General features: G+C 39.6%; 19 protein-coding genes and 4 long non-coding RNA genes across 39 annotated transcripts; 10 read left to right on the top strand and 13 right to left on the bottom strand.

The window, feature by feature from the left end:
- Window positions 1–1408: 1408 nt before the first annotated feature.
- On the bottom strand, window positions 1409–6543 carry gpaa1 (glycosylphosphatidylinositol anchor attachment 1). Of its 2 annotated transcripts, none has more exons than XM_034703844.1 (13): window positions 6434–6543; window positions 5564–5648; window positions 5275–5454; window positions 4848–4959; window positions 4555–4702; window positions 4370–4471; window positions 4063–4259; window positions 3768–3964; window positions 3472–3625; window positions 3240–3311; window positions 2959–3155; window positions 2459–2629; window positions 1409–2219 (listed from the first exon to the last, which is right to left on the bottom strand). In XM_034703844.1, exons 2-13 carry the CDS (start codon window positions 5635–5637, stop codon window positions 1976–1978), a joined length of 1848 nt encoding a protein of 615 aa, XP_034559735.1. In that variant the 5' UTR covers window positions 5638–5648; window positions 6434–6543; the 3' UTR covers window positions 1409–1975. The 2 variants fall into 2 exon arrangements, with proteins under 2 accessions (XP_034559735.1, XP_034559737.1); XM_034703846.1 differs by having other exon boundaries at window positions 1976–2219; window positions 5564–5681.
- A 724-nt stretch (window positions 6544–7267) lies between these two features.
- Window positions 7268–9742, bottom strand: exosc4 (exosome component 4). The gene is made up of 3 exons (XM_034703080.1): window positions 9508–9742; window positions 7883–8089; window positions 7268–7789 (listed from the first exon to the last, which is right to left on the bottom strand). The coding sequence occupies exons 1-3, from the start codon at window positions 9676–9678 to the stop codon at window positions 7430–7432; spliced, it is 738 nt and encodes a 245-aa protein (XP_034558971.1). The 5' UTR covers window positions 9679–9742; the 3' UTR covers window positions 7268–7429.
- Window positions 9743–11432: 1690 nt separating this feature from the next.
- On the bottom strand, window positions 11433–26061 carry prkacbb (protein kinase, cAMP-dependent, catalytic, beta b). Its single transcript, XM_034703299.1, has 10 exons — window positions 25448–26061; window positions 21118–21179; window positions 18411–18539; window positions 18081–18179; window positions 17892–17974; window positions 17650–17776; window positions 17450–17545; window positions 17208–17330; window positions 16955–17119; window positions 11433–12936 (listed from the first exon to the last, which is right to left on the bottom strand). The coding sequence occupies exons 1-10, from the start codon at window positions 25491–25493 to the stop codon at window positions 12811–12813; spliced, it is 1056 nt and encodes a 351-aa protein (XP_034559190.1). The 5' UTR covers window positions 25494–26061; the 3' UTR covers window positions 11433–12810.
- Window positions 26062–40087: 14026 nt separating this feature from the next.
- Window positions 40088–40696, bottom strand: LOC117827271. Its single transcript, XR_004634179.1, has 2 exons — window positions 40649–40696; window positions 40088–40279 (listed from the first exon to the last, which is right to left on the bottom strand). It is a non-coding gene; the product is annotated as an uncharacterized LOC117827271 (long non-coding RNA).
- An 11869-nt stretch (window positions 40697–52565) lies between these two features.
- LOC117827350 lies at window positions 52566–56708 on the top strand. The gene is made up of 3 exons (XR_004634193.1): window positions 52566–52678; window positions 53184–53266; window positions 56266–56708. It is a non-coding gene; the product is annotated as an uncharacterized LOC117827350 (long non-coding RNA).
- A 5073-nt stretch (window positions 56709–61781) lies between these two features.
- LOC117826589 (adhesion G protein-coupled receptor L2-like) lies at window positions 61782–151636 on the bottom strand. Of its 4 annotated transcripts, none has more exons than XM_034702751.1 (21): window positions 150933–151636; window positions 129994–130206; window positions 113056–113269; window positions 108871–108980; window positions 103740–104540; window positions 94874–95167; window positions 92529–92629; window positions 90733–90918; window positions 84920–85103; window positions 83212–83334; window positions 82244–82449; window positions 81526–81699; window positions 79014–79223; window positions 76954–77174; window positions 76125–76191; window positions 73311–73402; window positions 71904–72072; window positions 70584–70712; window positions 69298–69394; window positions 68119–68244; window positions 61782–63786 (listed from the first exon to the last, which is right to left on the bottom strand). In XM_034702751.1, the coding sequence occupies exons 2-21, from the start codon at window positions 130067–130069 to the stop codon at window positions 63689–63691; spliced, it is 3678 nt and encodes a 1225-aa protein (XP_034558642.1). In that variant the 5' UTR covers window positions 130070–130206; window positions 150933–151636; the 3' UTR covers window positions 61782–63688. The 4 variants fall into 4 exon arrangements, with proteins under 4 accessions (XP_034558642.1, XP_034558640.1, XP_034558643.1 ...); XM_034702749.1 differs by having other exon boundaries at window positions 61782–63791; window positions 150933–151634; XM_034702752.1 differs by lacking the exon at window positions 68119–68244.
- A 25931-nt stretch (window positions 151637–177567) lies between these two features.
- LOC117826588 lies at window positions 177568–207448 on the bottom strand. Its single transcript, XR_004634067.1, has 3 exons — window positions 206592–207448; window positions 204408–204588; window positions 177568–178280 (listed from the first exon to the last, which is right to left on the bottom strand). It is a non-coding gene; the product is annotated as an uncharacterized LOC117826588 (long non-coding RNA).
- On the top strand, window positions 206662–214817 carry efcab14 (EF-hand calcium binding domain 14). The gene is made up of 9 exons (XM_034702747.1): window positions 206662–207434; window positions 208929–209077; window positions 209220–209365; window positions 210017–210115; window positions 210207–210314; window positions 211797–211949; window positions 212185–212293; window positions 212380–212499; window positions 213257–214817. Exons 1-9 carry the CDS (start codon window positions 207259–207261, stop codon window positions 213433–213435), a joined length of 1239 nt encoding a protein of 412 aa, XP_034558638.1. The 5' UTR covers window positions 206662–207258; the 3' UTR covers window positions 213436–214817.
- On the bottom strand, window positions 214818–216161 carry znf830 (zinc finger protein 830). The gene has a single exon (XM_034702748.1). It carries the CDS (start codon window positions 216076–216078, stop codon window positions 215047–215049), a length of 1032 nt encoding a protein of 343 aa, XP_034558639.1. The 5' UTR covers window positions 216079–216161; the 3' UTR covers window positions 214818–215046.
- On the top strand, window positions 215473–229727 carry LOC117826585 (ankyrin repeat domain-containing protein 13C-like). The gene is made up of 13 exons (XM_034702745.1): window positions 215473–217052; window positions 217601–217642; window positions 219184–219288; window positions 221821–221906; window positions 222103–222148; window positions 222353–222419; window positions 222592–222736; window positions 222820–222951; window positions 224494–224655; window positions 224747–224826; window positions 224963–225061; window positions 227658–227758; window positions 227864–229727. Exons 1-13 carry the CDS (start codon window positions 216677–216679, stop codon window positions 227992–227994), a joined length of 1572 nt encoding a protein of 523 aa, XP_034558636.1. The 5' UTR covers window positions 215473–216676; the 3' UTR covers window positions 227995–229727.
- Window positions 229728–235934: 6207 nt separating this feature from the next.
- Window positions 235935–243420, bottom strand: LOC117826836 (serine/arginine-rich splicing factor 11-like). Of its 2 annotated transcripts, none has more exons than XM_034703198.1 (12): window positions 243061–243420; window positions 241967–242100; window positions 239679–239794; window positions 238730–238807; window positions 238576–238613; window positions 238299–238432; window positions 238118–238202; window positions 237918–238034; window positions 237745–237834; window positions 237521–237592; window positions 236694–236853; window positions 235935–236596 (listed from the first exon to the last, which is right to left on the bottom strand). In XM_034703198.1, the coding sequence occupies exons 1-12, from the start codon at window positions 243180–243182 to the stop codon at window positions 236405–236407; spliced, it is 1338 nt and encodes a 445-aa protein (XP_034559089.1). In that variant the 5' UTR covers window positions 243183–243420; the 3' UTR covers window positions 235935–236404. The 2 variants fall into 2 exon arrangements, with proteins under 2 accessions (XP_034559089.1, XP_034559088.1); XM_034703197.1 differs by having other exon boundaries at window positions 237918–238037; window positions 243061–243410.
- Window positions 243421–245546: 2126 nt separating this feature from the next.
- rpe65a (retinoid isomerohydrolase RPE65 a) lies at window positions 245547–251679 on the top strand. The gene is made up of 14 exons (XM_034703196.1): window positions 245547–245829; window positions 246236–246318; window positions 246490–246640; window positions 247627–247734; window positions 247864–248005; window positions 248094–248241; window positions 248550–248631; window positions 249114–249246; window positions 249332–249471; window positions 249557–249686; window positions 249780–249894; window positions 250879–250973; window positions 251059–251170; window positions 251258–251679. The coding sequence occupies exons 1-14, from the start codon at window positions 245819–245821 to the stop codon at window positions 251401–251403; spliced, it is 1596 nt and encodes a 531-aa protein (XP_034559087.1). The 5' UTR covers window positions 245547–245818; the 3' UTR covers window positions 251404–251679.
- A 2183-nt stretch (window positions 251680–253862) lies between these two features.
- On the bottom strand, window positions 253863–257284 carry LOC117826490 (RING finger protein 11-like). 3 transcript variants are annotated; one of them, XM_034702580.1, is made up of 4 exons: window positions 257136–257284; window positions 256615–256761; window positions 256044–256213; window positions 253863–255121 (listed from the first exon to the last, which is right to left on the bottom strand). In XM_034702580.1, the coding sequence occupies exons 2-4, from the start codon at window positions 256735–256737 to the stop codon at window positions 254950–254952; spliced, it is 465 nt and encodes a 154-aa protein (XP_034558471.1). In that variant the 5' UTR covers window positions 256738–256761; window positions 257136–257284; the 3' UTR covers window positions 253863–254949. The 3 variants fall into 3 exon arrangements, with proteins under 3 accessions (XP_034558471.1, XP_034558470.1, XP_034558469.1); XM_034702579.1 differs by having other exon boundaries at window positions 256615–256828; window positions 257136–257283; XM_034702578.1 differs by having other exon boundaries at window positions 256615–257283.
- A 1441-nt stretch (window positions 257285–258725) lies between these two features.
- Window positions 258726–327628, bottom strand: cacna1eb (calcium channel, voltage-dependent, R type, alpha 1E subunit b). The gene is made up of 50 exons (XM_034702370.1): window positions 327524–327628; window positions 323746–324224; window positions 321814–322186; window positions 318633–319083; window positions 311008–311274; window positions 306095–306200; window positions 304608–304747; window positions 291515–291618; window positions 290810–290968; window positions 286211–286401; window positions 286031–286134; window positions 285826–285941; window positions 283610–283663; window positions 281799–281879; window positions 281435–281644; window positions 281193–281305; window positions 280547–280659; window positions 280169–280300; window positions 279812–279881; window positions 279289–279406; window positions 277848–277915; window positions 277604–277671; window positions 274672–275391; window positions 273057–273319; window positions 272673–272805; window positions 272439–272568; window positions 270961–271020; window positions 270711–270817; window positions 270205–270216; window positions 269097–269193; window positions 268831–268991; window positions 268291–268428; window positions 267903–268104; window positions 267635–267799; window positions 267258–267368; window positions 267063–267143; window positions 266662–266781; window positions 266447–266512; window positions 266101–266192; window positions 265786–265960; window positions 265565–265692; window positions 265114–265210; window positions 264884–264989; window positions 264643–264750; window positions 264460–264563; window positions 263660–263766; window positions 263470–263569; window positions 261320–261455; window positions 260959–261122; window positions 258726–260537 (listed from the first exon to the last, which is right to left on the bottom strand). Exons 4-50 carry the CDS (start codon window positions 319046–319048, stop codon window positions 260016–260018), a joined length of 7035 nt encoding a protein of 2344 aa, XP_034558261.1. The 5' UTR covers window positions 319049–319083; window positions 321814–322186; window positions 323746–324224; window positions 327524–327628; the 3' UTR covers window positions 258726–260015.
- Window positions 327629–327973: 345 nt separating this feature from the next.
- Window positions 327974–347930, bottom strand: klhl14 (kelch-like family member 14). The gene is given in 12 exon segments (XM_034702372.1): window positions 327974–328129; window positions 329399–329556; window positions 330288–330446; window positions 331779–331969; window positions 332130–332208; window positions 333009–333098; window positions 337648–337769; window positions 339816–340716; window positions 345651–345708; window positions 345711–345756; window positions 345758–345890; window positions 347895–347930. Coding segments are annotated over 11 exon segments (1989 nt in total). The 5' UTR covers window positions 345802–345890; window positions 347895–347930; the 3' UTR covers window positions 327974–327988.
- Window positions 347931–349501: 1571 nt separating this feature from the next.
- Window positions 349502–368712, bottom strand: LOC117826369 (coiled-coil domain-containing protein 178). The gene is made up of 20 exons (XM_034702371.1): window positions 368528–368712; window positions 368147–368251; window positions 365494–365630; window positions 365351–365397; window positions 365173–365252; window positions 364577–364783; window positions 364243–364463; window positions 363182–363324; window positions 361734–361887; window positions 361535–361630; window positions 361174–361310; window positions 360872–361055; window positions 360694–360756; window positions 360220–360348; window positions 359348–359461; window positions 359030–359175; window positions 358613–358772; window positions 355531–355680; window positions 352546–352680; window positions 349502–350212 (listed from the first exon to the last, which is right to left on the bottom strand). Exons 2-20 carry the CDS (start codon window positions 368202–368204, stop codon window positions 350087–350089), a joined length of 2487 nt encoding a protein of 828 aa, XP_034558262.1. The 5' UTR covers window positions 368205–368251; window positions 368528–368712; the 3' UTR covers window positions 349502–350086.
- A 2842-nt stretch (window positions 368713–371554) lies between these two features.
- Window positions 371555–393985, top strand: dtna (dystrobrevin, alpha). Of its 5 annotated transcripts, none has more exons than XM_034703961.1 (22): window positions 371555–371781; window positions 376110–376177; window positions 376665–376745; window positions 376824–377037; window positions 377374–377459; window positions 377928–378082; window positions 378174–378279; window positions 378749–378915; window positions 379145–379269; window positions 380099–380107; window positions 380534–380617; window positions 382757–382852; window positions 386412–386493; window positions 386836–386930; window positions 388013–388126; window positions 388332–388428; window positions 390485–390644; window positions 390742–390831; window positions 390914–391013; window positions 391526–391640; window positions 391774–391812; window positions 392782–393985. In XM_034703961.1, the coding sequence occupies exons 2-21, from the start codon at window positions 376111–376113 to the stop codon at window positions 391789–391791; spliced, it is 2061 nt and encodes a 686-aa protein (XP_034559852.1). In that variant the 5' UTR covers window positions 371555–371781; window position 376110; the 3' UTR covers window positions 391792–391812; window positions 392782–393985. The 5 variants fall into 5 exon arrangements, with proteins under 5 accessions (XP_034559852.1, XP_034559855.1, XP_034559851.1 ...); XM_034703960.1 differs by lacking the exon at window positions 371555–371781 and adding an exon at window positions 375658–375764; XM_034703962.1 differs by lacking the exons at window positions 371555–371781; window positions 382757–382852 and adding an exon at window positions 375658–375764.
- Window positions 393986–395939: 1954 nt separating this feature from the next.
- On the top strand, window positions 395940–412471 carry mapre2 (microtubule-associated protein, RP/EB family, member 2). Of its 5 annotated transcripts, none has more exons than XM_034703858.1 (8): window positions 395942–396046; window positions 403392–403521; window positions 406625–406752; window positions 407420–407565; window positions 407667–407883; window positions 408021–408211; window positions 410630–410788; window positions 411050–412471. In XM_034703858.1, the coding sequence occupies exons 2-8, from the start codon at window positions 403400–403402 to the stop codon at window positions 411146–411148; spliced, it is 1062 nt and encodes a 353-aa protein (XP_034559749.1). In that variant the 5' UTR covers window positions 395942–396046; window positions 403392–403399; the 3' UTR covers window positions 411149–412471. The 5 variants fall into 5 exon arrangements, with proteins under 5 accessions (XP_034559751.1, XP_034559749.1, XP_034559750.1 ...); XM_034703859.1 differs by lacking the exon at window positions 395942–396046 and adding an exon at window positions 396057–396287; XM_034703860.1 differs by lacking the exon at window positions 403392–403521 and having other exon boundaries at window positions 395940–396046.
- A 2778-nt stretch (window positions 412472–415249) lies between these two features.
- On the top strand, window positions 415250–454679 carry spidr (scaffold protein involved in DNA repair). The gene is made up of 20 exons (XM_034703230.1): window positions 415250–415495; window positions 415813–415974; window positions 416100–416163; window positions 417187–417366; window positions 418163–418308; window positions 421470–421699; window positions 422685–422785; window positions 426185–426404; window positions 432438–432642; window positions 434455–434690; window positions 444672–444830; window positions 447366–447453; window positions 448157–448297; window positions 448404–448466; window positions 448981–449179; window positions 450681–450878; window positions 452088–452181; window positions 452268–452379; window positions 453526–453582; window positions 454141–454679. Exons 1-20 carry the CDS (start codon window positions 415409–415411, stop codon window positions 454258–454260), a joined length of 2862 nt encoding a protein of 953 aa, XP_034559121.1. The 5' UTR covers window positions 415250–415408; the 3' UTR covers window positions 454261–454679.
- Window positions 454680–454772: 93 nt separating this feature from the next.
- On the bottom strand, window positions 454773–456277 carry cebpd (CCAAT enhancer binding protein delta). The gene has a single exon (XM_034703805.1). The coding sequence runs from the start codon at window positions 456009–456011 to the stop codon at window positions 455103–455105; it is 909 nt and encodes a 302-aa protein (XP_034559696.1). The 5' UTR covers window positions 456012–456277; the 3' UTR covers window positions 454773–455102.
- A 3124-nt stretch (window positions 456278–459401) lies between these two features.
- mcm4 (minichromosome maintenance complex component 4) lies at window positions 459402–467077 on the top strand. The gene is made up of 17 exons (XM_034702600.1): window positions 459402–459514; window positions 461010–461083; window positions 461213–461371; window positions 461452–461615; window positions 461758–461859; window positions 461955–462050; window positions 462202–462297; window positions 462397–462535; window positions 462737–462957; window positions 463108–463228; window positions 463831–464090; window positions 464234–464599; window positions 464715–464842; window positions 465049–465256; window positions 465387–465615; window positions 465820–465953; window positions 466373–467077. Exons 2-17 carry the CDS (start codon window positions 461023–461025, stop codon window positions 466466–466468), a joined length of 2580 nt encoding a protein of 859 aa, XP_034558491.1. The 5' UTR covers window positions 459402–459514; window positions 461010–461022; the 3' UTR covers window positions 466469–467077.
- A 3208-nt stretch (window positions 467078–470285) lies between these two features.
- ube2v2 (ubiquitin-conjugating enzyme E2 variant 2) lies at window positions 470286–477619 on the top strand. Its single transcript, XM_034703720.1, has 4 exons — window positions 470286–470439; window positions 476206–476354; window positions 476449–476574; window positions 476751–477619. The coding sequence occupies exons 1-4, from the start codon at window positions 470427–470429 to the stop codon at window positions 476895–476897; spliced, it is 435 nt and encodes a 144-aa protein (XP_034559611.1). The 5' UTR covers window positions 470286–470426; the 3' UTR covers window positions 476898–477619.
- Window positions 477620–508695: 31076 nt separating this feature from the next.
- On the top strand, window positions 508696–514539 carry LOC117826978. Of its 2 annotated transcripts, none has more exons than XR_004634120.1 (4): window positions 508696–508872; window positions 509285–509336; window positions 510569–510679; window positions 511480–514539. It is a non-coding gene; the product is annotated as an uncharacterized LOC117826978 (long non-coding RNA). The 2 variants fall into 2 exon arrangements; XR_004634119.1 differs by having other exon boundaries at window positions 508696–508917.
- The last annotated feature ends 17710 nt before the right edge of the window (window positions 514540–532249 follow it).

Raw genomic sequence — 532249 nt, 5'->3', positions numbered from 1 at the left:
AACACAACTGAGTGATACCCCTTAACTCTTTTCATCTTCATTCTCTAAGGACTAAACAGAAGATGTTTGTGCGTCATCACAATGTAAAGGAAAGGCAAAAGAAAGTATGTTAAATTCGGTTGAAAGAAACCTTCTAGCACCCTGCTGAAACACAGCCCGATCAAGTCATTTTAACACATGTCCCCCTCCTGACAAGGCAAATAGCCAATCATAGCTGGGGACATTTTGGGCGGCAGAGATTTTAGGGGAGGGACATTGCCACCCCCATCAAAGTGACATATTTCTGAATCCTTTAAGCACAAACTGAAATCCTTCAGACTTGCTGACGAGGCTAAACACTCAGAAAACAGTCAAAATTGAGCATAATTCATTGAACACCTGTGCACACGAGATCACAGTCAGCGGGGAAACAATGTCAAATAGGTTTGCAGAGTGTGGTCCTGTTTGTAGTGTAGCGTCCACATACCTGTGCTGGTTACACAAGTTAAGTGGTTATATACCAGTTCAACAAGACACATCCTTCATACAACTTGATCTCCATTTTTCTAGATTGGAGTCAAGATCAAGATCCAAAACCATGCTAAAACATGTCATCTGTGGTTGCTTACATCTACAGTGGATATCAAAAGTCTACACACTCCTGTTAAAATGCCAGGTTTTGTGATGTAAAGAAATAAGAACAAGATAAATCAAGTCAGAACTTTTTTACCACCTTTAATGTGACATATAACATGAACAATTTAATTGAAAGTAAATTTGTTCACGCTACACTTATACAACCACATTATCATTATTGGGTTTTTTTTTTCTTCCCCCTAAAAGATTTCCATTTTTTTTCAGTTGAATTGTTTATGTTATAGGTCACATTAAAGGTGGAAAAAGTTCTGACATGATTTATCTTGGTCTAATTTGTTTATATCACAAAACCTGGCATTTTAACCGGGGTGTGTAGACTTTTTATATCCACTTTATGCAGAAGAGTGAAGGATGAGGTTTTTCATCAGAAAACCATACTTTCACATGTAAGAGCTAAAAACCACAGAGAGTGCCAAAATCAACAAAAACTGAAACTCCCTTCCAGAGCTTTAACTTTGCTAAATGATATTTAAACAATGATGAAAGTGAAAGGAATGGAGTAAAATTATTCTGTGTTCAAGGACAAAACAAGACAACCTCCAGAATCTTGTGACTTTTTTTATTCTGGCATTTATAAATATGAAATAAACACATTTCAAAGCAAGTTATCAAAACAAGTATAAAAATATTAGATGTAGTGATGGCTTGTTCAGGAGATGGAGATGTACAGGCATCTTAAAGGACACTAGCTACAAACCAAAACTAGGAGTTACTTCCATTCAGCAGCCTTTTCATTTATCACCATCCAACTGACATAACATAAAAAAAGCAGTGCAGTCATTTTCTTTATGTATCACAAACAAATACATAAATACATCCCAAACCAAAACCTTTAACAGAGAGAAACCCAACCATTTCATTCAAAGTGACTTGTGAAAAGACCAATCACTCTTCTCCTATATTATTTTAAGTTACAGAAACCCATAACTGCAGTTCTTGCAATCTTTTATTTTCGCCTTCATATTAAAACTATGACCTCATTAGTTTTTTCTGATGACACAACAGGATAACCTACCTTTTATAGCAAGGAGCCATCTTAGGAGTTGGAATTAAAAACAATTGCAAGTAGTGCCGTTCTCCGCTTCCACACAAAACCACCCACTCTGCTTAGTTTGTCAACAACCTGATTTCTCTCCAACATGTTTTTAATATATTAAAGATACCAACAAAATGTCCAAAAAAAAAGGGCATCACAGCATTCCTTCCAAGTCAACTACAAGTATTCCTCCTCTTGTCCAGCCTCACCAGCAGATTCAACCGTCTTTCACATTCTCCCCTCACCCTGTGAAGACAAACCTGAGAGCACCTCAGAGGGTCTTTCATCCTTTGGGACTGGCGTTTACTTCCAGAAGAGAATGTTCCAGAAAAGCAGCCAGCAGGGATACACCAGCAGGGCTATGAGAGGGTAAACCAGAGAGCCGTACAGGTAGTGGTCCAGGATGCCCTGAGAGATCACTGACAGGTAGAGCACCCAGCCATCCTGGAAGCTGACGGGCACTTCCACCAACTCTTGGAAGAAGAAGACGGAAAAGAGGAGTGTGAAGGCCGGGCTGAGGACGACCAGGATGAAGGCTGAAAGCACCCTGAAGTGAGAAGAAGAGGGGAGTGAGGTTTTAATTGAATTTAATTGACATATGGCAGGAAGGTGCTTCAATGTGTGTGTGTGTGTGTGTGTGTGTGTGTGTGTGTGTGTGTGTGTGTGTGTGTGTGTGTGTGTGTGTGTGTGTGTGTGTGTGTGTGTGTGTGTGTGTGTGTGTGTGTGTGTGTGTGTGTGTGTGTGTGTGTGTGTGTGTGTGTGTGTGTGTGTGTGCAGGTGGATTACTTTGGTACGTGGGGGGTGATGAAGGCAGCTACAGGCACCAGGCTGAGAGCAAGGATGAAGCCCAGGGAGAAGTTGATGAGGGCAGTGCAGCCGAGTAAAACAGCCAGGTAGAGCAGAGCCACTAGCTTCAGGACTCTCCAGCCCTGCTCTGTGCCCTCACCTGACAGGAGCCTTTGAGAAAACAGAGAGACAAACAGACCACTCTCAAACTGCTCTGTGCATGAGTACTGCTTTAAATCTAGCCGCAAAAGCATTGATTGGATTAACTGTGAAACCTCAATATTAACATAAATGGTGCATTCATTTGTCATATAAAACCCTGCATGATTAGATTTCTGATGGAAAATATCATCAACAAGGTAGATAACCTGGTTAAGATACATCACTCTTCTTAGAAGGTCAGCTCAATATAACTTCACCCAACAGATGAGATTTAAAAAAAATGAAAGGTGTATGGAAATATAAATAAAACAGACTGAGTTGTAGGTGTAAGAAGCTACCTGTGTGTGTTATGCGGTAAAGCCAATCCTGCAGTGTACACAGCTATAGCTGTCAGGACCACAGCCTCTGTCTCTGATACCGGGAAATGTTCCACAGCCAGCTCCTGAAAGCGGATGGGCAGGGTGTACAGAGCTACACCAGTCAGGTGGCTGATCACCAGAGGAGTCAACACTGACAGAACTCCTGGACTCGACTCCTGAGAGGAAGAATATGACATAAAAGTGGTGATTTAATAGAGTTACTTTTTTCGGTCCTGTATGTTGTAATGTGTGAGTCTCACCTGCTCAGAGTCAGCGACTCCATCCTCTGGTCTTTGTGGTGGAGTCGAAAGTTGCACCCACAGGTCCAAGGCCTGTTTGACTGTCAAGGACACATCTGATTGATTATATTGTGAGAATTACATTGTGCAGCCTTCAGGGAACATCTTCAAAACATACTGTGAATGGTCTGCTTTTCAGTGTCTTATTTTTGTATCTAATCTGAATGAAAGTAAAATAATTGTGAAAGGATACACGAAGCAGCAGGATGACGGCAAGGAGGCCAAACGCTGGCATGTAGTAACCAATGGAGACGAAGTGAGAGAGGGATGGCATGAGGTAGAAGAAGTAGGACTGGTGCAAGCGCTCCAGGAGGTTATTCAGCTTACGATACATTCCCTCCAGGAGCCTAGAGGACATTAAAGAGACAAAACAACACACAACAGAATCAGTAATTATATGTAATTATGTGTAATAAAGATGAGATCCAACATGAAAAGCATGAACTTGTCTTAAATTCAAATCAAAAGTCAGTCTATTATTGCTCTGACCTAGCAATAGTGGTGGCGTCAGTCTTGTACTGACGGAAACTGTTGATGCCCTTGATTGTGGCGGCCTCAATGTGGTAACGCAGAAAGAGGCCATGATCCCCCCAAGGCCGCCCACTGGCCTGCTTCATCACCATCAGCATCATCGTCTGCACTGCGTGACTGTAACCTGACACACTGTCCCAGTCGTTTCTCTGCAGCTGTAAAAATCCACAGAGAAAAGTCTCTAAAAGTATTGTGAACCTGAACACTGTCATGATTTAGAACCAGTCAACAACATCTCATCACAAGCTCTCACCTTGCCCTGGATGGTACAGAGGACTCCGATCTTCTGACAGAAGGCATAGAAGAGGTTGGCTAAATCCAGATTGGGAAGCTGGCCATTGAGTCCTTCTAGTACCAGGTCTAAACTGGTGATGACATCACTGCTGAGCTCCAGGGACAGAGCTGCCTGGATTGAACCACCACGGCCCTGAAGTGGAGACCAGTCCATACCTGGATGAACCAATATGTTGCAGAGAAAAGGTGTATTTCATGAGTCCTGCATCAATGCTTCTGACTTCTAATGCATTAAATAACATAAGCGGATGAATGCCAGTGGTTACCTGTAGTGTTGGTGTGGTGGTATCCTTCCAGCCAGGCTTGCATACCAATCAGATCATGCTCATTGATGAGGAAGATGATGTCCTTGGCCCAGTAAATCTGATCTATAAAGGAACACAGCAGTCATTAAAACATGAAAAGTTGCATCAGTGTAATTTAAAACACAGGTTTCAGGTTCTGTACTCACTCCTGAAGTACTGTGCCAGGCCCAGAAGTAGCCCCACTGCCTGGTTGTTGTTATCCCCTGGGGTGCAGGGGGCACTCAGCACCAAGGCTTCAGTCCGTGGAGCTCTGGGGGCCCGAAGTATCCCATAGACGTTTGTTCCTTTGACCATCTGAAGAAAATTATAGAGTATGACAAAAATGAGCCATGAAATATGTTTAAAACAAGCCAGTCTTAATTTGTGATCAGACATAGGCCAATGGGTATAAAAATATCATTCATCCAAAAACATGTTTAATTCTCAATCATAAACTTACATATCTCTCCTTATTTTCATCAGGGAAAGGTAGTGTGCGAGAGAATCTTTGGGTGAACACCTCCAGCCCTCGATCCTTCATGGTCTTCACCAACCAATCCACTGGCATCCCACTGAAGATAAAACCATTGGTCACATTAGACTAGTGAAATGAGAATAAATGTTATAGTATTGAAAAAATAATTTGGAAATCATATCAAACATGAGAATGGCTCTGCAACACACATTTAACTCCTGACAGTTGTTAAGGGAAGTTGTTTTAAAATGCTCAGATGTCTGTTTTATTGTTAACCTGCTCAGAAATCATCGGCCACTGTTCAAACGACTCACAAAATACAGCAGCCCCGCCATGTTCTTGCAAATCATGACAAAATCAGCTTTTAGTAAACAGACAATTTCATCCATACCACCTCTTACTTATTGCTTACCCTGCTTTCTTCTTATGAGCAGAGAACTCTCTGCCCGTGGCCAGTGCCCTCTCTCCTGCTGGGAAGCGCTCCTCCACCATGGTCGACCCCATGGCATTCTCTGACATGTATGTACGCAGAGTGAATGGCTCAAAGGCTAACCCCATGAACCAGGCCACACCCGCCATGTAGCAGACCACACTGAGATGAATAAATGAACATTAATAACAGAAATCATAACAGTCAGAAATGTAAGAGTGTATGAGTGCTGGATTTTAAGACACTTTATTTTCAATAACTGGTTACTCACCAGATTGGAGCATTGAGGCGGGTCAGCAGGCTAATCAAAGCCCGTCTTCTGTTTGGGTCAGACAGCAGTCCCATGTTGTTACCCCCTGTAACGTAACAACGTCAGAATACACTGGACCCTGAAGGCAACACATGCGCTATTACTATAACTATCAATCACACATAGTAAATACTTGATTACACATGAAATATCAAGATTCAAGAATCAAGAAAGCTTTATTGCCAAGTGAGCTCGCACACACAAGGAATTTGACTTGGTGAATGGAACACTGGTACTTAACAACAAGACAGTAAGGACACAACAAGACAGTAAGGGCAATAAATATATAAACCTAAACACAAATCCAACAATTCTAAATAAAACAAAAATACTATCTGTGCAAATAAAGGTATATAAGTACTTTTAAAGACATGAAATAAGTTAATTTAGCTTAAGACAGAGCTAGATGAAAATAATAATAAGATATATTATGGAGTAATTTACAATACTGCACATGTATTTGAGGTATTGCACCGGATATCAAAGTATTACACATATATGTGAAATATCACAGGAGTCTTAATTGGTTTACAGTTTGATTGTTCATTGTTCATCATCGACAGGACAGCAAGTGTTTATCTATAACTGGGTGTTTTCATGCATGAGTAATGAATTGCGTTCATTTTCTCTGTAGCTAAAGCGTTTTTCTTTCTGCTCCCCTTTGTCATTTCATCTATTGACAGTTTTGGTTAGCTGGTTGCTAGCCCGCTGCCCGGCTTCGAGAGATGGTAAAACATTTTAAACCATCGTCTTTTATTATTCTAAGTCATTAATATAAGTCTCAATTTGTGATTTTAAAAATACTTCTTGATTATATCTGTGGAGACATACCTTTATCCAGTGTACAGCGGCTCACATCCACCTGCAGAGGTGGAGCTCGTACACAGCAGCTGCTGAACACATTTCCTTGTTCCTGCGGGAACGTGAGTATGGCGGACCGACTTCCGGTTAACTCGAAATAAAATAATACATATGAACATATGAAGAGGAAGAAAAAAAAATCCCTTTAAGTATCACATTTTGTAATAACGAAAAATTATGTTTTCAGTATTGTTTATTTTACCTTTCGGTTTATTAGGTTATGCAGTTGTTAAATGTTGACCTGTTCCTGGTCTCAATCAGGGAGTCCCTCCACTGCTTTTCCAATATATAAAATGTTGTTTTTCCTACATTAATTCACATTTTCAGTTACAGCACTTCTTTCCAAGGTTAATTTAAGATGGGTGGGTGCAGGTATGTGTATGGGTCCGTGAATGTATGTACAAATATACCTTTTCATGTCATCATTAGGTACACTGTTGTGTTTGTATATCATTTGAATACTCATGTGTAGGTGTGTGTATGTATATTTATGGAAGTATACAGTTCTCTTAATGTCTAAAATGAAAGACGAGGACTGAGTTGGGTTTGAGGAGGGGGGAGGGAGGGGAGAAAATGTTACATTTTTTTACTGTACTTTTGTAATGTACCTCTTTTTTTCTGAAAATCAAAAAGTTGAAACAAAGTTATATTAAAAAAGAGACATGTACATTAAAAATTTTTACAAAACAAACTGCTGTAACACACATTTATATGAGTCATTATTTTCTTGTAGTTTTTTTATGTATCCATTTTTTATTTGCATTAAAGTTTAAGTTTTTAAATAAACAAACTTAACAGCAACACTCAACTGATACAACAGTGACATCTTTATTTTTTTCACTACATATATTTTACAAAAGTATCTCCATGAACAAATTAAAAAAAAAAAAAACACTCATTACATAATATCCCTGTCATCCCTGCTCAATCAGTCTGATAACACTTTCAGGTCTATCCTTTCCTGTATCACTCTCCTGAGAGCGCAGAACTTTCTTGGAGATGTTGTCGCACCACTTCATCCAGCACCTTGCTCACACCTTTACAAGCCGTCATGGCGGCTTCCATCAGTGTCTCTAAGTGATCTTGATGCAGCCTGGCGTCCATCTGCAGCAGCGCAATCTGTCCGCCTCTGGGTAGCAGCGCTAAGGCCAGAGAGCTCACTCCTCCACTCTCCTCTGCGTAGCAAAGGTCAGCAAGTGGCGTCTCGTCCACAAACCCGACTGTACAGGCACACACGTAATCCCGCATGGGAATGCCAGCATCAATGATAGCCAAAGTGGCAGCATTCACGCACACGCTGTAGTTCCCTCCATCTGACTGCAAAATCTGTTTTGAGAGAGATGTCTCATGTTAGCTTCTAATCTCAAAGCAGTGATCTCAAGTTTACATAGAACCCATCTCTCATTGTTTGACAGTTACCTTAACATAGATGTCTATCTGTGAGCGTGGGTACAGCTGGGTCATCACAGCAGCTTCAAACGTCTGCTTCAGGTGGAGGCTCATCTCAGTAGACTTGCGGTCCCCGTGCGGTCTCCTCTTCCTCTCTGCTGTGCTGAATGTGGCCATGCTGTACTGACAGTTGATGACAGCTCGGTCATAACGAGTCCTGCTGCGTGAACCTCGCATCTAGGAGGACAACAAGCATGTTATCTCCAAAAGTCTTACTTGATGGTCCTACATCACTGTGATTATCTCAGTGGACTGAACACTTTAAGTACACATATAAGATATAATGCAGTCCAAGTTTTGACTGCCCCAATCAGAGAAGCATTTATTTAACTATTTATTTTTTCAGGTAGCACTGATATCGAACTTGAATACATTATATTGAGAAGTGTCTGTCATATTAAGCCCCAAAAACTGACAATAATTGTGAGGGGGAAGAACGCTGAAATGAGCATGATACAGATTTTAACATAATGCAACAAAGCACAATAAAACCATTGAACAAAGGGAACAAACAGGTGCAACTCCAATTCAAAAAAAGTTGGGAAACTGTGAAAAATGTAAAAAAATGTAATGGTTCGCAAATCATTTAAACGGTATGTTCAGTTGAAAATTGTGCAAAAAGAACATATCACATACTAAACATAAAACATCTTATTGTTATATTAAAATGATATGCTCATTTTAGATTTGATACTAGCAACATGTTTCAAAAAAGTTGTTCCAGGAGCTTTTCTCATTTCTGTGTTGCATCCCCTCTCCTCACACTCTACATTCAATTAGGAATGGGGGAGACCATTTCATGCCATACCAAATATTTTCAATGGGTGATAAGTTGGGACTGCAGGCAGGCGAGTTTAGTACCTGGATCTCCTCACAAGGTGTTTATTTTTTTGAGTATTACACAACTTTTCCAGTGTTTTGTTTTCCTTGTTAAAACTTTTCTTAAAACGTGTTGCTGACATCAAATTGTACATTAGGCATTTATTTTTCATAAAACAATACAATCTTTTAAAACTATTTACATGTTGTCTTTGCATTATTTTCAATTAAATCAAATCATCAAAATTTGTTTTTATCAGCATTTTAGAGTGTCCCCACTTTTGGGGGATTGTGTTTTTGTGTGTTTTTAAGAAATTACCCTTAATAAGGTTCACAGATTGTAAAATTTAAAAAAAGTGGAGAGCTGTTGAACTGATTTACATTACAAAGTGGCCAGAAGTTTTATAAAATAATAAAAAAATAAATGCTTATGTTTTCATAGTGGTTTTAAATCGTCCTGGACAGATTTGTAAGGTTTGATCGTATTATTTTTGTGTTGGGATTTATTTACAGCCCAGTGAACCTTCAAATATATTTTCCACTTCAGAGGTATGATAGTGTTTTCATGTTCAGAACAAACACTGCACCATCCAAGTCAACATATTTCATGACACAATGCTTTCTTTGGACGAACAATGATACACAAGCTAAAACAGCAAATCATCAGCATTATATAAAGCTACGAGGAGCTAATTAATAATGTCCTGTTTTACAATTATTACACACTTTCTGCACACATGCTGGCGCCCCCCTCTCCCTCTATTTGTGCTACTTACTTCATGTGGACCGTAAACCACGGCCAGAGCTTTGGTGTTTCCCTGCTCTAGATACGCGGAGCCATCAGCCTGAGCGAACACTCCCATGCGGGCTTGGACTTTCCGCAGTTCGGTTGCTTTTCTTCCATCTAAACGGTATCCCTGATCTGAGAGAAGCTCCAGGCCCGCCATGTTTCCGCAACTTCGACTGAACGGAACACCCCACGTGTCTTCCGCCGGACTACACTACCCATGTAGCAATGCGCTGGAAGAACTACAGCAAGGCGGAAGTCCTCAACAACAACAAAAAAATCAAGGACTGTGTCCGAAATCACTCACTCATTCCCTATCCACTATAAAGTAAACTATATAGTACACTATATAGTGGATAGGGAGTGATTTCGGACACAGCCAAGGTTGGATTTTTGCAAAAGGTGGTACAATTTTGCTAAACAACATAATACATGATTTAAAATGATATAACGGATAATCCCGACTCATTGGCTAAATCTCAATAAATAATTCAATTTATACTTAACCATAAATAGTTTTTTTTAATGAAATGGCTGACATCTTTGTTAATAATAAAAAATATATGGTGTATATAACTTTATTTTCAATTAATTGCACTTGTTGATTTTTAATCAGGTTCAGGCTCAGGTTACTTTATTCGTACCCGTAGGTAAACTTGTTTTGCAGCCACTGAGATGTTAGGTCAATACAGAGTTAGAAGATAGATGTCAGACAGAACAAACTACTTAATGTGCAAAACATACAAAAATACCCTAAAACTACTCCAACACTAGAAAAAAGTTAAAATTAATAGACATGATAAAATGATAAAAGTGCTAAAGGTTCTATTTAAAACTCATATCAGAGAACAGTTAACCAATACAAACTAATAAAAACGATAAAATCATGTGAATAAATAAGAAAATCTGGGCTCAAGTCTTAAAATTGGAGTTTGAGTTTGTGTGAGAAAGTAAATTCTATTGCTTGTTCAGCTCAGTAACAGCAGCAGGAACAAAGCTTGTCTTGTACCGCTGTGTCCTGCACCTTGGGACGGAAAACGTCGTCCAGAGTGAGGGAGCTGGAAATCACTGTGCAGAGGGTGCTAGGCATTATTTAAAATAGAGGTGGCTATCCTCTGTAAATGATTAGTGTACAGGGATGCTAGATATGCCTGTGGCTCACTAATCAACTTGCTTGACCAAATGAAAGCTTTGTTGCATCCACTTATAATTGTCCATTTGACACATCAATATTTTTAAACTTGACTTTCATGCCACTGTAAACACTGAACTCGACATATGTTAATTTTCTGATTTAAGAAATCAAGTCTAACGTCTTAAAGCTAGGGTCTGTAGTCACGGAAAACTAGCATGAATTTGAATGTAGCATTGCCTCAGGACTCCGTCTAACCCCTACCCCCCTCCCCTCGGAGCTCTTCCAAAACGACGCCCCCGCTGATTCGCGACCATATGATCGTGACTGATTCAAAACTGGTCCTCAGCACATCCTTTGTATTTTGCATTACTTCAACTCATGTCTCACTCAGCGGTAGGAAAAGACCAAAACATTATCATAGTGAAAGTTAAAAACACAAACAATCATGAAATGTACACGCAGGAGGCGGGCCAAATGGCAGGACGGGATTTGATTGGTTTCATAATTTGGCTCCTGATGGCAGGGATTGGTTGGTGTTTTCCCAGGTTTACTCCAGCTGTAGATGGTGACTTTTTTTCACTCGTTTTTAAGAACACATTATGTATTGTTTACCATCGGGACATAAAGATCATTTTTACCAGTATAACAAAAAGTGTATCTAAATCGGACTATCAGCTTTAATCTCAATATTCATCTACTCTAGATTATTAGAATTTAAAATTCTGTTTCAATTCTTTAAATTCAAGTCTCACAATGTACATACAACAACGCACATAAAACACTTTTAAAAATAAAATTTATTAGCATCTCTAATGTGTATAAATAAAAACATATATGAAACAATGTATATACGTATGATGTAATGAGTTTAACAATAACAGGGTTACATGTGATACAAAGGAGCAGTCTTCATTTGAGCCAGTGTATTGTGAGGAAAACTGTACCTTGAAAATAAGCTTTCAATGTATGCATACCTGTAAGTCGCAAATCTACATTCTTTGACAAGAATGAAACAAACACATCTGTTCGGGGCATGTAACAAGATTGCACGGTAAATAAAAATTCTTGAATTCCTGTTTTCGCAAGATTTGAAAAACATCCTTGATTTCATATATTACTTTTTTTTTTTTAAGTTTGCACTATCAATGTTGAGGCACAAGCCACAACAGTATTCATAATGACTGTCTTAACTTTACATTACACTCAATAAAAACCCTTAGAAGGATTTTAGCTCACTCTTTTTACCATTTACAAAAGTCATATTGTTCCACAGACTTATAGGAGAAGGTCTTTGTAAGAAGACCCAAAATCTAGGGACATCATGACTATGATATTAGACACAGCAACAAAAACAAACAGTAAAAATGACAAAGTTTACATGAAACTAACAGACCCGAAAGGATCAAACAAACAACATGATTTGCTTCTTACCAATGTAACAAGGTATGTCATTTTCTGCTTACTGCGCCTGGGTCAGAATACCAAGAAGACAGTGAATGGATGCTTCTGTGGGGGATCTGAGGACTTGGAGTTCTGGGCAAAAAGCAAAGAAAGGAGGAAAAAAAACAACAACTCCGATCTTGCATTTTCCTGTTTGGTCATTCTCTCAACGCTCAAAACAAATAGATATGCACATAGGACAAATGCTACCTCTGAAAGCTGGCCATACTTTAACAATAGCCAATGCCACGTAGATTTGTAACAGACAGTTGAATATACAGCGCTGACAACTGGAGGAAACATCTCACAAACCACACACGTTTTTTTGGTGTGTGCAACTGCCACAGACATGTCAGTTATAATATGTGGACTGGTATTGGCCATTGTCTCAGTTTTCCCTTATAAATTGAAAAAAATGTCACATTTCAAAAAGGGGTGACAACATCCAAGACTAACTGCTTCAAAGTAAAAAAACAAATAAACGTGGGTAGGTACAAAAAAAGAGAAGAAAAAACGTGATGTGTCTGCTTTAATACGCAGGTGTATGTGACAGTGAGAGGTTATCGGCACCCAAGGATCATGGAGACCTCTTTCAGCCTGGTGGAATGAAGGGACTATGAAGTAGATCTGAAAAAACGATGGTCTCTGCTCCATCCCAAGTCTTTAGAAGAGTGCAAAGATCCCCTTATTTCCCTGATATATCCATGTCCTCGGATCCTAAAACTCTGCAAACTCCTTTGCACATTTTTCCGTTACGGAAACACGGATTTCCTCCTCCTCGTAGTCGTCGAAGTTGCTGGTGTCCCCTGGGCCTCTGCACTTTGGTATGAACGGAGCCTCGACCTGCAAGAACAAGAAGGGTGCATGTTTCAGTGGGCAGAATTTATATCTGTGTCTAGCCTGCCAATCACAAGAACACCCGTGACAGACAAGGGAAGGGCAATTATGTCTCTGAAAGAAGATTGGCAAAATACCTTACCCTGTCAAACGGAGTCTAAAAATGAAGAGAAGGAATGAATGATGCTAAATCACACTGAATTCTGACACCTTAAGGGTGTCAGTATGCTTTATAAGTAGTGCTTGTCAGATGTCGGCATGTGAAGCCTTTTCTTCACACCTTTCCGACTTTGAGATCGATATTAGACGCTTCCAACAGCTTGTGAAACTTTTCAGGCACACAGCCGTTTGTAAGCACCAGGCCTTTAAGAGTTCTCTCTAAATTAAAAGGTGACATATCACGCTTTTTTCATCAATATATATTGGTCTAAGAGGTCCCCAAAACATGTCTTTAAAGTTTGTGCTCAAAAAAACACTTTGAAATCAGATTTTGGTCTGCCTGAAAAGCCCTCTTCTTCAGTCCTCCTCAGAACACTCCGTTTTCTCTCTGACCACGCCCCCTCAGGAAGTGGATGTGCCTCGGTTGTCCAGCACGTTGATCTAATGTTTACATGTTGGCTGAATATACACGGCTGCTCAGAGATCACGTTACTTCAACCCTCTGAATCTGATCCAGAATCTGATCCTGACGGAGAGGCGCCTGTAGCAGGACCTTTCTGAAGGATTGGTCCCAGATTTAGTGTTTCTTGTTGTTTAATTTATCAGTATGTAGACGTGTGTCTTGGTATACAGCTACGAACATGTAGCTATGTGGCTATGCTAATTAGTGCTAGCACTTATCCATGACAAATAAAAATCATCCACTAGATCTTCAAATCTGCAGACGTGGGGAGTAAAACCGACCTCTGCCAGAAAGGCAGCGGGACCTTTTCTGAAGGATTGGTCACAGATTCTGTGTTTCTTGTTGTTTTATTTGTCAGTATGTCGACGTGTGTCTTGGTACACAGCTACAGCTACGACATGTAGCTATGTAGCTATGCTAACTAGCGCTAGCACTTATCCATGACAAATAAAAATCATCCACTAGATCTTCAAATCTGCAGACGTGGGGAGTAAAACCGACCTCTGTGTTTATTAAGACAGCCTACAACTAGCATGCCTCCCTCCTAAGCTCCTTGTTAACACACATTTGTTAACACACGGCTTGTTTCAGACACATTTACAGAAAGGTGTAGAAATCAAAACAGGGGCAGAATGGATTCTTTTCATTCTCAGGGGGTTTGTAGACATGCCAGGGAAACATATTTCAGGTAGAGAACCACTAAAAAGTCAATTTTGCATGATATGTCACTTTTAAGACCTTCATCAGTGGGTGTGTAAAACAAGTGAAACACTATCAATTACTTTGAGTAGAGACTTCATGTCAGTGTGAGTCTTAATCCTCATTAAACAATTATCAAGGTCTCTTCCTCTTGTTGACAGGAGCCTTTTAATCCCACCTTTAAGTGTTGCCATTCAGAACAGCTTTAAACCCTTTCCTGCATTAAGACATGGTTGGATGCCACTTGGTATTAACTAGTTTATCTCCCCGTTTTGAAAGGAACCAAATGATGTGGATTATTTTTGGACAAGCAAGTTATTCTCCACTTTGAAGAGCCTCTTTGTTGAATTTGTTCTTCATCAGTGATTGGGATTAACCTTCAGATATGGATTATCGCTGTTAAACTACGCTGTAAACTTTCTAGTCATTTCAACCTTCACCTCAACCTATTCCTTGTTTGTGTGTTGTGTTTGCTCAACATGTAACCCATTCAAATCCATCAAGTGATTTCAAACAGTCCCCTCTGCAGGGATTCTTTTAACACTGAAAGGCACCCTTCACTCAGCGGTCCAGCTCCCGTGCCCTTTTCAAGGTTACCAGACCATTCAGTCAACCGCCAAGAAATGTCATGGTCAATCAAAGCACAGTCTGCAACGCATGCTTCATTGAAAACACAGAAAGTGTAACATGACACAAACATAAGTCTGCTCTGTTCTATTTCAAAGTTGTCAGTCCAGCTCCCTCAACTCTTTATTTACTAAACACACACTGTTTTTGGCTGTCAGAGAAAAGGTGATGAAGGTGGAGAGATACTGAGAGGTACAGCTTCAGCTGGGATGACGAAACCATGAGAGTTACCTAAACACTGTTGTAGTTTCCTGCCATCCTGCAAAGCTTGAGGCTACATGTGGGCTCAATTTGTTGACATGTATTTACTAATTGTCAATGTTTTTGTCTTGTGTAATACCATTCTTGTTGTATTGAGCAACCACGTGGATGACATGTACGAAGCCTATGACTTTAAGCTGAACACACATTCATTTATTCACGTTTTTCTTTATCAACTTAAAGCAAAATCAGTCATTCAAATCATTATCGCTATGATCCCAATCAACTGAGGCCTGACTTAAGGAAAAACCATGTGAAGGAAGGTGCTCACTTAGTAACTCTATTGATGTGTTTGCTCTTGCTGCCAATCAAATTCCGGGGTTGGTGGCATTGGCCAATGGGGACCAAGTGTTAGGGTAGATAGTATCAGCGTTCTTAATATCTGGAGCTGACATAAACATAGCCTGTTCAACAAGGTCTGTTGAAGGAGGACAATGTTGTTTGGGATCGGTGATGAGTAGAGGCCATATGGTAAGCTATGAAACGTATTACTAAAGCTAACAAAAGCACTGGGGAGAGGGCGCAACGTGTGTGCGCTCGTTTGTATGTGTGATTTTGTCTTTATTTTACCTTAAAGGGATATTTCAGTTTTTTTGAAGTGGGGTCGTATGAGTTACAGTACACTATTGCTCCTGCTAGCCACAATGCGTGCCGGTGAGCTCTTCCCCTTTAATGAGAAAATTCCCAGAGGACCGGCAGGCAAGCTCGACTACCATTGTCTACAGACGGGGCATCCTATTTCGTGTAATTTTGGCAAACAGCTGATCGGCGTGTATCCGTGCTCATGCAGCAGAAGAACCCCGGTCTGCGAGGTGCGTCCGAAAATAGTGCCAAAACAAAGGGGGTTTCTGAAGGCAAACTGAATAGCTCCAATTTTTTCTACTGGTGCATGCATTTGCACCGTGATGAGTTCCTGGACCATATTTTCTCAACTTTCGCGAAATTAAGCGAAATAAGAGGCCCCGTCCGCAGAGAAAATAGCCTAGCTTGCCTGCCGGTCCTCCGGGAATTTTCTCATTAAAGGGGAAGAGCTCACCAGCACGCATTGTGGCTAGCAGGAGCAATAGTGCACTGTAACTCATACGACCCCACTTCAAAAAAACTTAAATATCCCTTTAATGTTTTTTAGACGAAGCAGTTAACGATAATCAAATAAAAATGATTGTAAAGACAAAAACTATTACTCTTCCTTCATCACAGGCTGTAGTTACACTCTGTCATATGGAGGCAGTTATTTTTCAGCCTGTAATGTTTGTAAAGAGTTGAGTGAACACACTAAAGTTGAGGAGAACATAAATATGAAAAAGACGTGGGCTGAGGTAAAGTAAAAAGTCGCAACAGGAAAGGTTAAATTTACAGATCCATTCAAAAGAAAGACGAAGTGTAAACTTAATAAAACAACCGTGTGACCGAGCAATAACAAGGTTAAACAGAACCAGCAGATCAATGAGGTTCAAGCCTGAGCTAAATATCTACTTGATTAATCGAAGAACTTCATTATCATTGTGACCCTGCAAAATGATAGCTCACAGCCAAGCAGAGGAGCTGAGTGATTCGAAGAGAGAGAAAAACATTACAGCAACAGCTGTAAATAATGAAAAGAGCACAGAATAATACAAGTGAGATGATGAAAAGTCATTACATAACTTTGTGGATACACATCCGTAAAAATAATACTGTTGGAGCATTATACCAGGGGATTTTACCACTAGCAAAAAAGAAAAAAATCAATCTCAACAAATCAATATCTAATTAACTTGTTTTCATAGGGGTAACTGTGTTTGGTGTCACTGCGTAACGTGTGTGCTGTCTTGCCTTTCTCTCGTAAATTGCGATCCAGTCCGTCGTGGCGAACCACTTGTGTCCCTTGATGTCGTTGACGCCGTTCTTCAGGTTGCCGTAACGTTTGGTCAGATCCACCTGCAGCAGGTTTCTCAACAGGTCCTTTAGGTCGGAGCTGAAGTGGGAGGGAAACCGTACCTGAAGAAAAAACAGAGACGTGGGGGTTTGAATGTTTGGATTTAAAACAGTTTCATACAGAGATGTCCAAAGACAAACAGCTGCTTACCTTCCCAGACACAATCTTCTCATAGATCTGTATAGGCTGGTCTGCAAAGAACGGAGGGTAGCCGGCTGCCATTTCATATATGAGGACTCCGAGGGCCCACCAATCCACAGCTTTGTTATAACCCTGAAATAGTCAAGAAAAAATGACATCATAACTACAAGGAAAGACTACTCATACAAGATATTGTCTTGAAAATATCTTCTCCAACACTGAGACAAAAAAAAAAAAAAACAACTACTTACTTTGCTGAGAATGATTTCCGGTGCCAAGTACTCCGGTGTCCCACACAATGTCCAGGTCCTGCCTTTTACCCGCTTTGCAAATCCAAAATCTGTCACCTAAGGAAATCAGGAGCACACACACACACACACATCATAAACAAACAAAGTAACAGACAGTTTCAGTGCAGCATCTGTGATTAATGCGCTGTGTTCTAGCTCACCTGAATGTATCCGTGGTGGTCGATGAGAAGGTTCTCAGGTTTCAGATCTCTGTATATGAGATCTAGTGAATGGAGGTACTCGAACGTCAGCACTATTTGTGCTGCGTAAAAGCGTGCGTGCGGTTCACTGTAAGAGGAGGAGAGAAGTGTTTGCACATTCACAAAAACACTTGAGCGCTATCTCAGAGTCAATCCATTGTTTTTATGTGTGGAGTTCATGACAGGCGCAGTAAAACGCTCACCTGAACCGTCCAATTCTTCTGAGGTGTGAGAACATCTCTCCTCCAGGAACGTACTCCATCACCATGTACAAGTTGGAGTTGTCCTAGGAAAATAAAAAATACACTCATATTACGCTGGATGAAAGGATTTCAATACATGGCATCAAACACATCACTACATTTCTTCAAGGAAATTAAAGCATGACTTACCTTGAACGCATACTCAAGCCTGACGAGAAAGGGGAAGCTCACAGCCTGTAATATCCTCTTCTCATTTAACGTGTGTTCTATTTGCTTGAGTTTTACCACCTGACAGGGGAAAAAGAGATAAGATGACCTTGTCTGAGAAATCCAACAAAGAGGTCAACACAGATAGCAGACTCTGAGAGGAAGCTGTTAGTTATCTACTTGTGTTTAATGAGGTTATGCAACAAGAACAAGTTTTGATTCCCCTTTTTAAAGGAGATTAGGGTGTAATTGTGTTAAGTGTTTCCACACATGTCAACAATTCTACGAGGTTTGACTCATGCTTCCACTGACCTTCTGTTTGTCCAGTATTTTCATGGCAAAGTATTGCTCTGTTCCTTTGTGTTTCACCAGCATGACTCTGCCGAATGAGCCCGTACCCAGGGTCTTCAATCTGTCAAAGTCATCTAGGCACGTTGTGCTCTGTGAGAAAGAAACGGTTGAAGCTTTTTTAGTGGATCAAATTAGCACAGGCATCAACATTTTGGAGTGTGTATTCTAACGTGTGTTGATATGGCAACTATTTTGACAGCTTGCATTTCACAGAAAAAAAAAAACATCGATGGGATTTTCAGTTTTTATTGATAGTGATACCCTTTAAAAGCCTTCTTAACAATCCGAGGCCTTATTGATTCCACTTCAGTAAAATGTAGCCAAACATCACACCTCCTCACACGTTCAGACATCCTTGTAAGCAACCTTCCTCAAGAAGTCTTCTCTGTGTAGTTGAATGCTTCTGCTGGCAATTCAATTTTCAATCAAAAACTATTTTAGCAGCTCATGTACGCTTGTTCACCAGTGCTTTGATTTAAATTACATGACTCAACTTGACATTTGATATGACATTATATAACCCATGAGGCTCGATAGGCTCATTGACTTTCAGGCTATGAAAAATTGCAAAAATTAGGTCCTCAAACCAGGTTTTGATTCCAATCCCTAGAAAAGGATGCTTGTGGTGACTCAGAGAAGGTTTCACCGTATGTTTGTTTTCGGCACTGTCTGCTGCACACATAGAGGAGCACCACAGTAGAATAAAGAGGGGTCTATAATACAGTCGTCTAATAATCAGGGTTGCAAGGGGGGGGGGGTGTTTCTGGAAAGTTTCCGGTAAATTTCCATGGGGAGTTAAGCTGGGGGATTTTAGAAATATTATATATCCAAGCATAAATATTTGTTTCGTTATAAGCAGACATCCATCCAAAATAATACAATTAAAACAGATTTATTTGTAAGTAGAACTTTATCAAGTGTTAAATATTTTATTGAACAATCAATTCTTTCGTTGAAGAACCAAAACATGAATGTTGAGTTAAATATTACTCATCCCCCTGACCCAACCCATTCAAAAATGAACAATAATGCAATCCCAACCAAGTCCCATTCAAATCTCTTTTAAAAACTCACCTTTTTAAGTTAGCTTTTAATTTGTGATTGTATTGTTGTTTTGTTTTGTTTGATCTCTGTTCCTTGTTCGTTGCTTGTATTGATTTTAACAGTTGTACAGTGTCTTTGAGTTCCTGAAAAGCTCTATATAAATAAAAAGTATTATTATTTTTATCATAAAATGTTAAATGAAAAGTGCATGTAGGGGGCGTGGTCTCAATAGCCCTGCAGTAAGCAGTGTGCTATGTGCATGTGATGAGGAATAGCATAGATATTCAACTGTACTTTCTAGGGATGGGAATTTACCGTAATCCTTGTAATCGATTACTCAAATTTCCTAATGAACGATTACTCCCAATTATTTATTTTTTTTAACCGTAAACAAAAATAAATAAATAAAAGTCCGTCGGACACGGACCTACGGGACCAGAATTGTAGTAAGTTCTGCTGCCTTTTCTTCAGACATCTCTTCCACTCTCGTAGTTGTTGTTCTCCGTGATGGTAGCTTGTACTCCGACTCGACGCGATCAGCTCTTTGAAGCCTTCTCCTTCCACAAAACTTAATGGGAGCATATCTCCAGTTACCATTTTGGTTATTATCAGGCTAATCTTCTCCACTCTGGTTTCATCACAACGACGTGTGCTAACAGGGCGAGCAAAATACGTGATGCGAGACTGCCTGTTATCTGTCTCCGCTGTTTTCTCCTTGTTCTTTAAGCACATGTGGTTAAGCATCAAACTAGTATTTCTATGGTATGTAAGTTTAATGCCACATATCTTGCACTGCTCATTAACTTCATAGTTTTTTCGAAGCACTTCCAGACATTCATTTTTATAATTGACATGCCGCAGGTGTCGCAGACGGTTCCGTGTTTGTTGTGCTTTCGCTTTCGGTTGAAAAACGTGTCCCTAGAGAGTTGCCGTATCTGCCGTAAAACAGTTGTTTTTGCTGAAATCTGGCTCGGTGTGTTCTAAAGGTGAAGCCGTGGCCGGAGAAGTCAAACGTTTATATCCCGTTAATTATTTCCTTACCTAGTATATTCATTTAGGCGAAAACAAAAAGCACATGGTCACACATGTAACGCTGTATGATTATCTTGCCAGGTGCGCGAATAACAAAATGCTATTCGAATAATGGGGTCAACGGCGAGTACTCGAGTACCCATCCCTAGTACTTTCATGAAATCTGGTTGTTTTAGTCAGGATTATACTAAAATATATTTTCCCCAACTATATTTAAGTTCCCTATTAAGAGCCAATCTTCAATTTAGTCAATTCCTGATTTATTCCCGTTTATTCCCATAAATTCCCATTCATTCCCATGGAAAGATTCCAACTTTGAAAATTCGGAGAATTTTGCACTACTACTACTACTACTACTACTACTACTACTAATAATAATAATAATAATCAATTTTTCTCAGCAAAGCTGTCTGTTTAACAAAGAACCCCTCTGGGTATTGATGCATGGTCACATCTATGCAGAATTGGTGAATAATCAAAAAAGAAAAGGTGCGTCCAGGTTGGATAGTTTACTATGTCAGCTGCCATAATGTTAAAATTGAAAGGGCTTCAAAACCCCATATTGGCTCGTTCTAGATTTCATCATTCCTACCTGTGGTGGGCATTCCCATTTCCGTAGGAAGTCTTCTTTGGCTTTGGCTAGAAACTCTTTCACTAAAAGAGCAAAAAGAAGATATAGTTAGTACACAGCTCGTCCGGTGGCACAAATGTAATAATAATAATAATAATTGGTATAAAAACACATTTGGGTTTTAGAATTAACTGCCAAAAAGACCAAATGCATTAGTACTAGAAGGGGAAGGGAAGACAGGTGGGAGATAGAAATTAAAATCGGAAGTCAACGGAGAAGAAACTGGGAAAAGTCAACTCTCATCTGGATGTAAAATTAAATGGGCGGCTAAAAGTATTGCATACTTCATTCTAAAGATTAGACATAGCACAAACACAAGACAACAACATCCAAGACAGGCAAACTAGTGATGCATGCAAAGATACTCAGTATGTTTGCTTCTGTTATTTAGTAGCCTTATTCGAAAGAGACGGGGGTGAAACACAACATTTAGAATTACAGGGCAAGTTTCTCTGAGCATCTTGTGCATCACTGAGTACGATTTGGGGAAAGGCTATTAAACAGCATAAAAATGGTAAGCAAAGACAAACCAATTTATGGGAAATCCAGATTGAGAGAATGTGGATAACAAAAACACTGATTCATTATCAAAGCACACGTTCAAAGCAAGCACATCAAGAAAAGTTTTCACATTGAGACCAATGCTGCTCTGCCATTCTGGTCATCTTTTGGAGGAATGAGCATACCAAAAGTCTCTATTGATCACCAAGGTTTTGCAGGAACAATCACCCACATCAATGGGATGATACAGAAGAGAAGACAGAGAGAAATATAGAGTTCATGTACATAACAAGTGTAACACATCAACAGACATGGAGAACATGTAGTGAAGAAAGAAAAGCAACAGGAATGAAAACAGAGTTGACGTTCACTTGAGGAATTTCAACAGAAGCTGCGTCGACTGAGGTATTCAGAGAACGGGTGAACACGAATGCCATAGAGCAGAAATTCAGTCGTGCATATTAGGTCAGGTAGATAAGACAAGACTTTCAAAATCTACTGCATACATCACAAGTTGACTGGTGGGTTCTACAACCTGCTCGGAGTACTTCTTCTTCAACTGCCTTTGAATTAATAAAGACTGCTTTGGGAAAAACTAAATGTTCTGCAGTAAAAGAAACTAGATATTTTTCTAATTAGATACTTTGAAGTTATTTTAAAGCAAAAACGTATCAGTTTGGGGTGTCGAATATCAGAAAAGAGTCAGAATGCTGACTTATCACGAGCCCTAGATGATAATGTCTGATCAACCAATGACATTCAAATATCAAAATATTATTTACACAGAAAGCTGAGAAAATTTGTATTTAGGATTCTCAAATCTTGAGCATTCTTGCTTTAACCATCTCTGGAATAGCAATAATGTTCCTGGGTCAATTTGACCCAGGCATATTCAACTATCCTAAAGTTTCAGAACCCTAAAAAATCCCAATACACTTCTTTTTTTTTTTATTCTAATTTTTAGCACTATTTAAATCCAGATTTAGTCTATTAGTGTTCTTTAACATTATAACTTTAACTCACTCTTCTTTCATTAAAATTAATGATAAAACTTTTTTAATATACATTGGAAAGCCCTAAAAATAAATACAATGGTTTTACATGACAGATTTTTGTTTATTTTATTTTAAATTTTGATTTTTTTTCTATTTTTTATGAAGTGATGTTGATAAATTAACACGACACCCCTTCTGTCACATGCTGCCCAGATTTTTATGCTGCATTTAGCTGGTTTGAAAGGCATATTGCCTAAAATAGACTTTAAAAAGGGTCAATTTGACCCGCAACATAACAGGAGGTTTAAAACATGACTGAAAGAACTAATGGATCCTCAGTATTTGTTGATTTATTTATTACAACTCCATCAGAGATTAGTTGACATTTCTGTGTATGGCAGCTCTAGTGTCATACGTTTTCAACCTTGAAAATCAAGAAACTATAGTGAGAGAAATTTTCAACACAGCCCTTGAAAAACAAAACATCCCCCATGGCTCACAAAGGAAACTCCAAAGCAGACCTTTGAGTCTGTTATGATGTGCAATAGCACTGCTAAAAATCACAGACACTATAAAAACATATGGTTGTGAGTGTCTGAAGCAACACCATTTAAGCTGTAGTCATTATGTTCCACTGAATTGGTCATATTTAGCAACATTAGATCTAGATAGAATAATAATAATCTCTTAATTATAATATATATGATAACAATTATGACTGAAATAACACAACTTGTTACTAAATATGTTCAGAAAAACTGTTGACAAGAAGGAAATTAGTCATTATGATGTTTTTAGTTGGTAGGTCAAATCAGGTCAAATTTAATGGGCTTTTCATTGGCTGATACTACATCCTGTCACAAGGTTTTAATTTGACCATAAAATGTTGTTAATAGTAACGAACGCAGTACATTAGATCAGTAAAACAAAGTAGGTGTCATAGTGGTAGTCGTCTAATCTCTTCCAGTGAAGGCGTGACTCTAATCATGTTCTTCCAACTGTTCTAGCTATATACAGTAAACACAGGTAGTCTGGTGTATATACAGCGCCGTAGGTAACCAGGTCATGTGGCCGGAGCGGCTACAGTGCAGACAGATCTGCAGCTCAGGGCACAGTGTCAGCTTAAACAGGTTTAAGAGTTATCCAAGGTGCAGGATCTAGGGATCATGATGACACTCAAAAGAAATGCTTGCCAGTATCGCAACTGCTGATCTGATCATCCCTGTCCACCTGAGCGTGTCTGGCTGGCACTGCTCACTCTGTGCGCCTGGTCTATCTCAACGGGTCAATAAATCTTAGAAGAAAGTCATTACTGCATCAGAAAGTGACACCACCTAATCCGAGTGCGTCACTGAACACAGATTGTTCTCTGCATGTTTTGAAGTTGATCATTTACATGAAGTAGTTGGCAACTTCAGTGTAGAAGTGACTAATTTTAGATCGCAAGGAAATGCAATTAACCCTGCAGGAAATACTCTGCACCTTTAATGTTTACAACCGTGCACAGTGGGGGGAAATATGTTTTATCTCAGGGGATGCTCAATGATGACAAGCTGTTCACATCAAAGCATATGAGTGCAAAGTAACACTGGCCTAGTCCTAGTTACGTCAAACCTTTCAAAGCTTGTAATACCCCTTATCCTCTGACGAAGGTCTGATGACAAGCTGCTCCAGTCAATGACAGGCTGAGTGTGAGGAGTGAGCCTTGATGGACCTTTACCACTACAAGGCTCTTAATAAAAAACCAAGGCACACGAACCAAGTGTGTTTCTGTGAGTGTGTGTATGTGTGTGCAAATGCCGGGAAGACAGTGGAAGGTCTCAGTTTTATGAATGGAAAACGAGCATTTGTCATTTCTTCTCCATATTTGGTCACCGTTGCAGTACTGAGGGAAAGCTTTGTTTATGCAGCCAGGAATAAAACATGGCAGTGAAGCCTGAGGGAGAAACAGTCCCACAGAGCCTGCTAGTAAAAATTTACAGGGCTATTTATAATAAGTGCACATGGGTTTGTGGTGTATACTGCAATTTTTAACATAATCAGGAGAAAGTTTCTGCGTAAAAGCAGCTAGCTCTACTGACTGCAGCAGAACCACATCCTCATTGTTATTCACCTAAAGTTAAGGGTGACAGCACAGAGGAGATTATGAGGTGATGATGCCAGCCTGAGGTTTTTGGAGCCATTATCTAAAGGCTCAAAAACGCCACGGCTAACTAACTCTGTATGCACACAGGCCTGCACAGCTAGCACCATCAAAAGGCAATGAAATGACAGGGGCCTTCTGAGGGCTAATCCCCCTCCTCACTGCTAAAGTTAGCATGCTAACTCGGTGGGCATCAAGCTTGATCCTCCTTGGGCTCCACTTGGCATGCAAACACCCTTTTTAACATGCTATACTACCAATAATGTGAATGTATTGATTAACTTTGCTGTGTAATGACTCTTGATAGGCTCTCCCCTTCCCCACCTTCTTGCAGCAAGGAAAACCACAACATCCACGGAGTCTTCTTGCTACTAGCTAACACAGCTAGGCCGATTGTTTATTCTTTAAGTGCACAATTTGCAAAAACAACCCCGAGCATGGATATAATTTAATTTAATATATTAACTTGAGTGTTTGCAGAGCTGGTGGGATAACTGTGCGTGACTGACGCACGGAAACGGCCCTCCTCTTGTTTTACAGTTAGCTGCCACTTTGGATAACTGTTATAACAAGCTACAATAACCACACTGAAGAGGTTGTGTAAGTGCCAAACGCTTCAATAAAACACAAATAAAGCTATAAACAAACTCACCGCTCTCCAGCTCGTTGCCCTTCTTGGCCGTGGCAGCGTTCCCCATGGCGCCGACTCAAACGCAGAGATGGCGGTGGCTACAAGCTAACCTTCCTACAACAGAGATTCCCGAGCCCCTTAAAAAACAGGTAACTTCAACCCAAAGTGAAACAACGTAAATGTTGTGGTGATTCACGGTAAAAAATAACCAGTATCCCTTCCAGCCGACCCCCTTTCTCTCCCCCTGTGTGTCTCTCCCTCTCCTTCCTCCCGCTAGTTCAGCTCTGTCTGTAGGGTTGACATGTAGCTAGCGGTCACTTCTGTTTCGGACTCCTCTAGTCCTGCTGCTGCTGCTGCTCCCCCTCCTCCCCAACACAAACCATCCCTCAGCTCTCTGCTGCTAGATTCATGTCTGAGGGAGAGAACACAGCAGACTTGACCTGCTTCCGCGTTTTTTTTTGGAGCGTCAGGATTGCATTCAGAGATAGACAATGACAGTTAAATACTCGTTTGTTGACTTTACCAGAGGCTAAATATAACTTGGTCCTTTGTTTGATTTGTACTTTACGACGAGTCCAGCTGCTAAAGAGCACAACTGCAGGGACGTGTCCAGACCTGGTCCAGACTTTGTTGTTTGACTGGGGTGGCCAAACTGCTGCTCTGACTTATAAGATAAGATAAGATAAGATAAGATAAGATAAGATAAGATAAGATAAGATAAGATATTACTTTATTGATCCCCGGGGGGGAAATTCAGTTGTTACAGCAACCCAGACATAAGTACAATCAAGAAAGAAGTTTCAATAAGTACAAAAATAAGTACAAAATAAGTACAAAATAAATACAAAATAAAAATAAAACAAAAATAAAACAAAATAACATAAAATGAAAATTAAAAATAAAAATAAGTAAAATAAAATAGATAAATAGAGCTAGAGTACAATTTAGATATATACAATGTTACAAATGGAATTTAAATTAAATAGCAGTAATTACAGGCAGTGTTAAAAAAAAAATTAAAAAAAATGTTTCAGTAGTGACAGGTTGACATGGTGTGATTATGGTTGGTAATGACAAATTAAGCAATAAATAGAAAGAATATTTGTATGTAATATGACCATGGGTTGTACTTAGAATAGTAATGTAATTTAACAAAATATAATATAGCAAGATAATTATATAATACAGTATATTATACATTATAATGCCAGCAGCAGTCAAGAGAGAGTTCAGGATGGGATGATGGAGTGTGACAGACAGAGCAGGATTGTTGTGGATCTGTTCATGGGGGGGGGGGGGGGGGGGGGGGTCAGTGGTCAGCATGGTGCAGTCTGTGGCCTCCATTACTGTTCAACAGTCTGATGGCAGTAGGCACAAAGAGAGAACATGAAGTATGTGCACACACAAAGGTATGAATAGCATTCATCCACCATTTCTTTTGCTACTGATCATATCTACTTTAACTACCACCTCAAAAGGGGTAATAATACACTCCTGTATATAATTATTCAACTTTAAAAAGTAAAACAACAGAATGGCAGCGTAAATCTTCTAAGCTTAATTATTTAAGTATTCAAAAAGTCCCAAATTAATGTATTTCTTTTGCTACTGATCATATCTACTTGAACTACCACCTCAAAAGTGTTAGTTCAAGTAGACAGTCTTGAACAATTATAAACACACCTATACAGGGCCGGTCCGTGGCAGTAGGCAGTATAGGCAAATGAGTAAGGAAGAAAATTTGAAGATAATAGGAAAAACAATATTGTTTTATCTAATTTATTTTGGGGTTAAATTGCAGAATGATGCCAGTCAACATTTAAAAGCTTGTGATTCACTTTTGTTTTTAAAAATAATGGTGCGCAAAGCAGTTTTTGAAGTCTTTAAGTGTTCATGATTTACTTGTTTTTGTTTTGTTGTTGTTGTTGTTTTTCTTACACTTTGGAAGCTTAATTGGATATAAAATGTAGGCTAGGCTTAAATAAGCATTTTGCTTCTGCCTTTTCAGTCATCACTTAATACATTACTGTTGCTCTGTTTAAAGTGCCTGCACTGTGAAAAGTATTGTGTTATATGATGACTTAATAAATTCTATTACTATTGCATTATCCATTTTGAAATTGTATAATTATTTTCCTGCAAAATATCAGTGTTATTACCATTTTATTAATGTTCTTTTAGAGGTCATTTTTATTTTAAAACAAAGGAAACCTGTAAAACATAAAGCTGGATGTCACTTGTCTCTTAGTGTATATGTGATGTGACTGTTGGAGTTGGTTATAGTACAAGGGGCACAAGTTAAAATCTTGCTTAGGGGAACCAAGTCGGTTAGGGCCAGCTCTGCTCCTGTATATAATTTTTCAACTTTAAAAAGTATTGCAACAGAATAGCAGCGTAAATCTTCTAAGCTTAATTATTTAAGTATTCAAAAAGTCCCAATTAAATGTATTATTTTTAAGCACAGAAAAGTTTCCAATACATTATTAGACAGTGTGCAGGAGTTTGCGTGCAAATTTTGATGGACTGATTCCTCTCCAAAAACAGACCGAAGTAGGCTACCAGGCGGCTGTGGCTCAGTGGTAGAGTGAGGCTGTTTTAGAAACCGCCTACTATACTAGCAGTACGTACTGATTTGGCCAAAATTCAGTATTTAGTAAGCAGTATGTGAACAACAGCAAAATCTGCAGTATGCCAAACTCCCCGGATGTCTACTGATTCGAGAAAATTTCATGGTATGCCCAGGAGTCAGACCAGTCTCCCTCGCACACTGTTTCCTATAATGCACAGCAGTCTTTCCACTTTTTCTTTTCACTTCTTTTTTTGACGGGGGAATTCAGTTTTTAGGTGCTGTGAAAATTATTAAATTCCATATAAACCACTTCCTAATTTTTTAAAACATAAGTGTATGCAAACGAAGCAGTACCTACTGCCTATTACATTAGTAGATAGTATGTAGCAGACGAAAACAGACTTTGTCTTTTCTCAATCAGAAGGTTGGAGGTTTGATCCTAGATCCTGCTGTCCACATACTGAAGTGTCCTTGAGCAAGACACTTATCCCCAAAAATTCCCACTGGTGGCTGTGCCATTAGTGTAAATGGGATTAGTTAATTCTGATGTGCATAGCGGCCTCTTCCATCAGTGTGTTAGTGTGGTGCGAATGGGTGAATGTGACAAGTAATGTAAAAGCGCTTTGAGTGGTTAGAAGACAAGAGACAGTGCTCTATAAATACAGTCCATTTACCATCTCATCTACAATTTCAAGTACAGTACCAACAAAAGAAACAATGCTACATTCCAATGAAAAGAAAGCTAAAAGCAGCTAGTTGAAGCATGGTCCAAACAGTCCAAGTCTTGTCTCTGACATGGCACATAACCAATCATAATTTAGGATTTTTGAGGCACTTGGGGTGACCAATCAGATTTCAATCGGGCCCAAGCCACCCCTAGCCACCCGTCTTGACGTGTCCCTGACCACCCTACTGGATATGCTCCTACCAAAGTCCATCTGTTTATTATGAGCAAAGATTTAAAGACTGCTATCATAGTGATCCAATATTTTAGTATTTTGAAATAATTTAATTCCAAAGCAGCCCATTAACTTTTATCCCATGATCATTACACTTTCTAATAGCTGAAAACGAAGAGTTCATTTGCAAAAACAGATAACTCCAATTTTATAAATTTCCAAAAACATATTTCTTTTTAATATATATTCCTAATAAAGTTACATTTTTAAGATACCTCTGATTAGTAAAGTCATTTTGACTTAGTCAAAGCCACCCAACCTCCATTGATTGATAATACCAAAAGCTAGTAATAGAAAAAACAAGTTGTTTGAAACATTTGTTTAATTTTTCAAAAAGTGAGTTAACTGTTTTTGCAAATGAACTCTTCAAATATATGTTTTGATTTTTGTGAACCACTGAATTTCAAGGTTATGCGCTCAAATACATCAAGAAAGAAGAACTTTATAGAGTAACAGAAAATTAAGATTAATACAGATTAATAGTAAATAGACCAAATGACAAATTGACCAGAAACAGTGTTATTAAAACGTTTCTATGATAATTGACCAAAATTACAAAACCCAAGCTATCAATATAGTAAGCACTAATAGGCCTATTAAAAAATATATATAAGTCCAGAAGTTGACAGGTAGGTTACACCTGAGTAGAAATTAGTTCTGTATCTGTAAATGCACTATTCCCTTTAACTCCATCTGCATTAGCAAGATGTTGTGGATTTTGAAGTACAACATTTTCCTCAAAATCCTAGTTTGAGAGGAAGATTAAAGGAGCTAAAAATTGAAGGACTAAAGTAAAGCACCTACAGTAATTGAATAACTGTACTAGGCTACAGTTATTACTTTCAACTTGCTAGCTATTAGGAAATGTAACATTAGTGGGCAGCCAGCTAATGTTAATAAATTAGTGGCTGGCTTGTTTGGCAGTCATCCAATGGTAGAATAACTAAATAACACTTTGGATATAGACAGTTGCAAACTGGAATAACAGAAGATAACCAGCAGATAAACTATCACATGGGTATATTTAGAATAAATGCCTGTCAATATCACCTGACAGGCTGATAGTAATGTAAACTGTAAACTGAAACTAGCAGAGCTGCCATCAGCAGAAAGTTCAGCTAACTGTAGGCTTTTGTGAATTTGTGTCCTTTGATTTGTGTTTTCTTCTTTTCCTTTTGAAAGCTTTAAAAATATTAGTCTAAGTCTTTGGTTACACCTGACACTTGAAAAATAACAGCTCCTAAAGTTATTAGGGATAAATGTATGCTACAAAATGAAAACACATTGGTATTATGTTGGCCTAGTAGCTAGTAAGGTAATGATAGAAAAGAAGTTATTCTATTTGTTGAGATAACTTTTACTTTTGATACTTTTAGTTCATGTGATGTTAATTTTAAATGCAATATCACTATATGCTTGTTTTTGCAGGACATCAAATTATTTTATGTAATGTAGTATGGAATTTTTACTGTTATACTTGAAAGTCAAATATTTTTACACAAATACTTCCACTTTAGTCTCGCCTGCCTTTCAAAGCTTAGATGCTGAGATGTCCCATCAGCCCAGTGTTGTGAAGAGCACCAGTAAGTTACGAAATGATTGGATAACCAGGGATAAGCCTCAGTGTTCAGGAGACACAGGGTTATGTAGAGTGCAGGTTACTGTTGCTGTGGTTGAGACTGCAGAACTCACAGCTCTGTGCAGAAATCATACGTCTAATTATCATCAGCATGTGGGAAGGGAGGTCCCCTCCTTCACTGTCACACTCTGCCAGCTGTCTTATTTGGAAAAGGAACCTGATGGTTGTTTTTTTCTGTTTGAATTACTCCAAAGCCTGGGTTCCTATGGGTTAGTATCTACATAGTTCCTAATACAGTAATGATTATAATAATACAGTTTATTCACATAGCTCTTATTAAGACATGACATAGTGCTGTACAGACATTAAAGCCCCACAATAGTGCTTGCAATAATGCAGGGATAGAAACAGTGACACGTTATAGAATGTCAAGTCATCCTGGGCAAAAGGGGAAAACCTAAAACAAGAGCTAAATAAGGGAGGATCAGCAACAAACAATTAAGAACTTTGAAAATGAATGGCTGAATAAAAGAAACAATAAAGCACCGTGAAGAAAATACAGAAATTTCAAAAAGTCCTTACGGTAAAAATATGTCTTCACTCTTCAGAAGTCATTTAAAAGAAGATACTGATGTGGAGTCACAGTTCCTCAGGCAGGTCATCGCACAGACATGGAACTCGAACAGCAAATGCTCAGTCTGCTTTAGCTTTTAAGTTTGAGGTGGGAGTGTTGAGGAGGTTCCTGCCAGAGGATCTGAGGCTGTGCACTGGTTGGTAAGGGGATAGCAGTTCAGATTGAGGCCAGGCCATGCAGTGCTTTAAAAGTAATGAGTCAAACATTAAAATCAAAGTGTAAGATCATTAAAACAGGGGAACTGTGCTATCTTTACTTAGCTTTAGTTACAAATCTTGCTGCTAAAGTTTGCACTATATGGAGTCGTAATCTTGCCAACAGTTATCTTATATTGAGGAGAAAAATGTCAATAAGTGAAAGTGAAGGTGTCAGAAGTCTGGTTGATCATAAAGCACAAAACACCTTAAGTTTTTTATAAAACATTCTGGAAGACTTCTCACGGCCCCCCATTTTTGTCTCGCAACCCCCCAGGGGATCTGACCCACACTTTGGGAACCCCTGGCCTAGAAGACTATAGCCGCTTTACAAATGGTATGCTATATAACCACTGAGCTAAATTGGCGCCTAAATGCGATCATATATTTGATCCCAATTAACAGCATTATAAACATAGAATTTTTGGTACTTACATTTTAAATGTTGTAAACAGATTTCAATGCAGGATTTTTTTTCTGAGTACTCCCTCCACCACTGTGTGCTCTCTGATTTCATTGCATCAACCTGTGATGGAGTGACATTTTCCTACACAAGAGGGCAGCAGATCTCTTACATAATCTGAAACCTGTTCCACTTCTGTGTGCTGTGATGTTTGTGCCCTGACCACAGTCAAAGCAACTTAATTTAATTTCTTGATTTAATTGTGGTCAGTTTTTCCTTCTCAGTTCAGTATTAAATTGCATTTGGCTGCTGCACGTCTGCTGGTTGTCTACGTTGTGAATTTTACAAACAGGGCTTTCTCTTGTAAACAAATTTCACTTTTTGTAACAAACACATGAGAGTGCAGCGTGCCCTGTTGGAGCTGTGGTATGTCTGACGGTTAAAAAAAGACGTATTTTGTGTATCCGTAGCTGTCCAAGACTTTCTCTCCCATCAAAGAATAGTGCCTCATGTTGTGTTTCTGAGAAAAGGCATGCAAGCCTGCCTGTGAGGAGATATTTTCCTTATTGAATATGACACTCATCTGTTTTCACTCTTTTATCTCTTTCTCTTTTCTATGTATTTTCTCCCCAACAAACAGCATGTCATGTTCATCCCAGCTGACCAGCTGCTCTCCATATTGGCTTTCTTATGTTAGCTGCAAACAGGCTGGGCTGGGCTTCAAAGGGAATGATTTATGCCCTTAAATGAATGAATGAAAAACTTCTCTGTTTTCTGATTCGCTCTTTTTTGAGCTGTAGCTGCAGAGAGTGCTGCTTTATTTCAGCCCGACACATTCCTCTGGTTTCAACATCAAGTTATTATTATTATGATTATTCCCTGAACCCAAGCATCCATGTTCACTTGTTTACAAAAATAACCAGAGTAAATTATTTGATAATTTTAACATTATTTGAAGCCTTTATTTATCCAGGCAGTTTAAATATTGTGTATAGTGGCTGTATTTCAGACACACCCTGCTGCACATTCACACAGGAGCTGCCGAGTACAACCACAGATTTCCTCTGTTGGCTACTGACCAACTCCACTCCAGTGGTCGGGGCTTGAGTGCCTTCCTCCACAGCACATCAACTGGATTTATAGGGAGTGGGGTGTGCGATGTTTGCAGCTCTCCAGCTTCTGGTTGTCACTGGATCCCTAAATTTCCCTCCTCTTGTATGGATTTAAACCAAAAACATTGCAATTGCAAGCTTACTTCTATCATTTTAAGATTACTGAAACCCAGGGAGTGCAATCGTTTGGCTCATTCTACATGGAAAAAAAATGTTCTTTGTGGGTGTGGCATGCATGACAGGGTTGACACAGCTTGTGTGAAGACATTTACTGTTAAACATGATTTATTACAGCATTTCTATTTAAAAAAGTCAGTAAGTGGGCCTTTTATGTGTTAAGAATCAGCACTATTTCAAGGATGTGTGCTGTTAAGGGAACAAATCAAAAGGTTACAGGTTGCAGACTGACAGAGATGATCTGGTTATCTCCTTCTTATCAGTCACCAGCTCCTATTAGGATGTTCCATGTGGTTCCAGGACATTACCCATTTCCTCCTCTGTATATCAAAGACTCAAGGTCCCCCTCCCTCCCACCGCCTAATTCACTCCAGATGAGCACAATGGGACATTTGATTTAGTGTGCAAGACACATGTATACAGCTGTGTCAGCCTGCCTCAAACAGCTGGCGTAGAGCTGCAGTACAACTTTTAATCATGCATTTGTTTATGTAATTAAGCTTAAAAAAACAGCATAGAGGACTGTGTTGCATTGTCCTCAGCTGCAGACCGATCAGATATTTCAGCGCGATGTAGGTCCTGTCTTTGTTGTAGATCACACCACTAGCAAATGCTTGTGGTTTAATGATATGCAGGTGATACAAATCATGTGCAAACTGCACAAGGTTTTCCAAGTGTGTGTCAACACACATGACAGCTCGCCCAGTGAATATATTCCAGCTGAATATGTACTTTGGATCAGGGACAAGAGGCTCAAATGACCTGTTGCAAAGGGCTAAAGTCTGATTTTGTTACTAACATGAAGCTACGTTTTTTTATGGGCTTTAAACTGTGTTTAAGGAGGAATAGAAAAACTGTTGGAAATGTGAGCTTAAAGTATGCAGAACACACCTTATCTTCACTTCCTGTGTATGTTTTCTCGTATCAGAGCTTGTATTTGCAGCTTTGTGCCCTCTCGCAGCTCCAAGCAGGGTAAGCTCTGGGCATCAAGGGGTATCAAGAGGTATCACATGTATACAGAAAGTCTGTCTGGGAATGTTGATCTAAAAACCATGAGTGCTTGACTTTATTGAGCCTCTATTCATTGAACCAGGTCTCCTTTGTTGCCTCATGTGGGGGAATATCTATGGGTTTTTTTTGTCCTTTTAGCAGGCTCAGTGGTGCTCTACAACATAAACGCCTTTAATTTCACAAGCACATGTTAATGTATTCTTCCTAACAGAGGATGGTCTCAAAGTGCTCAGACAGTTACACAGGCAGCTAATTTGGGATAGATGCACAATATCCCTTTGAAGTTATGCGTTAGTGCTGGTGCTCTGAAATTCTCCCTGCTAGAAACAGCACAGAGCTTCTCCTCTATTGAACACTGTTGGAGCAGCAGAAGAGAAGGTAATGTTGCACTTGATTAAGTGGAGGGTTGATTCATTAAGAAAACAGGGCATGCATGAAGAAGTTTAAAGTATGGCAAGAAAAAAGTGGTCCAGGTCACCTTGCAAGAGTCACACTCACGTATACCATTTCAAAGAATGCCTCTGCAGATCCACCCCCCCCCCTTTTTTTATTCCTCGATAAGGTGATTCATGCTTACTGTGAGGGGTGAAAATATTGACCACAGCAGTGCACACACCGAGAGAAACACAGTCAGTGTCTTTTTCCACTGCAGTGTTTCAGAGATGGCAGAGATTATGGGAGGATAACACTGCACAACATGGCCGCCCCAAACCAGATCAAAGCAAAGACAATCAAAGCCAGAGTGAAAGCTACAGCAGTAAGCTCTTTTAAATGTCTGCTTCTCTCCCCACTCGCCCGCTCGCCCGCCCCAACCCGAGCAAGAGAGTTACCCTCAACTCAACTGTTTCCATCCCCAGTCTTCCACTTCTGGGACCGATATAAGCCTCCTCTCTGCATGACTACTGGACAGTGAGTCGTCTGGACATAAATCCTTCAAAGCAATGCAAACAGAGCAGTCAATGACCTATGATAATATTAAACCTGAGCCTGCGTGCTGTAAAGCCGATGTAATGCCAGCACTGATAAGACATGACACTGGTCATAATCATTTATGGTTCTGGGTTTGGGCTGTAGGAGATCGTCATGACAAACGGCATGTCATGACTCATGTATGGTTTTACATGAAAGGGTGTAACCACAGGGTGCTCACACTGCCCGGTCATAGCAAACGCAGAGTTTCTGACCCACTTTCTCACATAGGTTTATAATGCAGCCTGTGGAAACAAATGACTCTTCACCATGCATCTGAGAAGTCAAGCCTCCTTGACTTCTCAGCCTCTGACCCTCTGACCCCTTTAACATGCAGCCATATGTTTTTAGATTGATGAATGCATTTTTTCTACCTCCCAGACAGCCCTCCGTTTCAGTTCATGTCAGCACGGTATGAAAATCAACATCAGAGACGTGCTTGAAAAGGGCAATCCATCATAACAGACATTTAGTCATCATTATTCTAAGTCGAGGTTATGTTGATGGTTGCATGGTAATGCACATGAAAGACTGGGATTGTTATTGAAAATATTTTGCGGTGCTGACGAGAAAATCCAGCAGCTGCAAAACTGCAAATTTCTATTTTTTCATCAAGAATTAGAATAACATTAAACATTGTTTTAATACTGTCTTTAATGGCTCTAACTCTTTAGATCATAGCTTATTAAAGATTCCAGTTCATTATTTTTGTTTTTCCTGTACACATCAGTGTTGTTTGGTTGAGTCTCACTGCTCTCATCAAATGTCAGTATAAACTAATAACACTTACAAGACCTCAGACAATTGGCTGGGATTTGATGAAAGGCGCTGCGAGGAACGAGCGCTTGAGCAGAAGTTTGATAAATATTTCAGTTGGTTGTTTGTGGACAAAAGCAGAGTTAAAAGGTGACTGAATATTGAACTTAGATTCAACAGGTTCTGCCTGTGGTGCTCTGTGTCAGCTTATTTTGTAGGCAGAAAACGAATAACAACATGAGTAGATACACTATAATTAAGGATGGATTTCTGTTGGAGTATCTTTGTGCTCCAGAGGTCATAAATCACCCAGTGCAGCTTTAAAAGTATTTTCCTCGATTGGTGCCTTCTGTATTGACACCCTTTTATCAAAGCAGTTGTATTTTAAGCATGCAAAGTATTCTTATTCTCAAGATCAATTCAGAAATGTCTTAATGCACATGACTTGTATAATACATTCTAAAAAAATTTTATCAGATAAAACACATTACTTTGCATCCTATTAACCCTGTTAGGTCACGTTGTCCACTGTGTTTGAGTTCCTAAATGTCAGTTTCAGGTCCACATACACAGGAGATATGTATATTTGAAATGCCGTGAAAAGCAGTATTTTAATCACAAATTCCTGCCAACACTTGAATGCACCACCTGGTATATTTCTGAGGCAATCCATAGTTTCATTTATATTACCATGCAAGGTTACTGTTGACTCAATAGTTCATAAAAAATGTCTATTAACTATGAACTACTATTGATTATCTATCCAAAGCTGGTTTCACATCTCTGCAAGTTCATTTTCAAGCTGAACTGACATTAAACAGTGGCTTACCAGAAGGCTTGAAAAAACATCAATATAAAATGCTGCATTGGGAAATGCTTGGAAGAAGTGTAGAATATACACAATTTATAGTAATTGGGCAAAGTGGAAAAGCATAGGTACAAGCCTGTGGAGATTTCCACAGATTCTGCCTGTGACTCTGCCGTCTCAGATATTTGATTCTGCCTCAGGGACAGAGGTGACGGGTTGACAGCAGCACCTCCCGGGGACAGGTTTACTTCAGGGAGCAGGGATCAAATGGTTTCACCTGGACCTGCAGCGGTAGGGGACGAACCCGTATCAATTAAGAGCATCATAATGATTACGAGTGAGATCAAACACCCGACCTGGCACTGCTTGTCAATTCCACAGACAGCAGCTTTTGGAGTGCTGGTGTATGTGTGAGAGCAGAGATGAGCAGGCTGAGGGGGGAAACTCTCATTTTGATGATGTTTCATCAATCTGTTTGAAGTCCTTTTTTTATTTGAGTCCTTTTTTTCCTGTATGGCTGCACTCTTGCTTGGTTTGCAAATCCCTTTCAGTATTGGTGACTCATACGAATGTTATGATGCCCTCTCTGTCCTTGTACCTGAGACAAGCTTGCTGACAGCTGGGTATGGTGTTACGAAAAATCCTGTGTTATAAATGTACAATATAAACAAGCTGAGCTGCAGGTCAAGTGGTTTGTTGGCTGGTTTGTGGAGAAAAGTGAAGAGATAGCTTATATTAAATATGTGAACAACCTATGGATGTTATCAGGTTAATCTTGTGAGTGCTTTTGACTTAACTTTAAAACTGTGTTTAATCTCAGCAGTACACGATCCAGTCAGCCAGCTGCTGCTTATTTTTTATCTTTAGCATCGCCTGTGTTTTATTTTTATTGGTCTGGTCAACTGTTTCTTTGTTTATGACAGCTCAGTTTAAAACTTCTGTTCTCCCCCTCCTTTAGGAGACTTTTTGGCATCAGCACAGCGGACTGTGGTTGTGTGTTTCAAGCAAATAAAACGACTTCTGCATCTGCTGTAAATATTTAGCCACTGCAAACCTGCAGTTCATGCACTGTGTCAGAATTAATACAACATGACTGTGTCTGGACTTAAACTCCTTTCACATTAATACAGTTTTCAAACAGCCTTAAATTTTGTCATGGACTTGGGAGACAGTTTTGGCCGCAGGTACCAGTGTTCAGCAGGGAACTGGGTTGTTAAATTACTTGAAATAAGAGCTGAGAAATCTGAACGGGCTTCTCACACATACTTTTAAAACATTGTCGATTCCAACAGTTCTTTGCTGATATTTTAGTATTCATCTTGACTCCAACTTTCCCTATACGCCTGGAATGTGGGAGTGGTGATCTTCACTCGTCTCAGTTTTTTTAACCTCCCCTGATAGCTTCCTATGTTCTCTGTCGCCCATGTCTGCCTGCTACTGCTGTAATTAAGACTAAGAATGATCAGACCTGAAAGGCTCATAAAGCATGGCCACATTCAGAATTCAGAATGCCAGCGGCCAGCTCTGTTACAGACTTAATTCATATTCCCTTTGTTCGTCTCCAATCTTACAGAGGACTGGAGGCAGCTGAAGGACTAGTGGGTCTAGTGACAATATAACAGGTATTAAATAGACCATTTCCAGTGTCACCATGTGGTAACTGGAGGCTTCAAAGCGCCAACAATTTGCTATGAAATTAAACCAGGGATCAGTCTGGCCCACAGGATACTGTATATCTCCAGTACTGCAATATGAAGTGTTATGATGCCAACATTTAGCATGCCCACAACAGAGACCCCTCAACAACATTATTTTCTTGAAGATATTAGCCCACTGTGGAAATCATGTGAAAGAGTTATGCTCCCTTGTACTGTGTATAAATCATGATGTGTTTCCCGAGCATGTGGTGCCAGCTGGAGTGTGCTACATCATCCGTTTTGCTTCCTTTTGGGGGGGCTGTTTCAACTCTATTTCTGTAAACATGGCAGGAATTATGCCACCTAACCTCACAAATAAACTGATTTTGTTTGTGAAGCCTGTTTGGTATTCTAGTCATTCCCAGCTGAACCATCTGGTGGCGGTCTTTGCTCTCTCCCTGTGGAACATTACTCTTAGTGATCTTGTTGTCCTATCACTTGCTACCTCATTAAAATGAGTGATGATAATAAATCCCACAGGCCACATGCAATGAAATCATATTGATCTGCAGGCACACACATGCATATATGCATACTTATCAATCGACAAACAAGCCCCTGAAGAAGCAGAGGAAATACTACCATTAAAATATTTCATTTCACATTCCTTTTCACAGACCAACACCTCTGTAGGTGCTCAGTGTATGCACACTACAGACACATATTGAAGGTTTTCAGAACAAGAATGTTTAATCAGCCAAGGTCACTGTGTGTTGCTGTGTGCGGTTGTTGAAGGAGCTTGTGGGAGAAAGGAGGGAACATCTCTCATCTGTATTCTCTTCACATGGTTTGGGTTATAGTAGGATCATGCAGATATAGGATTTTTTCTCCCAGAATTAAAACACAGATGTCATACTAACAGACGCACACATCCAAAAAACACAGTTCAATGTTATTTACAGCTCTGCAGTCAGCATGTCGTGATGCCACACAGGCAGCAATCACTCACAGGGAACAATGCGAAAAAATAGTCCTCGATTTGAACTTGTTGACGATAATCCACTCCCACCCATGAGCTCAAATTTATCTTGCCTCCCCACCTCTGCTCATGCACATTTGAAACATTAAATTGTTTAACTGAAAAAAAGAAGAAAGAGCTGTTCTCTTGATTGTAATCTCACTGAGGCCTCTGGATAATAGGTTGCATATCTAAAGCATTGAAAACAGATACTTTTACTGCATAAATACAGAAGGTTTCATTTCTTTAATACATCCTGTGCATTAAAGATCATACAATCCTTAACACTGAATGGACAGAGAACACACAGTCTGCTTCATGTGAATCTTTTATGTAGTGTTTGATGTGAAAAGGGTGAATCATAAAAGCAGTTAATCAATAATTTCACACTGAAGTGAAAAATGAACCATATAGAAACACACATGCAGAGATGAGATGGCAGGTTGAATATCAGAAGCTTTCCTCTCTGAGACTTTTTAATGCATTTCTCTTCATTTCATGGAGTTATGATATATTCATGTTTGCAGAGCACCGCTGAACCCACAGATAAATTTGACAATGTGACATGTTCATACATTTTGTTGTGTGGCAGAAAATCCCAGTTCCATCCTGAAGTGGCAAATGACTACAGATACCAAGCTGCAGAGAGCATTTCTGCTGTTTTACATAGAGAACAGGGGCTTTGATGTCCCCCGATGAATTGTGCTGCAATAACTGTGTCCCCACAGAGGGAATAATATTGACATGTCGCAGGTACAAGACAATATGACAACTGTGTTTCATGCAATATTTGATTATGCTAATGTACCCAACAGATATAAACAAGGAATTAATATAGAGGCCGAGAAGAAGTTTAATAAGCCTGTTGTTAAACTCTTAGATCATCTGGAAAGTAGATTAAGTATTCTTGGGATTTCTACTTTACGTGAGAGAACAAATATTCTGACTTTTCACCTGCAAGTACCTCAACTTCTCACAGAGCTCCCGATGGGATAGTAGATAGTCCTATAAAAGCAGAGAGCATCACCTGCATGAGCAGTAAAGTTGAGAAGAAGGGTTAAATGTTTAAGGATGGCTGGTTAACTGGTAACAAACAGAAAGATGTAGTGCCTTTGTTACTTTAACTTTAAATTAAAAGAGCCTAAATAATAAAGGCACAAAATGCTAATACTCCAAGGTGCATTTAGTTAGCTCTGGCAGGCATCAGGTAAATACACAGTTTCATACAATCTAAAAAGAAAAATATTCTTTACATTTATTTTAAATCCTAACTACCTCTGTTTAGGTGAATAGACATTTTTGTTGTTTATTAAAATTCATTAATCTTGTCCAAATACAATTATTAATAGTGTTATTATCACTGTTAATTTAATTTTTAATTATATTTCTCTCTTACCACTCTTCTTTCCATCTCTCTTCCTCTGTTTGTGTATTTTTTTATTTCATTTTCTCTTTGTTTTCCTCATTTTCTGTTGTAAAGCACTTTGGATCAACTGTGTTATGTGTAAAGTGCTGTATCAATAAAGTTGATTTGATTTGATTTGATTTGATTTGATTTGATTTGATTTGATTTGATTTGATTTGATTTGATTTGATTTGATTTGATTTGATTCTGATTGGTCAAAATCCTTTACAACCATAATGATGGTGATTAATTCTCAACAATAAAAGCAATACAAGGTTCAACCTGACCACAAGTCATGTCACAGTTTGAAGAGTGACGACTTTCGGCTGAACGTGTCAGTGGTTGTTGGGTCTTAAATAGCTGTTGAAACACATGAGGGGTCCTCTAGTTTAGCATCCTAGTTTAGTTTTTTAGAATTAAAGTATCAAAATAAAGATCAGTACTTATTGGCAATCAGAAGCCATTTGCAAGGGATGCATCCGGCTGACAGTTGCCAGTTAACAGGGTCGCTATTTGAACCAAACCACCGGTTGATCTCTGCCATGGATTTTAAAATCTGTCTTCTTGCTTTAGGTTGAGCATTCAAGGCATTTGGAATCTGCTTTGCTACTGGTGCTTGTCTCCTTCCAAGTGTTGATTCAACAAAGTAATTTGCAATGCAATACAGCACGATCAAAAACACTGTAACATGCTAACTTTAACATTGCATATGATGATGCCAGCCTGTTGGTTGCCTTATATGGCAGCATTGTTGTATGGCCTTCTGCTGGTCTGGCAGTGTGCTTTTTTGCTTCTCTAAAAGTCACTGGCATGATTTTGTATAATCTTCACCAGACTTCAGGCTGCAGTGAAAATGTAGATTACAGTGGGCCACAGGAACTATTTAGTTCCTTGAAGAGAAGTTCCTGGAACTAAATGTTTCTGGTAACTCTGGTCAAAAAGCTCCTTAAGTTGTTGATTGCTACAAAGTAGCTTCAACCACCAGACCCAGACAAGGGATTCTTATTCGCATTACCTCCTACTCCCTATACATTATCCTTTACTTCAAAATAAGTAATAGGGAAAGGCATTTAATAAATGTAATAGTTTTTGGTAGCTTGTGTAAAGTTTAGTTGCTCTGGAAGTAACTTTCCTCATAAAAACAAAAGTTTGGGGTAACAGAGTGAACAGAGTGCTTCTGAACTGATCTGTTCATTTCTCTGTTAAGTTGAGCTTCTGTCAGTTGCAAGCGACCGTGCAGGGAAACACCAAGTGGCAGCCTTAAGCCAATGCTGAAGTGACAACTGTACAGGGAGAGAATTTTTATTGAACTCACAGATTCAAATTATATAGAGGCTTTAAGTTATGCATATTAAGGGATGGCGGTGAGTGGCAGGTGGGTGCTGCTAGCTGTCTGCTATGTGTCACATCAGCTAATTTAGTCGCTGAACTTGACATCTTGGCAGTGTTTGTGCCTTTTTGAGAATTTTTCATGCTAATATCAGACAAATTATCAGCCATGCCATGCAGTTCAATGTACAAACAGACCATACAAGAAGTCTTTTTCTTTTTTTTTTGATAGCTGAAATCTTGAATTAACACGTTATCACTCATTAGCAGGTACTGGTGACTAAGCTCATCATACCTGGCTCGGTGGCTTGACAAGTGTTTGTCATACATTTCTTTATTCATTGAAACCAATCCCCAAGAGTCAGGATTGTTGTTGGTGTTTCCCTGCACAGAAGATAGCATGCAGAAGTGATTAAAAGACGGTTATTTAAAGTTCCTAGGTTGTTTCATTCACATGCTGCTCTCACTCCCACGGATGTGGACGAAGTTAAGATCCCGGCATTTTACAAGCTCTTAGTTGTCTTATTTAAATGACAGATACAACTTCAAAGAGAATCTCATTCCTTGAGAAACACCTTAATGAACTATTGAGAGCTACAGTTTACCTTAAGCAAAGACTCAATGACTGAAGCAGTCTATGGCTAGCTTACATTGGCTAGTTGGATGACAACCACTTAAAGCCATTCTGTCCATCAAGAATTTAACTCTGTGAACACATATATTAACTTTTTCTTTCTAATAAGAACTAATTCTCATAATTAAGTACGATTTTCCCTTTATTAAAAGTTAGCTTAAAGGAGATCTATTATTCTCATTTTCACATTTCAGTATGTCAGTCTGGGACAGTCTGAGGCTAGTCGTTTGCACCCGCTTAGTTCCCCATTTAGCTCAGTCAGCATATGTTCACTACTATTACATTGACTGTTGTTATGATGTTACCTACAGGTTGTGGTTCAGAGCATTCATAGAAGATGGAGCAGCCCCAGGTTTCAGTAACTGTTGAGATGAAAATCCAGTTCGCACTGGCCTTTATTTACAAAGTAGTCATCAGTGAAGTGGCGAGCACAAACAGCTACTTTGTGGGCGCTGTCATTCCGATAACATAGAAAACCTCACATTGTTTCTGGTGCCTTCGTCTTTGGAGGATAAATTGTCTTGACTTTCCTCCACAACCAAAGGAACAATTTCAAGAAACTATTAAAGACATACTGGATCAAAAATGTGCAAAGGGTAGGACACAGCCGAGCAGTGAAACAGACTTTCCAGGCAATGAAAATTTTGAAAGAGTGACCAGGTGGACATGTCATTTAACATTGTCCTAATAGGATGGCAGAGGCTGACATGGGGTTCACTAAGTTAAAAAAAGAGCTTTTCAGAGAAGCCAGAAAACATAGGGATTATGCAAACATCTGTGTATCTCATGTTTTAAAACTTTGTTGGTTTTAGGTATGGACATCCAACATTGTGAAATATGTATGTATAGAAATAGGCATGCTCGGTCTCCTTTAAGCTAGCTGTAGCTGTCATACCAGTTAGCTTACAACACCCTTTGTTTACTGTGGTTGTTTTTTTAGCTCTGTTTTGTGGCTGTTTTCAATAAACTTGCATATTTTGGTTTGATAGTGAGTCTGTTTTATATAAAGTAAAACAGCTGTCAAAGTTAATATCAGGGCATTACTTATTTTTGCCCAAAAATGTGAAGACAGCATTTTGTCTCTGTAGGGTAGTGTGTGTAGGAGGTAAGTGCAAAGCCTAAGAGATGAGGGTCTTTGACATTTCTGGGGAACACAAAGTTCTTTTGGGTTACCTGTAAATGAAACCTTTTTAGCCCATGTTCATATCATTACCTCCTCTGTCCTGTCTCTGTAATTCCAGACAAGGGAAAAGTACTCTGAGCCCCTGCCAGCCAGCTTTACTTACGAGAGGAAGACATTAAATGGAGACATACCTGAAGTGACACAAACTTGGCAGGGCCCAAATAGTTTCCAGATAGTTAATTAACCTTAGTGACTGGTACAGCAGTCATGCATGGCTGGTCAGTCGCAGCCTGTGCTGGGATAAATACAACCAGTCATGTTGACATGTCACAGTACATACATGTCCTACCAGCCTTTCCTCTTTGTTTAGAGTTGAACTCACGGGGTATTTTTGTCAAAGAGGGGGAAAGGCTGCATAGCTGTGAAGTTGTGCAAACATACCAAATTTCTCTCGAGCCCTAATTACCTGAGGTTGTTTATGAAATATTGTTATTGTAGCCTGGTGACACAACCTTCTTCTTTATTTCGCTTTTCTTTTTTAATTATAATGAGTTAATGCCATCTAAACTTAAAGAGCCAGTTCTCAACAAAAAAAAGTCACTTCCTCTTTATAGCAAATAGCTATGGAGTTAGTTTTGGTATTGCCCATGGTTTGAAGTTCACTGCCTCTGCATTCATTAGGAAATTTGTCTGTGGTGCTGGCAGCTTTGAAATATACAGTTTAAATGCTAGTTTGCCAAGTGTAACTAATATTAGCAGCACTAACACTACCAGCCTTTGGTCCTCCTTGCAGGTTAACATCCATATGCGTGGGCTGTTTACACATAGATCTGATCAAGTGGTTACATGCCAGTTTAACCAGACACAGCCTACATTCAAATGTATCAAAGCTGTCAAGATCAAAATACTGTCAAACCAATTCCATTTGTCATCGTTGTTTGTTAACATCTGGGTAGTAAAGCTTTATAGCATTACAGCAGTAGTCATTGTCCCATTGACAATGTTCAATAGTTTAGGCGACTAAATGTGCACATCCCAACACTAGATACCACAAGAGAAAGGATGAAAACACTTTTTACTTTGTTTACTTTATTTTTCAGGCAAACTTAACGTTTAAAACGGAAATTCTGTAACATCCATTGTAGGTGTATCTCTGATTCATTATCCTTAAGAAAGAGCATTGACAATTATGTCATTGTCAGGAAATTGACTTTGATAGAAAATTTAAAATATAAATTTTTAAATCATAGATAAATAAATAAATTGCTTGGCATATATAACAAAGTTCAGTTCAAGGTCCATCTGTTAATATTTCTCTGTTTTACTTTTGGCATAAAACAGTTTGGGTTTAGATAATTTGCTGGGGAAAAAAACATTTAAACATGTCCAATCATGTTATTTAATGTAAGGTAAGGTAAAGGTAAACATACTTTATTAATCCCCATGGGGGAAATTCAAATTTTCACTTGTGTTCTTATTTTGATCATGGTACATACACACATATTTTGTTATCCATACAATCATACACAAACATGTTATGGACATGCTTCGGAGAGATGTCAGAGTGTGGAGGCTGCCATCAAGCACCGCCACCCCATTCGCCCAGGCAAATGGACCAGCACCTCTCCAGCCACCAGTCCACTTCACGTTGTCCACTCTGGGACTTGAACTGGCGACCCTCTGATTCCAAGGCCAGGTCCCTATGGACTAGATTCTACCATCGAGCTAATACTGCCCCAAATTTCACTAGAAACTTCAAAGGTCATTGACACATTTTACTCCAACTTTTACAATTTTTACTACTTCACATTACTTTTAATTGTTAAATTAATAGGCTAAGCACAGATCAGTTAATTAGTATTAGTAGTACAAAAACAGAATTGCAAATGAATTCACCTTGCATTTGCGATCTTACTTCAGACATTATACAGGTCTATACAGGCTGTGAAAGTACTGTCGTTCTAAGAAGTATTACAGCTTTGCTGCATAAAGTCCAGATGTCACTCTGATGTGATTTTATGGGGAGAAAATGTTAAGCTAAGGGGTGGCAGCCAATACTAACCATAAGTCCACAGCGCATCAACATCCTGAATTACTCCCCTGTTTTTTTTACATTTCCATGTTTCTCACAACCATTGCGCACATAGCAATGTTTCAACAAGATCTTTAAAAGCATATGTCTCCAAAATCGAAACGTCTCCATAAGTGGAGTGAGAATAAAACATCTGGAGGGTAACACCTCACAGCAACCGGTGAAAGAGATTGCATGTGTCAGAAAGATTGGACATAAAGGTGGTGGAGTGAACCTCAAACTGAAATGAGGATATGATGACACTTGCATGGCTGCAATTGCACAAATGAATAGAAAACAGGTGGAATTGGTATGCAGCCGCGAGAGACACTCAATTTCACTGGTGTTAATTTTTTACAGGCTGTCTTTCAACCGTATTCTTGTGAGAAGAATTTTTCTCTTTTGGGCTGCCTACAAAGAATTCATACATGCTTTCTTAGCCGCAGAGCCTCCGTGTAGCCATTCCCCACTACAGTTTCTCATGCCAGGCTCATCCTCTTAGTTTAATCACTGAGGATTGAGACCTTTCTGTCTCAACCTGGAACAAGGCCAGTTATATCAGTGGAAAGTTCAGCACACAACTCTATTCAATTCCTCAAGTAGATGCCTAAAGACTTTTGGTCCAGACAAACCAAATGACAGCAATATTTTGTAGCAACTTGTTGGGCAGCCCCAGTCAGTTTGAGAAGGTATATTAGCATGATATTGATGCCAAAAACAATCATGGCTGACATGTTGGATATCCCAAGATCTTTCCTATATAAGCTCTATGACCGTCATACCCCCACATTCATTGCCTGACGTGTCCCTGTCAAATTGCACCCTGATATTTTGTTTTAACAGAGCCGAGGTGATTTAAGAAACCTTAACAGAAGAAGACATGCGGTTTGTATTCTCATGGCTGTCTCAGCTTAAATGTCTCCAGATTTTTATGGAAGGGATTGTAGGGGGTTGATTTGCTGACGTTATTTACATCGAGGAGGTTTTGTAGCCTCCCAGTATGCCAGAACATCAGGATTTTGGAATTTTTTGGCAGTGACCTACATCTGGATTTCTGCACTAGAGGGTGCCCCACCCCCTGTCAGCTTCTCGCAGAGCCACAAGCCTGACTTTTCTCCCTTTTTCTGAGTCACACTGCAAGCTGCACCGCTATGAAAGAAACCCTTCGATGTTCCCTGTCACACCTATCAGAGCACAGTCCAGTTAAGCCCTAAATCAACACTTCCTCACAGTGTCTCTGTTACAAATGTGAGGGGAAGAAGAAAGAGAAAGAAAGCAGCGTCCTTTGGGCCTTATTCTTTATGCTGTATGTGGAACAGAATGTGGAGCACCCAATCTGGTTTTCATCCTCGGTGCCCCACCCTGGCTGAAATACAATGGATTGGGAGCAGGCCTGCGACTTCTAACTCACTCTGCAGATTCTATGCTCTGCCGCCAGTCTGGTCAATCTGCAGCCCAGAAAATTCCCTTGATGTGTCGGCCAAAGCAGCTTTGAATCCAATCATAGGGCCATAGGTTCCCTTGTAATAGTTCATCCATGTTCTTTCACTTAGACACAGGGGAATTGCGTTTATGGTCAGCAATGTGGAAAGAGACAGATTGATTTTAGCCATGAATCTCTGCTCCCAAAGTGATGTATTGCAAGACACATAGTTTAGAAAACCTTTGCAAGAGTTAATCAGTGAACTCCCCGGCAATCCAAGGCTTGGAAAATAGTTAAAATCTCATATTTTTTGTCAGTTGTTGAAAGTTTACCGTGACTTTAACACACAGTCAAATACACCGATTGGCATGCCGCCCAGGGTGTGTAATCAAACCTATATTTGTCTTTGTTACTTCCAGTCTGTTATTGAGGCACGGTTTTCCATAATAGAACCAGAATGGACGCTTTAATTAAAGAAAGCTGGGACGGGCCAGTGAATGACTATGTCAGTCTTTGAAAGCCCAGTTGTTCATCCGTCAAACTTTGAAACCGCTGTTCTGCAGACTGAAGTGTCACCGCAGTGGGTTTTGAATGATTTTCTTGTTGTAGCCACCGTACAAACAAAGGCACCCCTGTAGATTTATGTCTCATCCCTCTCTCTCATATTGGACTCTGAGGGCTTTAAGGCTGTAATTAAATTCCAATCCCCACTCTCACTTCTCTACCGACTGTCCCCGGCTCTGTGGGAGGCTGAGAAGCTGGGTTTTACCGCCTGTTGTGGTTTGTTTGAAAGATCCAGAGTTCTCTGGAAACCCAAGCCATTGCGATAGAATTCACACATGTGGTGCAGAGAAAGAGAGAGAGAGAGAGAGAGGAAAAAAGAAAAAGGTCTTTGCTCATGCACAGACGCTGGACTGGTGGGACATCCGGTCTGGTCGATCAGTTGAGACATGTGTGCGTGTTTCACCCACGTCGCCATCGCTGCCTGTGAACTGCAGGATTTGAGTATTCTCACGTCAGAGTCAGTGATTGCCATTCCAACACGCTGCTATTTCATGCATATGATACAGCTTGTGGGGCGTTCAGATGCCCATATGAATAACTCCATCTCTGTACCTATCAAAGCTTTTCCTTACCAGACGGCCACCCACTGCCAAAGCACAGATTGCTTGCATCGGGCCATAGCAGGGCCAGCAAACTGGAATCAGCTGCAGCAGCAGGCTGTCAGTTGGGACTCCTGACAGCGATATGAGGGGCTAGACTGAGCGAGTCCAGTCCGGAGGGGACCAGCGGGAGAGGAAGGATGAGTTCTGCACCACTGATCCAGAGTGACAGTGATGGACAGGTTCAGAGAGGAGAGCTGATGGCCAAGGTTTTTCTCCTGTCTGGACAGTGTTTGAAAAGATGGACATGACGGTCGCAAGGCTTCAAAGTCCAGCAGGGCATTTGTGCCAGAATGCGTGAGAGTGTGTGTGTGTGTGTGTGTGTGCGTGTGTGTGTGTGTGTGAGAAAGAAAGAGTGCCAGAGTGTTGATGTGGGCGTGCATGCATGTCAAACAGTCAAGCAGAGCAATAAATGTGAAGAGTGACACTGAAATCTGAGATCAAAAACTTGTTTGTGTTAAATTTCAGGTCAGTTTTGAACGGAGTGATGTGTTAAATCCACAACATGCATGATACAATTACAGCGAGGCCTCAGCATAATGTTGTTTTTTATTTAACAATTATTTAGGGGGTGAATCTATGATTTATTTGGGCCTAAAAATGTCAGAAAATTGTGTTAACTACACATTTGAAGATATGTGAAATTCTAAGACTATTATTTTGATATCAGTCAGTCTTTAATGAAAAAAAATGATCGGTTCCCTTTATTCAAGTGGAAAAAAACAAAACGGAAGAACACTTTTGGCAATTTTGCATAAAGGTACTAAAGTGATGAATCAATTATCAAAAAAATGCTGATTTTTGTTGAATGTGTAAAGGCAATTATTTTTACCATTAAAATTTCACATATTTTTGACAAACATTAAATAAGATATACCTTTTTCAGCTCAGCCGGATCAGGAGCTGCAATTACTGCACAAGCACGATAAAAGAGGAACACACTTACTCTTTATAGTGTTGGGAATCTGCTCTGTCTTGTTAAAAACCTGAGTTATTTGTCGAAAACATGCTTTTCTGCAGCTCATGCTTCATAGAAAGTAAAGGGTTCCCTCTGACAAGTAATTACGTCAAGAGCAAACATTCCCAAAGGCAATAATTACTGCTGAACTCATAACACACAATGACGCCCCAAGGCCCAGGATCTAATATGAACGTTGGCACCCCTTGTTGTGCCGTTTACCCAGTTGTCTGCTTTGATGACTCACATACTTACACAGTTTTTCTTATTAAATTGTGTGCAATTGTGGGCATACACATGACACTTGGCCCTCAGTATTTCCTCTTTGTCTTTTTATTCTGTGGACTGATGTTCAGGAGGCATATTATACATGCTATCCTACCCAAGGAAAAATATAAGAACTCATTTTCCCTGAGAGAACAATTTTTTTTTTCAGACACATACATTATCCAGTGGTAAGACTTCCAGATGCAGCCAGGCTGTATATCCTCTTGATGTTGAAATGAATCTTTTTTGACTATGACTTCGCCTTCAAGATTTGCTGTTCCTCTAGGAAATATATGCCCAGTTCATCCAGGACAGATCCCTCTTCCCCCCTCTGGAAATAAGCTATAACACAAGCCCTGTCCTCCCCATTTCCCCTGAATGCCTTCAAGGACTCCACTATATCTCACACTCCCCATGTCCGAATTTGAACTATGTTTATCACAATTCAACCACAGTCAGGAGATTCTGTCAAAATCAATACTCAATAGGGCTCAGTCAGAAAAATGAAAGTGAAATGACCATCGTGTTCTGGCCCATGTGGAAGATTGACATGCAGCATTTGGAGTCTGCAGTATGAAGGACTGCTTCCTCTTTTTTGCGTGAGGTTGTCAGAGGCAGCTCCGGGTTTAAGCTTCAGGGGCTTTGTGAGGTTGTTAAAAATGTTCCTGTTCACTTTTCCAGCTGCAGCCTTTTAACGGTGCATTAAACGATGGTTCCCCCCTGAAAAGTCACCAGGGAAAACAAGAAATGCTGTTTGAAAATCAAGGGAGGGTCAAGAACAATCCTTATGCACTATTAAATCTTTTTTTTCTTCATTTTTTGGAGATAGATGGATGTGCAAAGAGGAAATCCAGATATATATTTTAAAGGACATCTTAAATAGGAAGCGATTATGGGCTTAGGCTATTTTAGATATATGTTTATGTGCAGTATTTGTCAGCTATTACAATGTCTTCCATTACCAGAATTATATTTCATATCATAAATTATGATACAGCACTACTGTCTGACTGTATCTGTGCTATTTAAAAAAAAAAAGAGTCATAGTTGAAGGGAAAAACATTAAAAAACAATCTCTGCTCACAATGTTATATTTTAATTTACATTCATTATGAATTCAGCAGAGGCTTTTACTTATGGCAACATCTGATTCTAGAAAGGATTTCTTCATATAAAGGCAGGCATCTTTTTATAGGCATGTTTTTTGCTTTTAATTTTAACAGAACTTGCATAATTGTATTATTACTGCATGTTAAACATTTACAGTTCACTCTTAAATTAAAAGAATGAGTAAGCATAGTTTGAAAATTGTTCGCTAAAACACTCTAAACACTCATAGTCTGCTGATATTAAACAGTTACTATATGGTTTAAATACTCCCTTTAGCATGTGAGCATAACAATATTTACTAATAAACAGGACAGATAAAGCTAAGCTAAAGAGTGACTGCTTACAATAGCTAATTAGCCCAGTACTCAAGCAAAGAGCAATGCTAAACCAAAAGGCTAGTTTAGACTAAGCTATGGTAGTGACAGAAAACCTGAAATAATAATATTTTCTAAGAAGCACTTGTAACAAATTATGTCTAAAATTACTTTTGCAGTTCAAATTATTTGATCAATTTAAATGGTTTAAACCAAGATCTATAAGTGGTCGCAAAGTCATTCGAAACAAGAATATCTTCACATTATTTTATAGAAAGTCACCCTATAGCTTGTTAAGATAATTTAGTCTGTGTTTGATCCATAGGCACTTCAATGCCTCAAGCCATTCTAGTGGCAAAGAAAAAAGCTCAGTTTTGCATTTTATGTAATATTCATGATTTTGTTGCTTATGAGTGTAAAACCCATTCATTTCCATGCATCTTTTTCTACAGCACATACTGTAAATTTGATCTTTTTTTTGGTTGGTATAAACCAAAAACGGTACCGTTACCAGCACTTTGTACCTCTCTTATTTCCTCCAGAAGGTTATATTCAGTTAGGGTCACATTACAGGGCATTCACATTCTCAGCACTCTTAAAGCTGTGTTGAGTCAAGACCTTTCTCGGTGTCGAAAAAATCAAAGTGATACAGGGAGTATCAGAGGGCGCACAATACAGTCCTTTAGTGAAGTCTAGGGTTTTCCTTTATGTGTTTTCTGAAAAAGACCTCATTCGCCCTTTTTTGCTCTAAGTAAAAGGTGTGAGTGCACCAAATGCACCTCCTTAAGAAGTTTTTTGATAGAAGCTAAATGTGATCAGATTAATCCTGCACCTTGGTTGGTACTTAATTTTGTCACTTCTCTTTAAAAAGCTGGGCCTGCTAACTCTTTATAAATTGCTAAAAAACTAGACTCAGATTTCAGATTTGTGGTTTTTGACTTCTGGTACAGGTATAGCCTATTTCCCAGGGTACAATTAGTGTTCATTTTACGAATTATTTTTTGTTAAACTTTAGAAACTTAAAGGATCATACATAAAAAAAATATTTATATATACCCTCTGGCAGGTTGGCACCCCACCTGCACCCCCTAATGTCTGACTGAAGATTTTGCCCCTGGCTGGGTCCAGGCAGGCAGGAACAAGTGTTTGTCTCTATACTCCTCTGACTGAATGTGAAAGATGTATGGAGGTGTGGGGTGAAAACTTGGAAATTCCTCTGACTGCCTAGAGATTTTTTTGGTCTGATCTCTCAGAACACAGAACACAAAGCAGCGGCTCTGAGTGACTTTACATAAGATAGCATGGATTCTGTACTGTTGCTTTGTGAATCTTTTTTTCTGTTCATAAACTGGAAAAAAAGAAGTGCGGATTTCTTCAGAACAGCACAGTCGATATTTCCCTTCCAATTATTATTTATATTGCATTAAATCTTCAACATTTTGAAATCTTCCCTATCCAGGAAGTCTAGCAAATCTCTGCTCACTTTTCACCAGCACTCTCACTCAAATTCATAAGTCTTTAACAATCAGAAAAGTCTCTTGAGCAGTTGGAGGAAACAGAGTCCAGCTGTGAACCTAAGGACCGGGAACTGTGTGTAAGCCTTTGAGAACAGTGTAGAGCCCGCTTAAGGTAAGGTGTGTCATTCCCATTAGCAGCCTCTGTTTATTTATTTTTCAAGACTTATAGGCGGTCTAATTTCTCTGCCTAACACTCAAGGTAACATTAACCAACTCGATTTTTGAGGAGAAGAAATAGTTCATCACTCTTGTAGTGTGTAAGGTGTGAGAACAATACTGTGCCTAATTACCCCAAAAATCTATCCTGCTTTATAACACCACCGGAGGGTAATTAGACTAACATATCAGCTAGCACTGGAATAAAACTCCAAGCACAGACTCCTGTTTTATCTAATTGAGTATAAAAATGCTAATGTTAGGGTTACTTAATAAACAATCAAATTCATCATATACAACAAGCTGATCATTAACAGAACAGTATCAAGTGAACAGCAATCCATATCCTCACAAAGAGGTTCCTGTTCAAAACGCCACTCATAAAAGACCAAGTTTAAAGTATCTGATCATAAGTTCCACTGCTGTCTCTAGCCTGTAATATGCCAGTGTTGTCATTTCAGTCAGGCAGGAGAAATAATGGGCTTACCTACCAACCTACCCATCAGCCTGCGCACACTCTGTCCTTACATCCATTGTGAATGAGGTAATTCTTTCACAGGCTTAAGCTAGCAACATATATACTCAGACATTTCATAGCAAGATAGCAATTTTAGCTATGACAACCAAGCGCTAGTCTCTTCTTTCAAGTCGTCTCTCTCTCATACACTTGTCCTTCAGCAATATTGAATATGGGGTTCACTTTTCAAAAGCAGCAATGCAGGGTGTTGTTGCACAGAGTTTTTCTCCACTGATGCTTCCTCATACTTAAACAGCATTTTAGCTAGCTAAAAAAGGGTCCTTCACTTGAACTCTTTAGAGGGAAAGTTAGTTCCCAATGTCTTTATGAATGACTGAATGTAAGTTATTTCTGTTTCACTGTTTGGGACTTTCATTGTTCTTTTATTTTTTAAAAGTTATATTTTTTGGGCTTTTTGCCTTTATGACAGGACAGCTGAAGAGAGACAGGAAATGTGGGGAGTAGAGAGGGGGGAAGACATGCAGTACATGGTAGCTGTCGGGAGTCGAACCGGCAACCTCTGCAACGAGGACTACAGCCTCTGTATGTGGGGCGCTTAGACCCACATACAGTTCATTAATCTTAATATAACTTAAATCAGATATTTAAAACAAAACATTGAATTTTTTCGCTCTTGTTCTGAGTGGAAGGAAGTTATGTTATCTAAAAGCACTAGCTGATAATACTTGTACTTTCGTGGTAGAAAATAAGTGACGCATTTTAGTTTTTGAAAATCGTTCTCTCTTTTTTTGGCTCATGACTGAGCCAAAAAGACAACACCCATTTTGGAAAGGTGGCTTGCTTCAGAGAAAAGTACGAAGTTGAACCAGCTGAGGAGCTTCTTTCTGATATTTCATTGCCTTTAAAAGTGTAAGAGCAATAAATTAAAACACATTCTTTGTAGATAGAAGTTCTCAAAAGACCATTTCTTATAGGAAAGTGGATTTTAAACACTATTTACATAGCCAAACCTTCCCCAAACAAATGTCAGAATGAAACATTTGGGGGTTTTGTTTCAGTTTTTCGTTTGTTTCTGTGTTTGTGGGTGTCTCAGAGCTTGTGTGGCTGTCTAAATTCCTAAACCAAATATTATGATGAAATATGAAACTTTGTTGATTTAGTACTTCAGTAAAGGTCATTTGGTGACTACAAGACAGCAATAATAAAACATGTCACCATGTGTACAATCTCATTTCATCACAGCCCAACAGTTTCAAAGCTGAACCTTTATTCAACTTTCTTTTTTATGAACACATCACTTTGATTTTCAAAACCAACGGCCTCAAAAAACATTGCTTTGAGCGTCTTTTGAATGCAACCTCAAGCATGACATTGATTATCTTAGCTTCATAATTATCTCCACATGCTACTGTACCACTGTATTTCACAGTCAGACAAGGCTCCGTACATCCTGGATGACTGATTATTACAACTGTAAGTAAATTAGCTGTGAATAAAGGCCTTTTAAATACAGCATCAGTCAAAGACACCCTGCAGTTTAATGCTGTAAATGTTCTCAGCGATCCCACAGTGAAGTCTTGGGGACAGAAAAAAATTATACAAAGCCACAGTGCCAGTCTGAAAATGACTTAAGGATCTTTTCTGCAAACAAAATTATAACATTCAGTTTTCAGTTTGCACTTTGCATATATATTTCACAAAAACAATAAATTCAGCTGTGCCTCCACTTTGCCTTTTGTTACTTCTCTATAAACTGTTTTGTAAATAAGAAATGCAAAATAGACCAAACGTGTTTGTACACTGTCATGGTTGTGTAAATAATGGCTAAACAGTTTCAGAGATAATAATAATCTCCCGTAAAGAGCTGTAATTATCAATCTAAGAAAAAAAGAGAATAAAACATTAATCAGAAATTGTCTTGAAACTTTGTACCAGACTAGTTTCAGCCAGGAAAAATAAATCTTTTCCTGATTTAATTTAAGATTCTTCTGTCTGAGGTATTTTTTGTGAACCTACTTTCTATGTGAGTTGACATAAAAACACATTGCTTTGAAATAGAATATACAGTGAAAAGGATTATATTTAATGCTGAAGTGTTTTTCACATGTTTGAAGTGGTGCCTGGGAGGACTTACTTGAGAAATGTTCCTCCTTTTTTTTCCCATCCAGTCCTGTATCTTTAAAATTGCAATCATTACATTTTGTCTCAAATGGCCAAAAAACTGTGGGACCAATTGCTTAAACTTTGGAAAATTCCTCTCTTGAGCTTTTGCTAATAGCAGTCATATGTTATGTTTGCGTCCTGGGGGAGTGCATTGCTATTATTTTAACAGAGACAGCCCAACAAAAACACCGGCCTCTGTTGAGTGTTTACTGTATAATGGGCGTGACAGGCTACCTAGGCCCAATTCCAGGGTCACTGCTGGTGTTTCCTACGAGGTATGACACTTTTACTACTGCCAGGCTCGGACTCGGATTGTTTCTGACATCTTCGACTGCTGCTGCTCTCTGTCAGTCTCACAATCTCTCCTCCTTTTTTCTCTCCCTATATCCTCTGCGGCTTCTCTGACTCTCCGTCTCAAACACTCTCTTTTTCTCTCTTTCATTTCCTCACACGCACACCAGCTAGAAATGTTATCACGCCTTTCTCAGCCGGACTCAAAGAGGGCTCTTGAGCATATTTTAAGCCTAAAGTCTTAATCTCTCATAATGGATCCCTTTGTGGCAGTCAAACAGGAAGCCCATATTTCTTTTTTAAAAGCCCTCTTGTTGGAGGGGGTGATAGTTGTGGTGATATCCTAACAAGCGTTAAAACAACAATCTAAAATTAAAAAATTTTCCAGCACAGTTAGATTGCAATAATTGCATCGTGAGAAGATGCAACGAAAGCACAAAAGCTAATTTTAACAGAGCAGCAGGATTTTTTAGGCCAACATTTTGTGGTTACTATATCTGTGCAGCTCTCCCTCAACACGCACAACTATAACACAGCCTAGAAGTGCTGGATGGATTGTGTGCAGAGTCTAGGAGCCTGATTCTGGCTTGTTTTGCTGTTTTTGCATTCAGGAATTCTCTGTCTTCACTGGAGCTTTAAATGCACACAAGGAAGCCGAGTCAGCCCAGGCGATGCAGTGTTGTTCGGTGGGACGGCGGCAGCACAGCCGGAGTGATTCAGATGTTCTTTATCTTCCTGTTGCAGTGAAATGTAGAGGGAATGTAAGCTGTACGTTTACAGAGGCCCTGAGGAAATATAATACTCCTTCTGCATTGTGGCTGTGGTAATGTAATTATGCATAGTTCCTGCACAAGCTAAAGAAAAGATTTCTATTCAAGAATATAAACATCGTCTGCAAGAACGCCTTTTCATTTCAATAGTAATAATGTTTATATTATGTTTCTTTTTCTAAAGCAAGGCCCAGGTGGATAGGTCAATAAGATGATTCAGTAAACAAGTGTAGGATAATTCATGACGAAAAGTATGTATACATAATAAGTGTTCTATCATTTAAAGGTACAAGCTGCATGCAGCCTGCACACACACACACTCACCACATTTTGGTCCATGTGCTCTCTGATCTGATTTTGAATTCAGCAACTTGTTTGATGTCTTTTTGATGATGGACATGAAATAATGTCCAAATCACCAGAGGCTGGAACATCAAACAGATTCAAATGAAAACACGGTAATGTCTTCTTGGACTGAGCCTTATTGCGCCTTCATTTGCCACTGCCCCATGGAAGCTGGGCCTCTAAAAGATAAGCCGATAAATTAAGCACTTTCATCTCCAACAAACTTTGACAAGTTTTTTTATTTGCAACACAATCACTGCATGACTAACATGCTGCATCATAACACAATCAGATAACAAGGGAGGGTAATGTCGAGGACTCAGTGTAGAGTCAAAGGTGGAGGGATTATCTTTGAAGAGGATGAATGACCAGAAATCCTCGCAGCAGGATATGGAGAGCCAGACATGTGCTGCTTGTATCAAGAACCACCTCCAGTCTTATGCGAATAGGATGTGATCATCTATATATTGTTCCATTTCAGAATCCAATGTTCTTTAAAATAATAGGGTGAGAGAGCTAATACAGAGCACAGGTGACTTAGTGATAATGAACCAATATATATGCATCATGCAAAAGCCATCCTTATGCTCTGCAAAGGAAGCTCAGCACATTCATTCATCACATTTTGGTGTGTTATGAAAATGTAGACAGGGAAACTTCCTCTCCCAGAAATGACATCACACACAGTCCTGGAGGGTAAGACTCATGTGAAGCTGATTCTTTAGTGTTTATAATAAAGACGCTTTTCTCAGACATTCCCCCGGCCAGGCTTGAGCAGGTCATCAACTTTGCATGTAATTTGAATTTATAACAGAGAGGTGGCCAAATGTGTGTAAAATTCACACACCGGTTTGGAGTCTCTCTGGGATTTCTGGACGGCTCTGTGTAAACTGAGAAGCTGATGTTCAAACAACAAGGCAGACAGCCATAGTGGACTCAGAGCTTTAGCTTGGCCTCCGTGTCAGTCTCCTGACAGCAAACTGGCACCCAGCTACAGCTAATAAAGTGCACCACCCACATCATGTACTGTACTGTACTTACTGTGTGTGTGTATGTGAGGTGAGGTGTGCGTATGTGTGTGAGCGTATGTGTGTGTGGTCAGCTGGAGCAGGATCCACGGATGAAAGACATATGGAACGCTAAATCTGCTAAATCTATGATGTGTTAAATCTACGATCGGGCTGCTCCTTGGATAATGTTCTACAGTTTCAGCTCACACAATGATTTAGACAGGTGGTGATTATAAATAATAACCATACTTCTTGTTAGACTTGCATTATGGTAATTAAGGTGATGGTGTATTGATGTAGTGGCTGTTAAAACTTATAGCTGGTGATATTCCAAGACAGCAACAAAGTAAGTCCTCTTGATTACTGTGCTTAAGTACATTTTTCAAGTATCGCTATTATACTTGAGTATTATTTTTTCAGGGAATATTCTTACTCTTACTGCACTACATTTAAAAGACAGATATTGAACTTTTGACTCCACTTCATTCCTATAAATGATCCTGTTACTTGCTATTTTGCTTGAAGTTACCCATTTAATTCTTATTCTTGTCATCACTATTTTTGTTCCTATTATTTTGGAGCTGCAAATCAGGAAATTGGAAGCATGTGAGTTAAAAAATTTAAATAATTTTTGCTTGATAAACAAATAGCTAAATGTACACCCTCATGCATTGTGAAAATTACAATAAGTAGTAATTTGACATAGCAACTTTCACTTGAAGAAATATTTCACCACGAGTATAAATACTCTGACTCAAGTAAAGAAGCTGTGTTCCTTGTCTTCAATTCAACAAGAAGAACAAAAAATGAATTGATCTTTCCAACACGTGAGGCAAAATCCTGACAGAAGTGAATCCTCTGCGCCAAAGTCTTCCACTGTTTTCAACACATTGTTTATTGCTCTTCTTAGCCGCTTTGGCAGTCACAAGTATCAAATCACTGTGTGTCCTATTTCCTTGTGGTTAATGCATTTTTTACTGCACTTCTACTACATGTTGAATTTCAAATAAATATTAACTCCAGTTGACCCATTTATGCTTTACTTTTCTATTTTTTATGTAATTCTCAGATAGATTTATCAATATATAAATACTGCTTGTGTCTTCACATGCTTACTGTTACTTTTCAAACATGGATAGCTCGTAGATAGGTCTCTAAAAGAGTGTACATCTTCTCTCATTGCTGATTTTAATCTGTACATGTGTAAATAGTGTTTTCTGACAAAGAATCTCACCCTGCTTCTTTTTTAAATGTATGTCAGAAATGTTTGCCATTGAGAATGTTTTTGGGAAGTTAGTCACTTTGTCTGCCCCCCCCCCCCCCCCCCCTAGCCTGTGGTTTTAGACATCAGAAATAACCCCCCCAAAAAAGGTCAGTCATGTCCCAGATTGTCTTGTTTGCTTTTGTAGGTCATAAAGAGGCATCAATATTAATGCCAGTCTGTTTCATAGCTGATTAGAGACTCGTCACTGTAGCTTTGAATCATTAACATCTAGAATGACATTTTTTGAATATTATTTTGACATGCTGTCAAATTTAGATTACAGCGTAACTCATCAGCAGTCTTATATATATATATATATATATATATATATATATATATATATATATATATATATATATATATATATATATATATATATATATATATTAACACTTACACCACAGGGGGCAAAACTAAGATGAACATTAAGTGGGTGAAATCAATACAGGATATGGAGCATATACTGTACACATCATAAAGAGATAACATACTTCTCTATGAGAGAACAAGACGAAAACACACAGCTTTAGTGGCAGTGATGAAGTTAGTTATCAATTTTAAACACTCAGGTTAAATTTACTGAATGAGTTCCAATTGAGAAGGTAGACTTACTCAAGCTGTTGCAGTTATTTTAAAGTATATATTTTGGGCTTTTACACCTTTATTGATAGAGGGAGAGGACAGTGGATAGTGTAGGAAACTGGAAGAGAGTGGGGGAATGATATGCGGGAGGGGAGCGGCATCCTGGATTCGAGCCCGGGCCGCCCACTACATAGAACGCCCATGCAACTTAACCAGTAGGCCAAGCCTGCGCCCGTTGTAGAGGTTTTCCCTTTTCTCCTAACACAAACTCTTTGTTTCACTGGACAGGTGTTGGTGTCATTTGGCAGTTGAATTATATTGCAAACATAAATCATTACATCATTTCATGCAAATGTAGTGTAACTTTTAAGACACATCAATGGCAGACTACATTGTCTCTTTACCAAATATTACAACTGTCTTTACAGGGATTTGATTTTTGTATCAATACTGAAGATTCTTTAAAGCTCCAGTGAGGAACTGTTGGATTGTGTCAATGTTGGCACCCCTGTGGATTCTTTGCTGAATATGTCTGGCACATGTCTGGTACATGTGTAAGTGTCATTCAAAAAAGATAAAAAAAACTTTATCCTGCTGTGTTTTAACAGTCAAACATATCTCTCATCAAGAATTTTTGTCATGGAAAAAAAAGCTGTTTTGGATGCATGCTGTCTTCGACTGCATCTGAAACCTTTTCCCTGACATACAAAAATGACAGAATAGAAATAGACAATCTTTACACCATCATTTTGTTAACCTTTGTAGGGCAAAAGACATGAGTATTCATTTCAGTCTGTTTCATAACCTACTAAGAAGTCTCTGCAGGAGCTTTAAAGGCACCATGAGGAACTTTCCAAAGCTTGATTCGTAAGGCAACCGGACTGGTAGAAATACTTGAAAACGTCTCACCTCTCCTCCGAAAGGCTTCTTCAGACTGGGGTAGAGCTCAAATATATAAGCCACTAACAGTCGTGGGTGTGTCCAGTTAGTCACAAAAGGGTCCTAAGTGGGGTCGTTAGTCTAGTGTCTGTTAGTCGTTCTGTACCTCCTGACAATTGTTAACCTAGTTCCTGACAGTCGTTAGGGTGATGGGTCAGCTGTGAGTCGTTAGAGTCACATGGTCTCTGGTGTGAGTATGGTCTTACTTGTTTTGACAGAGAATTCAAAACAACATGAGGAACAACATGAGGAACTTTCACATGTTGATTCTGGTGACTCATTTGAATGAAATTGTTGGTGTTTTTCCCTGATGAGGACCACATTTCCCATAAGCGTCATAACCCATTGTTATACAGATGTAGCTCTTGCCAAAGCATGCATTTGTTGTGGGATCAAATAAATGGAATACAGATCTTTTGAATACTACCATTCTTAGTTCATGACACATTCTTTCAAGATGTGATGAGGTCATGTATTGATTTGTAGCTACGTAACATTATTAAGTGCAACATTACAATGACAGAACTTGTAAACTCTGATTTATTACTGTTGGTTACCTTACAAAAGGTTTAACATCACCCGTCACAGCCCTGTTGTCATGATGTGCGCCCTGGTGTACCAATAAATGTCGAATACCATCAATATGCACACAGTCACAGCACCTTTAAGAATGGCGGTCACGAACTTTAGTGTTGTTTCTTGTAATAATCTTGTCTCCCATACCTAGTGGTTTATTGTTCTATACAACTAAAATTGTTGCAGTCCTTCTTAAATATGAAGGCAGAACAGAGCCACACGTTTATTTTAGGTTGATACCAGACATCATCCTGCTGCAGTTAATCCTCACTAGAGCACTAAATGTGTGTAAGCTGCGGCTGAAAATAGTCTCCTCGAAATCAGGATTTGCTCCTGTCTGAGACAGTCTGTACATTTCCTAAAAACTAGAGTGCCATGCTGCTTAAGGAAATTATTGAGCTTTATAGCAGCAGTTTAATGGTAAGCAGTTTTGCACCCATTAGGAACATATGGGTTTAATGCTGAATGTCCCAGACAGGCTTTGAAAACCATCAGACTAAATCACTAACACTAACACATTGTTATTTTTAGTCCTTTTAATGGGATTCTCGTCAGTAGAAAATGTTTAATATTCTCAGCCTTATTGTCACTTTGCTCAAGATATTCCAATGCACACAATGAAAAAGCATCCAGACATCTGCGAACAAGAAAAAAATTCACATTTATTTGATATCAAACAGGAGTTGAATTAAATATCAGCTGATGATGGGCTCTTACAAAAGAAATAAAATGAACCTAATCAGTGCTGCAACAACTTTTCACACTTTCCAACCATGTTCTTTTTTTTCTGAATAGTTCAGTTAATAAATTAATTAGTGTCAAGGGATGAAACATGTCGGCAAAAACTGCACTATCGCATTGACACGAACAGAAGTCTTTCAACCTGACAATTTCCTTCAAGTAAAATAAATTACACAATTTTTTCCAATTCACTCCAATTCTGTGCATGGTCTGGTGTTAACAAAGATACTACTGGCGAAAAAACTCATCATTCATGAAAGCAAAAAGCACTTCACAAGCAGAGACGTGAGCATGATTCCATATGGTTGATATCGCTCGAAACTTTTTTTTCATATTCAAACATACTACAAGAGTCAAGTGTGAGAGGAAAAAGCACATTTCCACCGTTTTGATTAACCTTGTCTGTAGATTGGTATTAACATTGAAAGGGCATAACTACTGAATGGTTGCCATTTGTTTTTTTCTTCCTTTTTTTCTTGACTTTTTACACTAGTGGTACAGCAAAATATATTTTCTTTAGCTGTTACTCGTACAACAGTTAAATGTGCAATAGAGAAAATATAAGGCCTGAGTCTGAATTAGTGGTTTCTTAACTTGACAGTCCTTCCTGTGTAGTGGAGCCACACTAGTGCTGTACTTCATGACTAAAAAGACCCTGGTCCTGCAAAAACTCCCAGGAGTATGTCAGGAGTTTCATAGTTCTTCGCTTGGAGTATTTTTCATCCCTTATTCTCCGACAGTACAGAACAACAGCCAGACTTTCCTCTGACACGGCCGCCTGTGTGTTATTCTCTGCACCTCTTTGTCCAACAGCAGAGTGTTCACAGTCCACATTGGTCTGGCCTCGGATGGACGTGTTTTGTGTGTTAATGAGATCGTTGTGCAAAAGTTATTTCTTCATTTATTTTCCCACCCAACAACATTTCACTTCCTGTCCTAACAGGAAGGGTATGTGGAGTGCCGAGCCAGAATCGCCAGCTCTCTTGACATCAACCCGACAGCACCCATCTGTTAAACCCTGTGCAAACAAAGTCAGCGCGCTCAGAGGCTGGTTATGAGCTGCATTTGTCCATCGCTGGGTGCCTCCCCCTCCTGTGGGCACTCCTCATTGTTCGGTGGGATGATGCACCCATCGCTGGTGCCTCGGTTTATGTGGTAGTAGGACATTGGCTGGGGGGTGTCACCCAATTCGGGCATGCTTTTATGATATGCGTCCTCACCCTCGCTTCGAGGTGAAGGGGAGAGCTCCTCCTCCTCCTCCTCCTCAGGGGGGTATGGGGAAGCTGAGGGCGAGGGGGAGTCTCTCAGGTTTGGCATGCTGGTGTACAGGGAGTCTCTGTTATTGTTAGGTGAGTTTGAGCCTGTGTCCTCCACTGCAGTAACAGTCTCAGAGCCATGGCCACCCTGCCCCTCCAGACGCCGCGGGGCCTTCTGGGCGCTGTAGAGCAGGGAGTGAGTCCTCTGAGGCAAGAGGGGAGCCTCCAGCACCTCCTTGTGGTGGGGGTGCAGGAGCAGCTCAAGGGTGGTGTGGCCGCCTCGTCCAACCCCTCTAGGGGGGGACGAGGCTTCTGCGTGATCCGCCACGATAGCATCGTCCTCACTACCGCTCCCACCCCCGCCTCGGTCCACTGTCACTCTGGTCTGGGGAGGCGGGGCTCTTTCCCGCTCCCTTTGGGCGTCGCGACCTTTGGGGGCCCCGCGGGGCCTCAGGTTGTTGTGTACAATCTCAGATATGATCATCTTCTCAAAGGCAGCATCGTCCAGGTTGAGGCCCCCCAGGTCAGCCGGGGCTCTGACACCCACGGCCTCATAGTCGTCGTCTCGAAGCGAGTAGCTGTTGTTGAAGTTGCCGTTGAGGGGGAGGGTGTCCATGGCGCTGATGTCCCTGCTGTTGCTCAGAGAGTGCTGTCCTGCAAAGAAACGCAGAAGGAATCGGTGAGCTTTAATCTTTTGCCTTCTAATCAAACAAAACAGGCTCCACTACACCATCCACATACAACTGATACTGCTCAGGACACTGCACTCTTGTGCTCTTTGATCTCCAGGTTAATTTCAATTTTATGCAAATACAAAAAGTTTTAAAATTCAAAGGGGAACCCAATTAGCTCCCCATCATGTCCATCCTCATCATGGCTGAATATCATTAAAGCCAATCTAAGAGATTATCCTGAACAATATAGAAGAAATGAGAACAAAAGATGACGTCAAACTCAAAAAATACAGCACGGCAACACGCTATTCAAAGTAGTTTGATGACCAGGTAACAACACAGCAGCACACAGGAAGCAGCAGGATAGGATGAGCATTGAAAAAAAAATACAAGCTGATGAGGAAGTGTTGTGACATTAACAATGAATAAAACATTCCACCTGTTAAAAGAAGGCAACACAAAAGAGTAATGTTGAACACAGATGGCTGGTTGCCTCTCTGCACTGGGGCCCCACAAGCACGGCAACAACCCCCACACACCACAACAGACAGGCACGGTGCAATGACTCACTTTGCCACCACTCACATCAAGTGTGTCTGCTCAGGCTATCTGGCCTAAGAACAGCTGATGTGCAAAAAAAGTAAAACAGATGCTTTTTTCAATTGCAGCAGAAACAACAAAATCACTGAAATAAGACAAAAGTGGAAGCTTGTAACATCCAGCCCGGATTCAGTCAATCCAACTCGGATCGTGTCCTTGTAATTAACTATCATTTATCTTCTGTGATGCTGTGCTCAAATTGTCTGAGAGTGACAGCAAAATTATGAGTTTAATAGTTTGAAAGCTAAAGGACCAACCAAGGACAACTGAATCCTGGACTCAGCAGGTGAAAGGGTTCAGCAGCAAGCAAAGTCTTTTTTTCCAAAAAGTCTACAGTAAAAAGGAGGAACATTATTTCTCTTTGAATGACTTTTAGAAGTGTTCATCTATCACTTTTATGTGCACACTCACACACACAATCACACAGCCGAGCACTATAATTTTGCGCAGCCCTGTGACTAAGCTCAAGTAGCAGGATGAAAGTGAAGGGGGCTAGTTTGATTTGATATGAGGATATTATTTACTGGGTACACTGTGAGCCTGCAAGTGAAAGGCTTGACATTTTGTCGGACGAGGATGTCGTCACAGGCAGTCTTTTGCGCACAGAGGAGAACGGGGAAACTGTAGTCTTAGCTTTCAAATGAGCATGTCAGAAAGTGGATGATAGCAAGTGAAAAAAAAAAAAAGTCTAAAAACAACATCAAAGACTTTCTCAAAAAGAGAGGGAAAGGAGTGCAGAGAGCAAAAGGGCAAAATACGGGAAGGGAGGGGGGAGATTATTAGACTTCTCTCTGAATAGACTCTACTTCCAAATTTGCATTTGTTTATGCACAGGCGGTGATTTTTATTGCAGACAGGTATTGTCTACCGGGAGCAGGGGAAATGATGTGAACAGAATTCAACTGGACACGGCGACAGCTGCACTCTGGGAACTGTTCCAGCAAAGATTCATCCAAGATGTTCTCTGTACAGACTTTTTACTGCATCAGAACATCTGCAGAGCATTACTTAGTATTAATACACTTACAATAGAGGACACGCTCATCCTTTTCCAGGAGCTAAATGTAATGACTATAGCAGGCAAATTTTTTGCAAAAGCTCATGTTAAACTTGACAGTCTCTCTGTGCATATTTCATACTTGGTTGGTGATCTTCACACCCGGTTTTGACATTTGTGTGTCATCGTGTTGCCTGCTACCCTGAACTAGTTTCCATTGTTTGAATCTCTGAGTCTCTGTCGCCTCTTCCTGATCTTCTTCTGCTACTGTTGTTTAAAAACAACTACAGTGTGTAGAAGGGCTTGTCTCAGAGGGATGAGAAGTCTATCTACAGGTAAAGGAGATGTTTATGTTGTCATCGAAATTACCTACTAATTAAAAATATTTCCACTTTTTAATCCGTCTCCAGTGCTCCAGTGTTAAAATGCAATTACCCTGAGGTGATTAAATAGGTAAACATTTAAGGGAAAATAACGCACACACTCTGACTTCTGTGCCTGAGCTGCTGCTGCTGCTGAGCGCACATAAAAAGAAAAGTAATTTACTAAATGTCTTATTTTCTGTGCATTCGTTGTTTGGTCCCCGGTTTGCTTCGTTATCATTGAATAACTGCTCTAAACAAGACTGTGATGACAGCAGAGGGTCAAAGCTATATGTTTCTGCAAATCCTCTCCTTACACACTTTGGCCATACTGCTGTTTTTCCATATTCTCTTTTATCATCAAATGCCTGTGAATATCTGAGGGCTATGACTCTGCCCGCATTGCGTCATGCGCTTCTGTTTTTTTCCTGTCTTTGATTGGGTTTCTTTTGCTCTGCCAGAGAGGGAACTAGGTCACCATAAACACTGACACGCTTTATATCAAACTCGCTTCTAATTTAAAGTGAGAAAGTAAGAAAATGCAAAGATATCATCGGAGGATTGAGGTTAACAACATAAATGATCAACCAGCGTGTTAGAAGAATTCCCACGAGACTGCTCAGTAGATAAGATAAGATAGCACTGACAACTCTGAGTTTATCTCCCTGTCTGTTTGCAAAGGAGAAAAGCTGCACAGATAAGAACGACTAAAAATACAGAGAAGGTGTGAAGAACAAACTGTTAATCTACATTAATTATTCTCAACATGTTTGCATGCATGCTGTGTCAGAGCAACAAACTCAAGACTTTTCATGTTCTTAATAAACCTGACAGTCTCAAAGGAGATCGTAAGATAAGAAGGTTAATACCACTCTCATGTCTGTCAGTTTGTTAATAGGAAGCTACAGCTAAGTGCCGGTTAGCTTAGCTTTTCACAAAGACAGAGCAGGAATCTGCCAACAAGAACCTCAACACTTATGATAGGCTTATTTGATGCAAACAAAAAAAGTTAAGAGCTAAAATGGTAATGCAAAGTTTAACATGAGGTTATTTGCTGGACTTTTTCTCGGTCATGAACCAGAACTTTATTTAATATTTGCTGGTTGCCTAGAAACTGCTTAGAGCTCAGAAATAGTACAAGACAGAAGCACGGCAAAAAAGGCAAATCACTGAGTTTGTACAGATTAAACAAACAAGATATGAAGTGTTGATAAGTGAGAAAATGTGCATTGCTTCAATGCTGCATTGTGTAATAAAGGGTATTCTGTGATATTAAAGTAAAATAACGGGACAGATGTTTAATAAAATAACGGAGGTGCATGCTGTGTTGGCAGTCTAAAAGAAATCCAAGGCATTCTGATTAAAAGATAAAAATGATAATGATATAAAAACCCTTCATTACTTCATATAAATCTTTATCCATAATAATTAATCACAACAGTCTTGTTTTTTTTCAGATTTTTTCAGTTGCTTGTCAGTGGATTTGCTTCCTTCAATTCTCCAAGCAGAATTCACATAGTTGTATTTATTTTATTATTTAACTATCACCTCCATATACTTTTTTTTAACTGTAAAACTACCTCTGCACTACTCACCACTGCACTATTATCATATATTATTATTAGCCTGTGCATATTAGTCATGCCTATTTGTTGTTCTTTTGTGTTTATAGCTGATATTATTATTATTATTATATTTACATTTTATTTGTATGTCTTATTCTTATGCCTTTGTACAAAAAGAGCACAATTTACCAAAGACAAATTCCTTGTGTATTCACGCATACCTGGCCAATAAAGCTGATTCTGGGAACAGCTAGCATGAATCCAGGCTAAGGCTGCTAGGCTAGCTGATTTTAATAAAGCCATAGTCTGTTGTTTTAAGTGCTTGTTTTTCATACCAGTGTAATATACTTCACGATATTATGCTTTAATAAATGAGTTTTAAAGGTCTAGGAGATGGATTATGTCAAAATTGCTAGCGTGACTGAGTGAGGCCAAGGACAGACTATCATTTATTTAAGTGAGCTGTTACAGCTATCTGTTTTCACAGACCTACAGTAGTTTTTACTCTTTTAGTTCAAATTCAGCATGTGTCAAGATAAAACATGTCATTAGTAAGCTTTACAGTTGTTGGCAAAATTGTGTTAGCATTTCACAGTGAAGCTTGCTGTTAGTTTCTACCCATTTCCTGTTGTTATACTACATCTACTGGCAATAGCCTCATATAACAGAAGACAATGAGAGTGGTATTGATTATCTCATTTTACTCTCCTCAGAAGTGTATTTTACAAAACCTCAAAACAAACACAATCTATGTAAAATTAAAGGTGGAGGGTGGATGTGCACCTGGGGAGTGAAAGGCCGGTGGAGAGGGGGTGTTGCACACCACAGTTTCTGCCAGCAGGTTGTTATAAGGGTTAGTGTCGTGGGTTCGGAGGAGAGGGTTAGTTAGGAGGTAGTTGCCAGTCATCCCTGAAATAACAGGAAGAGAAAGAGAGAGAGAGAGGAGGAGAAAATCAGGAGGGGGAAAAAACAGTTGAGGAAAAAGAGCTCGAGGTTCTGTAGTTCATGGTCTGTGGCAGTATGCTGGGTCACTGTCGACATAAACAAACCCTGACATCCGCTGTCCAAAATCTGACACCACCAAAGATTTATGACCCACAATCTGTCTGCCTTATATTATGGACAGAGCAGCCATAGAAACGGCGGTCAAAGCAAGACATTATCCAAACAGTCGGCCGATGTACTGACAAACAATATTATCACGACAAGTGTTGACCAAAGCATAGCAACACAATCAACTCTGGTGTTTATGTAAAACAAATTCATCTAAACAAACTCATCCAGTCGAGACACTAGACAAAACATGCCTAAGTGGCCTGCCATGAATAATACAGTATCCCTATCATCGTCGGCATGCTTGTGTAAATCCTCAAGAATGTAATAAGCGTCTTCAGTTGTTTGGATGGATCGTGGAGAGACTCTGTGTTGGCATGTGTGTCTTTTAAAATAATCTAAACTAATTCAGAACTACAGCTAAAATCTGCCCTGGCACAGTCTGGAGCCAGAGCTTCCAGATGCCGGGATCCCTCCCAAAAATCTGCTCTGACCTCAGCCTGACTTTGCTCGTCTTCCCCACCCCTACCTTCGTCCTGACAATCACTCCGGGGTGAAGACGAGTGAGGCAGATGCCACACGGTCCAGCCCTTCTGTACGGGTCGTTAAAATGTGAACTTAAGTCCTCATCAGTGTCATACCAAAACACCACTAACAACCATTTCTGTCTGTATTCCTCTCCTTCCACATGGACGCAGTGAGGCAGGAAAGTGCTGGAGAGACGCTTCACAGGCTGCTGTTTTTGTTTTGATTGCTTAATACTAAGAGAAATGCAACATTAAATCAGGCCTCCCTCTTTCCCCGAGCTGCACCCATTGAAGTGTGTATTGTGAATTCAGAGCTCCATCTCAAAGAGAATGGCATATGTGTCTCGTCTGGTGGCGGTAAGGAGAAGAAATGCTTGCTCACCCTGGTTGAGTGTGGAGGTGCTGTTTATGTCTCCCGAGATGAAGGAGGACTCCGACTGCTTCCTCACAGTGTCGTTCCACATCCGCCTGATGCGGCTCTGGGTAGAGAGAAAAAGCAGCCATTGATCAGGACTCAACATGGTGCCGCTGTCTTTAAAGGCTTCTGGCCTTGAGGATTGAGTGGCTACAAGAGTTTGTGATGTAAAGCTACACTTGTACACAAGATTCTGCTAACCCACTGCTTGACGACATGATCGTGCTATGAAGCACGAGTTATTGATCCAATTGATATAGAAAATGGACACTCCATGAATCTCACAGCCTGTAATGTGAGACATCAGCCCTGAGAAGCGCCTTTTCTGGGTAGCCATCAGATTCTCAGAAGTGCTCTTAAGATAGATCTCACAGTCAAAGAGGAGTCATCATAGAAACATCCATGATCTGTCCAAGCTGACTTTATTTTCCCTTTAATCTGTGATAACTTTCTACCTGTCGCTCTACTTTCTAATAGACTCTTTTGTCTGACTGTGAGAAAAAGTATAAAAGAAACATCTAAATACATTACTAGTGACTGTGAGCTAACTTCACTGAACTGTAACATTTCCTGATGTAAAGCATTACTACCATTGATATATAACCTTGGCAGTCGAACGATATGATAACAAAGCCTCAAATTTACAGAGTGAATTTTAGTGCAGCACTAAAAAAAAAAAGAGGCTCTACTTAACAGTGATTAAATTATATCAAAGGTTGGAGATTACAGAGAGTTTTCTGTCTTGCTAAAGAATAAGTTTGTCTATGTGTCACATTTTTTTTATTGACAGCACATCCTGGGACAAACCTGAACCAACAATGTGTTTGTGCTTCATCAATACTTTCTTTATTCCTCTGCCTCTCTGTGGCTCTTAACCACAAGGTCATTTGTCTGTAAGGAATTTCATTTTCCAAACAGTTTGCGAATAAATTGAAAAAAAACTAAATAAGAAAAAAGGAAAAAAAAAAATCTAGATATTTCTTAAGCATGTGAAAATTTCAGTGTGAGCAAACATTTCTAAAACAGGAATGAAATGAATTCACATTTGTGTGCGACAGTATTTACATAACAAAGATGGTGAACCCAGGACTGAATAAAAATCACTGCAACAGCTCAGCTCATAAATGTGGATTTTAGAGTTTAAAATGATAATGCACTCTGTGGGACAGACACTGAGTACGAGAATCTGTTCTTTTCTCTTTTAATTATGTAAAAATTAAAATATATATATAATAATGTTGGTCTACACGTACCTGTGTCGCGGATGAGTATCGGGCTGTAGATCGAGACGTGGCTGTCTTTGCTGAACTGTGGGGGCCCTCGGGTGGCAGCGCGCCACAACACTGAGACTGACGGAAACATTTGCTGTACTCTTTGCGGACCTGCAGACGAACAAAAGATCAGGACAGCGTAAGCACAGACAGCTACATAATCCCCCGATACAGTGATCCATCAATCAATCCATCCATCCATTAGCTTCACCCTGGAGCTGGAGCCAATCACTGCTGACATTTGGCAAGAGGCAGGGTACAACCAGGACAGATTGCCAGCCAATCACAGGCCTGACACATGGAGGCTGTCAATCATTGACGCTCACCATCGCAACTACAGGCAATTTGGAATCTGCAATTAACCTGCGTGTTTTTTTTACTGTAGGAGGGAACTCAGGCTTGAAGAAGAGGTGACAGTGCCAACCACTGCACCACCATGCCGCTCTGCCAATGACAGAAGCTAATCCCACATTTTTGTCAAATGCCACAAAGCTGACAGCAATTCAGATGCCACATACGTCAGAGCGAGGTTAACAAACACACTGCAATACTGCAGAGAAGAAGCTCCGAGAAATGGCTGCTGGAAGGTGAAAATGGACAAAAATAGCATGAATTGCCCCAGGCGGAGTCTAAAAATGTCACCATATAAATATTTACAGATCCATATCTCCAGTTGAAGGATTGTATATGCTAAGACAGATATACCCTACTTTTGTTGTGTGTGACAGTGAGGCTGCAACAATTGTTTTCAGTCCACCTGTGGATTCCTTTTCTAACTATTTTATTTGCCTATAACAAGTGAGATAGTTGCACCTGCAAAAATTTTACCATTAGCTCAAAAAAAAATTGTTATAGGCAAATAAAATAGTTAGGAAAGGAATCCACAGGAGCATTGAAAACGATTGTGTAAAAAAAAGACACAATAAAAAATCAACTTATCCTATAAAATATGTTAAACAAACTTTATTTTTGTGTCTTTGCTTGACTGACAACTTTGGATTATAAGTTATTAAAAATACTTGTTAAATAAATTGTTTCCATTCCCTTACACTGAAGATGTGTTCGTCAGTTTGAGGGGATTAGGTCATAACTACTCTAGTCAGTAAATTTGAGGAAAAAGTCATTAAATGAATCTATTTAAACTGATGAAAAGAATAAATCCTCACACAGAAGTTAGTGGAAGCAAACGTTTTGCATTTTATGAATGGCTTCTTGATGATTCACTCTTCATTTGAAAGTAAAATTCTCCTGTTTGACTCAATCTCACAGCTTAAAGTTTCACCATGAGCTGACAGTTTTTACCTTTTTCTGGAGGAGGCAGTGGAAGATGAAGATGAACATCCCTTGCAGAGTGTTGAAGATGGTGAAGAGGTAAGCCATCACGATGGACGATTCATTGAGGAAGAACAGGCCAAAGGTCCACGTGAGTCCCAACAAACAAAGGAGGGCGAAAGCTCCCAACACCCATGATCTGCAGAGGAGAAAAAAATATATAAATCCCTGCTAAATCAGAATGAGTGTACAAAGTTTCATCAGCAGTGATAGTTTGATGTTCCTCCTGGACAGCAGCTCGTTAAACAATCATTTGCTAGTTCCTTTCAGACAAGCTGCACAAGCGTTCACATGCTGATTCAAAGTTTGTCAAAATAAAAATTTTCCCCTTGGTCTTCCAAAAGACTGCAAATGCAGCATTTTTTTCCCCTTGGTGGCTTCCTGGAAAGCTTAGAAGAAATAAGATAACTTCACAGTCCCTTTCAATGACAAGGGCTGGTCGTTATTAATACACAAGAGAGAAGTGAACCACCCAGAGAGAGAGAGAGAGACAGTGAGTACAGACAGGAGAGAAGAAATGGGACGACAATACTGCCATCGATGGAGGATCCACGGAGGCAGAGTTACTGAGAGCGAGCTGGTTAGACTCACTGGACAGTTGCGGTGCTTTTTATAAAACAAGGCAATTTTCTTTATCTGATCAAGCACAGAAACTTAACATATAGCAGCTGGAGGTCAATCAATATTAATGACAGTTGATGATCTTCTTACTTTGCGAAATCCAGCATCAATGAATGCAGCTTTCTTTGTGCAAAAACAAGTTTTTTCCTTATTATTTGTTTTTTTTAGGGACAAAAATCTAAGAGGCTGCTGAAAAATCCAGCACCAGCATAACATGTGTTGGCCTGCGCTCAAACATATTGAGGATTGCGGCAGAGAAATGTAAAGAGACTTGTCTTTTTATCAAGAAAATGCCGCCCACTGGAATCCATATGATGGGGTGGCGTCTCTTTTTTCTGTTTTCACCATCCTAAAATCTAGGAGGATGTGAGCGAATCAGTTTTCAGAAGAAGCCTGTAAACCATGCTAGAAAAGATACCAAAGGTCAAAAATGCAGTTATGAAGAAATATAAAAGGGAATATATATGCAGCGTTGTGCAAACACTAAAATCATAAAATGAACTAATAAGGTGCCTATAAATCAAATCTGAAAGGGAAAAATATTGGTCTTGGTTTAAGAAAAAGAGAAAGTCAAATAAACCTGTTGGTCAAATGCAGCTTTTCAAATTTCAAGAGGGAGGAAAAAGAAATAATGGGGCTTATTATTTTTCTTTAAAACCCACTCACACACATCACTCAACCCAACACACACACACAGTCTTGGAGCAAGCTGCCAGTGTGCTGCGGCCACCCAATCTCCCAGAGTGACACCCTCACCTGATCCCCCCCAGTCGGGACGAGTCGGGTTTCATGGAGGTGGAGTGCTTCACCATCTTGAACATCGTCACCACCAGGAAGATGACATTGACCTGTCAAAACAGACGTGGATCACGGTTTACACACTGCACTTAGAAAGAAATACAATTCCTGTGGCTCACATGGGTGAGGTGAGGTGAGATGGGGTGTCATGTCACTTTACTTGGGAAAAAAAAAAACAGTAATACAGCACTCAATGAATCCTTATCAGTGTAAAAAACCTGCAACTCACAGCATTAGAAACATACATTCAATTCATTAAATCATCATACCTCTGATCAATGGAAATGCAACATTTCACTATGTTAACTGGACAGATGAAGCTCATTATATCTATGGATGGATTTCCTGATTTTTTTTTTTTTTTCTTAAGAAAATAAAATGTGAATCACAAACACAAAGGGCTCACAGTCAAGACACTTCAATCTTTTTTGTCCAAGAAATATTTCTTACCTCAGAATAATTTTATGGAATTATTATTGATAAAATAGTCCACAAATTCTCACATTTAAGAAGCTGTAACCTTGAAATGTTTTGCATGAAAAATGACTAATTGTCAAAACATCTGCTGGTTAATTTTCAACTAATCATGACTAATCACTACTGCTCTGTGTATCATGTTGATGATTCAATCAGTAAAAAGGGTTCTATTTTTGAGGTCTTCATGTTTTCTCAATGTGTGAGCTGTCACATAGTGTCAATACAAAACACAATATTTCTCTGTGGATGAGATTTATTTGGTAGCATCACAAGAAATTCAGACAGGTTCATGTACCTCAAATTTGTACTTGAGTTCCATTCCAGCACCGGATGGTGAAATCTGTATTTTCTTTTCATGTTGACATAAAATATTGCTTACTCTATATTTGTTTTGGCTCTATAGTAAGTGCCAACAGCAGCCTACCTCTACCAGGAGGAATAAGAAAATGTGAAGCCTCAGTGTGGATCATAAAGCACACTGACTTCCACAGATAAAAAACACAGTGAGAGCTTCATGCTATGCTCTACTTCACACCGCTCTGGCCTTCAACGTAAAGCCTGCATAGAAAGTTTCTCCTCCCTCTCGTGTTTGACATTCAAGTCAATCCCAGAGTGCAAATCCTCATCAAGTATCAGAATGTATATCTGATGTAGTCCAACAGACCTGACGTACAGTGAACAAAAGCTCCAGTACAGCACAGAGAAGAACAGAGCTGAGTGCCATATTTTAGAAACAATTTTTACTGAAGCCAGGAAAAACATTTAAGTGATTCAAGCCATACATTCAGAAAGGTTTCCATGCTCTCAGGATGTGTCTCTGTAAGCACTGCGGGGCCTCACGGCCACCGAGGGAGAGGGAGGAGATGTGCTTCAATATTGGCACGAAACCATTTCAAACCTTTGATATGTATTATTGTATATATTTCATGACAAACAAGTGTGTCTCTGTATTTTAATGTTATTAAAAACGTATATCCTGTATCTGCTCTAAGCCTGCGTGACTAATACACTATACATAAGGGGAAAGATAAACAATTAAAGTCAAGAGTTGGCAGGAAAACAAAGCCCAATCATCCCTGTATATTGTTCTCAAACACTTCATTCACTAATAAGCAGAGGATCCTCGTTTTTTATCCCATATGGATTCACTCTGAAACACTACAAGGCAACAGGAAAAAAACGGGCTTCTTGAAATGGAAACAACAAGAATGTGAGTGGAAAAACAGATGGACACCAACAAAGAAAGATGGAGGAGAAAAAAAGGAGTGGGTAAGAAGACAGAGAGGCTTTTAGATCACAGCTTAGAGTAATGCCTAGTTTTGTCTCTCAGCCGCTGGGGCCGATTTTACGTCCGCCTGAGTCGAGTGACTGGAGATGCATTTAACACAGCCGCGAGAGATGACACAGATCCGATGAGACAGACACACACACACAGATAGACAGACAGACAGCCAGCGAGGCAAGGCACTCTGCAGAAAGCTGAGGCAAACTGCATATGGACTCCCCCCCCCCCCCCCCATCACGCCTGGTCTCCAAGGGACCAAGTACTACAATATTCAGGTCTCTAACTCTTCTACCAAACACAGCCCTTAAAATCAGCCATGCTGACGCAGCACTTCTCTTCATTTTTTCTACATGTATTTACAGCCTACAGACAGATTTACATGTGTGTTAAGCATATGAGCCTGTATGGATATGCAGTGTGAGTTTGTTTTGGGTTGCGTGCATGCATTCCTGCTTGAATGCATGCATGTGTTGTGTGTAAGTGTGTGTCTTTGTGTATTTTGAACACCAAGAGCAGCACATGAAATATTAAAAGGTGAAGATGGAGATGTCCGCGTGCAGGGATTGGCTTGGGACGTGTCATGATCCTCAGCAGGGCTATGAGCTGTGGTAATGGTTGTCTGGCCCACCCACTCATTACTTCCATGTTCACCCCCACCAGCATCACCCTTGTTTTCCCACCGAGCAAATGACCTTCATGCCTGAGACGATTTCTCCTCCCGATAGCGAGAGGAGGAGGGGGGTGTTTTCAGGATTGTACAGCGAGGACCACACAGCTTTAAGTTGTTGCCGCTCACCAATTCTGATTTCAGAGGATTTCATAGCTGAGTGGACACTGATGTCCTCGTGTCAGCTATAATGGGACCACTTTCCTTTCATGCAAATTGATCTGAGAAAGCAGAGCTAGGAGAGGCTCGCAGAACACACAAAGAGAAAATCTATAAATTGTTTCCAAAGCTTTTCTTTGAAGGGGAAAAGTTACAACACGCTTGCAGAAAAATTACAACTTACCACAATTATGAAGGTTACAGGTCCAATGAAGCTCCAGATGAAATGGTTATCAACCCTCAGCCAGCAACTACAGGGAGCAAAAAGTGGTGTTTAGTTCATTAAATCATCTCATTGCCAAAACAAAGTTGTGTCTCATCGATCAGGGTCGAGCAGAGCTGGCTGGATGAGAGGCCACAGCAACAGAAAAGAGACTCCTCCAACCACAGAGAAGAAAACCGACCTTGGGGGTGTATTGGCCTCGAGCCATGAGAAGCTGCTGTCTCAAAGGCAGCGGTTATTGGACTCATGACTTCACAGTCTGAAAATGTCTACAAATGTGGGATGTCGGACTGTGTACCTAAGACTCGGAGGGGTACACAGTGTATTGTAAACGATTCAAGAAGGAGTTGTTCTTCACTCTGTTTATCACCAGGAAGCAGAAATGGAGTGAAGACTACAGCAATGGAATGAAGTTTACTTAAATCCCATATATTAGAGGATTGCAGTCTTACAAATCAGCACTTGCTGCTTGGATGAAGACCAGCAGCAGCCGAAGAAGCGCATAAACTTTTAACTGACAAGAGCAGCAATTACCCACATGCAAAGAATAAAAACCCAGCAGGCCGGTGCAGCTAGCCGGCACATTCATTAGTGTTGCAGCTTTATTCACAGTCTCTTATCTTAGCAGTGACAGGGTGTAAATTTGCCTGAGGTTAGAGGTTGACTACACTTTGTGATATCACTATCATTAGCACATACATGAAAGCTGTGCGTGTCTGTGTGTCTCCGTGGGGAGAAGAGATGACTAATGCTCACACAAAGGAAGAAGAAGAATCCCTGCAAGACTTACGCCCGTTGCGTGCCGTAGCTCCTGTAGTCAATAGCTGCTGAGATCCCCACCACCACAGCCGGGATGAGGTACCCCGAGACGTAGTAGTACTTCCTGCGAGAGAACTCGCTCTCGAACACCTCCACCAGCATGAGATACAGCTGCACACCCTCCAGACACATCCAGGCGAATGCAGCCAGGAAGCAGAAGTGGAGAACACCGGCGATGATGGAGCACACCAACTGAGGAGAAGATGCATGTGGACATCACACACAAAGGTGAGAAGTTGTTCAAAGCAGGATCTAGGGTTTGTTGAACCTAATGTTTCCGTGCAACTCAGATTGACTTTTACATTCTACTCCTCTAGACTGTGTTAATGCTTCTGTTTAGCATTTTATTGACCCGCAAAATTAGCCCTGCTTCACTAGATAACAATATCTTCAGGATCAGCTATTTGCTCAGCTCAAAGCTTCTCTAATCAATATTCTTGATTGGATCAAATTAATACATGTCATGTCAGAGGGGTTGCTTTGATTCTAAGCATCCTTGAGCCCAGAGGGTGGGGGGGAGGACCAGAGTAAGAGAAACTTACTCGAAAAACAATTCACTTTATTCACTTCACTTAATGAACTTGATAAAAAAAAGCTAAACATGAGCGTAAATATTCATGAAGTGGACAAAAGACTGAATGAATCTCAATGTATGAAAAGGACACTCTAATTTCTCTTCTTGGTGATAAAATGTGTCAGATTGCTGCGATGCTACTGACTAAGCACATATTTAAATAAACAAGTTTCAAACAAACTAAATCGGTGATTGTATAAGTGGTACAGGATTAAAACCTTTTTTGATTGTTAAATGGGTTGTGTTTATACCATAGACTGTATAAAATATGGACGTAGTATCCGTGACGTCACCCATCTGTTCCTGAGAGCTGTTTTGAAGCAAATCGACGGCAGCAGCCATATTGGAAATGCGGAACTCAACCAGGCAGAGTGTGACGTAGGGTGAGCCTCCTAGCCAATAGCTATGTGTTCCCGACCGGGAGTCACGTCAGTCATGTCTTTATTTGGGCAAAAACTCGTAATCTTAATATCTTCTGAACCGTCACGTTAGAAAAAAATTCACCCCCTGTACAGTGTGTGCCGATAGAGAAATTAGCTACATAGAGCCAAGCCGTTTTTTGAACCAGGCTGTAAACATGTTTATTAATGCTGCAAAGATCGTCTTTTTTGAATTGGTGTGTATGTGGTCTCTGCAGCCAGCCTCAAGCGGATTCTCAATGAATTGCAGTTTATAACACTTCCGCATGGGCTTCATAGTTTGAGACCGAAGGATGCCGCTTGGGTGCAATCAATCATTTCAGAATCCGTCTTGCTACCGTAAAGAGCATGGCTTTCACAAACAAGCTAAATTAAGGCAAACTAAGCCAAGCTACAATTAGCTACACTAAATTAAGCCAAACTAAGCAATGCTAAGCCATACTAAACCAAGTTGAGCTTAGCTAAACTAAGCAGAGCTAGCCCAAGATAAGCTAAACTAAGCAGAGCTAAACCAAGCTAAGCCGAGCTAAACTTAGCAAAACTAGACTAGGCTAAGCCATGTCAAACAACACTAAACTAAGCTTATTATTTATCTATAACCTAGAATCTCTTTATTATATGATTCATGCTACTGTGATGTGATGTCCATTGTTGAAATCCACATTGTGCCACAAGTATTTGGATAAAGCTTTGGTAGCCTACTGTACTCAATATCTGATGATATGAAATTGTACATAGTTTAAAATCATGGTTGAAATATATATATTTCTTGTTGATAAAATAGTGCAGTCATTTGCAGTAAAATGTGTCAATGTAAATATCGCCCTTGGAACCAGTATAATAGATTTGAAAGTACAGGAACAAGCAGCTATAGAGAGTATGGTATTGTATCTGTTGTGAATTTCTCACCAGCTCTTTGAACACTTAAGGGGGAAATTGAGGGAATAATTTAAGTGTTAAAAGGTTAATAACAGCAGGGGATTCTATTCATCAGCAGAATGAGAGTTAAAACCCTCTGCAGTGTAATTTCCTTGCTACCTTTGGTTCTGTCATGTTGATGCCCACGAGGTAGACGAGTTCGCCAATGAAGAGGTTCAGGCAGAGGTTTTTGTGGATGGTGTTGCGGTCACTCTGCAGACCTCTGAAGAAGCAGAAGGTGAAGAGGCTGATGGCGAGGCACACCAGAGACACTGCGATACCCATCCGTGTGATGACTGTGAGAAGGAGTTCGTGGACTCCGCCTTCCCCCTGTAGAGAAACAGACAGAGCACGGACTGACCTTTAACTCCACACTTTTTATAATGACTGGTGGCATTTAAGCACATAATGGTTGAAGCTATATTTGTTGAAGAGCAAGAGCTGACCTCCTGGAAACCTTGATGTACTATATGTGTGGATGTTATCATTAAAATGGAAATTTCTAAGGCTTCAGTTCGTAAATTAAGAGATGTGTTCATAGTTCTATGCTAAGTCTGTCTTGGAACAATATTTATGTACAAAGAACAACATTGAGACCAATGTGACATGCTGTAATAACTACGGTTCCCAATCATACGTTTCTTTAACCTCTACCCTAAAGGCTAAACCACAGACTGTATAAAACATGGATGTGGTATCTTGGTCTCTTGAGTCTGAAGCAGCGTTTTGAAGACTATGGATGGTGTTCACCATTTTGGAAATGCTGACTCAACCTACCTTTCGGTCGACCTAGCAAGAGATAAAGCGGCTGAGTTGAGGTTTGCCTTAATCCTCCTAACAGCTACTGTGTGCCTGCCACTCAGTCAAGTCAGCAATGCTCCTAATTGTGCCAAACTCATAACCTTAATATTTGAATATCTGTACCAGGCTGTAAATACGTTTATTTTTGCTGTAAAAATGTCTGTTTTTAGAATGGGTGTCTTGCAAAGAAGCTCCTGGAACTAAAGACCCCCTCTAGTACTTCTAATGGAAACACAGCCTTACCAAAACATCAGCAATCTATCATTTATAGATAGACATATTATTAACAGAAAGATGTGCAGCTGTGGATTTCAGACATAAACAGCACTTCTGTGTCCAAAAATAAGAAAAGGAGAAGATCCACTAAAGGCCAGAGGAACATGATAGAGTTTTGAGTAATGCTGGTACTTTCACTCGGGCTGAATAAATTCAAAAAGTCTCTTTTCTAAATCTTTTTGTATCGAAGTGATATGTGATCAAATCCACAGTCTTTGCCCTTTCCAAAACATTTATTCTAAAGTTTATCTAAAGCTAATACAAGGTTAATATAAAACAGGTGTTTCAAAGTAACAGACTTCTTAAGTATAAAATCCTTCTTTGTGTTTTCACAGACCGTTTTCCTGAAGGACTGCGGTTGAGGGATAGTAACAAAGAGAGGGAACTTTGAACTCAAAAGACTAAAAACTTTGGAAGAGATCCGCTTGATCTGAATGACTGACTGTTGAATCTTCACAGAGACTTTAGATGAACTGACATGTAATTTCTGCACTCGAGAAGCACTGTGGACTTTGTTCTCTATCAAAGATATAAAGTGCAGTAGTATGGGAGTTATAAATGGCCTCTGTGAATAGGAGAAATGATTTCAGAAAGCAAAACATGTTTCAGTTAATACACACACCTGAGTAATGATTTCAGAAAGATGTGAACAATTGTGAACCTGTCCCTCAAACCTGATAACATATAGCCGTCAAACTGAACATGTTTGGACCACATTATGGGGCCTACATTGCAGAAATCAACCATTTGATATAATGTCCACATGTGGGTTCTGTTTTTGAGGTCAGATCACGCCATGTTTTTGAAAATCTGAAACCTTGCATGCTCAAGTCGTTGCACCAGGCAAATGTGAAAATAGCAGACTTGACCATACAAAGTATCACTCAAGGACATGCTGGCCTGAAAGTGAGGCAATTCCTCCTGGGATATTTGTAATTTTATTGAGGGCAGGAATCGCAGTTGAGGTGATGTGGAGGGAATTGGTGTGAGGCTAAGCCCAGCCTCAGGGCTCTGGTTTCAAGCTGTGGTTAAGGTTGAGGTTAAGACAGATGACAGGGACAGAGTTCATGAGTGGGGACGTATTATTAAAGGAACCACAAACTTATCCTCCACATTTATTACTGGCTGGGTCCCTGCTCCACATGCTATTTATCATGTAATTGGATTGTAATTGCATTCCACGACCAAATGGATCCTACACCACTTCAAGAAGGATGGAAACATAAGTTAAAGCAGAGGTTGTACCTTTTCCCATGATTCTCTGGGACATATGCATGGAGGGATATTAGACACGGACCACAGGTAAAATATAATTACTTCTGATAATGTTAAGGCTCTTCCACCCCTGATCCACTATCTCGCTCTTTTAAAGTGACAGCCCGCTTCCTTTTTCTCCCCCCCCCCCCCCCCCACCCCCTTTACCTTCCCCTCCAGCAATAATCTAATTATCTCCAGTGAAATGCCGTTCTTGTTCATGCCATGTGTGCACAAATCTGTCAGTGAAACGGAAGAACAACTAACTGAGACAGAAAAATGTCTCGTGCCAACCACTTACCACATTTCCCCGATGAGCCATGAGGATGGCAAAGTTGGTCAAGTGACTGCAGGAGCAAGTGGTGTGGCTCTTGTTAGTTTCGAGCAGTTTGCAGCCCTGAGTGGACCAGTATCCCATCATGCTCCGCTCCGAGTAATTCCAGAAGGAACAGTTGGGATTGTAGTAATGCTCCTTCTGCAAAAAAACCACACAAACACAGAGAAAAGATGATGAAACATAAATGAACAAGTGCTGCAATATGTATGATCGTACACAAACACACCTTTTATATTTCATATGTCTCAATGTCAGACATCAATGTACCTTTAGGATTGACTTTGCATCTGTGTGTGCGTTTTTACCAGTAAGAATCAGGGCGACTAAAACAGTCAGTCAGTGTGATATTCTCTTTTGAAGAAAGCAATTAAGGAGCTCTTGATTAATAATATGTCTTACATTTTTAGATCAGAGAATGGTTTCTTGGCCATTACCAGGCAAAGGGCTAAAGACAAACACAAAGAAAGCACCGCTTGCTTCTCTGACTCTACTATTCTACATCACTGATTACTGCAAATCAGTACCCATCCTGCATTAGCATAAAACAAATGCCTTCACTTTACTGAAACAGTTTTTCTGCCACAAAATAGCATCAAAGCCCCGCTAAGCTGTGCAGCTGCTTCCCTATTGTAAAAGCTGTGCAGTGTGGTCCGGAGGAGTCTCGGGGGGAGGGGGGGCTTACATCCAGGTGCTCCAGTGTGAAGATCACGGGGTCGGCGACAAACACACGGCTGGACTCCTTGGTTATTGAGGCTGACAGGATGTGGGAGTTGACGGTGAGGGAGAGGTTGCGTTTGTTCAGGTCCCGCATTCCCCTTAGCGTGGCGTTCTCGGTGCTGAGGAACTGACCCAGGTGTTTGTAGAGCACAAACACAAGCTTGGCAACGCCTGCAACCAGCAATGACAAGATCATCAGACAGAGCGCAGAACAAGGAAAGTATTAATTACCTTTAAAGTCAAACGAGATGCTAGCTACATTGCAATTCTTTGTGTGGTTCCAACCTTAAAGGAATTGGTCAGCATTAAGAGAAAATGTTGCTATGAAAGTTAGAGTTAAACAAAAAGATAAATGATACTCTCTTGTACATAAAGTACAAAAGCTAGAGCAGGCACCTAATTAGCTTGGGTTGGCACTTAAAATATGGGAAACTGTAAGCCTGGCTCATACAGAACATCAGCAGAAATTCTTGGAGTAAGCACATTTCCATAAATGTCACAATCTTCTTCTTACAGGCCCATTGCTTCATCTATGTCCAAATAATGAAAAACAAGTTGCTTTAGTGTTTGGTAGAAGCCATAGTTGTAATGGACAGATCCAAGGTCACTCTTCCCCTGCTTGTCGCCTTCCTAGTAAGCTAAAACTATCACCACATGACATGAACTTTATAGTTTATGTTCAGACTTGAGAGTGGTAGTGATCGTCTGATTGTAGTCATAATAAGAGGGCAGACTTCTAAAATTTTGCCAAGTACTTCTAAGAACATTTTTAATCTGAATGCCCTCATCTCTATTTCGTGGATTAAAAAAAACAGCCATGTACTCCAGAAAGAGGCTTAGCATCACTAGCAAACCGCTGACACAACCCCAGACAGGTCAAGAGAAGGTGAAACCTAACTGTGATGCGTCTGTAGGAGTGATATTTTTTCTCACCATTTTTACTGTTGACTTTGACTGTGTTGGAGGAAAGCTGAAGAGTTGCTCCACCTTTGCTCGTCTGAGGAAACTTGAAATCCTGCACCTGACCGTCGGTGCTCAACACGTACACATCCAACACTGGGAGAAGGTAGGAGGCGAGGGTGGGAGAGAAAAGAAATGTATTACTCACAGGAAGCAGTTCAAAAGCAGAACATGATGCTTAATAGAGCTCTACCGTTAAGGCCCAGCGGGGAGTGTATAAAGACTCAAGGTTTATTGTAGCTGTAACAGGATCCCATCTCATTGGCAGTGAGTGCATTGAGTGTCATTTGCTTAAAAAAAAATCATGTCGCTAAGCTGTTGGCTGGCATTGTGAAACCCTCCAAGGCAAGAGCAAAAGGAAAAAATAACAACAAGGGCGACGATAGAGGATGAGCAAACGCAGGCACACAGCCTACTGCAGCATGAATGTCAAATATTCATAGGATCAAAAATATCATTGAGCTTTTACTTTTACTTTTCCTCTCCCCTGTGGGTTCAGATAACTCCGGGCCTCGACGAGCAAATCTCTGAAAATCCTCCAAATTCCTGTAGCCCTCTCTCTCTCTCCGGTATGCCAGCTGCCGGGTGGTGCTCCCTTTGATGTGTGAAATTACTGAAGGGTCAGGAGGACACACGTATCAGCGCACTCCCTCCCATCAGAAATGGCCTCACTTCCTCAGATAGATGGCTTCTGACAGACGGAGATGAGGAATTGTTCTCTTGTTGCTATCCTCCTCTGTCTAGTTTTCAGCTCTCCCTCTCTCTTTCTTTGCTCTGCCTCCCTCACTCCTCCTCCCTTGTCTTGCCCTTGATGCTTGCCTGGAGGTGCCACTCAGGCTTTGACGAAACTGCTAATTAGGAGCAACAATCATTTTCACATTTCTCAACTCTTCATGAGAGGTCAGGTAAGCTTTTATCTGTGCATCCCTTCATATGGCTCTGTTTATGTTTATCAGCTGTAAAATTATCTCTATTGCAAAGATAAGTGAGAGCTTGAGAAGCTGATTAAAAAAACGCCTGAATGCTGTGATTAAGACGCCAATATACAGCATATTACACAATGTATTAATCAGTGCTTTTGGTAGAGATGGAGCAACTAGTCCTTATCAGCTTAGCTAACTACCACTTAATGGGAAAGGCTTGGAGAACAGATAGAGTGCTGTATGAATGGAACAAAGCCATTCAATTGCTTTCTTTGTTTTCCCTCCCAGAGGTCTGGACAGTTCATCTTGCAGCACACATTCAATAAGGTGACTTTACTATGCAAGAAAAAGATTAAAAATCACTGAAGTATAAGACAAAAGGGGTGAGATGGAGACCATAACCATAGCAACAAAGAGCTATGGGGAGGAATATGACAGTTCACTGCACAAGGGTGACCTAAATGAATGAGATCATGGGGCTAATAAACTGTCTGTGAGGACATATTTCCTGAGTCAAACCTGTTATTGTGACGTCAGTAGTGGGTGGCCATTTCTTGTAATGATTTTCTCCTTGAGGTAAAATCTTCGTGCACAGAAAAAAATCACCCCGGAGACAATTTTCCCCACTCACTTTGAAGCAATTGGACTGATGCACAGCCAAAAATAAACAACACATAACCATCACTATAATAAATTGTGACTGACAGGTATGTGCATGTGGTTTTTATCTGTTTTATAGTTATTGGAGAGGAACTTACTTATATTCTCTGCAGGCACTTTTACGATCGCCGGCTCGATCAGGTTTTCTGCAAGGACAAATGCGCCCTCCTCCAGGGTATCCAGAAGCATTGTGGCGGCGTGGCTTTGTTCTGTGGAATTCATGTCTTTCCAGGATTTTAGAGCTTCCGGCCTCAGGAGGTTGTCAACAGTGTCCACAATTGCCTGTATCCATGGAGACAAGTGAAATGTCAGCTAGCTGTTTTCTCCGATCATAACTCCAGTTTAATAACAATGAGCGGGGACTGGGCAGCACATGATTTTAAAAAAAAGAAAAGCAGGGTCATGCATGGCCAACAGTGACAGCAGCAACTGAAAACTTAAATATAAGGATCATTCTGGCTGAACACAACGGTTCAAAGAAGCAAAAGGGTGACTAAAATAAATATGATAATAAAAAATGCAGTATACGATAATGTTAATATTCTGTGCGGGTAAAAGAGGCCTAATCTAAGGAAGCCTCTGCCGGACCAATTTCTTTATTGAATAATGTAAAAATGCTTCGGGGGGAAAAGGAACCAAATGTTTTTCCCATTCACCGGATGAAGCTGTCTACAAAGCTGCATTCTCAATTCCTGGTTTAAGGCAGCTTTTTAAACAAAAGAACAATTATCATGAACAATACTCTTATTTCCCGCACAGGATCTAGCCCCCTATGGCCCTGAATGCCTGTCCCATGAAGAAACAGGGGCTTTACCATGAAATCCACGTCCAGAGTGGAAATCTAAGTCAAGATTGGGGGGAATTTCTGCTTGTTTTAAATAGAAATCCTTTCATTTCCTGCTTTCTGATAAGCAGTAAGTAAGCAAAACATTCCACAAAACCCACACAAGTATCATATGTTGATAAAACAAGAGTTTCCTTTGACCTTGGCGGGGCAAGTTCATGACTCTTGCGTGACACAACCAACAACCACATCGCTAACTTTCTAAGACTCCCACCTAAGACCGACAGTTTGTACAATGATCCAGAATCTGGAGCAAGCACTGGTGTGATAATTAAGAGTGACAATTTAACCATAGGTGCCATTAACCACAGCGAGACCCACCACAATAACGGTAATTAACCAAAACAAGGCCTTGCTCACTGTACCAATTAGTCACAGCTGTGATTATCCAAAACACTAATTGACCACAGACAGGATTATCCGTTTGCCTGGAATAACGAGAAAAAAGGATAAAACCAGAGTCTGCACCAATATATGATTAACCGCAACATTTAACCACTGAGCTCATATTAACCACAGGAGCAGCGATGACAGTGTCCAGACACTGGGCTCTCAGTGTGTCTTTATATTAGGCTGGAGCACAGAAATCAATCTCTGTGGCCCTGACCTTGCAGGCAACTAGAAGCTTGTGGGCTGTGACTATGATGGCAGCTTTAAGTGTGTGACTGTGTCTGACCGTGTGTGTGTGTGTCTGTGAGCAGAGGAGACAGTAGTGGCTATTACAGGGTCGGAGCCATTACAACCAGACAGACACTAAATGCCCCCCACCCTCCCTGCTGAGCCATCCTCAAAGGACTCAAGGAAGGGGAAGGAGGAAAAAAAGTCTTCTGTCTCTAATTTGTCTAGCGTAAGAGGGATCTGTGTTCTGATTAAATCCTTTTTAATTTTCGTCTGGGTGGAGGTCATTTTACCAACCACAAGGGTGCTACCAGAGGAGACCCCCCCCCCCCACCACCACCACCACTCCACTCCCCAAACCCTTATGGCAAGAGAAACAACTCACATGGCGAGAGGGGAAAACACCAGCTAACACTTACTTTCAAGAGAAACAGCATGATGATTAGCGGTGACACAAAAACAAGTTAGCAGTTCTGTTAAGTTGTAATTACTGTAGGCACCTCTGAGTTGTGAGGTAACTGCTAATGTCAGCTTGCTAACATCCTCGTAGTGTAAACGCTAACATGCCAAAATGAGGGAGGTATAATGTTTACTATGTTTAACATCCTAGTGTGGTGTGTTAGTATGATAATTAGCACTGAACACAAGGTGAAACAGAGGCTGCTGGAAAGTAATTAGCTCTGCAGTTTGGACAAATTAAGGTTTTGATCTGAAGATGGCACAGAATGAAGAGTTGAAGGATCACAAAAGTTATTTCAAATCCTCTTTAGGGGGATTTAAATGTCTGCACCAAATTGTATAAGTAGCCATCTAAAAGTTGTGAGGATATTTTACTGAAGGGAACTTCACAGAACTTTACACATCAAAGTCTGTTTACAGGTATTTGGTGTACTGCTTCTGTTTTAATTATGTGAATTAAGAACAAAGCTTTATGATTGCTTCAAATGAGGTTATGAAAAGTTTGATATTTTCCTTGAGTCGTGTCTCTTTAATCCACACAAGCAGGGAATAAAGATACAAACTTTAAGAATACAAAATTCTGCTATTGTGTGGTGAGCTTATCAGATCATTTGGTGTCATTTGACTTGAGAACAGAGGTTGGATGCTACATTAGCTGCTAGCATCACATACTGAAATCTCTGTGAGCTGATCTGTTCGTGGTTGAGCTGCATTGTGGGTAAGAAAGATGCTTGGTTTTGATAAGAAAGAAGTCTGTGTGGAATAAAAAAGACAATATCTCTGGTTCTGCTGCATTGATTTTAATCCTTTTTAAAACTGTCCACAGTGGATAAAACTATGTTATAGGAGAGCAATGTTGAAACAGAGCACTATTTTCAAACCACAAATGTAAGTCTCATGGTAAAACAGGAAAAGTTTTTGGATAAACAAAGTCATTAGGGTTCATTCTCTGGGCACCATGAATGCCTATACAAAATGTCATGGCTATCCATCCTACATAATTCAGTCTAGACCCCAGTGGTATACAGACGGATTGGCTTTCACCGACTCTATGACAATGACATCCATAGTGTCATGCCGCTAGCATGGCTAAACAGAAGTTTCCTTTTTCTCTCAGTAAAGTAAGACATCGAGTGAGAACGAGCCACAGAGAGCTACAAAATCAGATCATTTGTTTCATGCCATGTGAGGCATTTCATCCTGAGTGTTTACACCATGCCCTTGTCTTTCAGCAGAACCTAAAAACAAACTCAGAGGAAAAACACAATGTCTTGGGGAAAGACGGAAAAATCCGAACAGACCACAAACATATTAATGTGCTCAGAAATTAATCTCACAGACAAAACACAACTGTGACGTGAAAGGAGATTTTTTTTTTCTTGTTGGGACAAGGGAGACCAGAAATTGTACAATGTAAGCAAGTGAAAATTGAGCACACTGCCACTTTGATCACACTTCTGGCTGACAGGGAGGTGCAATTACGACCGTGGGAAGGCAATTATTCACACAACGTATGAAAAGCCGACAAGAGAGAGAGAGAGAGAGAGAGCGAGAGAGAGAGAGAGAGAGAGAGAGAGAGAGGTGGGAGAGAGAGAGAGAGAGAGAGAGAGAGAGAGAGAGAGAGAGAGAGAGAGAGAGAGAGAGAGAGAGAGAGAAAGAGTGGAGGAAGAAGAAAATGAGGAGGAGAGAGAAAAATGAAAGATGTACAAGTGATAGCACACAGAGGAGGGGTAAACAGGACAAAGACAGAGTGATATTGACGTTGGCATCCTTAGATGGACAGAATGACAGCAGAAAAGACAGACGAGCCGGATGAGGAAGCAGCTATATCTTGTACAAGCAGGTCACCAGGCACACATACAGTAACGAGACAGCCAAGGACATGGAGACAGACAGCGCTGCATGCCGCTGGTCAGGCATTAGCAATGGGGGTTGAAGAAAAAAAAAGGCAACATAAAAGCCTACAGTAGTAGTTATACCTTCATATAGGCCCTGCATGTCTTCTCTCTTTTTTGAAGCTTTTCCAAACAACAAGAAGATCAAGCACAAAAAGACAGATCATAAGAAAAAGAGGAAGCATTAAATCATGCCACTTACCATAAATAACAGAATTAATGAAAAGAAGAAAAGGCACAGGTCTATAAAACATGGCGACAGAGCTACAGCTCTAAATGGTTTTCAGAGGAGCGGTGTTTGAATGCTTAATATGAATATGGATCACTTAATAGTGAGGAGAAAAGATGAGAAATGCACAGCAGTGAGGAGGAATTTGCTGAGACCAGACTCTGATGCTCCCTATTAGTGATGCTTTAAAATACACTGGAAAGATAAACAATGTGGAATGGGGTCATTTGTATTTCATGCTATGGAGAGAATAATGCAGCACTAGCTCTTGTTAAAAAACCCTCCGCTGGTGTATTGGCATTAAATAAGTCGCCTTGTCTTCCTAATTGAGTAAAACCAGAGGAAATCACATCCTGTAGCTCTCACGCAGAACTGGAAAACATTGAGACAAAATGTTCTGTGCATTCAGATTACAACCTCCATATTGTAACATGGACAACCCAATCTAAACCTTAATATGTGGCATGAAAGTTTAAGGACAATTCCAGTATTTTGGTATTCATTTAAGCTTCTCTAAAACCAGCTCTCTTTCTAGTGTTTGCATGATGTTTGGTATCACAGTATCATGTGTAATTTCCCTCTTAGTACAACCAGTTATTAGTTAGCTTGCAGTGGTGTCATGTTAAAATCCGAGCCAGTTTTCATAATCAGCACAGGGGACTCTGAAAACCTGATTTCCTGCTTGAGAAAAAGATAATTTTTTGGCAAAGTAAAAAGGTGACTTGTTTGCAATTAGCTTGTGACAAGTACAGACATGCAAATGAAGAAAAACAGAAACCATTTCAAGGGGATGTCGATTTGCTTTATATTTTTGAGACAGTGTTGTAAGAAATCTTACAGTATATTTCACAAGAGTCTACTACGGTGTGTACACCTCCTGTTTCACATGAAATGACATTATATTAAATGTACATGTGGTGAAAATGCAATTTTAACAAGATAAATGCAGATGTTATGTTCACTACTGCTGATTGTGCAACTCAGGTGAATCTGCTTATGGATTTTACTCTCATGTAGAAATTGTTGAAAACCAATGGTTGCTTGAAAATACTGATCAAAAAGTCAAAACCCTGCCACAGCATGCTTTACATTATAACAAGCTTGTGTAACAGATATGAGAGTTCTAGTTAAGACTTAAAAATCTGCAAAACCAAAGCTATGGCCCTTTACCTTTGGTCATTGTTGCTTGTAATCAGCTTATCAGATTGCACTGTTGATTTTTCACATTACTTAAACACTATCTTAGCTGCAGTGAGACAACGTGTTGGCTCTTATTTTTAAATGTACGACAGTAATGCATCTCTGTGAGCATTAAGGCACAATCAAAAGGCGTAATTTTAGTGGAAATCACCTTGTTTACTGAGAAACTGCATACTAGAAAGTCTGAATAACAATGTAATTTTTCAAACTGTCACTCATCTCTCCCCGGGACTGCAAGCAGCATAGAGAAGTTGGCACGTTTTAGGCCTCCTCTTTTCTCGCTGAGTGCTCGCAGGAGCTCCAGGGGAGAGCAGTTCCGCACTTGTCAGCAATGAGGAGTTATTCTTTATGTTGGTAGGGGGCTCATGGCCATTAGCTCCTTTAAGGTAGAACTGCCAGGTGAGCCTGTGTCTCCAAAGCCGGTAATTACCAAGGAGCCGAAGAGGAATGAGCCTCCCCTCAGGGCAAGACCTGCCTCCCTAGACCCCTCACCTGACACTGTGTGTGTCCACGAATATGGGTGTGTAGATATAAGCAGGAATGTATGTGAAGGGTTGTGTTTTGGTAGGTGTCCTGCTAAAGAATGTTCGAAGTCATGCCTTCACAGACTCTAGACAAAGGAAGGGGGGAAAAAAAGTTGAAGCCAGACAGGAATTTCCACAGTACCTTGTTGAAGCTGCGTCCAGCTGAGTCCTTCTCGCTGGGCCGGAGCTCCTGCAGCTGAGCATCCAGGATATCCACGAGCTGCTCCATCAGGCGCACAGAGGAACTCACGTCTCCAGCAAACACCGGGCCCTGTGTGTGCCGTGCCAGTTCATTGGCTAAATTAGCAGCATTTTCGCCACTTCGTATCTAAAAACAGCAACAGGGAAAACACAACTGTGTCACCGACGTGTCAATGAAGCAAACCAGCGATGGTTCTGCAATGTGAAGCTGAAATAATGTATCACATTTACACCTTGGAGTGCATAATCCATGGCAACAGTGCTTTTTCAAGAGGAAAGGAAATGAATTGTGTGCAGAAAGATTGTAAACACACAGCAAAACTGTAACAGAATTACTGCTCGTGTAAAAGAACAGAAATTAACTGCAGCAATCTGCTACACTGTTCAACTTTTGACCTAATTTGTTTCCCAATTGAAAAGACTTGCTATTTAAATAATACAGCAACCTAAACAAGAAACCAATGTACTTTTTCATACACCAAGAGGAAATGAGGCAATACACACACAGACATATATCCAAAATGAGACCATGGAATTTCACTGCCAATTAAATCTTACAAAGAAATAGCTTCAGCAGCTAATGTCTTATCATACAGACTCTAATTAGGAGTGGCAGAGTGGGAAAAACATTCATACTATGCAGCCTCTAAGGTGTAATTCAGAGTCAGAGATACCAGAAATTTCTGTCAGCAGCGATATCTCACACTGGGTGAAAAGAACTACAGGAGTGTTGACTAATTATTGGAATAATGGCTGCAAAATCACTATTGTTGGCAATTACCTTGAATTAAAAACATCAACTAAATAGATACAGTACAGACAAATGTTTACTTTGTACCTGATTTTATTTGTTAATGTGCAAATGTGTAAAGGCAACCAGTGGGATTAGCTGATAGTCATTTCAAATAGTGGTTTAACAATAGTTGCTCCTTTAGAATGACAGAGATGTTTTCCAATGACTGCAACAAACCTTGAAAATGCATATTTCTGCTGATTTCTAAAGATGACTCACCACAGATATTTTGCATCTGTGAGAATCTTCTATATGCTCGCTGTGCATTGCATTTCTGGATTAAAGTGTCAGCCATGCATTTAAACATCAAGCTAATGAACTGCTTATACTGCCTGCTAGAGCAGTATTCTTAGATTTTTTTCTATAAGCTGATTATAATTGCAGTCTAGGATGGAATTAGGACACAGTTCTTCGCACAGTCATGCCACCATCTCCCAAAATCCCCCATGCAAACACCCAGAAACCCTGACTTGAACTTGCTGTGAAAAGTTATTTTTTCAGGTCAAGAGAGAGAGAAGAAAAGAGAGTCCCATGTTTAGAATACAAGATTCTGTGTGTTTGTGTTGCATTATAGTCCATCCAGGCTGACGCAGAAACTGTGTCTGCATTAGATTTCTACCTGCATCACTGTTGAACATCAAAGCAGACGAGCCTGTGAAGAAAGGAGCTCCGGCTCTTTTTGATTCTCAGTAGCTCACTGCAGAACTTGGCATTTACCCCTGATGTTTTGTGATGTGTGATGGCTCATTTCTTTCTGCTGCCACACAACATTTTAGCTACAAAAACCTTCAGTATTTTCCTCACACGTACCCCTTGACCAGCTTGTGCAAGAAAAATACACCAAGCAAGCAAAAAGGTTAAGAATTACCACTAGATGTTTGACTCCAAGCCTGTTACGTGTTTGTTTGCAGCTATATTTTGTAATTGACACATTCCCGCTTTACCTTTTGTGCCACTTGAGTCACCCAGTGGGAGGTGCAGTTGCTGAGGTCCGGGCCTTTGGAGCACCAGGTCCCTGCCACAGTGCAGAGGAAGGAGGCGATGCCTGCAGAAACCACAGAATAAACACCACAGTTGGAGAGGAGCCAGAACCTTGCTAGAATACAGTTTCTCCTGCTGATCCCTCATTCATACACACTCTCTGGTGCAGGAAACTTTAACTGTTGGGCAGGAACAGCTATTTCCAAACAATTTGAAAGCCTGCAAGCTGCAAGTGAACAAAGGGGAAAAAAACTTGTGGAGGGGAAACACAATCAGGTTCCTTCATGGCAAACTGTTTGTTTTTGCCTGCAAACATTTTAGAATGGTAAACATTTATACATTGTCCTATACTAGAGTGTGCATGTCTAAATGAAACGCAGGATTATTCCTAATGAATGCCTCGTAACTGACAACAGCTACATCACAGCCCAATTCACTTTTCACCCCCACAGTCAAAACATTGTCTCTTTTCTGCTTTCATCCTCCAATAGCCCTGCTTCATATTGTGACAGATCTGTCAGTCCCTGCAACGGGGTGTTAAGGTAACATGTGAGAGATTCCTGTGTGAGAATCATTGTCAACTGAGGTGGTATAACGACCAATCAGAACATCGCACCCCCAAGTGAGGACTCCTTAATGATGACTCTGAAATCATAATATACATTATACACGTATAGGGTTTGAATGTGATGAAGACGGCATGTATACATTAGACTTCTGATGTTTCTTTGTTATTATTTTCTCAGTTTTCACTGTCTTCAGTTCTGTCTTTGCGGAAGGAAACAGCATCTATTATCTTAATGAGCTCATTATTGCATGAAGAAAAATGTTTTGAGAATGTTATGGAAAAATGGGTAATATACACCCTGACACTATATCAAAGAAGGGAGTCTCGTAACCTTTTCTTAAGACAGTGAAAGCCTCTAATCATGCTAGATTACAGTTTCAAATTTGACATGCCTTCTGGCTTAAATGTCAGTCATTGTTACATGGTACCAGAGATGGAAATAGAACATTATCGCCTTAAGCACAAATAAAGTAACAAGGCCACTTTAACATTTATTTTTAGGATCTTTGAAGTTTTGTTCCTGATCATTTGTATGCTGAAAGTGTGATTCCAAAATTCCCTTTAAAATGAGCTTGAACGATGATTTACAAAAAGCGGTTATCTCCGGCAGAGTTTAGTGACTTATAATCAGGATTATTAAGAATAGCTGGATTTAACATGAGATGAAAAAATAGCAGAAACACGTGCACATTCTGATACAACCCAGCACTACTGATGTTATGTGTTTCAGCAACAAGGAAAATATTCAGGGCCATTCAGGGCTCTGTTTTTTTAATTTCCTGTCTCCAACAGAAGAAGGAATATAACTCCAGCATATATAAAAATACATATTAATAAGAAACCAGAGTCACAGCAAATCATCTGATAAGTCACAGTTTTCATTTGTAGGGCCTTATGATTTGTATAAAGCTGATTGTTTAAATTTATAGAATAAATAAATGTATATTGTTTAAAAGTTAGAGCAAGCATTTACTGTTATGTTAATTAACTTGATTTCAGCCCACAAAAGTTCAATCATATAATATGGTAATTGTGTGTGAAGACCAAAAATAATGTTAATTTATGACTCAGTAACCTGCATCATGTGGTGAACAACAGAGCTCGTGAAAATCTTCACCATGGAAACACTAAGTTAACTTTACAGATGCTGGTAGGCGGACTTCTAAGATGGCGTTTATGGTGCTCCTCATTACAAATGTCATAACCTCAATTATAATGGTCTCTAGTTAAATTAAGCTCCTGTGAGGAGTTTTTCACTGGTTATGAAACAGAGAGAAATTAACAATAAAACCTATTTATGAGCTACAAAGGCAAACAAGATCATTAAAAAAAAGAACATTATTTCTAATATGTGTTACTGCTTCAAGGGTGTAGGTGTCAAATGAGGTGACATATAGCACAGGGAAGGAATCCTTCTATCTGAAGTTTTTCCACAGCATGTATTCACAATGAGTGACACATTCTCAACAAAGGGAGAAGAGGTATCATTTTGACCGCAGGGGGCCCCAACATAAATACAGAAAGCTCCTTGCAGGAGCATTAACTTGATTTCATTCAAATTGCTTCGCTCTTACAATAATGCTCTGTGTAAAGCACATGAAACATATTTATAGGCAGAAAAGTGGCTTTGAGAGGGTAAATAAAAATCTAAAATCATTTCAGACAGTGTGAGCTCAAAGAATATTTAGATTTACATAAGTTTAAATGTATGTGTTCAGCAGTTGCAGATCGTAGGCCTACCTCTGGTCCCTTTGGGGCAGGGCCTCTCCACAGTGCTACCTGTGTGGGTCTGGGGCCAGTCAATAGCTCTCCTCCTGGTTGCCTCACAGAAGCGTCTGGGTGTTGGAGGCATCTCAGCGACGGTGGGCTCTGCTGTACTCGTGCCACGACCGTCCTCAAAGGGGTCCCTCCCATCTCTTGGATCTGCGCCTCCTGCAGTGGTCTCTCCCTTCACAGTGGACGCAGCAGTGGTGGTGACGACTGCGGTGGTCTTGGGTACGGATGGTGAGACAGAGAAATCTTCAATGGCTGGCACTAGAATAAGAAAGCAGAGAAGCCGTTAGAGCCTGAGTCATAAACGTCCTTGCGATGAACTCCCTTCATTTCCAGCAGTGGGGGAAATGTAACTGTTTTGAGTCCCGTGGCTTGTTGGTACTGTCAGAGTTACTGCCGCCCATAATTCCTTGAAAATAAAAAGCCTTGTGCCACTTTCAGTCAGAACTCCACCCTTCGCACCAATAAACAAAACAAAGGCAAACCTGACAGTGCTATCTATCTGTTGCTATATTTAGTATACTTAAGCCCATAAATAAGACGAGTAGGGGTGGTGGGGCATCTTTTGACACATCAGTGATTTCTTCCCCAACAGAGTCAGTACCTTGGGCTGATTAAATGTCAACAATGAAGACAAAGCCTGTCTGCATTTGACTTTTTTTTCCTGCCTTGTTCATCTCCCTCACTTTGATAAAGCTGCTGTGCGGAAGGAGAACTGCACTGCTCCGAGCAAAAACCATACATCAGCAATAATGCGATTCCTCTGTATTCAATCCATGCCTACCCAGAATGCACACATGAACGTGTGCGTGTGCCGCTTGTGTATGCTCCACTGCTCAGGTGTGTTTCAGCTTCAGACCGATGTGTGCACACGGATGAAAATATGCTGCAGAGAGCCTGGAGATAACTAGGGAATGAGAGCAGAAATAGGAAATCTATACTTTTTTTTTTGTTTGAATAGCAAATGACAACGAAGAACACAGTGAATTTTTGTGTGACTACACATACACTGAGCATGGGTGTACAACTCTCCTGCATGAGTGATTGTACATTTTTACTCTCAACCGCCTGATTGTCTTTGCAGATAAAAGTGGCTTCCCACAATGAGGTCTACTGTCGTGAAAGGCACTACAGTGTTGTGTTCAGGCTCCCCAGATGCTTCTGGGAAAATGCAATATCATGCTATCTTCCACACCATCATGAGACACATATCTCCATTTCCTGAAAGGGAATGGAGACAAAGCCCACATTTTATGTTTCACACTAATCAGCCAGTCGGGAGAGATCTTTGTTTTTTCATTCCAGTGAAATATCTGACGTTATTACAAAGCCGATGTGGTATGATGTGGTCAGAAGGCCACAGCGGGGAGGGAGCTGCGTTCCTGTGATGCTCAGAGTATCAATAATATAAAACTCAGACCACCCGACAGTGAAGCTGAATAGTGACATTTTACTCAGTGACCTTTTCCACTGGCAGGAGCCCCAGCTAATTACTTTACACTCTTTCAGTCATTGTGCGTTTGTCACACACATTCACAGGTCGTGCAGGCCTGCATGGAGCAACAGCTGATGTGTGGTTAGCAGGGAGGTAAATTTACTCTAGGGCACAGGGCATAGGTATCAAAAATGGCAAAAGTGACCAAGAAAAGAAGAGAGAGACCCTGTGAAGGGCCCAAGATTAATGAAGGCCTTACTTTATACTGTAAAAGGGATTCCCTTTGTTCTATTTGAATCACTTTAAAATAGGTATACAGTTTCCTGAAGTAAATGTTAAAGAAAACAACTATTTATGTAATTAAATCCATGACAAATAAAAATACAATGTCAAATTTGAAAAAGACACAAAACTTTCCAATACATAATGTAAAGCCAGTGAGGTTTTTTTTTATTGACTCAGGAAAAGCAAGATGATTCATAGGCTGACTCGGTTGATTCAATATTCACACATAATGTAATACTAGGGCAAGTGTAATTGGGTTTTACAATATTAAACCTCTCGATACCTGAGCAAACTTCTACTTTTCCACAGGCTTATATAAGATCTAATATGCATCTGCCTGTTACACCATGCTGGCATCACCTGATTAACCTGCTCCTGAGACTTCATCGTCCCAGCTCGAGACTAAAAAGTCTTTCTCTTTAATTTTCTTGTCATTTTGGAAAATGCAAATGCTTTTTAATGGCATGTTTAATCACTGATGATTAAATTAAGGCAGAGTTACTGCAATCAATTGGGAATATCAAGTTCAAGAGAAGGACAAAAATATATAAACCTGTCTAAATCTACCTGTCAGTTCCATCACAGTCAAAATAGTTTTGCAGAGACCTCAGAGTCATTTTGAAAATAAACTTTTTGTTGGATCTACAGTCTAAAAAATACCCAATATTCAAGTTGTTATCATTGAAGGCTAAAAATGCTCTGTTTTTTTTTTAAACATATTTTTAAGGGCACATTTTCCTATTTCTAACATTGTACGTTCCTTAAAAATAGCAAGTGAATAGAAAGCCTCACTATCATTAAGAATATCTAGTAGACAGTGAAAAAAAGACCTTTCTTCAGTTATGAATATTTCAAACTATGAGTCATTTGGTCATTTTTGCTCTCATACACCCTTTTAGGTGGACATGGAATCAAATCACTCTAATTAGAAGATGCCCACTGAAGGATTTCTCTAATCAGAGAAGAGATAACATCTTTGTGGGTGTTTTCAGTCAGCATGTCTTAGTTAATCAGAGTGTGATTGTGAAGAATATCAAATACACAACATATCTATTCAGTACTACATCAAGTACTGTGCTTGTCAGATAGCAATGCATTTGTTGGCTTGTTCTGATGTGTCTGCACCAGGGGCGCAGCAATTTTCCTTTGATTATGAGGAGCAAATTCCCGTCCAGAGCTGAGTCCTCTGATAGCACTCAAGCAAAAGAGGGCTGCACCAATTAGCTGCCATTTCTCTCAAGAGGCAGTGAAGTCACTCTTTATGGGCAATCTGACACCAAAGGCATACTGTTGCCATATGCTGAATAATACCTCTTGTAAATAATGGACGAGTCTGAGATTGAACACTGGAAAAATGGCTGTCACCACAGTCTGAACCGAGTGTGTAAATTAAAACAAAGCTAAAAGGAAGCAAAACCATTTGACAAGATTATCCATCAAGTTATCAGAGATGAAGCAGAATTAGTTTTAGCACTTTATGGCCCCCAAGAGTCATTTATGTATCTGGAAGGAAGATGAAAAAAATATTAACCCTAATCAGATGATCAGAGGACTACACATTCTGTTTGTCATTGCTTTTGCAGCTTACACCGCAGCGCTAAAGAGCATGTTTATCTCGAATAACAGTCAAACATCTCCAGGCATTTTAAGTTACCCATCTACCTTTACATACAAACGCTAAGATGAATGGATCATAAGCCAGCTAATACCTGCTATTAAACTCGCCACCAAATCAAGCTGTTTAGAGTGGTTTAATCTCTCAAGATGAATGGCTTGCAAGTCTAATCCCCCTTGTACAATATCAAAAAGTCACATGTAGTTGAAAAGAAATATGTAATAGGCAGTGAAAAAAATCAGCCCTATTAAATGCTGCAAAATTAATCAGTGTGCTCCACTTTCCCATTTCTGGGAAGCATCTGATACAGCTGCATCCTGCTGGAAACTCTGTTTCAATTAGAAGGGATTCATTTCAGAACCTTATGAAATGGGGAGTGAGCTTCCTATTGTCAATTGAAATTAAGAAGAAAAATGTGTTTCTAACAGCTGTGGTGTATTTTTCTTTTCTGTTTCACTGAGAACATGACCAAACATGAGCATAAAAAATAATTACTGTAAATATACAGGTGGAAAAAATATGTCCGCATCCTGTTAGATTAGCTAAACATACAGTTTGGTTACAGTGTGAAACAGCTAGCGAGCTTACCGAGTTGTTCTAACATGGTAGTTTAACTTGTCAGACTATTTCCTACTGGTTTTTAACTCCTAATGGTTTGACAAGCCTTCAGGCTATGTTTTTGGATATATTTAGGAGACAATTAACAGCTAGCTAAATGTTAGCCCTGGTTACGGCGTACATAAGGACTACTGGCGTCACATACCCAAACAACTCTTGACAAAACCAGCTGATTCCTCAAATAATAATTACAATCAGTGTTTTCTTTTATTTCTTTTTTTTTAAAGCTGTCTCAAGTAAGACAACTTTGAAAGAGAAATAAATAAAACAAATTCACATATTTATTTTCTCAAGCGTATGAATGATATAATGACTGTTGTGACTGGATGCATGTGCAGCAACACTTGCTGTTTGTCTGATTGCTGTGTCTGATGTATGTTGGGTGCAGCTATTGTTTTTCTGTTTTTATTTATTCTATTTGGAAAAAAGTCTTCATGTTTTAATTCTCCATGTAAAGCACATTGAACTTACGTGTAATGAAATGTGCTTTATAAATAAAATTGCTATTGCTATCAGCTGTTGTTTAATCCCCAAGTAAAACACTGAACAAGCTTTTCCCTTAGGCTACTGTGAAAGTAAAGTAGCCCCACTGGTGAATTTGAAATTGTAATATCTAGTTACAGTATTTGTGCTAAGCTAGGCTAACTATCTGCCAGTGGTAGCTTTATATGGAGTACTGGAGGTTGAGGCCTAATAACGGGGATGAGTTAGCAGTTTTACACTTACTAATGCCGTGTTCAACAATAAAAAATACAACAAAAAATAGTTCTACCCTGCACTTGAATTTTCAAGCTTTTACATATCTTTAAAAAGGCAGTAAATAAGACCACATGAAATGCCCTTAGCTCAACATGGACAAGAGGAATGGTGGCGCTGTAAGAGTAATGCCACCATGATGCAGCTCAGTGATAGCCTAATGTTAGCATACAATGTATTGAAGTTGCACACTTTTACAGAGCTGTATTTTTGTGTGTTTACTTTAAGTTGTGTTCTGCTATGGAGCCTTTTCACTTCAATAACCTACTACCAATAGAAAAATCCCATTAGCTTTTTGACAAGGGACCCAGGGTGATGCTAACATAGCTAGTTACTTCATTTATAGTCATGAGACTGGTATTGACCTCTCATCTCATCTTTCCCTGGAAAGCAAATAAATCTATTTCTCAAAATGTTGAACTTTTGCTTCAGCTAACACACTGTTACCACACTAATGATGCCCAATATAACTCTGAGTAAGACAAGGTGTGACTGTGTGTGTGCAGGTCTTCATATATCCATGTGTCTTTTTTCTTTCTAGTGCATTCAAGCTTGACTTAATAACAAGACTGTCTCAGAGGATAAGAACTGTGCAGGAGCTACAGTTGGTCTTTTTGCCTCTTTACCCTGAGCCAGTGCCGGTAATTAATGACAGAGAGACAAATCCCACATGACATGAATTTTACATTAGGCTGTTTATATGCACTCATGCTGTTCTGCTTCATTCAAGCACACAGCTCGGTGTGCAAAGGTAAAGGTCTGCAAGACAAATCATGGGCAGTCTTATCCAAGTCCATTAAGAATATGACATTATTTCTGCTAAATAAAGAAAAACCCAAGCTGTCGAGAAATTGTTTCAGGGCTCACTGCTTTGTTGGCACTTGCTCCTAAAAGAGCAGTGGACAGAAAAAGCTCTGCCGGACATACCCTGTGTCTGTGAGGGGTAATTTATTAGGCCTGAAACTGAGCACTGTGGAGCAGCAGACGTAGCGTAGTCAGAACTAGACGGTCTGAGTCAGAGGAAGGTGGCAAAGCGGCTCACAATGCAGACACCCGCATGCAGACAGGATGATATACATGCAGACAGAAATACACTTAGAGCAACAGCGCTCTAAAACTCTCTGTCGTCTGTGCCTATAATATACTCCTTTTTCTGCAATAATTCTGCCAGCGTTGATCCACGGCAAGAAGCAGAACAATTAGAGCTCTTGCAAATCTCCTGACTCCTTCACTTTAGCCTCTATTTCTGTTGCTTCAGAGGGTGGAACACAAGCTTAGTGCATGATACATCTATAAATGTCTCCCATCTTTAAGGCTCACCTGGAGGCATCTTTCAGAGATTTAAAAGCAAACTAAAGTGCACTGAGGTGCAGAGCTGGGTTTAGCCACAAAATGGCCGAGCAATAAAAAAGGAGCAGCTTTTTGAGATGATATATATCCATCATGTGGCATTCTGAATACAATATAGTGGTTTTCCTTGACATTTCAATCCAACACAGAAGCCACTTGTACTCACTGCAAACAGATTACGCTGAGTGGCAAAGCCTTTCGGACAAAGCCATTAATTTTATGCCTCTCGTCTTTAAGGCATTAGATCAATTCTACCTCAAAGACAAATTAATTTTCTCCTTTCTCTCCCTGTTAGTTTCAAATGCTCTCAGCAATTACAGGTCCCTCTGATTAGTTTTTTGAATTCATTGGACTAGAATCAGTTAATGCTTTGCACATCACAAGTAATGCATTCCAGGTGTCCCTCTAAGTTTTGTTACATTGGGCACTTAGGTGTGCTGCTTATTGGCAAGAACCTCTTTTAGAGAGACCTCAGAGGAGCTGGACTCTCTGGGTATTGATCACTGCTGTTTTGTGTTCACAATGAATTAGCAGAACACAGACATTTTCTTTAAACGTGTGTGAATTGTTTGGAACAATAAGTGGGAGGATCAATATGGGGAATGATCTCAGCTAATTACTTCAACCTGAGACAGAATAAAGAAACTGGTGGTGTTGCAACATTCTACATAAGGTAAAGAATATATCATCAAGTTGTTGAGGTCAATTATTTTCTGCTTTGATCACTTTGCTGAAACTCCCTTAATATAAACCTCTAATCCTGCCAACACTTCAGCACTTCCCTAGGATGAGCTTTACAGCCAAGGTTGATGTGTCTGACAGAAAAGGACGCAGACGCTCATTGTGCTACACGAGTTCTACAAAGCAGAGAAATACACTGGGTTTGGAGCTAACTTCACTCTGTGGTCGATGAATCTTAATGGGCACAATTAATTTCCTTTACGCCTCAAGTGCCCCTCAGTTTCGGAGAGAGAGACATTATTTCAGCACCATTAGATTACCCTGCAGAATAGGTTGTTTAATTCAACGCCATATCATGGGCAGCAATAAATCCTAATAGCTACACAGTAAAGAAGTTAAAGGTGTAGATCCGAAAAAACCTAATAAACAAGAACCAATTATTTTCGAGTGCCATTCTCAGAGCTCGGCGTGCTGCTGCTGGTTGTGGAATCTCAAGTTGCCTCCTGAGCTCACAACATTTGGAAATGTTCGCATAAAACACACTTAATGATCCAAAGTGACAAGTTCTGCTGCGAGGATGCATTTCTGATTGGATCCCAATACGAGTATGTGGAATAATGAGGGAAATCAACAACTATGTTCTGTCGGGGCTCCTTGATTATATGCAATGTTCTTGCAGCAAGGAGCAACACTAAGCCTATATGTGGCATTTATGTTTACCGAGGCATTACAGTAGCTGAGAGAGAACATTAAACCCTTCAGTGAAAATGCTCTGTGAAGGCCACTTTCCTCCTCTCCCTCAGCCTCTTTTGAGACAAGGAGGGTAATTATGATAATTCAGCTGTTAATTACATTTACATACATCGGGACGTAAACCGTCGAGCAGGCAGTTTGCATGCATGGAGAACTCATTAAAGTTGGAGTATTTTTTCATATCTCCTCTAACATACTTCTAATTGAGGCTTTAGTTGTTCAGCAAACAGACACAAACTCAGAGCCCCCCCCCCCCCCCACCCACCCACCTCTCCAAACCACCTCACCTCTGGTGTCGAGTTATCATCCAAGGGAGATTCCAGGCGAACGGCAGGAAAACAAACAGACACGTTGACAAGAGGCCAGAGTTCAGGAGCACACAGACGCCATTGAGACATCAACGTAAAGCTCCCTTCAACAGCTCAGGTCAAGAATCAAATTCCCCCCCTGGTAACCCCCCTCAGAATAACCAGAAGTTAAAAATCATAACCTAATCCAGACCAGCGCTTTAGGGCAACTTGAGCCTCTGATATGACATGAAGTCAGGTCAAGCTCCTTATTTCCCCTCTTAAAACAGGAGACTTAGAGAGGATCTATGGTGGTAAGGTGGCTGCAGTGAGGTAATTAAGCCCATCATCAGCATAATGGAAGGTCCCTGCCTGATGACACGTATGTCACCTCTCTACACTTCACAGATTAATTTAAGCCCCCTAACCACCTGACAAGATCCTTCACTGTAATTGATCTCCCCTTCCAGCTATTCAACTACTCTGATTCACCATGTGCTACATCAGTCACACACACTTCAGCCCGTGGTTTCAGAAATATTATGCCACAATAGAATGGCGATTATCTCCTGATCTGACAAAAAGGCTTCTGTGAAGTTGATGAAGTAGCCATGGCAACACTACTTGAAATCCAAAGGTAGAAAGAGAGAGGGAGAGAGGGTAACCATTGTCATACTGTGCACAATATGTCTCATACACATTCCAAGCTAAGAAATATATATATTATGATAATGGTTTTTGATGGGGCCTTAGATTACAGAATTTGACAGGGTCCAGGCTTCAGCTGGAGTGAGTGCCTCGGCTCGCCTCATGGTAATATAAAAACAGCATTTTGAAGCGGCGCAGTCCCACCGGGAGCTATCCCTCATTCCAAGGTGAATCTGTAATTTCTGTCTGCAAATGAGCCCTTTCCCCAAGACTAACACAGACCCTTTTTTCTTTTATCACACCTGACTTGCATCCAAAATTAAAAGTCAGCCATCTGTGACCCGGCATGCTGCAACCAAACAATGGAAGAATTACACAATGATAATGAGGTGGAGCAGCTCTCACCTTCAGCGGGATCAGGCGGGCCAAAGTCCAGGTCGTAGCGCAGGATGTAAAAGTTATTCCACACATAAAGCTGGTTGTCCCTGGGGTTGTAATCCACAGCGGTGATGTACTGGTACTGGTTGGGAAAGAGGATGTCGGTGTACTCGCCCTGGCTCAGCTTGGTGTTGTAGATATAATCAATTTGGCTCCTGCTGGCCTCGCTCTCGTTCTCCTCGTAGGTCGATCGCACCACATGCAGAACACCGCAGACCATAAAGGCGTTGGAGGCAGAGCGCTTGTCGTACGCCGTCTCCCATGTGGCCTCGAAGCGGAGAGTGTAGGGGTTGAGCTGGCTCACAACAATGCGCCCATTGTTCTGCTCTGTAGCATAGATCACCCATAAGCCCCGCTCGTCTACAGCCAGATCGATGTCCGTCTTACCCCCCCAGCGGTAAGGTGAGGTGTCATGATAGTTGGCGTTATTTACAATGGCCTCGCCACTTTTGATGCGAGTTCGCAGGTCAAACTTTACAATGTTTCTTGTGCGTTCCTTATTAAAGAAGATAGCACCATCATAGGCCACAAAGCCAGTACCGTCAACACGATGTGGAAGTTTATACGTGGTCGTCTGGCGGGCATTTTTGAAGTCCTCTAGAGAGGCGTACTCAATTAGGGTGTCAGTGCGGTATGGTGTCCAAGGCATGAAGAAGACTTTGTCACCGGCCTGCAGTGGATCTTTGCACCACGATCCCGCTTGCTGCTCTGCCTCAAACAGGAAGGTGGCGTCTCCTACACCCTTCAGAGTCCCGGGACAAATGAAAACTAGTGACAGAGAAGGGAGTGAAAAAAATACAATCAGAGAGGATATTTCAAACATACATGACTCATGTGACACTCTTTTTTTCTTGCTGCTGTACAACTTAAGAGCGGGACAAAAAGATCAAGGACTGTGATTTGGAGGAATTTTCAAACTAGCATTTTGTACAATTGCTAGTAAATAGGGAAAAGGAAAGTAAATGAATGTGTCAAATGGATTATTCAGAATGAGAAATGCGAGAGGACTTGCATCTCAAGGGTCTGCTGCTACATCCTAACGGGGACAAAACAAACTAAAATGTGAACGAAAAAAAGGTAAAAACCTGCAAATGAAAGACATGGGGAAATGGAGGAAGAAGTCACACCTTTTTTTTCTTCTCTATATACCAGCCTGTCTTTGACGTCAAATGCCACATGAACAGGTGGGTATGTGGACACACTGCACATGCATACCAAGGTTGTAAAATAAAATAAAAAGGGAACGGACTTCACATCTTGTGGTAAGAGTGAACAACAAGTTGTCAATGGTGGTGGCGGCAGCAAAGCAGAGGTAAAATGAAAGTGGAGGTTGGGGGAATTGATCGAAACAACAGTGGTGTAGGACTTTCACTACTTCTGTGGCAAAAGACAAAAGTAACCACTGATGGATGAGGGAGGGAGGCCATGGCAAGGTTCCCGTATACACACTTCAAATTAATTGGTTTTAGATTAAAAGGGACACACTGAATTCTTGTTTTTTCTTTCAAGCTTCCTTTTTTCAGTCTCTGCCAATCTCACTCAGCCATCACTGCTTTTTTACATCACGTGCATCAAAGTTGGGCCAAGCAAACTAAGACTGTGCCAAATAAGAATATACTGTATAAATAAATGCTACTCATTTTTCAAGGGTTAATACAGAGCTAGGCAAGAGTCCCTGGAACAAATCAACACCCAACAGTTGGTGTTTTCTTTCACATTGCGAGAAAAAAATCTGCATTCGATGATCGAGGATGTCATTTGAAATTCTGTTTGGAGATTCATTTGGACTCCATGGGTGCAAACAATCCTCCTATGGGGGTTTAGCGTTTGACAGGAGAGGCAATCAGGAGGAGGAGGAGGAGGAGGAGGAGTAGGAGGAGGAGGAGGAGGAGGAGGAGGAGGAGGAGGAGGAGGAGGAGGAGGAGGAGGAGACGTGAGGGGAGCTCTACTCAACACCACAGAAACAAGGAGCCAGAAGGGGGGGAGGGGGAGGACCAGACCACTCATTTACCTTTTTGCTCCACTTCTATTTCAGGCATTGGAAAAGAAAGCAAAAAAGAGTGCAAAAGGGAGAGAAAGGTTATCATGAGTCAACTACCAGGTACAAAAAGAAGAATTAGTAGGAGGATATGACCATGAGATGAACCGCAGAGCTGCTTTGGAAAGAGGAGCGAAGGGGAAAAAAGAGTGATTGTTAGTGAAACGGCCTCTTATCCTAGGATATAAAAACAGACAAGTTATGACTGGAGACAAGCTATGTGCCATGCTTTCCAGGACATTAAATTTCTCATTTCTACTGTGCTTAACTGCCAACAAAATAATGCAGCGGCCACTGTGAAATCAGGATAAATCCCTCTTAAAATGCTTCTCCTAAGTGGCAGAAGAAATAAAAACCTCCTGCTCATATTTAGATGGATAACATTCTTAGAAAAACAGCACGAGTTATTTTTGGCATGTATTGACCGAGGGTGGAATTTGTTCAAACTTTATAAACACAAATCAAATCTCCATCCCCAAACTTGCTCGCCCACACACGAAAAACATGACACGGTGCTAATGTTACAGACCAAACTCTTAAATGAGCCAAGGAGAGCAACAGCACATTGGATGACTGATGAACAGTCAGCCTAATATGGAGTTTCTTTAAGCTGCTTTCGCTGGGAAGAGGAGGGGGAGAGCCTGGAGACAATATGCGAAAGATTGAAGGTTTAAAAAAATGAGAGCAAAGAGGTTAGTCAGGAGGTTGGGGGCAGGAGGTGAAAAGGAGGTCTGTTTGAAAGGAGAAAAAAATAGTTGAATATTTCTGAAAGTGTTTACAATTCATCAATTTAAATACTAAGTACTTTCACAGGCGGGGATAAAGCCTTAAGGTGCTTTTATAAACTACTCTCAAAAATGCTTTTAAGGTGGATTACCTTAAATCAAACAGCATAGCCAGATTTTCAAATAGAGCTGGGTTTAAAATTTTTACACTACTTTTAATTAAACCATGCTCACAAAGCAATACTCAAACAGACTCATAACAGTTCAAAAATATGCAAAATCATCTCAGGCTGTTTGGGCTTTTTATCACTTTATCACTGTTTCACCCCAGCATCCTCAGTAATATGTTTCCACAGGACATAAGTGACGGTAATTTGCTAATGAACAGACTGTAATGCGCCAATTTCTCTGTAATCCCACAGCAGCAAAAGACACATCATCCAAAGTCACTGTTATTAAAGCCTTTCAAAGGGTCGGTAAAAGCAAATTGTAAGAGCATACAGTATATTTTTTCAGTTACCCTCAAGTGGGATTTAGTCATGCAGATAGTTTTAGTGCTGTGACCAAGGTTTGGAAATATCTGCCTCTGAGATCTCTTCCATCACCCAAGTATGACCGAGGTGAATGGAAAGTTGTATATAACGAGCCAAAATAATCATTTTTAACAAGAGTATTCATGTGGCCAAAAAAAACAACAACTTTACATTTAAAACAGCACTGGAGTGTAATATAGGCACTGTTTCTATAGAAGATTTTGCTGTTAAGTTTCTGTTTGTGCCAGTTTTGGTGCCTGTAATCTCTTTTCTTGTCAGTACTATTTTTTATCATATCCTGGTGTCTTTTATCAGTCAAACGTATCTCTCACTGTGAATTTTTGCCATAGAAAATGGGAAAAAAATTCTGTTTTGGCAGGTTTAATCTCCTCATCTGACACCTACCCCATGACAGTCTTCAGAAACATTAGAAATAAGAATACAGAAATAATCCATCTTCTATATGATGTTTTGGGGGGTTTTTTAAAGGTGAAAAAGAGGCATCAGTATTTATTTCACCCTGTTTCATAACCGGCTAAAAGTCCTCACAGGATCTTTGACTTACCCAATTTTGTTGTCAACACAAACATCAAAACCAAATATTCCCTTAGTTGCTGATCTGGAATACTAAATGCACACACCAAAAGGGATGAGGTCTGGTAATGTTATACAAAACCCCAATCCACAATCTAACAAGGTAATCCAATTGAATCTTTGGGAACTCTTTTTAACCTAACTGGTGATGTTTTCAGCATCTGTAAGTAATACAATGTGTAACTAAAAGTAATAGTTCTCTCTGTATTGACTAAGGAGGTCATTAAAAGGTAATTAATTGCAAACTGGTTTAATAGTTTTGGTCATTTTATAAGCAAAATGGCCAACCTTTGCCAGCTCCAGCTTCTTAAATGTAAAGATTTAAAGCCTTTGTTGTGAGTATAATGGGAAATGAAAAGTCCTTGAGTTTGGACTGTCTGACAAAAGAAGGAATTTGAAGACGTCACCTCAGCTTCTGGAAAATTATGATGAACAGATCTTTCAATGTTTTGACATTTATTTGCCATTTTATTTGATGATGAAAAAGAATCATTAGTTGCAGTCCAAGAACGTGGTTTTACACCTCATTTTTTACAAGCTACTTGCCCCAAAAGCGAGAGATCCCGGCACGTCACTGTAAAATTGATGGGCTTAGCATACTGACAAAAATGTGACTAAAATTTGCTCTGTTGAATGACAAAAGCAGCTGGTCTGCTCAGTCACAGGGTTAGTTCTACAGTGTGATGTTACTTTTCCTTCACATGTGACCTTCAGCTGAGCACAGACACAGACCTGATTGCAAATTAGACCTTCAAAGTTTCATTTAAGCCATTACAGAATTAACATGAAGTATGCAATAAGGTAAAAAACAGTCCCTGGCCTCTGAGGGTAATGTTTCTGGGTATTTAGCCAACTGGCAGCCAGATCTATAGTGGAAACAGCCATCAAAAGCTAATTCTAAAGACAGCTTTCTGAAAGCCTGGACAAATAAAACCAAAACAATCTGCATGACTGGACTCCACTGGAAGTAATTGAGACAGTTAACTTTGTAATTTTGGTGAACTGACCCTTTAAATGCCTGCCACACTTAATGCTTCAACCTCATTTATCATTATAAAAGCTAGCCTCTTTCCAAACACTTCCAATTTCCACTTGATCATTTGTATCATCTGTAAAACAAACATGGTTTTAGCACATCTGTCTATTCTAAACATACTTTGAAATCACATCACAAGAGATGGGAATGAGATTTGGATGGCGATACTTACTATAGGGAACACACTCATACTGGACCTCTAAGTACTTGTAGGTGCCAGGGCATGGATCGGGAAAGACATCAGAGCCAGTGACAACCACACACTGCGTACGGTTGTTGCACCTAGAGAAAAGAGATTGACCAGAGATTTCATCATGACTACCCACAGCAAGAGTACTCGGCAAAGACAACATTAATAACACAGAGGGGGAAAAGTTCAGCGTTACAGCTACAGCAAGAAATTGACGAAATCCCGGCCTGGACTGTCACATACGCATTCTAATTTAAACCTTGGCAAACAGAGGGAGGAATTAAAGCATTAGGGAAGAGTTAAATGAACGTGAGTGTATGTGACAATGAATAACAGAGTGAGAGAGAGCTGCTAAAGGCATGTTGAGAATTAGGGATGGCATTTCCTTTAACAGCGTCTTCATACCGCTATTGAGAGGGAAGACATTCATTAAAACACACACGACAGGTGGCGGTGACATGCAGTGGGCTGGAATGGTGGCCTCTGGTGAAACGGAGCCGCTCCTCTGCATGTGCACAACAAACACGATGTGAATGTGCGGTTTATATCAGTGGCTATATGCCCTCCAGTATGAAATAGTGTCCCTCAGTGAATTGCCAGCCTGATGTGTGAATTTCAAAGATAGCGTGTGTTTGCAAATGTTTTTTGGAAGCTAAAAAAGTTCAAGTAAAGCGGGACAAGGGAAGAAAAGAACAGCCGAGGATGGAGTTTGTGTAAATACTGTGTAGGGTGAAATTGGCTCCACTTCAATCAAGCCCTCTTGAGGATGAGGGATTGAGAATAATGTCAGCAGTAACAGAAGCAAACAAGAGAAGATTGGCACCAAAATAGGACGTTCAACAATTTGCAAGTCAGAGATAAATATTTCAGAAGGTCAGTAGCAGTCATGCAAGTCGGACATACATTTCAACATTGGACTTGACTTTCAGAGAACCATTAGTAATTAAAGAGGCTTTCTGTAGCTGCGAAACGGGAAACCTTGACTCTGCAGCTTTCACTGCAGTACGTTAAAGCAATGAATAAAAAAGTAAACGTATGTACATTAACAAGAAAGAGACTTTACTTTTCATGCTGCACTTTAAATCCACCTATCCATTTTCATAACAAAGCACTTCCCTTAAAGCTGATGGATTTTAAACATCATATAAGAATAAAGAAAAGTGCAAAGTCCATTAAAACGGTAACGAAAAAAGCGTAAGCATGATCAGCGGTGATTTCAACATCAGGGTCTGAAGTGCCAGCCTCACTTAAGAGATTCACTCGTAAGGCTCCTCTGTCTCTCTGCAGAAAGAGCCGCTGAGAGTGAGAAGGGTCGCTGAACCAACTAACAGCAGATTCACTTCAATTACACACTGTTTAGAGTTTCTAAGTCTGACTGACACTTGTTCCAAACAAGAGAAGGTACATTTATCCAAGTACTGTGCATATGAAGAGTTTGGGCCTGTGCTCCAATTCCATTGAAGTGAGTCACAGATATGATGTTAAACATTCAAAAGCTCAGTGATATTAATGCATATCTTTATGTTAACACATTACTATAGAATCAACTTCCACCAGCTACAGTATTACAATACTACTTCACTATCCATGCATCAGTGACCATGAAATAGAAAATACACTTTTTTTTCCCTACAGATTTAATTCCACAACACTTGCAAACTGTAGATACAATACACGTCTATTTTATCCTGTTTGCAAGCATTGTCTACACATCTTTAATCACCCTTTATATTTTTGAGGCATTTTTTGACCACTTGGTGAATCTAGGTCTATTATGCACCTTCTCTCTTCGCTCTGTTTTGGTCTCCACCATCACTCAGGGGCATTCATCTGTTTCAATGAGAAATGCTACCACATGATAGTCTTCTTTGTTATTACAGACTTTGTCTTCTGCTTGTATGGCTGAAGAGGTGGTGTGCAGTCAGTTTATTGTGGCTTTTTGTGGAAAACGGCTGAAAAAGAGTGATAAGAGGAGGGAGACTGAACAAAAATCATAAATTAGGGAGCTTGAAAACCAAAAAAGAAACAAGCATGAAAAGCAACTAGAGGAACTGCTTTCTTTTTAACAACAAGTGACCCTTTTCATGTTATCTAGGGTCATTTGACCCATTTTTTTTATATGAAAATGATAAGAGTGATGTTAATTATAGCTTCAATGACTGTTTTTTTGGGAAGATTTAAAGAATTTGCTTCGGTATTTATTGCACAGCTATCTTAGATGCTCCTGCTTTGGAAGGGATGTGTTGTTGCTAAGCATTTGGACACGCTTCCTCCGTCTTAAACTGCCTCTGAACTCACTGCATGTGATTTCTATTGCACTGAGCACAGTCTCATGGTGGTAGAGTGTTTGAATTCTGCTCTCTTCCTCTGTAAGAGCTGCACCTCTGACTGGGCAAAAGATTATACCTGTTCGTTTCAACGGGTCAATGAATCTGTGGACATTCAAATAGAGGACAGACTAAGATGCATCAAACTGATTTTTTGTTCATGTTTGAACAGTTTTTGTACATACACAAGAAGAAACCAGAGAGGTGGAGACAACAGAGCAGACAGAGAGTGGGGTCAGACATACCGTCCATTTACGCTACATCTCTGAGGGAACGATGCCCTGAATATTAAACAGCTCCGGTAACCTGAGATTCCATCAGTTCCTTCATACATTTTTCATCCAGACACTTTTTTCTGTCAACAACCAAACATTTCTGCATGACAAAACACTTGGATGTAGATGCTGTTGAAAAAAAAGCCATTTGATTCCTGTCTTGTTGTTTTGTTGTGAAAAACGGGGCTGCTGATGAATACTCTTTGTCACAATTTTCTTACCAACATAACTGCCACTCTGTGCTGCAGACTTCCCACTGTTTCTATCTCCTCAATCTTTGTTTATCTATCTGCCGTGCTATTGCCTCTTGTTAATCTCCCCGATATTGGAAGCGCATTGTGTCTTGAAGTGAAGCAGTTTAAATATCCTCCTTGTTTTTTAACTTAGCTGCAGACTGAAGGAGGACTGATCAGAGCCTCCCAAAGCTTTGTGACTGCTTTAACATCCCTGGTTAGCACATCAGCCTTAATTACGGTCAGGAGCCCATTTCCTCTGATCTGATTCATTAGAATTATTCTGGTTAAGGGCTTTTGGTGCAGAGAGTCTTCTCAAAGCTTTTCGCTTGCACGCTGCCTCCAGGGAATCTCGGATGGAGATAAGTTTGAAGTGCAGCTTGAGCGAGTGAGAGTCTGACTTGTCAACAGATGTGGTGCAGGATGTAGCAAGTTGCAGTCAAACTAAAGGGCATGGGCACTGTCAGCGGCGTTTCACTGTACGAGTGTACAGGGAGTCAGCTGTAAATTTAGAGAGATGGAGAAAGACAGGAGGACTGATCTATCCCTGAGATATTCTGTAGTGCTGCATCTCATGGGAGTAAATAAAGAAGCGAGTTAAACACGGGAAAAACCCAGAGGTGTAAAATGGTGGGCGATGGTGTTCAGAATCTAGCTTAAGGGGGGCCGGGGTAAGACAACGCAGTGCATTAGAAGATGAACTGTGCTGGTTACTATTTATGAATAGTTCATCCAATGCCCTTTAAAAATACACACACCTCTCGGGGGTAAGCAGCAGTCAAGCTGAAGTGTTGCTGTGCTGTCGTTTGACAGCAGAGCAGCCTCCTGTGAGAGGGGGGGAACCGGGATAAAAGGCACGATGATGGGCATTGCTCACTACCTGAGGCAGAGCCACTTCAAACCAGTACAAGTGTTTGAACAAAAGCAAGCCCAATGTTCTAGATAGGGAATTAAGAGGGTGTTCATGTGACTCGCAGTCTCTCGGAGCTACGCTGATTATGACTCAAACAGCAGCAACAACACGCAGCTGGTGTGAAGAGCTCTGCCGCACGGATGTCAATTCCTGCCTGTCAAGAATTAATCTGCGCCCCAGTTTTGTGAATCTTAAAATGCCACCTACATAATCTATTCAATGATGGGATGACAAAAATTTCAAAGGTGTGAGATGTTGATTAATTGTCCAGGTTCTAGGTGGCAACACAAACAGGAAAATCCTTTATTGTCTAAGTTCAGAAAGGTTAGCTCAGAGGGGAAAAAAGGGGCCCATATTTTCCCTCCCTGGCTTCTGGTCATGTTTGTGAAATACAACCCCTCCTCTCCCCGGAGTTTTACCTTTGTGATATAATCTTGTAGGCATCGGGGAGGTAGCAGTTGACGTTCTCCATCTGGAACGGGTCAGCGTCACAGATCTTGTCGTCAGTGCGGCCGTAGTTGGCCGTCTCGATCATAATGACATCACTCCCCGGGCAGCGGAGATCAATTGCATATCCCTCGCATGAGAGCTCTCTCCTGACCAGCCCGAACGGCAAGGCTGCCCGGCTGAACCCTGCGACACAGAGACAGAGAAGAAACTTTAGAGAAATAATAGATTTAATGGGAGTGAAGGATCGTTGCTTCAATACAATAGGACCACACATCTTGCGGTAAAACTCCACTGGTACAAAATAAATAGGCAACAGCAGTCCAATGTTTACCACAGTTTTAAACAGACGGGCTGTTACACGCGATACAGGAATGGGGGAAAGACGAAACAATTCATCTCTCCATCTCTCTGTGGTCTTAGATGTTGGCTAAGGCTTCTAATCTAAGTCATTGGAGACCAATGGTAACCTCATAAATTCTTGGGCAAACACAAAGGCTACAGAGCATCAAGAAGGCCTCCACCTAGAGAGATCATCCACCTCAGAGCCAGACCTGCCTGGACTGAGAACGGTTTGTTTTACAACCATACAGAGCCCCCGCGCGTTTGTTTCTTTATGCTTTCTTTGAGTTGTAAAGCAAGACAGAGAAAAAGAAGGCAGAATCCCGGCAGAATGGAGTGTAATATAATCCATTTTACAGTGTCGGAGATCGAAGAGTCTGGAGTCCACACAGGAGGAAAAATCTATACGTGGAGCGGAGCAGATGGGAGTGCAGCCAAATAGCTCTACTTTTGGGGAAAATTAACTGTTTCACCCAAATCTGCCCCCTCCCCTTTCAGCAAATTACACTGACATAGGTTACTCCTCTGCATTTCCCTTTTCTATTCAACAAAATGTCATGTCGCAAATAGCGTGGAACAGAACAGATATGGAGATTTGCAAATAGAGAGAAAGCAATAAAAAAAGTGAGAAAAGACAGAGAAATCCATTATCTGGGGTTAGAATGATCCAAAGTGGGGAAAAAAAGTAACTGTCTGCAATTCTGAGAAAACAATTAGGCAAAATCTAAGTAGAACATGCAAATGTGTTCCATTTAAGGAGTGCAAGCCGAGCGCTGCATGAACTGTCAATAATCGCCGTTGTTTTCAGCAATAGTGGGTCCCTAAGGGGGCAGCTACCATTTGTATTTTCTGCACTGCTCTCGTCTAATTAGCCCTCTTTGCAGCCTGTTACCTTTTTCCATGCTCCCATTGGCTCGCGAGCATTGTCATGTACTAACACTTACCACCCCAGGTTCACTTTGCCCCCTCACTCTAATTATCCTCACACGTTTGACAGTCAGGGCCTGATGCAATTAGCATTGTTTGAATCGCTCAGAGTTGAAGTGATTCCGGCTTCAAATTCCAATCCCGGAAAAAAAAAAGGAAAAAGAAAACCCCGACCCACATGTCTGCTAGTCATTTCAGCCTGCTGTGCCTGGCTCACTTATAATGATATTCTATGTCACTCGGCACATGTCACACTAGCAAACAGAAAAAGAAAACACACACAGACATCTGTGAAGCATACACTGCAGAGAGTATAATGTTCAATTCATGGCATATTAGGGGAAACTTCTGCAGGCACTAGTAGAGGAAGAAGTGTAACAAAATATGAAACTAATGGTATAAATTCTCTGGCATTGGGCCACTAGACATTTCATTATAATACCATGATCTATCTAATGGCCAGTAGATTCTGCTTAGCTGGACTGTTTATCACCTCATTAGGAGACGTCAGTGTAGCCGAACCATAAGTGGAGGGCTGTGGGGTCACTCCATCTATTCCAATAACCACTACAATTACCCCAGCCTTTCAGAAAACCTGTCCAGAATGGTGGATGATAAAACCCAGAGTGAAGTCGCTGGCTTTACAGCGCAGACTAATGATCGTCCCGCCTGCCATTGCTCATGGAAGGAGTGACGGGTTTATCACAGCAGCTACACAGAGCAGACAGAAAGAATGCATTTCATGGGGTTTTAAAATTCTGAGCAGAGACACCATCTTTGGGCTAAAACACCAGCATGGACACACACACACACACACACACACACACACACACACACACACACACACACACACACACACACACACACACACACACACACACACACACACACACACACACACACACACACACACACACACACACACACAAAAACACACACAAAACACACTCGCCACACGCCACCTGCAACCTCCTTTTCCCTGGATGTCCACTGGCGACTCTGCCCATCTATCACAGTACTATGGCATGATGGCATGCTGCTGTCAACACACGCCTCGCGATTGATTAGGCTTGTGCCTTGCCGGCCTCCTCTTCCTCCTTCCTTGTCTGTATAGATCTCACTGGTCATAGGCTAACAGTACATCAATTAAGGGGAGTATGAGGACTGCACAGGCAGCCTTAAGAAAAAATTGCTTCTTCACCAAACAGCAGATAGTATCTGTCTCATTAATGACTGTCTTGTCAACTTGTAATAGAGCAAGTAATAACAAATCTGTCCAGGACGTTGAAACATATATTAAAGACTTTTTTTTTTTTTTTCTGCTCCTGTCGGAGGGGAGTAGAATTCAAGAGGAAATATTTTTGGTTGCCTTAGCTGAACGTTGCTTAAGATCTTAGGATTTAAGTACGGCTAAGAAAGAAAAACCTTGTGACAACAAAGCTCTCTGGCTGTAGGTATTCTTCTCTGTTGATTTTTCTCGGTTTAAACAAGTTTTGCAAGATTTTGGAAAGAGAGGAGGTTTGTTTGTGTGCACAAATGTCAGTGTCTTAGGGAGGTATAAAAAAGCTTTTCATCTTACGTTCTGTGCTTTGTTTGACTGCTCAACTTTGCAGAAGTTGAAGACTGCGACAGAAGGGCACCAGCTGCAGGGAAAACGGTGTCAAGAAGACTGCAGGAAGAAATCCATAACACAATCCCTGAGTGTGTGTAAAAGGAAGAAAGGAGAACAGGCTGCTCTCTTGTTGTCTGTACCTCAGATTAACATTAAATTACACAATCAGTGAGGGAATTGAATAATGCTTTATATAGAACATTTAGTCAAATTGCCATGGTAACCACTTCGACTTAGCTTTAATTGGCTGTGATCCCTATCCCCGCTCTTGTTGACATGCAGCCTTATCAAGCATTCTGGTCAGTGAGTGACTGCGAGGAAAGTAGCTTTTCAGATTCCTCCCCCTGACCTGCCTGCTAAGCCGTCTATTGAGCTCCAAAGAGCAAAGCATGGGCAGAGACCGCTCCTCAATATGTTGCATTCTGGGAGTTTTTCCTTCTCCTTCTCCAGTTGACAGGCTATAATTCACTGGTGACAATCCCCCCCACCTCATAATACATATTTTGTTTTCTATCAACACCCTTGAAATTGGAAGTGGCACTGTGGCTCAGATGGGTGATTCTGAAACCATCCGCTGGCTTTTAAAAACCCTGGAGATGAAACGAAAAGATAATAGAGGTTTGGTGCATTTGGCGACTGCAAGCGCCAGATCACAACACAAGTACTGAGGTTCATCTGCGGTGTTATGTTTGTTGGCTCTTAAGAGCGCAGTCGTGAGCAACCTTTAACCCTAAAATCTCCTCCTCTGCGTCTGGATATGAGAGGGTGGGAGAAAAAAACTGGAGGAATGTTTGATCACATAGAAAATAAGAAAAAAGTGGGCCATTTTTGGGGGGTAGACAGAGTGGCGATGGCTGGCACAGACAGAGAGCAAAGGCGTTGGTTGACGCTTGTCATCCTACATTAAGGTTCCTTTGATTGGCCTTTGTGGTCCTGGAAACGGCAAACAGCTGCATGCAAATGGCCCCGTTTCCCTGAGGCTGGCCCCCATTGTTCTGGGCTTGGGTTTGACAGGGACGCTTTCTCTGCAGCATAAAGGAGGGTGTAGCCTTTAGTCAAATAAGAGTGCCCCCACCGTGGACACAGCAGGAGTACTTCAAGATTGTTTGTCTTTTTGGGTTGTTTCATTTCTGATATTACTGGTAGCAAACATCTTTGGAAGAAAGAGCAGATCTTAGAGTCAAGCTTTTCCTCCAAACAGCAGGGGATGTCTCTGTAATCTAATATCCGGAGTGACAGAGTGGTCATACAGCATGTTTGCTCTGGTGGACTTAAGATTTTCAATGGAAATTCATAAACTAGGACAAAACCATATTTGAATTGTTAATAATAGGGAACAAAGAAGCATCAATGTTTTGCCTCCTTTTCTCCAGCTACATTGTTCTTTACTGCAGTTTTTCTACTCTGTTCAGGAGAGCGTTTGGGGCTCTGGCCAAGGAATAAAATTAGCCACGAGAATAAGTAAAATACAAGAGACCACTGGGGTAAGCCTTTTTATGCATTAAATAAAACACAAGCACACTTCACTGTCCGTGCACATTTCTGTGGAGCGACAAACTAAATGCTTTAGCCAACTAATTCAGCTCATACTCCACAAACTAAGCACTCAAATTTTCCATCTTCACGTCCCCAAATTTGTAAGGCATCCAATGTTGCTGCCAAAAATGTGTGACACAAGTTCACATATTTTGCACATGACCGCCCATCAGAAGTGAGAGACACATGGGAGCAAGATGGAAGATGAGAAAGGAGATTTGGGATTTGCAAAATAACACCTGCCTTTCAAATACAGACCAACACCCCGAAAACTCCACACCACACCACGCCACAGCGGCTCGTATTTCATTTCAACTGTCGAAATGCAGTGAAACACTGAAAATCTAGTTGGACATATGGCACCATTTCCCATGACACTTAAGTCCACCTTGCTGGGAATTGTATCTAAAGACAGTGTCAGACAAGACCACAAACCCCGGGGCTACACCCGCATTTCCCAGACAACTGCTATCAGACACTCTTGATTCCGATATGAGTATTCTGAAATAGAAACTGGCAATAAAGAACTGAGTCCATTTGTGGTTTCACAAAGCGCTCTGAGTCATATCTCTTTTCTCTTTCTGGTTATACATGAATTCAATGTTGCAAATTCAAAGGCAACGATTTGTATTCATGGCTACAGCTTTTTCTCCAGAGCACCTCTTAAATTCTTTCTTAAATTAAAAAAAGAAAGTCTTTGGGAGGAGGGAATCACATGCTCTATGTTGATATATGTCTCGTTGAAGGAGGTCTGGGGTAAGGATTTGTCATCTTGCGGAGGCTAAGCATGACAGACCCTGCTGCTGCCGCTTAACTCCTCAGGTGGGTCCATTCACAGAAAGCTAGATCCCATCACTCCAGATACAGGCATGTGATTTTTTTTCCGCTGAGCAGTAAAACTGTTAAAGGAAATCCATTTTTTTCAGCCTGGTTCTGATAAATCGTGGCTTAACAGATCGCTGGGTTCTTCCAACTACACAAACCACCTCCACTCCCATATTAAGAAATATTTGATTATTTTTTGCTCATTTTGATCTTGTGAGACAAAATGAGGAATATCACTTCATTGCTTCTAGGGGACCCTTATGAGTAATAAAGAAGATCAAAAAGAGACAAGACTTCTATGAGACACAAACAATTCAGGAAAGAATTAAAGCAATTATTTAGAGCTCTAATGTTTATCTTGTTTCTGTCTCACTTTCAGTCTTTAATGAGATTTTCTAATTGTTTATCTTATTTCCAATCTTTGATCTGTCTTTAAAGTTTGTATTTGTTGTTCTTATCAATATTTGGATCTGTGGTCTTTTGCTTAAGAAGCAGTAGTGTTAATCAGCACACTATAGACACCAGAGATGACTATAAGTTGTAACATTGCCATACATAGATGTAAAAATATACCGTTTAAAGTTTCTTACAAAGTATTTTTTATGCCGAGCCAAAGGCAGCCGAACTAGATGATTAACTAAACTATCAAAAACTCAAAATGACTTATTTTACACTGATATAAAACAGAATAAGCAGCACATCCTCAATGACTGGGAGCTAGATACATAATTTTGCTGGCATTTCTGCTTATGAAATGAATCAACCAATAATTCAAATTTTAAATAAACTATTACCTTATTTTTGTTCCATCTGTCCAGCTCACTAAAGGTTCTAAGAGTTGCACAGACTACTGTATATAAAACATATCTTGCACACCTCGTCTGTTTACGGCAACATGGTGCTCAGATTTTCATGATATAAGACTTGTTTGTGACATAACTTTGGTGTCTTCTATTGTAAAGACATATAAAAGACACATTCAGACATACTTGAGAGTGGGAACTACTCTCATCTTTCTCTTCTCTGAGCTCTGTAAATGAGCATCTGTAAGACAATTTGAAGCTCAAGCTATGAAACTGAACCTTCATATACAGACAAGTTTGAGGGCTTGTGCTCATTCCATTTTTCTCTTAGCTGAGGTCTATGAATGAGCGTCTGTAAGACAAGTTCAAGATCGCAGGCAGTGAGACTAAACTTTCATATTGAGACAAAGCTGAGAACTCGCACTAGTCTCATTTTTCTTGCAGCAGTGATCTCAGAATGACACAAGTGTAAGAAATATTACAGATGAGAGCAGATAACTCACAAGGGGCTTAAATGGTGCTCACTGTGAGGCTTAACCATGTTGATTTCTCAGAAGTCACAAATAAGACAAGTAGGAAAATGGACCAAATCTCCTTTTGGTCTTGATTAGTAGTACTGATTTTTTTCTGGGAGAGAAGAGACAAGATGACATCCTTAATTTTACTTTTCTAAGGTTTGCTGCTATTCAGAAACACAGCTCAATAAAATTAAAATTTTAAACCTTAAAACTTCAGTTTAAAAAAAGATCACATTTAGCCTTCTTGCTGACAGTAAGATAGTACCACCCCAATGTCCATACAATAGCTTGTAATATGAAGCTAGCAGCAGGTTAGTTTGAACAATGACAGAAAATGTAGGTACTCGGGGGAAAAAAAGCTAGCCAAGCACTGTCCTAAGGTAAGAAATCTACCATCCAGCACCAAAGGTTCTTAGTTTGAAAAAAAATCTCATTGTGTCATCATAAACTAAGGTGTAAAAACAACCTGATGATTTTACACAACAGGTTACGTAACAGACTATTTCCTAGAGTTGTTGCTGTCAGTGCGAGCAGTTTTGTAACTTCTTCAAAACTTTGTTAAAAGTAGAATCAATAATTTTATGCAAATAATCAAGTAAGTTGCTAAACGGCTAACCAAACAGCTAGCTTGATTAACATGCTGGTTAGCTAAACTAGCTAATCAGCATAGCTACTCTGTTAAGCTGGACTAAAGGACAAGCACTTGAAACCCAAATGTCAACTTACAACTTAAAGGAAATGCTTATGAATAGGTATGTTGCTGATCGACTAACCAAACAGCTAGCTTGAGTACCAGGCTGGTTATCCCTGTTCAGCTAGCAAGCACTCAAACCCAAATGTCAACTTAAAACATTTTGGGAAATGAAGTAATTTCGAGAGGCTGTCATTAGCAGCTTTACCCCCCAAAAAAATATGTTGTTGCCAAAGTCATATTTCATGAAACTCTACAACAGATCTAGTGAGAGTAAACTTCTCATAAACATTTGAAGAAGCAGCTGCAGTTTGAGAACAAGACACAAGTTGAAAAATACCAGATTTTCCTGTTAAAATGCAGAACAGTTCCAACAACTGCTACACAAATTATTTGAAATGCAAAGACCGTTCTATTTTGATGCTTTGCATTCATAGTCTGGAATTACATAACGCACAGAAAATGTTTAAGTTTGACTCAAATTGATGCACAGCCGACATGAAGGATTATTTCTGGTTCAACAGAACAGTCGGCTCAGCTGCAGAAGACTGCAGATGAAGAATTTATCCTGAGGGAGAGTGTACTGAGGAAAGAAGGCAGAAGTAGAGGCTATAATGACTACGTTTTAATTTAGCCGCAAGAAACAAGGTTTTCTCCTCTGTCGATTGCTGGGATGATCCCTGACCCTGTGGGCGTACATCAAAGAAAACCAGCACGAAAAGAGGGTAGCATCATTACATTACTAATACATGTAATCCCCTTAATGCAGAGAGGGTCAGCGCTTGATATAGGTCACACAGAGAAGTGACAAGAATAATTTAGTTGAAGACACATTACCCGATTTAATGTCTTTTTTTGTTTGGTCCATGGACACATCACTAGGATTAAAGCAGGGCATAATTTGACACCTTGTACAGTCCACGGAGACAACAACCTTTTCATGAAGACACAAATAACTGTCACTGAGGCTAAACAAGTGATAGAAAAAAATGTTTCACTTGGAAGATGAAGAAAACCTATATGCTCCCAGGAGAGTGTCACTTGACAGAATTAGTTCACTGCTTGTTCAATATCTAACATATTGTTGCATCTCTTTTTTGCAGGGGAGTTGATGAAACAAGCAGAAAGAGGTGAGCTAAAAGAGCTCTCCCAAGTGCAGCAGAGGTATAGTTTCACAAGTTTGATCTACCCTGAGTGATGCTTAACTCCCCTCAAAGCCCATATTTTACCACTGCACTTAAACCCCAGCTGGATTTTCTGCTCAAGAAAAAGTCTCAGAATAAGTCAGGTGCCTCCCTCAGGGTGGGGATGGAGCAGAGAAAGAAACGCAGGGTGAAGCAGGAAAGAGAAGGAGGAGGAGGAGGATGTGGGTTTGTGTCCATCACATGCTTGTGTCTGCATTCTTGTTTGCTGGGGCAGAGTCTCCCAATTTCACCCTCTTAATCAACCCTCCCTGTACAGACAGGGGCCCAGGAGGCTTAATCAGTACGTCACACAGACAGGGTGTCAGGAGAAGCTGCAACTGGAACAGGGATTACATGAATAATGAGCCGAAGCCTACAAGGATGACTAGGAACTGAGATCAGGGTCCCGAGACGATAATGAACAGACAATTCTGATAGGAGACGCAGTTCTTTATCTTTAAGAAGAGCCTGCAGTAGCCCAGCAGTAGCAGTGGTGCTATCACTCGCTTCGGGCATAAGTCAGTTCTGGTTCTTCTGTGTCTCTAAACAAAACCACTTGTGCTGAAGTGAATTGAGTACTGTTATGCAGATGAGGTGGTGCAGAGCAATTTTGGTACTGGCTTTGGCATGAAATTATGTTTCTATGTTTCATCCTGACCAAGACATTTTTGTGGCTTCAGCTGGTGCGCAAACAGAAATTACACAAAAAGCCTTTCATGTATGTTTTGCTGTCCCTCTTTCATTTGACATAAGTTTTTCATCTGGTGTACATTTTTATGTAATCAAAGCCAAAGACCATGCTGGTTTGGATTAATGGATGATACTTATCGGATATGTCTCCAGGTCAGATCCTCAGCTCTAACAAAGTTTATCATGCTATTACCCTTTTTCCAGATTTCATGCTCTGCATCAGCAGTGGACTCCAGGCCAAAGAATATTTAAAAATTCATGGTCAGACTTATTTCGGGTAGCACTCAATGTTTGCACTTTCACTTTAGAAAATAGAGTTGATACATGCAAACTAGGGAGAGTACACTTGCATACTTCGCAAATTACAATCAGCAAGGCAAGGGTCACATGCCGAGCTAGCTACACCAGAAGCAAATCTATCCGCAAGACTATTCTCTGCTGACTGTGATCTGTATAAGCCATGGCAGTGTTAGATAACACTCCTCACTGCATAAAGGATTGTGCTTCACACATTTTGAGTGAAAAAAGCATTGAAACTTGGGTTTTGAAACAAATTCAGTTCTTTTATGGGTAATGCCCAGTTTGTAGCAGCACTAGCTAGTACCATTTCATGTTGAATAAATCCGTGCCAAATTTCTGTACCTGGGAGTGCATCAGGTACAGAGAAAAAGACTGAGGCAGTGCAGCTTGTTCAAGTCACAGTGCTTTGGCTTCCTGCGTGAGACACACACGACCACATTCTCACGCTATGCCCTGGTGACAGACAGTGACAGGCTGGAGTTTGTGGGGATACATTTGGGATGGGAAGAGGGACGTGGGGAAGGGGTTTATTTTTTGAGGTATGTTAAACTAAATAAATGAAGATGTGTTCTAAATTAATAATGTTAAAATTAAAAACTATGGACATTTTCTTACGTTTTGGTTTTTACAGGAACAGTAGAGTACCACTGAAAAACACTTTTTACATTACTGTGTGATGTTTCACGTATCTGTCTGTGTTTGAACAAGAACCCAAGACAGCCCCAAATGTGCACCGACCTTCCTTCAAAAAGGCATGTTTACATAATAGGAAACAGATAATTGGAAATGATGATCTATTTCTGTTGTATTAAAAGGCATGAAGCACCCTTTATCAGACTGTTTTTTAAACAGACATGCTGAACAGAGCTTGCTAAATTGTCTCTGTTTACTAACAGACACATAAGGACACATTAAAGACTTAGAGAAATTCGTCATAGTAGAATGGTGAATGCTGAAAGAGAAAGCACATGTATTTTGGAGTCATGCTTAAATCTGGTTTTCAAAATCTGATTATGTTTGTATGAATATTCATGGTGGTTATAACTGGCTTAGGGGTGGAAGGGCTTTGTTCCATTCAATTTCATCTTGATATGTGGATCTTTTTTTACATTGATTGACTGACTGATTGTGTTTTCTGGAGCAGAATTGATCACAAATCATTCAAGGCTTCTCTTCGTCACCTTCTTCAGTAGAAGCAAGGCTGGCATTGCTACAAGAATTAGCCTACAGATGCTTTTAGGCTTTCTTCATCAAGCATGACCCTTGCTTTGCAGGTCATCAGCTCTCCCATGAATACAGACATAACACTTGCACAGCGTTTGCCTGCTTCACATGGGAATGTACATAGTTTGTAACAGGGGAAACCTTTGAGGGGTTTTAAACAGCTCTGTTTGAAATCTCCCAGAGATTTACCCGGAAAGTCAGAGGGAAAAATGAGAAAGGAAACACTTTCAGACACATTATTTGGGAATAACCCCCCACTATCTCTGAACACTGACCACTTTGATTGGCTTCAGCGCGATGACCTTGCCCATTCCCTTCCACCAACATTCTGGTCAATGCGAGCAGAAAACAGCAGCACTGATAAGAAACTCACAGATGGTGAGATCTTGATGACAGACAGTTTCCTGCCCTTAATCTTCGATGAGGCCATTGTGCCTCGCACACTCAATGGGAATACTTGCTACAAGAGGGGGTCAATACCGATAGCGTAAGGCAAACAAAACCCTCCTTTGTGCTTCGCAGTTCTCTGACTTTTTCTTGCTGCGTTCTTATTCAATTCCTGCGCGGCAGGAGAGGGCTTCCTTATCTTAGACTGTTTATACCTGCAAATCAGCTGGTGGCCTTTTGTTTGCAGGTGACCCACCCTGAGGTGACATTTAATTCCTGGACAAAAAAATGTGTGGTCATGCTCTATGGCACAGCTTTCAGCCTGAGGAGATTACTAATACAGTGAATGCAACAGAGCTGCATTCATGGCCTGTCGTGAGAGCTGGCAGACAGAGAGAGAGAGAGAGAGAGAGAGAGAGAGGAGAGAGAGAGAGAGAGGAGGAGAGAGAGAGAGAGAGAGATCCAACACACTTTATCACACTGATTTGAATCATATATGACCCGGAGCTATGCAAAAGAAAGTGAAATGGGCAAGAAACCACTGGTAGGTGAACCAAGTGGAACCAGATTCATTTCATACTTACACATCAGCCCCTCTCTGTATTTTCCTCTTCTTTGTCTACACAGCAGGTACATCACAAAAACTTGAGTCACAGAAAGCACACTTACCATATCCATCATCATTTATTTTATTGATTGCCATCTTTCCCCCAGTGTTGCCACTACTTTTAACACCTGCATCTACTCTGTAAATCATAATCAGCAGTAACCAGAATGAGAAACCTGTGCTGTAATGTCATTTCTGAGACAAATGGAACATTTTTAAAACAATTTTCACACCTAGTAACTATGATTGTAGCCTCGCACTATTGTTCTTTTTCTAACAGCTAGAGGCTCTTTGTTCAAATGGCCTTTGCAAAAATAATGTGTCTCCAAAAACAAGTTCCCTTTCACGAATTCAATGCTTACGATGTATCTCACTGAAAAGAACAGCAAGATTGTCTATGATGGGGAAAAAAGAAAAATTACTGCCGCAGGTATTTAATCAGAGCAACAATCTGCTTTGATTACCTCAGCACAATGTCCCTTTGCTGCTAAATGTTACATACTCTCTTTTGTGTTTTGCATGTTTGTTCAGCTCTGGGGCTTTTATTCATTTGAAATTACTAATGGCATGCCTCCGAGCTATTAGAGGTATTGGGGGAACATTGAATCTAAGTAATCCAACAGGTTCTAGTTACCTCGATAAATACTTTGGTTTCTGTTCCAGACCTGTTTTATGTGGTTGGCAAACACTGCTACATCCTCACAAAGAAGATGAAACTCTACAGCTTCTATAGAGTGAACTTGACTTTATGTGAAACCCTTCTGCTTCCTCTCAAGATTAAATGCAGTACTTTGTTATGACAGCTGAACCCTCCTGTTATGCAGTGACTTACACCAAGCAAATCCAAAAGTTTAGATTCTGAGGCAGACTGCTTGTAGTTGTAAGCCGGAGTCATCTATTATTTGAATTAGGCTGCCTGGAGAAAAAAAAAAAACAAGTGTGGACAGCAATTAAGAAAGGAAAGAGTGAGCGAGGCATCTGGTCCAATGTTTATACAACGTGTTACCATACGGGGTGTGAATTGAGCGGCTCCAAATGCTGCGAGCAAGTGTGATTTAAGACTTGCTTAACAAATGAAATCAAACTGTCAGAATACTGTAGCTCCTTGCCTGTTAAATTAACGGTTTTTCATCAGCTGGCCGTATAACAGAACTTTTTACAATCACGTCTAAACACACAGTAAAGCACAAGCGTCGCTCTTAAAGGGAAAAGAGGTTTGCTCTCACATTCCCAGATTGGACGGTAACATTTCTTGCTGCTGTTGCTTCACCCAAAGCGCTCTCAGGAAATCGCTGTTGCAATAAATCTAGGATGACCCTATCGAGGGTGATATTGCATTTCATTTCCTCTGAGTGAAATACTGATCCTGGAGACACATGTGACTTTGGCTCATTTCAATTTCATGTTCTCTTATGATTCCAAACTTTCCAGGTCCCTGGTTAATATTAAAACGGCATATTGTTACGCAATGCTAAGCACAAATATATCCCCACTATGTGCAGACACTGAAAAGCTGTTTTCTACAGGGATTTTGCTAAAACGCTGACAAAACTGTAGTAGAGATATAGAAAAAATGCATTTAACAGTCTCTGTATGGCTCCTAATCTGCAAGAAAGTCCATTCAATCCAGATGATGAACCCCCGATTTATTCCTTGAAATACTTCCAGTTTGGCAGAATTTCCATGCAAGACTGATATATCAGATTTTTCCCCTTCCTGTGTGCTTGTTCTCACCACACAGATTGACCAGTCATCTGTGAATCTCCCATGGTTTGGCTGATAATTCATGATCGCCCTGCCATGGACCCGCAGCATTCAATATGAATTATAAAATGGCAAGCCAAGCATATCAATGGATGACAGACTGGATGTGTATGGCCCGGGGCCAGAGAGGAGTTAGAGCACAATGGCTTCCCCCATTCAGTCGACCCCAGGACTGGAAATACCAGTGTGGCGCGAGGGAGGGTCTTCCGTCAGCACAATGTATGGCACTGCTTGAGACAAATGTTGTGCTGAGACGTATGTTAACCTTTACAACCTTTTGGGGAGAAACACAAGCATGCTGGTATGTTCAACTGGGGAATATTTCCCAATAAAAAAAATCGCCCTTGGAGAGAAATGTTCAGTGAGTGTTAACTAGAGTGAGTCCAGACCACCAGAAAAAAAGAGCACAAAGAGTCAAAGAGAGAATATTTTCCATGAATCTCTAACATCCATGACTCTTGTGTGGCTCCTGCCGTGATTATTGAAAATCTGTGCATAGTTTTCTCTCCCTCTGTCCGTGCTGAAGCAGCAGGACCTAAACAAACACCGCCTCTTTCCTCTCTCTCTGCATCACAGCTATCAACACAAACCTCTTAATCTTTTACATTTCCCCTTTGTGCAGTGTTTGGATATGACGGATATGAAGGCTGAGGTCCTGCCCTTTTTTCGCATTTAAGCACAACAGCCAACTCAAAGTGTTGACACTGCGACTGCACAACATAATCCCCCCCCTAAAATCTGGCTTTCTTCACTTAAAGAGTCAGATAACAGCTCTCATTCAGTCACAGCAGGTATGTGCATGAGCATTTGCTCCACCTTTGTGGCTGCTCCTTTTGAATCTAGTCGTCCTCTTTCATATGTGCAGACTGGGCGGTCTGAAACATCTAAAACAAATCTGATACCTGCATGACCTAGTTTTCTCATGCAGGAGCGTTACTTTATAGATCTGTTATATAATGGCGCATGGATGTGGTGGGAAAAGAGTGAATAATAATAAGAAGAAATAGCTTATGCAGAGAATTCACAGGTGGTAGGATGGCATTTTCTCTGCACTGTTAATCATATTAAAAGAACAAAACCTGAAAGTTATTATTCTTAAGATTTTAATGCAATCATACCCCATTTTTGATACTTTGCACAGCTTTGTTTTTTTTTAACATCTGCAATTGTAGATTCTGTAATTAAATTTTAATGTAAAAGTTCTTATCAGTAGTGGCAGAGTATGCATTAGTATGCTGCCTTCCCACACGAAGGGAATGGCGTACAACTCTAGCAACAACGGGCGCACGGCATTTTGTGAAAACTTGTACTGCTTTTGGCATGATGAAATAATTACTATACAATAAAAACTGAACTGTTTTTAATGACAAAGTTGCCTCTTAAAAAGTTGCAGCATTATCAACCAGGATGCTAATCGAAAAGTTGCAATGATCATTTTGAATATCTGGGGAAGCATAACAAAATAAACCAGACTTAGAAAAATATTGTTTTTAAATTGAGATATGACAAACTTGCTAGTGAACAGTTGTTTTATTTCAATCTAGCAGCGACAGAGAAACACTATTATCAATTTAAGTTTCTGTTGAAGCGTAACCGTCTATTTTAAATCCAATATTCACTCTCTTTTCGCACTGTTTGGGTCTCTACCAACTTCTGAGAGAATATTCTGCAAAACTGCCAAATTCTTCAGCATCTAGTTGCTACTAAGAGTTTCTTCATTAAACTCGGTTGCAGCCAACCATGAATTGAAAAGAAACCTAACAGTTAAGTCAAAGGTAAATCAAACAATGAGCTGAATTTCTAAGTCTAGCTCTTTGATGCTGAGAGGAGCTGCAGATTCAGGTGATAATTCTCTGCAGTGACCGCTTACAGCTGTCAGATTGTCATTTGATACATTTTTATTTTAAAAATGGTCAGACACTTGTTCATTCCTCTAACTGGATGAGAAAGTCAATACCAGAAGAGAAGAAAAATCACTTTCTTTTCAGCTGTGTCAATGAGCATTTCAAAGCGGGAGGAATGCTTTGAATGAAAACGATAACCTGATTATACTCTCTCCTGGTGAGGGACAGGAGGTAATTATCAAGTGGAGTTTTTGTTGCTGGGACTCAGATGGAAACGTAGATCATAAGTGCTGGGATGCAGGCCCTCAGGGCCGGACAGGCTGAAGGTGAGTGGCATGTGGATAGAATCAGATATTGTTTTCAGAGGGACACACACGCACACACATGCACGCAGAGACACACATTCCTTTATTGATGGATGGGCAAATATGCATTCTTAGGCCTGAGAGCACTCACATCAAGTGAAACCCAAAACCTGAAGTTTCTGCATACCGAAGCAGTATTCCTCTTTAAGAAATTCAACGGGACTATTCAACTCAATTCCAAAGTGGGGCCAAATCATAGGGGCTATGTTTCAAAATACCCTAGTAAGCCTCTTCCATATTATCTAAGAATGCTAATCAACAAAAAATGGATCTCTGCTTGAAACACTGCTGGGACAGCCTGCTCCATATCAACCTGTCTTGTTGATAACAGTTACTCCACAGACAATCCTGTGGTTCTGCTGCAAGAAAAACTTGCAGCAGAAATCAACCATGGAACAAACAGCAAGAGAGAGAGAGAGAGAGAGAGAGAGAGAGAGAGAGAGAGAGAGAGAGAGAGAGAGAGAGAGAGAGAGAGAGAGGAGAGAGAGAAAGAGAGAGGGAGAGAGAGAGAATCCAGATTGAAAAGGATGCCTACAAAATAATGTGCTTCAACATCTATCTGTAATCAATGCTTGGCACACAAGCATGTGATTTTGGGTCGCTTTCTTCCCAAAACAATGGAACTGGAAGGGGGAAAATGTAATGATGATCATTAAGCTGACATACCAACATCAGTGGTTTTGATGGGTATGTAACAGACGAGAGTGTTTTGTGACAATACTTGTAATTACAACCAAATGTACTAATCAAAAGTGGGAGAAGGAACCCAAAAAAGAGCCTTGGGGTGTCAGTGCAGACAATTAGAAACACTGACGCATTCTTCCCTAGTTCCAAAGTCTGGTACTGAATAATTTGCCCTGCTATGAAGTTTTCAGGTGTACCATCTGCAGAGAAAGAAATCTGACTTTGGCGCAAATTAAAAATTGTATCTGTTCTCCGCAGCTCCTCATAGTGCACTGAAACAATCTGTTACAAAGCTCCTTCTACAGAAAAGGTGCAGCTGAAAACCTTTAGAGGAAGGTTTCTGACACACCATTTTTGTGTTGTTATTGAAGAGAAGAAACATCTCAGTGAACGTGTCCCTGGGTTGCCAGGAATATTCAAAGTGTTTGAAACACCTTTTTGAAACTCCAAGGGTAAAACCACTGAAGAGGAACTATTAGCACTCACGAATGAATGTGTGCTAATAAAATTCAACACGTTCATAAGCTGAATAGTAAGTGGCTTCTTGAAAGGTTGACCAGAATCACATTAACACTCCTCACAGCCACGTAGTTCCATGGTAACTCACCTTCTGAGCAGTGAAAGCAAAGGAGAAGGAGCAGGAGGCAGCGAAAGGCCGGACACCTCCATAGTGCAGAGGCCATGGTGCGCTGTATGCAAACTATCCAGGAGCCTGGATGCTAATTATAGTGGTTCAGTAAGTTGCAGTGGGAGACTGGAAAGCTGGAGCGACGTCAACGATCAGTTGTCCTCGGAGGAGCATCAACAGTCATCTTCTCATCTGTTAGAAAAAGAGGACAGAGCATAAAAAAGGAGGAAATAAACACTCAGCACTGGCACTGCTGTAGACTCAGGTGTGCAATTTGTAGTGTTTTGTTTTTCATCCAGCTGCTATGTGGATTTGATGTTAGTGATACCAGTATGCCTACAATATGCCTCTGTTACTGCCTAAAACACAATCTTTAGAGTACACCAGGCGATACACCGGATACCTTAACATATTAGCCTCCATAGAAAAATTGACTTCCTTTTTCTTCTCAAAAGACAGCAGGAAACAAAATACTAGACAGTATATTGAGACTGCCAGTAGTATCTAAAAGGCAAACCACCACACAATATTTGCCACACAATGATGTAATCATTGTGTGGCAAATAATCATTTTAAAGTAGCAAACAACAATTGTGCACTGCTAGCTTAAAGGTAAGCTAGCAAGCTAAATATCACCAACCAATGTTTTCCCAGTACAGTGTTTTGAGGGTGTATTTTGTCTTCTGTCTGAAGTCATTAAAATAGATAAATACACAATACGGAAGTGCTTTTAGGTTAAAAATTAGGACTTAGGGAAGTCATGTATGCTAAGCTTCAATTAGCGATATTTGTGCTTTGTTTTAGGTGTATACCTTGTTTTATGGTTAAAACAGTGTTCTGAGATAAGTTGTACGACACCAGTGATATCACATTTACGCAGTTTTAGTCATATATGTTAGAAATTAAATATAAAAGGCATGTTTTCTCACATTGGTTTCACAGGGGTTCTCTGTATGAGCCAATACTAATTTAAGGATATAGAATCTGTACTAGAATTCTAAAATTGGTGTTTGAACATTTCTAACTCAATGCGTACATACTGAAATACAAAAGTAAGGTAGCAGTTGGGTATGAGAACAAAACCACCTTTTGATTGAGTAAAATAAAAGCATTGTTCAAGTATCCACGTTCACAGAAATACAAAATCTGTTCTCAAATGTTTATGAGGGCAGCGACATGAACAACAAAGCGGGTAGCGTGCCTGCTGCAATTATTCAGCACCCGGCGGAGTGTTACAACTGAGTGTTTACACTAACTCTTTCTCCCACTCTTCCCTCTTCCACCTTCCCCATTTACTCCAGGATCCCCGCGGGAGGGAGAGCTTGTCACTAAGGCAACACGTTCACATAGGACACCATTAGAGACACAGCTGCTTTGTGTGCTACTTTTGTCTCCTTCCTTATCAAGGAAGACAGTTCTTTGTCTGCCAAAAGCAGCAAAAGGTTAGCGCCCAAGACAGACGAACACACCAGACAGATAAGCTGCTTACCAAAGTCAAACACCGAGGATGGATGTGTTGTGTCATATGTGAAATGCCACACACACACAAAATCACATCCACAATCACACACAGGCTTACATATGCATGCCTGCACAAATATATAGCTGAGGACATGCACACTCCTTCTGACATGGAAACACATTCACACAATCACGTGCGTCTTACTGAAGGCTATCTTGATTATTCCTATGTGGTTGCCATCCAGCATCTCTGCAAGTCCACATTGCACACATGTACACACACACGCCCACACATGTATCAACATCAATAACAGGATCGGCCACTTGGTAGCTGTCGCTATGCAGAGGAGAGTGAATGTTTCCTGTGTGTGTCTGAATGCTGCTCCTCCAGAGTCACCCGTCAAACAACCTGATTATTTTATAATGAAGCTAAATTCGAGCAGCAGAGCAGTCAGCTCTGATCGCTCTCTTGGCTTGCTAATGCGCTCAGATATTTTTGGCAACATAAAAACCCACAATGCATGGGGAGCTTTGACATTAGCATACTATGTAATAATATAACCATTGGATTCATTCTATACATGACAAATGCCTGGTCTGGGAGTAATAGCTGAATAAAACAAAAACAACTGCAACTGCACCTAGCCTGAAGCAAGCTGAGAGTTTATTTTCATTTGAGGTCACCCTGGCCAAGCCGAGGAAACACACATTCAGCTAACTTATAATTTATCAGTTAAACTTGGGTGGTTTTTATAGGAATTGTGGTTTTATTGTCTCCCAGTTGTTTATCTGCCAGTGGCGCCGAACCAGATCAGATAAGGCAAAATTGGAGGGTAGAAGCTCTCGTGCTCGGGGAAGTCTCACACCATGTCTAGTGAGGCTGCTCACGCTCTCAAGTCTTTAACAGGACTGCCACCAGTTCAATATCGGGCAGAACACCAAATCTCCAGAGACGCACGTGACCTCTTCCTCAGCCATTTATCTTCTGCAAATATGAGGCCTGGGGCCACGGGGTAACCATAATGGTGGCTGACAGGAGGAGATTGGAAACTGTTGGGGGGGATATCCCCCTGCCCTTCTGGCCCGCTGAGCCCGCTGAGCCACTCTGCCACTCCAGACACCAGGGGGCGAGAGCCTGCTAGGCTCGCCGATGCAGACTTTCCTTCACAACCCCGGGGTTCTTTCTCCTGATCAGCTGTCGCCCCGCTGGGTAACATGTCCCCTTTTCACCCTTAAGCCTGTGGACGATAGAGTCATGCTCATCTTCCTAAAAAACAGTTTTGTTTGGTGGGATTTCTGCACTGAATCGGTTCGGACTTGAGATAAAAGGATTAGGCGATTAAGATTAAGATGCTTTACACAAGTTCTGACAGACGTATCATAATTTCACATCAGGGGACAGACAGAGGAGGGGGGTGATAGTCGTGGGGGGCTAAGATGTTCTCAAGCATAAAATGATTTTAAGAGTTAAGCGAAGCATCGTTAACCCCTCAGAGATGGTGCTGAGGAATTATCTACACCAACAACCCCCCCCACTCCACTCTGAAGCCTGGGAATCGAGGTTACTTGTTTCTCAGCCAGCGATTTACGCATAATGATCACCATGTTCCACTGAGACATATATATAAAAAAGGTACACAGTTATGACTAACTGTCACCACCTACACTACATCCAATGAGCTCAAACACATAATATACACCAGAAGACCACTTACTGAATACAAGTTATTCATTTTCATCTGCGCCTTCAGCTCTTCTTCCTAGAAAAACAAAGCCAGGCACATTCCCTAGGGTTCCTTTCTCTATTAACAGTATATCTTTCTGGAAACGAGACAAAAAAATGAAGAATGATATACAAACATTCACGACATCTGTTTTTCTTTTGTCTCCTATACATACACAGTGGAAACCCGAGGAGAGAAATCTATCATCAGTTAAGATAATGGAGAAAATCACAGTCCACAGCCAATTTTTCACATCAGCCTGATAGAAATAATAAGCAAGCATTTAAAAGAGGACGGCGAGCAATTAAAACATAATTAAAATAAATGGAGAGAAGGAGACAGCCCACATGTCTTCACATGAAATACACGGCTGTGTGCAACAGCCGGCCAACTGAATGCAAGTCTCCTTTGACAAAGCTTGTGTCTGCCTCACTCAAGCTGGAGAGGCGTCCAGTGAAAGAGAGAGCGAGGAGAAGGGGGGAGTTTTGGAGTTTCTAAGCCGGGAGGGACTAAATGGATGGGAGAGGGAGAGCAGAGGAGGAGAAGAATGGAAGGGGGAGAAAGGACGGGGCGGTGGGGTCACAGAGGAGGATTGACAGCCTGTGAGTATGGCCTGACCTCCTGGGTTCGCCTCCAAGTTTTCTCCACCGGCTTAGAGAAGACAAAAATAAAGCCCAGGAATGTTAATTTATTTTCAATTGTCAATGCCGAGTGTAGAGATAAAGAGCGCATACATACATATCAAGTAAGACTGGAACAAAACTAATGCGCAAGTCCAAGTGTAAGCTGAAAACCTACAAGTGAAATAGAGATGTGGCTCTCATGAGCTGGATCTCTCCCTCACAATGATTCTTCTTCCACTCTGTGAATAAGTACTAATTTGGAGAACTTTCTGCCCCGCCCCCCCTACCCTACATTCAACAGAAAAAAGACACACATGTGAGAAGAGAATTTCAAACATCACAAAATGGTTGATGGGCTAGAAGTGGGAGACGAGAACCATAGGATCTAAGAAAACACAGCCTCCAGACACTTTTTTTTTTCAGTCCTCGGTGCACCCTGATGTTCCCAAGGAACTCTTTTGTCATGACAGTCCTGTCAGGGCTGCGCTCATAACCCCTGCAGGGACATGATGTCATTTCCTTGGCTCCACCAGTGATGTAGAGACACTGCCATCAACTGCCATAAACAGAGACAGGCCAACACAGGGTGAAGTCTGCAGAGAGAGTTTTGTCAACTCTGAGCTGATAAGATATACAACCAGGATGAACAAGCCGTAAACAGCAGTTTACAGCTAAACACACCAGTTTCCTAATTGTCTCACCTTGGGGGGAAGTGACTTGTCAAGACATTCAATGACTGATGGCTAATGCCTTAAGCTAAAATACCAAAAAAGAAAAACCTTACTTTCAGCCTCACGACTGTTAATACTTGCTGGTGTTTAGTATTTTGCGACAGTTAATGGATTATTTTTGGGGTTGTTGAAAAACAAACAGTTTGAACAATGTCTTTTAAAAATTTGGCACATTTTGAACACATTTTTGACTTTTAAAGACAAATTATGGATTGAAAAAACTGTTTAAAAAAATTACTTATCAGACTTGTTTTGACATTTATAAGCGTTACTTTATTCGAAGCGCACTTTAATTCTTTATAACGACAGCAGAGCTGCAAACAAAGTGATCTTCAACCCTTTGAATGAGCAATGATCACTTTGAGGCATTTCGTAAGAACTAGTCCAGTCTCTTAAAATTCCGTCTTTTTCAGATTATCTTAATCTTAAATTATGTCAAACTCAAACATTTAAATGGGACTGGGACCACAGAACTTTGGGCTGTAGGAACTGAACATTTTGAGTTATTTTGTACATTTTATAGCCAGTTGAATCAATTGAGAAAAATATCCTAAATAAACGGTTTATTCTGAGTTTCATGAGATACTTGTGCATCTTACTCTGTTGAAATTACTGCTTTATTTAGAGCTTTTAAATCATTCATGTCACTGGGTGTTGTTATGATGGTTAATACATCAAAGAACTTCTTACATCTTCTGTTTATGTCAGGGTCAGAAAAAGGTCCTGGAACATTTTAATATGCAAAACTCGAATTCAAGGTACTTAAACTGCAGCTTTTATATCTTGTGTTTGTCTTGGGTACAAACGGCTCAAGATGAAAAGCGGACATCTGAAAAACACAAAATCTTCAGTGCACCTCTAAAAGCCCGCTGAAAGGTGCAATGCTTCACTATTTTATTGAAAGCACACAACAGTTGGTGTGTTCAGCGGCTCCTGGCCAAGTGATTGAGGCAGCAGATAAGATAGAGTGCCAGCGGGCAGATGGACAGAGTGAAACAGAGAGGGGCGAGCAAAGGAGCTTAGTAAAGTGGAGAGAACAAAGACGACCCAGACTGAACAACCAGGTTAGTGTCAAGCTAGGCGAGGAGAGGGTGAGGTGTAGGCTTCAAAAGGAGCTGTGTGGAGGAGCAGACGCTTCCAAAAAGGCAAAAAGTGGAGGTTTCTGTCAGGGTTTGTAGCAGAAATAGAACTGCAGCCATAAATCAATGAGCCGTCAGCTATCGAATACATTTCTAGTTTGATACAGGATTATTCTCAGTCATTTTTTATAATAAGAAAATATATACATTCAAAAATATTTGTGGTTTCTTTACTTCTCAAGAAAAATAGACTGAGAATCTTTGCATATGGTAAAACATGACGTGATAGGATGCCATCCTAAGCTTTGGGAGACACTGATCCATTTTTATTGAACCTTTTTTGACATTTTATAGACCAAGAAAAAAAGAAGAAATTAATTTTGAAAATAATTGACAGATTTATCAACAAACAAAACAGATTCTGGCTTTATACTGAATAATGAATAATGCCTTAAATACTGACCTTAAGCAAAAACTGAATATAATTTTCATACTCTTTTTTTTTGAGCAATTCATCAATTAGTTCTACAATTAAGTCTATCAAACTTTTGAAAATTTCGACGAATACAAGTTTGTAGAGTCCAAGGACTTTTTTAGTTGTCTGTTTCTTTTAAACTAGCCCCCGAAACCACAACATTGTTCAATTGAAAACTATAACAAATCCTAAAACACTAACTTGAGCGTCTGGAACCAGTCAGTTTTTGCTTTTATTTTCTTACTGGTCCTGACATACTTCAACCATTCTGCATGCTAGAAAAATGTTCAATGGCGAATTCAGCATGACCATGTTGTAAAGGTTATTCTGGCTTATTGAGACCACAATCCATTCTGTTTTCAACTGCAAATGTACAAATATGTGTGGAGAAAAAGGAAATAACCCAAAATATCTGTTTCATTCTCTGATATTTACTATTCCTACTGGGCCCTGTGTTGAAATGAATAGGCTGACCTCGCAGCAGTTGGTTAAGCAGTGAGGTCACCAGAGAGGAGCACAGAGAAGCTCGACGCTGACACAGAAGAAAGAGGTTTCTCCTTCAATCAGTCTTTTCATAAATGTACTGACAGCCTCACTTCTCGCCTCCTCCACGCATAATTCTAGCACTCCCATGCCTACTCTTTATCCACACAAATACGCCCACGTACACACGGCTCACCTCCAGCTCGCTGCGTGTTAAAACACTTCTTTTTTCTTTTACGACAGAAGCCATGATTGGCCTGGCAACATAACCCCCCTACCTCACAACATGAGCAATACACAACAAATTCATTCATCCCCTCGCATACGTTTCGGGCAGGTGATGTGTTTGTGTTCACACCTTCTGGGGGAAAATTCATCCACACAATGTTAAATTTTGACACACCATAGCCCTATTCAGTGTGGGTTAGTTTTACAGCAAGAGTAACTGTTAATTTCCGAACATCTGTGGCATTAATGAACAACATGCAGGCACGCAGATTTCTGTGTAATCTGTTTCAAGTATTACAAAACCCCATTCATATGCTGCCATCACACCACGAATGTATCATAATAATCAAACATCATTTCCGCAGCTGACAGCAACTCGTTTAAACAATGTCCAAAAGAGCAGAAATTTTGCATCTGGAGCAGAGTGATCTCAGATTTTGGGAATTAAAGCTGAAATGTGTGCACAGCCCCTCTCTCCAAAAGGAAACAACACATTATTTACAAAATATCTCAGGGGTTGTCATCTCAGAGGGGACGAGCGGAGGTTTTATCAGAGGTTTATTTCTGTGGGGGGGCGGCAGGAGGTCCCAGATTTTAGCCAGCCAGCTTAAAACCGCACAAGTTACTGATAGGGCAACATTCAGATGAGGGGCTACAACATCTACAGGCATGCTCCATTTTCCATTACATTTGATCCCCCTCCTCTCCCTGTAGAACTAATCCTATCCAAATGGAGCTTATGACAAAGTGGTACAATGACAAAAGGACATGTTTGTTGCCAAAAGCAAAGAGGAGTTTGTTTTTACTAAGAAATATATGCAAATTGAGCAAACACCATTAATGCTGCAGGGAAGCAAAGTGAAACTAATTTTCAATTGTATGTGAGGGAATGGGGACAGGAAGTCAGAGGTGCAATATGAGGTGTATTAAAGTTTTGACTGTCTATATTTAACTTTTGCAATTTATAGTTTGAATGTAAAGTTCATTCCTGCTGAAACTCTGAGACTTTATTAACTGCAGACTAAATAAAAATACACTCAGACTCATGTTTGCAGTAAAGCAGTTGTGTCTGCAGTAAAATAGCCTAGAGTAGGACCTGCACTCTCTCTCTATAGGTTAAGGATACCATGTCCACCAATTACAGTGCAGGGAAATGAGACACTTCATTATGGCAAAAACCTAATCAAGATTCATTTCATCAATACTGACATCATCTTACATGATTGCTTATTGGCTTTTAGAACCATAACACATTTATTAAACGTATTGAGGTCAGCACAGAATTCACTATGAGTGTGACTATAGTGATGTGGTGACAAAGCTGCATCACATAGCACTCGTCCACAGTGTGTACTGGTTTCTTGAGCGCCTGGTTTAATAAGGAGCTATTTAGGCGATTTAGTAGAAATGATAAAATAGCATCAGTTAAATACTTGTGACTTTAAGATTTAAAGAGATAGACAGTCACATTATCAAGAGTACCTTCTAAATGAGAGCTAGATTGCAAAATGAAAGACTAAATTACAAATGAAAACCATATTAATTACCAACCCTTAGTAGGGATGCAGACTGTATGACAGAGAACAGACAGACTGTGAGACTGACATTACAATAAATGGGTTGAAGCAGGAAGATGTCCAAATGGTTGGCCAGGAATGACAGGTGCCTTCTTGAAATCTGATTTGTCAGACCAAAATCCTAAATCTCAAACGGCAGGACTTGTCAACTATACTGTAAAAAAAGCTTTTTGGCTTTGTTTGCATTTCAATGTAGCACATTTCCTTTTGTGCACACTTTAAATTGTGACTTTAGACACATATCTTCTTACCTTAAAGAATTAAGTTAAGGTGATTTATAAGCCACTCTGTTACATAAAGCTCCTGTGAGGAGTTTTTAGCTCTGTATGAATCAGATTGAAATGGATACTGATACATTTTAATGATCAACAGGACCACAAGGAAGGAGACAAACTATTTATGTATAGTTATTTTTAATATCTGAAACGGCTACACGTTATAGGCTGTTGGTGTCAGACAAAACAATTAACTACGCACTGCCAAAACAACTTGTTATTGAGCTACCAAAACAAAAAGTTTCTCATGGGAACTTTAATTTCCAAAGTTAATACAATTTAACAGAAATAAAACATCCATATGATACTTAGAGGTCATTAGCCCCCCAACCCCCCACCAGTGTTGTGTCCAGTGTTGTGGGGTCTCCTTTTATATTGTATTTTTTCTTTCCTATGTCTTTTAATGTTTTGTCTTATGTCTCTGTATACTTGCACTTTTGAAAAATCTAAATTAAAAAAAAGGAAAAAAAAAAAAAAAAAGAGGTCATTAGTATAGTGGAGATGATTAATTGGGGCAGACAGGGCAAAGAAATGTTAGTTATTCACCTGTGAGATCACAAATATTTTATGCCACCCCAGCTAGGGTCAGGTCATTAGTTGGGACAAGCAAGTCAAAAAAGGCTGGACACGCCCCTAGGTATAAGACAGCATATTTCTTTACTGGAAAAACTGCTCTCGATTTAACATCTTGAATGTAAGACAGAGGAGTCTCACTACCTCATTTCTTTCATTTGTCACTGAACACCAATAAGGCACTTTCTAAAACATTAAAAAGTTGTTGCCTCTCAAGCGAGGAAAGATCTGCCTGTAGTAAAACATCCACTACATCCTTGTATATGAGCCACTCTGCTGTGATGTCAGGCTGTGTGAGACTTAATCTGAAGAACATTAACAGTGAACCTGACATTTTACATCACTCAAACAGGCTGCTCCGTCTCTCCTGGCATCCGGATTTACTCTTCATGCTCAGTGCATCTTCCTATTGATTGTAGCAGCTATTTAAAGTTATATGGCGTCTTTCAGCTGGAAACAATTCAATGCAGGGGCTGTTTTGCCCCAATGACAACTTTACGGCTGGCTTCACATGCACTGGTGAACAGATTCAACCTCCTATTTTTCATCACCTCTCTGTGGTGGATTCAATGTAAAGTTTGAAGTTATGTCAAAATTAAAGCACATTTAGAGTCCCGAACCCAGCCTGCTTTGCATTACCTCTGCATGGTCAGCACATGGGCGGCATTCTAACTGTGGACGGTTTGTGTGGTCTCTTTTCACTCAGTGTCTGTGGTGACTGGCATGAATTCATCTGTCTTAAATCAGGGTGTAAACGTAAATGTTGCTCGAGTACTAATACACAAAATCACTAAGAGGAAATTGTGGCAATTAGTGTAAAGTTAGAAAATACACACTTGATGAGTCGGTGTATTAATTACATGTACTTGACTTTTAACTATTTTTTGTGTGGATGCCTGAAAAAAAATTTTATTATAGGAAATGTAGCAAAATAGAGGAGAATCAATATGTCACTTGATTAATAAGTCAATAAATCTTAATTAATCTGTAACTGTTTTAAATAATAAACTTGAAGCTTAAAAAAATTCCAAAGAAAAATGCAAAATCGTTTGTTCCTTCTGTTTTTAATATAATTTAAACTGAATACTTTCTCAATTTACACTGCTGCTCTGAAGAATCAAGCCATCAAGGCGCAAATTTTGATTTAGGGTTATGGTTATGATCATTTGTAACAATTTACTGAATGGTTGAACAGGAGGATAACCACAAATTTACCACTAATCAAATTATGGCTAGATGCAGCCTTTTCTAGGAAAAAAAAATTGGACTTCATTTTTGTGGTGCTTTTTTTTACTAATCAAATATTAACACCACAACTTCCACCTCTCATTTTATTGGCTTTCAGTCCACACTTGATTGGTATTATTTTTTATTTTTTACTTACTTACTGTAGTGAGGATACAGACTACTGAAGTGTGTTTATGACGCTTTTTGCACTTGAACAATACATACAAATAAAAGTGTAAGCGTATACATTAGTAAGGTTTAATATACATTGCCTTTTTAAATGCATAGAACTATGGGCATCAATAAGGGGAAGCCACAATGAGTGCAAACCTATTGCTATGGAGGATTTTTATAAGAGACACTAACAAGAGGAAATTACAGCTTCTTAAAGTCCTGAAGTGTGTAATTTCCTCTCAAAGTAAAGTCTCTGCTGTGTGAGAAGAGAGTGAAGTCTACTCTATACTTTGCTCTGCGGGGTTTCCCTGTATGTTAAACCATGTTTAGATCTAGTGATGGAGAAAACCACATGAGAAATTTGATTTAATTCATGAAACCGCTGCGCAACATGGAGCAGCTACAGTAGTCCTGTAAAATTGCCTCATATACTTTGGCCATTATACAAGTGTGCAGAGTAATCGACAGCCCTAATGAGTCCCTCGAGATGGCTGCCAATGCTATTATGGACCCACCACCATGTTTTACAGTCCTCTGGCTTTTTTTTCCCCTGGCAGGTAAACTCGTAAGAAAGCAGGAGAGAATGACAGATATTTTTCACATCATCTTGTTATTTTTACGCTCTTCTTTTTCTACCTACGCGTTTGTACCTTTGCTTTGTGTTTTCTACAGGGTATTCATATCATCATTACAATGTTTGCAAAGGCAGTAATAAAGCTGAGGATGCTTCGTTCGTGATGATGTTAGTTCAATTATGTAATAATTTTGAGGCCATAGTTGTATTGTGTTTACAAGCTATCTTCATGGGTGTATCCATACATTTTTGTACTCTTCCTACATTTAATAACACGGCTCGAAATGCTGGAAAATTAACACCTCTCACACTATGTTCAAAACAGGCTATGATAAATATATCAGCACATTTGAACAACAATAGCGATCCTGTTGCAGTCGTGTTTGTGCCGCCTGATAAAGTGTTCAGGCTCTGTTTTGATTTTCACCAACCCCTGAGGGAAATATCTTGCTCTTTCGGTGCTAAATGCTGCACCGTGTCTACCAGCTGGTTGCTAACTTTGTCTGCATGGCATATGGTTATTTGTGGTTGTGGGTTTTGAAACCTTTTTGCAGTGAAAACAGCAGCCTCCTGCTTCTGAAAATGATGCCATGAAAGTAGAGACAGGGAAACAAAATGGTAAAACTTTAGGTGCAAGACAAAAGAATGATGAATCAATGAGCTGAAAGACTTTAAAACAACAGTGAGAGGAACCACTGTCAAGTCTAGATAGTAATCAATGTTGTGTGTTAATGGAAAAAAACAGTTTCTGTTTGATATTCCTTTAAATAAAATACAACACTGCACAGAGTTACCGTAATCTTTGTATTTTGTTTCCTCTGCTCCCTTAAATTCTATTTATCTCTCATGGTTGATACAGCTGTGCCTCAGACTGTCTCTGTTTACATATAGTTGCATCATTTGGAATAATTTAACCACATAAAAGTCAGCACAAAGCATCTGAAATGAGGATTCTGATGAAAAACAGAGTGAAGGAGGAAATAAAGCAAGATGTCGTGGCAGCCAAAGTCAGAGTGTACTTTGTTTTTAGGATTTGGGAACATTGAAAACATAAATTTCACAGATGTGCTCCATGTTCTAGTTTAAGGGTTTTAGTTGTTAATAATCACAAATAAACCTCCCAAAGATCAGAGAGGGGCTTCTTTGGACACAAAACCTGATTTTGGGCTTTAAATTTTAATTCAATTTGTCAAAAATGATTTAAAAAGCTTCATAATTGTGGATGAAAACATGTTTTTACAGGCCTGTTCGATGTAATGGCGTTTATTACAGGCAGATTATTCAGATTTAAAGCTCTAATTAAAAAAATCATTTTGGAGAGATTCAGTTTTTCTGCAAAGCTTAAAAAAAACAAGCTAATATCTTGTAGCCGTGTTGTTCAGCTCCACCATTAGGCTGTACCGAGTTGGAAATGAGCCATGCACTTAATATGCACACACGCGCTTTAGGCCTGGGCGTGTTTCGTGCTTGTTTTCAATTCAAAGTCGTTTTTTCTCCGAATTGGTTTCTATTTATTTGTCCACCTACTCTGTCTGTTCCTCCAGAAACAAGACACAGGCATCAATCTGCAGCATTTCCACTGGGAAATGGGAACCGGTTGGACTTGTTTTTCATGTTTCCTGTACATAATTACTTTTTGTTCTCTTCCTGTCTTTACTGTGACAGTTTCAGGGTTATTATTAAAGATCCACTCATCCTGTTTCAGCTGTAAACCACTTAATTATGATTTTCAAAATGATGAATCTCTTCAGGGATTACTGTGGGCTTCAAATGTATTTTACTGTCTCTGATACATGGAAGGAGGACTCGTCATGGATGCAACTTAAAATGTAACATGTCAGAAAGGACCAGAATGCAACATAATTACACAACATAGCAGCTAAACGACCAGATAAGTTTTCAGAAATTTAGGTCCGATCTTGGAATGCACATTTGGCCAGACTTCATGTCTTAAATGCCCCAAGCTGGTTCTGTCTGACAGAGGACAGACTGTTTACTTCAACAAATGTAGAATCATTTGACTGAAAAACTTCCACATCTCTAAGTCAATGTTCAAATGGACCTGAGGGTGTTTCTCAAAGGACAACAGGACTGAATTCTAGCATGAATTCTCTGTGTTACTAGTATTTCCATGAGTTTGTTCTGCTCACTCCATTGTGATGCAAACAGGAGGGCCATACGAGCGCAGAGAGAATGAATTGGAACAATGATGAAAGTGTATGCTATAAGAACCAGACAGCTGTCAGGGCGTATGCGTCTTGTGTACATTTTGCAGCACAGGACTGATTTTACTGAGATGAAAGTTTGCGAGCACATTCAGGCAATCATTCTGTTTACAGCTTATTTCCCAGTTTGTCATGCGGGGTCAGAGAAGCAAGCTCAAACCTCCATTTTACTCTAACAAAAACAGAATTGACTCCTGGCTGTGTGGCTTCTTTCTTCAGGAAACATTCAGAATAGTGTTTACGTTACCTTGGACCAAGGATATAAAAATACGAAGACCTCATTCTGAAAAAAAAAGTCAATTTTGAGGTTCTTCTATACTTTGGACAAAAGCAGGCAAACAAAACAACATAAAGTGTGACTGCTTATCTGTTCTGACTGGAAATACAACAAGGAATAGTTTGATCAACTATTTATCTGTTTGGTCTATTAAACATTAGAGAATAATGAGCTACCCTTGACACAAGTTCCCAGAGAAACTTCTTTTTGCACCTTTTGTCTGACTGTCAGTTAGATTTTTAATTTATGGTGAAAGAACAAAGAAAACAAAGCAGAAATCCACTCATTAACCTGAAAATGTTTGCATCTATTTTTTAATAAAGAGGTTTCTTTTGAATAAAATTCTAAAGGAATCAAGTAATACATCAGCTCTGCTGATATCTCACTCTGTTTTATACCTGACAGCTTTTCGTCCCATCTGAGCACCGTGAGTTAAAAAAAAGAGGACCTAACTTGAAACATTTGTCCCTACAAAATAAAAGCAGCAGAGCCAGAGTTCTGTGTGCTCCCGTAAAAACCAACAAATATAAGCAACAAACAGACAGCCACCATACCATCCTCAGTGCTTCAAAAACAAAGACAAGCTTCTGTAGATTCAATTCTTTTCTCTGCTGCCAAGTTTCTCTTGTGCTGTGGCTTAGTCCAACACTATTGTAAAGGATGCATGCTTCTTTTTATTTTATTTTCAGCCCCCTTCAGCCTCCGTTTTCTTACCCCCCCCCTCTCCTGCAGTACATCATTCCTTTGGGTGTTTGTGCCGTGTCCCATAGTTACAGGATAAGAGTCCCAGCAGCACAGAGAGTTAAAAGCCTGCCCTGTCCCACTCATATGAACAAGACCATCAATAATTCACTCTCATCGGGAAGCATTATCTAACAGCCTTATAAAAATTTGAAGGTTTTGGGTGACAACACGGAAGCATGAAGAAAAGAGCGCGCCCCTGAAAGAGGACACTGGAGGTGGCGAAAATATGTGAAAGTGCAGGCGGAGGGAGAGCCGTCTGCACCGCTCCTGTGAGGCTGATTTAACCATTACACATGAAAGACAGACGCCTGGCTGAGTTAAGGGAGAGTCAACAGGAAAGACACATCTCTCCTCATCTCCAAGAGTCCCATGTGTGTGTGTGTGTATATGTGTGTGTGTGTGTGTGTGTGTGTGTGTGTGTGTGTGTGTGTGTGTGTGTGTGTGTGTGTGTGTGTGTGTGTGTGTGTGTGTGTGTGTGTGTGTGTGTGTGTGTGTGTCTTAAAGAAAAGAGTGCAGCTCAGAGGTGGAAGCATTCGCCCGGCTGTATTAACGCCCAGGCTCATTCTCATTGACGGTGAAATCCCTCTAAGCCTGGATCAATTACATCCAGCTCTGCTGTAATTAAAATGTCCTAACAAAGGTCTTAGGAGCACAGTGAAGAAACCTGTCCATTGAAAAGAAGCTCCCTCCGAATTACAGCACCACCTTCAAGAAAACAGTTCAAGATTAGAGTCTGGCTTTCTCTGATTATAAGCACATGAAAAAAAGTATCCATGCATGCTGAAATAAGTCTCTTTTCATCCCTTAATAAGGTCAAGCTCCGGTTTAAGATAATGAAGCTCACATGAAACACACTCATGCTGCAATATTGCTCATGACTGTAACTACATGAATATAAAGTATCATTATTCTATAGAAGAATAAGGGCCTGTGCTTGTTTTTGAAACCCTAAAAACTACGATAGCTAATTATTTGTTCTGTAAAGTACATGTGATGCTCTGCAGAGGAATGACACTACGCTTACGAGTCTCCTAATTAAAACTCAGCAGTGGAGTGATTAGCAATCACAACTTCGCTCTTCAAATATCAAGATCTGATTTGCTTGGATGATCAACAACAAGCTTCCTTCTCTCCCTGCAGTCCTTCTCTCTGTTTTTAAGGAGGCTTTTCAAACTGAGGAAATCAGCAGAAGAAAGGGTGCAGCTGAAATTTTGAGTCCTGTCTTACTTTTATTCTCTGTGCCAGGATGTCATTTACGTTGCAACACTTTCTTTTTTTTTGTAGTAAGTGTTGACTGCTAGCGATCATAAAACGGATTTCACGCCACTGTTGATGAGCGAAAGAGGGTTTTTGGTTTTACATGATAATTCATCATAGTATGAAACCCAACTATAAAACATCAGGAACATCACTCATGGCAGCCACCAAAATTAAACTTGAAAGCTGCTCCCTTGCCGCAGCTGAGGAGGGACTCCTCCGCAGACACAGAAGAGGGAGCAAGATGGCTGCCTGCGCTGACACATTGTGAAAGCACGCCTTCGCCGGTCTAGGTAATAGATTCTGTTTGCTGTGCGACTCCCACTATTCGTGACAACGCCTGCCAGTCAAACCCCGGGGAACGTTCAAGGGCTTTGACAAGATCTCGTCAACACAACACATTAAGCATCAAGTAGCCACTGGACAGGGCAGGCCAAAGGTGATGGTATGCCTCTTTTTTTCAACACAAAAGAAGGTCTCTGAAAATTAGCACTGAAGTATTCCTACAGTACAAAAGAGACACAACAAATGGCAGCAGTGCAGTGGGAGGTGAGATGTAAGTGTTGGAAGGATTAGGAAGGAAGGATTTGAGAAAATCTGCTCTAAATGATGATTTAATTTCATTTAGTTTGAGCTGATTTATCAGAAAACAAATGTGCTTGTGTGATCAATGTGAGAGCGTTTAATAGAAGACTTTCTGCTGTCTTTCACATGTGCAGACCCTGCAGATTACTCATTCGGAAAATAAAACATGGGCTTGGGTGTATACCTGTGATATTGTCTTCTGTTTCATCCAAAATGAGGAATAACAATGTTACACCACATCAGGCGCATGATTTACATTTTTATGTGATTCCTGAATACCATGAAGGAGGACAGAGAGAGATTTTTCTGCAGCGAGGCATGGCCTCAACCTCCATTTTCTGGGATAATTATATGATGCTATTTAGGAATTTGAGAAAGAGAGGAGCATTTCCTCGGTTGAAGACAGATGACCTGTCAGATGCACCTTATACCAAGACAAAGCCTTCAGCCTTTAATCCACACACTTCCTGTGACCTATACTATGACAGAACCAAATAAAGAACACTATCTTTGTATCCCCCTGAGACGGAGCAGCGTCCTCGTATGCTAATGCCAAGAGGAGAAGAAGCTCCGAGGGCGGCCCAGACAACTCACAGGTCAGTGCTAATCTCCTGATATATGGTGCCTAAAGACCCGGGACACATCCATCACAGGCTGCCGACGGCTCCCCAACCGGGACAGATCTGCACACACTGAAGGGGTTAACACCCCCCCCCCCCAAAGAGACCTCTGATGATCCATCACTCAGGAAAGCAGCTTCTCTTCTTGAACGGAGCGTCCTTTAACAACACCAAAGGGGGGGAGCTTTTTTTTTTTATTCTTAGCAATGAGTGCGAATAGAGCCAGCGTGACTGCTAGAGCCTCTGTTGATCATTAAACATCCATTTTAAAGCAGTGGGGGAAAGTCAACTGTCATTTTAAACGCAGGAGGTGGTAGTATATGAGAGAGGATTTCTCTCCCTCAGATGTATTTTGTCAGTGACATGGAGCAAGAGACCATATATCCATCCATCGGGTTAACTACCCGAACACATAATCATCCCTTCCAGTCATCTGTCTCTTTATTTTTAAAGGCAAGCCGCAAAAAAAGAAGAGCTAAGATGGGCTTATGCAGCTGAACTCACCCTGAAGCACTTTGTTAAAGAAACAAAATGCCCTCCTCTGTTCTGTGTTTTTCTTCTTCATCTTCAGGCTTCAGCTCTAGACTCTGGACCATTTTGCAGCTTCTCTAACCCAGGAAGAAATCCATGTCAGAGGGAGCCCTGGTGCAAATTTCTCCACCGACAGCAGTCCCGGCAGAGCAGATTGCATGTACCTTTCCTCCTCTTCAGCTGCTTTTTTAATGATTTCGACAACCAGGCTCAGCTCTGCTCACCACAGCACGGATCCCACTCCAACGCTAACTTTTTCTCGACTCAACAAACTTACTACACTCGCTACATCGCCCTTGCCCTCTCCTCCTACACATATACAATGCAGGGAGCACTGTTTTCTCTGGAGTTCTTTTTTTCCCCTCTGAAGTCGTTGTAGGGAAGCATAGGAAATCACTAGCAGGAGAAGAAGTACAACAAGGGAAGAGAAGAAGTAGATCAATCAGCCGAGAAGACACTGAACATCATAAATTGATTATATGTAACTGATGTAAAGGGTATTCCTCCTTCAATGCAATCAAAACCGTCTCATCTACAGTTTTTCATCTCTCCCTCCTCCCTCTCACACTCTCTATCTGTCCATTTGTTTGTTCAACATTTCACAGCGAGCGTGTGAGAGGAATTGAACAAGACAGCTGTCAAACCCTGAGCGCCTTGAGTGAAGATGGCAGGTGAAGTCTTCCCTTTCTTTCTTACAGAGTTCAATACACCTACTCTTTTCAGATTTTTGATGGTATTTAATCCAAAAGAAAGGTTGGAGTAGAGGAAGAAGCCTCTCTTCTTCTCCTGGTGGTAGAAGAGAAGTTTGCTAACATTCTTGCCCAGGAGCAAGATGACCATGAAGGGGCTGCAGACCCCTGCTGTGCTCTCAATGGCATTTACAGTCCCTGTCTGTGAGAATAAAAGTCTCAAATGCAGCACTTTCTTTCTTTCTTTCTTTCTTTCTTTCTTTCTTTCTTTCTTTCTTTCTTCCTTTCTTTCTTTCAGATTTCTTCCAAAGTGCAGGCATGAACAAAGCAAACAAAGCATGTTTCTTTTTATCTCTTTGTGCCGCGTTAAAATGAGTCTCCTCTCCTCTATTAAAGTTGCCTAAAAGTGCAGAAAACTTTGTACCGCGTATCACAAGACAAAGACGAACAAAAAGAGAGAGAAGAAATCCATCAAAATAAACAGCGGCTTGCTGCATTCTTTCTCTGACAAACAACAGCTGCACAGAATGGGAAATAAATATTATCTCTGCGACAGAAAAAACAATCAGACACCACGAGGGCGTCAGAGTCTCTCACAAAGCTCCAACACTCTGCGCCTTTTTGCATCCACACTCAACATTTATTTAGCAAAAGACAACTTGGAACTCGTTTTGGAGCATTTTAAGTGTAGACAGCTGTGGACAAAATACAAGTCAAAATGTGTAAACTCACTTTCGCCAAGTTGGAAGTGTATTTTCTTTCTTTGTAATTGCTTCTTGAAAATGGAATCAAGACTTTGTTGACATTTGAGAAATACAGGGGGTAAAATATTTCAGCACACAGATTTCTCCTAACATGACCATGTCTCTGAGAGGCGTCCAAAACTTCCACTAAATACGTGGCTTTTGGTGTGAGATTATGGCCAACAAATTCTCCCAAATCCATGCTGAATCTGTTTCTAACACAAACACTTGCTCCTCACAAACACACCAAACCAACTGCAGTGTCCAGCGCTCTCTGCAGAAACCTCCTCCACCTCCAGCAGCTACAGCAACACCCCATCAGAACAAAACTGCTCAGAGGAAGGGGGCTGGTAGCTCAAGTTCTCCCTATTGAAATGCAGACACTTTGATATGGAAATTGGCAGTTACAAAAACCCGCTAGAATTCACACTAGCATTGCATTGAAGCCATTTGCGCAATGTGAGATGAGATGGCACTTCCTTCCCAGAGACAACACAGACAAATGGACCCAACCGGCAAGTCTGGGGCGGGTGAGGGAGAGAGAGAGATAGGGGGGGAGTGAAAGGTAGAGAGACAGGGTGGAGAGCAGGAGGAAGAAGAGGAGGGTGAGGGGGATCGGAGAAAGAGGCAACAGAACATTTGTTCCCCCCTCACATCTTTTTCAAATCATTCAATGCGGAGCTCAAGCTTTGTTTCACAAAAACCTCAACATCTCCGGCAGGGTCTCAAAGTGCAACATGTACATTAACCAGTCAAACTTCTCATCTCTGACCTCATTCCTGGATTAAATGACCTCTTCTTCTTCTACAAGAATCAATTGACGGCCATGTCAGTAACACACCACCACATTCAACATCATCCCAGCCTGGGAGACTTTTTTTTCTTCTTTGTCTAGTCCTCCAAAATGGCTGAAAACTTCTCCGCCGATGATTTGTGTGTAGGCATATCAATCCCTCACACTGTGCATATGGATTATATAATGCTGCGGCTTTCTTTGTGCAGAATATCTGTCAGGAGTGATGCCTTTGGTGTGCTTTTATTTTGTAAAACAGCTGTATTTGGGAAAGTCATCATCTATACTTCCCTACATAAAAGCTGTTATATAAGTATATGCCGGGGTACCTCTCTGTTCCCCAACTTGTCAGTATGGCTTATATAATGTTGCAGCACTTTTCGAGTTGGCATTGACAGTATGGATTAGATGTTATTTCAGTTTTGGTCTGTCACAGACGTGCTCTCTTGGGGTTTCTCTCTGAAGTCTATGCGGCCCTATCTCTCTAAAAGCTTCACGTGAGAATCAGATATGGCTCCCTCAGCCTGTAAAAACTCTGATGTGTGTGTGTGTATACACCAATGTGTGAGTGTGTGTGTGTGTGTGTCCCATCATCACACATGGCTGCCTCAGGTCTGTGAATTATATATGCTCTGTGAAATGATCTTATTTTATAGCCGCAAAATGGAGAAGTAAATGGAGACAGTAACTGACATCTAACTACTTAGCTCCTGGTGTCCTGGACTGGGTGGAGATGTTTGTGTGAGCTGTCTTTCACACTCTTCTCACAGTGATTATCATGCCTTCATATCTTATAAATCCACTCCTGTTTGAATATCAGAGGCCGTTCATTCAAACTCAGGACTTTCTTCACCTAGAATTCATCTTGAATAAGAAATAAACCTAATTTGTAACACCTGAAAGCACCTGAAGGACAAGCTTTTCACTGATTTTATCGCTGCAAATGAAAGCATTTTCAATGGGCATTTAATTTAAACTGAACCCACAATAAAAAACATTTTCATGTGACCTTAACAGCTCACAAACCTGAAACAAATTAAAAACAGGAGGTTCCAGATCCCATTTATCTCACACACGCATTGATCTCTCATCGTTACACTTTTAAACTGCTCAAGAGCCCGTGGGCCCGTCTTCTGACATTTGCCTTATCACATCCATAGAGTGTAAATAAATGGTATCGATCCAGCAGAGCATAACCCAGCATCTCCCTGGAAAGACTCAAAACATCCGCTTTTTAAGGGGCTACTTACAGTGGTACGCCGTGCCAAAATATGGATCCCGGCATGGAGTGTGAATTTCAGATTAACACCCGGAGCCCCCCTCCTCTCCGTTTTTCAGAGGAGGCCCCCAGAAACTAAGCAGCGGGTCGCACAAAGACGGCTGGGGCTCGGCTGCATGCTCCACTTTCTTCACAGCGGGCGGATGGTGGTGGTGGTGGTGGTGTTGGTGGGGTTTCCCGTAGCAGGTATCTGATCTTCTCCCAGCCAACGCGTCCAGGACCGGACCGATAGCTCCATGTCGAGGGGCTCTATTCAAAAGTAATGATCGTTCCTACTCCCCCCCTCTCCACCTCCTCCTCCTCCTGCTCCTGAGCGTGCACCCAGGCTCCTTCCGACGGCTACACTGCATAAAAAAGGGAGCACTTCAAGGAGACGAGATGCGCCCCAGTCTCGCTACAAAATCAAACTCCGAGCACGTCTTTTCCTCACTGTCAAGTCTGTGTGCAAGGTCTCCAGCGGCCCAGTCCACAGGTACAGCCCGGAGAGGAAACGATAAGACTTCTTTTAGTCTGGGTTTCGGAGCGCTCTCGGTTCTTCCCCTTTGCGTCTCCTCCACACGCCGCGCAGACAGTCAGAGCTACAGCCGGACTGGAGGCAAACAAGGCGAGAAGAAACGGCGCACCGGTCCCTGCTCTGCAGCAGCTGGCTGTGGAGGGAGGAGCACAAATCCTGGACTGGATTCCTCCCAGCGCACGGAGCCGGATCCTTATGCTAATTATGACAGCCACGTTACGACTAATCCTGCAGCCTTATCTCGTGTGTACGCTCGAGTTTCACAGCACAGACAAGTTCAGATGTATTTTTTGGAAGGTTCTGTACTGAAACAAATCCAGGTTTTAATCAGGTTACCCTGCTGTTTAATCAGGAGAGGAGTGTAAAAAAGTACAAGGCCATTCATTACCAAAAAGTTGTTACAGAGAGCAGCTTATATAAATAGCATGCTAATTTTTATTCTACTGGAATTTCACTATTGTTGGCAGCAGCTAGTTTGCACCTGGGTAATTAGATTTTATGATAAAAAGAAACACAAAATAATGAGCCTGACATAAAACTTGTTTTAATTGGGTGAGTCTTCATAGCCTAAATAAAACGCTGGAAGCAGAATGTATCAAGGTGAGGCTATAACAATAAAACCTTTAAACACAAGCATTTGACTTAGCTGATAAAGATGATCTCTGTAAATCAGGGTCATGGCACTAAAGAGATTAAAGTAATAATTTCTGCTCAACTCTTTGTGTAAACATACAATGACTGTAGATTCAGCTGTAAATACCAGTCTAACTTCCTATCACAAATTGTGCAAGAGCTGACAGGCTATACAGCTGAAAGAATGAGTCGGCTTATTTGTCTACTGATAACATATTTATCAGCAACTGTTACGATTGTCTATTATTCACACAAGCCATTTATCAACTAACAGAGAGATTAACTTATTCAGATTAGCTGATCCTTTATTGAAAAAGTAAATAGTTTGGGATTTGGTGGCTAGTCGGACCAAAAAATACATAATGTGTAACGGTTGGCTTTCAAACCTTTTAAACATTTTTTATTCTTTTAAGTCAATTTGAGGATCAAACAATCACCTAGTCAGCCAAAAAAATTGTAGATTAATTGATAAAAATAATCATTTTAAGTTGCATTATGCAGCTTAATAATTAGATGGAATATGGCCATGGTATGTGTGCTAAATGAACAATAATCAACGTGAAAAATGTGAAAAATTGATAGAAGCAGTGAAAGCATGTCTGCAATGTGCTTTAAGTGTGATGATTTCAGTGAGAGAAAAAACAATGTGAACATAGCACTCACACAAGCTATTTTATGTACAGTATCCACCAAGGAATGTTGTGTCTTTATCTTGTCATACATAAAATGTTGAGAATACTCAAGAGGGAGAACAGAAAAATAGCTTTAACCCTCAAGCTTAACCTCGTGCAAAATAAAGACCGTAGTGACATGAACATGCACCTACCGGTACACAGTGATGGTAGATCAGTCAGGCTGGGAGCAGGTGTTGCTTTATGTTGTGTGCAAACATTCAGTCCATGTGTTCAGGAGCAAGTAGCAGCAACATTCATTGCCTCCCTTTAAATGTTATTCTTGTTGACAGTAGAAAGCATATGAAGTAGAATTCAGAACATGAGATGGTTCAATGCTTCAATAAAGTCTCAAGGATATATGTGAATACATTCAATTTAATTTATGAGCCCTTACGAACATGCCAAATATATTAATAGAAACCCTCACCTGAAAAAATAATCATCCATTTTGTGAGTAAAGATACAATAACTAATTTATATTATAACTCAATGTACATTTTTGCACCATGTGGCCTCATTTATGAGTAACATGTTCATAATTACATCCTCTGAATAATTTATGTTCATTAATGTCAGCTTCTTTCACATGTCACATGTGTGTGTGAATGACCATATAAGACTTTTTGTCAGTTCCTAGGATATAGACCAACAACTAAAGAAAGCTTTGGTGGTATGTTTTTTAGGAGCTACAATTTAAAACCGATAGTTAAACTATCTTAAAGTTAGTCCTATTCAAACACTTGAAAATCTGTTTTCAGCTGTTTCGATCACGTATTTAATTTATTTGTGGGTGCAGCATGAAAAATGCTTAAGTTAAAAAACACACACACACACACACACACACACTCACACACACACACACACACACTCACTCACACACACACACACACACAAGGCATCATAAAAATTAAAATATTACAAAATTAGAACATCATAACAAAGTTCAATATTTCCCATTTATGTCTGAAAAAAATAAACATATTCTAAAATCATTACACAATATAATGATAATGTAAAAACTATAATGTTTGAAGCAATTTTCCATTTTAATTTAGATAATTATTGCAAACTTCTTAAAAAAGTAAAAAAAAAAAACATCTTTAAATATTATATCTCATTGTGAATTAAATCACTAATCAAACATAATTAACGCTGTGTATATCTTGATCTTGTTCAGAACATGCAACCACAATCATGGTGGAGACTGCTGACTTGACGAAAACAATCATCGACAGCCTCCACAAGGAGGGTAAGCCACAGAGGGTCATTGTGGAAAATGCTGCCTGTTCACAGAGTGCTCTATCGAAGCATAATAATGGAAAGTTGACTGGAATGGAAAAGGTGCACAGGAAACAGGGATGAGCACAGCCATGAGAGGATTGTCAAAAACAGTCGATTCAAGAACTTTGGAGAGCTTCACAAGGAGTGGACTGAGGCTGGTGTCAGTGCATCAAGAGCCACCACAAACAGACATCTTCAGCAAAGGAGCTACAATTGTCACATTCCCCATATCTAACCACTCCTCAACCAGAGACAAGATCAGTAGCATTTTACCTGGGCTGAGGAGAAAATGAACTAGAACTGTTGCTCATTTGTCCAAAGTCCTCTTTTTTCAGATGATAGTCAATTTTGCATTTCATTTGCAAATCAAGGCTCTAAAGTCTGGAGGACATGTGGAGAGGCACAGAGTCCAGTGTGACTTTCCGCAGTCTGTAATGATCTTGGGTGTATGTCTTCTACTGGTGTTGGTTCACTGTGTTTTATTAAGTCCAAAGTACTTCATGCTTTCATACTGACAACCTTTATGGTGATGTTGATTTCCCTTTCTAGCCATGCTTGGAACTTGCCCACAGCGCCAAAACTCCTACCAAAATTTTTACTGACCATATATATACGTGTGTGTGTGTGTGTGTGTGTGTGTATTTCTATGCTGAGTGGCTGATATGTATCTTGTCAAAAGATTGCAGTTATATCATTAACACAAACATTTCTATTTACAGCATTATGTATGGTGTAAATAGTAAGACTGTTGAAATCATAAGGGATAAAGATATCACTTAAAGGCTAATATCTTGACTGCAGGCACGGTACCGTATTTAGGGGGAAGTGTATGGATTTGTCACACTGTAATTCTATATCTTTGTTCTTTTAATTGCAGGGACAAATACAATTATGCATGTGTACCATGTTTAGTCGTAATTTCACAGATGCTGTCCATTAACTGAAGAAATGATCAATGATACAAACAGAATTTGATTGAACTGACCCCGCTGTCATTTTGAAGGCACACCATGCCTCCTCCGTTGGTTACAATGCAGCCGGGGCAAATTGAATCCTGATTTTACGGCGGTGAACAGAGACCAGGATTGTAACTGACTTGGCACCCCCCAAAAAATGAACCTTTAACTGAGTTGACTGGAAATGATTCAGCTTTATGGATGAAATTACACTTCAAAGCTGGAAGCCCATTAGGATTTTACTGTGAGCTGCAAAAAATTAGCATTAAATCACCATTTGTGAACAAACATGATGTAATCTTAATGACAAACTGGACAACCTCATATTTGTGCATAGCGGATCTTCAATTATTTTGTCATGATTTGTTCACTTCTTATGATGTGTCCGCTCCAAGCAACATACTTTTCTGTTTAAACAAAAAAAAAGAAATAAAAAAGTAGGAATGAGAGTATTTCATGATGTTCTGTAAGGGTTTCATTAGAATCATTACACCAATGATGAGCCACAACAACACAGCAAACTAATAGTGCCAGAGATCCGTACCACCAGCTGTGTCCTCACTGTGAGCAGAGGTGTCTCTACACAGCCACTCTCCTGTTCACGGGTGACGTGCCATTTTTAATATGCTGTCTGAGCTCTGTCATTTTGCCTCCAAATATCATGTGAAGTTTCTGTTGTCATTTCTCGACAATCGATGCACTGAAAGGAAAATGATCTGCCCAGCTGGGGGCAGGTTTATGGTAACATTTTCCTCTGGTTTCCAAAGTTCAGCCCCATGCGGCTTCCTTTTGAACGTGATATTATACCGTTAGTGGGAGCTTTCAATCTTCCCCAACACCTCTCCTATTTTTAGATCCTTACTTTTCAGCGTGGCAATAAAAGAGCTACCTCTGTGGTGCAAAGGATATATTTGCCTGAGAAAAGTCGGACTAAGAACAAACACTTGATCGCCAACTTTGGAACTCTTAACGTCCTAAATATCACTTCACTTCTCTTCCTCTCATGAGCCAAAGTACACAGCCGGGTCAGTGGTCTCTGTTACACGTGGATTCAATAAAAAACAGTCCCCCTGGCCGCACAAGGGAAATGTGAATTTGGGTCAAATTCACCAGGTGGAAAGTGAGAGGATTAGTGCAGAGCTTGCATGTTTTCTGAGGCGTAGTTTTACATAATAAAGAAAAGCCAAGTTAAAAAGAAAGCAGATGTAATGATGCTGATCCACTGGCACATATTCTTATTTAGAGAAACAATGTTTATGTATGGCCTTCAACTAGAAGTGTAAACTCTCTATTTCATTTGACTGGACCCAGGAGGGACGTGTTTTATTCATTGTGGTCAATGCAGTATATATGTAAATAACCACAGCCGGCCCTTGTCTCTGTTTTTCTTCTTGCTGTCTTTTTCTTTTTCTAACATGATGAAGTTGTCAGAAAATGCTTTGGTTTGCTCTTTTGCCTCAGCCTGTCATTCTTGCATGCATTTAAAGTGCAATCAAAACCCAAAGTAATAGCACAAAAGAAGAAAGCACGAGTCAGCTCTGCTGCTGACTCATCTGAAGAGTGTAAATAAATTTAACTGCAGGAGATCAGACTTTATCAGAAGAAACGACTTGGTGCAGTAAATTATAGGTCTTTACGAATCACCAGTTAAAGCCACTGTAAAATTATAGAATCGCTCCTTTCTCCTGTATACTTCCTCAGTTTATGACTTAACTTTTAGCAAGACCACAGCTTTCAGTGAGTCAATTTGTTTTAAAGAATAAATACAAGTCATACATACACATTATGTTACTGAAGTGTTTATAATTGCTACTGTTCTCCTCTGCACCATATGTACTTGCTTACCTTCTTCAGCAACATGTGGACAATAGTTGTGGTTGTGTTGTGTGAACGTATATCCTTATTTAGTTATATACGTTACTCAGCTGGTTAATTTAATATAATTCTTAAATCACTGCAGTAGAACAGCCATCTCTTTGAAAATGTTGCTAATGTTGCTTATTGAAGTGTTTGAGAAGAATCTGCACCAATCCTCTAAAAAGCAGCTCAAAATCTTTACAAGTCCAAACTTCAGATGTTCCATCGGATTAAAGGAGTGGTGATTACATTTTTTGGGTGGTAGAGATTCTTGTAGCCGCAGAGACCCCAACAGAGAGAGACAGCTTCAGAGTAAAACCCCCTTCACCTCAACATGTTGTCTTTGATTTGGTCATCTAATGCGTTGTGTGTGTTCCCCCCCTCAAAATGTGCCGTTCACATTATGGGGGGAAAAACCTCAAGTAATAAGGTGGGGGTGTTTCAACAAACATGCATGTGGTAAATAAGAGGGAGGCTGGGAATGCTGCGGTAAATATGTCTCAAGTCATTATTTCGTGGTTTTACTCATTAAGATCAAAAGCCGCAAATTCAAAGGCGATCTGAAACCTTAAAGAGAACAGCCATTCGTTGAAAACAGAAAAATCAAAGGATTTAAACTGAGTTTTCTGAGGATTTTCACAGAGATTTAACAAATGCCTCTGTTCCATAAGACAGAAACACCCTCTGTCCGGTCTGCATTAAAAGGAAGCCATTTGCGTCATCGTTCTCAGCTTACTGTGTAGAATACATTTCTATAGTCTCCTTATCATGGGGCAGCATGATAAAAGGCTGGGAATTATGATCTTGATAGTCATATATAGGCAGTTCCCATGAAGGAACTGACTTAATTTAAAGGCTCAGCTGTGAGTGAACTCTATCATATTCCCAATGTGACAATGATTTCATTCAATGAAGACCAGGAGGATTGGTTTGCAGAGGCTATTTGTGAATTCATTTCTTAGATTATTTGTATAGTCTCTGGTCATTTGGCAAAAATTCAGGCTTCTTTGCTTAAACAAGTTCATTAAAATGGATTGAATGTGTTAGCTATTAGCGGTTTTATAATGTGTAAATTGTTACTCAGACACACATTAGCACCTTAAAGGCATAACATAGCCTGGGAAAAGTAACAGTTCAGGGAGCAAGTAATAAATTAACCCTCCTGTTATGTTACGGGTCAAATGCATCAATTTTATAGTTAAAAAAATCTGAAAAGAAATTGTTGATAAAATTTAAAAAAAAATAAATTTAAAATAGAATAAACAAAAATCTAAGTAGACTAAAACTACTGTATTTATATTTAAGTATTTCCAATGTACATTAAAAAAAGGTTTAACATGAATTTTCATAAAAAACAAGTGAGTTATCCTCATTGAACCATGATCTGTGAGAATTAAAGAATACCATTGCACTAAACACTGATTTAAATGGTTAGTAATGGAGTTAATAAGGAGATTAAAATAATGTTTATTGGGATTTTGGGGGGTTCTGACACTTTTAGATAATTAAATATGCCCCGGTTCTATTTGACCCAGGAACATTATTTCTGTTCCTGAGAAACAAACATAACAGGAGGGTTAAACATGACAATAGTTAAATTTAGAATAAAACTATACACATGTTCATGAAAGATGTTTGTTCCGTGCTTTTAGTTTCAACACATTTTTAGAATGAGAGGATAACAGTATGCAAACGTAACTGATACTTTACTGGATGTTAGCTTAGTGTTTTGTAATTGACATTCATACAATGCGTTGTGTATGCAGAGTGATTTATAATGTTATTAAATTGTTATTAAATACAGATTTATGAAGTTTTAGGGGTCAATATTTCATATTTCCCTTTACTTCTACCTCCAAAGTATTGCTTACGTTAGTTTTAGCTAACACGAAGCTAGCAGCTAGAGCAACAGAAACACCTGACAATGATTTACCTCAGAGTCATGCGTATAACTGTTGTTGGGTGTGGTGATATTTTGATGATATATTAAATATATTTAATTGAACAATACCCTGATGTCAACACCACAGCATAAGTAGGTCTACATTTTACAGGAAAGGTCATAGCAGGATGACAGAGGGTACATACTGAGGTCTCTCTCTCTCTCTGTTCCTCTGCATACAATGTGAATTTCAGTAAGCCGTCTCATGACAGCATTATAATGATGTGCCCCGGGGTAAAGCCAGGGTGGATCTTGGTCGGAAAAATAGACCAGATGTCATAAAACTCCCTCCTGGCATTGCTGAGATATAATCTTGACATAGAGTAGGATGGACATGTGATCACAGTGACCTTGACTTTTGACTTCTGACCACCACATCTGATCTGTTTATCCTTGAGTCTAAGTCAAGTGAGAAGATATCCCCTATTGGCCTTCTTAAGATACTGCTGTCACATGAATGAGATGGGAATAATATCCATAAAAGTGTTTTCCAGGACATAATGATATCCCAGTTACGCTTATCTTTAGCTTTGGGTAAAAAGTCATTATTTCATTATTTAATCCTGTTAGACATAAGTGTGAAATTGAGTCATTATTATCATATTAATTCTTGAGGTACAAAAAAAAACTGGGGATCAAAGTTATCTTAACCTTTGACCTTTAATGCCAAAATGGTCCTTTGTACTAAATTCAAAAATATTCCTTCAAGGTATTCCTGAAATTTCTGTTTCCCAAGAATGAGACAGATAGACAAGCTGAAAACACACATACTACTGCCACATAGAAGAAAATTCTATTTCACTCCTGAGAGACCTTTTTCTGGTGAACATTTAAATAAACCAGACCAATAGCGATAAGTTCAGTTATTTGGGAGCTACAAACTGTAAGCCATGACATAAGATTCATGTTCTGTTTATATCCTAAAGCAGCTTTGGGGTAGATTTAAATTTCCTAACCTTATAGTATATTTTCTCTTCTGGAAGTTGTGTAGTCCTCCATTTTCTTGCCCATGAGACTTGCATCGAGTGCAGACTCCACTGAGAGAAGTTAGATCAAGCGCAGAAAGCAAATTCAACTCTCTACATAAGATAAAATCTGACAAGCAACATGGATCCATGCTTGTCTCCTCTCTGGATCTTTTTGGCTCCCAGTACTTCGCCTTTGCTCTGTCCTTGGGACGTCTATAAAAATGCTCTTATATGGAGAAAAATACTGAACCAAAAAAAAGAAATGTAGCAGAGTCACTGCTTTCCAACTGTGTGATTTGCTCCAAAAATATCAGTGTTTCTCAGCCTCAAAACAAGCTTATCCAAAAACACATCTCAATCTATACTCAAGCATTTCAAAACACTCTGTAAAGAACTCTGGGAACATTTGTTTTAATTTAGTTTTCAATGATGAATGTTTATCTTTGAGTGTAGTTATTGTGAATGTTGATCTATTGTTATGTGAGTCTATCCTCTTCCACAAAAGGGGCTGAAACATGGGGGAAAATGGAAACAGATGCTCTTTGTTCCATTGTGAAAAGGCAGAGAAATGAGGACAAGAAGAAAAAAAGATTCACAGCATCTAATGATTTTGTTCATTTGAAGTTGATAGTTAAGTTTCTCTTCACAGGGCCTGCTAAGAAAAAAATACAGACAGCAAAATAAACTATATAATATTAAAAAACAAACACTGGTTTGGCAGAGTACTGTATACTGTGGTTGAATAAAGGCTTAAATGTATCTGAGTAACATCCTATAGAAGGTAGTGGTTAACTTTTAGGAAAAAAGGAAATGGGTCATCTTTGCGTGCCAGGGAAAGGAATCCTGTCACTCAAGTAGGAGTTCTGGGACTGCCTCTATTTTTAGTACCTGGAGCTCAGACACATACCATACGGTTTAACCCTGACAGCAAACACAGACGCAATAAATAATAAATCCGCCAAACTCGAAAAATTACCCTCTCAAAGGGTTGGTTGGAAGTCATTAATTTGCAAAGCAGCTCACATGGAAAATTGGGCAAAATAAACCATTAAGGCAAAAGCACACACTGGAATACATGCTCATGGAAGATGAGAAATCTTTATAGTGGGTTGGGACTTTGGTCTCTTTCTCTCTTTCCAAGCCAGCTTCTGTTCCACTTCCCTAAGACACTTCCTATGAAAGGTTTCTTTAATTGGTCTTTTTGTAAAGATGAAACATGAAGAACTCAGGCTTTGCTCTTTTTCTCAGATAACTTGTAAACTTGAATATGTTCCTGTGTTGGATAGCTATTCTCCTGTGTCTTTGGTAACGCCTTCTAAGACATTTTCTCAGGGCTGTGGGTGTGACTGTGTTTGACTGACATCTCATTCACTGTCATGTAAGTAGACTTGGGTGGAACAAATTCCACTTGTGGCTTCATTATCCAGTTGTAGTGAAGCAGTGATGTCATTCACAGCTCCACCCAACTTAATTATATACAGATGTCGAACAAATTAATCCTCACCTGCTCAGGTGAGGTGTGGCTGAATCATATGTATCTATAGCCTCATACCCATATACTCTGTCCCTGAAATTGCCAAAGTTGTTTGTTCACACATGTCCCTCCCAGTGTGGAGTCTTCCCTGTCTGACAAGAGGGGTGGTGGATGGTAAGGGGATGAGTTTTAGGAGGTAAGACATGACATCAAAAGTACTCTGCCACACTGTCACAATGGATGATGGATAAAGACCTCCTCTAATATGACCATTTTTGTAATTATATCAATACCATGTGCAAACCCACAGAGGCAGACGTCTTCACTGTTCTCATCTTGAAAATTATTCTCCTTCACCAACCTCGGATGTTTTTATTCATCCTGTTGTGTATCACTCTCCCAGGTTTGTAGCGGTTGCATGGTATCCTGCTGTGTTCTTTTTCATCTACACATCTAAGCTGTAGCTGAACTGTATTTCATGTGTAATTGAGAAAGGAAACTCCGTCCACCAATCTCTTCCCTTCTGCTTATCTTCTGGTGTTACATTATCAGATATACTTCAACATCTGAATTTTGGTTATCTTCCTTGTAGTCATTCCAAGTTGGATGTGCCCCAAAAAACTGGAAAAGGTTTCCCACTAAAAATGTACATTGGACCTGTTGGTCTAAAATGAATACGAGTAAAATCTTTCCTGATGTTTCTTTCTCCTTTCTTCAACAGAACATTTCCTTCCTTCTTCACTCTTTTCAGTCTTATCCAACAGTAGGAAGGTAAATCTTCAAATGTGTTCAGATATTTTTTATACCCTAATCCAGGGCTATTCAATTAAATATTTGGTCGGGCCAGATTTTTAGACTGAGGTCATGAGCTGGGCCGGACATTTTTAGCAGACAGTGAGCAAAGTTAACCATTTAAAAGAAAACCAAATAGATAAGATAACAAACACACTGGATGTTTATTAACGTGTTGCCACATCCAAAAGGGCATAAACACAATAAAAGAGCAGTAATTAAACTAAACCTATGCTGAAATACTGCTTCTTTAAATGTGGCCTGTGGGCCGCTAATTGAATAGGGCTGCCCTTATCCCTTGATGGCCCTATACAGAGTCACAATATTGCTTTGACAACTCTTTTAGCTTGACAGCTTTGCTGTGGTGTTCGAAGTTGGCCAATGGTTATGGTATATATAATTTAACATTAAATCTAGGATTGTCAGTTTTAATGCATTAATCTAAATATGTCCCAAATGAACATATAATATTTGTAATAGCACGCTAATTTGTCCCTTTCGGCACACCGTAGTTAGCTGCCGCAGTTTTTGTTTTGGAATGGCACATTTGACTCTGAAAAAACCCCAAGGGGCTCAGTTGACAAGTCAAAGGTAGCATGCACTTTGTGTCAAATTGAATTAAAATATCACTGAAGTTCTTTAAGTTTGAGATACCACCTATGAGCGAAGCATACAGGTGCAGCTAATTAGACTGATGCTAGACAGATGTTATAACAAGATGTTACAGCAGAGCACTAGTATGGAGTGTGAATCGTCACAGACCTGTAGAGGAAACTTAAATGAAGACGTTTTTTACAGGGCTTGCAAAATGGGTAGAAAATGACTGTTGGCCAGTCAACACTGTGGAAGACTTGGTTCTAAGGACGTTTTCAGGATGGCATGTTGTGACTAGTCCTATGCCTTACTGTTGCAATACTAAAAAGATATACAAATACCACCTCTAAGTCATGGTTTCAGACCACACTGGTGTAGCAGTGCAGCATTTATTTGAATAATACATCTAAAAGTCAAGATAATAGAGGGCATTCTGTTGCATTAATTTGATTCCCAAATCAAGATACTGGTAAGAATTGATTAACATTGTTAAAATGGACTAAAAACTGTTCAGTCAGACCACTCACATTTACTGAAGATAAAGTTTATTGCAGTATACAGTATTGTGTTTGGCGTATGGGCTCCAAACCTCATTACTCCTCGTGGATTATTTAAATGCAGATATTGAGGAGTAATGAGACAGGACTAAACCCCTTCTGAGCCCGCAGGTGGATGCCGGGAGGAGGTGGGTACAAAGTTTGCACATAGCACTGAGCAGGACAGCAGGAGCACTTGCAAAACAGAGGCAGAGACATGGAGACTTGCAGCTTAAATAGACCACCAAAAGAGGATGTTGAGATCAGCTGATAGGGAGGATGATGACATGTCTATGAATGAGCGCAGCTCGAGTTGTCTGCCTGAACTAGCTTGCAGACGGCGCTCCATTTTTGGAAATGCAATTAACCCCGATTAACTACTGAAATATAGCAGAGTTGTTGTGTTTTCCTTCATTTTAAATGTTGCAAGCTGATGATTTTAGAATTTTTTGTCTCCAAATATCTAGCCCTTCAACGCTGTTGTATGTATCCATGTTTCATTTATTATCTTTGCTGGAGCTAGTCTTAAACTGCTTACACAACACATTTTTTCTATCAATGTATTCAAAAGTTTTGATTCACTATATAATTTTAGAGTTTGGACCAAAATTCAACAAACTGTTTATTAGCTCTCAAGGAAGGGCAATAAAGAATACCTTTCCAGCAAATGGTTGTAGTACATTGGTTCACCTCAGAGTATGTTGTCAGTAGGTTGTCAATGGTCTCACACATCACCAACACTTAGATCCAAAATACCAGCAAACACCGCAGTAGGCATAGCAACAATGGGACACAACACTACTTTGCTCTGTCACAACTGTCAAAGACCCCTCTCCACCTCTGTCGCTTGAAAACACACATCTAAGCCATAAGTGAGCCTAATTGTTTAATCAATAACAACGCAAAAGAAACATCAGTGTCATCTATGACTTTGAGAACCTTTGTGTAAAAAACTCATGCTCGAGTGATTATGTTCAGAAAACATGACTCATTTTTTGACTGCCACTCAGCCGTTAGAGGCCATCATGTCCTCACGGCTCCTTTCTACATGGCGTTGTCTCAAATGATAATCATGGCATTTCACAGCCACAGGTACGTCAGTGCAGAGAGAGACGCTGAAAGAGGTTTTCATAGCGTTTGTTTCAGGCAGCCTGTGCTCTAAGTGCAGGCTCTTGTCATCTGAAATTCTACAAATTGATGGAAAATACAGGTACGGGGTGCTACCTGGTGGGAGCAGAGGCAGAAGTATTGCATGATATTGATTTGATAGCTCCATTACAAATCGTATATATGTCTGCCATAAAAACACACTGACTGATGTAGTACATTTATGCTTTTTTCTATTAGGCTTAAAACATGGTATTTTATCTTGAAATTGGTGCTGTTACAACTACATTAAAGCTCTTTCCTGGAGCTATGGCCATAACAGAAAAAATGCTAAGACATGTACAACCATAACCACACTCAACTCCATTACTCAGGCTAAACGTTGAGCTGTAAAGATTTGAAGTGGGAAGGAGTTACAGAGTCTATTTGCAAGATAAGAGTAGCCAAGGTGTCAGGGTTTTTTTAGCATTCATGGAAATTGCATCAACCTGGGTCTGTATCAAACATGTTTGACATTACTCCAGTGCAGATTTCATGGCATGACATTTGTCTTGCGATGAAAATTAAGACTGAACAGCAGGAAGAATAAATATGCCAATCATTGAAACTGTCGAAATCTCATTGTATTTGATATTCAACAATTTATGCCTTTCAATTGGGATTGTTTCTGATTTCAGTTTTTCTACTCTTCTTTTCACATGCATGCCATATGTAGAGGTCTGAGGATGCTCCACTGTGGTAGTATTGGAGCATAAGGCTCCATGACAGATACTTTACACATGCCAGACTGTTAGAGGATGGAAGGCTGTGAGACAACGATAAAATGTTCATATTAAAAGCATTTACCCCTCTGCAGGCGCCAGTCTGTCTGACACTGGCTCAAATTGATTCTTAATTGGGTTTGTATGGACCCTGGATCTACTGTTGATGAGCACACTGAGAAGTGGACATCTACGGCTTCAACTCTTGCTCCACAGAAACACGATAACACAACCAACCCGGCCGAGGAGAAAAAGACTTCTTAGAGTTCTCAGTTTAAAAAAAATAGTAATTATGAAACGTGTAATCTGCACATCTTGAAAAAGGATTTAAAAGAATGATCCATCATCCAGACATGGCAGAACAAAGCTACTGACTCAAAGGGATGTCATTACTCATCACAAGTCACAACCAGTTGGCATTAACCAGCTGTGTAGCTAGATGTCTTTTTGGGAGGCTTGTTTTTTTTTTGGTAGTCATAAATCACTCAGAGTTGCTGTGGAATGCAATCCAGTCCTCTGGAACAGCTTGGTCTTGGTAGAGGTGATTTTCTGTTTCTAGGCTGACATTCCTCATTATCTATTTTGGCTTCCCTTGCATGCACACTGGGTCGTGGAAAAAGCTGGTTAAAAAACGGAGGAGTAAGGAGGGGGGAGAGGGGTTTGAATGCTCCCCTGTGCCCCCCACCACCAGCCACTCCAGTGAAGCTCAGCATGCCTGTATTTGAGGAGGGAGGGGGTTACCCTACCTTTGCCTTGCTTATGAATTTTTCCTCGGCAGTCACAGGAGAGGCTTGTTACCAGAGCAAGCAGACATAGCGGAGAGCCATGCTGCAAAGCTTTATTCAAGCTGAGGGGAGAATCTGCTGTGGATTAAGCCTCGTCCACAGTCTGGTCTGGTCTTAATTTCACTCTTTTGGAGTAGTCAGACTCAACGGGTGCTTCTTATTACTGTCCATACCTTTGAAGGCTCACTGCAATTTCATCAATTTCAGGAGTCAATGATGAAATGTATCATAATAATAAATAATAATAAGAAAAATAAGAAAACTGCATTTAATGGATGTGTCAAAGTGCATTATAACTCACTGACATTGAAGAAATTTAAAGATGCAATGGGAGTGAAAAACAATTTAGAAACATTGCAAAGCTGCATGTTTCTCATAAACTGTGTGTAATCATAACGAGCATATTCACATTACATCAGTGTGTAATTCTCAGCATCTTGAGGGTCAAATGGCATTTTATACAGTCTACATATGCGAGTGAGTAATACGTGAATTAGTATGAACAGGCCCTTCATCAACTACTATGTATCATATGGCTCATGACTACTCAAAAAATATAAATTTCATAATGAGCTTTAAGACATATGATAACAATGCACACTGAGCATTTTCAATGTTGAAAGAGTTTGTATGAAATACTGTGACACGTATGTAAACACAGCAGAGCTGTAGTTGGCTCCAAAGGACATAATGGATTATTTAGTAACTATAAAACGGTGCATGAGATCATAATGAGCTTTTCTGCTGTTAATCAGTGAGCAGCCCTGAGCATGTGTAACTCTTGATGGAGGTTGTAGTGTATAACACTACGCAGCTAAGTTGTGGGTTAAATGGAACCAAAGACTTACTACAAATCCATATCATTCATAAAACCTCTGATTGTACACAACATAACAAGGTTCATTTAAAGCTGATCAGTGCTCAAAGTTTTCATCAAGTAAAGTATAGTAAACAAAAGCTAAGTGTTACATTTAATGGGAGTAAAGGAAACTGAATTGACCTTCTAGTATTCTTGTATATTTCAGGGTGTGTGAACGCAAACCAAAAAAAAATGTTTTTTTGCTGCTAGCTCCATGGTAAAATTCAGTAAGTCAGAGAGAGTGGAGGTGCAGTTAAAAATCAGGAAAATTGATCACAAGCTGGTGGACGGGGGCAATGACGTTTATATCATGCGACTGGTGTGATCTTTGAACATGTTATAAAGTGTCCTCTCTTACCTGCTTGCCATAATGATCATTCCTGCTCTTATGCTGTCGCTGTGAACATGTCTAGTAATGCATAACAATGATAAAAACGCAAATCGGTCATCATAGCGGAAGACTGCTTCGGCCGCCATCTTGGATATATTGTTAGCATTCCACAGTGACAACAGCTTTCAGGATGAGACAAAAGGACTGGACGAAGGCCATCATCAGAAATACTCACATGAACAGTGCACACTTCATACAGCACATAAGTGCTGTTGTATGGATAAATTACATGTTACAATGTCATTTAGCAGACGCTTTTATCCAAAGCGACGTACATACAAGAACAAGAACAACACAAGCAAAGATCTAGACAAGAGGAAACAAGATCAGTAAGACTAACAAAGTGCTTCAAGTCAATTTGGGTGCAGGTACTGCAAAGTGTAAAGGCAAAAAAGTAAATAAGGATTTAAAAATATATATATATTATAGTAAAATAAGGAATATCTACAATGAAGCAACCAAACAATTTAAGACCTTCCATTATCATCATCAACAATGAACTTGTCATCACCACAATAATTACCAAAGTACCAAGTGCTGGGTCACTCCAGAGCTGAACACAGATTCCCAGAGTAGAGGCTCAGGGCCTGATCTACTAAGATCCCAAATAACGAGCGCTAATTTGCGTGTGCAAATAATAATTTTGCACGTGCTATTTCTGGGTGTGTTGCGGGTGATCTACTAGGACTGCGTGCGCAAATGATAACGAGTGCAAAAGTGGTGTGGACCGCCCTATTTTACGAGGATTTTGCATGTGCTATCGGCTATCACCATGTAGAGTTTGAGAGAGCAGAGTGGCCTTAAGCGATAAATGAAGTTTGAAGCCATGGAGTTGGAGGTCTTTGTGGAGGAGGGAAATAAACACATCCGTGAACTCCAGCAGAGACATCTCAGCGTTTGAAACGCGATTTGGGAGGCCATCTGTGAAAAGGTGAATGATGTGAGAAAAAAACAGAAGATCTGCCGATGAAATAAACACATCTACTCTACTCCAAAATGCAATCAGTGTTTTGATGGAGTTTAGAGAGCGATTTGATGAGGCTAAGTCTGCCAGTCTTGCTCTAGAAAAGTTAGGCGTCACTTGGATGAAGACAGTCGCCTCACTGTCCCAGGGAGCAACTTTCGGGTGAACGTTTTTAATGCCTGATATCATCATCCAGCAACTGTCCCAAAGATTCACCAGCTTAGGAACTGGGAACATGTTTGAGTCAATTCGCCCCAACACACTGCTGCAAGCACGAGATGAGGAGTTACGCAGAGCTGCCTGGCGCAGCTCAGTGAGCAATCATTCTCCAAGTTAAAACTAACTAAAAACCCCTTGATGACTGAGTGGACATGCCATGTTATCTATTGAGAATGACAGATCAAAGAAAATTGACATATAGTGCATCGTGGACAAGTCCGCAGAGTTTAAGGCTCGTCCAAACAGTGGTGAGTAGGCCTAGTTCTTGTTTTTTGGTTTGTATGTGAACATGTGTGACACTGTGCCAATTTGACTAAACTTTATATCTGTTGATACAGTGACCTACTGTGCTCTCATTATATGAAAAAGTTAAAGTGGGTGTCAGAATGATGCGGTCGCTATCCGTGGTGCTGAGCTGCTTTGAATTTGTGTTGTTTTATTATTATTATTATTTTGTTCTCTTGGTTTGATTAACTAAAACATGTAGTAATGCTTGTAAGCCCAGCTTTTGCGGGCATGTTGTAAAGCCATGTTATGATGAGCTTTACAGGTACCGCAGCCATGTGTGCGTAACGCTGTGCCAGTTTGCACCTGCCTTTCAAACGTGCTAAATATAGACACAAATACAGCGCGCGCTATCTGCTTCAGGTTTGATAGATCACATTGCTTGTGCTAAATGTTTACATTTGCATCTTCTCCTCCCAGTATTTTGCGTGTTCTGATGATCTACATGTATTCTGCATATTCATGAAGGTAAACACGCTAAATGATTTGCGAGTGCTATTTTGCTCATTTGACAGACGCAATCCCATTTGCTCCCGGTTAGTACGTCAGCTTTGCGCGCTATCAAGTTTGCACGTGTTTTTATACACGCAAACCTTTAGTAGATCAGGCCCATAGTGTATATTAAGGGTTATTATAACCCTTTATTCAGAAATTGGGGAGACATTAAAATTAAGTTTAGGATTTCTCTGTAACGTTAACTTTTCTAGCACATGAGCTAATGTTAGCTCCGTTAGCAAAACAAAATGGAGTAAAGTGTCTCCTTTGCATGACTGCCTTGTAATCAACTATAAACATGTAAACATCTATGGACCTCAACAACATATTTTTTGTCTTATCCCAACTTTGGCAGTCTTGTGAAATCACCCATCCATTGATCATACAAGTCGACCAATCTGCTTGTGTTCTTCAGTTTTAACTTATTCAACTACCTCTCAGTCCTAGACAGTAATTGACCTCACATATTTTGAGAGACCCGTGCTATACCATTGTGGAACTCAAGCCTACTTGCTAGCTAACAACTTGCTAGCTAGTGCTGGTTAACATGTCAAGAGGATTTTCTCAAGCTAAGCCCCGCCCATCAAAGAAACGTCACACTGTTTATGAACACTAAAAGGGTCTATACTGTATATTTGGACAGTATGTATATAATTTTGATGGATAATTAATGTACACAAGCACTGAGCTATAAACTCTACAGACTTGAATGGCTATTGTTATAACTCTTAAACGATGCATGTGCTCATGATATGCTTGTGTAGCCCACAGCTGGTCAGTGTACAGCACTAAGTACTCCTAAATGTGGATTTAGAGTATAAAAGTACTGGGTTTTATATTAGCAAGCGGTACTCTACAGAGATCAGGGTAATGTATAATGCATGAATTGTATTTTGCCAGAAAGATCTATGTGCATCTCAGTATTCTAAAACGTTAGTCATTTTTTTGTATCCAGTAACTTAGTTGTAATTCTATGTTATACTTGTATGTATATACTATTTCAAATAAGGGCATTATGTTGGTAGCTGGATGAAGAAATAAATTAAAAAAGCCTTTACATGCATGTTTCATGAAAACCAGCAGAAATAATTTACATACATGAGAGGTATTTGTAGTATGAACTGATTTGAAGTACAAGTGACCAAAATATGCACAGAAAAAAAATAGTAAGCATGGAATACAAAACAAGAGTGATTGCTGCAGCATAGCAATCACACTAATGGTGGCAGCAAATACATTTGTAGGCATAACAGACAATCAAAAATAAACCCCTGAGTGGAAGCAGTGAGCAGGAGAGCAGGTCTCTGACTCAGCCACTTGCTTTCTAGAGTGTCTACATTGCAATCTCCCCTAGTAGGTGTCATAAATTGGTCTAAGCAGCCTGCTGGGGTGGTCCCCCACCAGCCTCATCCCAGGGTGGCCTAACATCAGCCTGCAGGCCCAGTGTGCTCGTCAATGTCGCTTTGCTTTGCTGCTTCTATTCTGGTCGCCACAGCAGAGAGTAGTAAGAGGGTGAGTGTTAGAGTAGGAGGCAGAAAATGAGGAACCTGTTGTGAGCCAAGGTATGTTCCAAGCACATGGTGGTCCCTTCATTTTTAAAGCAGTAAAATGCAGGAGGTACGAGGGTGGAATACATGGGTGGAATTTACAAGGTGACATTGCAGAGAGGAGTGGGATTCACAAACCGATGGTGTAAGGAGTGCCGTGCAAAAAGCGTCAGATATTTGGCAGGAGGAGGTGGCCAGAGGGAAGTCAGAACTTATAATGCTGATCCCTACACTGAATCAAGATTTACGATATGCCACGGAGTTGTTGTGTCTTTGTCTTTTTCAGAATGTCTTAGTCATTAATTTTCATAACAGACATCATCCAAGGTGGCTGCCAACAGGACGAGGTTTGGTTTGGGTGTTTTCCCAGCAAAGAGATTTTTGTTATATTAATCTGAACTGTGTTGGAGCCATTTTCATCTGTACTGAACAAAAGAAGCAAAGTGATGCCAAACCAAAAGTCCAAATGTTTTCATTTAAGAACTTCCATTAAGATTTGCTCAGTTTGTAATGGTACAGATATTAAAAGCGGGGTATTATGTTGTGATCATACCCTGTTAACCAATATGCAATAACAAGTAGGGGAACTCCAAACTTATTACTGTTTCCATGATCATTTCCAAAGTAGGATTAACAAATTGTATGATTTTATAGGATGCAGATCTCTTTCTTCTCTGCACACACAACATTCCTATGTTATGTGATAACCAGAACCTTATTGCAGGATGTGGCCGCCCCTTTCTTTATACCCCATAAATAAAAAGATTGTGATCTATTTGTTCCTTTATATCCCTTGTTTGGTTTGCGACAGTCTCAGATCCTTTGTGTAAAGTCAAATTTGGCTTTTTTATAGTTTTTATTGCATTCCAGCTCTAACCAAATTCCTCTTGTGCTTTAATGGGTAGATGTTCCTCAGTATTTTCACTGAGAAAAAGCTGCTGCTGCCAGATTTGTGGCCTGTTGTGGTCCAAAAGAACAGCACCACGGGGAGCTTCAGAAAAACTCACTCAAATTTCAGTTTTTGAAATGCAGTCAGGCCTAGGGGGTGAAAAAATCTCCCAACTCAATATTTCAAATCAGAGATGGAGTGGTGTTCTGTTTTGAAAAGAAGAATGGCCTCCCACAAAATAGAAAATACTAAATAACACAAAGCCTCATGTATGATGGGCTGGCTGCATGTTGCTGGGTGCATGTGGTCACAGGCTGACACTTAAGTAACCCCTTGACAGGTGCAGAAGTCCTATGTGTCTGAAGAGTTTTCAGTCTTTTTACAAGCTCAGGCTGGGTTTGTCCACCCCACACATGGGGGTGTTTTACAGTGCAAAGGCAAATGGCATGACGTGGCTGTACTCTATAAGGCTATAGTGTCCACACAGTGAATAGAGTCATTGTGGATTTCTGGAAATACATAACCATTTACACCATCTATTGTGCAATGAACTACATAGTGTAGCAATTTATCTTTTCCTGTTTTTGAACTTTTATGGGATGCCATGGTCTGTGTATGTAGTAAAATCATGGCTAATGTCATCTGAAAGGAGACATCAGACAGTGCTACAATTGTGTGGACAAAATAATGTTGTTTTAAAAGAACAGTCCTTAATTTTTGAAAATAAGCTTACAGGCTGTCTTGCCATGGAGATTTGAGATGAACACTGTTCTCATGTATGCGAGTTAGCTTATCTTAAAATAGTAAAACAAATCAGCTAGCTTAGACAAAATGGTAACGAAGTCCACCTTTCAACACCTCTATAGTTCTCTTACTTAAATGTTGTATCTTGTATGTTTGATCTGTGTGATAAGAAGGGATTGTGGTTTTATTCTGGCAACCAGCAGCAACTCCTACAGTTCACTCTCACTTTGGATTTTTGTACAAAAAAGAATTAATGTGATAACGGGCTTTGGATGTGCAGGTTCTTCAAGGACTTATTTCTGTTTCCTTTTTTTCCTGAAGTTTATGCTAAGCTAACTCTCACCTGGCTGTTGCTTCAGATTAAGGCAACTGACATGAGCGACATAAATCTTCTGATCTAACTCTAAACAAAACATTGAATGCTGAGGTAGGTCTCTAACAAGGCATTTTTGTGCTACAAGTGAGCTCTCACAATCTCTTTTAGGGACTACTCAGTTTTCAATCTCTTCTTTTCACAACACACACATACTCTGGAATAACATAACGCTACAAAAACTTGGAAAGATGTTTATACGCAACATAAACTGTGCAACAGATGCATGCAAAAGCTTGAAAATATCAAAAGATTGAATATGATTCCATTCACGCTTCTCAAAACGTCTGAACTATTCTAAACAGAAAACAAGCCTTTGTACCTTGTTGTTCACCGAATGTGAAGAGAAGAAAGGAAACAAAAATAGGGAGCTTGTTGAAAACAAGAGTTTGAACTGTGGATGAAAATATTTACATTTATGCAACACTGACTTTACTAGTTTGAAACCAAAGCCCACACACATTAAGATCTAAATAAACTCAATAAATGGTAAGTGATGCATATATAAGTGAAGCTTGCAGTATCATATACACACAGTAAACATTGATTAGTTCCTGCATGGGATACAAACCCGACTCCCCCATCTCTGCTTCTAATGTTGCTCATTGGAAATATGCTAATGAGACCCGTCACGATCGCTGATTCCCTTTGAACTTTTTATTTCGTCACGGGCTGACTGAAATCACAGAGGTAGAGAGCAGGAGGTTTTCTGCCGCAAGCCCACGGCCCCTCTCCCACCATCTGCCGGACCTCATTTCATTTGAATAATAAATGATAGGCCTTTTTTTCCCACTGCTACACAGAGGCGCTTCGGCTCTTCACATGTTTTCACAGTTCAAGGAAAAGCGGCCACCAGCCATGACGGAGGATTGTTGTCTCTCACTGTAAAGCTCTGCCCAGGGTCTACAGGCCACACCAGCCTATAGCTGAAGCAGCACAGACTTTACACTTGGATTCAAAGCTGAAATGTATTCTCCTAAGCCACGCAGTGAAGGGATTGGATTCTTCCCTTTTTTTGAGGAAATGCACATGAATTGAAAAGCCCAGGCATCCTGTTTTTCTTTAGGAACAAAAAGATACCGAAAAATATTTTCATGCTGGGTTAATTCCCTCAAATGAAAAAGAGCTCAGTCCTGAAGGAAAAGACCAGGAAAAGGTTTTGTGAACAGGATATGCCCATATGGTTGTACTTTTGCTGTTGATGGCCAAAAGATAAGAGGAGCATACTCAATCATTGGTACATGCCAATTTATAGAATAATCACTCAGTGTGGAGGATATAAAAAGATAAAAAACAGAGCTTGTGGTAGAGGCTTTGACTTCCCTTGCACAGATAAGGCTCCTAACTGTAAATTTACATAGTTCCCAGCTGGAGATGTGCTGAAGCAAATCTAATTCAAACTTTTCAAACCTCAAAGACACACAGCAGTGCTCCAAATAGCAATAAAGCCACTGGCCTCTGCCCTCTGGTGTACTTCCCATCGCCACACTTTATAACCCCAGCTCTGAGTGTTGAGATTGGAACATGTGCTCACCAATAGATTCAAATAGAGTCAATGGGTGCCTCTTTCCCCTTCAGCAGTCAGCATGTGGATCTCAAACAGCAAAGCGGAGTGATTAGCATGCACATACTTGGTTAGAATTCAATCCATTATAATTTCCACTTCACATGAAACAGTTTAAGAATATAAATGTTAACGGGATGCTAATCCTCCTTTTGTCAGAGACAAAACAAATGATGTCTGAACCTTGTAGTGAACATTTACTTTGAAGAGAATATTTTATAGGACTGTAAAAGCCGTGGTTTTTATTAAGTGCAAACACCCTGACCATTCTGTGGAAAGGGAATATGGGGAGAGTACGTAAATCTGGTCCCCTGCTGTGCCCCTCCACCAGCTTTTAGAATGATTGTCCTCTGCAGGTTTCCAGAAGCCTGGAGACAGGGAATGCCCTTGACACACTAGGTAAGAGAGAAAAAAGAAAAAAGCTGCTGAAACCCGAGGGATCAGCAGGGGCAGTGAAGCAGGTTGTTCCATTTCCCCTTCGTTTAAAAACTACTGCCAAGCTCTGCATAGGCTTGGACCCATGTGCCTGGCCAGGAACAATGGGAGCCAGCTAGAATTAATGAAACAATTATCGGCAAACCTTGCAATTAACCAGCCCTCCAAATTCTACTCTGCATGAGTTGCTGACAGAATATCAGTCTGGATAAAATATACATAGGTGCCATAATAGGAAAACACAAGCTGTAATAGCCTCAGAGGGTCTTCAAGGCTCCTGGAACACAGTCACGGGCCTCCCCTTTCCCCTTCCTGTTTCCCTTCCCATCAAAACTATTAGGAGTGATAATGACTAAGCACGCATCCCAGCTGCTGCCCTGCGCCGGCATTTCAATTAGCTGGGTGTTTAAAATATTTCATTATCATAGTTAAAGTGTGATCAGTGGTCTATACCAGCCGAGTGCACTTGGCACTACTGATGATAACATGGTGCTAATCGCCAGGATAAGCTCTAGGCCTACTGTGCAAACATTATGTAGTGTCACCTTTGATCAAGTACTCTCGGGGAAATAGCACTAACATGAAACAGCAGGAGCAGCAGCATTTGGTGGTGTTTTGATTCATTCCTGATTTTTCTGATTCAATGCGACATTGTGGTGCAAGACCTTTGTGTACCTATTAGGTGTAATTTCATAGTGTGCGTGGATTGTTAGCTAGATTGCCAACTGAGCTAACATGCAGGACATCTATTCCACAAGGTTAAATGTAGAAAAAATCTAATTGGTCAAAACTCATTCACAATTTAAATAAATACTGTTCACATAGAAATGTGGGTAATATCAGTAAATAAAGATTTTAACAATAGCAGTAAATACAAAACAGAGTAAGGAGAACAGACTGAAGAAATTCAGTATAAAGTATGGCTGGTAGCCTATCTTACATTAGCTAGATGGTGAGATAGCCACTGCTAGCCTTAACAAAAACCAAAGCTGAACATACTCATCTCATATCGGTGGTATACAATGATTTGAATCTTGGTTGTTTTGCTAATTTGTTTCAAAATAATGAAATAAAAAAATAGCTACATCCTAAAATTATAGGAGAAAAAATACTGAGAAAAACTGACCCTAAAGCTAACATAAAAAAAGAATTTATTTGTTTGGTGTGCTAAGCTACCATTATATTACACAGCTAAGTGTATTTCACCTACATTTTCTTCATATCGTTGTTACAAGTTGATAGGAATGTGCATATTTCAACAACTTCAACCTCTCCATCGCCAATGCTTTCCTCACTCCGTCCTCACATGTTCACAACCTCGGTATCATTTTGGACTCCCATCTCACTCTGGAACAGCACATCAAGCACATCACCAAAACCGTCTTCTTCCACCTTAAAAATATTGCCCGTCTCCGTCCATCTCTCTCCTATTCCACCGCTGAAACCCTAATCCACGCCTTTATCACTTCAATACTCCACTACTGCAATAGCATCTTATAGGGCCTTCCTTCAAAACAACTGAACAAACTACAATATATCCAGAACTCTGCTGCTCGCATGCACACCCACACCCGCTCCCGTGACCACATCACCCCTGTCCTCCAAAACCTCCACTGGATCCCTATCAAACAACACATACATTTTAAAATCCTCCTCCTCACCCACAAAGCCCTCCATAACCAGGCCCCCTCTTACCTCATTGACATGCTGCTCCACCACCACACCCCCTCCTGTAACCTCCGATCCTCCAACGCCCACCTCCTCTCCCTACCACCTGACACCAAGCACCAAACCTGGGGAGACAGAGCTTTCTCTATCGCCACCCCCAACCTCTAGAACGCCTTACCACTAAACATTCGAAACTGCCCCAACCTGTCCACCTTCAAATCACTCACCAAAACCCACCTATTTACAGTAGAACTGCTTTTAACGTATGACTGCTTATAAATGTATTTTATTCATGTTTTTATTATTCTGTTGTTTTATATGATGTTTAATCCTTTGTGCAGCGTCTTTGAGTTTTTTAGAAAAGCGCTTTATAAATAAAATGTATTATTACTATTATCATTATTAGATTTACTTGACTAAACAATTAAATATTGCCACCCTTGCTAGTCAGCAACAGAATTGCTATTCAGTTAAACAAAGAACTAATATTTGTATCACTATAAGCCTGAAATGCCGGTCATATACAGATAGCTTCTCATGGTTTCTCTTTATTTTGATTTGGAAAATGGAGATTAAGTTGAGTTTAGGCTGTCTGGTTAAACAGGCATATAACCCCTTAAATGGAACAATGCATAACCAGCACAGGTATTTGGATGCTAACCTGCAAGGAGGACCAACAGCTTGTGGTGCTAGCTCTAATAAAGTTAGCCACACTCTGCAAACCAATTTGACATCCTTTACCAACAAACTCAGTGATCCCAGTCAGTCAGACTATAAATTTAGTGTCAACAATTAGGAGCTCAGTCCCTTCAGAACATCTCTCAAGTAGGAAAACCACAAACTAGCAAGACAAAGATACAAACAAGTGATAAATTTGTAAGTTTTCAAAGTAGTTTAAAGTGTCCATTCTGAGAACACATTTCATGGGTAGATTCAGCACTTCTCACTTGCTCTCGGGCAGCTTGTGCCAAAGGCAGGGTGCAGTATTTTCACAGGATTAAGTCTTTTTTTGGTCGATATTTTAAGTAATGAGGTTAAGAAGTCAAAAAGCGAAGGCATTAAATGTGTCTCTGTTACAGTTTTCCAGCCAGTTTAAAAAGTTGAAGCCCTTTTTTTCTCTACTTCACTGATTCTGTGAGTACTATAAACAGCTTTTGTGGGGCAGCACTGTCCGTGACTGCTGCTTCATTTAGCTCTTTAATAACACAAAGTACTTGGTGTGTCACTTGAGAGAAATAAAGTTCAAACTAAGAAATGTCTTAAAGAGGAGTTGTGCTTTCTAGAACATAAATTGACATCTTCATTTTAACACAATGCATTCTTTAATGGTGGAGATAAAACTTAGGGACAAGCATATGTTATTGTGTATTTCAGGAAAACAAATCCACATTAAATATTTTATGCACAACTGGTGCTCTGTCCTCTGGACAAAGCAGCTGCAGCAGTGGTTCACCAACCAATAAACAAACATAAGGACATTATGTTTTGTGCTGTGCAGTCAAACAACTGTTCAGGTGATTGTGTTTTAACTATCCTCTCGAGGCTAACCGTTAGTTTTGCTTTTCATCTAGCTTAACTATTTTCCACAAATTTGAATTTGTCTGTTGTGCTGCCAGGTTCATGGTTGCTGTGTACAAATGCAAATGCAACAGAAAGACTTGTGGTGCATTGGCGCACATTTGTCTGACAGTCCAGAATTATAGTAGGCAGACTGGATCCAGGCCGTAAGCGTGTGGAGAGAGAGAGAAAGAGAGAGAGAGAGAGAGAGAGAGAGAGAGAGAGAGAGAGAGAGAGAGAGAGAGAGAGAGAGAGAGAGAGAGGGCCCCCGGCAAGCTGCCCTGGCTTTGTTTACAACAAAAAGCCATTGTTTGATGTGGTCGCGCAGCCGGCTCCAAAGCTCCCGCTCCCACAGGATGTGCTCTGGGTAAAATGCCAGACGGAGGCCACTGCTGGATGACTTCGACCTCACCATTCTGGGAGTCTGAGCAAAGTCCTCCTGAGGCCTCTAGAGACTTGGAGAAACACATAAAACAAAAACAGATTGATGTATTTTTGATTTCTGAGTCCATAAGGAGAGAAATGTGTGAAGAATATTTGACTCTCTGACTGACTGACAAAGACTTGGGGTGTCTTGGATTTCCCAAAGAAAAGTAGAGGTAAGAACAACAGCTGAGCAGAAAGTAAACTACTGGAACTAACAACTATTTTGTAGCTCTGGATTTTCTTTTCTTTTCAAACACCAGTATTTTTTAGCATCCTCTATGCCTTAAATGTCAGCATTGGTGACATTTTGAGTAGTGAGAGTCCTACAGTGATTCATTACACATATCTTCTATCCACAGTTCTCACTCCCCAGAAAAATAATGAATCTGCAATTTATTTGTTCTCACTGGAAGATTTCTCTCTTCATTCACGCTCTGCCTGACAATCCCTTTCTCTGCCAAATCATCAGCGCAATTAAGCCACACACCACCAGTTTACAGACAACTGCAAACCCAGCGAGTCCTCATTGTGTTCATGATACTACATTTCAATCCGAACAAAAGTAGGCCATGTAAAGGATGTGCCGTCAACAGAGACTGCAAGCATACCCGAAGCTTTATGAATCTTTTATCACACGCAGTGTCCTTACAGGGGGTGTCCAGCAGAACGCCGGGCTGGAAATAGTAATAATAAACCATGATAACATGCTTTCCAAATGATATCATGACATCGTATTAACTATGATATCAACAAAGGAAATTGCAGCATTTTAATTGTCAATAGCATGTAAACAAAAAGTAAAAGTAGGGCCACACAGGTTAGCATGGGCAGCCAAATCTCTTCAAATGGTTTCCAGCTCTCCTTTGTTGATGTATATTTTGGTTGGAAATCCTCTGTGAACTCTGTAAATTGCTTGATGTAGTGTATATTTTTTTTGCAGTGAAGTGAAAAAGGGCTTTAAGTTGCATAAATATGGAAGGCAAAGTAGGGAAGGAGAGTCTCCTGACACGCCAATCAGGATCTGACGTGGCCACACAATCCACAAAGGTAGACTGTAACAGTAGCTGGTATATGGCGCTAATCTTTGCCTAAAGCAAGACTGGGCAGGCAAAAGTAACATGTGGTGGAGAGCCAAGCTCAAATCCCATCTGACCTTGCCCTTTTCCTGCAGCCAGGAGGAGATGAAAGGAGGTGTTGATGCCTCTACTGCCCCCAAGAGGTGCTGGCTTCACAAGCAGGAAGTGGAAACATCTTCAAGGCTACTCATCAAACATATCACTAATAGCTTATGGGTTACATAAACTTCACTTAGGTGGATGGGGCCAGGGTTTAGAGATTTTGATTTATTAAATGCAAACTTCAGCGATGATTTTCTGTTTTGGGGGCAAACAAAGAATAAAAAAAGAGGTTATACATACTCTAAGTCCCCAGCAGCTTCATGCAGGATCCATTTCTTTAATTTTTCATGTCAGTGGAAGTACAGCGCCAGCACTAAACCTTTGAAAAAAGGCTACCTGTAAAGTCCTTGAGGAATCCTGAGAAACAGTCCTAAGTGAACTGTAAGGGAATAGAAAATGCTCTCTGTCCTTCCTCCTGTGAAGTGATGGTTCTAGCAGAGTTGGAAAAATGTAGCACAAGGGGATGATAGAGGAAAGAAAAATCACAGAGACAAAGACAGTCTCAGTACGGCTGTCGCTTTATTCCCACTTACAGACAAGCACACAAGTTTGTCGAGATGGTTTATAGCGAGCTGCTTCATCTTTCAGCAGTCAGGGCTGGAATTAATAGTCCTCTAAACACAGGCAGCTGTGAGTTTTCTATACTGTGGCTTGTGGCATTGCGAATAACAGTTGTTATTCCCTGGTATGATGAAATCTCCCTCTACATTATGGTACGGCTGCATTGTTTCATCTCAGTGACAACATGGCAGTAGACAGACAGCAAGATATGCAAACTCAGTGGAATAATCAAATTGTTCTGAGGTGGCTTTGATAGAAGGTTGTGATCTTGGATTTGTCTTGTGTAGATATTAAAGGAATACATTCAATAAATATGAGGCTGAGCTGACATATGAATGGCATTTTGGGTGGGTGCTTATGAAAAAAGGGATTAATAAAACTGTAAGCAATGTGTGAAGTCAGTACTCAAACAAAGGGTCTTCCGTGTCGCAGCCAACTGTCATATGTAAAGGATTGATTTCCCTTCTGTTTCTTGACACGACTGACAAAAGGCATAAGCAGATTTCTTTCTTCTAGTGATATGCAGCAGTTCTCTTAATACTTCTTCCTGCACCATGATGAGTCAGGATAAATCTATACACTGAATATAAATAAGACTGTGCCTGCAGAGCTCTGTAGTCTCTATCTGCTCCTCCTCTCTCCACGGCGCAGACTCTCCACGCTGCAGGACCAGAAATCTGGGAGCCTGAACTGTCGGTGACCCGAAAAGCGAGCTGCTCTTACTGAATCCGCTCGCTACTTGTGTGCACAGAGGGCTTGTAAGCCTCACCGGGAGCCTGTTTTGCACCATGCTGTCAGAATACAGCTGCTTTTGAACTTGTCATGACAACATCTACTATTACGAGCCTTTTTTGCTTTGGGATCGATACAGTATTGGATGCTACGCAGATTCAATCATCTCCCTGTTTGAGCAACTGAGCCTCAGTCGACACCTGCAGTACTAACAGCAGCCAGCTGCATCTCTCATCATGCAAATCCAAAAAAATTCAATTTTATAATTTATTTCTGGAGCTGAGGAGAGGGGCCAGGGGCTCTGATGTGGAAACACTATCAATAGATCAATGTGACCAATTTCTAGTTAGGAACTTGTTTTGCATCATTTCTTTTATAAGTGATTCATTTTTCTAATATAACTGAGACATGTTAATTTTTCTATTACATGAATCCTCTGAATAATGTCTAAAAACAGCTCTTTACCTTAAAGATGATCTTCGACATTATTTTCTTATTAAGCTGAAAGAATGCCTTTTCAACAATGTACCTGAATGTCTCTGCAATCATAGGCAAAATAAGGCTTAACAGGTAACAGGCTGATAGAGAGGCTGAAATACAAACACAGACTGTATATTGGCTCATTCCCATCAAGCGGTCTGGTATGGATCAGTACAGTTTGGTACGGGTCAGATCGGTAACGCCTGATCCTGTTTGCGTTTCCACAGCCAACCATGCCATACTTGGTTGGCGGCGTGTAAGCCAGATGCTGATAGCAGCGTCAGCTACGTAATAGCATGACGTCATGGCAGTGCGACACAGTGTACTCCGCTAATAAATGCAATGAAGAGGAAAATTGCGAGGAAAGTCCGCACCTCTGCGGTTGACCATGGAACGCTGTTTCTTGACGCCATTTTCCAAACAAAAAAAGTTATCTTCCCGAAGTCCACTGGAGATTTAAACATGGTGGGGTTATGTGTTGTTCTTTATTACCGCTGTCGCACGGGAAGTGACGATTCTTTCGACCTTCTGTACCCCAACAGAAGGGTACCAAAAAGTGGGATGGTATGGCTTGGTAATTTGGGGACCTGTCCTGGTTTTAGTTAATGGAAACACCACAAAATGCGTGACGTACCGAGACGAACCGAACTGAACCACTTGGTGGAAACAGGGCTTATTAGGAGTAAATCTAACCTTAAGCTCTGAAAACTGAAGCTACTGGCAAGTGCTTTAAATGTGCATTCTTCCTATTGTGAGCAGGCAGCTACTCCATTCTAACAATGCGACAAACTCTGGGGTTGAAAAATGAAGCCAATGGGTAAAGTGCAAGAAACTGCAGTTCCTCAAGTGTCCACTTGAAGTAAAACCCAAAACCGAAGAAGACCCCATTAACACACATTATAACCGCAGATATAAGCATGTATGAAGCTTGGTACAAATTGTTTTCACCTGTGTCGTTAATTTTCTATTTACACACACGGTATGTAGGGAATCTTTTGATAGCTCATCCATTTTGAAGACATTAAGGCTAAGAGTTTTGCATAATTAGGCTTAATCGGGGGGCATGGCTGAGTTGACTGACAGGCTCACATCTTTGGCTGTTTCTAGATTGATTGAAAGTTAGGCCATGTTTACACAGAAACCTTTTCATTAGAAAATGGTACACTCATTTTGCTTTTTTTTGCCATTAATTTACACAGAAACAGCATTTTGGTTTACTGACGAGGTAAACTTTTGAAAGTGGGTTCCAGAGTGGAATTTTTTTAAATTGCAACCCCCTCCATTGCCATGTAAAGGAGCAATACGTGGATCCTCTGAAAACAGTGACATCACCCCCTCATTCACACACGAATATTACATAATAACAACAATGGCCAACTCCTGAGCTGTTTGTGCCGCTGACTCTACTGAGTTTAGTAACGCTTCTCCAGACAAAATTAACGGTTATCAAGCGTGCATAGTCTTGTTTGTTTGTGCTCACTGCTCTGTTTAGGAACATGGTCTTTGGTGGTGTTTCATTATAAAGTTATACCGCGGACTTCAGACTGGTGTGCATACTCCTTAGTCTCAAGAATTTTTTTGCAATGCCACGTGAACAGAGATTTATTTTAAAGCAAAAGAAAATACTTTCCTGTTTGTAATCCGGCTGTTCTCGTGTAAACAAAGCTAAGGGATGAGTCAGCATTTCTGACTTGATGTCTGCCCTATTTATGTTTTATAATGCCTCTTTAGAAACCAATGGGTGAGTTACTGAGACTATGTCCATGTTGTATACAGTCTCTCATTCTATCGCTTTTGGAAGGCAATGAGAAAATTACACTTTTTCTTACATAATTTATCACACAATGGCCAAATGGCTTTAATGTATTTACTCCTTGTTTTAAGTCTTCAGTTATTCTCCTCTTGGAGCAGAGGAGTGGCATATTTGTCCCATCGTCCTCAGCTGTCCTCTGGCTCCAAAAAATCGCCTGCCATACTGCCAGAACAACAACAGAGTGCCAAATTCTAGTGTATCAGAAACCAAAGCGTGGTGCCAAGGTGGATTAGTCCACTTCTAATATACAATCCATGAATGCAAATACTCAGAATCCCAACTGTGTGTTCTGTGAGTGGATTCGTTTTTCGGCTCTTGTGATGAAGAACAGAACAAAAATGGACACATAGACAGTTTTATCAAAGATGCAAATAAAGTTAGTGACTAATGTTTCAATGCCAGTACATCTTTTTCAGAGGGGGACAAAAGCAGAAGATGTTGGTGTGCTCCAGTGAGTTCCTTCCTTTACTTTCCAACACGATACATCTTCTCCTAAGATGCACCGGATTGTCAGGATAACCAATAGTACATCTTTATAGCTTTTTATTTTCTCTTTTATATATATATATATATATATACTTGGAGAGAGTGGGAGAGTGACATGCGAGAAAGGAGCCACAGGCTGGATTCAAACCCAGGCCGCCCGCTACATGGGCGTGCAACTTAACTAGTAGTCCAAGTCAGCACCCTCTCTTTTAATATTTTGACTCTGACCTCAGACTAAACGAGACAACCCCCCTGGATTTAAGCATATTACCAAGCGGAGGAAAACAATTAACCCTCCTGTTATGTTGTGGGTCAAATTGACCCTTTTAAAGTCTATTTTAGGCAATATATCCCTTCCAAACCAGCTAAATGCAGCATAAAAATCTGGGCAGCACATGACAGAATAGGTGTTGTGCTAATTTATCAACATCACTTCATAAAAAAATTAAAAACTCAAAATTTAAAATAAAATAAATAAAAATCTTTGTCATGTAAAACTATTGTATTTATATTTAGGGCTTTCCAGTGTACTTTTAAAAAAAGTTTTAACATTAATTTTAATGAAAAACGAGAGAGTTATCCTCATTCAACCATGATCTGTGAGAATTAAAGAACACCAATGGACTAAATATTGATTGAAATGTTTAGCAATGGAGTTAAAATTAGATTTAAAAAATGTGTATTGGGATTTTTTGGGTTCTGACACTTTTGGATAATTGAGTATGCCCCGGGTCAAATTGAGCCAGGACCATTATTGCTTTTCCAGAGAAACAAACATAACAGGAGGGTTAAAGGAACCCTCATTCAAAGTGTCGATGACTTCGTTTTATAGTGTATATATTGAAGGCTTATTGGGGCGGCTGTGGCTCAGTGGTAAAAAAAGGGTTGATAGTTTGTTCCCAGCTCTTTGTGTCCACGTGTAAAAGGGTCTTATGGGCAATACCCAGAGCCTCAAATTGTTCCTTGTGGCATAGAAAGTACTGTATGAATGTGTATGAATGGAATTAGTAAATAAAGGTGGACATTTACTATAGCATCCTTAACATCAGTGTATGAATGTGGTGTGAATGGGTGAATGTGATGTGTGCTTTAAAAGTACTTTGAGTCATCAGACAGACTGGGGCAGCGCTATAGAGATGCAATGCATTTACCATTTACTTATTTGTGTATATTTTTTCTTTACAAGCACAGGTTTGGGAATGGTATTCATCTCACAGCACAGTTGTCGAGACTGGTCTATCTCATCATGTCTGTTATTGTTGTATTGCCCCCAAAAGGCTTTACATTAGTGCAACTCCAGAAGACATGTGTATTGTTGACCTCCGGGTCACCACAGAGCCCAAAACATGGTCTCTGGGTGTTAGGCTGTCTGGTTTTGTTTGGTAGTGTTAGTGGAGCAAGTTAGATGCTTCCAACATTCAAAACAATCTTAAGGTAACCTTTGAGCATACGAAAGGTTTATTCCTTATTTCATCTGGCTTATTTTTTCTACCGCAAGCATCTATAGATTCTGTCTGGTATGTTTGTGTTCATTTCAAGGTTTATTTGCAAAGAAAATAACAACTACCAATGCAGTAAGAACAATAAGAGAATATTTGAGACTATAAATGAATTAAAAATACTTAAGTAGATAAATTAGCATTAATATTTCCCAGCTAACCCTTTCTTTGAGTGCTTAATTAGACCCTGTCTGTTAAAAGGTAGCCACAGGTGTCACAGAACAACAATAGAGGCTTTTTTTCATTAAGGTACTGATATTCCTGACACATTGTTTCGCTTGTCCGAAAAGCTCATTTCTTGCCAATCTGTGTATTATCCTGCATGGGAGTATTTGACAGCTCTAGCACTTTTAAAACTGCGATTAGGTTAATTACATAGGACTGCTTTTCAGCTGAAACTGTGGACAACTTTGACTGTAGCACCAGAATATCAATCAGGCTAACACACAGGATCCTACCTCACTGCACAACCAGAGGAGACTCAAACTTTGGAAGTAAAAAAAAAAAAAAAATCTCTTTCATATGAAATATTTCTGAAGTTAGCATCCCTTCGCAGTCAGAGTAAACCAATGTCAGGAAGCTCAGAAATACAACATAAAATGAATTGATTATACACAAATCTCAATGGAACTGCATCCATATCAAAGGCTGTGATTACACGTGCAAAGCCTGTCTGATTGCCATAGCAGCAAGAGAGAAGATGAAAGAATAAGTTGACCATGTAATTTCTACCTATATGCATTTGAAAAAAAGCAACACAGGTGCTATAGGGGGTAGATTGCTTTCACCTTTAAGTGCTGTCAGCAGCATTAAGAAATCAAAAGGACATCTTGGCATCATTCAGGTGGCAACACATCTTGTCTTAACTCCCACTCGGCTGCAAAACATCAGCCATTGACTGACATTTTAACAAGGAGGGAGGAAAGGTGGGAATGTACATAGATAGGTAGAAAGATAGCCGGATGGACTAAAAGCGCTAAATCAAACTTTGTTTCTGCTGCCGTAGGCCTTTTAAACTCACATCATATTATTTCTTAACTGGACTGCTGACACTGTTAAGGCTTTAGATGTTCCAGAGAAGCTGGGTGGGTCATGGGGGATTTCTCTTTTATCTTTTATCAGTCTCGAGAAGGCCTGTAACTGTTTCAACATGCTGGTTTCTCTTGTGCACAAAGTCAGGTCCATAAAAAATGACTTTCTGAGTTTGTGTGGTGGAAGAAACTTGAATGGCCTGCAGAGCGCCCTGACCTCCGCTCCATTCAGCATCACTGGGGTGAACTGAAACACAGACTGTGAGCAAGGCCTTATTGTCCGACACCAGTGCCTGACCTCGCTAATGCTTTTGTGGCTGAATGAAAGCAAATCCCTGCAGCCTGCATCCAAAAAGTCTTGTGGAAAGCCTTCCCAGAAGAGTGGAGACTGATAATAGCAGCCGATCGATGCACACAGCTTTGGAATAAGATGCTTACCAATTGCAGAACATATGGGTGTAATCTTAGGGTGTCCACATACTTTAGGCTAGGTATTAGATTGATATATTTCAGATTTATATTTAAAAAAAAACATTTTTTAACTACAGCAACTGCTCTCTAAGCATTATATAAGCACAAAAGACAAAGCAGTGCTTCACAGTCAAAGTTAACACCAGATGAGGTGTGAAAATGTGATATCATCTAAATGTCCCTGTACTAGAGATCTTGAACAAACTGCATGATGAATTGTTTAAAATATCACGTTTATCCAAGTAAGAGATTTGTTCAGGAAAAAAAAAAGACATAAAACAAAGGACTGTTACATCACTCTTACAAAGGTATAATAATATGAGTAGTAGAGGTAGATAGTTGTAGTCAATGTGCCAAAGCTGGTGTAGAAAGGTTCTCACAGCATACAAAGGGAAAGTTGTTAGTGTTCATTGGCCCGGCAGCTCTGCAGAAGCCCCAGGATAAGCCTTAAGCCAGAGCACAGCAGATAGCCAGGGGTGAGGTGAAAGCTCAGACAATACGGTTAGGGCTCTGAGGCAAGCATCCTGCTGCAAAGGGAGACTACAGCAGATAATGTGTCACACAGTAGTATGTTGGGTGTCGCAAACAACGAGACCCTTATTCACGCTGTCAGAGGCGGCTTCATGGAAAGATTGAGAAACAACGGAGGGAAGAGCTGGAGGGAGAATGAGAAAGCAAAAAAGGGGAGGAATGAAAATCTCTTGAGTGGGATCTTAAGAATAGGTTAGTAAAGGTGTGATGCTGCTGGCATGGAGAATAGATCGAGATTTCTTTCTGTCCCTGCCTCTGTAGGAATTGAAAGGGCTGGCCGGATAATATAATTGGTTCCAGGAGCAGTGAATGATGCTGGGAGGGACTTAGACGTACCCCAAGAAACCTGACAGTACATGCCGGAGAGAGAAAAGAAAAAAGGAAAACTAAATAAATGCAAGTTGACAGGCAAAATGGGGGACAGTTAGGCTTAGTGTTATTACCATGACAAAGAGAAAAGAGCACAGTGTCTACTCCCTGCATGGAGGGTGAAGAGGTTTAAGGACAGAGCAGCAGGAGATGAGGAAGTGGCACACTGAGCTGTGTGTGTGTGTCTCTGTGTACTTGTATCAGCCCGCTGATGTGTGCACGCTCTCTGTCTCTGTGTCATGTGTTTGTATGTAATCAAACCTCTTGCATGGGGTAGCACTTTGTCTACTCTGATATTAATACTTAGCAGCTAGAACATAACTAGGAAGGCTCGCGGAGGATTTTCCCGACTTCTAACGACAGAAGTGATTAAGTATGTTTGTTATATGCTCACACAGGGCCCAAAGTGGTGTTACAGATTGAATCAGCTGCAATAGAGACAACTATCAGAGACTGATAACTCCTAAGGGGCCCTTCAGGCATGCAGGAGACTGATTACTCCTCTGCAGGGCAAGAAGTGACATCATCCTTGGCTGGAAGCTGTTAGGGAGAAGGCAAGCAGAACGCATGCTTCATGTAACATCTCTGCATGCTTCAAACACAACTCGGAGCATTTGCATGGAGATCGGTTGGTGTATCTATACGCAGTTGACGGTGCAGCTTTATATCAGCCAACCACTTCAAACAGCAGAGGACAGGGTTAATCTCTCCCAATGGTAATGCCGAGAGCTTTCTACAGAGATGCAACTTTCCAGTCTGCAAGCAATCCTAACAGCCAGATCTAATGATAGGGGCAGATGAAGCCTTCACTTCACATTTTGTCTGTATAATATTGACTGCAGCTTAGTTTATTAATAAACAGGAGAAATAATTGGATGAATCTGTAGCAAGTGGAGGGTTTCATTCCAAAATTAGATTGTCACAGAGCAGAGAACACAACTTTTGCACACATTACTAAAAATAAACAGAAAGAGCATCCTACATTTTGCTATGTTTTATGGGATTTGGGGGATTGAACTGTTTTGGCAATTGAGCTAAAACACTTGATTTTAATTCCTACCACTGTTCCTATATTTCAGATATTAAATAAGAATATAACAATGAAATCTGCTTGAGTCTTAATTTCACTTAACCTTCCTGAACTATCATAATTCGTTTCATACATACCTTTTTTAATTCTGGAAGATAAGGAGCTCAAAACAGACACAACTCAGCTTACCACAAAGGCAAAAACACCCCCACAGAGAGCATGTTTTTAAAATGTTAGACATTAGGCTCTTTGTTTGACAAATGTAGCTCTAGAGAAAGTTCAGACAGGAAGACTATAAAAGCAATCACAGCAGTTGTTTAACTCTCCTCTCCCTCTTTCAATAGCTCACCCGCTTCCAGCTGCATGCTCCAGAGCTGTCATTGGTTAATCAGCGGCGGCTGTCATCCAATAGCTTAGTGGCACGCCCTTAACGTCAGCCTATCAACTTCTTGCTGTCTTTTTAAATGTGCCTCTCTCCAGCTAGATCCTTCTTGCATTGATGATGCACACCCCTTCACCTCCCCATCTCCACCTGGTCTCTGCAAGTCTTCAATTCCTATGATTCATCAACCACGACCACCAGTGTCTGGACTCTAGGGGGATTTCTTCTGCTGCCAAATTCACACATAATGAGCTCACAAAATTATCCCCATAGAGTCCATACGCCAAAGATTTCTGTCAAGTTTCATTATTCATTAAGTTGTAATAAATAACCTTTAATCTTCAAACTGTGTCTCTCCCGGTTGAAATAATAAATTAGAAAACTTCAGTCTGGCTATAGAGCAAACCAAAGCACAGAGATTGCTCAACTTAAAAATTTTAATAAAATAAGATTTATTTTAGATGCAAACAATGTGGCTGTCTTTTTGATACTATCGGATACAAAAGTTTTATCACAGAGTTTCAGCCTGGTACCTTAGGTAGGCAATATTTTATCAGCCTGGGTGCTTGTTTGTCAGAAACACGATTTGATGTATGGCATTCCTCAAGGAAGCATTCTTGGACCTATTTTATTCTCATTGCACATGCTGTCATTAGGTCATATCATCTCACATCACCATGTCAATAATCATATTTATGCTGATGATACTCAACCATACATATCAGTCTCATCAAACAACCCACATGCACTCCAATCCCTCACTGGCTGCCTTTCTGATAATCATGTATGGATGAGTAAGTATCAAAACTGTAATTCTTCTCATAGGAGCAGCCAGAGAAGAACTGCATGAGCTACTGGGAGGTTTTAATAAAGAGGTTAAAATGAAGGTCACAAGTTTGGGAGTGGTTTTAAATTCTGATTTAAATTAAAATGTCCATTTTAATATGAGTGCATCATTTTACAATATATAAAGCATTGCTTAAGTCAGACCTTTTTTTTAATCCCTGAAATATGCTGAAATTTCAACTCATGCTTTTATCACAAGACGCATCGACTAACTCTCTTTTCACTGGATTACCCAAAAGGTCTTCAGTTTTCAGAAAAATACAGCTTATTAAGAATGCTGTGGCAAGAGTCTAACCAGGAAAAACAGATATCTGAACACGCTGCCCTGCGGCTTAAAATTCTGCACTTCCTAACAGTTTCTTTTAGAACTGATTTAAAAGGTTATTTACTTGTTTTTAGAGCTTTACAGCCTTGCTCTTCCTGAAATCACAGATCTTCTGAAATTGTATGTTACAGCTTTCTCGCTTAGGTTCTCAAGTGCTTCCTTTTTTTTATGCACCAAATCTATGAAACCCTCAGCATTTCAACATCAAAACGACAAGCTCTCTAGGTATTTTAAAATAAAATGAAAGATCTATCCAATTTAATCTAGCTTCTAAATTGGAGTTATTGGTCTACATCTTAAATATTGATTTTACATTCGGTCTTACTCACCTTCTAACATTTTTTTAATTTATACATTCTCAGATTTCTTTTGTTTTTATTATTATATTTCAAATGTATTTTATTTTGAAGTATTTTACCTTCACTTTTCTTGTTTTAGTCATTGTTCTTTTATCCATTGCTGTCAATTTCTGTCTGTTAACTCTTTTGTGAAGACCTTTAGGCTGCATGATTGTATGCATAAAAGGTGCTATACCAATTAAACTGGATTAGATTGGGATTGAATCTTCAAATCATTATGTGTTGTCTTGAAGTGTGTTCTTCTTGTGTTCATTAATGATCACTATGGAATAAAAGCCTCTTCATAGCACTCGCTTGCTATTCTTATAGTATTTGCTTGCCTACTTGCTTCAGCTGTGAACAGTGCAGTACATGGAGGTTAAACCCTACATGAAGTGACTGGTGTGGGTTTCATAGTAAAGCTAGCTTCTGCTTGCTTGTTTTCTGAAGAAGCTTGTGTGAATGTACGTACGTAGGCGCAAGTGTTTTCTGTTAAGCTAACCACCCACAGTACTGTTGATTGTTCCACTGATTTTACACACACACACACACACACACACACACACACACACACACACACACACACACACACACACACACACACACACACACACACACACACACACACACACACACACACACACACACATACTCAAATAGAAAAAAAACCCTGGATTGCTCACTGCTCCGAGCACTCATGGATACGCCCATCTCATTTCCATATTTGCTTTTGGAAAACAAGGAATGTGGAAAGGAGAGCGGGAAACACCGCATTGGGGAAAACAGGGAATACACAAATGATTGAATAAAGAAAAATGGTGTGCTTAAAGAATGGAAAAAAATGTGCGTGTTAAATTTATATCAAAAAAAATCTTGTAGTAGTGTTAAACATATTTTTTTTATTATTTAAATGTAGGTCAAAGAAAAAAAAGGCTAAATATTGTATTTTTTCACTGCATTTTAATTTTGAAACAAAAGTGTTTTTTAGTTGAAGTTTTGACTGGTCTGTAAACCTTATCCTATTTCTGTCAGTATGTATGGCTCCTTAGAGAGCTCTTGAATTTTGTCACGAAATCCAAGTAACAGAAATTCATGCTTTACTAAATAATTTCAGGAGGCCGGCCTCTTGTTCACAGAATAACTTCTCCCTTGGTTATCTATTATGTTCAATAATACACTGCATTCTCCAGGCTTGCATGCCCCATCTGTTTGAGCCCTGCAGACCCTCATCAAAATATTACAATGTTTTAAAAAAATCACAATCTCATGGTTATCACCAGCTGGGACCTAAACAGGCGGATAATTCATTTGGTCAATTTCTGGACCCAATTATCTGATTAAGCATCGTGTTTTCTTCTCCGACTCTATTCACTGCACTTTATAGAATCAGACCCCCCAACATGTGTTATTGTCTCGCACTGGCACACGGTTATTTTCTTCTTGTTTGTTTTCTTGCAGTGGGAATTAGAGGCAGCAACAGGACCTTCCACAACATATTACCCCAGACGTGCGGGTTATGTTTTCCTAACCTTTTGTTTTTGTAAGCACCATACAGAGTGACAAAATTCCCTCCTCAGCTCTCGAAACCCACTGTTAGTGATAAACAAAAACTAAATCGGAACAGCAGCGTGGCAGTTTCATAGTTTTACACCGCTGCCCAGTTGTACTTTTTTGAGATTGACCTATCAGTATTAATTTAATTTTTAATAATAAACCGAGCACCTAGGGCTGTTTCTGCACTGATTATATAGTTGACACCAGGAGTTACCCGACACCTATTATAGAAATTATTTTACTGTGAAGGCGACATGGGGTGACAACACGCAGCGATGTGGATCTTTACATAAGCTCTGCACTCATAGCAGTTAAACAGACCACCACAGTTGTGTGAACAGGAGGGTCTGACACTAATATCAGTCAATTGGACAGTGTTTTTGTGTTACACCGTCATGTTCCTGCTTCTTGTGGCCAAAGTGAACTTCTTGACTTGCTAAACAATCACAAGTGGCGTTGAGCACATCGCTGTTGAATATCCCTTCACAGTTTACAGTGCTGACAGTTGTATTTCTAAGTGCCTGAATGTTTATCCAAACACAGAATGATGGGAGCGACAAACTAGAGGCTGTGAACTGACAAATAAGTTGTGTCATTACCAGCATGACACATAACGCAGCAGCACAGAGCGGTGATTTATACAGCAGCAGGACATTTGAAAACATAAGCAGGGTGAGGATGGTGGCGCCCGAAACATGAGTGTCAAAAGAAATTTCAATCACAATTATTGAGTTTTGTTAGCGCGGTTAACATTTCATGTTCCTATTAACTCTTGTTTGCGATAACGTCAACCACAAGAAACGAGAATACATAATTATCGGAGAAAAAAAATCTAAAAATGTTAATAGAATTTTTTTTTAAATCAACATTTTATGTTTCATTAAATTAGTTACATTTTATATAAACACTTTGAACATTTAATACAATTACAAACAAAATAAAATATTTGAATATTTTAGAGCTAGCACTTTTACATACATGACATAAGCATGTTTGGATATGGCAATTTCAATTCAAATGTCATTTTTTTTAGGTTTTGATTTTGCTAAAATATGTACAAAATAGATATAGGAATATATATAGTTTAGAATAATGAATTTAAGGACCAATGAAATAGAAATAATGAAAATAATTTTATTAATAGTGCAGTTTTAAAAATATGGGTTTACAAAGTGCTGACATACAAGCAAAAACAGACATATGAATGAAGCAAGAACCCAAACACCAAAAATCTTAGAGAAAAAAAAGGAAAATGACACTGAGTCTGACACCAAAACCCCAAACAGAAAATAACTACAACATACGGACCCCACAGCGGAAAAACCCAAACCACAATGAACACCAAAGCGATGCTAGAACCAAACAACATGAGGTGAAAAAAGACTGACAAAAAAACAAATATATCGTAAATGTCAGAATATCATAAACATTGATCTTCTAATTGTACAACACAACTCAACAACACCAACCACATCCTCTAAAATGATCATAAAGTTGATTTAACCTGCCTTTGAGAAAAAAACTCAACAAAAACGGAGCCTTTAAATCTTCAAGGAGGTGAGCTTTATCAAAGTGCTGTTGCATTGTATTGCATCAACTAGCTATATATAGACTCAATCTCAGAACTACGTACACAATGATGATGAACATACAAATAATAAAAAAATTGTAGAGTTTTTGAGGATTTGTACTTTTCCATATTTCATTTTTTATCTTCCATGATTTTTTTAAATTATTTTCATTAAAGATACACATACTGTATGTCACTGGTCTAATCAACAAATGTGTAGATGTCCATGTTAATAATTTTTAGAGAACAGCAGCTATCAATATCACAGCTTTATGATTGAGGAATTGTATAACAGAGTAGGAGCCTCAGCAGATGTAGAGGCTTGAGTCAAAGAAAAATATGTCATAGGGGCAAGAACTAAAGATTATTTTGTCTATTTCTGGCAGGCTTTATTTATAACATGAATGTTAACAAGAACGCAAGCACAAAGAAAATAAATTAACTGTGCTCTCATCTTTTTTTTTCTCATCAAGCAAAGGTTAACCTTCATCTGTGGCTAAAAAGAGGTTACAGCAGAGAAATGCACCATCACAAATTACTCAAGCACAGTGTATTAGATTGAGTTGGGAAATTAGGAGACAAAGAAAATGTGACATTGAGGGTGAAAAAAAAGTTTGACATTGTTTTGGCTTGCCTGTCAGTTTGGATTAGGTGTGATCCGTGCTCAGTGTCTAACTTTGAACACAAGCAGGGAAGCAGCTTGTAACCCTGAGTGACAGGGAGCAGTCTCACTGCAGCCCAAATGAAGGGAGCAAAAAACAACTCAGACCTGTCTTATGAAAGCTTTCCTAAATTTAGTTGTAGCAGCCAACCTTCACCCTGTAATCAATCTAATATAGTCAAGCTGATGCAATCCTCTGACCACCACCTGCATGGTTAGTTCATCTTGGCACAGCTGCTACATTTGATTCCAGCAAGAAAAAGACTTCACTTATTCTGCCAGGTTTTTTTGTCACTTTACAGCCACATGGCAACTGGATAGAAACAGTGACAGCATCAGTAGCAGCAGTGGCTGTAACTCTAAAACACAAACTATTGCTTAACACTGCACCCGTCGTTTATTGAGTTATATATTTTACACTCCTTCAGAACTGTTAAATTGAATCAGCATGACTTTATATTTCTGACCATGCAGAGGAATGAATGTTTTTTTTAATGTTCCCTCTTGAGAAGAAAAAGCACTCTCTCTTTATGCTAGGTTTCTCTGCATTGTTGCCAATGAATTGGATTTCCATGGAGTCCAAGGTTTCTTGTATTTGATTCTGTGGCGTTATGCCAACCTCAGGAAGACAGGAGGTGGAAAAATGAAAGAAATGCGTACACGTCAGAGCCTTTAGTTTGAGTAACAAAAGAGTGAAGGTGTTTTTACATGTGCAGCTTTATTGAACAAACAGTCACTGTGGCTGCTGCAGAGAGCTCTTTAAAAAATGAAGCTGTGCTCACATCATTTCTATATCATCTACTTGATAGTTAAATATCTGTACATTTTACTCAGAATTCTCTTCCATCAGTGCACTCCATGCATTATCCAGATAATGTTCAATGTAATAAGAGATATGCTGAGCATCAGGTGAATACAGAGCCATCTTATCGTACGCAAGCCTTTTCTGTTCTATGAATTTGCCCATGACCATGTACTACATAATCTCTTCGATACTTAGCTTTCATTCAAACCTGTACATCAGATACCTGAGCTGTAGTACAGCATACTTTATGTCACATTATAATCCTAACTAAATATAAAATAGATTTACTCATTTAGCAAAACTGTCATTATAAAGTTGCTAATTTAGTGCCAATCTTAGAAATAGCAACAAAAATATTTAAAAAGAGAATATTTATGGACTTAATTTCCTTTAATGATTAAATTATTGATTAAATACTTAGGGTTTGATAGATATTGGAAATCCATTAAAGAATCTGTTTGGTGCATGACTTGTTTCCATTTCTGTGTTTAATTTTATGGAATATGTGCAGAAAGAGATGCAGAGTTTTTGCAAATCCAGCAACAGGATGTCAGAAGTTGAGATGCTGCTTGGCAGGAGATTCTCTATCTTATACTCGTATTATAGGCGAATTAGATACGCCGCAGGCTTCTTCTCCCCCATATGGAAACGACCCATGTAGTGTAATTTCGGAAACATGCAGAGGACGGCATAAATGCTCCTCCTCCTCTCATAATCCCTCCTGCTGAAGATTTTCAGCACAGACTGAGCAAACCGTCTCAATCATCCACGGCGATGAAGCTTCTATTCAGAGCTGCTGTGGCTGTGTTGTTCATTGTTTTATGGAGGTTTACTTTAATCTACTGAAGAGGACATTTTAGCTGGTCGCCTGCAATAAGTCTGGCTTTGTAAACTTTTGTTTCTGGTACCAGTAAATTCAGGGCTCACAAGTCTCCTCATGAGATGTATTACCTCTTTTATTAACTTCAATTTCACCTGTCTGTCATCATTCTAAAAGCAGGCAGTTTTGATTTAAAGGAAGAAAAGCAGTGAATAGAGGGGAACAGATATGACACTAAGCGTGGCTCATTATTGTGTGGCTCTCTATTCAGCAGGAGATAAATCCAGTGGGGTGGGTGCTCAGGCTAATAACTATTTCAAGTCCCAATAAAGCCCAAACATCTGATATGACTTAGGGAGGCTGATAGAGGCTTGGCGAGGGAGCTCGTACAAAATGTTGGAACCGTTTTTGTCGGAGCCATCCTGCTAAATCCCTGCAGACATTCATAATCACCTTCCCTCATTTTATTTATTTATGTCTTATTAATGTTTGCGGATGGCACAAATGCCAAATCATTCACTCGGCAGGCAGTGATTTACTGAATGTAAATATGGCCAGGGAGCGCCTTTCGCAGCTCTGCCAACGTCTTCATCAATCAAAGCTTTTATTACCTGAATTCGATAATAGGGCAAATGTGGGAATGGTTTTGCTTTTTGGCATTTTTCCACCACATTTGGCTTCTCTGCCTGCTGCTTTAAAGCAAATAAACACGTGTTCCCTTCAGTTTACTAATTACTACAATTGCAAAAATTTGGACTGGGTTAACCTTGAGTATGGCATTTTTTTCTTCTTATTGGAAAGCACTCCAAACACAAGATTGCAACTAAATCCTTTGCACATGTTGAACAATACAGGCCAGTGATTTACAACTACACCAAGCCTTCTTCGACAACAGTCTTTGTTAGATCATTTTTCGCGCTTTCGGAATATCCCAGTCAATAAATTAACTTTAAATTATTTCCAGGATGCTCTCAAAGCCCATCTGGTGCTGAGCTGTTTGGCCACATTTGGTTAAAATCTAGAATGACTTTTAACAAATTGGGGATTTATCATTAAGCTTCAGAGGCAAAGGAACAAAAATATGGGATTCAGCAAAAGATTTATAAATAAATCAATTCTTGTCAGTTATGTTTGGTATGTGCCGCCTACAAACACTTGATCAGCTTCTCCTCCTTAGGTGTTACATTTAAGAAAATAAACCATCACATCTGCAAAGATCACAACCTCCAACAACCAATCCACACGCTCCTCCTTTGTCTCTTGCATGTCTCTGAATCTGTTGTAAACAGGCCCTCATTTGAGCCACAGGTACTCCGCAAAAGGGCACACTTGTCTCAGTGGGAGGCGGCACACACACATTAGCAGCCCTAATCCTCTTATTTCCTTTCTCCTTTTAAAAATTTGTCTTTCCTCTCGACCTCATCAGAGGAGGTAGTTCTATACAGCATGCCGTCTGGCAGCTGCTGCAAGCTCTCACTTCATTTTGCGGGGGCTCCGTGAACCTCAAGGTCCAGAGAAACACAAATAACACATGCTCCTGAAAATATAGAATATCCTTTTCCATGTGTCTGTACTATAGGCTGACTCACACACGAGAAGAAGAAAAAAAAATCTGGCAGAGAGAGAATGCTTTGAAGGTTTTAGTCATACCCAAATGTGCTGGTTTTCTTCTCATGCGCCTCTTCAAGGTTTTTCTACCCCGTGTGTCGGGATCGTAGATGCTCGGAGAGGATCTGCTACAAAGAGAATTGCAGATCAACTTGACAGAAGATGAATACAGCCAAGCACAAAGAGACTTAACAACATTGCCTGCACCTCATCATAAGTAGGAAGCACATTTCATTTTGCATCCGACGTGCAGAGGAGAAATCAAACGCAACAGCTGTTTACAAATTACCCTTTTGTTTGTTCTGACATTACCTCTAAAAAGAGTAATATAATGCTTTTTCATAATTAGAACACATCTATGTTAGGCGAAAAACAGGGATGTGGAACAGTATTAGCTCCGTTACACCGCCCATGAAAGTGAATGGCTTCTGCAGACACAGAGTCAGAGGCACATGGCTGCGGTGTTCAGTACAAAGCAGAGCAGCGAGCTTTGCAGAATTAAGCAACACTGAGGGTGCTGCTGTGATTGTCCTGGCCAGGCATGATGGTTCCACTATCTCATAAGCAGAAACCCCTCCTGTGCTTTTCATGCAATGGACGACCCACTGGCTAGAAGTCAGAAGAAGCTCAGAGGGCAACAAAAGCAGCCGATTAATGGCAGAGAAAGAAGGTGGCTAGCAGGAATCGAGCAAGTGAAAGGGTCGACCACGAACAAGCGAATACCAACACAGTGCAGCATTCAGAGGGACGGTGTGATGATGGAGCTTAAAATGCCTGTGTGATAGTTTTTTTTCCTTCCCCAAACACAGCTGTGTCAGTTTCTGCAAATAAGAAGACGCTCAGAAGGCAAAAGAAAAAAAAATCATCTATTTCTGCCACTTCATGTTTGTTTACACGGAAAGAACACAGCCTGGACAGCTCTCTCTCAGCTCCAACCATCCAAAAAAAATCTCCCCAAAACCACAGCTCAAGAAAGATTTCACTGTGTCCCGTCTTTTTAAAATGTCTCAAATGTGGGGGAAAGAAGGGTTAATACATAATATTGAGATGTTTTCTAATTTAATAGAAGGCTAAAGTACAGTGAATGAAAAGTAAACACAGCATTAAGCCTGAAATTATTCCATGACCATGTGTATGGATGTGATTAGACCATTAGCTCGGCGCGGTTGTAACACTCTCTCTCCAATCAGGTGCAGGCAGTGTTAACGCTGAGCAGATGTTCCTGTTAGTGCAAACCCCACATGTGCCGAGTCTTTGTGAATGAAATGTGCGATCCATGAGCAGGGAAACAGGTAAGATGATTAATGAGGGTTATGATTTATTTTCTCACCCTTACACATTTGTGTGTAACAGTTAGCAGAATTAGCGAAGTTAGCGCGGCATATTTAGAAACCAGAGGGAGGAAACCATGGGATTAAGTGATACTGATATTACAAGGCAGTTAATGCACATACAGATTATCATGTGTTTCTTTTTGTTACAGTGAGATGGAGGCAGTTCTGCTGTAATAAATAAATAAATAAAATGTAATCTGGAGGGATTATGGGTAATATGTGCATGACAAATATGACTCATTCTGCAGAGAAAGAAACCTTTACATAAATAATATTGATTCAATTCAGTTTATTATGTGTTCAACTACTTATTATGTCTCCTATTCAAAAAGTAATATTGTAATTTTTTACACTCATTCCACAGCTTTGATTACTTTTGCTACACATGTTGACATATTTAAAGCTAAATATAGTCGACAAATGAATTACACATTATGTGCATTTTATAATATCAACAATGTGCCCTATTAAAAGCAGCTACAATTACAAAATGTGTCATCATATCGGTGCTTGTAGATTTAATGCAGGAATAACTGTAATGTAATGTTATTTCATTATGCTAATTAGAAAGGGGCAGTTGTGTATTATGTTTTTTTTATTTATTTTATTACTTGATCTATATTTCATGTTAGAACACAACACATTTGGTCTTTACTGTTGTTGGTTTTTAGTTTTTTTCTGTAGTCACTGTCAATGTGGTTGTTATGTATATATATATGTATGTTTCTACTTGTCCGAATCACTGTACAACAGGTTTGCGGGAAGGAGAGGGAGGGATGTTCTTGTTCATGTATGTTTACAAAAAACAAAAACCACTGTATGAAACTACACTGGGATTTCTACCTGCTTTTTGAAAAATAAAAACAATTTTATAAAAAGAAGACAACACATTTACTGTAGTACATTTTGAAATGAAGGACTCTGACTTTGAACCCACTATTTCTACACCGCTCTTCCATTTTCTTCTTTTTAAGTATGAAACAGTCACTTTTACTTTGAACACTTGACTCTCTTAAACAACTCCAGTCAAGAAGGATGCAGTACACACAAACACACACTCTCACACACTCTCACACACTCTCACACACACACACACACACACACACACACACACACACACACACACACACACACACACACACACACACACACACACACACACACACACACACACACACACACACACACAATCCAGTTTATGTAACTGCCAATACAACTTACAAATTACAGTGTGGGATAGGATGTCACATTTCACTCCCTGTCTTTGAGGGATAAAAAAAATCACTCTCTGTATTTGCCTTGGAGATGTTCTTTTTTAAACCTTTCAGTGTGAAACAGACAAGACAGATAGATGTAAGCTGTCAATTGTAGATTTTGAGGAAAACTCTAGAAAGAGGTCTTAAATAAGCTAGGAGATGCTGGCAGATGTATGAAAAGTGATGCAACTATGAGATGTTGAGTAATGCCTAAAACTGAAGCAAGCCACAAACTCAGAGGACTTATATCTCTGATAACAGAATCTATAGGAAATACATCGCTGCATTTCAGAGCACAAGCCCATCAGAGCCTGTTAGAGGTGAGCTGCAGCAAAGGGAGTCTGGTCTGCTGCAAAGCTGGATGTACTTAATAAAATAGCCACTGTGTGAGGGAAATCTAGGCCAGAGCAGTGTTTCTATTGACAACAATTTACCCCCCCATGCACTCCGAGGGGCTCATAGGACGAGCAGGAACAATATCCTGTTCCACCTTAGTGTGGAAAATTAGCATTGTTGTTGTCTTCTCCAAGCAGCACTGTGTAGAACCGCTGCCGTCAATAAAATCAATCCCTTCTCTGTCACACTCATAAACTTTTAATGCAATCTGAAAACTTGAATGAATCATTCCCTTTAGAAGCTTTACTCACCCTCTCACCCCTATCTTCTGTTTTTTGGTTCCCTCTTCTTGTCCTTTATTTGTCTTCTATCCACTCCAGGCTTTGCTGCAACTCTGTAAACTTGCTTGAAACCATTCCCAAAACCAACCCAAAAAATGTGGACTTGATTTGTCATTTTTTTCCCCCCTTCTCCTCAGGAAATAACAGAAAAAAAGGAGATACCTAGTGAACTGAAGACATTACCAGGAAAATGAAGGGGCTATTTCACAGACATGGATTAAACTAATCCTGGTCTAATACAGTGAAAAAGAGAACTTTGGCTGTCTGTCTGTGAAACCAATCCCTAAATCTCATTGAATTTAACATGTCTGATATTTCTGCCTTCTTCTCAGCCGTATTACACAATATGCCAGACACATCAGTGTGACTGCTTTATTAACTTCCTCCATGTTGATTTTGCATGATGTTTACAAGTGCTATGAGGAGCAGAAGATTTGTGATAAACAATAAACTCATGCTGCTTGAATTAAGTGTGCATTCAGTTTGAACTTTCCACAAAATGCAATCAGAGAACTCCTCTCCCCCTGTCTGTTTCCCCCCTCTCTCCCTCCTTTCATTAGCTTAATGTATTAATCTATTCCCTTTTATCCATTTTAGATTATATCCAACCTTTTCTGTTCCACTGCAGTAGCGGCCTCTACAGATAAGTGTCACCACAGTGTGATTTCTGACAGAAGACTGAGAATGAATCAGTAAATCATGATGTTTCTGTCCGATATTTTACTTTCAAGGCTTTTAACAGACACTCATGCTCTGAGGGAGTTACAATTTAGGCTGCAAATAGTCATCAAACTGTCATCTTCCTCTCTCTGCCTCGGCTTTCACCCTGAAAACACTTCCAGGCAACCCACAATGGCGAATGTTACAATATTATTAATAATTAATGATTACATGATCTCAAATGCATTTTAGCTTCCTAAACATGGTCGGCTGTGGATGTTTGTAGCTAATGTTGAGTCTGGCAGCGCGTAAAATATTTAAGTGTACAAGCCCGTAGCAATTAAAAGACCCCTGCACAGGATACAATACAGTCAAATATCAATGATGAGCGCTGTGCTGGGTATAAAAGATGTTTGCATGGCTGCCATTACACTGAGCCCATGATTCTGAGCTCATCCGTCCTTGACTCAAGTGCTGCCTTCTTGCTGCATGTCTGGGTTTCTTTGATGTGAGAACATTGCCCCCTGCTGATTCCCCGCTGAACACTATCAGAGAGCTCCAAAAGTCAGGTTGACTGACACCAGACATGTGGGATGGGGTCACTCAAATGTTACGGAGCCATCACTCTTAGGTTTGACAGCTTCCTCTCCTATTTGGGGGTGTTTGCTTTACTCTCACGGCACAACTCTGGTGTTACTTCCATGTGAGTTTCATTTGCAGCAGCAGATGTATCGTGTTCTGAATCTGCTGTTGATATAACTGAGCTCCTCATGCTTTCATGCTGAGAGAAATAAAATTGAGTTGGAGTCGTCTAAATAATAAATTAATATCCCAATAAACATTTGTTGCATAAGAAAAAATTACTAATTGATGCAATGCATCCTATTCTCACTGCAGCCTCCAAGCCCTAAAAGGCTCAGCTTAAAAAACTGAACATTTCTCCATAACATTCAATTTTAATGAGTAAATAAAAAGTAATCAAAGTTAAAGTTTGGGTTAGAAAACATACTCAAGGATAAAATTCAGCTAGTCTACTCCATCAGGACTGCGTGGGTGATGTTTGGTCAGATTTGTTTGACAGATACCGGGCAACAAACCCAACAACCACCTAACTTTCATAGCATGTAGATATATAAGTTGCAATGCCCGGGGAGCTGGTCTAGCTCTGCAGTTAACTCTCGCCCCATGTACAGAGGCTACAGTCCTTGAAGTGAGTCCGATTCTGGCCTTGGGTCCTGACCCACATGTCATTACACACTCTCTGCTACCAGTTTCTTACTCTGCTCTCTGTCCTGTCTCTCAATGAGTACATATTACACAAAAATAAACTACAAAAAAAAGAAAAGAAAAATATGTTAAGTTGCTTGGTCCAGTTTTTTTCAAACTAAGTCTCTTCCCCAAGCTCAGAAAAAGACAGACCTGATGTCTTCTATCACTTAATGTATTTGAAATTGTGTTTTGAAAAGTTGTCAGTGTTGTGTTAGATTTAAATCAAGTAGCCAACTGACTGCTTTTTGGACTAAATAATGGATTATAAAGCAAGCAGTGAGTAATTTTAGAGAAAGCAGTCAACATCTGTAAAAACGTTAAAGTCTCAAGAAGAAGTCTTGAGGGCACGGACTTACCCCAATGGTTAAGTTGGCCCGGGTTCGAATCCAGCCTGCGGCCTCTTTCACGCATGTCCTTCCCCCCACTCTGTCCCTGTTTCCTATACTATCCACTGTCCTCTCCTCTTTAATAAAGGTGTAAAAGCCCCAAAAATATAACTTTTTAAAAAAAGAACAAGTCTTGAAGTAGAGCATTTCTCATCACTCATATAACTCTGTATGTTAAGATAAGGAGGGTATTTATTCTAAAGAGTTAACTGGTATAATTTAATAAATATCCATGTCTTTAGATGGCTTTAACAAACACCATTTCCCATGAGCCCTTAACAAGGATTAAATGACACAACCCAACAGAAAAGGCTCAAGGTGATGTGAGGGTGCAGGGACAGAGACAGGAGCTAGCTCAGGTGTGAAAACTAAAGGTTTCAAATCTTAACAATTTCTGCATTAATGAGAACATGGTGGAACACACTGAGTTACCCCGGAACATGTGTCTTATTTTATTTTACCCCCAAACTTTATTCAAAACTTCAGAGCAGCTACAGAGGTAACCTCAAACTCAATGAATACATACCAAACTTGGAATGTAATTTTATTAACTAATAATAATAATAATAATAATAATAATAATAATAATAATAATAATAATAATAATGTAATAGCATATCTTCTTTCATGGAATAACATTCATATTAATTCTTAAAATAGAATGTAGGAGAAGTGAAAAGTGTTTTTTTTTTCAGAAAGACTGCTGACATAATGACTTTGGTTCTCTATTAAACACCTCTGCAAATCTCTGAGCAAATCAGAGATGCTATCCACAGTTCTGCAACAGGACTTCACACATAACAACTCCGACAGAAACTTCTGATGTAAAATAAATTAGACCAAAACGTTTTAACTTCAAATAATTTGTTTGTGGGTTTCCATTACTTGAAGTAAGAAGAGGATTAAAGGAATGCTTTGAGGGCCTTTAATAACACGAAAAAGAGAAAACAACAAAAGCTGGGGGAAAACACAGTGTGCTTTCTTGTTTGTTTCCTAGTAAAGCAGCAGACAGCGGCTGTCAGAGATAAAAGTTCACAAGTTCAGAAGCACCGCGACACAGATCTCAATACCATGGGGGGAATTCCCATTTAATCTGTCAACCCGTGTATTTTTGAAGACTTTTTTTTCATGTACAAGTTGAGTCATCCAGCATAATGGTAGACAATTCTAAATAAAGGGTAAAAACGCCTGGTGAGAAAAATTGGTATTCCAGTAGCATCCCTGCTTCCAACTGATGATAATCTGTATTCGCACAGTCTGCCATTTCAGATGAAAGCCTTCAATTAGCAGTCAAATCTATTCACTGTTTCCTATCATGCCAACATTATTTACATTCTCTGTCAGCACCCGAGGCAGCTCCCTGCCCCACGGCTGCAGGAATCACTCCTGGTGAGAATATGAGAATCCCTACTGTGAACAAAGCGCGAAAACAAGTGTTTTGTAGTAATCAGAGTCGTGGGCTTCTAATGCCCGATGCTCCCTACCTCGTAGCTGCAGATGTAAGAAGCCATAAGTTGAAGTGTCATCCTCTCAGTCTTAACCCTGGATGAAATGTAGAGACTCTGGAGACGAGATGAAACACCTCTGATGCTTTGATTTGCAGCCTCATGCCGACGGGGGTCTGCATAGGCCCTCAGCGTGATGCTTGTCCCCTCACCAGGTGTTCTGAGTGGAGACGAGACACTGATTGAATTTTGCTCTGCTACCTACATGACACTGCTGGATGCACAGATAATGCATTCAAAACAATACAGTACACGCCTCGCAATTTAAAGCGCTTAAATAAAACAGAGAGCAAATTAGTCGGACTATGCTGTAATAATATTAGCTGTGTATTAGTGTGGGTGGCATCATGCCATTGTTGTAGACTGACAAGCATTGCCTTGAGAAATTCTTTTCTGAGGATAATAAAGCATCAGCAGTGGGCCTCATCACTTGCAATTCAATAACCAATCTCATACTGAGATGCCGAGGAGCATCTCAGCCCCTTTGTGTGTTTGTAAATTGGTCCAGTGTGAAGAGTTTCATTCAGTGTCATTATTATTAGTATTGTACTGTGGTAGTATGGGGGGCCAGGGACATAAAGGAACATATTTTCAAAGCCAGAAGCAGGCCAGTGGGAGTCCGTTTTCTGTGAAAAAGAGCTAAAGGCCAGTCTGCAGCAACCCTGCTTGTGTGGAGTCCATGTGTCTTGCTGGGTCAGTCCAATAGCACTCCAGGTCAGCTGTATTTCTGACAGACCCCTGCTGGAAGAGGGGAATTGAGACAAAATATTAAATCCTGTTTCATAGACTGTAGTGAAAATACTATCCTGACAAAGCGCTAGGGGAGTACCTGCAGTTAGAATAGAACTAGAGCAACTATAAAACCATATTTCTTGTATGATGTACAAAAAAGGAGAAGAAGAGGAATTTTGGTAGTTGCTTCATTGTCAAAGTTACACGGACATTTTCCTGTTTCCACCTTCTTAGATGTACTGCTTTGCTCTTGTTGAAATGACTGTGTAAACTCAGCACACTTTTGCTCTTGACAAAACAAGCAATATGAAGACAGCTCATTTATATACTGAAAAATAATAGATAGCCCTTGCTTTTCCAATTAGCTAGTTAATAATCCACAGATTGATCAAGAGTCTTATCGTTTGTGTTTCAGCTCTTGCATAAATGGTTCTGATCAGGGCCTGCAGACTGGTGGAAATCATACTTTATTTACCAATGTTCATACATATCAAATAATATGTTTTGAATCCCATAATTTAGAAAAGATGTTTAGGTACATTTTTTTTTTTTACTTTTAATTTGATGAAACCCCTAAATATGACAGGAAACTTGTAATATATTCAGTTAGTTCATATAGCAATTAGTTGAATCAGTCTACCAACCTAGAAAAACGAATTCAGCAATTTAAAAATGTAAGAACGCTTGCATAGACATTGATGACCTGCTTTTATTGGGAGATCACTAGACCCTGATATTCAGCACTATGATTGAAAACTTGACACAAAACATTTCACCTTGCTTCCCGATGAGAAGTATCAACGCTTAATGTAAAAAAGAATGTAAATCTCCTATAATCACTTTGTACTACTGTACTGTATAGTCTACTCATGTATACCATAACCATAGTCATAGTCTGTACATAACTGGAGCAACAGTCAATAGTCACTCATGTAGATTTATATTATATAATATTTATTCATCATTCATAACTGTCTATATTTTGCATTATTTATTTAATTTATTGCTAAAGCACTTCTGGTTAGATGTAATCTATATTTCATTGCTTGTACCTGTGACATGCCCAATGACAATAAATTGAATCTAATTTAATCTAATAATCTAATCTTAATACACAAACCTGAACACACTTAGGACCAGTGTACTGACCAAAAAAAAGTAGTGACATTCTTTCAAACGCTCAATACATTTAAACTAACACAGGATCTACTGTCTGGCCTGGAACTAGCAATTAAGCAACTTCCACTAGAGTTTTTGTCTAGCACAGACAGGTTTAGCTTGGTAGCGATATATTTCTGGCATTTTTCGCATTTATGCAAATTATTTTGACCGGCTGGGTTTGCTCCGGGAGCCCTTTTCGTAGTCTCTGAATAAACACAATTATTTGGTTTTCGTTCACAGCACTTTTTATGTTTAATGCTCACTACTTACCTTTATCGCCCTTGGCTTGATGTTGTGATTGCGGCGTTGTGAACTAGCAGGTTGACGCAGGTGGTGCTGTGCTCTGTTTCGCTCCCTGACAGAACAGAGCACCGGAACTTGTATCTGCTCGCTAGACCAATCGGGTGTGAGATTACTTGGACGCCTTTGCTGGAACAATACGGGCAACAGGACATATCGCTGTATATACAGTAGAGTGTATTTTTAATTTCCTAAAGATACATTTTATACTGTACGAATATTTTAACACAGTTGTTTCGAAAATGATTGACCAGGCAGGTTATATCAAAGCTCACTGCGATGTGATATCACAGTAACGACGGCGAGGTGTTAGCAAGGTGTCAGGCGCTAGCTGAGGAAACATTAGCTAACATATGTGAGGACCGGCGGACAACAGCGAAATAAGTTAACGAGAGGTGTCACTTGAATTGCTAACCTAAGACCGGTCAGCTGTTGAATATCTGCGTTTGTCAACGAGGCCACCAAACAACAAAGTCCGATGTGTTTGAATCAGTCATCTTGTTTGGTTAAAGCTAGCTAAAAGCATCACAGTAGCATAGCTGCTTCGTAAACGTCAACATCCACCAAACTGGACAAAACTTTGGATTTAGTCGGGTACAAGTCGGGCTCGGCGGGTTCGCTGACCCCTCAGAAGAAAATGAAGAAGAGGAAGGAGCTGAACGCCTTGATCGGACTCGGGGACAGCAAGAGAAAGAAGACCAAAAAGGGGTCTGGTCACCGGCTTCTCCGAACCGAACCTCCGGACTCAGAGTCCGACTCGAGCTCGGACGACGATGAGTTCAACAACCTGAGCAGCGGAGCGAACTTTGGGAAGTGAGTAACCAACCAGTGTCATTTAGTGTAGTTGCAAAAGAAGATATTGTGTCTACTGTACGTGAACACCATCAGAGATATTGTTGTTCGTTTCCTTAGACTCGTGACAAAATGTAAGTCACCGTCATTTCGACAACAAGACCGAAATAAGTTGTTTACAGTATTTCTCAATTGCTAAAACACATTTTTGACATCCACCACGCTTTACTCAACACTTTAAACACAAAACCTAATGTTCAAACTACATTCATCAAACCTCTGACTCTTCCTGCAAAACCAAACAATGTTGTCAGATCATACCCCAAGTCAATCAAATTTAAAACAATACTCAGCAGTCAATCCACACTACATCAAAACACTGAAAACACAACACTCAGGACATGAAGCTGTAGAAGTAATGTTTATTGTTCACAGTAAGCTAAATTAATTTTGCAAACAAATATATATACCTTTTTGAATGTATTTTTTAACATGTTTTTTTATGTATTTCACTCCCCTCCTCTTCCTCCTCGACCACCTCTTACTCACACTCTTCCTCTGCCTCTCAGATTATTTCTGTCCATTGTACAAACTTCAACAACCAGTGCTCTCTGAACTGGCTCATATTGGTTTCCTCACATCATTAGCCACAAGTGTGGTCAGTTTTGAGTGGTTGTGTTTAAGCTGTGACTCCAGTGCTTCAAATGTGTTTAACTTTTGCTACCTGTGCTTTTCATTATGCAAAACAAGTGCATCACAGTGCAGCGTGTGTTTTAGTGAATGAGAATGTGTTAGTTGTGTCTAACAGGTGAAAAGTGCTCATGGTTTTGACATAAGAGTGACGGATTCAATACATGAGTTTAGGCCACTAAGGAATGTGGTTCAGACAATGGGGTTGAGTGTTTTAGCAATTGAGAAATACTGTAAATATGTCCATCTTGCATCAGTCACTTGAAATTTTGTTTCTCCATGGTTTTCATTATTATTCAGAGTTTGCATGATTTTTAATTTGATTGATTATTAAATTGCCAAAACATTGAAAACACAGTGAATATTATTATTCTAAATATGTATTCACTTAGTTGTGCTGGAAAATAAATTAAATACTATCAAATCAAATATTTAAATAAGGTCAAGCTGCTTCACCTTGCAGCATATCAGCTTTATTATTCTCACTGTGGAGGTTAAAATGGAAATATAAATTATGCCAGATCGATTCACTTTGCTTTTTCCTCTATGCTTAGATTAAAGCAAAACATGTCACATCAAGCTTTCTGAAGAAATGGTCTGGCTTATTTTTCTGAAGCTTGATTTTAGCCGAATAAGATCTAAAACAAAACTACAGTTCAGGCTTCATGAGTATGATACGATGATACAGTTTATAGCAGCCCATATGTTGGTAATATGAATTCCCATGACACAGCATGCAGCCCTCTGAAAATATCCCCTTCATGAATAATGAAAGATGCCTTGCAGTTGTGAAGTCTAACATTACCACGTTTCTTCTCTTCACAGGAGAAGCTACACACAGTGCTGCAATGTGTGCTACCCCTTGTTCCTGTTCATCATACTAGCTGCCTGTGTGATGGCCTGTGCTGGGCTCATATGGATGCAGATTGCTCTGAAAGAAGATTTAGATGCACTGAAGGAAAAGTTGCACAGCAGTAAGACCCACTATTTAATACATGCATTTACTGTATAAAGCTCACTGGAATTTAAACCTGTTATAAACCTGGCCTAGTTATTCAGTCATCCATTCCTTCCCTCCAGCACCTCTATTGACATATTGTAATGTTTTTGTAACAGTGGAATCCAGCCAGAAGGTGTCGTCAAGTGAAATACCAAAACTAAGTGAAGACCTGAAGAACAAGGAGAGGAAGCTTGACGACATAGAAACTGGGGACAAAGGGTTGAGTAAGCTCTGGTCCAACCTGACAGAAATGAACAGAAAGGTCAGTTTTCATCACTCAGAGGGTTTAAAGCTCTCTTATGTCTGACACTGTCACACACTAATTAGATCTCATCACTAAGCGTTAGCCTGAAGTATTACAAGCTGACTACAGGACATGTACTTTAGAGACTTTAGAGCTGGAATCCCAGTTAGTTATACTAAATAACACTAAGCATTAGCAATACAAAGAATAGAGATGCAGACTTTTATCAACATAAGCTTGAGAGCAAAACTCAGGACAAGTTATACTGTACTTTAGTTTGTTGTTCAAACTGATTCAACTGTGAAAGTTCAGCACATTATTCACCTGCTGCAACAACGGTGTCATAAAGTGGCAGTAAACCAAGTACACCTGATCCTAGTTGAGTGTAAGCTGAGGGTGTAATTTTTCTGTGTTGCTACAACAAACAGTTACTTGAGTAAATAGGTTGACACTGGAATAATTGGAACATGTAATTTAACCCTCTTTTAAAATGTTAGAGAGGAAGTGTTTGTTTGATTCTGCAATGAGATAAATAATGACTTTCATATTCCACCTTGGCATAAAAGAATGTTTCATTCAGGTTTCAGATTTGCCCAAACTGATATTAATTGATTTTTTTATTTGACCTAGATGTGTATCTGACATTTTTGTGTGTTTTTTCTCTTGTAGATTGTTTTGCTGGACTCTGCTGTGAACCATTTGAAGGCCAACTTGAAATCAGCTGCTGATTTAATCAGCCTTCCCAACACAGTGGAAGAGCTTCAGAAGGTAGGGGCTAAGCAAATATGAAGAAACAAGTACATTTGGTTTAAATCGTCGTCATAACTAACTGCTGAGTACTTTTTTTTCTCTTTTCCAGAGTGTTGCTTCAATTGGCAGCACGCTGACAAGTGTACAGCACGATGTGAAGACCATGCAGTCTGCTCTTGAAAATCAAAAGAAGGAGGATGACTTGAAGAAGACAATGGTAAGCTCAAGCCGGTTCATTATTTAGTCACATCTGACAAGTGCTGTGACGACATGTTTGGATGAACATGTCTTGATATGTTTTCCAAAGCTCCAAATTCACATTTTCATGGTTAACTTGAGGATTTTGCTTTCTCATCTTTGATCTCTCATTCTTTTGTTGAAATCCTTTTTGTTGTTGTTTTTTGTCATTTGATTTGTCAGCTTGACTTTGTTTGTTATTTTATCTATTTTTATCTGGTCGGTCTGTTACTTTATCAAGCCTTGCAGAGTAACTGTCAAATCCTAGACATTTAAAGAATTACATCTAGTCATCCATTCGGTGTTTCCACAGCTGTGACTATCCTCTGCAGCAAGGATAATACATTTTTCAAGCAATCAGAGGCAGAATAGTCAACAACGATATCCTCAACAGTCACAATGATTTATTTTATGTCAACACAGTGTCAAGCTTAGCAGCTGACAAATGTCACAGATGAATCTGAAGCTGTGTTCCTTTGTAAATATCTAATGTAAATAGTTCAGGGCGGCATCCTCTGCGTTTTCACATGAGCGAGCCAGATGGATTTTTCACGAGTCGAGTTAAAATTGGATTTCACTTATTTTGTATGACGGCTTGCCATTTTTAATCAACATCTGTAAGCTTACTGCAAATACTGCTCACATTAATACTACATTCTTATTCAGGGATAAATGAATGGAGTGTCTACATAAAACTAGCTGATAGTGCATCATGAGTTATAAAATAGCTTAGTGAGCCTGCATCTGAAGTTCTACCTCTCAGTTCCTTTCTGCAGTGGTGCTTTTGCGGATTTATCTTGTTCAGATTGGAGGCAAATCCACTCACATATGGCCAAGATGATTCTGCTGATGAAATGTCAGCTGATCTGCTTAACTGGCATGAATCCAAACCAGAAGCCGCGGTGAACTTTGCCTCTGCAAGATTAATCTGTTTGTATTTTTTGTTTGCCCACTCACGCACAAATGTTTTTTTGCAGTTCTTGTCAGACCTACGTTGAAAGAATAGTGGGTTGAGAAGGTCCTGTCATTTTCTTGGATCCATGCGTTGGGTTGTCATTCATAATACATGAAACAAGTGCCAATCTATTTCGGGAGCTTAGATGCTTGAGAGTAGAAGTAGGTCATATATCTGAGACAACAGCAGAATTTTTCTTTACTCTATTTTTTGAAGCAAAGTTGGATAGGAAAAGAGGATAATCACCCACTTTTGACAACCATTACTTCTAGTGATGATAAATTGTTCATTTCTATAGTCTTGTATACATTTGTGAATACTTTTAGTTACAGCATTTATGTCAGGCTAAAACTCTCACCTCCTAAAGCACTTTATCTGATCACACGTTTAAACCTCCTCTCTTGTAAAACATGACTGATTTTATTCTATGTGCTTCTTTGTGTTGAAACTGGATGCTAAAGCAGAGTGCAAAGAAATTGGATTCTTTTTTTTTTATTTACCTCAAAGGACATATCAGACCTTAAAACTGCAGTGAGCGAGGCAAACAAGACGGAGGAGCTGCACCACACACAGACTAATGAGCAGATCCACATCCTCCTCACTACGGTTTCAGATCTCCGCCAGAGAGTGTCGTCATTGGAGAACGGCTCAAAGCAAAGCGTAAGTAACTTGAACACTTGCACTTGATTTCTGAAATTGAGCTGTCACTGCATTGTGGTCAACCGCCAGAATCAGGTTCAGGTGTTAGAAGAGATACTATTGTGTGTGTAAATTCATTCCATTATGTTTCCTTACACTACCATGCAACAGCAGATATAACTCTAGTGGGTCACAAAGATGGGAAACTCTGCCCCTTGAAGTAGAATATACATTTCATGTTCTATCTGCTTCACAGTCAGAGTATCATGAAGTACCAGCTGCTTTGGAGAACATCGATGAAAGTCCAGAAACCCAAGAGGTGAACGAAGCTTCAACAACCAAAGCAGCTCCTGGGAAAATACAAGGTATAGTAGAGGAAAAAGTAGTTTCCTGGTTTTGGTGGAAGTTTTTTATATGTATATTTTAATGTTTTTCTTTTTGATTTTGACAGAGGTTTCCACACCACAGGCGAGCAGACAGCCACGTTTCTTAACTCCACAGCGCTCTAGGAGAAACGCTGAGATCCCATGTCCGGAAAGGGTGCTCCTACCTGGTGTCAGTTCTCTTAAAGGTGCAGGAGAATACCTGACAGTTTAGCGTCTTGCATTTATTTAAGGAATTGCATGTATTTATCAAAATCAAAACCACTCTTAGCTTTATACAGTAATATATAAGTATTGTAACGCCACAACGTCCACGCTACGACGTCACAATTGCATCACTACCCATAGTCCAGTTCATTCGTCCATTTATCATTTCAGCCACACCCACCTTCAGTCTCTAATCCAATCCCAACGTCTCTAAAGGGGCGCGTTATCCAAATACTTCCAGGATTTGGGTAGTGATGCAATTGTGAGGTCGTAGCATGGACTTTGGGGCGTCACAGTATAAATCATTAAATCCCATCTGGTGACCTGGCAACCTCAAAGCAAGGAAGTTACTGGTCTTCTTTGCCTGGTATTACAGGGAAATGGTATCAGCATATTCACACATTTTCAGCTCGCTATAAGTTCCTCTGCTGTTCCTCTGTCTGGTGTCTCCTTTGTCCACGCTTTCACTTCTGTGTAATGTTTATGCAGCCTAAAAAAAAGTAGCAGCTAAGACACACCCAGTAAAACAATGATGTCCAGTCTGTCAGCTCATCTATGTAGTATGTTTCATATCATACAGACTGATATAAGAGCCGTGTCAGTTTCCTAGCAAGAAGATAATGCTGAAGTAGTAGTATTTGTATTGTGAATATAATAATTTTCAGTGTTGCAGAGTGGAGTTTTAACAATGCTCTTGTTTTCCTGCATTTCTAAATAAAACAGTTTTTTTCCCCACAGATTTAGAAGACATGTTCAAGCAGGAAGTCATCAGACGTGATTCTACTGGATTGTCCTACCATGGACTGAGAAAAATATTTGGACCATCACTTCCTAATGCACGCACAATGCAGTGTTTTGACAATGACATGGACCACAAGTACTCTCTAAAGGAGCTGAGAGCTGCCGTAGGTTTGTGAGCACATTATCACTGACAGCAGTGAACAGTATTGAATACCCAGTGGTGTGTGTGGGCTCGGAGATCCCGACCCTTTTCTGTAATTGCTGCACTTTTGTGAACTGAATATTTATCATACCGATTGTGGAACAGTGGCGCTGGCATGCCCCCCTATTCACCTCTTCTCCTCAGTCTAATTCAGCACAACCTCTTCCACAAAACTACGCTTTAATTTTAAAATGAACCCATATGAGTATCTGTGTGAAGACTATTCAGCTCTTGTTTTAACATATTCCATGGTTTAAATGAAAGAAATCATGGATATTAGTGTTGTGAATTATTCTGAACCCTGTTTTCTACCTTTAACTCTTAGAGTTGTTTTTATGCACCTGGTTTCTTTTTGTATCTTCTCAACCCATTTGTTTCATCTTAGTGTAACATTTGAGTTATCAATCAACAAAATCATCTGGTACAACTCATCTGAACCTGGTTTATAGAAACTCAGTTGGAATTTTTTTAATGTTTACAAATGACTGCTAGAATCCAAGTTTTAGTGAGTGTTTTTGTTTTTAAAGATTCCTTAAATGTAACTGAAACATAGTTGAGTGCAAGAGCAGACTTGTGCTCTTTTCTTTGCTAAACAAAGTTTGGGTTATCCTTCTCTATATTTCCCCCGATCATTTACCTTCATGGTGTTGTGACATCATGATTTGAGTTGTGTGTTAAGTCAATCTGTACATGTATCTGTATTTTTTCCTCTTATTTTATTATTTTGCAGTTTTCTGATTTAAAAGTTTTGAAGGGCTATGAACACTTTCAATCATTCAGAGAGAATTTTGAAGTGGTCACTCCAGAGGCATATGTAGCAATAACAAAAGTACATAGCTATCGCTTGTTTAGAGTTGCAGTAGACAGAAAAGTGCATCTAGCTCACAAAGTGTAACAGGTAGTATAAGAAGCACTGACCATCACTCTTTACTTGAGTCATTTTATTCCATTTTTATGGGCCTAATTAAGGTGTACTGACATTTAAATGATGTTATTCTCAAACAATGTTGTACTCTGTAAAAAGGTTTAAATGTATTCTCAACAGATTATCTTGTGCAGGGTGTTAAGTAAGCAAAACTTGCTTTACAGTCTTAATCTCAACATCGTATGTTTTTAATGGTTTCATGTTTTGCTTTGCATGTTGCTCATTATGTAACATGAACAAATTATTTATAAACTTAACATAGTCAACTACTTCTTTTTGCAGGACAATAGTTAGTTGAGCTCGAATTGTAACAGCTTTGGCCATCATGATGTAGATTTTTGGATCCATGCTGCTACTGAACATGGGAGGTTTTATGAATGTGTTTTTGTGTGAGCACCAATAATAAAAAAATAAAAAACACAGGAAAAGGATTCCTTTGTGGCCTGGTGTATTTAGTCATGAACTGTGTAACATAGACAGACACATCTCATCATTAACAAAAATGTTTCACAGGACTGCATCACATTTATTCCACTTTGAAATACAAAAGACATGTTGAAGGACTTTTAACAAACATATGTACAACTTCTGATGGCTGACTAAATGCTTCTCTAACACAAGTTTTGACAGCATTGTGTAGAAAATTAACATCCGTCACATTTAGGCCAGTGCCCCTTTAGCCCTCCAGTCTCTGGACAAAAGCCCCAGCAGCTCCTCTTCATCCTCCTCTTCCTCTTCATTGCTGGCATCTATCTCCATTCCTTCCCCCTTTCTGGACAGAAACTTGCTCTTCACTACATCCCGCTTGTCTCTCAGTACTTCAACTCTCTTGTAACACTCAATTTGTTCATCAATTTCGTCAATCTGACGTTCAAGACGGCCCTCTTCGTCGTCCTCCGCCACGATGGCGTCCGATTTAGTGTTAACCTGCCGGATCTCCTTCTGAAACTCGTCCCACTCCTTGTCCATTTGATCCTTGGGTGCGTCCACTTTGCGCACTTTAGCATCTCTCACGGGATCGTCAAAGAAGCCCTCAGGGAGAGCCTCGGCTGTGTTATCTTTCTTGTCTGCGGTTTTCTCCTGCTCATCTGCTTTGAGGATGGATCCTGAGTGGGAAACTGTGGGTGCGGCTGGGATGGAGCTGTCAAAGAAATCAGTTGGTAATCCAGTAGGAGGGGGGTCTGCGATGCCTGCCTCTTCAGCATTTTCATCATCGTCCTCATCGTAAACTCCAGCCAAAAGACTCAGACCTGTAGATGTTGTTGGAGGAGCAGATTCCTTTTCGCTGGGTTTCTCAAAGAAGTCTCCAGGCAGCCCTGACGATGATTGGCCTGCACTCGACGACGATTTTCCCCTTTTCACTTCAGCAACATCATGGTCCTGTGTTTTCCTCTTCACAGGTTGAATCTTGGGTATCAAAGGCTGAATCTTGGGTATCACAGGCTGACTTTCTGCGCCCTTTAGCTCAGCAACCTTCTCTTTATGACTTTTCCCCAGAACATGAGCTGGCCACAGAAGCTCCGACTTCACCTGCACATTGCACAGGACGCAACTGAGGTGTCCGAGACTGTTATATTTAGCAAAAGGAGACTCCACCTTCTTCTTGTCTGCTGTTTGCCTTTGTTTTTCTCGCATCAAACGCCGGAGCTCCTCTTGATTCACGACTTTTTTCCCCTTCTTAGAGCTTGCCATTATTGAAAACAAAACAGCTCGTCAAGTTGCTGGTTTTGCAGAAGACTGTCGCATGAAGATGACGTCAACTGCATAAACACGTTCAAACCGTTCAAACCCAAACCACGTTCAAACCACGCGAGATTTGGTGGAGCACAGGACGCTACTTGGAATGTTAGCTCAGCTGGCTTCCATGAACCTCACCGTCCGCCTGAATTTTGCCGCAAAGTGATCTGATCCCATTTTGAAACGTAAATCTAAGGAGCAAAGAAGAGACAACGATGTAGTCGTTTGATTTCCGTTCTTAATTTTAGATGTATGTTGATTTAGTACGTCTATGTTCTCTTATGTTTAGCATTATTCTCTGTTTTCATCGCCGCACCCTCCATATTCATTTTTTATTGGGGGCAAGCTAGCTAACGTTTGCAGGGAGCTAATGTTGCTTTGGATTGGAGTAGCAGGTGTAATATTGTTGTATAGAGGAAGCAGACAGCTACCACTAAATATCGCTTTGTGCTCGAGTTTATGAAGCCGTTTTGATATATTGCTTCCAGATTTATGCTACGACTGCAGCACAGTATTTACATTATTACTCGTTTAAAGCACGATAGGCATCATCATGACAGGTGAGAAGATACGCACTATGCGAAAGGACCACAACAAACCGAACAAAAATGACGAGATTATGGACACGTACGATGAGACCTCTAACGGGACTATTCCTAACGGGACCAGTAACCATTTTAAATCCAACAAGGCTTTTCAGAAAGCTGCCAAAACCTCGGCCCTGCAGCAGCAACAGCAGCTCAATGCAAACAACATTAATGGCAATTGTTCGTCAATCGGCACTGTTGTCAATGATGATAACAAAAACCCGATCATCCTGACAAGTGAGGACTTGGAGTTCCCTGTGCACGAGTGCGTGTTCAAGGGAGACGTGCGTAGGCTCTCCTCCCTCATCAGGACCCAGAGCATCTCTCAGAAGGATGTGCATGGTAAGACTAATGCTATTCTCTCTGGGTGTTTTTAAAAGTAAACTTAAGACTTACCTTTTTAATCTAGCTTTTAATGTGGAGTAACTTATTTTAAGCCCTGGACTGCATTATTATTTTAACCATTATTATTTGAATCATTGCTTTAACATATATTTATCTTATTTATGTATTTCTTGTATTCATCTGATCTTGTTAGTGCTACCTTATTTTTAACTTTTCTTTCCACTATTACTTATTTTATTAATTTGACTGTATTGATTTCATTTTATTTGTAAGTATTTTATTTATAATCATGCCTTTTCTAGTTTTACCATTGCTGTTGTTTTCTGTCTCTGTTATTCTGTGAAGCACTTTGGGCTGCATGTTTTTATGTATGAAAGGTGCTACATAAATAAAGTTGAGTTGAGTTGAGTTAGGTGATTGATTTTTTTTCTGGGTGATTTGTTCAATTGCATTGCATAGGAACTTTCTCTGATCACATGTTGAATTGTTGAAGGAAACATGTATATGTCCTCTCGAGATCGTGTAACATAATACCTCTTTTACAGGGAACACACCTCTTCACCTGGCTGTGATGATGGGCCACAAAGGTAAGGCTGATTAAAAAAAAAATGCACAATTTTGTTTTCTAAACAGATAATTGTCTGAACAAACCAAAGTAATCTGTAAGCTTTTAAGGTGATGATCTCTTTGTTCTTTATTCGGATCCCCATTAGCTTCCACAACGTGGTCGCTAGTCTTCCTGGGGTTCTCACATAACAACAATAAAAAAACAGTAATTTACAATATCTGTATGCAGAATATTTAAACTTAAAAGATATAATAAAACATTGCTGAACATGAAATAAGCCATAGCAAACCTGAGAAAAAAATAATCTAAAAGAGAAATAGAAAATAATACAAAAGAATACGGAAACAGTCAGAAGATCACAACAGATCATAATTTAATCTACCTCAAACTAAAAACAAATCGTTTGATGACTTTTTAAAAGAGATTTTGTCCTTGAGTTTTCTATTAGCCATGGTAAGCGTATTCCAGGCAGTAAATCTCTATATAAAACAGTTTGCATCAATGAATTTGTCCTTGGCCTTGGTAAGGCCAGAAGCTTTGAACTCACTTGACGCGTAGTGTGCTTGTGGCACGAACCTATGTACACCAGCTTTTCTTGAAAGAAGATTGGGGTGTTTTTCCAGACTGTGCTATGCATGAAGTTCAGGATATTTGTTTTTATTTTTTCCTCCACAGTCAGCCAATGTAACTGATTGTGCATCTCACAGACGTTACGGAAATTGCAAAGTAGGTCTAATCTGGCAGCTCTGTTCTGTGCACGTTGAAGTTTTTTAAGGTGCTTCTCAGCACTGCTAGACCAGATAACCGGACAGTACTCCAATTGTGACAGCACAAGTGACCGAACAACATTAATCATAACAGACTGTGGAACATAAGCAGTACATTTCCTTTCATTGCACTCAGTTTGGAACCTGAAAATGACACTAAATCAGTTGTGCTCCATGGGCCTGCATCTGTCACAAGGTGGCTTTAAAGGGCCTCTCATAAAGCACCTCTGTCCAGATTTTTTTTTTTTGTGGAGCACACCTCATAGTCCTGCTGCACTCAGCATGTCTTATCTGACCTCTGCAGCAGAGTCAGAATAATATATTGTTGGTATAGCACAGTTGTTGTTTTTTTTGCATGCACTGCAGCTAAGTTGTAAGGATGGAGATACTTGTTTTTACCTTGCAGAGTAGTGAACTCGAAGAATAACAAATTTGCCATACAATAATCTGTACAAAAAATGATACCCTCTGTGGTTAGGCCAATATTAGGTAACATAACAATTCCAAAAAGCAAACATTTTTAAATATAATGCAACAGAAGAGGGATCCGACATTGCTTGACTTCTGTTGGGAGTGACTTCATGAATAACCTAATCATACTGAAAAATACACCCAATAGGACCCTAAGTTGTGGTTACGCAAAGATTGATTTGTTTATCTACAATTTTAAAAGTTTATTTTTTTACATTTGTCATGGCTGCTAAAAACAAGATGGAATACAGAATTGTGCCAATATAAAGAATTGGCAGTAGTGATGACATGAGCACATAAACAATTTCTGTTTTTCTTACAGAGTGTGCCCTCCTTCTCCTTGCTCACAATGCACCTGTGAAGATCAAGAACGCACAGGGATGGAGTCCTCTGGCAGAAGCTATCAGCTATGGTGACCGGCAGATGAGTAAGTGATGTTATCAACACTGCTCTGTACAGCTGTCCCACTATCCTGGGGTTATATCTCAGTATCACACCTGAAATCATGCGCTTATTGTTACAACATTACAGTTGGGTAGATGTATAGATTTATGATGGCTTCATGATGTCAATCTTAGTCGCTGATTGTTGGTAAGTCAGACATGCTGGCATCTGGACTGGCTTCCTGTATGAATGCTAATGTTGTGACAGTTTGGGTAAATGTCAGCTGGATGGCTGTCATCTGTTCAGGAAGTATTCTGTACGGTGGCCCTGAAGTGCAAAACACAACGACAATACACAACGGCAAATCAGAGTACAGATGTGTTTTCTGATTTGCCGTAGTGATTTGCACTTCAGGGCCACCGTAATTCTGTCTGGATGGATTGCTCTACTCTCTAGTGTTACACTCTACAAGCTAGAATACATTATCCTTATGGAAGAGGAAATTCTGATTGTATTTGTTGTCATGGTTTATAAAATACTATACCCAACCTTAGTGTAGATTCAATCTCCAGAGTTTTGCTTGGTAATAGTTTCACACTATCCCTTATATACCGCTGTACAAGCAGGGGCTTCTGCCTTTATTTAGAGGATAGGACAGTGGAACCACAAGGCCAAACAGGCACCTCTTGATCAGAATTTTTACAGGATTGTCAGAGTTTACACTTTCATATGAGCAACAGAATTGGTTGTTTTGTGTATAGTAGAACATCAAGTTGCTGAGAAAACTTCAGATTGCAGAAGGGATCATTTTTGTCTCTTCTATATCAGGTCACATAACAATTTTAGATTAAAAAATGCAGAATTTTACTTTTAATAATTCTATATTATTCAAGCGTGGAATAAGAGAGTGAGGTTAAATACTACCAGAACTCACAGCATTTGTGTGAATGTTTTAGGAGTAATTAAATTGTTTGAAATATGCAACCACTGTCTAGTCACTCCAGCTCCTAAGCTTATGTCTGGGATTTTCTCTGAGCACTGGTTATCCAGATGGGCTGGAACGCAGCCTAAATGGTGGCTTAGTACGAGGCCCTGAGCTTACTGGCTGGTCACTCCCCTGCTTAATGATGCTACTGCTGCTTTCATAAAATGACATCCAGAGCAAGAGAGTCACAGATGACATGTGAAAAGCACAAGATAAAACCTTTGGGATGAACTCTCTGCTCTTGGGTGCTTATTTTGTATACTTAACAAAAGACCAAAGACTAGATTAAAGCTAGGACGAGTGTGTAGTAAAATAATATATCTCTGTTTCTGTCATAAAGCTCAGCTCATATATTCCTCCTCGCTGCTTATCTGTATAAATAATGGACTGTGATTTATCAGCATCCCCTCCTTAAACAGCATGTAATAGAGGTTGTGAGGCCCGGTATTCAGAAAAATGACCCTCCACCTTGTTAGTATGCGTCCCGACTCTCGGTGGCTGCTGTGGCAGGCTGGCTGGGGACTGGGACCAGGAGTTTAGCTTTGAGAAGGTCACATAATTCACAGGGGGGAAGGGGAGGCAGTGAGGGTGGCTGGGTACATTCACACACCATCAGCAAGGACATGCAAAGAAGAATCTGGCAATAACTAGATTTGGATCTTCGCTTAAATAACATGAATCATCACCCGGCAGGCACAGGCAGAAATATATATATGGGCTCACTATCATAAGAGGAGGGTTGACAGCTTGTCATGAAACACTGCAGTCTTCGCAGTCATCACCTTTTGCTTCTACACATGTGCGCGTTGCGTCAGCAGCTCGCTCGCTGGCTTTTCTGTGTGTGCAATGACGAGCTGCCCGAGTGCAGTGAGGGCCTCGTCAGCACTTCTCTCCTCAGTCCAGTTTTTCCTCCTCTGGTCAAGACTACCAAGATGCATCTGAGGTGTGCTGGTATTACTGTATAATTATATATTATATATATATTATATATATATTATATGACAGAAGAGGGGGAGTGACCTCAGTGTAATGTATAGTTAATCCAATCACGACCAATACACGTCATGTGAACAATGATACCTCTGTACAGGAATGTGTTCATGCATAGAAGTGATGATCCTTCATATGTTTATGTATAAAGGAAGCTCTGAATCTTATGGAGCACTTTCATAGGATTGCAAAATTAAAGGAATCGACCAAGCGGCAACCTTCGGTCTCAAACTATGAAGCCAATGCAGAAGTGTTATAAACTGCAATTCATCGAGAATCCGCTTGAGGCTGGCTGCAGAAACACCGGAAACCACATACACACCAATTCAAAAAAGACGATCTTTGCAGCATTAGTAAACATGTTTACAGCCTGGTTCAAAAAATGGCTTGACTCTACATAGCTAATTTCTCTATCGGCACACACTGTACAGGGGTGAATTTTCTTCTAACGCGACAGTTCAGAAGATATTAAGATTACAAGTTGGACTTCATTGGACTTGAAATTGGACTTCATTCATTAACGCACAGCCTTCCAGGTGCTGTCCATATTTACAAAGCTTGAACCCAAGTGTTTTTTCTCTCTCTATCTTGTTTCCTCAGTCACAGCAATCCTTCGGAAATTAAAGCAGCAATCCCGGGAGAGCGTGGAGGATAAGAGGCCCAAGTTACTGAAGGCTCTGAGGGAGGTGAGAGTGACTTTGGCTTCAGTGAACTTTGACTCGATTCTCTGCAGAATCTGATTTGCATAGATAACTTTCGTCCGTCCTTGAGGATGCATTTTATCTCTGAAATTTATGCTGTGAAGTCTTCAGTGAGCTACACTTGGATTTATAATGAACAAGCTGAATCATTTAGTGAGACATGTTTGTGTCCGTTCTTTAGCTTGGTGACTTTTATCTGGAGCTGCATTGGGACTTTCAGAGCTGGGGTGAGTTTTCATATTGTTGACAAAAAGTTGTTTTTATGCCTTCTTCAACATATTTTCAGCATAATAGATGAAAAAAGGCTTTAATTTAAAGTTCCTTTGCTTAGTTCTTCAAAGAAAGCTGGACGGTTCATTTGTTGCCTCAAGCATCAAATACTTGTTCATCAGCCACAGTCGACTTTATTCAAACTCCTGTCTGTGTTTCAGTTCCTTTGCTGTCCCGGATGCTACCCTCGGATGCTTGTAAAATCTACAAGCAGGGAATTAATATCAGGTAAAAGTCTGCGCTTGTAAGAAGATTAAGCTGTTGCAGTATCTATGAGACAATCTAATTCACTCAGTGTTTAAAGCAGCAACTGGTTGATATCCAGGTCGAGGGCTTCTTTTAGATCTGAAAAGTAGGACATAAAAGCTTGACACGCTCCCTCTCCTCCCTCTTGATTTAGACTTGACACAACTCTCATAGACTTCACTGATATGAAGTGTCAGCGTGGAGATCTGAGCTTCATTTTCTGCGGCGACGCAGAACCCTCTCAGTCCTTTGTGGTCCTGGACAATGAAGCAAAAGTGTACCAAAGAATACACCACGAGGTGAGCGACAGCGAGTCACAGTGAGTCCTCAGCTGTTTAATATGAGTTTCAGTGCCTAACTTTTACCGTCCTACCCCCCAAAGGAGTCAGAGATGGAGACAGAAGAAGAGGTTGATATCCTGATGAGCAGCGACGTCTACTCTGCAACCCTGTCCACCAAATCCATCAGCTTCTCTCGCAGTCAGATCGGCTGGCTGTTCAGAGAGGACAAAACGGTAAGCATCATGGTCAAACCACAGAACAGACAAACTAGTAACATACACGTTATTTGTAGTCAGTGAGTGTCCGCTCAAAATGTACCACTTGGAAGACGAAGAAGAAGAGGGTGGTTGTTGTGAATGAAAACTTGACGAATGGAGGATCACACTTATCATGCATCACAGGAGCTTCGTGTCCTTGAAGGCCACCGTCACTTCACTAATGAGAGGAATGAGCAAGGGAGCACTCCAATCCACACTATTTCTATTTCTACACAGTGTACCTTTTAAAAAGCTAAAGTGCTGTATGAAGCAGGTATCTAAAGCCTCGGGTCCACAGGATGCATGGCGTTACGTTACGGGGGCGCCGCACGCTGCGCAGCCGATACGTTCCCATTCTAGTCAATGCTCTAGGGTTCACAGGGCGCGTGGCATTACGTTACAGCTCCGTCTCGGGAGCGTGCTCCCGTGCCGCTCCGCCAGAGATACGCTTCAAGTCTATTTTTGACGCAGCCCAGCATGCGTCAATCTGCACAGAAAAGAACGACTTGGACAGGAAGTCAGGCACGAGGATCGCATGCAACATCCACCAATCTCAAAATAAAACACCATATACGGACTCCCAACCGTTTAGAGATCGTAAAGATCAGAAATACTCATCGATTATGGATGTAAGCTACAAACAGCCACATATCTGTGATCCAGGTCGACTACAACAGGACTTTAAGATGATAACTGTGTCAGAAGGTAACAGGACAACAAAATAGAGCCAAATTTTTCATATTAAACTCATCTAAACCTGCAAAAACGAAACTTAACAGTTCTGCAGCATACTCAGTGATGATTAAAGCACACAGGTAATGGAATACTCTCCAAATGAGCAGAAATTCAACCACAGAAAGACTCTGTGACCTGCTGTCTGTATGTGGTTCTCTCTATGCTGGATCTAGCTGATCCTGCCTGCTCTGTGCTGTGCTACACTCTGAACTCGCGGCCTGTGGACCAGGGCGCAAGCCCTTGGACGGAGCAAACGCGCTGCGCAGCCGTAACGTGGCACACACGCATCCTGTGGACTTCCCGGGTTAGATGTCATTTAAGTTGGAATTACATTAATTTAATTTTACTTTTAATTAAGATTGTATTTGTTATGACAGTCTGAAACGAGCACATCACCAGTCATAGCCTGTTTTCCTTGGCAGATAGTCTCTCAGATGAGTAATTGCTGTAAAGATCCCCGTAACATGTGAAACCATGTTGCACAATGACAAACTTTAGAGAGTTCTGTCATGGCAAGATGGTTTCACACAGATCCTGTTTTATGCAGTATTTCCGAATGTGGCCGTGATGATATTGCCCCTTTATTTTTGATATTATTTGATGCATCATAAATCTAAAAGTCCTGTTTCACCTCAAAGACTTTGTTCTTGTTTCATTAACATCAGAGCTGCTCTGATTTTAAGAACATTAAGAATCGTTTTCTTTTGTCTTCTTAAAGTTAGTAGAACTTCTTCTTGCATCTTGTTTTATGAGGACTCAGTCAAACATCTGTTTTCCACACAGGAGCGTGTTGGAAACTTCCTGGCTGACTTCTATTCAGTGAATGGGCTGATGCTAGAGTCACGGAAACGGCGAGAACACCTAAGCGAGGAGGACATCTTGAGGAACAAAGCCATCATGGAAAGCCTGAGTAAAGGAGGCAGCATCAGTGATCAAAACTTTGAGGTAAAGCGAGAATTAATTTGCAAATGAAACATCCTACTGTTACTCTGAGGATTACAAACATGCCTTTTAACAGAAATGTTCTCCTCCCCAGCCTGTGAGAAGGCAGTCGCTCTCTGCTCCAGCACCCAACACAATTTCTTGGGAAGAGTACATCACCGCGGAGCACGGAAAGTAAGCGTCTTTCATCAGTCTTTGTCTAAATTAGAAATGTAATCAGGGCACCTGAGTGTGAACCACATGAACCATCATGGGTAATAAAAAAAAGAAGAACATCTTTGTGTGTTTGTGTGTCTCTTCACACCTTCAGGCCTCCTCATCTCGGTAGAGAGCTCGTGTGCAAGGAGAGCAAGAAGAACTTCAAAGCTACCGTAGCCATGAGCCAGGATTTCCCCCTAGGCATCGAGTCGTAAGTACATCCATTCCTCCTCAGATCTATTTACAAAGCTCTCTGCACAGATTGATCCCGGGTGAGTACGCTCGGATACATATGGGATTTTAAAAAAGGCTGGAGCAGAGATGAAATAATTCGGAGAAGATAATTGGACGAGGTAAGGGTTTCACTGTCTGCAGGATTAGAAAATCATCTGCTCCACCATGTGATTACCTTTTTAACTCGGCTAGGCACCTTGTTAGCCGTGCTTGGGCTGTTTGAAGGAAAACCCTGCATATTGCTCTCTTATTTCCCGATCCTTTTGTGTCTTACATCACGCATCTGGAAGCTGGTGGTGTTAAATTAGTAAATGTAGACATTAGAGTCTCCCATATACAGGGTTCTTAAAGCTTATATGTCTAAATGCTTTCTTTTAGTTCACATTGACTTTTGACTTAAACTGTAATGGCCTGTGATTGCCTTAAGATCTGAAAAAATAATGAAATATTTCAAAGAACGAAGCCATTTGTCACTGAGTAGATTAAGAAGCAGGATTCAGAAAGGATGTGGTTTTGGTTTTGGTTACAGGCATTGCTTTATTTCCTCTGCTGAATGAGCCTTAATGGATCCAGCAATAAAACCCCACCCTGTATAACAGCTAATGGTTTTTGGATGGTGTCTTTCTCCCACTTCTTACCCTCTGCTTCGTAATGTTAAAGTCTTTTGTTCTAAATACTCAATTAATTCATGAAATGTTCCATTTAAGTCAATCACCAAAAAGAGACCACTGTCTGGAGAGAAATAATTTAGTTTGGAAGTAAATCATCACTTCAAGTCTGCAAAAAAAAAAAAAATAGCATGCACTGAAGCTGTGTTGGCCGATCATCAGTCTGACCATTGTTCTGTCACATTTAATCAGAAAATGTTGTACATCTTGAATATAGAATAGTATGTAATGGACATGTAGATAATACCTGTGACAAGAATGCAAGAGAACTTTCTTCTTTACTTGAGACATTTGATCTTTCTGAACATGTGAGTGAGCCTACCCATAACAGAGGACACACTCTAGATCTGCTGGTGTATAAAGGTGCATTTCTACCAAGAGTTCCGGGGTCTTTTAGCCCCCAGAACTACTGTCCTCAGAACTAAAAGGTTCCTGTGCCCCCACTGTTGTCTGCGTTTTGACCGCAGGCTGAAGTCCCAGGTAGATTGTGCAAATCAGGCCAGTGACGTATGGAGAAAAAAAATTATATTAATTAATATTTTGAAATCTTAATAAAAAACTAAACTAGTATGCATTCCCAGGAACTCCCTCTGAGTTTCAACAACTGTGTTAACTCCACAAACACGTTACATTCAACCAAAAGTTCCAGGACCTTTGAAAAGTACTTACCCCCCCCAAGCAGGGTCTTTTCAGGGGGGAGATTATCTACCCCTCAACTAAATTTATACCCTGGTTCCTCCAGTCAAAACGCACGTAGTTCAGGGCTAAAGTTCCTAGTTCCGGAGTAAAGTTCCTGCGGTGGAAAAACGCCTTAAGTCTCTCTGTGGCTTAGTGCCAAAATACATCTCTGACATGCTTGTGTCATATGAACCCACAAGTACACCACGAACATCTGGGGCTGGCCTACTGACCATCCCAAGAGTCAGAACAAAGCATGGAGAAGCAGCATTTTGTTATTATGCAGCACAGACCTGGAATAACCTCCCAGATAGTATTACACAATTCCCCGACTCTGACCAGCAGCAGCAATGTCCTAGTTTTAAGGGGAATTTAAATTTCTACAAATAGACTAATCAAGTGAAAAGAAGACTCAGAAATCAGTACGCACAGCTAATCATGATGAGTGACTGTGGTTAAACAGTGTGAAATTGGTTTGCTTACATTAACTAATGCTTGCAAAGCTAGCACCACCAGCCTTCAGTACTCCTTGCAGGTTCACATCCACATGCATGTGCTGGTTACATATTATTCTGGGTGATGCTTAGATACCAGTTTAACCAGAAAGACTACATACAACTTTGTCTCCATTTTCTAGATCAAAGTGCTGCCGAACCACACCCGCACTATGAGATCCCATCTGTGCTTGCTTACAGTCGGCTAGCAGAGCATTGTATCATTGTGTTACTATTTTACCGACTAGTAATTCTGGTTCTGACTTAACTAGGGTCAGGATGTCTGATTGTTTAGTTGAATAAGCACCCATCCCTAGTATATGGACCCTCTATCTAAGCAATCAGGATATAACAAGATGTATGACATTCATTTCCCCCTCAGGATGAACTGTAATTACTTAGTCATGATTAGTGCCTCTGTCAGAGGATTTTAGACCTAGAAGAAGTAATGACACTACCAGAAGTCTTACATGTACTGAAAGTGAGGTTGGGGTTTTTTGGATCTTGGTTGACCTGCATATGACTCTATAATCTGCTCATACACTTTTAAAGTCCTGCTGAAGTGGTGCAAACAGACTAAAGCCTGTACCAAGATTCCTTATTCACTTCAAAAAGCAGTTTCATTTTGTTGCTGTAGTTCAGACTTCAGCAGGTTGTCCTCACCTGGAGGGAGATGTTGGCAGAGAAAAGACTGTGAAAGAAAACTGCACACTCATTTTCTCTCTGCCCTCAGGTTACTCAACGTGTTGGAGGTCATAGCCCCGTTCAAGCACTTCAACAAACTCCGGGAGTTTGTTCAGATGAAACTTCCACCAGGGTTTCCAGTCAAACTCGGTATGTGTGTCGATTTTCCCTCCGTATTCCTGAGAGTGAGTGAGCTCGAAGGGAACTATCACTAAACAACATGCTCTGATTCTGTTGTTTGTCTCCCCCACGTAGACATCCCCGTCTTCCCCACCATCACAGCAACCGTCACCTTTCAGGAATTCCGCTATGACGAATTTGAAGAGTCTATTTTCTCCATCCCTGCTGAATACAAAGAAGATCCCAGTCGCTTCCCTGACCTCTGACCTGCAAACACAACTGACAATAACAGGAAATGACCAGCGAGTCAAGATGTTTGAGAGGTGGGAAACAAAATGAGGAATCCTTTTCTTCATATATGTATTATTCTATCCCTTTTGTTTTTTTCTTTACAAAGGGAGCTGGTCTCATTGATCAAGTGTTCATTTCACTGGTGGTTCCAAAGCAAATCAATGCAAACAGATTTTAAAGAGCGCTATATCACGTGTATGCCTCATTTCCACTGCATGGTAAGGCTCGTTTGATTCTAATGCAAAAAAATGAAAAATGTTCTTGATACCTGGTACTCTTTGGTGTCACCTCGGTTGAGGTTCCACGTAACCTTAGCCAATACATTTACTACAATTCAGACTATTGATGGGTAATGAGGTGGTCACTGATTTGATACAGGACAGCTTCCATCCCTATGTTGGGAGGTCAGCTGCAGTGATTTCAGCACATTTACAGCACACACTCTAATACATTACTTGATGTACTTTGCTTACAAAACATACGTAGCTAAAGATTGTTGAAGATAAGTTAAGACCCTGCTTGTGTTTGTTAGGCACCGAATATACAACCACACTCAGCTAAGAGCTTCACCTACAGAGGGGAATGAAAAATCAAGTAGAGTTTCAAGAAGGGCCGATACCTTGCTGGTTGGAAAGTGGCATTAGATGCAGATCTGCATTTTTTTTTTTTAATGTGAAATATTTGCTAGTTTTTGTTGTACTTGCTGAGCAGATGAATCTGCTGCTCTGGGCTGCTGTCCTCTCCTGTGAAAGCTGTTATAAGACACACGTTGAACTCGTCATCGTCACTATGTTATTATGAACTCTTATCTCCGCCTTTCCGAGGACCGATGACAGAATTCTTGAAACTGCACTGACACCGTCATCTGTAAATAATTCACATCTCATGTGTAATTCATAACAAAAAAGAGTCTCAAGTATAACTTTATCCTCAAACTGAGCTTAATATTCATTTATAAACTATGTACTATATACATATAAATACATACTCAAAAAGGAGTAACACTGTGTAGCAATACATTTCCAGTACTTAAGAATGTTTTTAACCAGCCGGGAGAAGGTTTAGCATAAAAACACATTCTTAACAGTTCAATACCCCGAGCCTTTTCCCCTGTGCAGGACGCAGTCTCCTGTGTTTTCAGGTTCACTCATGTTACCTCTCTGCTGTCTCCATGTTTGTCGTGCTAGTATGGACTCTGTGCTCAGTGTGAGTGAGTAACTGTACTGTATAAAGGATCGTTGTATGTACGTTTGTGTGGGAGAACCCAGTGGGATATCAGGTAAACTGTAATAAGTTTAATACTGCACTGATATTAAGTATATTTAAGGCATGCTATGGCTGCGTTGGCCAACTGGATAACAAGCATTGTTAAAGATATATTATCTAAACATTTGTTATATTTACCTGCAGACTTGATATATGGATTATAGAAGAAACTGAAAATTGTAACACTAACACTTTGAAACACCTTTCAGTGTTTATAAAATCTCTCCTTTGATGGTAGTCTGCGCTTAATTTACATGTTTGTTTTTTTTAATCCAGGGAGAGTAAACTAAGCTGTGAAGTTGATATTGCTGAATTTTTCAAAAGTGTCCAGAAGGGAAATTATCTGATTCATCAAGTTGTCTCTGGCTTCAGCTAATATGTACTGCAACCATACCTACTTCACATCCCTTTAAATAAAGCACCAGCATCATGTTTCAACTGACTCTGTGTAAGTGTGATTATAAAGCAATATTAAAGAGGCTCAAAATACAATTTGAAGTTCTTCTCAACAGTAACGTATAATGTCAGGAAATCAATCCCTATATTATATTATTTACTTCTATACAGGATTTTTATTATGTGCTGAAGAACGTCCACTATCAGGTAGGTCATTCAAACATACGTTACTGGCTTCTTTCTGTGATGCAGTTACTGCTTGTTTTGATTTTTAATTTATGTCTATACTTTCCTGATTGTATACTCATCACCATGTCACTGTCTGACAATTTCATAATGTTTCCAAACAACAGAATTGTTGCTAAAAGGTAATCTATATTTCAAATTGTGGGTGAAGATTAACAGAGTAAAATCTATACCGACATTATGACCACCTGCTCGCACCTCACATATCCTGTCAGGTCAAGGCTGAAACAGCCTTGACCTGACAGGATATGGACTCCCTGTAGACCCCTTAAAGGTATGCTGTGGTATCCGGGACCAAGACTTTAACAGTAGATCTTTAAATCTTGGAATCAAACTTGGTTGTCAGAGGCACAACTGGATTAAGATCTGAGGAGTTCAAAAGCCAAGTTAACACCTTGAATCGTTGCCACTCAAGGTCAGTTTTTCCATTGCTATGTGGTCCAGTTCTCATGCTCACAGCAGTGGGCTGAGGTCCAGATTTATTTTTGTTGTAAATGGATTAATGTGATGTAAAGTTAAAACACTATAATTGAGGGTTATTTTGTGCTCCAAATACCTGAGGTTAAGGCATGTAGACTTTTTACTTTTTCATGTACCTTTATCAACAGTAGATGCTTCAGGAAATGTTACATATCAGTGAGAAGCTCTGCATTCTTTATGACTCAAGTTTATTGGATTTTGAATTTTTAACAACACGTATCAACAACATACAGGACAAAATAGTGCCGAGCCGAAGAGTGAAAAAAATAAATAAAAAATCACTATAAAATGTGTGACTTTGACTGGCATGAAAAATAATAAAAAACAAACAGACAAATAGACAAAACAACAAACAGAGAAGAAAAATACTGTATCAGACAATAAAGAAAAAATAACAATAATAAAATAATGCACAAATAATGAGAACCCTAACCCAAGACATTTTGGACGAGTTAACAAGATGTCCAATGTACCACTGTCACATGCCCTCTACCCATACTTCACAAATAGATATTTAATCAATGTCCATCCAACAGTGTCCACACTGCTTCCTTTCAACGCACCATCGCCACACCTCCTGCATTCAGTTCAGAGCCCCAACAACCACACCACAAAGTAAATGTCTTAATATTTTTACAAATACAAACAACTTGTTGGAAGCTCTGCATTCTTGTAATATTGGGCACTAATTGTTACTGCATCAGAACAATTATGTACAAGGTTCCCACTCTTCCAGAGATCATTTTCCAGGACATTTTCAGTGATGATCAAGCTGGTATGACCGTCTAAATTTAGTTCCTAATTTAGTTCCTAAATAGTTTAATATGTTCCTCTCAGTGGAAGTCTACATTGAAAGACATGTAGTCTATTGCCATCAATGAAAACATCTCTTACATGCTTAAAAATTATGGCAAATTGATAATAGAATAATGCAACCACAGATGTGCAGCACTTCACTTTATTAGTGCAACCAAGTAACAATGATGGGCAACATCTCAGCTTTCTCTTTTCTCAAAAAATATAAAATGAGCTAAGAAAAAAACAAAAGAGCCTGAAAAGGAATCAGGAAGCTGCCTTACTGAAATAATTAAATAATAATAATGATCAGAGGATCAGCGCAATAATGACCTAAATAGAATTGAATGACAAAAATGGCCACAAATGTTTCTCAACTCAACTCAGACTCAAAATATACCTGCTTAATCATGATATTCATCCTGCTAAGTGGTCGATATCAAACAAAGCAAATGTCACGTCTTTTTATTTGAGTTACCGTAAACTGAAAAAATCGCCCCGGTGTAAAGACACACTCTGTATTTGAAGATCTCTCAGAGATTTAAAAAAAATGTAAACTGTCTTCCTGCATGGCGATGTCTATTATGATCAGCGATGTCTACAGCGCGGAGTTTCTGTGGAGCTGTGTCGCTCTGTTTGTTCCGTTTGTTTTCACTATCGGGAGTTTGCACTCCTGCTAGGTAGAGCAGGGGTTCTCAAACTTTTTGGAGCCAGAGACCCCTTACAGGTGAGAAGATTGTCAAAGGACCCCTCATAATTGTAACACAGATTAAACACATTAGTGATGTGTCATGATCAAAAGCTGCGGCTCTGAGAGCCGATGCTTTATAGTGAATCAGAAGAGCCAGCTCACATCCAGAGAGAGCCGGCTCCCAGTTTGTTCCTTTCGCTGCTTAGCTCTCAAAGTGCTCAGCCCCAGCTCTGCTCACAGCAGAACTTTGTTTTGATTGGTCAGCATGGCGGCCATGCGGCCAATCATATGTGAGGATATAGGATACAGGTGATGGAGGGGAGGCTGTGTATCATGGCTACATCTGTTCCTTCGGAGAGGGTTAGGGTTAGGGTTCTTCTCAAAGACAGGGCAAATACTCACCGAGAGGAGAAACCGGATCAGCCAATCCAAGCTGAGGGATCGGATTTTTCTCAATGCCAGCCTGAGGAGATTAATAAGGTTTGATCATGTTTGGTTCTGGTTCTGTTCCTTGAGTTTGGTTCTGGTTCTGTTTGCTCGAATTTGGTTCTGGTTCTGTTTGCTTGAGTTTGGTTCTGGTTCGGTTCGGTTCGGTTCTGGTTCTGGTTCGGTTCCGGTTCGGTTCTGGTTCAGTTCTGGTATGGTTCTGGTTCCGTTCTGGTTCGGTTCGGTTCGGTTCTGGTTCAGTTCTGGTTCGGTTCCGGTTCGGTTCCAGTTCGATTCCGGTACGATACTGGTTCGGTTCTGGTTCGGTTCTGGTTCGGTTCTGGTTCGGTTCGGGTTCGGTTCGGGTTTGGGATCAGTTTGGTTCCGGTTCAGTTTGGATCCGGTTCGGTTCCGGTTTGGTTCTGGTTGAGTTTGATTCTGATTCTGTTTGCATGAGTTTGGTTCTGGTTCTGTATGCTTAAGTTAAGTTCTGGTTCTAACCCTAACCCTAATCCTAACCCTAACCCTAATCACAACCCTAATCCTAACCCTAACCCTAATCCTAACCCTAACCCTAAACCCAACCCTAACCCTAACCCTAACCCCAACCCTAACCCTAACCCTAACCCCAACCCTAACCCTAATCCTAACCCCAACCCTAACCCAAATCCTAACCCTAACCCTAACCCTAATCACAACCCTAACCCTAACCCTAATCACAACCCTAACCCTAACCCTAATCACAACCCTAACCCTAACCCTAATCACAACCCTAATCCTAACCCTAATCACAACCCTAACCCTAATCACAACCACAACCCTAACCCTAACCCTAATCACAACCCTAACCCTAACCCCAACCCTAACCCTAATCCTAACCCTAACCCTAATCCTAACCCTAACCCTAATCACAACCCTAACCCTAATCCTAACCCTAACCCTAATCACAACCCTAATCCTAACCCTAATCACAACCCTAACCCTAATCACAACCACAACCCTAACCCCAACCCTAACCCTAACCCCAACCCTAACCCTAATCCTAACCCTAACCCTAATCCTAACCCTAACCCTAATCCTAATCCTAACCCTAACCCTAATCACAACCCTAATCTTAACCCTAACCCTAATCCTAACCCTAACCCTAATCACAACCCTAACCCTAATCCTAACCCTAACCCCAACCCTAACCCTAACCCTAACCCTAACCCTAACCCTAATCACAACCCTAACCCTAATCCTAACCCTAACCCCAACCCTAACCCTAACCCCAACCCTAACCCCAACCCTAACCCTAACCCCAATCCTAACCCCAACCCAAACCCCAGCCCTAACCCCAATCCTAACCCTAACCCTAATCACAACCCTAACCCCAACCCTAACCCCAACCCTAACCCCAACCCAACCCTAACCCCAACCCTAACCCTAACCCTAACCCTAACCCCAACCCTAACCCTGATCATAACCCTAATCCTAACCCTAATCATAACCCTAATCCTAACCCTAACCCCAACCTTAACCATAACCCTAACCCCAACCCCAACCCTAACCCCAACCCTAACCCTAACCCCAACCCTAACCCTAACCCTAATCCTAACCCTAACCCTAATCACAACCCTAATCCTAACCCTAATCACAACCCTAACCCTAATCCTAACCCTAATCACAACCCTAACCCTAACCCTAATCACAACCCTAACCCTAATCCTAACCTTAACCCTAACCTTTATCACAACCCTAACCCTAACCCTAACCCTAATCACAACCCTAACCCTAACCCTAATAACAAACCTTACCCTAATCATAACCCCAACCCTAACCCTAATCGTAACCCTAACCCTAACCCCAACCCTAACCCCAACCCTAACCCTAATCATAACCCTAACCCTAATCACAACCCTAATCCTAACCCCAACCCTAACCCTAATCACAACCCTAGCCCTAATCCTAACCCTAACCCCAACCCTAACCCTAATCATAACCCTAACCCTAACCCTAATCCTAACCCTAACCGTAACCCCAACCCTAACCCTAATCACAACCCTAACCCTAACCACAACCCTAACCCTAATCCTAACCCTAACCCCAACCCTAACCCTAACCCTAATCACAACCCTAACCCTAACCACAACCCTAACCCTAATCCTAACCCTAACCCCAACCCTAACCCTAACCAAAATCATAACCCTAACCCTAACCCTAACCATAACCCTAGGATCAGGGTGAGAATGATTTTGTAACAGAATAAATGCACACAATTGGGCAATTATAAGTCTTCTCATAAAAACACTGTTAAAGGGTTTTCAACACAAACCATTAGTTTTTGCAAAGTTAAGGTAAAACATACGGCTACAAGAGATCCTAAATGAAGAGCCGTTCGGGAGTCGAAAGAGCCGGCTCTTCTTTGGGAGCCGAGTTAAAAGAGCCGGCTCTCTGAAAGGAGCTGAACTTTCCATCATTAAAGCACATGCTTACTACCATTTGCACTCTTAGTTCCCCTTGGAACTATTTGTATTGTAAAATGTATCAATGTAAATCCTTCAGACCTGTACCATAGTGATAAACAGATAACACTTCAATTTGAATCAAGTAAATACCGCTTGTATACTTTAAAACAGAGGGTCATTTCATTCCTTGTGGACTCAACATGACAGCATTTATACTTTTCAAGTAATTCATCTTAAACACTTCAGAAAATTAACAGGAGCAAGACTCACATATCCTTTCAGACACCAAATGGTATCATAACAATGGTGTATATGCTGTTTGTAATGACACAACACAATTTTATAATTTATTAGAAATGTATTCAAATTATTTCACAGGCCCCCACGCTATGGTTCGCGGACCCCCAGGGGTCCCAGGACCCCACTTTGAGAACAACTGAGCTAGAGTACGGTAATTGAGCCAAGTGTACCATAAAACATAAACAATATACCCCCGTTTTCTGTGAATGCATGATTATGAAGTGAAGGAGAAAAGATGTGAAAAAGTTGTGCAGTGTCGCTGTCTTTTCCAGCACAGTGTGAACTCAACTTCAATGAATGGGGATGTGTTTTGTTAATAGGGTCAGGTCGAACGCAGCCATGTTGGAATCATTTTCTAGGACTATATGTGATTTTCCAGGACATTTTACTTTTTCTCCCATTTTCCAGGTGTTTTCCAGTACTGGAAAACTGGTCAACTGTTTTCCAGGTTTTCCAGGTTTTCCAGGTTTTCCAGGACGCGTGGGAACCCTGATTACACTCTGTGTCAGGTGAATGGGTAACCTGTGTGTTCCCTGCAGGTTTCAGGGCTTGAAGAGTAAAATATTCAGCCCACTAGGAGACTCAACATGGCGAAAAATACAACTGCTGTTTTTGTAGAAATATAGTTCATTAAATGTGAACATTTTTAAAATGTACTTGTAATATTTTGCACAAAAACAAAGGGAAAAATGTAGTTGTCGTTATTTATAGGTTATGTTATGATTTTACTGGTCCGGCCCACTTCAGATCAACTTGGGCTATATGTGGTCCCTGAACTGAAATGAGTTTGACGCCCCTGTTCTAGGTGATCAGAACCCATCATTTGCTCCCCCCAAGGTAAAGGAATACGCCCATGCAAAACTAGTAATTGAAATTCTTGGTTATCCAAATAAGCTTTAATATAAAATAAACCCTTGATAAAACAACACTTTCGAATAAAAAATAAACGCATCCACAGTTTCCAAAAGGTTAGGAAGAGGCCTGAGCAGGACACCACATCACTAAACAAATATATAGTGTACTATACAAATATATAGTTAAAGCTAGAATATGTGAGAAAAAAAAAAAACTAAAACTAACAAGTGTAAGAAAGAAAAGCAAGCCTACTTGCTAGTTTTAACCGACTGTGATTGTAAAGGCAACAAGCACAAGTGAGCTTTAAATCAATGTGACATCTTTGGGAAAACTCAACAATTGTACATTGGACTTTTTCAAAGTAGAAAGTAGTAGAATTCATTTAACAATCACTTCACATTTAAGCTTTCCTCCAGTTAAAAAAAAAAAGAACATTCACAACAAAAATGGAGGGATTCTGTGGGAACAAGCAGGACAGACATTTTAATCGCTGACATCCATGTCTTCTTCATGGTGATCGTCAGCTCCGTTGACTTTGGCCATCTTCACAAGACGTGCTGTGCCATTACCTTCTACAGACTGAGGAGACAGAGCAGAGTCGTCTGAATCCTTCCTGTCCTCGCGCTCCTTCTCACTGTTGTAGCCTTGTTCTTCTTCATCATAATCCCTGGTAATCTGCGAAGGAACTCATGGATGTCAGATTTTTTTAATCAAAGAAAGTTTAATCCTAACACCAACACGTATATAGTGTCGGTAAATACGCCACACTTACTTTGATATCACCTTTGTCTCCATCGGACTTCCTCTCTCTGTCTTTGTCTTTACTTTTCTTTTTCTTGCTGGAGGAGCGTTCATGTTCTTCATTGCTGCGGTCTTTTTCACTCTTGCGATCCCTGTCTCTTTCCTTTTCTCTTTTCTTCTCCTTCTTTTGCCTGAGAAGGAAGGAGAAGAAAAGTCAGGTGTAATAAGTGCAGCGTCCACGATTTCCAAAAAGAACATACATTTTTGATCTGCCAGACCACAGGACATTTCCACTTCACTTCACTTCAGTCCACCTTAAATGAGCTCAGGCCTCCAGAGAAGCCACCAGCTTCTGAATCTGGGTATAGTTATTTATTCGCATAGTACAGCTAAAAACCTGCAGTTAGTAAATGTGTTCAAATATAATGGATTTCAGAGTGATTTTGAGCCCATGCAGTGATTTCCACTACAGAGTAATGTCTGTTTTAAATGCAGAACCTATGTAATAGTTTTTGACATTGTTTCAGCTAGTTTCATGATATGAAACTAGCTGATGAAATCCTCAAATTCTTTGCAATTTGATGCTCAGGAATATTATTCTAGAAAAGCTGAACTATCCCCTCACCCAGTCTCTCAGTGGTGAACCTCTTCCTATCTTTACTCTGAGAGACTCAGCCTCTCGGGAGTGCCCTTTTTATACCCAACCACGTGGCTAACCTGTTGCAAATTAACCTAATTAGATGAGAAATTTTGTACGCAAAGGCGCACAGTTCAGTGTTAATGCAATTATAATGTTCACATATGGATAGCTAGGTGCATTTAAGCAGCAAGAACAAATAATGAGAAGAGTGTACTGACCTGCGAGGAGATTGAGACTTGGAGATTCTTCTTTTAGGAGATTTGCTGACGCTTCGACTCTTCCTGCGTCTCCTGAGCAGCAGAACAAGACAAAAAGTTGAGAAATTCATACTGCAGCTTTAAAAACTGATAAGATGAACCGATAAGTGTACCAGTTAAGAAAAATAAATACATTTAAATAAACATTCAACTGCTTTCTGCCTGAAATCTTGTGTTGTATTCACCTGCTCCCGCTGCGTGATCTCCTGGCTGTGCTGTAGCTTTTCGGTGGTGTTCTGGATCTTTTTCTTGCTGCTTCTTCTTTCTTTCTATCTCTGTGGATACATTTGATGCAAAATCTTAGACAGACCCCTTTCATATTTATTTTTGTCACAAAGCAAGTTGACAGTTTACCCACCTGGATCTGCTTGTGGATCTCCTGCCTCGCTCTTTGGAATGGGCACGTTTTCTGCGTGGGCTTTTCGAATACCGCCTGTTTCTGGAGTTTGACCGTCGGCGTGTTCTGCTGCTGGATCTCCTGCAACATTAAATGTAGACCCTTCAGATATACTCTCAAAATACTTCCTTATCTCAAGACAACATTTTATTCGTCATTACCTGTGTCTCGAACGGGATCTGGACCGTCTTCTTCTGGACCTGGACGTAGCGCTGGACTCGGAGTGCCTCTTTTTGCCCTCCTTATCTGACAGGGGAAAAAAAGCAGAATTGCAGACACGGTAAACAACAGCAGAGTCAGCATCTTGGTTAAAACAGTGCCCTGAAATGTTTGTGCACTCACTTCCAGGTTCAATGGCAGCAGAGATGAGCGACTGGGCCTCTCTCACTCTCTTCATGGCCTCTTCGATTTCTTTATTAGAAGCATCCGCCTTTAGGCTCGCGCTCAGGTTCAAGCCTGCAGCCAAAGGATTCAGTCTACACAAAGAAACATGAATAATTTGACCCATCATTTCTTCTGACACATCCAGACAAGCACTGATTTCAGAAGGTGACAGAGCTAACAGAGATCACATAAATACAAGACAGAGAGAACATGAGAGAGAGATAATGTAACTTACTTTGGATCCGTCATAAGCTTTAACAGTTGATCAGCAGCCTGTGGGAAACAAAGGGAACTAGTTTGTCTAAAATGTCCAAACAAATACACAGCAAACATAACTGCAAGTGTTATGAAAGTAATTGCTACCAAATGTTTTCATCTATAACTCTCACCTGAGGATTCATATTTGGTCCTCCAAATCCAAATGCAGCCATTGCATCCATATTTGGACCAAAAGGGTTCCCTCCCAGCTGTTAGAACAAACACACAATCATGTGAAGGAGATACTACAATCTCACAAGGGTTCAAGTGCATGGTCATGTACCGATGTTTCAAATTTAAGACATCTCAAACTATTGGAGGCAATTTACGAACATGGGACCGTTTTTACATTGTGGTCTCCAAGGTCAAGAATAAGCATTGACATTTTGATGCTGACATCAACGAGAAAGCCTTTAGGAGCTTGGAAAAATTGTAAATGAGTAAACTCTGTTTTATTTATTCATTAATTAATGTATTTATTTAATTTATCTACTCACTTTTATTGGTATGTTTAGCCTTAGTTTTATTTTAAACTCTTATCGTTACCCTTTTTAAATATATTTTTTTACCTTATTTTAATTACATATTTTATTGTTGGTGTGCATTAGTCTCTATTTCATTTTATGTTATTTTTATTATTATTTTTATTATTTTCCCCTAATGTCTTGCCATTGTTTTATTTCTGCTTCTTTCTTGTTTTCCAATCACTGTAAAGCACTTTGGGTTGTATTTGATTTGTATTAAAGGTGCTATAAAAATAAAGATTGATTGATTGATAATAAAAACACGTGATAAGATAAATTCAAGAGAGCTCTGAAATGGACTAAAACATCGATTTCAAGTTAGCTATAATCATGCCTGTTTATTAATGATTAAAGTTTATTGTAATATAAGAAATCCAACAGCAAGAAGTAACAAATATATATTAAATCATCTGGAACAAATTAAAGAGTCAAACCCTGTGCTGTCATCACACGTTAACAATAATGCTATTGAGATATTCCTCATTGATTTTAAGGTCATGCACTAAATGGTAAGGTGTATTTTCTTATGGTCAGAGATGGTGAGTTGAAGTCTTACAGATGGATTGGGCATGGGATTGGGTGTGGGAAGAAGTCCTCCTCCTGGCAGAATTCCTGCAACAGCATTAGCCGGCGCCAACAGAGACAGAGCTTTGGCCTCATCTGGAATAGATCCTGCAGGAAAACACAGCGAGTATTACACATACGCAAACTAAAGAGAAGACAAGCTGAACACACAGAAAAAAAACTTCCACTGCGTTCCTCAAAAATAAGTTCAACAAAATCATTAACTCACAGATCAGAGGAGAGTTCCTTTAAGTCAACATAATCATTGCAGTGAAATTACTGTAGCTGGAAAAAAATCACTCTACTCCAATTAACACTGTCAAGAATGTATCACCTGAGTGTGTTTTTTAAAGTCATGAACCAAACGTTAGCAAGCACAGCTGCTTCTCCAGTTGGATGTGACCCCAATTTTCATTTAGACGTTTACTGAAACAAGCGACTCACGGTGGCGGCTTCGCTACTAAAAGTACACAGAGAAAAATTGAGATACAAAAAACAGAGAGAATTTTAGGAATTTGGAAAGAACAGTTTGCAAGCTATCCATGTCTACTTAGCAAAAAACACAAGTGTCAGATATACTTCATGAGAATAGCAGAATCTAGAGTGGGTAGCGTTTCTGTTGTACATCATTATTCTAGCATCCTTACCTGCCACTGCATCGATTAAATTTACTCAGGCAGAGGGTAACTGGTTAGATAAATCTGTGCTTCAATCACCAAATTAAAAAATAACTTGATCATCTTAATTGGTAATATGTCATCTGGAAATAAACCCAGCCCTATACAACTTTTTCATAAAAGAACATGACCTCAACACAGACACACAACAACAACAACATATAAACACAAGAGCACACAGAAGAGGGAAAGTGCTGCAGGAGACAAAACTGTTGGATGGTATTTTCAGCAGGGCCTGGTATACAGGACTGGCTGAGCCAGGAAAAAGAACTGTAAAACACAACAACAAAAGAAGACCACTGTTAAAGAGAGTACTTCATACCAACATGACAGGTGGGCATCTTAGACAACTCTTTCAGATAACCCATCTTCAAATAATTCCAAGGGTAACCTAGAGGACTAGCACTCTTCTTTTTTGGTTTCTGAATAAGTGAAGATTCAAAAGCAGTGCATTTGTACACGCTCAAATTAACATTATCTTTAGAAGTTTACTCACACATGTAAGTGTGTGCATGTGTTACTGTAACCAAATCCAATGGAAATATCAATAAAGAAGTCAATTGACTTCTGAAAATAGCTGGCACTGTAGTTTTCATTATCAGTTGCCTGCATTTATTGATGAAAACAACTTTAAATTAACATATTTTGCCCTTGATGTATGTATTTTCTTACATCTCCGTTGTAATTTGTATATCTCCCTCTTCTATTTTTCATTAATTTATACATTTTACTCATCTTTCATATCTAATGGAGTCTGCAGTAAAATACTTTCACACGATTGCACTTGTATAACCAGAGTGACAATATTAGTCTTGACTTTTGCATCTTGAAGAACAAGTCAGCCAGTGCAGCACTGTTGCTCGCTGATGAGCTTTACACTAACATTCGGACTGCTATCCTCTTCAGGTCTGTTCAAAGTGCTGCACTGTTTCAGAGAAAGTTCCTGAAACCAGACTTTTACTTATCTTTACTTCCTAGAAGAAATAGATTAAAGAGAGGAAAAGAGAGGCAGAGAGAGAATAGGGGACACAAAAAATGGGGTGGGAGTTGAGTGCTTGCTGGTCTTTGTATATGTCTATAATCCCCTGTTGGCTGGCAGAGGACCACTTTCAGCCATCAGCTGGGGCTGCTTTTGCCTTCTTCACTACAAAAATCACACAGACACACACATACACACATCAACACACAAATAACAGAGAAAGTTTAACAGAGGATGGTCCAGAATGAGGGGGGAAATAAAAGCATGTGATTTAATGCTTAAATTACTTTACTTTTGAATGAGGTTTCTATGCTGCTACAGCTCGGGATCGTTACACTCCTGGTCTGTAAAGCAGATTTTGAAATGCTGCACATTCTACAAACAAATCTTCGTTAGAGGTATGATCAGAAAAGTAGTTGTTGTTGACAATGGGAGGAAAAGGATACATCAGTAAGGTTCATGCTATCTTTAAGAGTAAAAACCGAGGTGAGGGTCCACAATTGAGATGGATGGTATCCTGACAGCTGTTCTTCTTTCTTTCTTTATTGTCATTTTCACTGTTCAAGACTCATGTCACTCAAATAATAAGGACCATTCATACAAGGGGAAAACAACGAGACAAACCTTCTGCAAATGGAACCACGATCAAGGCTCTGTCCACAAAAACAGTGTTAGTGAGATGTTGAGAAACTCCAACAGACTCTGGCTCCTGGAACTTCACAAAGCACACCCGGGATGTAACAGGCATTGGAGAATCACTATTAAGAAAGGAAAGACAGTTTTTAATATGCACCATTATGTCAACAAAATGTGGCATAGGGATTACACAGGGTTCAGATAATAATCAAGTCAAACCACAGCTTTAAGCAAACATTTCAAGGTGCGCCCCCCAATAAATACACGTTTTCTGCAGGTCTGTCATAAGATAAAATAAAATAAGATAAGATATTACTTTATTGATCCGTGGGGGGGGAATTCAGTTGTTACAGCAACCCAGACATAAGTACAATAAAGAAAGAAGTTTAAATAAGTAAAATAAAATAAAATAAGTCAAAATAAAAATAGATAAATAAAGCTAGAATGCAATTTAGATATATACAATGTTACAATGGAATTTAGATTAAATAGAAGTAATTACAGGCAGTATTAAAAATGTTTCAGTAGTGACAGGTTGACATGGGGTGATTATGGTTGGTAATGACAAATTCAGCAATAAATAAAAATAAATATGGGTATATTGTAATATGACCATGAGTATGGTTGTAATGTTAGGCTTTTGGATGAACAACATAATACATCTGAGAAATCCACACCAGACTCGTGGACATTGTGCCAATCAATTTCAAATATTTTTAAATTAGTTCAAGCAAAACTTAATCAAATATAAGTGAAAAGTGTCTGGAGGTCTCCCGCACTTAATGCTATGCTGGTTAGAGTTATACAACAAAAGCACATACTGATCACATTAAAGAGTAACCAACGAACATCTTCTGCATTTAGCAAAGCCAATAAAGTTGTGTTTGTAGAACAAGTCAAAGCAGATGGTTGAGCAAGAAGCAGTGGTCGGGACACTTAGGGGTATTACTCTTAGCTGGTTAGCACTTTAGGCCTTGGTTGCAAAGTCTGCCAGCTAATGAGAAAATAAACTTTAAGTGAATCGGCTGCAACACGACCATTAAAGCGACTTTAAAAAACATCAGTGGAAGAAGTAAACTCACTCTGGAGGGAATAACTTCAGCTCTTCGATGGTTCCCAGAAAGCCGAACAGTGTTCTCATCTGATCTGATGTTGTGCTTGGCGACACGTTCGTCACCTGGACCACCTTCGTGGTGTAACTCATTTTCTCGGATTGAAACTAGTTAAACAAAAGCTCTAACGTTAACAACCAAACTTTAAACAAAGTAACGCGAACAATTAGTTGTAAAAACAAGCTTGAAAGTGGATTCTGAGCGACCTATTAGTTACTCTCCGACCGCATCAACAGACTGTAGCAAGAGGACGCCATATTGTAGTTCCAACATGAGGTGCGCATGCGTATGGTCGAACGATGCTTTCTGAGAAGAAATAACCAAAATGTGATTATTAAACATTAACTTAAAAGCTTAATTTACTTAATTGTGCCTCATCAAATTGATGTATTTAATATGAACTACCACACATGTGAGCACGACACATATGATACAGAAAACGTTTCAACCAACCACCACCAGAGGGCTCCCTTACACATTTATAGGTAATCCATACAGGCGTGTGACCAGAGTCACACACTATTGAGTGTGAGGTAAAGCATTTCTCTTTGTCATGAATGTAACACCATCATAACTTTGAACGTGCCTTTCCTTTGACGGTCCCTCTTCTCATAAAAATATAGAGATTACTTAATGTGATTATTTCACTACCTAATTATTGTTTCACAAAGGGAAACCCAACTTCAACAGTCTTATAAGATAAAATAAACTTTATTGTCCCCGGGGGGGAAATTTGTCGTGCTGCTCACAATCAATACATTCATTCATCATACCAATGTACAATAACATGCCCACTGTCAAAGATTTAAAAAAAAAACATGTCACTGTGGCATACCAATGACACAACAAATGCAATAAATACCAATAAGATACCAGTGTGGCAGTAAAAAGCAATATATCATATTAACATTAGTGCAGAGTAAGTGAGCCCTCATACTCATACAAGAGCATTATGTTAGTGCAGATTGTTTGTTGAGTAGAGTGATGGAAGTAGGGAGGAAGGAGAGCTTGAAGCGATTACTTTGATATCTGCTCGCTCTGAACCGTCTGCCAGAGGGCAATAATTCATATTCTGAATAAACAACATGAGAAGAGTCCTTTAAGATTTTTTGTGCCCGATAACAGTATTTCCAAAGATAGTTTGAAGGGACAGGTAATTTTTCTTACCAATCACTTATCTGAGTCTGGATTTGCATGCCTAAATACTGTATGTCAACTAATAAGCAGGTTTTCCTGAAGCTGTTATTCCCATTTCACAGTTTTTTAAGTTGTCAGAAAGATTAATATGAAGATGCAGCACTATTTATCTACTGATAAATGCAATATATTTTATGGTTGAAAGCCTGATGAAAAGCTAGAAAGAAGACTTTGAGTTGAAACTTTTTAGATGTGTTTTTGACACTGATTTCAGAAGGAGGGGAAGTGATTGCAGAATGTGCTAATTACATCTGCCTGTTTGCAGAACAACTTATGGTAGCATTTGCACATCTGATTGTAAAATCTAAAGAGATGTCACTATCAATAAATTACATTTATATCTTGACAGATATTTGCTAAAATGTTGTATGTTTATGTTTATGTTTATTTATCTGCACAATTAAAAGAAAATACACACAAAAAAAGAGCAAAGATAAATAATATACTGTGCAGGAAGAGGCAGAAAATTCCGAGAGCTAAGAAAGCACCATAGTGCATTATAAAGTCAGTCCACATGTGATGGCTGGTGGAGTCACATCACAACCCAGCCTCTGACAAAACTGCTTCTGGTGAAACTCTGCCTACTAATTGTGTTTTTTCCCAGGAGAAACAATGCAGTGGTTGTCTTCAGGCTACGTAGAGCATAATCCGTGCAGCTAGATTATAGTTGCATGGAGACAAGCAAGTTAAGACTTTTTGTAATCACACCAAAGAACAACTTGCCACGTTCCCTCCAATTAACATTGTGTGCACATTGTACAACATCGATTAAAATTAGCAGTAAAGGCTCCTTGTTGTTGTTGTTTCACAATAGCTCTTGTACTTATTCTATTAATAAAACTTGAATAGTGTTGTAATACAAGACATTTGGTCTCTGGTCAATTCAGTCATAATCCTCTTGTCCCACAATATAAAGCTATGCATAACATATGGTTTGTCTTGTGTTGTTGTTTGTAAAATATTAAAATTATATATTTTATACAACTCTGTGTTGCAGAGAGTTGAAATAGGTTAACCTCAACCCTTGATGATTTACATTGGCCTGACATGTGAAGCTCATATGATCACTGAATTTAAATCCACATTCATTTCTGTAGACTTGCTCAATGCAGACTTTCCACCCTACACATGCACCTATTCTGTTAAATATACCACATCTAGCATGACTCAGCTTAACTGTATCTTAAGGCACAAACCTGAACAATTGACACAATTGAAAAAAGAAAACCTCAATCACATGTACTATTGCCACACATGTGCCAGTTCTCAGTAATTAATATTCCCTCCATTAAATCGGGTTTCAGAGGGGTGGCTATGAGTCATCTAACAGAGGATATAGGCACAATGGGATTTTTGTTCATGGTGCGACATGATTGGTTAGAAGAAAGGTTTACAGGGTCAGATTGTTGCAAATGTAAGGGGGGGACTAATAATAAATACCCCAAATCCACAAGACCAGAAGCTTCAGGTTCTGAAGTGACCAGAGGTTTCTTTCAGAGTTTTGCTTTGTGCAGTGCCACAAGACGGAAACATGGTCAGCCGGTGAGTTTCTGATGACTTACAACTGTTGTAAATTAAATCTATATCTCAGATTGATTATTCAAAGGTTTGGTAGCATGATTGAAATCTAGGTGTCTGAGTGATGGGCTTGCTTTTATTTGAGAATTATACTTCTATAATGTCACCTCATTGTAATTTAATGTAGTGTTTGTATGGACATTTCTTACAGATGATCTTGTGACTTTTGTCTACTTTAGACAGTGTGTCTGCAGCTTATTAAGCTCCTGCTGGGTTTAAAAGCTCATGTGGAACCCTGAACTGCATGACCTGACTGAAATGCAGCTTTTCATGACTATACAACAGACACATAGATTTAACTTATTTGAAATTTCCCAAAGTAGCATTTTATTTGCTTGCAATGTCAACGTATTTCCTTTTTTGGTAACAGATTTGAACACCCAGCTGGTGGCTACAAGAAAATCTTTGAGACATGTGAGGAGCTGGCTGAGCCTATTCCTGCTACAGTCACAGGTTTGTTTGCATGTTTCAGACTGAAATAGACTCAAGACAAACTTTACTATTCTCCAGTCATGAGCAGTTGTTCAGAAAATGCAAAAGTGGAGGAGTGTATTTCAGCCTCTTAACAAACCAACACCTTTCAAAGCAATGTCTAATTTGTGCTCTTTGTGTTGGTGTTTACAGGTAGGATCCCCCCATTTCTGAAGGGAAGTCTCCTCCGTTTGGGACCTGGGCTCTTTGAGGTTGGAGATGAACCTTTCTATCACCTCTTTGATGGCCAGGCCCTCATGCACAAATTTGACTTCAAAAACGGCCAAGTCACCTACTTCAGAAAGTAAGACCCGAACAACAACTGTTAATTCAGAGCAAAACTGACACCTCTAACAGGCTTGTTGTACGTCCACGCTTCACTTACCTACTATGTGCAGTTAATAGTTATTTTTTTCCTTTTGTGCATGTCTCTCTCTTTTCCTATGTAGATGTGACTGCTAACTTTGTGTTTCTTTATAGCATCCTCTAATATCAGTGACTGATCAGAACTGCGCTTCATGTATACCTCGTTTGTATCTCAATAAAAACAATTTTGATAATAAAACTGACATCTCTACCATGCAGCGGAAAACCTACATATGTGCACAAAATCTCTTATGAGGTATAATTATTATTGCTGGGTAAAATGCAGATACAGCATTAAATCATATGGTAAGAGAAACAACAAAGAGATGATGAGTGAAAAGGAAAAATAACAGTTCTCTACAAAATGATTCTCCATGCTAGTGTAGAGTGAAGGGTTTGTTGCACAAAGCATTCAGTCATTTAATCAGATATATTGTTTTGGTTTATTGTAAGTATTTAAAGCTCTTGTGGAGTTTTTAGTGTGTTATGAAGCAGACTGAAAATATACTAACGTCTTTTTATGACCCACAAAAGCAGAAAAGGCCATCAGTTTAGAGCTTGATTATTTCTTTATAGTTTTTCAATGCCTGTAGACTCTGTTGTGGGGTAGGTGTCAGAAAAAGCTGTAAATAACACCTTTAAAACTTTTGAAAAATATGTTCCAGGGTAAAGATTCATAGTGAGTGATAGGGTTGTAAAGAAAAAACAGGATGAGATTGTTAGAAATCACTACACATGTGCAGAAAAAAATCAGCAGATATAAAAGATGATACTTTGTTCTGAGGGAGGCACCACAAATCAACACTAGTAAAAAGGTCCTCAAAACAAAAGGAGCTTTAAGATAACATTCATCTTTTTAATTTAATTTTATGAAAAATATTTTAAGGTGTTACATTTTCTTTTTCTACCTCTTCCTCCATATAGGTTTGTCAGAACAGATGCCTACGTGAGAGCCATCACTGAGAAGCGTGTAGTGATCACCGAGTTTGGCACCTTCGGGTACCCTGATCCCTGCAAAAATATTTTCTCCAGGTTGGTGGCACTGTCACTGTGAATGTTAACACACAGACTCATCTTGACCATCATCTGGATGCTTTGAATTGTGATGGAAGTTTTGAACATCATCTTTACATGACATGTGGCCTTATTTTTTGTTTTCAGGTTCTTCTCTTACTTTAAGGGAGTTGAGGTGACAGACAACTGCCTAGTGAATGTGTACCCTATTGGTGAGGATTATTACGCTGTAACAGAAACCAACTACATCACTAAAGTCAACACCGACAACTTGGAGACCCTGAAGAAGGTACATCAATACAAATAGATATAGAGTAGCCTATAAGGTGTCAAAACCTGATGCAACCAGGTTTAAACTTTCTATATCTTCTCTCCAGGTTGACCTGTGCAACTATGTCAACATTAACGGAGTGACTGCCCACCCTCACATTGAGAAGGATGGTACAGTGTACAACATCGGTAACTGCATGGGAAAAGGAGCATCACTGGCCTATAACATTGTCAGGACCCCCCCAACACAGAAAGGTCAGTCCACCCACAGGATCACAACATGTGTTAAGAAAAAATTACACAACACAGCAGTGACGTCCCCTTAATGTAAACTATTTTTACAAAACATGTCTCTGAATGCTAATTCATGGTTAAATGAATCACCGTTACCCCTTTCATAAACAGAGCAAGATGGTTTATGAAACACATTTTCTCTGCAGGGTCAGTCCTTGGGGAATTATTGAAATACATTACTTTTAAGTGCATCATTGATTGGGCACAATGATGTTTTTCTATTTGGAATTACTAATCCAAACTCATTCTGACAATATTTTTTTTCTAAGACAAATCTGATCCCATTGAGAAATCCAAGGTGGTGGTGCAGTTCCCCAGTGCTGAGAGGTTCAAGCCATCCTATGTGCACAGGTGCGTATAGGCAAGGTCACGTCAATGTTCCCATTATTCTATGTTTACTAGTTTCAATTGCAAAACACTAAAGGAAGACATATATTTAATTCATATTAAATGGTAAAAATCACTACGAGTACCCCGATGTCTAAAGTAAATAAACAAGTGTTGCCAACAAATTTGATGGCATGAGCCTCAGTGAGCGCAAATCAAGCAGGTTAAGGGGTGGTTCATTTCAACATAATGACCCAGGGAATCATATGTTGCACATTTAATCCTGGCAAAAAACTTCTCGGGGGAACATTAGCCCCCCATAAACCATTTAAAAGGTTTACTAAATATGTAATATTAAAAGGATTTTAAGCTGGATAATGTAATTGTTGGACCACCGAAACGCTCCAGTTTAGACTCTAGCCCAAAGGATTTTTGTCAGTAATCCATTCGTCATTAATGTTGTCACGGAAAGTCCAATGTTGCCATTCTCTCTCTACCATTTTCAGCTTTGGCATGTCAGAAAACTACTTTGTATTCGTGGAGACCCCCGTGAAAATCAACCTGCTGAAATTCCTGAGCGCTTGGAGCATCCGAGGCTCCAACTACATGGACTGTTTTGAGTCCAATGAGACACAAGGAGTAAGAACCTGGAGTAGACGTAGATGTCTTGGTTATTTTGATTTCATATTATCTCATGATATTGACTGTAACGTATGTTTTCTAGACCTTGTTCCACGTTGCCAAGAAAGATCCAGGAGAGTACATCGATCTCAAGTTCAAAGGAGCAGCTATTGGCATGTTCCACCACATCAACACCTACGAGGACCAAGGCTTCATTGTTGTTGACCTCTGTGGCTGGAAAGGGTGATTGAAAAGCTCAGTGTTAAAGATTTGACCCCTTCAGTCCATGCGTAGCAGTTTAGTCTAATACTGCTTTATCTTTTTGCAGTTTTGAGTTTGTGTACAACTACCTCTGGTTGGCCAACCTGCGAGCCAACTGGGAGGAGGTGAAGAAGGCAGCCATGATGGCTCCTCAGCCAGAGGTCCGCAGATATGTAATTCCCCTGGACGTCCACAAGGTAAGTCCTCTGTTTATCTCCCTCAACAGGACACATATTTCAGTTTTAGAGTCTTCTATCATTCACTCACATCTCTTTGTGGTCTTGATGTAGGAGGAGCAGGGGAAGAATTTGGTCAGCCTGCCTTACACCACAGCTACAGCCACAATGCACTCTGATGGGACAGTCTGGCTGGAGCCTGAGGTGCTGTTCTCTGGGCCTCGCCAAGGTACTAACACATCCAACATATTTGATCTACTCCTGGTGTCAGATAAAGTCAGTGTGGAACATCTGAAGCAAAGTTTTGATTTGATAAGAGGTATTATGAAACCAAAATGCCTCTGGGTGCTAGAAACAGTAACAGCAATGAAACATGTCTAGAAGAAGCAGGCTGCTATACGGGCAAGTTATCTTGAACATCCTGTTCATGTGACTTCCAAACCTAATGCTTACAGTTACATATCAGTGGCAGCCATCTTGGTTTTAAAAGTAAGTGCCTCCATGGCCCTCCTTCTTATCCCTTCTTTTCCTTCTTCCTTTCTGTGTGGATCAGAAACTACACAAGTAAAGTAAAAATTAAAGCTCCTCTCACCCCATACTACATAAAGAGTTGTGACTGAACTGACCTGGATTAGTTTTGGTGGAAATCTGCCGGAATGGGAGGAAGGACCGAGATTACCAAAGAATTTTCTTGTTGCAAAGCTAGTTGGGATGTTAATTCTTATCATCTACTGCAGGGGTTCCCAAAGTGGGGGTCGGGACCCCCTGAGGGGTCGCGAGATGTCATCCAGAATGTTTTTGTTTTTTTAAAGTATTCTCAAATTGCATATTTTACCCACTATTGTAAAAATATAGACAAAATTAATAGTTAATTTTGAAATAAAACCTTGCAAATACAAAAATATACATTCATTTTCTGCCTTTCTTTGTTGCCTGATGACTCCTGAGGTTAGGGTTGTTTAACAGTTACCATCTATAGCAGTGGGGTCATTCATAACAGCACAGGAAACACAGCCAAGTGTGCATGTAGGTAGACTCATTTTCTGCAAACCGGCTAAATGAAGTATGAAGCAACATTTAATCACTTGGAGGGACAGGGGGGGTCGCAAGTCTTCTGCACCTATATTTTGGGTGTTGCGGGCTGAAAGGTTTGGGAACCCCTGATCTACTGGACCTCTTCTTATATATAACCGTTTTGATGTTGTTTTTGTAGCCTTTGAGTTCCCTCAGATCAACTACGGGAGGTACCAGGGCAAGAACTACACGTACGCCTACGCTCTGGGTCTCAACCACTTCATTCCAGACAGAGTACGTCTGAAAAAAAGACTTTATTTGAAAGTATTGAGAGTGTTTAAAATGTTTTCATCAACTGATTGTGTTTACCTCTTTGCAGATCTGTAAATTGAATGTAAAGACCAAGGAGACCTGGGTATGGCAAGAACCAGACTCCTATCCCTCAGAGCCCCTCTTTGTTCAGACGCCTGATGGAGTAGATGAGGATGATGGTGAGTCAGCAGTTACATAAAAACAGTGTATATGATCTTATACAATCTGTGATAGGAGTTTTCTGATTTGTGCTGCTGCCTCCTCAGGTGTGCTGCTGACCATCGTGGCAGCTCCTGGCTCCCAGAGACCAGCTTACCTCCTCATCCTCAACGCCAAGGACCTGTCTGAGGTGGCCCGGGCAGAGGTGGACTGTGGCATCCCTGTCACCTTCCACGGGATGTACAAACCCTAAGAATGCTTCTTCTCAGGGGGTGAAAAAGAGTCCTTCTTTTAAGGGTTGATAAATACGACTCAGTCATAAAAAACATTATGAGTATTGAATGAATAAATGTATCAACATGTCAAGAAAATAAAATCTTTTTTAGACTAAATGTTTGGATGTTCTCAATTTGCAGTTACAAAAGTGCCTATCTTAGTCTAGCTGCTACATCTCAACTTCAGATTTCCAGCCCTTGTCATGACTGGTCTGAAACATGGGTTTGTCCACATGCTGTGTCAAGTGAATGCTTCATGGTTTAAAAAATAAACATGATCAAAAAAAAAAGGTTGTTTACTTTTGTCACTTTATGAGCTATAAACACAATAGCCCTGTTGCAAACTGAGCAAAGACAGTCAAGTGGGGATCAATGAAACTTGGTATTTCATAAATATCATGTCACTGACTACTTGTACCCCTTCCCAAAGAGCACCTCAAAATATGGTCCAGTCCAGGAAGTGCCATTTTCTTTCTACATTTCATAAGCTTTAGAAACTTGATATTTGCAGTCACATGTATTTTTAGCTGGAATGTTGCTCTGACCGCTTTGAGTGAGGCCAAAATAGGTTTAAAGGGTTTGAAATACAATATATACGTTGATTAATGAAAGGTAAAGTGACCCTTTAGCATGTTCCTGTTAGTTACAATAATCCACCAGCCTAAATTCTTCAGATATTTGTAAAGATTTAACATGTTGCCACACTTAGTCTCATTATGGTCCCATCTGAACAAGTAACCTTTCCATGTGTGTCTTTAGTGTATTTCAGAATCTGATCCAAAACGTCTTGCAGCACTGCAAAGCTGATTAACTGTGTCATTGCCTCATCTGAAGAAACAACGACAGAATTGCAAATTGCAATCAGTCTTTCTGTATAAGTGCATTCACATGGATGTACCGCCCTTACACGAAAACCCTGTTCTGTACACAGGACGTTTGTATGCAGAAAAAATGCATGTGTGTGGCAGAGGGGTCTTGTGTGGTCTGATTCAGGATAGGATTTACTTGTTTTTTCTAATCACAACCCCACTCTGTTTGTGCGTCAATGTTTAAAACACTTAATTTGAGTCACACGTTTCCCCCACAGCTGATGTAAGCAGAGGAAACAAAGCATCACACATTACTAATATGGCTCAACAGGCTTGATAGCTACGTACTGCTGTCACGTTTCCATTCCACTGCCAGATTTCAGGATTGCATTAATGAAAGGCTCAGAAATATTGCTCCAGTGTGTTTGGTAATCCCTCACACACATGCATTTAGGCTAATTGATCTGACGGATGCCAGTAGATTTTCTGGATGGAGTTAAGAGAGCGCCTGTTCTTAATTAATCAATTAAAAAGAGGTTATTTTTTCCTGTTTATTTTCTTTAACATGACGACTTTCTAGCCTTCAAAAAGGAAAGAAATAAAACAAGGTTACAGGAAATATTAATTTTCAGAATCAACAAAAGCCAGAAAACAAAAACACAGCAAAGGAAAAGCTCAATGGGAAATCTCAGTTGTAACTATCACACCATAAAAAGAAATGTCTCACACTCTGAAATTCATTTGGGACAGAGGTTTGCAGAGTAAGGCTTAAACCAGTGTAAAAGTTAAACAGGTACTGTGCTAAATTCACTCTGGAATCTACACTAGAGTGACAGAAACATGAGACAAACACATGGAACAGAAAAAGGGGACAAACACACTTTCACCAAACAATGCCACAAACCAAAATCAAACCAATTATTGCAACTACTGCTACAGTGGATGTAAATAAAAGCAACAAAAAAAATAGTTATAGAATAAAATAAGATTGTGAATAATATAAACAAAGTGACTTATGTGGATTCAAAATTAAAACAGCTCCTCTTAAATGTAACCTCTTTCTTTTCTTAAGAGAAACAGCTGGAGATTTAGAGACATGTGCCTGTTTGTTTGAGAAGATTGATACTGCTGTCATTTCTGTGTGCTGTTAGCATGATGCCAGAAAAGGAGGGAACTCAGCTTAGTTTAACATAAAAACTAGAAGCAAGGGAAACATCTAGTCTGGCTCAGTCCAAAGTTTAAAAAATGAGCCCACCTTCATGATTTATTAATAACATCTTTCAATTGTTTAATCTTGGCATAAATTGCTTTGAAGGAGAACTTAACTCTCCGTAAACCTCAAAATAATTCAGCCTCATTAGTTTTAGTATTTTTTTGATTTTGCTAAGCATGCAAACTGTTTCCCCCTGATTACAGTATTTATGCTAAGTCAAGCTAAAACAACTGTCCCCTGGCAGCAACTTTTTACTGAAAAGCCTGATATCTGTCTTCTCATTTAACTCTTGGCATCAAAGATGATAAGAGTAGCTTCAAAACTTTTCTTTCAATCTGGAGCAAGCCTCTGTCCCTTCGCTCTCACACAAGAATCCAAAATCAAGCTGAACACAGCGGAGGCTCACACTACTGGATCACAGAATTCATGAAATACATCTTCAGGTTTACTTCAATGTGATAAGTGACTACTGACAGCTTGGAAAAATGTAACAGCTATAGAACTTTTGCATCTCAGAAAACAAAAAAAGGATGAAGTATTGATAGTGCAAGGTTATAAGGTACATATATTAATATATTGTTTAGATACTGTCCTATAAGTAAAGTGCAAATCTCTGGATCAGATGAAAAGTGTGTGCAAGCGTTTCTAATTTTTGTCTGACTGATCCACCTGCTCATGCACAATGAGCCCTTTTACATTGGCTACCAGCTTCTTTCCCCACCATCAGGTGAAACATTCACAATACACAATATAATCATCCCTTCAACTCGCAGCTTCTCTTTCAAGCTGGGTCATTTGGAGCAGCCACTTGATCTCCTTTACGTGAACATTGTGTACTTTTTAACTTTGGGTGATTCCTGTTCAGTTTGTGCATACTTTTTCTTTACTAATTACAAACAAACACCTCAACTCCATATCTCCAAAGTGAAGCGCCATTTAGCTGTGAGAGCACGTGTGGGGGGTCAATATGTTGAGGAAGCCTTTGTTAACTGTTGCCACAGATTACCTCTAATTTAATCCCCCTCTTGGAGCAACACTTGGTGGCATTTTGGTCAATAATCTGTTGGCCTAATTATTCTTTTGATAACAAGGACAGACTGATAATGAGGTGAAATGGGGCCCGCTGGGGAGACACACCACTGAGACCGGCTCAAGTGGAAATGCACAGTCATCAAACAGCCCAAATAGCTCACATACACATCCCTCATGCTCACTATCAGCAGCAACACTGGACGCTGCTTCAGCACGACAAACACACAAATGCAATCATGCAGGGTGTCAGGATTTGTGTAACTAATGTCAAAGACTGGCTGATTAGACCTGTGGGTTGGAAGGCCAGCATTAGTTGACTAAATTTCTGTTGTTTAAAAGTGCAAGAATACAGCCAAAACATTCTAGCCCCTCTCTTCTCTATGAGGGGTCGTTTTGGGGCTTCTGTGTGTTTTTAGGGGCTTGAGGGGCAACATTTGATCTGAGCCAGCGGTGGAGGGGTGAAAAAAAAATCAGTTAGTCTCATAGGTGGAAAGCAGGGCAGCATCGACGGGCTCCATGCAGGAGGGACAGGTGAAGGATCTCATCAGCCAGTCATCTATACAGTCCATGTGGTAGATGTGCATACATGGCAGGAACCTGATGGGGTCCCCGTATACAAAGTCCAGCATACAGATCACGCATCTGAAAAAGATGAAACCACAGGCTTTAATACACACAACTAAGCTTACAGTAATAACTTTCTATCAAGTTTACTGTTGGGTTCAAGTTTTACTTTGTAGGATGCTTTACAAATATGTAGGAATTAAATCATGTCTTATTAAAGTGGAGTGATCAGGAGGTTTTTTTGCCTTTTCTGCTTGATAATTCGCTTCCATTAACTAACACAGAATCACAACTTAGCTTAAGAGGACTTAAAATGAACAACCACCACACCCTCTGTTTGGACTACAAACTAAAATGATCAAACTGACAATGATAGAAGTTACAGAAGTTTAATCCCTCATCATTTTGTGCTCAATAAATTGACCCTTTTTTAAATCAAGTGTACTGAGACAGACAACAGCTTCACACAAACAGCACTTGTTTTCATGGACCATGGACATCCTCATTACTTATTACAATTAAAAGCCTAACTGTATGCCTTCTCGGCAGTGGCCCGCAAACTTTGGAACAAGCTGACCCCCCAATGTTAGACTGTCCCCAACATAATCGACTTTTAAATCCCGTCTTAAACATATTTTTACTCCTCGGGTTTTAACCCAGCATGAGAGTTGTGTGGTCTCTGTTTGTTCTTTTATTGGATTTTAATTTGTTCTTAGTGTTTTTATTTTATTTATTTTTAAAGTGTTTTATTTGTTTTATCATGCTTCTTTTGTTTTATTTTCTGACAGCATTTTATGTTCTGTGCGTTTTAACTTATTCTACCTCACTTTGCTAAACTTGATTGTGTTTTTAAATATGCTATATAAATAAAGTGGATTGGATTGGATTTTGAGATCAGAATTAATACAAACATAATGTTTGAATATGTAATTCACACTGAGCTGTAATTGCATTTAAATGTCCTCTCAAACAATACATGCTAAAAAAGCTCAAAGCTCACTCTCTGATCTTCTTCTCTGAGCCGTCCTGTCCTCCATCATAAACACCCTTGGGGAGGTGCTGGATGAGACCGATGCGCTGAGCTATGCGGATCTGCTCCTCCTCTGTCAGCTGGGTGGCCAGACGGGCCTGGCTGGGCGTGGGATGGTACATGGGCATGTGAGCCTGCTCCTGGGTAAAGGCACAGAAACACCAAAATGAAAAAATTAACCATTTCCTCTTAAAGCAGGTCAGCTTCAGGCTGAACGAAGTGGTTTAACCGGTTAGACTGTGTGCAGGAATAAAGGTAGTGGGCTGGTTTGAGACCTGGAGACTCTTGACAATGTAGTGAGTGAGAATAAATCCAAAACCAGTCTGATCAGTCAGGTACTCTTTGGGCTAAACTGGACTTGAGGCAGACTCATAAATAGACCATTGTTGATAATAAAGAAGGGATACTGGTATGTTTCGTACTTAAAATGATCCAAACGAGTTTAATGACATTTTATTTATGACCACTCGTGCTTCCAATAATAACACAAACATATTTTTATCAATTAAAACCCAATAAGTTGAGGGATCCCTCTCCGAACCTGGTAAGGCGGAGGCGGCTCCAGATCTGGATCCGTCCCATCCCCGAAACTCGCCCTGTCCGACTGGGATTCATGAAGCAGGGAAATGTCGTCTGAGGTCGGGGACTTCAGACAGTTGCCCATGTCTTCCGTGTCCTCCGTCCAGAGCTGGCCGACGATGAAAAACAGATCTTTGTTGCTAAAGTTGCTCTCGGTGGCTAATGTTGGTGTTTATCTGTTTTAGCACCCAAGAAACAGATTTGTAGTTCGACTAACTGTTTCCAAACATACAATGGACATGATTAAAAAACACCCATGTACACATAAAACGCCAAAAAAAACCCAAATATGAGCACTAGTCTGTCTTCATGTTGACGCGGACCTCCACCTGAAAAACAAAACAAAGAACTCTCCTGCTAACGACAGCTAGCTACTTTTTCGCTAGCCAGCTGAGCGACTTCCTTGATTAGTGTCGCTCATTCCTTCGTAAGGATGAAAAGAATCAACTAAATATCTACTTCAGCAGCAGTGGTAGTTCTTACAGTGAGCAATTTGAGTGTTGGACAGTCGCGACATCTCTGCCTTTTCACTTCGTGAGTAAAATTTAACAGTCTGCTTCTTTGCTAGCTCTTGCTTCAGTCGGAGGACATGTTATCGGTCCGTTTGATATGACGTATGGCTGAGAGGCTGCTCGCTGATTGGTTAATTTCTTTGACGTATGGCTGAGAGGCTGCTCGCTGATTGGTTGATTTTTAATGACAGGCAAAGTCCTTCCTTCAGTTATGAACAATACACAATAAATAAAAGATAAATAATATTTTGTAAATAACTGGTCATTTTTTTGTATGTTTAAAATCTCAGTGAATTTCTGATAACAATTTAAAAAACAATAATGTAATTAAATTGGAATTCCCATTACATTACTTTTTGTGTTACACAGTAATACACTCTGGACTGCTGCTGGCATTGTAATGCATAATATATTGTATTATATAATTATCTTTGCCATATTATATTATGTTATATTACATTATTATTGTAACTACAACTCACGGTCATATTACATACCCATAAGTATTTTCATTTATTGCTTAATCTGTCATTACCAACCATAATCACACCATGTCAACCTGTCACTACTGAAACATTTTTAATACTGCCTGTAATTACTGCTATTTAATCTAAATTCCATTGTCACATTGTATATATCTAAATTGTATTCTAGCTTTATTTATCTATTTTTATTTTTTTACCTATCTTATTTTATTTTATTTTACTTATTGAAACTTCTTCATTGTACTTATGTCTGGGTTGCTGTAACAACTGAAAAGCCATAGTGAAATGATCTAATAACAGTCAAAGCTCAACAAAATGATAAGGGGGAGCAGCAAGATGATGATTACACATTTTGGCGGATGACATTTGATCTGTATGCATTACATTTAGCAGCTACAGTTTCAGGGCCTTGCCATCACATTTTAATACTGGGACACTTGGTTGATAATCAGCATCAGTGGGCATTATTGACATCAATAACATTTGTGTCTTTCCTGCTCTGAAAATCCCTGCAGTGACAAAGGCTTAAGATATGGTTGTTAGATTGCCCCATAGCTGTAAATGACAGCAGCTGTGGGGATGAAACGTCCAGAAAAAAAAGGGTGTAAAGAGCTAAGTTTTAATTTTTTTCTCCCACACTCCAACACCTCTTATTTCATATAGTCTATTATACATACATTTTTTACAAGCTGTTAGCTTGGCTTGATTCTCTAAAAAAAACAGTAATTGAGTGATGAATGTAATATACACATACTTTGATGACCTAATTTTATAATGAAAACAGCCTCTATAAGACAGCCTGTTTCACAACTGTCTGACAGGGCAGAACAGTTGTACCAGTAAGAGTTTCTGCACGGCTAAAATGAGCACCAGTTCATCAGAAAGATAAAAAGAGCAAACAAATCACCACAAAGAGTTGTTTTGACAGTACATGTGCAAGAATGTTCAGTTTCTAAATACACTTACTTGGGAAGCTGTTATCTCCATACACAATGTATCAAGGTGTCCCATATCAATGTATCTGATATTTTTCTTGGCTTGTATTTGATAAAATAAGAGAACATCCAAGAACAGTGGCAACTTGAAGACAACTTTATTTTTATATACAGCTATTGTACACATAAAAACCCACAAAGTATTTGCATTCCAGGAACTTATGATACAAATCTCCATGTTTTTTTAGTTAAGTGAGTTTCACAGAATTGGCCTTCTTCAGGCAAATAAAACAAAAACACAAACCTTAAAATGAACATTTCCAAAGATTCCTTTACCTTTAAAGCTCATCAGCTGATAATGTTTTTTTACTTCTAAATGTTACAAACAGCTTAAATTCTCTGTACATTATTAGTAAGTAATAGAGTAATGTTAATTTGTGAAGCAAAATGTGTCATGGTGTGTCTACAGTGTTTCTACAGTCGTGGTCTGCAGTGGTGTGATGTAGTCTCAAAGAAGAAAAAGGTGAAAATAGATGAGATCATTTGCTTTTCATAGCAATTCATGGTGAAATTACACACCAACTTTTTCTCAAAATCAGGATGTTGGTGAGGAATTCTGATTTAAAGGGATCAGACTGGAAAAAAATAAATAAACAGACTGTAGTGGAGCATTGTCAAGAAATATTCATGGTTTGTTGGAGGCAATGATTTAACAGTGATGTAGGGTGAAATAACAAATAAGCATTTTTTCTGATATTCTATATCTGTATTCATTTCTCACAACTTATTATGTTCAATACCAAAATGAAAAAAATGAAGGGGAAATCAGGCAGTTTTCCCCCCCTGCACAGTCATTCATACTGTAAAAAAATCCAGCATCATTGAGTGTTACTTATTAGTATCCACATTGTCTGGTAAAGTTTCAGGTGCCTCTCCATGATGGCTTGTTGTATTGATCTGGTTTCATCGATGTCAATGGTTTTATGATCACTATGTATTTACAAAACAATTATTTATAAGAAAATGTAGTTACATATTCACACACCCCACAGATAAATACTTTTCAGAGCAACACTGAGTCATTTAGAAACATGTTCAGAAATGAAAATACCTATTGACACAAATGACAAATTGATCCATTCTTTTATTTTCTGCATCCCATGATTATTTGAGATGTATTATTACTCTCTATCATCAAGTACAAGTCAGGAACTAGACCTTATTTATTGTCAGTGTTTGGTGTGAATTGGCAACTACAGTTTCAGGAAGTATTGTTCTTTTCCATTCTTTGTTTTGGGTTTGAATTAACCAAACATCCAGAGGGCTCATGGCCTCTAAGCATGGATGCAAAAAGAGTCACATTAACCTGGACTCCGTACTGAGTCCTCTAACACCACTCCGGGATTCTCTGTCATGCTGAGCCTCCTGTCCCTAGCACCTATCGTCCTCCTCTGTGTCACTGAGGGCATCACAGCCAGCCGCAGATGTTGTCTGCGCCAGACGCTTCCGAAAATGTCCGTTTGGGACCTGCCAGCCAGTTCGCAAACGTGGGCGAGCCGAGCTGACAGTGTTTGATCGTCCCAGAGCGCAGGCCACGGCAGCCTCGAAGGTCAACGTCTCCATGGGACCGGAGGGGTCTGGGCTGTGGTCGTCATCTTGGGAGGCCAGGAAAGGCTCGGAGGGGTAGCGCCGAGGTGGGGAAGGGTTGTGGCCTTCCTCACTCTGCATCTCGTCAGCGACACCCTCTTCGGTCTGCCAGGTGAGCTTGCGTCTGATGGTCTCTGGGCTGCCTTGTTCATCCTCATCCTCGCCAACAGAGGGATGAGTGCGACTCACGAGTGGGGAGTAGGAGATGTGAGGGCGAGAGCGAGTCGGGGTCTGAGATAAAGGACGACGGCCACTGGGAGAACTGGACTCTGAGGTGGAGGGAACAGGACTCTCTGAGCTGTTGCCCTGGTGATGAGAATAAACAACAAATTAAACAAACAATGAATACGAATTGTCTTTTAATCAGCACATCTGGAGATTTAAACATGTTAGTATGGGCCCATCAACAAGAATTGCTGATTTCCTTTGCCTTTTCTGACTCTAATAAATATTTTTAATGTGAAAGAAGAAAATCCGTATTTCTGTATAAAACAATATTGTGTAAGTCAATTAAGTTTAGTAGTAATGTTTATGGAGTAACTTGACTCTCCATCCGCATCTTGCTTTTCCTCGATTTGACTGATAGCATTGCTTTATGTTAAGTTTTCCATAAATGTCTCAATGATATCATTGTTCTGAATTTTTCTGTCCACAATAATCAAGAGGTGAAAATTCAGCTCGCCATTCACAGGTTTTCGGTCATTAGTAAGATTTTTTTCTGGCCCACCTGTTTATCACGGGGCTGTGCCCTCTCTGCACTAGGGGATCGGGAGGGCTGCATAATTCTTTCCTCCGAGTTTGAACGAGATGCGCCAGGAGAGAGAAGGTGGCAGCGCTCCTTTGACCTGCCGCGCTCTCTGTCACCTTTCTGCCAGTGCTCAGACCGAGAAACTAGAGGAGAGGTATCCAGAAAAGGAGAACTCTTGAAGTAGGATAAATAATGTATAAAACAACATACATACATATACAAAGTCAGTTTTATGACATTTTCCCTCTTTTATACACTTGTATTGTAACACAAACAAACCCACTTCATGCTGTGTACCATCAAATGTTAAATGATGATAATACCACTTAACAGGACTTACCAGCAGCCTTGTAGCTTTTGTGGCGAGGTCGATACAGTCGCTCAGGACTCTTCTCGTCCTGCCACAGTCCGTTGACCCGCTGATCGGCGACAGTGGAGACTGAACGCTTCATAGAGCCGCCTGCAACCTCTGTCTGCTTTTGTACATGAAAACACACAGAAACAAAAGAAGACAAACATGCAGGAACAAAGTACATACACAAAGAAGACATTTAATTTCTGTAAATTCAGATAACTTTTTCAGAAACAAGTGGACCACTGCTGAGAATTAGTTGGACAAAATCATGCTTGAGTCGGTGCAAACAGACAATACATCCAAATAGACTTCTTAGGTTTAGTTTCCTCTACTCTGGAGGTGAAAAAGATCAAGGTAAGAAGGCAAGGCATCAGCATTCAAAACATTACACCTTATTGTGTAAGTTTCTTTTAACCTTAATACAACTCCCAACATAGAAAAGACAAGCCTTAACTCTACTGGTTCAAACGTCTCAGCATCTCGTGCACATAAGTAACCAGGCACTTTGGCATCAGAGCCCATGCAGCCACTGATGTCCTCAAGATCCAGTACACAGGCTGGGTCAAGGAAGATGTGTGTACCTGCAAATCTACAGCCAGACGAGGCATGGAAGAGGCCCGCACACACAGGCCCCTCCCCTGAGGAAGCTCCAGTGGGGGTTCAATCCCCAAAGTGCACTCGCCCACCTAGGTGAGTACAGACACAAGTGAGGAGGGCAAGGAGAGACAGAGCACCGATCAGGCCCATCTCTCTATACGAAGGTCCATTTCAGGTGAGAGGAGAGCAGACAAGCCATTTCATCACTGAGGGTCATCTATCATAGCCATCACCATCACCATTCCAGCCAAAAATGGACAAACCAACAACTAGCAACAGATAACTGACTTTTTAGGAGGAATAGAAACAGTGTGTGTCGGAAAGAGGAGCAAACAGTGGACAAGAGGAGCGAGAAAAGACGAGGAACAAAACAGTTCACAGGGAAAGATGGACTCCATATTTCAAGCCTTGTTCATTCCATCATGCAGGTTCAGGTCCCAATAGCTACACAAAGAGTGTCACACAACATCCGTCCAGGGGTCGAACACATTCCTGTGCAAGAGCAAACACTAATGTGTGGATATTTCAGTATAGGTTCATGTCATTGATCTAGCAGGCAACGTAAACCAGTTAAACCAGACAGTAAAGACACAGTGAAACAACGACTGTTTGACAGTCTGCCTCGGAAAATCCAACCTCCACAGGAATAAATGACGGGAGCACAGACAGCAGCAGTGCCGAGCTCTGCAACGCAGTGAGAAAAGTCACAGCAATGTCATCCATTGAAACAATCTGATACAAAATAAAACATTTTTTATGTTGATGTGTCATTAAACACTGAAATAAAACAATGTAGTGATTCAATTTGAGTCTGAAAGTCTTTGCTCTAGGACAGTGGTTCAAAACCTTAACTTGGGAAAGAGTTGCTTTTCATGCAACTGCCATTGTTTTATTTCCCTCTCTGTAACAAGCTGTGTTATATAAGAAACACAAAGTTTAGAGATTATGTCTTTGAGTGTGTGACGTAGGCTAACTGATGCCTGGTGCAAGCTGCACTTCACATCTGAAGTGGATTCACTCAACTGAGCCCTCATCTACTATTATCCTCGATCAGTGCTGGATGCTTATCCAGGATGGTTCCACTGATATGGGAGCAGCTTTTGTTTCATTGGATGCTTTTTTATTCTGATGGTCTGCTTCAAACAGCCTTTATCTAGAAAGTGTGTGTGTTTGAGCTGCACTCAGGAAGAGACATTTGAAAGTTAAGACATGGCGTACGAATGCCATCTTCTCTCTCTGACTGTTTTCAAACCCACTGTGTGCTCTCTTAATCACAAGAACATTTCAGCTCATGCTTGACCCATACCTTGACTCTAAAAATAATGTCAGGTTAAGATAGAAGCCAGACATTGTTCCCTCAAAATTATGTTAAGCTTTTAAAACTGAGCTGCAAAAAATATCTGCATAACAGCCCATGAAGGATACAAACACGTATAGACAACTTGTGAGAAGATAAATGTGATTGAAAGGTTAAGAACCACTGCTCTATGAAATGGTTGTGGTATTATTGGATGCATCACATTGGTCCTGTTTCTTACCAGACTCTGCTGTTGACTAACATCAGCATCAGAGCTGATGGGCTGCATGAAGAGTTCCTGCGGTGAGATGGGGCTCAAAGCCACGAAACCTCCTCTGGTCCTGTATTTGGACAGAGAGAAACAATAAATTAAGACAGAAAGAGAGACACGCGTACAAATGTAGCAAATGTTCAGGTGTGCCCAGTCTCACAAGGCTGAGCCGGCGCTGTGGGCCATCATGGGCAGCGTCTGGGTGTTGGACAGAATGTCCTCTGGGAGGGTGGATGCGTCCAGACGCTTGAACATTAAGTTGCTCTTCTGTAAAAATCAAACAAACACCATTATGTGCTGTCCTTGTCTACGTAATGCATTTATTTTTCATGTTTTAAAAAGTACTCATCACCCCAAATTTGAGTTTGCTCAAAAGACTGCTCCTCCTGCCCTTGTGTGCTTTCTTACGACCATGTGCCCTTTATCATCGTTTTTCATTTGTTGTGTATTGGGTGTTGGCTGTTTTTTGGACTTTCAACAGTGCCTACTCCTGGCTGGTTTTGATTCTCGCCCGCTACACCTTTGCTCATTGCTTTTGTGCAATAAAACAGTTGACTTGCTCTACCTCTGTAGTCTGCATTTTGGTCCTGATCTTGATTCTTAGCTTTCAAAACTGCAAGATTGTCAAAACAAATACAGCTCAGACTCTCAGCTTTAGTTAATCTATATTTTCCCATCAAATTCAAGAAAACGAAAGAGCAGATTTTGTGTGTTTCTCTTTTAACATCTGAGCTAAGATATGGAAGCACTCTAGCCTTTGAAGGTGTCATTGGCTATCATATGTGACAGATCAACTTTTGCCTTAAACATGGGCCTCTAGTCCTACAGGAGGAAATAAAACGTTGGGAGTCGGAACTTTTTCTTTCGCTTTTTAAGAAATGTATTTATGTCTCTATTTATTTGTGTTTTCATTTGCAAGACTCAATAAAAAATGCAGTGAGGTTCAGAAAAGTTACTAACAGCCTGAGCTTCAAGTTGTAGCCTGAGTTTCTTGGCTTTGTTCTGTTTGAAGTAGTCCATTATCATCATTGAAGCGTAGATCTTTCCCACCGTCATGTCTGTATCTGAAAAGGCAGATGCACAACATTAACTTTCTGTCTCTCAGTATTATATTGAGAATGTCGTCCATAGTTAGAGACAGACCTTTGTTGATAGGAACCAGAAGATCCAGATTCTTCTGGGGCAGATAAGGCCAAATGATACTAATCTCTTTCTGCAGTTCAGAATCCAGAGCGAGACGGTCCTCCCCACCTGTGGCAAACACACATTTTTAACATCCAGAGAAATTCATCATATATCATATAATAATGAAATATAAACTTCATTGAAGTAGTTAGTTGTAACCCTTGAGTCAATATCCTAAATGCTCTTCAGTGCCCCTGACCTCTTGCTATTTTGACCTCCAAAGCCGTGCGGATGAGCGACATCAGGGTGGAGGTGAAGTGGACGGTCATGTCCTCATCCACAGGCATGTTCATTAACACCAACCTCTGAGATACAAACAGGGACAGAGAGAAGAAGACTTAGAATTGCTCTAATGGCATATTCCACTGTAATAAACCGAATTCATAATAGATTTTTACAGCCAAATATTCTGTCAAATAGTTTAAATACCTTATAAGCGATCTTAGCAGGACATTTTTTACCAAGGCCCAGTGGTGGGGACATGTGTGTTAACATCTCGTACATAGCAGTGTAGTGGATGCGACCACTTCAGAGGAAACACAGGAGTGATGAGCAAGAAGGGGGGTCGGAGAAACAGAAGCAGAAGGTGGTGAGGTTGTTTCAGAGATGCACAAAACTCTACTCTGATGTAGATCAATCTCTTCAAGTTCTGGAACCTATTTCACATTTGACATATTTAGAGCTTTTTTCCTGCAAGAACTTTAGCCCTGTGAACTCTAGATGCTCTTTTGGACTCTAATTATGTCAGCTTGTGGCTCGTTGCACTGAAAAATACATGAACATTTCACACTCTGTGATGGCCCTCTGCTGGATAAAGATAGAACATGATTGTTGGTTCTGTGAGAATAAATGTGAAAATACAGAAGGATTCAGATCTCACCATGCCAAACGGTCGTACTCCCCCCAGATACGAACAAACTCATCCAGGTGATGTGGACCCAGGATTGAGGAGTCTCTTGTCAAGTACTCAAAGTTATCCATGATCACAGCCACAAATAAATTCAGCATCTGAAAGAGACATAAGGAGAGGAACATTCAGGGCAAAAGAGTAGAGGAAATGTCAAATATGCACACATAATGACATTTTGCTCATGTGTGTACCAGGAAGGAGCTGAAGAAGATGAATGAGACAAAGTAGCAGTAAGCAAAGTCGGTCCCACAGCCTCCCTCGTGGTCTGGAGACGTGGTGTCGGGGGCGATGGAGGAGTCTGGTTCACACTCTCGACCTGAGAGACAGGAAAGCATGATCTCCTGCCAGGACTCCCCCGTCGCACTCCTGGAGGTTGAAACAAAAGCACATGTCGGGTTGAGACAAAATTAAGATCTTCTTTGCAAAATAAACCCAGGGAAGAAAGAGAATGAACTCAAATGAAACAGAATTCATCAAGTCAAGAGGATGTTTCCTGATCAACCCACCTGAAGAGCAGCATCAGAGCACTGAAAAAGGTCTTAAAGTTGTTGTGTTGAGTGATGTGGCTATCGTCATTGAGCTTGATGTTTCCAAACACCTGCAGAAAACAACAGAATCACTAGTTATGAGTTTTTTTTGTGTTATTGAATTTCCATTTTCTCAATTTAGAAATTTAGAAATCTTCCTGGGATCTATTTAAAAAGGGAATATGTAAAAATCAAACACTAATCTTGTTATGAAGAAGAGAAATGAAAGAGTTAACCGTAGAAAAATGTGTATTTTCAGTCAATACTGTAGTCTAATACTGGTCGGGTATATATGAGTGATTGTGTTATATCAGTGAAAGGGTACCTGCATTCCAATGATGGCATATATGAAGAAAAGCATTGCAATAAGGAGGCAGACATATGGTAGAGCCTGTTGGAGAAAAGACAGCAAAGTTTTGATTAAAACTTCTCATAAAAGTACAAACTTAAATTGTTTTATTGCCAAAAAGATTTAATCATCCGTCTGGTGTAAGCAGTTAAAGCAACATGTAAGAAGAAGCTGATGTAAACATGTCCAACCTTAAAAGATTGTACAAACGTCCACAGCAGAATACGGATGGTGTATCCTTGTCTCAGCAGCTTGATCAACCTAGCTGTTCGGAACAGCTTCAGGAAACTCATGTTGATGGTGTTCACCGACTGGGAATCACGCATGGATGGTTGGAGAGAGGGTGACTCGAGAGGAAGAAGGGATAGAGAAGAGAGAGAGCGGCAGACAGATGGCAGAGACAGGACGTAAAAACACAGATGGCAAATTCATCACAACATGACTTAAGTTGTGTCTGGAGGCAGGGATCACAGCACACCAGGAGACTCGGACAGAAAATAAAAAACGCTGCGTTCAAAGCTGGCTATTTCCGTCACTTTTATTTTGGGTCACCACAGTGTGAAAATGAAATGGTGTCTTGGCAGTCACTTACCTGTAAATCCACAATTATCTCACTGATGCTGCCAAGAACAGTGATGAAATCAAAAATATTCCAAGTGTCTCGAAAGTAGTTCTGTGACAAAAGGAAGAGTGCTTTAATTTGCATAACTAATGTACACACATCCTCTATCTGCAGAGCAACACTTCATATAGATAATTTCTGCCATTCTATGTTTGAAATGCTCACCACAAGACCAAATGCCATGATCTTTAAAATACACTCCAAAGAGAAGAGGACAGTGAAGGCCGTGTTGAGGTGTTTCAGGACTGTGTCATAGGCTGTCGGGGCCGAGTGGTACTGTGGGAGATGAAGAATATTTAGATACCACGTATTACATTTTGATGTATCTATCTACAATGACCACTTTGACTATTTAAAATAGAGAGAGCATCATTTAATGTCAATCATTGATAAAAACGGAAACTTAAAAAACACTAAAATCCACCTCAGTCACTTTATTTGGTACTCCAAATCAAATTTCTGAGTCCAGGATATGACATCAGCATGCAGAACAAACAGACGGGACTCTTCCACTGCTGATAAATGATTGATTTATTTTTTACCTTCATCATGAGGACCACAGTGTTGAGAGCGATCATGACGAGCACCGTGTATTCAAAAGAAGGTGAAGCCACAAAGTGCCACAGTCTGTACTGGAACGTTTGTCTGTTCTGGGGCATGTAGCGGGTCATCGGCTTGGCGCTGATGGCGAAGTCGATGCAAGCTCTCTGGTGGAGGCAAATTAAAAACAAAGAACAAACAGAAACACAGAGGTGTTAACTGAATGTACTTATCTGTGCTTATGAGTATTTTTGTTTAAGATGCTCATGCCTCGTTCTTCTCCAGGCTGCACTCCTGAATCATCTTGTCGCCTTGCTCCTGGAAGGTGATGATGATCAAAGCCACAAAGATGTTGACAAAGAAGAAGGGAAAAACCACAAAGTAGACCACATAGAAAACGGACATCTCCATCCGGTTTCCTCGACTCGGCCCGATATCCTCCTCTGTTACATCGGTGGAGTGCTGCAGGACCCTGGCAGGAAAAAGACGAAAGCAGAGATGTCGTTGATCTTTCCTAGACCACTAAATCAAAACATCACAATGTTCAAACTTATGAACTTATGTGGCGTTTAAACCACTATTTTTTTAGGAGATTTTAAAGGTTATACTTGAAGTCCATGATCCTTCTGAACTGTTTTCTAAGTAAGAACCAACTTACTGAGGCCATCCCTCTCCAGTTGAGACAGTGAAAAGAGTAAGGAGCGCCCAGCAGACATTGTCGTAGTGAAACTCGTGTCTCCTCCACTCTCGTCTCTTCACCTCCTTCTTTTCTCTGCTGTAGTGAATGTAGTAGCCTCTGTAGGGAACAGAGAGGCCCACAGGTCAATGATGCACTTAATTCACTTATTGAAACAGCAGTTTTAATAAAGAGAGATAAAACCCTTCCCTCGTGCTATTGACGTGAAAATCTGAGGCTCTGCAGACAATCACATTGCTTCTGTTTCTTAATTCGACCAGCAGGAGGCGATTCAACTAGTTTTAAGCATTGTGCAAACATATACATCAAAATCATAATACAATATGTGACACACTATTTTTTATTATGAGCAATTTCACTTTTGGTTATCTTTTTTACTTGAGTAAAACATTGAGGACAGGACTTTCACTGGTAACAAAATATTTCTACATTTTAGTGTTGCAACTTTTCTTATTAGATCAGAGTACCTCTCTCCCTTCAGGTTTAGTTACAGTCACTTACTGGCATTCCTTCTCTGTATTCATGGAGCTGTCATTGCAGTAGAAGAACCTCCCCTTGAAGAGCTGCACAGCGATGACAGCAAAGATGAACATGAAGAGCTGGTACACGATGAGGATGTTGAAGACGTTCTTCAGAGATGTGACCACACAGTCAAAGACAGCCTGCAGAGAAGAGGGATAGCAAAGTAAGCGCAACCTGTCAGAGATCTGTGAAATACCACCAGAAAACAAAATCCTGGAGACTGTTTGCAAATGTTTACATCATACCTTGAGTTTAGGAAGCCTCTTGATGGTTTTAAGAGGCCGCAGAACTCTCAAAACTCTGAGAGACTTGATTGTTTTGATGTCTCTGCCTTTGTTGTTTCTGTTGACATTGAAATACAACACTTAGGAATATAGTTGTACGCTCAAACTCCAGAACAAGGACACATGGCATGGTGACATATATAACAGTGAAAGAACACACAGTTAAATAAAATAAAGACACAAGTGCATAACATAAAAATGCAATGAAAAACTGAATTTCACCTTCAGAGTGCTCGTACGAAGCCCAGCAGGTGTCAGGGATTTAAAACATTGAGACTTCTTAAAAATTTGACTCTTAAATAAGTATTTAGAAATCATTGCGACAGGGGAAAACTTCAATGTTTTTAAGCTTAAATTTGGGTTAATAATGAACTGAATACCTTTATCTCTGTCTATTATGTATGTCAACATGTCATTTGTGCATAGGTATCCAACAGCGCCTTGAAAAGTTGTCCTACATTAATGTCTTCTCTGGGGCGGAGGTGAGGAACCTGGACCTTCCTCAGTGCATCATGCACATGCACATGCACATGCACTGAGGAATGTCAAGGTTAGATTCAAAGGTTTGCACCTTTTGTTTGTTCTGCCTCACTTTACTCAATAAGAAGTTGTGCAACTAAGACTCATGTGTTTTTGCTTTGTGTGCTCTGTGTCCTTGGAAATGCTTTCATCATATTTGGTGTGATATAATAGATAAGAGGTAGTTTTTTTTATGTGTGTATTTTTTTGTAATACTAACACATTTTCTCCTATCAAGGCCACAACACTGAATCATATTATGTCTTTATTTTTTCTATCTTTTTATGTAACCAAAACTCAACTCTATGTGGTGTGATTTTAGTTTAACTCAAAAACCTATTTATTCACAGCAGGTAACAAGAAGGCAAAGATGTTTTACTGAAGAAGCCTAATTGTCCAACATTTAATCCCTGATAACTGTTAGTGAGATTTAAAGACGTAACAAGAAAAACAAAAACACAATGAGAAAAAATATATACAAATACAATTCCAAGATTCATACTCAAGGCTTATGGAAGACATTGACATTTAGTGTGACAGAAATTTTTACCCCATCACATTCCTGGTAGCCCCAACAGTGATAAAATCCACAGGAACAACAGAGAAAAAAATTGAGGCATAAAAGGAGATACACTGTGAGCAAAGCTCAAAGGATCACATCTATATTCACAACAGAGAAATCCACAGTACAGTCCTGTACAGTACAGCAGAAGGCGGATAAAAGGTTTAGTCAGTTATCTGTCACACCCAGGCTGGGAACGACAACAGAAACAAATACAGTAGAGGCTTTTTAACAGCAGTCATGACACATCCCACCCAAGTGAATTCCCCAAAATTACACAGAAATCTATACCAACAGTTACATCTGAGTTACACACTTCACAGACCCAGGCATGCCATCAGTTAGGAGCTGCTCCTTTGTCATTGGGCCGGACTGCATTTTTGAACGCGTCTTTAAAGGAAGGTCGTTTATAACAATACTGTATGCTCAGAAAACGATTTGCTGCAGTGAGTCAGTCATTAGTCATCAACAGGCGGCACTATACAGTGACTCACGTCAGAGCAAATGCAATGAGAGCTCCCACCACCACGATGAAGTCCAGGATGTTCCACATGTCTCGGAAATAAGAGCCGTCATGGAGGATGAGACCCTGGTCTATCATCTATGGGATAAATATGACACACAGACACAAAGAAAGAATGGATCATATACACACTGGGACAGAAACACCTCAGAGTTCAGATAGAGTCTATAAAAGTTCTTTAAAGTGAGAGATCAAGATTAAAATTAGCTTCAGTTACCAACCTTGATTATCATTTCAAAGGTGAAGACTCCGGTGAAGACATAATCAAAATAACGCAGGACCTAGATCATAAACAAACACAGAATAATACAGCTAAAAGACATTGATACAAAATAGACTTTTCTCAGGGGTTTTGCTGTGTCAAAAATCCATTCTACAAAGTTATTCTTTACATTTGTACTGCATACTTTTTTAAAAATATGTATGGTATATACTTCCTGTCAGCTGTGATGTTAGAATAAGTGTGATAATTAGACTCTATCAAATGAATGCCCATGTGTTTTTTTAAAGATGTAACAACTAATCTTTGCTGAGAATAGAATTAGCAGTAGTAAAAGCAGGAAGAACAATAACTGCTTCAGCCTGTAATCTTGTTGGCATGCTTGTCAAACTGTAATTGAAGGATGCTATTTCCTTTGAATAGAAACTTGAAAAGGCTAAATGAGCGTGTTTCTAAGAAAACCATAGTTTACCAATATAGTTTTCTTGGAAACATATTCACAAACGCTTTAGAAATAGATTAAAATAAGCAAGGACACAAATCTGATTCCTCTCCTGAGCTCTGAATTCCTTGAAATAGCTACCAAGTATATGCTGTAATACATTTCCATCAACAGAGTTCACAGTGACATATTCTGGATGCCGGACTCAATAGCTGGACTTCTACCAGAAGACATATTTGGTTAGAATGATTTACTTCAACTAGGACAGATGTCTATTCAGGGTCCGTGGTGATGTCATCCAACAATGGGAAATGACTGGCATGTCAAATGTGACTGTGTGTCGTGAGTGCGTGTCTCTACTCTGTTTATTGCTAAAACTGACACCAGCTACAATGTAGATTCACTACTTTGTGCTTATTTGGTCACGCTTGACACTTTTCATGATGCTGAGTTGTAAAAAAAACAGTGAAAAACAATTTGCACAGCTATGTCCCAGTTAAAGCTGCTGTTTGTCACCTTGGACGTGCGTGAAACCAAATGTGTCACGACACATTGTTGCTGAGACAGTGTTTTGTCAACTAGAGATCAGAAAGTAAACCCCAGGCAAAATGATTCCCTCTTTGGTATTTTAAGAGTAAGTTGGGCAATACATGTATCACTAAATATATTTTTCTGTTTCTTTAAATAATTTCTTCTTTGATGAAGGAATGCTCATAGATATAAAGCCTAACTTACAGGCGACTTCACATAATATTTTTACTGAAGTAACCATTTATAGACATTTGCCTGAAAGCTTGTACACCTCTTTTGACTTATAAATAAAAAGTTATATTCTAAATATGTTGTATTTGTGACAGAAATCTTTTTATCCTGTGGCCATTTGGAACAGCTATTAACATGTTTGCCTGCTGACATGTTCAAAATGTTGTTGACCTAGTTCTATTTCTATACTTATATGGGCTGACATGGACTGATGTCCTACACACGTGAATTTAGATCATGAATAGATCTTTGGGAGACTTTTCCTGTGATCTCACCTTGTTTCTGTCTGAATTTGTGCACACAGGGTCCTCAGCAGCCAGGGCAATGCTGCTTGCCACAATCACCATGAGGATGGTCATCTCAAAATAGCGCATGGTGACCACATAGTGACATATCCGTCTGATACTGCAGATAAACAAAGGGGAAGAAGTTAACAGAGATGAGAACAAGCAGATATTACTGCTATTCATTTCACAAATGATGATTCTGTGGATCTTTTTGTATCTTACGGATTTGATGCCTTAAAAATGAACATGCTGTCTGGAGCTACAGGTTTGGGAGGCATAGGAGGAGGTTCCTCCTCTTCCTCCTCGGTTTCAAGTTCCTCCTCGGAGTCGTATGCCTCCAACTCTTTATTGTTCCCTAAAACCCAGATGGAGATTTGAGAGAAGAGAAGTGAATGTTTTAGCTGTGCATGGACTGCAATGAAAAAGAAAGAACAATGTGAGTCACCAGCACAATAGATTCATCAAACAAAAAAAAGGAAAAGTGTGGCACTCTTATCAGATGTCAGAAACACCTACACACGGTGAGCCAGAGTGATACTGATGCTTAATCCCACTTGATGATGCTCAGTAAAACAGTGACTGCAGTGAGAGTATTCACAGTATTACCTGTCATGGGCGTAAGCTCCAGCAGCGGCTGTGCAGACATTTCAATGGCCACGCTTCCCTCCAAGTTAGCTTTGTTACGTTTCAGGGAGACAGGGCGGCTTTCTGACTCAATGGTCCTCACAGTGTACTCAGTGGCCTCTAAGGCAGACTCCACAGGCTGGTACTGGTCTGAGTGTCTACCTTCCCCCTGTTCTGACCAGGAGCAATCTAGCAGCTGCTCACACTGGGGAGGGTCAGGGATGTCGGCACCAGGTAAAATAGATCTAAGACAGTGAAGAAAATCTCAAATCAGTTCAACAAGTATTCAAGTTTTTAGTATTACACATTGGTGGGTATTCCATTTCAGTCCACTTTTGTCTGAAATGTCTCTACAACTATCAGATACATTTGGTGAAGATCCCTGTCACTATGAAAACTTGGTCATTTATTGTGCATCATGAGGTCATGATTAAATTCTGAGCTTAAGACCGTCTCAACAGCTTCAGCTTTGCTTTGAACTTAGTAGGAGTCAGCACCTGTTAGCATGCAAACACAAATGTGGCGAACAAGAGAAAAATGAGGAGCCTGATAAACAGTTAACATTGTTGCACCATTTCTTGTGAGTACTGAGCTCTCTCTATCCACTTTTCCATTTAGTTCAGTGTTAATTAACACCTGTTAGCAGACTATGCACTTATGACGTGGTTAATGCATTAGGAAAAGTAAACCTGCTAGACATGTGTTAGCAATTTCACTAACATTTGTTAGCTTTATGTATTCAGCTTTACTTTGAGTTTAGGGCTAATTAGCACATATTAGCATGCTAAAACACATAACTAATGTGGTGAATACATGAGAAAAGATAACCTTGTTAAACACCAGTATTTTAGCATTGTTACTAGCATTAGAATAAACATTTTTATTTTTGGTGTTTAGCTCTATGTATCCAGCTAGCTTAACATTTAGGGCTAATTTACACCTGTGAGAATGCCAAAACAATAAAGCTGTATGGTTAATGCAAGGAATAATAAACCTGCTGCCCTGGATGTTAGCATTGTATCATGCAAGTCAGCATTTTGTTGTACTGTTCTACATACCATTGTCTGCTCCAGCAAGCATGGCTACTTTAGACTCACTTTTTATTTCCAGTTAAAGGTCTATATAGTTTTTGAAACTGTAAAGAGATAGATACTTGTGTGATTCAAAAAGAAGAGATGTGGAACAGGGTCTAAAGTTTTTGCTTTGGGCAGAAATGCTTTGTCAAGTTCAGTGATGGCAGTTTTTTTTCTTCTTCTTCACCTCATTTTAAGGGGATCTCATCTCAGCCAGGATAGATTGGTAGAATGAATACAGCAGGTATTAACTGAAGTGGATTTGGGCATGTGAAATTAACTCTTAAGAAATTATTAATATGCTATAAAAAGAGAAATGACAAGGTGCTTCTCTCTCAGGGGAAAAACATCCGTTGACATTTCAGTTGAAATGGCCTTCAGCAAATAATTACAAACCAGAAGAAGAGAGATTAAATAACAGGATAAAGAAACAATGCTAAAAAAAATATGCTTAAGTTCATGAGAAACATATAACCCCTCTTTTGGAAATCTCTTTATAAGGGACTACATGAGAACAACCTCACCTTCTACAGTCATCTCCGACTTCAGCATATGGGTTGACGATGGTTGTTCCATCATCTTGGACCGATCCTCCTTCCACCTCCGATTTCTCCTCCCTCTCATCTAGTATCTTCCTTTCTTGGCTGAGCGATCGTCTCACTTGTAGCACCTCGTGTGGCATATGGGAACATTCCAAACTCTTGGCCTCAGGTCGAGCTTCTCGGTGACGGTGGCGTCTGTGTCTCGCCCCTTCTTCTGGCCCCTGACTGGGTCTGAACTTGCGGCCCATCCTATGCCTTCCCCCACCTGCAGCCCGATGATTTCCTCCTCCGGATTTTTCCTCATTCAGGTTGACCAGAGGCTCAGCCGTTGGAGGCTCTGGCATGGGTATGGAGACGGACATTGGGGGTTCAGGGAGGGGCATCCCAACAGACATAGGAGACTCAGGCAGGTGTCCTGGGCTTGCCTCTTGGGTGATTGCAGGGGTTTCATTGGTTTCCTCAGGCGGGCTGCTAAACAGCTCCTCTCTGCTTGCCATCTGGCGACGTTTGCGTAGCTGGTTGGCTCTCTGCTCCCACACTGACATGTTGACCTTTCTTCTCCTCTCGCGACGATTTGAAAAAGGTCTGGCATTGAGCGGCTGTTCATCTGCGGCCCCCGGTGCACCATCAGGGTCCTCTGGGAAGTTTGGCCGTCCTCTGTGGATGGCTCGTTTCCTGTATAGGTAGGGTCTTCTCCTCCCACTAAGGACCACAATATATTTCACATCAATGTTTTGCATCAACAAGCTAAAATTTAAGATATTGGTGACAAGAAACATTAAGACTATGTCCAAGTAGCATACCAATTTTATAAAAGAAATAACTTAACAAAAAATAAAAGGTGCAAGAAAAGGAAATACCTTTTCTGTGAATTGTAATGTTAGTTAATTAGAAAAGGAAAAAAAATCCCATGGAAAAATGTGCAAAGTACTCCAAGCTAAAAATACAAAAATTAAAATCCATAAACTAAAAGATATTACCTAAGAGGTAAGATTATAAGAAAAGAAGAAAACAGAAACCACAAGAACAAAACAGAGCAAGGTGCAAGGAATAAAATACAAATACAAAGAGTGTAACATCTACAACATAATCTACATAACTGAGTGAGAGAACTAAAGGAAGGAAATCTGTGAGACAGGGATGCATACAATCATACTTACTGGAGTTTCTTTTGTTGTCCATGTAATCAATGAGTGATTATTTGAAAACAAGACATTAGTGTTTTACAACATACACAGAACATTTGTTGTGACACAGAACAAAATATGTAAAGGGGGGATCAACATCTGTTGAAGATTATGAAAGAATTTGAAGGAAGTGAAATCCTTGCTTGAAGATAAACAATGTGGATTTCTCAATCAAAGAAGGGCCACATTTTTTGGCCATTAAAGTGAAATATTTGTCTATTATCAAGAGATTCAAAAGCTGACAAATATTTCACAACTTTTGTTCAGTATCACATAACAGGCATAAAAACAAGACAATGTGATGGAACCAGCAAACAGTTGTACACATCAAAATCAACATCTCGATAGCTGCAACGTAAACAACACTAACATTCAAATATGTAACAGACAAATGATACACTCGGTGTCACTACTACGGAGTCAGTCTGTGCATCTACTTCTCAATGTGTACAGCTTCCTTTTTATTTGCGTTTTCTTTCACGTAGTAGAACTAGAACTACCATTTCACTGTTGTGATAAACCTGTAACTTATATTAAGAAAACAGCTTAAAAAATAAGTCTATTTTGATTAATGCCACATGGTTTCAGGTAGTTGGAAGGCCTCACAGTAATTGCAGGATTTTTTAGATCTGGTTATCAATCACTTCAAAACACTGATATGATATGATTACAGTTATAATGTTATAATATGATCGAGTAGTTCAAATTTTCTCCACAGTTTGGTCTGTAGATAGTGGCCTTTGGGGAACAAAAAAATCAAGGTCATTGGTAAGGAAAGATATATTTTTTGACTATAAAATGGCCGTTTTAATACTGAAATCAAGTACGTTTCAGCAAGTGGATTTTCTTCATGTACTAGCATGGACTTCAAGATCCTATTTGAGCCCAGAGTAGTTTTTAGTTAATGATGTAAAACATGTAAAATCATGACTACAGTCCTAGCCAAGCTAGGCCAGTGCTCTGAAAGAGACACTTCATGTGTCTGTGTGTAAACTCAAGACCTCTTTAGTAATAGACATTCTAGATTTCTGGTAATAAATGTCCTGATGGGCCTTGTGTTATACAAGTTTCATCCCCGCTCCATTATCACAGTAAACAAACAGGGTGCTAATAAGCAGGGAACTTTTGTCAAATCTGACACGCTCAAAAAGTGCCTCCTCTTGGTACAGTGAAACAACAAGACTTTTAACTGTTCCCAACAATACTTGAAAAACACCATCTGCCTCATTCTTCTATTATTTGCTGGCAAACGATTAAAGTAATCGCCTTGTAGCAAGAGGTCATGCTTTTAAATCAGGCACATTCATTTAACATTCATTATCAGGTCACTTACACCATTATTCATGCCTTTCTAACATGGCATTCACCATGCAACAGAAGGAACTGGTTCTCAGAGAGTTTACTTTCATTGGCAATGTGGAACCTCCTTGATTTGTGATTATATCATCTTTGATCAAAATTAGCATGTTGACTAACATCAGCTGTCCCACAGCACTCATACTATATCTGAAGAAGACTTACACTACCTTTTAATTGCTGCTAAAAAGACAAAATAATTCAAAGGTTTATGACACATTTTCAGCCCAATCAGAAATGTCCATTTCTTCAAGAGGAGACCTTATCTGAGAATCACTCAAACACTGACGACTAAGCTCTTTCTTAGAGCTGTGAAAGTTCATCTCATCCTGGAACTGTTATTTTGTTCACTAAAACCTGCAATAACTTACTCAGATATCAGGCCGTCTCTACCTCTGGCATATCTCTGGTTGAAGAACTCTTCTTCCTCCTCTTCATCCTGTTAAAAAATGGAAATTAACATTCACATATACACAACATTTTATTGTAACACCAGAAATGCATCTATATCTGTTATATATAACACTTGTGAGATACATCCCTAAAGGTGTGTACTATATGTATTTATAAAGAAAGTTGGTAAACTGCCAACACTGAGGTAAAGATAGTACAAACCTTTGTCAGTTCCTGTGCGTTGGCGAGATTATCCACAGCGATGGCCAAGAAGACGTTCAGCAGTGTATCTGTCATGGAGACGGTTAAGAAAAACACACCTGTGGAAAGTTACCGTGTGTGTACTCCCACCTGTCTTTCATAAACACATATTGAGTTTGAATGACATAAATAACACACATTGAAGCTCACTGTTTTATTGATTTTTCAAACCAAACCTCACTGACTTTCAAAGCAAACAGAGACGGTTCAAGTGTCTTCATTATCTGTACATATAATGTAAATATAAAGAAAACACTGTAATATTTGGGCGAGGGAGTAGAGTTTCAAAAAATGATCTTTGGCAACTTTGACTGCACTGTCAGATTTTACTGCAGCTGCCCGTTTTATTGTTTTTATATTGTGGTAAGTATAAGAACAGTGTTGGCTTTTGCTGCTGCTGCTGACCTAAACGCTAAACAATCAAACATAAAACATTAATTCCATTTTGAAGATGACAGGAAAAAATAATAAGGATCGTTAAAAACTGATAGTGAAGGAAAACAATTGGAAGACGCACCTGTAGTGCACAGCTAAAAGCAAAGGAAGAAGTGTGTTTGCGTACTTAATCTGATTCCAGTTACCTGTCAGATTCGACCTGTCCTTCCACCCACCGTTATGGGGAATGTAAGAGCTATCTGCGATAAGGTGGACGAGCTAACCCAGCACCAGAGTAGCATCATGTTAACAGAGCTAACACCGGACACGAACGCCACATTGGAAGGATTTCACCTGCTGTGGGCGGACAGGATACAGGAGAGCAAGACTGAACCAACTGGGGAAGAAGGCCAGCTCAGTCCTGGACCCTGTGGAGGTGGTGGCTGACAGGAGAATTATGGCCAAGCTGTCATCTCTGATGGACATTTTTTTCTATATATATTCTTGTTGAAATTCTTGTACTGTACACCTTTTTGTTTGCTGCTGTAACTCCATGAATTTCCCCGTTGTGGGACGAATAAAGGAATATCTTATCTTATCTTAATAGCATATTTAAATACTTTAGGGTAAACCCTTGAGCCTATCTTAAAGGTGTCAAGTGAAAAGATCCATACCACTGTAATATCTGGCTCTTATATATAAAGTGAGAAAAAGAAACTAACTCAGTTATAAAAAATCTAAGGTTTTAAATTAGGAGAAACCATAAGTGATGCAGCAGCAATAATAATCCATTACATTGCAAATTTGGTCTGTGACCATTCTGTTGGCATCCTAGGATTTTTTCTATTGATCACACATTTAATGGTTGTGGCTCGATGATTTAATTTGATAAATATTTTGAATGCAGGACATCCATTTATAATAGTGTATTTCTCAACCACCATCATACTGGTGCAGTTACTCAAGCATACAGGTTAAGAAGCTATATAAAGCTCTATGACTACAATGTAAGCGTCAGTAAGGATACAGTTTCCAAAAAGGGTGAGCACTATGAAGTAGATGGATGACCACATGCCATACTGCACTCCACCCTGTGAGCGAATCCCGTTATACATCACCTCGTTCCAGTCCTCACCGGTCAAAATCTGCAGGCAAATGCAAAGAATATATAACATAAATGTTCATATTTGATTTGAGAAATGTGCCTTTTAAAGTACATGAAACAGGGGACATATTCACTGCATATGCAGACCAGTTCAAAATATGCCATTAAAACAGCAGAAAGATAAGTCATTACTATGTGTGCTGATCAAAACAGTCCTTCACAGTACGGCTGGTTTTGTAGCAGATCTGATGTGGATTTGTTCACGTTTCACTTGTCTGATACTCATGTGCGCATATGTGTGCACGGATGTGTGGGATGATAGCGGAGGCAGGGGGTAGGGAGCGAGTGAGCAGAGTTGTTTAATCTGCGCCTGGGGTGAGAAATATCCCAGGGTGCAATGTGTCATGGAGAGCAGGCAGAACGAGGGGATCTGTGGGAGCCAAACCTGAAACACTGTCATGATGGCAGCTGGAAATGTGTCAAAGTTGGTGGGAGTGTAATCTTCAAAGATGAACCTAGAGGGAAGGCAGATAGAAAGCAGGGTCAGATATGACCAGGGAAGAATAGGAAGAGGAGGAGGAAGCAGAGGAGGAGGAGGATGCAGAGCTATTTTCATCCGGACATATCATTTCCTCTCCTCTTCATCATACACCATTGAAGAAACTGCAGTTCCGTTTGCAGGGTGTAGTAGGCAACACAAAGACTGCAGTTTGATCGGATATGTAGGTTAAAATGATATATGAATATCAAAAGAAAGCTGTCACCATCAATGAAAAAATTAGAGTTTTTAGTTTTTACTCACCTTCCTCCAAAAAGCTGCATCCCCAGCAGAGCAAACACTACGATGAAGAGGAAGAGAAGGAACAGCAGGCTGATGATGGACTTCATGGAGCTCATGAGGGACACAACCAGGTTCCTGAGAGATGCCCAATATCTGACAAGAACAAATCAAACACTATTTGTCTCTGTAAAATATGCTAGGTATAACAATTTGCAACCAGCACAGGCTTAGTCTCATTGTCTGACTTAGAAGACTAGAGTTGTTGTCATTGAACGTTTCACCCTGAAATCTATCATACATCTCTGAAAGAGATGATAGAAAGAAAAACAGGATAACAACAAACAAAAACACCCACATGCATTCACCCACATACAATACACACAAATAAAAGATCTTTACTTTGTGATCTTGAAAATTCTCAGAAGTCTTAGCGCTCTGAGTACACTGATCCCAAACGACATGCCCGGCCTGAAGAAGCCCCAAACCACCTCGAATATGCTGCCAACAATGACCTGCAAATCAATACAACAAATATACTTTTCATTTTTGGGGCATTTTACTTATTTTTGACAGGACAACTGAAGAGAGACAAGAAACGCTGGAGGAGAAAGTGGGGAACAACATGCAGCAAAGGGCTGAGGTGGGAATGGAACCCATGGCTGCTGCGGCTTTTGCACCTATACATTGGACGCACTGAGCCAAATCAAAGTCCACAATAAGATATACACGTATATGTCTACAATACAACAGAAAGCCTCCACTTCTTTACTCTTCCTGTGAAATTACAAGGTACACTATTTAGGCATATTGCTGCTAAAGGCTGGTGTAGCTGCTTGAATATATTTTTTAAGATTAGTTAACTTGTGTGATTGGTTTATCTGCTTTTGTTGGTGGTCTTTATTTCTTGACCGGGAAACAAGCATAAACAAAAATTATACTTTTGCTTTAAGGTAAAACCTTTTCCCATGTAAATAAAACAGAGTTGCTTAGATTTTTTCATTTTCTGGTGTATTATGGAGTCAGAACAGTAGACATAGGACCTCACCCCACAGTCGAAACAGTTGAAAGATGAGTGAAAGTAGAGCCGGAAACCCAGACCATACATTTTCAAAAACATCTCAGCCAAAAACAGCCCAAGGAAAACAAACTCTGCATAGTCTGGAGACGAGAAAAAAAGAAGAGCAATTAAACAAAAGGATAAGAAGGCAGCTGTCTGCACAGAAACAGAGCCTTCATCAGACGTGACTTGAGTCATTTTCAAAAGAATAATTCAAAACTCAAACCCACAGAGGAAAATGGTGAGCCAGTCAGGCTGATTGTGGTGGACAATAGCCACACAGATGGTGTTTAGAGCCACAAGACTGAGCACCATCAGGTAGAAAGTATCTGTCTTCACCATGCGGCGGATGGAGATGCGTAACATGCGCTCTTTACGCCGCAGGTAGGCAGCAGGACCACGCCGGCCACTGCGGAAGTTCATCCTGGATCTAGACATGCCTGTGAGAGAAAGATGGAGGGAGAGCAGAGGGAGTAAGAAGGCAGGAGGAAGAGGTGAAGCGGAGGTGAGATTTACAGAATGTGAATAACTTTAAAGCCTGCCCTAAAGCAAAAAGTAAGTGAGCAGACTGAAATTGTAAAGATCCTCACTCACTGGCAGTCGATGTGTCTGTGAACTTTTCATCCCCTGGAGCTCCTCTCCGTGCTCCAGTCTTCTTACTCGCTCTCTTTAGCACTAGAAGTGTTCCACATAAGCTTCAGGTTATTCATACTTTAAATGTCTCAATATTAGAAGGGAAATGCTAACAACAAAGAAAATGATCATTCTTTAGAAATGAAGGTCTTATTAAGAGATAGTAGCATCATTAAATAAACTAAACTGTGACATCCGCATTAATTAAATCTAGATGACTCTCCATATAAACCCTGTACTGTCAACACTGACGATAGTTTTTGCCTTTTATAAAATGTTTGATCTGTATCCTCTTCTTTTTTGAACTTTTGTGCTGTATTGTGTGTTTTTAATAACATGAGTGTGTGTTTAACACACATATTTGTACTTTGCACTACATCTGGCATACAGTTTGGCTGTGAAAACTACTTGATCTCACGTGGCTGCCTATTTATTGTGTTTGTATGCTGATTTATGTACTGTCCTCTTTTAAATATAGACATTTATACAGTGTATGCATGTTGACTTTATTTAATTCATATTTTGATCACAATGCAATGCACTAACATAAATCTACCACTGCAGCTTGGTAAAATAGCATAGAGGGTTTGTGATCAGGTGAAGCTGTAGTTATTAACACACTGAGAGTGGTGGTGTCAGTGACAGAGATTCTTTTTTTCATGTTATATCCTTTATCTTTAGCTGACGTGAACATCTAATGGTCACAGGCAGAGTCACACCATCAACCAGGGCGTTTAGGACTCTGCCTCTACACATGGAGCACTTGCAATACCAACTAAGCTTAACAAGCGCCCCACAGTGATGGCTCTCTATAAAGTAGATAGCGTCATTAGTTGAAATGTTGTTGTTTTATCTTCATTAAGAGCTCACAGGAGAGTCACATAATGATCCACAATCCTCATTTTGTATTTGCACATAATGCAGAAGGTGGCAATGAGAAACTGCAAAGTTCAATGCATGTGAATGAACCCGTAAATCCTTTTAAATACATTTTGCCAGTGATTATTTAGAAAAATGAAGGATTATGGATCATCATAACTGCTTTTAAGTCACAATTTTCACAGTTGAGTTTGTATCTCTAGCCTCATTCCTGGGAATAACTTACAGTGCACCGCTGTAACATGTTCAGACATCCTTGTTTGTTCATATGCTGCATTTAAAGCAACACATAAACGGATATTGGAACGACAAAAACGGAGACTGCTTGTTTGATACTAAATATGGTTATTCACATGTTGTGTTCCGTCTTACTCTCCATATAAAACATATTTTACAGACTCATCCGATATGAATAGAATCTCTTTAACAAGTTATGTAAATTTGCCTCATTCAGTTATTAAGAGGCTGATTTATTTGTCTATTTCACTGAAAAATGTTCTACAGGGGTATTAATGAGGCTGAACACGACGTGCATCCATCCACGTCAGATTGATGATTTGACTTTTTATGTAAAAGTGACTCATGAGACCAACATGTTAAATAGCAAACATGTTTATGTAACAAGGTGCGTGTCTGAAAAAGGGCTTTAGTTTCCCCAGTGAGACTGAATTGGTAATATTAAATCAAGCATTAATATTGTTGCTATGGTTACCTGCAGCTTGCACAATCACTCACAGCACAGAGGTGGTTAAAATGTTGAGTAGAACAAGGTTAGGCATGTTTCCACATACAGTTGAAAGAGTCATTTCTGCAGCCATCATGTAACATTTGATGAAGGTTGAAGTGAAATAAGGTGAATGAAGTTATATATGACTGATTCGTGTGTAACTCACCATCTAACGCCGATCTCCCTGAATTTTTATTCTCTTCTGCCAGCATCACTTCCTCTGTAATACAATAAAACTGGAGGTTATACACAGATACACTTGTGGTTCTTAGTTTAAACCACATGACATGGAAATGTTGCATATCCCAGGCTTCAATTCTTTAGGATGTCTGCAAACATTTACAGGAACAGAGGCCAAACTGATGTAAACGAATGCTTTGAGAGACCAGCGTGACCTTCGTTAGAGAGAGCTCTTCTTCTCTATTACGCTCTCCCAATATCTCTCTATCGCTCTCTTTTCTCTCTTCCTCTTCCCACACTCTCCCACATCCACGCACACAGAAAATGCACTGCAGCTCTCTCACATACACAAGTATGGGCACACACAAACGCGCGTGTGCACATATGTACATGCACACGAATTTAAGTCAGTGAGTCAGTATCACCTTTTCCTCACCCTCTATTGCGTGGGAGACAAGCGATGTAGATTGCTATTACAGAAGTGTGTGTGTGTGTGTGTGTGTGTGTGTGTGTGTGTGTGTGTGTGTGTGTGTGTGTGTGTGCCACTCTACTGTAGGTCCAAAAACTCTGAAAGTGTCTGCAGCAGAGCGATCACTTTACAAAATCAGCTGGTAAAAAGACTGACAATTTATCTGTGAAATTATTACAATCATACAGTATTGGAATATTAAATCACTGTCACTTTAACAGAATGGTTTGACATGTTTGGCATTACACTCTTTCTTGTTGCCATTCAGTTAAAAATGCTGTTACATCAACAGCCAGCAGCTACTTAGCCTAGTACAGCATTAAGGAACTGTTTAGCTCAGCTTAGTATGGAAACCAGTAAAAACAGCTAGCCTTGCTTTGCCCAAAAAGCAAGCAACCAAATCTTCTAACCAGGAGTTGTGTAGGCTCTATTTAACACAAGGAAGCTAAGCAGCTACTTAGCTTTTTTTAACAAAAAGGAGCAGATTAGTTTAGCTAAGAACACTAAGAGGCAGAAACAGCTTGCCGTGCTCTGTCCAAAAAGCAACCAAATCTTTTTTCATTGCCTCATACTTTTTCTTCTATACGTCAAACATCATCAAACATTTATTAACATACAGCTTGAAAGCTGTAAAAACTGAAACACGAGATCTAATAACAAAAACATTTTAAGTAACAATCAGTCACATCTTTAAGGTTCCTATCAGAAATATAAGTTGTGATTTCAGCAGCAGCTTATAAATTGTGCTTAGGGATGCACTGATCCTACTTTTTAGGTCCCGATACCGATATCGATACCTGGGCTTTGGTATCTGCCGATACCGATACTAGCCGATCCGATCCCCGTATTGATTTAATAATCTGTATTCCTTAATGTGAGGATAAAATCATGTTTTGGCAACTTCAGGCTTTTCTGACTTGATGGTGAACTGTACCTGAGTTCCAAGTGCTAAACCAGAGGCTGGAATCCCTTTATTTCAAGGATCCGGAACAATTAAATCCAATAACCTGTCAGTTTTTTTACACTTTGAACCCATTAATAGGAGGTTACTTGTTTCTTTGCAGTAGGCTACAGCTAACATAAACTTCTTCCTTTGGGCTTCCATTATATTTTTAAGCACGACTGCCATCCGTCGAAACATTACCGCTGCACATGTTGCAAGTTTCCGGCGGAGTTGTCAGCAAAAGAAGCGTAACATACACCTAAACTGCAGAGCCTCTGTAGTTATCCTCCATCATGCTCAGCCGGGCAAAAATGCACAGGCCGGCCGGCGCACATGGCTATTGTAAACACAGAAAAGCATAGAACTGAAATGAATAGATCTGCCATATGGATCGGCACTATATAACAGCCCTTTGTCAGCGATATCCGATCTAGAATTTTGAGTCCGATCCAGCCGATATCCGATACCAGGATCGTATCGGTGCATCTCAGACAGTTTGCCTAATGATAACAAAAGCTTCAAAGATGTAAGCAGAAAAAGCATTTAAATCTAAAATACATAAAGGTGTACTCCAAAACTCCTCTTAAGTTACATTCAGAGGTAGTTCAGTAACTAGTTAAGTGATCAGAGCAACTCTCCCCTAAGCACAAGATAACCAGATCATTTAAAGTAATTTTGTGTGAAATTCAGCAGCTGTCTTCTCATTAACTCACTGTAAGCCTCTGCACAGCTGCATGCATTTACATAACGGAATTAATGTGAGTGCATCTGCAGATGTGTGTCCCAGTACCTGCCCTGTCTATCCAGGCTCTGTAGCCGTTCAATTCTCGCTCCACCTGCTGCTGCCGGCGAAGCTTCATGAAGGCGCGCCTATTCTCCACCCGCTCTCTCTCCTTGGCAAATTCTCTGAAGAGGGAAGCATTAAAAACTGTAGTCATGAAGCATAGAACAGACAGAAACATGAATGTAATACAAACAGGAAGAGTCAGACTCACCCAGACAGGACTCCCAAAACCAGGTTCAGCACAAAGAACGAGCCGATAATGATGAGAGGAATAAAGTACATCCAGTTCCATGTGGTACCCAAGGCATCGTTGGTCTGAAATCAGCAACATTGATTCGTTATTACACAAATACATGGGCAGTGTTATGTTTTGTGACTTAACTGAGCTTACATTATACAGAACAGCCGTCCATCCCTCCATGGTTATGCACTGGAAGACAGTGAGTACAGCAAACAGGATGTTGTCAAACTGTGTGATGCCGTCGTTGGGTCCAATCCCGGTGTCATTGCAGATGTAACCCTCTGGACACTTCCTCACCCCGCAGGAAAATGCCAACTCTGTTGAGTCCACAGTCTCATTTTCTACAAAAAAGGAATCATACTGTTACCAATATGGTTCACTATAACAGATACTGACTTTTTTTTTTTTAGGTTGGGCAGCAGAAGAGAAAATAATCTTAATTTAGTTAATTCTATACACAAAATCTGTACAACAAGCTGTGACGATGCATTTGGTTCACATGTGAAAACTATATATAACGACTCAGATTCCATGTGCAAAACCATCTGTTAAATTGTTCCTATTGAAACCACAACCTGTCTTTTTACACCTTGTTTTTATTTATATTAAGCAAAACAGATACAAAGCGTTGGATTCTGCACCATATTCTAACCTATTATTACTGATTTTCATTGCTTGTGCTTGTTGCTCAACACCTACGTGAGTACTTAACCTCACATTAGGCTTTCTGTGAAGATGTGTTTTTTCTAATTGTTAGCTTCACTGTGCATATTAATTTTTTACAGTAAGTGCAGGATTTGAAAAGAGAAGACTGTGTTGACTTTATCTCTAAAAGAGGCGAAACTTTCTCAGAGTTAAAAGCATCAAAGTGTGACTTCGTGGCTTCACAGTCAGAATGGAACTTACACAAGTGTAATGTGGAAACTTGAAACTGTCTGGCATACAGTAGTTAACAGCAGTAATATGACACATACTTTTACCATTATTACTTTAAACTGGAACTAAAAGATTTTCCCATATCACCCCCAGTTTTAGCATCTCTACACTGGCTCCCTGTTGTTTTTAGGATCAATTTTAAGATACTTTTAATCACTTTTAAAGCACAACATGGACTCGCGCCTCAATACATCTCTGAGCTCTTATCCCCCCATAAACCAGGACGCAGTCTGAGATCCTCTGGCAGGGCTCTGCTTGCTGTTCCACGGTCGAGACTACAAACTAAAGGGGGCAGGGCCTTTGCTGTCAAAGCCCCCCGACTGTGGAATGGTCTGTCAGAGGAAATCAGATTCGCAGAATCAGTCCCTCATTTTATTTCACGACTCAAGACACACTTTTATCGTAAAGCTTTTATTTTGTGAATTTATTTTAATCTTTAACGTTTCATCTCTGCTTTTACTGTCTGTTTGCTTTTATTGCTTCTCTGCTTTTACTGTGTTTTTATTATTTTTGTGAAGCACTTTGTACTTGTATTGAAAAGTGCTATACAAATAAAGGTATTATTATTATTATTATTATTATTATTATTATTATTATTATTATTATTACTGGCATCGTAGCTAATAACCTGTTTCATCTATTGTCATTGTTAGTGCTGATGCTCTGGTTGTTTGTGGCTAGTCATTTTCTTTCTTTGGATCTCCTTCTATCCCACTTTCCAAGCTCAACACAGTAGAAGATGGCTTTTCAACATGAGTCTGGTTCTGTTTAAGACTTCTGCCTGTTCAAAAGGAAGTCATCCTTTGCCACTGTTGCCAAATGTTGCCTAAAGGGATGTTCCAAAGCGACTACTTTCTTTGTGGTTTAACTAGTATTTAATTTCTGACTAACCAACTCCTAAATGTCGGAAAACACTTTGAAAACAGTGAAAATTAGGCACGATTCACTTAACATCGCTAAACATGGGATCACAGAGTCTGCAGGTAAACACTGCCAAATCAGTTTGCAGAGTGTGGCTACCCCCAGAGTTAGCACCACCAGCTGGTTAAGCACAGGGCTGCATCTCGCTCGGCTGAAAGTGAAGCTTCCAGCAGTGTGTCTGCCCCCTGGTGGCTGGATGCAGTATAGATCAACAACTCCGTCTCCCCCATTCATTTGAATGGGGCTGCAGTCACACTTTAAAAAATAAATACACGTGGTACGAATGTTTCTCACATCTGTATGCTGTGGTGATATGTAGTTAGTATTTAACTGTTTTGGAAAGGAAGCAGTGTGGACACTGTTGGATGAACATTGATTAAATATCTATTTGTGAAGTATGGGTAGAGGGCATGTGACCGTGGTACATTGGACATCTTGTTAACTCGTCCAAAATGTCTTGTTAATACTGGTATTTTGTCATTCTCATTATTTGTGTATTATTTTATTATTGGTGTTTTTTCTTTATTTTCTGATACAGTATTTTTCTTCTCTGTTTGCTGTTTTGTCTATTTGTCTGTTTTATATTTTTCTCACTCTTCGGCTTGGCACTATTTTGCACTGTATGTTGTGGATATGTGTTGTTAAAAATGTAATATCCAATAAAACTTCAGTTATAAACTGTTTTGTGTTCAAGGCCTCTTTTTTCTGAAAAGTTTCTTTTTCGTTAGAAGTTAAAAAACGGGGTTTTACTATCGGGTTTGCTTTGATTCACAGCCGCCGTAGAGGGAAACTTCAAAGGACACACAGCAGGATTTTTTGGCATCAGAACCGTACAACGGGAAGAGGCGGAGCAATGCTGTCCATTTTTATCTACAGTCTATGGTTAAGTATTGCTCCTCTTAAGTGGTTATATGCCAGTTTAACCAAACACAGCCTACAAAGAACTTTATCTCGATTTTCTGGCAGTATTTTGAAGATGAAGCTATTTTGAAGAATGCCATCTGCCATCTGTGCTTGTTTACATACGGGGAAGCAGAGCATTAATCTGCAAGTTATGGACTTCAGAGCAGTGAGGAGGGCTAATAATTCATAATAATCCTTCCCAATCAAAAACAGACCCAACACTATTTAGTATTAGTATGTATGTAAAGTTATATAGGTAGAGACAGAGAGAGAGTAGACTAAATGTATTTTAATTACCAAATTATAAACAAACATCATCTGAACTGAATTAAATGATGAAAAGACTGAATGCTGTTCAAATGCTTATAAAATGTTTTAAGTGTTTGCTGTTGGGTTTTATTGGTTGCTATTATTTTGTTTGTTTTTTTAACTCTGTAAGCACTGTGAATAGCTCTTTCTATCAATGTTGCTTTATAAATAAACTTGCCCTGCCATCATAGCATTATTCTAGGAGCCATTACCCGGAGCTACAGACTTGGCTTGTGGCAGTGGCTGCGCTATATAACTTGGACACAGAAATTGTCCAGCATTTCTGGCCTACAAAAATAAAATCTTTAACAACTAATTTAACTGACTATTGATTCTGGTGCTTACAAGTGAGGGTGACCATGTCTAATCATTACATTGACCAATGCAAACATCCATAGTTGCCAAGGGTTTTAAACATGGCAGATTCATGTTGGATCCCTGAAAATAATGACTCAAGGAGTATGGTTTAAACCAGCTCTGTGTCTTGAGATAACTTTTGTAATGAATTGACGCTACAAAAATATAAATTGTTTGTTTGATTGATTGATGGATTGATTGATTGATTGATTGATGATTGATTGATTGACTGATTGATTGATTGATTGATTGAGTTAATCTTCTAAAATAAACAATGACCATCTTTGCTTTAGAAAGGCAGAAGGCGTAGATTGAGATTATTTTTATGAGACTGGGTGGGATCATTCCAGCTCCTCTGAGGAACTTTTATTTTTTTAATACTTTTTTTGTTAAAAACATGACTTACACATGCACAGGACAAAGAGCAGGAAAACATGCAGCTCAATGCGAATCTTTGCAGTGAAAATGTAAAAAGAAAGAGTGTTTGGACAGCATCTGTCAATCACTTTGCCTGACAACAAGACCAAGAGCCGTAAAGTGTAAATAAAGGATAGATGTGCTGTAAATATTCTTAAGATTTTTAACTTATTTAGGTTTTCTTCATCTTTCCTTGAAATATTTCAGAAGATGACAGTAAATGCGTGTTGTGGCGTGTGATCACAGAGTAGTAGTTACCTATTTAACCTATTTTACCTATTCTCTAAGGATTATTCTGAGATTGCAGTTTCTGGGATCTATGAAAACTTCAGGTTTTTGAACAAAGCATTCTGTTTGAGAACAAAGTGTAAATCACACATACCCATTGGTATAACAGTCCAATACAGTCATAAACTATCCAAAAACAAAGGTAACAATACTCTTGTTGAGTCCCTGGTATTGTGATAAAAACAGGTGCACCAAAAAACAGAAGGTGTCTACAGATGGCAAGCTGGTTAAGCCAAAATCCATCCTTATACAGTCAAACTGTTGAGGAGGCTGAAAGCTGTTGTAATATACCAATAAACCAACACAGCAATAAAGTATTTCAGGAGGTGTTTTTAGACACGTGCCGTTATTGGTGAAACCTTCACACTAACTCGGGAACACATCCAAAATGTTTCTATTGTGTCTGTTTATTTTCACACGTTTTAAACATTAAATTAATCTCAAACAATAACACTTGTGCTGTGTGGACTGCACACTTGGCTTCACAATAGAAAGACTGTTAGCCATGTGTTTGTGTGTGTGTGTGTGTATGTGTGTGTGTGTGTGTGTGTGTGTGTGTGTGTGTGTGTGTGTGTGTGTGTGTGTGTGTGTGTGTGTGTGTGTGTGTATGGACCGTACCGAGGATATCAAAAGATGGCAGGCAGGTTTGGTCAAGCTTCCCACTGTAGAACTCCAGACCGATGATAGCGAACATGAGGATGGCAAAGAACAAGAGGAGGCCGATTTGGAGTAGTGGGATCATAGCCTTCATGATGGACTTCAGCACAATCTGGAGGCCTTAAAAAAATTCCGTAGTTAAAAATCACCACAGTTTTTAAATAAAAAAAAGTAAGAGTCCACACAGCTATCTTATTGTCTGTTGTCCATGAGGCAAACAAATCTCCCCATCAGCAGTTTTAGGCCTCATTAAACATGTTGTAACTTTTTTTTATACGTTTAAACCAACAAAAAGTTTTAGACAGAAAGGGCTACTGCTGGACTACTTGTTGACCTGATACAGACACTGAAACCAGAATATGGCTTCAAATTGAATAGAGATATACACAGACTACAACTCCAAAAGGGCTCCAAGGCTTATTCTCAAACTTATAATATAGAATGATTTTATATGTTTGAGTAACAGTTCATACTTTGGTATGAAATTCAACATTTTGAGGACTTAATATCAGATAGTATATATGAAGGTCTTGTAGACACAAGCTTACACATTTTTGAACAACTCAATATATGAGCTAGAAAATGTCCCAGAGAACAATCATTTGCAGCAATATACCAGTTTGTTCAACTTCACAGTGCAACATTAGAAGTCGGTGTTTGACTCACTGGGAATCCCAGAGACGAGTTTGAGAGGTCTCAGCACTCGCACGGCCCTCAGGGTTCGGAGGTCGACTGGGATGTTCATGTGGGACCCAGCAGTTGCCAGGATCCTGATAGACAACACACAAACATCATGCAAAGACTATAGTTAATTCATATTTTTATGACCTGTGGGAAAAAAGTATGGTGGTATTTGTCTTAAGTCAATTTTAGTTTTGAGTTAAATCAACAGCCATTTCATGGGATGGTCAAAAAATTAAAAATAAACCTGGGTTAAAATAGAGAAAATACAACAGGGACATATTAAAATTAAAACAAAAAACCTGGCTAAATCTGGTGTAAAGTCTCCCAAATGATTTTGTCTGTGGCGTCTGACTAATTTTGTTATAAAAGTAGGTAAAAGGCCACAAATGAAGGTAATTCAAGGGCAGTTTTGAAAAATGAATCATTTCAAAGGAACAAATTGCAAATAATAAATCTGATTTGATGTCCTGCAGCTGTACAGTGAATCCATTTAGTGTACCAGACTTGTATGGGGAGAGAAAAAAATGCACAGCTACATACACCTGGCAGGCATCTCTACTCACATCTGCCCACGCACACATTGATGTCCTCCGCCTCCACACAAACAATGAAAAACAACAGCAGCAGCGACCGACAGGCAATCTCTTACCAACGTGCACCAGAAATTACATCTGAATGTAGCCATCCAAAGCAGCATTTTTATTATTTATCTAGTAGGGAAAGATAATACTACAGTGCAATCCAACATATTCATTTGGGATAATTTTACACTCAAGCTAATTTTGTGGCTCGTATCCGTTAACGCTTTACAGGTAAGAGGATTGATATCTGCTGTTAATTTGCAAAGAAATATTTGAACTGGGATATAATGATCCAGATTTCTCCCTCTGTTTCACACAGGTACAAATATACAAAGTCATAAAATCTTTGGCCAGTGATAGGAAGTGTGGGGGAGGGTATATGTGTGTGTGTGTACAGGGGGGTAGAAAGCACATGGCAGGAACTCAAGTGTAAGCCTACGCAGAATCTCTCCTGAAAAGCAGTGGGAGGGGAGAGAGGCCGAATGAGCAAGTGAATGAGTGATGCCACTACTGCGGATAAACATTGAAATGCTGTTCAAAGTGCTGAGGGCCCACCGTACATACCACTGTGATCAGGACCTTTCTGCAGAAGTTCACAATAGGTGCAGAACTACTGAGGGAGCAGCTGTCTATGCTGCGGTTTCATGAAGAACAAAATGATCAAAAGTTGTTCATGAATCAAATTTCTCTCCCTGGCATCTTTAAAATGAGCAAATAATGTGGATAAGGATTTCAAAGATAAATGTTTTGATGGTTCACAAGTAGTCCTAATGTCAAGCATCTTCTTGTGTAAAAACAACCTAAATCAATTAGTAACGTAGTCATTGTTTGCTTTTGCGTGTTCTTGTTGTGGATCTTTTGTTTTGTTCTAACATGCTACACTGTTCCCTGGGTCCTATGTTCCCAAACTGAAGAGATTGGTAGTCAGGGAAAGCTGCTGTTCAGATTGCAAAAAGGCAAAAGGATGTTTCAAATGCAGCTTGTACAGTAAAAATCTATTCAGCCACTGTGGAGATTGTAATGTATGTAGACAACTGTCTCACTCACAAATTCGAGGGTGTAAGTTTAAAGGAGAACGATCAGTGCAGCAGTACGTTAGTCATACCACAAACACAGGAAAAGTCGTCTATTGAACATTTGACGCAGGGAAAAAACAAAAATGAAAGAGAACATAAAACCCTTAGAATGTCACTATTATGTGTCATTTTAAGAGGATACACTGCAAATACTGAAAATCAAAATGTCTTATCCCACTTGATTTAAGATAAATTTACTTAACAAGTAACATTTGAGCAAGATAGAGGGACTTTATTTTACATTTCATACATTTTTCAAGCTGAGACCTTATTTGTAGAAGACTTGATTTCAGTTAATGCATTTTATTGAAAGAAAGAAAGAAAGAAAGAAAGAAAGAAAGAAAGAAAGAAAGAAAGAAAGAAAGAAAGAAAGAAAGAAAGAAAGAAAGATAGAAGAAAGGAGAAGAAAGAAGGGGGAGGAAGTCGGATGGAGAGTTAGACCCAGGAAAAAAAAGAATATACTTCATTTGTTCTCTTTAAGCCTTGGAGTCAGCAAATTAATTTGCGCAGGAGTTTAACATTTGTTTTTTTAAGGGTGGGTTACAGTTTTCAGGCACTGTTTCTTCTAAATCAGATAAAAATATATATCCTCAAACTACATGCACACAATGAAATAGCTACTTTTGAGCATAGCTGGCTTATCCTAAAAACAACATGACTGAATATTAGTATATCCAGCTCACTATGAGAATACATTATATCTCAAAATGCTCAAATTAAACTTTGTAATCTTATTTCCAGTACAAGATGGTCTTAAACCTAAAAAGTGCCGCTATAATACAACTCAAATTAAGGTGAATATATCTCAAATGATGAAGTTGACATAAAATGTATTAGTGCAGAAATCTTTTTTTGAGTGAAAGAATACTAATTTTTCGCATTCCTGTCTTATTCTGAGGTACTAAGCTTTAAAATACTGGTAGAATATCGCTTAAAATAAGTTTTTCCCTGCTAATTTTAAGATCACAGTTTTCTAAATATTACGTCTTATTTTAAGAAATCTTACCAAGCAAATTTTCACTTGTTCTATTGGCAGATTTTTATGCTTATTTCAAGGTAAAAGTACCTTGAAAGAAGAAAAATGTGAAAACTGATATACTAGTGCTAAATAAAAGAACTGCTAACAGCAGTATGTTAGCACTGCTATCACATTTTCTGTATGTTAGCATGCTAAAGTAGCATTTAGTTCAGTAGCATAACAGTAGACTCAGCAGCGGAAGTTCCTCCAGCACAGAGGATATTTCAAAACTTGACACCTGTATTTAAGCATACTACTCATGATAAAAAAGTTGAACATCACAGAAATGTGGACAGAGAAACCTTAGTTATGCTTCAAACAAAATTCCCTGTGCTTCACTGTGACATGAATTCAGTTGGCATAGCAGCTAAATTAATTTCCCGGCCTTGTTCCAGGACAAAAGTAAGTCTCTCTTTTCTTTTGTCTTATTTTGTGTCAGCTAAGTTTAGTAAGTCAGGGTTATTTAGATGATTACTTAAGTTATTGGTTTTTCCTGTGCATGTAAATGTATGGGGTGAGTGAGCGAATGAGCAAATGAGTGAGTGACTCAGACACAGAGATGACACAGCGAGAGACACTGAGACAGAAAGTGGGAGTGGGAGTCGGTAGAAATAGCCTTCAAACCAAACACCCTGAACAAAGGCAGGCAGCAGCACAGTTCCTTCAAGGATGCACTTTAGGCACAACAATTCAGCGGAGGCTCCCTCAAAATTAAAGTAAATATTCTGTCTGCTTGTGGTAGCTTATGAATCATCTCTACTCATAGAGAGGCCATTTTCTTTTGTTGCGTTGTGAAATTGTTTTACAGTCGGAACAAAATTCACGGACACTATCAGTAATCGTTCAAACAAACACTGTTGGAGTCTCTCAGCTTACGAATTCAAACCTTTATTTTACTTTATTTGAGAAGCTGTGTATACTAATTGCGTGGATACATCTTCGCCGTTTCAAAGGATTGTTTGATAAATATGAATTTCTAAAGTTGTTTTCAGTGAGTTTGCATGGGGTTCCTCAAGGTTTTATTCTCAATCCTCATTGATTCTTCTTTCACTGGTTGGCATAATTAACCTACACAATACTTCCTAACATCCTTTCTCTGACAACTTTCTTGATATTTAATTCATTGTCCCGACTCATGAGCAAAGACAGGAATTCCAAGAATTTTCTCAAACTCAAAACAAACAAACAAACAAAATACTTTAATAAGTTTTTGGTACTCAACTGCAATTGTTAAAGATTATTGGTTATTTTACCTCAGTGTCAACTGAATTGGCTATAAAAAAAAAAAAATAACCATGCACACGATAATAAAAAATCAGGACTCTAGGTCTAATATAGTCTTGACTTAAACTTAGAAAGCCACATCAATCAGTTCCTGAATATCATACAGTGCCACTATCAAGCAAAAGTATTTATACAATCATTACATCGACTACTGGCCACAACAATTTGCTGTATGTCGTCCCACGCACTCTACTCACCACATTTCCTGTCTCTCCTCAGCTGTCCTATCAATGAAGACAAAAACTCCCCAAAAACAAACAAACAAAATTGACATAAAGTTCTAAGTATGCGGTTTCTTGTTAAACTAGCATATCATGACCGAAGCAATGCATAACCATAACGGGCATGTGGACGCTAAGGCTTGTGGTGCTAGCTCTGCTAATGTTAGCCACACTTAATAAAACAATTTTGCACCGTTTACCCACAGATCCTGTATTGAGCCAAGTCAAATAAACAGTGTTAATTTTTGACTGTTTCTGACCTTTAAGTGATTAGTTGAAATTTAAATTTCTGTTTAAAAGACAGAACACCTCTTGTGAAAATAGCATTCACTGTAACTGCTAAACATCAGTCACTATGGTGAACATGTTAGTAGGATGATGTTAGCATTTGGCCCAAGGCACTTCTGTCTCTAATGTTTGAAAAACACCTCTCCAAGCTCACACTTGACTTAAAAGATGGGTAACTGTGATACATTCATGTAACTGTCCAATTATATTCTTAAAGTTAGTAGTTCTGTTTGCAACTTGAATTGGCTGTACCATGACTTCATATATCAAGACTGCAATCAAATGTATGGACAGTATTTAAATGTCTTGTAGTAGTCAATATTCCAACTGTTGTTTTCTGTTTAATTTTTTTGTAAAACAATCTCTTGTTTTGCAGGAATGAATTTTAACCTGGCAGTAATTTGTGGTACAATTACTGCTGAGAAAAATGTCAAACCTCACAGTTCAAACACCCAATATCATCTCTTTGTCAGCCCACTAAAAACAGCTAAAAACACATGTGCCTCAAACTCATACTACTCTGTTACATTCTAGTAGCGAGGTAATGTTCATTGTGAGAGGCTAATCTCTTCATCATTTGCTGTTTAAGTGAGGCACTGCAGCACAGTATTATACCAAACTGGCTCTGGAGAGGATGAATTCATTACATGCACAAAATGCAGCCTCTCCCACACACCTCCACCTACACTAAGAACACCACAAAAAAACTACAGTAATCAGCAGCATCACGTTGTTCACCATTTAAGCACAGATCTGCATAAGTAATGTGCAGTTGAGTCAACATCAACATAATGCACAAACAAACTAATACCTTTGAATTAAATCTGTAAAAAGAAATAAACCATCTAATGGCAACATTAATACTGCCTAGTTGAATTGGGATTACATTAAAAAAATAATCATTTATTCACTGTAAGTCATTTAATAAATGGCTGGGTGCTTGTTTTCCAAAAGAAAACCCACCTGGGACTGTAAGCTATTGTTTGTTCAGTTCAATTATGAGAGCAAAATTAGAGCTGAGACCCCTGTAGCTGTCCTTAAAACTGCTGGCATAATACACAGGAGATCTTGAAGTAAACTTTTAAGTCCTGTATTAGTTTTTATAAGCCACTGTTAGAGTTGGACACACTTCAGTTTGCAATTTGTCACAGAGTTTTAATGTTAAAGGGGGCTGGGTTTAAATGCAAGGTCAAAGCATTTGCCAACTACAGCCAGATCACAGTAGTTTATAAAGGTACATGAAAGTAAAGTTTGAACTAATGTTACACCATTTAATGGTAATATATATTAGCCGGTAAGAATCTTAAATTCTCTTAGAAAAAATTCAGTTATGTCAGTGTACTTAACTTCCAAAAACAATCACTTAGTGTCAGATAAAACAAACATCAATCAGAATTATTTTAAAGAAAAATATGTATTTTAGTTTTATGCACACAGTTATAAAAGAAAAGAAAAATGTGTTAAGAATAATTTAGCCTAGCATATTGAGTATTTTAAACATGTACAAATTAAGAATACTTTTTTTATTTGAACTACACACATTCATCAGGCACCTTTGACTCTTCCCTATTGATTAGTCATTGGTTATATTACTGGGCTAGCATTAGCTGAGACATTTAGTTCAGCTATACACAACAGTTATACCTGGCACATTCTATTGGTCAACAATTTTGACTGAAAAACTAGTCAGAGTGTATTTAGTTCCTTTAAACAATCATCCTAGAAACAGTGCTTGACACTACCTTTTAGCAAACTGTTACAGTCTGTTCCTCTATTTGAAAGTTTACCTGGAATGGTAATTACCAATCTCACTGTCTAGGCAAAGCATGCATACTTATTTTTAGGGGTAGCATCTATTTGAAACAATTGTTTAACAATTTTAACACCAGCTCAATTATTATCCACAAAACCAGCTCACAAAAGCTTTACAGAAAGCAAACCCAACAGCCAGCCTTCCTGTTGACAATGTAATTGCAAAACAATTCAGACGTGAAAGCCCACAAGTATGAATGCTTACAACTGCTCAGGCCAAATGTGTCAGCTCTGGGAAGATTATCAAATACGTTTTCTATTGTAAAATGTATTATCACGAAATACCCATCACATTGATAATCCTTTTCAAGTCCTTTACATAGATATACGTCGTTATGTGCAAAAAGAAATAGTTAAGCCACATACACTTCAAAAGTCCACTCAGTACTGAAAAAATATAGTCCAAGGTGAATTCTTCCATTTATACTCAAAATCTTACAATTTACTACATACTTACACTTTTACTACAAATTATATTCACACACATACATACCCATCAAAATGCAACATACTGTTCACACCAATACATGGTTTCACTTCTAAACATTTTAAAAGTATTTTACATAAGCCCCTCACATAATTTATTAAATATAAACTATTTACATAAAACTATGGGAGCTCATGGTTATTCTCTTTCCTCAAAAGGGGGGGAGGAAACATGAATAGCTTGTGGATTCATACAAAATCTGCTCGCCTTGTAGTTGAATGCACTTGTCCACATTTGAAAGAGCTCTGGGTAGATTCAATGCAGAGCATAATCAGGCTTGTGTACTTTACTGTACTGCTGAAAACTATAAATGGAGGATGGGTGCTAGGATGGAGTCAGTAAGTATATATAGGGCTCTATACATACTATATAATCTGTCATTTCTTTTGCATGTCCACATAAAATATAATAGATGCACACTGCAATGCAAAGACAGACTCAAAAGAGAAAGACTTTTCTCATTGCTCCTGTGTGTCTGTCTTTATGCCAGATGGCTAATGAATCACTCCCAACTCCCACCCAGTTGTATTATTCATCCTGTCAAAAGAGCATCAATTTTAGCTAAGTGTCACAAAGTAATGGGGACTGCAGTCTAGGGCATCAGGGAAAGCTGATATCCTTCATGTAACATGATGGGATGATGCTGACAGGGACGGACACACACAAACACACACACAAATACACACAGTGTTGTTTGTGTGCAGTCACAGATGGGGGAAAATATAATTTAGATGTTAGGAGGGTGTCTTTAGAAACAATTTAGAAAGCTGAGGGCAACAGGTTTGACAGCAACAATTTGTACCTTCAGAAGATCTTTTAAATGGAGCAACAAGCATACACACACATGCAGGCACGCACACACACACACACACACACAGACAAGTCATTTGGGAGACATTTTATTGCTAATCAAAGCATCAAATCCACCTGTGCCTATCTGTCTGCCCCAGGATATAATTGACCATTTTAGGAATCCCATCGAATTAAATTGGTTTGTGGGTAAGTTGTTCTAGCTGTGGACCTTTTTTTGCTACACACTCCTCACTCAGATTAGGGATTTTAATTGAGCTTGGTGTCCCAGCAGATTTGCTTCTGGCAATTCATTAATATGAAATGGAATGAATGCCGCCAGCACTGGCCCAGTGGCCTCATTTTTATTCCCAATCGGCCTCTATGACACATGTGTGTTTTCTTTTAAGTCTGACTTACTTGTGCCATGCCACAAGTGTGTGTGTGAAAGTCACAGTGTGTCTGTCTGTCTGTCTGTCTGTCTGTGTGTGTGTGTGTGTGTGTGTGTGAGAGAGAGAGCGAGGGAGAGAGAAAGGGGAGAGCAGCATATGTGCTACCAGAAAATGTGGCAGATAGGTGGCAGGAAACCAGGTCATCAGTTGCCCACCAGCTGTGGCTGGAATGGGGCAAGGTGATTTGTGGGCTGCAGAAAGCACACTGACACCGTAGTGCATTTTAGAATGTAAATTACATGATTCAAAAGCTCAACATTAGATTGACATTGTAGTGTGTGAAATTTACTTTAGCCTCACATTTTGAATAGTTTACTTTGCTGTTTGTTGTGGTTGCAGGTTCCAGGAAGTGCAAAGCACACAGTTGCTTATTTACTGCAGCAATAACAGAGCCACTATTTATTAATCTGGAGTTTCTTTTTAGACCTCTGACTATTGAACTTAAACCCACAACTCTGTGGTTTTTAGCTATGATTTTGTTTTTTACGCACTCCTGAGGGAAATATCTTGCTCTTCAGCTGCCCCTCTTTGTTCAGCAGCTAGTCGCTAACTGTGCCTACCTGCTGTTTGTTTCTGAGCAGGTAGTGTGCAGTGGATTTTACGGCCTTTTGCTGAAAACAGCATGCCTGCTGGGGCCAAAAACACAGCTGTGAGGGCGGTAAGAGCAGAGACAGAAACAGAGAAACAAACAAACAAACAGCTAAACAATGAGCCAAAACCCACAATGTAGTTTCATAAATGTGAGAGCAGCTTCAGATTTAGGTGATAATTCTGTCAGTTCATCAACCAGAGCAGCCTATCTCACGGTGTTACGCTGTTTATGCAACACAGTTCTGATTAAAAATGTTGTACTGCCAAAGGTGCTGTGCATTAATAGCTTTATAAAACATCTTAATCCGTTCAGCCTCCTGAAGCACAATCTTTTGCTCCAATCTTGTGTAAAATCAACATGTCATTAAACTGACCCTGTACTTGCTATGCTTAGTGCTTTTTCTACTTTACCTCACACATTGCTGCACAACTACAGACACAGGGTAAAACTAAAACAATCAGTCATGTCAATGACTCCTTGACAAAACAAAATCCTCAACAATCATTTTGATAATTGTTTAAGCCATATCTTAAAGCTATAAGGCTCAAACTTGGTTGATTCCTTAAGCTAAAATATATTATATAGTGCCCCTTATCTCTCTCTTAACATATTAGAGTCACTTGTTTTGGGGGGATATTTTTTTTACTAAATAAGCAATGTAAAATGTACCTTTTGGTGAGCATAGTTGTAGGAATGGTGTGTAAGTGAGGACTAGGTGTTGCTTCACAAAATCAATAAACACTGAAGAACAAGAACATGTCTAGCAATATCTTTTAATGCTTTAAGTAGATCATCATGATCATGATAAATATTTTTTTGATAGCAGTCATTAAAGATTAAATCAGATTAGATCTACACCACAGCTCGCTCATAACACCATCAAACTGTTACACAACTTGCACCACTGGCCTTGAAGTGACATCCCACGCCAAATCCCTATTTTTGATAGCACTCACTGTCTGTTGGCTTGATGGTTGGCTGGTAAAAGAACACAGTCCTTCTTACTGTATTATTACATATTGAAACATACGAGTATAGTATTTATTAAGTCATAACCTTGTAACATTTCCTGTTTTTAAGTATATATATGAGGAAAAACAACACAAGTGGATTATGCTGCTTAAATGGTTTGTTTCTGTATTCTAAACATTCAAGTTGATCAACTGATGGCCTTTTTTTGTTTAAAGTGGGTACAAATCAAAATCCTGTGTGACACTTTATATTCAGTTGTTGTGCATTATGTGTTTCTCCTGCCATGCATGCCTTTTTCATTCTCAATTTCAATTCAATTCTAAATAGAAGTTCTAAATCCACAACAAGCTGTGAATAATGAGCTGTTGCTTATACCAAACAGCTCTTTTTTCCTCTTCTTTTCTGCTTCTGTTTGCTAACAAGACATTCATACAGAAATGAAAGCAAAAAATGTTTCAATGCAAACTCAGATGTCAAGTGAGAGAATTTAAAAAGCAACCAGCACAGTTCAGGTTCTGAACAGATTATTAAACTCACTGTACACTTTATACCAGGAAATTCTGTGAAAATCTGTCAACAACACAGCTGCTCAGCATTCAGATGGTCTACAAACGTGATGCTGATATGTGCCTTTTATGTAAGAGGTAAAGGGACTGCGAGCAAGAAAGACAGACAGAGAAATAAGAAATACTGAAAAAAAAAAGGATGTGGGTGTCAGGTTGAAATGAGATGTCAACGCGCCAACAGCAATCTTCCCTGAATGCTGAATACTGTACACTTAGCCACAAACAACATCACACCAGTGGTAACAATGTTAAACTCCTGCGCAAATTAATTTGCTGACTCCAAGGCTTAAAGAGAACAACTGAAGTATATTCTTTTTTTTCCTGGGTCTAACTCTCCATCCGACCTCCTCCCCCTTCTTTCTTCTCCTTTCTTATTTCTTTCTTTCTTTCTTTCTACCACCATCCATTCTTTCCGCGTCTTTGCATAACATGTTCAGCAATGCATTCACATTTAATTCACATAGGTCCTGGGGGCGAACCGAAGCAGGTTTTATACACAACTGCCAATCCACTTATCCACCCACCTATTGCTGGCTGCAGAACCGGAGTATACCATGGAAACACACATTTTCTAGCATTTAAGTGTTGTGTTTTACAGCATATGTATGTGGTAAATAAATGTATATGCTCTCAAAGAAAATTCCCATCAACAGATTTACAATAATTAAAAACCTGCCTATAGGGTCAACCATTAAATACCACGTGTCAGACAAGAGGAAAGGCATCTCAGGATAAGGAGCCTTTAAAATAAAATAACAAAACAGATCAATTTTAACACAAGCAGCATAAAAAGCATGAATGCATCAATTAACTTGACAATGAATATTTTGGATCACCACCCACAGCCCAGCAGAGTAAAAAATAATTCTGTCAAAATAAGTTGCAGAACCAGCTGGTGAGCTCATGCAATCATCAAAGTTTGTAGTTCATCATAAAGTTAAAACAAATCCAAAATTAAAAGATATCAGCTAGAGACACATCTCCTCACACAAGGAAAAAAATCGCCCCTGCTGGAGACACATCCCACATTTTAATAATTAGGGCTCAACTGAACTTTGGCTAGAATGACAAACTCATGCAAAGACTAAAATCAACAATGATTTGACATAAGCTACAAACATATAAACTAGGCCACAGCCTGGTATATTGTTCTTCCTTTGAGCCACAGTTGTCAGATAAGTGACCCATATCATTGTACTGGGTAACATGTTCCTGCATAATGAATGATGAACATGGCCAGCTACTTTATTAAGGGTCCACCACAGAAACACCATCCATCTGCTGGAAATATTCACTGGAGCACAAACTTTATTAATACACAACCAATGTCTCCAACAATAGTTTAAGCACTCCTCTTTGATAAATAACACACAATGATGTATCCATTTAGACATATTGATTTACATTAAGTGTATAAACACTGAAACTGCATTTTTAGTTGTTGTAATATCGTCTCCAAAGCAAAGCAATCCTTTTTTGTTCGCTGTAAGCATGTTAGCAGTTATAGCTGGCAAAGTGTTGCTTAATGGCTGGTGAATAAAAAAGGACTATGATAAACTTAAGTCAACACATAGCTAACAGTGGATATTCCTCATGCATAGCATCACAGTGATGGGCCAACACGTTACAATTTGCGCTGCTAACAACCACTATTTTTAGTCACTCACAATAGCTACATATATAAATATATACTGTACATATGTAGTCATATTTAAAACATATAAGATAAGCACATACTAATCATCTGTGCTAATAGCAAATGCCAAACCCCTGCAGTGCAGAGGTTAGCTTCTCATTGTTTCACATAATAACTCAAGTTCAATATTTATCAAATAGTGAGATACTCAAATGTAAGTAAAACTGCAAAATTTAGAATATGGACAGAAATACCAATAATTATGTTTCAGTTGTCTTTTCAGCTTAGAAAATAAAATTATAAGAAAAAAGCAGTATTCATGTGAGGGGAACAGCTAGCATGGAAGGGTAAGTGAGTCAGTGTTTGCTAACAGCTCCTTCAAAGACAAAGAAATATATTTATTTGTGGGAACTGATAAAAAGGTAAATTGCAAAACCAATACTTTGACCAGCACAGTAATAAATGTCATGTTGTTGTTGGTTTGATAGAAACTGTAAGGAAGCTAACAGTAGGATAGCTGGTTAATGTTAGTCGGCTGACGTAGCTACAAAAAGTCAGTTTTATTGTTGTAACCATATCTGCACTACCATTTCTCCCTACAATGATAATGTGCTCCAGTTTTTACTACTTGAAGATTACAGGATGCCAAAACAGTTTTTTTTCATCTAATGAGGATATAGCTAGGCAGTAATGGCAATAATAAATTATGTAGGAGAAATAGTGACAACTTCAGCCTCTTTCAGCAGGTCTGGCAGTCAAAACATCAACCATTAGTGACATCTTTAATTGTAACAACGTCTTGAATCCTCATCTAACAGTAGTCTAATATACCTTTCACACAGCAGTCATTATCACATGCTATAATAAGAAAGTACAGGTGTAATTAATAATCCTAACAATGGCTAGGTTCCATTTAGGTGAGCCAGCTCTGGAATGGCGTACTGTCGCTGTAATGAACACTTGATGGATTTGAGCCATTGTAAATGTTATTAGTCACACCTGGGTTTTTTTTTTCAACTAGTCCGCTCTGAGAAAGATCTAATAGCCATCCTGATTGAGGAAAAATCAGAGGCAAATCTGGCAAATCAAAGTCTGAGAGCAGATACTCTGCACTGATTTGATTGGCTCACTCTCCAACAGTTGGTTAGTTACAGAGAAATGTTTTATCCAAAAGCGGCAGATTTTACCACTTTGCTTGGCAATCAGTCATTTAGGAATCTGTTGACAACGTTTAAAACAAACATGGAGAAAATAACATTTCTCTCTGTTAAGGATCATGGAAACAAAGTGATGTCACTCACCCGCTGAGAACGACTATGAAGTCCATAACGTTCCAGCCGTTTCTTAGGTACGACCCTTTATGGAAAACAAAACCAAGAGCCACCAGCTTGATCCCCGCCTCAAAGCAGAAGATCCCAATGAAGTATGGCTCCGTCTTTTCCTGTAGAGATTACGTACATGAAACAGGTCAGCTGAGCACAAACTGTGTAGCCTACACCCATGAATAACATCACAACTAAAGCATGTTAGGTTTTATGCTCTTGCTTCACACATTAAATACCCATTTCAAACACAGTCTGCTTGGAAACCTTTTTACGAAGAGTACAGTGCAGGTGTTTGTGTATGTGGTGGAGGCAGCCAATGACATCTCATAGCTGGACATCTTACTATCTACTATTTACCATTAATAATCTTATATATAAAAATACAGAATAGTCGCAAAATGTAGGCGCAGCATCAAAATAAAGGTAGGGGAGGAAGATAACATAATTCCATATATTGAAATATTGTAATGTGATGTATCAGTAACGTGACCATTTCAACATGGTTTTAGTTAATCTCAATTTCAACAACTGATCAGCTCATCAGCACTCTGATAAAAGACCTGCAAAGTTGATGCTAGTTCTTCTAGCAAGGAATATTTGAGGGGATATTTCACTTGCATTGAATAGAGTGAGAGTTAATAATTGGACAGGAAATGGTGAAAGAGAGAGACATGACATGCAACAAAGTCTACTGTTTATTTTTGCTTATGTAGCATGCTCTGTAACCATTAAGCTACCTCAGAGTCATACTTAAAGGACCAGTTTGTTCTGAAGTAAGGGAGGGTGAGGACAACCAACAGGAGAAAGAAAAAAGTAAAACAAAAACACATTACAGGAAGAAGTCTCTCTCTTGGGCCAGTGTTTGTTTTGTTTTGTCTATTATGGACGATTGTAGAAACATGGTGGACTCCCTGAGGAAGATGCGGTTTCTCTGTTTACGTAATGAACTCACACTGAGGGGAACGCTGTATCTGTATGTCGTGTCCACAGGGTGATATCACTTTAACACACTATTTCCTCAGCTCCTGCTAAACATCACAATAACTTTGAACATCAATGCTTCTTTGTGTATGTCTCTACAATCAAAGACCAGTGCCTTTGTATTATCTACTACTACCTATATAAATAAAGGCCTGTTGACACCTGCTCTGACAGCATGTGTGATTGATCAGTCTGGACAAAGACTAATATCTGTAGCTTTAATTGAGAGTATGCAGCAGAGTGATACAATCATGTGGCTGTTGTACTGCAACATATATTGTAATATTACACAATAGTATAGTATATGTCCTCCTATCACACACTAGCACATTGTTCCTGTGAGTACAGCACTGGAGTCACAGTATTCCCCAACAGACTGTAATCTGTACATGGGACTTCTCTGTTGACTGACTTTCTTTTCTGTCCTCACTCACAACCCCTTGTCTGTGTGTTCAGGATGTTACAACAGATTTTGTCCTCACCAGTCTCTTTGCCATGGGGGTCTTGTCCTCTCCAGGGAGATGCTGCTCCAAGGCCAGGACGACACAGTTGGCGGTGATGGTGGCCAGGATCATGTACTCAAATGGTGTAAAGGCGGCAAAGTTAAGGAAAGGGCTTTCATCGTGATATAAGGAAAAGACAATCACACAAAACAAAGCAATGATGCTGGGTTCACATGTAGACACATTGATGAGTAAAGGATGATTGTTGCACTCACATTTTACGAAACAGACAACATTGTTACAGCATTTGAGTTATCAATAAAAACTACACATCACTGCAAAGACAGGTCCTCCTTTACCTCTACAAAAAGGTCCAAATGTATAATTCAATCTCAATATTCTGTCACCATGCATACATCACTTCTCTAATTTCCAAAAACGTTACACGAGTGCATGACACCATGAAAAGGGTAAAAAAAAAAAAACATAGATGGATGGATGATTAAATGACAGATGAATTATGGCATGGTTCATATTCTCTGGTATTGGAAGCAATTTGTTAGAGGGATTGCAGTATCCATGGCAACCTGCTTTTAAAAGTGCTTTTCATGAAGAGAAAAAGAGCAAGTCAGGGGAGAGAGAGAGTGAACGAGATAGAGAGAGTAAGAGATGGAAATAGAGAGAGACAGAAAGAAAGAATGAAAGAGAACGCTGTGAAGTCACCTTGTCTTCACTGGTTTAACCATACAAAGTACAGCTAACATTTCATTTCCTATAACTGCTGTGTAGGTCACACCGCAGAACTCTACAGCTCACCACAAAGTCACACCCTTAACGTCTTTTTGCTTCTAAGGAAAAACAGCCAAGGTTTCAACTTGAACTGTATCATCTTGAATTGATAGATTTGTTAGTAACATCTGATAAGCTCCACGATTGTGATTATTTGACAAGCCTTGAAACATTCAGCAGCAGTTCCAATTGAAAACATAGATACTAGTGGTCAACAAATATCGGTGCTGATAATTGGAGAGCAGGTTAATGGCTTTTTTTTAAATCAACAATTCAATGATAAAAATAATCCCATTATTCTATGCAAATAACAATCTAATATACATGGTTATCTTAGCCAGAGCTCAAAGCTAACTTTTTCACCACCTGCACTTTATCTTTCCCGAAGCAGAAGGACCAGGTCTAGTATCTGAAGTGTTCTGGTTTCTGTTTGTAGTGGGAGGAGCTTCACCCACTAGTGTTTTGGACGGTATTTGATATTTGCAAGAATACTGTTTTTGCGGAGAGCTAAAATGCACAATCTATTCAAAATGAAAAACAATCCATTATGATGCAACTTAGGAAACCATCTATAGTTAACTAACAACCATTTACCTTTATGAAGTCTCTATAAACAGACACCTGTGTGAAACTGCTGCCAACAGTCTGCTTTGACATTGTTTCTCAACTCCAACATTTCTGCCTCTCAAGTTTCTTGTCAGATTATAAAAGTGGCAAAGAAAGACATGACTGGAAGTCTTTAAGCACCAACTGCTAGCTACACTCAAAGCCCAGAAAAGTTTGCTGTCCCTCCCAGAGTCTATAACATTGTCAGAATATTGCCTCTCTGGTTGATAGTGATGTAAATTAGTTTGTATTATTTGGTTGGATAAAACAGACTGACAATTTAAAATGTCCATGTGGTCTCTGAGCAACTATGATGGGCACTTTGTACTGTTTTCTTACATTACTTTGACTCAGCTATTTACCAGACTAAATGAAAAAATTATCACTAGCAGGAAAAGTAAATAATAAAACATAAATCTGCTGAGAGCCAGTAAAATCTATGCAAGGGCCTGCTGAAATAAAGAAAGAATCGATAAAGCATTAGGTCTTGTATTTGAAATTTCAAAGTGAAATTAGGGATTTGCAATTATATTATAAAAAATGTTTTAATAAAGCTAAAACTTGCAATAAAATATGAAAGAGAGTAAATATTAAGTTGTTCATATTATAGAGCTCAAATTTGTAATGTGTTATCACTTGCTTTTTTCTAGAGCTTTCATTTTAGTTGTATGAAATATTTTTCTACTTTGAAAATTCAGCTGATTGATCAAGAATGCTTATAAGTGGATGCAGCCCTTTATTTTAAATCTGCCAATACAGTAAGTGAATGTTTTCTTCATGGGAAAACTAAAGCTTTAACTTTCACATCATCTCTGGAAACTCTTGCATATTTCCAATATTTTCAAACAGTTCGATCTTCTTCCTTGCAGCTAAAACACCTGTTTTCATGCATTTGTATAGTGCATGTATACTTTTGACCCAGCATGCTTTGGGTGTGCCTATATGTGCCCCAGCACTTGTATGTGCTTGTGACTTTCTGTGGTCGGAGTTCCCATGAGGCAGCTGCTTCTTGTTATTAATTTTCCTGCCTTGAGAGAAACGGGGTCACTGACTCACAGAGGAGAGCTGTGATGGGGGCCTCAGGGAGCCACACTGACTCACATTGACAAGTCCACATTGTTGCCACTGAAAGCAGTCAGAAATAGCTAAAGTGGGAAATACTTTATAAATCTCGCCCACTCTGTCACTACCTGTTACCTGTTACAATGCTAACCAGAGATTATGCATGTGTTAAACCATTTCAGACAGATCCCCTACTGTTAACCATTTTCTTTGCTTGATGCATATTTTCCATAACTTAACATATATTTCTGATCTCCCGAGAAGCCATTGAGTTTCATGTATTTTAGCACAATATGGAAATCAGTTGACTCAATGTCCCAAGGCCTAACATGGCATCTTCAAAATGTTTGTTTCGCTGACCAACAGTTCTAAACCCCGAAATTTTCTCTTCACAATCACTTCAGACAAAGAAAAACAGCAAATCACGGATTCTGAGAAGTTGTGATGAGTGAATATTTGACAAGATACAGATTCTCAAAATGACTGCTGATGAATCAGTTTCTCTTCTAATTTGATTCTATCCAAAGTAAACTGCTGCACAACAAAAAGACTTTTGGAATTTGGAATAGAAACTTACAAAGTGTGATTCCCCACAGCAAACATCTGTATTGGTTTTGTGAAATTCATATTCCTACTGTTACCCTGACAGTAATTAATGAACAGTGATGGATTATATAACTACACAAGGCTTTAGGTGCTCTTTGTGCTGCATGGAAATGAAGGGCAACCATCAGCTATCTAGAATCTAAATCTGTACAGCTTACACTCACTAGTGGTCAGCTCCTCTAAGGCTATGGTTAATTTTAAAATCCCATATTTCTCTTTCTCTATCTTTTTGGATTTGTTAATAAATTTGATCTTTAAATGTGTTAAAAACACCCACCCTTGTTTACGGATTTCACAGTTGCATCTACAAATATCTTTTTCCTGTCTCTCACTAACAGTCTTTAACAAAAAAAATGCAGCAAATCCTCATATTGGAGGAGCTGCAACCACAGAATTGGGCCTTTTTCCCTTGAACAGCTATGATCAGATGCAAATGAACTTTCTGTTGATTAAGTTAATGATTTAACAACGTATTACTTTAGCCCACAATTTGCTACCAACACTTAAATGTCTCACCATGTATTCACTTTTACTTTAAAGACTTGTAAGTCATTAACTGTACCCTGTAGTGCAGAGACTCTGGCCTACATTGGGAAATACCAGTCCCAGCAAACATGTGTCCCACAGTAACACTCCAGTGTGTCCATGCAGCAGCACACCATCAAAGAAACACCACTGCTGAGAATGCATATGTATCTGTTTTCACAAAGAACTTGGACACTATGCGCAAATATCTGGGTCTCTTCCAGTCAATACTCTGACATGTGCTGCTTTAACAGCCCACGATCCACCACAGTACTACTGGCCAGCTCTCTCCCACATACCTCTGCCTCTGTGATACCGACAGTCGCATTACTGAGCTGCCAGTGGCCAGCTAGTCTTGACCACTAGACCCACTCCCACACAGCACATAGAGCCTGTGGTTATATAACAGTGGGAGACTGGCACGCTGCATTGAAAGGGGGTGTAAGACAGGAGGAGCAGTGGGCAGATAAGGCAACTGAGTAATGTTTTTAAACTGGTTACGCTATTAAAATGACAAAATATTTACTTTTGTTTCAGGAAAATATATTCAAACATGATTAAAGAAAATAAAAACATGAAGATATAAAAAATATATAAATTGATTTTCATGTTTGGCCAGATATTGGTGAAGTGAATTAGTGAATGTTGCAGCACTGTATGTTAACATTACATGGCTGTGCTGCAGAAAAAAATACTTCCCTGCAAATTCTTCTTAAAATTGCAGAAGTTCAGTCAAAAGAAAGTGTTGGCCGATGCTGCAGCAGGAAGCAGAGAAACGCTGCCTGCTGGATTTGAACTGACACCTACTCATGGCCAGGTTCATATTCCAATGAGCACTAAGGCAAGCAAGAGATGTGCCTACATGCCTCCCCCACAGTGAGCAGAGCTGCTTCTAATGATCACCACATGCTAACTTTGTGTTTGCTGCCAGCACATGGAGCCCACAGATGAATCTAATCAGGGCAGGTTACAGTGAACAGAGTTATGAGGAGGTTTAATTCTGATGTAGGATTGAATTTAAGAGCTGGTTTACAACCTGATTTAGCTAAAAGCTGGGTTGATGGAGTTTGCTCTGCAGATAAGCAAGCCCATGACAAAGCGGAGTAAGGAAGCTCACACTAAAATCATGCAAAACACACTGACAGCATCGAGATTACATTTTAAAAACAGCACTTAGGAGTGCACTTTTAGCACTTTTCAGATATTAAGGGGTTGGGAGTTGTACTTGTATGCTGCAGCTGTTCAAATACAGACTGTAGCTCTCCATGGTGCTGAACTGACAGCAAACCACCATGTGTTTTCTATAATACAAACAGTAAAAAACAACTTTAAACCAAACTCTCGTGTTTTTTATGGAAGGATATGGCCACTCAATGATTTTTCGCGCGTATTTCCTAATGATGTTGTCCTCTGCGAATATGAAGAGCGACCTGTTGACGGTGAGGCAGTTCTGCCGGTGTGGGACGGGGTTGTACAGAGCCATGGTCCGGGCCCGCTGCGCCTTGGCTTGTTTAATAGAGGCAGTCAATGCCGCCGCCTCCGCCGGGTCCTGTGCGTCCCCGCCGCGCTCCACGTCCCCATCCCCGGAGTCCACCGTTGTGGGAGCGGCCTCGTCTCCAAAGCGAGCCATTCTACAAAGAGATGAGGACACCGCCGGCTTAGAGTGTTTCAATAAAGAAAAATTGTGAAGTAAAGTCAAACAGAGGAAAAATAGATGCACCTTTAATCCACAGACAGCGTTTCGAGCGCAAAAAAATCCCCCCAAAAGTTGCCGGTTCTTTTCACTCCATATCCAAAGGAAAAAAAGGTGATCAAATAATTTAAAGGGCTTTGATATAAGGTGAAAAATCATCCATTAACTCAACGATGACTGCAAAACCACAGCATCTCTGATGTCCCATCTGTCTAACAGCGCGTAATAATCAGCTCTGAACAACTTTTAATACGCGCGCGTCTTTAAAGTCAAGCAGCAGAGATGGAAAAAAATCCACCGAGTTTATACCTTGCAGTTTACTCAAAACATCCACATCTCGGCTTCCTCTGAAAATCACCAATTACTCTGCGCAAACTAGATGGAGAGATCCGAGATAAGTCTTGGCAAACTTTACGCATCTTCACGACCCGGTAAACTTGACGAAAAGGAAGATCTCGTGCGAAGGGAAGCCCCGATAACGCGTCTACATAAAATCTTTACAAAACTGAGACCGAAGTTTTTGTCTAAATCAGGCAAAAATGTTGCCAGAGAGCTGCTTGAATCGCCAGATCAGAGGCATCTTTCAATCTTAACACCTGCTGGAAAAATTATCACGCAGCCAGGAGCGCACGAGCCCCCTCCTCCCACAGTTACATTTCATGATGGCGATTTCAAAATCCATCTGAATGAAAGCCGGTGGAGAGGTGGTACATGTATTTTGTTACCATAGCAATTAGAGTTTGCTGAGGATGAACAAAAACATTTGCCTTACAAAAAAGGGAACCTATATGCAGCAGGATGTGTGGGTATGTGGCTCCAAAACAATTATGTAAAGATGTTAGTGGGTGCAGCAGCAAGAAAACAGGTGCGAAAAAACATTTAACACCAATTTTAAGAGGACAATGCACAGAAAAAGGCAACAAGTGGGCATGTTAAAGAGCATTCTGTATTAAATAGAGCAGGGGTTTGACTCATTTCCCCCTGTTCACCATCTGATTATCAGAGAGCATTGTCAGATTTCCATTAACAGAGACAGACTATTAAAACATTTAAAAAGTAGGCCATTGTGCTAATATTGGAGTAAAAGTGAGGAGTAAAAATAGAGCATGAAATAGATCTTAGGGCTGCTCCCTTTTTTGAGGGAGAGGAGAAGAGAAGCAGGGTCTTTTTCACACTCAGTGCCACAAGTGAGACCTCATTAGGCAACTGGGCTCTCTCGCTCCATCTGCTGCTCTGCTCTCTTCCCCACTGTTCCCTCAAGATGACCACTTCAGCCCCCACACACATCAGATTATTCAACTGGGGGCTTGTTTGATGCTGTTTGAATATAATCAATAAAAAAAATCAAACGCAACATCTTTCCAATTTAAAATCCTGACTTAAAAACATAGAAAAGCAGGTATCAAAGTATGCAGACGGGCAGGGCTCAGACAGGAGGGAGTCTGGGTAGGAGGGGTGGTGAAAGCAAGCCAAGAGGGAGTGACAAATGTATGCTTGGCAAACATTGGAGATCTGGGGGAGAAGAAGCAAAAAAAACATTGATTTAACAAGATCTATGAATAAGTCCCTAAGTGAGCTCCATCCATGACTGTGTTCCCTCCTCTTCCTCATCTGCATGAAGCAAGCAGGCGTGTCACTTCATGCAAAGCAGGTGAGCAACAAAAAGGTGACACTGACCTATCGAGTGTGAGTGTAAAAATAGCAGACTGACGATCAGCACATACAGTTTGATTGCTGTAATTGCACTACACATACATGTCTCACATTCATCTCCACTTTCACCACTTGTTACATAAGAGCTCATTAGAAACAATAAAACTTAATCTACATGTATGACGCCCAACTAACAAATATTTGTTCATCTCTGCAAACAGCAAATATCTCCCCTCTTTCTATCTCTGTCTCCAGCGCTCTCTTTGCTGTTGTTTCCATAGCGACATAGCTCTCTTGAATTTCTGCTCCGTTCTTTTCATTTCTGCCAACAAAAGCCATGTTGCACAATGGAGCAGTCTCTTCCTACAGAAACCTGTTTGTCCAAACGCACACTTAGACACACACATGCACACACACACACTTCGATCAAGGTCATTGGCCGTCTTCAGGAAGCTGACAGACTACATCACAGCGCTGTCTGTACACTGATGATCCACTGTACTGTATAGATTGACCACATGGAGTCTGCTTTTGTTCTGCTCTCCAGCACAGCCTACTCAAAGTCTGCTAAAAATAGCTGTGTAAACTGCAGAAAGCGTGTATCTATTAGATCTGGACTGATAAAACTTTGAAACATGAAGGTAAAGAAGAAACATTCATGCTTTTCAGATAAAGGCGTACAGTAGCGCTTTTTTTTACAGGGCCAAAAATGAGCATTTTCTTAGAAACAGATCTGTTTTCATGTGAAGCCCAACATAGAACACCTTAGGGAAAAACTGCATTGAGGGAAGACAGATGAAGTGCTGCTGCAGGTGACAAGCACTGAGCATTTAAACGTTAATGGACTTACTTTGTGGCAGAACTCTGAAGAGCATTTATATAATTGCAGACAGGCTTTCATCCAATGTTGACTGGAGTGGCTTTAGCATTTTATTTTCCCTCTCTGTTCCCTAGCAACAGACATCCTCTAGTACTGAGTTATGTCAGTTTAAAACCACCAATAACTGCTGCTTATAGTGTATATTGATGCAGATTGGTCTGAGTTTACCTTTAAGCATGTGTACATTGTGGTTCTGGTTTGGGAGCAGTCTTATAACCCCTCAGATGAAGACAATAAAAGCTCAAAATCCATCAGTAGAGCTCTCAAAGTTTGAGTGAAATAAGAATTTCTCACTCTGAAAAGTAATTATGTCGATATTTGATGCAACTCATTAATGTCGAACTTTCCTCAGATTAAACCCCATGATTTTAGAAAGTACTATTAATGTCTTAGCTGTGTATTCCTACTGGGATAGTCAACAATGTCCAAACTCTGCTGCTTAGCTCATATAACATCCTCTGCTGCCTCCCTGCTGCTCCTCTACTCTGATTCCCTAGCATCCCCTAATGGACAAATAACCACAATACATGTAGATAAATCAATGATCGGCTGCTGTTGGCTGCTATTTATCGGTTCATTTTTTATATCTTTATCCATTTATGTGTTGCAACTCCAGTTAACATGTCTTAATATAAGGACATTTGAAGAAACAGCCCTGTTTTGTTTGTGTGTCAGCACATGACAGAACAAGAGAGAGCTGTGATGGGGAAGGAAAGAGAATGAAAGCACACCAGTGTAAAGTGGATGTGGAGTGGGTGGTGGAGGTAAAATAAAGAGAAATCAGAGCATGGAGAAGGAGGAGGAGGGAGGAAGGGAAGAGGGAGCTTGTTCGTGGGTTGGGGTTACGCTGATGGAGTACCACTCCACGTTGGAGTGGTGGGAAGCTGATAATCAGAGCGATGTGGCTCCAGAGTTCAAAAGTTCACCAACAAGCACCCTCAGCCCCGCCATTAATAACACCACCCAGGATCTGATTACAGTAAACTGCAGGCAGAAATGTTACACATATTAAAAGAAAACACAAAAAAACATCACAACAGCTGATGGAAGCAGTGGGGACTGTTTCTGTAATTCATTGGATGAACTGTAACAGTGCTGAAAACAAAGGATTCAGCATATGTGTTTCTACTATGGAGCAAGCTTTTAGAGAAGCACTTTGCAGCCAAGCAACAACACAACAACAAGTGTTATACTTTATACAACAACTGTTAATCATTTGAGCCCTTGAACTTCAATGTTTTCAGTATTGTAGAGATTTTTTTTTACCTCTAACAACACTGTGGAACAATGTTGAACAAAGAGTGGGTTTGAGTGGGTCACATGCAAAAGGATGCACATGCACACAGTTCCACCAATATTTACACAGTGCGCTGGTAATGACAATAGATAGCAGTGTAATAATGTGAGGAATAATACTGTGATGAGTAGTAGTGTTGTTTAGAGGAAGGACATGGCACACTAGTAGCAAGAAAAGATGGATGTGAACAGCACAGGCTTCAAACTCAAAGAGAATGAAACACATTTAATAACTATTGTAGCTTTCAAGGATGTATATAAAAAAAATGTGCTTGGGCAGGATGTAAACAAAACAAATGTTTATTACTACAATGGTGACCATAAAAAAATTTTTCCAACAAGATGCTTTTTTTTACCACTAGGGGGATCAAAAACTCCAAGCTAGTGCTATTATTCAGGTGGAAGTTAGATTTTATTTGGACTTAACATAAATACAAATTGGCTCCCACCTTTGATCCCAAATGGATATAGATTTCCAGAGAAAGTATTAAACACCAGATCCAGACTCTCTGCTGCCTGAGGGCAAGTACGCCCAAGACAGGACAACATTGTATGTTGCAACCATGCTGTTGCCCTATTACCTGTTGCAAAGACTTTGGAAAAGGAGAGTGGTTATTATTGGGCAGCTAATATGCAGAATTTTTTGTTTTGGATGCATGAAGATAAAGAACCCTTGCCTGTGTGGGTACGTTTGGAAAATCAAGCCTTTCCATTCTCATTACGCTCAGTTTTATGTGCACAACTTCCTTTGTCAGTGTCGGGTGAGGGCAACTGTCCTATTGTGGCTGTCTCCTTGAAGATCTGGAGTCACTTTAGAAACGTTTTGGGCTTACCAGGTCCATCTGCTTTGACCTCTGTTTACAGAAATTGTGCCTCTGAGCCATCTAAAACCGACTCAGCATTTCGGGTTTGGCACAGCAATGGTATTAGGTCAGTCAACGATCTTTATACGAATAATACCTTTTCTTCTTTTACACAGCTTCTAACAGAGTATAGCCTCCCAAGCCATCATCTTTTTCGCTTTGTCCAGGTCCGTGACTATGTCGAAAAACCTTTTCCCCACTTTCCAAATCGCCCTCCGGAAACCCTGGTTGATACTCTTTTGAACACAGATCCGACTGCTAAGGGATGCATTTCCTTTTTATATAGATCTATTTTTTCAGCCTCTTCATCGTCCCTTATTGCTGTACAGACCGTAAGGGAAGAGAGTCTCAATATTAAATTAACTGATAAGCAGTGGGAATCCGCACTTTCTCTTGTCCACTTGTCATCAATCTGTGCTCGACACAGGTTGATTCAGTGTAAGGTTTTGTTTAGAACTCACTACACAAACGCAAGACTTGCAAAAATATACCCTACTGTTAGCGATTCCTGTGGCAGATGTAAGTCATCTCCTGCGAATCATGTACACGTTTTGGTCTTGTGCTAAACTGGGAACTTTTTTGGTCGTATATTTTTGATACGCTAACTAAGGCATACGGTTACGCTTTTATTCCGAATAGTCTGTCTGCGATTTTTGGCATCGTCCCTTCAACAGGTGCTCCTAAAAATTCGAAGCAGGCCTTGGCATTCACCACCCTGCTGGCCCGTTGGTTGATTCCCCTCAGTTGGAGGCTCCCCCGTCCCCCATACATTGGATCCGCGAGGTGCTGTATAATTTGAAGCTTGAAAAGCTTAGGTTTACACTAAGAGGTTCAGTGAAATTATTTCATGTTACTTGGGAACCCTTCTTGAACTATATACATTCTCTAGATTTCTCCTCAGAGTTGGAGGACTGATGTGTTAGTTTATTTATGACCATTATTATTTTATTTTGCTATTTGTCTATGTGTGTTTGTATTATATATATATATAGTTTGTTTTGTTTGTTTATTTGTCTTGTTTTTGTTTTGTTTTGTTTGTTGTCGAATGGCCTTGTAATGGGTGGCGGGTGGGGAAGGGTGTTGACATATAGATGTGCCAACTGATGTCTATTCTACTTTTTTTATACCTTATGTTGTATGTCACACTGTCTATCTAAAATGTTGAAAATTTTCTATAAATAAAGTTGGTAAAAAGAAAAAGAAAAAGGAGAGTGGTACGGTTCACAAACACTTCCTGTTGCTGATGGTAAATAGCTTTGTATACAATGCTTTTCTAGTCTTTCTGACCACTCAAGGTCACTCATCACATTCACCCATTCACACACTAATGGCAGAGGCTGCTATAGTAAGGGACCATCGGTAATAGCCAATGCCATTCATGCAGATTCACACACCGCTGATCAACAGAAGGAGCAATTTGGGGTTCAGTGTCTTGCCCAAGGACGCTTCGACGTGACTGCAGGAGCTGGGATCGCACAGCCAACCTTCCAATTGAGAGACAACCAACTCTACCCACTGAGCCACAACCACCCTTTCTGACCTGTTGGGTTAGTTATGGGTGGTTCATTTACTTTTTTTTAACTTGACATGGCAGACATGGCACTCTTTTCATATTACCTTGGAGTTATTTTTGTGCTAAAAGTATACAAATCCAATATTTACTTATTCTTGAGCTCTGTTTTGGTCACCACCATCTCTTGAAGGACATATTTGAAACTTTGGCAAATAAACACTCAGTTTTGTGACTGAGCTAGTTACTTGTTTTGTCTGCCTGTTGTTTTAAGGTTATATTTCTGGGTGTTTTTGCCTTCATATGATAGGACAGCTGAAAAGAGACAAGACACTTTGGGAGCACAGAGTGGGGGAACACATGCAGCTAATGGTTGAGGTCAGGAGTCGAAATAGCAACTGGTGCAATGAGGACCATAGCCTTTGTATTTGGGGCATGCATTTAAACTGCTAGGCCAATGGCACCCTGAGTTTGTCTGTATCTTACTGCTAAAAAAGATTCCCAATAGCTAAGGGGAGCTGCAGAGTCAGGTGCCAACTGTCTTTAGGATCAGAGCTTAAAGCACCTTTTATTGAACACAGACAGCAATCATTTAAATTACTGTATATTTTAAAAATGCATTGATAAGTGCAGCTTTAAGTTAAGAAGTTTTATAATTTTTTTGTAAATCTGCTAGTTTGAAACACCATATCAGGAAAATAACAGGTGTCATTAGAAATATTGACCAAGGCCAGAACCACTGTTAATGCTGTCATTTACACCTGACAAAACCAAGTATCTAGTAGTAGTTTTTTTTTTTGTCAAATTCAAACTTTTCTTTTCATATTTTACTTTAACTTCTGTTAAAGTTGGCCTTTATACATCTTCCATAAACCTTGAGCCATATTTACATTTAAATAAAGTTTAATGGCTTTACAGTGTGCTTATGCAATGACGACCCACCAAAGAGGTTCAACAGGTTGAGAAGTTACACTGCATAAAAAGAGTGTGTGTTCTTTTACAGTGACACTTTTATCCACCTCCATACAGATTTATCATCTTTACACATATAATTAAAGAGGACTCCTTTGCCTCTGAAGCTCTTTTATACTTACTCCCACTCCTTTCTGCGGGCCTGTGGTGTGCTCTGGATTTTGTGAGCCTGGTGAGCCATGATGATGTCCTTCTGCTCTACCAGTCCCCCTCTTCTCCGCAGCGCGCCGTGCGGGCTCAGAGACCCTGAACCATGATCTGAAGAAGCCTCATCCTCACAACAGGGCACGTCAAAGCTGGCAGCTCGAGGGGGCAGTCCTAAATATTCTGGTGCTGCATGCGGGACCTGCAGGGAGCAGGAGCGGGCCCCCTGTGCTAGGCCATGACGTGATGCAGGGCTGGGTTTCCTCCAGGCCTCAGGCTCAGGGAGGGACAGGGAGGAGTGGACATGCATTTGTCCTCCTGGACCACAGCTGGATGGGGGGTAGAGGTTTGGTGTAAGGGAGCGGGTGAGGGACTGGTCTGAACTGGTATGCATCTCTACAGAGAACAGTTGGAGGTTTCACCATAATGCTAAAAAAAAGAAAAGCAGAGGAGGGTTAAAAGAAATTATGACAGATGTTACACATAATCATGAAAAACTGCTTGGAGAAATTGCACATCTTTCACATCTTGCCTGTCGCTGTGTTTGTCTATTTTTAGCAACAAAAGCAGCATGGCTCTGGGGAGCACAATGTTGGTAAGTCTATCACTTTGATCCAGACTGAAAACTGCATCTAAACAAATATCTTATAAGTTTGTCAAGATGATTTGTGATGTTCATGATCCCCAGAGGTTGAACCATTCATCAAGAATATCACACTGTTATGAAATATCTTAACATCTTTTCTTCAGTAATCACAGGACCATTCCTTTTTAGCCGCCAGGCAGTTTAACAGCTTTGATTTTGAGTGAGATTTCTCAGCATCCATTTGACAAGCTAATTATAATTGGTTCAGAAATTCATCCCTCCCTCACATGAAGTGTAATAACGTCAGTGATCCACTTGCTTTTTATCAAGATCCATTGTCTCATAAAAAGAACATTCTAATTGTCCAATTCTTTGGCTGGTGCGAATTAAATTCCTTAAGCGGGTACTTTGTCACAGACCAAAGCTGTAATTTGTATTTAGAGTTAATTGACAAACATCTGCATGCCAATGAGCTTGACAAAGATGTAACAGAACACCTGCTAAATATTATCATGTCATTGTAAACTTGTCAGCACTATAGCAGTATTATTTAGTTCAACCTGCTCCAAAGCTGTGCCTCGATACAGCTTCATAGATATGCCAGGATTAATGTAGACTTTGTTGTTGTTTCTCTATAGAGCAAACTGCCATTATTTGTTAATGGGTGGCTTTGACATATAAATTAGAGACATTTAGATTAACTGGAATACACACTGCATTGTCCTTTGTAAACAGTACCAGTTAAATCTAGAAAGAAGGGCGCCATTACACTGTACTTTGACTAAATGATCACCCCATCTTTGTTGTAGCATATTCTCGAACAAAATGTCTGGTCTAATGGTCTGAGGTTCGTTTAATGATGGCTCACACTCAGCTTTTATACACTTCATAATGGTGTCACACATTCTAGGCTACATGATGGTCTCCATGAACACCAGGTCAATATTTGGCACCACCCTGGTCCATTTCAGGCAATGTTCTGGTCCATTGACAACACTGATTAATATTCCTCAAGAGCATCCTGTGGCTCCCTTCTAAGTTACACACACACACACACACACACACACACACACACACACACACACACACACACACACACTCAAGTTTCCCGTAAGTTGTTGTTGCTTGCCAAAAAAGATGTTTACATCTCTAACTCTCATAACCTCATGCAGTTACACGATGGTAACAGCTGCACAATGCCTGTCCCAGCGTATGGCCTTATACAGATCTGATCCCAACAATATTGAATCTACCAATATCTTCAGTATGATCTTAATGCTGGCAGTGCATCCGACAGCATGAACAAAAGCATCAAACCAACAGACATTTAAAAATAGAAATTGTAATTGTACTGGTGAGCAGAATAAGCCTGCAGAGAAAGAGGGTCTGGTAAAAGCAGTGATGACACATTCAGAGAGGTGAGATTTTTCAGATTCTAAAAAGCACTGACCACAGCCTGGACTTTCTTGCTTTTGTCTTGTCTCATTTTTCATTTTCCAGGATGCTGAACAAGGACATGTTAAATCCTTATCTAGTTGCTGTTGCTCCCTCCGTCCAGCTAAGTGTGTATGTGTGTATGCTGACACAGAGAAATTTGTGATGAGATGAGGTGTCAAGGCTGAAAAACAGCAAGTTTGAGGTGAGCCAGTCAGAGGCAGACGAAACAAGGCTGTTTCCACTGAGCTGGAGCTAAAAGGAAGATGACTGAGTGTGGGAGAGCTGAAGCACAAGGAACAGTGACTCACTCATCAGCAGCAGGGCTCCTCAGACATGAACTGGACACGCTTTGAGTTGAGCTCTGGCCTCAACCCCAGCACAGCGCTCGTCTGAAAGCCTGGAGAGGCTACAAGGTCAGCGCACACATTTATACAGGCAGCGTGATCGCAGCTTTGTGCTGCTGATAGCTGGGATGCCTTTGATTTTTCCACATACATTCAAGTTCAAAAAGATGTGATATCTTGTGTTATATGGCAGTTTCTCCCCTTGGGATGTGGGAGAATTAAATGTCAAGGTACCTGTATCGAGGAGCTGCAATGACAAGAATCCAAGATGATATGCCAGATGGATGCATGACAAATGGGTCTACATGTAAATCATAAATGGCAGTGATAATTGGGTTCCTTTATAGAAAAGACAATATAGACAATAATTACCACCAAAAAGATGTCCACTTTATCTTTCATTAAAGTTAAAACACTTGTGTGGAGATGCTCTTCCAATTTAAATTCAAATCAACTCCTGGCTTTAATTAGTGCTACATTGTAAAGCCTACGGGAACAACAAGCATCAGCTGCAGGTCTGCCATCGTTCAAGAAATACATTAACTAGCCTTTTAGCAGGTAATGCTAATTAGACTGCTCTTTCATCTCGTGTATGAAAGTGTTTGACGCGCAAACAGGTAAGAAAAGAAAAAAAGACACAAGGAGCACGAGCCATAACAACTACAAATACATGAATAAGATGCTTTAAATGTTGAATGGAGAAAGGGGATTAACGCAGCGCGCGCCTCAGGAAACAGAAGAAAAAAAACCTCAATTAACTGATGAAATGATTAATGAATTTGACAGCTTTACCTTGAGGTGCCGCGCGCTCCTTCATCGTCAGAGAGCCTCGTTCAGGTGTGGATCCTTAAACCAGCCCCTTTCTACCTCTCACTCAGTCCAAGTTTGGAGGTTTGAAGAGGATTTCGCGAGGATTCCTTGAGCTCTGATTGCCGCTGTTTGACTATAAATACCGCGGGGTGGCTGGCAGCCAGGGGAGTGTGGCTCACATGAACGTAAACAGGCATGGGGACAGGAGCGAGCAGGCATGGAAATAATCCCAATCATATTCCATGGCAGGCTGCAGTGATATGAGTCACTTTAAGTAGGTCAACATGAATGGCTGTTGTCTTTCAAACTTCCTCTAAAGAATTAATTAAATCCCCACCGGCTGCAAGTGATGCACCTGAGCAGATATCAGATAGCAGTGCAACAGGTCTGTGCGTTTCAAACGGTGGTCTGGAAAAAATAATGGAATCCAGTGCATTTACCACTAGATGGTGGACTACTGCCACAAAGCTGGCGCTAAGTATGTTAAGATGATCATTACATCACACTTACTCCTGTTATTACTCTTTCTTAAAGGGTTCTTTGGCATTTAAAAGTTATGGAAGTCCATTTCCGCCAGTTAAAGGTGAAAACTTAGCCATGATCTTAAAATTATCGTCATAATTATGAATGAAATATCAAAATTTTAAGGTAGAAAAGTCAAAATTATGAAATTGAAGGATAAAAAGATTATGGGTTTAAAAAACTAACGAATAAAAGACAGAAATTAAGCATGTAAGGTAAAAAAGATAATAATAACCACATCTAGTTTATGTAATCATTTTGACTTTTTCTCACAATCAGACTGTACAACTCATCCCTCTGATGGCTGAACTATATTCTGTGCTTTGTGCAATAATGTGAAATACACAGTGCAATACACTGTGCAATACACTGTGCAAAATCCCTGCCACTTCAACATCCTGTATATAATACCTTCATTCCCAGTGCTTTTGTACATAGAGAACTGTAACTATACTGCGTTTCTGTATATACTTATTATTAATCCAAATTAAATTATTTCATTCGTATTTATATCTTAATTTATTCCTTCTCTCTATTAATATTTTGACTTTTTCATACTGTGATAAAGAACATTCTGTAACAACTGAATTTCCCCCAGGGATAAATGAAGTATTTCTGATTTCTGATTTCTGATTCTGATGACGGTAATCTCACAATGGGGATTATTCATCATGAAGGCTTTTTCTTCTACTGGCAGGAAACAGCTTCCATAACAGAGTGCACATGTCGGCAAATCTTAAACATGCAAGGCTACTCTGATTGTTGCGTTAATACAAAGGAGTAATACCACAGGGTTAACTATACGATTAAACTTGCATTACTTCAGAAATAATGGGCCTTTTCAGTAAAACAGTAGTGTTTTAGTAAAACAATACTTTAATAGGCTATAGTTTGGTTATTAGGCTCTATGAATAATGAATTAGCTGTATATGTTGTTGGTTGATATAATAATTTAAATATGGATGAAATACATTTTATCTTTTAAATCTGCTGATTTAAACTGGAGTACAATGATAAAGTAACATGAAAGTCAGAATAACCAAGTACAAGTATCCTAAAATGATACTGAAGTACTAAAAAAAAATCAATGTGAAAGGATAATCTATTTGAATGCTTTTTTGAATGAACAAAGATGTCATATTTTGTTAAGAGTTTTCGGGGGTACACCAAAAAAGAAATACAGGAAATATACCATAAGAGGGATGGGATTAGAGGAAGGAGGGAGGAAGGATGGTGTGATGACAGCTGCTCGAATGGCAGGAGGATGGGCAAAAGAATGAGCAGGTAAGAGGTAGAGAAATACACAAGTTGCAGAGAAAAGTGGCCTGGTAGCTGAAGCAGAAAGGGCTGAACAGGATACATCAAGTGGACTGCCTTGGACAGTGCACCTACAACAGAGAAGATGCTGGAAGTCAACCTGGAGGCAGGCGATTTAAGTGTTGGTCAGCGACTCTAGGGGTGTGTTACATGGGCAGGGCTGAGCTGGGATTCGCAGGGCAGGCTGTAGCACTCTGGGGGCTGGTGTTGCTACTGATGAGCCATTTAGCCACAGGTCAAAAGGGAACAGGACACTAATCAGCTTCTCAGGACTGGATTGTTGGTGGGGATGGCTGATAATGCATGGCTGACAGTAGGCAAGAGATGGTGGAAGGATGGTACAAGGGTGAGCATGCAGGTGGGTTTGCAGTCAGATGACAGGGTGGAAGGTAGATGAGTTGCGCACCTGCTCATCGACTGCTGTGTTGATGAGTAGTTGTACAGCAGGGGAGCAGGTTCAGCAGGTGTGCATGATTAGCATGAGGGCAGGAGCCATGGCGTGTTAGGATGGGATTCCCATGCCCACATTCACGGACACAGCTGGGTAGGGGGTCCTACATATATGAAAGAACAAACATGAAAATTAATGCCATAAATAGGATGCTGGAGCAGGTAAAGAGTAGAACCATGAAAGGATGTTGTTTTGCTATGTGTGCTTTAGAAGTTTACAATTAGCTCGATCACTTTTGAAACTTACTATTACAGGCAAGATTCTGGTAAATAAAAACAGTAAAAATAGATTTAAAAATAGAGGCACCAAATGTATGTTTATTTAATCCCCTTAGCAGCATTAGAACCAACATAATGGTGTTAGGATAATCCTGGATTTAATGATCTTTTCATAATATTGACTGCATTATGCACAGTAGAGATTAACCAATGAATGAATGACAGATCAGAATCACATATATATATATATATATATATATATATATAACTTAACTATTACTGCAACACTGAATGGACAGGAGAGTTAGTGGCACTTTTAATTTGTTAGCTGGATATATAACAGTACTATAAATAGCATAAGAAAGGACAGGGTTTTCTTTCAAAATCCTAACTTCATGCAATGAATGCACATTACATCCTCGTTCTATTAAATCATATCCTTCATAATGAGATTACAATTTCTACACACTTTCCCATCCAAAACAACACATCCTGTGTCTGTATTTTTTTTGTGTATAAAACTAGACTGTAGACTGACTTAATACAATTTCAACCATTAATAGCTTGGGTACAGTGTGAAGAAACATGGTCCTCCAGGACTATGGCTCTACATAGAATAACACAGATCAAACTAACACTACACAGACTTCACGAGAGTACGCATGGGCATTGGAGCATATAAAACTACAAGGATTTTGGAAAATAAGGCCACCAGTCGTGCCAAAATATGGATTAATTTAATAGTTTAAAACTGCTGTGAATACAGTATTTACATAGGTTACTGTATAAAGAGCCAAGGACAGAGAACAGTCTTCTCTGTGATTAATACAGAGCCACCATGGTCCACCTACTTAATTAAAAGGCCAGTCGTGTTCTTTTTAAGCAATCCTGTTATTCCCTCAGCTGAGGACGAGGTGTAAGCAGTGGGACTGAGCACAGTGAAGAAACCATCTGCCAACACCTACACTGAAGAGTAAATGAAGACTTCAAGTCCACATACGCGACATGATTACTATTTCTCTCCAAACCTCTTTTGTCTAGGGGAAGAATTTAAAATCTTGGTCTCATCTAGATAATGCCATCAAACAAAGTCCCCAAAAGTGTTGTTGTATAGAGAGTAAGTATAGAGTAAATCTAGCAACAGATGACCACAGTAAGCATTCAGAAATCTCTGCAGTGTCTCAGCTTCTTTTATTGGATCCATCTCTGAGCATTCTGTAACAAGAAGAACACAGAGTATTTTCTAATGCCCTGATCCCATATTGTTTGAATTAGATATGGATTTATGTAATCTAGCAGAATCATCTCTGTGCAGAAATAATTGCCATCTTATCCTCTAAGGCACACGGCCAAGTGGATGCATGAAGTGGAGACACAGAGCAGAGAAACTGCTGCCATGGAAAGAAAATAAAAAAAACAACAAAAAGACATTAAACCATCAGGTGTGTGTGTAAGTGTGTGTGTGTGTGTGTGCGTGGGGGGGCAGCATGCTGTTTGGTGCATGAGACAGTTGGTAGTAAATGGTTGGAAAATCAAATGTGGTCTGGCATGAGAGGCTGCCCTGAGGGTAAACATCAGGCCTGCTTTGTATGCTTGCTGGTTCACATTTTACAGACTCCTGCTTGGTGTAATGCTGTGGTTTCTATTTCAATCTAAAGGTGTTCCAAGGTCAGATTTATTAATAATCTGCAGACTCGAGAGTACCCGAGACAAGTCTTTATCCATCTAGGAGAGGTATTAACGGCTGCAGAGGTGAAGTGCAAGTTAAATTAATCTCTCTTTAACTCTTATTGACGTTAATTATTCTGCAGACCAGCCAAGGTAAGTACAGTGAAGTCCTCAGACAAGTATTGAAAGCTAGCTTTACCTTGACACAAGACTACAGGATGAGTACTGTACTCACAGAAATAAAAATTGAGAATATTCTAGATGTATTTATGAGTGGCAAACATTTGGCATTTGTGGTGTGTCTGAGCTTCTCTCTGTCAAAGAGATATCATTTTGCCTTTGTGTTTTTTGTTTTGTATGTTAATTTCAACAAAAAGTTATGTATATTATCAGAATCAAAGTAGTAGACACACAGCTTGTTTTCCTACGACACGGGCCACTATCAGACACAGTTTCAGAAAAACATATAAGCTAAATTTTCATGCTTGTTTTGCCTGGAACATCAAAAATCTGCAAAGAATTTTAATCATCAAGAGTCATTTTATTTTCATTTTCTAAAATGCAAAGGACATAACAGGATTTGAGAATAAATCCAAAATTGAGTGCACAAAAATGTTTCACTGCAAGCGACTATGTACAAGAATGAAATCAACAAATCTTTACAGAATTCAACAGGTACTGCATCGATATTTAGAGTCAACTCCTTGGACCTAATAATGTAGACTAGACTGAACTTAGATTCTTTTGTACTGTAGATCTTTTTTTTTTTAACACAGCACAAGGATTACTTTACATTTTAGTGACTTGAAAGTGCTGAATTAAAAGTTCACTATTAGTGCATAAAGGACCACTGTATGCCTGTTTGGGTTTCATACGATTATGATTAAAATCCCATCAAGGAAATGCTATGTGACCTCAAGAACAGGTCTCTTAGCATTATCTGTTTTTCTAAAGAAGCTAACCACAAGTACATTGGCTAGCAGTTACAACTTGATTGTACCTTTATTGTTCAATTAATGTGAACATCAGTGCTTCTATGAACATCAGAAACTAATGATCAGTCTCACAATTTATTTCTTGGAGCAGAAAGAGTAGTGGCCACAAACATTTGGTGCAATTTTTTGTTAAACTGGTTACCTGTAAGGAACTCTCCGTTCAACAAGTTTATACAGAAACGCCACTTCAGTCTGGCTGTAAATGTTGAAATTGTAAATAAGGGCTGAATGTAATGGACAAATCCTTATGGAGATCACTCAGATACTTAGTATTATTTTACAGCCCTGGGCTCAGGCATACCTGCTCACAGGTCAAGTTATTATTACAGTGTGCTTTTGTTAATACTGTATCAGTTGAATAACGACAACTGTGCTAAGGAAAATCTGCATTCTTGAATGTGTAAATATGTTTAAGAAACAAGTTGCATAATGATCTGGTTGAGTGAAGCAACAGGATAAAGAGAAACATGAGTGATGTAGAATATTTATACACCTTGATCATCACTGTTAATGTTACTCACCCAGCTCTAGTTTAACTCCATGAAGATTTGTGACTGATCCGCTCTCCTCCCAGCATCAGTCCATGAAACAACACAGCATTTGCTGGAATTATGCCTCTACTGAATACAAGATACAATGGAATTGAAAGCTATAATTCAGTCCAACACTATGCGTGCTATAGAAGAGAAGCCAAAAACACTTACTATCAGGTTAAATGAAATCAAGTATGAAACTGACCTTTTCTCAGAACACAGATGAGTTTAAATACATGACTTACACAATCATTTTTTTTTTTCAAACCTTCAGTAGGCAATAACGAAAGTGCTCTGGTCAATCCTGTAAAAAAATAATTTATACACATCCCCGTCGTCTGACAGGCAGGTTTGTCACAAAATTGTTGACAGCTGTTTTGCTTATTGATGGTCCTCCTCCCAGTTAGTGTGCTTCTCCATGCCCTCATCACCGCACTTCGGTAGGATTAGTTGTCATTTGTTAAAAGGGAGACAGGCAGGCAGTATGACAGTGGAACAGGCGGGGCCTGCCAAAGGCTCTGCCACCTCACCCTCCAACTCTGTCCATGTTCCTTTCTCAGGGCTGTAGCAGATGGTAGAAGACTTATAGGCCCCCTGAGGAAAACAGAAAATCAAGTCAGTCTCTTTTATTCCTCTGTGTTATTAGATTTATAACTGTGGAATGGAACACCTCTGCTTTATAGACATGGACATAGTCAAAAATAGAAGTTTCAGGAGTAGGTTTGGTGACTTTCTTAATATACGTATATATAGTGTAATTGTCTGAGAATTCCATTTAACATCCAACCAGTAATACGATGATTCACTAAAAAGAATCATCTGTGTAGCAAAGCCGGTACAGCTTATTCCTCTGTGCAACAGAGCTCCACCATTATCCAAAAAACACAGCAAAGAGCCAGGATGCCACACTGGATGACACGTTGCCTTATTACCATGAACTGCAATTTATTTTGAGTCAGTCCCACACATACCTGTATCCTGTTGCCAGAAAAACTCCATAGTGTGCCAATTGTGTATAAATCTGCAGCCAAAATAAGTCCAAAACAAATTTTTTTTCTTGTCTGAGTGACATTTACTGACAACAATGAGCCCATATCCCCGTGTTCATTGGCACTCAGGATCATATTGTTGATCAGTGATTGTTTGATTCTACGCTGATACTAAGGCCACTCTAACTGACTAGTAGATGTCATGAGAGTAATCTAAAAAATCTATGATCTACATATGTCTGCTCAGCAAAAACTTGCTCTGGGCTTCATTGGAGTAAGAGCGAATGTAATGGTTTGGATAGTGGTATTAAATATAAGATTATGATGTATGCTGTAGTATTGCAGCAACAAGCACAGACAGGAATTTGTTGTTTGGACAGAGATAAGGTTTTTCTTAAAACAGAATTTTTAAATGTTAAAAACGTATTAAAAAGCCACATCTGATATGATAAGGCCTTTAAAAGCCTTATTCCTTACTGAATTCTAATAAATGAACAAATTATCTTAACAAATAATAAACAGCTTGGTAGAATAAGGAAAAGACACCACTACTAACACAATAATTACTTCAACTAAGTTATAAAAATATTGAAAAAGTTAAACTATGCACACCTACACACAGTTCATTTCATATGAAATCGGTTTATCAGTTTATATGAAAATAAAACAATTACCTTCTCTACTCAACCAGATCATCTTTTTAGAAAATGAGAATATAATGATCTGACTCACGACAAAGACACGGTAGAGAAATTGGAGCACTTTTTGACAAACTAATTGCTGATTATTTTTGTGTACATCCAAAACAAGGCCATCAAGAATTGTCTTAGTTTTATCATTTACTCTTACATAATCTGACATATTAAAACCATACCATGCTCCAGCTGTAGCCCCCCACGAGGAAGATGCTGTCATCCAAAACGGCACAGCCTGGGCCGCTGCGACCCTCCAGGATAGGCGTCTGCAGGATGTTCCACTGGTCAGCTTTTGGATCATAGCACTCAACCAACATCACGTCTAGATGAGAGAAACCTTTGAAAGAAGATAAGTTTAAATAAAAACAGAGCTTCAGTATATGAAATGATGTTAATAAGACCTGTGATTAAAGGGAAATATTAATGTTTGAGTTTCACTACATCTGAACATGTTTAGTTATTTCTGTTTGTTGATGCTCTGTGCTCCTCTGACTTGTTTTTAAGTGGGCAGGACTCCTGAATGAAAATCTGATGACAGTTGTGCGGTTATAAATGTTTCCAGGATACTATAAATAAAATCTGACCATAATGCGCCCACACAATCCTGATGGAGCAGATTTGCTGAGAAGATCAGGTGCCAAACGGTGGAACTTTTGTCTCACCCCACTGGCAGTGATTAGTGAAATCAATGTTTGTTCTTCCTGTGAATCACTTTTGTTTTTTGACCTCTTAGTCCTTCCTTTGGACACATAAAAAAATCTGGATTAATACTGACTTTTCTTGGACATATTAGGTTTTCTTTTTTCTGGCATAGACTTCCCCATTCCTCTGGTTGCTGTAGCCTTTAACACCACTGCTGTTGCTCCTCCTTTCAGCTCTATCAGACCAATAATTGCTGGTCGGGGTAAAATGCTTCAGCATCATAAAGTAAACATACATTGAATTAAGTTTTTTGTGATTAAAATGAATATGCTTGCACTTTATTTTGTTGATGAAAGACTTATTCACTGCACAAGTATCAGTCCTGACCTGTTTTCTCATCAGTCCCTGAAATGCTCAGGTACTTACCTTTCAAATGGTTTCCACCAATGGCATACAGGCGATCATTCATTCCAGCAAGGGCATGTATGGCACGTTTTGTGTTCATATCCTGTTTTCTCGCCCACACGTCCATTATGGGGTCATAACAGTAGAGCCAGGACACATACTCTCCATTATGCACTCCTCCTGCAACAGGTTAACATAGAAGCATGGCTTTTAAAACTGTCTGTAAATTCATGTTTCTGTAGGCAGACACGCAGGCTGTTCATGTAGATATGTATAAAAGTACAAATCACTCAACATATGATGCATTTTGCTTTTCATACAGTCCAGATGACTGTGCTCATAACGAAAGCTTGTTGGCTCTCTCTTTGTATCACTGATGTTTATTAACAACAGATCGTAGTGCGTCATCGTTAATGGCACCTTTCCCAAGGAATTCTATTCAGCACAGGTTCTACTCAAGGCTGGTGCCTTTGTTCTTGTCTTTTAGTTTTAGGTTGTGCTAACTGGCACAGTACAATAGGCACATCACTAAGTTCACTGATGATTCAGTGAAAGTCAGCTTTAAGCAGAGGAGGATTTTGTTTTATTCTGTGTTGGTGTGATGAGTATCTGATTTAAATGTCAATTACACAAAAGATACTGTGGCAGCAGTTGTACTCAGTCCACTTTACATTCAATCTGTTATGAGTTGGTTTCAAAAACATTTTTGACGGGTTTCATCACGTTAACCTGTGAGTTTGTATATTCTAAGGAACTTGTCTGGTATAATTAAAACATCTAAAGGGTACACTAGGTATTTAGTCATATCGTACATAGGAAAAAAGGCCTTTGTGTCTTTCTGTCCATCTTTTGAGGTCTAGAACCCCAGACCAAAATTTCAGAGAAGCATGTAAGAATTATTTTCTGACTGTACACATGTATTAAGAAGAATAACTATACATTTATTTTCATCATATGTAACTGGTTTTATTCTATTCAAATCTGAAAAAACTATGTATTCAAAAATGATTTATTTGATCACCTTTTTGCACCCTGCTTCTCATTTATACCTAAGAGCTAACTGCTCAAAGCTACACCAGCTGCCTCACACACCTATTCTCCTACTGAATTATAAGATAAGATAAGATAGGATAAGATATTACTTTATTGATGCCCCGAGGGGGAAATTCAGTAAAAATAAAAATAAAATAAAATAAAATACAAGAAAAATAAAAATACAATAAAAATAAAGATAAAATACAATTTAGATATATACAATGTTAAAAATGGAATTTAGATTAAATAGCAGTAATTACAGGTAGTATTAAAAAAGATTCAGTAGTGACAGGTTATCTACATTCAAGTTGCATTGTGGGTAATGCTGTCCATTCTGAATCTAAAAATGTACTCATAAGAAACGTGATTGTTGTATAAGTGTTGCTCCATACTTTCATGCCACAATGTTGTTAGAGCTAAATGGGTACTTCCTGATAAAAAGAGACAAGATGATAAGTGCAACAAGTTCTTTCTGACCTGATATGTAGATCTTGCCATTGTGCACAGCGCCTGCATGTGCAGCCAGAGGCTGCGGTAGAGATGACAGGTAGTTCCACTCATTGGTCTCCAGGTTGTAGGACTCCACGCTAGACAGGTAACCGCTCTCGTTCCTTCCACCAATCACATACAAGTGCTTTTCCAGGCGGCAGGCAAAGAAACTGGCTCTCCTGAGGTAGCAGGTGACAACCAGATAACATAATCGAATCAGCAATGACAAGAGTCTGCACAGTTTGTGTAAAAGGCAGAAAGGATAAATAGTAAATCAGTTAACACCATATTACACAACCATAAACAAACAAGTCTGTGTTCCACCTCAAACAGCCTTACCTCTCCTGCATAGGAGGCAGTTGTATCCAACTGTTGAATCTGGGATCATAGCGGCTGACAAAGTGAGTGCTGTGCTTTCCTGTAAAATAAGATCAAGATACAAACAGTGATTACACAAATGATTTAGTTCAGTGGGCTGAGTCTTCATGATGCGACACAGTTTAGGCGGACTGTGGCAGTGCTTGGTTTGAATTGGACTCTGCCAAAGTTTTTTCTAATATACAGTGTTAATGAAATTATTTGCTGTGACTGGGCAGGTTTAAATGTAGTGTAAACAGATAATCTGATATCCCAACCCACACATGATGATTTTAAGTTTTAATATTTGCTAGTCTTAACTGCTGAGAGAGTTACTGTGTGTTGATTAAACCCTTGTTTTCAAACAGAGTAACATGGTGTCATTAGACACCATGTTCAAAACATCTGAAATGATCTGCAATAATGATTAACTTGTATTATTAAATAAACCTGACCAATTTAACTGAGTGCAGAGACTGTATTATTATAATACTTGGTTGAATAAGAACAAAAAGACAGCATCAGATTTTTGGTCATTTACAGCCTTTGTTTCTTACAACTGCGGTGTGTCGCCACTATTTTACAAAAAGCCCTCTTAACACTTCCACAAATGTTTCAGTGTTAATAACAGTTATTTTTCTGGGCCAATTATGGACAAGTGTTGATGGAGTGTTGTTTGTCCACTCAGAACTGATCTGGCTCTGGAATAAGTGTTTGAAACTATCTAAAAGTGTTACATTATCTATGATGGGTTTGAACTTACTTCAACTCTGGCTTAGGGCGCTATTTCAGCTATATAAACGTGACAAATTTTCTGCCACTGGTAAGAAAGACTTTCAGACTGTGGATGTGTTACTGTACCGTTGGGGTTCCACTGGTCCTCTCCACCAAGCAGCATCAGGAAGTTCTCCACCTCCACCACGCAGTGATGGGCGCTGTTGTAAGGCATTACTGGACGAGACACAAACATTGATCACTCAACATTTGAATAAAACAGAGTTGTAGATTTAAAGTGGGTGCTCCATTTTAAAATAATAGTTTAGTTAAATGACAGATTAAACACAGAGTCACTGTAGTGCCCAGAACACATTACCTTGTATTATGAAACAAGCCAAGCAAGTGTTTATTTAAAACATTCTATAGTCAACTTTAACAAAAAGCTAAGAAATAGCTCTTCATTTAAAGAAACAAGAACCCCATGGATTGTTCTCATCATCCTATGACTTTTGACTATTTCAGCATTACAGACCATCCAATCACAAACACCACAGTTGTGTTTTAAAACAAAAAGGCTACCAAATACTTTTTTTAAATCTGTAAATAAATATAGCTGCTATCAATAGTGTAGCTATCAACTACATCCTAAATCCCTCTGTACAACACGCATACACAGAACACTCAACTATGTATATGAGCTAGGTTTTTTCCCAAAGAGCATTTAAATACACATGCACAAATGGTAGCTGTAAAGTACTAAATTACTATATGTCCTGGCATGTATTATTGTGTCTGCGTCCAGATATGAATGATGTTCTGGGCGCAGGTTTCGCCTGGTGGTTTGGTTGAGTTTCCATATAGCGGGCAGCCCAGGTGCGATTTGTGCCCCCTTCCTGCATGTCATCCCTCCACTCTCTCTCCTAGTCACTTGTTCTATTTGTCCTTCAATGAATTGTACAATACTCAAACAAACAGAATGGCTTGAAAAGTGTAGAACTGCTTCTTAACTGCACTTTCAAAACTAAATTGATCCTTCAATGAACAAAGCTCTATGAAAAACTTGTCCTGGTTTAACCAAACTGCCTATTGCTCAGGTCCACTGGTCCAGGCAATTAATCCTCGTCACAATAAAATGAAACTTTCATTTATAAAACATCCACAAAGTATTATTTGGATGTTTTAATAAGCATCACTTGTAATGGCAGCGATTCCAATGTGGTGAGTAATTTTGTTCTGCCATGCTGAGTGTCCTTTTGTTTGATAAAGAGTGCTTTACTACATGTTAATGTCAAGTTTGATTTAATTGTACTATGCACTCATCTCTACAGAACATGCTTGTAACAGTGACAAAGATCTATTTCTCAATCATCAATGTGAGCCAGTACTGTAGGATTTATTTCTCCTGCTCATTGCTTTTGTTTTCTGCCCTTCCATTCATCCATCAACAGGAAGTGATTTCTTGAGGGGAATCAAGCCTGTTGACTCTCAAACTGGAACAAATGAAAAATACAAGGCAGAGTAAACACGCTACTGTTTGCTACAACAATAGTACCTATTTATCCATCCATCTATCCATCCATCTATCCATCCATCTATCCATCCATCTATCTACTTAGATTAAAAAAGATGGCTGTGGTTCAGTGGCAGAGTGGGTTGTCTCTCCATTGGAAGGTTGGTGGTTTGATCCCAGCTCTCCCAGTCACACGCCGAAAATATCCTTGGGCAAGGCACTGAACCCCAAAGTACTCCCAGTGACATAGTCAGGGGTGTGTGAATGCATATGAATGAGATTGGTTAATACTGATGGTCCGCTACAGTGGCAGCCTCTGCCATCAGTGTATGATTGTGGTGTGAACCGGTGAATGTGACGAGTGTTATGATTAAACACTTTAAGATATCAGAAAGAATAAAAGAGCCCTATATAAGTACAAGTCCATTTACCATTAAAGCATTAAAATGTTTCAGCTCTTCTTCTATTAATGTATTAGGTACATCCACTAAATATGATCTTTCCTGTATTACACTACGAATCATGTTATTACAAGTTAAGCTGCAAAGGGGCCCCTTCTGGAGGATTTCCCCTTTGTGCATGTTTTTGTGCTCCCCTCCTCTCCTCCATCTTCTCTTTCTGAAGTGACCCCATTGAGATGTAGAGAAATGGTCTTAGGTGACAGTCATAATGAACATGATCATGTTCACTCAATAAATCTCAGGCCCGGTGCTTTTTGAGCACAAATCAGTGGAATGTTAAAGCCCACCTGTCTGTCTCCATCAGTCATTTCCACTGTCACCTCCCCAACGCCTGATGGATCGCAGTTGCTGCAAAATTAGACAGCCTTGAATCTCATTTCTTTCCAATTGGCCTCTCCCTGCTATCTCACTCTGGCTGGCTGACATGTGCCAGTCCTCTATGGGAGGGGAGTCTCAGATAGGAACTAATACTACATACCCTAAACACAGCTTTATCTCGAACGAGGGGATTAGGTTGCCTGCCTCCAGTGCACCTCAAAGACGAGTGCCATATGACTGCCAAATTCCCTTACATGCTATTTACATTATCATTCAGTCAGCAGTATATAGGACATGGATGGGCGGCTTTTTATTTCATGTCGACTGACTTGTACTCATACTAAAAATCATCTTGTACCCACGTGAAGAGGAGATTATTGCTTCACAGTATGTCACAGTCTGCAGTGTGAGGAGTGAGAGGTTTTGGAACATTTGCTGATCCTCACCTAACAGGTGTTACTGGTAAACAGAGGAATAAGTTGCAGGTTATACCAAGTGAAACTAATGAAAATGATGAAACATATCAACTGTTTTTTCTTCTACAATATGCAAGACTTGACAGAAAATTATCATCACAAAAAAAGTGTGAAATTCTTCTACCTATTCACCTCCTCCTGCCTGAGCCTCCAACTAACCCCAGGGGTGAACAGCCATAGGAGAGCAGGATGAGCATGTCCTCTGTGAGATGGATGCCATCGCTCCAGTCTACAGTGAGCTCTAGGGCTCACTAGAGGGAGTCAGAAACCTCTGCATAGAGGCACAGTCGGGGTTGGTTGAATGACTCCACAGCTAATGCACCACTGCTGCCTGAGCTCTGACGTGCCTTTAACAACCATTACAATTGCATCCCACCGAGCTGGATTCCTTTGTTCTAGGCCTTGCTGCGTAGACGAGGTCCATTTCCGACAGGCAGATTGTAATATCAGGTTGGTTTACTGAAGAACAGGATGAGTATAGTGAATCATTGTGGCTGAGCCTGTGCCTGCCTTTGTCTTGTGTTCGTCCACGCTGCTGTGAGTACACTAGATGGCAAACTTTACACTGGAATCACCGAGCAGCAGATATATCTGACACAGGCAGAGAGGGATCAGATTCTCCCCAAATTGTGTTGATGAATGTCTTAATCAAAGGCTGTCCCTCTCAGGTTTCGCCTCATTGAAAAGTTATGATTGAATGTTAATAATCTTCATTCCACATCCATTGTGTGGAGGCTACATCAGATGTTCACTGATGTGTTAAGGGGATGATTTTGCAGTTTTGTCCTTCCACTTGGACACGGACCATTTGAGTGTTAACTTTTTAGTTTTGAGCGATGGAAATCCCTGTTGACCTTTTGCTTGTTGCAGTTTATACCCAGGAGTGAGAGCTAAATGAGAAATTGACAATATAGACTCCAGAGTCTCAGGCTGTTGTGTATGCATGGCTCCTTTTGTAAAATATGACCAAAAAAATGAGATATCAAATGGCCACCAGGAAATACTGTAATTTGAACAGAGATGGAAACAAGGTCCAAAACTTTTGCTGAATTTCAGACTCCCTAAGCCACAGATAAAAAGATGCTATAATAGACTTATTAAAAACTCGTGCCATAAAGTAAGAATAGAGACCTCACAATACCAAGCTGACAAAAAACAACCTATGGGTAATATGTATGGATGAAGAGAACCAGCTGAGATATGGCTCCAACCAAAACAAAAGGACAAAAAACTCAATATGTCTGACGATAATGATGCAAAGCACAAAAAAGGTCTCCCATTAGCTCTTGTTTGACCTTTCAATATGGCAACAATATAGTGGTGAGCCTCAAAAGGTCAGCAAAGACAGAGAGAAAAGAGAGCTCAGAACACTTTACAGAAGTGAGCGCTGTGATGTCTGTCCTTCAATTATTTTGTCTAGGATCAGGTATTCTTTTTTAAGGAAGAGAAATGATGATGACTTCCTTTCAATATGACATCATTTAATTAACATTGTGAACTGTTCACTAGTACAAATCTCTTACAGGATACATCTACCCTGTCCATCTCTTTAACACACAGCAAACTAATTAAAATGCAGATTTTTAGTATGTAATCTTTAGCATGCATGGGATAATTCAACCTCATGTACTGTTCAATGTAAGTGAATAATCAAGCTACATTTAAAAGCCATTGAGGAAAAAGTGGCATTCATTATTGTTCTACCTCTACCACAATAGATCATTAGATTCCACTAAATCTCATCATGCATCCTGCCAGCATATTTCAGCAAAAACAAGGGAAACCGGGCATGAAGCTCCACAGTGCTGTGAAGTCACGCTCTGATTAAAAACTTATATTAAAAGTGATAGTGATACATTATTACCTAAAGGATTTAGGGAACTCCTTCCCCTCATTTTCTGTGGAAATTAACCTGTGTTAAAGTCATCCATAGGAACAACTTTGTCTCATCATAAAAAGCCACTAACACAAGATGCCTCAGGTGAAAAAAAAAATGCAGCAGAGCCTTTGCTACTCACTTGTGAGGATCTTCCATGTCTTTTTCTCGTCGTCATAGTACTGGACCAAATTGCTTGGGAGACGATCAGGTCCAGGAGGCAAACCACCCACCAGTAACAGCATTCTCTTATTGGAACGGATTCTGTAATGTCAAAAGTGTGGGTGTGTGGACAAGTGTTGGGAAACAGAGAACAAAACAGGTATTGAGACTTGAAATAAAACATCTAAAGACAAAAACGAGCATAATCAGAACCCTAACACCTTTAATCCTTAGAATTTACATAATTACTTTGATATTATAAACAACAATAGCCCTTTTTTAAATGTGTTACTATGCAAATATTCAGTCTATGAATGAAACAACCCATGAATGAAATGCATAACAAATTTCAGCTCTGTATATGGGCACCACTCCTCAATTTAAGACCACCCATCAAGCAATATCTGGCTGCGTTTATCATGATTATCAAAAAATTACTATACTGCGTACTTATGCTTTTGATGTGTTATTGAATGGTTATTGTACTCCAAAGACATCTTTTCAATTAGCTGTGAAGCAATGAGGGTCGTGCAGGGTGCCATGCTGGAGGCCAAAAGCGCAATTGAGTACATAAACCTGCCTATGCAATGTCTCCATGTCATTGGCTGCAGTGATTCATGTGATGTCTCTTTGATATATCCTGCTGTGTGTGTATGATACATATCCCAAAGGCCCAACAATTTACTGTACAATAATGACCAATATCTGGCTCCTGATGGATTTTATAACAAATCAATCAATTAATCACAATATGCAGTTGAAAATATTAAGGGTAGCTGGCCTTTATATTCAGCCACATCCACCTTTTCTCCTTTTTCACTTTTATATGCTTGATAAAATCCCCGTCGTCTCGGTACATTCTCTCTGCTACTGGCCCACTGTGAAGTGTTTTGGGGTTATTCATATGCAAATGAGCCCCTGGACATAGATAATGGTGATTAATTGAGAGAGGAGAGAAACAGTGGCATGTGAAACTAATTATGAGGATTCCTTATTCTTTGCTCATTTAGGTCTGTATGTGGGAATAGATATGTAATTGGGATAATGTAGACCTAGTTACAAGAAAGAAAGAAAAAACACTTTAAAATCTTTTTGTGAAAAATGTGACATGTAGGTATAAAGACTTCCAATGCCACAGCTCTAATTTCTGTTCTTAAAAGAAGTATGCAGTGGATTCAAAATTGAATACTGATGCCATCACTGCTCATAAGAAATTTCAGGCTTGACTGTACAGTCAGCCCTGTAAACAAAACCTGACAAAAGCCCCGTCAATCAATCAACTTACCGACAACGCCTGACTACTCACCAGCTCCTTAAAGTGCTGATCAGGACAAACATGGATGTAACACATGCAGCTTGGCCTATTTATGTGAGCAGAACTTGCTGTAATTAAAATGATTGTTTAAACCATCTCCAAATTGTGCCTTCTGATAAATACTGCTTCCGTTCAAATATAATACACAGCAAAGTTTATTAAGTTCCCTTAATATTTTTGATTGTCATAACCTCAATTGCTTAAGTATCCTTGAACTTCAACCAGGATTGTAATGTAAGTACCATGTAATTCTGGTAACGAATGCATTACAGCATTTCAAATTATATTCATTCCAGTTGCCACACATCAAAAGCATAACCTTTTTATCTAATTTGCTGCATCTTGTCGACACTGATTACAGAGCAATTACACCGACGTGTGAGGGAATAAAAAGTTTTTTTTCCTCTCTAATAAAACATAAGGTGATCCTGTAGTTACGAATACAGTGTAGTAAAAAGTATATCAAGCCCCTTAGCAGCTGGCAATCTATAACAGGAACACCCTAAAAATCCTCATTAATTGGGCCTAAAACCTCACAGCTTTGATTGACCACCTACGTGGTCTAGACTATGAAGGCGGTGGGACCAGTATACTTGAGTGAGTGGCCGATACTTGAATCTGCAATTTGTTTAAATTTAACAAGTGGGAGGCATTTAATCGCCCTCCATCCACTCTCTAACAGCTCATTACTGTGCGTGTGTGTGTGTGTGTGTGTGTGTGTGTGTGTGTGTGTGTGTGTGTGTGTGTGTGTGTGTGTATGTTTGTGTGTGCATTGCTCATGTCTGTTTGTTTCTCTTTCTGTATCAGTGAGTGTTTGTCTGTGTCATCCTCACCTGCTGGCCACAGACTGCCTGCAGTGCTGCCTGAAGGGCATGAGGTGGTAGTTCATGGCATCCAGGAGTAGTTTCTGGCACACGGGGTCACTCCTCATGAAGTCAACAGACTGCACCCTCTCCACCAGCTCGGGAGCAGGTATGAGGGCGAAGCGCAGCCTCTTCATAAGGTCCGGGGCATAGTGCATGCGAGTCTCCCGGTCATGCTCCAGCCACAGGACTGACATCTGGAACAGAGCCAGCTCTGACTCCACTGGAGGTGGAAGAGCATCCAGCATGGCACACATCTCCTCAAAGTTCAGCAGCAGCACATCCTCCACCAGGTACTTGTTGGCCAACTTCTTGGTCTCATCCAGTCCATGGAGCGCAGCAATCTTGCAGATCTGCTTGTAGTTCTGAACAGAGATCTGGTCATTGAGGAACTGCACGCTGAGCTTGGTGATCTGGGGGATGTTAAGGATCTTGCTGACTGACAGCACCTCTTCCACTGTGTCCAGGGATAGAGTCACATTGGCAGTGTACAGGTACTCCAGCACTAATCTTAGTCCAATGGAAGAACAGCCCTGGAGGACTAGGTTATTAATGGGCCTGGCGTTGGGGGTTACCAGCTTGTCATCAGGAGAGGATGAGGGGGTCCCACTGCTGCCCTGGTCCCCTTTGCTCCCCTCATTGTTGATGACATTATGGGATGAGAAGAGAGATCTGAAATACTGGGAGCAGGATGCCAGCACAGCTTTGTGGCAGTGGAACTGCTGTCCCTGGGCAGTGAGAGTCACATCACAGAACAGCTGTTTTCTCCATAAGAGGTTGAGCCCGTGCAGCAGGGTGTCACTGTGTGTTGGGTCAAAGGTGGATGTTCTATCACCCGATCTGGACATGACTTCCTGACAGTGAACGCCACCTAGGCAACAAATAAACCATGCAAGCCATTTACCTCAGGTCGTTTACTGTATTTGCACAATACACAGAGCCTATGGCTGCTTTCAGTCAAGCTATTACAACAGATAACGATTTCGCGAGTAAGTTATTGAACTGATCTCCCCGTCCGTCCAGCGGGGAATAACCATCATGCCATGCCTGCCGGCGACTATCTACATCCAGCACGGCTTCTGTCGCTTTCAACTTTGAGCTCTGGTCGTAAAGCAACAAACAAAAACGCAGTAGTTCCCACAGCGTGCCACTCTTATTCATTCTTAACTCGAGAGAGAGATGATGATATAAATGGAGGCTGAGGGTTTTGAAGGGCGCTGTCAAAACAAAAAAAAGCGGATACGGAGATGCTGCAGCGCTTCTCTCCCCCCCTCTTTGCCCGGCAGCGCGGCTGAAGTTGTCGGATGAGGAAAAAGAAAACAACCGCTACGGTGGACGGAGAACATGCAGCATTCAGACAGCACTTCTCCCTTTCTCCTATCGTACTGCACTCCCCCACAACGAGGACATTACACATCGCTCAGATTTACGGAGTCATACAAAAGCAATTAGTTTGTCTCCGAGCCGTCAGCAGCACTACGGATACCTTTCGCTTTTTAGCCTCCCTGAGTTAAGCGGACGTGAGTATCGAAATATGAGAACTGAAATGCAGCTTTCGGTAAAGTTAAACGTAATATGCATATCTATTGTTTTCTTAAGCAGTACAAAAGCTATTTCTACGAGTGAGAACTTGACAGAAGCGTGCAGTAAGGTTGTCGCCAGATACACTAAAAGCGCCTGTCACAACTAAATGATGTGAGCAGCTCGCCTGAGAAGGAGCCAAACTTACCTGACTTCAGCTCGTGACAAAAAAAGAAAAGTAAAGCTTCAGGTTCCCAATAATCTCACTTGGATATTCCTTTGTTCTTCCTTTTTTAAAGAAATGTCCTTTTCCTTTAAAGTCTATGGTCGGTGGAGTCTCAGAATAACCATTGATTCCAACTCAGAAAGTCACTATTTCAGGTTATTTGTTGACGTTGATCATTTGTTCTTCTGAATTAACAAGAAGTGTGTGAGTGTGTGAGAGGGAGCTGTGCTTTCTGCAAGAGAAGAAGAAGAAGAAATATACGTGTGACAAATTATGCTACCAAGAAACAACACATCATTATCCTTGGGCCTGGGGCTCAGTGAGTCGTAACGAGAGTAATAGGAAATCCACGGTTGGGGAGAGAAACGGTCGTGCATGGCCGGTGGAGAGAGACCATGCAGGGGTATGGATGCTGGAGAGACTCGCAAAATTATGGCTCAAGGCTATTGTAAAAACTGTCGAGCGTAAATGACTGCGATTTCAAACATCTATGGAAGAAAGAAAAGAGAAAGGGGGAGAAAAACCGAGTCTTTCCCTCGCTGTTATAGAGAGAACCGTCAAGTTTTAGTGCGCATTGCTAATTAGTCAATTTCTCTCTGCCTTCACAGCCCGACGACTTTGCTGCTGAGCTGAAACTGCTAATTTCTGGGACCAGCCTTTTTTTGGCTGTGAACTGGATGGATGAATGGCTTGTCTCGCACAAATGACAAAAAGCCCCTGCCTTAATCTCCATCGCCAAAATAACCCCTCATCTCATTCTGCTCCTGCTAGTCCTTCAAAAGAAGGTGCTTTACACAACACACACAAGTTTTGCATCTGTATCACTAATATAATATGCACTATAGTATCCCTACACTGTTCATTATGTTGAATTAAAGCATTAACAAATCATATGTAACAAAAGCATCTTCCCTGATACACAGTGAAACACAACACAAGCACAAAAGTGATGTAAAGTTGTGAAAGAACAAGCAGGAAAATAAAGTCTAACACAACATGCAGTGTTTTCATGTACTATTATCTTAGGAGTGCACTGTATCACAACCTGGGGTCCAGCTGCAGGCCTGTAAACACAAAGGGTTGAAACCTAATACAACATCCATCAGTGCACATAGTGTGTTGTGCGTCCAAGTCCAGGTTGGATATTCAGATTCCATACACACTTTCACCTCTACAGACCCTCAGAGCCAACAAGACTGGCCTTTATCCATTAAAACAAGGTGGCTGTTGCATCACAAAATGCCAATGAGACTCCTGGTTGGCTTGTACTTACTGCCATAGCAAACAAGAATCTCCAGCCACACTGCAAAAACTCCCTTAGCTCCTGCCTGATCCTAGAGGTGTGGATGTCGTACACTTACATTTAAAAACTTGTAAACTAAGCTATCTAATCTTATTATCTTAATTAGGAGTGCATCCTTCCTATGACCCTGTACGTGTGTAATGAGGTAATGTAATCCTAATCATTAGCAGGTTGACACAGAAATGTTGCAGGTTAAAAATAAAGTAAAACAACATTCTTCATAATCCAATCAAAGCTAATATAAATGACTTATTAGGACAGAACAAACTGTCAATTAAATAAAGAGCTCAATTAGAGTAAAAAAAAACAACTTACATATAGGAGTCCCCTGGGACCAGAAGTGACAGATACTTCACAAGTTATGAAATGACAGATAGGGATAAATGGGTTTGTTCATGTACTATGAAATAGAGCAGCACCATGCTACCGTCAAGCAATAACAGGCCACATATAGGTAGCATTTATAATAGCTGGAACCAGAACATAGTTTGATGTTTGAGTGTTTGACAAGCACGCAGCCTGTATATCCCATACTTCAAGTTAAACTGTGCAAATTCTCTCATGAACTCTGTGAGATGACTGATTAGAGTTTATGCTAAATAATAACTGCCAGCAAACTATAACTTGGTGGTTTGTAATAATTAAGAAAGCTTGTGTTGTTGTTTACTACTCGTCTTGTGTTGCCTCACTTTCAAAATCACTTGACACTGCACAGCATTAGACTAATCCACTGTATTTCACCTCAGAGTTGCATACTGTTATCTGGACTAGCGCTCAGTTAGCACTACATTACCCAAGTCTCGAGCGTGCTATTCTAACGCAATAAAATGACCATTTCCAACTCTTTCAGCTCTTTGTAGCAACTCAGTCTCCTGAGGCCACTGGTCTTCAGATTGCAGGGCATTTATGGTTGTAAGTTGTTGCAGTGTGCTGAGGGAGGGAGGAAGGGTGGAAGGGGGGGGGGGGGGGGGGTCATCAGATAAGAGAAGAATTTCTAGACTAATTAAACCCTTTGAGACAAAGAATCACACCACAGTGATTTACAACTCTCTGTACCAGTTAACTCAACTCATATTTATCTGTCATATTACTCAGATACCATATCTACCTCTATGAGTTAAAACTGTTTGTGTCCTTAATATTATTGAGCATATCAGAGTAAATAACAACAGTTAAATGAGATTTAAATAGTTCAGTCATCAGTTTATAAAGAGAAAGGTGCTTAAAAATGTGCACAATGATCCCAGCCACTGACTGTCTTTTTAATACAGCTATATGGAATAAAAACTCCCCATTTTTCCCATTCTACATGTTTAATGCTAACCTTATAGCATGATTTCTCATGTTAAGCACATCAAATAAATCTAAACATAGCAAACTGCAGACATTTATGTGCCCTTAAATGACTGATTAAAGAGTGAGCATTTAATCTAATCAGTGCAATGGAACAAAACAAAATGAGAGGCTCCAAACTTGTGAATAGCAAAAGTCTACCAGGCATAATTCCTTTTACTGGCTGCTGCAGAGGGGTATGCTAAGATAGAAAGTATTATTTTCCTAAATGGAAGGTGTCAGATGGTCACGGAAATGTGATCGGCTGTTCAAGATCACTGCTTCCCATCTGCAATTTGTGACGTGTGAAAGATTCAGCCCAAATGTGCTCACCAAGCGTAAATCCTCAGCACTTTCTCTTATCGTGGAAAAGCAAGATAACCAGCTGTTTACAGATCAGAGAACATATCATATTAATATCATGGAGAGGGTGATATCATCTTGTTTGTAAAATATTTTGTTAACTAAGTGTGCTGTGGTATGGCAACCTATAAAGTGAAAGTTGTAATTTATGTTTTATTGAAACTGTTATAGTTTAGAGGTTTTTGTCTGATAAAGATTAGTAAAAGGTTGACACATGAAAAGCTGCAGAATTAGGGAGGAACAGATTAAAGCTAAGAGTAGGTTACAATGAATACTTAATTACACAGCTTATATTGAAATAAAGACCCTCCTAATCCATTTCACTATATGTCTAAACCCAGGCAGGGTTCCTTTGTTTTCTTCCTGTGTTTTATATGATCTAAGGATAGTTCACAGTTTGATGAAATGTGATTTAACTGGAAAGTGTCTGTACAGTATATTGAGCAAGTTTGATTGGGAGCCTCTGTTTGAGTCCCGGCAAACTGCAACTTTAACTGTTAATAGCAATGGTTAAACTAGTTTGTGAGCTCCCTACAATTTAAGACTAATGAATAGACACATTTTAGGAAAAGGTTTGGTTAAAGATAATGATGGCAGCTCTGGTTATTGTAATTCAATTTTATAATGTGAACAAATGCAATCACGTTTACTTGATAAATATTTATTGATATCATCTAGATTTTGACTCAGGAACTGATTAGCACAAGCTGGTCATCCCAGGTGAAAGTTAGTTAGAGATGATTCATAAAATCTCCACTAGATAATAAATTGGAGGCTCTTATATTTGCCATTCAGGGAGTATGGGAGGCCTGCTGTTTTAAACCCCTAGATCCCCACACATGGCATAGTCACCACAGACACGGCTCACAGAGCCAGCCGGCAGCCGGGAGGTGAGCAGAAAGGAACAGGCGGTGTCCCCTTTAGAGTGAGCACAGGAGCGTGTGTGAGTGTGAGTGTGTGTACAGTACGTGTGCGTGTGTGTGGCATTTCTCAAATGACAAAAGGATGCCAGTTGTGCAGTCCAGGTGGGAGGAGACATGAAGGTGGTGTGGAGACTCACCTGAGGGAGAGTCTGGGCAGAAGGGACCAGGGCTATAGTGGATACCCGGAGATGTGTATAGGGGCCGCAAGAGGCCACGGTGCCGGGGAGGAGGTTTGGGGGATGGAGGGAGAGGGGGCTGCTGTTGCGCAGTCTCCCCAGCGTGATGCATCTACCTTCAGGGTGGCAGCAGGCGTGGAGTGGGGTGCGATGGAGCGAGCACGGGCTCAGTGGCGCGGTCACCTAGGGACGCTGAAGCTGCTGTAGCAGGACTGATAGTTATTCCTTGGGAGAATTGCAAGATGAGCCCCATTGTATTAGCAAACCCCTTCTACTAAAACTGTATCAATGTTCTCAAGCCTTTAGAGAAGGAAGTTTGGGTGCAAAATATCTGACACTTATCTGAGAACCAGAGGCAACTTCAAAGTTTTATGATAAACAGAAGGAAATAATGTTGAATAAAAGATCTTTACTAAATAAAATACAAAACACAATAATCACACATTTCTTTATTTAGTATACACCATTAAGTGTATGTTTCAGTATGAATTAAAATCCCTCTTCTCAGGGTTAAACTTCAGTGAATTACTTTGGCAAAGGAAAGCCAACAAATTATTCCATACTGATTTGAAACTGTCAGACATTAAGCTTTTTAATTTGCCAGCCATACTTTTGTGTTGCAACTGTTTCAGTCGTATGTTTTAGAAATTCTCTGTGTCTAATATGGTCAGCACTCCCAATTATTCACTCCACTGACAAGTGAAACAAATGGGACCAACCAGTGCATTCTGTATTATCTACACCCCTTGGATTCCCTGACAATAATTAATACAATGGCAAGCTGCTGTTAGCAGCCCCGACGACATGAGCTCAACAACATAAGCTCTTCCTTTCCAAGAGCTCTTTAGGGGAAATTACATTGAGCAGTGAGGTCATATACATTGTGGCCACAAGCAGCCGGGTCATATCAAAGCACAGATAAAGGTCTTATTGTAGGGTGCTGTTAACATCTCTAGGTTATTACTCACATCATTACTCCATGAATGTAAGGTGCATGGAATATGTCAAGACTAATATGAATGTAGCCCTGACTATAGAGATACACAGAGCCTTTAGCAGCAGAGACAGTCTGTGTATATATCATAGAAGTTCATTAATAAGCCACATAATCTTAGTGGAGCAGCAGTGCTGACCACCTCGCTCATGTGGTCACACACCATTATGTACCGTTTCTTCATTTTCTCATAATACACATAAACAGGAAAATAACATTGTTAATATATCATCTAAATAGCATATCATTTATTTAAGCACCATCAGGTAAATAAGGTGTATGCATGTTTAGGGAAAAGGGACAAATACAGCGATCTCATGTTAAACTGAAATTAAAAAAGGGGTACTTATTTTTGAGGTGACAGTAAACTAGCCAATATGTCCATTTGAAGAGTTGTCATGTAATCATACTAACCCCCTCTTATTTTAGCCTGCAAGGATATTAACAGGTTTTTTAATTATAGAGGAGCACATTCCCCCAACATCCATTAAAGGAATGCCATGCTAATTTTAAATCCTCGCAGCAGGCACTGGCATCAACAGAAGAAAAGTGGATGAGTTTCTCTTTAACAGCTGTAATTTGTGTTTTCCAATCACCATGCTGATTTCTGCTCATTATACTCCGGTTTCACACCGGTAAGTGAGCAAAGTTTGGATTGATTGACTCTAATTAACTAAAAAATGTTCCAAGCCATGGATTTATTATCATGCTAGCTAGCCACAAATGTCAGAGACTTTCACAAATTATTATCCTGTTAAGATAAATATCTTTGAAATCAAATGAGTGTGGAAACACAAGGAACACGTATTGTTATACTGATGAGTTTGTTTGGCATGTTTTCTGCAGAGTTCCACACTAAAGACTCACCTGGGCAAACACACGGCGTTCCAGTGTATTGTTAAGCTGTATGGTATGACTGAATGACAGATGCTGTGGTCGCTTAAACTTTAAAGGAACACACTCCCTAATAGCCTACTGTGGTGTATTAATACTGAGGGGAATGAAGAAAAGACACTGAATGAAGTTTTTAAGTTGAAGTAAAATGAAATTTTCTCTATGAGGTTAAAGATAATAGTCACAATATGAAGCAGTGCAGAGCTGCCGGGTCTACTCTTTGTTAACAGAGGACCTGTTTCCTCCTGTGTGCTCCAAAACTTGGCAGCATCTCCCTCATTGATATTTTAGACACAGTAGCACCTCTCTCCACTCACATTCTTTCTTTGACTTCATCAGCTCCATGGCTCAACTCTCCACTTGCTTCAGAACAAAGACAGGACGGCTTGAGTGGACACCTCCATTTTCCTGGTTTTTAAAAATATCTCAAAACAGAGTTTTTGTTAGCTTCGAGAAGACAGAACATTGCTCTGATTCACTTGGCTTCACGTCAGCGATCAGAAGTAACCGCTGAAGTGAATCCAAATGAAACGGGCCCATCGTCTGCATGGTGGCGCCAGGCGGAAATTGTGAATCATGCTGCCTGTAAATCAGATTTTCCAAACATGTCTCTGGAAAAATCTGCCTTTTTACAAAACTACACAAAAAAATCTTCAAAAGCAGCTTAGATGTATCACAAAATACAACACTGGATTGAGGCTGGTGCTGTATATTTTATCCTCATCATACTGAAATAAACATCCAACATCCCAGAAAATACATCTCAGCTGTCAAGTAGCCCCATTAGCACTTTCACAGTGCACCCTCTTTAAAGCAGCAGCATCTAGGTGTGTGCACAGAGGCACACCTGCAGATAAATGTGATGACATCGAGTCCTGGCTCATTCTCATTTATTTAGGGGATTGATTAGATGCAAAGAGAGCAGATAAATGCACTGGGGAGGCACCTTCACTTGAAATATTGTCTTGAAGTCAGTAAAGAATATAAGATGGACTACACATTTTTCTCTCTAAAGTGCTTTCAAAGATTATGTGGCATTATGGCTTTGTGAGTAGTCAAGTAAAGGTGCCGTGATGGTGCCATTTTGCTTGCATGTTTTTGACTGTAAATTATGATATTGTTTATTAAAGTTCAAAGGCACCAAAGAAAAGCTTTATCAAAAGTTTGAAAACGCACTTTTTCATGCATAAAGAGACAATAAAAGTTTGAATACTTCGTTAATTTTGGAAACTATAAGTGCTTATAACATTCACCCTGGCTAAATGTTAATAGTCCTTCATTTCAGTTGACATGCAATAGTCAAGTTAAAGATACTAGAGTGGACTATTATGTAGGTAGTTGTGTTCACACTGCCCCCTTCTGTCCCCAGAAGCAGGAGAGGCATCCAGTCTATTGCCAAACAACTGCATCTCCATCAACCACATAGAAATAAATACAGAGCACTATGTTTTAAATGAGCAGTCTATAAGCATTTCTCTCTGAATCACAAGAAAAAAACATGTCCCTATTTGGACATTTAAAAAAATGTAATTTGCATTATCATTTGGTTGTGTATCTTATTTGATGCATATTTAAGTAAGTGATAAGTCTGCTAAAATGTACCGCAGTACTGTTTAAAAGTTAACTGAAGGGTTTCTGAGTAAAGTCTATATGGAACAGGCATTAGTGTATACCATTAGTTTGACATTTTTGAAACGTGATGACACAGAAATCAATTTTCTACAAGTACAAAATGTGATTCAGTTAAGATTCCAAATTGAAAACACCGTTTCCTCAGGCTTCTTTAGAAAGCCAGTGGATAGTGCACACACAACATCCTTTTGTGCACACTATTTACCCCTGGATTGCTTCAGGCTAATGTCTCAATAATTTTCACTCCTTTCTCAGGTCCTTCCCACAAAGGACTTAACTAATGATCCATGGACAAAATGAAGCATTTAAATTTATTCATTAATCATTCATCTCCAGCTCATTGAAAATGCTAAACTTCCACAAAATTAAGATTGAACATTGAAAAGTGATTGAGGGAGACAGCTCACAGAGAGTGAGGCAAAGGAAAGTAGTGCAGAGTGTGATAACAAAAAACAGGGTCTTGTGTCTTGCTCATGTGACAGTGGTCTTCACATGGGTATGGTCAAGGTGGCCAAGGTGTACTAAGTACTAGTTAATGGGGTCCTAATAAAGAAAGAAAGAAAAGGTCACAGAGTTTCACTAGTTGTAATTAGGTCTTGGAATCATGAGAAGCGTAGAATTTCTGTCAACACTGCCTGTAATTATTCTCTTTTCCAATTAATGGTGACATAGATTAATTATCTGATGAGGCAAAGCCAATTGCAATCATTCACCCAGCTAAAATTAGATCAGTCCTGACAGCAGCATGAAAGTCACCTGTTTCATTGTTATGGATTTGCTGCAAGTAAAGAGGGGGGGATAGTGAAGCGTGCTAGGGTAAGTAAGTTGTCTGGTACAGGTGAATGTCCAATTACACTGCTGTTTGAACTGAAGGCATCTACTCATTCGATCCAGCCGCATCTGGAAGGGCTTGTTTGTTCATTCCGGCATCAGTGGTAGTAGAGTCATCTGTCAAGGTTTGCAGGAATGCAGAGATGTGCTGAATATCTTCAAACAGCCCTTCCTGTTGGAATAAGGGAAAAAGAATAAACTAAACAGCAACTTAAGAAAATGCTGTTTATGCACAAAGGCAATGATACAAACTTGTGCATCACACACACACACATACAGATAATGGTGGATATGCAATTGTGAGAGTAAAGTTACCATCCTGTTCTTATTTTTGTGAGGAAGGAGAACAAGAGGCTCCTGGTGAACCACGTCCAGGTTCAGTGCTCCTCTGTTTTAAAAGCCTCAGCATCCAGTTTTTCTATTAAACTGCCTGGCACTGTCAACCAGCTTGGGAATCTGAACCGGCCTAGCCATGCAGAAATTCTCTGACTAACAATTATATCAGCAACAGGATCTTGGATTACTGTCCCCCGGGACTGGGGCAGTGGGCGTCTGCTCCAATCATTACTGGCCATTCAACAAGGCTCTGCACTGCTCTCCGCTGTTAGCCATTGTCAATTATGCCATCCCTAGTGTAAACTGCAGAACACAAAGCTGAACTGCCAGTTCTGGCAGGAGTGTAACAGGATGACAGCCGCCTCCCCCCACTCCCACTCCCATCACCACCCACTCCCAACCACCCACCCCAGGGTTCCCCGGCCTACCTCCCGCTCAAGCTCAAGCTTTGAGCAAGATGCCGTTTTGCTTCTGAATCAAGCACGCTATAGCCGTGAAAGCGCTAACCTGACCTCTCTTATGTTCTGCTTGTGGGGTTAAGTGGACATGATGGATTACTATAGGCCTTGTCTGGATTCAGCCTGCTAAAACTCCAGTTACAACCAGTATCAGTAATCCCTTTTGATGTCTACAGTTCTTTCTTTCAAAGCTGAAACAGTTCTGACAATCTGTTTATCATGTGCATCTAATTGTGCACTTCTGTGTTAACTGCTTAACTGCTGAAATACATGCACTATCGGTATCTTCACACTGTTATTACTTGGGGATCATAACCCCATGTGAGTTTTAATGTAATCATATAGATTCTGTGTTTATTCCTGTTCATAACATCCTGTGGGATTTGTCTTTTTTCATAAAGGTTTTTCTACATGTGTACGTTTTGGAGGAGAGACCCTGAGCTAGACTGTTCACGAGGAGCCTGTTTAAAGTGAGTGCTGCCTGCTCTGATGGACCCTGTACTGAGCTGTGACGGGTGACGGTGTGGTGCGCTTGAATACACCAGCTCTTTTGTCCTTCACACTCTGCGGCTCTCTGATAGCTCCTCCCCCTGTGCCCTACTCCTCCCTGCCTTGAGCTGTGATCTGCTGGGGCCTTTTCAGGCTGGGCCAGTGAGACATGGCTGCTCCCTGTAATGTCTGGAGCAGACCCATCAAAAAACATGTCAGCAGTCAGAGGAGGAGGAACTGAGAAGGAAACCACTTAATAGTATTTTCAATTGGTAATCCCGAGTAAATCTCTAATGTAATCAGAGCGTATTTTGCTTAGATACACATTTTTTGACGAGGATGAATTCGATTTTAAATGGACAAAAAATAAGCCCGAAAAAAATCAAAATACATATTTTATGCAGAAACAGATGACTGCAAAACATGAATAGTAAATATAAAAGGAGTGTAATGTATAGAGAGAGTAGTTTCTAACATGGTCTCATGCTACCTGGCTCCGTGGTAATGCTGGACAGGATATTTCATAAAGATTCATCACTGTCTCTCTGTCCGCTTTGACCTCATCTCACATCACAGCACAGATTAGACACCGATTATCCTCTAAATGAAGATCCTTACTTCTCAACCTTGCAGGACATGCTGCTACTCTTCTGCAAGACGGAGTGGGTTACTGTGTTCACAAAAGAGTCTGTAACATAGATATCCTTCATGTGACTGATACCTCCTCTGAAATAGCCGTAAAAGTCACACATGCCCCTGCTAAACAGGTTCAAAATGTTAATGCATTGTGTGCAAGCACAGTGTGTTTTGTGTATAGAGTTATCTAGAAAGGCAGAGTTAGCCTCAGACATGGAGTCACTGCATAGGCACTCTAGCAGACACATCATCCATCACACGAGTCTGTGATCTGATGAGTGAATGTATAGACTGTAATGTAAGAGTGGTGTCTTTAACTCCGCCATAGCAGTGAGGCACAAAGCCTTGGTGGATGTTTGCCTGGCTGCCCTTGCTTGGCAAAGAAGACACAAGGCAACCGACTAGCCGGATGAGGCTCAAACAATGCCAAGCATAACATGGAGTTACTGTAGTATGGAAAAGAATACGCTTTCATCCGGTAGAATACCTAGACTGGGATAAAAGTTGAATAAAGGGATTTACCATTTAAATGAATATGACCATTTCTGAAGTTCCCTGCTTGTTTTACATTTTTTTGTACAAATACCTGGGTTGTTTTTATTTTCTGGTCAACCTCTTGAGAAAGAGCCTGGCACCTGTCCAGTTCAGCCTGGCTGTAGAGGCTGCGTAGTTTGGAGTATTTCACCAAAGCTTTGTTCATCCTCTTCTGCAACAAAGAGAGCTAGAGGGAGAGAAGGCAGAGAAAAGGAATTGGTAAGGCAGGAGAGGAAATTAATGGCAGTGTTCAAGAAGAATGATGGAGGGGAATAGAGAAAGCAGTCAATAGCCCATTCTGCAGTACACGGGCCTGACAGGAATTTCACAGTCTCTTGGTTTCTCTGCCCACTCGTGTGCACTCATCAGAATCCAGTCACATCTGGCTGCCAGGATGGGGGGTTAATTTTCTCTAAATGCTTCAGCAGTTTTGTTCTAGCCGAGGCAAACTCTGTGACTGCAAAGCTGATGAGTAAAATATTTCTACTTCACCCAGTTTAACTTTATACCAATCCCCTCAAGACATATTTTACACATACACACAGAGTCATGAACCCCCCACTGAAACCAGAAATTATTCCTAGTCTCTCGGAAAGACATGCTGCTTGCTTTATTATTTGAACACAGTTTCAAGCAAAGAGGTTTAAATTCTGATAGATGCCATTGCTTTTCTTCCCCCCTCCATCTCTCTACTCTTCCTACAAAGCTTATCATTGCTTGGCAATGTGTTCCCCAGTGCATTGAAAACTAAAGCGAATTAGCTCAGTCATCAGCTCCTGAAGGAAAGACAATAACAAGAATGCTCTTTATGGTGTACCCTGTTAAAACTAAGAGCTGAAAGCCTCCACATAAACAAAGCAATGCTTTCATGTACAGTACAACATAAAGGACTTTTACAAGAGGCACATACTGGCAAGTGCACTCAGTTGCCAATTAATATTTTTTTCATTAATGAATGAGAACGTTCTTTTTTTTAATGTATTTATACTTGTTGAATTTTGATGAAGTAGCATCCTCATGTTAAACATTTGACAATACTGCATCAGCTTAAAAATACCCTCACTAATATCAAGTACTGAGTGTTGATTGAACAATTAATATACAGAACTCATCCATACACATATTTTCTCTCCTTCTAAATAGGAAGCCTTTGTAAACAACAAAATAAGCATCATTTCTAGTTGGCTGACCATTTATTACTTTTTTTTAAACCTGAAATAAAAGTATGTTGAAGCTGCAATGTGAGCATTTTTAAAGTATTTCCACACCGGTATTATGACATGATAGCATAATACATACTGAGGCATCAAATATAAGTCATTTCAATATTGGTGGTCAGATACTTAATTCATTTCTAACTTATGTAGTTGTTTAATCTTAACTAAAGATAAAGTAGCAACATTGACAATATCTATTTCAATGTGAAAGATTGTGGAGAGTCAATCATTTCAGCTTTAGAGGTTGTCTTTACATCTTACTATCAGATATGGGTTGCAATGGTTTGGGAAAACTCAAATTTACAAATGCTTTGTTCTATTTTTCTAAAGAAACAGCAAGATGCAGGGAAATGTGTTCAATATAGAATAAACTTCTCAATTCCAGTTTATATTGAAGGCTTTATATGTTGTGTTTTGTTAAGTTTGTGTATATGTTTTATCATAAGTAGCGCTTTCTAAACTTGTTGCTTGAACTATGCGTTGGAGATGCCTAGTGTCAAGATTATACTGCTTTATAAGTATAAACTTCTATATAAGGATACTTAAGTGATAGCTCTAATCGTGTCCCTCAGTTGATGTAGTAAAAGAGATTATGAGCCTTGTACACACATATAACCACGTGAGGCAACTCATAACCATGCACTAATGTTGTGATCTCTGCAATGATGCTGACTATGTTTAATGCATTTACCTTGTTGCCTCTAGCCACAAATAAATTAAGAGCAATCACATTGAAAAATATTTATACCAACTGGGACATAAAAAGCAAGCGTTATAAAGATAATTGTGAATTTAAAAACACAAAAGAAGAGGGCTTGAATGTTCCTGTATAAATCAGATTAAATGTGAAAGGCCTGAATCTTCATTTCAGAAACACTTTTGATCATAAGCTTGTTAGAAAAACTAAATTCAGGCATAAAACACTAGCCGAGAGGCTGCTGTTATAGAAGTGTAGAGTTGAAACAAACAAAAATGGTGAAGGCTGAATCCGGAGTAAAAGAAAATCAGGCTTTGATCATGAGCGTGGAAAATCCTGTCCACAGGATTTTATTTTTGCATGCATTTTTCACTTGATAACATTCATGCAGTTAGATGAGGAATTGCTCAAGTAAAGGTATTAGTCATTTTTGGAACAAATAATATGTATTTCTTATTGCAGGAACAGTGTGGCTTCTGCCTGGTGTTATGCTTGTCATGTGTAATTCTATTCCGGTTAAATGGTGTCAAAAACTATAAAGATTAAACACTAAAATGCTGCTGTGTTGTCTCCCTCAACTAGTCAAGACCTCTGTTGATTTGTTACCAAATGCACATTTGTTTTTGTGTGATCTTAACCTGTGTTTTCTGATGATCCCTAACGAATGTTGTGAGAGCTGCCATGAGCAGAGGCACATTTACGACATGGTTGATAATAAAATGTGTCACCTCTGACCACCTTACAAAAACTCTAATCAAGGAAAAGTAGGTATAGTATTTACATGTACCATCAACCTCTCTCTATACTCCCTTTGGTGGCAAAACCACAGTGCTATCATTACATTATGTCACATCCATCATCCTCCTCCACTCAAGTTATCTCATCATTATTAGATTGCTGCAGTAACCTCCTCACTGGTTGCAAAACTAAAACCTTCTTTAACAGGCTGCCCATGCAATAAGGAGCTTTCAGTTGCATGGGTTAGAACATGAGGAAACAAAACATTAGATAGCAGAGGAAAAATCAAAGTCATAGAACAAGATTAAAAAGAAAGAGAGGGGTGATTGGAAGTAATGTATAACACAAGATCATATACAAGTGTGTAGATATATATAAACTGTACCTGTGTGTTGTAATGAACTGACTTATGTGCATGATTTTTCTCAGAGAGTGCAGACGCTGCTTCCTGTTTAGCTTCCATAAGAACCTTCCTTAGGTCTTCATACTCGCTTGCTAGCTGTCTGTTCTCCTTCAGTGCATTTTTTAGTGCTTCCTGTGTACACATTAAGAGAACATAAGGTTTAAGAGAGAAAAATAACGTGTTAACAGTTACTATTAAATAACCACAAAAAAGAGAAGCAGGCCAATATTGTAACATGATTTTAACTTGAACATCATCTCAGAGCATATGCCAAGGTATACTAGTTTTCTCTTTCCCCCCTAATTAAACTCAAGATATTGCATTTTGCAAAAATCACTGGAATAATTACTGCTTTACGTTGGGTCACATGAGGCCAGTGTTCACTGTTTTGCCAGTTAACTTAGGCCTGTGTCCTTCTGTGACTTAATCAATATAACTAACAATGGAAACAAACCATATTTGATGGAGATCAGTCTTTTAATGGCTGATTCTCAATCAGATTAATAGGGTCAGTATTGGCTCCGTATTCACTTTTATCTGGTGTAACTAATTTGTGTATACCCTAAGTTACATTGATAAAAAACCTCTCTTCCTTAAATGTTTATGCTACTGTTAGAGCACTCAGCATTAGTATGATGGCTGTTTTACAAATATGTTAGGATTAGACCAGGGGTTCCCAAAGTGTGGGTCAGGACCCCCTGGGGGGTCGCGAGACACAAATGGGGGGTCATGAGATGTCTTCCAGGTTTTGCTTTCTTTTGTAAGTTATCTTAAAATAGTACATTTTACCCATTATAGTAAAAATATCTAAGAATAGTAGCTAACCTTGAAATAAAACCTTGAAAATAGAAAATGTAATGAGTTTTCTGCCTTTCTTTTTGCCAGATGACTCCTAAGTTTAGGGTTAGTGAACAGTTAATTATCAAAAGCATCAGTAGCAGTAGGTTAATTCATAGCGGCACAGGAAACACAGCCACATGCTCATATAGGCAGGCTAATTTTCTGCAGACCAGCTAAATGAAGCCACATTAAATCACTTTGAGGGACAGTCGGGGTCACGAGTCTTTGGCACCTGTATCTGGGGGGTCGCGGGCAGAAAAGTTTGGGTACCCCTGCATTAGACTACAGCTACACTTGCAAAAGAGCAATAGCTGATGTAAAATATATATCCAATGATCAATTAGATCAATGTTTTCATGACTCAAAATCTACTTTATAGAGATACCTAGCAAAAGATTTTTATAGTGAAGGGTTACTACTACTACTACTACTAAGAAAATTCATCAGTTGTATCTCTGCTGTACAATGTGTGTGTACAGTACACCATGCCCATTCTATATTAGTGCTGTAAATGAAGGTAACATGAATAGCAGACATACAACACTGGACAGTTTTCTGGTGAATCAAGACAATAAATCAAATTGAATATGTGTGTCTCTGCATGTCCTCTTTTCATGTGAACAATGTTTCCCAAGTGCGGGATATGTGGCTGGTGAATATCTCAACTCTACCTGCAGACATAATGAAGTGTGTCTCTGCAGTAAAACAGAACAGCACTAAAGTGATGAGTTTAACCCAGCAGAAAGAGGGGCTGTAAACATGACAAATGCCTGCTATTGATTTCAGGTTTAATTACTCCATGCAGCACTGACAAAGCCCATCTGATGCTGTTGTGAAGTGTAAATGGAACAAATTACACTTCATTGCCCATAAGAAACTGATAGCGTCGGCAGTTTGCATTGTTTACTTTGTGCTCACCATACGACAGGCCCTGATCAAATAAAAAAATATGTGCATGTATAGAAGATGAGACAGTTTTTCAGGTACGTATGGGTTGGAGAGAGAGTACCTGATGAAACATGTTGAAATATTTTAACTTGATACACCCAGTATTAGTATATTTGATAATAATACTTCATAGGTTGTATTGGATACAGCCAGATTCACCAGGTTTTTAGTTATATTGACCTGTATTAGTCTCTAATATAAAAGAGGGGCTGTAAACTTACAAGAGCTCATAAGAGGAGAGTATTTGGTCAGCATTTTTAGAAGAAATCTCCTCTATAAGAATATTTGGATGTGTCTAACCATTCTGCTTCATGCACTGTGAGTTCTGAGTGCACACTGTGCTTATGCTAATGCAGACATTATGTGTGCCTTATATTGGTTGCAACGATTAAAGTGACCAATTTCCTTACAGCTTCACTCTCTGTGATCTTTTTATTTGGTGAGGAGTATTGTTGTTATATCATCTTATTTCGTCGAGTGAAAAGACTAAACCCTTCTTTGCATGACTAACTTTTATCTGGCTAATGGGAGTTGTGTCTATGAGGAAGACTTCTAATTCTTAAATTGTCTCACGCCAACAACTTCTTTAAAGTTGCTGCACTTGGATGCATGGCGGCTTAAGCTCCATTGCCTTTTCTTGTTTTGAACTAATGCATTCTTGATCACCGTTTAATGAAACTATATACCACATGGCGATTTCACATTAGATAAGCCATGTGAAACCCCCATCAGCAAAGAGGCTCTGGCTGGGGCTGATAATCCTGCAGATGAAAACCTTACAATAAATAGGGGTTTCTCTCACAAAAGAGAGTTCAAATACATGCCATTTTGTGCACAGTATGCTCGTGTTTCTACAAGAGACTATTTCTGACATTGTTACAAAAACTCCACACATTCAATGCTCATTTGGTATTCTAAACTGTGTGCTTATAGTGAAATTGCTATGTTAAATGTTGGCCTACAGGTAACAGAATGTGCACTGAATCTCACAATGACATGCATCATCAAACTTGTCCAGACAAAAAGACTACAACAACAGTGAGTTGTCATTTGTGGGAAAAGCACTTAAACAAGATTGACCATGGCTTGTAATTTTAATTGCACGCAGCTCTTTTCTCTGCATCTTAAGGGAAGTATTGTGACAAGCAATGTGCTGACACTAATCCACAAACAAATAAACAATGAGATGTTTTTTTTTCCCAGCTTGTCTCACATTACTTGACACAACAAAAAGTCATGTATTTACAGGGGGTTACACTGAATAACATTGTGTTACCTTGGCGTCTTCCATTTCTTGTTTTCTTCTTGTAATGTGAGCGGTGTGTCTCTGCCTGAATCGCTGTGTTTGTTGTTGGCAGTTATTAATATCAGACTGCAAAGTGCTCGTTATGAGAGCAGCTGATTTGTTTCTGAATTCCACCGCATCAAAAACACTTCTGGAGGGAGGAATCAAACACAACAACACTCATTTTCTAAAATTGTTTTTGGATATCATAAATAGATGATTACTACAAAAGTGGGACAGTTGATACAAAGGTATACTTAAACCAAGACATTATTTTGATTATTGTTATTATTACTACACATAATTAAAGGAATTCAAATGTTGAGTATTTTTGATTAACTTCATAAATACAGTACTTTTACAGCATTAACTGTTATGTTGAGTGTTTCAAATCTATGGCCAACTTACTGAAGTTCTTCTATTTCTTCCGTCATACTTTCAACTATTTTTTCCATTTCATCTGAAGCATCTTGGTGCTCTTCACACATTTTTGTGAGGTCACTGATCCTGTTGATGGTGTAATCATATCTCTTTACTGTAGCAGTTTGTAAATCCTGTGGAGAAATAGTTGCATTTATGTAGAACAAATATGTTAAAACGAAAAGTTGCTGCCAAATTGAGATCATTATATCAATGATGAGCTTTAAACAAAGCAAACTGGACTAAACAACGGTTCTCGTTTATAGGTAAAGTCACTTCAGTAAACCCTTAGGTTTCTCTTCTTACCTGAGCAGCTTTTAGTTGGTCACATTTCAGTTTCTTCTCCTTGTCAAGATTGACTAATGTGTTCCTGTGTTCACACTCAGTCCTTTCATGGTTTTCTGTCAGCTGCTTGATTTTCTACACAAACAAAAGTTTCAGTCAAATATGCTACTTGAAATTGTCCAACATATAATTTCTAGGGACGGATGGGTTGTGAAAATCAGGGACAGTTCTTTTCTCCTCAGTCCGGGTAATAAGCTTCTGATGTTGTCTCTGGTTCAGGAATGGCTTGAAATTGGGAGTGTAACAGTGTAGCCCCTTTCCTGAAGACAGATGCACTGACACTAGCCTCCGTCCACTCCTCGTGAAATCAAGTGAATCAAGTTTTTTTGACAATCCTCTAGAGGCTGCGGTCATCCTTGTTGCTTGTGCACCTTTTCCTACCACACTTTTTCCTTCCAGTCAACTTTCCATAAAAATGCTTTGATAAAGCACACTGTGAACAGTCAGCTTTTTCAGCAATAGCCTTACCCTCCTTGTTTAGGGCGGTGGGGATTGTCTTCTGGACAACTGTCAAGTCAGCTGTCTTGCCCATGATTGTGGTTGTGTGTAAGTCTGACAGTTACATGGTATTATTTTGTTTGCTAAAATGAAATATTCTAATATTTTGAGATATGTATTTTTACATTTCTTTGAGCTGTAGGTCATAAAATATTGAACTTTCCATTGTATTCTACTTTGATTAGTAGACCTGTACACCAAAATCGGCTACTGACATAGGAGCATGGCTCATTATTGCGATGCACCGATATCAGTCAACAGGGCAAATATCGTCTGATACCAATGTTAAACTGATGCATCAGTGCATTCCTAATCATTACTAAAATTTCCAGTACCTCGACCTTTGTCTCCAGAGTCTTTCTCGCTGTGGTTGCATCGTCACATTCTTTCTGAAGTTTTTGGTTTGTCAGTGCTGAGCTCCTTTGGTGTTGATACAACTCTTCATTTAAGTTTGCACACTGAGCCTGATGCCAAAAGAAAGAAAGACCAAAATCATTTCTGTCCTTACAACATGGGCAGGGATTAAAACAATGTCAGTTTATATCACTGGAGTTGGAAAATAAGTTAAATTAAATACAGCCGTGCATTTAAAACTAACTTTATGAAACATTTAATGTTTAAATCTTATTTAGTCAGGGCCTAGAGAAACTTTACCTCTTCATCATGTAAGCATTACTATATTAATTTATAATTCAGAAAAAAATCCCAGTCTGTTAAGTTTAACTGTCTTTGTTGATCTCATGTTTCTATCATTCTGACTGAAATGTACTCAGTCAGAGAAAAGACCCCAAGTCTTCTCATGAATTTACCTTCAGTAGCTCCAGGGTAGTCATTTGACCTGTCAGATTTTTCCCCAGGTTTTCAATCTCCTTCTGCAAAGCATAGAACAACAACCAAATCACACAGGAGGAAGCATCAGGCATCACACTTTTTCCTTACAAACTGTGACCCATGCAGTATAGAACATGCACATATGTCGTCACTGACCCTGGCCCTCTGTTCTTCCATGAAGGTGAGCTGCTCCTGTTCTTCCAGTTTAGTCTGTGTGACACTGTGCTGGGCTACAACTTGGGTCACTTCCTCCTTGGCCTTTTCCCACTGCTCGTCATTGTCAATGATTTTCTGGAGCATCTGTTTTCTCTCCTCACGCATCTGCCTCACAGCTCTCTCACTGAGAAAAGAAAACCATGCACAAAGAAATGATGGTAAACACACGAGTGGCATACTTCTATATAGTAATACCAAATACAGGATATTTGATGTGCTTTAGCTTCTTTTTGACACGGTACCTGTCTGAAATTTTTCTTTTGTAGTCTTTTACATCCTGTTCAACCCCCAAGTTTTCTTTAAGAAGAGCTGAGCAGGCATTACGTTTTGAATGGAGCTGCTCTTCTATGCAAGAAACCTCTGCTTCCCCACTGAGTCTCTGTGGATAACATAACATATAGTGTTGCAACTGCGTGGATGCACATGCAAAACACCTTACGGAGACATGAATTCAAACATTATTAGCATGCATAGCTTCAGTGAGAGTCAAATCATAGTCTGGCAGTTATGAGCCGTGCACTACCCAATGAACTATCAAGACACACATAAGTAGCCAAAGCAGCAGCAACATTATAAAGGCAAAAATACTGTGATAATACAAACTGTTTTCTCAATGAGTTCCTGCTGTGAAATTAGTTTCTCTTTTAATTTCTTATTCCTTAGCATTTCTTCCTCAGTTTGAAATTTCAATTCCTGAATCTGTTCAAGAGAGGAAAAAAGGTTAAATTGAACACTTTACCAAACTGACGAAGGAAATACATTTTTATACTTTGAAAATTTAAACATGGAGAACATCAGTTACCCGGTCTTTCTCAGTTTGCTCCAGCGCCATCATTTCAGGAATACGCTGTGTTACGATTGCACACTTATCCTTTGTAAGAGCGACCACCTTTTCAGCATTTGCTATTTCAGCATTTAGACCTTTTTGCTCCAGCTTCAATGAGTTTAACTCTGCCCTAAAGAGTAAAACAGAGATCGTTATGAAGGTGGTGGATTGAAGTTGTTTCCTGAAATCAAGCACTCATTGAGGGTGATGAAATTGGAGGATAGTTAAAAACATAATACTGTCATAATATGTTGTATTTAAACATGATGCTCTTGAAAATCAAGAAATACTGCAACATACAATGGTAACTGTAAAGCTACAATTGAAAACAACACATCAAGTATGTTCTATGGTAAGATACTAAATACAAAATACTAGAGATAGACCGATATGGTTTTTTTTGAGCCGATACCGATAATTGTAGTCAAGGAGGCCGATAACCGATATTTGGAGCCGATAGTCATTTGCAGTAAAAGGGAAATTATTGGCTTCAAAATTATGAATAATAAAAACTCCAACACTTAACTTTGTTTAAATGCCTTTAAGCATATGTTTATTAAACAGCTTTTCAGATTTGCAACATGTTAAAGGTTTTTTTTTTAATCTTAGACAATACACATCTTTGTTTTAAAATTCTAACAAAAAGTGCAGGGAGCTCCCAGGCTCAGCAGCATGTCTTATAAAGTTCAATGAAAACTTAAACAAATAAATAGCTCTCTTAAGTTTTCTACAGTAAATAAGTTTTATAAAATGTCAATATAACTGAAATGTTAATCTTTCACTTATCTTTGTTTTATGGGGGTATTTCAGTTTTTTTGAAGTGGGTTTGTATGAGTTTTAAATCACAAGTAATTGTAGGGGCCACAACAGATGCTGCTCAGCTCGTCCCCTGTGATGAGAAACTGCAGGGAGAAATGGAACACAAGCTAGGCTACGGTTTCTGCAGACAGTGTCATTTCACGTGATATAGTGAATTTTGAGCCAAAATAACCCAGTTTTAAATTGATCTGTTATCGGCCCTCAGATTTTTAAAGAAGGCTGATGCCGATATGCATCAAAATGCAGAATATTGGCGCCGATAATCGGTCTATCCCTACAAAATACTTAACAAAAGACTTTAACATAAAATGCTGAAAGACGGTGCGGTTTTTCAGACACATTTTGCATGAGGGAAGATACTTTATGCAAATCCTGTAATTTCTTCTAGAGTAGTGTTCCTTTAACATAACTGAACAAAATCACAGAGGACATGCGTTAAAAAGTCCAAAAGAATAAAGGACATTAATGAGGACAGTAGAGGCAGATGCCTGAAGAACAGAAGCCATAACTGTTAAACGCCAGTTAAGCTAGATGTCTCCTGTATCTGCTGTCCTCCCACAATGCTGAAGTCATTTGTTTTCACAGCAGATCTGATAGATACCCACAATTTATTGGCCAGCTGATTCTTCTTTGACAACAGCACATGAGCCATTGATTTCTTTTCTGTGTCGGATTCCAGCTGCATCTTTTTTAACTCCTCCTTTACCTGCATGAGTTCAGTCTGTGTTTTTGACAACACGTCATCAGCCTTATAAAAGAAGGGGAAGAAATAGATTTAATCAGATGTTATTTGAGGTCAATTCCATAAACGTCCTGAAACTGATATAAGACTCTGATGTCAAATTATACTCTGTCAGTGGAGGTATTCTGAATTCAATACCTAAAGAAACAGACACACTACAAAGGTTTTTCCATGGCTAACAAAGTCTGGTGTTTCTTTTAGCAACCCTTCAGCTGGATTTAGAATCAAAGCTCACCTGTTGCTTGTGACCCCTGTCTCTCACCCATCACTGTTTACTGTACTTGCACACTGTCATGCAGTATTTGCATGAAGACATTAGTACATTTGGTCTCGGACAAAATAAATTAATTGGGAGAAAGGCTAAATGAAAAGTGAGGGATTTATAAAAAAAAGTTATTAGGATTCATCGTCTGGGGACTTTGAATGTCTAACCAAATTTCATGGCAATCCAGTCAATTGTTAAAATGATTTCACTCTGGACCAAAGTGCTGGATAAACACTGAACCAACAGACCAACAAACACTGTAATCCCTGGTGCCATACTATTTATGGATTAAAACAGAGTTAGAAAAGAGCAAGACAGCAGGAGAGATAGAACAAGTGTGTTATTTCATTGAGGTGACATGTTGATGTATACAATGTACAGGAATGTGGTTTAGTGAGCTCTTCCCGGAGTCCAGCGGGAAAAGTACAAAGCCTATCAACAAAATGTTTCATTCCGACACAACTGGACTGTGTTTACAACAAACTTGGCATAATAATGATAAATAATTCTGCAAAATGTCAGAATAATTCTTCATCAACCACAGAAGATAGAGCTATTACCTCTATCCTTTGCAAATACACATCTCCAGCCTGTCTGGGATTGAAAATAAAAACATCAGAATACTCTTTTCAACAAGAATTGATCAAATTCAAGGTTACCTCAGCTTGTGCTGTGTTGATTTCATTTATGATGCCATTCTGCAGCTCGATGTTTTCTTTCACGATGGGAATTTGTTTTTTGGCAAAGCTGATGTCCTCGTGTAAGCGCTGGTTCAACACCTCAATGTGAGACAGTTTCTCCTGGGCTTGGACAAGTTTTTCTCTTTCTACCTTTAGCTGACACTTTAGTTCAGTAATATCTTTACTGCAAGCTTCATGCTCTGGAAGAAAAAAGAAAGTTTTGTCATTGTTTTGAACAAGAGCAGTCTAACAGTATTTTGCAAGGAAAATATGTCAATGGTGAGGGAAAACAACACTAATTTCTAGCACTGACCTTTTTTGACTAAAAAAGAGTGCTCTTGTTGCTCCCACAGTGATATGCTGTCCACTTTGTTCTCCAAAATGCATTTTCTCCTCTTCTCTTTTTGGAGAGCTTCCTCGGCATACTGCCTATCAGCTTCCAGCTGCTCAGTCAGATACACAACCTCTCCAAGGACATCATTTATTTTCTTCAATAGTGGTGGTGATAATGGACATCTTTCTAGAGGGTTAAAAAACTTACATGGTTGGCACACTGTCTCAACTTTTACCTTCATAAACAAAATTAACAGGTCAACTAGTTTTTGCAAACCCATTTCAGCAAAGTCTGACCAATACCAAAGTGAAGAATAGCCTACTTTGGATCCTTGGTATGTTATAGGCAGACATGAATATCCAGTAGTACGCAGTTATCATGTAGAGACTGTTAACAAGTAGCTGGCACTCTATTATTGACTAACCACTTCATGGAGGTTCATCATAGCCACTTAATTGCAACTCTTAATCTCTAATTGCATCGGGGACCGTATGTTTGCTTTGCTACTGCAGACACAAATTTAGACAAAATACCCTGGAAATGGTTTTATGTCAGTTTAATCAAAATCTGTTCACCTTTTGCACTGATTGCGATGCCTTCAACAAACAACTCGGTAGATGTCACTGAATCGTTGTCTGAGTCCCTGGATTGAAATCTGTTAAATGTAAAAAGACTAGAACATATCTGTCATATCTTACATTTTTCTGGTCATGATTAAAGAAACCTGGAAGAGAAAGCAAGAGAGGACTTCACCTTAAAGCTTTGCTGTCCCGATCGATCTGTGGATGATCTTTTCCAGACTGGTACAAGACAAAAGAAGATAACATTTTGATTGATTTTACTATTATTTTATATTTATCTTGCATTTTCTCACGGGTCTGATCACATTTGTTTACCTGCTGGAACGAATTTTCTATCGTCATCTTTAACTTCTGGATATGGTAAATGACAGTGTTGACATACGGTGAGGGACTGTTGAGCAAAGCACAAGTGCGACGTCTACCAGAGCACACAGCTTGTAGATCTGCTTGGTCTAAGGAAACACAAATCAAGAACAAACTTTTGGAGTACCAGTGCAAAACAAATTCTTGATTTCCTTTCCTTTATGGCAAAAGAGCCCTTAAAAAAATAAGCCACTGATGAAGCTTCCCGCCATAAAAAATAAATCAGCATACAACAGACTTTTGTTGGAACGCTCCTTCGACTTGGCTTATTTAAAAAAGTAATTTCAACAATCTATTTGGCTATGAAAGATGCTTTGTGATTCTTAACTTTCTGTTTGATTCTGCTTGCATGGGCTCTGCAATATACTGAAAGCATCAGTGAGAGAGCAGAGGCAACTCATTCTCCAGAAAACCTGAGGGCCCAATTCTTAGTGGTGAAAGGATGCCATCTGGCTGACGAAAAGAGTAAAAAACAGCTGTGGTGCAGATTGTAATCTATCCTATAAATGTCTGTGCAATATGTTATAAATTAGAGTCTTTGTTGTGGTACAAAGTCATGCTTATTTATATGTCAACCTTCCCTGGTCATTTAAAATGTAAAAATATTAAAGATCAAATTAATGTTAGTGGTTAAAACTTCTCTGTCCAATATGTGACATTAATATACGGCATGTGAGTGCTATTAAAAATACAATTTTGTATTCAATGCCTGAGTGACTACATGTTTTGATCCAATACTTGAAATTGAAACGCAGAATGTAGATTTTTGTCATGTAGTCCAATACATATTTAACTAAAACTACTAAATGTTACTTGTAAGTACAGCATGACATGTCTGGGGTGGTTGATAGGTCCCTGTAGAGAAAGGGGAACTCTAAGAGGTAAAAAGTAGTTACTTTACCTCAGACTGTACAACCTTTGCCACCTGTAATAACAGTTATCCTATCATGATGCTTGATTAGTCAGTAGAATGTCTTGCTACTGAGCTGACTCAGACCAGCACAAGAACTGTTGAGGGAAAAACTGCAGGGAGACCCGAAATATAAGCCATCTGTTGCTGAGCAGTTTAGATGAATAATACACAGTGAAAGAACCAAGTGGGGTAAGAAGGTGGTAAGGCAATATGTCATCAGTGGGCTGAATAAGCTCTAAATCATAATGGCAGGGTGTATTATTGCCACAGAGTGGGCCCATGTGAGACTGAGAGCCAATCATTTCCACCTGCTTCTTCACCAGTGATACTAGATAGTTGAATGTGTCTATCATTTAACAATTTCACAGTTATTCCATACTTTATTGTAATTTCTGAAGAAGGGCTCAGCTAGAGCACTGACTGGACGATAGATTTCAGTCTTATGGCAGGACTCTGTTTGGTCAGCTCTCTCATACCTGAGAGCAGGCATGCATTTGTGATGTTAATGTTCAGACTTGACTTAAATAAAGCAGTGTACACAACTGAACCATCACTGACCACACTTGTTTGCCTATATTTTATTTCTATGTATCTACTGTGTGCCAATCTGTTGTAACTTAGTATTACAATTACTGTTATTTTATTGTTTTTATGTATTTCCATATTTGTGTATGATTATATTGTATCTTAATAACTGTGCAGTCCTTTGGTCAACTGAGGTTGTTTTTAAATTTGCTTTATAAATAAAGCTTGACTTGACAATTGGATTAACTACATTATTGATAACACACAACTAAAGCACCATCCCCAATCAGAGCGAGTGCTTCAAGCTCTCCTTCCTCCCTACTTCCATCTATCTACTCAACAAACAATCTGCACTAATGCTCTTGTATGAGTATGAGGGTTCACTTACTCTGCACTAATGTTAATATGATGTTGCTTTTTACTGCCACACTGGTATCTTATTGGTATGTATTATATTATTGGTATTTGTTGTTTCATTGGTATGCCACAGTGACATGGTTTTTTATCTTTGGGCATGTTATTGTATATTGGTATGATGAATGAATGTATTGATTGTGAGCAGCACTGCTATTATGTCCACGACAAATTCCCCCCCGGGGACAATAAAGTTTATCTTGTCTTATCTTATCTTATCACTGTAACGTTAATTGCATCAACGTATACATTCAGAGAGACAATGCATCAATGTGTCACACAGTAAAGGCATTAGTTAAAGCTGCTGTGAGGAACTTTTAGCTTGTATCGATTCTGGCGCCCCCTTGTGGACAAAGTGATACCTCTTATCTCTTGTCCTGTACATGCAAAATAAGTGTCTTCAGACAATAACCTCATCCTGTTGTCTTTGAACATTTAGATTTATCGCACAATGTGATTATTTGCAATGAAAACAGCAAACAAGAGGGTGTTTCTAAAGCGAGATGTCAATCATCTGTTTTGACACCTACCCCCTCAGAGCAGTTTCAAGCATTACAATGACAACAGAGAAGGTATCAGTGTTGTTGCTTTAGATGGTCTTGTTTGCTTTTGAGGGTCATAAAGAGGCATCAGTATCAGTTTCAATCTGTTTCTTAACCAGTTAAAAACTCCTCATAGTACCTTTAAACAAGTCAGTTTATATATGTTTTTCTTTTTTAACAAAACTAAGTCGACAGGTTGAACTCCTCTCACCTTGCTGACTTGGTCGTCCTTCCCTTGATGGGGATTTGAGCGGTTCCACGTCCGGCATCACTGAAACTTCTCCAAAATTAAAAACACCTGTTCAATCTGCGGAAACTGACATGAAATGTTATTTTGAGACATTTTCAAAGCGTTAATTCTCTCTTTTATTTACACATTGACGCCAGATATTACAGTTTTTGAAACCTGTGGTTCATCTTTCAGACAAAGTTCTTTAACATTAGCTGAAGTTGCAGCTGATCCCCTTACTCATCTCCGGATGTGTCCCCCTTAGCTTAGGTTAAGTTAACGGTTAATTACCTGAGCTTATGATTTAGCAATGAGCAGGTGGGGGACCTTTGTGTGGCGGAAAGTGAAAGGGAATCAACTTACTTGTATTAACACAACAATGTCTGCCAGCTATCCTTTGCTTTTGTTGCAGTTTGTCGTTGTTCTTCTTCTGAGGCACGCTGCGGCTGTCCTGTAAAAAAAAAAGCCTCTCTTTAAAGTTTTCCACAAATGAGTAAAAACCGTTCAAAACTGAAGTTGCAACTGTCAATCTTATGCTGAGGTTGCTAAGCAACAAGGGGCTGCGCGCGGAGAGGGTGAGCTACATTCAAGAGCTGCAATCGTTCAGCAACATCAAGTACAGTGGCGGTTCTAGACCAATTTTACTTGGGGGCCAGGTTGGGGCAAAGGGTGTTGTCAGAGGGACACATTGAACCCTGACAAAAGAGACTGAGAAGGGGGAGGACCGGCTGAGAATAAACTGGCAAAACATCAGTGCATCCCTTTATACTAGACATATATACTACTGTGTACAAATATCAAAATGCAGTCTGAGAGCAGCTGTTTGGCTGTTTACACTCAGCATGAGTCCCTTAAGGCTGATTTATACCTCAGCGTCTCCCCTACGCAGCAGGGGCTGACGCGGACATGAGCACCACATACTTGTGCGTCGGTGTGTCTGTGTCACGCAGCAATTCTCCGCCGAAACGCTTGAGGGCAGTGTGCTCTCTCTGATAGCCAGTCGCCTGCTTCCGGCCCTGCTACGATCTCTGTTTACTTTTCCACAGAGATTCAGAGCATGTTATTTTAATCTACAGCTGACACATGTTGCTGTTTATCATACAGACATGATTACATGAAGAATAGAGAGGAGGAGATGAGATACATGGCCGATGTGCGGCCGATGTCCGGGATCCCGGAAGTGCTGTAAATGCGGGAAAGACATAGCCGCCAAGCGGACCAATCACAGAGCTTGCGGTCCGCGTAGGCTCTACGGGGAGTTACATTTTGGAAGAGGTGCACGTCATCTACGTGCGTAGGTCTCAGCGTAGGTACGGGAGCTACGCGGACCCCCGGCGTAGGGTACGCCGTTGATTCAACGCATACGTATAAATCAGCCTTTAGCGCTCTAAGGGACTAGAACCAAGTGCCACATGTATGTGTTCCGCCTGTAACATCGGTGCAATACCAAAGCTTTTTTTTATAGTATAATGTTTGTTTGGTGTGGAGGGGAGGCCACAGGGGTAGTCCTGGTTCAGTTTTAAAGGGGCACCGGCCCCTGTTGGCCCCTCCCCAGAACCGCCACTGATCAAGTAGTGTTGTCTACTCACTAAGTTAGAGAATTGGAGACATGTTATTAAGGTAAACAGTATAAGAATAGAAGGTAATCAAGAAGATGAGGTAAAGTGATATGGATTTATTGCACTTTTTATGTCTTAATCATATTAGTCAATAGCAGTTAGATAGTGGGTCGTGTGTGAAGATTGAACACACACAACAAGGTTTGACAGTGATACTAGAGCCGTTTCATTATTTCAATATCTCCTGCTCAAGTACAGCAATCTGACATCCGTATACTGTAAATTAAAGCTGCTGTTGGTAGGAATGGTGTCAAAAATGTTACTTTTTTCTGCTGTGTTTGGAGAAAAGGTCATCAGAAATGATTTCACATATCATTGAAAATCCTTCCTAATTCTTATTTATCTATTATTTAGCCTACTTTTGTTTGTCAACTAGATTGTTTACAGTTTTTTAGAATACATGGCCTAATGCACAACAAAGTTGACATTTTCTGGGTATCCAGGTATGCCCATAGTGTTATGGCATATGTATACAAATAACTGGGGAACGTTATATGTTGTTTTGTTGTATTGTTTTTACTTTTCAATAAATCCTGTTCTTTTATAAATTCTGACCATTGAAAGCATGGTCTTTGCCAGTAGCAAGGGTCACAATTTATTTTTGCAACCCTCTCTAAAAGCTTACAAAACAGTAAATTATTGATTACATAGAAATGATTCTTAAAACGTGGATAACAGTCATGAAAATATTAATTTGAAAACACTGCCACTCCAAAAACTGAATAATCCTTTCTTTTCAAGAAAAATCAAAGATAAACATGGTTGAATCCTAAGGTTTGACCTAACTATCAATCTATGTGCTCTCTGCTCTACAGGGGACATAGAGACAGAGGTGCACTTCCTCCTCCACTGTAGCAGGTTCTCTTTTCTAAGAGATTCCCACTACAGGGAAATTACTGAAATGGTACCAAACTTGCCAACATTAACCCCAGAAGAGAAACTGTCAGTTCTCCTGGGGAAAGGGTCAGCAGCTCTTCTGGCTGCTAAATATGTGTCTGCCTGTCACAGCCTGAGGGACGCACCAGCCCATATTATTTGATTTTAAGTGAAGGTTTTATGAGCATACCGCATCAGGTGAGGACATTTAGATATGCTGTATGGGTGACAACATTGTTTATTAATAGGTATAAAATATGTAATGTAATATGTAATGTATATAATATGTAATGTATATAATATGTAATTATATAATATGTAATTTATATAATATTTAATTATATAATATGTAATGTATATAATATGTAATGTTTATAATATGTAATTTATATAATGTGTAATGTGTATAATATGTAATGTATATAATATGTAATTTATATAATATGTAATGTTTATAATATGATATATTATAATATGTAATGTGTATAATATGTAATTATATAATATGTAATGAATATAATATGTAATTTATATAATATGTAATGTATATAATATGTAATGTATATAATATGTAATTTATATAATATATAATGTATATATGTGTATGAATCGTATGTGCTTTGGCAACAACATGTCTGTTCATGCCAATAAAGCAAATTGAATTGAATTATAAATGTGTGTTGTAAATGTATATGACGTCATCTAAATAATGCCTATACTAATGTTTGAACCATTGAGTATTGACATCCTTCCATGGCCAATTTTATTCAAATATGCCAGGAAATTTGCGTTTTTAGTCTTCTCTTCCAATTTTCGTAATAAACTTTAACATTTTGCATCTCGGCACACTGACGCAAGTGAAGAGATTCCGCATTACGTCATCTCGAAGGCCACATACAGGAGGAAAGCGCTGCCTTGTGTTCAGCTCAGCAGACAGGACGCTACCCGAAAAATTTCCACTACACGAGAGAGCGTATGCGGGGAGAGCGGCTCCTGAAAACGGCCGCTTCGTGCAATGATGCAGCACCTTACACCAAAGAAACCCTGATCGCACTGCAGGACACGACCGGCTGTCGGGTTCCCTGGATGGAAAACAGTGATGTTGCCTCGACATAAATTCTGGTAAGTCCTGTGCAAGTGCGGTGCTGCAGCTGCTGCTGGAGGCTGGCGAGCGGTGGAGCAGCGACCTTAACCTACTTTGTCACTCTGGGTTAAATGAGTTTTACGATCAAGTTGCAGCGACATAATCTAGTAAGAATGGTGATAAAACACCAGAAGGGGAGTAGTAGTGTTTTCATTCAGATGTTTCTCAACAATGCGATCTTTGTCTCTCGTACACACAGGTGTCTCTGACGTGACAGGTGATGCCGTAGCCGAATATGTTGCTTAGGGTGCCTGTTGCCTGTCTTGCTGTCCTCTTACCTTTTTACTAGTAAATGTATGGCGAGTTTCTGGTGTTTGTATTACTGCGCAGAGTATAACAGGACATTGGTTATCCAGGCTTGTGACTGAAATGCAAACATTATTTTCTCCTAGTACAGCATGTTGTATTTCTTCCAGTCAGTGGCATGTCAAGAGGGGTGGCCAAGGGTGGCACTGGCACCCATTGAAATCCAATTGGCCACCCCAGGGGCCACCCCAAAATCCTAAACTATGATTGGCTGTTTGCCTTGTCAGAGATGGTGTTTCTGTTAAAAATCTATAATTTGGGATGAGTTAAAGAGCTGAGAGTAGATTTTTTTATAAATGCCCTCAAATGTGACTTTGAAAAAACATCTTTTGTAAGTCCTTAAAGAATTAAGCTTAGATGATTTATGCCACTTTGTCATTTTTTTTTAAGTCAAAAGGTATAACAACTGTTTAATACTTTAATGAAAGTAGGTTGTGAAGACAGGAAGGGTAAATGTTATTTATTTCTAAATGCTCTGGCCACCCCGGTCAAAAAGTTCTGTACACGCCCCTGCTTCCAGTAATAATTGTAACTCTTTATGGTACTTTAAAAAGCTACATTTCTCTGTTTTTGCAAGAGACTTACTGATATGGAATAGTGTTACATTTGTCACAATAGGTACTCATTGGTAGTGTTGTAAACAACATCACTGCACCAGGGATGTAAGATTTGTTGCTGCACTCTCCTGAAGTTTTGGCCTTTTTGCGGCTGAAACCATGGTGATCATCAGCAGGGGACACATAGAGTGCAGGGCCCAGCAGACATCACCGGCTGGTACCAGACAGGAAGAGAAAAACTGTTTCACTTATACCTACACTAAAGCACAACATTGCTGGCTGCACTGAGCTCTATCTGATTAACCTTAAGTCAATGGTGCAGCCTTTTTTATTCCTGTCAGGAGATGGGATTGGGATGCCAGTGTAGTTTATAGTCTCGTGATGTAAAAATAACTCTGGCCAATCAGTGCTAACAGCTGCAATGAACTGTACCAAGTCGTCCGAACACAAGATTGAGCTGTAACTCAAGTAAGTGCTCGCGTTAGGAAATGTTGCAATCTGTTTACCAAGGGGGGGCATAGAGAAACAGCGCTTTCTATTTCTTATTACACTGCTACAGAAATAGACTCATAATGTAAATAACTGGCTAATAAGACATGGTTTTCATTTGCTGCTCATCCCTAAATTCAGTTGAATAAGAAGCCAACAGAGACTCAGAATAAGATTAAAAATGACAAAATTCTATGAGACCCTTGTTTTGCTTTTGGCAGTCTTACCAGTCTCTTCAGCATGTTAATGTTATGTGATGATTTGGTCTTTTAAGGGCAGTTATTTTCTAATGCTGCCAGTGTGACAGTGCCACAGGGAGAGAGTAATGTTTGCTGGGTACATGCCAGGAATGAGGTTCGGGGTCTGCAACTAGAGAGTGAGTAAAGCTGTTCAAGAATGTGGAGCCTTCTCATTTGTAGTTAAAGATAGAGGCGGCACAGGCTGTGTCCTAGCTGACAGTTTCTAATTTCAGATATCTTCGGGCAGTCTCATGCGTTTGGGATGCTTTTGTTGTAATGTTTTCGTGTAGAAAGCGGTTTGTGTGGTGTACTGTACATATGTTTCCATAGAAGGGTGACTTGGGTTTACAAATAACTTAACTTAGGCAAAGGAAAGGAATACAACCATGGTGCTTTATGAAAGGTATGTTGATCATCTTGTTCCCTTCTCTGTCGTACAATTTGTATCCGCTGTGCTGGTTTAATATCTGCTCTTGCAATAGATTGTATCAATATCAGTTATCTCCGAGACTGAAAACAGAGCACAGAAGGTCACATAGCTGGCATTGAGAATGTGTTTGCTTGGGATGAGGGAAAGGATATCAATGTTGATCTATAAAATAGTGTATATATTTGAACGGCCTAACATTCACTCAGTGTACGTGATGGATGGGCTTGCGTACCCATTACTTTCAATATGACACTTGACTTGTGGCTTCCAGTACTGGCTATCTAAAACTGCTCTCTACTGTCATTGGGGCATTCATCATTGCCTTTGCAATGATTAAATATTCATTTATTTATGCTTGCTGTTGCAGGTTTTTCATTTTCAAAATGTACTATTAAAACCCATAAAATGCAGTTGATATTGGTTCTGAGGATCTTCTGTTCTGCCTTACTATTTTGACATTAAAATTATTACCTTTTCAGTTGTGTCATTGCACTTGATTCTTTAATTATGTGTTAACTTATTCGTTTAATCTTCTCGTTCTTTAACTGGATTTCAAAGATTCCCAAAGCTCTTTAATTGACTGCCGTCACTGACCGCAGTCAAGGAAGGATAGCAAAGAGTAAAAAGTATGCTGTTGTTTGCTTTTTAACATGAGGTGAATTCTAATTTCCACACCACTGGTCTCTGCAGCATAATATTTGGGTCTACCAATTACTGTCAAAGTAATTTGAAATGTCATGCCTGAACGACTGTTTTGCAGTAAAATTGCCAGAATGTCTCTTCCTACCAAGCGTTAAAATATAAAAGATATTGAGTGAAAAACTTTTTTTCTACAAACTTTGCCTGTCTGCAGTGGGAGGTGTGGTGTGTGTTTGTGTGTGTTTGAGGGGGGGCTAGCACTGTGTTTTTACGAATGGAGCGGCTGGGATCTTTGCTGCCATGGCAACAAACCACATGACTAGGTATATTAGATTGCCTTGGACAGTGTGCAGCGAGGCATGGTGTGAGCACTCTCTCTGCTGCTCTGCCCCTTCCAAAGTCTTGTCCTTGTCTTACTTAAGTACCCCACCCACCCCAAACGTTTCTGATAATCACTGTAGTGTGCTACATTCAATTTGCAAATGTATTAAACACATTTTAAAAAGTGAGGTAAGAATATGACTACCAGGGTCAGAACAACCAGCTATGTGACCCAGGGGTAAAATTAGCTGTGGGGCCCTATTTTACCTGTACCTATTGTATAAGTTGTGTCAAAATAGCATGGCAATTTTTCTTGGGGAGGTAGGACCAGCGGTCAATGCTTATTCAGCTAATGTTATTTCCCATGTCTTGAATTATTTTGGAATTAATGGAGTTACACTAAAGGATGAGCTGCAAATGTTATTACTGTTTACCTGATAAGTACAAGATGCTTAAGCTAGCTAAGACACCGCTGCACTGTGAAACAATGCCCTTTGTTTTACAAGGATAATGTAGACTTTTCATGTCGGACATAAAGCAACTATAGCCTTCAAGTTCATATCAAAGACTATCTTTTACAAGGTTACAAATCATTAATACCTAGAGCTTCTAACATTTTATGGTGCTAACTTTACTTTAGTTATCCAGCTAGCTGTAACTGATAAAATCTTCCAGCAGCAGCTGTCATCATATGTAAACCCAGCAGCTGCTTTTGTCAACCATGTTGCCCCTTTTTATAAAAAAAAATTAAAAAAAGGATTTTCTTTGCTTCCTTGGTAACATTTTATTACCCTCATCATAAACTGCATGTTAGCTTGGTAAGTACAGGAAGTTCAAAAGCTGTAGCAACAGTGACTGAGAGTCACCATTTCATTGCTACACTGTGAACCTGGAGTTATCGGTATGGAGCCCTGGGCAGCTCTGTGCTTTGCCTGGTTGTTAATCCAACCTCTGTGGTTGCAACAAGAACATGATATACTGTAAGGGTCAATACTGTAAGACAGCTGTTCATAAGTATTCCTTGGGGAGGATGTAGACATGTAAACAGTGATAATGAATTGATTTATGTGAAATGATAGTTTTACTGTGAGTTACCAAAGGGATGTCTTATATTTATGTATTAGTCAAGTGGAAATGTACCCTTTAAATAAGCTTTAAAAGGCTTCTGAGTATACACAGAGATTTAGTAGTTCTTTTCTAAAGAATGAAGGTGAAAGCAGTTGTATTGTATATTCAGTAATTGAACAATGTAATTATTTAAACTGTCTCTGTTGAGCACAGGTGCACACAGACTCTGACGTGACTTTCTCTCTCCTCTTGATCAGAATGATTGAAGACTGCGTAGGGAGCGGTGACAACATGGCAGATAGAAGGCAACTGTTAGCGGAGATGAGTAAGTGCTAAGGGCCACAGTTCGGTGTGATCTACACCTGACTGTTGTCCCTACTAAACGTGAAAATATAGAATTATTATCTGTAACAGGTTCAGGAAATAGCTCAAGTTTGTCATGTTTTACAGTATTTCTTTAATATTATTTATCAATACTCAGTTTAAAATGTTCCAGAATACCATACCATTTACTTATTTTTCAGTAGGTGTATGTCTTACCTTTAGAATTGAAAGGTCAGCTTATCACGACATACTAAATATGCTGTTTGTTAGTTTACTTCATTTTACATTTGATTGCATAGTTTAGCTCTTGCATATAGTTTGTTGTCTGTATGTTATTGTATTTTTAACTGGAATAATAAAGTTGTTTGAATTTAACTGAATTGTTTAGGGCCTACATACACTCTCCTTCCAGAGTAACGTTTTATCTTTGAACTAGCATTGACATACATACATCCAATGTTATTTAATAACCAGTTATTGTTCCTCAGGGGCTCAAGATTTGGATTCCATAAGGTTATCCACATACAGAACAGCCTGCAAACTAAGATTTGTTCAGAAGAAATGCAATTGTAAGTATGGTTTACAATAACTACATTACTGCCTCCCAATTGAGATGTTTAAAGTCCCTTTCCCTGTTTTTGTATCAGTGCATTTAGTTGACATCTGGAATGTCATCGAGGCTTTCCGAGAGAACGGTATCAACACCATGGACCTCAACGCCGAGCTCTCTGTAGCTCGTCTAGAAGTGGTACTGTCCACCATTTTTTACCAGCTCAACAAGCGAATGCCCACCACCCACCAGATCAATGTGGATCACTCCATCAACCTGCTGCTCAACTTCCTGCTGGCATCATATGACCCGTGAGTAACACATCACACTACAGTCAGCGGCTGGTTGTGTACTTTCACACCTGAGGCTTCTGACGTGAGCCTATGTTGTGTGAAATGTGACCCTGAAGTGTCTGCGAAAGTGGAGCGTAAATACAAACTGTTAACCGTCATATTATCACAACATGCTTTTGTATGAATTTAGTTTTTTAACATGCCAAAAGCTGGGCTTAATATGTTTGAGATGTTAATCACTCTTCTTTTCTTTTAAAGGTTTTACTTTATTGCAAATCCGATGAATCCATAGGCCTTGACTGCTTCTTTTTAAAGAATCTGTGACCAAAATGCAAATGTATTTGCTCCTTTCAGGGAGGGCCATGGCAAAATATCCATCTTTGTTGTGAAGATGGCCGTAGGCACCATCTGTGGGGGAAAAATTCTGGATAAATTAAGATGTAAGCAACACAACAAATACTTTCTATGTTTGTAATTGTGAAAAATGAAATATAAACAACACATTCACTTGTAATAAATCAGCTCATAGTCTTTGTAAAGGTCATTCAGTTTGCAGTCTAAGTAATGTACTGCATTGGAATTTTTAATATAAAATTATTACTGTCTGTATAACCTATATCTCTGTCTGCTTAGCTAAAATGAGAAGCAGTACTGACCTAGCTCTTCGTGACTGGTACAACTCATTATTCGTTATGTGAAGTTTATTACATAATGAGCTAAATCTGTGGGGGCAGTTGAATGGAAAAAAAGAGCCTATGTTGCTACTTTATTATAGCAATTGATTGGAATAACTGCTCTCCTTTGATTTGTTTTCTCAAATAAGTGGGATAATTGTATTGTGTAATGCTGTAATTAGCCGACTGTGGTGACAACTGCTAATTAGTTTGATTCATTTGCATTGTTCCCAGATATTTTTTCACAGCTTTCAGATTCTGCTGGATTATTGGTGCACTCACAGTTTGACCAGTTTTTGAGGGAGGTTCTCAAATTACCCATGGCAGTTTTTGAGGGACCTTCTTTTGGTTACACAGAACAAGCAGCGAGAGCGTGCTTTACACAGCAGGTAACTACAGTGTGATATTAGTGGTTGTGTAATTGTTTTGGAATGACCTTGTCCTGTTAATCTCACTGTCCTCTGCACTGAATGTTTCCAGAAAAAGGTCTCCCTCAATACATTCCTCGATACATTGATGTCAGACCCACCCCCTCAGTGTCTGGTGTGGTTACCACTCATGCATCGGCTCGCCAACGTAGAGAATGGTAAGACACCACACAGAATATTTATAAACTGTAAAATAAATCTGATAAAAAAAACAGGGCTGGGAGGATGTAAAGTTCAGCTTTGCATCATAATCTTGAGTCACATCACACACACAATCAGTCAGGCAGAGAGATGCAAGAAAAACACACACCTTCAGTGGAGAAAATGACCCATAGGGACCTCACACCCTGTGTATGAGAGTGTGTGTTTGTGATGCACTCATCCTCACTAGCATGTCACATGCTTACACATAGTCAGCATGCTGGTGTCGTACTGCTTTGTGCGTATTTGGTCAAAAATGTGAAACGGTTGCACATCTGTCCCTAAGCTAATGGAAATGAATCCTCCAGTCCCTGCAATGTGTTAAATGTCTGGATTTTACAATAACAGCTGTTTGTGTGTATGTGATTGTCCGTTATGTTTGCGTGTTTGTGTGTGTGTGTCTGACCCCTCCTCTCCTCCCCGCAGTCTTTCACCCGGTCGAGTGCTCCTACTGCCATACTGAGAGTATGATGGGCTTCCGCTACCGCTGCCAGCAATGTCATAATTACCAGCTCTGTCAGGACTGCTTCTGGAGGGGGCATGCCAGCGGTTCCCATAGCAACCAGCACCAAATGAAGGAGTATACGTCATGGGTAAGGAGAGGGGAGGAATGGAGGGGGGAGGATGGGAGCAGGCTAAAGGAGGTGTGTCTGCTTTGGACCACTCAGTGAGGCTCTTCTTGCTCAATGTAAAGATGATGCTGAATGTTCCATGCAGGTGACAGTATTCCTTGAATGATGGATGTGTTTATAAAATAAATGAGTGCCTTTGTTTCCTCAGAATAGGCTCATCACTTGTGTTTTTTTTTGTTGTTTTTTTTAGAAATCCCCTGCTAAGAAGTTAACCCATGCCCTCAGTAAGTCACTGAGCTGTGCATCCAGCAGAGAGCCTCTCCACCCCATGTTTCCTGACATGCCAGAGAAACCTCTGAACCTCGCTCACATTGTGTAAGTTAATTTAGTTGTGAAAAGCGTAATCAAACTATGTACTCCTTCTCTGGTTTCTTAAAATGTTCAATCATATCCCCTCAGCTGATAATTATCTTGTTGCTGCCTCTGTGTCTGGAGTGATTCCAGTCAATCTCGTAGGTCAACTGATCAATGAGGCTTAATTATAGCCTTGGGAATGACTGCATCCTGCAACACAGCTGCTACCTTTTCCCAGTCTTGACTGATGTTTTGTTTCATAAATAATAAAAGACGGGCCTACACATGAGCAAACACACTGTAGGACTCTAATGCTGTAATAAAAAAATTGAATATAAATCAGAAATAAGGACCAAACCCAGAATCAAGTGCAAAAGATACCATCTTACTTAACATAAACTAAGAGTTCCTCTTTTAAAATGTCAGTGTTTTCATAACTGTAAACTGTCTTGTGGAGCAGAATGTGGATTTTAAAGTCTGATTACCTTTCAATTCTTTTTTTTAAAGCAAATGCTAATAAAACTTTGCTCAAAAAATTGAAATAGAGCGATATACAGCAGTTTGTGTCACCCAAAAATGTAAGACATGATTCCTTCAGTTTCAACATTAAAGATAATATTTTTTAACATGAAAGATAATTTCTTGTTTTGAGAAAATATATACAGTTGCTGATATATTTGATTAAAGCTACTATTAGCCTGTGATGTTGTCCTACATGTGTTACATTTTCTATTTTTGGAACTTAAAAAAAGCCTTTGTTTTAGCTTTCTAGATTAAGCATATTGCTTGCAGTGTTGGGCAACTCATAATAAATTTTCATTCCTTTTTTCTTGTTCTGTACTTTCCTCAGAGATACGTGGTGAGTTTGCTTTGATTATTTAACACATGACAAAATGTGTCTTTGTGCATTTTGGTACTGTAGATTTGAATCCTTTGTATAGTGCTAATTATAAACTGTTGAGTCCCATTCTGCCTCGCGTACTGACAGTCACTATTGTTCCTTTTTAAACGTTTAAACATTTGCTGTTTGTGTCATTTCAGATATTCAGTCCATTGCATGCTCTCATTGTTCATCCCACCCCACGTATCTAATCATATCTGACACTTCCTCATAAATTAACTGCAGAAGATCTGCCAATATGTAAAATGAGCAATAATATAGCTGTAGGAAATCCATACTGTTAAATAATAAATGAAAAAAGAAAAAGGAGGAAGTATTTGCTATCTTCCTGACATGATAAACTATTGTTGTCAGTTTTTAACTAAAAAACTGTTCCTTGTCTAGGCCACCGAGACCAGTGAACTTCACCAATGACTACGCACTCTCCCACTCCATGCCTACATCAGGGAACCCTTACTCCACCAAAAAGTGAGTGAACAGCCGTAACAATGAATGTCCTGGATTTTACAGCAGATCTTTTCAATTTGCCAAACTCCCTAAAGGCCCAGTGCCCTGTAGACTCAGTGACCCACGCTGTCTTTATTTCCTTGCCTTTATTTTCCGGAGTGTGTGTATGTGTGTGTGGGGGTTTGTGCGTTTGTGAACATTTGTGTATTACTGTGCTGTTTTTCCTTTTTTGTATTTCTTTCTTTTGCTGAATGTAAAAAGTTTGCCTCACAGCAGGGATAATGATGTTGAGATAAGAAAGCCCCTGACTGGGGCTGCTCCACATCTGTTGAAAGGTAAAGGGTAAGTGTCAAAGGTGTGCGGCTGAAAAAGCCTCTGTAGCTCAAATGCATGTGTGAACTAATATAGATAATAACCAAAGGGTATTAGCTAGAATGCGAATCACTCTCTGGAAACTATTAGTGAACCAGTTTCCTCCTGGAGGGGTTTACAGGGTTGTTGTACTTAAGGACGCCGAGTTAGTTGCTAGGTTAGCATGTGTCACAAAGATTATTAGCAATAATGTTTGAGTGTCTATTACAGGCCTTTCATGGGTAATACTTTTTCTCATATGAGCCTGCTAAAATTGAGCTATTAGTTGGTTTCTATTAGGATACATATCTTCACTGTTTGTTTATATTGTATGTAAATAATTTTTAACTCTGCACTTGCACTTGCTGAGGACAGCGTTTCCTTTGGGAACGCTCATCCCTTTCAGAACTTGAGGTTTTAGAAGAGTGGTGTTCTTTATATTATTCTACATGTACATGTCAGCACAGCTGCAAATATCATAGTGTTTATGGCAAACACTTATATTTTTAATACCAGACATCCTAGAATAGCTTTTCATTAAGTCAGAAATATTATAAATATTTGTTTATTGCAATTGTGTAAAGTTGAGATAAAAAGTGATTGTATCTCTCGGGTAAAATGTCCACATCTTTCAAACTTGATGCCCTGGTTGGTCATGAAGGGTTTCTGCTGAAGCTTTACCGCTTTGTTCTGGGTTTTTTGTCTGACAATGGATTTAATAATTAAATGTGTATTATGGAATGGGTTAGGGAATGAGGTGTCCAATTACTGTTGAACTTATCTTCACTAAAAAGGGTATCTACCTGGAATCAAATACTTGTAACTCACAGACAAAGTAAAGTATCTATCTAGACCAAATAATCTTTATTTTGAACCTTCCACTGTCACCCAAAATACAGATTCACTTTGTTGGCTACTGCTACATGCAAACATCAACCTAATATTTATTAGCAGATCAACTCTCATTTGTTAAGTTATTTCACCTCTGATATAGATTAGTATTGTGAAGGAAGTTGAGCATGTGCAGCACTTGAGTTCAAGAAAAAAGATGTAAATGCTTATTGTATTGTATTGTATTAAATTAGATTTTGCTTGTGGCTACATGTTCACAGTTTTGAGGCCAAAATTGGTGGTCGAGGTAAAGTGGTATCAAGTGTTTCCTCAATAGTTTCATTATTAGGTGTCTGGTAAAAAAAAAAGTTAACTTTTCAGTTAACTAGCAATGAAGATGAATAAGGAGAGAAATTATCAAAGCAGCTTAAACTACAGCTGTACTGAGGCTAAGTACAATAAGGAATAAATCTGGATGGATTTACGTTGAATTTCTTTGTTGCTGCTGTTTGAGCTGTTTTACAGTCATAGCTAATTCCTTATTAATCCCTTGCTTGTAATGGCTGCTATATGACATGGTGATGCAGGGGGAGAGCCTATATAAATATTGGACAAGACTGATGTGCTTAATATGTCTTGAGGGGTGGATTGTTTGATTAAAGAATAATTATTTGCAATAGTTTTAGTAGTAGAGGACTGAGTGATTGATGCTTGCAGAATGTAAACAGTGCATGTAGCTTGTAGACTGTTTTTCTGGGCATGTCCTTAATCGGGCTCTTAGCCTTCATCGGCGGTGTCTCTCCCAAACATAATAAGGCCTTGTTTCTCTCTAGTCAGCCATGAATGGCAGCTTTTCAGCCACTCTCCTCCTCCTCCTCCTCTTTTGTTACCGTCTCTCCTGTCTCTCTCTTTTTGTCCCTCCATTGTCACCTGTGTAATGTAATGTTTTATGTCTTGTGAAACCCTGCACTGTTCCAGGTTGAACTACAACCTTGATGTCGCAGATAGACTTGCTGATGAACATGCTCTGATTGGCTTCTATGTGAATCTACTCCAAAACAACCCCAAAACATGGTTAGTTGGTGCATGGTGCTGTGTTTGCCAAACACCAGTGGAAACTATGTGCTCTGCTGAACTGCCACCTCACAATCTCTCCCCTAAACCAATTTATTCTCAGTTTTCCAACACAGTACTTACAACAAGAAAAAGTTTAAATTGGATTTCTTTCCAGTGTGTAGTGTGTTCCAGAATTTAGTATAGCTGATTCCCAAAAACACTTTGTTACAGAAATGTTAAAGAAGAAAAATGCAAATAATCTCCATATTTGTTAGATTAAAATTATAAATACTAAGGGCTGATTAATTATTGTAATTTATCTTCAAAATAAGGTTTTGTATGTGTGCGTGTGTGTGTTTATGGGTCAGTACATTTTTAACACTTTCAGAGACCTGCTTTTCTTATACAAGATCCTCAAGGTAAATGTAGAAACTTTCTCTATGGACTTGGATTTCAAAGCATTATTTTTGGCATTTGATGGTCATACATGTGTTTAAAAATGACTGCATAGGAAGAAAGGGTGTAACTTATTTACATGAGGGGTTAGCAAATGCACAGCTATCAGCTAACACCAGAATAGCTTGCTTAGCAAGGTGCAGATGTAACAGTAACTGATCCTAGGGTTTCTACATCCTGAAGTACATTTTAATGTAAATGGGACAACAATTTGCAAAATGAACTTAATGGTGTATTGAAGTAACTTAAAATGACTGAGACCCGAACCTCATTTGGATAATAAACTGGCAGCAACCTCTGGTGTTGAAAAATGTGGAAGCCAGTGTGGAAGTGCAAAGAAACACCATTCCTGTTCACTTGCGGCTGGCTGCAAAAGCCCAAGAATCCCCTTAAAGTCCCATATTAACACTCAACTTTTTTTTTTACTGCTGAATAAACATGTTTACAGCCTGGCACAAAAAACAGTCTATGCAGCTAATTTTCATATTTATATATTTACAGACTCTACAGGATATGATTTTTTCCCAACACATCCTTTAAGATCATTTAAAGGCTGGAGGTTATACAGATATTTGTATTTATGAGGGGTACGGCTGAGTTGACTGACAGGTAGGTGCAATGGAGCTGTTTTTCGAGGAGACCAAAGGCCTGCCTCAGCTCCACCTTGTTGCCTTAGTCTACAGTCGTATGAAAAAGTTTGGGCACCCCTCTGAGGCTGCATAATAATTTACTCTGTCTTCACAGAAAATGATCAAAGTGGCATTTCATTCATTTTCTAATCAAAGCTGAGTACTGGGGTGTTTTCCAGACAAAAACTTTAAGTGCGGCAATATTAAATTGTATGAAAATAAATCAGATGTCAAAAATAGGCTGTGCAAAAATGTGGGCACCCTTATCATTTTATTGATTTGAATACCTGTAACTACTTAACACTGATTTATTGGAACACAAAATTGGTTTTATGAGCTCATTTAGCATTGAACTTCATAGACAGGTGCATTCAATCATGATAAAAGGTATTTAAGGTGGCCAATTTCAAGTTGTTCTTCTCTTTGACTCTCCTCTGAAGAGTGGCAACATGGGGACTTCAAAACAACTCTCAAATGACCTGAAAACAAAGTTTGTTGAGCATTACGGTTTAGGGGAAGGCTACAAAAAGCTATCTCAGAGGTTTCAGCTGTCAGTTTCCACTGTGAGGAACATAGTGAGGAAATGGAAGGCTACAGGCACAGTTCTTGTTGAGTTCAGAAGTGGCAGGCCAAGAGAAATATTGGAGAGGCAAAGGCAAAGGATGGTAAAAATGGTCAAAAAACCCCCACAGACCACCCCCAAAGACCTACAGGATCATCTTTCAGCAGATGATGTTAATGTCCATCATTCAACAATCAAGCGCACATTGCACAAGGAAAAGCTGATGGGAGAGTAATGCGGAAGAAGCCTTTTCTGAGCACACGGACAGAAACAGAGTCCCTTGAGGTATGCAAAAGCACGTTTGGACAAGCCAGCTTCATTTTGGAATAAGGTGCTGTGGACGGATGACACAAAGATTGAGTTATTTGGGAATAACAAGTGCCGTTATGGATGGCGGCGAAAGAACAACATTTCAAGAAAAACACTTGCTACCCACAGTAAAATTTGGTGGAGGTTCCACCATGCTGTGGGGCTGTGTGGCTAGTGCTGGTACTGGGAATCTTGTTAAAGTTTAGGGACGCATGGATTCCACTCAATATCAGCAAATTCTTAAGAATAATGTTCAAGAATCTGTCACAAAGTTGAAGTTACGACGGGGCTGGATATTTCAACAAGACAACGACCCAAAACACTGCTCAAAATTTTCTCAACAAGTACAATGTTCTGGAATGGCCATCCCAGTCCCCAGACTTGAATATCATTGGAAATCTGTGGGATGATTTGAAGCGAGCTGTCCATGCTCTGAAACCATCAAGCCTAACTAAACTGGGGATGTTTTGTAAGAAAGAATGGCCAAAATAACTTCATCCAGAATCCAGACACTCATTACAGGTTATAGAGAGCATCTAGTGGCTGTTATTTTTGCAAAAGGAGGCTCTACTAAATATTGATGTGATTTTTCTGTTGGAGTGCCCAAATTTATGTACTTGTCTAATTTTGCTTTGATACATATTGCACATATACCGTTAATCCAAAAAACATAATTTCACCACTGAAATATTACTGTGTCCATCAGTTATTTGATATATCAAAATTAAGTTGCTGATAAAAACACCCAATGATTTATAAATGAAAATAATGGAAATGGTCAGGGGTGCCCAAACTTTTTCGTACAACTATGTTGACCGAAGTTAAGTTGAGTCAGCATTTCCAATATGGCGACTGCCATCATTGGGCTTCAAATCGTCAAGTACAAAATCATTGTGTGGTGTCATAGAGACTATTTCTATACTTAAACTGTCTAAGTGAATAAATGAAGTAAGGTACATTTTTTTTTAGAGGATTTATGTTTGCAGTTAGTGGACTCCCCTCCTGCTGGTCATTAAAAAGAATGCAGGCTTTGGGCCATTACACATTTACTGCAATTTTCACATCAAAGGGTACATATTTTATGCTGGAAATACTAATGTGTGGCCTTTTTTTTGTCACCAGTTATACGGAAGACTTATCATTGTGATGAGCAACATAATGATCAGGGTGCTTCTATTTTTTTCTGTGCACTAATATGCTTGGCATTTGAATGTTCAATTTGAACTACCTCAATTATATAAGCATCTTTTAGAACATCAAATGTCTCCTTATTTAAGTGCATTAAAGTGTTTTTAGGTTATGTTTCCCTGCAAATATGTACTGCACTATTTTATGGTATTAGTGATCATGCTGTACAAGAGGCCATAAAAAAAACAAATGAATACCTACCTCCCCTTTACGTAATATCCCAGCTGCATTCTTGCTTTTGTGGTTTTACGTAAGTAGCTTAGCATGACATTCGCCTCTTTAGTAAATCATATTAAGCTTTTCTGACAGAGAACTAAACTGACTTTTGAACAAACTAAACTTTGCTGGATTTTTTTTCCCGCTTTTATTCCGTCATCTCTGTGTAGTCACTGTTTCATGTTGTGAATCCCATCTCCATTTTCCTCTTTAACAGTTTGCTGGAGAGCAGTAACCATCAAGATGAAGAGCACAGTCTCATCGCCCGCTATGCTGCCAGACTGGCTGCTGATGCTGCGGTGAGATATACTGTATATAAGACATTTATGGCACACCGTGTCTTGGCATCTTTCATTGGTGTCTCCTGCAAAAAACTTGATGAGAAGGTTTGACATATGCTGCTTGTCTACCTTTGGGGGTTTCATTCTTTGTCATATCAAAAATGATGAAGGGATTTACAGGTGGTGATCACTCCTAACCTGACGTGTACGCCTGTTTATGTTTGGATCAGGTCTTGATGGATGGCTGGTGACTTGTCTGTTTTGTTCCCTCTCCTGTGAGATATGAGATAAGGTAGACAATGACATCATCCTGAGGTAAATCTATGTCACGTGATGTCTCTTGCTTGGTTTCACCGACAGGCTCAGCAGCACAGGGTCCCCACAGACCTCCCCTGCTCTCTGGATGCCAACAAACAGCAAAGACAGCTCATCGCCGAGCTTGAGAGCAAAAACAGGTTAGGGACGAGTGATTTGTTGATGCTGTTCAATTTGTTTTTGTTTTTTCTCTTCTTTTCTTTTCAAACTTGACAACAAGAATTTCACATTGAAATAAAAAGGTCCTGGGCAGACTAGACCAACAAAACCTTTACACGAACTGTACAAATGCTGAGTAAAATATACACTTGAAAAAATGCCAGGTAAGACAAGTCAGTAATTTATTATTTTGGCTTATGAGATATAGTTTGCATAGCTGCTTTAAGGATTGTTAAAAAAAATAGCACTGACAAAAAAATATTTTCAATCAAGTTCAATGAAATCAAAAGGAAAGGGTTATTAATGAAACCGGGGGTGGCAAAAGTGAAATTATAGGTCACAATGAACAAAAAGATTTTCATGCAACTATGACAACATTTTAAACAATGCAGTGCATACTTTAAATAAAGGTCTGTAGCATTTTCACATCCTTTTCTAGTTTTTTTAGTATGCAACTTCACTGATTTGATGCACCTGAAACACAGTGTCAGTCAATAAAGCATACAAACCAGCACCAGATTGCAAACTAAGTTAGCCACTAGCAGTTTCACATGGTGAACTCAAAAAACAACAAACAGAAATTTTCATCTGGAGTGGGTGGTGACCAACTGGCTTAATAAGAGCAATTATTCATCAGGTGGAGACAAACTAATGTTGCCCTGAATCTTCTAAATATGTCACCAACTAATGGTTTAAAAAGTATTGTTCTTTTAACCTGATACACCTGATACAGTTGCAAAAGAAAAAGCTTTGTTCAGATACGTTTCAGTTGGTAGGATCTGTGGGATGTAAATAGGCAGTTTTTTGTGGAAATATATCAATAATTATATTTTCATTCATGTTAAACAAACTGACAGCAAGACTATTCTTTATGTCAGCTTAGAATGAGCTCGATATATTTCTAAAGGGGCACGTAATGTACACAGAGATGGCCTTGTCTCTAGAGTAGCCCAGAATGAGTCACATAATGCTTCTTAACTGTCATCAACTCAGTGCCGTATAGATAAACTGTGTCTGAAACTCAACCTGGGGTTCTAATCATGAGCATCTTTGCCTGTTTCAGAGAAATCTTGCAGGAAATCCAGCGGTTGCGCCTCCAACATGAAGAGGCCTCCCAGCCACCTCCTGACAAGGGCCAGCATAACCCAACCCTGCTGACTGAGCTACGACTTCTCAGGTAACTCTACCTGCTTTAATCCCGCACCAAACAGGGCTTTTAACAGACATTTGTATTGCTTGTGCTGCAAGAGAATGTAGAATAATTGCCTGCTTTATTCTGGTCAAGTAAATAAAATATGTAAGAGTTTAAAGGTGCCCAAAATCATTTTCATGGAGTGGACATTATTGTATCATCACACTGTTCAATTTGTTTCCTGTGCTAGGCAACGCAAAGATGAGCTTGAACAAAGAATGTCTACTCTGCAGGAGAGTCGGAGGGAACTCATGGTGCAGCTGGAGCAGCTAATGATGCTTCTTAAGGTAATACAGATGTGTGTTTCAGCTCTTTGACTTCACATTGCTCATTGACGGTTAAGATGCCTTCATAACTACAAAACAAAGACATGATCCGTGTCCTGGGGGAGGGAACAACAAAGGTTTAGGATTAGTTGTGTTTGCTGTTGCTTGTAGATTTTACTTCTCATTTTGAAATAGGAGGTAACAATATGGCTAGATTAAGGATTAATCATGTTTTAGATTTTTTTTTCTAGCTCACTCAAGCAAAATTAAGAAAAAGCTGCACAGAGCAGATGAGAAAATGTGAGAAATTACCTGATATGTCCTTTAGAGGGTGCACTAATGTGGCATTCTTCGTAGAAGAGTCATACATAAATATGGTCAGTGATTTTTTTCTTTAAGATGAACTTTGTTAACAGATCAATATTTAAATATAAAAAACTGTTTAAGTCCAATATTTAAAATATTGTTGACCTGTACTTGTAGGCTTCAAAGATCTAACAGGTGAGTTTTAAAGGCGCAGTGTGCAGGAAGAAGCAGCCTTTAGCTGAACAGACTTGGTATGATTGGAATATAATATTCATAAGTATGTTTAAATTTGTGTAAAGTCCCCTGAATATATATTTAAAAAATGTTAGCTTAGAACGAGCCTTTTCTGTCTTTATAAGGAGCAGGTACCCCTCCATGGAGGCTGCCATCTTGCACAACCATGTTTCTACCGTAGCACAGAATGGACAAAGGTTAACATACGCGTTTTTGTATTAAGTGGGTGACCATGTGGAATTAACTGGTTGGAAGAAGAACACAGTGATAGTTCTGCATCACAGGCTTCTTGTCCTTGAAGGCCACAGTCACTTCAGAGACAGGAGGCGTGAGTAAGGGAGTGTTTCAATCTATAATCTGACCGCTAGATATACTTTAATATTCCCATTTCTAAACACTGTAGCTTTAAGTGAAAGTAAGCTCCGATGATGTGTTTTCAGCCCTTTTTTAAAATAACTATTGTTCTTTTCACACTTTAAATGATTAACATCACCCCTTATAATAAAGATTTTATTAAATTATGATACATATACCTTAGATTAGTGATGTTCTGCCAAGGTATCTTGCACTGCCAGGTAGACGATTTAAGATATTAAGAGTGGGATTATGCTTCATTGATCCTCACAAGACAACAGGTCTACTCCCCTGTAAGAAAGGATAACCTTTGGTGCGAGAATATCTTCTGCAGCGAACAAGACAGGAGCTCTTCAAAGCCTACATAAACTGCTTACCATACTGGCTTAAGAGTGGAGGATATCAATCTAATTAGCCTAAAGGGATCAATGTTAATCCATTAAACTTGCATGAGGATGCCACATGCCTGTCACATCCTGAAGAAAACACTGATTGGATTCTTTTTAGAAATACTCATGAGCCATAAAATATTGTTTTTTTCAGCTGGAGGAGGAGAGAAGAGCAGCTGTAAGTGTGAAACTGTGGAGAACAAAGACACTAAAACTTGGATTGCATGTTTGAAATGAATACTTTGCTACTGTCAGGGGAAAACTTTGTATCTTCTAAATGTTGGCCTTTATCAGGAGACTACACAGGCTCTGTAACTCTTAAGATTTTATGACATTTGGAGATTCATTGTATTCACCAGACAGCTATTTCTTGGTGTGTAGTCTGTGTAAATAATTTGAAGAGTTTTAGGACATCTTCTCTTTAACAGCATGTTGAGTACTACAGATTCTCACATGATAGCAAATGCATCCTCTGTGTGTATTATATTTCTAGCATGTTTCCAATGTCTGTTACTCACAAGCCCACTGAAGTTTCCTTCAGGGACAAATTAGTTTCTTTGTTGACTTCAAAAAAATATTGAACTGGAATGTTTGGAGCTGTTTTTTGGAGTTTGACTTCTTTGCTGTGATTTGAGCTTAAAACGAAAGGAGTAACTTGTTGCACTGCACTTGGAGGGTTTGCTTTGATGGGAAACCCTTTTATCCAGAATATATTTTATGCTTCAGCGTTCTCTGTTAACAATGCCAGCACAGTGGCACTTGTTAACAATAAAACCGTCTGTTTTTTGTTGCAGACTCAGGGTCCCGGCTCTCCACGCTCTTCCCCCAGCCACACCATCAGCCGGCCGATCCCCACACCAATCCAGTCCAACTCTGCTGTCACGACCCCGACGCACACACCTCAGGACTCACTGATGGGCGTTGGAGGGGATGTTCAGGAGGCCTTTGCTCAGGGTAACACTGCTATATGGTTGTAGATATGGTGTCCAAAATATGGTTGGAAGTTACTTTTAGTTCACGTTGTCAAAATGCTTTTTGGCATATTTCAAAGGTCCTAGAAGAAATCTGAGAAACGACTTACTCATTGCTGCTGACTCAATCACCAACACAATGTCATCACTGGTTAAAGAACTCAATTCAGGTAAAAAGAAAGAAAGAGAAAAAAACATGTATTTGCCTACTGTTTTACATAGAGCTGCTTTAAGATGCTTTTTGCTTCACAGAAGGTGGAAGTGAGACTGAGAGCATTGTGGATTCAGACTTTGGACGTGCTGATCTACTGGCCACAAACTCTTCAGACCCCCTCTTTGAATTTAAACCAAGGTACTTCTCAGATACACTGTGGTGAATTCACTCAAACACCTTCACATGGCTCGTGCCCAGATTTCTGGCCATCACCCCCCACAGGCTGTTTAACCTCAGAAACTGAGGGCTAATCTCTCACACATGTGTATTCTATCTGTTTATTCAGAAAAATGGTTTTTAATTGTGCTTTTTTACATTTTCACATTAAATAATATCATAGTATTTGCATCCCGCCAACACAATATCTCTCAGAGACTTGCCAACAACCCAAAGCTGAAGTAGGAAATTGCAAGTGCTGCAATAAAACACCATACTACTACTACTATTGTTGAGAGAGAAAAAACTGCCAAACTTGACTGTCGGTCGATGGCCCTGCAACATCTGTAAGAGAGTTTTCAGCATTTCTAAAATCCTCTGATTCAGAAATGCTGTTATTAGAAATTAAAGGTCACATTTGGTCATAGTACCTCCAGTTTTCAGTAGCACCCCTGATCTTGTATCCCATTTTAAACTGCCGATGTCTGTTGTAGGAGTTCCAGCGCGGCTGAGGAGAGCTTCGAGATTGACCTGGAGCAGCAGCTGGAGGACGAGCTCAAGCTGGAGGAGCTGATGAAGCACAGACAGGAATCAGACAAAACGTGCATGGTGAGTTTGAGCTTCCAAGACTGTACTGGAGATAAAGGGAGACATATTGTGTATTCAGAATCATTGAATCACTCTTAGTCATGTATTCTTATATACTGTCTGAGTGTGTTTCTGTTTTGTTTTTTCCATACAGTTGACTCTGCAGCAGTAACCGTGTTGGTCCAGGTGACTGGTAAGTGCCTGAAAACTTGGATATGGACTTAGATGGACTAATTATCAACACTTGCAGTGTATAGTCAGAATATTTTAACATGCACAACAATGTTGACAAAATAACTTCTTTCAATTTGGGATATAGTGGAGTGCTTGTTGAAGTCACTCCACATTAAATTCACTTCACTTTTTGAAACAGGAGTTTACACCAACTTTTTACAGTGTATGGTCAGTACAGAGCGAGGGACATGTCAACAAAGTAAAAGCTAAAAAATGGAAATGGTAGAGTGCACAGTTTTTTAATGTAAACCAGACCCAAGCCTAGAGTCTCAGACACTCACTGTCAGAACTGTACCACACACCGTAACATATTATAACATATTGATATAGCCTGGCGTCGCCATACTAAGTTGCAAGCAAACAACATAAACAAATATGCTAACTAGACTAGAGGCAGTCAGAAACAGACATGTTTGGATATCTCTCCATTGGTTTCATGCTAGCAGTGTTCACGCGCACTGCTATTTTGCCAGTGGCGTGAAGAGCTGTAGTGGGCGGGGCCACGGCCTGAACGACAATTATATCGTGGAAGGGAAGAAACAAAAGATGTGCTTCCTGTTTTCAAAAGGGAGGCATCAAAACACTGTTAAAATCAATAAGTATCCGTGCTAGCTGAGTGTAATTGTATTGTTTTATATAGTTAAGGAACTTTTGTAATGGTAGGTCCAACAAAACTTGAACTGCAGATATGACAAACTGTAATCATGAAAAAACATATTTATTTTGCACAAAAATCATACAATATGGTATTTGCATTTGTCAAAAACTGGACAAAGGCTCATCTTAATTTTCAGAAAGAAAATGTGATTTATTTGCAAGTACTTAATTTATGGAATATTTATGTGTTTCTGAAACCACCAATCTTACTTTCTGTGTTGACTTATTTTTTACACCAAGTCAGTGATAACATTTTCTGTATTCTTAACAGGTGAGCAATATGAAAAGCAACAATAGTAGAAGACACTGGACAGGATAACACTGGGCCTGCAGTACATAGCACTGAAGATATGGAGAATTTAAGTTGAACAAATGGCTGAATCCAACCATAGATTACATTTATGTGAAGATATATTTTTTAACTAACCACATATTTAAGGTAATACTGTGAGCTGATGTAAAGAGATTAATTAGGGATCTGTCTATTATACCACTGGTGCCATAAAACCACATGACTTTGGGGAATTCTTTCTTGATTTATAGCCTTTTTTATATGATTTGTCAAGCAAATGTACAACTTCAATGTTAGTACAGGGTTGCAAACGTGATTAAGTAATGATTTTAAGTTCTAATGTTTTATGAAAATAGTGAACCAGGTTTATTTGTCATCTGATCTAAGATATAAACCTGAGATCAAGTCAAACTTGAAGTTTTAGATGATCAAATTGCAATATTTTGTAAATGTCTAACTCAGAAAAATGTACCACTATTCCATAGATTTCTTACTGTTTCTGTCGAGTGGCTTTTTTTATTGACTTTTTTGGAGCAGGCTAATCAGATATTTTTGTTTTATTTGATACGTTATCGTAATGCACACTGCCTTAGCTGATTGGATGGCCTCTTTAATGAGCTCATTCAAACTGTCAATGCAGCATGTATAGCTAGCAACAAGACACAGTGCTCAGGTGCATTGCTGGCTTAATTCACTGGACAAATCAGGTTTAACTCATCCAATCTGATGTAAAGAAGTGCGTTTATCTGTAGAGGGATCTGCAACACTACACTGTCTACATATATTGTAAATTGACCATGAAAATAGATGGATTGATTAGATTAACAGAGAATTCGAGTACTCTTAATTACTCAGAATCAAAGGTTTGCACTGTAAAGAGCATTGATCAAATTGTGTTTATCTTCAATTGTTTACGAACAAAGGTTTGGCCACAGGTCATTTGCCATTTTGTCAGTTAACAGCACTGCTCTCACAGAGAGATCATGGTGTGTCCTGCACACCATTATTCACAATTGTGATATAGTTTCTGAGTGTGCGTGAAACTAAACTCAGTCGCTTTAGAAAAAGTGGCAAGCCAATCTAAAAATCATAAATGTGTGAAATATATCTGGTTTGATTTTTGAGCAAGTTCATAGCAGTGATTTTGCATGGTGGTGATACATAATAAAGTGTTGACACAAAATCTGTTTTTTTTTTCTTTTTGCCTATGAACTCCTTTTCTCTTCCTTTTCCATTCCAAGACTGCACACTTCAATTGGCTGGGTTTGGCAGAGCACATTTATTATCTGTCATAAATGCACTGTTGGCTGCCCTCAACCTATTGTCTATAATTCATCACAGACCCACCGTCTGAGGTAACATTAAAGCAGCCAACCGACAGTGAATCTCATGTGAATTTTAGGAATTATTTTTCTCTCAGCCTCAGGCAGTGTAATCTGAATATGAATGAACTCTTTTTAATCTTTAAAATCATTATATCACAATGTATTTTACATATTATTTACAGGATCGATCCATACCATCCATTGTGGTATCCAACACAGTCACAATTAAGTGTTTTCACAATATCTGTTTTCTTTATCAGGTCTATTTTGAGTCTGCTTTATCATATGTGTAAGAAAAGCCGCCTTCATAGTGCAGGGTACCCTGTGTTTTTTATCAAGTGCATGGCTGCTCCCTGGTGTCAAAATAGGAGTAGTGCAGTTGAGTCAGCTGCTGGATATCAGCGTTTTAAATCAAAGATGCACACTTTGTTTTCCTCTGTGCAAACTAGTTTGGGTCTTTGAGAAGATTAAGAAATCTGGTTAATACGAGAGTAATCATTTTGCAACAAAACTTTAAGATGCTGACTTAGCAAGTCCCATCGTTACTAAAGGAGTGTCAGAACGTGCAGGTCGTTTACACGTGGTAACCTAGAGCAGGGGTTCCCAAACTTTTCAGCCCATGACCCCTAAAAGTTTGCCAAAGACTTACGACCTCCACTGTCCCTCTAAGTGATTTAATGTGGCTTCATTTAGCTGGTCTGCAGAAAATTGGCCTACCTATATAAGCATGTGGCTGTGTTTCCTATGAATTCACCTAGGGGTCATCTAACAAAAAAAGGTAGAAAACTCCTTACATTTTCTATCTTCAAGGTTTTATTTAAAGTTTAGCTACTATTTTTGTCGATATTTTTTACTGTAATGGGTAAAATTAACAATTTTTAGATAACATGTCATTCAACTTTTTTTGTTGCATTTTTTCAGTATTTCTTTGTTCACCACAAGTTAACAAATTATGTATAAGTAATACAAAACCAACAAAGAGAAGAAAAAATTGATAAATACAAAAAAAATAATGATAATAATAAACAAATAATAATAATTAACTGTACAGACAAAAAGGAAGATAAACATAAGAAAACAATGTAAATAAACAAAAATGTATAATAATAATAATAATAATAATAATAATAATGATAATGATAATAATAATACCTATTTTTAGATAACTTAGAAAAAAAACATTCTGGAAGACGTCTCACGACCCCCCAATAGTGTATTGCGACCCCCCAGAGGGTCCCGGCCAACACTTTTGGAACCCCTGCCCTAGAGGACACTGATAATTAGCTAGGATCAATTCATACAGAAAAAATACTGTTTGTTCCATGTGATGTCAAGTCAAAGTCTATGTTGAGAAAATGAATAATAGTTGTTACATGAAAAGTTGTTGTGGAAAATAAGCATCACAAGTGACGTCTTTTTTATGCGTCCATAAAAACCCAACAAATTTGTGTTATTAGAAATTAAATATATTTATATATCAGTCTGTGATAAATGTATTTACATATATAAAAGTCCACATTTAAAAGACCTAATAATTTGTCAAATATTTTTCATTTTGTATTATTTGAAACGTAATTTTCTTGAGAGAAAACCTATTCTTAAATTGTGGTCGAGGGAGTCGCTTTGCTCTGGATTTTATTGAGTAGTAGCTCCTGTGTTTTGAGAATTGATGTTACAAAAATCGACAAGACGGAAAGCTGTCAGATGTTCTGAATGATCAACGCATCAAAACGTGATTGGTTGAATTCACGACAGATGCCAGTGACGTACCAATCAGCTTCTGCACCGGTGAATCATCCTCCAATCAGCTGCCCATTGTCGTCTCATCGTCTTCGGAGAATGGGCGTTTGAGGGTGGGGTGACTCAGCCGGAAAACAGCTAATTTTTACACCTAGTAACCTGCGGATCAGAGTTCACTGGTAAGTCCCATTTGCCTTGCCGGTTAACTCCAGTGTGCAACTTGATGTGAAGTGTAGAATATGAATTGTACATGCCATAACTGGAGCGTATCTAACGTGTGTGCCAGTGGCTCGTTCGGTGATGTTGTCTACCCAGGGTCAGGGCATATGTCGGCTGTCACTATTCTGACAGAGTCTGCTGGAGCTAAATGATCTAACTGTAAAGTTGGCCATTCGCTGAACAACACGTATGACTGATTCTGTAAGTAATGTCTGATCCGGTATCACATTTTCTCCTCTCGATCCGGAACACTTCGGCTGTGAAGACAATTGAACTTACATCGTTTTTTTCTCAATGAAACTGTCATTCTTCAGACGAAGCAAATTTAGCTTCATTTCCTGCAGCTAGCTGCTTCGTCACTGAATGAAAATATCGTAACTGTGTTTAGACTGTCTCCAGCTACCGTCAAAGCTGATTCCGAGCACTGACGTGTACAGGGGAGGGAAGAGAAGAGGGGGTGGCCGTGGACCTCCTCGGTCTTTTGTCTGAAGTGCAAGATGTGCCTCTTTTAATAGAAAACCCTACACGTGTCAGTATACTTAAGGAATCTGAATGCTATGTCTTAAAGGAAACCATAAAGTAACAGATTAGTACCCCCTCTGGTCATGCTGGCTCTCTCTGCCTTAAGGTGCATTTCGACCAAGAGTTCCTGGGTCTTTTAGCCCCCAGAACTACTTTACCCTGAACTAAAAGGTTCCTGTGCCCCCATTGTTGTCTGCATTTCGACCGGGAGCTGAAGTCTTGGGTAGATTGTGCAAATCAGACAAGTGACGTAAGGTGAAAAAAATGATGTTAAATAATATTTTGAAATCTTAATAAAATACTAAACTAGTCTGCATTCCCAGGAACTCCCTCTGTGTTTCAACAACTGTGTAAACTCCACAAACACCGTAATGTTCAACCGAAAGTCCCAGGACCTTTGAAAAGCACTACCCCCCAAGCAGGGGCTTTTCATGGGGGAGATTATCTACCCCTCAACTAAATTGAGACTCTGGTTCCTCCAGTCGAAATGCACGTAGTTCAGGGGTAAAGTCCCTAGTTCGGGGGTAAAGTCCCTGCGGTCGAAAAACGCCTTTAATTGGTTTCATAGCATAGGTTCCGTCTTAAAGTGCCTTGCATACCTCATTGTTAGCATTAGCAGAGATTGTAACCTCTCCATCTTGCATCTCGGGTTAACAGTGACCTCTTTTGGTATTTTTGTAGATTTTGGGTGGAGCTGTAACAGCCATCCCACCCCCACTCTTTAATTACCCAGTCCTCCTGTAATGACTTCATGTATAGCAGCCCAGTGATTCACTGGAGCCTAAGTGAAGGCATTATGTAGTACAGCATCATCATCCTCCAGATGTGCAGTACCAGCACTATACCCCGCCTTCACACAGCCGTAAGCTAGCTAATTAACATTAAAGCCAGTCAGAACAGCTGTTACAGCTAATCTTGCTTGCATGTTGTCTTTCTAGAGTGCCACAAACCTGATGCTACCACAAATCAACTTAACTGACTCTATTACAGTATCTGCATTACACAAAATGCAATAATCCAAGCATGTATATGTGTTGGCATCACTGTTTCCTGAGACTGCAACTCTGGACTTGATTCATAGTTTGGCTGACATTTAAGCTTGTTCAGTCTTTGTCACTGCAGGTGGGCTGACTACATATTTTCCATATTTGAGTCATTTATTGCATACTTTACTTCTCAGCCATATAAGACATGGCATGTCAGTCTAAAGAATTTGCCCGAGTTAATATTTCGATGACAGTGCAACTTTATGTGACAATGACTTTGTTGATGAATTCAAGATATTTATGCACATGTGTCTCTTCTTCTTGTTCATTTCTGTAACCAAAACTGGAGTTGGACCTTCTTCTCAGTGGTAACTGAAACTACACTGCAGTACTCAGAGCAATCATTTCTTTGAAAAAGTGGTGTAAGAGATGCTTTCCCTTTTCATGCCTTTTGTTTTAAAACAAGTGCAGACATGTCTTTGGTTTTTCATTGTTGGACATAAAAGCTTTTGTTAAGAGTGCAAAGAAGGACCACCTCTCCACAGGCTTCTTTGTCACTCTCGTTTTTCTCTCATTATTGCTGTATTTTTACTTATTTCACTTTAGGCTTCTTAGTCTGATCATTCATTTTGGTAGGACATGCATGCTTCACTTATGTGGTGACACTTTGAGGCCTGTCAGACTGGAAGTGAAGTAGCATCTCATGATAGCCATGCACGGGTTTCGGCATCCTATCTATGAGGGGCCCCAGTATGAGGAATGCAATGGCTGCACATGTCACAGGGTTTGTTAGTGTAAGTGATTTATTGTGTTGTACAACAACAACAACACGCGTAATCATAAATTTCAAAAAATGTCTTGAAAAATGTACTGTGAACCAGTATATAGTAAATGGACTGTACTTGTATAGCACTCTTCTAGTCTCATGGACTACTTCAAGCACTATATGTCACATTCATCCATCCACAGACTGATGTCAGAGAACTAAATGCTAACGTTCACCAGTTTAAAGTAATCCCTTTCACATGCTGCTGTTCTCTGCCTTCAAGAGCAATGTGAAGTTTAGTATACACTTCCACATGTGCCTGGTGGAGCTGGGACCGTCTGGTTGAAAGACAACCAACTCTCCCATCTAGACAGAAGCCCCTTTCAAAAGCAGTCTCTATCTGGAGAGCGATTTTGTCCCTTACTTTTTAGCAGTCCCATTAATAGTCAGAATCTTATTTCTATCTATTAATGCAATTGCAAAAGAAGGATATGAGTTTTGGTTTGTAACTTGAACGTAATTAAATTTGACTCCAAAAAACCTTGACGTAAACAAGCCCAGAGATTCTTCTTATTTACCATTTCCACCTGAAGTTTGTCCATGTCTTCTCCTGCCTGCCACTAAATACAACACAGACTGCCGCTGTGCTTACTATTGTATGATTTTTGAGACCAAAATGCAGCAGTTGTCACTTCCCAGTCTGAAACAGCCTGTAGCATTGCTGTCGTATAAATGTATTGCTGCATGCTTTTGATACTTGGCAGAGACATTTCTTAGAGTCCACAGCTTGGTCATCTAATGAGATTGGCGCTTGGTTATGCCACAAGCTTGGCTCTGCAGGAATTTTTGTAAAAACTAACAAGAACTTTTGACCCAGTTAAGATGAGTATTCCTGAATATTTTACCCTCAATATAACCACATCAAAGATTGTTTCTATGCCAGTGCCTTGATTTATTTCTGGTAATATTAAATAAGCTTAGCTTAGATGCACATTTCAGGGATCTGTTGCTCAAACATCTGCTTCACTAATGTGACTGTGACAAGCTCCAATGTGAGTAGTTTCAGCTGCATGCATTTTTTGTCCGAATTTCACTGTGGAAAAAAATGCTGGAATTTGAGATATGTGTAGCCTCTCTCAGCCAAAGCTTTACATACAACATCGTTTTTTTTAATAGAAAGCACATTTTTGTTTATGAAGAATTGAGATCTATTGATGAACCATTCTGGAGTGGAATAAAAAAGATTGATCCGTCCATAGTTTCCAGTGGAGTCCATAGTTTGGAGGCTCTGTGCTAAAGTCTTTCTTTTGTAGGCGATAAAGAATTTGGCCTGATGGTGGCAACAGAGGACAGTTTTAAATTGCACAACCAGTGCTCACGTTTAGAAGCATTAATGGAATGTTGCCTCTTAGCAATAAAAGTAACTGCTGACACTGCAGCTGGAAGTAGATGTGTACTCTAGAGAGCCATATTTCTGTCAATAATTCCAGTGAAAGGCTTTCTAAACATATACTACTGCACTTGTGACTGGGGTGACAGGATGAGCTCTGAAGACTCATATTAATCAATTCGTGTTTAATCCCAAAGGTTTGAGAATATCAGCCTTAACATGTGATCACTGATATATAAAGCTAAAAGGGACTCCCTAAAACTGACACAAATAGAAAGACTGATTGCCACTCTTCATAAAAGAGTTAAATATACTGGAAGGTTTTTAATTTCATAAGCTTAATCAGAGAAATCATACAAAAAAAAAATCAACTAAAAACTGTTATAGGATTGTCAAAATGGTTTGCAATTGATTTAATAGCAAAGAACTGATCCAGAAATCTATTCATTGTTGCAGCACTAGACTTACTTTGACAAGAAAAAATGTGTCAACACTACTGTGTGAGTTGACCTTTGGGATATTGTTGAAAAAGCTAGATACTTTCTTTAGATGGTGTTACTCACCTGATTATCTGTCCATACTTCGACTGTCAACGTAACATTACTAAGTATACCCATGTAATTCTGTCAGAGAAAGAAGGCACTCCTACAATAAAGATAGTACGAGGATAAATGAATGGAAAACAATCAAGGCAGAAGATCAACAATACATTAATGACCTGAGAACTTGGCTGTACTTATCCTTGCATGAAACTCTTGCATTGGAGCTCATAGCTGTGTTGCATTAGCTCATGGTGTGATCCAGTGTTGTTATAGAGCTGTGTCACTTTACTCATGCTTGTTACTGTACAGAAGCTTCTTCTTATTGATTACTAACCATGTTCAAGAGTGGATCTACATCTTGAAGGGTTGAAATTATTAATGGGACGTTTTTGAATACAATGCTATAGTTTTATAATCTGAAATAGTTTCACATTTTCTTAGTCTCAGTAGGGATGCACTAATAAAACCTTTTCTCTTCTGATTGGATTCTGGCGGAGAGTATTGGCAGATGTTGAGTTCTGATGAGATGCGGGGTAACTAAGCTGTGCTAGTGCGGAAGAGAGGATCGTCATTTGATGTGTAAATAAACACCAGGCTAGATTTAAACATTGCTTACCTTGCTTTGTATAGTTCACAATTTTAAAGATTAAACAATAAATAAAGGTGAAAATATATATATTTTAAAATGATTAAGTGATGGTTAAACTTTGGCACCTGTAGATTTTACATCCCACAACAAGATTAAATTAATTTTGCATGATGGACAAGAAACATGAATTGATGGTGTCATTCATGCAAGCTGCATCTCTGTTAATTCTTTTCCAGTTTGTCAGTTCAAGTGTTGGGTCCGGTTTGTAACAAAACTTTTGGATTGCTCTTCCTATGTTTTAAGAATCTTGTCGGGAGGAAGTTATATAAGTTTGCATGTTTCATCTAGAGGTTGTGTTGGATTTGCTTGCCCAACTCCTTCAATTATAGACTTGTAGCTATTGCAATCAGTGCTAGAACTTATTGGCATAGCAGAAGTGAAAAGGCCTCTGAACAGCTTAGCTTTCAGTGTGTGCAGAATGGCTTCTTCTTTGAGTAAAGCAGTGATGGGGGTGCTGGTGACCCATAACTTTGTACATGCACAAAGACGCAGGAATTGCATGAAATACTTGATTGTCAACTATACCCAATCCAGCTGTTTGAGTCCATATCAAACCAATATCTGATACCAGTATCAGATTGGTGCATCCCTTATTTAAATAAACCTGTTTAAATATTGTTTAAGTAAGACTTGAAAGAAATGTTGTAGTTGTCAATGACCCATTGAGAATAGTTGCTCTGCACCACATACAACCAATACAAAAGCTTTGGTTTACAGCAGAAAAACAAGATGTGGGAACACATACAGAGGATAGCTAAGCGACCACAGGCCTGCATTGTTCACTTTTCAAACACCATGTGTATTGAATTTAGGTCCGTGAAGTTGCACCATAGTGACAGATGAATAGATAAATTACACTGTTACACCCCGACAGGATTAGTGCGTAGATGTTTCAGCCAACTATGATTTTAACATATTCAGTGGTCAACAGAGACCAACAAGCTGACATTTTAATAGTTTGTTAATTATTAAAAAGAAAAATACACTTGATTTTGATTATCAAGTGTAAATATGCTGATTATTATTTAAATATATTAAAAACAGTAAATGGGAAGTAAATGGATTTAGCTAATCAATACATTTATAGACATTACCTTGTGCTTTGGTTAATACTTATGGATATTTTTCACTATTTTATTACTTTTTATTATCAGAACAATTTTAAGGGGATCAATGGAAAATTAAGCATTTCACTACTCATGACCCTTCCTTTTATCTTCTTGGTCAAAAGATTGTTTTTCTAAAGAGTATCAGCAAAGAGAAAAAAACAGTCACTAAATATTTGAATTTGGACAGCATGTTAAAAAAATGAGAGGACTCATTTAATACACATGGTCAATATAATCATCGATTAATTGACCACAGCCATACAATATTTGAAGTGACTGTACTGTGTCTGAGTTTTTGCATGGGTGTGGCTTTATTGATTCACATGGTTAGTAATCAAAACTATTTTCATAAGTCATCCATATCCATTCATCCACGAGGATCTGTCTGCTTGTTCTTGTTTCCACCCACACCTGTTGGGTGCCGTATTGCTCAGAAACTATCCTGTATTCATTGAAACACTTGAGGTGAAACTGGGTCGTGTTGCATTTCCCTTTATTTTAACCCTCCTGTTATGTTCGTTTCTCTGGAACAGCAATAATGTCCCTGGGTCAATTTAACCCGGGGCATATTCAATTATCCAAAAAAATCCCAATATACTTTTTTTTTAATCTAATTTTTTTTACTCCATTACTAACCATTTAAATCAAGATTTAGTTTATTGGTGTTCTTTAATTCTCACATATCAAAGTTCAATGAGGATAACTCAATTGTTTTTCATTAAAATTCGTGTTAAAACTTTTATGAATGTACATCAGTAGTTTTAAATGACATACATTTTTGTTTATTGTATTTTAAATTTTTTATTTTTTTTATTTTTATGAAGTGTTGTTGATAAATTAACACGACACCTCTTCTGTCACATGCTGCCCAGATTTTTATGCTGCATTTAGCTGGTTTGGAAGGCATATATTGCCTAAAACATACTCTAAAAAGCAAAATAACAGGAGGGTTAATCAATTTCATACTCTGTGCAGCTGCTTGGATATTGTCTCGGAGTATTTGAGGAGTGGCCTCGTCGTCACAAAGATAATCCCCCTCTTAAAAGCATTGATCGATTTGTCCCGACCAATAATGGTTACAACGAAGATGCCCTTTTAGTACAGAAATGATCAATGTAATCTGCTGTACTGAAATAGCCCACCATAAGGACCAGGCAGCCCATCAGTCACGTGGTACGGGGTGCAGCGACGTCATTAGGGCAGAGATTTGTGAAGAATAAGCAGACAGAAGGAAGGAGCCCCGGAGGTGCGGCACTTTCTTAGCAATTGCATCGCTCCTGTTGTTGTTTTTTTGTTGTTTCCCGGCCAGACAGAGAACAGAGTATCTGTTCCACTTTATAGAGACCCAAATGCCCGGTCCCACCCAAGCCCTTTCCCCAAATGGAGAGAATAACAACGACATCGTCCAGGACAACGGATCCAACATCATTCCTTACAGGAAAAATACAGTGCGGGGAGAGCGCGCCTACAGGTAAATCAGTGTACAGTCGCATTTGATTTTCATGTAGAGAAATCATAAAAAGGGACAAGACACTGCTGCAGACACAACCCCGCATTCTGGCCTGGTCCACCCTCACGTCGTGTGTTGGTTTTGCTTTGCACCCATCTGCTATTTTTTCTCCCCCCTGTCATGTTGGCTCTCTAAATGGCGTAAATCGCTATCAAGCTAGCATAAATCCTTCTTCATCTTAATCTGGTTTATAGCCTCCCCTCCCCTAAGATGATTGCTGACACGAGTTAAATGTGAAATGGTTATGTGCGCAGTGGCACAGGCTGATTTTTTGGAGGACTGGTTGTCAGATGACAGGGATATACCGACAGACGCCCCTTGCTGCTCCTGCTAAAATATTCCCATCGTGACATGACACTTATCGCAGCTCAATCACATAATATCCCGGAGTATTTCTACATGAGCTGGGGTTTTTATGTGTAAAAACCTTCACGAGTTGGTGCACAAGCCCAATCTCCCCTTCCCCTCTTTGAATTGAGGCATCAGCCCAGCCCCGGCTATCCCTGCCCGGCTAACAAAGCATGCTAGCACATACATCCGCTTTGTTGACATGGGATCGGCTGGCCCACTTTCCTTCTTCCTTTCCTTCCTCCTTTCCTTCCCGAAGAATCAGTGAGCTGTGATGTGAGAGCATAACTTTACTGCTGGAGGGTTATTAATATCCTACATAGAATGGTGTTTGCTAGATGCGGACAGCGAATATTATAACGTAATAGCATATCTGCTCATAAGAGTGGGGTTACCAATATGCAACCTAATTATGAAGTAAGCTGACGTGGTTATGCTTCATTATTCATTTGTATACATGCATTGGACAGGTAACTGATGCATATGATGTATATTACTAAGATGCACAATGCTAATGTGCAAACCCTGTAATGATTAGGCTTTAAATAGCCAAATAAACCCTGTTATTTACATTTAACACATGTAATATTTCAAAAACTGTGCAAACAAAAATATCCTAAATTTCTTTACATAATCTTTTAAAGTAATCTGTGTTAAAAAAAATAATAGGTCGATATACATTTAAGTAGTTTTTTAATATATGGTTGTGTGCAGTGGTGGACAAAGTACATGTCTTCATTACTTCATTCAAAGTATATATCCTCCAGGTCAAATAATACCCCATTACAAGTTAAAGTACTGGAGTACTTGCTTTGAAAAGTACTTAAGTATTCAAAGTACTTTTTAAAAAATCTCAAAACGTGCAGTCAAGAATACATAGGAGGACATTCAGTTACATTATGTTTATTTCGAAACCAGTACTTGAAATCTCTAAAAACTATACCATGGAATAAAATCTGCAACTAAGTTACTCCAAGCACAGACACCTTAGAAAAAAGAAAACAAATGTTATGTAGCTCAGCACACTTTCTCAGGTTGGACTGTGAATTTTTGTGTGTTTGGGCAGAGTGGGAAACGGTGAACATTTCAAAGAATACGTATCATTCTTCATTTCAAAAACCTCTAACACAGGCTGAAGATATGACCATGGGTGCTCAGGTGGAGAATTATAGCCATCATTACCACCTCTAAATGAACTGCCTGATCTGAGTGAAATTTGCTCTGTTTGCTCCACATTCAACCATGGAGACGCATGATATACAGGTACGACTAAACCACTGAGACAAACAGAACTACACAAACACATTTTACTGTCTTAGGGATCAGATTTCAGAAAAGAGAAGGAAATTCATGAGCTGACTTCAAAGCAAAAGTAGTGAGTAACTAGAGAACTGATAGAAATGTAGTGGAGTAAAAAGTACAATAATTGTCTTCTGAATGTAGTGGAGTAAAAGTGACAAGTACCCCCCAAAATAATACTCAAGTAAAGTACAGATACTCAAAAAATGTACTTAAGTACAGTACTCAAGTTAATTTACTTTGTTACTGTCCACCACTGGTTGTGTGGAAGGTACTTGGACTGAGACTTCTTTCTAAGTAGGGTCTTGTAAGTAATTGTAAGCTGTTACTCCTTGTTTTGTGGGCCAAGCTGTGTAACTTCTTAATCCGTGGCTTACGGATCAAAGTTTTGCTCCCAGTACTGTTTGACTCCCTAATATAAGTAGCACCAGAAGTGACGTACCCTCGGACATGCAGCCTCTTTCTCCAATCAACTGACCACAAAAATATAATCTAATGTATTCATCTCATGACAAACAAGGTCAGCTGCAACAAATATATAAATGTAACACTGTCATGTTCTGTATTCTTAAGCAGAAAAGATTTGTGGTTTGATGTGTGATTTTGCTTCAATCTGTCAGAAACAGTCTCACTGATACATTTTTCCCGTTGATGCACCACAGGGTTAATTGTCCATGTTAATTAATGTAGCATTAAAGTATGTATTCAATTTGTCCACAGATTTCTTGAAAACCTATAGGTGCTTGATTTTCCAGATGACACAATGACCCTGCCAAAGCACTAATACTCACTTTATAATTTTCAAATAGTAAGATATAATGCAGAATTTTCTGGTTCGATCTTTTTTAATTTGAGTATCTTCCCTGTTAGGGTAATGTCATTGTGTTTTGGACCGTTAGCTAGACAGAGAAATACATTTAAAGATCACATTGGACTCTAGAAACTATGATGGCCGTTTTAAACCCCTTTTTTTGGCATTTAAAATGATGACATGCAGAGGCGAGGGGTCTGTGTAAGGAGCGTTTTGGGGTCTCTCTGGCCCTCAATGTTCTCAATGTGATATGAATCCTGATGCATTGTTTCTGCAGGGCTTTCAGAGAAATCTGATGCGTTGTAATTGAATGTAATATGAGCTGATATTGTTTGTTTTAATAAAAGGTAGAAAAGTTATGTTATAGTGTTGTTTAAATGTTCAAAGTCATGGACGTTTGGGTTTAATTTGCTTTTGTTGAATATTTTTCTGAAAGTGTGCTTTATTTATTTCTCAGCAGATAGATCCTGTATATTTTTGGGTAGTATTAATTCAATTCATTTTGGAAACATGTATTTCTGTAAAAGGAACAGCTTTGGGGAATGAAGATAATCAACTTAGGTATAAATGCTTTAGTTTCTAAGAGTTGTTATTCTTTCATTGCAGTTGGGGAATGGCGGTCAACGTATATTCTACCTCAATAACCCAGGAGACTATGAGCAGGCATGACATCACTGCCTGGGTTAACGATATTCTCTGCCTAAACTATACAAAAGTGGAGCAGCTCTCCTCAGGTAAGAATAGAGTTTTAAAAAGATCCCTCTTTATCTTATCCTCCTTTCTCAGCTCGCCCTGCACGGGTCAAAGCATGCACGCTTCTGAGATTACATCTTCACTACTTTAAGATTGTTATAAATTTCAGTGTGAGCTGGCAGTTGAATCAACCTGTGGCAACATGCTCACCTCTCCCTGGCAGAGTGTTGTCTATAAATAAACTTTCAGCCTCCCGTGTTCTTCTGCTGTGACCAAGTAATCCAATTTCAGTCACTACAGAAACACAGCCCCCTGCTTTTCTTAAGGTGTAATCTGCCTCTTTGATTTCTTCGTGTGTGCCCTCTGTTTGGAAGTGGGTGAGCACTGTAAGATATAAGTCCCATAAGCCCAAGTTGAGCTGGTGTCCTCTTTTTCAAATGGATTAAGGTCCAACAAGGCTTGAGGTTTATATTGGCAACGTGACAAAGAATTTGCATTAAAAGTTCGCTTTCTTAAGAAACAAGGTCAATGATCTGGATTTTTAAAAAAGGCATTTCTTCTTTTTTTTAGTCTAGTAGATTTTGTATCAGCCCAAGGCATGCATGACATATCCCAGCTTGTATCTAGACTCAGTCTTCAGTATTTTCTTGTGTAATGTGTGGGAAAAAAATTCTCTGTGCTAAAAAAAATAATTTTTCATGTCGTCAGGTGCTGCATATTGCCAGTTCATGGATCTGCTCTTCCCTGGTTGCATCAGTCTTAAGAAGGTCAAATTTCAAGCTAAGCTGGAGCATGAGTACATTCACAATTTCAAACTGTTGCAAGCATCCTTTAAAAGGATGAATGTGGACAAGGTGAGTTTACGTATCCTTATGCTTATTTAAATCAGCAGTTAAAGCTTGAATGAACTGCCTGATTTAATGGGTTTTTTTGTCTCTCCTTCTCTGTAATTCAGATTATTCCAGTGGAGAAACTGGTCAAAGGCAGATTTCAGGACAATCTTGATTTCATCCAGTGGTTTAAAAAATTCTTTGATGCCAATTACGATGGTAAAGATTATGACCCAGTTGCAGCCCGACAGGGTCAGGATGCCATTCCCCCACCTGACCCTGGAGAGCAGATCTTCAACCTGCCAAAGAAGTCCCACCATGCAGCCAGCTCCCCAACTGCAGGTATCTTCATCCTCTGCCGAAAAGAAGCAATCCTTTTTTACGTCCAAGTTCACATGAAATGTTTCCAAACACAATATTTTATATTATTATGCTGTTGTTCATGAACCCCTGAATAAAAACCCCTTTGTCTGCTGCAGGAGCATCACGGTCGAGCTCTACAACCCCCAAGTCCTCAACGCCAACATCCAGACCCTCATCAGCCAAAAAGATCCCTGCAGCAGCAGCAGCAGCTGCAGCAGCAGCAGCAGCAGCAGCTGCAGCAGCAGCTTCAACTCCTGCCAAAGGAGAGAAAGAACTGGACGCACAGGTCACACATCTTACAGACCAGGTACGTTGTATGTCAAATGTTACTATTGGTTATTTCTTCACCTATTGCTATAGTTCTTAAACCAGCGGTCTACAATCAGAGCACCAAAAAACCTACTTCATTACACTCACATTCCCGCTTTCAGTACTGAATGTGTTCACTTTTGAACTACATGGAACCCAGTAAGGCTGTCATTATTTATAATTTAGCAATTTATCTGCTAATTATTTCATCAGTTAATTGATTCACCCTTTGAATATGAGAAAATAGGTGGACATGCCTATTATATATTGAAATCCTCAAGACCAGTAGGGTGTCAACCAGCCTAAAGAACTACACAAACAAACATTCAGTGCTCTGCCGTGGTCATAAAAAAGGCTCAAACTGTCAAATATAAGAAGCAGGATTAGGGAATTGTTTTTGATATTACTGTTCTTTTTTCTGTAGCTAGTTTATTTATGTTTTACCAAAGACAAATCTCTTAACCATAGCAACAAGTGAAGTCCATGCCTCACATAATCTGGCTGAACATCCTATAAATCCAGATAAGAATCTGTAGTGGTTATAAAACTGTCCTATGTGGTGTGTACTGCAGGTTAGTATCTTAAAAACAAACTAGACCATAACAACACAGCTGGTGGAATGATGACTTTGATAAATACAACCAACTAACATTTATTGAATATTTGTTTAACATTTAAGTCTTCAAAGTGATTGCTGTTCCTCTACGTGTTAGATTTAAACAATATAATAAATGCAATAGTGATCGATCAAATGCCTGTCAGCAAATGGTGCACTGGGCCTATCCAGCTACCTGTATTCATCTATTGAATATAGAATTTGTGGCAAAACTAAAAACTTTCAGTCCCCTTTTCTTTGTAATTTGGCGATAGCCTGGACAGTTTTTTTTTGCTAAAGGAACACACCAACCAACCATACTCAGATATATTTTCCTGCATTGGATTTATATCAGTTTCATTTTGTGTTTGATATTTTTAATACACATATTCTGAACTCTATAACTTATGAACACCCCTGTAGCCATATATACATATGTGGAACTCTCTGCCATTACCCAATAGACAGTCCACAGCAATAGCTACGTTTAAATCCTTGCTCAAAACCTTTTTATATAAGAAGGCCTTTCTGAACCCGTAAATCATGGCTATTTTTCTGCCTTCTGATGTCCTGTTTTTATTTGCTTCATGCACTTTGTAACTTTGTCAAGAAAAGTACTATATAAATAAAGTTCATTATTATTATATACTACAAAAGTAAGACTTAAAGAAAAAGTATATAAATAACTGAAAATACAAGGGCAGCCCATTTTAATAATCATATTATTCAATGGTTTTCATTTTACTGAATCAAATATATGCAGCTCTGCATTTAAAAATGTCCAAATTCATTAAAAATGAAGTGTTGACTTTAAACATGGGAAAGAGATGTCCTCATGTATTAGGCAGTGACTGACAAATGTGTTGGCAAATGTCTGAACGGATCAATAGATTATGTAAACAATGATTAGAAAAGATTGAGCTGCAATCCATAAAAAAGTCAATAAAGCAGCTTACTCTGGACTCTAGTCCAGTGTGATTAGCTCTTTATATAATTGGTGTAATTCAAAGTGGCTGTAATGTCTTCTTTTTTTTAGGAAAATTATCTGCAGAATCTGCAGCTACTCTGTTTTTTTTTTTTTTTGTTAGTTCAGTTTGCCACTTCAGTGTTTTGGTTCCCTCTCACAGTTCTCATAGGGTTGTTTTCAGACTTAGCAGGAAGCTGTTTAAAGCGAAAAAGCTTAAATGAGCCACTGAACATTATCTGCTCAAACACCAAACAGCATTCTTGGTGACTAGCTAGTGAAGAAATGCCTCAATTCCACTGCTTCCCTTATTTGTTGACTCATTTCACTTGGAGCTGTTCCCTTCAGTTTACCCCTGACAAAAGTTACAGATAGTACTTGGTATTTAATTGGAGTCACTAACGTGGCACTAAAAGGAGGACTTAGAAAACTGGTGACCCCCAACATGAAGATTGGATGTACTTGAACTTAAATTTGCCAGGTGAACCAAACACCATCCAAATAAAAAAAAAAGAGTCTTCTAGCAAAATCACTTAATCAACCTTAACAGTGGTGTGTCATTATAGGGTTGGCAGCTTATTCCTGCAGACAACAATCGTCAAAAAATCAAATAATGCTTTAAAAATCTGAATGAAGCTTCTACCTGCTGAACAAAGATTCATCTAATTCCTGTAACAGTTTCTGATAGTGAAGCTTGCATATAACACAAATCTCTGTATGCGTGACTCATCAGTTTGTTGTCCAGTGTGTCTTGTGACTGCACATCTGTTGCCTTTTGCCAATAACCAAAGTCGCCATTGTTTTGTTTGTGGTCATATCAATGTAAAAACTAAAGTAAATGAATTTTGTTTTTATAGGTCAACACGTTAAAGTTAGCACTGGAAGGAGTGGAGAAGGAGAGGGACTATTACTTCGGCAAGCTGCGAGAGGTGGAGTTGCTATGCCAGGAACAGGGTGAAGAAAACGGGCCGTTTGTTGACAGGCTAATGGAGGTCCTTTACTCCGCGGACGATCAGGTCAGTCTGTGACATTGAGATTAATCTCAAGAGTATTCAGATTAGTCAGAGGCTGTTGTTTTATTCCTCCTCTGCAATTACTTTTTGCAGCTTTGTGTTTACCAGTGAAACTGTGAGTGCTATTTTCCCTGGTGGTTAAATCATGTGGAAGTTATAATGTTGTTAAAGAGATAAGAAGTCACTCTTTGTGTGTATTCATGCATGTGTGCCTTGGAGCATACTTCAGTAGCTCTCATTCAAAGTTGTGTCTGTCTCTGTTAGGAGGGAGCAGAGCTTGCTGAGGGTGACGGACAAGAGGCGGACGAGCAAGCTCCCGAGGACGTACCAGATGATCAGCAGGAGGAACAAGACGAATACTGACTGCCATAATCATCACTATCCCTCACCACAGTTACACCCCTCTTTTTAATATGTGAGAACTGTTGAACGGATTTTAATTTTTCCTCATGGTTTCTTTTTTGTTCTCTCTGAGACTGAGCACATGAAGCAACCTCCTGAATGCAAGCACCATCACAGTTTTTATTTTTTTGTATCTCCTCTGCTCACTGTTCGATGTTTTTTCGTGACTTTTGGTGAACTGCTGTGGCAGGTTTGTGGAGACAACCTCCAAGCTCAGACCATCACAGAAGTTTCAGAAGACTGTGTGGGTGGAAAGTCAGTTCAAAATCTACAGTAGATGTGATGAAATGCTGAAGTTTAGACAGGTAACGGTTATCTGTCAGTGCAAGTGTTAACTTCCCGGCTTCTGTCCTTTTTTCATTTTATTTTGTTTTATATTTTTCATATCAACAATATTAATCACAAGAATGCAATAAGCAAAGCCCTGAAAGGGCTGTAGTGGCTCCTATTTAACCTCCTTCCATAAGTTGCACTGACATTTGACTCTGTACTGGACAATCTGTCCATGGACCCTCACCATATTTATTATTATTATTAAGCCTTAGAAATAGTGCAAGATTCTGCATTGCATCCTCGTGAAGGAGGACAATACAGTCAATGAATTGTGAATAAAATGTAGAATAATGCCAACTTATGACTGTATGACAGCTGTCCACACACAAATTTCAAGATTTCAGATAATCAGTGTGTTCAACATTGTGTTATTCGCACAACACAAGCTGGTTTGGTAATAGTTTACTTTGTATGTGATAAACATAGGGAAGGAAGAAACATTATTGTGATCTAGTCTTATAATGGTGCAGCATTTTGTGTTTTAAACCTCAGCTGAAACTTGTGGTCCGTTCAGATTTCAGCAGTTTGTTTCTGAGTACTTCTTTTTTAAAACCACAGGTCTTAGGGAGTCAGTTCACTGAGTAATTTGCCATGATATATTCCAGTAAGTACATCGTATACCCTTTCTTAATATTGCATTTACTAATATTGAACTGGGCAGTGCACCATAATGCTTTAGTCATATATAATTGTGTAAATGAAAAGGAATGTAAACATGTACTGTCAATAATTAATGAATGGTAAATGTTTTTTTCATGTCCCACTCATTATGCATTCCCCAAAAAACGTGTTGCATGTATGCATTTTATTTGTGAATAACTTGACCTGCTTTTTACATATTTAATAAAAAAAACAGTATGTTAAGTGAGCTTTTTGTATGGTTAACCTGCTATTTGAAAGTTGTTGAGATTCGGATGGATTTGCTGTAATAAAATTACGTTTAAGTTCAAAGGAGTGTTTTTATGTCACTGGAACAATAGGAAATAGGCATTAAACATGTGAAAAACAAAACCAAGTTATCAGCTGTAACTGTCTATAGTATGTTGCGGTTTGATGGTGTTTTTTTCTCTATTAAGAGTAGAAGCTGAAAATTGATCAAACAATGAGCCACCTCAGTACAATTCAAGAGAGAAAATGACATACTTGTGATTATTAGTACTTGCATTTAATAGTTTGGTAAAGTAACTGATACTACAGATTTCCAAAATACAATTTTCATTCAAGTAAAATTGCAAAATCAATATTAGTTTATAACAAATTCAACTAAGTTAAAGTTTGCAGTGTGCAGTCTTGTAGGTATTTCAGTGATAAGTTAATTTCACGGTTCTTTTTTTCCCCTAAGCATCTCCACTTAACACCAATGATCATAATTTATAGCCCCTGTGTTGCAAATGCACTAAACAAACATAGAAATAGGCTTTACTTTATTAGTGTGTGCAGTGGCAGCATGGCACGTTGTGGTCTGTCCTATCACAGTGACCAGCCCGTAGAAATCACCAGACAATAACCCTGTTATCACAAGAAAACAAGCTGTGTTATTCTGAGGTAATGAGAAAATGAAACAATAATGGAAAAATAGTAAGTGTTAAAAAACATTAAATTGATATACTTTGGTATACGTTCTTTAGACACAATTTGAGAAACTTGTCTTGTAATGTACTTAAGTACATTAGTTTTGTTATTTTATACCTGTGGTGCAAACTAGCTACAGCATATCATTGTAGTTGCTCTACAACTGAAATGCTTAAATACGACCCAACAATAACAATAATGACAAACAGGGGCGTCATAGTGGGAAAAAAGTGGGACTGACTACCTAGGGCCCAAGTGGGGAGGGGGGCCCTTAATGGGCCTGAAATAAAATGTGTTTTCTACTATGCTTTTCTTTTGTTTTGTTATAGCTGCAATAAGATAACTAAAATTGTTTGAATAAATAAACACACATTCAGAATGTATCTGTGAGATCCGCGTCTCATGCCTAAAGTGAGGAATTGTCATATTTTCATATCATCAAGTGTGGCTGAATCTGATTGAAAGTAAACTGTAGGTTTTTAGAGTTTTATTTTACTTCATGAGGTTGGATTATACCAAATAATGCCCCCTTGTTGTAGTGGTTGTCAATTTCCTACTCCAAACTGACAGCAGGGATGTTATGTTAATGTTAAAATGTGTTATGTGTATACTTACGAGTTAAAATAAATAAATAAATAAATAAATAAATAAATTACTCGGAAATACACTTATTTTTTTTAGATTTACCAGACACATAAGGTGTATTTTCACAAAGTATCGGTATCGGATCAGTATTGCCGATACCAGCCTGAATTTTCCTCAGTATCGGATTGGAAAGGAAATCGGTGGTATCGAACATCACTAGTGGTGATAGGGCCCAACCACTGAGATATCTTTTCAGGGGGTCTAGAATTCCTGGCGACGCCCCTGATGACAAATGATATGATGTACTTTCAATAATAAATTACTTCTAAACCACAGCATTCATTTGAAAATAAAGTTATAAACGTCTTAAGGTGACAAGAGGAATATAAGGAACCCTCTAAGTATAAAATAGAAGGAAAAAATTAAGTAAAGAAGGAATTAAGTATCTGGAAAAATAGTTCTTGACATTTTGAACGGATGTCTCGCAGTGGCGGAGCCAGACAGTTTTGACTTGGGTGGCCAAACTGGGGCACTGACTGTTGAAGGGGTGGCCAGGCGTGGAAAACAAACTTAAGAGCTTACCCCAAACCTAAGAGGGTTACTTCCAATAATCACATCTACTTTAAATTCTTTTATAAAATAATTAAAAAAATATTACATTTTTGTAGATGTCTAATGTTGGCATTAAAAATGTAATGGTACAGAGTATCAACATTTAAATCTGCTGAACTGAACTCTTTAAGGACTCAAAATGAGGATGATTGGCCAAAGTCAAAGCATCAACAAAAATAATATTCAAATGCAAAGAAACTAGTTTCTCTGCAGCTTGTTGAAACACAACAACACAATAGCTGGTTTCAATATAAGTAATGCCTCTGACATGTCAAATAGCCAATCATGTTTAAGAATTTCAGGGTGGCCACAAGCGGCAACCTCCGGTCTAAAAATATGAGTCAATGCGGAAGTGTTAAAAGCTGCAGTTCATCGAGGATCCGCTTGAGGCTGGCTCCGGAAGTACCGGAAGTCACATACACATGTATGGGAAAAAGACGATCTTTGCAGCATTAATAAACATGTTTACAGCCTGGTACAAAAGATGAGTGTAGTCTGAATAGCTAATTTCTCGACGTCCTCTCACTGTGAGGGGGGTGAATTTTTTTCTAATTCGGCAATTTCGAAGATATTGAGATTACCAGTCTTCCAATGAGAGGCACAGCTGCCTGTGGGAACACTGCAGCTGTTGGCTAGGAGGCTCAAAGCCCGCCTCTTTACTGGCTCGACAGAAGCAATATGGCTGCTGCTGCCGATTGGTCTCAAAACAGCTCTTCAGAAACAGATGGGTGACGTCACGGATACTACGTCCATATTTTTTACAGTCTATTGTAGTCTTGTTTTAATTTTGCTGAGTGAGTGCACTATATAGTCAACTACATTTAATTCACTATATAGTGAGTAGGGAGTAGGGAATGAGTGAGTGATTTCGGACACAGCCTATGGGTGGCCACAGGGGTGGCCAATCAGTTTTCAGAGGTGGCCAGGGCCACCCCTGGCTCCGCCACTGATGTCTCGCTCACATACTCAAACACAGGCGGGCCGCCGCCGGTCCACGCTGTTCCCAAATCAAACACACCCCTCTTCAGATTGAGCAACACTTAATAAGTTAGCTTAGTTTGTAAGGGTAGCAGACACCGGCAAACCGTGTTTGCATGACAATGGGTTAAAAAAAGATTCATGGTGATAGCGTCGTTTATGATACAAGTCAAAGCTCCAGCAGCTGTCAGAATTCATTCAAATGGTTTCACCATGTCTGCCAGAAAGGTAAGAAAAACTAGCTAGCAAAGTTAAGCTAACGCACAGCTGCAGGCTAGTTAGCTTTGTCAACCCATGTCACTCATCCCACCCACAGCTGAGTTTACACAGTCTACAGACACACAGGCTATGGTCAGATCAACTAAGTAGAGTTTCTGTATTATCTTTATGTACCAGTGTTTGTTATTGTAGCTTGTTAACAGAGTGAACCCCGGTTAATAATGTTGAACACCATGAGAATCAGCATTAAACCAGTTACTTCCTTTGTGAATGTAAAACCTTATGTATTATAATCTTTCAAACGCGCACGTGTTCTAACTTTACAGCGTAAAAGAAACTCCAAGGATACACAGTGTGTCTTCTTCCCGGATAATGTGGAGAACAGTTTCTCCAAAGCAGCAAGAGAGCCATCATCACTTTCATGCGTGTCCTCTGCAAAGAGCTGGGAGAAGTGTGGAGACAGCTTTCTGGAGTCTCCAGTGATCAAGGTTGATATATTTTTATGAGTTGCATCATGGCCGGTTCAACACTCACATTCCTATATTCACTCTGATCCACTGTTACTCTCGTGCCCTTACATTGTTTTATGGTGTTGATACTTGTTTTGTTGCAGAACCTAAAATCATCAGGAAGGAAACTGTCACACATAAGAAAACTGACGCAGTCCGCCACTTTGGGTAATTTGTTGTTTGATCCAACTTCTATAAAACAAATATTGTGCAATAATGTAATGTATAGCCTCATTTTATTACATGTAGTGATCCAATCCACATGCTAGTTTGATCAAATGTAAAAAGCATTTTCATATTAATGAATAACACACACACAGATCGGTGTGTGCAGGCTAAGGTGATTCTTGAGCCTGGTGGGACAGCTCAGGGTGTTGTAACCCTTTTCTGTCCATGAAATGTCAATCAATCGGAAGACGTACTAGGGGCTGCCCTTAACCATAAAGACAGAGGATTTGAGATTAGCTATGATTGGTCCTTTATAACGGGAACAAGGGGAATAATAACATTGGTTGATACAAAGGCATTGGAAAACGCAGAGATTTCGCAATATTCTCCAATTACTCCACATACGATGAGTACCAATTGGCATTATGACCTTTTCTCCAAACCCAGCAGAAAAAAAAGTAACGTTATTAACACCATTCCTACCAACATCAGCTTTAAGTGTGAGTGAGATAGATATCAAACCCTGGTATGCATAAACTGGCCATGCAGCATAAAAGGTAATCCAAAAAAGGGAATATATAAGTAATCTTGATAATTTGTCCTTTATTGACTCACTTACTTACATTTTTATCTTAAAGCACTTTTTCAAAAGGGGTGACGTCTCATTGAAATTGAGGACCTCTTAAAGAGCATCCTCGCTCAAACATGCATTAACAACAAGATCGAAGAAACAAACATTGACATTGAAAAATGTACAAAAGGATTTGTTTAAACCAGCTGAGGCCAACAATAAAAAGATATCCTACTTGAAACTGTGATCAGATACTTTCAGATTTAAAGATGGACTTGCCATCTTATACCTGCACACTTTATTCTATTCTTAATTTAGACCATGATTTGTTTTTAATTAGGACAGTGTAAAGGAAACATTAGGAGCTTAGCCCATGGTAATGTTGAGAGAGAGAGAGAGAGAGAGAGTTATTATAAGACATAATGTTCTCATTTGCTTCTGTGTTTTCCCAGTGCAGACAAGTGCTGTTCACTGCAAAGAGGATGCAGTGAACATTGCATGGAGCTCCAGTGACAGTGAGCAGTCTGATGATGACACCCAAGAGCAGCAACAACGTCCTAAGAGACCACTAAGACCCAAATCTCTTAGTCAGTCTTACACCAGAGCGCTGCACGCACTCATCTCTGAGAAAGGTAAAGTTAGTCTGTTGTAACTAGCTGAGTCAGGACTTGGGAATATTATTCTGTTGTAACTCTATTGTCAGGTTTTTAAAAGTAGATCTTATTTAAGTCTCTTATTCTTCAAGGATTATAAGCCTTCTGGCCAACTTTGTGTGATAATTCAACCTCAACATGTCAGAAAAATCACAAATTTAATTTCTTGCAGTAAGTCCTATGAGAAGTTTAGTTTTAGTTTAATGTCTTAATATCAAGTATAAACAGCGACGACTATTTGTGGCGTGGCTCAGTAACTGCATGTAGTCATTGTCAGTTGTCATTGTGTGGTTGTCATTCAACCACACCTGCAACTGCACCAGACCAAGAAAGAGCTACTTAGAGTTTCCTGTTAAACAAGGAAGTATTGTGTAAATACATTTCTTTTTGGGGTCTTTAAGTTGGCCAGTATGGTGATGTTCAGACAGAGCCACATCTCTCTCTTCAGTTGATTTTGGTCTTTTAGCTAAGCTAAGCCAACTGGCTGCAGGTTGTGGCTTCATATTTATGTAACAGGCATCTTACAGTGGTGTTTGTGTGTGTGTGTGATAAATGAATACAGTAAATACTTTACTTTAGACATAAATAACTATATTACTTATAACATTTGAAGCTGCTCCGATATCCCAGGGTTCTCTGGCTATTATTTTCTCGATTTTTCTCAGTTGCCTGTACAACAATGCTATCTCCATTCGCTGAGTTCGTAATGATCCTGTAAATCTTACACGTATTTGTTGCTGATTTTGAGGGAATTCCTTGTCATTTCTTTCTTCAGATGACCTTCCTGTAATTGATACAGACAGTGAGCAGAATGAGTCTGAAGAAGATGTGGAAAAGGACAGTGGTCAACAAATCTCTGACTGTGAGTCAGCGCCCTTTGATGAAAAACCAGAAGATTTACCACAAGATAAACTGGAAAATGTGAGTGAACATATTCAGATTTTCTGTGCCCCCCCACAGACAGCAAAAGCTTAAAGCTTCAGGCACATATCGCATTGTACAATAGGTTGTGACTAGTTATGTCAGTGAGTTGTGTGAGGTCTTGTGAGGTCTACAGGGGTGGACCAGAACCCAGTTGCTATGTGCTCAAATGAACACTAGATGGGGCCACTCAACCTTATTAACACTGCATATCTAATTGAGTCCATAATATGTTTCTAATTAAGTGTTTAGTTGACTGTCAGTGCCCTCAGATTCCCTAGAAGTAGTGACTCAAGTATTTGTACTTTTCCTAGAGTCCTGTGTATAATAGTGCAAGGTAACACTCTAGACTGTGCTTTTCATCTGTATTGAGCCTGAGTTTCTTATACTTCATGAATGCACAGGTTTCAACATGATGCCAAATAATATTGTGGGTTTTTTTTATATGAAGTGTTAACTTCAGTGTTATTTTAGGTCTTTGGATTTGATTTGTGTCTTCAGCCTTTATTCCAGCAGGGGGAGCATTGCAGTCTTCCTCTCATGTCCTGAAAGAGCCTCACAGGCTCAACCAGTGCTGCACTGTGCACTCATGTTCCAAACAGTCAAAGTTCACAAGCTGAGGTAGCAATAAAACACTGAGTGAGTGTGCTGCCAATTATTCACTGATCCAAAGCACTTTTTAAAACACTTTGTAATGTGTGAGGATTAAGTGTAATGGTTTCTTTTATCCCCTCAAACTCAGATTTGTTGGGAATTAAATAGCTCTCAGTAGTATAATTTATGGAAATGAAAACAACAGAGCTGCAGCACAGTGTATAAGGACATCAATTAGATATTAGTGTTTTATGACATCATTTTTCAAGCCAGAATGACAAAAATGTATTGTGTCTAACATACCAAATGTAGAAAATAACATCTTTTAATGCGCTTAATCCCAGTAAATTGCCTGTTTTTGAGGTTTTGACTGTTTTTCCAGCCATTCATGGCAGCAGCTCGGGTTCTTGGGCTCAACTTTCTCTGAAATATTAGAAACAAAACAAGGACTAGAAATCAGAGTGCGTTCATCATAGAATCATTGACTGTTTTGTTTGCAAGAATATTCAGTAGATTTCTTAATTTGTAAAATGTCCACCAGGTAAACCAAGAGAAAAATGATTGTTAAAAGTCTTGTTTTGTAAGTTAAAACTTAAAGACTTTTAGTTTCATAAGATATAAAACAGAGAGGCTGTAAGCAGCTATATCTACCATTACATGAACAATTCATTTAAAGATCCCACAATCAACGTAGCCATTGGTCAATAAATCCATGCAGCTCTTGATGACCATATTAATCTTGAAAATAATCTTCAAGTTTATACACAATGTCAATAATGCTCAACCTCTGTGTATCAAGATGCACCTACTGTGCTTGTCTTGAATGCATTTAACACAACAAATATGTTCCTTTGAGTTTGAGTCATTGGACAGCTGCACGCTGAATAGACTCTGATTGCACTCTCTCCTTCTAAGAAGCTGTTCAGGATCAGTGTTTGTTAAAGGCAGGGCTGGCATGGAGAGAATGTACAAGGAGTGGTGGTGAAGGTGTTGTGCTCAGGTTCAAGACTGCACACACTGTTGTTTTGCAGCACACTTTTATAAAATGGGATTGATCAGTCAGAAGGGACCAAATTACTGGAATACCGCTCCTGTCCAGATAGCTGATGATGCAAATGTCCTTAAAGAAGAAGGCGTTGGTTTATGACAGTTAACATAGTATAATCTGAATCTTCCAGGGTCTATGCATCACTTTAGACACTTATTAAATGGTGCTACTCATCATGTGAAGCCCAAGGTGAACTGAATTAACTAGTGTCTTCTTGCAAGTTTGCAGGCTGTGTATGCAGAGGAAGCCTGTTGACAGATTATCATCACTCCCGCAGACCCAGCTACTTCCTCTTGTCACACTTTAATTTGCTGCTATCAGCTCTCTGGGGTCAAAGATCACTTAACAGGAGGCTTGTGGTCAAAAGCCAGATAGAACGACACACTCTTTGGGGTCCCAGTTTTCAAATATGGGCAACGAATCGTTGCGGTATTTTGGCTGACAGTTTGTTTTCTCATCACTCAGCATATTCAGTGACGGCAATAGCATTTGTCTATCTCGCCTTTAGTACAATCTGATATTTTAGTATGCACAAGTAAGTTTTGATTGAGTTAGAGCTGCAAAGTGGAACAACCTAATTTCTTTGCCTGGAAATCATACACTGCCAATTTTAAATCAAACCGGATCTAACAGGATACAGAGGAAGAGATCACAGTCCAAGTTGCAGTTTATTACTCCAGATAAATGTACGGCTGACTCATTGATGAATGTGTGCCCGATCTCTGTATTATCTTTCCAGTGCAGAAAGTATACAGGCGGAGCTGCGAGGGCAACTTAGCATTTCAAGGCCAAAGAGGATGGCCTCTTAGCAGATGCAGCCGGCTAACATCAAGGGTCAACAACCTCCCCCCCTCCCACCACATCAGGGCTGTAGCTCCATCAGGGCTGTGTCAACAGCGTGGAGCTATAAACCTCATTTTACTACTGTTTGTTCAGGAAAACATGCGAGTAGATGAGGCTGCACAGGGCTGTGTGTACTTACAATACTTTTAGTGCAGGGTGAAAACATTTTTGAGTGGCGGCCAAGAACATAGTGTTCCTTATTCTCTGTAGCTGGTTAGAGTGTGACGTTTGCTGGCAGCGCGCCTACCAGGGTCAAGTTGATTCAAATAAGAACGCACGTTGGCTGACAGAGCTTGGTATGTTGGTCGTGTCTGCACATGACAGGAACTCAGGTTTCTTGTGGATTTTTCCATGAGAGCTGATTCCCTCAGGTGAAGTGAGCAGTGAGACAGCAAAAAGGATTGTTGTGGTAGCATTTCATGGGAATTAATCAGCATGACAGAAAATCAGTGTACCATATCTATTTGGCACACTAAAGACTTTATTTTATTTTATTCAATGTTTAATGATTTGTCATTAATTCTTTGGAAGCTGACACCATTTGAAAATCTAACCCCCTCTGTTGTATAGCTGTACATAATCCATCATTTTACATTCATAAATGAAATGTTTAAAAAAATTAGGCCACTTTTTTTTTCGTAATTCACCAAAACGTATACATTTTCCCTATATGAAGGAGCTGGAGATTACAGGCTATATGTCCGACAGCGAGACTGTTCCCTTCACAGCGACCTCCAGCAGACTGGACTCTGAGAGCTTTCTTCTTCAGAGTGGTGAGGGCAGCAGAAGGTCAGTCAGTGACTGGGTCAGATCTGCTCAGGTGATGCTGCAGACGCCTCAGAAACCGCTTGTCAGGCAGTCCAAGACCCCTGAAGACTCTGCCAAAAAGAAAAAGAAATTACAAAGGTTTGAATGTCCTTCTTTTTCAAAGTCATGTTACAGTTGCCCAGAATTGTGTTTAACACCAGCACTCCAATGTTCCGTTAATCATCTGTTCCCATCTTTTCATTCCACTACATGGCAGTTACTATGTGACTTGGCACATTCAGAAATAACTATTGTATTTCATCTGAATCGCACTGTTCTTCATACTGTGTATGATTTTTTTAAATAACCTGGTGCAATTTTTCTGTGCAATAACTTAGATTATCTATTTATCACATAGAAATGTACATACATAGTGTGTATACATCTGTAATAGTTGCCATATTTTATTTTATTCTATTCGATTCTATTCTATTTTATTTTATTCTATTCTATTCTATTTTATTCTATTCTATTCTATTCTATTCTATTCTATTTTATTCTATTTTATTCTATTCTATTTTACCTTTATCATTGCTATTATTATTGTTATTATATTTTTTAACTATGTTAGTACATTGTTGTATTCCCCTGTCCCGTGTTGTAAGCTGCTGTTACAAAAGAATTTCCCCCAATGGGTGACCAATAAAGTATACCTTATCTTATCTTAATTCACCATCGTTCATACAGAGTAAACAACTATTTTTTAAAACGTCAATTAGGCACTTATTCCCACCTCACATTGCTGTATATTTCAAGATTGTTGCCTCACAAAGGAGCAAGAAAAGTAACGCTAAGTATAGTCTGCTGGCAGATGACATCCAAACTTTGGCGGCAATGTTTCCACAGCAACATTGATGATAAAAGGGACACCTGGTGTCACGATGTGGGTGCTAAATGTCGTTGCCATCTCCAAGGCCTCAAAATCTGACAGATGGCTATCTGTTGTCTTCGACAGCTTGATTCATCAGATAATCTCCTGTTTGACATAAAACACCTATGCTATGGTTGAAGCTGTGTGAGTTATCACGTACACTCATCAGTTGTTTGTTGACTGTTTTTGTTTGTTTGTGTGTTTGTTGCACAGTGGGGGTTTTGCTGAGAGACTGAATCGACTCCAGAGCAGACAGAGGTCAGCCATTAGCTTCTGGAGACACCAGTCCACCTCTGTCAGTTCAACAGCAACAGGTAATCGACCATGTGATCCACAATACACCTTCACCTCTCTCTCACTTTTCACATTTAATGATGAACTTTGATTTGTGAGTGGGATGGAGACAGTGTCTTTTTTTGTTGCTGTATGTGACAGCGTAAAGAGGCCATGCAGAGGAAGTGCTGGCTGAAGGTTGATCACTGTGCCCCTGAACTGTGAACTCAGTATGTAGGTGACAGGAAACTGCTTGCTTAGGTCTTTCTTTCCTTTCCGTGGTGAACCAAACCACTCCTTTTCTTTCGTGAAGTACGTCCTTATAATAGGACACAAACAGTGCCTTAAAAGTGACAGTTGATGGTGGAAAAAGTAAAGAAACCACTTGATGTAATTTAGAGTTTGTGGTCAGTCGATGGTTTGCTTTATGTAAGATGTTAAGAATTGAACAAAGGTTAAGCGTGAAGATTTATACCAGCCTACTCAATACTTTATTTTTGTGCATTGTACAAAAAACCCACTTTTTTTTATCAGTAGTTCCTGGCTCAAAATGAGGCTGAGGTGGTCCCTTCCTTACTGCGTACATTGACAATATATGTTCAACCAAACACTTTTAACTGGAAACAGATTTTAAGAATTCTAATAATAGTTTAATCGGAGAAAGGAAAATCTTACACCTGTGCTTGTTTTATTTACCAACAAATTGTTGCAATTAAATCAGTACAATAATATTGTTATAAAATTTTGTCAGGGAGGGGTTGGGTGTTTTCTCCCCCAGCAAATTTCAAATTTCATCACTTCTTGTATTTTTATGCACTATTTTGTCATGAAACTATCTTTATACTTTTAAAGGAAAACTTCTCACATTTGAAAAATAAATATCCAATATTTCCTGCATGGATGTCATATTTTCACATTATCTAAGAATGAAAGTGTCATCACATGTTGGTCTGATGATGCTCATTAAAGACAGAGATGTTCACTGCTTCTACCAAGCTGCACTCTCTTCCCTTACAAAATGACAAATGACCAGACCGTCACATAAAAGGGATTGCTGTCTATATTTTTATTACAGCTGGAAACTAGGGATGTACATTTTAAATATTTTACGTGATCGATTTTTGGAAATGTTAACAACCAATTATTGATTAATCAATTAAAAACCTATTATTTTTCTTATGTCAAAAACAATGCCAATTTTCCACAGCAACAAAATGCATATAACTGACGGTATTGAATACGGGTAACATGTTTAACACTGATTATCAACGATCAGGCTCATAAGAATATTCTCCACGTACATAGTCTTATAAAGTGAAGGCTCATAATACTAACAAAGTACTTTAGACTCATAGTGTCCAGTTTTCTGCCTACTTTTCCTAAACGTGTATTCAGTCAGGTGACAGCCAGGAGTGCAACCGGGTCATAATCAGTCCAGCTGCAGAAAAGCCCAGACGGCTCTGATGTTGCTGCTCAGCAAACATAGCATACTAACAATTCCCAACAGTCTGTAGGCTTTGTATCTAAAGGTGGAAATGTCCTGTTTAAAGTTGTAAACCTTTGTGTCAGTGTCGTTGTTGGCAGCAGTTGCGTATTGATCCTCTTTAAAAGCGCACGTGGAGACCTGATGCACAGCCACAGCCACCAGCTGAGGGTTGCCGCTGTGCGCAGCACCTTTAACAGCTGATTCACATCGAAACATGCTTTAAACTTAAAACACCTCATTGATAGCTGAGTGTAATATGAGACCACATGATGTTTGTTTCACGTGACGGAAAATTAAAACAAAAATGCGTGTTTCGAGTAATTTCTTAACAATCAATTAATCGCTAATCGATTAATTGTTTACATCCCTACTGGAAACACTTTTTTGTTTGTTGATGCACCATGAATGTTGGCCTTTTTCGATATCCTCCTCAGATCTGTAATACAGTTACTGAGACGTCAAGCTTTTGACATGACGAGACTGTAGCCTATAAGCCTACCACTGTTATGAACTCTTACCTTCGTCTCTCTCTGCCTCAGAGAATATCTCTTACTTTAATTTTATCCTTTTATTATCAACATGTGCTCTTCTACAATACCTGTGGATGTTAGAGCTTTTTAATGACACATTAACGCGCTGAAACCGAGACGTGGGGATGCTCAGTGTTAATTACATTAGCAACTACAGGTACCGTATTACAGAGAGACAGAGAGAGAGAAAGAGGCAGAGATAACCTGATGTACAAACTAATAGAATTGAATATGAGTGTAAGTACAGACTTGCGTATTTTATTTAAGTCATCAGACTCATATATTGGTGGGGACGTTCTCACCTGGAGGGAAAAAAGACATACTTACTCAGTGGAAAACATTTAACTTTTCTTCCTTTAACAAATGCACGGGACTGATTATGAAAAAACACTACCTCAATATCAACAAAACGGTGTAATGTTCGTCATGAAAACACCCATCAATGCTGACGAGGGCCTGAGGCAGTATGGAAATTAGGCTGAGGTGGCTGCCTCTCACTTGAAACTCTATTGCCACATGCCTGTTTATCTCTGTTGTAGTAATTTCAGTCTGTGTGATGTAAGTGCACTTACACTTGCAAGTGTATGAGGGCTTCACTGATTTCCTGACTTAAAGCTCTTCCTGAAACTTATCAGATCATCAGAGGTTAAAAGGAGGACTCTAGCACTATCTTAAAGTTGGGTTGTGGTTATTCTGATGATTTTGTGATCTGTGACGTAAATGCTCAGAGCACAAACAAAACACTTAACCTTCATGTTTGGGCGAATGCACGTTCAAACTTTGCAGCTCTCAAGCGATCCCTTTGAAAAGATTTACTCATAACATATTAAACCTTTCCCTCTGGCCACTTTAAGAGATCACTAACGTGTGCAAACACTGAACTGCACAGACTGTGTGCTCGCTCATGCCGAAGTTTTCACAATTCATTGCACTTAACACAGAAAATAAACGTGCAGCCAAGTTGCTCTTATTATCTGGGGTTTGATTTATAGCTTCAGGACATTGTCTTGATTTGCTCTCAGTAATTATCTCTGGTGACTTTATTGTTCAGGCCAAAAGCACAGTCAGCACCATGGTGAAATTCCAAACATTTGCACACTCACCCAGTGGGATTCACTGTATCTCATATCCAACTCAGCCTGAGTCAGAAAAGCCTTTACAGCCATGCAGTGCAAATCGTTCTGATTCTAAAGCTGAACTGCTCAAGTAATGCATAATGAGTCCCACAGAGAGCAAGAGTCCGTGAGAGTATCAGGACGATCTGTACACACACACACACACACACACACACACACACACACACACACACACACACACACACACACACACACACACACACACACACACACACACACACACACACACATACACATACACGGACAAACACTCAACATCTGTGTTGTTGTTTTTGCTCTGCTCTCCAGTGGACAGGCCTGGCAAGCTGGTGGTGGAGGTGCTGGAGGTTCAGGAGGAATGCAGCATGCAACTGGCCCTCTGTGAGCACCAGCAGGCCCCTGGAGAGAGCCACCCGCACAGTGACCCCATCCCTGAGGAGAGGGCTCGTGTGCTAGTGCTGTTCAACAGAGAGACTGCAGCACAGCTGATTCCTGCACCCGGAGATATCATCCACATATACCCACCATGGTGAGACCATGCAGTACGTTAAATGTGTTTCTTCATCTGGACGTTTTTACCTCACTGTGCACAATCAGAGTTTGACTCTGATTTTCAGCTTATGATGTAATGATTTAAAAGCAAAGTCCAGCACATGAAAGTAAAAGTGTCACCACTAACCTTTAGACCAATCATGAGTGATGCAGAAACTTGAAGCCTCACAAAGAGAATCAGGTTCTTAAAAGTCAATGCAAACGAGGCATACTGACAGCCAAAATACTACAGTTGTAAATATACATTAAATGTAAAATACTTCTTGATTGAGTTTCAATATTTTGGTCTTCTTTAATCATGACTAAATTAAATTATTTTGGGTTTAAGTGTAAAAATGTTCTCACAATAGTAAGCTGCAAAGCCCCAGATGTGAGGCACACACACAGGGCCGGGAGGACAGGAGGTGGGAGGTGGGGGCGTGTGTGTGTGTGTGTGTATGTGTGTGTATGTGTGTGTGTTTTAAGGATTGTTTTGGAGCTGGAGCGAGGCAGCAGTTGACTCCAGCTGTTGGGAGTTTGGGTTGAGTGTGCTCTGGAATATCCAAGCTGGCGGAAGAGCAGGGGCCTCCTCAGCGCTCCGACGTCACGAACAGCTCCAGGGAATGCTTCACATTCCTCTTCCTGGCAGTAGTTAGGTCATTTCCAGCAAGCCGGGGGAAAAAACTGAGCAAGATTATTTTCTGGAGCATTTGGGAGCAGAGAGAGGAGGGAGCCAAAGGGCTGAGATTGAAAACACATGGCGGTTGGAGAGTATCTCTGGCTTTAGCACCTCTCCTTCCCTGTTGTATTGTTTTTCAGAAATCACAAGATAGAGTAAAGCTTTCAGCAAACACACCCGTTTACTCTTTCAAAGAACTATTATTCATATTCACCGGCATCCTTAAATCCTCTGTTTGTTTAAATTACTCCATGAAGTTGCAGAATTTGCTCCACATTTAAAATCAATCCATTGTCATGCAATAAAAAGTCCCTAAATCTTTATAAAACAGTCATGACAAGTTTAATACACCCTAAAGAGTCATTCATTAATCCATCTTTGACAACTACAAGACAGCTCAAAGCCAAAAACCCGGAAATTCAGAGCATCATTCTGGTAAAATTCCTCTAGTCAGTTTCCGGTGTGACAGTCAAAGAGTTAACCACCCCCATAATTCCTGTAGTGAGTAGGTCGGCTCCTCCCACCTCCCACGCCGCGCTGTGAGTGGGCCGAGGCCTTAGCGGAAATACCTGCAGGGATTATTCACTGAGGAGCTGTGACGCCAGCAGCCCGGCCACTCCTTAACCGGCTACCTGTCTGATGATGACAGAGGCCCACTCACCTGTTCACAATGGGGTCATGCTTCCTGTACGGCTATTGAACCTGTTCTTTTGTACAGTATGTTCTGCTCTACTAGCAGAACAGTAAGGCTCATTGATTACTGATCCTAGCTTAGATCTTTGACTGATTAAAAAACGCTATCAGGATTAATCATAACATGAGCGCCGGAAATCAGTCAGTATTATGCATTGTTTATATTAACAGCTGTGAATGAAGTTCTCACATCATACAGTACTACTTCTTACTGAATAGACGCTTTATTATTTTACTTATGTAAATATAATCAGTAAAAAAACACAGTGTATGATACCCCACTTAAAGCACTGCATTTAAAATACAACCTAAAGTTTATATTAAAGCATTTGTAACAAAAACTATTCAGAGTTTCAGTAAGTACTCACGCAGAGCTGCCTTTGTCAGTGCTGTATTTAGAATTAAATGTACATCTGCATGTGTCAGAACTACAAAGTGGAGCACAATATTGAAATCGCAATGTAAAAAGAGAGAAGTAAAAAAAACATAGTATTACGATGTAACAGTGTATTCCATTAATTTATATTAGTTCCTCAACATTTTAACAACAGGTGTGGAAGCTTGTTGTCCATTATCTTCATCCTTTTAGGTTATTTAATAGGGATGTAATGATACACTCAACCCAGGATCCCGATTTTTGGTTCACATTACGATTCTCTAACGCTTTTCAAGAAAACTGGATTGAACTCAAAATTTAAATAACTATTTTATTTCAATTCTCAGATATGGACAGTTGCAATATAAATTTCTTCTCTTATTGCTTTGTAAACAGACTAATCCTTTTTAATTTTTAAGGTGTGTTGTAACTCAAATAAAAACTCTGCACACTTTTTTTCGCAACTTGCAAAAAAACTATAATCACCATACAAAAATACCTTGTTGGAAAATTTTAGAACAATTATAGAGATACGGAAAGTGAACAATTCCCAAATGAAAGTATTAAATATTAAAACAAATAAGGTAAATCTCTTTGAATTAGGGATTTAAATTTTAAGTATTTTCCATGATCGATCTTCGGAAATGTTAACGATCAATTATCGTTTAATCATTAAAACAACGTAAACGTTTTCCATGTCAAAAACAATGCCAAATGTGTTTTTTCCCCCTAAATCAAATTTTCCTTCATTACAGTTCCTTCATTATGTTACTGACGGTATTAAACAGCTATGGATCATATTGAGGTGTTCAAAATGTTAACATGCTGAATATCAACATGAGGAGCAGGCTCATAATCTCCGTGGACGCATGATCATAGAGTGAAGACTTCAACATGTGGATTTGCTGCACTGAACAGATTCATATTTCAGACTCACAGTGTCCAGTTTTCTCGTTCTTATTTAGAAAAATAAGCATTTAAACGCGGTCATGTGTCAGCCGGGAGCCAAACCGGGTCATAGTCAGTCCGACAAGATACATTTTTATCTTGAGGAATAATGGGGGCTCCGTTTGCCAAGTGGTCTGGGTGCGCACCTCGTGTGTAAAGGATGTGGTCCCTGCATGCCTTCCCCCCCTCTCTGGTCCACGAGTTTCCTGTCTCTCTTCATCTGTCCTATCAATTCTGGCAAAAGTGCCCAAACAGTATAACTTTTGAAAAACAGAAACTTTAGTTGTAATGTCACTGTCAACTTTACTTTCAGAGAAATGCAGTGGAGCACAATATACAGCATTACACTAAAATCGTCTGCAGTTGTAGGGTTAAAGTGGCACACAATCAATATACTGAAATGAGACCTCAGATTTGTACGGATACACAAAACTAAACTTGCTGACTTTATAAAAGTTTGAATTATACATTTTCATAATAAGTTATGAAGTATTGAAGATTGTGTTTCATACTCAATCTGAATTTACAGGAAAGAAAAAGACTTAAGCGCTTTAGTAAAACCAACAGACACAAGTTTGTGTTCTTGATAAATGTCTGGGATTATTGACTGTCACAACACCAGTGGATTTATTCGCAGGTGATTGACTAGATGAGTCATCCAACTGTCTGCACTACCTCTGTAAAGCAAACTATGCCAAGAACTGTATGTACAATCAAACACAATCAAGGACCATCATCGTACAGTTAATGCTGTACTGGTGCCGGATGTTGATGTCACTTTTGTAAGGCGTGTAGTTTTTACGATTGTTATTTAGTCGATCATATTTCTACTTTGTGAGATGTACACTTGAAGTATCCATCAATAGTTATTAATCATTAATATATATATTTTTTATCTTTAGGATCTCACTTTTACAGCAGCTCATGTAAATCAATAAGGAGAAATTTGATATTAACTTGTCTGTTTAGTGCAGTACAACTCTTGTACTCAAAAAAACAGCCACCCAAAATGATCAAAACATCAAATAAGCACCTCAAAACTAAACTGTGTAAATGTAAAAAGTGTTACATTTGCCTAAATATTGCAGGGAATAATGATGATTTGATTTTTTTTAAAGGTGTATTTCTCCATGTTTTCATTGCATTGTGTTTTTTTCTCTCTGGATCTGTGTGTTTGATTTTTTGTCTGAACTTCCACCTTAGGTCTGAGACGAGCTGTGACATGCACAGCAGTTCCAGTCACAGAGTGCTCTTGGCTCTGAGTCAGTGATGATAAGCAATCATCAGACTATTATCTGTGTAACTTGTGAAAGGTATTAAGTCGTATTTCAAACTTACCACAAACAAGCTACCTCATAATTACATGGTTATTATTCAGGTTACGATGTTCTCAGGCTCTGTGCCATTAAGGTGTTTGTCATTTACCCCAGAGTGGAAAAAATTTCAAGTTCCACCACCCTGTGTTGCCAAGTGATATTATATTTGTCAAATAGACAAATGTATAGTTCTACATTTACTTTGGGGCCTTGATACTACTGTAAGATGAGATTTAACTTGGTCTAGTTTATTCGCCAAATAGTCCTTATTTAATTCTAATTTTATTTGTATCATTGATGTTCTTTAATGCAGTTTCATATATTGCACTGCCTCTTTAAGGTTGCTCAGGCTGATATGGTTTTGAGTTGAACTAAGGGTATGACATGAGTTTGATGTGCTGTTGTCTTAGGTTGATGAAGGGTCATTAAAGGCATCACGACGCACAGCAGAAGTTGTCTCGTGCTCTTTCTTCCCCACAGCCCTCAAGTATGATTAAATTCAGTTTCTAGTTCACGCTGTTAAATATCAACAGTTACAAAGAGATACTTAAACAAGTTACAGTGTTACACTACCAAATACTACCAGATAACTGTCCTATTACACCAATTATCTGGACCACCATACAGAATATACTGAAGTCACAAAGTTTGTTAAGATATGATTTGGATCCCTTTCAATAAGGTGATCTAGACATGAAGGTGACATCGTGTGTTAATTTACAGTAAGAGGCTCAAAGTGTGCTAAACACAGTGACACATCAGCTGTTGGAATACCAAAACAAAAGTTCCTCATAACAAAGGTCATTTTGTCCATTGTTTCACTTTGCATCAAATGTATTGCATCATTGATAATTGGTTTGATGCAATGATCCTTAAGTACAACAGAACCTGATCTTACTGCTGTGATAAGGACAGACTGGGGCACCCTTTAATAATGATAAATAGGCAGTTAGTAGACGGGCAGTTCTTTGCTTTGAACCATCTCAAAGTTTTTAATTCACTGATTGCCCTTTCAAGGATTTTATCCGAGTTTTCAACACTTATCTTTCCAACTTCTCCTCCTCCATCAACAGGCCTCTTTTATTTACAATGTGGGCTTTACTTACTGGGGTCCTTTCGCCTTCAGCCATTTCCACTTATGTAAAAACTGAGCTTTCATTTTTCCAGAGGTAGGCAGAATTATATCAGAAAATGTGATGCTTTAAAGGAACCAACCTAAATGCTGTGATTTTTCTGTCCCCATTACATTGTGTAATCATTTATTAAACATATTGTATAATGATCAGAAACTTGTTTATGCCTCTAAAGTGAGCTGAAGTACTTTTAAGCAGATATTGTGGTGAAGTTTAACATCTCCTTCTTGGCAGAAACACGAGTGACATCTAAACTGTTAAGGAAAATTGAACAGTAGTACAAGGTTACTTCAGGACACAAATATTCAGTCTCCCCATTTCATTTTTTGTTTTTTGTCAGCGAACACTCGTCCTGCTTGATTGAGACGGGGGTGATTTTTTTCCACACATGATGTCACGCTTGGAAAGTGCTTTAATTGAACTATGTAGCGCTGTGTGGTCTTGTCTTATTGGAACTGCAATTACATGGAAAATGTCTCTTTTTCGGGGTAACAAATGCCTCTGCTGTGTATTTTCACTTGCCTCTGAGAAGGTAGACATATACGAGATTGTACACTTTGCTCGGTGGTACAAAGTGAGCAGACTTGTGGAGGTGTTTGGTACCTTATCTGAGTTTGACATTCAAACCGTCTTAAGCTCTCGCCCCCTTATGTTTGTGCAATAATCTTAGCCTTAAAGTGTTCTGCTTTTATCAACCTCATCGCAAAACAAAATGTTTATTATTGCCCAACATCCATATGTTTCATTTCATGAAGAATTCAAGGTCCTCGTCTCTTTTGTTTGCATCACGCAATAAGGAAATGTTATTTATAAAAAGAGAGCATGATGGCACTGAAGGGACTGCTTTACCTCTAATCTAAAACGTATGAACTTTATCTCTTTGCAGGCAGAGTCTTTCCATAGAGGGATTCAGCTGCGATATTATTCTAAACACATACTTCAGCCAGAAAGTTTACTCTGCATCCAAACCGACTCACATGCCCACTCCTGGAGGCCTGCTGTCAGCAGGAAGGTGCCGGCCATATTCTCTGTGTAAAGCATTTGGACTGCTGGAGGTGGGCGGGTCCTCAGAAGAGAACAATGGCAAACAGGTAAAATGTGTCAGGTGTTTTGCATCGAAATAATTATTTGAAAAGTTAAGTGCTGTAGGATTGTAATGGAGGCATTTTGAAGTTCTTTGTTTCTCTGCAGATGAATTGAATCAGTCCATTTAGTCTGAGTGTAAACACTTCAGACAGACAGACAGAGTATGTTGTGTGCAGAGAACTTTGCCGGTGTCCATAATGTTCTTGTCAATTTCAATGTTTGTGTGCAAACCCCATGATGGAATTATCACATTAGGAGGCTTGTGTCAATATCCATCATACATTTAATACAATTTTATTACTCATACAATACTCTGTATGAATTTATAATAAAACACAGGTGCATTTATGTCAACACTGCATTTTTCCACAGGGTTCATTAGTGTCTTCTCATAATATTTTTGAAGGGAGAAAAATAAATAGTCCCGCTGGAGTATTCCACCCAAAACAGTCACTTAGGGATTTGTTTGGTGTGTGTTGTAGGAATATGATACCAGTGCGGTTGCTTTAAATCTATGCTTGATTTCCTAAATTTGAAGCGCAATTTGCTTTGAGCAAATACAAATAAATCAGCCAATCACATCTCAGGGCAGGAAATTTGGCATCAGCCATGCTCTAATTTTAAAGCAGATCTCTATTGCAGCTATTCTTTTTTTCTTTCCTTCTTAGGGTTAGGGAAATTTTACCTTTTGCCTCAGGAAATACAGAGGCCTAGTTTTTGGGGGATGGTGTGGGGGGCAGACTTGTAGAACATTAAAAAAATTAAACATTATTAAGCTCAATTAAACAGTCAGCTGTGCCGCAGAAGTTTTAAAAGAAATCAGCCCACCCAAACAGACTATTTTATTATGAACCTTTATTATCTTTTTTTAATGTAATTAAATAGTTTAGTTTAATAGTAAATTATTATTATTACTTTTTTCAAAATCCAAGTTATTGTAGAGGAAATGTTTTATTTTATTTTATCATAATTGTTAATTGTGACAGGGACAGTATACAGCCATTTAGCTGTACCAGAGTTAGCTATGAGCTAATTTACATCTGTACATCTGTCGCTGGGTGGGAAACAAAGACAATGGGCCTCATTCACTAATAAATGCATAGAAATGTTCTTACTCTGCACATAAAATAAATGCTTACGCAAAATCAGTAGTTCATTTTACCCATTCTAATAAAAAAATATCGACAAAAATAGTAGCTAACCTTGAAATAAAACCTTGAAAATAGAAAATGTGATGTGTTTTCTGCCTTTCTTTTTGCCAGATGGCTATATGACAGTCATCTGGCTTTTTTCTTTTACTGAAAGTAGTTGAAATATGTCATGCATTTAGTTAAAAGAGTATGTGTTTACATTTTTTGAGAAAGTTGGTCGTCATCATTTGTGCGTACGCATGGTCTGAGGAAGTTCTAAATTTGTTTGCAGTGTAAGAACAAATTCAAGTAAGAATATATCGATGAATCCCAGATTTGTGCTTCAAACGTGCGTACGCACAGTTTAAGCACGTAATCGTGTGTACGCACTGTTAGTGAATGAGGCCAAATGCCTCTATTAAAAACAAACAGTACAACATACAAACAGCTACACAACAACACATAACCACTAAACAACAAGTACCTGCACAGTGACATGAACGGTACAATATTAAGTTATTAAAGGTAAAAGGACAATGCTATTAGAATAAGTGTTAACATAGTATTTTCATTATCATTATGTTAAATGACTAACACAACCAGTAACTATATTACTTTATTAAAAATGTGCAGTCATTTTTCTGTCAGTTATTCAACCTCTCATTCTTCTCTCTTTCTGCCCTTCAGGTTGCCGCCTCTGATGCTCTGTGCAGTGCTGTGAGAGTTTTGAGGAGACACTGCCCTTCTCTCCTGGAAGCTATTGAGGGTCTTGGGCAGGCTGGCTCTGTGGGGCAGGATGTGGAGGTGGTGGTCCAGAGAGTTTACTCCATTCCCGTGCCTGATTCCTCTTCTTCTATTCTCAAGCCCAAAGGTCCCTTCAGGTCGTCCTCAGCTGCTCCCCCAGCAGAAAAGGGCAAAACAAGGTAGTGTTGGACCAGCTGATAAAGGCCTTTGGTTTGTCATTTCATGCCAAAAGAGACTAGGGGGAAAATCACATTTTATCTGCTGTTTATGCTTCTCTCTCACAGTATGAATTGCTCTTTTTTTTTTTTAAATTGTATGCTGGTCTGAGGCCTTGCATGCTTCCCTTCGGTGGTACAATGTGTCTCAGTGGTCGAGCTATTGTTCACATCGCAGCAGGCCCCACAAAGTGCTCATACTGTCTCCAGCCATATGGCATTGTTTGACAAAGGACACAAACATTTCTAATTGAATCCAGCCCCTCAGTGTGCGATTCTGGCCAATTCTCTGGAAAGACAACATGAGGTTTTCACAATGTCGTGCTCCAGCAACCCAGAGTTGAATTAGTGCCCACTCACACTCCCCTGGGTGGAACAGGTTTACTGCAGCGTTCATTACCTTAATGCACTAAAGGAAACCAAAAATGGATTTAATTAGGTTGTACAAATGCCAAGCCTGTTAGACTTAATTTAAAGAAAATGTGGAGCCGCATGCAGTAGGTTCTGATTTATTTTAGTTTTGGCTTCTCTATCTGCAGGTAAAGCCTGAACACTGCCATGATATACACTGGAAACAATCAAATTAATAGATCTGAATCAGTTAGGCCATTAAGTAGATTTTCAGTTTCAATGCCTTTAATTATCATACCATCTTTAAAAACCACAAGAACAAACAATAGCTGCTTCTAGAATTCAAAGAATGTAATCATTTATTTATCACACTAATTGTAAACTACAGTTGTGCTCATAAGTTTACATACCCTGGCAGAATGTATGGTTTCTTGGGTAGTTTCTGTTGTCATTATGATATAAAAAGAGTAAACACAGTTGTTTGATAAAAATTTGCTTCACCCAACCACTGACCATGAGTGAAAAAAAAGTTTTTCTCTTATTGTTCATATTCTCTGAAAACTGGCCAAAAAAAATCACAAATTCTGCCAGGGTATGTAAACTTATGAGCACAACTGTATGTTTCTCTGTGTTGAGTTAGAGAATGTCACTTTATTTGTACCTGTGGGTAGATTTGGTTTACAGTCTCCTTTCTGCTTATTGACAATTCAAGATATACTCTCTTCAATCGTTCTAAACTTTGTCAACAAAATTCATCTTGACTCAAGAAAAAAATGCCCAATAGATGGATAACAAAAACAATTATTAGGTACTGTTGATTTTATTTTTTTTTCAACTCAAGCAACGCAACAAGCTGAGAACTAAACACTGCCATTTTTATTAGATTTTTTATTTTTAAGTTGTGTTTTTTGGGCCTTTCTTTGCCTTTACGATACAACAGCTCAAGAGAGACAGGAAATTCGGGGAGCAGAGATCAGGGGAAGACATGCAGCAAACAGCTGGGAGCTGAACTGGCGACCTCTGCAACAAGGACTATAGCCTCTGTGTGTGGAGCGCTTAAACCACCAGGCCACCAGCGCCCCAACACTGACAAATCTGAGCATTTTGTTATGCTAACAGTGTTTGCGATAATTTGCACAATTTAAACTTCGGCAGACATTAAACATCATTTACAATCATGTTTCATCCCAAATAAATTAAATGTTTTCTTTTCTTTAAGTTTCAATTTAGACTCATCTGATTACAGACAGAAATCTCACTGTCACTTAAGCAGCTAAGTAACTTGTTCACTAGCTTGTGCCTATACAGAAGCCTGTGCAAATAGCCTTATGTGCTCCTCCCAAGCGGCAACCTCTGGTCTCAAACTATGTCAAACTATGAAGTCCATGCGGAAGTGTTATAAACTGCAATTCATCGAGAATCCGCTTGAGGCTGGCTGCAGAAACCCCGGAAACCACAGACACTCATTCAAAAAAGACGATCTTTGCAGCATTAATAAACATGTTTACAGCCTGGTTCAAAAAATGACTTGGCTCTACGTAGCTAATTTCTCTGTCGGCACACACTGTTCCCAAATAAGGACATTACTGACTGACTTGACTCCTGGACGGGAACACAGCTGTTGGCTAGGAGGCTCGAACTCCGCCTCTTTACCTCACACTATGACTGGTTGAGTTCCGCATTTCCAATATGGCTGCCGCAGATGATTGGCTTCAAAACAGCGCTCAGGAACAGATGGGTGACGTCATGGATACTACGTCCATTATTTATACAGTCTATGGCTCCTCCTCAAGAATTTCATAACGATGCAGACAGGCCTGTGATTGGTCCACTGAGTTGCCTCATATTCCTGGAACCACTGTTCGACAGGCGTACATTAGCTGTACATTACATCTCCTCCAATGTCTCCTCTCTTTCTTCTTAGCAATAGTCTCAGTATGATAAACTGCTGCTCAACATTTGTTAGCTCAATCTTCATCATAACAGGATAACTTGCTCAGAGTTGACATAGTGTCCTTTTAACAAACAAGAAGAGAATGTAGCGGGACCAGAAACTAGCGATATGAATAGCATAGGAATTACACTCGGGACTAGGGCTGTCAAAATTGCTCCAAAATGACATTCCAAAATTCACTCTAAAAAAAAAACATAGGTTCGAACCATTCGAATATCTATATTTGCGCATTATGTCAATAACAGGTGGACAAACTAATACAAGGAGACATAACTACTTGTATGTGTATTTTTATTTCAGATTTAACATGGCTAAAACATACCTACACATTACAAAACAAGTAAATGACCTACCGTAACACTTTTAAGACTGTAGACCTCTTGCTCGCTCACTCGCTGACCCCCCCACCCCTCTTTGTGCGCAATGCGCTGAGTGAGTGCTGAGCAAGACTTGTGCGAGCAATTAAAAGTCCTGAATCTTGTCCCTAATATAGGCAGGCTTCATTCAGTGATTGAAGCAAATATTATTTACATTAATTGAAGTTAAAGTTAAAAACGAAAAAGTGGTCCACTTACATTCTTGGCGCTAGTATGAAAAAAAAGAGAAAAACTGCATTTTATCCCAGTGTCACTGATTGTCGGGCTCTTTTAGTCCACTGTCAATGTAGGGTCTTAGGCCGGACAGGTTATTTGCAAAAAAAACAAGACAGTCCACATGTCCACATCTGCTTCACGCTTTGCATGTGCGACTCCTGTGACCTGTCCCTGACCCATCATGCAGTGCGCCCACTCGCAAAGGAGCCGCTGTTGTGTTTTTTTTCCGCAGTGGAATATTAATTTTCACAATCGAATCTCCGTTTTGTTTTAATATTCAAATATATGTTCAAATTTAGAATATTCGTTGACAGCCCTACTCGGGACTAGTGTTTGGGTGGAGTATTGCAAAGCGTGTCGCTTTACATGCTACATACGCTTTACATGCACTATGTACTTCTGTGTTTCAGAAGTGTGTAGTGCTCACGACGGCATCCGCCCCTTTGGCGTAGCTACGGCATAGAGTCAACGCTAAAGTATAAACCAGGCTTTATTTTTTCTAAGACAAGATGTCTGCTTTTTGCAGACGATGTGGTTCTGTGGGCTTCTTCGAGCTGGGACCTTCAGCAGGCATTGGGGCGATTTGCAGCTGAGTGCGAAGCGGCCAGGATGAGAGTCAGTACCTCCAAGTCTGAGGCCATGGTTCTCTGCCGGAAAACGGTGGATTGCTCTCTCTCGGTGGGGATTGAGACTTTGCTCCAAGTGGGGGAGTTTAAGTATCTCTGGGTCTTGTTCGCAAGTGGGGGTAAAATGGAGCCAGAGATTGACAGCCGGATTGGTGCAGCATCAGCAGTGATGCGGGCATTGTATCGGACCGTCGTGGTGAGGAGGGAGCTGAGCCAGAAGGCAAAGCTTTCAATTTACCAGTCGGTCTACGTTCCAACCCTCACCTATGTTTGTCATGAGCTGTGGGTCATGACCGAAAGGACAAGACTGGGATCCAAGCGGCTGAGATGAGTTTCCTCCGAAGGGTTGCTGGGCTCAGCCTTAGAGAGAGGGTCAGGAGCTCAGACATCTGGAGGGAGCTCGGAGTAGAGCCGCTGCTCCTCTGCGTTGAAAGGATTCCCCAGGAGGAGCCGGAAAGTGTTGATGGGGAGAGGGATGTCTGGGTCGCTTTGCTTGGACTTCTACCCCCACGACCCGACCCCGGATAAGCGGGAGAAAATGGATGGATGAATGGAAGATGTCTGTGACTGGAAATGGTTCTCCTGAGAGCTGTGAGAGTGAACAATAGCAGTAAGCTGTGAGCTGTAAAACAAAACTAAGAGCTGAAAGGCACAAAATGCTATGTAAAGCTAAAGCAAAACTGCAGAGTCAAAATAAAAGTCCTTGTGGTTCTGTCACTTTAAATGATTGCACATAATTTTATTTTTCCATTATGGAATTAATTTATTGATTCTTGCAAGTTGTAAAAACATATTCCAAAATTTTTTTATTTTCATTAAAAAAAAAAATACTCTGGTGACATGGAGTTTAATCACCTGTCCGCAAAACTGCCATAATCATTGATATCTGCTCAAAGGACTTCTTGTATGAGTGGTCTAAAACTTCCTGTGTATCTTATTTCAAGTGGTCTTGTTATTCTTAATGAGTCATTGAATGTTCTACTTGAAGCACATCCAGCAAATATGACCTGTAGTTGCCTGGCCCTCTGCAGTGTTGTTTTTGTCCTTTGCTGAGTAATAAAAGAAAAGGGTTGGTTTTCTGTCAGGCGGCCCTCGAGGGGCACTCTGTGGTGAAGTTGAGGAGAGCCCCGGTCAGCTGACGAGCTAACTGACTAAATGAGCATGGGTCGTAATATGACACTCTCTCCTGCCATGCTGCTTCTGTGACTGGTAAACAAACGCCGCCCTCTGACCGGAAACACTACTGCCTCTCCCTCTGTTTCTGTCGAAGTAAACCAGATTAAGCAGGCTTGTTATGTAGTGAGAGGATGGAGGCGGAGATAAGGTTATAAGGTTAACATGAGGACTTGAGTTCAAATATCAACTTCAGAGTTCTATTTTTAATCTCTGAATCTGTTCACCAACTTTTCTGCTTTCTATTTATTTTTTTTCTAAAATATAATATGTTGCTAAATTTATTCCAAGCCTAACACATCTGTCACTCTATGTGTTTCTTGTGAGAGGTTCAGGTTTGAATAGCTGCACAGAAATAATCCCATTTGGCACATTGTGTTGTTATAGTACTTTTCCAGGATGCATGCCTGCTCTGTGGAGAGGAGGGTAGTTCACTTGGCAGCCTGCTGGCCCCATTTTGTATAGAGACAAGGACAGTTTGTACCTCCTAATGTTGTGTCCCCAGCTTCCATGACTCACTCTCCTGGTCAGAGTGCTTATTTGAACCTTTTGTTGTTTAGCCCTGGCGTTAACACACACAGGGGAAAGAGACGCCAGTACGTTATTTATGCCTGAAGAAGATGTTAAATTCCCGTAAATCTAGAATAGAATAAACAAGAAGATTAACTGTTTGCAGGAAGTGAGGAGAGGCTACTTTTTTTCCCTCTCTCTGTGGAGAGGGAACACAATGTGCTGCAGGGATCCTGTTACAACCATGTTTATCACTCTGCCTGCACTGATTGGTGCACAACACATTGGAAGGAATCCCGCCTGTCCGCCCCCCCACCAATGAGGCCTCTTTGCTGTATTCTTGATGTGTGGGTCACTTACTTAGTGTGTTGCCAAGTAGTGGTGTTCATGTGCGTGGGCCTGCATGCGCACACAGTGTGACTATGTGCATGTGTGCAAGTGTGTGAAGGAGCATGTGTGTGTGTGTGTGTTTGCAAAGGCTCAGTGGATCACAGTTCCTGGAAGAAAACCTGAGTTGCTGAGAATTCTGTGATGGCTCACAATAACAAATTCCTGAAAACGGCCTGTGACTGGAACCGACCAATGGGAGAGGATTTTTTCAGGAGTGAGGGGTCACTGTTTGAGGAAGTGGGGATGTGGACAGCTAAATGGAGGAACTGGATTTGGGGGGAGGGGGAGGGAGAGTTGTTGTCAAGTTAGTGCCACCACGAGTCTCTTCATGTTTTTATTGTCAAGTGTCACATCAGATGTCTCACAAAGGTTTTTCAAGTTCAGACAAGCCCGTCTGAAAATGAAAGTGTTTATAAATTCTCACCGTACACAACACCAACAGCTGTTTACATACTGGATGTTCAGCCATGGTTTGAGTTATTGTCTCAGCTTAATAAGCTAAAATAAACACAGTTCTAGAAAACGTCCAGTGTCACATATATGAATGTAAATACAAAACACAGTGTATCTAATTTATTCCTGGATATTTAGCAAGAACAATGTTCATCTTATTTGTTTCTCTTCTTCTCTTCCCCAAAATACAGTTGAAAAAAATGTCAGCTGCAGAAAATACAAGTTATAAGCTTGGTAAAAATCAACATAATTAAAACGCCAACAAAAAAATCTATCAACATAACAAACAATAATAACAACAACCCTCGAACATCTAACAAGCTAAAGAGGCATTGTAAGTTGTTTTGCTGTTGCAATATTTGTTTTGTGCATTATTACATGCTAGTAATTATAGTAAGGTAGAACATTTACCATTTTTGTATTACATAAAAAAATATATATATATAAATAAAAATACCAAATTATCCTATATCCATATAATCTGTTAAATTGGGAACTTGCATCGATGTAAAAGTATTCAAACATGAAAAAAAATGTATTAAAACTGGGGTAGGTAGTCAGATTTAGATACACATTTTGTTATACTAGTTAAAATGATCTTTCTGTCCTGATGGCAATTAATACATAAAGTGTTCTTTAAAAAGAGCGAATGAAAGCCTCTATCTTCCGCCGGAGTAAACCTTGGAAAACACCAACCAATCACCGCCTTTAGGGTCAAAATTATGAAACCAATCAAATCCCGTTCTGCCTGCCTCCTGTGCGTCCATTTCATGTTTGTTTGTGTTTTTAACTTTCACTATGATAATGTTTTGGTGTTGTCTAACCACTGAGTGAGACGTGAGTTGACGTTGTGCAAAACACAAATGATGTACTGAGGACTGGTTTTGAAACAGTCACGATCATATGGTCGCGAAGCAGCGGCACTCGTGCATGTAAGCAGGGGCGTCGTTTTGGAGGAGCTCCGAGGGAAGGGGGGGAGGGGTTAGACGAAGTCCCGGGGAAATGCTACATTCAAATTCATGCTAGTTTAGCATAGAACATACTCTATGCTATTTCTACTTTTTGTGTAAACAAGGCAGAAATTTGTCTTTGACTTGCATATGCAATTATATGCCATTTAAGAATGTCAAAGGGTCAGCCATTTTCCATGGAAACATGAAAAACACAGGAGTACTTCCTGTTTACTCATTAAATTCACACAAATAATTGTAGATTGTATACTGTGTATCTACACACACATATATAAATGAATCAAAACATCAGTATTTGCCGACCCGCAGATGAGAGGAGGAAGCGACATAGAGGCTGTGATGGAGGGCGGAGCAGAGAGACACACACAGCAGCAGGCAGGAAGAAGTGTGGCTTCAGCAGCAAAACAAATAAACAAAACCCCACACCTGTCTGCATGTTTGTGTGGAGGTGTTTATATGTTTTTTAGAGTTTAACAGCTATGAAACAATCAGAAAACAACATCATGTTTATCTTTTTCACTGCGTATTTTCAGTCGCGGAAGGCTCTCTTTGCTTGCAGTAGCATGGATTGAAAAGGTGACTGAAGAAGTGCTTTTTTCGTATGCTTTGTTAACAGAAAGTAATGACATGACATATATGTAAACATTCCCAATCCCTTTAATAATTTTGCTGTGCTGTTCACTACAAAATAGGCGTATTTGTAAAACTAATGAATATTTCCACCTTTCCAAATACAAGTTGTCGATAAGGTAGCTGTAGCTTAAGGTGAAATTTTTGTTTGAGAGGGTTCACTTTAGGACAGTAGCCTATCACCCATTCCAACTGCAGTAGGCCCTCTTTATTTTTCTTGCTTTGAAAGTATCTGAGCATGTCTGCCTTTCAAGAATGATATTTTTCCTCAGGCATTTTTCTTCTCTGACTTGGACAAACAAAGTGTCCTGGGTTGATAAATACCATTCATGGTTCAGGTCTGCTCACTTTGCTTTACATCTTGAGCTCATGCACTTGTGTTTTCAGCTCTGAAAACATAAAACCAATCAGAGAACTGTTTTTGTATGTTTAACATTTTTTGTTGTTTTCACAAGAGGTGTGAAGATCAGATTTTTGAAAAGTGAAAAAAGTAAACAACTGAGAATAATCTTGGTTAAACGTTGATCTTAGCCACTAAAAGTCATGTCAGGAATGTTATTTAGATATCTATTTCCAGGACTCTCAGACCAGACTCAGACAGACACAGTGTTTACCAACAGAGGACATTTATAGGCCCATCAGGTGGTTGAAAACAGTCTCGATACTTTGCTAACGTCTGGGATGTGCGCATACATGCACATGCATGATGGGTGCGCTGACAGTCCTCCTCCCTCTTCCCTGTCTTTTTTTTTATTCCTCCTCCTCCTCCTCCTCCTCCTCCTCCTCCTCCTCCTCCTCCTCCTCTCCTGTCCTGGCCGTTGCTTGTCTAACCAGAGGATATGAACTGTACTGTTTACTCTCAGGGCTGTGTCTGGGCTTGACTGGCTCAGATACTGGAGCCTGTAAGCAGTTCCACGCTCCCTGGGAGCAGCAGAGTGCAGGACTGCACAGCAGTTCAGTGCAGCACACATTTTTAGGTTAAAGGTCTTTCTGTCAGCAGCAGGCTGTCAAACCGGCCTTCAGCGTTAACACCTCTAAATGTCGGCGCTAAGGACTTAACTGTGTATCCTCAGAGTGTTTCACTGAGAGCAGTGGTCATCAATTGCTAAAAAAACTATTAGTTGTATGAATGGCTGGTTATTGAAAACAAAAAATGATGCAATCATTTGATCCAAACAAATAAAGAATTGTTCAGTTTGGGTGAAAATAAATGCTTGTAGTCTGGCATTTTCTTAAGTTTATTGTTAAGTTATTCTTGCACATTCAGCCACAGGAGAAACGAGGACAAAAGCAGGTATAAAAGAAAAAGAGAGTGAAAAACACTTCTGCTGCTATGACAAAGTGTTGCTATCTTTTCCACTGTATCTTGCATTGCTGTGGCTAACAGTCTGGTGCATGTTTACATAGTTCTGGATCATAATTAATTTAACTCTCCTGTTATGTTGCGGGTCAAATTGACAAATTTTTAAATTTAAAAATCTAAAAAGAAATGTTAAAAGTATTTTTTCGCTATGAAACTTCTTCTGCTTGGCCTAATTAGCGTGAACAACATATAAAATGAAAACAGTTCATTTCACACATTTGCAACCTCCCCTGCATGTTTATATGACACAGATACTGTTGGTGGGTCAACCTGACCCAGGAGTCAATGCGGAGGCCAAAAGGGGTCAGAAGTGTCAAATACTAAATGTTTCTTTCCAACTGTGTTACATATTTCACCCCAATCACTTTCCAATGTACATATAAAACTTTGAATGAATGAATTTTCATAAAAAACAAGTTAATTAACTTCATTGAACTATGATATGTGAGAATTAAAGAACACCAATGTGCTTATTATTGATTTAAATGGTTAGTAATGGAGTTAATAATGAGATTTAAAAAATGTTTATTGGGATTTTTTTGGGGTTCTGATACTTTTGAATTATTAAATATGCTCCAGGTCAAGTTGACCCAGGAACATTATTGTTGTCCCCAAGAAACAAACATAACAGGAGGGTTAATACAGTCGTTATTGTCCCCGAATTCAAGATGATGGATCAATACTATCTTACAGGGTGAGAAAAGACAACAATATCAATATTAAATCATCAGCAAAGTATGTTTTTTGACACTTTTTGTTTATTTTACAATAAATAACTAAAATTGATGGATATGCTGACAGGATTAAAACTCTCAAAGTGCAGTATTTTATTTCACTTTGTCCTGAAAATGCTTAAAATATCATCAGTGTATCAAACAAGTCTATTTTTGTCTCTTCATGTGTTGTTTTGTTGTTATTTGTTTGTCCCCAGGCTCTGTGTGCTTGTGCAGGACAGCTACGAGATGTTCAGTGAGGTCCAGCTCCACCTCTTGCCCTGCAAAGACGACCTCTGCCAGTACATCCACACGTGGGTGGGGCAGACCTGTGTGCTGAGAGGCATTAAAGTGGTGCAGCGAGTCACTCGAGAAAGGTGAGACCTGCACCTCTTCATCTCTTTAAGCCTCTGTGTCTTTTCACCTGCATTTCAGTTCACAGCCATGGGTAAACTTTACCGAGGTTATCTTATCTCGCCTCTTAGCCCCGGGTAAATGCCGGTGATAGACAGGTCCTGATATGAAAGAAGCCTTAGTACAGCCTGTTACCTTAAAAGCTCTGGAGTTAAATCATATAGCACATGTAGATTGATTGTTTTAGTGCCTAATGTGTGAATCTCCAGTTTTGCGAACCGCAGCAAATTCCCCATTTGTATCCTTGAATGCCCTTCTCAAACATTAACACCCACACTGACAGCACAATGAGATTTTAATGTGAGCTCATATGAACTTGATTATGCTGCTCTGCCAGCAGTGCAGCAGTGTTTACATGTAAGGTGATACTGAGGTGCACGCTCAGTGTCCCTGTGTGAGTTTCCATAGTCAGGATCCCAGATTAGAAGCACAAGATGAACTGACATGGGAACATTTTGAGACGGGGGCTGGGGGTTTGTTTACATCTCTGGTATTTTCAATGCCACCACAGCCTATAATGTCACTGGAGGTTGTCTGCGGTGAGTCTGTGATGGGCTATCTTCAGTGCTTGCACATGGACTGTCCTATACACTCAACTGGGAAAACACGTGGGTCTGGTTGGTTTAAATTAGACATTCATTTTTAGCTCCCGGTTTCTGAGAATTAGTAAATATTGGGTTTTGAGGCATACCATTAAAATGCATAACTTAAAAGGCTTCAAAAATAATAGTTTTCTAATTCTTTTTTTAATGAAATTATTTTGCAAAAGGATAGATATAGACACCACTATAACATCTGATTGGTAATTATATAAAGCTACTAATAGGCTGTTAGCTTTGCATAAGACTATGCAAGGGAAAACACCTAGCCTGGCTCTATCCGGGGACAAAAAGACCAGCGAACTTATGAACCTGCCTGTGAAACAGAAGTATCGAGGGAGTAAGGTGGTTTGACATTTACCCCCAGTTAAACCACAGTTTAAAAGGCCTACTCATTTTTTTTTCCAAATCAAGTGAACCAACAAGTGCTAACCAGTCAGATTAAGCGGTGCTAGCATTTGGATTTTGACACCTTTGGCCCTTTTCATGCTAGCAGCGCTGTGCCGCAGCTCCACTCACGTCTTTGTACTTCCACAGCAATCCTGGGACTGCGTAAAATTGCATTGCATTTTGACTTTGCAGAAGCACAAGAGGTAAACATGTTGCAGGAGTCTCTTCTCGTAGACTCAGACACTCACACACAACGTGTTTCGCCCTGCCACCTCAGCCTGCTCAACGCCATCCCGTCTCACCTATGTAAGGCCTCTGTTACTACCTTTGATACCGGCACGCCTCTGTAACATTCATATTTAAGGTGAGACAATAGAAGGGTGTAAATATCAGGTCTTTAATTAGCAAAATGAAAAAGGCCCTTTGTTAGGAGCAAGTTGTTCCGGTCTTTAAACAAAGGACAACTAAATGTTTCACTTCTATTTAATGGACAACATAGATTGGTATAAATCTTCTTCTTTTGTCAAGGTTTTTAACTCATCTTTAACAGTCTTTGAGATATGTTGTGTTTCTAATCTCCAAGTCAGAGGCCTCTTCTGAGTGACTGGTGCATCATATCAGTATTTTCTTTATTGGGAGAACTGCAGCTCTTATAAGAGGCAGACATTTGTCAACTGAAACTTCATTAAGGCATTAAAAGCAGCATTAACATGAATTAAACAAGTATGCACCCAGTGTCACTCTGAGCTGAACGAGTCCTGTTATTTTTGTCGTTACTCATCCTCGTGCAGGCGTCACTGGACTTGAACAGGCTGCAGAACCAGTTCCACACAAAGAAACCCTGTGATTACAGGCTGACTAACAGGTTGTTAACCACTGGCTGATATGACAGCACACATCCATGAATAAGTAACACTGACCGGCCACCCTGAACTCAACAAGCACTTCTCAGAACAGATACAATGAATCAAGAGATTGACATGTCTCCTCCTGCTGGGCTTGCTGCTGGATGTTTCCCCTTCATATCACTTATTTCATCGTCACTTCCAGTATCAGTTCAGCTAAATGAAACGTCCTCAGAACATGTTATGTGTGATCTTTCATTACTGAGATTAAGAATGGGATGAAGGGAGATAAATGTCACTTTACACACATGGTAGCTTAAATCCCTTGTAATTGGCTTTTGAAACCTTGTTATTTTTGCACCACAATGATATTGTGATTTACATAGGGTGTGAGCGCCTGTTCCCACCCTCGGTATCTCTGAACCTGCTTGTAAAAACAGTTTTTGTGTGCATCTGCTCTGCCAGCCCGAGCATGCTCCCTGTTAACACTAAGTGACGTTAAACCGAGCTCTGTCTTAACAGATTCATGTTTCAGTGGAAGTGAAACTGGCTCTCCGAGCTCTCCCTCAAAAGTTCCTTATTCACAAGTTTCTCCTCTTTTCACCCCTTGTCAGCGCCCCCCTCCCCCTACTCTGTTTTTCACTCTTTTTTGTCTCACTCTCAGGCGCTGCAGGCTTTTCAGCTTGATAGACAGTCTGTGGCCCCCATTGATGCCTCTTAAAGATCGTGGAAACACACCTAGTACGTCCTCTGTAAGTCCTTGCATGGATAAGGAACATATTCATAGTTAGATGAAGTTATATTGTGTATAAGTATTGAAGCAGCAGATTGATTGCTGTCAGAAATACTTAAAATATTTCTTTGAGAACTTCCTGAAGTCCTGAATTACTGATATATCAAATAGCATGTCATGCCAGTCCCAGACCTTCATGCTGATGAGATTTGGGTTTAATTACATTAGAAGAAAGAAAAGTCAACTCATCCTTGATATTTACTTGAATAACCAACCTTTTATTTTCTGCTTTTTTTAAACAAAAATACACAACCACTGAAAACATTCCAAGAAGTGTTGAGTGTGAAACCAGCTTTTGGAGAGCAACACCACAACTCATGAAAACAATCAGAGACACAAAAGACTGTAAAATGTAAAACAAAAACAAAAAACATATTTTGGCTTTTGTCAACTAAAAAGTGTTCAAAGGAAATAAAACATGAGCAAACTGACAATTTCATCAAGCTGACCACAAACATTCTGCAGAACAAAGTGCGCAAAAGAAGAAGAAAAAAACAGACCAAAAAAAAGAGAAAAGATTGGTTTAAATTTCTTGATGTCTGTAAAGATCTGATGAGAAAAATAGCAGAATTTGCATGGAGCTTACCGGGAAGATGTTTCAGCTATAAATGACTGTTTTGTCTTTAACATGAAGATTCAACTCACAGAGTTTTTCTTTATAGGAATGCAGACCTGCAGGTCCAGCTCCCAGTTTCTGCTACCTGCTGTCTGGTCAGGAGAGCTCAGTTGAACCCTCTGAGGAGCGGACTGTGTCCCCACTTTACCTCCCCCATACCAAACAAACACTACGAGACATACTGCAGGTTTACAGTATCTTTACACTCAAACAGAACATTTTAAAGTTTGCTGCAGATCTTGATAACTTATCTTGAGTAGGTAGACCTCAAACTTGTTTTTTTTTCTTTCCAGAGTGAGGTTAAAGCCTGTCGCTGCAGTTTTGTTGCCACTGTCGTATACAAGAGAATAATGCAGGTACTTGTCTCTTTTTTCTTGCTCCTGTGAACAATTTGATTTATTAAAGCTCTGTCCAAAGTACGTAATGAAAAGTGTCCCGCCGAGCTCTGCTGTCATCCTTTGAGATCATTTCAACCAAAAATCTGATAAGAGTGAGCTCTGACGCAGGAGTGCGGTGTTCATATCGGTGTCTGACAATCTGTGGGAGGCCAGAAGTTCTTTAACATTGATCGATGCGACTTTTGACCAGGGTGAGATAGCAGCTTTGAACATAGTGATGGACTTTGCCACATACTCAAACCACTTGTTCATGTTGCTGTACTAGTAACCAGCATTGTGTGTAGCTTTTTTAATGAATAATCTAAAGTGAAAAATAGTCTCCTTTTATTCTTTGCCAAGAAGTATCATTTCCACATTATCTGTGGCCCTTATAATCTATTATTTCCTCTTAGCTGTTCCTTTTTAAGGTCACTCTGCGTGCTTTGTTTAATCGAATTTCTGCTCTTTGTGTGCCTTTCTGTTTCTATGTCAGAGCATCGATGTAGGCCAGGGTGAGGTTTGGTTGGTGCTGACAGACCCCAGTCTTCAGGAGGAGCAGCCAGAGAGGCCGTGTAGACGATCAGTGGCCCTGTGTGTGAACACTTCCTGTGTGCTCACTTCCTCTGTCCTCAAAGCTCTAAATTCCCCGGCTGCCTGTCGCATGTCAATCAGAGATGCCATCAAAGAACATGGTAGAGCTTTATTTTCACCTGACATGCTATCCAACCGTTGTCTCATAGGACTTGAGCTCCCTTTATACATGCAAACTGCCCAGGTGTGAGTGCAAAAAGGCACATTTTGTTCATAAGGGGGTTTGTCCTGCCAGCCCCTTTGTAAACTGTCAACAACAAGTCAAGGTGAGCTAGTGTGTGAATGCAGGGGGTAAAAGTCAGGAAAATTCACTGCTACAGAGTGGGCGGAGGAACAACGTTCACTTTCTCTGCTTATTTCTCTTCACTGCTCTCCTCCATTGTCAGTACTATACTTTCTACTGTTGTTTTTGTTCCTCTGAAACATCCTAATTAGGGATGTACATTTTAAGTTTTTTCCCTGATCAATTTTTGAAAATGTTAACAATCAATTATTGATGAATCAAAAAAAAAAAACATTATTAGTCTTATGTCAAAAACAAGCCAAATATGTTTTTCCCCCTAAATTATATTTTCTACAGCAACAAAATGCATATAACTGACTGTATTGAATACGGGTACATGTTTAACCCTGATTATCAATGATCAGGCTCATAAAAATATTCTCCACTGACATAATCTTATAAAGTAAAGGCTCATACTACTAACAGAAAAGTACTTCAGACTCACAGTGTCCAGTTTTCTGTCTACTCGTTCTTATTGAGAAAAATAAACATGTGTATTCGATCAGGTGTCAGCCGGGAGCGCAACCGGGTCAAAATCAGTCCAGCTGCAGAAAAGCCCAGACGGCTCTGATGTTGCTGGTCTGTAAACATAGCGTACTAGCAATTCCTAACAGTCTATTGGCTTTGTATCTAAAGGTGGTAAATGACCTGTTTAAAGGTGTCAACCTTTATGTCCGTGTCGTTGTTGGCAGCAGTTGCAAACTTGATCCTCTTTAAAAAAGCGCACGTGAAGACCTGACGCAAAGCCGCAGCCGCCAGCTGAGCGTCTCCGCTGTGCGCAATACTTTTAACAGCTGATTCACATCAAAACATGCTTTAAACTTAAAACACCTCCCTGATAGCTGAGTGTAATATGAGATCACATGATGTTTGCTCCACATGACGGAAAAATTTAAACAAAATTGCGTGTTTCGTGTAATGTCTTAACAATCAATTAATCGTTAATCGATTAATTGTGTACATCCCTAATCCTAATACATGATGAAGTGATATTAACACAGAAACAGTCACCATTACAGGAGACCCCTCCTTTTCCACACATTGTCATATCAAAGTAAAATATAAACCTGTTGATACACAGTATTTTACTGATGTAGCAGCTTTAATTCAGTTGTTCAATAAAAAAATAATGCTATGTAATACAGTAAGTAGTGTTTAATTAAGTGTTTCTTCCTTTAATTATATAGTTGTACTGTTACTGTCACTTCAGTGAAGGGTTTTAAGTAATCTGGATAGAGATAAGCAAAATAAGAACTCTAGCGTTTGTATTCAAATTAAAGGTTGTATGACTTTTTGATGTTTCTAACATGCAAATCTAGGTGTCCTCCTATGTGCAGAGATGTCAGTCATTGAGATCTGCTCTGAGGATCCTGAAAGCAGCCTTGAGCCCTCGTCAACCAGGCCAGAGTCACTTTCACAGTCGCTGTCAGAGCCCCCGGCAAAAACCCTGCCCCAACCTGTGAAACTGGATCCTCTGAGTCCTGAGATCACACCCAACTCCCTCTGCTCTCTCACAGGTCAGTCCTCCTCCTCTTCTTCCCCCCTCCACTGAGTCCTGCGGTTTCCCTGTAACTCACTTCATCTGAACAATTCCTGCAGAACATGCCCAATGTGGTGATTTCTCAGGGGGAGAAAACCACTTGTTTTTGTTTCATCTTCAAGTTTACAGCTCAGCAAGAGGTCTTGATGTGGCTTTAAGGCACCGCTTTCTGCTGTTTGTTATTCAGTGTCCTCAGGCTGTCATTGTTTGGAACTTTATGAAATAAAAACACATGAACATTTGTTGGATTTTTCTCAATTCCCATGTCATTTTGCAGTGAAATTAACACGCCTGCTTCCCATAAGGATTCAATTATCAGAGGAGGGTACAAGAGATCTAAATTGTGGAAACATAACATTGTTTTTACCAAATCTAAGTCAGTGTGCATTTGTTATCATTCATATATTTTATTATGTGACATGACAGTGACAGGTCAGATTATGGGAAAGCATTATGCAACTTGTTTGAAGTAGGAAGAACAGCTTTACTGCTTTTTAACCTCACCTGATTCAAGTATCAGGCAAATGTCCCCGTCGTGAATAACTGCTTTTCTTTCTGATTCTTTCCAGTAACAAAATTATTTTGCAGATAAAACGCAGCCTACAATCAGACAGATATCTGCATCTGTTGACTTCATGTCACATTGGAGGGCAAAGATCACACTGTGAACCCTCTTGTTTCAGGCCCCTCTGGCCGAACATGTTTGGTCAGGTGGCTGAAAGTAAATAAAACAATCTTATTATCTTTTGCACTCGTGCGCAGATAGGATCTTCTGGAAATTACCAGGGAAAAAAAAACCTCTCAAGCCGGAACATACGAGAGCAATTTATCGCTGATGAATTTAGTATCTTAGTTAAGATTTGATGTTGTTGTTTGTGGGAAAACAGCTCTTCTTGTTAAGTGAGATGGTGTAAGGGCAGGGAGTACTTTGCTACATTTATCTCCTCAATCTCAGATAAAAATGAAAGGGATGTGTATCTCTTACACCGTCACAAACACTCACACTTTGAAACCCCTAACTCTGATAATGGTTTCAGTCTTTCCTGCAGTTACACACTCACATTTGACAGTGATCATCAAGTTGATCACAAAAGCAGAATAGCAGAGTTTGCATTTTTGTTTCTCAAAGATGTTTCGTGTGTTCTTCTTTATTTATTTAATTGTAATTTTTAACATCTCTCTGCAGGGGTGATAGTTGGCGTAGATGAAAGCACTGCTTATTCCTGGCCTGCCTGCAACCACTGTGGGAGTGACAACCTAGATAAGTACTCTGAAACACAGTAAGTTCTTAAATTAATGCAAAACAGCTGAATGAACACATAATGCCAAATCCTAACTTTGTATTTTGTGTATTATCTCTCCACAGTCAAAACTTCCACTGTGTTCTTTGCAAGTCAGTTGTAGAAAAGCCCGATATGAAGATTCAACTGGAAGTGCTGCTGAGTTCTTCATTAAGTAACTGCACTTTGAAAGTGAAGGTGAGAATAGTGCGTTTTATTACCAGTAATTAGATTTTGACTGTTTTGTGAATCATTCCTCAAAAGTGAAAGAAGAAGATAAGAAGATCTTTGCAGGAAATATGAGGTTATGGCAGTTTATTAGCCCAGCTCTAAATAATATACATTTTAAAAAGCTGCTTTGTAGCACTTCAATCGTCCCTGATTTGACCTTTATCTGGACATGATGTGTTGAACCTAGCCTTTACTCCTCCAACAGGTTTTTTGGCAACTTCACCAAAACTTCAAATCTGTCAGTGGGCTGATTTTGGATGCATTCTGAGACCCACACTTGCACTATACTATTTTAAAAAATGATTTACAATGTCCCAATGTATATATGTGAAATACAGTGTGCAAAACAAACACATTTCCAGTATGCAAACCAGCATGCTTTTTTGGTCTATTTTGAGCTACTAAACTCAGCAAGGAAAGTTACATCACATTAATTGATATGCAGAGAAGGCACAGCAGATATGCTGCAGACTGCTGCAGATACATGCATAGTAGGTTACAAAACTCAAGACAATGTTATAAGGCTTTCTTGTGTCATTATTAGATGCAAACTTGATGCAAACTACATATATTGCCAGGGTGTCTGCAATATGTTCTTTATGTGATTCAGAACACACAACTCGTTTCCTTTGGAGAGATTCTGGTTGCTCGTTTGCCCCACCTCCCAGTCTTGCTGCTGAATTGTTCTAACCAGCTGCTGATTGAACCTTCATATCTATGTTGCAGATTTCAGAGTATGATTGATCCTGTTGACGCAGGAGTAAAAGAAAAGCTGCAAAAGACTATTCAATATGCCCCTCAAATCTCTAGTTCACAGACACTCATAAAGATTAAATTCATTTCTGCACATTAATGCATGAATGAAGAAAATTGTTCATTGCATGTGCATTAAGATTGCAGTTTTATTGGTGGAAACCTGCAGTGACTGTAATCAGAAAACTAAGTCAAACTGATAGAATTATCAGTTCTGCTTCTTATCATTCTACTGTTATCTGAACCCTATCTGTTGGTCTATTAGTCATCAGTAAGCGCACAATCTCAGTGTAACACTACTTTGGTTGATAATTAAAAATGCACTAAATGCACCTGTTTATATCTTTATATCTTTAACAGCTGCAGCAAAAGACGATCATGTCCATCTTAAACACTGCAGCCCTTGAGGGTAATGAGGTAAGTTTGCTCTTTCAGTTAAAAGTTACATAACTGTGGGCTGGACTATGTGTTGCATTGATCTTCTGTCAATAAGTCCTAAAAGCACAGCCATTTGTTCATGTCAGCCAGTTCTGTTCTGAACACTAAATTCCCTGACTCGTGCTGGTCATTGATACAGTTGAAGGAATTTGCTGCCAATTACTGACGTAATCTTCATCCAACACCTGCTGTAGTGATTTCTTTTTTTAGCAGTTTTTACTCAGGATATTTTGATGACTGTCTTTTACAGCCTGCAGGTGGTGGACTTGTTCATAATCTTTGCAAACACAGTGTTGTTTGCCTTTTATCCCAGGGGAGGGTAATAAGTGCAGACAAATTTGTTAGATAAATAGATATACTGACCAGTGTGCAAAGATCAGGGCTTTAAGTGCACTCAAACATAATTAGATTAAACAATACATATATTTGCAAATAAAGGACAAACAGATCAGTTGTCAGTCTGAAGAGGTCTAAGTTAGAAGTGAAATAGCAGGAAAGGTGTGAGTTGTTTTTTTTGATGGACTGGATCTGTTTCAGTTCCTAGGCTACGATGTGGAGAATGTCCTGGGAAAAGAGGTGGGCCCCCTCCCTGCTTATGTCCGAGTGGTCACCAGGAAACCTGCCCTCTGGATTGGCCTGGAAGAAATCTGCCTCTGAGGCGACCATCAGGACAAGTACTCTAATGATATCAATCCTCAGGCTTCAGCTGGCTCCACAGATCTGCACACTAGGCCTTGATCTGAGCCTGTGCAGCCTCCCATGTCCTTAGCCACCCTCTGAAGGCCTCCCTGAACGCTCTAGGCTGTGGTGAAGTTAGCGAGACTGGAAGAAGACAAGGTCTTGTTTGTGTTAATGATATGTGATCCTGTGGAGCAGGAGTTGACAGCCCAAGGGTAGACCAGTGGCATGCAGTCTGTCAAAGCAGCCCACGTGGTTCATCCATGGGTTGTGACTTTGCTAACAGGTCTTTTGGCTTTAAACACATTTTCTACATGGACTCAAACATCTTATTTTCAACTCATCCACCTCTGAGTAAAATATCTGAGACTGTCAATAAAAGTTGTATTTTTGCTGACTGTGCTGTCTATTTCCTGTTGCACCCTTTTTTTTTCTAAACACCCTTCCTCAACACAACTTGATTATCTGCAAAGACTACTCAGAAACCAGAATTTTTCTTCACCTTTTCAGCGATTTTATTACAGATTCCATAAACAAAAATATTTTCGAGGTTTCATACAAACTATATAAAAGATCATGCTCTGGCTCTTATACAAAGTGTGGAATTATAAAACATGTACCATATCAGGTCAAATAATATCACATAAATGCAGTGGTAAAATAATTTAATAGAGAAAGTTCCCACAAAATATGGCAGCAACATCATATATTTTCCAGTGCCATTATGGTAAGCTTAAAATACATCTGGTACAGATGGTAAGAAGTCAAGTCTGTTGAGGTATGTCTCCTGAAACTCAGTTCATATAGTAATTATTAATCTGTCACCGGCTCTCTACACTTGTAGAGCCAGCAAAAGACGAGTTGGGCATCTGCTTGAAGAAATCTCTGAGCCCGGAGAGCTCTCTGGTTAGCTGATCAACAGTTTTATGAAGTCTTTCATTTTCAGAGCCCAGTTCAAGCAGTTTTTGCTGCATGTCCAAGTTGCGCATCTTGGCTTTGTCCCTGCTTTTCCTCACAGCAATGTTATTCCTCTCTCGCCTCTGTCGGTACTCCATGCTGTACCTGTCCACAGACTTCTTGCCCTTTTCCCTCCCCATCTTCCTCGGGGAGGACTTGGCAGAGCTGACGCTCGAGACGGGCTCTGGGGTGGTGGGAGGAGTGGGCTGCCCTGTAGGAAGGCTGACGGAGGTCTGGGCGCACGTTTCAATCTGGGATGGCAAAGATGAAGACATGTCGCTGTCGCTCCAGTCGGACTCCTGTTTGATGGGAGCACTGAACAGCCCTGTATCCAGCCTGCTGTCCGCCTTCCTCTCCGCAGTGTATGCGGCTGACAGATGCTGCTGCTGCTGCTGCTGCTGCTGCTGCGGCATGCCTCCTGGCAGGACGGGGCTCTGAAGGTTGTAGAAATCCGCCTTCTCCTGCTTCACAGTGTTGAACAGGTCGAGGAAGAGTTCGTCGTTGCACAGCTCTAGGTTTGGCACGGCTGTCATGGACTCAATGTACTGGCTAAAGTCGATGGCGCTCTCGTCGTCGTACATTGCCGTGGCGGTGCTCAGCTCCACCATGGTGCCGTCCTCGCCCGCAGCGTCGCTCCTGCTGCCCGGCTTGAGGAGCCCCTGCTGCGGGCCGCCCATTTTGGTGCTCTCGTAGAAGTTAGCAGGCTCCATTGCCCAACTCATGTTGCATTGTGGAGACACGCAATGAGAGTCCAGGCTGTATATGTCACACATGAACCCTGGTGACTTGTCCACGTGGGTTTGGAAGGAAATAAAGTTCTTGAAGTGTGACCCACAGGTGTGACAACTTTCTGCACAACACTCTATGCAGCGGCTTCCCTTTCTTTCTCTGCAGGCACCTTAAAATGAACTTCTGAAGCTTTGTTTTTATCCCTGGGTGTTGACTGTCAGGTGTCCTGTCATTTGACAAGGTCTGAATCACTTCTTGACACTTCTCTGAGACAGCTGGACTTTCGCGGAGAGTTTTGTATCGTCTCCGCGCTGACGTCAGACGCACCGCCCTCTCACGAGCCAGTCAAGACTAAATGGGGGTCACGTGATGTCCGTTCACTTCCCATTTGAGGAGAGAGAGGCGTGTTCCTCGTGCCACCCACTCTTTACTACGATTGTATGAATGGTTCAGAGTTGTTTACATACTGAGGGCTCTTGCTGTTTGGGATTTAAGTTCATTTTGTTCTCTGGCACAAGCTCCATGAATGTTTTTAGATCATTCAGTGAAAAAACAGTAGCACACTTTTGCTATAATTACAAATTTAAGGTTTAAAGTTTTAAGGTACAAAGTAAAACTGTCATTTTAATACCAAAAGGTTGTCATTCTGTGGGCGTATGCCCTGCGTAACAACATATAAATCAAATTATTATAAAATTATCTCATCATCATACACATGTGCTAACAGGTTAGGGGTACTTAAACACAGCTTGTTAAGGTTAAGTTTGTGGTAGCTGCTTAGTATAGTGTGGTTAATCTGTAATATTACATCATATTTCTTAAACTGATCTTGTTTATCAATATATGAATCTTGAAAGTACTCATTACGTAAGCTAAATACTTCACAGTAAGAATTGCAAGTTCTTCAACTACAGTTTGGTAAAGTACCAGAAAATGAAATAACTCCATTAAGGTACATGATACATTAATTTAAGAGCAGTACTTTTGAAAATGTGTATGGTTAATCTCTACCATTGGTCTTCAAAATGGTGAAATACTGCAAACAAAACAGTGCATGATAAAAGTGGAGTTATGAAAGGAGGAACATATTAACATAATCACCATAGCACCTTCTGTATGCTGTTATGGCTCATTCATTTTACAATTTACTAAATAAAGACTCTAAACATAAATGAATGCACATTATTTGTATATGCCATACCAGGTATATTGGGGTCATAATGTTTACATGTGCAGTTAAAAAGGTTGTCTGTCATCAGGCCTATAAGCTGGTCTGATTTACAAACTCACATATGGTAGCAGTTTTTCCATGTAGGGAAACCACCAAAAACACAGGAGTATACTCCTTTCAAGGTCTTATTCACATTTAAATGATAATTACTTTCATGATTTTTAACTAAATGTTGATTCCTGAGCATTAATTCAAGGAGGAAATGTACTGATTTGACTGGATTGAAAGATTTCAGCCTTACTGTGTTAGTACATTATTACTGTGACCGTTTATTTTTCAGTGCACTGACAGGTATTTGGTGTTGGCTCTGACTGTCTATCATTGCAGATTAATAATCAAAATTATCAAAATTCCATGTATCCTCATTAGTAATGCATAATGTTCTAAATATGCTCATAGTTTCTCTCAGTCTACATACAGACAGGTCATATAGCCAATTACAAAACAGGAGGACACACCTGAACAAAAATGGCACACCTCACAAGAAATGAAAAATTAAACACAGTAGAGCTGCTGGAACAGCCATTTACCAGAAGCAAAGTTTTGCATGAAAATGGTGTGAAACCTATATTCATAAACTTTAAAAGGCACTCAGGTTAAGAGTGTAATCAGTGCACTCAATTATAAATTGAGTATATATAGTTTTTTTTAAAGGTATTTAGGTTGATAAATTTAAGTGGTTAAAGGCCTTAAAGTAACGTACAGATGCTTTTGATTATCTTAACTCACATCATCTTATCATTTACCAGCCCCCTTTAAAGACGCATGTTCTGACATTTCTCGGAAACTCTCCCATGTTTTCCTGTTAGGAAGTGTGCTTGTACTTTTCCACTGTTTTAGCCTTTTAAAGAAGTAATGTGCGCCACCTGGTGGTCTTTCAACGCACCTGCAGAATCAAGTCAATTATCTTATGGAAATTTACTTCCGGTTGCACTCAAATTCGCTATCACGAATTAAACCCCCTAAAAATAAAACTGCAATATTTGATAAGTTGCAATACTTCATAATGCATACTCCCTGGGCTTATCATTTCTTTTTTATTAATAGGGAGGGTTTTTTTAGACCCTCTTTGTAAAGAATGAAACGGAGTATTAATTTTATGTCTTTCCTTTGCTGAATCTTAACTGATGCACTATTAGATTGTATTACTTTTCATTAACATCCAAAACCAGTAACCTTGCTAAGCTAGGTAACGAGGTCGGCCAGACTCGTTTGTCTTAAATATATGGCTTCAAACTTAGAGCAGTATTGTCGAGCTTTTACACCCTCTTTTTCTTTTTTTTCCTTTTTTTTGCAACTTTATTTTAGATGTACATAAGAAACAATGGGTACATTCAGAAGGAGCATCATATATAAACAATCATTAAGGACACAGAAAGAATACAGATTCAGTTGTTAACATAAAGTAAATGAGAAAATGTACATACAAATTAATAATAAAGTAAGTTGAATAAGGAGAGGAAATAATTTTATAATTTTTATATTCAGTGAGGAAGTCTTTTAGGGAATCATATATTTTAAGTGCTTTTGGCTCTTTCATTATTTTTCAACGATTTAAGGTATATTTTGAATTAATTTAGAAAAACAACAAATTTGGGGGGAGATTTCATAGTCCTGTTTTTATGAATAAAGAATTTTGAGAGGCATAGAATTGTATTACAGCAGATTTCATCACTTTTATTTTTTAATAGCTTTTACACACTCTTTACGTCACTCATCTTTTATGATTCACCATGTTTATTTACGTTTTAATTTACGAACTATTTCTAACAACTTACAGCCCATGCTTAATACCGATAATAATAATAATAAAACCTGTTAAAACCATAGACTGTATAAAATAGGTTAAAACATGTGAAGTAATGAAAACATTCCATCTTCCTTGATAATATAAACGCTCTTTCATACTGAAACATAACTTTCATGACGGATCAACTGATTTTGTTTGGCTTTTAAATAAAGAAATCATAAAAAAATAAGTTATTCACTGATGGACCAAACCAAATCAGCTCAGGGTGTAAAGAAGAATAAGACTACACTATAAATAACGGAACGATTGCATTTCACAAATCCTTACAGAAACAAATAGTAGTTTCAAGAACATTGCATACATCTTCAAATGTGTTCCAACAATTTATCATACTCAATTTCAGTCACAGAGTGTGAAATCCTACGTGAATCTCCCCTTAGACATGAATGAAACACCCGGGAAATTTTTGATGCTGCCTTGCTATTGGTCCAAAGTTCCCCGCGAAATCTACGTCACCCGCAGTTTCGCGCCAGATTTGCAGCATCAAGACGTACACAGAAGAAGAGGTAAAGAACAGACACTTACATGAACTTACTGTTTTTAAATCATTGAATATCTTGATTGAATATGAGTTTCTGTTCTTTAACACACTTGTTGTCGATTACATTGTACATACGTCGTGAGCATACTCATTTTAATCAGGCCAAGCAGTGCAAGACAGCTGCAGCTCATTGTTCCTTCTGCACCCACATGTCAAATGGTGGTTATTGTTCACCGACAAAAAGCTTAAAAAGAGTGTGATAGAAGTACACTTTGAATTTTACAATTATATTTAACGGCAAAGTATCGATTGCTCATTTCTGTATGAGACATGTTATTGATTTTAAGTGTAGAGATCCGGAAGTTAATTTAAAGATTAAACATGGAAAGGTTGGCAGTATTTCAACCATGAGGCTTGGCTTATAGTGATTCTAAATGACGTTCATCTTTTGCTTTTGTGTGATTCAAACTGGAGCTTTAAGTGATATTTTCGTTGCAATCTGTGTTGCAAAAGGCATTAAGGCAGGATAAATGCACCATACGGTATCAAATAAGACTGCAGATTAAACAAATTAAATATTAAACACTGTTAGCTAAATTGAGTACTTCAAATCATCAACCCAATATAGCAACAATGTGTAATTCTCTCTTCATGCACCATTGTTTTTTCATTGATTACCATAAAATAAGGGACGTATTTGACAAGTAATCCTGATGTCAGGGCTCTGAGCAGGTGGATTAACTTTGCAGCATCAAACATACATGATATTGGTTATATCTGAAGGGCTAAGTGGTTTATGTTTTAGTTCGTGCAAGTGTAAAGCCCCTGTGATGAGTTATTTGCTTGCTATGAAAGACACTGGTATTAAAGGCCTCTTCATTGCCCACAAAGGAAAACAAGACCATCAGCATCAAGACAGATCATTTCTGTATTGTAATTTTTAATGATTGTAATCACTTTGTGGAGGTCTGTGTTAGACCATAAGATTGACAACATAAAAAAACTGCCTTTTTTAAATTTCCCCAAAGCATATATTTACAGTGGCTTATACATTTGACAAGTAATCCTGCCTCTGCCTCACGGTTGACTGATTAAAGATAGTAGGATGACATTTTTTATCTGAAAATACCTCTTACACATGTACATTTATAGCTTTTATTATCCTCAAGCCCTGCAAGGCCAAAACACAACGTTACCAAGTAACAGCATGTAGGGAGAATAAGTATTTGAGATTGTTGAAAGACAATTTCCTAAAGTTCGTCTTCTCTTCCTGCAACTATCCGACTGTAAGATGTTTCCACTGTTCATTGAACAAAATCCCTACTCATTCTAAAGCAATTCTCTTAACCTACCAAGTATTTCACCTATATCTGTGGTCAATAAAATCAATCCATAAAGCAATCTGCATAAAACTCCATGTGAAATGGCATTTCTTGTTTTGTTTTCCTACAGCGGTCAGTAAATACTTTGCCAGCTCCTGTTATCACATATAAATTCACCTTAATCCATTTCATCTTCAGATATCCTGAAACCATGTCTTCCCCAACATCAACTCCTGGCCGTAAACGAGGGAGGAACACCAACCCCTCTACACGTAAGCTCATGTTTTATTTCATTTAACTTTGTCCTGTGTCTTACATGAAAGGAACCAGCTCTGATGATCGTGCAGCAGGACTGTGTTTCATCACTTGTTAATTTGTATATATGTAATTTGTACCTGCAGCCAGCAGTGAGGTTCCCACTTCTCCTCCCTCTCAGCGACACAGAGGCCTGGACTCCTCCGCAGCGGACCTCATGCCGATGCCGACCTCTCCGGCCACTGACATACTCAGTCCAGCTGCTCCTCAGGACACCTCTCTGTTCTCCAGCCCACGTCCCTCAGGTACTGACCCCTCAAAGAGACCTCAATTTAAGTTCAACTTTATTTCAAGAAAATGACATTTTTCATCTTCTTTTGAGCAGTCCAACCAAATGAAGTGGACATGAGCTCTCCTCTGATGTATGGGACCCCCAGCTCCAGGGTTGAAGGGACCCCGCGCAGTGGAGTGCGTGGCACACCAGCCAGACAGCGTCCTGATCTGGGCTCAGTCAGGAAGGCTCCACAAGTTGATCTTCAATCTGAGCCGGTCAGTGGACTCATTGAGACTAATCATGTCATTAAAATTGTTGATCATTGCAATAAAATAAGTCAGGCCAAAACTGTTAAACTGAGACTTCTGATTGAAGTTTAAAGAAAAGTTAATTTAAAAATGTCATGTTACTTTGCAGCCGAGTGCCGACGGGCCTGTAGCCAGCGAGCCAAACGCAGGTCAGAGACTGGTGATCTGGGGCACTGACGTCAATGTTGGGAATTGCAAGGAGAAGTTTCAGGTATGACATCTTAACTTTCAGCTTGAGTTTGATAGTCTCGTTTATTTGTACAGGAGAGTTAGTTACTGATGTTATTTGCATACCTTTGCCTCCAGAGGTTCCTGCAGAGGTTCATAGACCCAACTTCCACTGAAGATGAGAACGCTGGTCTGGACCTGAATGAGCCTTTATACATGCAGAAGCTGGAAGAGGTAGTGACTCAGTTCTGTTTATTTTATGATGTATGTTTTTTTATTCAGGAGTCAGAGTGGGATGAAAGCCCCTCAAAATAGCACATTATGTCTGAGCATCACTGTAAATCTCAGATGTAAACTCCCTTTGATTTCTGTTTGTGTCTCACAGATCAGTGTTGTTGGAGATCCAGTACTCAATGTGAACTGTCGGCATGTGCAGTCCTTTGATGCTGAACTTTACAGGCAGCTCATCTGTTACCCACAGGTAAAATTACGTCAGATTTTTCATGCTAGATAATGATTTACACCTCTTGTCTTATGGAGAGTGTATTGATACCATCAATGAGCTGTTTTCTCATCACAGGAAGTCATCCCAACCTTTGACATGGCAGTCAACGAGCTCTTCTTTGAGCGTTTTCCAGACTCTGTCCTGGAGTTCCAGATCCAAGTCCGCCCCTACAACGCCCTGAAAACCAAGAACATGAGGAACCTGAACCCAGAAGGTGTGTGGACTCAGTAATACAACCTATATCACTGGAGTGTTCAAAGTGACATCACACTCATTGGGACCACCGTATCCAGAAATCCCATCACATATTTAGTGTGGGCTTTTCGTGAATATTGTCCGTTGCTCTGGTGAAATGTGAGGTATCAGCTTCAGTCTAAAGCTTCTGTGTGCCGTCTGTGTTCCCCCCCTCCTTCAGACATCGATCAGCTAATCACCATCAGCGGAATGGTGATCCGCACCTCGCAGCTGATCCCCGAGATGCAGGAGGCGTTCTTCCAGTGCCAGGTGTGCGCCTTCAGCACCCGTGTGGAGGTTGATCGCGGGCGCATTGCTGAGCCAGCAGTGTGTCGCCACTGTAACACCACCCACAGCCTGGCTCTGGTTCACAATCGTTCAGTCTTTTCTGACAAACAGATGGTGAGAGTCTGGAGGGGTTAGAGGGCGGATAATGGGGGCAGATTACTGACAGTCAGTGACACCTAATTTCAGAATACGTAAAGTGATAATCAGTGATGTATAGAGGGAGGTTGTGACATCTGTTCATTTACGCGTCTTGTTTGGTAACAGGTTAAAATTCAAGAGTCTCCTGAAGACATGCCGGCGGGTCAGACGCCTCACACAACTGTTGTCTATGCTCACAATGACCTGGTTGATAAAGTGCAGCCAGGAGACCGAATCAACATCACAGGTAGGACTTCCTCACGCAGCAACGTACGAGTAAACTCTATAGCAAATAACTGGTCAGTAATTGTTTGTGCACAAATTTCCATTAGCTCAGAACGACATCTTCAGAATAGCCTTTTTCTGTCCAACTCACTGTTTCAATTCTACACTTTGATTATTCTGAGGTGCAATAGAAAGATGAAAATTAAAAATGTAGAATTGGAAAATACAAATTTTGCTTTAAAAGTTGCTTTAAATTGTTGGAAAATCCCATTTCTGGCTGTACACTCAATGTTTTTGCTCTGATTTAGTCTATAGATGATTGACATTTTGGAGAAACGCCTCTTTTTTACCCCCAACTCTGAGCTGCTATCATTTTGTTTGATCTAAGTTATATTACTAATACTTTTGTCAATGACTCTTCCAGTTGTAGAAGTTAAGGGCAACACATCTTTGACAATTTACCTAAAAAACAATTATCATATGATTGACAATCAAAGTTCTTGAGAGTCAGTGTTTATTGAATAACCTTCTCTACCTGTAAGCTCTCTTACAAAGGACCGCTAGCTGCTTCATATTCTCAACCATCAATAGAAGTTATAACAGCTTCCCACATGTTCCCTGCAGGTGTCTACAGAGCAGTCCCCATGCGCATGAACCCGCGTCAGAACAACGTGAAGTCCGTCTACAAAACTCACATCGACGCCATTCACTTCCGTAAGACGGACGAGAAGCGCCTGCACGGTTTGGACGAGGAGTCCGAACAGAAGCTCTTCACTGAAGACCGAGTGCAGACTCTGAAAGAGCTGGCAGCAAAACCTGATGTCTATGATCGCCTCTCTTCTGCCCTCGCACCCAGTATCTATGAGCATGAGGACATCAAAAAGGTGTGTGCACTCGTGATACGAGAGTTGAATGGCATTTCAGTTCATTCATGTAGTTAGAAAAACTGGAAGAATCACCGTATGTCTACTATGTCTGAGAACTGTTGCTGTTCTGTAGTATTTATTTCCCCCTCTGTTTTTTCCAGGGCATTCTGCTGCAGCTGTTCGGTGGCACCCGTAAGGACTTCAGTCAGACCGGTCGTGGAAACTTCCGTGCAGAGGTGAACATTCTGCTCTGCGGAGACCCTGGCACCAGCAAGTCTCAGCTGCTACAGTACGTCTTCAACCTGGTTCCCCGCGGCCAGTACACATCAGGGAAGGGCTCCAGCGCTGTGGGTCTCACCGCCTACGTAATGAAGGATCCAGAGACCCGGCAGCTGGTCCTGCAGACCGGTGCTCTGGTGCTGAGCGACAACGGCATCTGCTGCATCGACGAGTTCGACAAGATGAGCGACAGCACGCGCTCTGTACTACATGAGGTCATGGAGCAGCAGACCCTCTCCATCGCCAAGGTTTGTCTGATACATTTTAAAAACAATGAGACAGAGCAGGAGCTCTACTCTTTATTCCTCAAGCCACAAAAATAAATCAGAGTATAATGTGCTTTCTTTTGTTTTTGTTGTACAGGCAGGAATTATTTGCCAGCTGAACGCCCGTACAGCTGTGTTAGCTGCTGCTAACCCCATTGAATCTCAGTGGAACCCCAAAAAGACCACGATTGAGAACATTCAGCTGCCACACACACTCCTTTCCAGGTGAGCTCACACAGTCAGTATGACCACACTGGAAAAAGAACTTCATAGAACCCCAATTTTCTTAATCACAATTCAAATATCTATCATTATTAATAGTGGTTAAAATAGCAGAATCTTCAAAGGATCATAAACCCCTCTGAGTCCTCTCTCCTCTGTCTCTGGAGTTGTCGTATTTGGTCTTAACACCATGTTATGTTCCTCATCAGGTTTGACCTCATCTTCCTGATGCTGGATCCCCAAGATGAGGCCTACGACCGCAGACTGGCCCACCACTTGGTGTCGCTTTACTACCAGAGCGAGGAGCAGATGGAGGAGGAGTTCCTCGACATGGCTGTCCTGAAGGACTTCATTGCATACGCACGAACATATATCTGTCCAAGGCTGAGTGAGGAGGCCAGCCAGGCCCTCATCGAGGTTTGATATTCCAATACTCCTGTGTCTATATGAACATGCACTCCAAAAACTCTCACGGTCATTTAGGTTTTTTTTTTAACAGCCAGCATTGTTGATCAGAAAAGTGACCCCTGTTTGTGTTGATCCCCAGGCCTATGTGGACATGAGGAAGATTGGCAGTGGTCGTGGCATGGTGTCCGCTTACCCCAGACAGCTGGAGTCCCTTATCCGGCTGTCAGAGGCCCACGCCAAGGTGCGCTTCTCTGAGAAGGTGGAGACAATCGACGTGGAGGAGGCCAAGAGGCTGCACCGAGAGGCCCTCAAACAGTCGGCCACTGACCCCAGAACAGGATTTGTTGACATCTCTATTCTCACAACAGGTATTAAACACAGAGCTTTGTTGATATTTCACACTATTTACGAAGGCTATATGTGATATGAGACTGGGCTAGAATTAATAATGAAAGGGCATACAAAAATTATAGGCTGTTATTTGACCATAGCAGGCAATGAAAGATGAATTTATAGTTATCATCAGTTGCAATCCCTGCAGTACATTTGAGTGGATTCATTTGTTATTGAAGGTATGAGTGCCACTGCTCGCAAACGCAAGGAGGAGATCGCTCAGGCCCTGAAGAAACTGATCCATGCCAAGGGGAAGACACCAGCCATGAAATACCAGCAGCTGCTCGAGGACCTCAGGGGACAGTCTGAAACTGTATGTATTTTCTTTTCATCATATCACCTAAAGACATTAAAATGCAACCCAATTTCAATTGCTATTCCAGAGAGATTACAATTAAGGAGTATTTTTTATTATTTTGACTCCATGGTACAGGTGAGACAGTTAGAAAAGTCTTATTAGACATTATTCAGAGAGATAGATGTTAGCAGTGAAAGTGTTTAGGGAGATCTCACCTTTTAAATTGTTGCATTGTGAATGTGAATCAGCTTTAAGATCTAAAAATAATGTGGCAATAGAGTTAAATTAAGCCTAAATTAAAAAAAAACTCAAAGTATTTCAGACTTACATATAAAGTTATCTTAAAATAAAAAAAAAAAATACACTTTGTTCATTTTTATCAACAGCACCCCTACTTCCTGTTTTGATTTCCACCTTTGTCACTTTGTTCCCAGGCGATCACTAAGGAGCTGTTCGACGAGGCTCTCAGAGCTCTGGCTGACGAGGATTACTTGACTGTTACTGGAAAGACTGTTCGTCTCCTTGCCTAAGGCACACCCTGCAATTATGTACAGACCGTAATTTTAAGACCAAACCCGCATTGACTTTTTTTTTTTTTTTTTCTTGTGCTGTAGAAAAAAAAGTTTGTATAATTGAATCGGCATATGTTTTCTGGGGACTATTAGATCTCTCAATGTACTCTGGTAGACATGATTCAGATTCATCTTATGTCTTGACCTTTTGTTTCCTGTAATGATTTAAAAAAGGATAAAACAGAACACTTTAATGAATATTAAGAGGTAATATTTAAAAGTGCTCTTTTTCCATGTGTTTGTTACCTGCTTTCAAGTAATGCTCAGTCTGTTTTTGTGCACTGTTGTTTGTTAAAGGCTCTCTTTTTCATACTTGTACATTTGTATCACCTGAAATTTGTTCTCACTTTTTGGGGTAGGGATCAAAGATAAGTTGGATAAGTCAATCTTGTTCCAGATCTTTACCATTTCAAATGGAGACATTATTTCCACTTAAAATGTCATTGTAGACTACATTGACTATCTGTTAATAGAAGAAAAAATAAAATGTTTCGCACTAAAAGTGCATTGATTTTTTTTCTTGGTGGGTGTTAGTTGAAGTTGAATTAAATACCAGTCTTCCCACCATTTTTTTCCATGAGTATCTTTGCAGTTTGCTGGAAATAAATCTACACTTTCTGGTTGTATTGTGTTTCTACAGTATACCATGATCTTCTCAAGTTTATTCTTACTCTTCGGGAACTACATTTCAAGTGATCTGCATAATTACACCCAAAATGCACAAGTCTTCTTAGCTGCAACATTTTGACTTCACACACGTCATGATTCAACCACATTATTAAGTATGTTTGGAAGTTTGGGTACTCAAAAAAAACTCTAAATTATATTATAGGGTTGCAACATAATATGCTGCTCTTCTAAACCTTGCCTGGGGTCATTGGGATTGAGAGCTGAAGGATGTGCATAAGAGGCTTAAATATCCTACAGGTCTGCCTCAAGCGATTTGGACGGCTATGGAGCAAGACTTCAGGAGATACTATCTACGGCTGAAAATCTGAATTGAACTTTTCAACTCTTACAAGTACTAGACCCTTAGGTTTCTTCAAACTTCTGAAACAATCTAAAATTGAAGCGGTGAGCCCAAAGCTTTTATTCTTTCATGACAGTTGATTCATGCAATAACAGCATTGGGAGCAGTTAATTTAATATTGCAGCTCATATACTGTAGTAGACTTGACAACATTGTCCACACCGTTATATTTTTTCTGTAAGAACTCAGTTTTCCAGAAAACCCTAATAGTCTAATGAATAACTGTGCAGCTGACAGTCACAAACAACATCCCCAAGTGTCACTTAACTGTTTTGACCGCTTACTTGTTCTTTGTTCATCCACTTTCATCCAGAATGCTACAGAAAATGTTTTCTAACTAACGTTGTATATAATTTGTATTTATGATGTTCTCATCTTTTTCAGACTTAAAGAACTTCCACTCAGGTTATCATCTAATACTTAGCCCCCATTCACAGAGACAGTTTGGACCCACCAACTTGATTGAATGAACTGATACTGAGAGTGAAGGGATGAAAATTCAGCATCTTATCAGGCTTCATAACAGTTCCTCTAGAGGAGTACTCCAGCTGTTGGAAGAGATGTTATGAGACAAATAATCATAAAGGGCACAAGTAGGTTGTTTAGGGGCTCCTTGTGCATAACTTTTTATAGCATAGAGGAGTCAAGAGGGCTCACTACTCCATTTAAATGCACAGGACTTAATTAACCTTTTCCCATGAATGAGAACTGCCACGTTTTCTCCGCTTGTAGAAGTCTCATTATGGTACTACAATATCTTTTTCCACTGGATTGGCACCCTAGAGCAGGGGTTCCAAAAGTGTGGGTCGGGACCCCCAGGGGGGTTGTGAGACACAAATGGGGGGTTACGAGATGTCTTCCAGAATGTTTCTTTTTGTAAGTTATTTAAAAATAGTACATTTTACCCATTATAGTAAAACATATTGACAAAAATAGTAGCTAAATTTGAAATAAAACCTTGAAGATAGAAAATGTAATGATTTTTCAGCCTTTATTTGTTGCCAGATGACTCCTAAGTTTGGGGTAGTGAACAGTTAATTATTAAAAGCATCAGTAGCAGTAGGTTAATTCATAATGTAGCAGGAAACACAGCCACATGCTTATATAGGTAGGCTAAATTTCTGCAGACCAGCTTTGTCTTTGGCATCTATATTTTTGAAAAATGCATTTTCACATTGCTCTCCTCTACCCTTTTTAAGGTTTAAGGCAAAGAGGAAAACGTTGTATTATAACTAACACTGACAATAATAAAAGCCAAAGTACACATGCCTTTGCAGGGGAAATATTTTGGCTTTACATAATGATGCTTCAGAATTTAGCCAGCATTATAAGTGTAATGTGAAGCTTTTGGGTTCACCAAAACAACTCAAAAGTATGTTTTAGGGTTGCAGGAATATGAGTTATAAATTAAATGTGCATCAAAAAACAAGAGGTGAAGTTATAGAAATGTAAAAAGTAGATGGTGATGAGGTATGACTAGGCCATGCCTTGTCATGTAAGGACTTCTCTCTGGCTGTGCAAAAGGACAAAAGACTGCTTGAGTCAGTCAAGAGCAGCAAAAAGTATCCATGGAAAAAGCACATTTGGTGAGTCATACTCCTCTTTTGAATTAAATTTTTCTTTTGCCTGTTTTTTGATGGAAAGAGCCAAATTGTGGTTTCTTTGAGGTTTATTCGTATGAGGTTACATAATGATACAGTAAGGATTAGAGGGAATATACACACTTTCTGCATTTCCAGTTGAATCAGAATATGAATATACACTGAATTCACACATCATGCTCACACCATCATGGCACTGTGCACCTGTCCCTTATTTAGAAGCAGTGGTGGACAGTAACAGAGTACAATACTTGAGTACTTAAGTACATTGTTTGAGTATCTGTACTTTACTTGGGTAATATTTTTGTTGGGGAACTTATTACTTGTACTCCACTACATTTAGAAGACAATTATTGTACTGTTTACTCCACTACATTTCTATCTCTGCTCTTGTTACTCACTACTTTTGCTTTGAAGTCAGCTCATGAATTTCCTTCTCTTTTCTGAAATCTGATCCCACGGTTGAATGTGGAGCAAACACAGAGCAAATTTCACTCAGGTCAGGCAGTTCATTTAGAGGTGGTAATGGTGTTTATAATTCTCCACCTGAGCACCCATGGCCATATCTTCAGCCCATGTTAGAAGTTTTTGAAATGAAGAATGATACGTAATGTTTGAAATGTTCTCCCTGTTTCCCACTCTGCCCAAACATACAAACATTCACTGTCCAACCTGAGAAAGCGTGTTGAGCTATGTAACATTTGTTTCATTCCAGATGAACATTTCAAACTAAGTTGTCTGTGGTTGGAGTAACTTAGTTGCTGTTTTTATTCCATGGTATAGTTTTTAGAGATTTCAATTATGGTTTCTAAATAAACAGAATGTAACAGCATGTACTCCTATGTATTCTTGAATGCATATGTTTTGAGATTTTTTAAGAAGTACTATGAATACTATTTTTACAAGCAAGTAATCCAGTACTACTAACTCAAGTAATAATCTGACAGAGCAACTTTCACTTGTATTGGAGTAATATTTGACCTCAAGTATCTATACTTTCACTTGGGTAATGAAGCTGTGTACTTTGTCCAACACTGTTTAGTAGTGAGAAATTTGGCAACCCTATGTATGACAGGAAAACAGCCTTCATGTCCCTCTAAAGTTCATAAGTGTAAAATAAAAGTGCAACTTCGGGGTTAAATGGGCTCAAAGTCAGTCCATGCTACCAGTGATATTTGCTGCCTTTCTGGATTCATAAAAGCAGAGTTGAGGCGTGAACCGAGCAGCTTGCAGTGGTTTTAACCGCGGTGATGTCACAGCTCTCTTCTGGACTCGGCTGAAGAAGATGGCAAGCTCAGGTTTGTGCTTTAAAACTAACATGTACTCCGACTCTCAAAAGTACGGGCGAAGCAGACGCGGTGCTGCTTTCTCGTCAAGCAAGTGTAGCCATTCGTCCACTTTAATTGTTATCAAAATCGCTCTGGACTGCGATTTATTCTATAAATGTCTTCCCTGGACAAAGCAGTGATCTTCGTGGGAGCAGTCTATGTCATGGAGCTAATGTGACTGTGGGCTAACCTAGCTTAAGCTACCTAATAAAGCGCCGTGAGTTAGCTGAAATAACTCTCATTACAAATAAAAAACGTAGCCTTGCTAGTTTGTATGTGAGGTTTTCGGAGGAAGGCTTCATTTGTATCACGATGCGATGCTACAGTTAAGTTGGGTGTACAAGTTGTCCTTAACACGAGGACTGTAAACAACCGCAGACGGTGCTAGCTAGCTCGGCTAACTTCTAGAATATTCCAGCAGCGCGCTGTGTGTGCAGTACTGTCCGGCTGTTTCTTCACTTCATCCTAAATGAACTCATCTGTGGTTGATTTTCCAGACTAATTTTCTTTGGTGTTCGCAATATAATTTCATAATTTCATCAAATACTATCTCCAGGCTTTGGTTTCGCCTGTGTGAGAATCCGTACACGGTAACAGCAGTATAATGTAGGTCCCTCTTCTGCTTTATTTTGCCTGCTCGCTATCATTGTCGTCAAATTTGAAGTATGATTGCTTTTTTTGTACAGGCATAGGGTTGGAAGTGTTTATTCACACGAGGTGGATGTCTGTAACTGTAGGGCGGAAGTGCGATATATGAATAAAACGTCGTATTGTAGTAGACACGCTGTGTTTCAGCAAATAGTCGGAGCCGGGGTCTGCCCAAAGTGCACAGCAGGAAGTGTTGTTCCCAAAACTTGCAAAATAAAATTGTATTTACAGAAAGAAAACAACTCATAATATTGTTGAGAATAAGATTCTCACATTACGAGTCTTCTTTTCCTTCTTCCTACGTTTTGTCATTCGTATTGTGTTACAAAGTAGAAAAATATGGAGGAAGTAATGTTAATCAAGATTCAAGAAATATTTATTGCCAAGTGAGCTCGCACACACAAGGAATTTGACGTGGTGAATGGAAAACTGGTGCTTAACAAGAAGACAGTAAGGACACAACAAGACAGAACAAGACAGTACGGAAACAACAAGGCAGTAAGGACACAAGACAGTAAGGACACAACAAGACAGAAAGGAAACAACATGACAGAACAAGACAGTAAGGAAACAACAAGACAGTAAGGAAACAACAAGACAGAAAGGACACAACAAGACAGTAAGGACACAAGACAGTAAGGACACAACAAGACAGTAAGGACACAACAAGACAGTAAGGACACAACAAGACAGAAACAACAACAGAGTAAGGACACAACAAGAGAGTAAGGACACAACAAGACAGAACAAGACAGTAAGGAAACAACAAGACAGTAAGGACACAACAAGACAGAAACAACAACAGAGTAAGGACACAACAAGACAGAAAGGAAACAACATGACAGAACAAGACAGTAAGGAAACAACAAGACAGAAAGGAAACAACAAGACCATAAGTAAACAACAAGACAGAACAAGACAGTAAGGAAACAACAAGACCATAAGTAAACAACAAGACAGAACAAGACAGTAAGGAAACAACAAGACAGATAGAACAAGACAGTAAGTAATCAAGACAGAACAAGACAGTAAGGACACAACAAGACAGTAAGGACACAACAAGACTCAACAGGACAGTAAGGACACAAGACAGTAAGGCCCCAACATGACAGTAAGGACACAAAAGGACGCCAGTAAGGACCCAACAAGTCAGTAAGGAAACAACAAGACAGTAAGGACACAAAAGGACGCCAGTAAGGACACAACAAGACAGTAAGGAAACAACAAGACAGTAAGGCCCCAACATGACGCCAGTAAGGACACAACAAGACAGAAAGGAAACAACATGACAGAACAAGACAGTAAGGACACAACAAGACAGTAAGGACACAAGACAGTAAGGACACAAGACAGTAAGGAAACAATAAGACAGTAAGGACACAAGACAGTAAGGAAACAACAAGACAGTAAGGACACAACAGGATAGTAAGCACACAACAAGACAGTAAGGGCACAAGACAGTAAGGAAACAAGACAGTAAGGACAGAAGACAGTGAGGAAACAACAAGACAGTAAAGACACAACATCACCGTAAGGACAATAAACATGTAAACCGAAGAACTAACCTTAAAAATTCTAAATAAAAATACTCTCTGTACAAAGAACGGTGTCAAAGTATTTTTAAGACATAAATAAATGAATTTTCCAAAGCCTTGATGAATATAATAATAAAAATATGTTATAGAATAAATTCAAATATTGCACGTGGTTGTTGAGACATTGCACTGGAAATCAAGGATTGCACATGTATGTGATGTATCACAGGAGTCTTTAGTGGTTTTAGTTAACTTCTTAATTGAAACAACTTCAGACTTGGTGACTCGACCTGATGGTCTTTTTTAACCCTGCAAGGTTCGAGTTACCACAGATGACATGAGCTGAAAGTGACAAACACAAAATAGAAACACGTCCAGCTCGTGGGCACCACTTCTCAATTTGGTGCCCACATTCTTGTGCATCATTTCTATAATATGAGCTAGACTAAGCATGCCTTGTTGTTTATTTGGTGGGGAAAACACTTGTGCATTTTTTTTTTATCAGTAACAATCCTGAAGATCTGTAGAGAACCCCCATCGAAAGCAAACAGGACATGAAAATAAAGTGGAGGCATAGAAGGACTATGTTGAGTTTTACTTTACCACTTAGCTTTGCACCAGACATATTTGTACCAGTATTAACTTGTGTGCTAGAGATCAGCAACCCTGTTTCCAGGAGGTAGTCCCTTCCTGTGTGTGCCCCAAGAATATATGTTAGTATTAGTTCTCTTTGTATTGAAATAAATAAGACACCCTTGATAAAGATCATGTTACCATGTCAATTAAAGGAATGTGACCAGGACAATTATTTAGATTGTCATAAAAATACATTTTCACCGATAGGTCATCTATTCAACCGTGAGGATTTGCAACAACAACAAAAAAAATCACATATGGCAAAGATAATTGTTGTTTTCTAACCTATAGACCAAACACTGAATTATTGGCAAAGCTGAGGGCATGGCAAAATCCTGTCAGATAAATCTATAACAGGAAGCAATGATATTTACATCTTTCGTATCTGGAGCATATCAAATTGCGGTTTATTGTCACTCTGCATGCTTACATCAAAAACTCTGGTGTCAGCTGAAATAAGCCGTGTATATTTGTAACCATGTTTGTGAAATCTTGTAACTTCTTATGCATACAGTGCCATCTCATTGGTGAGCTCTTAAACTAGTTTTGAAGCCATTTTTCATTGTTGGCTTTGCACTACTTGTCACCTGAGATTTGAGGAGTTGAAATGACTGCTCTGATGGCAGGGAGATGTGTTTTCACAGTGCCCTCTGTGTCAGTCACGGTCTGTTAGAAAAGCTCTTTTCACTTCCCCTCTTGTGAATTTACTTTCAAGATCATAATTACAACCAGCAGCAGTAGTTTAACTTACCTCAGTGCTGTCCCCTCAACCTTCAGCACTTTTCTAGTCACGAGCTGTAAGTGGTTCATTATTTACACCTCCGTGAGAGCCTGTCAGCCTGTGTGCATAGATAACCAAACCAACGTCTGAACGCTTTCCCAGCAGCTGAACACGAGGACGACTTCTAGCGATGTAGTTATTCAGTCAGCTGTTACATGGGTCATAAGATGTTTGGATATGTACCCTGAACCATTTATTAAAATTCAGCAGTATGGATCTGTGTGCTCAGAAATCTCATGACTGTTTCCAAACAGTTGTGAAGAGTGCAGATTTATATTGAGTTCAGCAGTGTTGGATATCTTAATGTCTTTAGAACAGGATATCAACTTAGTCAGTGACACAGCACAAGTGTAGTGTTATATTATCTATCAACCAGTCCTGTCTTTGCTAATGTTACACACCCTTAATGTTATTATTTCTCAATCTTTCCCCATTTGTTCTTCAGACAGTCTAAATTGTATAGTACAACAAAATGACTGTAAATAGCAAAAAAAATTGCTGCAGATATCTTTCTGACACTCAACTGTTTACATGATGAACCTTCTGGTAATGTTGCTGATGAATCACTAAACCTATCTGTCCTCGTTTCAGGAAAAAAAAGTGCTGATTACAGATTTCAAAATACTAACTTTGTTTTGTTTTGTGTCAACAACAACAGTCAACAACCAAAAGACGCTTCTCGTGACATGCTCGCATTTATTTGGTGGAACAAAAAATTGCATTATTGTAGTTAGTTTGTGTTGACTGAGTCATCATTTGTCATTTTCCCTGAACAGAAGTGGAGTTTTTACTATTGTGTCAGCAGTAGCCCCTATGACATATGAACTGATATTTTCTAGATCAGGGGCTCCCAAAGTGTGGATTGGGACACCAATGGAGGGTTGCGAGATGTCCAGTTTTTTATGTATTGTTAAAGTAATATATTTGCTTATTTTACCAATTATTGTAAAAATATTGACAAAAATTGTAGTCAAATTTTAAATAAAACCCTGCAAATAAGTACATTTCATTAGTTTTCTGCCTTTCTTTGTTGCCAGATGACTCCTAAAGTTAGGGTTAACTAACAGTTCATTATGTAGGTAAACTCATTTTGACGTATGAAGCAACATTTGATCACTTTGAGGGACAGTACGGGTCACAAGTCTTTGGCACCTGTATTTTGGGAAAAGTTTGGGAACCCCTGTTCTAGATCATTTCAGGACGTGCAGATCCAGATATTTTCAGGAACTTGCCGTTCACACATGCCCCTCACAGTTGAGGATTTTCTCTGTCCAGTGTGCTCTCACAGCTCAAACTACTCTATTTGGTTTATGTGAGAGGGGATGGGGTGCTGCGTGTGGCTTTGGAAGATTCCTCCATAGGTGATTGCGTCCATGCTAATATCACTACAGTATGTATAAGGGCGTTTCTACATTTCCTACGAGACAAATTCAACAGTGGAAAACAATATTACCACCTGCTTGCAGTGAATATTTCTGACTTTTGACTGCTGCGTTGATACATCAGCCCATCTTTACTCCTTGTGGTAATTTAACCAGTGAGCTGGCAAGACAAGTATGAATAAAGACGGGGTGAAAATGTGGCTGATTGTGGTTCACACCTGCAGCCAACCTGGGTAACACTGGGAAAAATGAAGGAGTGCAGTGCAGTTGTGAAAGGGTTCATGACTCATCTCAGAGTCTTTAATTTTCAAACTTAAAATTCCCATTAATGGACAAAAAATGTACAATGTTCTCAGTTTTTCATCTCCCAGTCCTCTTTGATTCTGCCCATTGATCCCATCTACAGACGTACATTTTGAAAACACATCAGATAAAACTATTTAGTTTGTTGCTCACGCTGTTATCACAATACATGTTTTATTTTAGTTCTGCTCTTCAAATAAGAAGGAATTTAAATATTTATTTGGAACTATCGTCATTGAAAAAAGTTGCTCCAGTATTTAATCATAGTGGGATTGATGAGGCTTTAGTGCCTTTGTAGTTGTAATAAAGGAAGCTGTCAGCCAGCTTTTCCATTGATGTGGAATCAAAACCTGTCAGCTTAAGTGATGTCATTAAATTAGTCAACGGTAGGATGACGGTGATGTCCTTTATTTATCTTTTGAATATGTATTGGGATATTATTTTTTTGTAGGAGTTTTAGTCCCACGCAATTTTCGCTTGTTGGAGGAGCTTGAAGAGGGGCAGAAGGGCGACGGCGACGGCACAGTCAGCTGGGGCCTCGAGGATGACGAAGACATGACTCTCACACGGTGGACAGGCATGATCATCGGACCGGCGAGAGTAAGTGCAGTAACTACTCCTAAATGCACGTACTGTAACTGATTTAAAAAATGCTTTCTAATTCTCTGCTGCTTCTTTCTTTTTTTTCTTCCAGTCCAATTATGAGAACAGGATATACAGTCTGAGAGTGGAATGTGGATCCAGATACCCCGAGTCAGCCCCGACTGTTAGATTTGTAACAAAAATTAGCATGAATGGGATAAATAATTCCAACGGCATGGTGAGTGTCATCAGAAATCTGGAGCGTTGCTTTGCCTCATATCGTTTGTAGAACTCAGAAATGGTTCTGCAGTTCAGAGATGCTCCGATGTGATGTGTGCAATAACTCACTGTCAGCACTTCTGTCACTATGATTGATTTGGTGTCCCTCTTTTTTTTTCTCTTATTTCCTCACAGGTGGATTCACGTAGCATACCAGTATTAGCAAAATGGCAGAATTCTTATAGCATTAAAATTGTTCTTCAAGAGTTAAGGCGTCTAATGCAGTCCAAAGAAAATGTGAAGCTTCCACAACCACCAGAAGGACAAACCTACAGCACTTAATTGTAATGGATTGTTTCGACCCTCTGTCTTAAAACCTTACTCTCTTAGAAATATTGTGTAAAATCATCAAGAGGCTCACTCCGCACATCAACAGTATCATCTGCAAGAGCAAGATTGGACTTTCTTATTACATAGCTCATTGAAAAAGAAAATGTCCCTGCAGTTAGGCACTGAATAGATAGTCAAGACTTCAAGACCACAGTTATCCGCCTTTAATAAAGATACTTTGACAATGACTTTTATGTTCGACATGTTCCAGCTTGAGTGGGCTTGAAGAGGGAAGCATGACGCCACCCTGAAGCTGTACCAGAGTCCCAGTAGTTTTATGTTCAATTGATCGATCACTGAAGTAAACAGCAAGATGTGTGTACGAAGGCATGTTCTGTTACTAATAACTAGTCAAAGAGAGGCCACCTTTTTTGAGTTGTTAGTCAAAAGTTAGCAGGTTCATTGAAATATGATGCAGATTGCTAAATATTGAAATGTGGCTGTAGTCTAAAAGTAGTGTCACAAGGTAAGGAAGATTTTTTTTATAAATATATATAAATATATATATCTGTATTTGACACGATACCAATATGTTTTCTGTTCTGCAGCTCTTTGACTTGTAACAGACGTTGAAGCCTGTTCTGTTCTGAAACCCTCGCATTTAACTTCTAGTGAAAATGGCAGGTGTATGAACTTGTGATTTTCTGAAATTAAAATCACTGTCTGCAAAACCTCTTTTCGTCTGTTTATATTCACTCCCCTAGCTGCACATGTGGCTCCTGGCTGTGCCCACAAGGGGGCCTCAGTTGACTTCTGTTGGAAACTTGATGCAGGAGTCCTGCATTATGTTGTGAGTAAGCTCTCACTGTCCCTGTTGGGCCATGTAATAGAAACCGGGTTAATGAAACTGCTGGTTGACGCCACACTGCAGATATTTGATAGGTGACTAGTTCACTTGTCATCACATCGGATCTAATCTATATGCAATTAATTTTCCTGTGCAGCTTTCTCAAAGGTGCATATGCAGCTAAGGAGCATGTCAGTTTCTTACTGATAGATTGATCGTGAACTTACTCCATGCACTGATTCTAATTAAGTGTGAGCACTGCACAGTGTTTGGTTGTAGGTACCAAGTGTAGCAATGAGAAGCGAGGGTAATGTTTCCTCTGAGAATGTGACCTTTTGTTGCTGTTCAGCTGTTTGATTATTCATAAAGTTTAATTAACCAAATGGGTATTTAAAGGGAATTCACTGCAGATGGTGTAATTATCTATCTTTAGCACACTCATTTGATTTGTTAAAATAATTGTTTATTGCTAAACATTAGATTGCTCAAGCATCCTTGATTTAGCAAATTGTAAACCTAATTCAACAATAAGTAAACAAAGCCACGCTCTGTCCCAGGGATAGAGAAGTTGAACTGCAAGGATGAGTTTGTGATGTATTTGATGGCTACATGGGCATTTACATTTCACCAGACTCACCTTATTTTAAAAGGATTGACATTTGATGCTCCAAAAAAGATCAAACATTTTATTAAATTGTCCAAAGATTGTGAAAACCTCAAGTGAATGATGTTTTAAAGGCTGCCGGCCTCCCTTGGTAAGCTACACCTTGTGATTAATCTATGTCCTCAAAATCATTCAAGGCTTCTGTGTGCGACATCTGAAAATGATTAACTGTGGCGGCTTCCATATTTGACCTGAGTGACCTCCTGGTCATATTTTTACCTCCATATATCTCCCTTGCTGCTGCTAAGCCTGACTCCCAGCAGCTTGTCTTGTCTCTGGGCTAAGATGAGCACGTGTTGACCCGCCCTGAGAGGCAGACTGTCACTGAAGCATGAGAAGAACTCTGCAGCGGTGATTCAAACAGGCCCCCCGAAGACACATAAACAAACTGCAGGTAATTTAAAAACGGCTGAATTTGAGATAAAAAACCATAAAGGCGTCTCGTGTCGGTACATTATATGAATATAAATTTAATATTTGCATGAGTGCAAATGATACAGCCACTTATATAGAGAAAGAAAACATGCCTTGAATAGTATGAATTAACAATCTGCATCATTTGCATATCAAAAGTCACCATTTTTTAAAACTAGTTCTATTTTCAAGGCACATTTGCATAGAGTGAGCTTTGATGTGCATTTGCTTGACTGCACCTCATGTCCAACCAGCTCATCTCCGTCCCCTAGAGGGCACCCCACCCTTATGTATGTCCTTGGCAGGTCTGTGAAGTGGCTTCTGTTTAGAGGACATGACTTGTCTGAAAAGGCAGCACCACTGTGATGCTCTCGGGCTGCGTTTGTTCATGCTGTCATTCTTCAGTAAAGTGACGTGTTTTTTCTTCTTTTTGCAGTTTGCTGCAGGGAAAAGCAGCCAGACATGTTTTGTAGGCCACTGTCACAAAGGCGCTCTACCGGTGTCCCTGTGTCCTCATGTGGCTATTGTTGTTGTGCACATTGATAGATAACCCGGGCAGTGCTTGTACTATGATGCCATTAGATCTGTGAATGCAAGCAAGAGTTCTTATTCCAGTGTGTGCGTGTGCACGTGGGTGTGAGAGATGAGTCAGTGTTTGCTGCGGAGGATGACCTCGCTCTTTCTCAGTCTGAGCAAGATGAGATTTGACTTTCTAGATGTGACAGTTAGTATACGGCCCTAGATTCCATCAGCCATACTCTCCTCCTTTTTGCTTGTTGTTTTGTTTATTTTTTCCCCCTTCTCCTCTCGGAAGTCATGAATATGAAATCAGAAGTGGCTTGTGTTGCAGCCAGTTCACTCAGCAGCGCAGTCATCCCCCAAATATAAAAGACACAGCCCCAGGTTACACAGGCTTATTCCTTTTATTCACCACATGTATTTCCACTGAAGACTTCTCTGACTACTCTTTTTCTGACGGTCTCATTTGAAAAGAAGAAGGAAATCCTTACTCGACTATTAACCTCCAGCCCCATCAGGCTAATCTGAATTTCAAACTCAGGCACCTGCACAAAGGCACCAGCTGATTCCTACTGGAGGCTCTCTGAGATTACTACACTTGTCCTACCCGGTTTATTTGAGTTTTTTTATAAGGTGCCACCCGGGCAAAAATAAAGAATTATATTGCTTTGGGTTGGAAGAGACTGAAGCCAGAGAGAGCCGTTTAGTGATCTAAGAAGGGAAGGAATGTGGAGAGGAGGACATACGTCTCGGCTGCCGGCAGACTGCTGGAACCAGGTCTCCACTCCCAGAGCTCTCACCTTTTGCCCTCGGGGGCCAAAGGGTCACGTCTTGCGTCTGTTGATACTGTAAAAAGCTTTGTCTTCTTTATGGCCACTGAAGGGAGAATGGCTCTGCTTTTACTGAGAAAGCCCATTTGTTACCATTCCTTTAGTCCTTGTCACAACCACAACCTGCACGTGAAGTTTAAAAAAAAAAGGAATCTATGTGTGTGGATTTGATTGAAAATGAAACCAAGTTTTATGAAAGGTGCAACATTAATTCACAAACAATTTACAAAACGTGAAATGATAATATATGCTACCAATAAACCAACAGAATCAGAACCTACATCATCATCATCATCATCATCATCATCATCATCATCATCTGTAACACTCAAAGTAAACATCCCAAATGATAACCAGTGGTGGACAAAGTACACAGCTGCATCACTTAAGTCAAAGTATAGATACTCCATGTCAAATATTACTCCAATACAAGTGAAAGTTGCTCTGTCAGATTATTACTTGAGTTAAAGTACTTGTTTTTAAAAATACTTAAGTATTTAAAGTACTTCTTAAAAAATATTGTATTTACACAATATATCAGTGCATTCAAAAATACTCAGGGGTACATTCTGTTACATTCTGTTTATTTAGAAACCATTACTTGAAATCTCTAAAAACTATACCATGGAATAAAAACAGCAACTAAGTTACTCCAAGCACAGACAACTTAGTTTGAAATGTTCATCTGGAATGAAACAAATGTTATGTAGCTCAACACGCTTTCTCAGGTTGGACAGTGAATGTTTGTATGTTTGGGCAGAGTGGGAAACAGGGAGAACATTTCAAACATTACGTATCATTCTTCATTACAAAAACCTCTAACACGGGCTGAAGATATGGACATGGGTGCTCAGGTGGAGAATTATAGACATCATTACCACCTCTAAATGAACTGATCTGAGTGAAATCTGCTCTGTGTTTGCTCCACATTCAACCGTGGGATCAGATTTCAGAAAAAAGAAGGAAATTCATGAGCTGACTTCAAAGCTAAAGTAGTGAGTAACTAGAGCACTGATAGAAATGTAGTGGAGTAAAAGTAATATTTTCCCCCCAAAAATATTACTCAAGTAAAGTACAGATACTCAAACAATGTACTTAAGTACAGTACTCAAGTAAATTTACTTTATTACTGTCCACCACTGATAATAATACATGACATACAGATAATGGAAACTTGAATGCTGACATGAATTAGCTACCGTATATAATTTCATTTTGGTAGTTCATGTTTTACAAAGAAACACAAACAAGAAAGAACAAGTACACAGAGCTGTTAGTAGATACTCAGGAGCTGTATTGTTATAAAAATAACGAGATGTTTTGTCAATTTCACAGTTCTATCCTTCAATGGTAGCCCCCTGAGCCGTTGGTGGTGAGATCAAACCCAACACATCAATGATGAAGTTGTTTTCAGTGATCTGTAGTCTGAACCTGCATGAACAGATTGTGCTGGCCACTTGGTGCCTGTGCAACAAGCTGTTAGCACAACATTATCACTCTACAAGACCTATCTGGCTTAATATGAGCTCAGTGGCATATGCAGCAACTTTTGCATACAAGCTGCCTTTTTTCCCCTCTTTTGTGGTCTGCAAAGTTAAGTCCAATATTCGTTCACCTTTATCTCCGTTCAGCAGCTTCTGGGGTAAACATTTGGCTCTCAAGTAGAATCACTATGCACCTCAGCATGTGTGGCGCTGCTTTACCCCGGTGGTTAACATTGTGCATCCCCATGTACAGAGGCTGCAGTCCTCAAAGCCCTGGTTCAGCCCTGGTTCATTTCCAGCCTTTGGCCCTTTGCTGCATGTCATTCCCTACTCTCTCTCCCACTTCCCTGCTCTATCCACCGTCCCATCCTCTCAATGAAGGCATAAAAGCCTAAAAATAAACTATAAAAAAACCTTCCCCATATTCATCAGCCAGCTAGTGCTGTCTATGGTTTGGTGCTGAGCAGGTAGCAGTGCACAGTTGGTACGTCAGAGCTTTTATGCTGCAAAACAGTGGCCTGCTGTTGCTAGTGCTTGAAAAACAATGATGAGAGTTAATCAAAGCATCCTAATGCAGGCAAAAAAGAGATTAAAAAAGCTAAAACACACGGGAGAACTGTGGTTTGATAGCTGATGAGTGACCCCAACGTTTACATTTACATTTAGTCCTTTGATTACATGTCAATATTAAAGTAGTTGATTGATTTGAGTGCTTTTGTTCAACTCGCCCCAGGTTCTTGAATGCTTTATCTACTTTACTGTCTAATACACACTGGAATAAGAAACAGAGATTTTGTGGAAAAGCAGGACAGTGCTGGTTCAACTTAGCTTGCTTGTCTTAGGTTTTAAATGACATCTTGCATGGATTTAAACGATAACAGAGAGCATGTTGTTCCTCTGGTGTTTTATCCATGAATTGTTGACTGAAATCAAGTTCAATAACCCTGTTTTCTTAAGCTAATTACCCATGTGGACAGGTTTTTGGAGGCTTGGAAACCAGTACGTCTGCTGAGTGTTTTAAGTGCTGTATTTACAGTGAGATAAATGAATGGCCTTGTCTGTAGCTGTGAGAAAAGAGTCAGATTGAAACCACATGGCTGATGCAGCGCCGGCTCTCTGGGCTATTGTCATGCTCTTCACAGAACCATCCGCATTCGGGTATGCTGCTGCAGCCAGCGCTTGAGGTCATTTTTATGCTCACTGATGTTAGACTATAAGACTCGCAGAGAGACAGCCTCAAGTTATGGGAAGGCTTTGATTTGAATCTGCTGTCGGCATGTGATGTATGGATCACGCTATCTGGAACAAGATTTTAAAAAGTCAGCATGTCGCTTGTAACTGCACAACTTCATCTGGGGTCGCAGTGACACAGAACAGGGCTTCTTACAAAATGTTGCAACGAAAAAAAAAAGCAGGAAGAAAAAATAGAAAGCAGCGAATCATCTGTGTGTGTACTCACTGCATTCCAGGTTATTTATACAGAGAGAAAAAACTGTGTAGACTTCATGTCTCTACTTGGTGAGAACTATTAAATTACTGGTGGATGTTTTTAATTACTCCACATAAATGTTGGAACACAACACTTCTCCAGTGTTTGGAGGACCAGGAGAAGGGGGGTCTATAATGTCTCACATGTTTAGGGAAGCACTGGCTTGCACTTAATCATGGTGGTCCCTGTGTGATTCTGGCGTTGGAAATGTGGCTTTGTGAGAGAAAAGTGAGCATTCCTTCTGCTGGCGCAAGGGAGAGGAAATGGGTAATAAAACCAGAAAGAGAAAAAAAAGCCTCGGCGGCGTGCTGGAGCCAGTGATTCTGGGATCCACTTAATTGCTCTTAAATGAAAAAGATTTTTGGCTTCCCATTTGCTGTGTTTAAAGAAAAGTCAAGTCAAATCCCACATGTATACCAGCCAAGCGGTGACTTCTCATTCAGCAGTATGAGCACTAATCCCTCTCTTTCTGTGCTGCCATCGGTAATATTATTATTAATATTGAGAAAGCTGCTGTTCACAGTTAGCAAACGCCAGAGGAAGAAATATTCAGCCCTTTTGCTCACTTGCTAAAGCCAGAGAAGTCACAAGGGAAAGGGGATATTAATACTAGTTGGTTGAATTTGGTATTTTCTGCGATCAGGATGACAAATAACTCTTTGATTTAAAATTAGTACTTTAAATACTGTTCCTCTGCTATTTCTTGATAATTATTATGAGGACTTATGCCGTTATATCAAAGCACTGCAGAAATTATCGTGATAACAAGTAGAACTTGTATTTAAGCAGTGGTACATCATTTGGGCAGAAAATTGTACTCAAAGGCAGCAAAATGACATCCATTAAGAGTGTATGATGCAATATTTTTATTAATATCAAGTAATAAACTTTTCTGCTTCTTGTATGTGACGCTGTATGATAGCACGCTAGCTTGTAGTCAACAGTACAGTGAAAAGCATTGTTCAGATGCTCAAGTTAAGCACAACTACATGTTCTGATAGCAGTTTGTCTTTCCTGATACCTATTCTGATACATTTTCATCCTTCCAATGTATATAGGATTAAAATAAAATGATACAGATATTTTGTTAGCTTTGACTAATATGACTCTCTATTAGCACCACACTGTTGTACTTTATTGTGTTCTTTTCAAAGATACCCATTATTATGTTTAAGTTGTATAGGAGTGCATCAGCAGAAGTGTTGATTTTGCCGAACATATTTACACAGATGTCATTTTCCTCTGAAGTTACACGTATAAACGACTGTATAAAATATGGACGCAGTATCCGTGACGTCACCCATCTGTTCCTGAGCGCTGTTTTGAGGCCAATCGACGGCAGCAGCCATATTGCTGCTGTTGAGCGATTGTGACATAAAGAGGCGGGCTTTGAGCCTCCAAGCCAAAAGCTACTGTGTTCAAGCCTGTCAATCAAGTCAGCATTGGAGGACTCGTAATCTCAATATCTTCGAAATTGCTGCGTTAGAAAAAAAAATCACCCCCTGTACAGTGTGTGCCGATCAAGAAATGAGCTATCCAGGCTACACTCGTCTTTTGTACCAGGCTGTAAACATGTTTATTTCTGCTGTAAAGATCGGCTTTTTTGAATCGGTGTGTATGTGACTTCCGGTACTTTCGGAGCCAGTCTCAAGCGGATCCTCGATGAACTGCAGTTTTTAGCACTTCCACATTGGACTCATATATTTAGACTGGAGGTTGCCGCTTGGTATAAACTTATAAACCAGGCCTAATTGCAGTGAGCTCAGATGCTACTGCAAAGTCGTACTCCTATGTCCCTGGATGCTTGCTTTGTAAATGTAGGATTTTTGACAATCACTATTAATGTACTGCTTCGTTATTGATCAGCAACCTAAATAAGAGTATCCATAAGAGACAAACATCAAGACAAAACATCATGATTGATAAGCCATTAGCTACTGGCATACAATAGCTACGGTTAGCATCCAGCCACTCACTTGACAAAACTAGCCTACTGTTTGCTCAGGTCACAGCTACTGCTTACTATTAGTTTAGCATGACATAATTAGAAATATTCCAAATAACTAGCTTGTGTTTTTACCAGTTACTTAATGTCAGCTAGCATACTGTATGCTAGGATTGCCAAAAAGCTAGCCATCACTGTTAAAAAGTAGCAGTTTTAACTTGGAAGTATAGACAGATTTCCTTACAGGTGCATAACAATGCTGTACTGGAGTAACTGTGTAGCACCTTTACTGTTTCCACTTCAGAGCATGAATCTTTTTTCCATCAATTTCTCACCCCATCATGGTGTCAATGTTTCAAGTCAGCAACCTCCAGTTGAATAAAACATTCTAGCAGGTCCTCTCTGTATTTCCATCATTGGCCTTTTTTGTTTCTGAGTGTTTGAGTCGGGTGTGAAGATGCCACTCAGCAAGCCATTAAGGCCTGAAGCGCCACGCTAAGCTGTCATGTTGAGTCAGCCCGGTTCCTTTTGTACTCATTAATTGTTGAGAGAAGTGTGTCACATCCTGTCAGGCTGACTGCTAGTGTCCCTCTGGTCACCCCTCAGTGCCCGCTGCCCGCTGCTGCTATTGTGGCAGCAGTTGCAGCAGAGTAGAGGAGAGCCGGGCCCTGCAGGATGTGAGACAATGCTGGGAAGGAAGAGGAGGGAATCCCGGAGCTGTGTGCAGAAGCAGGGGCAGCAGAGTGTCTCTGAGAGCAGTCCCCTGTGACTTCTCCCCCCTCTTCCCCCTAGGATAGACTTTGTCATCCTCTCACCTTTCTGTGTAAAGAGAAAAAGAGTGAAGATGTGTCTGTCTCCTTCATAGCTTTAGTTTTACTTCTGTGTTTAATTTAAGAGGTGATGTTTTTGTTTGGTTAGCTTTAGAAGGATCCACCGTAACAAGTTTCCTTAACACATCTATTTCACTTCTGGGAGCAACATATAAACCTTAAATAAATGTCATATGGCATTCCATTTTTTTTTCTAAGAGTATACAATTGTTTTTTCTGATGTACACTTCTTAGTAATTAAGAAAAAACAATGACAGTCTGCTTTTTCTTTTTTAACACTAAATAATCTGAATGCCAAGCCTGCATTATTAAAGGGTTGTAGTGTTTACTTTAGTCACTTTCATCATTTGTTTATCAAACCAACAGATATAATCTTGTTGAGTTACTGCTAGGTTAATAATCTAATTTACTAAGCAGTGTTAGGCTAAAAGTATTACCTATCCATAGGAAAAACACAGCCTTATTCCATCAAAGTAACACATTTTTGTCATATAGTCAAAAATAAAGTGTGCATGCAATGTAATCACCATCATCTATTACTGTTCCTAAATATATGATTCAACTTGCAAGTAATCTGGGCTAGCTCCCTTAGCTAGTAGCTTTAGATTAGATTAGATGAGGGAACTTTATTGATCTCTTGTGGGTGAAATTCATATGCCACAAGGGTCTGTTTACAGAATCAACAAACAATAAGACAGTCACAAAGACATGCCAAACAAACAAATAACATAGTCACACCATTTGAGGTCTAATTAACAGCTATGGGTAAGATCCAAACTACAAATTTTCATTAAAAGACCTTACTGCTGCAGGAACAAAGGACCTCCTAAGATGTTCTGTGGAGCACTGCGGCATCACCAGTCACTCACTGAAGGAGCTTCTCAGTCCATATTTTAGGCGTACGCAGGCTACAAAGCTAGTTTGCTCTCTTGTCAAAAGTTCAAGTAGATAATTAGATTATTAAATAATTGAAAAGACTAAGAAACCACACCCCTGAATGGTTAAGTCAGCAGGTTAACACAATGGCAATCTTCAAATGCTTACTCCTATCAGAAATTATGTTTAAGGCTAATATGGTCCCACTTTTAAGCTCAAACAATCAATCAATCTTTATTTATATAGCACCAAATCACAACAAATGTTATCTCAAGATGCTTTACAAACATAACAGGTCTAGACCGTACTCTATATTAAATCATCAACAAATACCCCGCATCAAGACAGAATAAGATACAGTTCCATCTCAAAGAGAGGCCTAAGCCTACTGAACCTGTTGGAATGTAACATTTATTAAATAGCACCAATGTACATCTGAGACTTGAAGCAATGTCAAGTCTTATTGGACAGTCTATGAATAAATCTCCCCACCATCTATTAATTATGATGGCAGTGAGAAAAAGTCTAAAGGAGATTTCCAAACAATAACAGTCCAGGAATCTTTCTGTGGCTACCGTGAATGTTAAAAAGCAGCAACCCATCACATAGTTGTCAATTTTCAGTCTTGACCAAAGGGATAAACCCATAGACAGACAGAACAACACGGAAACCTCTAACACTACTTTGAGTTACAATATCCTTGTAGCTGTTTACTGCCACACTATAATATATATGATATATATGATATATGATTAAAACCATTTAACAAAAAATTCTAAAAGCTGCTTCCGAATGTTAATATAAGGTGTTACTATTCACCTGTTGTAAGTTTAAAGCAAGACTTGAACTTCTTAAGAGTTGAAACATAATCCATATGACAGATTTAACGACACCTCTGTGAGCTTGGTAAGCTGCTTGACTGCAGAGACCTGGACCCTGGGTGCTCATGTTAAATCAAAAGCAATTACATAACATTTTCTCATGTTTCTGCAAGCACATATGACACTGCTTCAGGATACTAGCTGTGACTATTTCTGTGCGACTAAAACACAGGCCGCCACAGTGGCCATGCTATAGTGGATGACGGCACATGAATCAGCGTTCGAGTGATAGACTACACGGCACGGATGGAGAATTAATGACGAAGAATTTGTGGTTGTTGGGATGCGGTTGCAATTTTCTCCTGCTGAGTGACTGAAATGCAGTCGCACAATTAAAAAAAAAGCAAAACGGCAAGACCATCCTTTTAAGGTTCTGCCTCTGGCCACTTGAAAACGTGTCTCTGGACCACAAAAGATGATGCAGTGTATTGCTCTACAGACAAGTGGGGGAGCAAAATAGATGTCCAAATATTTCCATGGCTCCTGTGGCCTTCTGCTTGCATAGTCCTGGCATGAGCTCATCGGTGTGTGGCTAGTTTGTGCTCCCTCAGCACTGTTCTTTCCCAGTCTGCAAGTATCAATGTCGAAGCTAACTAGGCATTGACAAAGTCCTTTGAGCTTACGTTCCCACTACCCACCAGACTGTGGCTCCATTTGGTATTGAGGCTAGAGGTTTTATAAAGGCAGATTATATCCTTGTCTCACTTAATAATGAAAAAGTGCAGGTCATGCTCTCAGATTTTACTTAATATCTGAAACACTGAACTCTGTGCAGTGGTCGCCCTGGGCCAGAAGTGTGGACAAAAAGAACAATTTTCCATCAGTTGCAAGCTATGGATTCCTTGAGGTCTGTAATGTCTTTTTAAGTGAGCACACTGTTACAAAACTGTTATTTCTTTAATTCCCCCTCAGTAGTTATTTTGGTAAGCTGGGATCCAAATGGAAAAAGTCGTCAGAAAATGTTAAGAGGACCCTCTTTAGGGGGATAAGCATTCTTTTCAACTGCATTTCAAATCCCCCCAAGTGCGACTCTCTTGCGGTATTTAACCAAACGAATAAATTTATATAAAATGTATTCCTGATAATGCAAACATCGGGAACAGAGGAGCCAGAAATAACTCTCACGGGCAAAAAGATGTGGAAGAGATTAAGGCTTAACCCTCGAAATAAGCGAATGGAGGCGGGAGGTTTGGAAAATGAGATGGGGGAGGAGGGGTGAGAGGAGGTGAGGAGATGGTGTCTGCAGGGGTGAGTGTGTATGTGTGTGGGGAGTCCACAGAGGGTTAGGAGAGTGAGAACTTAGCTGAGAGTGAGTAGGGGGGGTTGGCCCTGTGAAAAGGAACTCATAAAAGTCACATTTGTTGGTGATGCATGAGGAAGTGAAGCCAGCTTTGGCACATGTGTCTGTGGTGCTAAATTAACTGTTAACACAAATAATCAAAGTGCAGGGCCCATTGAGCACTGGCGCCAGTGAAATGAGGGGGAGAGGCTGGCTCGCTGCTCCCTGAGAAGTTGCAGCAGACAAGCTAGCAGGGAGCTAGCAGGTGGAGGTCTACCAGGGGCTTTCACAGGATGGAAGTGCTTACAAAACAGGCCGACCAGCCCACTGACAGAGGAAAGCACCGCCGCACTCCTGCTCTTTCCAGCTATTGTGTAGAAGCGTGCTTCTCTTTTTAGATCTTTCTTTGTAAAGCCTGACACATCTGAAGGACATGGCACCAGCAATTACCTCCATGACTGGCTGATGGTAATTAAATGCCACTGTTGTGACCTTGGGAGTTTTGTTTTTCTCCCAGGCTTTCTTGGCTGCAAACAGGAGGTCCAAGCAACTGAACTTGGACTATTTAAGCCTTGTTGTAAAAGCACAGACAAAACCCAGCGGCCACAGAGAGCTCTGAGTTGAGATTACCTCCTCACTGCTGATACTTAAGGGGTGTAATGAGAGTCAATATCCCTATTGATCTATGAAAGTGAATAAAATATCCTTTTGGCATTTATTTTTTTCCCACTGTGGAGTCATACTTTCTCCTTGGCATTTTACTCTCCCCTGTGCACAATGTATTGCAATGATAAATAAGAATTCCACATATTGTATACTCTTGTGTATGTAACTAGTGAATCTGTGAGTCTTGAAATATGTCTCTAAGATAAAACTGTATTAAACTATAATCAGATGGCAGAAAAGCAAAAGGCAAAAAAATTGATTCAATTTATGCAACTCATTATCCCAGCGCCATGAACCATATAAGTCTGAATTATGTTAACAAGTAAATAGATCAAGATGTTGCTATGTATGCAGAGCTCAAGTCACACATGATACCTTTGATGCCTCTATGCCAGATTAAACAAATGAGCTGCATTTGAATTTGTGATCATAGCAGTAATCTTTGTCTTTATACAAGACCATTTCAGCTCTAGTTTGCCCCTGCCAAAAGCAGTCGAGTCGTGAGGGGAAAATAAATACAACAATTTGGAAAAAGTAATACCCTGCAGCTTTGTGACATCAGCACAAAAGAAGCATGGCCCCCGATGCTCTCCACTTCCCATGCAGCCCACAACTGGGCCGTAGACCGAGGTTGCCTGGCGCCACAGTCATCATGTGTGTCAGTCACTTGCAAAACTCACTGTTTTCCTTAGAGGATGAGCTAAGCTCCTCCTTTAGCCCTAACGATTTATTTTAGACTCCAGCGTCCAGAGACCCCCTTTCTTGAAATCCCAGTTTATCTTGGCCATGTTGTTTCAATATGAACCAATCAGCTTAGCCTGCAGTGGAATGTCCCCTGAGACTCCCCTTGGTTTCCCAATAGACCCATTCATTTTGAGGACACAAGTTTAACATCTGGTTTGCATTAGCGCTCCCTACAATAGCTCTCATCTCGGGCTCCGTCGCATAGGAGGGACAAGAGGGCAATCGGTCCCTTACAGAAACGTTATTTGATACTAAGACACATGAAGACACGATTAGCAAACTTTTAAGTAAGCTGACTTTAAGATAAGGTCAATAAAGGAAACTTTTTTTCATTAAGTTAGATAAGAGTCTCAATACTACTCTCACATCTGTATGTTTACAATGTAGTTAATTCCAGCAGGAGGTTAACTAAGCTTGGCTTAGCTTAAAGATTGAAAACCAAGAAAAGAAGCTAGCCTGGCTTTGTAGCAAGACACCTCTGCTGACTACTCGAAACATAACTGACATGAAAGTAATTTCCAAACTGTTTAATCTGTGAAAAAATAGACAAGTAGAAAAAAATATATACAATAAGACAAGATGGACTTATCCCTAACCTTTAGACATGCTGACGCATAGGTTGCTTGGCCTTATGTGAAACCCTGCCAGCTGTCCCCCCCTAGTTTGATTCATTATGCTATGCTAAGCTAAGCTAACAGCCACCTTGTGGTTGTTTTATCTTCCTTCTTTAGAGACATTAAACTTCACTTTCTGACAAAAGAAGAAAAATAAAACCTTTTTTTCTAACTTTAGAAGCTATATGTTTTCTGTACCATCATAAAACACATGGGGCATCTTTTGCTCACCTTGATTATGTTTAATGGTTATACATAGCTGGTTATCAACTCAGTAAATCAACCCAGAGTTAAGTTAGGTAAGTTCACATTAATGAGGAGGAGTTAGAAACATATAACCAATAGCAAACCATAACTAGTCTGCCATCAGCAGATTGTCACGTTTAACAGACTCAGAGCAAACTATGATTACAAAGAAATTTGGTCACATTACTGTAAATTAAAATCAATAGAGCTACAGAGACGAATGCTGGAAGAACAACCAGCAGAAAGACAAAAACTCTGAGTGTAAATGTATAAATTAAGGCATGTCTTTGTTCCATTATTACTTTAATGTGACTATAAAAACCCCCTGTATGTTCCATTAAACTAAATCACTGCAATAATAATCACAATAGCTACAATACTTTGCCTTTTCAGTCTATATTTTTGGATGATATCAGTAAAGCACGATGTATAATTTTCATTTATATTTATGAAAACAAAATGAAAAGACGGAGTATCCTACGGCTTCTCTCCTTTATCCCCTCCATTGATCAGCTCACAGAGCTCCACGATCAAAAGATCTAAGTGGTTGGAGGTCCTTATTCTTTTCAACACTGATCTTTTATCCTGATCATCACCTTCTTCAAAGCAGGTTTGGTGTTCAGAATAAGCCATGGAGATCTACCTGACAAGAATTCAACCACCTCTGAGTGCTGAAAACCCCAAAGTTACCTTGATAACTGCGGACCCTGCTTTATGGTTGAGGTCTGCTTTTGGTCTGTTTGTAGCTATGATGCTAAAACCATAGACAGTATAACATATGGACGTAGTATCCGTGACGTCACCCATCTGTTCCTGAGAGCTGTTTTGAAGCAAATCGACGGCAGCAGCCATATTAGAAATGCGGAACTCAACCAGGCAGAGTGTGACGTAGTGTGAGCCTCCTAGCCAATAGCTATGTGTTCCCGACTGGGAGTCATGTCACTCATGTCCTTATTTAGACAAAACTCGTAATCTTAATATCTTCTGAACCGTCAGGTTAGAAAAAAACTCACCCCCCGTACAGTGTGTGCCGATAGAGAGATTGGCTTCGTAGGGCCAAGCCGTTTTTTGAACCAGGCTGTAAACATGTTTATCAATGCTGCAAAGATCGTCTTTATCCCATTCATGTCAATGTGGTTTCCGGTGTTTCTGCAGCCAGCCTCAAGCAGATTTTCGATGTATTGCAGTTTATAGCACTTCTGCATGGGCTTCATCATTTGAGACCGGAGGTTGCCGCTTGGTGTCGATCGAGAAATGAGCTATCCAGACTACACTCGTCTTTTGTACCAGGCTGTAAACATGTTTATTTTTGCTGTAAAGATCGGCTTTTTTGAATTGGTGTGTTTGTGGTTTCTGGTACTTTCTGAGCCAGCCTGAGCGGATCCTCGATGAACTGCAGTTTTTAGCACTTCCACATTGGACTCATATTTTTAGACCGGAGGCTGAAACAATCTAATCAGCTCCTCTCTCAAGCTATATATCAGGTGTACAGATTTAAGAGTGGTATAGCTCTTGTACTCTTGATCAACTTTGACTGAAAAATGATTATATGCATAGTGTTAAATGTTAAGCAAAATGTTACAATATTTAATATCAGTTATTCTCAGTTTGATATTTTGAGTCTCATCACACATGAAGCTAAAAGTTTCTTGGTCGGTTTGGTTGACCTCTAAATTTGTGAAAATAGGCTTTGGGCCACTGTATAGTGCTGTGTGGACAAATGTCTGTGATACCAGACAAGAACACTTGAATACTCCAATAATTAGCCTCCATGTTCAGAGTGTAACCAGATGTAGCATTGTGGGGGGTTTGTCCTCTGTGAGAACACACTGAAACAGCAGGTGCACGTCTCAGGTAGAGGCTGTTTCTCCCAGCTCCTGATAACGTACCACTTTCCCCTCCCTCTCCCAGTCTCTCCTTTTTTTGCCTCACATCAACTTTGTCCTTCTCCCTCCCTGCCTCTCTCACTTTATCATCTGAACCACCCTGGAGTGCAATGCATCGAGGTGTCTGCCAAAACTCATGCCAAATGAAGAGCATGAAGTGGAGGCAGGCAAGGGTGCTCTAAGTCTCTTATCTGGGTGTTATTGAATTTTTCTTTCAAGAAATAATTCATTTGAAGTAACCTTCAATTAGACGGCACACAGCAAAGTGTGGTTGTTTGACCACAGTGTTAAGGCTCTCTCACTATCTGTTTTATCATGTCAGTATCTCAGCCAATAAAAAAAACGCCATTATGCTTTGAATTAACACCGTCATCTCTACAGACTGTTTCTCTGTCTGTTCTTCTTCGACTTAATGGAGCCTTAAACTTAATGAAAATGAATTACAAGCTTGTTATCTATTGTTATCACTGCCTAAATAGCTTTCTTTGGATTTATAAAACAATTCATGCATGTTTTTTATGACTGCTTCACTGGTATTTACACAGCTCTTTCTCTCCATTGTCCCTGTGAGGCTACAAATACCTTGCAGTTGTACCCAGTTATTATTCTGTCAAAGTTTATATACCATAAAATATCACCAAAATCCAAATGACTACTTTAAATCATTGTTACTCTATGAGATCTTTGACTGTTCTTGAAAACAAAGAAATTGTTTTCCGCCTCAGTTTGCCAGAGAGCAGCACAGCACAGCTTGCAGTGCAGCTTCTGGGATCAATATGACACACTCGCTCCAGTCTGTTTGAACAGAGTTAATCCCAATGCACACCTCACAGAGGAGACATGTTTCCACATTACTGATGTGATATAATGTACATTCATTCAGTGTCACGCCTCTGACTGGCTTCTTACTTACAGGAGCAAATGCATCATCAGATTAAAAAAGGGACAAAATTAACCCTTTGTACCATTGTGTCTAAAGCACTGACTGTGTATAAGATGGACAACGTGTCTTCCCCTCATTCTATTGTACAAAAATGAAGCCAAAATTCCCCTGAATGGGCACCATAGACTGTGTAGATAATGGACATAGTATCCGTGACGTCACCCATCTGTTCCTGAGTGCTGTTTTGAAGCCAATCGAAGGCAGCAGCCATATTGGAAATGTGGAACTCAAACAGGCATAATGTGATGTAAAGGTGCGGAGTTTGAGCCTCCTAGCCAACAGCTATGTGTTCCCCTCCGGGAGTCAAGTCACTCATGTCCTTATTTAGGCAAAACTCGTAATCTTAATATCTTCTGAACTGTCAGGTTAGAAAAAAATTCACCCCCCGTACAGTGTGTGCCGATAGAGAGATTAGCTACATAGAGCCAAACCGTTTTTTGAACCAGGCTGTAAACATGTTTATTAATGCTGCAAAAATCGTCTTTTTTGAATTGGTGTCTATGTGGTTTCCGGTGTTTCTGTAGCTAGCCTCAAGCGGATGCTCGAGGAATTGCGGTTTATAACACTTCCGCATGAGCTTCATCGTTTGAGACAGGAGGTTGCTGCTTGATGGACACTGACACGTTGCCCCGATGACATAATTTTGAAGCCAGGGTCTATGCAGTTTAGGATTTGGCTGGTAGGGTTGCAGTGTTGATGTCTTTCCCCTTCCACCAAGCACAACACACAGTTAACTGACAGATAAAAGATATTGCAGGTCGGCTTGGTCTACATTATAACATCTTCTTTAGTTGATATAAAGAGGACACAGGGACTCTCCGTGTTTCAATGCCTCCTTTCGCCTTTCCCTTCTACTTTAATAAAGCTGTAAATCATGGCATTAAACCCTCTTTCAGGGCATCACATAACTAATTAACTCAATCTAAATCAAAATTGATTAAATACACTCCTCAGAAAAATTAAATCAGCATGATGAAATAACTGCAATGGAAGAAACCATGTTTAAGAAAAAATGATTAGATTCTAATTTTTATTTTAACCCATGTTACATAGCGAAAGTGCAGTTTACAAAGTTTCCTGCTGCCAGTCAGCAGGGGAAGCTCCAAATATGTTGTCTTCACTTTTGGGAAGCTGTAATGCCGTCCTTCTTTCGTCTATGCCCCAAAAGCAGAGGCAAACAAGTTGCTATTTATATTTTACTTTTATCAAAATGATTATTATCATTTTTGAATTTGAGATCATTCTTTTAGAAAGTATGAGTACCTTTATCTTTGATAAAGTAGCCTAACAGAGCGATTAAACAGCATACATTATATAATACAAGATTATGTAAGTGAGATTTAAAAACTCTAAAATAATTTTACAAAAGCATCACCCCAAACTGCCATCAAAACTACACTGATAAAGAGAATAGAAAGACACATTTTAGTTGTGGAGATTATTAAAATAAGACTAATGCCTCTTTCCACTATGTGGTACAAATCGAACCAAAATGAACCAAGTGTTCCTCTGTCAAAAAGATGTACAGTTCCTGGTCCTTCTTTCAAATAACTTGGACAGATATTCCATTCAAACTGAGCCAATACTGTAATACTGTCTGGAAAGAAATGATCATCACTAACAGGCGATCCCAACCACACCCAGAACCTGGCTGTGTTTGTAGTCTGGACCAAACAAACTACACATTCAAGCTTTACTATGTTGTTACAAAACTCAATAAATGTATTTAAAGATTGAGTGTCATCGGTTACATTAAGTTCCTGCTGGTGTATGTGTCAAGATGAAGACAAACACAGGAGGCACATGGCTGTTAAACTCTGTGTAACTTCTGTTTCACGCTTAGCTATAGTAAGCAGGAACCATCTGTAGTAGAATAGCAAGAAGAGAAAGTACCAATGTCATTTACTTGCAGGCAAAGTCAAGTAGAGGCCAAACTGTTTTTAGTGAAAAAGCAGCTTGAAAGTATGGCTCAGTGCTCCGTAAGATGTCCTTTAGGCTAATCGCTAACACCAGCACGCTAACATGACCTCTTTGACACTGCAACCTGCTAACATTTACTGTCTACATTTTTGCTAATAAAGACCTAGCTTAAGTATAGCCGAGGCTAATGGGGAAGTCTGTTTTTTACTTAGTCATTAACTAAAGTGATGGATAACTTAAAACTCTACCCTGATTTTGAATCTATAGATGGAAATTAAAAAGTATACACCATAGACTGTATAAAATATGGACGTAGTATCCGTGACGTCACTCATCTGTTTCTGAAGCGCTGTTTTGAGGCCAATCGTCGGCAGCAGTCATATTGCTCCTGTCGAGCGATTGTGACGTAAAGAGGCGGGCTTTGAGCCTCCTAGCCAACAGCTGCAGTGTTCCCGCCTGTCAGTCAAGTCAGCTGTGCCTCTCATTGGAAGACTCGTAATCTCAATATCTTCAAAATTGCCACGTTACAAAAAAATTCAACCCCCCTACAGTGTGTGCCGATCAAGAAATGAGCTATCCAGACTACACTCGTCTTTCTGCTGTAAAGATCGTCTTTTTTGAATTGGTGTGTATGTGGTTTCCGGTACTTCCAGAGCCAGCCTCAAGCGGATCCTTGATGAACTGCAGTTTTTAGCACTTCTGCATTGGACTCATATTTTTAGACCAGAGATTGCCGCTTGTTATACACAAGGAAATGACAATTCATCCAACAATGTCAAGACGTGCCTCAATAACAAAAATATCAACCTAAAGCTGAAGCTAAAAGTAAGGGAGATAAGAAAAGGCAACAGGCTTCAGCCTAAAAAAGATCATGAAGGTCTGTGCAAAATGTCATGTTTCAGTGCCAACAGACCGATATCAACAGTCCTTAAACATTGGCATGGTTAAAGAAATGAATAGAAGTGATTTAAAAGACATCAGCTAAACATAAAGGCAAAGTAAGCTTAAGTAACTCATTATGTATAAAACATAATATATTTTACCCTCATAGTAACCCGTGTCAAATTCCTGGATAATCTACATCTGGACTTTTTCTATGTTATCCTTCTACAGTACATGAGAGTGGATGTTAGGGTCACTTATTCACAGGCAGTAAACTTCGTGACAGACTTCATATTAAATCCTGACCATGCTCAGTCTATGGCGTCTCTCTGAAGCCCAAACATTTTGACCTTTGACCTGCTGGGAGGTTTGGTTTACAGCCAGAGTTAACAGTGCTGATAGCATGCTGAGAAACCTGCCCATTTGATCCAGCAGACTGGCTGCTCTGGACTGTTTTACAACCCGGGTCATCTAGGAGATTATAAGAGAAAGGTTAATTTGTTGTCCGAGATAAAAGTGAACATGTTTTCGTCTACTTTTTCATGAATCCATATTGGCATCCAGCCTAGCACTTTAAAAAAATTGACGCATATAGGTAGTTTTTAAAGAACTACTAGATAAATAGAAGAGTAAATGGTCTGGCTTTGTCACACAGTCAGGCTTGTATGTAATAAAATGTGGTAGGTAATGTCATGTAGAGGTTATGGGACACAAACAATACCTCTTGTTTAGTCTTGCACAGATGAGAGGAGATTTCTAAACATGACAAGTCACTTTCTGTTTAAACCAAGGCAGGTTAAGACTCTGTAACATTATGTGAGGACCTTCTGGGACTTCTCAGTCCGGAAGGTAGGAAGTAGTGGAAAACTCTCAGTGCAGGGGTGATATGTTGGACTGAAAACAGCATCAAAATGTCCTGACACATTGAACTACCACCCAGAGAGCTATTTAATTCTTGAGTAAAGTAAATTACAGGTAAATTTACTGCTGTAGAAGAAAAAATCAAGGAAAAAGTAATGATAAAGATGATTGATTAGGATTTGTGGGAATAATAATTTGAAAAATAAAAGTTGATTATAAAAGAAATGATTAACAAGTTAGTCTTTCTTTATGTCAATTAAAAGCCAGTGATGAAAAAAACTCTTTTGTATTTCTTGCCATAGATGTACAGCTAGAAACTTTAGGTAAAACATGTTTATGAAATGGTTCTACAATCCATCCTTTAAGCAGTTGTAAATATTATTGTAGTAGTTGGTATCAAGTATGTTTATATGTTCCTATAAACATTAAAAGAGAAAGAAAGAAGATGTCTCATGTAAAAGGGCTAGCAAAATCTAGAGGTCAACCTACCAGCTTTTGACTACATGTCACAGTCCTCTGGAGGAGATGAAGTTTTGAGGTGTGGTGTCCCCTAACAATCCAACTTTCAGTTTTAGGCAAGATACTGAAAATAAATACTTTGTTAAAGTTACTACCTACTGCAATCGAAAAGGAACAAAATTATTAATACTGCACTATAGAAGTAATCAGTAACTTGGGAAAATAACTTGATACTCTTAAGGCTGATTTATACTTCTGCGTCTCCCCTACGCAGCAGGGGCTGACACGGACATGAGCACCACATACTTGTGCGTCGGTGTGTCTGTGTCACGCAGCAATTCTTCGCTGAAACGCCTGAGGGCAGTGCGGTCTCTCTGATAGCCGGCCGCCTGCTTCCGGTCCCGCTACAATCTCTGTTTACTTTTCCACAGCGATTCAGAGCGTGTTATGTTAATCTGCAGCTGATACATGTTGCTGTTCATCATACAGACATGATTACATGAGGAATAGAGAGGAGGAGATGAAATACACGGCCGATGTGCGGCCGATATCCGGGATCCTGGAAGTGCTGTAAATGCGGGAAAGACAAAGCCGCCGAGCGGACCAATCACAGAGCTTGCGGTCCGCGTAAGCTCTACAGGGAGTTACATTTTGGAGGAGGTGCACGTCAGCTACGTGCGTAGGCCTCGGCGTAGATACGGGAGCTACGCGGACCCCCGGCGTAGGGTACGCCGTTGATTCAACGCAGAAGTATAAATCAGCCTTTACTAGTGTACCCTGCATTTCGTCTCGTTTATTAGTTCTCTGAAAGCAGCCGACTCAACATTTGATATGGACAACACGTGTTCAACAACGTACAACGACAACAAGTCTTTTTGGTCCAAATTGGAGATGGTAGTGATTTTAAAATCAAGTCATGGCTCTTGCATGAAGTGGCTCCTCCTTGGTCTGCCAAGCTAACATGAGGTCACTAGTGTGACCAGACTCTTCAGCAGCTAGCTTAGTAGAAGCTTATTGTTTGGTTAGGCGATTTTTGAGATTAGAGTTACTAGTCTTGGTGGACAAAGTTTTTCCATTTGCACATAGAATACAACTCAGCACTATAATCTTGTCATTTACGTTAAAGAGGGATGAATAATGCTGGTATTTCAAAGACAGAAAACTCACGCCTGAATGATCACCAGTAATTCTGTGTGGATACTGCACACAACATTTTTTATCATAGGATGCCACTGTGCCGATGTAGATGTAACCCACGCGGATGGGTTGGTCGGTTCATTTTATGTATCTGTCAGGTACTTATATTTTTGTATTAGTAACATGTAATGAGTCCTTTTAAATTTCTGTAATTTTAACAGCATTGTTGATTTTGAAAATCAATTAGGCTACTAACACTAAGTAACCACAAACAATCCCATTAAGATATTCTAAAACTCCATTTCATTATTTTATCTGATAGAGAAACTCCCCAAAAAATGTCAAACTGTATCTGTAATTGTTGTCTTTTTACAGGTTTTAGTATTTTCAATGAGTCATGTAAACTTAACACCACTGGACTACTCTAAGCAGCCACTGGTTTCCACTTTTTTGAACTCAATATAAAAGTCAACAGAGATAATACATGACAGTGAACATCATGTTTTTGTCAGGGTTACCTTATAGCCCTGTCATGTAGTGTGGTAATTCAATCCAGACTTCCTAAATCTTAATAAGCCTTTTGTTCGCCTGAATACTTTCAGACAAACAAAAGGCAAACATGGATGCAGTGAAAAGGATAACACATAATTGGAAGCTACTTTTACTTCAAAGTTTGTTGATCAGCAGTTGACTCAAACGTCCAAAAGCACATGAATGCACCACAATGGCTCTCAAATCCATCCATGCTTACAATTACATTGCCATGAAACAATAACATAACACAGACGGAACAGAGAGCGAGCCAAATGCTCACTTGGTAGATTGAGTTTCAGACGTCTTGGAGTTGATTTTCAAAAACAACATTAATGCACTTGAATCCTGTTAGCTCTAGTTGGCTTTGGAAAATGGTCAGCAGAATGTAAATTACATGTGACTTGTAGTCAATTTGCAAAATTATGCACAACCACCAGAGTGACCTTTGTAGTAAAACTGAGACACAGCTTATTAAGAAAGTAAAAGGTCAGCAAGAGAACAGTCTCCTGCTGAGAAAAAAAGAAACATGAGACAGAATTTAGAATGTGGCGAGAAGATATATAAAAAATTATTACTTACAGAAGCTGGTTTGTCTTTGCATCAGATTTTCCTTTGACACAGTTAATCAACACGATCTAATCAGTGTTTTTAGACTCCAGAATTATTTGAGCCATTGGAGCAGGGACTGATTTGTAACACAGGTCATTTGTCATTCTGGCAGCTAAAAAGCTCTCTTTAGAACATGGGAGAATTGTGCAACTGTGACTGCAACAACATGGCCCAACTTTCTGTTGATGAATGAGCAGAAATAAATAGCGATCCACCTTATCAGCTACTGGAGAAACCACATATTTAATCAAGTGTCACTTCTTCATTTTACCCTAAAGAGAGTTAGCGGTTCCTCAGGACAGCTCACACTTAATTTTGATTTTCTCTCACACTCATTTTTGGCTGCTTATTAAGATAGAAAACTAAGTTGTGTCAGCATATAACAGACATGAAACTGCGTTACTTGAGAGTGATCCTCACTTCATCAACCATCTGTAGTGAAGACCTTGAAGATTCTATGATTTTAAGCCCACTAACTTGAGACTGAGGGCACAACAGAGAAGTGTTATTTCATCAGGACATACTGCCTCCAAAATAGTGGCAATAGAATTTTTGTTAACATATGGTAGTGTGATTTCAAGGCCAAGATCCATTCTGGCTCAGACTGTAAACTATTTCTTTTAAAAATACATGATCCCAAAGCTATAAATCATGGTGGCTCCAAGAGATTGACTGCATTTCACTGGACCGAGAGCAGCGACAATATCCCTGTTTCAGTTATTTATATGAGGAATAATTCAACTGAATGTTGTAAATTATGTTATTCTTGTGAACTGAAGTGGCAAATCTGGGTTTTTACCATGTAATCATTTGAGGTTTCTTCCAAAATGTCCCATTATATCTTTTTCATGTAATAGTTTAAGGAAGGTAACATATTTCATCTCTCTGGTGGAGCTGTAAAGTCATGTAAGAAATGAGTAATGGGCTATGTCTGATTTCATTGAACTTTGTCCCAGTCTTTTCTCCAAATACCAAACTTCAGTTGTTGATTGTGTAGCTTGAGTTTTCCATGCTATGCTTTTAGGTAATTTCTTGAGCATGCAGTACCTTTGAGGTTATTCAGGATTGTTTTTTTGACAGTGTTTGTCATTGTTTAGGATTATTGCAATAACTATAATCATATATGTGCATAAGCAAGCATATTTGTCCATTCCAATATTGCTAAAAGTATTAGAAACTTAGAAAATATCCCTTCATGTTAAATTTACAACTAAAGAATTAAAGAATTAATCATTTCACAGCACAAATTTTTATACTTTTTATTTACTACATTAGCTATATTAACAACTTTGGAGAATAGAACAAGGAAAACATATGTACTTTGTGCTTTTTAAAATCAGTGTAAGACCATTTTATCTCACAAGGAGACCAAAACTGTTGCTGCACAGCTGACTTCAGAGGGACTTTTCACCACTTTTAGACTTGTTTCTGTGTTTTCTTTGGAATCTTTGACACTGCAAGTGATCATAGCGCCTCCAAAAGTGCATCTGCAGGCTACTGGGTATCTATGCTCTATCTTCAATGAAGAATTTTTGTTTTTCTCTTTAATAAGAAATGAAGTGGGTTTTACCAATCTTGATTTTATCTCTATGAATAAAATCCAGATGATTTTTAAGATTTGAAAGATAAATCCTGACAGTCCTAATTGAGTAAATTTGGGCTATTTTGGTAAAACTTGACCCTGATTTTCCCACGCCTCAGACAGAAAATAATATTTGGCAAATTGTGAAAAGACTAAGAGCTGCTATTAAATGTCACACAGCACCAGCTTTGTTAACTCTATAATTCTTCATGATTTGTTGTGGGGTGAATCTTCAACCACAAGCTCCAAAGGGATCAGATAATGTTGCAAGAACTTAAAAACACTTTATAAATTTGAACTGAGTTGCTACTTCAACTTGCTTAAACAGAATGAATGTGCATACAGTTCACAGCTGGCTTGTTTGTGATGCTACAGCCGACACAATATGAGTTAATAAATAGAGCACCAGAAGCTGAGGGGAATACTTCAGACAAAATCATACTTGATAAAAGGTAAATCCCAAGTGAAAACCAAATGGATCAATACATTACAGGGTTTAACACGACAACAATTTGTACACAGTTTCATCCTGGAGTATTGGCATGCATTCATGTTCAAAGTGTTGCTAGTTTTATCAGTCCAAGTTTATTCTGGTATACAAGCTCTGACAAACAGTCTTTGAGTTCATAAAGTGTGCTCTCGGTGGAGTAGCTCTACTAACTATTGCTCATGCTGTTCCAGCCTGGTGTCTGGATTAGCGGTCCATATTTAGAGCTGCCCATGACCATCATAATTATATGTTACATATGATGTAATCAATGTGAAATTTGCAAGATAATTGATCTGATATGTAACAGATAAACTGCGGGATGTTTTGGATGCTGAATTTTGGTGGCGCCAAACAAAACAATGAGCACATTTTTACAAAATCCACCACATTTAAAGGAACACCATAAAGAGCAAATGAAGGAACCGTTCTGATCAAACAATGCTTTGTGAGAATGAAGCTAATAAGCTCTAAGTGTCCATTTAGAGGGTTCCACATTAACTACCTCATCCCAGACTCTTTTATCACTTGTTTATTCCCCAATTAGCAGTAATCCTATGAATGGCTGGCACAGCATCTTGCTAGCCTTTTTGAAATGGGCCACAATTAGATGCATTGTATTAAATTAGCATTGTGGGGCCTGAAGTCACGCTCCTGTGAGGGCTAGTGTTTTATTTGTCACCTGGGAGCACTGCTCTGAGGCCAGGTCACAGCTCAGCACAGCAGGGACCCTGTAAATTGCCTGTTGCTGCCGCCGAGGCTGACCTGCAACAGGGCTGCCATTCAACTGTCCTGTGAGGAATGTCTCCTGCGCCAGTGGGGGGGTTGAGCGGAAGTAAGATGTGGTTTAAAGGGAACAGACGGATGAACCGTTCACTGACAGTGTTTCCTTTGAAAAGCCGTTCAAAGAATCCTTTGACAGTGACTGCGTCAGCTGATCACAAGTCTTTTGACTCTTTTCTCCATTGTCTAATGTGCTGAAAAACTCTAACCATGACACCAAAACATCATATTTAACTGCATTATGCTGAAGTATTGCTACAGTACTTAAGTTCCTCTATTTACTGCAACCCCAATACATTTGTTAAGTCCAATACATTACAGAAGTAAATCTAGATACTAGATGTATGTCTATTTGATATTTTGATTAAACGACTGGTGCATTACATTTGAATTTATAAGTAACTTCATATATACTAATATATATACATGGCAAAATCAGCAAAGGGAGAAGAGGTTTGTCCACAGGGGGAGCCAAAATCAAAACAAACTGAAGGAGGTTTAAAATTAATGCTGAACATTATGATTAGGCTACTTTTGATTCATTTATTTTGCTGGCCTGATTTGAGTTAAACTAGAATTTGTACTACATTTATTTGTAGTATTCAAACACCAAGTGTCAGTATTTTTTTTGCAAATAAATATCAAAACAAGGGTTTTTAGTCCATTACAATAAAAAGACAAAAGCTACCTCGAAAGTCAAGACTCCCAAACACTCTACTTCACAAATAAAATAAAAAATATACAAAACCAGAGGAAAATAATTAAAAGACAGAAAAAAAACAACATTGTTATGTCATAACAATTTAACAATGTGCAGATTAGAAGCATCCAGTGAGCAGTTTGTGCATGCTGCCATCTTGCGTAGCTGCCATAGCTGAGGTGGCAACTTTGGGCAAGATCTACTAAAAGTTTGCGTGTAAAAAAATCACTTCAAACTTGGTAGCGCGCGCAAAGCTGATGTACTAACCGGCTGCACCGAGGATCGCGTCTGTCAAATGAACAAAATAGCATGTGCAATCCATTTAGCGTGTTTGCTGTCATTGATATGCAGAACACATGCAGATTATCAGAACGTGCATAATACTGGGAGGAGGAGATGCAAATATAATCCTTTAGCACCCGCAATGTGATTTATCAAACCTGAAACCGGTTGCGGTCGGTGTTTTTGCGTATATTTTTAGCACATTTGAAAGGCAGGTGCAAACTGGCACAGCATTATGCACACATGGCTGCGCTCAATTTGGCGAGAAGGAGGCATAAATGCAATAACAGACGATGGAGAGAGAGAATCCTCTGTGCGCGTGTCAACATATGGACTGTCAGAAATGAAACAGTAGAGACATATCATCTATCCAGCCATGCCATTTTTGAGCTGCTGGATGACCTATTAAGGGCTGATTTGGAGCCAGTCACAAAAAGGATTCATGCCATATCTCCAATGGAAAAACTCCTTTCAACACTGTATTTTCTTGCATCTGGATCATTCCAGCGCAACATCGCAGTTAGTGCCGGCGTCTCCCAGTGTCCACCCGTGCGTAATGAATGTTCATCTCCTGTGCTCTCCCCTCCCTGTTCATTCACCGGCAGCTCAGTTGAAGGACCACTGCCACTGTATGAACTCCCGACGGTTGCCAAGGCATTGATAGCCATTGTCAGTCCAGACACAGCACTCACCAGCTGCCTCGTGTGCACAACGATGGTCCGAGTGCCATGGCGGAGGGCGTGTGCCACATTGGACACAGCTCTCACCTCCTGTGCAATGGCCTGTAACCCATCCGTCTGATTTCTTTGTTGCTGCAGAAACTCCCGATCGATGTCATCATAACAATCAGGATGCCTGAGGGGCTCTGCTGAGGTGTTTTCTGGTCTGAGCTGATTTGAGGAGTGGGGCGGGGATTGTCAGACATCTGATGGAGATTCTCCATTTAACAACTTAAAAAAACTGGAGTTCACCAGTGTGTTTATTTGCCTCCTCCACCAAGACCTCCAACTCCATGGCTTCAAACTTAATTTTTTGTTTACGGCCACTCTGCTCTACTGAACTATCCATGGGAACTGGCGGTAGCACACTCAAAATCGTCATTTAAGGGTGGTCCGCCCCACTTTTGCACCTGTTATCAATTGTGCACACAATCAGAGTAGATGACCTGCAACACACCCACAAAAAACACGTGCAAGTGTTTTTTTTGCACACACAACTTAGCACTCATTATTTTGGATCTTAGTAGATCAGGCCCTTAGTGTCTTGTGCTGCTTGCTGACTGTGACAGCAGTATATGGTACTACTAAAGACATTAGACAGCTGCTGATGAAGGTACCTTAATCAGATGAGCTCAACATTAATTCGATTTTACATATTGCTGTGCAATATGACATTATTTTATTGGCAAGGCAGCATAATCACCTGCATTTAATCATCACAATCTACCATTGCAGAACATGTGCAAAGGGCAGACACTAATTAAAAAACGGTTGCCAATAAATCCATTGACATCATTAAGTCAACCAACTTTATGTTTAAGTCACTGATAGCTCTTGGCTCTCAAGCTCGTTCAGCTTACACTAGCGTATGCAAGCTAATTTAGCATTTATCTATATTGCAGCTTAACTTAACACTAATGCTACACAACAGTGATAAAGTAATGGGATGGGACTATGAGGCAACTTAAATGTGCTGCCAAATAAAAAAAGGTAAAAAAGTTTGTCTTGTTTAAAGTACTGAAACTTTGTGTGGTCAGTGCTTATGCACTCATCTCACATCACCATGAGTTTGAGAGAGAAGTGATTTTATTCAGATAAAATGAATTTAAATTGATATTGCAATATATTTGAAGCAAGTTGAACTTATATTAACTGGCTAGGTGTCTATGAATTGTTATGAGCTTTAAAGATGCTATGAAATACTAATCCCATGTCCCTTAAGCCACTCAAGCTGAAACACTTATCATGGAAGAACAATATATAGTTAAAACTAGAAATGGGTGCATTTAGTCTAAACAATTTTACGTTTTCACCCTGGCTAGTCAACACCAGAATTACAAGTCAGTTAAACAAATATTTATATTTTTGTTATGGTAGGTCTGCAGAGCCAGCATGTTGCGACTAGGCAGCAGCATAGCAACCCACTAACTGGTGCTGTAGCTCCAATTAATAGCGACTGAAATGCTTTAAAGCTCTACTACCCAGATACAAACAAGCAATGTGTAACCAGCTAATGCATGGGGATATTAGCCTTCGAGTAAGACCAGAGGTTGATAGTGCTAGCTCTGCTAACATTTGCTATACTTGGCAAACACAATTGGACATTGTTTACCCACAGACTTGTGATCTTGTGTTTGGCCGTGTTAAATAAATTATGGTCACTTTTCTTACCTTCGAACTTGTCGGTTAGCTATGATTCCAATTTTTGCAAAGCGGGCTAGGAAATTAGTGGCTTCAGAGCATCCCTACTTAAAACATCTACAGAACACACACTCCAACTTTAACCTAGAGGAGTCAAGTGTTGACTCATTTCCTTTGAGAAGTACCAAAGATAAAGTTTTATGTATGATAATATTCAGTTGTACAATTAATATCCTGCTCATGAATACATTATGACAGCTCCTTGTTTCTACTCTGTGATATTTTTGCTTTAGACAAATGTTCGACAGGCCACAGGAGTCAAAAGAAGGAAAATTCTTGAATGATGAAAGGGGTCAGTTGGGATTTCGGGCCTGAAGATGGAAAAATGGGGGGGAACACTCAGACTCGCTCTCTGCAGCCAAAAGCACTGCGACTTGTGCGTCATCAAATTACCACAAGTGTTGCCAGTCTCAATTGTAGGGTAACATAATGAGTGTGCTTTGCTGTAATAACAAATAATTGCAATTCTAATGGCATGGCATATTTGTCTTCAGCTCTGTACAGTTTCAGCATACCTCCTACCGCTTTTCTTTCTGTTGATTCCGTCTTATCAGTAACCTTTCAGCCTGCTCACACATCATGTTAACAGACTGTATTCACATGAAACAGTAAGTGTTTCTTAACACTACAGTGCTTGTATGAGCCTGTGATTACATTCATCCTGCTGCAGAACCACTATCATCAGTCCATTCGACATTATTCAAGCACAAATGATGAGGGAAACACTTGAGTGAGATTTTCTCAGTCAGTAACTCGCCTCCAGCTATCTGTGACAGCTTACAGCACATGACTGGAGCGCAATTAGCTGCAGCAGCAGGGGGCAATCTTAACAATGCTGTTGTTTTCCTCCTGCCATTTCAGTTCAGTTTTATGGCCTTCCTAAGCACACCTCACCTCTGTTTTACATTTATGAGCAACACAGTCAAGGAGACGTGATGTAAGGGGTGAAGAAAGTCGATAAAATATTTAGCACATCAATTATTTAGTGTAGTTTGGCTCATGACAGGGTCCATCACCTTCAGGAAGATAAAATATTTTATTTGTCAAATCCATGGTTGGAAAAAACATATGATAAAGCAATGTCACACAAGGGAGAGTGCTCATTGTTCTGAATACCAGCACAGCTGTTATCAGTCATAGAAAGTCATCACTGTATAGTATAATGGCATGACCTCAAATGTGATATCACTTAAACACAACTCTTATACAAGTAGTAAAAAGTAAAAGGCAACAATAGATTAACACATTTTTTGTTTTTTAATCATTTGTTTGGCTCTACAAACACAAAACACAGAGCTCGATTATTACTGAGCAACACATTCTCCTATAGGTTTCAGTATAAACATACATTTATATTTATAACATAATACATATAATATTCATATATAAGTTTAAACATACTTTCTGTTTGTTTAAATCTATTTTGTAACCGTTGAAATTAGAGTCTGTTGAAAGTCTCTTTGGTGTTTGTGTGATTCTGAAGTGCCAGCTTGATCACATTAGACGAAGACGGTTAGCTCTAACTCCTGACGTAGAGTGATACATTAAGTCAAAGTTATATCGCTGTAGTTTGTAGTTTGTATCTTGTCCAATCTGATCACTTGCTCAACATTAACTGCTGTACATTGGGCTTTATAGTCAGGTGTCAGGTTCATGAATGCATCAGTACAGCAACAACCTGCCGTTAGGAGCCAGTGGTGTAATGAAATGCCATAGACAGGGAACCCGTGCCAACCTGTGGTTGAACTTGTGGGTGTGTGTGTTGCCGGGTAGAATCAGCGCAGTCAGGTCCGAGAGTTGAAAGGGCGAGGGAGGTGGTGGCGCGGGGCAGTCAAGGATAGACCTCCAGTGTTTGTGAAAGGAGGGAGGCCAGCCAGCTCGGGTTCTGGGGGGACGGAGGGACTCGTGGGCTGTTGATGGGGGGAGGGTGGTGGTGGCGATGGTGGTGGCGGGTAGGAGGGTTTTCTAACCAGGAGACTGTAACTCATTGTAGACTGACTCCACTGGCTTGGGTGGCAAAGATCGTGAAGTCCTGGACATTCATCAACCTGCCGAGGAGGGCCGACTGACTGGAGCCAGGGTCTGTTTTCTTCCCCCCTTCTTCTCCCTCGCACCGTGTCAATGGGATCCAGTGCGACTGTGCCGAGGCAGCCGCCCCAAGGAGACAGACCCGGGTCAGTGCAAATAATCAGGCCTCTGACGCCTCGGCTCGTTACTGGGTAAGGGGGGGGAAACCCAAAGTTGAGTGTGGGGGATCCCAGAGGAAACCAGGGACAGGGGGTCGGGCAGTGGGTCTTTTGAGGGGGAAAAGGTCATGATATGGGCATGCCGATGGATAGATTACAACACAGACTCCATAACAACATACATTTTTTTGATCTTTGGTTTTATTATTTTTGGATAGAGTGAGTTTCATTCAATTTATTTGTACTACGCAGCAATTAGAGGTAATCTTCCATCCCAAATATGGCTGCCTGGTGTCATGAAACATGTCATTAAACACATATAAATTTACATTCATACATTATGTGATCATGTCACACTGCAGGATAGGTCTAATGCAATCCTGTCTCCAATCTGTTACAGACTATTTGTGGGAAAGGCTCTCTGTCTGATGAAGTCACAGCCCCTCCATGATGTACGAGTGCACATCTGCTCACCATATCCAGATTGATTTTCATTTGTGATAAGTTGTATTCAGATTTAGATGTTAGCTCAATGTCCAGGTTAACATGTTCGGAAATTGCACACTAGCTAACTTAATTTAAAATTATATGCAACTGCATTGTTACATTGTTTGTTAGCACTATCCAGTACTCTGGAGAATTAAACAAATGGTGTTTACATACTGCCACTTCATGGCGAGATATTTTCGCTCCTGTTACGTCTTAATGTGTAACACACGTAAGCGTAATGGTAGGGCAAGGTGGTTACACCTCTGATCCTCTTTCGGAGGTAGTAACGGAGGTAGAATGAGAGGAAGCAATTGGCAATGTGTAGCACTCAGGCCGGCATGGCAGAACAGCACTGTGTGTATGTGTATGTCTGAGTGTGGGTGTGAACGTGAAGCTCCTACTGTGTGATAACAAGCTTCTTCGGTTCTCCAGCGGCGTAATGCAATGTGAATTCACACACTTGGATACCAGTGTTCCCCTGTTTTGATGAAGTACAAAGATGTAATGATGATGGAGCTACGTTCCAGCACTGTTGCAGAATAACAGTGTGTGAGAGCCTAAAGTTTAATCATGTTATTATTATTTTCATAATGGTGTCATATTCTTGTGTCATAGCCACAAGTTATGTTGACTAACATAAACAGATTGCAGGCTTTTCTCCACCCACTTTGACAGATCTCATGTTTTCCATGTTTCTATAACATGAAGATGAAAATAAACACAACATGGACTTGAATAATAGAAAGGATGACTCTGTCTTCAAACATTGCTGTTAACATACAAGATAAACAGAAACACACACCTCAAAAAAACATAACAAAGGTGGATTTGTTTTTGACATTTTAATGCACACATTATAATACAATTAGTGAAAATAGTAGCGCTGTTTTCCCGCAGTGTTAACCTTCAACTTACTACTTAGCTAAATCTTCATTCGATCAGTGCCCACTCTCCATCAAAACCCTATTTCACTCAACCAGTATTAATTACCAGAGTTTTAATTTGACAATGAGCTATAAAGTTGTCTCTCTACAAAGAAATAATACAAGGTATCTTTATGAGTTACCATAAAGATCTGTAAATCATAGACTATGTTTACATGAATTAAGTGTCCTGGTTTGATCTGCTTTTTTAAAGTATCCTGTTAATGTGTTTGTGCATGTACACATCAAGTCCTTATCCCGTTTTTTGACAGCCGCACACTACCTGCACATGCACAGCCTCAGCCAAGTGACGTTGGCAAAACAAACAAGGGGGCAGCATGGACAGTGTCAGACTTCAGGAGCAACAAACGTGAACGGTTCAGGTATGTCACACACAGTCAGTTAAAGGATGCCCCATTCATCTGTTAGTTTTCACTCCACTCATTATCTGCAAACTCCATGATGAAACGGCTGCATATTTTCACCTGTTTTTCCCTGGTCAGACGCGATGGCAGGGCCAGACTGACACCAGTCAGAAGAGGACAGGTTTAATATTTGCTGTTGCTCTCTTGTCCCATTGCTGGAACTGAGATGGAAACACCATATCTGCAATGCAATGCAGACATATGGTAGTGCTAAGCCCACAATAAGCCACAATAGCCTAATTTTTCTCAAAATTGTTGTGTTTTGTGTTGTAAAAGGTATTTATCATGAATACAGGAGTATGAATAACTAGGTTACTCTCTGTGCATGTAAACGCCATGTCCAAAATATGATCAAAAATGGGAGAAGGATTGATTTTAGGTACTCAAGTGCATGTAAACACATTCATTATTTACCTGAGAAAAATGAGGTAGGTACAGAACAAATCTCACAGAAATAAATCCATAATGTTATAGATAAGCTGCTTGTTTACTTTGTCAGTGCATTCGTCATCTTTTGATGTTGTTAACTGGGCTTTGCCAAAGTTTGGGACAAAACTTTAATGCATAATCATCTTTTGGGTTTGACCAACATACAGTATTTCTCTGAATTGATAACTTAGAGAGCACCATGCGCAAAGCTTATAACCCCATCATCAGAGTGCATACAAAGGTTCTGACTGTAGTAATACAGTTTTTAACCAGGTGACAGTTAAAAGAAAAAAGATCAGTCACATCCTTAATTCCTCTGCTATCTGCAGCTTTCCCATGCCTCCGTCTGACAGAAACATGGCTGACCTTTAATAACATCGGATGGGAGGAAACCGCAGTGAGGACCGGTCTCAAACATTAGTCTGGACATGAGGGCTTCTCTCTGTAAGTCATCAGTAGCTTTCCTCTGACTGGGTCTCGGTGATAATGGCGCTGAGTCAGAGCCCAAGCTCCGAGCATGGGAAAATGTAAAGGGAGGAATGTGCGGGGGAAACACTGTCTGCCCTGATGGCACTCCAGAGTCTGCTCTGTGTCCTCTCTGCAAAGAGCTTTATTATGACTGAGGCTTCATGTATTTATATTAACTGAATGATGCTGAAGTATTCCTTCATTTTCTCTATTCATATTCTGGTTTTGGCACTTTCTGTCTACTTCTTGTCACCAGTATGAGCTGTTTGGACCGGATAGCTGCTCTGTGAAACCGGCCTATTTCATTCTGAGGCTTGTTGAATTCACTCATTCTATGAACTTATTGTATCATTTTATCTACTTGGAGCTGGACGATTTGATTTAATGCATGCTGAAAAATCCCTGACTGTGACCTGCTTCTACATTCATGTCTCCATTTTCAGCAGCGGATAAATTTCCCTGCAAAAGTAATCATTTATTTTCACGTCGACGTCATTCTTCTGCTCATTTACCGTCCCGCCGCCAAGCGAACTGAGCTCATTATCCCTTTTGGACGAGGGGATTCAGACATTTTGCTGCACCTTTTGTGTGTGTTAACAGTCTCTGTCCCTCGCTGCTCATCAGTTTCAGTTTTGAGATCTCACTTCCAAATATCCTCCCCTGAACTCCCCCTCCACTTTTCTCTACCCCTCCTCCTCCACCTCCCTCAAGGCCTTGGGGGAGCTCAGCAGTACAAATTTCCGTTTATACCAGTGGCTGGGGCTGACGACACCGCAGCTCTCTACCCCACAGATTGACGAGCCCTCGGATGCCGATTTACTGTACATGGCAGCCACTCTGGAGCCGCCGCACATCTGGAGTGGAGTACGCTTACTGAAAAACAGGGGCCAACCTTGGCCCAAACAAGTGTAGCAGAGCAAAACCGATGAAAGGCAGCTCCCCCCTCCCCTCAGCACACACACATCCTCAAAGCCTCCCCCTCCTCCAGAACACAGATCTCTCAAGCTATTACAAAGACCTTGGAAGGACTGGATTCTGTAAACAAAAACTTGAGAGAGGCATTAAGAGACATGCTGGAGCTAATGATGTGATGGTGGTGGGAATGTGTTCACCGAAGCTGCTGAAATCTACACGTTCAAAGTGTGACTGCCAGTGTATGTGTGTGGATTCTTGGAAAAACATCGAACCTTCAGCTTTGACAAAGTTTGAAACAGGAACTTTTCAAAACTTTACAGAGGGAAAAATAACTAAGAACAGATTTGAATAATACATAAATTGTATCTGACACATTTATTTTCTTTACATTTCCAAGGAATTAGTTTTATTTGGCTTGTATGCAGAACTAAAAATACACATGTAACAAAATTACAGAATGTAAAATCATGAATAATTAGATACCATAGAGAGTCAAAATGATTGCACAAACTGACATCCAAAAACAACATTAGAAATAGCAGTTGGCTTCCTGTAGGAACCTCATGTTTTGTAATCTGCTCTTTTGCAATTCACAGCTGACTTTGTTCCCCACAAGAAGGAAAGGTTTCATAAAGCTGGTAGCAGGCCAAGTCAGGAAAAAATGCTGTTAAATGTCAAAATACAACTCATCAAAAAGGAGAAGTTTAAAAAATGTCCTCTTTTTTTTAACAGTTTCTTTTTAAATCAGTCAATAATTGTACTTCTTAGGCACAACACAGGGTTAAAAAGGGTTAAATCTTTACATTTCAAACCCAAATACTCTTGATTTTTCAAGATGTTTTATTCTCATGAGTAAAACTCTAAAACAAGCTCTGCTCAGCTCCCAAAATGTGCCGTACATCCTGTCGGTATTAAACCCTCAGATCTGCCTGTAGCTGAGCTCAAACCGCAGAGACGGCGTCAGGAGTCTCTGCTGCTCACCATATTGAAAGTGTGTTACTGTGTTACTGTGTGTGTGTGTGTGTGTGTGTGTGTGTGTGTGTGTGTGTGTGTGTGTGTGTGTGTGTGTCTGTGTTTTCAGAGAGTGTCGCTGCGTCTGTGAGTGTGTGCGAGGTAAAAGTGTCAAGGAATTCATTGTCTGTTCTCCACCTGTTATTATTCTGGTCCCAATCAACCTGCTAGCCAGTCTGGAGCCAGTGGCCATCTGGAAACACTGCTCTGTTTATAAACTTGGCAAGGATCAGCACTCCGGGGCTCTGACCTCCCACACAAATCTGGAAACAATTAGAGCAAGACAGTCTGGCTGATTACTGCGAAAAGGGCCCAGCGTGGATCCCACTGACGTCTGTGGGGACGCCAGACCCTTGTTAGAGAAAATGCAAACTCAGTACTACGCAAAAAAACGCCACACATCATTATCACACAAACACACTTACACTTTTTTTGATTGTTGGCCTTTTTTCATCAGGAGTCTCTATTTTTGCATTCATGACCTTTTTTCGTTCTCACAGACGGATGGGCACATTCAACCACCCACACGCACAAACAAACACTATGTATTGATCTTTTTTTTTGTATTGTTCATGAGGGACTTGCACCTCGCTTTTATTTTAAGGAAACCAGATACGATAGCCTCTGTCCACGTGTTGACTCATGCTTGTGAAAGCTAAATCTATCGTCAGAGAACACATTTGAGAGAAATATGAATAAAAAAAGAAAGAAATCAATCTTTGGTTTGATGTTTAAGATCACTTTAACCTTGTCTTTTTATGTTGCCACAATAAATTACCTTTTAAAATCTCTGTCTAATATCAAAGTACTTCAGTGCCTTGGATTCAACTCAATTCGGTGACAGCTCAGAAATGGGGTTTCCCGTGCAGAACAGCAGGGGGGTCACTTTGGATCATGACGTTATTGATCGCTTGTCTGACTGGCTTGGATCCTTCAAGCAGTCACTAAGTCAAAGCAATCATTGCCCTGACATGAAATAATAAGACCTCTAATTGACAAACAGGCGTTTGAGTTTAAACAAACATCTGATTTAATTCCAATTGAACACATTCAATTTATTAGCATTCATCTGCAGTCTAATTCATGCAAACAACAGTAATTAAAAAAGTATTGTCTTCCTTGATGTTATAAATTGTTGTCTGTGCAGAAGTCCTGGGTCAATATTAATAAAATACTTCATAAGATTAATTAACAGTGAGTGTTTTTCCTCTTAGAAAGGTCCTATTCATTTTTCACAGCGTTCAGATCAACAGAAAAGCCCCAAAAGCTTGATTGTGCAGAAATCTCATTATAAATACCAGCACGCATTCATCAATGGAAAATATCAAAGCCATACATCAAGAAATGAACACTTACATGATTCACAGTTTGTTGACAGTGTTTTTCCAGCAAGTCCAAATTATTGATAACACGATCAAAGGATCACATCATATAACTACCAATCAGCAGCAGGGGGGGATGGTAGGGTTAGAAAAGGCTGAGGCTTTTCTGAGTGCTCTAACCCCAAAAATGTATAACAATTTTCTGAAAAAAATGAAAATATAAACACATTGACACACTTATATGATGACGTTGTAGTTATTAAACAATAACTGTTGACTTCTGCTGTTTGATCAACTGATCAAATACGAACATTTCTGATTACATGCATGCAAAGATGCAAACATTGTGCAAACAATTTGTTGGCTATGAATAATATCGCAATAAATTTGTGCTACTTATCTAATTTCTGATTGCATTCATTTTGTGTTGATAAAGAAGTAAAGTTGTCGGATAACGAAGAAAAAGATAATAATGGAGAAAATCACTCACAAGAAGACGTGATGTAAAATATGGTCAATAATGATGACGATGAAGAGGAAGGTGAAGAAGAGGACTGAGCAGCAGAAATGCTGAAAGTAAACCTGGCTAATAGGTTGTTTGCAATAACGTCATGCCAGTGACATGTGGAATTCAAATGGGGGTCAGGAAGTAAATTTCAGAATGGACGCAACCAAGGAAAGCCCGTACTGTGTTGCTCTAGACACCGTAATAAGACAGCGATACTGAAAACATTTCTAGATTATGTTGGAAGAGATCCTCCTCTCATGAGGACTTCCGATTTTTTAACTGACCCGAGCCATTGACATCACTAACTACCTCTTCCTCCAGATTTAATTTTACATCACTGAGCAAATGAAGGCTTTCAAAAGCCTTGAGACTCAAAATTTTCTTGAGTGGTTAGGTCCACGACCTGGGTATCAAGGTGCTCAACAAGGACTGTCGTTAGGTTTTCGCCAGGGTGAGTATTTTTCAATTAATTTCCATATGAATTGTCCTCCTCGCCACAATGCTATCAACACTAATGTTTGTTTACTTACCGCAGGTTCACCACTCTTAACGGTCCAGTCAACGGTAGTTTGCAGCAAGTAAAACAATAACTTAAATCAGCTATCTGGCTAGCATTACCAATTACTACCTATTGTTTATCGTTAATGGTTAAAAAGTCCAGCAGAACAAAGATGGGAAAAACGAAACATTACAAAGTATGGAAGGAGTTAGCTCCTTAAACATAGACATATATACAGCATGCATACATTACTTTAACTTACCCTGGACAAAGTGGTCACCACACACATGGGCTTAATCCGACTCCGCTCCTCCTGACCATAAATGAGGGGTTTGCTATCCACTGTTTCCTCGTTTTTCAGAGAGTTTTTTACATTTTCCCCAATTGGGAACCACTCCTTTTTTGGACACGATAAACACTTGTCGACTTCTCTCTGTTTTATCGGTTAGGGAAACTGTAAAAAACGCAAACCTTAGGCATTTTTCTTGTGTTTATGTGTCTGCGCAGACTGCTGCAAGTCACTTCCTGACCCCCATCTGCATTTCGCGCCACTGCCACGCAACGGAAATGACATAATATGCAAACAACCTATGTAGGCTACAGTTGACATTCAGCAGCCAGCTAGCAAGAGTTTTGCGGTGATAACACAATAACATGCAATTCATCTTTAAATAAAAAATAACTAGCTCTTGCTGTTATGGCTCCCAGTTTACAGATTCTGTTAATCATTAGATGCTTTTTGTGGTGATCTTAATCTGGATTGTCATTGCTCCTGTTGATTGTTTTTACCCTCTGTATGCAGTTCTTGCCTACAGTAATAATCTACAGAATAATTGCGCCTGTGTTTTACATTGGCGATGTGTATTTCAATTATTTTTCCATTGTAATATTTCAACATTTTCTTTGTCAAAACGTAAATTTTTTTAGCAACTGTTGCAACCCCCATCCACATCATAACCCTATCTATCTATCTATCTATCTATCTATCTATCTATCTGTCTGTCTGTCTGTCTGTCTGTCTGTCTGTCTGTCTGTCTGTCTGTCTGTCTGTCTGTCTGTCTGTCTATCTATCTATCTATCTATCTATCTATCTATCTCTCTCTCTCTCTCTCTCTCTCTCTCTCTCTCTCTCTCTCTCTCTCTCTCTCTCTCTCTCTGTCCGATCTCTCTAAACCTGAGAGTACTGTCGGTGAATAATTGCTCTGACCACTTCTCGTTCACTCTCATTTTCTCCCTTCTTCTCCCCCTCATTTTCTCTCCCGCTCTCACACATTTGCTCTTTTACAAGGATTTATAGTATTCTGTTGCACAGAGCATGAGAATAAAGCAGGAGGGGCTGCTTTTAATTAGCAAAGATTATAGGAAATGGGCCCAAAGCCCAATAGAACATTTCCAGCTGGAAGTCCAGCCTCTGTGGGTCAGCAGCTAGAGTTTAACAAGGACTGAAATGGAGATTGAGTACAGATACTACATTACATGGTACTTTCCAATTTCTGCTTCATTACTTATGTTGTCGCCAGGCTGCTCGTGAGCTCCCAGGGGGTGACAGAATTCATGAATTAATTAAATGTTAAAGTACTTGTACATAAATGGCCAGGTACTCTAAGGTCAAGTAAAAGTACAGATAAGCATTATCAGTAAAACAAAGTATTAACCTTTTTTTTTTCAGTTGAAAGCTCCTTGTAACTAATATGTTATGTTAATGTTTTTAAATGTGTGAATATTGAAAACACTTTTCTAGTCTTACAACCGCTCACATATCACATTCATCCATTCACACCACATTCATGCTCTGATAGCAGAAGATGCTATAGCAGGGGACCATCAGTATTAACCAATCCCATTCACAAACATTCACATACTACTGCCGGAGCTGGGTCAAACCGTAAACCTTTCAATTGAGGGAGGACAGACATGACCTCTGAGCCATGATCGCCTATGGTGATTGATTAATATCATAAACAGATTTGAATGATTTATCAATTTTTTTGGAAACATTGTAGTTGGGTTTATTAAGGCTGTTCCCAGTTGGGGATCAAGCTTCTATGAGTGGTTACACTATAACACAGTGAGACCCCAAGATGACAGTTGATGATTACAGTTCTTCTCAGTCACTTTGGTACATCAAAGAAGCAGTTTCTCATTTCTTTGAACAAGTTGCAAATGCTTTGGTCCATGCAAATGATTATGTACAATTATCTGCTGTTTCCTACATTATCAATTGCTCATGTCATGTTGATCAAAATGTATCATAATGGGTCTCTGTTGAATAGTCTCACCCTCCACAACATTTAGACATTAGTTAATCGCATAAGTCTTCACATGCAGAATGGTTGAACATGTTGTCAGAATGTCAGTCATATTTCTGTACATTTCCATCAGACAGTTTTTTCTAAATCTGTCCTGAATTGGTAAATTGCTCCCAGGTGAATCTTGACTTTCTCTAACGAAGGGAAATGTGTGGACCATTAGATCAACCGATGATCAACCAGTTTTCTGAAATAGCTCAAAGGTGCATCTCATGTACCATCAACTGGCAAGTACATATATACTTATATATATATATATATATATATATATTCCATTTACTTATACGTAAATGTGAATCTTGTCCAGTCTCTTGCAATCAATTTCCCACATACACTAAGGTGTAACTTACAATTTACAATAACTGTTATCAAAACTTAAGCCATAGTTTACATCAGAACGTCCCTCCAGAGTACACTGTTATATTGACAACATGACTAAGCAGTTTGACTGTCTTATCCGCACACAATTACACAAGGACACATCATTCTGATGGCACTGACATGTTTATTGACACAGATATTTACTTTTGAGAGATGAACTAAGGATTTTGAGCAAGATAATGGCTTTTGCAGGTAATCCATGGTGTTTTACTATTTGTACGAATTGTTTTGAGAAATGCACTTACTGTTTTGCAAATGTCGAGGATGATTCGAAAAAAGTCCCAAAGCATCTGAGAAAAACTGTAACATCATAAACAGATTTTAATGATTCCTCAATTTTTTTGGAAACATTGTAGTTGGGTTTATTAAGGCTGTTCCCAGATAGGGGATCAAGCTTCTATGAGTGGTTACACTATAACACAGTGAGACCCCAAGATGATTAATGGATAACAAACAAACTAACAAAAACTGCATGCAAATAAATTTTTTGCTTCACAACTTTTTATGTAATTTTTTGGGGGAAGACAGTTATTCATCTTTGAACCAGGAATTTATTAAAAAACATAACAAAACAACTAATATGTTTAGGGACCAAATCTGTCCCTGAAGAATGTAAATAACTGAACAAGTTTTTCTTTTTTCGTTAGGGATCATAAGCTTACAGTGTTCTGGACCTCTTATAAAATCTATGACCCTACATCATATTGTCTTATCTAGTTTCTATTAAATAAACTGTTATACATGTGCTCTTCAAAAAAACTCTGAAACGATATTGATCAGTGAATCTAGTTCCAACTCACTCTAACAAGCAACAGCCCAGCAAAATCATCTTGAATATAGGACGTAATTTTTGGGCTTTCATAGCTTCATTGAGAAATAGGACAGTGGAGAAAGCAAGACAGTGGGAAGAGAGAGTGGAATATGACATGCAGCAAAGGGCTGCAGGTTGTACTAAAACCGGGCCGCCTGCTTTGAGGACAATAACCTCTACACACGCAGCACGCAAACTAACTGCTAAGCTCAATTGGCACCCTTGGGATGTCATTTTTTTTAACCATAATATCATTGTGTAGCTGTGAGAATATCCAAGAGAGGAAAAAGCCTGACTGCATTTTATGAACGCTACCTATTTCTAAGCTCTAATCCTGTTGTGAGGCTCGGTCCAAGCCCCTCTCTGTGCGGTTCATTTACAGACCCAGCGCTGTGAACCATCAACTGATTTTTTTCACACAGAATGAACAGCTAGCGCACCATGAGGAGATTATTTGAACTGGCCTGGCACGAACCATGGCTGTGTTTTGGGCAATGCTGACATACTTCTAACATTTCTCAAATAACATTCATATAAATCAGAGAAGTCAAAGACTTCAAGTGGTTATAAAGATGATTGATTACCACCTCATCTTTCACCCATGATTATTTATTAGATCATGATAACATTACTGTGCAAATCATATGTATTTTTCATTCGGTGTTGCATTATATTCACATAAAAAGATAAAAAGTGACTGTGGATAAGTTTTGTCAAGGGAAATTTTCATTTTGTAATGTATACAGCGACTTAAAGATAAGATAAGATAAGATAAAGGACCATAAGAAAGGCTTTTATCTTTCCTCAGAGAAGAAATGTGGTGGCTACAGCAGCACAAGGACATACATAAGTGGAAAAAGTACAAAATAAATAATAAGCTTTTATGTGAGGAGCATAAAAGCTGAGGTGACTCTACAAAGAATGGTTTACGTGATGTGAATAAAATGGTAATACCTTAATACATAGATACTACAGAATGGTGCTTGGATACTGCTCCAGAGTAAATGTATTTCAATTTTGACTGCTCAGGCCTCATCCTTAACACTCTTTGTCCATGGCATCAGCAATCCCACATTACAATAAGTACATGTGACATATCTCAACTTCAAAGGTCAGAGATAAAAGCGTGAATTTTCAAAATGTCAAGTGACTTATGAATCACTGTCACTTTAAAATTTTGACAGATTTCAGAAGATCGAAATAACTCAATGAATCACTGCAGCCATTTCCTCTTACAACAAACCTGTGACACCTCTGAATTTCTACAGTCTATCGCCTGATCAGCCATCAATTATTCCCACTCGGTCATACGCTTCCTCTATAATTAGACTCCATGCTGCTGCTGAAGAAATTACAGCAGCCTCATTCAGTGACATTTTCTACAGCATGGGGCTAATGTTGTGTTGCACATTGACCCTTCTCCTTTTGTGTTGAACTACAAATGCGGTGCATAAAAAACTAGTGAAAACAGGATCCTGATGGGGCAGCGTGTGGTGCCTGGAGCTGGTGTATTTTTGACATGGCAGAGGAAGAGCGAGGGCAGTGTCCTTCCTGGTTTTTCTACAGCTTCCTGTACTAACTGGAATTTGATTCAGAGCCACTTGTTACATTTGCTCCCCATGCCATTGTTTCGCTCACCACTGATCTCTGGAGATTTGCTTCTGCTGAAAATCCGGCCGGTTGTGGAGGAATGTAACAAAATATCTATACACAAGTACTTCATAACTGCACATTTTGTTGGCAGGTTGTCCAATTTTTTTCATGTTAGGCATCTTATAAATATTTATCTAAATCATCTTGATGTCATGAAATCCTTTCTTACAATGTAATGTTTTATTTTTTTAGATTTACCCTTTTTTAATTTCTCATTCTCTCCCATTCTCTCTGTAATAGTTATCCGTATGTCTTCCTTGTGTTGTTTATTAGTGATTCACTTCTTGTGTTGTATTGTTTGTGTGTGTATTTTCTCTTGTATTTTTTAGTCTAGTCTATTGTGTTTCCTGTTTTATTTTGTAGTTCTTCATCCCTGTGTGTCTGGTTTAGTCTTACTTCCTGCCCTTGTGTGTTTCCCTCCTTTCTGATTACCCTCATTACTTTCACCTGTGTCGTGTGCCCACACCTGTTGCTCGTTACCAGGTGTGTATTTATCCTGTGCTTCCTCCCTTGTGTTGTTGGTTCATTAAGGCGTTTTGAGTTCCCAGTGTTCTTCGTAGTCTACTTTCTCCTGCTCTCCATGGTTCCCCTGTGTTTTCATTTGGACATTTTAGATTTGATCCTTCAGGGACATTTAGGGTAAGTTTTTGTCTGACACTTTGCTTTTGATGTTTTTTTTAATAAATCATTATGTCTGCATGTGGGTGCTCCCCCCCTTGTTTCATGCCCCTCAAAGGGAAAATAATGTTGTCTAACTGACCAATAACTATTTAGCAACCACAAGAATGAATCACTTTGTAGATTAAACTTGTATCCAGGTGTTTTCCTACAGTCTGGCTGATTCGAGCTAAAGCCAAGTGTAAGGTGGGTGGAGATAGGCTAAGAATATTGGGATGTTACCAAGCTTGAACTAAAGTGGCAACCTCTGGTGTCAAAAAATGAACCCAATGCTTCAGTGCAACAAACTGCAGTTCCTCAAGCGTCCACTTGAGGCTGACTCCAAAAGCCCAGGAAGTCACATTAACTTCCATGTTAAAAAGCCCACTTTTAAAGTTTCATTATAGATGTTTACAGCCTGGTACAAACAATAGTTGAGGCCTGAAAAGCACTTTTCTTTATCCGTTCAGACTGTGCATACAGTGGAGTTTCCCTTTTTCCATTTTGATGGAATAAAGACTGAGTTAGAGATCAGTTTGGATATGAAGCGGCATGGCTGAGCTGACTGGGCGCATTGTAGCTTTTTGCCAATTATTTTTTATAATTTGAAATGTATTAGTTTTAACAAACATTCAAATAAAGACACAAATAATGACAATACAATAAAATTGAAAAAAAAAAACCCCAAACAAAACAGAAGACAGAACAGAACAAACAACAAAAACAGACAAAACAAATTCGGCCAAAAAACATAAATTTGACGGATTATTTTCAGCACAAAACAGTGAACATAACAACTTGTCTAATGAGAGAAACATATACCATACCCATACCAATATACAAAAATTCAGAATTATGCACATAGGCACATGTATATGCATATGTACACATATTAAAGAAAATTAAATAAATAGATAATTGAATAAAAGAAAAATGAATAAATTGTGAATTCTGATGGGTTAATATTTGCTGTCAGTGTCATTACAGTGCTCTGAAATTACTTAGCTAAGCCACTTTCTTTGCTACTACTTTTGGTCACAAAAATAAGTAAATATGTATGAAAAATGCTTTATGGCTGATAAATTGTATTTTAAATAATGCTTTGGCAATGCTTAACCAACTTTAATAGTGTGCAATATTATTAAGTGTAACCTCATCATTTTAAAGCTGGGACCTTAACGTTACAAAACCCAAACTGTTAGTAGTCAAGTTGCATTGTTAGAAATGTAGGCATCAAAGAAGAAAAACAAATTAGATTGAAAATAACACGTCAACTTTCGGTGCATGTTGGGGAAATGAAGTGTAATGTTACCATGCCTCTAACATTAAAAGTAATTGAGCAAAAATAATTGCATTTTTTATTAAACAATCAAACACAAAAGACAAATATTCAAAAATATATAAGACTTACATGGTCGAAGCACCACAAAAGTTAATTTTTGACACTTTAGGTTCATATTAACTATAATACTTGCATCATTTTACAATGGAATTTGACTTCTACTTTTAATGCTACTTATAATATTTTAACATTACAGTGTTGCTAAAAAAGGATCAGTGTTCTTATTCCATCACTGTTGCTTACTAATCTTCCTCTTCTGATAATCATCATTACCAACAACCATGTGAATCATTGCTTGTGGCACTCGGCTGGCCTCGCACTCTATGCTTACAACCATTTTCCAACCACATGCAGTGATGTTGGGAAAGTCTGTCATGTTTCATGTTGGATTACATCATTAAGATGCCATGCTCATCAGCATCACTTGCAGTCATCAAACACACCACAGATGAATGTGTGTGTTGATTGCTCTTCATTAAAAAGTGTTTTTTTTCTTTTGTAATAAGCAAAGTCAAATTTCCAACATTTGAGCCCTATATCTATGTGTGTATGTTTGTCTCTGCTTATTCGAGTGCTTAAATGCACCTGTCTGTTTTGCACAGGTGTTCCCTGCAGGTGATCTTGCGCTGCAGCTCTGCTCCAGCTGGTGGCAACAAGCCCATATCTGATCAAGTGCTACAACCACATCACACTTCTGCATGGCCCTGCAGGTTAGTCTGAGTCATGCAGGGAGGCTCTTAAGTCTGCTGTAAGCTAAATGATAAACATCTTTGGCCTAAAAGTGCAGCATTAGAGATTAAAATGTTAAATGTCCCTTAGTGCAAAAGGATTAGCCGTTTTATTAGCCTCAAACTGTTTCTCATTAAACTCAAAATAGGCACAGAGTAGGGTTACAGTAATCACAATGATTCTGTAATTTAATCATGGTTAAGTGAGTAAAAATGGCCTCATTACAGCCACTCTGCACAAACATTCTAATCAAAGATGGTTAATGCAGGGACTGTTTCTTCATTTTGGATAAGTTGCTCAATTTATTGCCCTTTTTTCAACCAAACACTATTTTTAACAGTCAATATTAGGCAATCATAGCAACAAATGTAGGGCTGGACTTATTTGACATGGTTTTTGTAAACAATTGCTGACATTGCTCCAGTTATTTGAAGTCTGAAGCAGGTCAGACATTGTTCTGGAAATCCCCCACTCGCTGGGTTTGCATCACCCGAGTTGGACAAGCTGCAGCAGCTTTCTGTGACACGAAGCATCCAGGATTTTGACTGTTCAGGCTGAAAGGATTTATTCCTCCGATTCGTCCTTGATATATCAGTTTATCTTGAAGTACATTTATTTGCAGCACAGCTTACAGATGATTGTGTTGATACAAGTTTCTTTTTACTGTATAGGAAACACATTTGCTATTCTCACCCAAGTTTATTCTTGGGAACTTTTATTTGTCTATTTCTTTTTTATGCAACTTTAAAATTCGCAAGTACTTTATTTAGAAAAAATATGTCTTATCCTTTTCCTCCATCTGCAAATTATAGTCGCTGTAACTCAGGGCAACTATAAAGGTGGAGTGTGTAGAAATGGCAATACTCAGCTATATGTTAAGCACCCAGGCTCTAGACTGAAATGACCTCTTGCTCACTCCTCCTGTTAGTAAAACGATGGTGGCCTTCGAGGACAAGAAGCTCCTGTGTTGCATGATAAGGATTATAAATGTTTTTAGCATCAAAAATTTCATTTTCTTTGGTGCACAACCACTCCCCTCTTCACATTCACACAGCTGTTCACTGAATACAAAAACATGTATGGTATTCTAATTAATTGAATATTAAAACCCACACAGAAAAAGTAGAAAATAAATCACTAAGAAAAACACAAGTTTAAGTTTCAGTTAGAAGAAAATAATAGTAAAAAAGAAATGGGGAAAATATTACTCTTTAAGTATAAATGAGATATTGTATTTATTTATTGATCGTATACAGGTTACCTGAACTTCTAAGTCCTGTAACCAATCATTTTAAACAAAGTAGACAGAAATGTCCAACACACATCCCAAATCTTAAAACTACCTGTTTTGTCTATCCAACATTCAAAAGAAATTAGAAATCCGAATCAGAATTAGCTTTATTGGCCAGGTATGCTTGAACACACAAGGAATTTGACTTAGGTAAACTGTGCTCTCTTTGTACAAGGCATAAGAATAAGACGTACAAAAATAAAAAAATAAAAATTGAATAACAATAACATCAGCTATAAATACAAAAGAACAACAAATAGGCATGACTAATATGTGCAGGCTAAAATAATATGATAGTAGTGCAGTGGTGAGTAGCAGAGGTAGTTTTTACATTAATAAAATAGTAGTTAAATAATAAAATAAATAGAAATATGGAATTCTGCTTAGAGAATTGTTGCATTGTATATTTACAGAGAGTATTGATCCAACAGGTATGACACTGTTATGGTTTAGTGTTCATCAGAGTGACAGCCTGGGGGAAGAAACTGTTCTTATGAAAAAGAAAAGTTTTTACACATAGAACTACAACAGAACGCATAAAAAGGACTGAAATTATTCTTCACCTCTCCTCTAGGAGCAGATTATTGTTCTAAAATTTCACTAATGAATTTCCAAGATAATAAACAGTTGAACACTTTTGAAGCCTATCATATGTTTTGAATGTAAAATCATATAAACTGATAAATGTCTGGAGTGAGATCCATGTATTCAGTGGGTATGCATGTGCATAATTGCATTCACTCTAACAGATGCTCTCTTTTGATTACTCTCACGTTTTATGCCTGAGTATGTTTAACTGTTCTCAGTCCTGTATATATGCTTATGGATGCCGTTATGTTGAGTGATTGTTACTTCCACTCAAGTTAACATCTCAATAATTTCTCCACCAGCTGCAAAAAAATAATCATACTAAAAGCTGTTGTCTAGAACAATAAAGCTTGAGCACAAGAACCACACATGTCGTGAAGAAGTGAGAAGTGGACAAATTAATCATATGCATCAGACTGGAATGGATGTAGCAGAGCAGGTCAAAACTGCTGCAAAACAGCAGCATTGAATTACAATGAGAGAAGCAGCGAGGCAGAGTGAGACGAGCGTGAGCAGACAAATATGCTTGTTATCAAGTTGAGTTGAAAGGATGCAGCAGAGCATGCTGGGCTAAGCTAATACAGCAAAGCGGAGACGCACTCTGTTATGTTCAGTGTAATCCTGTAGGTGGAGTGGATCGTCCTTCCTGTATGTTTCCACCAAGCATGATCATCAGCCCACCATCTAAATCACAGTGATCTGTCTGCCTGCAATCCCCAATTCTTCTCTTTATTGCCTGGGAATATGGAGCGCTACAATGCCACACAAGCAAGTCTGTGTGATTAATGTTTCAATTAAAGACAGAAGAAAAGGAAAAGATTACTGAGTATAGATTCAGGGAGTGAGTATTATTATTGGTAATATTTTCTGTTTGATAATGCTGGATGGGAGTTCAGGAAACTTAATTTCAGAGCTGAAGCAACCCTTGGACAGCTGGAATGAGGGCTGGAAAAAAGAGCATAAAAGAGAGAGGGATAAATATTACAAAAGTGGGGTATACACAGGAGCAATGAGATGTTCTTATGAATGTGCATGGGATAATATGTTTAAGCTCAGATGTGGGAACAATGCAGGTTTGAATTCCAGGCTGAGATAGTACTTTTATGGCTATTTTAGTGCTCTCTGCAGTGAGCCAGCTGGCGGTCAGCTCTGTGGAGGAAGCAGGTGTTTCACATTTGAGTGGCAGGTGGTGATCTATGCAGATCTATGCAGCCAGAGTGAACCACCGGATAAATCCATAATTTATCATCAAACCAGGCTAGAATCAAAAGGAAGCCACTTCTCTATTTTGTTAGAGCTTTTTGGGGAAGAAACTGTACACATTTCTGTTGTGAGTAATTAAGTCATAAAACCGGGGCAAACATGATGCTACACAGATTTTTTTTTTGCTGAGAGAATAGTTAGACATTTTTGGAAATACCACTATTTGCTTTGTAATGAGAGTTGTAAGAGAAAATAACATCATACTTACTATGATGTGCAGCCAGGTGACAGGTGACGTAGCCTAAGCATTATGACTGGAGACAGGTGGAAAGAGCTAGCTGGGCTGTTTGATGATAATACAATCTACCAATTTGATCACCTCACAAATTAACTTGTCACATTTCTGTAATTATGAGGCAAATAAATGACAAGTGGACTTGGTAGTGATATACATAACCATTTCATGTTCCCGGATGTAAGCCATTATTCAGTGTACAAACTATGGAGAGATATACATTTAGCGAAATATGTTTCATTTTTTGTGTGTTGCTGAGACTTAGAAAGGAAGATCGATAACCTGCTCCTTTCATGTCTTTATGCTAACTGTAAACCTACAAGCAGCCACTTGTTAGCTTAGCTAAGTGCAAACACTTGCAAGAGACAAATGGCTAGCCGGTCTAGCTAACCACTCATAAAGGTTACCAAACCCATTTTAAGAACCTTTATCTCAGTAGTTTTATCTTTTGTTCGATTCATTTTTTCCCAAACTGCATTGAAGTTACTAAAAGGGTTATCTGTATACATATGTTTTCAGTTGTGCTATGCTTAGCTACTAACTAGGTAGCCAAAAAAACAGAATATGCTATTTCATGACCAAGCTACACTTTGTTTTATGTTCAAACTTAACAGAAAGATACAAGGTATCAATTGTAAAGCCGTAGAGTTTTGGGTTGGTTGGTTCATTTTACTATTAGACAGAGCCCAACAAGGTGTTTCCACCTGTTCCACCTGTTGCCGTGCTTAACTAACTGGCTGCATGTAGTAAGAGAACAGGACTGCCAAAAAAATATCTTGTTTATTGTCAGATCTGATTTGTTCATATAACATTAGATTTTTGTCATCAGGCTTATGCTTCCAACTTTTACCAGTGTTTATGATTAGCTAAGCTAACCAACACAAGATTGTAGCTTCAAGTTTAGCATGCGCAACAAAAAGCAAATACATATCCTTTCCAAATGCTGGACTATTGTTTTAGAGCATCAATAAACCTTAAAGGCCCTCCGCTCAGCAGGTGGAGCAGATTTTCCCATTTTCACCCTTCAGTTAAACCGGACCACAAAACACAACTCTTGTTTGGGAAATCAATCCCACCCTTGTCCTAAAGCTATGATCTCTAAACACTAGCTCTGAAAGTATTTACTAAAACAGTGGTGGCTCTCGGCTGCGTGTTTTAACTTGTAATCTGTGCTCAGATTCACAGCTCGCAGCCCAGGAATGTTAGGCTTTTCTGCTAGCTTGGGGTGGTGCTGTCGCTCCCTCTGTCAGTCTATCATTATGCCAGAGTCAACACAAACATACACATACGTGCATGCACGCACATGCACAAATAAACATGTGTACATGAACACTGCAAGGTATTGCATTGTATATGTTGGCCTTCAAGATTTTGCGATAAAAATGACATCATGATACTATGAAATGATGGAAGCTGACATTTAGAAAAAGACAGACTTTAGAATGTCTTTTGGGATGAGATGACTATTAATGCATATGGATGTTATGCCACTATTCATTCATAGTACCTTCAGACCACACCACAGTGCGTTCATCAAAATGTTAGTATTGCTCCAGAAAAGACACACACACACATATACATACACGCACACACAGTAGACGCATTAGGATGATGATCACACCTGTTCTCTGCACAGGCTCCAATGATCAATGAGACTGTGAGATGAAAAGGAGTGGGGAGAGGACTCTTGTTGCTGTACAAAAAGTGATTCCAATCAATTTGAGGCGAGATTCTGGCTTCTCTGCTGAAAATGTGGACTATTACATCCTTGCTTTGTATGACAGCTGATCTTTCTCAGAAGCTTGGGGGAAAAAAACATCGACTTTCCCCCAGCTCCTCTGAATACCCCAAACACCTGACCAAAGTCTTTATCCTCTAACAGAAAATATCACAGATGACAAAGAAATGTGTACAATGTGAGTGAAAGAATGTGCACACAATACAAAAGTGTGCCCTTTGTGGGAAACCCACATTACAAGTGAGCGTGTGTTTACACTGACATGATGGTTTTGACATACTTTGAAGCTGCTGTAGGAATTAGCTTGACAGACCAACACTGTCTCTTTCCACGACAAGTAACTCACCTTAGATGTCACCGAAAACTGGTTATAACAGAGGGCAAACTGTATCATATCTGCTCTTTGTGTGTGTTATCGCCAAGAAACGAGCGAACCAGCAGATTGGATGACATTTAGTCACATTTATTCACAATCTTGAAGGAGATGTAGGAGGGAGGGAGAGGGAGAAATATTTACGAGGTGATCATTGTCACAGAAGTTTTTCCTATCTTGCATTTGGAAACTTATTTTTGTGCATACAAGATTTCAAATTGTCCAAATGATGAAACTCATTTTTCATTATAAAATCATGAGTCAAATGACCAGGACTAGCTGCAGGAATCATTCAGTAGAAGGACATTGTGGGCTGGACTATTTTATGCTGCAAAGTCAAGAAAAGGAGAAAGTCACTGCCGCAGATTGTTTGCATTATTTAGTGATTTGAATTGAACACTACAGAGAAAAGTATATAGCACAGAAGTGTGTCTCATAGTTCTGGATTTATAGCACAGTGCAGCAAAAAACAACCCATAGATGTGATTTTTATAACAGATACAGAGTTCAACAGTATAAGGATAAAGCAATAAATTGTAACATACGACTCTATGAAAAAAATAGATATTTCAATGTCTAATTAAGAAGTATTTTTCTTTAATGTGCCTTTTTACAAACATTTTTACAGTCTCTTTCTTTGTTATGTAATTTATTTCATACACAGTAAACTATTAAAATAACTAAGAATGCCTGCCTTTTAGGAAAAGTTTTGATTAACAGTCATATGTTTTATTCAGGTTTACGTATTGGATCTTATTTCATCTCACTTATGAGGTCTTTTGACATACTGGGATCTAAGTTCATCAGAGCTTTTTGTGATTTTCAAAGCATGACATCATATCAAATTGTAATATTGAGCCTCAAGCAGTCTTTTTTTTGTAAGTGTATTACACATCTTTTTCATATCTGAAATGATAAATCCTTCTGTCTTAGAAGCAGAGGTGTGATTTTGCAAGTGATGAACTCCTGACCTCTGCCCGTGGGGCTCTTCACAGAGCACTTCCTGTTGTTTTCTCACTTACATGGTTTGAAAACTCTGAATGGGTTTGGAAAAGCCGTCTTTTACCCCCAGCCCTGGGCTATGATTACAAAATTACAGATAGCTGAAGGCGATACAAAGATTTTAAGATAAGAACTACTTGAACCTGTCCTCTTCAATACATCACATCCAGTAAATCTAAATGAAAGTCTAAGTGGACGACTTATGTTTAAGACTATCTATCTCTAGTTCTATTATGGGTGATATTTTGTCTGCATTAAAAGCATGTGCATTCCTGTCGAGGATGAGATCGGTCAACATTGTAGGATATCTCATATGACTTGGCAAACACCTTTTTTTTTTAGCAGCTCAATTTCAGTTGAAACTTCCTCTGTTTGTGCAGGTATATTTCCCAGTAGTAAGAGCTCTTGAGTCTGCCATGCACCTACATGTCTCAGGAGATTGAGTGACATCCCTTGCTTTTAAGAGGATTTTATTTTGTGAAGCCGGGGAGATGGACCGTGGTGCTAATCTATTCCGACACTGCCATGTCGGTGGATCTGCTATTCATTCAGGCAAAGCAAACAGAGGAGGGGGGGGATCATTTTGCGTACTCTGCCCTCATTGTTTAAAAAAAAGGCCCCACTTCTTCAGGTGTCTGTGGGGATGATTGAAGCTAAACCTTATGGTTTTTAGATCCATATCATCACATTTCCTACGTACTAGTTGCTGAGCATAATATAAAACTGCAATCATAGCATGTAGTAAGTCCACTCTGAAATTACCTGCTGATAAAATGCTCCAGGCACTGAGGCTTAAAGAGGGCTTAAAGAGGTATATTTAAATTCCTGTGACTCCATGTTGGTGGGCATTGACGTGGTCTTTTGATTTCCCAAACCAGCATGAGGGCTGAACATCTTTCATATCATCTAACTCAGGTTTTTCCCACCTTTTTTTCACTCACAGGCTGAAACAGGCTTTGAATTGATAAATTCTGGCCTAACACCGCTGTAAAGAGGAAGCTCCCTTGCTCTGAAGTGTGTCTGAAAGAACTTTGCATAGAACATCTTTGAACTCTGAAAAATGATTGCCTTAGGCCATCCTTTTGCCACTCCTACAACAAGAAAATGTTTTGAGCCAGTGTAGCACACGGCGAGTCACGTCTCCTTCAGAAGATTCTTCTTTGCATTTTTCACACTGAACCTTTTCATTCGCTTTTTCTCACCCAGTCTCCTATGTGCCGATGATTACTGTTGCACTGTGATCACAGGAATCCCATGACATGGCCAGACTTGCAAGCTTACGTTTGTTGGCAATTGGCTGGGCTGTTTCGGCAGCTACAGGTGCTCCTGTGGTGTGAACACAGGAGATTCAGAATTTTAATCAGTTCATCCTTACACTCTGGGGCCCGCTGAGTAAAGAGAGGATGGATTTATTAAGAAGTACAGACACAATTCAGAGGAAAGGTGCAGTAAAGCCTCCTAAGTTCTTGAGATATTATGTTCCCTTTTTAAAGTGTAGCTTCAGGATGAGTCCACCCCCATAAAACCTAACATTTAGAATTTTAAATATAACTTTTGAACACTCTATGAATAATTTATATCTCTATTTTAAAGTCTGTAAACGCTTTTAATGTTTCTCTTTAGGGCGGAACATAAAAGGGACAATCCCTGGGATTGTAATTGCTGTTATGATGTATTATCTTGCACATTAGCCTCCATGACAAGCATCACAACAATCCTATAATTTTATGTTGGGATTTTCCAGTTCCTCCATCCACATCTTTAGAAGAGCAAGTCATAGTATGCGGATCTGCTCTTTTTTCAGAGCAGGGTGGTGACTGAGTCCTCCGACTTGTCCCGACAACTCGACAGGTTGGGTACTTCTCAATAGAAACACCTTAGCAGCGTCATGTCTGCTACCTGCACCTGCCACAGGCAAGTGCTTCTGCCTTACAAAGGCATAACTTAATGCTGAAGCAGGTCCCAGCCTGCATCCACCCCCCACCCCAGCACCCCACCCAGCAT

This window comes from Notolabrus celidotus, chromosome 15 (assembly GCF_009762535.1).
Source record: "Notolabrus celidotus isolate fNotCel1 chromosome 15, fNotCel1.pri, whole genome shotgun sequence".
Lineage (NCBI taxonomy): Eukaryota > Metazoa > Chordata > Actinopteri > Labriformes > Labridae > Notolabrus > Notolabrus celidotus.
This window is presented reverse-complemented; position numbering and strand designations above follow the sequence as displayed.

What these genes read in the sequence shown, in the direction of transcription:
- gpaa1 (XM_034703844.1), bottom strand. Translation starts at nt 5,637, where the DNA reads ATGGGACTGCTGTCTGACCCAAACAGAAGACGGGCTTTGATTAGCCTG. An exon ending in CGCCTCAATGCTCCAATCTG is followed by an intron (nt 5,455 to 5,563) that starts GTGAGTAACCAG and finishes TATTCATCTCAG; the next exon opens with TGTGGTCTGCTACATGGCGG. An exon ending in ATGAAAATAAGGAGAGATAT is followed by an intron (nt 4,703 to 4,847) that starts GTAAGTTTATGA and finishes AATTTTCTTCAG; the next exon opens with ATGGTCAAAGGAACAAACGT.
- exosc4 (XM_034703080.1), bottom strand. Translation starts at nt 9,678, where the DNA reads ATGGCGGGCCTGGAGCTTCTCTCAGATCAGGGATACCGTTTAGATGGA. An exon ending in TGGTTTACGGTCCACATGAA is followed by an intron (nt 8,090 to 9,507) that starts GTAAGTAGCACA and finishes TTGTCCTCCTAG; the next exon opens with ATGCGAGGTTCACGCAGCAG. An exon ending in AGATAGACATCTATGTTAAG is followed by an intron (nt 7,790 to 7,882) that starts GTAACTGTCAAA and finishes CTCTCAAAACAG; the next exon opens with ATTTTGCAGTCAGATGGAGG.
- prkacbb (XM_034703299.1), bottom strand. Translation starts at nt 25,493, where the DNA reads ATGGGGAACGCTGCCACGGCCAAGAAGGGCAACGAGCTGGAGAGCG. An exon ending in AATGGGAATGCCCACCACAG is followed by an intron (nt 18,540 to 21,117) that starts GTAGGAATGATG and finishes TCTTTCTCACAG; the next exon opens with AGCACAACGTGCCTAGATGA. An exon ending in ACCACCACGGATACATTCAG is followed by an intron (nt 17,546 to 17,649) that starts GTGAGCTAGAAC and finishes TGATTTCCTTAG; the next exon opens with GTGACAGATTTTGGATTTGC.
- LOC117826589 (XM_034702749.1), bottom strand. Translation starts at nt 130,069, where the DNA reads ATGGCCTCTGCACTATGGAGGTGTCCGGCCTTTCGCTGCCTCCTGCTC. An exon ending in TCACACTGGAGCACCTGGAT is followed by an intron (nt 81,700 to 82,243) that starts GTAAGCCCCCCC and finishes GTTTTTTTGCAG; the next exon opens with AAGGAGCATTACTACAATCC. An exon ending in CTGTAACCTTCATAATTGTG is followed by an intron (nt 73,403 to 76,124) that starts GTAAGTTGTAAT and finishes CTGTTTTGACAG; the next exon opens with GTCAATGTCATCTTCCTGGT.
- efcab14 (XM_034702747.1), top strand. Translation starts at nt 207,259, where the DNA reads ATGAAGAAGAGGAAGGAGCTGAACGCCTTGATCGGACTCGGGGACAGC. An exon ending in GAAGGAAAAGTTGCACAGCA is followed by an intron (nt 209,078 to 209,219) that starts GTAAGACCCACT and finishes TTTTTGTAACAG; the next exon opens with TGGAATCCAGCCAGAAGGTG. An exon ending in TGACAGAAATGAACAGAAAG is followed by an intron (nt 209,366 to 210,016) that starts GTCAGTTTTCAT and finishes TTTCTCTTGTAG; the next exon opens with ATTGTTTTGCTGGACTCTGC.
- znf830 (XM_034702748.1), bottom strand. Translation starts at nt 216,078, where the DNA reads ATGGCAAGCTCTAAGAAGGGGAAAAAAGTCGTGAATCAAGAGGAGCTC.
- LOC117826585 (XM_034702745.1), top strand. Translation starts at nt 216,677, where the DNA reads ATGACAGGTGAGAAGATACGCACTATGCGAAAGGACCACAACAAACCG. An exon ending in TACTGAAGGCTCTGAGGGAG is followed by an intron (nt 221,907 to 222,102) that starts GTGAGAGTGACT and finishes TCCGTTCTTTAG; the next exon opens with CTTGGTGACTTTTATCTGGA. An exon ending in ACCAAAGAATACACCACGAG is followed by an intron (nt 222,737 to 222,819) that starts GTGAGCGACAGC and finishes TACCCCCCAAAG; the next exon opens with GAGTCAGAGATGGAGACAGA.
- LOC117826836 (XM_034703197.1), bottom strand. Translation starts at nt 243,182, where the DNA reads ATGAGTTACACCACGAAGGTGGTCCAGGTGACGAACGTGTCGCCAAGC. An exon ending in GACCAAATATGAATCCTCAG is followed by an intron (nt 238,614 to 238,729) that starts GTGAGAGTTATA and finishes TGTTTCCCACAG; the next exon opens with GCTGCTGATCAACTGTTAAA. An exon ending in AAGCTTATGACGGATCCAAA is followed by an intron (nt 238,433 to 238,575) that starts GTAAGTTACATT and finishes TTCTTTGTGTAG; the next exon opens with ACTGAATCCTTTGGCTGCAG.
- rpe65a (XM_034703196.1), top strand. An exon ending in TGCAAAAATATTTTCTCCAG is followed by an intron (nt 247,735 to 247,863) that starts GTTGGTGGCACT and finishes TTTTGTTTTCAG; the next exon opens with GTTCTTCTCTTACTTTAAGG. An exon ending in AAGCCATCCTATGTGCACAG is followed by an intron (nt 248,632 to 249,113) that starts GTGCGTATAGGC and finishes TACCATTTTCAG; the next exon opens with CTTTGGCATGTCAGAAAACT.
- LOC117826490 (XM_034702580.1), bottom strand. Translation starts at nt 256,737, where the DNA reads ATGGGCAACTGTCTGAAGTCCCCGACCTCAGACGACATTTCCCTGCTT. An exon ending in AGCCGCCTCCGCCTTACCAG is followed by an intron (nt 256,214 to 256,614) that starts GTTCGGAGAGGG and finishes GCCTTTACCCAG; the next exon opens with GAGCAGGCTCACATGCCCAT. An exon ending in TCAGAGAAGAAGATCAGAGA is followed by an intron (nt 255,122 to 256,043) that starts GTGAGCTTTGAG and finishes CATCTTTTTCAG; the next exon opens with ATGCGTGATCTGTATGCTGG.
- cacna1eb (XM_034702370.1), bottom strand. Translation starts at nt 319,048, where the DNA reads ATGCATACCAGTTCAGACCAGTCCCTCACCCGCTCCCTTACACCAAAC. An exon ending in AGAATTTTCAAGATCACAAA is followed by an intron (nt 280,301 to 280,546) that starts GTAAAGATCTTT and finishes TGTTCTTGTCAG; the next exon opens with ATATTGGGCATCTCTCAGGA. An exon ending in AGAGGCTTCCTAAACTCAAG is followed by an intron (nt 268,992 to 269,096) that starts GTATGATGTAAA and finishes TCTTCTCTGCAG; the next exon opens with GCTGTCTTTGACTGTGTGGT.
- LOC117826369 (XM_034702371.1), bottom strand. Translation starts at nt 368,204, where the DNA reads ATGCCGGACGTGGAACCGCTCAAATCCCCATCAAGGGAAGGACGACCA. An exon ending in AAAAGAAAAATTTCAGACAG is followed by an intron (nt 361,056 to 361,173) that starts GTACCGTGTCAA and finishes TTCTTTTCTCAG; the next exon opens with TGAGAGAGCTGTGAGGCAGA. An exon ending in AGAAAATAAAAACAACCCAG is followed by an intron (nt 350,213 to 352,545) that starts GTATTTGTACAA and finishes TTATTCCAACAG; the next exon opens with GAAGGGCTGTTTGAAGATAT.
- dtna (XM_034703960.1), top strand. Translation starts at nt 375,688, where the DNA reads ATGGAGCCCTGGGCAGCTCTGTGCTTTGCCTGGTTGTTAATCCAACCT. An exon ending in TGTTCAGAAGAAATGCAATT is followed by an intron (nt 376,746 to 376,823) that starts GTAAGTATGGTT and finishes TTTTTGTATCAG; the next exon opens with TGCATTTAGTTGACATCTGG. An exon ending in CTCTTTGAATTTAAACCAAG is followed by an intron (nt 391,014 to 391,525) that starts GTACTTCTCAGA and finishes TGTCTGTTGTAG; the next exon opens with GAGTTCCAGCGCGGCTGAGG.
- mapre2 (XM_034703858.1), top strand. Translation starts at nt 403,400, where the DNA reads ATGCCCGGTCCCACCCAAGCCCTTTCCCCAAATGGAGAGAATAACAAC. An exon ending in AGTGGAGCAGCTCTCCTCAG is followed by an intron (nt 406,753 to 407,419) that starts GTAAGAATAGAG and finishes TCATGTCGTCAG; the next exon opens with GTGCTGCATATTGCCAGTTC. An exon ending in AGCCAGCTCCCCAACTGCAG is followed by an intron (nt 407,884 to 408,020) that starts GTATCTTCATCC and finishes TGTCTGCTGCAG; the next exon opens with GAGCATCACGGTCGAGCTCT.
- spidr (XM_034703230.1), top strand. Translation starts at nt 415,409, where the DNA reads ATGGTGATAGCGTCGTTTATGATACAAGTCAAAGCTCCAGCAGCTGTC. An exon ending in AAGAGAACAATGGCAAACAG is followed by an intron (nt 432,643 to 434,454) that starts GTAAAATGTGTC and finishes TCTGCCCTTCAG; the next exon opens with GTTGCCGCCTCTGATGCTCT. An exon ending in GATAAGTACTCTGAAACACA is followed by an intron (nt 452,182 to 452,267) that starts GTAAGTTCTTAA and finishes ATCTCTCCACAG; the next exon opens with TCAAAACTTCCACTGTGTTC.
- cebpd (XM_034703805.1), bottom strand. Translation starts at nt 456,011, where the DNA reads ATGTGTGACATATACAGCCTGGACTCTCATTGCGTGTCTCCACAATGC.
- mcm4 (XM_034702600.1), top strand. Translation starts at nt 461,023, where the DNA reads ATGTCTTCCCCAACATCAACTCCTGGCCGTAAACGAGGGAGGAACACC. An exon ending in AGCATGAGGACATCAAAAAG is followed by an intron (nt 464,091 to 464,233) that starts GTGTGTGCACTC and finishes TGTTTTTTCCAG; the next exon opens with GGCATTCTGCTGCAGCTGTT. An exon ending in CCAGCCAGGCCCTCATCGAG is followed by an intron (nt 465,257 to 465,386) that starts GTTTGATATTCC and finishes GTTGATCCCCAG; the next exon opens with GCCTATGTGGACATGAGGAA.
- ube2v2 (XM_034703720.1), top strand. An exon ending in TGATCATCGGACCGGCGAGA is followed by an intron (nt 476,355 to 476,448) that starts GTAAGTGCAGTA and finishes TTTTTCTTCCAG; the next exon opens with TCCAATTATGAGAACAGGAT. An exon ending in TAAATAATTCCAACGGCATG is followed by an intron (nt 476,575 to 476,750) that starts GTGAGTGTCATC and finishes ATTTCCTCACAG; the next exon opens with GTGGATTCACGTAGCATACC.